We start from the raw sequence: 494,188 nt of genomic DNA, 5'->3' as shown, positions 1-494,188 counted from the left end.
CTCAAAAAAAAAAAAAAAAAAAAAAAACACGGTGAAACCCCGTCTCTACTAAAAAATACAAAAAAAAAAAAAAAAAAAAAAAAAACTAGCCGGGCGAGGTGGCAGGTGCCTGTAGTCCCAGCTACTCGAGAGGCTGAGGCAGGAGAATGGCGTAAACCCGGGAGGCGGAGCTTGCAGTGAGCTGAGATCCGGCCACTGCACTCCAGCCTGGGAGACAAAGGGAGACTCCGTCTCAAAAAAAAAAAAAAAAAAAAAAGAATTTTGGTACTTAGGTCAGGCTCGGTGGCTCATGCCTGTAATCCTAGCAATTTGGGAGGCTGAGGCCAGTGGATTGCTTGAGGTTAGGAGTTTGGGACCAGCCTGGGGAAGATGGTGAGACCCCTGTCTCTACAAACAAAAATTAGGCAGGTGTGATGGTGCGCACCTGTAGTTCCAGCTACTCGGGAGGCTGAGGTGGGAGGCTCACCAGAGCTCAGGAGAGTGAGGCTACAGTGAGCCACAATTGTGCCACTGCACTCCAGCCTGGGCAACAGAGTAAGACTGTCTCAAAAAAAAAAAAAAAAAAAGTTTGGTATTATTTAGAAATCACATCTTGGAAGTGATCTGAGTTCTAATGCTTTAGACATCACATCTTGGAGATGATCTGAGTTCTAATGCAGTGATATTCTCCCTCCTTTGTAAGTGAAGTCCCGCTTCTTCAGAAAGTCCTTCAGACCTCTTCAGAGCCTCCCACCTCACATGCCTTCCTGGGAATGCCAGCCCTGTTTGTCCTTTGGCTAGTTTACTTGGGTGCTAAGTCCAGGAACTGGGGCTTTGCTCAGTCATCAGCCATTCTTCCTGCTGCTACCCCAGGCTAGGCACATAGCTGGCATCTATAGATGACTGAACACTGGGCTCCTCTGGTGCCCCTGTGCCCAGTATGTCTGAAAGGCCACAGGCCCTGGGCTGGCTGAGGGGAAGGACAGCAAGGGGGCCCACATCAAAAGAAGAAAGGGCTTATTCAAGACCACCAGCCTGTCGGGGTCAAGTCAGGCCTTCGACCTGGGTCTCTGACCACTTGGTCAGTGCCTTCTGCATACTCCCCTGCAGCACAGGCACACCTGTCTTGGGCTGTGGTCAGGGACCCTCACTGATGCCCACTGGGTGACCCCAGGGAGGGATGGGCCCCCACCTTCCTCTGTTACCTCCAGCCCACCCAAGTGAAGCCCAGAGGACACCAGCGCCCATCCCCCTGAAGAGATTTCAGCCAATTAGCACATACAGTATTTACTTAATTAGGGTAATGACATAATTAGTGTAACTTGGGCTCCATCACATGGCTTCAACATGCAATTAGGAGCTGTCAGCGGGAGGCGACATTGTGAGAGTGCTCATTCAATTTTGGTTCCAGCATGGAGGCCTAGCAGCTGCCTCTGCTCGGAGGGAGGGAGATGGGTGGGTGGTGGCGGCTGCTGTGTGTGTGAGGTGACTGCAGGCAGCCCATAGCCTAGGACAGAAGAGTAAGTGGGGACAGAAAGGCATTTTCCTGGGCTAATGGAGTCCCTGACAGCCTACTCACATCACTGACAGACATTGCCACCCTTGACCCTAGCCCCAGGGCAAGGCAGGGGCAGTGGCTTGGCTGGGGTGGCTGTGACTGGGGGGCTGAACACTGCAGGCTCCTCTGCCCCCAAGTTCTCTGCCTGAAATGCCACCATTAGCAGGCTGTTTTGTCTCTCTTTAGGGCTTTGCTGTTCATAAGAGCCACCGTCTCATACCCACTGGCCGGTTGGCTATGCTTGGTGACCCCAGGAGGCCGCAGACTGACAGTACCGGGATGATCCCTGTTATCCTCATTGGATTCATGGGGAAAGTGGGGCTCAGGGCAAGGAAGGTGGTAGAGTCATGGCAGTGCCAATCCCAAGAGGGAGCCTGTTGTGGCTGGAGACTCCCCAAGCCTGGGTATGTCCCCCCTTACCCCCAAGGAGGTGTCCTGCCCCATGGCCTCTTTCCCTTGGAAGGAGTGAGGCTGCCTTTGGAGGTACTGAGGTGGTCCCCAGGCTCCTGGTTCCCTTAGCCTCTCCTCCACCTTATACAAGGCTAGGAGGCAGGGCCCTGACTCTGTCCACAGCCTTACCCTCAGTGAACCTCAGCGAACCTCACAGCTTTCTTGAGTGGGGGGCATTGTGGGAAGGAAGGGAAGAAAGGAAGATGGGAGTCAGTGCCTCCATTGTGAGGGTAGGGAAACTGAGGCTCCAGGGCCTTCAAGGAGGTGCTGTAAGAACCGGTATCAGCCCCCAGCAACCGTACTTCTGGGCCAGGAGGATGACCTGGGCTGACCCTCTCCTTTGGGTCTCAGTTTCCTCTTGTCAAAGGAGAGAGTTTACGCTCCATAATCTCAGACATCCTGGGACTATCCAGAGCCCCCTAGGAGATGGGACCCAAGGAACTTGCCATCCCTCTTCCCTCCTTCCAAATTATGTCCTCAGAGCCGTCCCTTCCCTTTGTGTCCTGCCCCTTTATGGGTTAGCCCCATTGCATGAATGAAGCAGATGAAGGTCCCTGGCTGCAGAGAAGGGAACCCATTTCCTGGGCCCTGTGATCTTGCTCGATCCCTGTGCTCAGCCTGCAGTGCTGGAACCACAGCCTTCTTAGAGGGTAGACTGGTGTTTAAAACCCCACAACTCCCTGCTCCCACCTCAACAGCAATTGAGGTGAAGTCACCAAGGCTAGGTTTACAACGCACTTCATGCTTCCATCTCATGGGCGTCACCTACATCCTGCTAAATAACAACGATGTCTCTGCCTCTTAGGTGGATAAACCAAGGCAGCAAGACCCAGTAAAGGACGGTGCCAAGTCCCAAACCCCGGTTTTGGTCCCTACAGGTCAGTGACTCCCCTCACACTGAGCGTCCTCAAGTCTGTCCTGCCCTGACTGCATGGCTCTAGATCTAGGATCCAGGGTGGGAGGGGCTCGGATGAGAGCAGAGTCCAGCCAGCTGGGAATGCTGCTGGTAAGATGGGGTGCCACTGAGTGGGAAGGTCTGGGATGACACCCAGAGCCCAGGCCTTCCAGGTGGGAGACAGAGATTCTCCAGTTCAGAAGGACAGAGAGAGTCTATCCTGGACAAAGGGAATTGCTAGTCAGAGCTGTCTCCAGGGGCCTAGCCCCTCAGGCAGGGTGCAGGTGGGGTGGGCACACAGAAGGCTGGTGGACAGCTCTGGTCACAGGCAATAGTCACAACAAGACTAAAACCTCCTTATTTCTATGAAGGCTGGGGCATAATCTGTGAGATGGCACAGTGAAGATCCACTGGCAGAGGCCAGGGCTGCCAGGAGGAGAGAGGAGCCCACTCTCACCTCTCAGAGGAGGCGGGGGCTGTGGTCAGAGGGCCAGAAGGTCCTGAGCACCCCGCCATCTGGCCTGGTGCCCCTGGACTTTTCAGCCTCAGGAAAGAGGCCCTTTCAAGCCAAGGTGAGGACCAGCACAGGAGGGGAGCCTGAGGCCAGGGAACAAATGGCATAGCCATAGTCAGGGGAACGCTGGCTGGTGGGAGGATCCTGAATTGTCTGTGTTAGGACTGGGCCTCCTGGGACTGGGTAGAGCTGGAGGCAGCCTCTCCTCATTTGGGCTAGCTGCCTAGGCTCATACTCAGACCTGGCCACATCCTCAGCCCTGAGATAGGACCCACAGCTGAGGGACCCCATATACCTATCCACCCTCCTTCTTTCATCAGATGTTTGCTAAGTGCTGACTCTAGGCCAGCCACCTTGGGATTGGCTACTGGGGCAGGAATGGGGAGCAATGAACAGGCAGAGATGAAGGCCAGCACCTCCAGAGGCTCATGTCCTCAGAGTCCAGACAGACACAGGCCCAGGGAGTTCTCTCCAAAGAGTAGGCAGAGAGAAATCCCAGGAAGAGCCAAGGCCAAGGACCAAGTCAAGCTCACTAGTTCAAACAGGTGGTGGTCCCCACCCACTCCCTCACTGGTCAGAAGCCTGGGGGCAGGCCAGAGTTTCCATTAGCAAATGATAGGAAAAGGGCATTCCAGGTGGTTGGACCATGTGAGCAGAGGTTGGGCGCCAGGATGTAGGATTCAAGGATACTATGCTCTGGCCTAAGGTATTTGGGTGGGCTCTGGGCAGCTCAGGGAAGGGGATGGGGACTCCAATCACTTGTGGGAAAGTCAAGGCATTCCTCTAACACCCATTTAGCAGAAAGTTCGTACAGTGTGCCAGGCATATGGTGTTCTAGGCTGGGGATTCAGTAGGGATCAAAACAGATGAAATTCAAGGGAGATAGAAACAGCATTTTCAGATGCTAGCAGGTGCCATGTATAAGATTCTAACAGGGTGATCTAGGAGGCGATCTAACAGGGCTAGGGCCTATGAGGAGACTTTAGAGTATGGGGCCAGAGAAGGCTGCAGTGATGTTTAAGCCAAGATCTGAGTGATCCAAAGGTCAGCGGGAAGAGCATTCAAGGCAGAAGGAGTAGGCAGTGTAGAGGCCCAGAGGCCTGTGAGGTCCTGAAGGACAGCCCACGTCAGTGGGGCAAGGAGAAGGGAAAGGAGGTGGATGGGACCAGCGAGGCAGGTGGGGCTCTGTAGGTTGGGCTAAGGCCTATGAACTTTATTATTATAAGTGTCATGGGAAGTCATTGGATTTTGAACTAGGGAGTGATTTTTTTTCCTTAAATCACTATGACAGCTTCATGGAGACCAGATTGTGGAGGCTCCATGAAGACCAAGGGAGATGCTGTCGAGATGGGAGAGGATGGTGGCCAGGATTGGGTGCTTGCTGGGAGGTGGTGGGAAGTTGGCATTTGGGGATGTTATCTGGAGGCAAAGCCAACAGGACTTCAGGAAGGGTTGGCTGTAGGGTGTGAGAGAGGGTGGTCCAGAGCCGTTCTTCAGTTTCTGGCTTAAGCAAATGAGCCAATGGCATGACCATTTTCAGAAGAGGGGGATGCTGGGAAAAGCAGACCAGGGAGAGGGAAATCAAAGGTTCTGGGTCATCTGTGTTAGGACTGGGACTCCTGGGGCTGGATAGGGCTGGAGGTGCCAAGGAAACAGTTGTCAGATTTAAGCCTGGAGTTCCAGAGAGGGGGTTGCCCCGGAGATTGATCCATCTTTAGCATAGAGGTGCATTGTGCTTATACAAGGGACAGGGTACCCCTCCAGCCCCAGGAACCCAGAGAGTCAAAGGAGCCATTGATCTGGAGGCCCTAGCAGGGTCAAGGCAGGGGCCAGTAGGGAGGGACCCTGCTCTTGAAGCTTCCCCCATATCTGTCTACTGAACCAAGACCACCTCACCTCACCCCAAAGCTAGAGAAGTTGATGATGCAAACTTGGCTTTCAGGAGCCAAGGCCCAACTGGGGGTGGAAGGTGCTGCCATAGGGACCCTGGAGGCCAGCTGTCTAAGTGATCCTCTGCCCATCCTAGCCTGGCCTGGTGTGAAAGAGGCTAGACTCCACCCTGACAGGACCCCATCATGGCTTAAAGTGCTCCTTCAAAGGGCCTGGGAGCCATTCACGTCCATTGCCACCAGTTAGCTGTGTGTTCTTAGGCAAGCCCTTCTTCTTTCTGTGCCTTCCTATTAGAGACAGTTGGAAGAGTAACTCTCTGAGCCCATGTCGTCCCTGTCAGAGGTCTGTGAATGCAAAAGCCAGTCAGGTCATGCCTGTTACACCCCCAACTGAGCAAAGTGTGACTTCAGCCCCAGCTCAGACTGTGCAGTGGGAATGATGGGAGGCTGGAGCTGGTAGGCTGCTGTTCTTACAGCGTGGCCCGTGGCCCCTGCCTCACCCCTCCTCAGCTTTTTAGGGCCCACTCCAGGCAGACAGGCATCACCTCCTGAGTGTCTCTTCTTCAGGGAGAGGAGGTGGTTGCCACTGCCACTGCCAAAGCCATCCTCCGGGTCCTGTGCTCCTCCATGCCAAGCACATTAGGGGATAATTAGGTAAAAATAGGCATTCCGACCAGTGTAGCTCATTAAGGCCTAATTAAGTTAATTAGTTCCAGGTGTGGATGGTGAGGCTCAAGTGAGGTGGCAACTGTTGTTTGCTGTAATTGCATTTTCGCAGCAGCAGTGATGGTGACAGTAATGGTGTGGCAGAGACAGCGGCTTTCTCTGAGGCCTGGAAGCCCGCCAGGAAGTTCAGGAGGCTGTCGCTGAGCTGGGAGGGGTACAAGGAAGCCAGGGGCCACCCACAGAGAGTGGTGACTGGAGGTTCAAGGTCTCCCAGGCCCAGGGACGCCCTGCTCAGTCTCTGCATGGGAGAAGTTGTGTGTGTGTGTGTGTGTGTGTGTATACAAAGCCACAAAGAGGCATCTTCCCCTGTGGTTGAGTAGGGGAGGTGCACTGTGACTGGTCTTTTGGCCTGGGCTCAATTCCCTCACACCCCATCACAGTCCCCAGGAAAGACTTTAAGGTGACTTTGCTGAAAGGGAATCTGTGGGCCAGAGGGAGTGGGCAAGACCTCTAGGAACTGCCTCACTCACTCTATTTGGCTTGAATCCCCCATTCCTGTCCCTTCTGGCAGGTGCATGGATCTGTCCCGTCTTTTTGATTCAGGGCAGGAGTTGGGGCTACACAAGTCCGTGCCTCCACAGAGGACCTGTTGGCCCAGTTAGTCTCCTGCCCCAAACGTCTCCCTCAATCCACTTTTTATCATGGCTTCTAGACTCAGCTGTCCTTGGGGACCTGCCTGTGTGGGACAGCTCTCTCAGCCTCAGTCACACTCTCATTCATGCATTCATGCTTGCATGCATTCAGCTGTTGCTCACTGAACATTTCCTCTGTGCCAGGCAGCAGGACCAGGGGATGGGAATATAGGCTGGGTAAGACAGGTTGGACTCTGCCCCATGGCACCTTTGGTCTCTCCAAGGAGGCAGACATGTTAATGACTCTGGCCACACAATTTTGCCATGGTTGTGGGCACCTAGGGGTGTTTAACCCAGGCCTTGGAGGAAAGATGTCCAAGCTGCAGTGAATGAGATGCAGGTGACAGGGGGACAGGGTTTGTGTCAGGAACTGAAAGGGCTTCCCTCTGGCTGGAGGACAGCATGAGGGCACTGAGTGGGGAGAGTGGGGCCAGATCAGAGAGGACTGTGGGCTGTGGAGGCGTCTACACAGGGCTGCTGGGTAGAATATGAACTGGCGCTGGTGACTGGGAGACCAGGGAGGAGGTGGCCAGGGCTGCATCTGTGGATCCAGAAAAGAGTGGATAGATTTGAGGGATATTTAGGAGAAGAATCAGTGGGGCTTGCTGCTCTGGTTGAGTGTAAGGGATGGTTTAGGAGGAGGCTGTCAGCCTTGCAGAGAGGGGCCTTGGGAGTGGGGTTGGGCTCTGAGACATCCCCACAGGCTGGAACTAGGATGAGACAAGGGAAGTGCCTGGGGTGAAAAATTGGGGGAATTTGCAACCAGCCTTGTGTTCCTGCTTGTGCCCCTCTCAGGTGTCCTGAAATTTCTCCCTAAGACAGACACATTTTGGAAAGTGGAAGCCACTCCTGGAGATGGGACAGTGGGGGCATAGTTTTCAGCAGGGTGTGCCCCCTGGGTCCTTCAACCCCTACCTGGGAGGTGCTGTCTTCTCTGTACCTTCCAGCACTGGGCTGGGGCCAGGATTGACACCTTAAGGCCTCATTTGCTCTGGATAGGTACTCTCTTTCCATTCAGGTGTCTAAATGACAGGAAAGGTGCCCATTCAGCTTCCCCTGGCATGCCTCCCATGACAGGGAGCTCCTGCCATCTGGGCAGCCCAGTCCTTTGGTTGGGACCATTATAAAAATGTTGTATCCTGAGCCCAAATCTGTCTTGCACTGTCTTCTTCCAACAGTTGACTCAGCCCTGCCTCCTACCCTCCCCTCTACCCAGGCAAGTCTGCCAATTTCCTTTCCCTGGCCAGCTTCACCTCTCAGAGTCTCAGTGTCCCCACCTGCAAAAAGGGAAACAGTAACAGCCACCCCCTTCTAGGATTGGTGTGAGGATTAAATGACATAATGTGTATAAACCTCATGGCATATGCTCACTTTTCTATTTTATTTTTCAGAGACAGGGTCTAACTGTGTCACCCAGGCTGGAGTGCAGTGGCGTGATCATGGTTCCCTGCAGCCTTGACCTTCTGGGCTCAAGCGATCCTCCCACCTTAGCCTCCCAAATAGCTGGGACTACAGGTGTACACATGCCACCATGCCCAGCTAATTTTTAAAATTTTTTTGTAGAGATGGGGGTCTTGCCATGTTGCCTAGGCTGGCCTCAAACTCCTGGGCTCAAACAGTCCTCCTACCTTGCCTCAAACTCCTGGGCTCAACAGTCCTCCTACCTTGGCTTCCCAGAGTGCTGGGATTACAGGTGTGAGCCACCACACCTGGCCACATGCTAATTTCTTAGTAACTGGTTCCTAGCCCATAATAAGGATGAATAGCTGTAGAGGTGGACACTGTGCTCCTTCTGGCTTGGGCTGCCCAGTGGTACAGCCTTGTACCACTGGTACAACAGTGGTACCCATCTGTTGGCTCCAAGTAGCTGATCCTGCTACCACCCTACTCACATCCAGCATAGATACAGAGCTAACTGCAGAGAAGAATGTCCATGGGGAAGAAGTGACATTTTCTTGGGATGGCAGAGCCACGATGGCATGCAGGGTCTGCACTGCTAGTTATTGAATCAGTTCTCTGCTCAGCCTCAGCCCCTCCCCTCTGGTCCCCCTGCTCCTCAAGTGTCTCATTGAGGGGCACCAGTGGACCTGTCATGCCTGTGAAGCAGCCGTGGTGGTGGGAGTCCCTCCTGAGACTGAGGGCCCTGCTGAGCCCCAGATCCCTTGGAGGGTCGCAGACCCTTTAGAAACACATCATTGTCTGGGGTGCCCATTCTTTTCCCACAAGGCTACAGGGTGTTGAGCCTGGGGCGAGGGGCTTGCAGGAAACCCTGGCTTCCCTCAAAGATCAGAAGAGCCGCCCAAGAAAGGACAAAGCCATCCTGTTGCCTCTTCCAGTGCGGTCCCATCCCGGAGCCTCTGTCTGCAGCAGCGAAACTGGCTGCCGCAGCACTCTCTGCTTCTTCTTCTGTTTCCCTGTTGAAACCCAGTGCTTGTCTCAAGGGGGAATTCTTTAGATTTAAAGGACAGCAGTGATCATCCTCCCTGAGTCCTGGTCACCAGGGACCACCAGGTTCCTTTCAGAGGACAGAGGGCACCACAGGGGAAGGCAACCACAGGGGCAAAGGAATGCCCAGAGCATGGGCAGGGCAGCCATTTGGGCAATGCAGTGTCATGTGGGTGGGCAGGGGCGATGGGTGGGAGCAGGGTGTGTGGTGTTTGTGGGATTGGCCATGAGCTGGCGTTGTGCAGAGCAGGCCTTACCTCCTTCTCACCCCAGCTGAGAGAGGGTTGACTGTTTCTACACACCCCCTTGTTTTTCACACCCTGGACTTGGCCCCGAGGGACTTTCCCAAAGGCACACAGCTGGTGGGGCCTGGGGGAGGATGATGGAGGTGTGGGCCCCCTCACACCCCTGCTGAGTCCTGCTGGCAAGCCTCCTCCCTATGGGGGCACTAGGGGAGAAAAACTGTGAGGTTCAGTTTGTTTGGTTTGGGGGCCTAATACTTGAGGCGCTGGGCCTGCAGGAGGGCTGGCTCTGCCACTGGCTCACCGTGGGTGTGACCGGGACCGGGATCCAGCTTTGCTCTATGCCTCAGTCTCCTCAGTTGCACAAAGCAGTTAAGCTCTGGGTTGGCTCATGCCTTTTTGCCTCCCAGAACCACAGCGCACCTGGGCAGAGGGGTCATCCGCAGTTGCAGTCACAGAGGGGAAAATGAGGCCCAGAGATGGGACAGTTCACTCTGGGGCCAGCAGACTCAGTTCTGAGCATGTGGCCAGCAGCCAGGAGAGGAGGCTGCAGGGGGAAATGTCAGCAAAGCCCAGCCTTTTTGCATCTCCAGTTTTCTTTAACCTGCTGTCCAGCCTTCCTTTGCCTGAGTTCACAACTCAACCCCAGCTGAGTATATCCTGATGCAAGGCCCCCTTCCCTCCACCCACCAATTATAGCTGGTCACAAAAGCTGGACCGTGACCAGACAAAGGGACAGGGATGAAAGTGTTGGTTGTCATGGCAACCTGGTGGGGTGGCTGGGACCCAGGGGAGGGGCCTGGCTGTGTGCCTGAGCCCAGGCATCAGGACGACCTCTGAGCATGAGCCAGGGCAGCCTGGCGGCCCACAGGGACCCCCCTCCTGCTCTGGGCCCACCAAAGCTGGGCATACAATGGCAACCTCAGCCCCTCCATGGGCAGCACCTGCTCCCTGGGCCTCCCCCAGTGGCCCCATTATCCTGCATCTGCTGACCACCGCCCCCCGACCTGCTTCCCAGCCCAAGTTCCCTCCCCAGGGTAGGCCCTGCCCATCCTGAGGCCCACCTGCCTTCTCTAAGAGCCAGCCAGGAGGGCTGGGGAACCAGGAGGGGTAGCAGGGAAGGCCCCGGGCAGGGACCAAGGGTCCAGCTGCCAAGCCAGCTCTGCCTGGCCAGCAGTGTGTGTGCCTGCAACAAGGCTCTGCTCCAGGACCTCAGTCTGCTCACCTGAAAACTGGGAGCAGCCAATACTGCCTTTAGGGCCTGCAAGGACCAGTTTTTCTCTGCTTGGAGGGAAGGCTGAGGCCAGGTTGGGAAGAGAACAGAGAGGGGGTATCTTGGGTCATACTCTCAGGGCCCCCTCTGTTGGTCCAGGTGGAGACCTGAGCCCCTTCTGTACACTTCAGAGTCACTGCTTAGGGTTGGAGATGACATTTTCCAGAGGCCTCCAAGGGTACAGAGGAAGTGGGCAGGAGACCCAGTATTGCCAGGCTCTTTTTTCTTTTTTTTTTTTTTTTTTTTGAGATGGAGTCTCTGTCACCCAAGCTGGAGCACAGTGGCAATGATCTCAGCTTACTGGAACCCTGTGCCTCCTGGGTTCAGGCAGTTCTCCTGCCTCAGCCTCCCATGTGGCTGGGACTACAGGCATGCACCACCATGTCTGGCTAATTTTCATATTTGTTTTGTTTTGTTTTGTTTTTTGAGATGGAGTCTTGCTCTGTCGCCCAGGCTGGAGTGCCCTGGTGTGATCTCGGCTCACTGCAAGCTCCGCCTCCCAGGTTCACGCCATTCTCCTGCCTCAGCCTCCCGAATAGCTGGGACTACAGGTGTCCACCACCATGCCTGGCTAATTTTTTATATTTTTAGTCAAGACAGGGTTTCACTGTGTTAAACAGGATGGTCTCGATCTCCTGAACTCGTGATCCGCCGCCTCGGCCTCCCAAAGTGCTGGGATTACAGGCGTGAGCCACCACACCCAGCCAGTGCCAGGCTCTTGAGTGGCCTATCAGGAGTACAGGGGAAAGAGAAAGACAGTGGGGTGGGGACTCTCCAGGAGGAGAATGCTCCACAGGGGGCAGCTGGAGGATGACCGGGGGCCCAGGTGATGGACAGTCCAGTTCTTCCATAAATAGGGGAACTGAGACTCTCGCAATTATCAGTGTCTGGTGCATAAGGTAGGCCTGCTGCCGGCTTCCTGATGCCCCACCTCAGGATGGTGGAGTGGAGGAGGGACGAGGAGTGAGAGGAGTACGAGGCCAGGCAGATGCCCCTTATCCTCCTGTAAAGGGAAGTGGAATTCCCAGGGCAACGGGTCTTTGTCTCGTGGTCTTTTCCTTGCGGCTCCCTATATCCTGCAGGACAGCCACAGGTTCCCATCCCACTCTGCCAAGACTTTGGGTGAGGCCCCTCGCTTCTTGCCACCTCAGTTTGCAGACCCAGAGTGTGGGAGCGGATTGCCAAGGACGTTGTCAGCTCTAATGGCCACCCTAGCTGTTTGAATGTCCCCAGGCCATTTGCAAGGGGTGGTGGGGAGGATTGTCGCACCTCTTTGGGAGTGAGGGATTCCATCTCTTTGGAACAAACCCTTCCTTACTGACCTGCTGGGAGTTTTTTACACACTCCCTCCTGGAGGTCTGGCAAGGGCAGTGCTTTTGCCGGGAATGGAAGTATTCGAGGCAGGAAAAGTCTTGGTGTCCCTCACACCACTCTGTGCTGATGACCCCACCATGACGCTGGGCAAGGTTTCTGTTCCTCATTGTGCAGAAGAAAAACTGAGGCCTAACAAAGGAAAGGACTTGCCCGGTGAGTAATCTGAAGAATCCAAGCCTCCTGCCCCATCCAGAGCCCTTCCTAGGGGTGGATGAAAGGTCAGGCTGGCGTCTGGTCCCCAAAGTGGCCAGCCTTGGGGGACGGGTGGATGGGAGGGCCCAGCTAAGCCTTAGCAAACCCAGGTTCCCTGGAAAGTGGGAGTGGGGGCACTTGGTGGGTCACAGGGCCAGGTTGATGAAGTCACCCACTCTGCCAAGATATTACTCAGCTGACGCTCACCAAACTCCTTGGGACCGAGGGAAAATTAGAGGTGCTCAGAGTCTAATTATAATAAACAGTTTGCTGTGCAGCTCCTGGAGCCCTCCCGGGAAATGTCCTGTGGAAGATGTCTTTGTCTCAGAGCCTGCCATCTGGTGCTTTGGCCCAGGAAGGTGGGGACCAGCAGGCATCCCCCCTGGGCTGCTGCTCCTGGAGCACAGAGCCTCAGCATCCTGCCCCCTCAGATGGAGGTCAGAGAAAAATAGGCTGGGGGAGAGGAGGTGAGGGTGGGATAATGTGGGGTCATGTGCAGCTGGGCTGGTGTCAGCAGCCACTATCTTTGGGGTGGTGGCCCTGATATGGGTTGCTGTATCTTCCAGTCATTTATATGGATCTTTCCTGGACTGACACATGGGCAGGGCTGCTGAGAAAAACCGTGCCTCTGCCCCAGCCATCAAGTCCACCCTCCAGTTGGGAGAAACAGCAATGACCATCACATGGTACAGAGTGAGTGGTTCTCTGAGCTGGTCTTCCTGAGAGTGGACCCTTTCAGCTGTGGCCTGTCCATCTGTCCAGCAGCCACATCCCCTGTGATGTCACCAACCCACAGCTCAAGCCCACCGTCCGGTGAGGGACTCAGCAGTGACCATCTACCAAGTGGTACTGACCATGGTCCTCTGGGGCCCTGAGGAGCATGTGTGTTCTGTTGGCCAAGGCACTCAGGGAGGGCATCCTGAGAAGTAACCCAAGATGGGATGGAAGATCATAGAAAAACAAAGAAGGAGGAGGCTCTGGCAGGGAGGTTGCACAGGAGTAAAGGTGGGCACGGGATTAGGTGGGGGCTGTGATGGATGAAGACTGTCTGTTCATGGACCAGTGGTCTCCAGTCCTCCAGCCCCCGAGAAACTCCATTCTACTCCTTCTTCCTTGAGCTCTGGGCTTTCAAGGAATTGTCTGTCAAGGTGATCATGTGGATCAAAGGAGAATTAATTTGTCTCCATTTTTATTCATCAAAGAAATGATTATGCTGATCAGAACTGCTGAGGGCAGCTAAGCAATGGCAGGGAGGCTTATGTCAGGGAGGCCTGGGGAGGTGGTGAATCCTAGACCTCACCGAGTCCCTTCTCTGACACTCCCCCATGCCTGCAACTCACTTTCTCTTGGCATAACTCAGAGCCCCCGGCCTAGAAAATCAGAGGAAGATCCTGGGGGCCCAAGAGGCAGGCTGGGGGCAGGTGGGGAGCGGGTAGCTCAGCCATGCAGTCTGGATGCCCGTCACCTTCCGTTCTGGCTGGCCAGCCACATGAAGGGCCCATTCTGCTGCCCGTTCACAAGGGGCTTTCATCTCTGCAGTGAGTGAAGCATTGCTCCCGTCTCAGCCAGCAAGGAGACACAGAGGAGGGGGCGTGCAGACCTGCCATGCCCTCAGACCCCATGCTGGAAAGGCATGGCTCTGGGCCAGGGCCTCCTAAGCAGCCCATCTGCCCCAATCCCCCAGCTTCCAGGCCACCAGAGTCCTCAGCAAGGGAGCTCTGAGCAAGAGATGGGCAGTGACTCCCCAACTCTTGTAGAAACCCAGTCCGCCTGTTTCAACAAGAGTAAGGCTGACCTGTCTTCCAGCTTATTCAGGTTAAAAGATGGCCCTCCCATCACAAGAGGGGCAGAAGTCCAGTGGGTCATGGCTCAGCCCCTTGCTCCTTTCCCAGGGAGCAAGGTAAGTATGGTAGCCTTCAGGACAGGGCAGGAAGGCCAAAGCCTGAACCCTTGCCCAGCCATGGGAGAAGACAGAGCATTAGAGGGTAGCCCCTGAGACCCAGAAGAACAGGGACTGACTCATGGTCTCCTGCCAGGGAGGAGGGAGGCCACAGCACGCCCTTGAAGAGGGGTGAAGTGGAGCTGGCAGGGCTGCTGGCAAAACCAGCTCCCTTTGGCCCCCACCCCTCAAGTCCATTCTCCAGTTGGGAGAAACAGCAGTGACCATCACATGGTAGGCAGTGAGTGGTTCTGTGAGCTGGGCCTCCTGAGAGTGGACCCTTTCAGCTGTGGCCTGTCCATCTGTCCAGCAGCCACATCCCCTGTGGTGTCACCAGCCCACTGTGTTGCCTGGCAACTTTCCAGGATTAGCTTTCTGCCCCTCTCATTCCTGACGTCCCACCATAGGCTGATGTTGCCGTGGCAACCCGGATGGATGCTGCAGCTTTTTGGACAGCTGTACCCAGTGTGGGAAGTACCAGGCAAAAGCAGGGAAGCAGGTGCCTCTCTATAGGCCAAGGGGGGGTACCCAGCCTATACCCAGACCCACTGAGCAGCCAGACTGCCCTAAACAGGATGATGGGGTCCCTGTCCCTTCTAAGAGCTGTGGACACCTTGCCTCCAGTTCCCGTCATGCTCCTTCCTTCCTTCTGCAGTGATCACCGAGTACCTACTGTGTGAATGCCAACAAGAAAAATAAAACCACGGTTTGGATTCAGGAAAGGTTGCACCAGCATCAGGTCTTGAAGGATAAGTAGGAGTCCGCTAGACATGGGAGTGAATGGAGACAGGTTCTAGACAGGGGAAGCAGAAGCCTGTGCAAGGGCTGAACTGCTGTCTCCAGGCAGAGCTTACACCCTGCCTCTGGGTTCTGCATGGCCTGGCCTCTCCATCTTTCCCACTCAATATAATTTATGGTGGGGATAGGGTCCAGTTCAGTTCCAGACACTTAGTGCCCAGCAACAGGCCTGGCATCAAGCCAGCACGACTAAAATGCCAAGTAAAATTAAACATCAGGGCCTATGACCTCCCCCAACATTAAATGTCTCACCAAGTCTGTTTCCCTATCTATGAAATGGGGCCAGTTTTGAGAAGGCTCTGGGCAGGGGTTCTCAGGTCAGATGAGGTGATCTTTTTCTTTTGGTTCATTTGGTTTGTGAACCACTTCTTTCCCTTACAGAAAAAATCGGAAGCCTGGTACAGTGGACATCTGTGACCATCAGATTCTCTAATTGTTACATTGCACCACTTTTACTTTATCTCCTCTTTCTCTTTTTATCTAGCTATGCTTACCTATATATAATTTTTGCTGAACCATTTGAAAGGAAATTGTAGCGGACATTCTGATGTGTTTCTTGAAACACTTCAGGCCACATCAACTAAGGATAGTCTGATACAACCACAGCAGCATTATCACATCTAAGAAAATTAACAATAACTCAATATTGAGAATAGGGCAGGAGGATCAAAACCTGAACCCATGCCAGGTCCTGAGAGCAGATGAGGGGCATCAGAGGGTGGGCGCCTGAGCCGAGCGGGGGTCGGGCGCAACTTCTGCCCAGTGGCAGCGGCGGCCAGAGTGGAGTCACCGTGCAATGGGGGGGTGTGTGGCTGTGTGAGCCAAGCCCCAGGAGAACCAGATCCCACCTTTTCCTCAGTGCCCTGACCAGCTGTCCTGCAGCTGTGGCTTAAATGCCAACTTCCAATTCGTAAATTTCTCCAATTATTCCTCCCCAAATTATTTACATATGTATATGTATTTAAATCAGGAATTAATCAAAGTTCTCACACTGCATTTAGCTGTTTCGCTGCTTACTCTAAAAGGGCACAGGAGGGAAGATGGGTGGGTAATGGAACTTAGAAGAGTGACACTCCCAGGCCGGCCCTAATCCTGCCGATCGGGGCATGTGCTGGAACACCCCAGTCCTAGCGCCTTGGGCGGAAGTAACCGAGACCTGGAGTTGGTGGGTAGGTATGGGTTCAGGCTGGGGAGGTTCGCGGACGGAAGCTCCCGCCTTGCGGTGCCGGATGGCCCCGCCCCTTAGCAACGGCTTAGCGTCCCTCCCTAGAGACGGGGATGACGCATCCCCGCACTGCTCGGTGGAGCCGGTAGGTAGGTGAGGCGGAGGGGTTGCGAGGCCAGCGCGGGCAGCTGGGGCTCGAAAAGGCGCGGAGGGCTAGTGGACGGGGGTGGGGGGTGGGGTGTGGGGTCTCGCAGGAGTCTGGTTGCTGAGCCTTGGCCAGGGGGAAAGAAGGGAGGTGCACTTTATTTTATTTATTAATTTTGAGACAGAGTCGCTCTGTCGCCCAAGTTGGAGTGCAATGGCGCGATCTCGGCTCACTGTAACCTCCGCCTCCCGGGTTCAAGCGATTCTCCCGCCTCAGCCTCCCGAGTAGCTGAGATTACAGGCACTCGCCATCATGCTGGCTAATTTTTGTATTTTTGTAGAGACGGGGTTTCACCCTGTTGGCCAATCTGGTCTTAAACTCCTGACCTCAGGTGGTCCGCTCGCCTTGGCCTCCCCAATGTTTGGATTACAGGCGTGAGCCACTGCGCCCGGCCTAGAAGTGCACTTTAAACAGCCTTGCCTTGCAGTTAAGTCCTGTACTTACCAGACCAGTTTTTGGGCCCCATCCCCATGCTGAGCATGTGGAAGTCCCATCAGCTACCCAGTCCCTCTCCAGATCCCTACCGGAGTTGTTACAGAGGTCAATTTCATTTTTTTCTCCACTTTGCCCATCCATTAGTTCATTTGTTCACACAATCATTCAGCAAGTACTTTCTAGGCACCAGCTGTGTGCCAAGCCCATGCCAGTCTCATGCTAGGTGCTAGGTGCCAAGTTTCCAGAGACCAACGTTACTTGAAAATGCTTGTGCAGCTGACAGGAAAGACAGATGTGCGCTTATAATACAGGGAGACATACACTGGAGGGGAAAGACACAGTTGTGGGGGGCAGTTTGCATCAGGTGAATGCTTCAAAATGGTGGAGAGAACCCCAAGCCTGGAGGAGCAATAACCGTTCATGGTGTTGTTTGCCTGGTAGCCCCAAGGGCAGATACTTCCAAAATCCCTTAAAGTCACAGATCCATTTGTCTGCTTATGCAGAACCCCGGGGTATGAAATGGGTAAAGGTGCAGGGTCCTTATTGAATCAGGGGTGGGTGGCATAGAAGCCCTCCTGCTTAGGTGGCTCCCCACAGGCACCCACTTTGCAGAATCTCAGCACCCAGTTGGAGAACACTGTTGTGGTGCTAGAACATGGACCTTTGAGTCAGCCAGAGGTGAAGACTTCAGTTTCCATTCTGGTTCTGCCAGTGTTTGGTTGTGTGACCTTTGCAAGTTTCTTTACTTTCCTGGGCCCTAGTTTCCTCAGTTGTAAACTGGCAATAATAGCGGTACCTGCTGTGAGGTTGGAATACCCCTATTCATCTATGTCTATTCAGCCAAGTGCTTGGCTACTGGTTGAATCAAGTGGGGTTGAATGTCAGTGAATCCAACCAGAAGCTTCCTCTGGCTCAGGCCAATAGGGCTCCCAGGTGATCTGAGTGGGGAGAAAGAAGAACTTGGGTTCAAATTTCAACTGTGGCTCTTGCTGGCTGTGTGACCTTGGGCAGGTCACTTCTCTGAGCTTCGTTTTCCTGCCTCTGAGAAATGAGGATCCTCTCAGTTCCCACCTTAGAAGTTTAAATGAGATGATGCATAAAATAAGTCTAAGCCCCCAATAACAGTCACCATTCCCAACACTGTGCCCACCAGGGCCATGCCTGCCATCTCACTGGCCAGTTACCTTCAACACACAGGGGGAGCTGCCCAACATGACCAGAGGCAGAGGCCTTGCTGGGAGCCATGTCCTTCTCCCCCCTGCCAGTCACACTCATTCCCAGGTAGAGACTGCTGTCACCCATGAGGCCACGGCAGGAGGCAGACTGGGTCTTTCTTTCTGTCTGTCCTAGCTCCTGAGTATACTGATAATGCACAGGTGCACAGAGTTGGGGCAGGGCTGGAAGGGAGCCACTGTGAAGGGCTGAGGGATGGTGGGGAAACAGGTTCTGAGTTTGCAGCTCACTCCCACACCTTCTTTGGGACACACCTCGGTGCATCCCCCCATTGCCAGCTTGCATGGAGGGAAACAGTTTACCGGGGCAGCAAGTTCACCCATTATGGATTCATTTTGCCCCCAGCAACCCTGCAGTTTCCTGGACATTTGCACATCTGTTATCTCCAAAGATCCTTATAACTCCTTATAATGCACCAGTAAAGCAAACCAAGCATGTTCAGGCCTCTCTGAGAGCTGAGGAAATCATGGAATGGAATGCTCTCCTGTGGATCTGGGACCCTGGCCTCTCTAAGCCCTGCTCTGTTGGGTGATTTTGTTCAAAGATGAAACAAACATCTATGGGTTTGCAGCATGATGAGGCTGAGCCCCAAGGGGTCCTCTGTTCTTTAGGGTGCTCCGGGAAGGGCTGGTGACTGTTAGACAGGTGGGCCAGACTTGGCATTGTCTTCAGCACCTGCCCTGGGAGGCAGCTGGCCGCCAGAGACTGGATTCAGGGAGCGGAGTTCCGCTGGGGGAGGCCTGGCAGGCCAGACTGGCCAGAGGCAGGTCTGCCTTTGGGCTGAGTGTCTGGGGCTTCCTGCCAGAGCCCCATCTGCCCTTCTTCAGCCCTCAGGTGCCCTGACAACTCACCACCCCCTTCTTAGAAATGGACTCAGCTGCTGAACGCTGCTTCAGCACTGCTGGGTAGTTTTGCTCTAGACAGCTCTGGCCACGCACCCCACTCCTCAGGTCAGTGCAGGCAAGGGCCCGCTGCCACGATCCATCAGGAGGCCTGCACTAGCACAAAACACCCAGCAAAAAGAGTGCCCTGTTCTTCAAACTCTCGGCTCTTTGTCTCAGTGTGCAGAAGGGATGGGAAAATGGGATGGGGCCAGGGAAGGGCGGCTTGCTTGGGCTAAACCTCTATTTCCTTTTGTTAAGATGCTTTCCTTTTATTTCTTTTCTTTTCTTTTTTGAGACAGAAGCTTGCTCTGTCGCCTAGGCTGGAATGCAGTGGCATGATCTTGGCTCACTGCAACCTCTGTCTCCAGGGTTCAAATGATTCTCCTGCCTCAGCCTCTGGAGTAGCTAGGATTACAAGTGTGCACCACCACACCCAGCTAATTTTTGTGTTTTTAGTAGAAATGGGGTTTTGCCATGTTGGCCAGGCTGGTCTCGAACTCCTGACGTCAAATGATCTGCCCACGTCAGCTTCTCGAAGTGCTGGGATTACAGGCATGAGCCACCAAGCCTGGCCATTTTTTTGTTTTGTTTTGTTTTGTTTTTTTTTGAGATGGAGTTTTGCCCTTGTCACCCAGGTTGGGTTGCAATGGCGTGATCTCAGCTCACTGCAACCTCTGCCTCCCAGGTTCAAGTGATTCTCCTGCCTCAGCCTCCCGAGTAGCTGGGATTACAGGCATGTGCCACCACACCTGGCTAATTTTGTATTTTTAGTAGAGATGGGGTTTCACCATGTTGGCCAGGCTGGTCTCAAACTCCTGACCTCAGGTGATCCACCCACCTTGGCCTCCCAAAGTGCTGGGATTATGGGAGTGAGCCACCGCCCCGGCCTCTTTTTTTCTAATTGCAATTTTTATTGAGATAATTGTAGACCCTCTTTTTTTTTTTTTTTTTTTTTTGAGGCAGAGTCTCGCTCTGTCGCCCAGGCTGGAGTGCAGTGGCGGGATCTCAGCTCACTGCAAGCTCTGCCTCCCAGGTTCACGCCATTCTCCTGCCTCAGCCTCCCGAGTAGCTGGGACTACAGGCGCCCGCCACCTAGCCCGGCTAGTTTTTTGTATTTCTTAGTAGAGACGGGGTTTCACAGTGTTAGCCAGGATGGTCTCGATCTCCTGACCTCGTGATCCGCCCGCCTCTGCCTCGCAAAGTGCTGGGATTACAGGCTTGAGCCACCGCGCCCGGCCCTCTTTTTATTTTTTGCACTAGCATTATATACAAACCTCTTCTTCACCATATCCTTGTCCAACTTCTTGTCATGTACTCCTGCCCAAGGATTCTCCATGGTGATGAGTTTTGAGGTAGCCAAAAGCAACAGTGGCTTTTCAAGGGCTTGCTCCTCCCACAATAAAAACTCTATAAACCGTTGTCCTCCAGGTGGTGGATGTGCACGCACCCCGGCGGCATCTGCTACTCCCTTGCATAAGACAGGAGGGTATACGTTTCCTGAGCTGATCTGACCCTGAGAGCCAGGGTGGGTGAATGCTATTTTGTTGCTGGTAGAGGGATCTGTGGGCCTATGGAGGGTCAGGATTGGGGTCCTGCTGGGGAGGCCATTTATTCCTCTGGCTCCTGGGGTATGGGAGGAGGTAGAGTGGGCAAACACGGGACGCAGGGCATGGTCCAGCGCTCACAGGTGCTAGGGAGGCTCATGCACCACACTGGGAAAAGGCAGGGAAGTCTAGCAGGGCTAGGCTGGGGGTGCTAGGGCTGCTTCTGGCTGAAAGTCATTTTAGGGAAATTTATTGGGTGAGCAAACTCTGGGCCTCCCTCCCCATCTCCCGCTACTGAGAAGCCAGGCCTTACTCTATAAAATGGGGGAGAGGGGTGGACAAGTGCAGTCACATGCATGGGTTGAGAGCATCTGCAGTGCTTCCCCTCACTCGACCCTTAACTCTGGGTAGGCTCATTTCTCACATGCAGTGTCCAGGGCAGGCCCCACTGTCTCCCGGTGGGACTTCGGGTACTGTATGCCTGTCCAGATTAGGAGGAGACCACTCCCTCCTCCTTGCTCTTCTGTTACCCATGGGTCATGGGCTGGGGCTTGTGGCAGATAGGCAATCTAGGCATCCATGTGTCTGGGGGCTGAGACAGAGGCTGGCAAGGGCGGACTGACGCTGGGATCTTCTCCTAGGAGCTTCGGCTGGGGCATCTCTCTGAGAAGCAGCATGGAGCAGCCTAACAGTAAAGGCTGTAGCCCAGGAAGGACCCCTCAAGGCCCGGAGTGCAGCGGTGCTCCTGGAGTCCAAGTGGAGACCCACAGGGGCCTAGAGTATAACCCGGAGAAGATTCTTCCAGGATCAGACTATGGATTGGGGAATCCTCCAGCCCTTGACCCCAAGCTCCCACATTTATCCCTGCCCCCAGCCCCACCCACACTCTCAGACTTGGGGCAGCCCCGGAAGTCACCCCTGACAGGCAATGATAAGAAGTACCTGCTGATGAAGCAGCGTGGGTACTACTCTGACATCCTCAGCCCTGGAACCTTGGATCAACTTGGAGTGAGTATGGCAGCCATCCCCTACCAAGCCTCAGCCCTTCCTCTGGGCTCCGTTCACCCATCCTTTCATCCTTCTCCCCATCAGTCAGTCCATCTGTTCATTTAGCTGTCTATCAACCTATCCGTCTGTCTTTCTATCCATCTACCCTCTATTCTGCCCTCATCCATCCTTCCATCCATTTTTCTCACCACCCATCCATCTGTCCATTCATTCGTCAACTCATTACTGAGCTCCTGCTGTGTGCCAGGCCCTGGATGGAGCGCTGGAGATGCAGCAGGGATGAGATGCCCATGTCCCTATTGTCGTTGTCATGGGGCAGTGGCTTTGGTAGGGACGACCCCCTCCCCTGGCTCTGGTTGGGAAGTTCCACAGATGAGGTGATATACTGCTGAGATCTAAGAGACAGGATGTAAGAGTGGGGCCTGGGAACGTGTTCCAGGCAGGGGAGACAACAGGTACAAAGACTTGGGGTCCCTGAGAGAGGGCACGGCTGTGTGAAGAAGGCTAGAATGCGAGGGAGGAGGCTGGGGGCAGGGGAAAGAGGGGAAGGAATGACAAGGAGAGAATTCAGAGTCCTGTACGTCCCAGGCAGTCTTAGGCTTTAGGCCAGGGAGGGGCCAAGAAAGACAGGGCGAGGAACCCCTGATATGCATTACACCTTCAGTGCCAGTGGCCCTTGGGAGAGGAAGTATGTACACAGATACCTGCTGGCCTTGCAGTACCTGCTTCATGGCTCAGCCCCAGGATGCACTGTGGAGTGTTCTCAGAGCAAGGAGGGGAGCTGGGCTGGACCAGAATGGGACGGGGTCAGGATGTCCTGGGTGGCCACACTTGTTGCCCACTGTGGCCTTTTAATGGGAAATTGTGTGTACTCACTGGTTCTGCCCACTCCTGTGCTCCTGGAGTGTTCCCTGGTGGACCTCAAGGGAGGCACCTGGCCTCAGGGTCCCTCCCGGGTCCTGCCTGTCCCTGGGATGTTGACACATACTCAGGGCTCTGCGGTTTGGTTTCAGGAGGTGTGTCGTGGCCCCCGAATGAGCCAGAACCTCCTGCGGCAGGCTGACCTCGACAAGTTCACCCCAAGAGGTCAGTGCTCAGGAGGGCTGTGTGAGTGGGTTCCGGTAGGTATTTCCAAGCAGGCTTTTGGCCTCAGGGAGACAACCTTTTCTTGGTTGTGGGCCTCAGCTTTCTTAACTGTGGAGTGGGGATAATAAGAAACAGGGTGCTTCACAAGCGCCCACTCATGGTGAGTGCTCAGTCAGCCATAGCTGCTGAGTCATTACTGTTAGTGGAGCCATGACCTTGACACTGAGCTGGGCTGAGCTGGGCTGCCGGGGGTCAAAGCCACAGCTTTCTTTCCCTGGCTGAGGTCAGAAGGGCATATGGGTGTATTTTCTGCCTCCTCTGGAATGTGGGCCCTGAAAAGGCCAGGACTGTCTGAGTTGCTCCCTGCTGTGGCCCCAGCACCTAGAACAGGGCCTGGCTCAGATAGATGCCTGGGAGATCCTTGCTGAAGGAGGAAAGGGGGCTTCTCCTCTCAGGCTCATGGAGAGTCTCAGAGCATGGCTGGGGTGGCGAGGACTGGGACAGGTCTGCAGGGTGTGGGGCCTTCCCCAGTGGCAGAGGGGAGTACAGGGCCTCCAGGAGAAGCCCTGAGTGGTGGTGAGGAACTGCACAGGTGGCCTCCCACCTGGCCAGAGTTTGCCCCTCTCCCCTGGCAGACAGGATGTCCCCTTGGATCAGGCCCAGATGCCCTGTGGCTACCCCTGTCCACCCCTCCTCCCCACCCCCAGGAAAGACCTGGCTCCTTGCTGTCACTGTCCAGACCAGTCCTCTCGGAGCCCACAGGCCTTAGAAAACACCATGAGCACGTACATTTGTGCACTTACCTGAGGGTCTGGCCTATTGTTTCCAACAGTATCACAAGTATCCGTGACCCAGAAAATGGCTACCAACCACAGATCTCAGCACTGAGGGTATTGGGAATGGTGCTCCTGCCACTCATGGCAGGGTGGGCAGAGGGTGATCGGCAGATGGCAGCTCTGCCCACATGAGAAAAAGTAGGCCCCAGCGGCACACGGTAGTGTCAGTCAGGGCTCTCAGCAGCCAGTTGTGGACATTCACTCTGCTGCCCGAGGGCTGGGGTAGCCTCCCCCGGCGCACGGACACAGCAGGGTCTGGAGGCCAGGTGTGGGTCTCTTCACCCTGGCTCCTTCTTGGCCACTGAGTGGGTCCTGGGGGTGGAGTGGTATCACGCAGCCTCAAGAACTGGTGATTAGGGCTCTGAAAAGAACCTTCTTGGCAGCCCTGAGATCTGGGCCTTTTTGATGGGGTCCCTTGACTACTCAGCAACCTGGTGAGAGCAGACTCCAGCTAATAGTGGAGGCTCTGCTGAGCCTTGGACACTGCCCAGGCCCCACCTCTGGAGGCCTCTGTGGGACCCCAGATGCCACTCCTAAGGTGGGCCCTCCTGCAGCACGACCACCTCTTGGTCCCAGGGAGGCAGTAAGGCCCAAGGAAGGGGTCACCAGGGCCCCTGGGACTCTGGACCCTTCTTCCAACCGGAAAATAGAGGGGACCATCAGGAGACTGCCCAGAGCCCAGCCAGGCCCTGAGAAATGTGATCATGCCCTCCTGAAGCAAATGCCCACTCCCCTCTCCCCACCTCTGTGGTCTCACTTTGCCTGGGACTTTCTTCTCCATTGACCATCTGGTGTCGCGGGCAAACTGAGATGGATGGTCATCCTATCAGTGGATCTCTCCCCACCAACTCCCCTTCCCCCAGGTATGGAATGGAAGCCTCTGTATACCCTGCTCATCTAAGTAGGGGCAGTCATTTTGTGATTTGAGGGTCCTGCAGGGCCAGAATGGTGGAGCCACCCACAGTATCCAGGATGCCTCAAGCTGGCAATAGCCTCAGGGAATGAATATCAGACTCTAATATGCTGAGGGGGCCTCTGCAGTAAGGGTGGGAGGAGCCCATCCCATTTCATCTTCCTGTCTAGTGGTAACCCTCGCCCTTGTTGAACTCAACACCTGGCTTGAGCAATGGCCCCTGGTGCTGGAGTCATGGGTGGTATGGAAAGGAGTGGTCAAGCATGCTGGCTGTGGACAGGGAGAGCAGGGCCAGGACAGACCTTCTGGAAGCCACCATCCCTCCAGGCTCATAGCCCCAGGGCACTTGGTGCCATGCCTTTCTCCCAGCCACTGCCCAGCCACAGGCAAGCTCTGAGCTTCCCACACTCCAAAGCATACTGCCTGATTGGTGATTTGTTTTATGGGGTGGAGGCTGGTTGTTGGGTGCTGGCCTGAGCCCCAAAGCCCCTGCCCCTGCTTCTGCCTGCAGTCAGAACCTTCGAGGTTCCTGAGGACTTCCAGGAGCGAGTGGAGCAGCAGTGCATTGGGCCCACCACCCAGCTGCTCGCCCAGACGGACTTCCCGCTGCAGGCCTATGAGCCCAAGGTGCAGGTGCCTTTCCAGGTGCTGCCAGGCCAGCGTCCTCGCAAAATTGAGATCGAGAGGTACGGCTGGGTGGGCTGTGGGGAGACTGTCCGGGAGATGGCATCCACCTGTCTCAGGGGGTGAGGAACTGCAGATCACCAGGTGACAATCCTCATAGCAGAACCTGTGCACCAGTGTTTAGATCGAATCTTCTAGCCCTTTGGTGTCTTAATAGGAACAATTTACATGTTTTGGAATTGGGGAAGGTGGTGTTGAGGTCAGTGAATGGGACTGTGGGGCAGGACAGAAGGGCAGTTGGAGCCCAGGACACCAGCCCCAGCCACCACACCACTTCCTGATGAGTCTCAGAGGGGCGGAGGGCTCCAGAGGGGTCTCTCGGCCACACCCCTGTCCCCACAACCCCGTAAGCCCTTGTGGACACCCATGGAACCACATCACACAAGCCAAGCCATCCTGAGGTCTCATCCCTGCTCTTGACCAGGAAGAAACAGCAGTACCTGAGCCTGGACATTGAGCAGTTGCTGTTCAGCCAGGGCATCGACTCCAACAAGCTCATGCCTAGACACCTGGACCCCCAGCACCCCCAAACCATCGAGCAGGGCCATGACCCACTCTTCCCCATCTACCTCCCACTGAAGGTGAGCCGGGCTTCCACAGATGGTTGAGGGACGGGGAGCAGAGGTGCAGGACCCCAGTGGAAGCTCAAGAGTCAGATCTGAAAGGGGATTCCCACACCAGTCACCAGCACTCTCTTGTCAAACAGGGCAGGTCACCAATAGGAACCCATCCCAGGTACTTTGAGCATCCTAGATGCAGCAGGAGGGGCCCCCAGTCCCCCTGGAATGCTGAGTCTTTGCTTCTTCCCTGGGTAGACTGTATGCCTGGCCTTGGCCTCCATGCCACCCATGGGCAACCTAGATGTGGCCCAGCTGGACTGTGGAGTAGTCCTCCCTGACCAGGGCCCACCTCAGGGTAGGGAGCTGCTTCTAGGCTCACTGAAACGGGAAGAGCAGGGATGGAAGAGGGAATCAGTGCCACCCGCTTGGGGTATGAATCAGGAAATGAATCCAGGGAGGAGAAAGAGGGAGCATGGCCTGGCTCTGGCATTCACCCACCTCCCCTCCCTTCCTCTCTGCGGCCCTGAGTGTCTCTCGCCTGGTGGTCCCTGTAAGGAAGGTAAAGCTGAGTCTAGCTAAGGGCTGCCTCCTAACAGCCCCAAATCTCATCATTTCCAAGATGTAGTAGGGTCCCCAGGAAAACCCAAGGGCCACCTCTTCCCTTGGGCCTGAGCTAGGTGGCCCTGGGCAGTGGGAGAAAGAATCTACCGCCTGCTTTGGGTCCCTGGACACCCTTCTGCCTGAGCCTCAGGTGGCTTGGCTGGATGGGGATCCAGGGTTTCAAACACCCAACCAGATGCTGTGTACCCCTGGGAGCAGCAGTGGAGAGGGTCGGCCCCTAGCCCCCAGTGGAGAGGGTCAACCCCCAGTCCCAGCCTGCAGCTCTCTCACCTGGGGAGGGGATTACTTAGGCGCCCCATCCTTTGGCACACCCAGTCCCACCTGGGCCCCACTAGAGGAGCTGCTTCCTCCCAACCTTGGTCTGCTTTCTTCCAGGTATTTGACAATGAGGACTTTGACTGCCGGACTCCCAGAGAGTGGATCAACATGGGTTTGGAGCCAGGGTCTCTGGACAGGAAACCTGTCCCAGGAAAAGCCCTCCTGCCCACTGATGACTTCCTGGGGCATGGTGAGTAAGGCCAGTCTGGAGTGAGGGCACTATCTCATTCCAGTAGCAGCCCTGTCACAGACTCTGGGCTCCCCTGGGACCTGGCAGTCACCGAAGGTGAGGGGTCTTTCAAGACCTCTCAGCTGGGAGACAGGCCTAGGAGCTGGCCTCACAGAGGCAGGAAATGCAGCGACCAGGGCTGGAAAAGGGACAGCTGGATGGTGCCTAGTGTTTTGAAAAATCTTTGATTTATTGGTAGTAAAATGTGTACATGCTCATTGGGAATGTTGAAACATGCACGAGGGGCACAGTTCCACTCTCCATCCCTCCACCCAGAAGCCCCATTGTTGCAGCTCTAACCGTGGCCCCTCAGCTTTCACTTCTGTGTGCACAACACATACCATCACACACTTGCTCACAAACACACATCCCCATTGTCACACACATTGACAAACACACTCACTGTCACGCACACCCCCAACAACCACTCTCATGTACACATTTTCACCACACAGAAACACACTCGCCTACTGTCACCCATCAACAACCACTGTCACACCTCACCGTGCCCACTTGATGCCACACAGGTTTGCCTTGTCTTGGCCTTGTCTGTATCTGCCCAGGGAGTGCCCCTGGCTGCTCCTTTGGCCTCAGGCCTGCCCCAGTGGCTGTGAAGGTTCTCCCATTTCCTGCTGTGGAAAGCAATGCCAGGTGGGCATCCATGGCTGCTGTCTTGGCCTGCATGGCTGGGTCTCGATGCAGCATCCTAGGAAGGTCTGGGTCATCATTTGGGAAGTTGGAGGTGGCTGTTCCCCTGTGCAGGGCTGAAGGCTGCTCTGCTCCCCACCTGGTGGGTGGACAAGATGCTGTGAGTGGGAAGTGGACCCAGTAGGCCAGCTCCAGGTGGGAAGCAGGATTGTGAGAGCCATGACTGGTTTTAAGACTGTGCAGCCAGTCCATTGAGCAGGCTGTAAATTTATGTTTCATTTTAAAAACACGTTAATGCTGGAATCAATTTCTCTGAACTAGACAAGAAGCCCAGAATGTTCCCTTTACTTTGGACTTAATTACAAAAATAATTTAACTCAATTGTTCCCAGATCACCAATTCCTGGTGATAAAACCAGAAGGTTTGGGACTGCATTAACCTTAAATGCACCAAGTACCAGGCTCCACCGAGGTGCTCTGCTGGGAGACTGGGGTGGTGGCATGGGTGGGAGGACGGGTGAGCAGAGAGGGGCTCTGCTGGGGACCTCTTGTTTTCTGCTGGGAGCTTCCAGTGACATATTTTCATCTGAGTTGAGCAGAGACAAGGCCAGCATTTTCAGAAAGGGAACCTACTAGGAAGGGAAGGGAAAAGCAAAACAGAGAAGCAAAATAGGTGAGCTATAGGCCTTCTTTATCCATTCTTTACTCAGCTAGCTGGTGTCAACAGGTGGGGAGCATTTCCTGAGAATTCTAGCCCTTCCTTCCTCAACCCAGTCTGTAGAACTCAAACAAAACAAAACAAAACAAAACAAAACAAAACAACAGGGGGCCAGGCGTGGTGGCTCACACCTGTAATCCCAGTACTTTGGGAAGCTGAGGCGGGCAGATTGTGAGGTCAGGAGTTAAAGATTAGCCTGAACAACATGGTGAAACCCACTCGCTACTAAAAATACAAAAATTAGCCGGCCATGGTGGCGCGCACCTGTAATCCCACCTACTTGGGAGGCTGAGACAGAGAATTGCTTGAACCTGGGAGGCGGAGGTTGCAGTGAGTGGAGATTGTACCACTGCACTCCAGCATGGGCAACAGAGCGAGACTCCATCTCAAAAAAAACAAAAACAAACAAAACAAAACAAACAGCTTTTATCTCGGCTCACTGCAACCTCCATGTCCCAGGTTTAAACAATTTTTGTGCCTCAGCCTCCCAAGTAGCTGAGACTTCAGGCACTCACCACTACTCCCAGCTAATTTTTTGTATTTTTGTGGAGACGGGGTTTCACCATGTTGCCCAAGGTAGTCTCGAACTCCTGAGTGCAATCCGCCCACCTCTGCCTCCCAGAGTGCAGGGATTATAGGCTTGAACCACCGTGCCTGGCCTCAGTTTGTTTTTAAGCCACTATGCATTGCGGCTGCTCTACTGGGCACCATGTGTGTGCATCTTCCTTCTGCAAAAATTTATCGAACACCTGCAAGGTACTAGTTTTCATTATAGGCCCAGGGACACAGCTGCGACTGAGACGGGACAAAGTCGCTCCTGCCCTCAGTGAGCTGACACTAGTGTGAGCAGGTCAGCTGTGAACCAGGAACTGATGCGTAAGTGGTGTGACTTTCGGCACTGTGAGGGATAGAATGAGGTAACAAGTCAGAGAGTGCCTGGGACAGGGGTGCTATTTTAGGCACAGAGGCTTCTCCTTGGTGAAGGGAACAACCAGCAATGAGGTGACCTGAGTGGAGAGAGTTCCAAGCCGAGGGCACAACCAGTGCAAAGGCTCTGCCATGGGAACAAGGTTGAAACTCACGGTAATAGCCAGATATCCAGTGTGGCTGGAGAGAAATGTGTGAGGGGCAGCGGCAGGAGGTGAGCTAGAGAAGTGGGCACAGGCTTTCAGCCCAGGGAACCAGTGGGAGGCCCATCCTGACCAAAGAGCGGCTCCTGCCCTGTCCTGCCCTGCCGTGCCCTGTTCTCAGATGAGGGGCCCAGGGACTGAGCAGCCAGGGGCAGCCTGTGAGGAGGGCTTCACCCTGGCCTTGGTCACCTTGAAGGGGGTCCAACTCATTCATGACCTTTACAAATGGGTTCTCAGCAGGTCTCCCTTAACTTGGGGCTTTCGTGCTGCCTGTCCCAGCCTCCTATTGGCCTGTGTGTCTCTCTACCCTGGTGCAGGTTGTGCTGAGCACCAGGGCAGAGAAGCCTGGTCTTTCTGGCTCTCCTGCAGCCCGGGTTCCTCAGAGGCCAGCTCGGCTGGGAGGAAGCAGGGCCCTGGCTCTGCTGGAGCAGATGGGGGCATCCCGGCGGGAGAGACGCCAGACTGGTGATCTCTGAGACCCATTCCCAGCGCTGCTGCCAGCACTCAGAGGCCCCTTCCTGCCCCCATGGCAGGTGGCACTGGTGGGGTTTCCTCTCCTGTTTCAGAGGACCCCAAGAGTCAGAAGCTGAAGTACGAATGGTGCGAGGTCGGCGTCCTGGACTACGACGAGGAGAAGAAGCTATACCTGGTACACAAGACAGACGAGAAAGGCCTGGTGCGAGATGAGATGGGGAGGCCCATCCTGAATGCAGGGGTCACCCCTGAAGGTACGAGCTGCTGCTGCTTCCCCAGGCAGACCCCCAGCTTGGGGCTGACCAGCCCATGACTGAGGCCAACCCCACCCAGGGCACTGCCAGACCAGTTCTGGATTCTACTTTGCTCTGTTTGCCCAAAGCACTGACTGGTAAGGACCAGAGGACTCATCACTCAAGAGACCCCAGAAAGGGCAAGTGGCCATTTTTGGCATGTCAACTCTGAGCCCAAGTCCCATCAATAAGTGATGCCTGCCCTGGGTGTGGGATCAAGAGACGGGTACTTGAACAGCCATGCCTGTATAACTGCTTGTCTAAATACTTTCTTCTTCTTTTTTTTTTTTTTTTGAGACGGAATCTGGCTCTGTCACCCAGGTTGGAGGGCGGTGGTGCAATCTTGGCTCACTGTAACCTCTTCCTCCCGGGTTCAAGCGATTCTTGTGCCTCAGTCTCCCAAGTAGCTGGGATTACAAGCGCCCACCACCACACCCGGCTACTTTTTTGTATTTTTAGTAGAGATAGGGTTTTACTATGGTGGCCAGGTTGGTCTCGAACTCCTGGCCTCAAGCAATCCTCCCCCCTCGGCCTCCCAAAGTGCTGGGATTACAGGCGTCAGCCACCGTACCCCAGCCATGTCTATGTGCTTCCACATCCGTCCATGATACCTTGCGAGATGGGCCAGGCAGGGAGTGTCGTCATGCCCATTTCACAGATGCAACAGGGGGTCAGAAGAGGGAAACAATTTGTTCAGGGCCACAGGGCATCCGCGGCACAGCCAGCCGGAACCTAGTGCTTCAGCCCAGAAGCCTGACTGTGTGTCCCCTTCTCCCTCCCACCTGGCCCCCAGGAAGGCCACCCCTTCAGGTCTGTCAGTACTGGGTGCCACGGATCCAGCTTCTCTTCTGTGCTGAGGACCCTTGTGTGTTCACACAACGTGTGGTCCAGGCTAACGCCCTGCGCAAGAACACGGAGGCGCTGCTGCTGTACAACCTGTATGTGGACTGCATGCCCTCTGACGGCCAGCGTGTCATCAGTGAACAGAGCCTGAGCAAGATCAAGCAGTGGGCCCTGAGCACGCCTCGGATGCGCAAAGGCCCCTCGTGAGTCCCCGCTCGGCCTTCCCCATTCTGGGCATCTCCTTCTCCAGGGAACCTTCCCCTAGGAAGTTGGTGCTACTCTAGGGTGGAGCTCCCTCAGGGCTCATCTGTTTGAGACTGTCCTGCCTATTGCCCTATGGACTTGTTGGGGCCCCAAACAACTTTTTGTCCATCTCCAGATCCCTCATTATCCATATGCACTCTTGGATTCTTATTTTATTCAAAGGGTTACAATTGACTACTTTTTAAAAATTTCAATGCTCAAATTGTCCCAGATGTGGCCAGTGGGAGACTTTTCAAGTTAATTCCTGTGTCGTTTTACCATGTTTCCATTATTCTTCAAAACCCTTGGATGATGGTTTATTAGCAACGTGCCCCTAAGATAACTTTACTTTCTGGCACAGCAAGAATTTCCAGGCTCATTGTGTATTTTCCCAGGTCCAGTCCTGAAACCAGCTGTTTCTCCAAGGAAACTCCTTTTATTATTTTAGTTTACTTTTTGAGACAAGTTCTTACTCTGTCACCCAGGCTGGAGTGCCTGGAGTGCAGTGGGGCCATCTTGGCTCATGGTAGCCTCAGTTTCCTGTGCTCAAGCAAGCCTCCCACCTCAGACTCCTGAGTAGCTGGGACTTAGGCATGTACCACAACCTCTGGCTAATTCTGTTTATTTTTTGTAGAGACAGATATCCCTGTGTTGCCTAGGCTGGTCTTGAATGCCTAGGCTCAAGTAAATCTCCCACCTTGGCTTCCCGAAGTGTTAGGATTATAGGCGTGAGCCATCATGCCTGGCTGGAAGTTCCTTTTAGTTGAGGAATGATATTTAGAAGCCAAGATCTGGACATTAGATGTGCTCATTGCTACTGGGATATCATTATTTTGAGACTTCCATAGCAGACAGATCTGGGAAATATATATACAGATGGTCCCCAATTTATGATAGTTTGACTTACCATTTTTCTTTCTTTCTTTCTTTCTATTTATTTATTTATTTATTTATTTATTTATTTATTTTGAAACGGAGTTTGATTCTTGTCTCCCAGGCTAGAGTACAGTGGCTCGATCTTGGATCGCTGCAACCTCTGCCTCCTGGGTTCAAGAGATTCCCTGCCTCAGCCTCCCAGGTAGCTGGGATTAAAGGCACCCGCCAGCATGCCTGGCTAATTTTTGTATTTTTAGTAGGGACGAGGTTTCACCATTTTGGCCAAGCTGGTCTCAAGCTCCTGACCTCAGGTAATCCACCAGTCTCAGCCTCCCAAAGGGATTACAGGTGTGAACCACCACACCCAGCCGACTTATCATTTTTCAACTTTATGATGGTGTGAAAGTGATATGCATTCAGTAGAAACTGTACTTCAAGCATCCATGCAACTGATCTTTTTTTCATTTTCAGTACAGTATTCATTTCAAGAGATTTTAAATACTTTATTATAAAATAGACTTTGTGTTACATAATTTTGCCCAACTGTAGGCTAATGTGAGTGTTCTGAGCACATTTAAGGTAGATTAGGCTAAACTATGGTGTTCAGTAGCTTAGGTGTATCAAGTGCATTTTAAACTTATGACAGGTTTACTTGGAATGTAGCCCCACTGTAAGTAGAGGAGCATCCATGTATTTACAGTCATGCATCACTTAATGATGGGGACGTGTTCTGAGAAATGTGTCATTAGGTGATTTCATCGTTGTGCAAACATCATAGTGTGTACTGACACAGACCTTGATGATATAGCTGGCTGCACACCCAGGATATGTGGTACAGCCTAGTGCTCCTAGGCCACAAAACTATACAGGGTGTGATTACTGAATATTGCAGGCAACTGTAACACAATGGCAAATATTCGTGTATCTAAACATAGAAAAGGTACAGTAAAAACACAGTATACAAGATAAAACATGGTACATCTATGTAGGGCACTTACCATGAATGGACTTTGCAGGGCTGGAAGTTGCTCTGGTTGAGTCAGTGAGTGAGTGGTGAGTGAATGTGAAGACCTAAGATATTATTATACACTACTGTGGACTTTATAAATACTGTATACACTTAGGCTACACTAAATTTATTTTAACATTTTCTTTCTTCAATAATAAATTAACCCAACACACCTTAGGACCAGGCATGATGGCTTAGGTCTGTAATCCCAGCACTTTGGGAGGCCAAGGTGGGTGGATTGATTGAGGCCAGGAGTTCAAGGCTAGCCTGGCCAACATGGCAAAATGCCATCTCTACTTAAAAAAATACAAAAATTAGCTGAGCTTGGTGGCACATGACTATAATACCAGCTACTTGGGAGGCTGAGGCACCAGAGTCGCTTGAACCTGGGAGGCAGAGGTTGCAGTGAGCTGAGATGGCTCCACTGCACTCCAGCATGGGTGACAGAGTGGGACTGTCTCAAAAATAATTAATTAATTAATTAATTTTAGCTTACTTTAACTTTTCTATTTCATAAACTTTTAATTAAAAAAAAACTTTTTGACTCTTTTGTATTAACATATTTTCTTTAAGGTTGGACACGGTGGCTCATGCCTGTAATCCCAGCACTTTGGGAGGCAGAGACGGGTGGATCACTTGAGGTCAGGAGTTTGAGACCAGCCTGGCCAATATAGTGAAACCCTGTCTCTACTAAAAATACAAAAATTAGCCAGGCGTGGTCGTGGGTGCCTGTAATCCCAGCTACCTAGGAGGCTGGGGCAGAAGAATCTCTTAACTGGAGGTGGAAGTTACAGTGAGACAAGATCACACCACTGCACTCCAGCCTGGGGGACAGAGTGAGACCCCATTTCAAAAATATATATATATACATATATATTTTTTTCTTAAATCCTTATTCTATAAGCTTTTAAAAAATGTGGTTTTGTTTGTTTGTTTTTTGCTTTTTAAACATTTTTGTTAAAAACAAAGACACAAGAACACACATTAGCTCAGGCCTGCACAGGGCCTGGGTCATCAATATCACTGTCTTCCAGCTCTACATCTTATCTCACTAGAAGGTCTTCAGGGACAGTAATGAGACAGTAATCTTCAGGGACAGATGACACATGGAGCTGTCATCTCCTATGATTATGGGATACTTTCTGAAGGACCTGCCTGAGGCTGTTGTACAGTTAACTTAAAAAAAAAAGGTAGAAGGAGTACACTCTAAAATAACAATTAAAAAGTATAGTATAGTATAGTATAGTATAGTATAGTATAGTAAATAAACCAGTAACACAGTCATTTATTATCATTATCACTTATGTTCTGTACATAACTGTATGAGCTATGCTTTTATATGACTGGCTGTAGTAGGTTTGTTTACACTAGCATCACCGCAAACACTTGAGTAATTTGTTGCGTTTTGACATTACGATGGCTATGACGTCACTAAGCAATGGGAATTTTTCAGCTCCATTATAATCTTATGGAACCACCATCATATATGCAATCTGTAACCAAAATGTCATTATGTAGCACATGACTGTATGTATACTACTCAAAAGAGCTATTACTCAAAAAGCTATACTCAGAGATCTGTTACTCTCCACCTCCACATCCTGTCCACATTCCCCATCTTTTCCATTGTGTTCCTACCACACGCCCACAGGTAACCAATATTGATAGTTTCTGGTTTATCCTTTCTGTGTTTTTTATTGCACAAATGAGTAGAAACATGTATATTTCAGATATATGTATGTTTTCTTATACTCTCCACTTTCTTACGTGAAGGGTAGCATGCTACAGATGTTCTTTTGCGCATTCAATTGTCTTGGCATCCTTGTTAAAAATCATTTGACTGGCCGGGCGTGGTGGCTCACACTTGTAATCCTATCACTTTGGGAAGCAGAGATGGGCAGATCACCTGAGGTCAGGAGTTCGAGACCAGCCTGGCCAACATAGTAAAACCCCGTCTCTACTAAAAATACAAAAATTAGCTTGGCGTGGTGCACACGCCTGTAGCCCCAGCTACTCAGGAGGCTGAGGCACAAGAATTGTTTGAATCCAGGAGGCGGAGGTTGCAGTGACCTGAGATGATGGTGCTGCTGCACTCCAGCCTGGGTGATAGAGGGAGACTCTGTCTTAAAGAAAGAAAGAAAGAGAGAAAGAGGAGAGAAAGAGAGAAAGGAGGAGAGGAGGAGAAGAGAGAAGAGAGAGAGAGAGAGAGAAGAGACGGGAGAGAGAGAAAGAGAGAAAGAGAGAGGAGAGAGAGAAGAGAGAGAGAAGAGAGAGAGAGAGAGAGAGGAGAAAGAGAAGAAGAGAGAGAGAGAGAGAGAGAGAGAGAGAGAGAAAGAAAGAAAGAAAGAAAGAAAGAAAGAAAGAGGTCTATTTTAAGCTTTCTACTTCTAATGGAGTCATTTTCATATACATTGTTTCTCTAGAAAATTATCCATCTTATATCCGTTTTGAAATACATTTGCATAGAATTCTGCAAAGTTGTTTTTTATTTTCAATTTTTTTTTCTGGTTCAATGTTTACTCCTCATTACCTATTATTTTGTAAAGTTATGCTCTCTTCCTGTTTTTGCTTTATTAAGTTACTTAGTAGTTTGTTCAGTTTGTTGTTGTTGTTGTTGTTGTTTGTGGTTTTTTTCAAGACGGAATTTCGCTCTTGTTACCCAGGCTGGAGTGCAATGGCGCAATCTCGGCTCACTGCAACCTCCACCTCCCAGGTTCAAGAGATTCTCCTGCCTCAACCTCCTGAGTAGCTGGTACAGGTACCCGCCACCACGCCTGGCCAATTTTTTGTAGTTTTAGTAGAGATGGAGTTTCACCATATTGACCAGGCTGGTCTCAAACTCCTGACCTCAGGTGATCCACCTGCCTTGGCCTCCCAAAGTGCTGGGATTACAGGTGTGAACCACTGCACCAGGCCCGGTTTGTTAATTTAAAAAAGAGGATTTAGGTTTATTAATGTAATTGCTTTTCTATATCTCTCTTTTGAATTTCTACTTTTATCTTTATTTCCTTCCTTGTGCCATCTTTGGGCTTACCTGTTCTGTTGAATAGTTTGTGTGTTGGGTGTATGTGTGTGTGTGTATGTGTGTGTGTGTGCCTGCATGTATTAGGAATTTAATTCATTTCATTCTTATTGACAAATGTGTTTAAGGCTATGAACTTTCTTCTGATAATTGCTTTAAAAGTAGTCCACAGAGGGGCTGGGCACGGTGGCTCACGCCTGTAATCCCAGCACTTTGGGAGGCCGAGGCAGGTGGATCATGAGGTCAAGAGACCATTCTGGCTAACATGGTGAAACCCCGTCTCTACTAAAAATGCAAAATTAGCCGGGCATGTTGGCAGGCGCCTGTAGTCCCAGCTACTTGGGAGGCTGAGGCAGGAGAATTGCTTGAACCCAGGAGGCAGAGGTTGCAGTGAGCTGAGATTGCGCCACTGCACTCCAGTCTGGTGACAGAGCCACACTCTGTCTCAAAAAAAAAAAAAAAAAAAAAAAGGTAGTCCACAAATTCTGAAACCTAGTATTTCTTTTTTTTTTTTCCCCCTTGGCCTCCTGGGTTCAAGCGATTCTCATGCCTTAGTCTCCCTGAGTAGCTGGAATTACAGGTGTGTGCTACCACGCTTGGCTAATTTTTGTATATTTAGTAGAGATGGGGTTTTCCCATGTTGGCCAGGTTGGTTTTGAACTCCTGACCTCAGGTGATCCGCCTGTGTCAGCCTCCCAAAGTGCTGGGATTACAGGTATGAGCCACCGCACCTGACCCTTTTTCCTTTTTTTTTTTTTTTTCGAGGTGGAGTTTTGTTCTTGTTGCCCAGGCTGGAGTTCAATGGCACAATCTCGGCTCACTGCAACCTCTGTCTCCTGGGTTCAAGCGATTCTCCTGCCTCAGCCTCCCGAGTAGCTGGGATTACAGGCATGTGCCACCACACCTGACTAATTTTGTATTTTTAGTAGAGATAAGGTTTCTCCATGTTGGTCAGGTGGGTCTCGAACTCCTGACCTCAAGTGATCTGCCTGCCTTGGCCTCCAAAAGTGCTGGGATTACAGGCATGAGCCACTGTGCCCAGCTCCCTTTTCCCATTTTTAAAATGGGATTATTCATTTTTTCTTTGTTCAATTGCTTAAGTTCCTTATGGATTCTGGATATTAGACCTTTGTCAGATGCATAGTTTGTGAATATTTTCTCCAATTCTGCAGGTTGTCTGTCTACTCTGTTGATAGTTTCTTTTGCTGTGTAAAAGCTCTTTAATTAGGTCCCACTCTTCAATTTTTGTTTTTGTTGCAATTGCTTTTGAGGACTTAGTCATAAATTCTTTCCCAAGGCCAATGTCCAGAATGGTGATTCCTAGGTTTTCTTCTAGGATTCTGATGGTTTGAGGTCTGACATTTAAATCTTTAATCCTGGCTGAACGAGATGGCTGACACCTGTAATCTCAGGACTTTAGGAGGTTGAGCTAGGTGGATGGTTTGAGCTCAGGAGTTCAAGATCAGCCTGGACAACATGGTGAAACCTCATCTCTACCAAAAACCACAAAAAAATTAGCTAGGCATGGTGGGGCGCACCTGTTGTCCTAGCTCCTTGGGAAGCTGAAGTGGGAGGATCACTTGAACATAGGAGGTGGAGATTGCAGTGAGACGCGCTGGTACCACTGCACTCCAACCTGGGTGACAGAGCGAGATGCTGTCTCAGAAAAAAAAAAAAAAAAAAGAAAGAAAGAACAACTTAAATCTTTAATCCATCTTGAGTTAATTTTTGTTTATGGTGAAAGGTAAGGGTCCAGTTTCAATCTTCTGCATATGGCTAGCCAGCTATCCCAGCACCATTTATTGAATAGGAAGTGCTTTCCTATCGGGGGAACCAGCCCCCAGTATTTCAACATAGGTTCTTTTCTATTTTCCCTAAGTGTCAGCCAGTCTGAGAAATAAAGAGAAAGAGTACAAAGAAAGAAATTTTACAGCTCAACCTCCAGGGATGACATCATATATCGGCAGGTTCTGTGATGCCCCTTGAGCCACAAAACCAGCAAGTTTTTATTAGGGATTTCAAAAGGGGAGTGGGGTACGAACAGGGAGTAAGTCACAAAAATCACATGCTTGAAAGGGCAATAAAAGATCACAAGGGCAGAGAGGCAGAGCAAGATCACAAGGCCAGGGTGAAATTAGAATTACTGAGGAGGTTCCATGTCCTGCTGGGCATGCATTGTCATTGATAAACATCTTAACAGGAAACAGGGTTCAAGAGCAGACAACCAGTCTGACTAGAATTCGCCAGGCTGGAACTTCCTAATCCTAGCAAGCCTGAGGGCACTGCCAGAGACCAGGGCGTATTTTATCCCTTATCTTGAACTGCTTAAAGCAGACACTCCCAGAGCAGCTGTCCACAGACCTCCACTGGGAATGCATTCCTTTCCCAGGGTTATTCCTTGCTGGGAAAAGAATTCAGTGATATTTCTCCTATTCGTTTTCTGCAGTAAGAAAAATATGACTCTGTTCTGCTTGGCTCCGCTGGCAGTCAGACCTTATGGTTATCTCCCTTGTTCCCTGAAAATCGCTGTTATCCTGTTCCTTTTCAGGGTGCCCAGATTTCATATTGTTCGAACACACATGTTTTACAAGCAATTTGTACAGATAATGCAATCATCACAGGGTCCTGAGGCTTCATACATCCTCAGTTTACGAAGATGATGGGATTAAGAGATTAAAGTAAAGACAGGCATAGGAAATTATAAGAGTATTGACTGAGGAAGTGATAAATGTCCATGAAATCTTCATAATTTATGTTCAGAGATTGCAGTAAAGACAGATGTAAGAAATTATAAAAGTATTAATTTGGGGAACTAATAAATGTCCATGAAATCTTCACAATTTATGTTCTTCTGCCATGGCTTCACTCGTTCCCTCTATTCGGGGTCCCTGACTTGCCGCAACACATTCCCCATTGCCTATTTTTGTCAACTTTGTTGAAGATCAGATGGCTATAGGTGTGTGGCTTTATTTCTGGGTTCTCTATTCTGTTACATTGGCCTATGTGTCTGTTTTTGTAACAGTACTATGGTGTTTTGGTTACTGTAGTCTTGTAGTACAGTTTGAAGATAAGGTGATGCCTCCAGCTTTGTTCTTTTTGCTTAGGTTTGCTTTGGCTATGCAGGCTCTTTTTAGGTTTCATATGAATTTTCAGCTAATTTTTTCCTAGTTCTGTGAAAAATGACTTGGTAGTTTGATGGGAATCTGTAGATTGCTTTAGACAGTGTGGCCATATTAACAGTATTGATTCTTCCAGTCCATCAGCACGGAGTGTTTTTCCATTTGTTTGTGTCATCTCTGATTTCTTTTAGCAGTGTTTTGTGGTTCTTCTACAGATCTTTTACCTCCTTGGTTAAAGGTATTCCTAGGTATTTTTTTTGTGGCAATTGTAAATGGGATTGTGTTCTTGATTTGGCTCTTACCTTGAACATTATTGGTGTGTGGCAATGCTCCTGATTTTTGTACATTGATTTTGTTTCCCGAAACTTTACTGAAGTTGTTTATCAGTTCCAGGAGGCTTTTGGTGGAGTTCTAATGCTTTTGGATCTGCATTTTACTTTGTTTGATATCAACATAGCAACCTGAAGTTTTATTGTTTCCATTTGCCTGATAAATCCCTCTATTTTGAGCCTTTCTGAACTAATTCATTTTAGATCAATTTCTTACTTTCAGCATATAGTTTGAGTTTTATTTGTGACCCAAATTTAAAATATTTTTCCTGTAATAAGTTAAGCCCATTCACATTCATTGGTATGGCTAATAGGTTTGACCTCAACTCAGTCATATTACTTCATGTTATAATCATTATGTGTATTGTAATACAATGCTGTGTTTCTTTCTCTACATGATATGTTTTCTTAGTTCTTCTATTTTAAAAATTTCTTTTGGTGTCTAGGAAGGGTTGTACCTTTATTTTAGTGGTTTTTATTTTGTTGTTTTTGTTTTTTGAGATGGAGTCTCGCTGTGTCACCCAGGCTGGAGTGCAGTGGCACAATCTCAGCTCACTGCAAGCTCCACCTCCCGGGTTCACACCATTCTCCTGCCTCAGCCTCCCAAGTAGCTGGGACTACGGGCGCCTGCCACCATGCCTGGCTAATTTTTTGATTTTTAGTAGAGACAGGGTTTCACTGTGTTAGCCAGGATGGTCTTGATTTCCTGACCTCATGATCCGCCCACCTCGTCCTCCCAAAGTGCTGAGATTACAGGCGTGAGCCACTGTGCCCGCCCTAGTGGTTTCTTTTATAGTCTCCATTATCCCCTGCTTTCCTACTTAACCCTTTAGTATCTGGCCTGTTTCGTTGTTGTTTGTTCTGTTTTGAGACAGGGTCTTGCTCTGTCACCCACACCACAGTGCAGTAGCACAATCATAGCTCACTTCAGCCTTGACCTTCTGTGCTTAAGCTATCCTCATACTTCAGCCTCCTGAGTAGCTGGGACCACAGGTGTGAGCTACCACGCTTGGTAAATTTTTGTATTTTTGTAGAGACGGGGTCTCCCTATGTTGCCCAGGCTGGTCTCAAACTCTTGGGCTCAAGCAATCTGCTCACCTCAGCCTCCCAAAGTGCTGGGATTATAGGAGTGAGTCACCATGCTCAGCTCTACTTAATTAATTAATTAATCTATTTATTTATTTTTGAGACAGAGTCTTATTCTGTCGCCCAGGCTGGAGTGCAATGGTGCTATCTCTGCTCACTGCAACCTCTGCCTCCTGGGCTCAAGCTATTCTCCTGCCTCAGACTCCTTAGTAGCTGGGATTACAGGAGCCTACCACCAGGCCTGGCTATTTTTTGTATTTTTAGTAAAGAAAGTCATCATGTTGGCCAGGCTGTTTTCGAACTCCTGACCTCAAATGATCCACCTGCCTTGGCCTCCCAAAGTGCTGGGATTACAGGCATGAGCCTCCATGCCCATACTCTACTTCATATTTTAACCGTTAAAATATTATTACTTTCCTCCACACTCATCTCCACCTTTTAGTCTTCAACTTACAATAAACTCTATTAAACGTATCAGTCTTTTTTCCTGAAGTCTCCTGTCATCTCTTGGTTATATAAAATTCCTTTTCTAGCAGATTCCTCATGAAGGGCTCAAGGGTATAGAGTTCCTTGAGTTCTCACACATTTAAAACATGAAGGACAGCTTGATCAGATATAAAATTCTTAGTTCAGCTTTTATTCTATGAGTTTTAAAAAAATACTCCACTTTGGTTGCCTTGCCTGTGTGTTGCTTTTAAGAAGTCTGAGGCCAGGCCGGGTGGGGTGGCTCAAGCCTGTAATCCCAGCACTTTGGGAGGCCGAGATGGGCGGATCACGAGGTCAGGAGATCGAGACCATCCTGGCTAACACGGTGAAACCCTGTCTCTACTAAAAAAATACAAAAAACTAGCCAGGCGAGGTGGCAGCTACTCAGGAGGCTGAGGCAGGAGAATCCCTTGAACCTGGGAGGCGGAGCTTGCATTGAACAAAGATTGCACCACTGCACTCCAGCCTGGGTGACAGAGCCAGTCTCCGTCTAAAAAAAAAAAATTCCCTTGAATTGCAGTTTTAAATCTTGGTTCTGTTCCATTCTTTTGTTTTTCTTCATCAAAGATTCCGTTATGTATCTATATCTTTATATATATATATATATATATCTTTTTATATATTGCTGCTTCTTTGCCTATCTTTTAATTCAACCAGTTTCTGGCCCTTTTTAGTTCTTTCTTTCTAATTTTATTTATTTTTTAAATTTTTATTTTCTTTCTTTTGCTTCCTTTATTTTCTCTCATTTTTATTCTCTTGGTTATATCCTGACTTTCTTCAATTTACTTCATTACCCTTTGATTTGACTCTATTTTCTCTTGGGCACCTTCCTCCCCGAGATAATTTTATTTTCTACTTTTTCCTTGAGCTTAAGGAAGTCTCTTTTCTTACTGACATTTGTCCATGTATATGTTTTATTTTTGAATTTCTGATTCAAGGTGGTTTTTCAGATGCCCAAACACTTGTTTAAGGCTATTTAGCTGAAGTGTTGTGTTACAGTTTTCTTCTGCTTGGTCCTTGTTTATTTTTTTTAAGGGTGATAGGAATTTTATCAGTTAAGATGCTCTCATCTTCTCAAACGTACAAACAAAGCTAAAAGATGCTCTCTTTTTCTTATAGAAGCAAATGTAGTCAGCTTTCACCTGTTCATTTCAGGATTTGGGTGATTTGCAAGCTTTCTAGTTCAAAGGCGCCCTCCTCTGTCAGTATTGCACACTAGTTTTTTTTTTTTTTTTTTTTTTTTTTTTTAGAATACCCTGTGTGTGTGTGTGTGTGTGTGTGTGTACATATGTGCTGGGGAGAGGGATGTGGGTCCTCCAAGGTTTTTGTCCTCTTATCTTGCAGAACTCAAAATTTCACTTTTGCTTCTTTTCCCTTACCCTCCAGTCTGCAAAGGACCCCTTTCCTTCTACCTCCTGTCCCGTAAATCATGCCTTTCAAAGAATACTGCCTTGAATTGCATGTCCTTAAGTCCCTTCCTTGTAGTAAGTGCTCTGATTTACCTGGGCTTTTTTCCAGTATTTTTACAGTTAGGGTCACTTTCTCTTTTTTTGAGATACGGTCTCTCTCTTTCACTCAGGCTGGAGTGCCGTGGTGCAATCACAGCTAACTGCAACCTCAAACTCTTGGGTTCAAGTAATCCTCCTGCCTCAGCCTCCCTGGTAGCTGGGACTACAGGCATGTGCCACCACACCCGCTATTTTTTAATTTTTTGTAGAGATGGGGGTCTCACTTTGTTGCCCAGGCTGGTCTCGAATTCCTGGGCTCAATTCATCCACCCACATCGGCCTCCCAAAGTGCTGTGATTACAGGCATTAGCCACTCTGCGCAGCCGGGGTTACTTTCTCTTTCTGGTGGGATTTTATTTTATTTTATTTTATTTATTTATTTATTGAGATGAAGTCTTGCTCTGTCACCCAGCCTGGAGTGCAGTGGGGTGATCTCGTCTTCTCTGCAACCTCTGCCGTCTCTGTTCAAATGATTCTCCTGCCTCAGCCTCTCGAGTAGCTAGGACTACAGTCGCTCACCACCACGCCTGGCTAATTTTTGTATTTTTAGTAGAGACAGGGTTTCACCATGTTGGCAGGCTGTTCTTGAACTCCTGACCTCAGGTGATCCACCTGCCTCAGCCTCCCAAAGTGCTGGGATTACAGGCGTGAGCCACTGCGCCTGACCTCTGGTAGGATTTTAGATCTATCTTGGGGTTACCACTATTTCCCTTTTCTGCAGTTTTTCTTAGACTACCCTTGTTCTCTGTGAAAACTTGTAGCAAGAGTGTGAGAGACAGCTCACTGGATATAGATGTTTATGTATTTAATTTAAAGATAATTTGAAATCTAGGCATTCTGCTTATTCTAGTTGTGCTAAAGGTGTGGGTTTTGGTAGTGTTAGCTTTTTCTTCCTTCCTTCCTTCCTTCTTTCCTTCCCTCCCTCCCTCCCTCCCTCCCTCCCCCCCCTTCCTCCCTCCCTCCCTCCCTTCCTTCCCTCCTTCCTTCCTTCCTTCCTTCCTTCCTTCCTTCCTTCCTTCCTTCCTTCCTTCCTTCCTAGGGTGTGTTGGGAAATTTGAATCAATGTAGCCACCTTACCTTTGCTGTCCAGAATTCTGTTTCTTGAATTTTATTCAGTTTATAATGTTTTTGGCTTTAAGTATAAAAGATGCTGGTCTCAGATTGGCTTAGACAGTAGGGAAGTGCATTCCTGTACCTGTAGCAGGAAAACCAATGCAGGCCACCCCAAGGTTGGTGGATCAGGGCTCTGTCTGCAGTGTATGCTGGCTTCATCTTCAAGCAAGATGGCAGCAGCAGTTTCATGACCACAACAAGGGTTGTCTTCAATTGGATTCCCTAGAAGCAGACCCTGATTTGGGGATTCTTGTGCAAGTGATTGATGAAATCCTCTCAGGAGAAATCTACAAGGAAGTGAAGGAAGCAGGGGGTATAATAGAAGAAGCAGCTGGTGAAATATGGTTTGAGAAGTCTAGTTCCTGTGGGAAACTCTGGAGCAAGCATGGCACCACCGAATTTGTCCTGGAGGGAGCCAGAACAAGAGGGCTTGACTTTTTCTTCTTTTTTTCTTTTTCTTTTTTTTTTTTTTTGAGACAGGGTCTTGCCCTATCCCCCAGGCTAGAGTGCAGTGGAGAAATCTTAGCTCACTGCAGAGGGCTTGACTTTCATATCTCTGCGTCAGTGGTTGATCATAACTGGGACATGCTCCCACTCCTAAACCAACTGCAGTCGGGGTAAGTTCCACCACGATTGACTTGGACTAGCTGAGATGTACCCCTGGAGCTGGGGCTGTAGTCATCTTCCCCTGAGTCAAGTGAAGAAGGATGGAATTCTAGAACAAAACTGAGGAAGAAGGGAGGGAGTGGATGTCAGGCTAGCAAGCAGCCTTGTGTGGAAGTACCCGTCTTGTGCCAGGCACTGGGGACATAGCAGTGAACATTTCCAACAAAGAGCCTGCACCCTGGGGACTCTCAGCCTGGCCAGAAAGACAGACAATGAAAACTCTGGGTGATTTAGGGTTCTGATAAGTGCTGTGAAGACCAAGTGAGAGAAGGGAATAGAGGTGTCTCAGAAGGGCTTCTTTATATTAGGCGGTCAGGAAAAGCCTTCCTCATAGTGGCGATAACATTTGAGTTGAGGTTTAAAAAAATAAGGGAAGAAGAGGATTCTGGCAGAAGGAACAGCAGTCCTGAGGCTGAGGTAGGGACAAGTTTGTGGTACTTGAGGAGCAGGACAGGGTTACTGTGGCTGGGATGCAGAGAGAGAGATGTTGCTCGGAGAGGCTGGACCACATGCAGGGGCAGAGACACGGCCACAGGCTGACAGTCTGTGCAAGCCATGGGTGGTGGTGAGCAGAGGAGTGGCTTGATCATTTACATGTTTAAGATATCTTTTTCCAACTCCAGTGGAGAATGAGTTGTAAGGGGGCAAGAATGGAAGCAGGGAGATCAACGAGGAGACTAATGCCATAATCAGGGCCAGAGACCATGACAGTGGCTTGAACCAGAATAGTAGCTGAGTAGCAGGGGAGAAAGAGATATATTTGAGGTTTCCTCAGAGGTGGAGCCAATGAGAGCTGCTAATGGACTAAATGCAAGCTCACCCCAGATCTGGGGATTTCCAATCTCAAAGCCCAATTTCAGGATCAGGTGCAGGGGTCACCCACCCTCGGGCCCGGTCATGGTGTTGCACATCCAGTAGCGGGAAGAGACCAGGGACCCCCTCCCTAGGGCTTTGATTAGCAGGGTGTGTGCACTGCTGTCCAGAGATAAGGAGGCTAGTGGGGGTTGGGGGCAAGCAAGTGACGGGCATGGACAGAAATGAAGAGCTTGCTTTCCGACATGCTAGTTCTGACATGTTATGAGGCTTCCAGTGTCAGTGTTGAGTGGGGTGGTGGATAAATGAGGGGAGAGAACTGCAGATAGGTGTGAGGGTTCTGGCTGAATAGAACAGGTGGTGTTCAGAGTCCAAGGCTAGAGGAGTTCACCTGGTGAGAGGTGTAGCTGGGGAAGACAAGAGGTCTCAGGACCCCTGGCACAGGCCAGTGTTTAGAAGTCAGGGAGGTGAGGAAGATCCAGGGGAAGGATGTCCCAGAAGCTCCACGAGGACAGCGGTGCAGCAGAGTAGGAGGGAGCCACTGTACCAAGTCTCTGAGAGTCCAGTGAGATGAGGCAGAGCCTGGAGCAGTCTCAGGGGCAGCAAGAGAAGGGATGAGGATGGGAAGAAGTGAGCACACCAGTTTTTCCATAAAGAAACACAAAGAGATAAAGTCAAGGGAGGGAAGGAAGTCAAGGGGCGGCTTCTAATGTGGGACACACCGAAGTGTGTGGGGACCCCTGGGAGGGCGTGGGAGGGAAGGCAAAGAGACTGAGGTGGCTGAAAAGAGGGGCTCCCATGAAGGGAAGCTTGCTGGGCTCTTCCTGTGAGCAGGGCATGTTTTCTACCCTGGCAGAAGGCAGGGAGATTCCGGGGTGTGGAAATGGGGCCATTTCTGTCTAATGGCTTCTGAGTTCCAGATGAAATTCGATGGACTTCACCCAGTGAGGGAGGGCATGTCTGTGAGTTGGCAGAGAAGGTGAGAAAGAGTCTTTTCCAGGTTCCGAGGGAGTGAATGGATTTCTAGGTCAGGTTGAGGGTGTGTTGAAGGTGAGACCAGTCCCCTGCCTGTGAAGTTCTCCAACATCCCGCAGCTCTGGTGCAAGTGTGGGCTGCAGGAAACTGAGATTCCCTTGTGGTGCCATTACCAGGGCTGATGGGACTGTTCAGGGGTGGCAGAGGCGGGAGGGAGGAAGAGATCAATGGAAGAGACTAACTCAAGGAACAGAAAGGGCTGTCCACAAAGGACGGAGATGCCGGCTGGCTCAGATAAGGCCTGAGCAAGCCAGGTGCTGGAACACAGGGGCATAGGCAACATGTGTTGAGGAGTGAGTGAGCGAGCGAGCAAGTGAGTGAAATGGCCTCCAAGGGGTCTGCCTGTGTGAGGACGGGGTAGATGGTGTGCATGCTCACGCCAGGTCTGCTGATTTCCGATCTCGGAGCCCAGTTTCAGGGTGAAGTGCAGGGGTCACCTACCCTCAGGCCCAGTCATGGTCTTGCACATCCTGAGTTCTCAGCACCTTCCAGGTGCTGCTGTGATTGCTCAGTGAAAGCAAAGGAGCTCAGTGGCAGGCATCTTTCACTGAGCCATGGGGCAGCGGGCGGGGGAGGTGCAGGCAGTGAGTGGCAGTTCTCTGAGGCTTCCAGGCCCAGGACTTCCTACACCCCATCCCACTGCTTTGGGGCCTGCCTTGGCTCCCAGAGACTGACAACAGAAAATGGGGACAAGGGGCAGAAAATGGGGGACAGAAAATGGGGACCAGGGGCAGAAAATGGGGGACAGAAAATGGGGACAAGGGGCATGAAAGAAGCAGGGGAGGCACACTTGGATGTTAGTGGCTCAGGGCCGGGCAGGGGTGTGCCCATGAATCCAGAAGGGAAGCCCTAAATGCGTGTCCCCAGGTCCATGCCAGAGCAGAGCCTGGCCCCTGGCTGGGGTTCACAGGGTGTGGAGCCCCTGATTCCCCCATCTCTCATCTCCATGGGCAGGGTTCTAGAGCACCTCAGCAGTCTCGCCAGAGAAGTGAGCCTGGACTATGAGCGCAGCATGAACAAAATCAACTTTGACCACATTGTCTCTTCCAAGCCCCAGACCTTCTCCTACGTGACCCTCCCCAAGAAGGAGGAGGAGCAGGTGCCTGAGCAAGGTGAGGGTCACTGGACCAAGACGGGACCCATGGCCATCCACCTGGCCAGAGCCCCCTCCCACCTTCCCCTCCAGGATCGTCTGCCCTGCCACTGTGGACATCATCAGCCCGACACTCCCTGCACCTCCCCTGTCCCCAGCACTTGTCTCACTTCTCCCTCCTGCCTGGAGGGCTCTGGATGGGGGGAAGGGGAAGAAGGCTGTTTTTGAACATATTAGTGGGAATAGCACAGAAGTTGCAAGGTGAATGTGTACTAGGAAATGGTGCTGCAGCAGTAGATGGAAGGGGCTCTGCTGATCTGACCTAGAGGATAGTCCTTCTTCCTCCAGTAGCAAGAGAGGAGACCGAGTCTCAGAGCAGGACCCCGGGGCCCGAGAACCCTCCTTGCTTTCAACTCACCTGCCAACCTTCCTAGACTCAGCTTCCTGCTTGTCATGTACTCAGGACGCAGGCTGGGGTATGGACAGTGGGCATTCCGAGAGGTCCTGGTACCCACCCTTTCCTTCCTTGGTGCCCCAGGGCAGGCTGTGGACAGACCTTGAGCTTGTGTGCAGCACGGGCAGGAGTGGATGAGGAGAGGGTTCTCAGTTCTCATCTACTTCTCAGAGGAGCCTGTGACTAGGGGGTCCTGGAAGGAATTCTTTTACCCATCTCAGAGTAGGCACCTCCCTGAAAAGCTGCAGCACCACTCCGGCAAACTAAGGAAAGGCGGGGCTCTGGGAACTCCAGTCACTCTTCAGGGAGAAGGCAGGAGTCACAGCCCTCCATCAAGCACCCTGTGAATCTGTCCTGTCCCCTGGTTTGGCCAGGTAGGGTCTGATCCTGGCCCTTGGCCTCTACCCCTGCAGGGCTGGTGAGTGTCCCCAAGTACCACTTCCAGGAGCAGAAGGAGGACTTCACTTTCGTGTCCCTGCTCACACGGCCAGAGGTCATCACGGCCCTCAGCAAGGTGAGGGCCGAGTGCAACAAGGTGACCACCATGTCCCTGTTCCACTCGAACCTCTCCAAGTACAGCCGACTGGAGGAGTTTGAGCAGATCCAGTCACAGACCTTCTCCCAGGTTTGTGGGCATCAAGGGCACAGAGGGGCAAGCACAGGGCAGACCCTTGGAGCTGGCAGGCACAGTTCTGAGCCGCAGCAGAAGGCCAGGGTCAATGGGCCACGTGGTGAGGCTGTGAGCCCCTGCTTTTCTCAAAACCTAGCCTCAGCCTCTTCCTAGACCTTACTGGAGACCTTATTGGAGGCTCTCTTGGAGAGAAAGGGAAAACCAGGGCAGGCTTTCTTTCCAAACCTTTTCCATCCCAACTCTGGTTGCCTCTGAAGCAGATCCCTTGTCTTAGAAGGGGGAGCAGGAACCTCAGGCACCCCCATGTTGACCTGTGGATTGGGGTATGAGGGAGGTGGGGGTGCACCCCCTCCACACTCCACTCTGTCTCTGTGTCTCTGCCTCATTCTCTATGTCTTTCCCTCTCGGCCCATTTTAGTCTTGTTCTCTGTCTCTCTGCTTCTCTCATCTCATTCTCTGGGTCTCTGTCTCTCTCTCATGCCTGGAGGGAAAGTCCCACTTCTGCTGCCCTGTCCTCCCTCCGTTCCTCCTTTCTTCCCTCCTTCCCCGCCCAGCAGCCCTGAGCCCCCAGGGTCACATGAGGCTGTTGGTTGGCAGGGCTTGGCAATAAGTTGGGGTAGGGGACATCCCTCTGCAGTCAGATGAGCCCTGAGCCACCCCAAGCGCCCTGGTGGTAGAGTCCTTAAGTGCAGCTCTAGGTGGTGGGTCCCCAGGGTGGCCATGTGATGATGCCTGTGGCCACTCCAGGTGCAGATGTTCCTCAAAGACAGCTGGATCAGCTCGCTGAAGGTGGCCATGCGCAGCAGCCTGCGTGACATGAGCAAGGGCTGGTACAACCTCTACGAGACCAACTGGGAAGTGTACCTCATGTCCAAGCTGCACAAGCTGATGGAGCTGGTGAAGTACATGCTGCAGGACACGCTGCGCTTCCTGGTGCAGGACTCACTTGCCAGCTTCTCACAGTTCATCAGTGACGCCTGCTGCAGCGTACTTAACTGCACCGATGACATGGTCTGGGGTGACGACTTAATTAACAGCCCCTACAGGTGGGGCCCAGCTGGGAGGAGGCACCTCTTGACACCAGAACTGTTCCTTGCTAGGCCCCAGTGGTTGGGATGGAGCAGGGTCGAGGACCAGGGCCAGGGTGCCCATCCGTGACAGGTCCCAGGCATTAGGGAGAGCCAGAGCTGAGCTCCCTGCAGTCTGCTGGACAATGTCCCACCAACCCTGGCTTGCATTGCTTCTGGTGACCTTCATTTACTCGATCATTGAGTTACTCAGTGCAGAAATATTCTTTGAGCACTTGCCGTGAACCATGCATGGTTCTAGGGGAACAAGAGAGGCCCAGTCCCTGGTCTCATGGGAAAGACAGGCAGCAAGCAGATAAATAAATACACGCAGTCATTGCCGGTTTTGGCAGGGGCCATGGTGGACACTGGGGGTGGGCCTTTGCCAGGGGGTCAGGCATCTGTGCCAAGACCTGAGATGTTAAGAAGAAACAAGTTGTGAGGTGATGCAAGGTGGAGGCAGGTACAGGTGGAGAGATCAGCATGGGCGGAGGCACCAAGGGGAGGATGAGCCTGGCACAGTTGAGGAAGGAAAGGCTGGCCAGTGTGGCTGGAGTCGGTGAGGGGAGGGAGGGCTGCTCAGGATGGAGTGGGAGAGCTCACAGGGACCAGGCCAGATCTCACGGGGCCTCCTGAAGTCTGAGCTGGGGGCTGGATTTATTCTAAGTACAGTTAGAAACCATCAGAGGGCCCCAGCTGGGATCCAGGCTTGGTTCTTGCTTCGTAACGGAGATGTGAAGCCAAGGAAGATGGGCTCCCAGGGAGAGTGTGGGGGCCACAATGCCTAGGCCCTGGCAACCTCAGCACAGGGGTTAGGAGCCTCCCTCTCTTGTGGCGCTTGTGGACCTCGGGGCATGTTAGGAGCAGAGGAACCTGTTTGGTTGGCCTGGGTCTTCCTGTCTGATAACCTGGAGGTGTCTGGGAGGAAGGAGAAGGCAAGTATTGTGCATGAAGAGGCTTGAGAGTCATAGCGCTGGCAAGAAGGACAGAGGGCCGCCCCTGCACACAGGCCTCCTAGGCCTTTGCCCACAGTCAACCCGCTATTGCCTGCAGGCCCCGGAAGAATCCCCTGTTCATTGTGGACCTGGTGCTGGACAGCTCCGGGGTGCACTATAGCACCCCACTGGAGCAGTTTGAGACATCTCTGCTGAACCTCTTTGACAAGGGCATCCTGGCCACCCATGCTGTGCCCCAGCTGGAGAAGGTACATGCTACAGCCTGAGCAGGCCCCATGCACCTGCTGCCCTGGCTGCTGATGGCTCCCTGAGCTCGGGGTACTGCTGCAGTTCAACTGTATCACAGGCCTCCTGTCGGGCAGGCAGCACGCTCAGCCCTGTAACTCTCAAGTATCCCATTTAATGCTCATCACAAGCTGCACTGTGACCTACTAACCCTCGCATTCTGTAGGTGGGGCTTGGAGAAGTGTAATAGCCTAAGATTGTGTAGCTGCTAGTGTCAGATTTTGTAGGTGAGGCTTGGAGAAGTGTAATAGTTAACCTAAGTTTGCATAGCTGCCAAGTGTCGGAACTGCGATCTGAACCCTGGGCTTGCTGGACCTCTGCTGCTACAGCCAGATCTGATGCAGACCCCATGCTCTTGATCCCACCCAGCTCTTGGCCTCTCTCTTCATCTCCAGAGGTGGACACGGGCTGGCTTCCACATACAGACCCTCTGTCCAAAGTCCCCACCAGTCACTGCCACTGCACACACACCCAGCTGCACACAGCCCACTTCCAGGCCCAAGAGCCCCTCTAACCCTAGCCCTTCTTGTCTCCCTTGCTGGTCAGTCAGAGCCTTCATCACCCGGTTGTCTTTTCTGCACCTTCCCTTGGTCCTGGGCTGAGTCAGGCCCAGGCAGAGTCATGCCCAGGCAGAGGAAGATGCTGCCCCTTGGTGGGCCTCACAGGGGCTTCTTGCCTTGCAAAGAGACAGCACAGCAAACTCCCTCCTCCCCCTGCATCCCCGCTCTCTGTGTTTGGCACCCTGCTGCCCACTAGGCTTCAGGCCACATCCTGCCCCTGCTTGCTCCTCGGGAGGACTCCCCATCTCCCCTTTGCCCATTCACCCCCTGGCTCATCCAGGTCTGCCCTGCCCCATGCCTTCCCTCCGCAGCTGGTGATGGAGGACATCTTCATCAGCGGTGACCCCCTGCTGGAGTCGGTGGGCCTTCATGAGCCACTGGTGGAAGAGCTACGGGCCACCATTGCCAGTGCTGTGTCCAAGGCCATGATCCCACTGCAGGCCTATGCCAAGGAGTACCGAAAATACCTGGAGCTGAACAACAATGACGTTGCCTCCTTCCTCAAGTGCGTATGTGTGCCCATGTGCGCTGGAGCATGTCCGTGTGTCTGTGCATGTGTATCCCCTGCCCACTCTGCTCACCGTCCTCTGCCCCCTCCCATGTGCTTGCTGTCCTCAGAGCCTACCAGACGCAGGGCCTGTTGGCCCAGGAGGTGCGGGAGGTGGTGCTTACCCACTTGCAGGAGAAGGAGATCCTGGACAGCTCGCTGCCCAGCAGCATCATCATTGGGCCTTTCTACATCAACACTGACAACGTCAAGCAGAGCCTGTCCAAGAAGTGCAAGGCCCTGGCCACTTCCATGCTGGACATCCTTGCCAAGAACCTGCACAAGGAGGTGGACAGCGTAAGTGCCCACCTGCCCCGCCTCAGTGACCACAGCAGCACACACGGACCCTCACATACACGGCAGTATGTCCCCAGGCAGGGTCTGGGGTGTCTGCGGACGCCCAGGCCAAGGGAAGGAGCTGGAAATCACCCTGCCCCATCCCTGCCTGTCTGCGGGGAGTTGTCCCATATGGGAAGTCCCAGGAAATGGAGATTTCCACCTCCTTCCCCAGACTTGTAGAGGCCTGGGAAGCCTCACGAAGGACACCCTTGACGGACTTGTTTCATGGAGCTAGGGGATTCGAGTGCAGGCCTCAGAAGCCCTGCGTGTGTTGATAGGGCTGGAGGAGGCTGGGAGGGTGAGGTGTGCCGAGTCACGCCCTTGCCCCACTGACAGTCCTCAGCAACCCAGGGAGCCCACCAGGAGCACCCCTCTTGGAAAGCACCACAGGGTGTTTTGGGGGAGGGGACAGTTACCTGTTGGGAGATGCGGAAGACCGAGGAGGAGGAGCAGGCGAGGGAAGGCAAGGGAGCAGCACGCTGCCCTCCCCAGCGCCTCCTCCCACTGCCAGATCTGCGAGGAGTTCCGCAGCATCAGCCACAAGATCTACGAGAAACCCAACAGCATTGAGGAGTTGGCTGAGCTGCGAGAGTGGATGAAGGGCATCCCGGAGAGGCTGGTGGGCCTGGAGGTGAGGCAGGCACACGGGCACTGGGGCCAGGGAGGCACAGGGCTGGTGTTAAGAGTCCGAGGGCTGGGTCAGGCACGGACTGGGAGGTCAGGACCCAGGAGGCTGAGGGTGAGGTAGTTGGACAGAGGACAGATGGGGTTTAGGGGGTTGTGAGCCGGGGCTTCAGAGCTCTGCTGTCTGGGGGTCGGGGGATGGAAGCTGGAGGTGTGGTGGCCATGGCTGTTAGAACCCTGAGCCTGATGCTGCCCTTGCACCCTGGGCCTCCTCCCCCGGCCCAGGCCTCCCCGATCTGAAAGAGAGCAGCTCCTCTCTAGCACCCGCCTCTCTGGGGAGCCAGGTTCCGATTACCCACCCCTCCCTGGCACACGTGCAGTCTCATTACCACCTGTGTGTGCAGGAGCGGATTGTGAAGGTCATGGATGACTACCAGGTCATGGATGATTTCCTCTACAACCTCAGCTCAGATGACTTCAATGACAAGTGAGTGGGAGCTTGACCCCCATGCCAGGTGCGGGTTGGAGCGTGAGGGGAGCTGCCGAGCTGCAGAGGCTCCCAAATGCCCCAGCTGCCACAGTCTGTACAGTCTCCCCAGAAACACCCCACTGAGATTCCAGAGGCCAGGGCTCCACACATGGGCCGAGAGCAGCCAGGGCCAGGTGGCCAGTGGGGCAGAGGGAATTCATTTGGGCCTCTTGGCCTCAGTGGCTCCCCAACCCTGTCTCTGTCCTGTCAGTGGCCTGGCACACATTTTGCTTGTTTATTTTTTGAGACAGGGTTTTGCTCTGTCACCCAGGCTGGAGTGCAGTGGCACGATCTCAGCTCATTGTGACCTCTGCCTCCCGGGTTCAAGTGATTCTCCCTGCCTCAGCTTCCTGAGTAGCTGGGATTACAGGTGCCCACCACCAAGCCCGGCTAATTTTTGTATTTTCAGTAGAGATGGAGTTTCATCATGTTGGCCAGGCCGGTCTTGAATTCCTGACCTCAGGTGATCCGCCTGCCTTGCCCTCCCAAACTGCTAGGATTACAGGCGTGAGCCACCGCGCCCAGCCTGACACACATATTTTACTGTGGACCTAGGGTTTCCTGTTTGTGGCTGGTGCCCTTTGGGGTTCTTGGGAGCACCGAGAGAGGCAAAGCTTAGCCTGGTGGGCAGTCCCTGGAGAGGGGCATTTGTCCCCACCCAAGTCAAAAGCCTTGTGGGAAACAGCCTTAGGTGCCCTTTTCCAACCAAGCCTTACTGAGGCTGCCAGAGACCCCACACCCATTGCTGCCTCACAGGTGTTGGGGGAGTCAGGACCGTCAGGGCCCTGCCCAGGAGAGGGAGACACTGGCAGACAGGGCGCCCGGATGCTCAGGGGGAGCTCCCCCAGGGTCAGCATCCCTAGGCCGGCTGCAGATGGAATCCCCACATCCCACAGATCCCCTATGTCAGCTGGGCAAAGGGAGTTGGTCTGACCTGAAGGCAGCTGGCCTGAGGGCCCTGGCTAGAAACTGTGGCTTTGCCTCCTCTGAGGAAAGGCCCCTCTGGCCCTTGAGGCTTAAGAGGGGAACTCAGCCTCACTCCTCTCACTTCCCCTTGGTCCCCATCACTGCACTGGGCACCTTGGGTCTGCATCTCACTGGATGCAGACTGCAGCTCCCAGTGGGCAGGGCAGCCTCCCTGATGGTGGCAGTAGTGCCTCCCAGCTCACCTGCACTTCCCAGCTGTCTGGCCCCAAGGGGCCTCCACAGCTGCCTGGATTTCCCCTGATCCCCCTTCTCTCTGGCTGCCTGGGTGCCTGGTGGGATGCCCCTGCCTGGCCTTGGCACTCCACCACTTCAGCCGCGATATTTCTCCCAATCCCCACCCCCATCCCGGCCAGATGGATTGCCAGCAACTGGCCTTCTAAGATCCTTGGGCAGATAGAGCTGGTGCAGCAGCAGCATGTGGAGGATGAGGAGAAGTTCCGCAAAATCCAGATCATGGATCAGAACAACTTCCAAGAGAAGCTGGAAGGGCTGCAGGTGGGGCACAGCTGCAGGCTTGGTGCTGGACACCCCCCCCCCCCCCATCACACGCACACACAGTTCTCCAGGGCCTGGCCTCACTTCTTGCATTCAGGAGGTGCTGAATCAACATGTGATGGGTGAGCAGATGGATGAATGAATAAATGGCTGAAAGAATGAACCCAAAGGCCAAAGAGATGCCTAGGCAGCAAGCTCCAGAAAGATTCAGAGTAGTAAAGCTCCCAGCTCTTCTGTTGTGTCCTTGGTGGCCCACTGGGCAGTGGGCACAGTGTCAGGGCACTGGGTCTCCCCTGGCCTTTCTGTGAGGAACCTGCTCACTCCAGGAGAACAACCTCCTTAGAAATGAGAGGAGTGGATGTCCTGGGACCTCTGGTTCCCTGGGTTTGCATGGGAAGGCGTGGACACAAGTAGGGCTGCAGGGGCATCTGACCCATTGCTCCTTGGCCTGCAGCTGGTGGTAGCTGGCTTTTCCATCCACGTGGAGATTTCGCGAGCACACGAGATCGCCAACGAGGTGCGGCGCGTCAAGAAGCAGCTGAAGGACTGCCAGCAGCTGGCCATGCTCTACAACAACCGCGAGCGAATCTTCGGCTTGCCCATCACCAACGTAGGCCTCCTGCAGGCACCCTTCCCCCATCCCCCCAGGCTTGAGGAAGCATCTCATGTAGATGCAGCTGCCAGGGGGCAGGGCTCTGGCATTTGGGGGCAGGACCCAGCAGGCTGCAGAGTGGAGATAGCCCAACCCTGGCCCTCAGGTTGAGGAGGCCCCTGGTACCAGGCAGGGGGCCTGAGGGTCAGCCCAGGCCTGTGCAACAACTCAGAGCCCAGATCTCAGGTGGGAAGAGAAGAAGGGAGACCAGGCCCAGGTGTGTGGCGGCAGGGTCAGGGACAGCAGCCAGGAGTAAGGGAGAGGGAGAGGACCTGGCCCAAGAAGGGGCAGCATGGAGAGAGACTGGGGAGTGTCCCAGGACAGCCCCATCCCTGCCTTCCTGTCCCTGCAGTATGACAAGCTCTCCAGGATGGTGAAGGAGTTCCAGCCCTACCTGGACCTTTGGACCACAGCCTCTGACTGGCTGCGCTGGTCGGAGAGCTGGATGAATGACCCCCTCTCTGCCATTGATGCCGAGCAGCTGGAGAAGAACGTGGTTGAAGCCTTCAAGACCATGCACAAGTGCGTGAAGCAGTTCAAGGACATGCCAGGTAGGGAGACAAGCCGGCTGATCTCCTCCTCCCTGCCTCTGCCGCCTGCCTCTCATGCCTTTCTGTCCTACCCGGCAGCCTGCCAGGAAGTGGCCTTGGACATCCGGGCCCGCATCGAGGAGTTCAAACCATACATCCCGCTGATCCAGGGACTGCGCAACCCTGGCATGCAGAACCGGCACTGGGAGATACTGTCCAACCAGATCAACATCAACATCAGGCCCAAGGCCAACCTGACCTTTGCTCGCTGCCTCGAGATGAACCTGCAGGACCATATCGAGAGCATCAGCAAGGTGGCTGAGGTGGCTGGCAAGGAGTACGCCATCGAGCAGGTGGGCAGCCACCAGTGGGCCCAGCCACCCCAGCCAGGCCCTGCCAGACAGCCTGGCCTCCTGCTCTGGCAACCACAGCCACTTGGGAGGATGACAGTAATAAGCCCCATCCCTGGGGCCATGAGGCCCAGGGATTGAGATGCATTCTATTAAGTAAGTTAATAATGCACATAGAGTTCTTGACAGTGTCCACCATTGCTATTATTCTTCAGTTACTCCTCTCAAGAGCCCCGGGAAGGAGCTGATAGCATTAGCCTCAATTTAACAGATTGAGTCAGGCCGGGTGCAGTGACACACGCCTGTAAATCCCAACACTTTGGCAGGCTGAGGAGGAAGGATCACTTGAGCCCAGGAGTTTGAGACCAGCCTAGGCACATAGGGAGACCCCCATCTCTACAGAAAATTAAGATATTAGCCAAGCATGGTGGCACATACTTGTGGTCCCAGCTTCTTGGGAGGCCAAGGCTGCAGTGAGCAGTGATTATGCCACTGCACTCCAGCCAGGGAGACAGACTGAGACCCTGTCTCAAAACAAAACAAAACAAAACAAACATACATCAATTCAGGCTCAGAAAAGTTCAGCAACTGGCCAGGGTGACACAGTAAATGCCGGAGGTGAGACCAGCGCCCACACTCCTGCTAATCTTAGCTGCCTCCCAACATGTGTGTACAACCACATGCAGCACATGTGTAAGAGTGAAATGGGCTGAACACAGTGGCTCATGCCTATAATCCCAGCACTTTGGGAGGCCAAGGCGGTGGATCACTTGAGGTCAGGAGTTCGAGACCAGCCTGGCTAACATAGTGAAACTCCGTCTCTGATAAAAACCCAAAAACTATCTGGGCATGGTGGCGTACGTCTGTAATCCCAGCTACTCGGGAGGCTGAGGCAGGAGAATTGCTTGAATCTGGGAGGCAGAGGTTGCAGTGAACCAAGATTGTGCCACTGCACTCCAGCCTAGGTGACAGAGCAAGACTCTACCTCAGAAAAAAAAAAAAAAAGAGTGAATTGGCCCTGAATTCAGACAAGGGCTCACATGGGACTTGTTGCCAGACAAGCTGAGAGTATTTGCCAGAGGGGCCATGTGGAGGTCATGGCCAGGTACTGTCTGCTGCTTCCCTGGGCAGGGCTGGTCAGACAGCATCAGGACCAGCCCCTCCCGGGACTCAGCCTGGCTTGTCCCCCACCCCAGGCACTGGACAAGATGGAGAAGGAGTGGTCGACCATCCTGTTCAATGTACTGCCCTACAAGGCGACAGACACCTACATCCTGAAAAGCCCGGACGAGGCCTCGCAGCTGCTGGACGACCACATCGTCATGACCCAGAGCATGTCATTTTCACCCTACAAGAAGCCCTTTGAGCAGCGCATCAACTCCTGGGAGAACAAACTGAAGCTGACCCAGGTCGGCCCTCCCCCCAGTCCTTCCCTTATCGCTCCCCCAATTCAGAGAGCCCGACCCACAGGTGTCACTGATGGTCTCCGGGTGGGGTTCAAAGCGTCGCAGTGCCTTGCCCCTATTCACACAGCCCTGGCTCTCTGGCAGATCCCGCCCCAGTGCATTCAGAGGAGGGCAACTTAGATGGGCTCTCCATCCATGAGGTTCAGCTACAGGAAGAGGCAGATAAGGGTGTGTAGGGGCAGTATTTTGGTCCCAAAATGTGGCTGAGGATGGGCCTGAGAACTGCCAGCCGGCCTCCCCAGGGCTGCCTGAGCTTGGTACAACCAGGATCTCCAGTACTGACACTTTCTGGGCCAGATATCACAAGGCCCCAGAGCACCTCAGTGCCCTTTCCGACCCTGTCCTGAGCTTCCATTCTCGTCTCATTTGGAGCTACCTTGGTTGAGGGGACTGGGCCACCAGGGACTGTGCTTGTCTTGGGCTCTCAAGGCCAGAGGCAAGGGCTGCCCACAGAGCCCTGGAGGGCAGTCCCAGGGCCAGCCTGCAGGTGTGACTGTGATATCCCCTTCCCCCGGCCTCCCTGGGAGCTGTTCAGAGACCTCCGGTGAAGGCCAGAAGCAAGTGAGGAGGGCTCCTCTGTGTGCCTGGACCACCCAGAGAGGCCTGAGCTGGTCAGCACTGTCCCAGGTCTCCCTCTGCTCATGCTGTCCACTCGACCTGGAGTTCGATGCCCACCTTCCATCTCCTCCAAGGCCCAGCACCAAGCAGCCTTGCCAAATCTCCCTCACCCTCCTTCAAGGGGTTCCCACCGAGGCCATTGTCAGTGCCTCTTACGGAGTCCACTACACATGCTGGGTCCATGATTCAGAGGCAGAACTGGCTCCCTAGTGGGCTGTGGGCCCCTCGAGGGAAGGGACCAGGCCACGTTCCCTTCTATTTCCCCTAGTGCCCACCAGGGCCTGGCACAGTGCTGACACTGCTGACTGTGACCCCCATCCCATGAGGAAGAAATGGATGAGTGTGTGAGTTTGCGCTGATGCAAGAAGACAAGAGATACATCCTGAATTGGGATTTTGGAGGCAAAAGGGGGAAATGGCTCATTTTGAAGATGTCTCACTCTTGGATTCGTGTTTCAGAGAGTATTTTAGGACTGTCACACTCAAGACCCATTGGATCTCAGAGAATTCTGGGGTCATGGACCCAGAAGTCCTTCCAGGAAGGAGGCTGGTTTGTCTCCCAGGCTCCAGGTCTTTCCTATCACTGCAGGCTTTGCTGGCGTGGGTGTGTTCCTTCCTTTGGAAGAGCAGCTCCCCCAGCTCCTTTGGAGGCTTAGGTGTCCTGTGCGGATGTAAGACTTCTCTGGAGGGCAGGCATCCCTGTATCCTCTTTGTTCCCTGGAGTATCACAGATGACAGCACCATCTAGAAATCTCCCTGTAGACACTGGCTCTGGTGTCCAGTGCTCTGCCCAACATGCTGGTGGGGTGAAATGTTTCAGTCATGGGGACAAACCCCAGCCTGGACCTTGACAGTCCATATCGCACCCCTCCCTGCCCCTCCCCTCCCCAGGAGGTTCTGGAGGAGTGGCTGAACTGTCAGCGGTCCTGGCTCTACCTGGAGCCCATCTTTAGCTCTGAGGACATCAACCGGCAGCTGCCTGTGGAGAGCAAGCGCTACCAGACCATGGAGCGGATCTGGAAGAAGATCATGAAGAATGCCTATGAGAACCGGGAGGCAAGTTCAACGGGGGTGGGAGGGGCAGCTGGGATCCCAAGGGCCCTGGTCACATAGCTTCCTAGTCTCTTCCCTCCCTACACAGAAAAAGCTGGTAGCTGGCTTACTGAGGATTTGGTCTTTTTTTTTTTTTTAGACAGAGTCTCGCTCTGTCATCCAGGCTGGAGTGCAGTGGCACAATCTTGGCTCACTGCAAGCTCCGCCTCCCGGGTTCACGCCATTCTCCTGCCTCAGCCTCCCGAGTAGCTGGGACTACAGGCATGCGCCACCACGCCCAGCCGGTTTTTTTTTTTTTTTTGGTAGAGTCGGGGCTTCACCATGTTGGTCAGGCTGGTCTCGAACTCCTGACCTCAGGTAATCCACCCGCCTCAGCCTCCCAAAGCGCTGGGATTACAGGCGTAAACCACCATGCCCGGCCCATATTAGCATTTTAGAAGCCCTGACAAGTCCTGCAGCAAAGCAAACTCTTTAGCTTTGTTTAACTCTAACTTATTTGACCATAGAATTTTTTCTGTGGGGCTGATGGATGCAGCCACTGGCTCAGGGAGAATTTTTCTGCATCTTCCTCCCCAGTCCCTGCTGAGGGGCTCTGGCTGGTGAGGGTGCTCTGGGACGAGCCTGCCTTGCTACCTGGACCATGCTCACTGCCCGTTTCTGTGCATGGCCCGGGTCCTGCAGGTGATCAATGTGTGTTCCGACCTGAGGATGCTGGACAGCCTGCGGGACTGCAACAAGATTCTGGACCTGGTGCAGAAGGGCCTCAGCGAGTATCTGGAGACCAAGCGGAGTGCCTTCCCCAGGTGGGCGCCACTTGGCCCATGCCCACTCCACCACTGCCTGCCCATGAGGCTGAGGCGTCCAGGGCCCTGCTCAGGCTAGGGTGCGGGGATGTCCGTAGTGCTGGGGCAGCTGGGGCCCAGGGAGCCTGCACGACCCGATTCCTCACCCCTGTTCTCCTGGCAGATTCTACTTCCTGTCAGATGATGAACTACTAGAGATCTTGTCGCAGACAAAGGACCCCACGGCCGTCCAGCCACACCTGCGCAAGTGCTTCGAGAACATCGCCCGGGTGGGCAGCAGGGCCCGGGGCTCAGGGCCAGGAGCATGGGGCATCTTCCCAGGGAGAACCTGTCTCCTTTTGTGATGAGCCCTTTTAGCAGGAAATGTGGCAAATGACATTCCTGGTCTTTGGAGACACCCCCGGGGCCTGTGGGAGAAAGGTCAACTGCAGAATCTCCAGTTCAGGGCTGGGGGCCCTGGATTTCCAACTCACCAGGGGCTCCCTGTCTCCCCAGCACACTGCAAAACCCATGAGGCCAGAGGCCTGTGACCTGCTTTGTCTTCCCTTATCTATTTGGGAGGCTGGGGACATGCAGGGCAGTCAGCCTCCTTCCCCAAAGCCTGCTTCATGCCAGGCCTGGGCTGGGGCCTGAACACTGCTGGGGAGAAGGCAGGCCATCCAGCCTGGGAAGGCCCAGCCAAGATAGACTCTCGGGGGGACGCGAAGTCAGGGCTCTCTTCCTGAGGTGGAGGGCACCGGACAGGCTCAGCACTGGGGCTGTGGTGGCCAGGGCATCTGGGCATACCAGAGGTGACCCCACTCCTGCTCCCCCACTGCTTGCAGCTGCTGTTCCAGGAGGACCTGGAGATCACGCACATGTACTCGGCCGAGGGGGAGGAGGTGCAGTTGTCCTTCTCCATCTACCCCTCCAGCAACGTGGAGGACTGGCTGCAGGAGGTAGAGCGCAGCATGAAGGCCAGTGTGCACGACATCATTGAGAGGGCCATCAGGGCCTACCCCACGGTGAGCCTCCCACAGCCCATGCAGTCTTCCGCCCCTGCGCCCCTCTGTTTCCTCTCAGTGCTCCCCTGCTCCAGCCGGCCTCGTCCTGAGGCTGCAGCCATGAGGGCCCTGGGGTCTCAGGAGGGACTCTGAAGTCTTTCCTTTCTGTACACACTCCATAAAGTGAGACTCACTCCTAATGATCATCGGGACAGCTATTCCGTTCCCAACACTCACTAGGTGCCAGGCTCCAGGCTGGGCCCTCTCCTGTAGTCTTTCTCTCAGCCCCATGACCGTGACTTGCAGCTGGGCTCTAGGTGACTCCCCAGCCTGCAGAGTCAGTTCAGAGATATCTCTGCCACCCCGAGAAGCCCAGAGCATAAGGGCTTCCCTGCTCTGGAGGGACTGGTGGCATTAACAACTGGAGTCAAGTCTGAAAGGCCAGAGCATAGACAGCATTCAGAGGAAGAAGAGAGAACGGGATTGGGGCTGCAGCTGTCCGGGTCAGCCTGCCCATGTTGTCTTCCCAGATGCTCAGGACCCAGTGGGTTCTGAACTGGCCTGGCCAGGTGACCATCGCTGGGTGCCAGACCTACTGGACCATGGAGGTGGCAGAGGCTCTGGAGGCTGGCGACCTCAGAAGCCGGCTGTTCCCCCAGCTCTGCCAGCAGGTTGGAGTCAAGAGGACCCCTGTCTGTCCCCCTCCACCCCCAACATGGCATAGGAGGGCCCAGTCCCAGTCCAGTCCAGGAGCTTTTTCCTATATTGAGCCTGGAAGAGGCCCAGGGTTGAGTCTAAAGGGGAGGTCAGACACCCTTGAAGTGTCTTACAACCAGCCACCCACAGGAAGGATGGGCCTGAGGCGATGCCACCTCCCCAAGGGTCAGTGAGGGAGCCACGCGCCTGGTCCCTCCTGCACAGTACCGCAGGTACCCCTTGCCCTGTGCTCCGGCGCCTTGCCAGGCTCCCCCTCCCAGCATTGAGGGCTCAGACAGCACCACATGCTGCAGGGAGGCAGACACCAGGCGTGTGCCTCCATTCTACTTCCTTCCTCCCCCAGCCTGGTCCCTGCTTCCCTCCCAACTCAGACCATCGGAGCCCCCCGGGATAGAGGGACTGTTCGTGGTAGAAGCCCACCCTCTGTGAAAGGGGAGGGTGAGCCTCCTCGTGGTACCCTGATTTTGACAGTGCCCCCCACTCCTGCAGCTCAGTGATCTGGTGGCCCTGGTGCGAGGGAAGCTGTCCCGTATGCAGCGGGCAGTGCTGTCAGCACTAATCGTCATTGAGGTCCACGCCAAGGATGTGGTGAGCAAGCTAATCCAGGAGAACGTGGTCAGCGTGAATGACTTCGAGTGGATCTCACAGCTCAGGTGAGGATGTGGGGGGCACCCCCAGGGCCAGAGCAGCTGCCAGGAAGGGGCAGGGGAAAAGAGGAAAGTCAGTTAGCAATAAGCTGGTCCCTGTCCTCGAGGCTCTGGGACAAGCTGGGCATGGGTGCCTTGATGCCCTCAGTCCCAAAAAGAACCCTCTCTCCTTGACTATATATCCTGCCCAGTGGCCCACAGCCCCATAGCCAGGCCCCCATCTCCCTGCACCACCAGGTACTACTGGACAAATAATGACCTGTATATCCGTGCTGTGAATGCTGAGTTCATCTATGGCTATGAGTACCTGGGCAACAGTGGGAGGCTGGTGATCACGCCCCTCACCGACAGGTGAGCATTCCCCTCTTGCTCCTTCCCACCCTCCCTCCAGTTCTCTCTGGCCCAGGAGTCCAGGGACCATGGCCACTCTGGGGTGATCTAGTCCATCAGAGCAGAGCAGGGTTAAGACCAAGGGCTTTGGGCTCAGACCTCAGTTCTGCCCGTCACAAGCAGAGTGACTTCGGGCAGGTGACTTGACCCCTCTGTGCCTGAGTTTCCTCTGAGGCCTCCTCAGGGTGGTAATGAGAACTTCATGAGCTGATACATGTAGAGCTCTCAGCACACGTGTGGCACTCAATGCTCATGCGCTTTCCTGTTTTTATCCATCAATTCCTCCTTTAATGTGCCAAAGGAACTGAGCTGAGAGACATCATGGGTGAGCCCTTTTCTACTAGTTCTCTCCTACCTCAGTCAGTCATGTCATCTTGCTGCCTGTGTCTAGCACCAGCTGGATTTTCAAGCTGTGTTTTGAGTGAGGGAAGTCAAGTGTGGCCACATGTTACCCATCCCCAGGGGTCCCTGGGCAAAGTTGGGCAGGGCAGTGAAGTGGGACAAGGAACGCGCTGAGCAGGTGTCCACAGGCTCCAGACCTGACCCCGGAGCCAGGGCTGGGCACACCCAGGCCCCCCAGAGGGTAACGGGGCGAGAGGCCCCAGCCCACAGGAAATTCCAAGGAAAGGGGGAGTATCTCGGCTATGTGCAGCCTGAGCCCACCTCTTCGCTCTCCTGCAGGTGCTACCTGACACTGACCGGGGCCCTGCACCTCAAGTTTGGGGGTGCCCCAGCTGGCCCAGCTGGCACAGGCAAAACTGAGACCACCAAAGACCTGGGCAAGGCCTTGGCCATACAGACCGTTGTGTTTAACTGCTCTGACCAGCTTGACTTCATGGCCATGGGCAAGTTCTTCAAGGGGCTGGCCAGGTGAGGCGGGGCCTGAGGGTGGCACAGGATGGGGTAGAACAGCCAAACTCTCCTTGGGGAGGGCTAGGTGAGGACACTGCCTGAGAGGGGCCTCAAAGGATGGTGGAGGGGACAGAAGGGGTTAATAGGCATCAGGGCTTGGTCCCGGGGGCAGTGGGGTGGGGAGCGGCAGTGGGTTGAAGACTGAGCTGATGGAGATTGTCCCTGAGGGCTTCCTCCCGAGTGGAGTTGGAGGGGGCCCTCAGAGGGAGGTGCCCAGGTTGGGCTCTGAACACATGTGCCCCATCCGATGTTCTGGCCTCACTCAGTGCTGGGGCCTGGGCCTGCTTCGACGAGTTCAATCGCATCGACATTGAGGTGCTGTCTGTGGTAGCACAGCAGATCACCACCATCCAGAAGGCGCAGCAGCAGCGGGTGAGCCTGGGGGCGCCGCTCTACTCCCTTGGATCTGCCACGCTCGTGCCACCATACTGCTCCCCATTGCAGGCTGAGAAGCCAGGCGCTAGGGTCCGCCCTGGGTCCAGCCTTTCTTGTCCCAGGGGGCACACCCTCACCCCAGTCTGTGGGCAGCTCCCAGGCCAAGCTGTGGGGGATGAAGGAGTCCCCTCCTCGTTACATCCTGGCCTTTATGGAAAGCCCCAGGCATTAGTCCTCTCTCTAGCCATGTGCAGGGCAGCCAGGAACCTTGTTCTGGGACAAGAGCTGAGAGGCTGGCAGTTACCTCCTCCCCGACTCCCCTAGTCAGGCTGAGCTTGCTTGGGGCTGGGGAATTGGGGGTGGAGTGAGTGGGAAGCAGGAGACGTGGAGACCTCTAAGGGCCTGAAGCCAGGAGTTGGGAGGCCATGGGTAGCCAGCCACTGGGGCCTGAGGTTTCAGGCCAGATCCTGAGAGAGGGTCCAACCCATGGTCAGGGGTCCAGGCCTGGCCTACCAGCTACAGCCAGGACAGGGGCATCACCAGGGGACAAGGGGCCCACTCAGAGGAGAGGACAAGGCTGGGCACCCTAGTCCCAGGCAAGTCAGCCTCTCCCTGCTGCAGGTGGAACGCTTCATGTTTGAGGGTGTGGAGATCCCACTGGTGCCATCCTGCGCGGTGTTTATCACCATGAACCCAGGCTACGCTGGCCGCACGGAGCTGCCTGACAATCTGAAGGCAAGTGCAGGCCCAGAGTGGCCCAGGAAGCACTGGAGCTCTGGCCTGAGTTCAGAGAGGCTAAGTCACTTATGCAAGGACACAATTGCTTGGACTCCAGGGACTGTGATTCCCTATGACAGTCCCCTAGCCATGGAGGGGAGGCCTCAGGGTCTCAAACTTGTTCTCAGGGCATGGGAGAAGTCAGGCTGCCTAGGGATGTGGTGTGGAGGGAGAATCTTATGAGACCGGTTTGCCTTGGGCCTTCAGGAGAAACAGGAAAACAGGAGCCAAGAGGGGCATCTCCTGGGAGTCATGTGGGGGCAGGTTTAGATCAACACAAAGGATCCACTCTAATGGCAGAGCTGCCAGCCTCAGGGGAGTGGAAGCCTCAGCTGTGGCAGGCTTGGTGCAGCAGAGAGTCTCAGCGCGCTGGGGAGGAGGGCCGGGTGAAGCTGAGGGTGCTCTGGGAGCGAGCTCTGTCTGCTATTCACATGTGCACCGTGTGCCCCACCCAGGCGCTCTTCCGACCCGTGGCCATGATGGTTCCAGATTACGCCATGATAGCTGAGATCTCCCTCTATTCCTTTGGCTTTAATGAGGCCAGTGTGCTGGCTAAGAAGATCACAACCACCTTCAAGCTGTCTTCTGAGCAGCTCAGCTCCCAGGTGCGGTCCTGCCCTGATGGGGTTCCAGGGTCTGAGAACTTCTGCCTGCTCCCAGCCTCCAGGGCACCTGCTGAGGGCCAGGCTCTATGCCCGGTGCTTTACAGGCATTACCTTGTGGGCTCCTCCCAGCAATCCTTGGAGATAGGAGTTACATGCCCATTTGTCAGTTGAGGACATTGAGGTCCTAGGTAGCTAAAGGTCTGGCCAGGCTCACGCAGTACACAGCAGCGCTGGAGCAGGAGCCAGGAACAGATGCCCATCTGGCTAGTTCAGGTGCAAGAGCCTCGAACATTAGGGCACCAAGAGCTTCAGAACCCCAGGCTGGGGAGCAAGTGCACTTGGGCCTCGTGGGGACCAGAGTAGGACACTGGGCCCTCTGAGCCTCCCGGCACCACCATCCTTCCACTCAGCGTGCTGAGCCCAGATTCTAAGGACAGATGGGGCGGCCCAGGCACCAGTGTTGGTGGATGAGCTTTCCTGTTCAGCTTGGTTCCCAGGCAGGCCCCCACTCTGCAGCAGCAGAGACGAGTCCCACCTCTGAGCTGACATGCTAGCAACTTTGTTTTCCATCATGATTTCAGAAAAATATCCCTGGTGTCACCCTAATGGGCCTTCTCTGGGTCACCTGCTCATCCGTGAACACCAATGACTGTGGCCAGGGGTAATCAGTACTATCTTTGGCCAGATGCAGTCCACCAAAGTCTATGAGCTAGAAAAGATGCAGCCTGTTACCAGGAAAAGCAGCGGCAGTTCATCACAGTGCACTCCTAGGTGCCGGTGCTCCCACACACCCTTCTTTCCAAAATGCTCCGCACCCCCAATCAGAACAACTATCCCACATGGTTTTAGAAATGCACTCAACCTTTCCCAAGTAGAAATGACCCAAAGTCAAGCCCAGCCTCTTCATGCGGCTCCAAGTCCAAGATTTCTGGAACATATGCTAGTCTATGGATTGGGTCTATATGGAGCCCTCTTGGTTGGGCACCATGGGGCAGAATGATTAATTTAACTATTTCCAACACACTTACTGTGTAATGAAGAGAAACAGGCTAGGGAAAAAACCACTGTGGTGTGGCCAAAAAGATGGGTCTGGAGAGATGTTATGGGAGAATGTTAGAAGGACGCTCAAGGACCATCAAGGCCAAGTTGATTGTTGCACAGATGGGAAACTCCTTCATTCGCTTTTCCAGCACAGCTAGAGTGCCTTCCTGCCCCTGGCCATGTGCTGGGACAGTGATCAAAGGATGCAGGATGGGTATCGGATAAAGGAGGGGGCTATCAGGACAGTAAAGTACAGGGTGTCTGGGGAGCCCAAAGAAGGGGCATCTGCCCAGGCTGGGCATGTAGGTGGTCCCAGCAGGTCTGCAAGGGAAGTGCTGTGAGCTGGTGATGAGACTTGGCCAGCTGCCAGGTGGGAGGCAGAGTGTTCCAGGCAGAAGCCTCGGAGAGGGACAGTGCTCACCCATACCTCCTTCTGTATGGTGACAGGATCACTATGACTTCGGGATGAGAGCCGTGAAGACTGTGATCTCGGCTGCTGGGAACCTCAAGCGAGAAAACCCCAGCATGAATGAGGTGAGCTCCACCCAGCAGTGCTCCAGGAGTGGAACTCTGGGAGGGCTCCTGGGCAGCTGGAGGGCAGCTGGCCCACTGCCCTGAAGGCTCGGCTGGCACCTGCTGCAGGAGCTGATCTGCCTCCGGGCCATCCGTGACGTGAATGTACCCAAGTTCCTGCAGGAGGACCTCAAGCTCTTCTCTGGGATTGTGTCTGACCTGTTTCCCACCATCAAGGAGGAGGACACGGACTATGGCATCCTGGACGAGGCCATCCGCGAGGCCTGCAGGAATAGCAACCTCAAGGACGTGGAGGGTGAGCCTTGGGCCCTGAGTGTTCATTGAGGGGCTGGCCCTGGCCACCTTGGAGTCCAGGTCAGGGAGACGGAGACAGGACAGTCCAGACCCTGGGGCCCTCACACCTGGCCAAGTGTGCTGCAGGCCCAGGCTCTCAACCGAGCAATCCAGGGGCAGGGCAGATGTCCCGGCCCAGTCTCCACCAAAACCCTCCTGATGATGGGGAAGCAGGCATTGTCCCCTTCCCGGGTCCTCCTTCCCGTGTGGGCTGAGAGCCCCAGGCTTCTCTTGGGCCTTGCTTCATCAGGGCCTAGCCCTCACTGGGGTGTGACTGGAGCTTCAAGGCCATGTTCTTTGCACCCCAGGCGACTTCACCACAGCCACCACTCACCTCTTCCAGAGGCCTCTTGGCTCCACCCCACTAGCGGGACTTGCCCATGTTCCTTGTTGAGTGATACCCCTGGCGTCATCGCACTAAAGAAAGAACATTTGGGTCCTTCCTTCACTGACTTGTTGCAAAGGCCACCATGCGTGTGGGAGGGCTGTGGGACACACTGCCCTCAAATAGACTCCCTCTCATCCCAAACCTTCACTCCTCATAGTAGGATGAGGGTCTCAGTTCATCCCTAGCCGGCCACTCCCTCCAGCACGTCCTTTGGTGGGGCTGCAGGGGGAGCTCCTCCAGGAAGCCATGGCCGGTCACCCTGGCCACTCAGGGCCCTCCTTGGGGCCCCGGGCAGTTGATGTGCCCCTGCTCAGCCCTGCAAGACCTCTGCCAGGTGCCTTCCATTGTGCTTCAATTCCACATGTGGCTCGAATGCTTCCTCCTCTGGTCACCTCCTGCACCCCCGACCCCAGCAGGCTTGTTGAATGAAGCCTTAAACTCTTCTCTCCCTCACAGCCTTAGGTCACCTTTGCCATCTCTGGCTAATTGGGCCCTATCCCTTTGGCAGAGACCACCCTTCTTGGGCCAAAGGGAGGCATTTATTCCCTACCCCGTGGACCTGGCCTCTGCCTGCTGGCAGCTGTCTCTATAGCTCCTGACTGACTCTAGGATCTTGTCTCTGGGAAGTTTGCTCATAGGAGTCAGCACTTAATTGAGGTGGTGCTCTCAGCAGGCCGGGGCTAAAGTTGGGGCCCGTGACAGCTGACACTGAGCAAGCTGGTGAAGGCTGACCACCTGATCAACGGCTAAGAAGGAATGGTGGTCACAGTGGAAAGAATCGCTGGCATTTACAGAGTTTCTACTCTGTGCCAAGTTCTGTGCTTAGGGCTTCACCTGCCCTTGCCTATGATGTAGGTGCTACCACTGTCCTCATTTTATAGATGAGGAAATTGGGGCTCAGGGAGTGCAGTGACTCACCCAAGGTCACACAAGCTAGTGGTGTGGCCAGGACCCAAGCCCATGCTCTGACCCTTGGGCCCCATGCCATGTCCCCCAGGCTTCCTGACCAAGTGCATCCAGCTCTACGAGACCACGGTGGTGCGACACGGCCTCATGCTCGTCGGGCCCACAGGCTCCGGCAAGAGTACTGTAAGCAGAGCCAAGCTTGGCAGCCAGTGTCCAGACAGTGGGCCTGCAGGGGGTGCGGCTTCAACAGGGGTTGGCCTCCGTTTGTGCCCCTTGGCATAGAATACCCCTCCCCACCGTGGTCCCCAGCCCACTCCAGCCCTGCTCTCTGGGAGCCTCACTCTCAGGCGGTCCGTCTCCCAGTGTTACAGAGTCCTGGCAGCTGCCATGACGTCACTGAAAGGGCAGCCATCCATCAGTGGTGGCATGTACGAGGCTGTCAACTACTACGTGCTCAACCCCAAGTCCATCACGATGGGCCAGCTGTACGGGGAGTTTGACCTCCTCACCCACGAGTGGTGAGTGACCCCAAGTCCCACCAGTGATGCCCTGCTCCCAGACCTCTGGAGGCTGTTGGCCGCAGACACCCCTCCCTCCATTAGCCCAGTGGAAGGCCAGGTTCTGCAGTCCAGCATCTGGGATTCTATTCTCCATTCTACTTCCTTGCTGAGTGATTCTCCTCACCCCCCAGTACATGGTTCCCTCGTCTGTAAAGTGGGGACAATAATGCCACCATGTTTATGGTAAGGCAAGAATGACTTAACATGCTCAGTGCCTCTGCAGTATCTGGCCATTGTCATGACCTGAGAGAAGCTGGTGAGCCCTCTCTGGGCCCCCGCTCCCAGGCCAGGGTGTGCATTTTAGGGGAAGTGCACTGAGATGGGAGAAGGGCAGCTGGATGGAGACTGCTGAGACATCAGAACCTGAGGGGCCTTTCTCTAAGGCTATTCTGTTTCTCCAGACAAGAGTCTCCAGTTCTCTGCTGGGGGTGTCTGCTTGGTTCCAGTGTTCTGGGAGCCCTGTAGGGGATGGTCACTGGGGAGGGACAGTCGCCCACCTTCCACAACATGAACCTGTACTGCTTCCCCCATTTCTGATGAAGATTCTCCCCCATATCCACTCCAGTTCTTGTGTAGGTAGGTGGGGGGGCTGGGGGTCAGACCAGAAAAATGTCCCCTGTTAAAAAAAAATTATTCAATGAAACTTTTTTTTTTTTTTTTGCGCGACTCAGTTTCGCTCTTGTTGCCCAGGCTGGAGTGCAATGGCGCCATCTCGGCTCACTGCAACCTCCGCCTCCCGGGTTCAAGCAATTCTGCCTCAGCCCCCAAGTAGCTGGGATTATAGGCATGTGCCACCACGCCCGGCTAATTTTGTATTTTTAGTAGAGACAGGATTTCACCATGTTGGTCAGGCTGGCCTCCAACTCCCTACTTCAGGTGATCTGCCCACCTCGGCCTCCCAAAGTGCTGGAATTACAGGCGTGAGCCACCACACCCGGCCCTCAATGATACTTTTTAAAGCATGCTGAGGAAGAACGTATTCAGGAGCATGGCAGGCACAGGGACCACTGCACTGGGGCCTTGTAGTTAAGGGGAGAGACCAGGCTCTGAATACAGCATGGGTCAGTGGGAATCTATAGTCAAGGGGCAGGGTGAGCATCAGTGGGTGGAAATCCAGAGGAAACATCAGTGGTGAGGGGGATTCTGGCTGAATCAACCTAACAGGATTCCAACTGAAGGCAGGCCTCAGGGTAACCAGATACCACCTGGGGGTGGTGTAGGGAAGGAGCCTCAAGAGTGATCAGATATCAAGGGTTCTGGCTGAACTGACTTAGCAGGGTTCTTTGCTGAAACTGGATTTTACAAGGATGTGCATATATGGACACCTAGGAGAAAGTTCCAGAGCCTAAGGCTGGACCAAGCACAGCATCTTTGTCAGCCTTACCAGCCCCTTCCCTGGTGTGTGCTGCCTCTGAGGTCTGAGCCCCCTGGGTTCTGAAGCAGGACCTGGCCACTTGTCACCACGCTGCTTTCTCTGCTCTGTCATTTACCCTCCTCCATCCCCGTCCATTGTCTTCCAGAGCTGCACTGCCTCCATCTCTGCTGTTGCCTCCTCCCCTGTCCCTTTTTCCTGTTGGGATTTCACCTTTAATGGGGCTTCAGCAGGGCGGGTACATAAGCACATGTCTTCATTACACCATGTGACACCAAAAATTCCTACTTTTCCTATTATACTTTTTAAAAGGACAAAGAGATTGAAGGAAAATGTAAAGCAGAGCCCACCCACCTGGGGGCCAGGCTTCCCTGGGAGCCAGGTGTGCTCGAAGCACAGCCTCCCTGATGTCTCCAACCCTCTCCTCCCTGGCGCTGCAGGACAGACGGGATTTTCTCCTCGCTCATCCGGGCCGGGGCCATCGCCTCCGACACCAACAAGAAGTGGTACATGTTCGATGGGCCGGTGGACGCCGTCTGGATTGAGAACATGAACACGGTGCTGGATGACAACAAGAAGCTGTGCCTCAGCTCTGGGGAGATCATCAAGCTCACGGAGGTGCACCCACGTGTCCACCTGCCCACTCTCCTCCAAGGCTGGGTGGGCCTGGAGGCTGCACCATGCTGGCCAAACTCTGCCCCCTCACCCCTTTCAAGGCCATGGGTGCATCTCAGGCTGTCACCGTGACTCAGCAAGAGCCCTCCTGCTAGCAGGAGCTTAGGCTCAGCTCCTAGTGCCCCTCCCTGGCCTGAGCTCCCACACCTCAGGGTGTCCCACAGTTGTTCAGAGCACCCTTTATACAGACCCTCTTTCTGTTGTGTTCTGAGTCCACCAGGATGCCTGTCCCACTGCTCCCCGGTTGATGCTGCCTCTTGCCTCCCCGGCCCACTTTCAGTCATGTTGCCTCAGTAGGGTCAGGTGGGGTCAGGTGTGCATCTGGTCCTGGCAGTGTGCCCGGGGTCTGGGAGATGCCTGGCACAGACCACCATGGGGACCTGCCTGGTGTGTGAGGGACAGTTGTCAGAGAAAGAGGGATATGGCCTGGGCACAAGAGCAACTCACAGGTCTACACTGAGTTCAACTCTTGAATCCTTCTAAAAGCAAATAGCTGGCAGTCAATGTGGACCTGTGTCTAAGTGCACAGGGGTTGGGGGGGCGCTCTGGAGCAAAATACACAGTTCCCATCAGATGTCCCCAGGCCTCCAGGGACCCCAAAATGCCCTCACCCCAGGAATCTCCTGGCTTGGGGTCCTCCTCAGGGCTCCAGGGAGAGCCATATTATCAGCTGAGGACCCAGCGGTTCCTGCATCCCACCCAGCACTGCCCCTGCCCCACAGCCTGCCCACATCGCCCACTTACAGGATGTGCAGCCCCTCCCTGCAGCCCTGCAGCCCTTTCTCCAGGCCTGGGGACTGGCAGCCACCCACTCATGTAGTTCGTCTTGGCACCAGGCAATGACCATGATGTTCGAGGTACAAGACCTGGCCGTGGCTTCACCAGCTACGGTCTCCCGCTGTGGCATGGTGTACCTGGAGCCCAGCATCCTGGGGCTCATGCCTTTCATCGAGTGCTGGCTGAAAAAGCTGCCCCCCTTGCTGAAGCCCTACGAGGAGCATTTCAAGGCCCTCTTTGTCAGCTTCTTGGAGGTGAGTGAGGCCATGGGTATGCCTGATCCCGGCAGGGCAGCAGGGCACTGTGGCTGCCAGCCATGAGAACCGGGTGCCTGCTCCCTGCAGGAATCCATCTCCTTCGTTCGGTCCTCAGTGAAGGAGGTGATCGCCTCAACCAACTGCAACCTGACCATGAGCCTCCTCAAGCTGCTGGACTGCTTCTTCAAGCCCTTTCTGCCTAGAGAGGTACTGGTCCCTCTCCCCACACTGTTCTCCTTGCTCTCTGGGGCCTGAAAGAGAGAATTGGATTGGTGCAACATGGGTCACAAGACCACCTGTCCAATTGGCTGTAGAGAAACAAAGCTGTGTGGCAGAGGTCAAGACATGCCCCTGCTCCACTTCCTCAGGCCGCTTGATACTGTTCCTGTCTCAGCCTGATACTGTTCCCTTCATCCCCAGGGCCTCAAGAAAATACCCTCTGAAAAGCTGAGTCGCGTCACAGAGTTGATTGAGCCCTGGTTCATCTTCTCCCTGATCTGGAGTGTGGGTGCCACTGGGGACAGCAATGGCCGCACCAGCTTTAGCCACTGGCTAAGGCTCAAGATGGAGAACGAACAGGTGAGAGCCGGCAGCCCCCAGGGACCAGGAGCCTCAGCCCTACTGGGCCTCACAGCCTGCTTCTCCTCCTGGTTCCTGGCAGCTGACTCTGCTCTTCCCAGAAGAGGGGCTGGTGTTCGATTACAGGCTGGAGGATGCGGGCATCAGTGGCACCAATGACAATGAGGATGAAGAGGAGGAATACAAGCAGGTGGCCACAGGCCCTCCCCAGAGACTGCACAGGGAGGGTGGCTGCTGTTCCCACAATGAATTATGGCCACACAGGGAGCGGTCACATTGATGGCCACCAGGTCTCAGGCGGGGGTTATTTACATCATCCCACGAATCTTCATGGCCCTGCAGAGTGGTTACTGTTGTGCTTGTTTTCCAGATGTGGCAGAACTGTACTTGAACCTAGGGCTGGGCTGAGAGGGGAGATGTTCCAGTACCTCCCTTTCCAGCCATACACACTGCCTCTTCCACATTGATGGGGAGCCCAGGGACTGCCCACCTCAGTTCCACTTAAAAGCCCAATTTTCCCCGAGACTGGGCTCCCCAGGGGTGGGGGACAAGCTCTTGAAGCCTGCTTTAGTGTCCTCATCGCTGCTATCAGCTAGCAAGGGCTCCAGGAGCCCACCCTCATCCCAAGGTCAAGACCCCAGCCCAGGAGGACAGAGGTGGAAAGGTGTCTGCAGAGACGTGTCCATTACTGTGCAGGGTCCTGCTGGGGGCTCCCAGGGCGCATTTGGGTCTAACAGTTAGGACTGTGCCCAGTGGGATGCATTGGTTTGGCCAGCCGTAGTGATCCCCCGATCAGGGGACGTCTGCAAGCTGGGTCAGGGCTGCTGTGAGTGAAGGGATTTGTGCAGGCAGGGACGGTGATGGGAAGACTGGACCCAGTGGCCTCTCAGCTTCCAGCTGATACCAGCACCCATGGTTCTGGCCCCCACATTTCTTGGGTAGCCTGAAACTAAACAGCAAACACCTTTGCATTCTGGGCTGTTCAATTCTCGGAGCGTCTCCTTTCTGCAGAGACTCAGGGCCTGGCAGTCCTTAGGGAGCCCCCAAACTGGGCAGGGAGAGCCCTCCTATGCAGTTGTGCTCAGTCCCCATTCTTGGCTGTTTGTGCTGGGAGTTACCCTCCCCATGCAGAAAGCAGGGCACAGGACTTTCCGTTTCCGCCGGAAGCAACCCTGCCCCTGGACCCTCTTGCCAAAGCCCAGCCGTGCAGCTCCTGGCCCTTCTGCATTTGGCCATGGGGCCGCAGCCAGGAGTGGGGCAGGAAGGGGTTCCAGGCCCACCGCCGAGCCACCTGTGATTCCAGGTTGCCTGGGTGAAGTGGATGGACTCCTCAGCTCCATTCACCATGGTACCAGACACCAACTACTGCAACATCATTGTGCCCACCATGGACACCGTGCAGATGTCCCATTTGCTGGACATGCTGCTCACCAACAAGAAGCCTGTGAGCACCCCCAGGCCCTACCTCCACCGTCCCCAAGGCCTACACTGGGGTTTGACCAGCCCTCCACACTGATGCAGGGGCAGCTCCTCCTGTGCACCAGGCCCACTGCGCGCTCCTTCTGTGCCATCCCTGCTCTGCCAGGTGCTGTGCATTGGGCCGACAGGCACGGGGAAGACACTCACCATCTCTGACAAGCTCCTTAAGAACCTGGCACTGGAGTACGTCAGCCACTTCCTCACCTTCTCAGCCCGCACTTCAGCCAACCAGACCCAGGACGTCATTGACAGCAAACTGGACAAGAGGCAGGGCACCCCTCCCTCCTTCCACACCCCTGCGTCCCCCTGGTCTGGCCGACCCAGCTGCTGTCCCACCTCTCCATCAAATTATGCTCCTGGGTTTGCCAGAAACCTCCAAGGGGGAACTGGCAGCCCCTCAAGGGGCCCAGAGTTCCCTCACAGACTGCTCCAGAGCCTTCCCTCTATCAATAATTCCTACAAAGCTGGTCAGCGGGTGGGTGCTCGCCCTGGCTGGGCCCTTGGGCAGGGCCCTGGGTCTGTCTGTGAGAAGCCTGTTGTCCATCTGCCTGCGGGGTGAGACTCACTTTGAGGGAGCTCAGACTCAAGTCAGCCTGTCCCAGCTGTCCCAGGACACTCAGAACAAGGATGAGGGTGGGTCAAGACATCTAGCAATTTGGAGGAGGCTGAAATTTAGCAAGGGCTTCCCAAAGGCAGAGCTGCCACCCCGTTGGCCCTGGATTCTCAGAGGACCTGGTGCCTGTGGGTGCTGGGCTCACACAGCCTCTCCCCTCAGGCGGAAGGGTGTGTTTGGACCACCTCTGGGGCGCAACTTTATCTTCTTCATCGATGACCTGAACATGCCGGCCCTGGAGACCTATGGCGCACAGCCACCCATCGAGCTGTTGCGCCAGTGGATGGACCACGGCGGCTGGTACGACCGCAAGATCATCGGTGAGTGTGGCTGGCCTGGCTCGCAGGGCAAGGGCTGGGCGTGCTGTGCAAGAGCACAGGAGGCGCAGCACTAAAGGCCTATACTACTTTAAGGCACCCACAAAAATGTTGTAATTTATCTTAAAATTAAAGGGGAGCCGGCGGGGGGAGGGGCGGAGAGACGCCGCCGCCGTGGCTGCCGCAGTCTCTGGGAGCCTGAAAAAGGTGAAGCGAGAGCAAGAGAACGACTCAGTCCCCAGGCAGCGGCAGGGGTAGCCGCGGCGGCGGCCCACTCCAGCCATGCCGAATAAAAACAAGCAGGAGAAAGAATCACCAAAAGCAGAGAAGAGTGGAATAAGTTCAAAAGAAGGACAAGACATAGTAGAATCAGAGCAAATTTCCGTCAGGAAAACACCCTTGTTGCTGTCCTGTCTACAGTGTCTGCTAAAATAAAAGTACCCGTCTCTCAGCCCATAGTGAAGAAAGACAAATGGCACAATTCTTCAAGGTTTAGTGCAAGCAATAATAGAGAACTTCAAAAACGACCATCCTTAAAAGATGTTCCTCCTGCTGATCAAGAGAAGCTTTTTATCCCGAGGTTACGTCAGTGTTGCGTCCTCTTTTGACTTTGTTTCTGATCCACTAAGTGACCTAAAGTGGAAGGAAGTAACACGAGCTGCTTGAAGTGAAATGGTAGAATATATCACCCATAATCAGAATGTGATCACAGAGCCTATTTACCCAGAAGTAGTCCATATGTTTGCAGTTAACACGTTTCGAACATTCCCACCTTCCTCTAATCCTAGGGGAGCAGAATTTGACCCAGAGGAAGATAAACCGACGTTAGAAGCAGCCTGGCCTCATCTACACTTGTTTATGAATTTTTCTTAAGATTTTTAGAGTCTCCAGATTTCCAACCTAATATAGCAAAGAAATACATTGCTCAGAAGTTTGTATTGCATCTTTTAGAGCTCTTTGACAGTGAAGATCCTCAGGAGTGAGATTTTCTTAAAACCACCCTTCACAGAATCTATGGGAAATTCCTAGGCTTGAGAGCTTATATCAGAAAACAGATAATCTATTTTATAGGTTTATTTATGAAACAGAGCATCATAATGGCATAACAGAGTTACTGGAAATATTGGGAGGTATAATTAATGGATTTGCCTTACCACTAAAAGAACACAAAATTTTCTTATTGAAGGTGTTACTACCTTTGCGCAAAGTGAGATCTCTGAGTGTCTACCACACCCAGCTGGCATACTGTGTAGTGCAGTTTTTAGAAAAGGACAACACCCTCACAGAACCTGTTGTGATGGCACTTCTCAAATACTGGCCAAAGACTCACAGTCCAAAAGAAGTAATGTTCTTAAATGAATTAGAAGCGATTTTAGATGTCATTGAACCATCAGAATTTGTGAAGACTATGGAGCCCCTCTTCCGGCAGTTGGCCAAATGTGTCTCCAGCCCACACTTCCAGGTGGCAGAGCGAGCTCGCTATTACTGGAATAATGAATACATCAAGAGTTTAATCAGTGACAATGCCGCAAAGATTCTGCCCATCATGTTTCCTTCCTTGTACCGCAACTCAAAGACCCATTGCAACAAGATAATACATGGCTTGATATACAACGCCCTGATGCTGTTCATGGAGATGAACCAAAAGCTATTTGATGACTGTACACAACAGTTCAAAGCAGAAGAACTAAAAGAGAAGCTAAAAATGAAAGTACAGGAAGAAGCATGGGTTAAAATAGAAAATCTAGCCAAAGCCAATCCCCAGGTACTAAAAAAGAGAGTGACATGAAAATGTCCAGGGTTACTTGAATGTTTTTATAAGGTTGGAGTATGTCTTCACCATGCCGGGGGAGGGGCTCAATTTCACTAACGTTGTATATGAAAATGTCTGCAATAAAAAAGTACTTTTAAACTTTGTAAAAAAAATTAAAGGGGAGGAGGATGAATTTTTAGGGCAAAGAAAAATTTTCATGTGTAATATTGATGTATTTGTCTTTATTCCAATACTGTTCTAAAGTATAATTTTGAATTTTTGTATGGCGAAGGGGCCACAAAGGTCATAATGCAGCCCTGGCCAGGGCCCTTCCTGACTTCCTGCCCCTACTCCAGGCGCCTTCAAGAACCTAGTGGACATCAACTTCGTCTGTGCCATGGGCCCCCCCGGTGGAGGCAGGAACACCATCACCCCACGGCTGATGCGTCACTTCAACTACCTGTCTTTCGCTGAGATGGACGAGGTCAGCAAGAAACGCATCTTCTCTACCATCCTGGGCAACTGGATGAGTGAGTATTGGTGGGGGTGAGCATGGACAAAGGCAGAAGCCCAGGCCAGGGAGGCCAGACCAAGGACAGCTAGGTGGCCACCAGAAAGGGTGGAGTGGCCAAACCATGACCGCAACCCCGGCTTCACCTCTCACTTAGCTGTGTGACCTTTGGCAGCTCATGAATCTCTCTGAGCCTGTTTCTTCCTCTGTACCTACCATTCCAGGTTGTGAGGGTTAAATATGATATTGCATGTAGAGCACTTAGCATGAAGCCTGGCACGTGGTGATTGCTGGATGTATGATACACATAGATATGCACTCACTCACATACATACATATGTATACATTAGTACTTGCCCAGAAACTCTGGGGGAGTCATGTTACTTTTGTAAATCAGGAGAAGCCACAAGATAGGATGGATGGAGTGTCTCTGAGCCTTTATGGAGTTTGGGGAAAAGCTTACCCCAAGATGCTGTTTCTCCTACCATTTCACCTGGCCAGGGTGAGCAGCAAGATGTCCACCTAACCCCGAGCCCCGTGTCTCTCCTTCCATCCTCTAGATGGACTCCTTGGAGAGAAAAGCTACCGGGAGCCTGTGCGTAAGTGTGGGCCTGGGCGGGAAGGGGGCACTGGTTCCAGGAGGAGCTCTGGGCTCTGGCTGGATATGTTGAGACTGGGACCAGGCGCCGTGGTGAACCATCCTCAGGTTCATGCAGGGACCTTGGGCCACTGGGTGCCAGAGCAAAGGTTGACACAGGCACTGGCTGCCCCACAGGCTCATTCACCCATTCTTAGAGTCAGCCAGCCCTTCCATGCCTGCGTTAGTGTCCAGCTGATGATAGATACAAATTAAATGCAAAATGAATGCATGAATAAGGGAATCCAACAAACTCCCACCCTATGTGAAGAATCAGAACTCCAGGGAGCAGGTGTGCGCAGGAAAGCCGGGATGTCTGCGGGGCAGACATCGTGATGAATCTGCCCGTCGTCGCGGCAAGGCAGCTGACCACTGCAGTCCCTGTCCTTGCCCAGGCCTGCCTCCTCCCCCTGCCTTCAGCTGAAAGAGGCTGTCGGGAGACAGCTGCCTTTTGGGTCTGCACCCACCTGCTTACCTGCGCCCTGCCTTCCCTCCTGTGGCTGGGAACAGACTGCTGCTCCACGGCAAAGCCCAGCCTCCTCCTGGGCCTGCCTGGGAATGCGGCTCCCCTCTTCCCCACCAACACCAGTGCTCTGTTCGCCACTGGGCCTTCCACAAACAAGCCCCATTCTCCATCTTAACCACCAAATGCAAAACAGCCTCTCTGGGCCCCCTTCCCACCTGCCCCAGCCCATCACTCTACCTCTCTGCTCACCTTGATAGCAAAACTCCTGCAAAGCATTGCCTCTTCCCCCTGTACCCACCCTCCCCTCCCACTTTCCTGTGAATGCCCGCCTCACCCTCTGAGAGTGCTCTTGTCACCAGTGGCCTTCTGTGGCCAGACCAGCGGTCAGCCCTTGTCCTCGCCTTCCCGGGGGTTAGTAGTGCTGGCCGGCAGACATCCCCTTCCTGCTGCAGGCTTCTCTCAGGCCTCCCCCATCCCTGGCTGCCCATTCTCAGATGGACTGGGCTTGGTCTCCAGGCTCTTCTCCCTCCAACCACACTCTCCTCCCTCTTCTCCCTCCAACCACACTCTCCTCCCTCTTCTCCCTCCAACCACACTCTCCTCAGACAGTCACATCCCCCCTCTGACGGGGAAATCCATCTTTGTGCTGGCAACTCCCAAGTCTACATCCTCAGCCCAGACCTCTCCCCTGAACACCTGGCTCCGCATCTCCCCTGGGATGTCCACAGGGTATCTCAGGCCGAACCTGTCTAGAGCCAAACTCCTAAGTGCCCTGGTCCCCGCACTCTTCTCATCTCAGGCTTTGGCAGCTCCATCCTTCCAGGTGCTCCAGGCAAGATGGAGTCTTGGCACCATCCTCCATGCCCCCTTCCCTCGCCCCACAGCTCACCTGTCAGGAGTTCCCATAGGTTCTCCCTTAAGAATCCATCCCGATCAGCCACTGCTCACCACCCTGTCCTCGCCCACCTGGCCAGTGCTGCAGCCCTGCCGTGGTCTCCTGGCAGCTGCCTTCTCCTGCCTAAGGTCTATCTTCTGCTTAAGGGCACAGGGACCCATGAAATCATTCCATCAGGCCACATTCCTCCTCTCTCACCCATCGCATCCAGGCAAGAGCCCGGGTCCTGACAGTGGTAGGGAAAGCCATCCTCAGTTCGCCCCGCCTCGTCCTCTGATCTCACCGCCTCCTGCTTACCCCCTCATTGCTGGTCCTTAACATGCCAGGCCTGCTCCCACCTCTAGGCCTTTGCCCTTGCTTTCCCCTCTGCCTGGGACAATTTTTCTCCAGTTATGTGCGAGTTTGCATCTCACTTCTTTGCTTGACATCCCCTTCCTCAGTGAGGCCTCCCCCAGCATTGCTGTAAAATCGCCCCCAAGCCCAACTCTGGCCATCCCCAGGCCCCTTTCCTGCTGCAGGGCTGCCCGTAGCCCTTGACACCTGTTTGCTGTCTTTGTTACTTGCTAATCCACTCATTGTCGGCCTTCCGACAAGAATGTCAGCTTGAGAGCGAGGAGTATGTCTGTTTGGGTCACTCTGTGCCCAGTGCCTGTGTCAACAGACAAGCCCCTCTCCTGCCCTTTCTTTCCATTTTTTCTGCTTCTCACCAAGTTTCCACTGACAGAATTTGAGTTCCCAGCACAGAATTGGATAGTTTTCAAAGAACAGGCCGATAGGTGTGTGAGTGGTGAAAATGCAGGTTGAGAAGTGGGCAGCCCTGAAGTGGGTGGTGAGCCCTCAAGGTCGGGGGTGTGCTCCAGGCCTCCCCACACCTTAGGCATCTTGAGGCCTATGTGGACCATGAGACCGTCCCCACATGTGGCTCAGAGATGGAATGTTCAGGTCTGGGCACAGCCCCCATAGGACAAGGCAGTAATGGCCCCGCCCAGCACTAACCACACGAGCACCCCCAATTCCATGATGAGTCCCAGTGCTCCGACAGGCCATGTTGGCATAAAGATATAGGGGGGTGCAGAGCAGGAGATTCTTCACCTCCCCCACACTGGGGACATCCGAGATGGAGCCAAAGGGTACGTGGAATCCAAGCCTGAAGGCTGGGGAAGGGGCTTAGTGGGGGGCACAGCAAAGGCAAGGACATCAGGACCTGCAGAGGCAACAGAGGGAGCTCCTGGCATGTGACCCAGGCCACTCTCCTATTCCCCCAGCCGGGGCCCCCCACATTGCCCACTTCACGGAGCCCCTTGTGGAAGCTACCATCACGGTGTATGCCACCATCACCTCCCAGCTGCTGCCCACTCCAGCCAAGTCCCACTACACCTTCAACCTGAGGGACCTCTCCAAAGTCTTCCAAGGCATGCTCATGGCTGATCCAGCCAAGGTCGAGGTGAGGACCGGGCAGGCACCCTCCCCAATGCCCACACTGCTCTCCCCATCCTCCCCAGCCCCACCAATCTCAGGCCTTCCTGCCCAAACAGGCCCTGGAACATGGGGATGCCAGGCCCCCCAGAGCCTAGCCTTGGTGCAGCTGAGCCCAGTCTTGTGGGTTGAACCCACACCTGGAATGGTGGCTGAGACAGGGATCACATGAGAGAGCCAGGGCAAGATGAGGGAGAAAGAGGGCTTCTGGTGTGGACCCTGCATGTGAGAACGCTTGAGGGACAGTGAGCAGGGTGTCCTCTGGGAACCAAAAACACTCAGGTGGAAGGAGGGGGAAGTGTAGCAGGGAGCCAGGTGTCAGGAGCACTGGCAGGGATGGGGCCAGGCACTAGACACGGTGGGGGGGCAGCATGGAGCTTAAATTTGTTCTAATGAGGAGCTGTGTCGGTGGGCGGGGGACAGACCTACACTTTGGAATGGGACTGAGCGGCCAGTGTATGTGTAGCCCAGGCTAAGGAGATGGGGTGAGCAGGACAGAAGCTGGCCCTGGCCTTGTAGCCATGTTTATAGCCAACAAAGTCTACAGAAAAGGCTGGGAGCTTCCAGAGGGCAGTTCTGCCACCCAGGGAGATGCAGGGAAGCTGGGACAGAGGCGGCAGCAGAGATGGAGAGAGGGGCAGGTTCCGAGGAGATTTGTGGGTCATGTCAGTGTGGCTTGGTGGGTGGTTAGATGTGGGGTGTTGGGAAGGTATTAGGAGAATCAAGCATCGCTCACAGGCTTGGGGTTAGGGGAGCCACAGGGGGCTAAATGGTGGAAGTGAGGTGCTTGTGACAAACTAGCAGAGCCAGACACCCAGGAGGCACTTGGCCAGCTGGACTTGGAGCTGAGGCATGAGGAGGCCAGGCAGCACTGTGCAGTCCACTGCATCCTCAGCCAGCCAGCAGTCGCACTGGCCAGCAGCCCCCGCACACTGTGCCTGGGCCGTGGTAGGGGAGCCAAGCTCCAGTCAGGGCCCCAGGAACTGGGGTCCACCCTCCCTTGCCTAGTGCTTTGAGAGATAGCTGAGGGCTCGGGGGCCAAGGACAGGCACCGATGCTGGGGCTACCGCAGGACCAAGTGCAGCTGCTGCGACTGTGGTATCATGAGAACTGCCGCGTGTTCCGGGACCGACTGGTGAATGAGGAGGACCGCAGCTGGTTCGACCAGCTCCTCAAGCGCTGCATGGAGCAGTGGGAGGTGACCTTTAACAAGGTGTGCCCCTTCCAGCCCATTCTTTACGGGGACTTCATGTCACCAGGCTCCGATGTCAAGTCCTACGAGCTCATCACCAGTGAGAGTAAGGTGAGGGGTCCAGGCAGGCGCCCTACCCCTGGTGGGGTCCTCTTCAATCTGCCTCCCTGGGGCCCAGGCCCCCTGCAGTCACCACTAACAGACCACCACACTGTAACCAGGGGCCAGGATTCGGGATGAGAAGGCCAGCTCCAGGAGACTCCCGGCATGCCCTTGCTTTCTCTGGGTACCGGTTTCTTTGCTTATCTCTGAGAACCAGCCTGTGGTCCAGCTGAGATGGGCTCTAGACATAGGGGCAATCATCCCTCCACAGAGGGCTGGGTTGGGGGGCCTGGGGCCATGGTTCTGTTTCTCTCTATATGCATCCTTTCCTAATTCCCAGAGCTCCCACTAGGGTCCCAGGGTCAGCACACCCTGGTGAGCCCCAGAAGGAGCAGGCAGGGCTCTGACTCACCTCTCAGGCCTCCATGTGTCCCTGGGTGAGGCCTCGTGCAGGGGGGCCTGGCTTCTTAAGGCCCAGCGTCCCCACCATGCACAGGAGGAGCAGGGTACGCTGTGGCAGGTGAGCTCCCCGTCAGGGAGGGCCCCAGGACACGGTGCTCTGATCGCCTGAGCCCATGGCTGGAGTCACCCCAAAAGTGGCAGAAAGCAAGTTCCTACAAGGAACTGCCCTCAAGCCATCCCTAGATTGGACTGGTTGAGATTCCAAAGAAAGAAGCATTAAATTCCAGGGTAATCAGTCCAGAGCATTTATTAGGGGAACTCACTTATGGGGGAGAGCAGAGATGTTCTAGCTCAGTATGGTACGTCTGCAACGAAGGAGTCCTATGAGTTATGGAGTTCACATGAGGACTGAAGGAATTTGGGTGGGCTGGGGCTAGCTTCTATGTGTTTAACAATATGCTTGATCCCTCAGTGGGTTTTGTTTTTGTTTTTGTTTTTGTGTGTGTGTGTGTGACTGAGTCTTGCTCCATCACCCAGGCTGGAGGGCAGTGGCACAAACTTGGCTTACTGCAGCCTCCACCTCATGGGCTCTATCAGTTGTCCCACCTCAGCCTCCCGAGTAGCTGGGACCACAGGCATGCACCAACATGCCCAGTTAATTTTTATATATATATTTTTTTGGTAGAGGCAGAGTTTCGCCATGTTGCCCAGGCTGGTCTTGAACTCCTGGGCTCGAGTGATCCTCCCGCCTTGGCTTCCCACAGTGCTGGGATTATAGGCATGAGCCACCGCACTAGGCCAATCCCTCAGTGTTTAGAGCAACAACCTAAGCAAGTTTATCAGTGTCTGGGAATGTTCAGCTTGGGCTCGAGCCTGCAGGGAAACATGCAGCTGGCCAGGTCACAGGGTGGTCAAGGCACCCATGCTTCTTGGTCAGGACAGAGAAGAAAGCAGGTGGGTGCGGGGGAGCGGGGAGACCTTACAGTAAGAGAAGCCCCGCCTTCGCCATCCTCACCTTGGTGCGCAGATGATGCAGGTGATTGAGGAGTACATAGAGGACTACAACCAGATCAACACGGCCAAGCTGAAGCTGGTCCTCTTCATGGACGCCATGAGCCACATCTGCCGCATCAGCCGCACCCTGCGCCAGGCGCTGGGCAATGCACTCCTGCTGGGTGTGGGTGGCAGCGGCCGCAGCTCCCTCACACGGCTCGCCTCGCACATGTGAGGGCCTCCGAGGCGTGCTGGGCAGTGGGTGGCCGGGGCTGGCTGGTCGGTTTAACCCATGCTTTTGTACAGTGGTAGAGGCCTCAGGCAGCCCTGAAGCAGACCCGCACAGCCCACAGGCTTCTGGAAAGACTAGTAGCAGGACCTGGGCTGCAGGGAGAGGCAGCAGCAGTGCCCTGTGGTGCTGTGGGGAGGGAAGTGTAGAGCAGGCATCCCAGAGGGATTACTAGGGGAGGTGGCCAGGGCTGCTCTTAGAATCAGAGCTGGGAGGATGGAAGGGAAGGGCGTTTGGACCAAGGGTACAGCTTGGGCAAAGGTCTAGAGGCAAAAAAGCGGGTTCAGGGCCGGAAGGGTCTGCAGGTCTGCTCAGGATGGGAGCAGAACTCCAGGTGGTCGGGGTAGGGTGTGGCCACCCACCACCTTTCAGCGCCTGGCCCCAAGCCCCTAGCATGCTTCAACCCAAACTTCTGCTTCCAGGGCCGAATACGAGTGCTTCCAGATTGAACTATCCAAGAACTACGGCATGCCCGAGTGGCGCGAGGATGTCAAGAAGGTCCTGCTCAAGGCGGGCCTTCAGAACCTACCCATCACCTTCCTGTTCTCGGACACCCAGGTGCCACTGCCACAGCAGAGGGCAGGGCTCGGGGGGCTGGACACAATCCCATCTGAGCATAGCATCCCAGAAGGTGGTCAGTCCTTCATGCCCAGCTCACTGTCAGCCAGGGCAGATCTCAGAAGAAACCGCCAGGACCAGGTGGGGCCACAGATGGGCAAGTTGAGAGCATGAGACCAAACCCAACCTCTCAGAGCTAAGGTGGGGCATAGGTCATCACTCATGCCCCAAGGGTAAAGAAAGCCCTGGTAGCATAGCACCCCACTCACTGGCCAATGGCATCCCACCTCAAGGACCACAGGGCTTGTCCCCAAAGTGCTGGGGACCCATGGCTTCCCTGTTCCCTCTTGGAGTGACATGAGGCTTCTCCCTAGATCTCTGAGAGGTTATCTAGGGTCACAAGACAGAACAGGCTACCACCTGGCTGGTGGTCAGGGTTGGGCCCAGGGGCCCAGGCTGAAGCCCCCGAACATGCCCCACCCTGGACAAAGGCCCCTCTGCTCACAGCCCTGTTCTAACCCCAGAACTCCCTTCAAGGCAGCCACTGTGTGAGTCAGGAAAGGGAGGATGCCATCTAACACAAGCCGGGCCCAGGCTGTATGAGATGGGCAAGGACCTATCTCTGCCCGTGGCAATGGTTTCCTCTTGTGAGTAAACTGAGGCATGGAGAGGGGTGAAGAGGAAGATGCCAAATCCCCCACTGAGGACCCAGGGTCCTGCTGCAACCCGGTGGTTTTCATAGCTTCTGTACGGGGGCAAATCCTAGACTATGAATACGGGCTAGTCTCTTATGAGGTCACTTGTGTGACTCTGGGCTTCTCTGAGCCTTAGTGGTACAGTCTGTCAAATGGAGCTGTTGTGAAGGTCCAACGAAACTATGGTCATGAAGTCCAACTTGCAGGGGCTTAGCTCCCCAACCCTTCACTCCTCTCCAGATCAAGAACGAATCCTTCCTGGAGGATATCAACAACGTCCTAAACTCCGGTGACATTCCCAACCTCTATACCGTGGATGAGCAGGACCAGATTGTCAGCACCATGCGGCCCTATGTCCAGGAGCAGGGCCTGCAGCCCACCAAGGCCAACCTCATGGCTGCTTACACTGGGCGTGTGCGCAGTAACATCCACATGGTGCTGTGCATGAGGTACAGGCAGCTGTCGCCAGGCTGCACTGGGGCAGCGGAGCTGGGTGTGTACAGGGCTTGGCCCCGGGGACACTGGACACCACGCGCTGGAGCCTGAGATGAGGAGACGCAGCCCTGGGCCTGGCCATCGTGTCGTTGGGCCCAGGCTGTTGTGCTGCTGTGTCCTGGCTGCCATGCCACAGGGCTGTGCAAGGACCCTGGGTCCTGGGCTCCTGGGGGCACTGGTCAGTGTCTCTGGACCGCATTTGGATTTCTGGCTTTCCAGCCCCATCGGAGAGGTCTTCCGAGCTCGTCTGAGGCAGTTTCCTTCCCTGGTCAACTGCTGTACCATCGACTGGTTTAACGAGTGGCCGGCAGAGGCCCTGAAGTCTGTAGCCACCATGTTCCTCAATGAGATCCCAGAACTGGAATCCTCCCAGGAAGAAATCCAAGGACTGGTGGGTGTCTTGGTGAAGCTCAGGCCCTTGGGGAGAACTGTTTAGTTTGAGGCATGGGCTCAGGGTCACCAAGGTCTGGGTGAGATTCCCAGGCCCACCACAGAGGGTAAGCTTTTGGTCAGGCTGTGCTTCCTGTCTAAGCCTCCGTTTCCTCATCTGTAAATGGGCAGTGCCACAGGTCATCACAGTGATTAGAGTGCTGGGAACACAGCTGCATGGGTACTGTTTCCCTTATTCCCTGAGGGCTTCATGGTGCTTTCTTCCAAGAGCCCCCTGATAGAACTCCAGGGACCATAGATGGGGATGTAGATTTGCCTGGTCCAACCTGAGACCGTGACAGTCCCAACATTTCCCTGCCCAGCTGTGCTGAGGCCTTGGGCCCTCTCTCCCCCTAGATCCAGTATCTGAGGGGGCAACCCCTCAGGGCTCTCAGAGACAGGCAGGTCATGGGGGCTGTGACAAGACCACTGGGCCGAGAGCTGGGAGAAACCTAGGTCCAAGTTCAAAACCAGCCCTGCCCTTGATAGCTATGTGAATTTGAACTAACCTCTGGACTTCCCTGGGCCTGGGGTTTTTCATCTGCACAAAAGGTGACCTCGACCTGGAGGTCGTGAGGCTCACAGAGTGAGTGTGAGAGGCATGGAGGTTCCTGCTGTGGCCCCTCCTCGGCCCAGGCTGCAGTGGCTGTGGGCACCCAGTCCCTGTCTTTCTTGGGGCCTCTACCAGGCCGGCATCCATGGTCTCACTCCCCCAGATCCAGGTCTGTGTGTACATCCACCAGTCAGTGTCCAAGAAGTGCATCGAGTACCTGGCAGAGCTGACCCGCCACAACTATGTGACCCCCAAGAGCTACTTGGAGCTGCTTCATATTTTCTCCATCCTCATCGGGCAGAAGAAACTGGAGCTGAAAACTGCCAAGAACCGCATGAAGAGCGGCCTCGACAAGGTGGGCCGAGGCGAGTCCCCGTGGACAAGGCCAGCTGCCTGCAGGCTACCCGCTCACTCAGCCCTAACTCCAGGGTGACACCGCGCTCGGCCTTTCAAACTGCAGCCCACATTGTTGAAGTGGGTGGCTTCCCCCCTCGTCAAAAGCACAAAAGTTGCCAGTCAAGGGCCAGGCCAGAGCAGGGCACCCCACAGATACTTGGGGGACTGATGCCCTTCCTCTGGGGTTGTCTGGGCAACTTGGGGGCCACTGAACCTGCCGGCCACAGCCTTTCTCTCATGAATGAGGGCGGCCCAGCGGGCCCTGTGCTCTCTCTGTCCCCTGCCACACCTGTTTTCCTCTCTGTGCCCTGACCGCCAGCTGCTGCGCACTTCTGAGGATGTAGCCAAGATGCAGGAGGACCTGGAGAGTATGCACCCTCTGCTGGAGGAGGCTGCCAAGGACACCATGCTCACCATGGAGCAGATCAAGGTTGGGGTGCTCCTGAGCCCCTCCCTGATGCCTGACTCTGAGGAAGCTCAGCACCCTCACACAGGCACAGGCTTGCTAGCTGCCTGGCCCCCGCAAGTCATCTGGCCTCCTTGTGCCCCAGCTTCCTCAATCAGTAGTCATCCATTTAGTCATGGGATGTTTGCCTGGTAGCTCTTCTGTGCCAGGCACTGCACTGGGCAGGGGGTCGGTGAGGAGCAAGGCAGAGGAATCCAAACGATTCCAATAACCACAACCCGGAGTCTGCCCAGCACAGGGCCCCGCGTTGGAGGGCCCGATCCTCACAGCAGACCTTGCAGTTTGTGTATTCCTTATGACAGCTTTCTGGAAGGAATAGTCAAGTATCCTGCTCAGCAAAGTCAGTGCATTGCAAAATTTCCCAGCAGATAGAAGCTGGAAGAAAGGCAGGAGGAGGGTCTTCCTCGGTCTTGCGTGAAGGTGCCTGCAGGCTTAGGGGGCCCTGCCTGTGGGGCACTGATATCCAAACTTGTAAGGCCCCCAGCCACACGTCAGGCCCGTGGTGAGCACTCAGGAGGTGGAAGGGACTCCTGATATTCCCAGGCCTCTCTGGCCTATCACAGCTGGAGGGCCCTTGGAGAACAGGGCACCCCAACACTCATTTCCTTCCATCTGAGGAGACTGAGATGCAGAGAAGAGAAAAGGGAAGAGGACAGCCCTGTGTCTCCCATCCCCAGGTGGATACGGCCATCGCCGAGGAGACCCGGAATTCAGTGCAGACAGAGGAGATCAAAGCCAACGAGAAGGCCAAGAAGGCACAAGCTATTGCCGATGATGCTCAGAAGGACCTGGACGAGGCGTTGCCGGCCCTGGACGCGGCACTGGCCAGCCTGCGCAACCTCAACAAGAACGATGTGACTGAGGTGGGCAGCAGGGCATCTCCTGGCATTCCCTCTCATATGCTTCTGTCCTCAGGCCCTCCTTCTGCACATCCCCTGGGACCCAGCTGCCTGCCCCGCCCTCCTCGTTCCAGCCCCCAGGGCCCAGGTAGGAGTATGGGTAGCTGGGTTGAGGAGCAGGAGGAACTGTGGGCTGAGGCCAACCTCGGTGGATCTCTGGATCTGCCCGTGTCCTGTGGTAGTAGAGACTTGGTTGGTAGGGCCAACCTTTCTGTCAGGGTCCCTGCCCAGGGGTGCCCACTGGGTCTGAGTCTTCCCCACTTGGTGGCTGGGCCTGCAGGTACGTGCCATGCAGCGGCCACCCCCAGGCGTGAAGCTGGTCATAGAAGCTGTGTGCATCATGAAAGGCATCAAGCCCAAGAAGGTGCCTGGAGAAAAACCAGGCACCAAGGTGGATGACTACTGGGAGCCTGGCAAGGGGCTGCTGCAGGACCCGGGCCGCTTCCTCGAGAGCCTCTTCAAGTTTGACAAGGTAAGCATGCCAGGCACCCTGGCCAGCCAGTGAGTGAGGACAAGGCCTGCCCGGCAGGACAGTGAAGCTGGAGAGGAGCCTGCCCCACCACAGCATCTGCATGTGCAGTGGCCTCTGTCCCGTCTCTCTCTGTCCACCTCCCCACCACCAGCACCACACAAGGGCCCGAGGGCCACGCAGATGGCTGGAACCAGAGCCCGGCCCCAAGGAGTTCTCAGTCTGAGGGTGACAGACCCACCCACAGAAAGATATTGAGGAAATTGGGACCTGGACAGGCTCCTGTGCCTCATAGGAAGTCACCCATGGTCATTCCAAGTCTCCACAGCCTGGGGATTCTCTTTTCATGCCCTTTCTTCCCAGCAACCCCCAGGCCTTGGCCAAGACCTTCACCATCTGCACAGTCATTCCCTCTCTCCCTCAGCCTCAGCACCTGGGGCCCAGCTTCCCTGTCTGTCTCTGGGTTTCTCTGTCCATCTGGGGCCATCAGTATCCTTGGGCATGTGCTCTCTCGGGGGCTGTGCCATGGTTAAGTAGCCTGGAGCTCACAGCCCCTTAGCTCTGCAGCCCAGAAATTAGCTAGGGGGTAGCTGCCTGTCCCACACAGGCCACCATCCACTGTGTGTCAGTATCAGGCCCTGGGCACATCCCACACCCATTTCAGCAGCATCTGGACTCCTTATGGGCTATCCCACCCCTCCTTCTCCTCTTCCATCAGACAGGAAACTAGAGGCCCCACAGGCCTAATTAAGTCCCTCTGAGAGAAGCGCCCAAGTCAGGAGTGCTCAAGGCTGGTGCTTAGGCTCCCCGGGGCCCACGCTCTGACCTCTGGGAGCTCGTGAGCAATGCAAATACCTGGGCCTATTATGAATTACAGGGCTGGACTCTCCCTGGGTGGGACAAGAGCCCCAGGGGATGGCGTCAGCTCTTGAGGTTGAACATGAGCCTGGTGGGCCTCAGAACCACTCACTCATCCCAATACTTGCTGATGGGCTTGCTTTCAGAAAGTAGCCCTTGCCTTTAAATGAGCTTTTAAGTTGGGTCTTGTGTGTTATGGGCTCTCGAGACTGCCACAGTATACCAAGGAAGACCTCCCTAATCATATGATCTAAAATCCTGGGGACCAAAGATTCCTTTCTGGCCAGCCTTTCTGGGCTATGTTGTTCCTTAAGGAGAAAGAATCTATACTGAGGCCTGCACAGGGCATAAAAGTCAGGGCATCCCTCGGCAGGCCCCACCTCCCAGCAGAGCCCTTCCCCTGTCACCTTTGAGAAGCAGCCTCTTGAGGCCCAGGCTTCCCACCTCAGGACAACATTGGGGACGTGGTAATCAAAGCCATCCAGCCGTACATCGATAATGAAGAGTTCCAGCCAGCCGCCATTGCCAAGGTGTCCAAGGCTTGCACCTCCATCTGCCAGTGGGTGCGCGCCATGCACAAGTACCACTTCGTGGCCAAGGCCGTGGAGCCCAAGCGGGTGAGGGCTGAGTGGAGTTGGTGGGGGTATGCTCCCCTCCCCGGGGTACTTGGCGAGCTAACCCTGCGCCCTTCGCCCCACAGCAAGCCCTGCGGGAGGCCCAGGACGACCTGGGGGTGACACAGCGGATCCTGGATGAGGCAAAACAGCGCCTTCGTGAGGTGGAGGATGGCATCGCCACAATGCAGGCTAAGTACCGGGAATGCATTACCAAGAAGGAGGAGCTGGAGCTGAAGTGTGAGCAGTGTGAGCAGCGGCTGGGCCGCGCTGGCAAGGTGTGCACCCTTCTCCTGCAAGGCCTGCGGGTGGGCCTGGCCCAGACAGGGGCCAGAAGGGACCAGGGCGAGGGTGGGTCTTCGGGTGGCTGTCCACACCCCCTCCCTGGCAGCCCCAGGTGCTACAGTGGGTAGGGTCAGCCCCAGGCCCCTAGCCCAGCCTCCCAGAGCCCACGCCACGGGGCTACCCCTCCAGCTCATCAACGGGCTGTCGGATGAGAAGGTGCGCTGGCAGGAGACAGTGGAGAACCTGCAGTACATGCTCAACAACATCTCTGGCGATGTCCTGGTGGCCGCCGGCTTTGTGGCCTACCTGGGCCCCTTCACGGTAAGAAGTCCCCACCTGTGTCTCTGACCAGCCTCGCCTTCCCAAAGAGACCCTTCCTCCTTGAGGCCTCGCCTCCAATGACAGGCAGCCTGCAGGTGGCTCTCCCCTCACTCAGTCATTCAACAAGCACTTAGCAGGCTCCCTCTCTGAGCCAGGCACTGTAAAGCACTGGGAATACAGCAGTGTACAAAACAGCCAGAAAAGCCACCGAGTGGGAACATAGAAGAGCTCACACTTCTGCACTTGCTGCGTGCCAGGCACTATTCTAAACATGCCATCTGTGTCCCATTTAATCCTCATAGCCGCCATTACAGGCGGGCATCGTTAGCATTTCACAGATGAAGGGCTGAGGTTTGTGGAGGCCAAGAAAGTCACCCAAAGTGGAATTAGAATGCAGGTATCTGGCTCCATGTCTGAGCTCAGGTCTCTGTAACTGCCAAGGACTGTGGCTTGGTGGGAGTTGGGAGGTCTCTGTGGGTGTCGTGGTGGAGTGGTCCTGAGTCTGGCATCTCCCCAGGGCCAGTACCGCACAGTGCTCTACGACAGCTGGGTCAAGCAGCTCAGGAGCCACAACGTCCCACACACCTCCGAGCCCACGCTAATCGGGACGCTGGGGAACCCTGTGAAGATCCGCTCGTGGCAGGTGCCCACCCCAGGGGCAGGAGTGCCCAGGCAGGGCCTGTGGTATGGTCCAGGCTGGGCCAGGAGCCTTCTGCCTCCTTCCTACCCTGCTTTCCAGGGCCTGGCTCGGAGCTGCCTCTGCTGAACCCTCCTGTCCAGCAAGAGGGTGGTGGGTAGGAGAGGAGGAGAAAGCTGGACTGAGTGTGGCACAGCTAAATGTGGGGAGAGGGATTAGGGGTACTTTTAAGAGTGTGATGGGCCGGGCATGGTGGCTCACGCTTGTAATCCCAGCATTTTGGGAGGCCAAGGTGGGTGGATCACCTGAGGTGAGGAGTTCGAGACCAGCTTGGCCAACACGGTGAAAACCCGTCTCTACTAAAAATATAAAAATTAGCCAGGTGTGGGGGCACAAGCCTGTAATCCCAGCTACTCGGCAGGCTGAGGCAGGAGAATTGGCTTGAACCCAAGAGGTGGAGGTTGCAGTGAGCAGAGATTGTGCCACTTCACTCCAGCCTGAGTGACAGAGCAAGACTCTGTCTCAAAAAAAAAAAAAAAATTGGGTTGGGTGGAGGTTGAGAAGCAGCGTCCACAGTAGGTTTTAGAAGGGTTGTCTGGTCGGATGCAGTATAATCCCAGCACTTTGGGAAGCCAAGGCAGGTGGATTGCTTGAGCCCAGAAGTTCGAGACTAGTCTGGGCAACATGGCAAAACCCTGTCTCTACTAAAAATTCAAAAATTAGCCAGGCATGGTGGTACATGCCTGTAGTCCCAGCTACTCGGGAGACTGAGATGGGAGGATCACCTGAACCCAGGAGGTAGAGGCTCCAGTGAGCCAAGATCTTGCCATTGCCAAAAAAGAAAAGCAAAGCAAAGAAAAGAAAAGAAAAGAAAAGAAAAGGTTTCCTAAAGGAAGTGTCTGAGCAAGACTCCAAAGGGCAGGGAGAGTTGGCAAAGAGAGGGAACCAAGAGGCCATAGGCAGAGGCCAGGCGTGGGCAGAGGTCAGGAGGGTCAGTGGGGTGTGGGCTCCATGAAGATGGTCTCACCAAGCGAGCACTCAGTAGGTAAGAGGACAGAAAGGCACAGTGAAGGCAGGCCTTTCTGTCTGTGGATTTCTCTGTCCATCTGGGGCCATCAGTGTCCTTGGACCCGTGCTCTCTCAGGGGCTGTGCCATGGTTAGGTATCCAGCCCAGGAGCCGGGGAGAGGCAGGAGTCCTGGGGGTGAGGCCTTGCCCACATTATTACCTGCCCGCAACCTCCAAGGGGATGCAGTAAGGAGAGGGAAGTCCATAGCCAAAGCACGAGGCCGGGAGATGCTGATGCCCCCAGTGACCCTGCTTGCAGGAAAGCCCTGACCTAGTCCAGTGCCTGGCTCTCCACAGATCGCTGGCCTCCCCAACGACACACTTTCAGTGGAGAACGGGGTCATCAACCAGTTTTCCCAGCGCTGGACCCACTTCATTGACCCTCAGAGCCAGGCCAACAAATGGATCAAGAACATGGTGAGCCCACCCACCAGGCACCACCACCCCCCCCCCCCAGCCAGGCATAGCAAGGGCAATGGTGAGCAGCAGAGCCTCAGGCTGGCTGGCAGTCCCTGCAACCTCTTCTTTCACCCTTTCCTTACAGGAGAAGGACAATGGGCTGGACGTGTTCAAGTTGAGTGACCGTGACTTCCTGCGCAGCATGGAGAACGCCATCCGCTTTGGCAAGCCATGTCTCCTGGAGAACGTGGGCGAGGAGCTGGACCCGGCCCTGGAGCCTGTGCTGCTCAAGCAGGTGGGTCTGCAGTGGTGATGGCAGGGTGGCTGTAGGCCTGGACAGGGCAGTCCCCTCCCCCTGCCCCACTGGTGATGCTTAGGCCATAGTACCCACCAGTCCCACCTGCCACAGACGTACAAGCAGCAGGGAAACACGGTGCTGAAGCTGGGGGACACGGCGATCCCCTACCACGAGGACTTCAGGATGTACATCACCACCAAGCTGCCCAACCCACACTACACGCCCGAGATCTCTACCAAACTCACCCTTATCAACTTCACCCTGTCGCCCAGGTAAGCCCCCACCCCTGGGAACCCCCAAGCATCAGCTCTGACTCTGCCTGCCCAGCTGCCCCTCTCCCACCCCCAGGTCGGGAGTCAGTGGGACTTTCCCCCACTCAAAGTCTCCACCAGTTTCCCCCCAGGCACTCACATTCCAAGCCTTTCTAGCCCTTCCACCAGCTCCTGCTACCCACCACTGTTTCCACCTAAGAACCTTCATCCCCACCTCATCAGATCCCTGGCCAAGGTCCCCAGCCTCCGTGTCTAGCACCAGCCTCACCTCCTTCAGGGACCCCTTCTCTCCTGCTGAGCCCTCACCAGGCCCTGTGCCCTCATCCTCAGAGCTGCCCCAGAGCTCTGAGTCGGGCACACTCTGGCTCCCTGAACCCAAATACCCTGCTTCTTACCTTTGCTGCCACGAGCCCAGGCACTGTGGTTTTCACGGGCCATCCACACACAGCCCACAGCCCACAGGCCTGCTTTGTGCTAAGCCCTCCATTTCAGTGGTCAATGTGAACCTCTCCACAAAGCAGGGGGCAAAAACACCCTGAAGGCTTGCCCCGGGTATCACAGCCCCTCCTGCCAAGGAGGTATTGTCCTGAGACCCTAGCCATTCACACATCCAACTGCTCAGCCCCTTCTAGGATTACAGGCTGCCCCCCAAGGTCTCACTGAGAACTGGTATCTTTGAAGGCAGGCTCTGCACTAGCCCTGAAGCCTGAGATGGAGGCTAGGCCTCCTAGGACAACACTGGCAAGGATGCTAGGCTCTTGGAGCCCTAGAAGCACAGGTGGATAGGTGAGCAGGTTCACCGCTGGCCCTCTGGCGCCCACCAGGTAGTACAGACTTGGTGTCCGCTCCCCCCGGCAGTGGCCTAGAGGACCAGCTACTGGGCCAGGTAGTGGCAGAGGAGCGACCCGACCTGGAGGAGGCCAAGAACCAGCTGATTATCAGTAATGCCAAGATGCGCCAGGAGCTGAAGGACATTGAGGACCAGATCCTGTACCGGCTCAGCTCCTCCGAGGGCAACCCTGTAGATGACATGGAACTCATCAAGGTGCTGGAAGCCTCCAAGATGAAAGCTGCTGAGATCCAGGTCAGCCGCTGCCTGCCCCCCTACCTGCCCTGGGCGTTCCCCGGGCCTGCCCCCCACTTCTCCCTGTCTGCCCTAGGCCTGCCCCCCAAACCCTCTGCCTTCTGCTCTTTGACCCCTCCCCCCACCCACTGCACCCACAGGCCAAGGTCAGGATTGCAGAGCAGACGGAGAAGGACATCGACCTGACTCGCATGGAGTACATACCCGTGGCTGTCCGCACCCAGATCCTCTTCTTCTGTGTGTCTGACTTGGCCAACGTGGACCCCATGTACCAGTACTCCCTCGAGTGGTTTCTCAACATCTTCCTCTCGGGCATCGCCAATTCAGAGAGAGCAGGTAGCACCGGCATGCCAGGCTCCCACCCTGCACAGATATGACCCATGTGGACACATTTCCACTGTGGGACACACACAGACTCACAACTGTGTTCACTGGCATACACTCTCCTCTTAGACTCACAATACATAAGAATGCACACAGCACTCCTACCCTCCTCAGAGCCCCTTCACTGGGAACACCAAGTGCCCAAGGGGAAGCCCAGGCCGCCCCTATGGCTGCTGGGGAGACTGGCTAGGTTGGGCTGGATGCCGGGGCTCTTCCTTCCTCTCACCTTTCCGTGCTGCCATCACTTCTCCACTCCACAGACAACCTGAAGAAGCGCATCTCCAACATCAACCGCTACCTGACCTACAGCCTCTACAGCAACGTCTGCCGCAGTCTCTTTGAGAAGCACAAGCTGATGTTTGCCTTCCTGCTGTGTGTTCGCATCATGATGAATGAAGGCAAAATCAACCAGGTGCTGGCAGAGATGCCAAGGACAGACTGCCTGAGGGGTGGCCCTGTGGCAGGGCCTGAGAATAGGCTGGAAGGAAAGGGAAAGCTAGGCATGAGGGCGCCACAAGAGCAAAGGGGCAGAGGAAACACAATTCCTTGATTTAAAACAGCCAGGGCTGGGCACGGTGACTCACACCTGCAATCCCAGCACTTTGGGAGACTAAGGCAGGTGGATCACTTGAGGCCAGGAGTTCAAGACCACCCTGGTCTCTACTAAAAATACAAAAATTAGCTGGGTGTGGTGGTGCATGCCTGTAATCCCAGCTACTCAGGAGGCTGAGGCAGGAGGATCGCTTGAACCCAGAAGGTGGAGGTTGCAGTGGGCTGAGATCGTGCCACTGCACTCCAGCCTAGAAGCCAGAGCAAGACTCTGTCTCAAAATAAATAAATAAATAAAAACAGCCAGAAGACCCTGGGTTAATTGTGCTCCAACCAATGGCTCGAGGTTCAAGAAGGCCAATGCTGTGAGCACAGGCCTTCTCGAGCCTTGAGTGTGCTGTTGAGCACGAAGACTGTCCCCAGGGACAGACTGTCCTGAGCCTCCCACACCTGCTTGGCCAGGAACTCACACTCTCATGAAGCCCCACGCATTTCGTGGTGCAGTGGAAAGCCCTGCCGAGACAGTGAGAGTGACAGCCATCACTGCCAGAGCCCTAACTGCATGCCTGGCACAGGACTCTGGCCTGGGAAGCAGTCAACCTTCTGATTCTTTCTACTCCCAAATGAGAAGGCAGAGGCCCAGAGAAGTCACATCTCTTGCCCTAAAGGCACACAGTCAGGAAAAGGCAGGGTGGGAACACTAACCCAGACCTGTTTGACTACCACCCCCAAGGGAGACTCAGTTTCTCCAGGTGAGGGTGGTTGGAGAGACACTACTGGGTGGGGGTGCCCAGAGCAGGAGGAGCTGGCCAGGGCCTGAGCATGAGCCTCCTCCTGTCCCCTGCCAGAGTGAGTGGCACTACCTCCTATCCGGGGGCTCCATCCAGATCATGACTGAGAATCCAGCAGCGGACTGGCTGTCAGACCGGGCCTGGCGAGACATCCTAGCACTCTCGAACCTGCCAAACTTTTCCTCCTTCTCTTCCGACTTCGTGAAGCACCTCTCAGAATTCCGGGTCATCTTCGACAGCCTTGAGCCCCACCGGTTAGCTGGGCCCCAGAATATGGCAGGATGAGCCCATCGAGGGGACGAGTCCCTAGGAAAGTCTTGTCTGAGAGCCTTCTCTAGGGGGCCACCCAGGGTTGCCCAGCAGCTATGGCCACATCTCCTCTGTGCCCCCACTGCTGTATCCCTGGGATAGCCCACTCTCCCCAGCTGTCCAGCCAGCCGAATCCCTAGGGCCACCAACCTCCTTCCAACAGGCTGGCTCTCAGGGAGGTGTGGGCTACTGTTGCAGGGAGCCTTTGCCTGGCATCTGGGACAAGTACCTAGACCAGTTCCAGAAGCTGCTAGTCCTCCGCTGCCTGCGCGGGGATAAGGTTACCAACGCCATGCAGGACTTTGTGGCCACCAACCTGGAGCCACGCTTCATTGAGCCCCAGGCAAGTGCTGGCACCCTGGCAGGACTGGCACCTTGAGCTCATCCCCGCCCTGGGTCCTAGGGACCTGGCTGCATCTGGATAGACTACTTGGCCAGGCCAGGACCCCTGCTTGCTCCCTAAAGGCTCTGAGAGGTTCTAGCCCCCACCAGGAAGCCACTGGGGACCACTCTGAGAGCCCCAGATCCCCCTCCCTTGCCCTGAGCGCTCTGCAGCCCCAGGTGGTCTCAGCATCTCTCCCTGCCCTTGCAGACAGCCAACCTGTCAGTGGTGTTCAAAGACTCCAACTCTACCACACCCCTCATCTTTGTGCTGTCACCTGGCACAGACCCTGCTGCCGACCTCTACAAGTTTGCCGAAGAAATGAAGTTCTCCAAAAAGCTCTCTGCCATCTCCCTGGGCCAGGGGCAGGTCAGGGCTAGGCAGGGAGGAAGGGAGTGGGCTGGGGGATGGGCTAGCTGCCCCCCTGCTCAGTGCTCCTGCCCCTGCAGGGCCCTCGGGCAGAAGCCATGATGCGCAGCTCCATAGAGAGGGGCAAGTGGGTCTTCTTCCAGAACTGCCACCTGGCACCAAGCTGGATGCCAGCCCTAGAACGCCTCATTGAGCACATCAACCCTGACAAGGTGTGTTGCCCTGCCCATCACAGACCCACTGGGGCCTCCTCTGCATCCATCAGGGACTAATGAGGCAGAAATAAGAGAATCATGCAAAGCACTCTGCCGCATGTGCTCAGCAACTGACATGTGCCACGCATTGGCATCCTTAATCCTCTCAATCCACCCCCACCCCCAGTTACCTGTACCAGTGGTAATGTGACTTGCCCAGGGACACCCAGCACAGACTGTGACCTGGGACTTGCCAAAGCCCCTTTTTCTTTTTTTAGACGGAGTCTCACTCTGTCACCAGGGCTGGAGTGCAGTGGTGCAATCTCGGTTCACTGCAACCTTCACCTCCCGGGTTCAAGTGATTCTTCTGCTTCAGCCTCCCGAGTAGCTAGGATTACAGGCGCCCACCACTACGTCCAGCTAATTTTTTGTGTTTTTAGTGGAGACAGGGTTTCACCATGTTGGCCAGGCTGTTCTCGAACTCCTGACCTCGTGATTCGCCTGCCTTGGCCTCCCAAAGTGCTGGGATTACAGATGTGAGCCACTGCGCCCAGCTAAAAGCCCAATTTTTAACCAGTTGTCTGTGCAGCCGCGTCTGACCCACCTCAGGGTCCCTGAGCAGGAGGCAGCCTGGTGTCAGGATGGCCACCAGGCATGGATCTCAATACTCACGTGGAGCCATGGCCATCAGGTACACAGGGACTTCCGCCTCTGGCTCACCAGCCTGCCCAGCAACAAGTTCCCAGTGTCCATCCTGCAGAACGGCTCCAAGATGACCATTGAGCCACCACGCGGTGTCAAGGCCAACCTGCTGAAGTCCTACAGTAGCCTTAGTGAAGACTTCCTCAACTCCTGCCACAAGGTGAGGCACACTTGGGCACACAGGCCCACCATACCTGGCCCCTGTCCCGGCTCCTCACCTCCCCTGCCTCCCACCTCCCCCAGGTGATGGAGTTCAAGTCTCTGTTGCTGTCTCTGTGCTTGTTCCATGGGAATGCCCTGGAGCGCCGTAAGTTTGGGCCCCTGGGCTTCAACATCCCCTATGAGTTCACGGACGGAGACCTGCGCATCTGCATCAGCCAGCTCAAGATGTTCCTGGACGAATATGATGACATCCCCTACAAGGTGGGCCTGGGGCAGACTGGGACTTGGGGGACTGGGCACTTAGGGGAGCCCTCACCCACCCACCCCATAGGTCCTCAAGTACACGGCAGGGGAGATCAATTACGGGGGCCGTGTCACTGATGACTGGGACCGGCGCTGCATCATGAACATCCTGGAGGACTTCTACAACCCTGACGTGCTCTCCCCTGAGCACAGCTACAGTGCCTCGGGCATCTACCACCAGATCCCACCGACCTATGACCTCCACGTGAGTCCAGCCCAAAGGGCTACACAGGAGGGGCCTGCTAGGCTGGGGTTCTAGGGTACCATGAGCACCTTGGTGCTGGGTGGGAGGAGAGGCAGCCCCCACCCTCCCTCAGCTTTCTTTTCATCAATCAATCCATCCCACGAAGACAGCCTTGGCGAGGGAGTCAGTCCCTGCCCACTGGGGCTCGCCTCTGTGAGTGAACTCCTGGTCAGCCACTTCCTGGGTGGAATTACTCAGTGGAGGCTTGGGGCAGCTCCTCCAAGATGGTAACAAGGCCCAGACTCCACAGTCAGGGAGGGCTGCCACAGAAATGATGCTTCCCCTAAGATGTGTGGGGAGAAGCCATGAGCCAGGGCTGGGTTGTGTGGGCCATCAGTGCAAAGGGCCTGTGGCAGGAAGGAGCCTGACAAATTTGGGCCACTGAATAGAGGGGCAGGGAATGGATGGCAGTAACAAGGGGGCTGGGAGGGAAGCAAGGGCCATGCCACACAGTGCCTCAGAGGCCTGGAGTCCGAAGAGCAGGGACATGCATAAGGGTTATAAGCAGGAGTGACAAGTGGGGGATATGACAAGTGGGGATGTGCTCCATTGGAGGGTAACTCTGAAGGCTGGGGTGGAGCAAGCCAGGGGCTTCCATGTTGGCCTCCTCCCTCCTAGGGCTACCTCTCCTACATCAAGAGCCTCCCACTCAATGATATGCCTGAGATCTTTGGCCTGCATGACAATGCCAACATCACCTTTGCCCAGAACGAGACGTTCGCTCTCCTGGGCAACATCATCCAGCTGCAACCCAAATCATCTTCTGCAGGCGGCCGGGGCCGGGAGGAGGTAGGTGGTGTCAGAGGAAGGGGCCCAAGGGCTGGACAAGCTGGACTCCACCATCCTGCCCACTCCCCTGTGGGAAGGAGCTCTGTGTATGTGGAATCCCACAGGGGATAAGGGGGGCCAGCCTTGACCCCTGTGTTCCTTTGCCCCTGCAGATAGTGGAGGACGTCACCCAAAACATTCTGCTTAAGGTGCCTGAGCCTATCAACTTGCAATGGGTGATGGCCAAGTACCCAGTACTGTATGAGGAATCAATGAACACAGTGCTAGTACAAGAGGTCATTAGGTAATCACCCCGCCACACCCCCGCCCCAAGTCAGCAGCCACTGGACTGTAGAGAAATGACAACAGGAGTTACTATGGGCCAGGTGCCATGCCAAGTGCTACACCTCTAACTCAGCCATTTTTGTTGTTGAGACAGAGTCTCTGTCTGTTGCCAGCCTGGAGTGCAGTGGTGTGATCTCAGTTCAGTGAAACCTCCACTTCCCGGCTTCAAGCGATTCTCCTGCCTCAGCCTCCTGAGTAGCTGGGACTACAGGCGTGCACCACCACACCCAGCTAATTTTTGTATTTTTAATAGAGATGGGGTTTCACCATGTTGGCCAGGATGGTCTCCATCTCCTGACCTCATGATCCACCTGCCTCGGCCTCCCAAAGTGCTGGGATTATAGGCATTAGCCACCACGCCCGGCCAACTCAGCCATATTTTTATTATTCACATTTTGTAGATGAGTAAACTGTGCCCCCAAAATATTCAGTAAGCTATCCAAGTCCAAGTTCACACATTTGCTAAAGGCCAGAGCTGGGATTTGTACCCAGGCCACCTGACCCAGTTCTCTGCTCTTAGTCTCTCTCTGTATTTTGCCATTGCTTTTCAGTCTGTGGCCTTGAGCTGGGGAGCACAGCTACTGCCACGTGACTCCAGCCCACTACCTATTCTCTTGCCACTGGCCTCACAGGTACAATCGGCTGCTGCAGGTGATCACACAGACACTGCAAGACCTACTCAAGGCACTCAAGGGGCTGGTGGTGATGTCCTCGCAGCTGGAGCTGATGGCTGCCAGCCTGTACAACAATACTGTGCCTCAGCTCTGGAGTGCCAAGGCCTACCCATCGCTCAAGCCTCTGTCCTCATGGGTCATGGACCTGCTGCAACGCCTGGACTTCCTGCAGGCCTGGATCCAAGGTGGCATCCCAGCTGTCTTCTGGATCAGTGGCTTCTTCTTCCCCCAGGCTTTCTTAACAGGCACTCTGCAGAATTTTGCCCGCAAATTTGTCATCTCCATCGACACCATCTCCTTTGATTTCAAGGTCTGGGCACAGCCAGGGCCGGGTCAGATGACAGGCTAGGGTACAGCCCAAGGAGGAGAGGCTCTGAGACCACGGTTGGTTGGCAGTTGGGGGCTCCCTAAGCTAGGGCATGGAAAGACGCAAGCCAGAGGAGGCCATGAGTCCCAGGAACGGGTCTGGCCTGGGTCCATCAGAAATCCACAGAGGCAGGGCACAGACCACAGGCCATGGGCTAACGTGGTAGGTACATGATGGGCAGGCAGGCAGCATTAGGCAGATCTCAGAAGGGAGTTTTGTGCCTCCTAACCCAGATTCTGGGTATTGTTGTGTGTGGGGGGTGTGTCTGTGTCTACCCACAGGTGATGCTTGAGACACCATCGGAGTTAACACAAAGACCCCAAGTAGGGTGCTATATCCATGGATTATTCCTGGAAGGTGCCCGCTGGGATCCAGAGGCCTTCCAGCTGGCCGAGTCTCAGCCCAAGGAGCTGTACACAGAGATGGCCGTTATCTGGCTCTTGCCAACACCCAACCGCATGGCTCAGGACCAGGATTTTTACCTGTGCCCCATCTACAAGACACTGACTCGTGCTGGTATGAGGCCTGGGGCGGGAGCCTACACTATTGGGGGGGGACCCAGGACTAACCCAGCCCGGCCCAGCCCAAGCCAGTCAGACTGATCCAGGTTAGCTGAACAAGGAAGGACAACAGAGATTTGGACCAGGCCAGCAAGCAGCCAGCAGGTTAATGCCCAAGGCCTGCCATCTGGCTGTGGGGAGCAGCCCTGAGCTCCTATCCTATATGCCTCCCTCAGCAGGCCCACCTTGGGCCCCAAGAGCCTACAAGCCCCAGCCTGTCACTGGGAGTTCAGAGGGGTAACTGAGGCCCAGAGCAGGAACTTGTCTGGACTGGGTCCATCAGAGAATGAAAAGTGGCATCAACTCCGCCATCCCTATCTTCAGTCCCCAATACAGTAACTCTGGGCAGGCTTGAACCCTGGCCAGACCCCCTCACCAGGCAGGCTTCCTCTTGGGTCAGGGCCCCCTCCCTGTCCTCAGCTTAGCCTGCCCACTGCCCTGCCCCTACGCTATCCCTGCTCTAGTAGTAATAGGGCATGACGTAACCCGTCCCCCTCCTTGCCCATTCCAGGAACACTATCAACCACAGGACACTCCACCAACTATGTCATTGCTGTGGAGATCCCCACCCATCAGCCCCAGCGACACTGGATAAAGCGTGGTGTGGCCCTCATCTGTGCCCTGGACTACTAGACTGAGACAGAAGGGCTGAGGCCATTAAAGCTGAATTTTCTAAGCAGTCCAGCTCTGCCTTAGCTGCTTGCATGAGGACCCCTCTGCAGGATTCATTGCCAGTGGGGTAGTGAGGGGCTGCAGCAGCCTCAGCAGATGATGCAGTTGGCAGAGGAGAGCAGGACAGAGGTGGCAGCTTTGACCTGCTTTACCTGTCCAAATGCAACAAGGAAGAGATGCCCAGCGCCCTCCCAGGGAGAACACACCAGTCAAGATTAGATGCCTCTTTGACCCAGAGTCCCAACACCTCTCTCTCCAGGTTGCAAAGCCACAGATTCGGTGAAAGCCATGGCCCTCTCCCCAGAAAGTACACGCTGTCTACAGTCTACCTGAAGCCCCTCCTCAGCCCAGGTCCAAATCCCAGGCCTAGGATCCCAAGGATCTCTGGCCCAAGACAGTTGGACACTCAAGGATCATATACTTTTACCTTTCTGGTCCCAGGGCCCTGAGCACACGAGGTCTAGTAAGGTCCCCCCTCCCACCGCACACATATAGCCCAGCCTCCACATCTCAGGCCAGCAACCACAGGAGGGTTCATTTCTCAGGAGATTCTTAGGAGAGTTTTATTCATTGATCCAGTATTTACAGGGGCTAGAGGGGTCAGGCTGTGCTCAGCCCAGAGGCAGCTGCCACACTTGCCAGCACCCCCCACTCAGTCACTATGTACAGATAAAGGGGCCTGCTTGGATCACCTTTTTCAAAACCATCTGGCAGAGGCCATGGGGCTGTGTTGGGGCCTGGGCTCCAGAGGCACTGCTGGGCCCATTACCCCTTGGCATCAGGCCCTCTGGAACACAGGGGCTCCAACTGGTTGTCTTGATCCTGCTGTCCCCACCCTGAGTGCCTTGCAGAAGCTGAGGAAGCTGGAGTAGCAGGGAGAGCTGAGTGGTGCCAGCTTCCTATAAGCAACCCTGTCTCTGCTACCCCTGAGAGGGAGACATGGTAATACTGAGGGGCTGGACAGAGGCTCCTCTGAGCCCCAAGCTCCAGGGACAGAGACCTAGAGCCCAATTTAGGCCCATAGCTAGGGCCACAACACTGAAGGCGAAGAGCCCCAGAACCTTGCTGTGGAGAACAGTCTTGAACAGCCTGGCTAGAACAAGGAAGACAGTTCACAGGCCACTGAACAGTTCCCACATGCTCTGCTCAGGCCATGGGATCCCAGCAGCCTGCTCACCCCAACCCCACTGGGACACCCTACTCCCAACCCAGCCCAGTGCTGGGTCCCTGAGTTTGGCACTCTCCTAAGAGGAATGAAGAGAGAAGGCCTGGTTTCCTTACGACAGGGACAGGCTGGTGGCCGGGGGTACAGCAGCAGGGCCCAAGGCCCACCCAGGCCCCCAGCTGGGACCCTGTAGTTGGGACCCTGGCATGATACAAGGACCTGGGCCCACCAGGACAGCTCCTAGGAGAGAAAGCATAGTCAGGTAGGAACCTATGTCAACATGGTGGCATGCTGGGTTGGAGCCCAGAAAAATAGATGTCTCTGATAGGTAAAATATATATTCTGCTGCCCAGGCAGAAGGGCCAGGTCCTGCTGCTCCACAGCCGGCTGTGGAGGAAGCTGCAGTACCTGGCTGTGCCCCAACTCCAGATGCTGCCTCCTGAGCACTATAGGGCTGATCTGCCCTGTGGCAGGCCTCAGGGCACGATGGAAGGAATGTGGCCTGGTTCCTCCCATTCCCAGGGCCTGGACTCTCTGGCTGGGACTATTCAGTAATACTTGGAAAAGGGGAAGTGGGGCAGGGAAGGACCCTGGCGAGGGCCACACGGCAAGAGTGGGCTGCAGAGTCAGGGCCAGCAGTCCTCACTGGCGCTTGGCCTTATAGGGGCGAGAGCGTTTCCGCCGGTCAGGCTTCCGCTGCTTGTGGAGCCGGCCGATGCTGACCCCTTGGCGCCGCCGCACGGAGATGTTCTGCTCCACTAGGTTGGCCAGCATGCCTGTGGAGAGGCAGAGACCCTTGAGCAGGTGCTGGCTGCCTCAGGCCAGGAGCTAAGGCTCTCATGGCCCTCCCTGTGCCCCAAGGTCTGCTCAAGCCTCAGAAGAGGCCAGGGGAGGGAAGCTGAAGGACATGGCCCTCAGCAGGGCATTCCAGTTAAGCCAGCAGCACATCGCCTCACCTTCCTGAGCCAGCATAGAGATAAAGGTGCAGATGAACTCATCGTAGTTGTGGGTCCTTCTCTGGTCATCAATCTGTAGGAGAGGAGAAGGCTGAGAGCACTGGAGCCAATCTTGCCAGAGCAGCCACCAGCAGACCTCAGGAGAGGCCAGATCAGGCAACTGGAGAGATCACCCACCTTGAACTTCTTCCTCTTCTCTACCTCTTCCTTGAGGCACGCCTCATAGTTTGCAATCTCAGCCTCCACACACTTTAGCAGTGCCAGCAGCTCCTGCCAAAACCCAGCATTGCACCTCTGATGGGGGCTGGCCAGCAACAAAGCCCCATGAGCAATAGGCAGCTAGAGGCAAGGATGAGCAGCGAGTCCATGCCTACAGAGGCCCCTGCCACCACCCAACCCAGAAAGTCTTCCTGGCACATGGCTCCAGCCAATCTTCACACCAAAGTTCCCATCAAGAACTTGGCACCTGGGCAGGAGGAGCTCAGGCCCTACCCTCTGCCAGGATTAAAGGAGAAAGCCACAAAGGAGGCTCACCTTGGGTGAGTACTTCTCCCCAGTCAAGGGCTCGCCAGGCCTCACCAGCCCTGTCTTCTCTCTGCTGTCCGTGGCTTCCACGACCTCCTTCTCCACTGGGCTGCTAGAACCCTGGCTGCCTTGGATTGGTCTGATGGAGGGCGAGGAACCCTTCCCACCCTCTGGGAAAAGAGGTCACAAGAAAATCATTAGAGTGCAGGACACTTTGTGGTCACTTGGCCACTTCCCTTCTCCCTCCTAGGTGCACCAAGTGGCCAGTGAACCAGTCCAAGGCCCACCTGTCAGCGCCAGGGGACTCAGCACCCCATCCTCAGCCAGGTGCAGCAGGCCTGTGCTGATGATAGGACCCAGATCGCGGACGGCACGGTTGTAGCGTATGCAGTCAACACGCAGCAGGCTGTCATCCTCTCCAAAAAGCACCTTGGAGATGTGGGAGGTGACAGGGCTGGAGGGCCGTGTCGGGTTGGCTGAGCGGATGGGCGAGCGCAGTGGCGAGTTGAAAGCACTGCCGATCTCAGAGGCTGTGTCCGTACTCTCATTGCTGGGGGTGGGCGAGGGCTGCGAGTGTGTGGGCGCTGCCACAGCCGGACTCCCAGCCCCGCTGCTAGTCTTGATGGACAGAGGAATTGAGAGGTCCTTCTGGGACTCTTTGAGCTTCTCAGCCAAGACGTTGATGGTGTTGGGCTGCAGCACTGACAGTTGCCCATCAGCAGAACCGCTCAATGCCCCTGGCTTCCCTGTTCCCTTCCGCTTATACCTGTGGGGCCGGAGAAGATGTGAAGCAAGGGAACGGGCCAGGTGACCATACCCAGCAGTACCCAGAATGGCTTAAACACATCCTGACCTCCAGGGGCTGACCCTAAAACTCCTTATACTTGGTCTAAGCAGCTTGAACTAGCCTTGCTAAGCCTGGCATCAAGTTCTGTCAGCTGCAGCCAAGTGTCCTCAAAAGACACTTCCTCTATTCCAGCCATCTCACTCCTGGCCTTTTGCCAATGCCCTGTGTTCCAGCAAAGCTGCCTCCCCACCACCCACATCTCCATCCCTGCCCCAACCAATCCTTTAAGGCCTGGCTAAAAGGCCACTTCCAATAGGACATTATCTATGCTTATATGCTTACCCCCGACTCCACCAAAAACTTCCTGGAGACTTGGGGTCAGCCCCATCATGCCAGCCTCCCCCAGGGCCCCAAACTTCGCAGGTGCTCAACATTATCTGCTGCAGGGCATTCTCAGACACAGACTGAGATATTCAGAATGAGATCTGAAGCACCCAGAGCCTGGTAGCCTTAGAAAGCTGGGGCTGACCTAATGGCAGAGTTGGTATTCTGCACGTCATCCTCCTCGTCATCCTCATAGTCATCCTCATCATCTGAGTACTGCTGGGGTGGGCGGACTGGAACTCGGCTGCGGCCCACACCGGCCGCCAGGTCTTCTTCCTCCTAGGACAAAGACCAGGGCAGTTACAAACAAGCACTGCTCGGCCCAGGCTGAGCCTAGACACTCACAGCCAGAGAGAAAGCCAAACATGGTTTTCCAGATTGAGTCAGCGGAACCCCTCCAGGTGTTCCACGGCCTGTCCTTGGCTTGTGGGGTGGCTGCCACCCACTTATACTGCATAGAAACCCACAGAGAGGTTCTAAGAGAAACAGAGTGCCCTGAAACACAAGCCTTTATTTTGCCAGTAAAACCCAACCCATAAAGTTGTACCAAGGAGCGTGACCTAAACATTTAATCCCACAGTCACGTAACTAGATTAAATTCAAAGGAGCTCTCCCTGCCTCCCTAAGCCCCTGCTGTTGTGGGGCCTTTTTTTATCAGGCAGAGGAATCTAGCAACCCAGGCCCAGGCAGCTTGACCCAGCCATGCCAAGGGTGAACACAAGGAACCACATGGGGAAATTGCCTGTTGCAGCCTCTCAAGAGAATCAAGTAGAGAATCCTGCAAGGGTGCTCCCAGCTTACCTGCATGGGGGACTTGGCATAGTTGTGATTGTCTAGAAAGGCTGGCAGTCGCTGGACAATGGGAGTGGGGTTGGGGGGAACACCGTTGAGGCTACTGCCTGGAGGCTTCACCACCAGCTTCGGTTTGCTGGGAGGGCTATGGGATGGGGCTTGTGTGCATGAACCAGCCGCCTCCTCTGCACCATCTGAGACAGGGCAAGAACACAGGCAGGACCTCCAGTAGGATCTCCAAGAAAAGCTCACGGTCTCCCCAGCCCTGTGGAACAGCACTTCCCAGGGAAGAACAGCCGAGCCAGCCGGTGGAATGGAAGTCAGCAAGCTCTAAGTCATGATCCCGCAATGAGACAGGGAAAAGAATGAGATGGGAAAAAAAAAAGGCAGAAAAAAAAATGCCTCTAGAGAAAACTAGAAATGGAGTGTACATTACAGAGAAGGGCCCAGGAGCCTGTGGTAATAGCAGCCCTTCACAGGTGCCTTTCTTTCTTTTTTTTTTTTTTTTTTTGAGACGGAGTCTTGCTCTGTCACCCAGGCTGGAGTGCAGTGGCCGGATCTCAGCTCACTGCAAGCTCCACCTCCCGGGTTTATGCCATTCTCCTGCCTCAGCCTCCTGAGTAGCTGGGACTAGAGGCGCCCGCCACCTTGCCCAGCTAGTTTTTTGTATTTTTTAGTAGAGATGGGGTTTCACCATGTTAGCCAGGATGGTCTCGATCTCTCGACCTCGTGATCCGCCCATCTCAGCCTCCCAAAGTGCTGGGATTACAGGCTTGAGCCACTGCGCCCAGCCTACAGGTGCCTTTCTTTAGGGAAGGACTGCTCTCCCTCTACCTTCTGCCAGGGGAAGAACACTGCCCAAGGACATCCCCAGAAAAAGACTTGCCTGGCTTAGGCCTCCCAGGTCAGATATTAGGGGGTGACTCTGAGGCCAAGAGGTCCCAAACCCCCTGGTACCTGTGTGGGTGCCCTCAGTGGCTGCAGGGGCCCTGTTTGCTTCCAGCACCAGCGGGGACTTGTTGCTGGCTGACTTGGACTCCTCAGGTAGCTGTGACTCTTGAGACTTGTGGGTCTGAATCAGCTCCGGCTGTGTTACTCTTATTAGCTAACAACAGAATCGAAGGCTCAGAGGAGGAAGGGTAAACCCAGGCTTCTACCTTAAACAGCTAAGGGCTGAGGACCTAAAGGAATAATGGCCTTGGCTCTACCCATTCACTCACAGGGAAATAAAACACCCAAATGCAAACTTCCTTTTAGAAGCTATTCTCCCTCCCCACTCCAAGTCCCACCTTTCCCATAAGGGGAGCAAAGAAAAGATGTGGTTAGCTGAAGCCCAGATCTACAAAAGAGTGTGTTCGGGAATCAGAGACAAATGTTGTGGGGGAAGGGAGGAGGAATGCAGGGAGGGTTGGGCTGGGCAGGGGCCAGGGAGAAAGGGCACCTACCTGCTGCAAAGCCTCTAGTACTGTCTGACGGTTCACCTTCAGCACATGCAGCCTGGCCTCATACTTGATCCTGCGATCGGGCACCACTGCCATCAGGTTGAAGCGGATGTCGTGGTAGGGCTCCCTGCAGTCACAGCCGCAGCCGTGAGAGCAGCTCCTGCCCTGGCCCCGCCATCAGGTTGAGGCAGATATTCTGGCAGGGCTCCCTGCAGTCACACCTGCAGCTGTAGGTATAGGCCCCACCCCAACAAGCAGGCAACGACTAGCCATACACGCCAGGCACCTGAGCTGGTACCTTCCAACAAGCTGTATGAGGGGCCTATCAGGAAGTGAACTAGCAGACCTGGGCTGCCTAAGGCTCCACCAAGGCCTGCCCCTCCCCCAGCCCACCGAGCGAGGAGCAGGCCACAGGCAGCCCAGGCAGGAAATAGGACAAGGAGTTGAGAGCCCATGATCTAAGCCTGATCTTGCCAGATTCACCATATGGCCTTGCAATTTACAAATCACCTGGATACTCTCTGTCCCTCCCAAAGTAGGTACAGCTCCAGAAGGTAGAACAGGGCAGGTGCAGGGCCCTTACCCTGCAGTGGCGAGGCCAATACGCTCCATGATGACCCGCCGGGCCTTGTCTGTCCACTCCTCATCCTCCCCCCAGGGCCCTAGTGGAGACCAAGACAAGGAATCAGCGAGAAGGAAACCCTGAGTTTGGGCAGGCCAGCAGTGGGAAGGAAGACACGGAAGAGCACTTGAGCCAGGGAGTCAGGAGCTGGTCAGGCAATAAGGTGCAGGGTGAAACCCCAGCCAGGGCCAGGTGTCGGTACCCACAACCCCTGCCACTGGGTCCCACATACCAAAGGGCCCTGAGCCCCAGCTCCCTAGGAGGTAGGCAGAGACACCCAATGGGCCTGCAGCTCATGGTGCCTACCATGGTCAATGGGGTAGACCTTCAGCCCATCCAGCTCAAAGAGCCGGCCTGTGATAGGCACATAGCTGACAAAGTGGAACGCCTCCATGGTCCGCACTGCACTAAGGCCATTCTGCTTCTCAGGGAGGTGGCGCGGCTCGGGCCTGGGGAAGGACAGAGTCAAGGCCCAAAAAATGATACTCCCCCTACTCGCGCCCCACATCAGCTCCCACAGCTCCCACACACCTGGCATGGCTATTATGTGCCTTGGCCAACTCCGGGGCATTGCCAATCGCATATCCTTTGCTCTACAGGGAAGAAAATAAGGCTTTATCAGAATAATTTCTCCTCAGGTAGGACTATGGTTGGAAGGCAAAGCTTCAGAGAACAGCCTGGAGGCATTCCAGATGAACTTTCTTAAAAGGTTTGTCAGGGCAGAAAAGAGCTCTGGAGTCCCAAAGAGATGAACTGTGCTGGCCTTGCATGGTAATTCGTGGATACGAGGAAGCAACATGGCCCAAGAGGAAAAGTCCTGACAGAGAAGATTCTGACATGGTGTGACTTACGGAAAGTCTCCTCCTTCCCTAAGCCTGTCTCCTTTCCCCACAACTATGCCTAAAAACAATGGCCTTACACAATTTATTTAAGAGTCTAATGTAATATAAATGATCATTTGAAAAAGAAATTTAAAAAAGCAGCCTAATAGTACCCAGTATCATGTGGTAGCATTCCCAGTGGCCCTCAGGGTCAGATCTGCCCAGTTGGCTGTGAGCCAGGATGAAGGCACTGCAGCCTACCTCAGGGCTGAAGCCCTTGGTGAAGTCCTTCATGCGACTCAGGGTGGGTCCCAGGTCCACGTTGCTGCAGTTCAGGAGCACGCTCAGCAAGGCATGAGTGGCACAAGAGTTGGGTATCAGCTGTGAAATCAAGAATAGTCACCCATACACAGTACCCCTCACTGCAAACCACATGCCCACATACATCAAGAATGGGGATCCAAAGCAGGTCAGTCATATCTGGACAACTCCCTTTCTCAGCTCCCTTCATCTTTGCCTAATGTTTATTTATTTAACAAGCACCTACCAAATACGCACTGGGTATCTGAGGACAGAGAGTGGACTCACACACCCCCCTACTCTAAAGCTGTTCCCTTTAATGAATTAGAGCTCATTTCCTTCTGCGAGGGTTTCTGTAGCCACCGCCCCTAGAATCTGCCTATCTCCTCCTTCTGTCTTCCTCCATTTCCACTTCCCAAGCAAAAAAATGGCAGCATCCCAACCTCCAAACAAAGCACAGAGTCCAGCAGACCTGGTGGGCAAAGAACATGTTATTCACAATATCATCATCAATCACGGACGTATCATCCACCAAGGTAGAGACCTTTCGCCGGGACCGGCGCTCTTCGATCCATTTGAACAGGAAGATAAATCCATATACAGGGCTGGGGGAAGCAAGAAGCAGAGCCAAATCAGCCAAAGGGGAGAAGGCAATCAGCATTCCCTTATTTCTCCCACTAAGCCTTTGCACTGCGTCATCACTCAGGTGTCCTTGCTGTGATCCCACCTCTCCCCTGGCTTCTTCCCAATACTGTGTCTGAAGTGGCCTTGTGCTCTCATACACCAAAGGCCTGCCACAGGCAGAGCTAAGCATAAGCTTCTGGCTGTGATGCTCCGGGAGTCCACCCAGTCTCCTTATGAAGTCTATGGTTCTGGGTAAGAGAAGAAAAGCTGGAACTGAGGGTCAAGGATGGGACAGGGTAAGAACACAAAGCAAGACAAGAACAAAAACTCTGATGAGGAACTGAGGCACTAATTCTCACTTGTGGGCCCCAATGAAGTCAGGAAAGCAAATGAACACCTACACCAGTCTCTTTTGTTCCAGGAAATTAAAGCAGACTTCTTGGTTCAGTCACTGTTGCTACTGTTGCTACTCTCCTACACCTCTATTCTGCAGGCCCACTGGGACAAGATCCTAAGTGTGGGCACCCAGGAGGGGCCTTGTCACCCCAACCAATCAATACAGGATGACTTTGTGTCAGGATTAAAGCCAGGCACACATGGACACACTGAAATTAATACATTACACAACCGCACAAAAGGCACTGCGTGCCCTGGATCTTCCTGCTGCAAGGCCAAGAAAGCAGCTGAACCAAAGGATGGTTAGGAGTGGGGAGCGGGTTGCTACAAAAAGGGAAGCGCTAAGAAAAGATTGGGAGAAAAGAAAGTATCAGTTTGATCAGGAGGCGGGCACTCAGCAAGGTTGCTTCTTTATGTCAGATTTTATAACGTAGGGTTCCTGGCACTGCCTTCCCTAAGGGGCCTGTTCTCTGCGACCTTCCCCAGCACTCTGGGTGTAAGGGGCAGCCCTGGTGTACAGCCACTTACCCCTGGCATTTGCTCTGAAGGTCGTAGATCTCCTCCACTTGCACCCCTTTGACACCTGCGATGAGGAAAGGAAAGCAGTAGGGAAGGACAGACTCTGGTGAGTGAGGGCGCAGGGGTGGGCCCCCACAGCCCCGGTCAGGCAGGCAGAAGAGGCTCTTACCGAAATCTTCCACCAGTAGGGTGAAGAGGCCTGGGTGGGGCGACAAGAGGAGGGGGTGATGGTCAGGCAGGCGCGTCCCGGGCCCATCCGGCCTCCCCAGTCCCTGGCCCTCCCGGTCCCCTCCTCACCCGGGTCGCTCTCCAGCTCCAGCCAGCCCTTATTCATCTTCCCGCGGGGCGGCCCCTCAGCGCCATGTCCAGGCCCTCCCGCCCCACCGCTGCCCCCACCGGGAGCCCCCACTGCCCCCGGGGCCCCTCAGCCCCACACACAGACAACGGGCCCAGTCGCGTCACCCGCCCGCGCCGGCGGCACGACGTCACCAAGGCGCGACGGCCCTGCTCCGCCTCTGGGCTCGTCTTCCGCCGGCCAGACTTCAGACGCGGGCACGCGCTCGAAGGCGAACGCGCACGCGCGGAGGGACGGGGGCGAAGGGAAGGGGCGGGGCGAGGCGGGCGAGGGGAAGAGGGGGGCCGGGCGATGCTGAGCGCTGAGGCTCCAGAGGAGGGGCGGGACCGGCAAGGGCAAGGGGCGGGGCCGGGCAGTACTAGGCCCGGGTGGTGGGAGAGGAGGGGCGAGGGCGGGCGAGGGGAAAAGGCGGGGCCGGGAAGTGCTGGGCGCGGGTGGTGCGAGAGGAGGGGCGGGGCAGGCTAGGGAAAAAGGCGGGGATGGGCGGGGCTAGGCGCAGGCTAGGGGAAGGGGCGGGGCGGCGAGGGGAAGGGGCGGGGCGGCGAGGGGAAGGGGCGGGGCGGCGAGGGGAAGGGGCGGCAGGGGGCGGGGCCGGGGCCGGGGCCGGGACCGGGGGCAGGCGGTGCTGGGCGCTGAGGCGCGGAAGGCGGGGCGGGGCGGGCGCGCGGCCGTTAGCGCGCGGCCGTTAGCGGTCCCTTTCTACCAACGGTAGGCGTCGCCGCGGTTCCCGAGGGTCACAGTCCGCGTGACCCGCCCCCGTTTGCAATCTCGCCGTCTTCGCCGGCGCAGTCACCGCGCAGGGCGGCCGCCCGGAGGTAGCTACCACGGCCTGTGTCAACGACTAAAGCTCCGGTACAGCGGCGCCCTCAGAGACAGCTGGGAGGGTGGCTCTGGCCGGGAGCGGCGGCCGGTGAGCTACCGCGAGGAGGAGCGGCGGAAGCGACCTCGGCCCGGCCCTGCACTAGCCGTCCGGCAGGCGCGACATGAGCCTGGTCTGGCATCCGCGGGATGCTCCTTGAGCCCCTTCTCCGGCTGTGAACCTCGGGAACAGTTGTGATCACACCGACACGTATTTTACAAATAAATCATTCTTGCCGCGGCGAGTCGAACACGTTTATTTATTTTTGATTTTCTCAACAAGCATTTACCCAGCACCTGTCCAGTGAAACAACTTGATAAGCGTTTCGAGGAGCGTCCGCCGGTTTAGGAGGCCACTGCCTGGCAGCTCGTGGAAGCCGTATTTGCAACGCCCCCCTTAACGTCTTGTAACTAGCAGTGTGTGCACAGAATCCTACTCAAGGAACGTCTTGGCCCAGCGATGCAAAGAACTGAAGTTTCAAGGTTTTATTTCTATTGCTGGATGGTCGGGGTAGCCCCAGTAACTGGGAACTGCTCCGCAGTCCGCTCACATGGACCCCTGTGGGAATAGCAAGGTCAGGACATGCTCTTCTCTCTCCTCTTCCAGCCTGTCCAATGTTTTCCTTGAGGAAGAAGCCATCAGATGTGATTGCTTCTGCAACTCATGGATTAGAGGAGGAGACAGAACAAGCACAAAGAAGGGGAGGGCAGGGGGGCTTTGGTTTTTTGAACAGTAATTTCCTCAGTCGTCCTTATTCATGCAGAATACAATCCCTGAAGATATTCCCGATCTCCAGTGGTGATCGGAGGCCATGGATACTGGAGTGTCTCTGGAGTGACCTGATTCACCCAGCGCTCCTTCTAAGAAATGCTGTCCTCCCCCTCTCCCCTGACTAGACAGTCCTTTCTTCACAGCAGTAGATTTTCTTTCTTTAGTTCCCCTTCACTTTCAGGGATCTCCCCGTTAACTGGTGAAACTACATTTGTTTTACAGTTTGTTTACTAATGAAAACAGGTAACAGCCGGAGTTGGCTGACATTGGAAATAGACAAGGTACCTTCTGCACTTTTGGCTATTGTACTCGGCTCAGATGGAGACAAAGGTTGGGAACAAACCATATCTCAGTGGTCACCTGAGCCTAGGTGAAAATAATTGATAGGAGAGGCGAGGCCTGGTGGCTCACACCTGTAATCCCTGCACTTTGGGAGGCTGAGGCAAGAGGATCCCTGGAGCCCAGGAGTTGGACACCATCCTGGGCAACATGGCAAAATCCCGTTTCTGCAAAAAAATTAGCTGGTGCGGTGGCATGGCACCTGTGGTCCCAGCTATTTGGGAGGCTGAGTCAGGAGGATCATCTGAGCCTAGGAAAGTGGCACTTTCCTGCACTCACCCACTGCACTCCAGCCTGGGCAACAATGAGAGACCCTGTCTCAACAAAAAACAAAAAACAAAAATAGTGATAGAGCCTAGGGGGTTTTGTCAGTGTTACCTCTTGTCTCTCACTAGAGGGAGGTCTTGCTTTTAGGCAGCCCGAATCTCACAGGCTCCTTTGCCTAGGAAAAAGCTACCTTATCTAGCTTTTACTGGGTAGAATTAAGGCACCCATACTTAGGTGCAAAAGGAGCCTTTTTTTCCTGAGTGCTACTTCATGTGTGCTTTTGTAGGCACAGAGAACCATTTAGCTAGGTCAAGTAATGGTTCTAAGTTCTTTTGCTACTGTGTGATAGCAGTATAACATGAGAGTTAGTGTTGGCCTCTGGAGCCAGGCTACTTGAGTTCAAATCCTACCTATATCACTTACTCTTACCTTGGGCAGGATACTTAAACCTGTGTCTCAGTCCCCTCATCTTGAAAATGGAGATAATGGTACCTATTGCATGGCGTTTTTGTGACTTAACACGTCAAGTACCTAGAACAGTCCCTTTTATTCCATCACGTGGGTTGGGAGGTGAAGTGCACCATTGCCTTGACGCTGGGGAACTTGATAACCAAATATAGAATTAAATTGCTTACCAAACCCCATTTATATTTATAGCTGGAAGAGCCTGTGTTGTCCTCAAAATAATATAGAAGAATTCAAGATAGGAGAAAGAGACAGCAGCGAATGAAGACTCTAAAAGAAAAGAAGGAACGCCAAAGATTGAGGTAGAAGGAGTTGACATAGGGAGTTTGGGAGAAATTGTCCAATGGCCTGTGGTATAGGTTGCACTTTTTGCCCCCTTTGTCATAGTCTTGGGGGTTGGGGTTGGACAGTGTGGAAGCACACGCTGGGAGCTGGGAGCTGTCATACCTGGCTTATCAGTGCTGTCCCTAGTAGCAAAGTGCTGACTCTGGAACCTTACTACCCAGATTCATATCCTAGCTCTGCCACTTGCTAACAACTGTGTCAGAAGTCACTTCGTTTCTTTATATCTCAGTTTCCTCATCTGGAAAATGTACATAATAATGGTATTTAGAGTGTTCTGTAGATTAATTGAGCTACTGTAGATTAATTGAGCCAATACATGTAAAGTGCCAAGCATAGTGCCTCACAACGGGAAATACTTTTATCAATTTTGGTTCATTTTAGTATGCTTTGTAAAGCTGGTACCACCTGAGATTCAGAGTAGTTGGCAGAAGAAACAGTAAAAAAGTAAAAGGGGGTTTACTCTTGCATTAATTGCAACATAGGCAGAACAGGCACTGGGGAGACAGAGATGCTTACAGTCTGGTTCTTGCCCGCAAATAACTCAGTGAGAGTATATTTTGCACTTAAAAAAAATACGAAATATGGCCAGGTGCAGTGGTTCACGCCTGTAATGTCAGCACCTTGGGAGGCCGAGGTGGGTGGATCACCTGAGGTCAGGAGTTCTAGACCAGCCTGGCCAACATGGTGAAACCCCGTCTCTACTGAAAATATAGAAATTAGCTGGGCGTGGTGGCAGGTGCCTGTAATCCCAGCTCCTCGGGAGGCTGAGGCAGGAGAATTGCTTGAACCCAGGAGGCGGAGGTTGCAGTAAGCTGAGATCGTGCTACTGCACTCCAGCCTGGGCAACAGAGCCAGACTCTATCTCAAGGAAAAAAAAAATATACATATATATATATACACACACACACATACACACACATATATATATGAAATAGGAAAAGAAGCTGATGTCTTACTTAGGCTTTAGATATTTTGGTCCTTCATCAGACCCATGAATGGCATTTTAAGGGAAATGTTAAAAAGGTTATCAACAAGGTCCTCAAAGAACACCTCGTGCTTCTTATTTCTCTTGTATAGGAAATCTGCCAAGACTAGGAGGGTAACCCAGAGGAAACCGTCTTCAGGGCCTGGTAAGAAAGACTGGAGCTTGTGTTCAGCCACTGCCTCCAGCCCTCAGCAAAGAAGGCCACCTGTGTGGGGCAGTACACTTGCTGCTTCTCTTTCTCCCAGCCCTAGTTCTTTCCCAGATTCTCTAAGATCTTGAGGACTCAGGAACTGTCATTTTAAATTACCATGTCTGAAGTTCAAGAAACAAGTTATTAAAGTCACTTTAGAACAAAACAAAACAAAAAAAGTGAAGTGAGCAGTTGTGGCCAACTTGTTCATTGTAACCAGAATTATGTGACAGCCTAATTGATACCAAATAAGACCGCCTCCCAACCTGCCTTCTTGCCAAAATGACCCTTTTCCTAGTATTCTACTCCTTCCTGACTTAGAGGAATGATTACATTCTCACCCTTCCCTTCCATTCTTAATGGTCAACTTGAGCCAAATTCTGAGTGTCCTTTCTTCCAGTTTGCTGGCTATGCCTTCAAGAACCTGGGGATCCCGAAAAATTAGGGGAATTTCTTCAGAAAGACAATATCAGCGTGCATTATTTCTGTCTTGTGAGTATGAGACCTCCTTTGCTTTGAATATCCCATGGCTTTTGATGTACTGACTATTCTCTGTTACATCCATCCTCAGATCCACAGACCTGTTTTTTTGTTTTTCTTAATAGCTTTTTTCTTTTAAAATCTATTTTTAGGCTGGGCGCAGTGGCTCACGCCTGTAATCCCAGCACTTTGGGAGGCCGAGGCAGGAGGATCTCTTGAACCCAGGAGTTTGAGACCGGGCAAACGTGTCTCTACAAAAAAAATTAAAAAAAAAAAAAAAAGTTGGGCATGGTGGCAAACACCTGTACTCCCAGCAACTCTAGAGGCTGAGGCAAGAGGATCACTTGAGCCCTGGAGGTGGAGGCTGCAGTGAGCGGTGATCACACTACCACACTCCAGCCTGGGTGATAGAGGAAAACCCTGCCTCAAAAAAAGAAAAATATATGTGTCTGGTATAAAATCCTGACAGTATAAAGTAAGTTCAGTAAAAAAGTCTCTTCCCTAAACAATGTTCCCAATCCTTCTCCCTCTCCTCAGAAACAAATGCTATCAAAGTTGTAACATCTAATTGTTTTTTCTTAATATTCTTTTTTATTAGGTGTGACTTCCATACTGTAAAATTCACCAATTTTTTTCTTTTTTTGAGAATGGAGTCTCACTCTCTTGCCCAGGCTGGAGTACAGTGGCGCAATCCTGGCTCACTGCAACCTCTGCCTCCTGGGTTCAAGTGATTCTCCTGCCTCAGCCTCCCAAGTAGCTGGGATTACAGGCACCTGCCACCACGCCTGGCTATTTTTGTATTTTTGGTAGAGACGGATTTCACCATGTTAGCCAGGCTGGTCTTAAATAAAATTCACTAATTTTAAGGGCACAGTTTGATAAGTTTTTATAAATGTATGTCCCCACATAACCACCACCCTAATCAAAATAAGTAACATTTTCATCATCCCAGAAAGTTCACTCCTGCCTCCTTTTCCAGTCAATCCCACTAGATGTAATCACTGTTCTGATCTATGGATTATTTTTGGCTATTCTTTTACTTGATATAAATGAAATCATACAGTTTATAATCTTCTGTATCTGGCTTTTTTCTCCCAACACAGTTTTGGAGATTCATCCATATTGTTGCATGTATTCGTTGCTTGTGCCTTTTTATTACCTGGTAGTATTCAGTTGCATGAATAAGTTACTATTTGCTTATCTGTTCACCTGTTGATGAACATGTGAATTGTTTCCATTTGAGGACCATTATGAATAAAGCTACTTTAAGCGTTCGTGTACAAGTCTTTTTGTGAACATGTGCTTTCACTTCTTTTGTGCAAATGCCTAGAAGTGGAATTACTAGTTGTATGCTAATTAGAAATTTAACTTTATGTGAGGTTGCCACATCACTGTCCAAAGTGGTTGTACCAGTTTACACTCCTACCAGCAATTTATAAGAAATCCAGTTGTGGCCGGGCGCGGTGGCTCACGCCTGTAATCCCAGCACTTTGGGAGGCCGAGGCGGGCGGATCACAAGGTCAGGAGATCGAGACCACGGTGAAACCCCATCTCTACTAAAAATACAAAAAATTAGCCGGGCGCGGTGGCAAGTGCCTGTAGTCCCAGCTACTCAGGAGGCTGAGGCAGGAGAATGGCGTGAACCCAGGAGGCGAAGCTTGCAGTGAGCCGAGATCGCGCCACTGCACCCCAGCCTGGGCGACAGAGCGAGACTCCGTCTCAAAAAAAAAAAACAAAAAACAAAAGAATTCCAGTTGTGGCTGGGTGCGGTGGCTCACGCCTGTAATCCCAGCACTTTGGGAGGCCGAGGCGGGCGGATCACAAGGTCAGGAGATCGAGACCACGGTGAAACCCCATCTCTACTAAAAATACAAAAAATTAGCCGGGCGCGGTGGCAAGTGCCTGTAGTCCCAGCTACTCAGGAGGCTGAGGCAGGAGAATGGCGTGAACCCAGGAGGCGAAGCTTGCAGTGAGCCGAGATCGCGCCACTGCACCCCAGCCTGGGCGACAGAGCGAGACTCCGTCTCAAAAAAAAAAAACAAAAAACAAAAGAATTCCAGTTGTGGCTGGGTGCGGTGGCTCACGCCTGTAATCCCAGCACTTTGGGAGGCCGAGGCGGGCGGATCACAAGGTCAGGAGATCGAGACCATCCTGGCGAACACGGTGAAACCCCGTCTCTACTAAAAATACAAAAAAAATTAGCCAGGCGTGATGGCGGTGCCTGTAGTCCCAGCTACTGGCTGAAGCAGGAGAATGGTGTGAACCCGGGAGGTGGAGGTTGCAGTGAGCCGAGATCGTGCCACTGCACTCCAGCCTGGGCGACAGAGCTAGACTTTGTCTCAAAAAAAAAAAAAAAAAGAATTATTCCAGTTGCACAGTATTCTTACCAAAACTTTTTCAGTGTTTTTAATTTTAGCCATTCTAGGTGTGTATTGGTATTTCATTGTGGTTTTAATTTCCATTTTTCTGATGACTAAGGCTTCTTTTCATGTGCTTATTGGCCATTCACATATTTTCTTTTTTTTTTTTTGAGATGGAGTCTTGCTCTGTCGCCCAGGCTGGAGTGCAGTGGCACCGTCTCAGCTCACTGCAACCTCCGCCTTCTGGGTTGGAGCAATTCTCCTGCCTCAGCCTCCCAAGTAGCTGGGACTACAGGTGCCCGCCGCCACACGTGGCTAATTTTTGTATTTTTAGTAGAGATGGGGTTTCACCATGTTAACCAGGATGGTCTCGATCTCTTGACCTCGTGATCTGCCCGCCTCGGCCTCCCAAAGTGCTGGGATTGCAGGCGTCAGCCACCACACCCGGCCCACATATAGATAGATATATATATATATATATATATATATATATATTTTTTTTTTTTTTTTTTTTTTTTTTTTCCTGAGACAGAGTCTCGCTGTTGCCCAGGCCAGAGTACAGTGGTGCAATCTCTGCTCACTGCAAGCTCTGCCTCCTGGGTTCATGCCATTCTCCTGCCTCAGCCTCCCGAGTAGCTGGGACCACAGGCACCTGCCACCACGCCTGGCTAATTTTTTGTATTTTTAGTAGAGATGGAGTTTCACCATGTTAGCCAGGATGGTCTTGATCTCCTGACCTCATGATCCGCCCACCTTGGCCTCCCAAAGTTCTGGGATTACAGGCATAAGCCACCGTACCTGGCCACCACTCAATGTTTTAAATGGACAAAAATATTTGTACAGATACTTAACAAAAGAAAATATGTGGGCCGGGCTGGGCATGGTGGCTCATGCCTGTAATCCCAGCACTTTGGGAGGCCAAGGCGGGTGGATCATGAGGTCAGGAGATCGAGACCATCCTGGCTAACACGGTGAAATCCCGTCTCTACTAAAATTACAAAAAATTAGCCGGGCATGGTGGCAGGTGCCTGTGGTCCCAGCTACTCCGGAGGCTGAGGCAGGAGAATGGCGTGAAGCAGGGAAGTAGAGCTTGCAGTGAGCTGAGATCGCGCCACTGCACTCCAGCCTGGGTGACAGTGTGAGACTCCGTCTCAAAAAAAAAAAAAAAAAAAAAAAAAAAAAAATTGAGTGGTTTTATTATTGAGTTGTAAGAATTGCTTACATATTTCAGGTATAAATTATTTTTCAAATGTATGTATTGAGACTATTTTCTTCCTAGTCTTTGGCTTGCCTTTTCATTTTCTTAATGGTGTCTTTCAAAGAACAATGATTGTAATGGAGCCCAGTTTATCCATTTCTTCTTTTATGGTCAGTGCTTTTTGTGTGTCACAAGAAATCTTTGCCTACCCATAGAACTACCTTGGTGCCTTTGTCAAAATCAATCTGTGGATCTGGATGATCTGTTTATATCATTTATCTATGTATCTATTCTTACACCAATCCCTACTGTCTTCATTATTGTGGCTTTGTAGTGTCTTGAAATTCAGTATTGTTAAGTTCTATAATCTTTTCCAAGATTGTTTTGACTATCAGGTCCTTTCTTTATAAAGTTTATATTAAGCTTGTGAATTTTTCTTTAAAAAAACGGCTACTGGGATTGTGATTGGGATTGCATTGAATTTATAGGTCAATTTGTGAAGAATTGACAAATAATATTGAACCTTCCAATCCATGGACATGGTATATTTCTCCATTTATTTAGGTCTTTTAAAATATATCTCAGCAATATTTTGTAGTTTTAGTGACGAAGTCTTGTACATCTTTTGTTAAATGTATTCCTAAATATTTTGTGGTTATGCTATTGTAAATAGTATTTTTATTTCATTTTTAAGTTTATTGTTGGCATATAGAAATGCATTTTATTTTTGTATATTGATTTGTATCCTATAATCTTGTTAAATTCAGTTTGGTTAGTTGTTTTTGTTTTTATTTGGTTGTAAATGCCTTGTGTACACAGGATTCCCTATGCACATAACCACGTCGTGTGTGAATAAAGACAGTTCTACTTCTTCCTCTCAATCTTTGCCTTTTATTTCTTCTTGCCTTGTTGTATTGGCTAGGACCTTCAACCTAATGTTGAATAGAAGTGGTGTGAGTTGTTATCTTTGTCTTGTTCCCAACATCAGGGGACAGCATCTAATTTTTCACTATAAAAGTATGTTAGCTGTGGGTTTTTTTCATAGATGTTTTTATCAGGTTGAAGATCCCTTTTATTCATATATAGTTTGCCCAGAGTATCACGAATGGGTATTGAATTTTGTCACTTTTCCTGTATTTATTGAGATTATCTTGATTTTTCTCTTTAATTTTGTTAATGTAGTTTGTTACATCAACTAAATGCTCTAATGTTAAACTAATCTTGCATTCTTGGTATAAACCCTACTTGGTCATGATGTATTGTCCTTTTTATACAGTGCTGGATTCAGTTTGCATCTGTTTTGTTTGATTTTTATATCTGTGCTCATGAGAAAGATTGGTCTGTGATTTTCCTTTCTTGTAAGTCCTATCAGGTGTCAGGGCTTAGTTATAATTTTGATGCATTTATAAGCATATACATTTTTTACATAAAAATTAAACATTATACAGAGTGCTTTGTATCTTGGCTTTTTTCCATCATATATATCTCGGACATCTTTCTATATAAAACATATAGGTTTAGTTTTTTTCTTTTTAGTAGCTAATTAGTATTTCATGCTATAGGTATGCCAAAAAGTATCAGAACAAATCCCGATTAAAGGACATTTAGATTGTTTCTGATCTTTCACTATTGATTTTTCTGTTTATAGAATCAATACATGCTTATTGCAGAAAACATGAATGATACTTAAAAGTATAAAGAAAACAAATCACTCATATTATCCCAAAGCCCTGGGATAATTAGTTTTAAAATATATGTTTCAAAAGTCCAATTCCTTCCCCTATCATTTGACTAGAATGAATGACAACAGAATGACAACATCAAGAGATATTAAAACCCTGTTTTTCTTCCTGTATTACTCTGAGAAGAGTATTTACTAAGAGGTGATGCAGCAGGAAGGGTAAGAGTGTGGATTCCATGGGCCTGGGTGTGAATAGCCAGCTCCGTTCCTCCTTGCCCTATAACCCGGGCGGGCAGTGTCACTTGCCACACTGCACCTTAGTGGCTTCCTCTGTAAGATGAGGGTCATAATAGCATCTGCCATTACAGGATTTTTTTTTTTTTTTTTTTTGAGATGGAGTCTCACTCTGTTGCCCAGGCTAGAGTGTAGTGGTACAATCTCGGCTCAGTGCAACCTCCGCCTCCCGGGTTCAAGTGATTCTCCTGCCTCAGACTCCCGAGTAGCTGGGATTACAGGTGCGCACCACCATGCGCACCACCATGCCCTAGTTTTTGTATTTTTAGTAGAGAAAGAGTTTCACCATATTGGCCAGGCTGGTCTCAAACTCCTGACCTCAGATGGTCTGCCTGCCTCAGCTTCCCAAAGTGCTAGAATTACAGGCGTGAGCCACCGTGCCTGGCCAAGGATTGTAAGCATAAAATAAGTAAATACAAAGGAAATGTTTCCCCCAAAGTGCCAGCACACAATAGCAGCCCTCAGTAAATGAGAGGCAGCCTAGAGCAAAAGTAAGAGTCCAGGTTCCAGAGTCCTGTGGCCTTGAGCAAGTCGCATCATCTCTCCTATAAAATAAGGACAATAATAGTACCTACCTCCTAGGGCTGTTGGGAGGATTCAATGAGTTAATATTTGAAACCACCTAGACTACTCAACACGTGGTTGATGCTATGTAAGCTTTCATTAAATAAATTACCCTGTCAGTGCATATATATTCCACACCAAGCTCTATTCTTTTTTTTTTTTTTTTTTTTGCGACGGAGTCTTGCTCTGTTGCCCATGCTGGTGTGCAGAGGCCCGATCTCGGCTCACTGCAAGCTCCGCCCTCCTGGTTTCACCCCATTCTCCTGCCTCAGCCTCCCGAGTAGCTGGGACTACAGGCGCGTGGCAACACGCCCAGCTAATTTTTTTTGTATTTTTAGTAGAGACAGGGTTTCACCGTGTTAGCCAGGAGTCTCCATCTCCTGACCTTGTGATCCACCCGCCTCGGCCTCCCAAAGTGCTGGTATTTCAGGCGTAAGCCACCGCGCTCGGCCCAATCTCTATTCTTTAGCTCTCTTACCCTGTCTTTCTCCTCACCTCACTGCACTGTTTCACTGATCAATATTAACAGCCTGGTTCTACTGCCCCCCAGATCTTATCTAGTAAGCTGCCTCAGAGGGGCCAGTCCAACAGAGGTTTCCATGGATTCCTGCCTGAAGATATCAAAAAGGAGGCAGCTCGGGCTTCTAGGAAGGTTAGAATCCCCTGAAGTGAGGACCTTGGGGTAGGCCTCTTTTCATACCTCACCCATCATTCCTGTTTCTATTCTCTTCCCTACTTCCTAGTTTAGACATCAAAGGACTCTTGGATTTTCCAACTAGTCCTTAAGTCCCATATTCCTCTGGGGTATGGTATCCTAAGTGAGAAGAGGGAGAAACATCTTGAGAAAACAGGAAGAACTCAGTGCTGCTTGAAGCTCAGCTTCCAGGTGCCCCAGAGCATTCAGGACCACTGAGGAAAGGGAATGGCTATTATTTCACAAAACTTCCATTTAATAGAAAAATGTGCCACACTGTATCTATTTGCCTTTCTTGGGGTCCTGAGCACTGTCTGGGAACTCATTTGCAGATCTGCTTTGTGTGCAAGAAAAAGGGAGCTGCTATCAACTGCCAGAAGGATCAGTGCATCAGAAACTTCCATCTGCCTTGTGGCCAAGAAAAGGGTTGCCTTTCACAATTTTTTGGAGAGTACAAGTGAGTGAGGAAGGGGAAAAGTCCGGCTTCCTTTTTGCAACTTGTTATTCAGCCACTAATGAAATCAGAGTCCAGTTCTCACAAGCAGGCCTGTTTTGATTCACCAGTGAATCTGTCCCTCCATTCAGTAATAAGAAACAGTGTCTTGACTTGGAGATTTCACAGGGGTTTCTTCTTGCTTCCTGACCCCGCCTTAAATTACAAACAGCTGGGGTACTTAGACAGCTGCTCAGCACTAAGTGGGGCTTTCAGGAACAAGAGGCTATGGAGACAGTTCTGGGAACTTTGCTCAGTAGGCAAGCAGCCGTGAGAAGGCATGTGGCTGTTCTTCACCTTGCCTCTCCTCTTCCCCATGAGTGTGGAGGTTCACTGGGCACCAACCCGGGTGGCTGGCTGCCCCTCCTAGAGTGGGCCATTGGGAAACTGCATCGATGACAAACCAGAAACCAAGTCTGTTTACCTGCCACAGATCATTTTGTGACAAACATCGCCCAGCACAGAACATCCAACATGGGAATATGGGGGAGGAAAGTTGCATCTTGTGTTGTGAAGACTTATCCCAACAGAGTGTTGAGAACATCCAGAGTCCATGTTGTAGTCAAGCCATCTACCACCGCAAGTGCATACAGGTGGGGCTTTTTCTGCCCTGGGGCCCTTCTACCATTGCCCTGGTTCTCTGCCTGGAACCAGAGCACCCTGGGCGTGCCTCAGGCGTGCCTCAGCTTTGGTGCTCCATGCTGGAGGCCTGTATTCAGGGCTGGTTTCAGGCAGTTAGAAGAAAGTCAGTCCCGTCTGTGGTCATTCCTGACCTATAGGACCTCACATATAAGATTTAGAATAAGCAAAATCTTCGGCATTGCTGGAGCAAATGGGCTCATCCCAGAATGAGCTGAGGAGCCTCCCTGTCAGCCTCACTTCCTGGGATGAAAGAAAAGGCAAATGTGTATCCAGGTACCTGACCCCTACTTAGTACTGCCGAGCCCCATGGCCAGAGATGATGGCTGAGGCACTCCTGGGAATTCTCTTGAAAGTATTTTGGTCCAGGTCTGACACCTGGATTTGCAGTCCTCACCCTAGCCCACCCAAACTCCTTTTCCCGTACTGTCAGTCAAACTCTCTTAGCAACATCCTCTTTGTGGGGGTGAGGGTGGGAGGGGAAAGAAGGTAGTCAAAGGGTTTTTATAAACACAAAGCTCTTACCTGTTTCTCTTACAGAAATATGCCCACACATCAGCAAAGCATTTCTTCAAATGTCCACAGTGTAACAATCGAAAAGAATTTCCTCAAGAAATGCTGAGAATGGGAATTCATATTCCAGACAGGTAGTGGGAACCCCAGAGCAGGAACTGAGCCAGGGAGAGGGTTGCCTAGATTTCTAGAGAGGAGGTGAGTGAGAGGATAGTTCAGAGAATGAGAGCAGCAGAGGCACTGATAGTGAAGAAGGAAGGGGAGGAGGGAGTGCTTTTCAATCATCAAAACAAGGGAGGGGAAAGAAGTTTGTGGGGGAAGCGGGTGCTTGTTGCTAAAAAGGGCATTTGGGGAATCAGAATTCCCTGGGTGGTTGAGTTCTTGGATTCCAGAGTGGAACTAAGGAACCCACATGCATGTTCCATTCATCCTGCTTCAACTGTCTCCCACTGCCAGGCCACTTGACCAGCCTTGTTGGAAGTGTTCGGGCAGCCTACTGAACTCTTACTGTGCTTAGCTTGGGGTTCTTCCTAATTCCTCCCTGATGGACAAAAGTTTCACCAACCCGTTATGTTCTTATTCACTGTTTTTTCTCCCACTGCAGAGATGCTGCCTGGGAACTCGAGCCAGGGGCTTTCTCAGACTTATATCAGCGCTATCAGCACTGTGATGCCCCCATCTGTCTGTATGAACAAGGCAGAGACAGCTTTGAGGATGAAGGGTAGGAGAAGGATTCTGGCTAGAAAGAGTTCTCATCAGTGCTATCTTAGAGTTAGACCTTGGCACAGTTACTAGAAGTAAGAAATTCACTCTTGTATGCAGACCTTAGGATAAACACAATTGCTAAGTCTCATTCTTGACCAACCCCTGACTCATTTGTGTGCAAGTGAACAGGTCTCCCCTGTAAGATCCACTCACCTTGTGCCCAGTGGAGAGACATTCAGAGCCAATTCCTTTCCTAATCTACCTTTCAAGGGGTTATGACTGATGGCAGGCTCCCGGGATCAGCACTCATCCCCTCTGAGCCATACATTCATCGTGGGTAAAATGTGCCGTAAAAAATGCCTGGCCCATAGCAAACATCCAAGAATGGCAGTTAGTGTTCTGTATGTCTCCACAATCCTTCCTGGGCTCTTCCTGTAGGAGGTGGTGCCTCATTCTGTGTGCTACATGCGGATCCCACGGAACCCACAGGGACTGCTCCTCTCTTAGATCCAACAGTAAGAAATGGGAGTGTGAGGAGTGTTCACCTGCTGCAGCCACAGGTGAGGCTGGAGGGATGGGCCAGCCTTAGAGCAAGGAGTGGGCTGTAGGGACTTGTGGTGCCTGGGGAAGGAGGAAGGCATCCCACTAGAGAGGGATTAATAGTTGGTGCCTTTGACTTTGGAAGGAAAGTGGCTAGAGAGGAGCTTAAGGACCTGTGCCTGGGAGAAGCAGAGACTTGAGTTTTCCTCTCCTGCCTTTCTCTCACCACAGACTACATACCTGAAAACTCAGGGGACATCCCTTGCTGCAGCAGCACCTTCCACCCTGAGGAGCATTTCTGCAGAGACAACAACCTGGAAGAGAATCCGGGCCTTTCTTGGACGGATTGGCCAGAACCTTCCTTGTTAGAAAAGCCAGAGTCCTCTCGTGGCAGGAGGAGCCACTCCTGGAGGTCCAAGGGTGTCAGAATCACTAACAGCTGCAAAAAATCCAAGTAACACCTTCTGAGTAGCTGCTATCCCGCACAATAGGGTATGAAGCTGTGCTCCTCCATCGGGTTTGGGGAGGGAACACTCTGGGACTGTGAGACAAGGAAGCAGGACCAGTAGTGAGTCTATGAGCCAAGCAAAGAGAAGTCTCAGGGGAGCATGAGGAGGGAGCAGCCCAGATGCCAACAAGGAAATGAGTTTATGGCTACAAGAGTGCTTCTGCTTTCTCCTCCTCTCCTCCCACCAAGATTCTTCCACCTTAATCTGGTTTTCACATGCCTCTTCTTCACCCATGTTTGTTGTTTTGCAAATAAAGGTGTTCTCTCCATTGGTGTCTCCTTATAAATTCATTCTGAAATTTTCGTGGGTAGTAAAGATTCTAGGGGGTAGAGTACAAGAATAAGAAAACTCACCCTCCTAATCCATAAAATTCAGGGAATTAATGTAGAACTTTTAGCTTAGAATATAGACATGTTTCTTTGGAGGGAAGGAAACCTGTTTATACAGAAATTGGCATTACAGGGGCAGAGAATCTTCATCAATCACTGCGCAAATAATAAGTACACAGGTTCTCTTTAGGGAGGTGAGCCAGCATAGCAGTCCACACTGGATGGAGAATAGGCCCTTGTTGCAAGGCTTGGGGCCCTGGACTCAAACAAGTCAGGGACTGCCATGCTTATACATGGGGCATAAGGGACTCCATTCTTTCCAGACTGGTGTGGGCTTCAGCATATCTCCACAGCATGAGTGAGCCCAGTCAAACCCTCACTGCCTGGTGGTTTGAGCATTTCCGTCCAGAGTTTAACTATGAATTTGCATGCCAGGACATTCAAATTAGGCAAGGCGGCTGGGCGCACTGGCTCATGCTTGTAATCCCAGCACTTTGGGAGGCCAAGGCGGACAGATCACTTGAGGTCAGGAGTTCGACCAAGCCTAGCCAACATGGTGAAACCCCATCTTTACTGAAAATACAAAAATTTGCTGGGCATGGTGGCAGGCATCTGTAATCCCAGATACTTGGGAGGCTGAGGCAGGAGAATCACTTGAATCAGGGAGGTGGAGGTTGCAGTGAGCGGAGATTGTGCCACTGCACTCCAGCCTGGGCGACAGACCAAGACTCTGTCTCAAACAAAAACAGGCAAGACTACTAGGATGGGAATCTGGCAGAAGGCCTAGCGAGAAATTGAACAAAGCCTATCTTACATTTTTATATTTTTAATGATTTCATGGGATTTGGTTAGTGGGGAGAATTCAGATAGTTCTCAACATCTTGCCACTGTATCATCGCCACTAACAGTGGAAGACAATGTTCTCATTCCAAATGTTGTAGACCCTGAAGACTTATATCCAAGGTGTGTATGCAATGAGTGTCTTCAGATTTGAGCAAATTCACTTGAAATCAAATGGAGGCTGGCTGTGTCTTTCTGTTATTATCAAAGTATACACGCAAAGTAACACAGACTTTTAAAAGTCTAATAGTACTAAAAGGATTATAATGAAAAACAGTTTTGATTTACCCTTCCCTACTTCCATTCCTACTCTCTAAAGGCAACTACTTCCCATTTTTTAAAGCTGTTTCTTAATTTGTTAATCTTAGACATTATTGACTTTCTATTATGTTACATAAAGATTTAGCACTTTTACAATCTTCTCATTTTTGACTGGGCACAGTGGCTCATGCCCGTTAATCCCAGCACTTTGGGAGGCCGAGGCAGGCAGATCACTTAAGGTCAGGAGTTCAATACCAGCTTTGCTAATATGGTAAAACCCCATCTCTACTAAAAATACAAAAATTAGCCGGGCATAGTGGTGGGTGCCTATAATCCCAGCTACTCGGGAGACTGGGGCAGGAGAATTGCTTGAGCCTGGGTGGCAGAGGTTGCAGTGAGTCGAGATCGCGCCACTGCACTCCAGCCTGGGCAACAGAGCAAGACTGTCTCAAAAAAAAATTAAATTAAAAAAACATAATCTTCCCGTCTTCATTCGCCTCAGATAATTGTATCACAATTTTCGTTAACTTTCAGTGTTTATATTATTATGACACTAGAAATACTGTTCACCACTGAGCCAAACAGTACACTATACCTTTCCTCTTTTGTACAATGTTTTTTTCTGAAATTAATAACTGCTGCTTTTTTGGTATATACCTATTGCTCATTCTTCTCAAATGTTGCAAATGATCAACAAAATGTCTCAAAATGCAATTTTCCTCATAGGCAGGCATCAGATCACTATCAGCTGCACTTCTTTTCCTGAAGACCTGCCTCCCAGAGCCACCTGCTCCTGGGCTGGCTGCTCCTAGAGTTCCTGCACAGCTGTCCTCCTAGGGCTCCCCACAATTATGCCCTTTTTCTTCATTTCCTTTCTCTTGGGTTTGACCATTCAATCCTATCCTTGCTTATCTGGCTATCCAGGGAAATTTTGTCAGAGCTCTACAAGTAACAGGAACATTTTTTAATTGTGAGATTTCATATAAAACACAATATTTAACCCATTCTAAAGATTCAACTCTTGCAGTGACAATTCATAACTGAAAGATGCTCCCTAGATTAAGACTTTAGTTCTAAACCTAGAGTTTCTGTAACTTGGGTCACTAGGCATATTCTTAGGGATCTGTGGTAGTATTAATATATTTTCTTAAGGAGTCTATTTGTATACTCAAGTGTGAGAAACACTATCTAAACTGAGAGTAATGGCCCCTAACAGTGCCCTCTCGACTTCAGATTCAGTGGGTGGAAGGGGAGCTTGGAAGGGGGTAGTTTTTGTCACCCAGATGTCAGCTGCCCTACCTCTGTGTACAGTTGGCGTTGTGGGTACTTGCTTACCTAACAGGACAGTGCATGCATACACACACACACACCTATTAACTATTTCTTACTCTTTGTATTTTTAGTATCCACTGATGTTAATAGCCTATTTTTATAGGCTGGAAAGTCCAACTTTGAAATGTTCTATTCTTCATCTGGGCCTAATCAGTCATTCTCCACTAAATAACTGGTTTACTTCTTTTTTCCCTTTTTTTTTTTTTTTTTTTTTGAAACAGAGTCTGTTGACCTCGTGATCTGCCCACCTCAGCCGCCCAAAGTTCTGAGATTACAGGTGTGAGCCACTGCGCCCGCCACCGTGCCCGGCCTCTTTTTGCTTTTTTTTCTTTTTCTTTCTTTTTTTTTTTTTTGAGAGGGAGTCTCACTCTGTTGCCCAGGCTGGTATGCAGTGGCACAATCTCGGCTCACTGCAATCTCCGCCTCTCGGGTTCAAGCGATTCTCCTTCCTCAGCCTCCTGAGTAGCTGGGATTACAGGCACATGCCACTATGCCAGGCTAATTTTGTATTTTTAGCAGAGACAGGGTTTCACCAAGTTGGTCAGGCTGGTCTCGAACTCCTGACCTCGTGATCTGCTTGCCTCAGCATCCCAAAATGCTGGGATTACAGGCATGAGCCACCATGCCCAGCCCTTTTTTTTTTTTGAGACAGGGTCTCACTCTCTGCAGTGGCATGATCATGGCTCACTGCCCCTACCTCCCTGGGCTCAGGTAATCCTCCCACCTCAGCCTTCCAAGTAGCTGAGACTACGGGCATGCACCACCATGACTGGCTAATTTTTTTATTTTTGTTTAGAGATGAGGTTTCACCATGTTGCCAAGGCTGGTCCTGAACTCCCAGGCTCAAGGGATCTGCCCACCTTGGCCTCGTAAAGTGCTGAGATTACAGGCGTAAGCCACCACACCCAGCCAGCTTCTTTCTTAAATAGGCTTTTAGTTTAGAATAGTTTTAGACTTACAGAAAAATTGTAAAGATAGTATAGAGTCCCATATATCCCAAACCTACTTTCTCCTACTATTAACACATTAGTACAGCAAATTTGTCACAATTAAAGAATTAATATTGATACATCATTATTGACTAAAGCCCAAATTTTATTCAGATTTTCTTGTCTTTTCTGTTCCAGGATACCACATTGCATTGTGTCATATCTCCTTAGGTTCCTCTTGGTTGTGACAGAGTGGCAGACTTTCCTTAATTCTGAAGACCTTGACAGTTCTGAGGAGTACTGGTCAAGTATTTTGCAGAGTGTCTCTCAACTGGGATTGTTCTGATGTTTTTCTCATGATTAGACAGGGGTTATGGGTTTTGGGGAGGAAGATACAGATGAAGTGCCATTTTCATCACATCATATCAAAGTTACATAGTATCAACATGACCTGTCACTACTGAGGTTGACTTTGATCATTTGGCTGAGGAAGGTTTTGTCAGATTTCTCCACTGTAAAGTTACCCTTTTCCCCCCTTTTCTTTTCTTTCTTTCTTTTTTTTTAATTTATTTTTTATTTTTTTGAGATGGAGTAGTACTCTGTTGCCCGGGCCAGAATGCAGTGGTACAATCTTGGTTCACTGCAACCTCTGCCTCCCGGTTCAAGCAATTCTCCTGCCTCAGTCTCTAAGTAGCTGGGATTACAGATGTGCACCACCACACCAGCTAATTATTTTTTAGTAGAGATAGGGTTTCACTGTGTTGGCCAGGCTGGTCTCGAACTCCTGACCTTGAGATCCACCCACCTCAGCCTACCAAAGTTCTGGGATTACAGGTGTGAGCCACTGCGCCCGGGCTTTTCCTCTTTTCATACTACACCTTCCAAAGGGAAGTCACTATGTGGAGCCTACAGTTAAGTAGGGATTTTTATGCAACTCCTTGAGGATGGAGTATCTACATAAATTATTTGGAATGGTTCTGCCTGGGAGATTTACCTACTCTCCTGCTCATTTATTTAGTCAATCTTGTGTGTGTGTGTGTGTATGTGTGTGTGTGTGTGCGCGCGTGTGAGAGACGGAGTTTTGCTCTTGTTGCCCAGGCTGGAGAGCAGTGGCGCAATCTTAGCTCACTGCAACCTCCACCTCCCAGGTTCAAGTGATTCTCCTGCCTCAGCCTCCCAAGTAGCTGGGATTACAGGCATGCGCCAGCCACCATGCCTGGCTAATTTTGTATTTTTTGTAGAGACAGGGTTTCACCATGTTGGTCAGGCTGGTCTCGAACTCCTGACCTCAGGTGATCCACCTGCCTCAGCCTCCCAAAATGCTGGGATTACAGGGGTGAGCCACCGTGCACAGCCTGTTCAATCATTTAGTATGGACTCCTGGACATGTATTTGATACTTTGGGTTACAATGTAATAATACTTTATTTTGTTGCTCAAATTGCTTTCACCATTGGGTGTTCATGTGTCCTTTTCACACATCCCCATCACTGTGTGTTTGGTTTGGTTTTGTTTTTGAGCACTTTTTTACTTTCTGGCACTACAAGATGCCCCAAGCTCATCTTCTTTTAAATGCCTGTTTCATTACAAACACACGTTTAAAAATTTTAATACCTATTTTCATAACTGATGTATCTTATTAGAATTAATTACTGTTTCATAACTTAGGAGCTGGGACAAATTAGTTCACTTAGGGATAGTAGAAATAGATGTTAAATAAAACTTTCCCAAAGCACCTGCTCCCCTTCCTCTAATCATTACCTTTACAGGAACCATAAACTAAGGCCAGAAATCTCAGAATTTCCTTCGGCTTCCCTCTCTGCTCAGCCAACCTCTTTCTTGTCAGTTTGACTGTTTTTCAAATGTTTGCCTTCCTCTCCTTCCCATTGTCAGTGCTCAGCTCAGACTTTGGTGCCTCATAGGATGGGCAGCAAAAGTCTTCTGTCTGCATGGTTTCCTGTGTCCACTTGCTTCTCTGACACATCCACCCTTTTCCCTTCTGCCAATTACCACAAAACATCTGCTAACTCTTTGCTCAGGATGGCCCTGCTGAGATTGGCATTCAAGACCTTCTACAAATAGGGCCTTCCATAGCTGCATCTCCCAGGACACCCCACCCACAGGCGTTCTGCTCTGGCTGCCTCAGAATACTGGGCCCTGGGCCTGGGGTTCTCAGCCTGGAGAATCCTGGCATCCATCTTCAGCCTGTTAAACACAGCCTAAGGGCTACTTCTTCATCTCTAGGCACTCTTACTGGCTCTATTTGTACCCCTGTTATAACCCATGTCATTCTCTGTCTGTCCTACAGTTGTGGGTCTGTCTCTCCTGCTAGATCAGAAGCTCCTTATCGGCAGGGACCTGTCTGTCTTATTAACCTTTCTTCCCCTCATGATGCCTGGCCCAGGACTCCACGTTCAGAGGCAGTTTAATGTCTACAGAATTGATGGATGCTCCATACCCTGTATTCATAAGCCTGTGTTTTGCTGCCAAACACCAGAGGGCACTGTTAGCACGTTGATGAAGATGATTATGACCCCCCCCCACCCCCGACCCCCGCAGACCTGGAAGGCTGGGAATGGCTTATGAAAATCTTGCTTCTGTTTCAGGATTGCATGAGACTTATTGCACCTCAATTGTTCTAAACACATCTGTTTGAATGTATTCATGAGGCACGTTCCTGTTGGGATTAGAGATGAGTTTGAAAGCTACTAATGACGGTTCCCCCTCACAGGTCAAATCCTCAGACAAGACCTCCTTCATAGTCCCTCCAGATCCAAAGTGGCTCTCCTAACCCACCAAAAATATCTCCCAGTTACTCACTGAGAGGCATCCCGCTGCCCTCTCCTCCACCAAAAATGGCGACTGCCAGTCCCAAGGGGAATGTGGGATATGATTCTATTCCTTTTCTGCCCCACCCTCCTCCCAAGCGCACACATGCACAGGTACATGTCCACCTGAATGCACACTCACTGACATTAGGATCTCTGGGTGATGGCTCAAAGGCTCTAGCCTCTATGGGTGGGGTGGGAGGATGCTATGAGAAGCAGCACCTCCACTGGCCCTGACCCCAGGGAGACAGCATCAGTTTCCCAGGTGCCCCCAGTCACAGCATCATGGGGGCCCCCAGGTGTGAGAAGTCTCCCTAGTGAGCCGGGCGTGGTGGCTCACGCCTGTAATCCCAGCACTTTGGGAGGCCGAGGCGGGCAGATCACAAGGTCAGGAGATCAAGACCAATGTGAAACCCCATCTCTACTACAAATACAAAAAATTAGCCAGGCACCATGGCGGGCGCCTGTAGTCCCAGCTACTCAGGAGGCTGAGGCAGGAGAATGGCGTAAACCCAGGAGGCAGAACTTGCAATGAACCGAGATCGCACCACTGCACTCCAGCCTGGCGGACAGAGCGAGACTCCGTCTCAAAAAGAAGTCTCCCTAGTGACTAAGCCAGGAAGCTCCATTTCAAAGAAGCTGGCTATTTGCAAAGGTGTCATGGCTTGTACATTTTTCCAAAAAACGACAGAAAAACTGAAGAACTGATTTTTTTCCCCAAAACAAAAAACCCATGCCCTCACTTCTCCCTAGCAAACCTGCTGTAATCCTGGGATCCCTGAGCAACTTGACAGCATGAGGTCCAGATGGAAGGGGTAAGCCCCAGGAGCCCCTTCCCCTTGTCTTTGGTGTAAACTGGCTTCTTGACCCTGCCCTGCACACCCCCCTAATAAACAGGAAGGCATCTGCGCCATTAGTGTCCATCCTTTTCAGAGCATCTGAGACCTGTCTGGACCATCAAAGCCATCTCCAGCCCCCGGGAGCATACTGGAGGAGACACCAGCCTTGCCAAAACAATTCTCCATTGTGTTCTTCCCCTTAGAAATCATGGGTTTGTAAACAGCCCCTTACATTTCGACAGGTCCTGCCCTGGCTTTGTGCTGGTGTGTTGTTTTTTCTTCCCTGAACAATGTCCTTTCCAGTAGGGCCAGCCGTTCACACCATTGTCTGAGACCCTTGGACTACAGGAAACATCACCAGATTCTTATCAGCTGGGGGCAGGAGTAGGGGGGTGAACAGATGAGATCATGTCCACAGAGCAAGTGGCTGGTGTACCACGTCATTCCCCTATGCCTTCATCTGTGAGAGCAGAGCCTGCCTCGCCCTCCATCAATCTGGGCTTCATGTGTCCTGAGTCCAGTCCCCTCCATTTGGTGGTAGACACCTGGACTCTGTTCCAGGCCTCTGTTGAGTCCCTTTGGAATCCTATCAGCCTGCAACTGTCTCCTTGCCCTGGTCATTCCTCACAGCAGTGAAACAGGCCCTTTTGGGTGGATTAGGGGGTACTCTGGTCATCATCCTCTCTGGGGTAAAGAGGTCAAGACTGGTCAGCTGAGTCCTCCCATCAGCAGTGTCCCTGCATGCAGGCTGTTAGCTAGCCACTGGAGGCCTGGCCCAAAGACAGCCCCATATCCCTTACATGGCCTCCCTAGAGACTTTGCAGCAGCCCTCGTCCTCAGTGGAGGGTGATTTTTTTAAAGGCTTCATGAGGAACCAGGAGTTTCCTTAATGGAAATCCAGGAAGGAAAGTGAAAGGCTTCATTAGGACGCAGTCTCTAAGGGAGAGGGGTCCAGTAGTGGTACCCACAGCAAAGGTGGCCAGGGACTGGGCAGTGAGAATGGGCACAGGGCCACAGCTGCCTTGCCTTGTCTCCTGTACACCCGAGGGATGGCTGAGTATGGAAGGAGAGCCAGGGTGGGGCCCAACAATTCCCAGGCACCTTATCAGATTTTTATTTATTTATTTATTTATTTATTTATTTATTTATTTATTTTTTGAGACAGAGTCTTGCTTTGTTGCCCAGGCTGGAGTGCAGTGGCACGATCTTGGCTCACTGCAACCTCTACCTCCCGGGTTCAAATTATTCTCGTGCCTCAGTCTCCTGAGTAGCTGGGATTACAGGTGTGTGCCACCAGCTAATTTTTGTATTTTTAGTAGAGAAGGGGTTTCACCATGTTGGCCAGGCTGGTCTCGAACTCCTGACCTCAGGTGATCCACCCGCCTCAGCCTCCAAAATTGCTGGGATTGCAGGTGTGAGCCATCGTGCCTGGTAACCTTTTCAGATATTGTGTCCAAACCTAGCCCTACCCACTGTCCCTCTCTCCAAGTTTAAAGTCTTAGAAGACCCTGGGAATTTCTTCTTGGTGTATGTTGAACTTTCTTCTTGTAGAACCCACTGCAATCCAAGACTCAGGTGAGGCTGGGATGGGACCTTAACTGGGATGGAAACTGGGCTATTTCTGAGCAACTACCTCCTAGCTCTAAGATGTGGTTGGCCAGGGGCGCCTCTGTTTGCTGGATTTCCAGAGGCATGTGAGCCAGTCTTCTGGGGCCCACCTGGCTGGAGCTGCAGCTGGACCCCCTGCCAGCCCATAAAGAGGACAGGCTGGCAGGAGGTCCACCAGGTTCCTGGGGGCTGCTACCTGACCACTCTTCCAAGCAAGGGATTCTAGGGCTGTCTAGGGCCTGACCCCGAGCTTAGCCAATGAAAGAAAAGCCCAGGAGTCACTTGAGAAAGTGGAAACTGCTGTTTTCCTCTTATTCTGACTCCTCCCTGCCCCCCACCTTCTTAGAAACGATTCTGTTGGATGGCAGGACAGCCACAGACTAGGGGTGAATGCTAGCCCTCCACAGAGGACCATGCCAGACACAGGAGGAGCCAGAAGTAGGCTGGGTATGGGAGGACGAGAGCCAGGAACAGAGCACAGTCCAGGCCCAAAGGGCAGCAGATTGGACGCTTGGCAGCCCTGTCCTGGGGTAGCAGAGTCTACTCCGGCAAAGGTCATAGGAAACCAAGATGTGGCTATTTCAGCAGAAGGCTGGGGCTTCCAGAGCCTACAGGCTGGGAAGGCAATTACTAATTAATCAAGCTCACATGTTAAGGGAGGGAATTAACCTAATCAACATTTTTCCAAAATATGTTCTTCAAAATGTTAGAAACATGAGATGTTAGCTGCTCCATGGGAAAAAAGAGAGAACCAAATGTTTTGGAAAAGCACATAGCACATAGTAGGCATGCACATTAGCAAGAGATCATCACAAGACTTCTCAGGGCTTTCACAGGGCAAGCCAGCAGGCAGCATTTCAGCTCTGTCAGGACCAAAGGGGCAGAACATGGGGACCACGAGATCGTGGAGGGTCCCATGGGATTATAGTTATCTCTTGGAACCACTGGGCTAGTCTCATTCTCTAAGCACCTTTCCAGCTCTAAACCTGTTTGGGAAGTCATGGAACAGAGGCCCCAAGAACAGAGGAAGCTTTAGATGCGGAGGAAAGAGCTTTGATAAGATGAGAGAGAGGCTGAAATCACTGAGGCAGGAAATAGGGCTCGAGATGGGAGGGGGAGTGGTGTGGACCAGGGAGGGGTCTGGTCCAGAGGGTTCTTCCGGGCCACCCTGGGGAGAGTGGTGCATGAGGGAAGAAGGGGGCTCTGGAGCCTGCCTTCACACACCCCTCCCAGCCCAGCACACTGTGCCAGGTGGGTGCCCGGGTGACACTTCTCAGTCAGAGGTGATGATGCTTCCTGGGGTGGGGTGACAGGGTTTCAGGCTCTGTCAGGCCTAAGTGATCGTGGAGGGCGCAAGGAACAAAAGGAAAGGCCAGCTCCAGGGCCTGGGCTGCAATATGAGACTTATGACTGACCTGTTAAGACCCCTAGTCTACAGCATGGATTGAGGGGCCTGCTCAAGCAAGAGGCCCAGGGAAGTCTCCCTGGGAAGGTAGGGTTATGACCCTTCAATCTTCCTCCAGCAGCAGTGGAGTCTGCTCTTTGGGCTGGGGTGTTGTTGTCACTGGGGAGTGGGAGCCATGCCCAGACGGACCTCCTGCAGTGTGCCCAATAGGTCAGATGTTCGGGGCCTCCCCTCCTTTCCAGAAGCCACAGCCCCCACAGCACAGCCCCAGTCCCCCAGCCATGAGGACTTAATATCCGTTGGTATGTGGCTTGGGATGAAGGCAGGAACCATGCCAAGTGTCACTGTGACAAATGTCAAGTGTTATTATGAAAAAGGAGCAGAGCTGCCTATGTGCCCAGCTGCCCTTTGCCAATGTTTTTTTTTTTTTCCTCTTTTGGTTCAAGATCCTCCTGAAGTCCCAAGAAGGTCAGTCTTACAAGCCCACAGGCCAGGATGTTCTTCATTTAATGAGCAATCTCGGCTTCATAGACAAAGCCCTCTAACTCCTTCCTTCCCCTGATACCCATCTTCCTCCTTTCTAGAAAGCACCACCCAGTCTCTTTCTTTAAGTCCTTTTCCAGCTCTAAAACCTGTTTGGGAAATCATGAAACAGAGGTCACTCAGGGTGACCTTCTTTCTCATGCAATGGATGGGAGGGCTCTTCATTTTCAGCTCATGTGCTGGCATCAGTCCATTTAGTACAATACACAGATACACAGTAATGATATAATTACATGATGCAAATATTAACTTCATCCCTTTCCTTATAAATTCGGCTTTTCTCACCAGAGCTCAGGGGCAGTCATGACAATAAAAATAACAATAGTAATTACAAGAAATATGCTCTGAGAACAGAGAAACCACAAAGCCCATCTCAACATACAAATACAAAAATAGAACTCGCACATACAGGGCATTTCCAGGAGTTAGTAGCATACAGTACCATGGGTGGGGTCCGGTTGGCAGAAGCTGTCCACTTTTTCCAAGTGCAGGTGTTCGTTGCTGAGGACCTTGTGCTCCTCCTCCCTTCATTTTCTAGAGTAACTTCCCAGAGGACCCTGCCTGGAGCCTGCCAAGCCAGAGTCCAGCCTAAAGGCCCAGAGGGCTGTTTGTTTCTTTCTGGCCTCCCTAGGGTAGAGGGCAGAGCTGGCTGCAGCTCTGACACCCTTTCTTGGAGCTCCGCACTCTCTCCTCCCCACTTTAACCCCCTCTGTCTCCCCTCCCTTCTGCTCTTCAGCCCCTATCCTTTCCTCCTCTCCTCCTCTGCTTTGACCAGCTGACCTCCCAGCAGACAGCACTGCAGGCTGGAAGGCTTCTCAGGGCGTTGATAGGTTAATCTCTGCTTCTGGTTCATTTACTACATGGTCAAAGGGGAGAAAGGAGCGGGTATTTCAGGTCCCAGTTCTCTGGAGGTGCCAGGGGTAGGCAGTCTGGGTTTGAGTTTCAGTGGGGCAGGGAACCCTGTCTTGCTTTTTATCTTTTTTTCCCCTCCTTTCTTTGTCTTGGTTGTTTTAATGGAGGGAATCTCAAACCCGGTGGTCTTATCTCTTTCCAGTCAATTTTGTGCATCATGAACGTGTTCATGTGCAGGCTGGGAACAACTTTTCATTTAGTCCTCCTCCTCCGATCTGTGCTCCCCAGCCTGAGAAACTGCTGATGGCAAAAACACCTCCGCTACATGCCCCGGCAGAATGCGTCCTTGCCGTCCGATCCTTCCCCCCAAGAATCAGCAGGACTTACACTTCGTTTTTTTCTCTACCTTGTTTCCCCCTTAAAAGAAAAACAGTCTTCCTAAATCCATTTAGCATAAAACAGAGATTCCAGAGATGGAAACACGGGGTCTTACAGGTGGCTTCTGAGCTAACTGATGCCATCCTGAGTCCTTGTGGACACCTGTTCCTGCTTGGGTCCCACAGTCTATCCTAAGGGTCTCCTGCCCTCTGTCCATCTCCATATCCTCTCAATCTTCTGCATCCCTGGCCCTGATTCTGAGGACTGCAGGGCTCACAGAGCCTCCACATTCCCAGCCTCCAGGGCTGCGGCATGCTTGCATCACCCTGGGAAAGACAGCCCACTCTTCCCGCCTGCACCCTTCCCCAGCTCCCCCGCCCTATCTCTAGTCCACAGACACAAGGGACAACAATCCCCCAAAACCCACCCCTCCCCGCTCGTGGGAATGGAGAGCCTGACAGTGGGGAGGGGGTCCTCTCAGGAGGGGCAGGTATCCCCGCAACCCTGGCCTGGGGAAAGGAAGTCAGGCTGTGAGATGCCCCCACCTGGTTTACAAAGTGAAGCCTGAGCCCTGACCAACCCAGATCCCTGGGGACTCTAGCACTCCATGCCTCTAGATTATCTATGCTTCTCTCTGATTCTCAGATGGAGAAGAGGCGGTGGGCAGTGGCAGAGAGCCACCAAGATATCAGGGCACGACACGAGGGGAGGTGCATTGTTGCTCCACCTTCCTAACACCTCCATGTTCCCTCCCCAAGTCGGTCAGGTAGGCTCTTCTTGTGGGGTGCTAGCTTAGAGGCCATTTCCTCCCTCCTCTGGCTCCCTGAGAGCCCGCTACCGGGACACCCCCTAGACCCACCCACACACCCACTCGGAGGGTCACTCAGAATGGCCATTGTTCTGTAGGCTGGGAAAGAACCACCCAACCCTCTTGCCTCTGGGCACACCCGGAAATGTGCTCCGGAAGCCAGGCCATCTCTGAGAACAAATGGCAGATCCCTCGGGGCTGCCAGCGGCCAGAGGGTGCGGGCTCCAGCTGGGTCTGAGAGCACAGAGAGGGGCAGGGAACAGGCCTCAAGCAGCCGGCCCCTCCATCAGACCCCAGTCTTTTCTGTAGGTGGCCCAGTAGCAGTGTGGGGGCAGAGACACCGGTCTTTAAGAGGCAAACAGACGTCCTGACCCCCTCTGCCCTAGCCAGTGGGTGGGAGATGCTGGGGGCTGCTAGTGGGCTCCCCCAGCCCATCCTGACCACCCCTCCTCTGCCCGCTTCTACGTGGCCTCCACCTCCCGGGGTGTCCGATTGTGCTCAGCATGCACCCGGCTCTTCATCTTCTTGCCTAGCTCCAGCCCTGCCCAGCTCTTGCCCTTGGCCTGCTTGCCCCGGCTCCGGCTCCGGAAGGAGCCTGAGCATTCCATGGTGCCCCCGCACCACACGCGCTCACAGTACTCATCCACCCGGGGCAGGTTGGCAAAGCCGATGAGCTGCAGGATGTCCTTGTACCAGGCCTTGGGTCGGGTGGAAGCCAGGCCTCCCCGGGCTGGGGGCTCCTCTGGCTTTGGCTCCGGAGGGAACACGTTGTCCAGCTGTGAGGCCACAATTACCACCAGAGCCAGGCGGACCACAGTCTGGGAGAAGCCATGCTCCAGAGTGGTGCAGGTATATGTGCCCGCATCAAAACGGCTGAGCCTGCGGAACAGCAGCCCTCGCTCCGTGTGCAAGACTCGCTCGTCCGTCTTCACCTGCCAGGCGGGCAGGAGGGCGTGAGTGTGGTGTGAAGTGGGAGTGTACCATCAGCTTCTCTGCCCCAGCTTTTCTGCCATCCTTGGGGCCCAGTGCCTGGCCACTTCTTGCCCTGTTCTCCCCTTCCCAGGAGAGGACCAGCAGCTTGGCAATGTGGGCCTCCTCTAGACCACGAACTAATTCAGGTGGGGCCTCACCTTCCCATAGCCTAGGAAGGGGCCTTCTCAAGGATTTTACTGGCTAGTTTCTCTCTTAGTCAGAGGACACCAATCTTGGCCTCGGAGGGCCCTGGCACACATTCCCAAGGAACAGAGGGGCTAAGATGTTATCCCCTTAGCCCTTCTGGAGGTACCATCCCATCTACAGGCTTTTCTCAAGGGAGGGGCTGTGCCCCTGGGCCCAGGACTAGGCTTCAGAACCTCCCTATACTGCACACATGCACATGCACACGCGCGCGTGCACACACACACACAGACACACACAGACACACACACATGCAGCCTTCCCATCCTGGTCTGAACTGTTCACTCCCCCGACGGTGCGAGCTAACAGCCCCAGCCCAGGGTGGGCTGAGCGCCCATCACAGCGTGGGAAGCGGGAGTGCCGTTCTGATCCCAGCTGGCCTCTGGCCTGGACCCTGTGTGGGCTTTAGTCTGCACATCTGTGTGTTGAGGGTGGATTGCTTGGGCCGTTAGCTAGTGTTGTGAAACACCATCTTGTTGCTCCCCTCCTCCCCTGGGGAATCTTCTCAGTGCCCAGCCCAACAGCTGGCCCAAGGCTGGCCTCCCCCAGTTCCCAGGCTGGAGGGAGAGCCCCTCCTGTAATCAGTCCACTCCTGCCCCTCCCCTTCCCTGCCCCAGCCAATGCCCATCCTCAGGCCCCAGACTTAAACCATCCCTAGGGTCGACAGACCTTTTCGGATGGGGGAGGAGAGGGCCTGAGCAGACAGCTGGACTCCAGGGAGGAAGTGTGGGGCCAGGCTTTGAAGGTGGAGGGAAAGGACCAGTGGTTAAGGACCCAGAAGGTTCCCTTCTGTTGTGTGTGTGTGTGTAGCATAGGGAGGTTCTGAAGCCTAGTCCTGGGCCCAGGGCACAGCCCCCTCCCCTGCCTGGGGCAGAAGAGAACCAAGAACCCCTAGAGAAGAGAAACCTTCAAAGATGAGCCATGTGTGTAAATATGGAAGACTTACTGGCCAGTCCAGACCCTCTTCCCTCTCTTCCACCACCCACCCGCCAGACTGGGGGAGTTCCAGCCACATCTGGCCTGGGCATTCCCAGAAGGCAGACATAGGGCATGTCCATCTAGGCACCTCAGGAGCCTAATACACACTTTTCTTAGGTTGATCTTGGCAGGTGCTCCCCAGAACCCCTTTCTAGGGCTCAGGTCTTGGGGTTCAGGATGGAAAGTGACCTCAGAACATGGAGGCTGGAGGCAGGGGTCTCCTCACTCACCTGGTCAGGCCCCTCATCCCCTGGCCTCTGCAAGAGCCAGCGGACAGCAGCCTGGGGAGACTTGGGCAGGCACTCCAGGAAGGTGCTGTTGTGCTCCGTGCCGTAGACCATGGTAGCCGCCACAAGTCCCACTGCCTCCTCTGGAGAGAGGCAGAGGTTGGTTCAGGTTGGGAACTATAGGACCCAGATCCCAGTGCCACCACCTGACACCACAGCTCAGAAGCCCCACTAGTATGACAAGAACTTAGGTATCCATGGATCCCTAAGCCAGCCACTATGTCCAAAGGCTCTGCTTCCATGCACTAGCAGGAGCTACACAGAGAGGGAAACAAGACTATCCGTCATAAGAAGACCATTCTGAGAACACACTTTGCAGGGGTGGAGCCGAGCCACAGGGGTGAGTTCCAGCCCAGCCTGGGCCCTCCCACCTGCCACCACTCACCTTCCTGGCTCTGGCCCGGGCACTGCAGGACAGGGTTGCCATGCCGGATGTCCTGCCGGCGGAACCGGCACTTGCCGAGGCTGGGGCGGTAGTGGGTACAGGAGGCACCGTCCCAGGCACAGTATGGGTCCCGGGCTAGGCAGCACTCTGCACAGGCAGTGCCGTAAGTCTCACACTGGTGCAGCCGCAGCTGGGCCACACCCAGCCGAGAGCCCACATACAGCATTTGCTGAGGAGGGACGGAAGTAGAGCCTGAGGTGAGTCCAGGGTTCGCCCACACGCAGCCAGGCTCTCAGCCCCTTGGCTTCCTGAGACCCCTGCCACTTGCAGGAAGGCTTCCAGAACCTCTTGGATTCATTCAAAAAATAAAAAGTGTTTATCACCCACCTGCTGCATACCAGATTCTGTGCCAGGACACAGAAGGGATGGAGGAGAACCAAGACCTGGGATGTTTTCTCTAAGGGACTTCTCCAGGCCCTCTCAGCTGCTGACCTTTGCCCTCTATCCCAGGGGCCTTTATCCTGACTTGTCCCTGACTTTAGAGGTGCACCTTGCTTTAAGCAATCCTTGCACAAAAGTTAGGATTTGCACGAAGATACACTGAAGCAGATAAACACTGGGAGATGGGTTTTGCCACTTGGCAAATATAGTAGGCCTCTAAAAAGTGACCTTGTTGGACTTAACATCTGGATTTTGTTTTCAGGCACACTTTTGCCTCCCTTAGGAACTGGGCTTTGTGGCTATCCCCTTATCTGGACGCGGCCCCACTTACTCGGTGCTTCCAATGCCCACTGGCCACTTGTTGCAGGGGCTAATCAGGCCTGCCTCAGCACAGCTTTCCCCAGACTACAGTGGAGCTTGAGGAGGCTGCGGAGCAGGGGCAGAGGAGGGGGCTGCGGAGCAGGGGCAGAGGAGGGGTCCAAGAGGAGGGTGGCAGCTGCTCTTACCCTTTTGACAGAGATCTCCATTTCAGTGATAGGTGTTGGCACCTGGGGAAGGAGAAGGGTCTCAGCGTGGGTGGGGTGGACCAGGACCTGTCACTGCACCCCTGCTTTCGGTCTCCTCCAACCCTGGGGTGGGAAGCACCTAGCTCCCAGGCTGGGTCTTGCACTCCTTGGCAGCTAAGGCTAGACAGTCTTTCCCAGACAATGGGTTACACGAAAGGCCCCCTGGTCATGGCTGCCTCCAAGCAGGAGCCAGAGTGTCCCCTCTCTCCACTTGTTCCCCAGCAATGAGGCAGTGTCCTAAATTACCCAGCTCAGGTCCAGGAGGTACAACAGGCCTCCAAACACAGACTATCCCCTTCCTGCGTCTCTAGAGGGGCCAAGAGAACATCTAGGGGCCTTGGGGTCTCAACCATCTCCTCCCTGCAACGTGAGCCCAACAGGGTTTTGCAAAGGGTTGCTCCCCTTGACCATCCCTCCCAGCACCCCAGGCACTTTCAGCTCACAGGCTATAGCTCTGGGCCTCCAGTCATTCATAAGTGGCTGCAAGGCCTCTGCCACAGCAGAGGTGGTGGGGGCATCTCTTTCTGCACCCTCTCCCCAGCATCCTGCTAGCTGCAAATTCAGTAAAGACAGGCTGGCTCCCTACTGGGCTTGCTCCTGCATCCCTGTAGCTAGGCTCAGACCCAAAGATGGGGCTTGGAGGGACCCTTCCATCAGCCCCTTGCTTACCTTAAACACCTGGAGCTCCTCCAGAACCACTTCCTCGGGTTCAGCTGAGCCCCCTGCCTGGAGGGCCATGACTTTGAGCACGGAGCCTGAGTCTGGAGCCAGGGAAGAGGGGTCAGTGGGACAGGAGGGGACAGCCAGGGACCCCACACCCCTCTCCAGCCTGGCCACTCTTGCTCAGCTGTCCTACCAGTCCCCAGGAAGATGACATCGTAGGTCCCATCCTCTGCCTCCACGCGGTCCACCACGATCTGGTGTAGCTGCTGGGCCAGGTGGGTCTTGACAAGGACAGGGCGGCCATGCCGAGGCCGCACAGGCCAGAACATGAGGGGGTGGGCTCGGGCAAACTGCAGCACCTCATCTGGGTAGTCCTTGGTGCTGCCAAAAGGCCGCCCTGGCTGCGCAGTCATCTTGCTGGGGCACTGTAGGCAGCAGGGAAGGGAGGGCCTGAGGGATCCTGAGACAGCACACATACCCCCACCACCAGTCTGCTTCCACCCCAACCAGGGCAACCTCTCTCACCACACCCACCCCACCCCACCCCACCCAGGCCCTCTGGAGCCCAGGCTCAGCCAACGTCTGCTGCCATGGGGGTGCATGGGGACATGGGGCCACTCCAAGGAGCCCTTCCCCACATCTGCTCAGAACTCGATTCCTTGGCCTTGCCCCAGGAGATACTCACCACGCCAGGGCGGGGGAAGGGCACCTTGCCCACATAGGGCCCCCACTGGTGCTGAGGCCCATCTCGGTGGGCAAAGGGCCCGTTGAAGACCTCCCAGATGTCTGCCATGTGGTACACACAGACGGCGAAGCCCTGGAACACGGCACTGCCAGGGCACACGGGACAGTCAGGCCAGAGTGGCCATCAAGGACAAGCAGGGGACAGCCTGGTTCCATGGGCAGGACACAGGATAATAGTGCCTGTGCAAGCAGAGACCCCAAAAAGCAAAGACCCCAAGGCAAAGGCAAAGAGAGACCCAGAGAGTACAGTCATAGGTCACAAAGACGGGGCCCATGGCAAGGCCAGGGTGCTGGGTGCAGGGAAGCTGGGTGTGCCCACCTGACAGTGCTGAACAGCGCATACACCTCAAGGCTTTTCCCGGCCTTGGGCCATAGCAGGAACACGTCCTCTGGGGTAGAGAAGGGAGCACGAGTGTCATGGCCACCGCCAATGCCCTGACTCACCAGCTCTCAGCCCTCCCTAGTCCCGAGCCCTAGACCTGCTTGGCCAGGCCCTCACCTAGCTGGTCAAAGTGGGTCTCGGCACCACCAGGGCCGGGCACTGAGCAGACTAGCCTGGCCTTGAGGAAAGTGCTCCATTTGTTCACCAGCACCCGCTGGCCCCCAGCATCATTCTGCAGGATAAGGGGCCAGAGTCAGCCTTGGGCCCCATGAGGATGGGTCCCACCATCTGCTCTAATACCCTCACCCACTCAGGGAGAGGTATGCATGTCAGCTTTGCATCCTTGCCTCAGTTTCCCTACTGCTGGCCAGGGGTTGGGGGAGAAAGGTCTGGGAATGGGAGGGTGCAGCAGGGACTTGAACCTCACCACCACTTCCCAGCTCTCACCACACAGACGCGGCCCACGCGGCTGACAGTGACATAGTTCGAGCCACCATCGGGCGAGGGGACAGTTTCCGAGAAGAAGAAGTACACCTTGTCATTGTCCTGGTCAGAGTTCTCAGGGATCCGGGCGGCCATCACAAACCGGGGGTCTGGAAGGGCGACAGGGTCATGCTGGGTGGAGGGGCCCCACAGGGCAGGATGGGAGCAGAACCCAGTGGGGAGAGGAAAGGGGCAGGCGGCTCCCACTGGAGGCTGGCGTCCTAGCCGGGAAAGTAGCCTCTTCCCCCGTGCCAGTCCCAGGGGCAGGCCTCACCGTGCAAGAGGCTCTGGTCAGAGTCAGAACGCAGAGCTGGCCGAGGACCTCCGCTTCGGAAGATCATGGCCTCTCGCCCCAGGAAGTCAGCGGTGAGACCCGTGTACAGCTCCCCGCCTGGGGTGGGGGTTGGGGAACAGAGTCAGGGGAGGAGGCCCAGGCCCAGCAGCCAGGTCCCTCCCTTCTCAGTGACATAGGCCAGCTGCCACCCTCTCTGTTCCCACCGTGGCCTGGATATCACCCACCTACGAAGGTGCTGGCAAAGGGACGGCTGGGTTCGTGAGGGCACCGCCCCCGGCCGCTTTCCACACTGCCGGGCTCCAGGTGGAGCACATGCTAAGGGGAGGGAGAGAGGGAGGGAGGGGCGTCACCTGGGAGACACGCGCCAGCAGCCCACACCCAAGCAGGAGCCCTTGCGTGCAGCTAGAGAGTGGGGGCGGGCGGAAGGCGTCCTCATCCAGGGCCCCTCTAATGGGGTCAGCTCCCCGACACAAAGGCGCCTTTCAGGCCCCTGCCCTTCTGTCCCTACCCAGGCTCAATGGGAACGTTCAGGCAGCAGGGAGGAAATGTCACTGCCTCCCAGTCCCTTGTGGGGCCTGGCCCAGGCTCACCTCCCCACGGTGGCCCACTGTGATGAGGGCGCAGGTGGGCTGGAAGGCCCCAGTGCCACAGGCTAGCAGGTGGGTCCGGTTGTGAGGCTGCAGCACCCGCACGAAGTTGGCACACTCTGTCTGTGGGGAGAAGGAGTGGGTGGCTGAGGGGTGAGAGGGGGTGCTCACCATCTCCTTGGGGCCCAAGGCTCAGCCCTGTCTGGCAGTCAGCTCTGGGGAAGGGGGTGGGTGTGACATTCCCAGCAGACCTTCAAAAGCCCTCAGGATCTGCTCCAAATGCCCCTGGTAGAGGCACCTGGGGCGTGGCCACAGACTATCCTGAAGGTCAGGGCAGGGTGTTGGGTTGAGGGGCCATCCCTCCCGACAGCACTCACCAAAGGATCTCTTCCCTTTTGAACACAATCCTCCCTCTGTCCTGGCTGCGGCGGCCACAGGACCTGAAACACAGCCTGGCTGACCTCAGGTCCTCCCCTGATCTCACAGGCTCAGTTTCCCCATGTGGCCTCCCATCTGGAGGTGCCCAGCTCTCAAACAGACCCTCTGCCCTGCCAGTCCAGCTCACCTCCCGGGGATCTGGCCACGCCTGGTCCAGTCGCAGAGAGTAGAGGGCGTCCAGGCCACCCAGAAAGAGGCGGTCCCGGTACTCATCTAGGTACATGGCCTGGAGGTTCAGGGAGCCCCGGGGGCCCAGAAAGATGGCAGAGCGGTTGGCAGACAGGAGGTCTAGGAGGGAGTACAGGGAGGCAGATCAGGGCCATGGCTCAGCCTAGTTCCCCAGCCAAGGAGTGGAGGTGGAGGCTCCGGCTGAGCATCCACCCCCGACACTCTCACATCTGGAAAATGTTTCCATCCACATGGTGCTGGAAGGTTTTTGGACCATGGCTCCTGGGGACAGGTGGGACGGGAGGCTCAGAGCCTCCCACCCGGCCCAGCCTACCCTGGGACCTACCTCCCACCCCTCCATTCCTTAGCCCTTCATCGTGCAGCTATCTTCCCACTGTCCCATCTGTGCCCTACCCAGTCCCCAGGGAGGATGGCCCCAACCAGCAGAAACTAGAGCAAAGTGCTGGAAGATCCTGGAGGAAGGGCGGGAGTCTTTGCAGGCCGCCTGACTCAGCTGGAGGGTGGGCCAGCAGGCGAAAGTGTTCCCAGCAGAGGGGACCCCTGGCAACCGCCTGGGTGCAGGAGAGGGCAGGTGTGGCCAGGAAGGGCTCCCACCTCCAGTCCAGGTCTGTGGCCGAAGAGAATTTTCTCCCCATAGATGTTGGCCATCCCGGCCCCAGAGATGAGAGCCGGGAGCTGTCTGGGGACGTTGGTCCCAGGAGTTGAGGATCCTGAGGTAGGTCCTCAGGCTTGGCTGGGGAGGGGGAAGTAATGGGGGCAGTAGGATGTGGTAGGAAGGGGGCACTGACCACCTTTGGGAAGGCCCAGAGTGTCCTATGCCTTCCCTACAGAAGCATCTCCACCCAACACCCATTCCACCCCCAAAACTCATCAACAGTTTCTTCCGGGAAGCCCTCCATGGATGACAGTACCTTGGGGAACTTTCCCTATTTGGGGCTTTTTCTAGTAGTCTGACCTCCTGCCAAAACCACAGGTCCCAGAATAAGACCACATTCCCCTCAGCCTCTCCAGGAGGGAGTGGTGTCTCCCCCACCAGACCGGGCCTCCCAGGGGAAGGTGGTCACCCCTCTGGTTTCCTTAGGAAGGATCTGCCAAGAGCCTGTCTCAGGGGCCTTCCCCGGGCCCATCCGTGGAGGCCTGAGCCGGCTCACATGTCTAGGGTAGAACACAGGAACCCCCAGGCTGGGATGGGCAAAGAGGGGAGGTGAAACTCCCCCTGGGCTGAGGCACTTCTTGGATGGAGGAGCACATGAAGAAACCCACTCTGGGAAGTGGGCTGCAAGGGGTTCCTCCCCTTCTCTGTGGCCCCAGGACCAAGGGATAGAGTGCTGCCCACTCTCCTATTGGCCACCCTGGGCAAAAAGTGCCAGCTGAGCCCAGACAGACCCTTCAGCCCCATCCTTTCTGTCCCTCTCCCCTGCCTGGTCCCTTCCTCTGTCCCCTCCCCATCTTTATTGAGTTCTCTCGGGGTTTCCATCTGTTCCTTTCTCAGCAGTCCCCCTCAGGTCCCTCCCCACCACCCTGGTCCTGTCTCCCGGGACCTGCCTCCCTCCCACTCCCCTACAGCTGGCCAGGCACCCAAGAGCCCAAGGCACCCAAACAGAGCACATGCACACAAACAGAGCACATGTACACAAACAGGGCACACGCACACAAACAGAGCACATGCACACAAACAGAGCACATGCACACAAACAGGGCACGCAGGGGCTGGTACCTCGGTAGGAGAGCCGCAGGCGGGGCACACTGGGGCCAGGGCTGGGGCCAGAGCTACCCCCATGGAGCAGGAGGCCCCCTAGCAGCCAGCAGATGGCCCAGGCCGAGGGGGCCATGCTGGGGAACTGAGGGCACCGCTGCCTGCCTGCAGAGCCGCCCTCTGGTCCTGCTGGCCGCCGGCTGTAGTTTGCTCTGCTGCCACCAGGCCACCACTTATAAGGCAGTGGCTCCACCCAGTCCTGGGCGGGAAGAGGGACGGGGGAGAGAAGGAGGCCGGGGCCTTGCCGTCCACCTGCCACTTCTCCTTCCACCTTGTTGGCCCAGTGCAGGCCTTTGTGTCACACTGGCCAGCTAGCTCTCCATTGGGAAGACCTTCCCAGCTGGGACACGGGCCATGTGTACAGAGATGTCCACAAATACAGGTCCTCAGGCTCCAGCAAAGTGACAAGTGGGGAGAGAGCCTGGAAGGGAGGTCAGGGATCAGAGGTCGAGGTTGATGGGCTGGGTAGAGGCCGAGCTGGGCTCTGCCTTGTTCTCTGCCCCTCCACTGCCCACAGCAGAGACCTTCCAAACTGGCCCTGCCCCAATTCCAAGATGTTCCAGCCCCCTGAAGCCTCGGCCAGACTCTCCAACTCCCCTGGTTAGGGGAGGGGTCATTCCTAGCCCAGGGGGCACCATGTCCTACGCCGGTGTTTGAGGTCTGGCAACGCTTCATAGAGCCAGCAAGAGATGGCTGCCCCGCCTCTTCCACCCAGGCCTGTCCCCATCTGGCTTCCAGCCACCCCAGCCTCTCACCACATCTACAGGCCCCATCTCAGCTCACCAGGCTTGCTTTGGGGTAGGGGACAAGGGCATTAGGGGACCCCATGCTGAGGGAACCTCCCCTTGCCCTGCCTCCCTCAGGCCTCCAGTACTTCCAGAGACTCAGGGTCCATAGCCTCACCAGGTCAGTGATGGTTCTTCCCAGGGACCCCATACCCCAAAGGCCCTGCAGACACCTGTGCTCTCTCAGAGCTCACTCCCCCTGCCCTGAATGCTGACTGGGAAGCAGCGGGGGGTGCGGCGGGGGGTGGCACAGAAAGCCACAGAAGAGGGCCAAAGGGGAAATGGTACTGAGAACCTGAATCTGGGGTGAGTGACAGGACCTCCCCATGCTCCCTGCTCCAGAACAGTTCCCACCTCACCCCACCCCAGAACCCTACACTCAGAACCTGAGGCCCTGGGCACTAAAGAGATTTTAATTTTGAGCTGGAGTTTGAGTTCCCAGGATTCTAACAACTCCTGCAGGTTGGGCCTCCCACATGGACTGGCCTGGACCCTCTGGTAAGTTGGGGGGGACTCAGAGAGGAGGAAAGGACCTGGCCTAGGCCACAGAGCAGGCTGAGAATGGGTCCAGCTCAGCCCTGCCCCTTCCTGGGACCCTCTGGGCCTTCCTGGGAATATGGGGACCCCACCCTCCTCCCCTACCTCAATCCTGAAATGGAAACAGGCTGGCTTCTTGGGTCAGCATGACAGGTCCTAGAGACCTACAACTCTGCCTCCCTGTCTCCATCTCCCTTCACTCACACATGCCTCCTTCAGCAGGGGGCTGGCCTGGAGGTGGGCAAGGGGCTGCCCAGAGAGACCAGTGATGGAGCTCAGCCCAGCCCTGCCTCTGGCCCTGCTAGAACGTCTTGGCCAAGGCCTTTCCGTCCCTGGGCTGTTCTCTGCCCTTCCACTGCCCACAGCAGAGACCTTCCAAACTGGCCCTGCCGCAATTCCAGGATGTTCCAGTCCCCTGAAACCTTGGCCAGACTCTCCAGCTCCCCTGGTTAGGGGTGGGGGGTCATTCTCCTCCCAGATGGGGAGGGACCTCCTCCTCCCAGGGCCGGGGATCAGCCATCGTGGCTGTAAGCAGCCTTTATAACCTGACGAGTGGGCTTGCGCAGGGACTGCTGTCAGGGTGACCATATCCTGGGACCCTGGGGTGGAGTGCTTCTGCCTCAGTTTCCCTGGGGAGGTGTGGCCAGCACACTGCCCAAGTTCGGGCCAACTTCTAACTGGAGACTGAACCAGGCAGCCCTTTAGCCAGCATGTGACCAACAGCGGTGGGCAGGTGGCCCAACACTCCTCAGCCTACCAGCCCACCCTGGGGTCTCAGCTCAGCCAGACGCCCAGCAGGGGCTGCAGGGAGGCCTGGGTCGACTGGAGCAGGGTATGCGGGCAGCCTACTCCACACTGGGGAAACAGCCTGTGGCACGCTGGGAGTCTGAACTCTACTGTCAACGTGTGTGGCCTCAGTCAGGTCCTCTCCCTCTCCAGGCTTCAATTTTCCAGGCTAAGGGGCAGGGGGTAGGGATCCTCTCTAAAGGCCCCCCTGCTTGCCAGCTGCAGGTGGGAAAGACCGCAAGGGTGCCCTGAATTCGCGGATCAATGGGCCCAGACACAGGTATCTTGTGCCATCTAGTGGACAAAGAAGGAACAGCAGGAGGCCCCCAAACTCGCAGCGTTGGGGTAGCAGGGCCATCCAGCAGAAACGGCAGTCTCTTGAGGTCGCTAGCAGTAACCAGGCAAACACAATATAAAGAAGCAGGAGCAGTGGAAGATGCTCCAGTGATTGCTCTTGATGGAGGAAATCAAGGGAGGCTTCATGGAGGAAGCACTATCCAAGCAAAAGCCCGGAAATGGAAAGGATGCAGCAAAAGAGGCAAAACCAGATGATTCATGTAGGATGCAAAATGCCATGTACTGGTGGGAGATGGTGAGCTGGGTTGATACCTATGTGAGGTGCGTGTTCATGCAGCAGGTGCCACCAGGTGGGTATGTGGACGGTCACAGCCCAGCCTCTCCCAGCCAGAATTCTAGGGTGGGCATGCCTGGAAGGAACGGATGCCCCCAGTCCCCTCTCCACCAATTTCATGGATGGAATAGGGATATTAGGACAATGTCATGCCCCCTCCACGCCCACGGACCTCCAGCTGCTTGCAGAGGGTGAGCCCCCCCGCTGCCCATCAGCCATCCCTCACAGCTCCACCCTCCCCACCCCCACCCTCCCACAGTCTCCTCTGGGACTTCCATCTGCAAGTGGGGCCATTCATCTTATCTTCCTGTCCACGACTTGTCCCCCTCCCTGCCACAGCTGATGAAGAGAGAGCCAGGACATGGCAGAGCCCTTCTTCCCCCATTGCCCCTTCCTGACAATCCTCACTCCCTTCTACCCGAACACACATGGTCCTTGTCTGAGGCAGCAGCCTGCCCCCAGAATGCACCCTCTCTGTAGCTGGCCCAGACACTCTCCTGTTTCCTTCGCAGAGGGCTTAACTCTCTTCACCCCAATCCCATTGGCATCCCACATCCCTGATACCCCCCTATCTCTTGGGCCACTGTCTTCCTCATTGTCATGGTCCCCTCCCCCTACCTCAGCTACCCACCCTCCAGGTCACTACCAATAAGGGCATGACCTTCTGCCTGTCCATTTGGAACATCCCTTCCTCTGGACATCACCATCGGCAGCTCAGCACCCCCAATGCCACATCTTTCACTCGCCGAGGCCCATCTGCCTGCCCCTCCTTGCCTTGAGACTCCTCTTTCTCCCTGTACAGCTTGCACCTGTGACCAGCTCTAGAACCGGGCCCTGGCAGACACTGTCCGGGGCCCAGTAGCCTCTGGCCTGCTGCAGAGCTTGCCTACATCTCACATGGCCCTTTTCCTGTTTCACTGGGTTGATACCCCAGCATACAAGCCATTCCCTTACCCCTTCTTAAACAAGCTTCCCTGGACCCCACATCGCCCCTCAGCTTGGATCCCTTTCTCTGTTCCCTGGGTGTTGCCCACACCCACCATCTCCCCTGTACTTCAGCTCACTCCTGTCAGGCTCCCACCCCTCTGTTCCATGGAAACCCTCCTGCTCTGGCGGCCGAGGCCTGGGGGCCTACAAGTTCCCAAACCCTGGGGCCACCAGACAAACCCAAAGTGAGTGAGATTCTACAGAATAACTGGCCTGAGCTCTTCAGACGTGACGAGGAAACACGGAGGACCGTCACAGACTGGAGGGGAGTAAGGAGACAGGAGGATGAGGTCACTCTAGTGCCATCTTGGATTGGCTCCTGCTCCAGGACAAGGACTTTAGGACAACTGACAGAACTCCAATAAGCTCTGCAGATTAATTAGCAGTGTTTATGTCAATATTCATTTCCTGTGTTTGATCCTTCTGTGGTTAAAATGTTAACCACAGGGAAGCTGGGGGACCTGTAAATGGGAGTTCTTTGTACTATTTTTTGCAAGCCTGGAATTTCAAAATGAAAAGAAAAAAACAAAAAACCCAACTAAAACCTAGTGTTGGGAAGTAACCTCCACTTCACAATACCCCACGGCTGAACCTGTGCCTCCCCCCAGCTTCCTTATCTCAGGAAATGGCAGTTTGGCCAAAAAGCTAAGGGTCATTTTGGATTTTCTTATTTCTCACCCCTCACATTCAAGCCTTCAGCAAATTCTGTCCATCCTAGTTCCAAAATGTGCCTTGAATCCATGCACCCCCGACCCCCTCTCCCTAGCACCCCACTGTACTGGAAGCCACCGGGCTTTCTTGCCCAGAGCCTGCCCCCACTTCATGCCAGCTCCTGGCTCCCTCTCTGCCACCCCTTTTGTCTTCTGCAGCCCTCACCGCTCACATTGACTGGGTCCTCATGGGGCCTGGCACTGCCCACGTTTCCCAAGACTGCTGGGGCTTGGTTTCTAGCCCAACACTGCCTTTCTGCTCCTGAGACCTTCCCAGTCTTTCTCCATGGCCTCCCATGGCTGGTTCCCTGTGGTTCCCCCAGATCTCACGCACAGGCAGCTCCTCCAGGGAGCTTTCCCAGACCACTCTAACTCATGGGCCCACCATGCCTCCAGTCTCCACTCCAGCCCGTGCTGGTTTTCCCACTGTACTCATCTCCTTAAAATTCCACCAGATTTGGCTGGGCACGGTGGCTCACACCTGTAATCCCAGCACTTCAGGAGGCCAAGATGGGCGAATCACTTGAGCTCAGGAGTTCAAGACTAGCCTGGGAAACATGGTGAAACCTCGTCTCTACTAAAAATACAAAAATTAGCCGGGTGTGGTGGCGGGCGCCTGTAATCCCAGCTACTCAGGTGGCTGAGGCACAAGAATCGCTTGAGTCCAGGAGGCAGGGGTTACAGTGAGCCAAGATTGCGCCACTGCACTCCAGTCTGGTGACAGAGCAAGACTCTGTCTCAAAAAAGAAACAAAAATCCACCAGATTAGGGACTGGGCCTCACTGTGACATGCCCCAGCATCCAGCCTGTGCTGGGCACATGGGAGGTATGTGATGAACCACTGAGTGGTGCACTGGTTGGTGCTGCTGCCCAATGTGGCCCTTCCTTTTCTCCTTGGATGTCACCCTTCCTGGGTCACTCTGGGTGTCTGTAGAGGTCCCCAATTCTCCAGCTCACAAGGGCAGGCCTTAAAGGGACTCCTCTCCACTCCCCTCAGGTCTCTCCAGGGACCAGAAAGTTCTTGCTAGCTCTGGCCTCCACCAGAGGCGTCTTTAGAATTCCAAGACCATCTCTGGAATGCCGGGCCTGTCTGGGGAATGCCAAGGCTGGGGCACAGGTGCAGAGAGTGGAGTGGCTGGGCGGGGCAAGGACAGCTGATGGCATTCTGGCTAGAGTCTGGGTGCTGCTGGCAGCTGTCCCTCCTGCGAACACCACTGCTGACACCTCCACTTCCTTGCAGCCCCCAATGCCCATGCCCCCAAGACAGCATCACTGTCTGGCAGCAGCTCTGGACTCGGCACTCCCACTAAGCTGAGAGCTGCCAGGCCTTGGGCCTCTGTCGCTGTCAGGGAAAGAGACTGGGCCACAGGAGACAAGCCTCTGAGGTTCACAGGAACTGGAAGTCACGCCCATTTGGATGTGGCCCATCCGACAGGGCCCTTGGCTGGAAGCCAGCTGGCTCTGCTCTCCCCCACACTCACTGGATGACCTTAACAGGTCCCTGTACCTCTCTGGGCCAAACAGGTGAGGGGAGGTAGAGCCAACTCCATGCGCCTCTGGCCCTGGGAGTCAATGTTGCTGGCAGGAAATACAAGTGAGTGGGCGGGTGAACTAGCACTGTGGGCCTGCAGGGACCCCACAGGCTCAGCTCCATTCCAGCCATGGCTGAGAGGTAACGGGGGTTGCTCTGCCAGGCAGCATTCAGGGCCCAGCTGTGTGCCGCAGTGAACCACTCTCTCCAAGGAGAGGACCCCTAGGCTGCCACAGTGGTTGACCAAAGTGATGGCCCCCAGGAACTTGTGGGGGTTCTAGGCCCCCACAGACTCCAGATGCTGAATCCCTGGAGATGGTGCCTGGGCATGAGGAGAGATAGAGGGCAGCCAGCAGGGCAGGCCACACAGCAGTCTCCGATCTCATCTCACTCCCCGCAGAAGGCAGTGTGGAGTGGCGGTCACGCACCAGGCACTGCAGCCAGCCTGCCTACGACAGGGAAGGAAGCAGTCATCGGGTAAGAGTGAGTCCTGAGGAAGAGTCCCTGGCCCAGGGACACCAGAGGCAGACAGCAGACCTCCGGGGAGCACGCTTTATTTGCATCCCCCAGGACAGAGTTGGGGAGGGAGTCAGGGGATTTGGGGTTGAGGATATGGCCAGGCTCAGGTCCTGGGACCCCAACCCCCTCCCCAACCCCAGGACGCAGCTGGAGTTGGAGGCTGGGCATGGGAAGCTCTGGGTGAAGGTCAGCATCTACTCCACACCCTTCATGAACTCCAGGAACTCTGTGGAAAGAGGGGCAGGTGTGGGTCAGGGGTGGGGGCTGGGCAGGGCATGGAGGCAGGGGACCAGCCCACCTACCCACTTACCATCATAGTCGATGCGGCCATCGTTGTTCTTGTCTCCGTCCTTCATGAGCTCCTCGATGTCGTCCTCTGTGATGGTCTCGCCTGTAGCCTGCAGCATCATCTTCAGCTCATCCAGGTCGATGTAGCCATCAGCGTTTCTGTGGGGAGGGGGCTCAGGGTAGGACTGTGGGGAGGGCATAAGGCAGCCCCACCCATGCCCCAGGAGGCAGAGCAGGGACACTGGGAGATGGGGCATCCCTCTCCCCAATCAGGCAGAGGCCGCAGGGTCCCTAGGCCTGGAATCTGAGACCGCCCTCCTCTCCAGTTCGGCTTGAGTGTGGGTCAGGGTCAGAGGTCAAGGATCACATGCTCACTTGTCAAACATGCGGAAGAGGTCAGACAGCTCCTCCTCAGATTTCCCTTTGCTGTCGTCCTTCATGCACCGAACCATCATGACCAGGAACTCATCAAAGTCCACCGTGCCGCTGCCTGGGGGTGGGCGGCATGGCCGTTACAGAGGCCGGGGTAGGTACTGCAGGCAGCACCTTCGACATGAACCCCCAGGTTCTCACCGCATCCTCACACCAAATGCCAGGCTTCTGTGGCCATTATGCCCATTTTATAGATGAGGCAACTGAGGCTCAGATAGGCAAAACCGCTCCCAGCTAAACAGAGCCAGCATTCCAGCCCCCAGCCAGCTGGGGTTCTTCTGGAGCCTGGGGAGGAGGGGGCTCACCGTCCTCATCCACCTCGTCAATCATCTCCTGCAGCTCCTCAGGGGTGGGGTTCTGGCCCAGCATCCTCATCACCTTGCCCAGCTCCTTGGTGCTGATGCAGCCATCCTCAGCACCCAGCACGAAGATGTCAAAGGCTGCCTTGAACTCTGTGTTCAGGGGTTGGGGGGCACAGTAGTCAGGGCTCAGCAGCCAGGACCTCAGAAGGCCAGAACCCTGGGGCCATCTGCCAACCTGCCCACCTCCCTCGGAGACCTCTCTGAGGTCAGAGCAAGAGGGACCAAGCCTCTGCTCTCTGGTCTGGGGTCCTCTTCTGGTAAGGGGTCCCCATGCCAGCCTGGCCCCGCTGGTCTCCCACATGTGTGATAGGGGTTCTCACCATTTTTCTGCTCTTCTGTCAGCTGCTCTACCTAGAAAGGAAAGGGAATCTCAGGGCTCAGACTCAGGTATAGCTGCTGCTAAGGAAACCAGCCCATTCCACAGGTGAGAAGGCTGGAGCCGGAGGAGGCAGGCTGTTTCCAGGCCACAGGGCGGAGGCCTCAGTCCTCCCTCCCTGCCCCCAAAGCCCTGATGTGACCCAGCTGGCCTCACTGAGACTGGGCTCAGGGCCAGGGTGACAGGTGGGCACCCCCTTCAGGGCCAAGGTGACCCTCAGTAACAATAGTCAGTGACCACTCAATGCCCTTTCAGCCCCTGATGAAACTCAAGCTGGGTGGCCCGAGGGACAGCTGTCCCTCAAGTTGGGACAATAAAACCAGTGTGGCGGCAGGCAAGCCACCTACTGTAACCTGACCAGGGTGGCCACTGGGCTATTTTTAATGAGGAACAAAGTTAAACCTGGTGATTGTTCTGGGGACTTTGGCATGCAGGGGGTGGGGCAGCGTTATCTGGCCCCCTGGCCTGCTAGTGCCGCCTCAGGAGCCAAAATTAGTCCCCAGCTCCGCCAGGCCTTGTATGGGCACTGGGTGGAGGGCTGCCCCCACTCCAGCTCCATGGACTCCCACAGGATAAGCAGGCGTGCCCCCAGAGCTGGCTGTAGCACTTCCCTGCCCAGGAGAGAGGGAGGCTGAGGGAGGGGTTCCCCTGGGGACAGCTGTTCATTCCAGGATGTCCTTGCTCTGGGGTTGGGGGAGGTCACCACCACCCCTGGATAGAATAGCATCTGAAGACCCCCAGTGACCCAGGAGGCTGCAGGGGCTTGGGGTGACCACTCTCCAGCGCTTGTTCCCTCGCTCTCACCCCTAGCTAAGCCACTGAGCGCTGAGCCTGCCAGGCATGATGGGAGCTGGGGCCCCAGTTCTCTGTTCCTTCTTCCTTGGTTCTCCCTCATGTCCAGAACTTCCCTGCCTCAAACTTCAAAGCCCCATCTCCAGCTCAGGACTCAAGCTCTGCAGCCCACTCCTCTCACACCCTCCACCTCCCAAAGCATCTTCGGCCAGTCAAGGGGCTGGAGTTGGGTAGCAGATTTTGAGCATGTGAGAAGCATAATGTGAGGGGCAGAAATGGGGGTTGGGGACAGGGAGACAGTAATGGGGACTCAGACAGCTCAGGAGGAAGAGATGAAAAGAGAAAGGCAAAAACGTCCAGAGACAAATGCAGAGACATGTGGCTGAGCGACAGTGCCTCAGACTACAGACACTTGGAAACGGAGAGTGAGACATGATGCTGAAAGCTGCGACATCCTCCACCACCCTTCAGACCCTGAACTCCCATCCCTTCTGCATCCCCAAACACCCGAACCGCTGTCCCTGTGACAGCCTGGGTTGAAGGCACGTAGGCCTTCTCCTGGGCCCCCACCACTTCCCTGGGGCTACTGGCCCCCCATTCTGAGCTGAGTGAGCCCCCAGTGGGCCTGCCCACCCCAGCCCTACCCAGCCCTGTCCCTCACCGCAGCCTTGTAGATGTCATCCATGCTGGCGGCTCACAGGACAGCCTGCTGGGGTTGCCAGCCGGCCCTTGACTTAAATAGCCCTGCCCCACCGCATTCCTGGCCCAGCCCAACCCAGCCCAGCCCACCCCTGCATGTAGTATCCTCCAGTCCCTCCTCTGGTCCCAGTGATCTCAGGCTGGCCTGAGTCCCCGTGTCCTCTGCCCAGGGCAGGAAGCAGATGAAGGGCTACAAGGACCAGGTTTCTTTCCCTCCTGTCCCCCACACTCCCCAAGGGACTCTCTGAAAAGGTTTCTGGAAAGAATGAAAACATGAGTCCAGTGCAGGACAGGAGTTACGAAGTTGTGGGCCCTAGGCAAGGCCCGGGCAACACAGCAGCTCAGGCTCCCATCCAACCAGGGAGGCGGGTGCCATGACCACCACTTTCCAGATAAGGAAACTGAGGCTCTGGAGGAGTGGTGACTTGCCCAAGATCTGACTGACTTGGCAACCCCTGCCTTTAACTCAACCTCTGAGGTGCAACGTGCAAGGAGAGGCTGGGAGTGCAGGGCCCTGCCAAGAGAAGCCTTGAATATCAAGCTCATAGTACGATGCTGTGGAACTGGTGAAGGAGGAAGTGACTGATCCACCTTCGGACAGGGTGGCCAGGAGCCCTTCTGCCAGAGGAGCCTGCCCCAGACTTCCCATCCGCCCAGGGAGAAGTACTCACTTCAGGCTTAAGTCGGCTGCTGTCAGTTATTCAACAGCACCCCTACAGATGCCCCATCTGTGGCAGGCTCCTTTCCTCTACCCTCTAGTTAGGTTACCACCTTCCTCTTCTAGGTCTCATTTTTCCTTGGTTTAGGACTCAGTTCCCCATTCTAGCACTGTAGTTCCTGGGTCCAGGTCAATCTGTCTCCCTCGTTTTAAACTCTGGCAGGCCACCCCGTGGGGTTCTTGTGCTCAGTGGCGGCACACACCCCTCCATCCACCTACACCCTCCTTCGTACAGAGTTCGTATCAAGTTTATCCCTCTTGATAAACACGCTCCCTGCCTCGAGCACTACTGCGTGCCGGGCCGCGCATGAACCGACCCACTCAGTTGTCCAGGAGCCCCAATGACAAGAGATCTCCGAGTCTAGGAGAGGTTCAGAACTGGCCCAGAATCGTTCTCGCCCTGCTCCGGCGGTAAGCACAGGTCCTGTTTTCCCCTCCAACCCGCCTTGCCCTAAAGAGAAAGAGCTCAACAGCCAGGTGAGGCACTATTATGGCCTCCTTTATCCAGAGGAGTAAACTGAGGCCAAGAAGAGCAGTGACTTGCTTCGTGTAGCCCGGAAGGCTCGAGACCTTCTGTCCCCTCTTCCCGAGGACGGAGGGGCGATGCCCAGAGCTGTAACCACCAGGGGTCTCAGTTTCTAGCAGGCTGCGCAGTGTACTTCCAGCCGCGCCACGCAGGTAGAGATTACGCAAGCGAGCACCGCGCACGCGCGCGCTGTGGGTGGTGCCTGTCAATCATGCACGAGGGGCGGGGCGAGGGCGCAGGAAGAAGGCGGGGCCAAGATGCGGCGCAGCGCGCGGCGGGGGCGTGGGCCGGCGGGGGCTGGGGGGCGGTGGGACGTTGACCCCGCCCCCTACTGCTGCCAGTCTGCGCCGGGCGGCGGCGGCGGCGGAGACCCGAACATGGCGACGGCGCGCACCTTCGGGCCCGAGCGGGAAGCCGAGCCGGCCAAGGAAGCTCGCGTCGTGGGCTCGGAGCTCGTGGACACTTATACGGTTTGTTGGGGGCGCGGGCACCTGAAGCGGGGGTGGTGGCTGGAACCGGGAGTCCGACTTGGGGTCTTGGGGAGGGGTTCGGGATCTGCAACCCTGAGGAGCGGGTAGAAGGGTCTGAGATTGCGAGGGGGCTGGGACGGGGGATCTAAGGAAAGGGATCTGGGCCTCGCAGGTTCGGGTGAAGGGTTGCTCGGGGCCTGAGGAGGCGGTTTGGAAAAGGGTACGCGATCAGAAAGGGAGGCTCGGGTTGGGGGCGGCATCTGGGGATAAAGGAGGGGGGTGTCTAGATGAGGCGAAACCCCTCTAGATCCTCTAGGACTGGAGGGGCCCCGGCCTGAGAGACCGTTACTGGGGTTCAGGAGAAAGGCGATAGGGAGAGGGTCTCTGATGGATGGAATCAGGGAAAAGGGTCAGGCTCCGCAGGCCTTGAAGAAAGAGAAGGCGCCAGCACCCTGATCTGGGAAGCCTGCGGTGGTGGTTGAGATTTTCTCTGAGAAGTGAAGGATAGACCTGGGGAGCAGACGCCTTGGGGGTCGGGCGGAGACAAGAACGGAGGACGGGTGGAGCCCAGCTGTGGAGAAATAGGGGTGGTCTCAGTGCTGAAGCGCAGGCCCTATAAACCTTAGGAATCTTCGTGACTTTGGGCTGTGGGAGCGAGATGGGGCAACAAGCTGCGCACACACACTTCTAAGCTATGGGGGAGACAGAGGACAAATGGGGGGTAGTTTCCGACTCTGATGGGGTTGGATGCCGGGCCTGTGAGCCTGGTGGGCTGCCTGGCAAAAACTAGGCATTGAGCACCTCCCTGCTTCGTCCCCTTTGTTCCCGCAGGGTAGGGAGTGGGTGGGGGCCTTGGCCCTGCCTGCACTCCCCTCCATGGCCCTCATCCTAACCTCCCCCACTGAGGGCCATTCATCGGGCTCTTTTCTCCTTTCCTGAGGGCAAAGGGAAGGAATCAGGCAGGATGGGAAGAGGAGAGGGGTGGATCCTGGAGCAACAGGCCAGCCTGGAGAAATGGCTGCTCCTCAGGGCTGGAGAAGGCTTCAGCTCCATGCTGCAGAGAGGAGAGGGAAACTAGGTGCAGGAGGCGGGTGAGGTCTCTGAGCCGATGGCTGGCTGGCCATCATCTAGGGGCACCTTCAGCAAGAGGGCCATCTTCAAAAAGCTCTCCCTATTCTGGACTGCGCCCCTCCTCTGCATGTGTGTCGGGGGAGGTGGTGATCTAGATTGGACCCTACCATCCTCTGTCTCTGGGTGTGCCGAGGTGGATATTATGAACACACCTACCCTTGGAACACTTGCCATGGGTCAGGCCCATGGACAAAGCATTTTACATGCATTGCCTTACTTGGTCCTTGATTCTAAGATGGAGGAACTGAGGCTCAGAGAAAACATAGGCTCCAAGTTACTTATATAGGTGACACATAAGCTGCAGCCAGGAAATGGCAGAACCAGGTTTTTAACCCAGGCCTTCCTTAACCTCTAGGCCATATTGCCTCCTGATAGAGCTTAGTTGCTACCACTGCCTCCCCACATCAGCTGCTTGTGCCTTGATTCCTGGCTCAGTAGCAGAAATCACAGCCATGAACCAGTTGAAAGGGTTGGAAAAGGACTTGCTTCCAGGAGGGCACCTGGAAATAAGTACAACAGAGAAGATGCTCAGGCTACAACTGGCCCTCTTCTGCCTCCCTTGGAAGAAATGGCCTTGCCTGCAGCTCGGGTTGGGTTTTGAGTTACCTAGAGGCAGGAGGTAAAAAACTAAAGAGGTGACTTGTTGTGGTAATCACTTTTTTCATTCCTTACTGATGGATGGAGCCACAGGCTTGTCCCATGTGCCTCCCAGCCCTACTGCTGGGGCCATGGAGGAGGCTGAGAGGGGCCCTGCTGGTCAGCAAGGGTCAGGTGCAGAGGCTGGTGGGCAGGGGCAGCCTGACTTTGGCCTTGGGGTGGGTGTGAGTTGCAGTGAGAAAGACTGATAAAAGATAATTGGGAAAGGTAATTGCAGCTTTTGCTATAGGGGGAGGAGACTCCTTTTTGGGCCTCCCTTGCTACAAGGGCTTTTGGTTTCCCCTTTTAGGTTTACATCATACAGGTTACTGATGGCAGCCATGAGTGGACGGTAAAGCACCGCTACAGCGACTTCCATGACCTGCATGAAAAGGTAACTGTTAAGAGCTGGGAGCACATATTTCAGGGCTGGAGGGTCCTGTAGGCCAAGTTTCCATTGTGCCACACATTGGTTTTAGGGCAAAAGAGGCTCCATGTCCATAGTTCTTAATAAATCACTTTGTTAATATAACTGCATTCATTAATAACTGCGTTCATTAATATAGCATGTAAATGCTAGCCTTCAGCTCTAGCATGAGCCAGTCTGCAAGGAGCATATTTGAATTTTTAATATTTCCAGTCCTAGCTTGGATACGAGATGCTGAGACAGTTTCCTGGGAAGGGGACAGGTTTGAACTTGTTCGACCTAGCTATAGCTATTCCAAAGCCTGTGCTGTAATATCTGGCTGTGATTCCATCTTTTCTTTGCTTTTGGAGATGCTGTCTTTCTCTGGGTCACTTACAGCGTGTTTTAAAGACACACCACTGCCCTAATTGGTTTTTACTGTGGCTTGGAAAAGATGGCAATTTTAGGGGCAAAAGGTGTTACTTTTCTGAATGTCTCCAAAGTCTCCAGATGGAATTCCTTGTCTGGAATTGTATTGGTATTTCTAATGCTAATTGGATTGAAAGAGGCCGAATCCCAGGTGCCCTCATTTGGTCACTGATCTTGGTACTGCAGGGAGGGGCTGTGCAAGTGCTGACAAGCGCCTGTCCTCAGGCTTCTTGCCTTGGCCTTACATAGGCACAGAGCCTCTTAGTCTGTGGTTGATGTGCTTATGTTTTTTTACAGCTCGTTGCAGAGAGAAAGATTGATAAAAATCTGCTTCCACCCAAAAAGATAATTGGGAAAAACTCAAGAAGCTTGGTGGAGAAGAGGGAGAAGGATCTGGAGGTCTACCTCCAGAAACTCCTGGCTGCCTTCCCTGGCGTGACCCCCAGAGTGCTGGCCCACTTCTTGCATTTTCACTTCTATGTAAGTTCCTCATCGGGTTTTCACCTGTGCCTGCAAACCCACAACTGCCAAGCTTGAGGCAGCAAACCAGGGGGGACCTCAGCTTTGAGGTGGGCCGGGGTTTGACCCTAGGTTAGAAGATGGAGGAACGTCACCCTGGTTAGGGATGTGTTGTGGGCAGAAGCATGTTAGTTGACAGATTTGCCTTAAATTAGACTGAGTGTGGCCACAGAGATGCTTTCCTCTACCACAAGGCATTTTGTTTAGCAGAAATGGCCTGTGGGTGTTTAAGCTAGGTTTCCATCCAGATGGATGAGGCTGGATTAGAAACAGCTGACACCTGGGATAGACTATTGTTGAGTTGTTGGTTCACAGTTGTTGGTTCAAAACTAATTAAGGGATTAGTCTGTGATGGTGGAATATCACCATCTTGGGACGTGTAATCGGGGTCCACGCTGCCAGGGTGCTAAGGTTGAGGGTAGATAATTTCCTCTGATGGGAGAATGTGTCGTAGAACAGCTCTGTACTCCGTCCTGGACAGAAGAACAACTTTCGTAAGTTGCTGGGGACAGAATGCATTGTCAGACTTTAAGAACAGCACTTAGGCAGTGTGAAACCACAATATTTGGGGTTTTTTTTTTTGGGTTTTTTTTTTTTTTTTTTTTTTTTTTTGAGACGGAGTCTCGCTCTGTCACCCAGGCTGTAGTGCAGTGGCCAGATCTCGGCTCACTGCAAGCTCCGCCTCCTGGGTTTACACCATTCTCCTGCCTCAGCCTCCCGATTAGCTGGGACTACAGGCGCCTGCCACCTCGCCCAGCTAGTTTTTTTTAAATTTTTTTAGTAGAGACGGGGTTTCACCGTGTTAGCCAGGATGGTCTCGATCTCCTGACCTCGTGATCCACCCGTCTCGGCCTCCCAAAGTATTGGGATTACAGGCTTGAGCCACCGCGCCTGGCCAATATTTGTTTTTTTGAGATGGAGTCTTGCTCTGTCACCGAGGCTGGAGTGCAGTGGCACGATCTTGGCTCACTGCAACCTGCGCCTCTTGGGTTCAAGCAATTCTCCTGCCTCAGCCTCCTGAGTAGCTGGGACTACAGACGTATGCCACCACACCCAGCTAATTTTTGTGTTTTTAGTAGAGATGGGGTTTCACCATGTTGGCCAGACTGGTCTGGAACTCCTGACCTCAAGTGATCTGCCTGCCTCAGCCTCCCAAAGTGCTGAGATTACTGGCATGTGCCACTGCACCTGGCCGAAACCACAATATTAAATAGCAGTTCTATTTATGAGAATTTTTTTTCTAAGGAAAAATCAGGCAACTGCAAAAAGGATATATGAACAAAGGTAGTCATTCCAGGGTTGTAACAAGACAGTAAGGACAACCCTAAAGTCTAGTAGAAGAGGTTACAAAAAAAGAAAAAAAAGAAAACAGGCCGGGCGCAGTGGCTCATGCCTGTAATCCCACCATTTTGAGAGACCAAGGTGGGCAGATCACTTGAGGTCAGGAGTTCGAGACCAGCCTGGCCAACATGGTGAAACCCCATCTTTACTAAAAATACAAAAATTAGCTGGATGTGGTGACAGGCACCTGTAATGCCAGCTACTTGGGAGGCTGAGGCAGGAGAATCGCTTGAACCCAAGAGGCAGAGGTTGCAGTGAGTCGAGATCATGCCACTGCACTCCAGCCTGGGCAACAGAGTGAGAGTGAGACTTCATCTCAGGAAAAAAAAAAAAAAAAAAAAGAAAAATCAAAGGGTACAGCCAGGCTGAGCATAGTGGCTCATGCCTGTGATCGTAGCTTTTTGGGAAAAAACAAACAAAAAACAAGTCTGCAGCTCCACCATCATTTTCCCAGCAGCACACCAGTCTTCCCAGCAGACTCTGTCTCAAAAAAATGCAGCTTTCTTAAGCAGTATCCAATCGTATGGCTGTAGTTTTTTTTTTTTTTTTTTTTTTTTTGAGACAGGGTCTCACTCCCTTGCTCAGGCTGGAGTGCAGTGGCCTGATCATGGGTCACTGCAACCTCAAACTCCTGGGCTCAAGCGATCTTCTTGCCTCAACTTCCCAAGTAGCTGGAACTATAGGTGCATGCCACCACACCCAGCTAATTTTTAAAAATTTTTTGTAGAGATAGAGTCTTGCAATATTGCTCAGGTTGGCCTCAAACTCGAGCTCAAGCAATCCTCCCGCCTCTGCTTCTCAAAGTGCTTGGACTATAGGCATGAGCCACGTACCTGGCTGACTATGGTCTCATTTTTATAAAAAGTTGATATGGACATATTTGTCTAGGAAAACTCTAGGAGGTTTACGTACACCAAAATGCTAAGACTAGTTTTCTCTGAGTGATAGATTTTCAGATAATTTATGTTTACTCTTTTTCTCTTTATATGATGAAGACGGGGAAGAATCCACTCCCTTATTCAGGCTCACCCTGAAGTAACCTGTGAGTTATGGTCCTAAAAGCCCAGCTGTATTTAAAATACAACTTTCTTGGCCAGGTGCAGTGGCTCACGCCTGTAATCCCAGCACTTTGGGAAGGCCCAGATAGGCAGATCACTTGAGGCCAGGAGTTCTAGACCAGCCTGGCCAACATAGCGAAACCCCTTCACTACTAAAAATACAAAAATTAGCTGCACGTGGTGGTGTATGCCTGTAGTCCCAGCTACCGAGGAGAGAGGCATGAGAGTCACTTGAACCTGGAAAGGGGAGGTTGCAGTGAGCCGAGGTCATGCCACTGCACTTCAGCCTGGGCCACAGGGTGAGACTCCGTCTCAAAAACAACAACAACTTCCTTAAAGTCTTTTCAGAGTAAGACAGTTGAACTTTTCTTGCATCACTAAAGAGCCTAGAAATTTAGTGGCAGTGCTAATCTTGGGCCACTGAGCTTGGCAGGGATAGGTGAAAAAGTAGATAGCATTCACAGATGGGAACTGTGTATATGCTTTGGATTTTATTTAGCATATACCAGCAAGTATAGGGTTAGCAACATACCCTTTTGTAAACATATTTTTACCCTTTCTTATGTGAGAAAAAATTTGCGTTCCTTATGCAAGTCTTTCAGATAAACTTTACTGGTTAGTATTTTAAGAAATAATGTACTTTAAAGGTCACGCACAGTGGCTCACACCTGTAATCCCAGTACTTTGGGAGGCCGAGGCGGGCGGATCACGAGGTCAGGAGATCGAGACCATCCTGGCTAACATGGTGAAATCCTATCTCTACTAAAAATACAAAAAATTAGCCGGGCGTGGTGGCGGGCGCCTGTAGTCCCAGCTACTCGGGAGACTGAGGCAGGAGAATGGCGTGAACCTGGGAGGTGGAGCTTGCAGTGAGCTGAGAGACCGTGTCACTACACTCCAGCCTGGGCGACGGAGCAAGATTCCGTCTCAAAAAAAAGATTGTGCTTTAAGGAAGCTTTGGTTAGCCATTTAGGGATGAAACTTGACATGCAGCCCTTTGACGGTATTTATTCCTTACTTGATACCTATGCCTTTGAGGAGAGCTCTTGCTGGCTGCCTCACATGTGCCTGGCTCTGAGGGTAGAAAGGCCTGGACTGCTCTTTTGAAACTGGTTTGCCTGAGATGGGCCTGGGCTGACTACATCTGGTTCTGGTTTGAGGCAGGCTCCACTACTTGTAGAAGTTTTGATGTATTTGGAATTAGTGTTATCAAACAGGTCCCTAAGTTATATAAATCCTAGGATTTAAAAAAGTAATTGAACCCATCTTTGGATTAAACCCACAGTTGATCAGCCATGGCACTGCTGACATTTTGGACTGGATAATGTGTTTCTGTAAGGAGCTATCCCATGCATTGTTTAGCAGCACCCTGGCTTCTACCCACTGGATGCGAGTAGCACTTCGCCACCCAGCTATGGCAATTAAAGATGTCTCCAGACATTGCCAAATGTCCCACTTGAAAACCACTGGATTAGATCTTCATTTGGGGCCTAAAGATTTGTCAGCCTTTTCTCCAGGCTGGGAACTCTCTAGGGAATGTTTCTCTTAACTTTTATACCATCTGTGTCCTCTTGGAAATTGTTCCACATGTGTTCTGCCTCTTGTGTTGCTGACATTGGATAGGGTGGACCCAGGGAACCCTATTTGGTCATGGTGTGAATTTTTTTATTTTGATTTTTTGAGACAGAGTTTCGTTCTTATTGCCCAGGCTGGAGTGCAGTGGTGTGATCTTGGCTCACTGCAACCTCCGCCTCCCAGGTTCAAGTGATTCTCCTGCTTTAGCCTCTTGAGTAGCTGGGTTTACAGATGGCCTGCCACCACACCTGGCTAATTTTTTGTATTTTTAGTAGAGGTGGGGTTTCACTATGTTGGCGAGGCTGGTCTCGAATGTCTGACCTCGTGATCCACCTGCCTCAGCCTCCCAAAGTGCTGGAATTACAGACATGAGCCACCACGCCTGGCCATGGTGTGGATTTTTAAAAATTGAGGTATAATTCACATACCATAAAATTAACTCCTTTTTTTTTTTTTTTGTATTTTTTTTTTTTTTTTAGTAGAGACGGGGTTTCACCATGTTCGACAGGATGGTCTCGATCTCCTGACCTCGTGATCCGCCCGTCTCGGCCTCCCAAAGTGCTGGGATTACAGGCTTGAGCCACCGCGCCCGGCAAAATTAATTCTTTTTGATGTGTACAATTTAATTGTTTATTTATTTATTTATTTATTATTAAACTTTAAGTTCTGGGGTACATGTGCCAAATGTGCAGGTTTGTTACATAGGTATACATGTGCCACGGTGGTTTGCTGCACCCAATGTGTACAATTTAGTAGTTTTTAGTATATTCACAACGTTGAGTGACCATCGCCACTATCTAATTCCAGAATATTTCATCAGCCCCAAAAGGAACCTGTACCTGTTAGCAGAAGCTTCCCATCCCTCTGTGCCCCAGCCCCTGGCAGTCACTAATCTACTTTTTGTCCTTATGGATTTGCCTCTTCTGGACATTTCATAGAAATGGAATCATACAGTGTGTGGCCTTTTGTGACTGGCTTCTTTAATTTAGCCTTATGTTTTCAAGGTCCGTTCATATCGTAGTGTGAATCCTTTGGTCCTTTTATGATGGAGTAACAGTGTATTTTTTGGATATACCACATTATGTTTATTTATTAGCAGTTGATAAGTGTTAGGTTTGTTTCCATTTTTGGCCATTGTGAATGATGCTGCTATGAGCATTTGTATGTTAATTTTTGTGTGAACTTATGTTTTCATTTTTGTTGGATATATAGCCAAAAGTGGAACCTGAGTTATATGGTAACTCTATGTTTGACTTTTTGAGGAACTACCAAATTGTTCTCCAAAGTTGTTGCACCATTTGACGTTTCCATCGGCAGTGTACAGGTTCTAATTTCCCCACATTCTTGCTTAACATTTCTTGTCCTTTTTTTTTTTTTTTTAAATCTTAGTTGTTCTGGTGGGTGTGAAGTGGTATCTCATTGTGGTTTTAATTTGCATTTCCCTGATGACTAATGTTATTGAGCCTCTTCTTTTTTTTTTTTTTTTTTTTTGAGACAGAGTCTCGCTCTGTCGCACAGGCTGGGGTACAGGGGCATGATCCTGGCTCACTGCAACCTGTGCCTCCCGGGTTCAAGTGATGCTCATGCCTCAGCCTCCCGAGTAGCTGGGACTATAGGCGTGCACCACCATGCCTGGCTAATTTGTATATATTTTTTTAGTACAGATGGGGTTTCACCATGTTGGTCAGGATGGTCTCAAACTTCTGGCCTCAAGTGATCCGTCCACCTTGGCCTCCCAAAATGCTGAGATTACAGGTGTGAGCCACCACATCTGGCCTGAGCCTCTTTCCATATGGTATTTGGCCATTTGCTATCTTCTTTGGAGAAAAGTATCCAATTCTTTATCCTTTTAAAAATCAGATTGGGCAGGGCGCGGGTGGCTCATGCCTGTAATCCCAGCACTTTGGAAGGCTGAGGCGGGCGGATTACTTGAGGCCAGGAGTTCGAGACCAGCCTGGCCGACATGGAGAAACTCTGTCTCTACTAAAAATACACAAATCAGCCATGCATGGTGGTATGTGCCTGTAATCTCAGCTACTTGGGAGACTGAGGCACAAGAATGGCTTGAACCTGAGAGGCGAAGGTTGCAATGAGCCAAGACCACACACCACTGCACTCCAGCCTGGGTGACAGGGTAAGACTGTCTAAAAAAAAAAAAAAGATTATCTTTGTTGAGTTGTAAGAGTTCTTTATATATTCTGGCTACTAGACTTTTAGAAACATGCAAATACTTTTTCATATTCTGTGAGTTGTCTTTTTTTTTTTCTTTGAGATGCAGTCTTGCTCTGTTGCCCAAGCTGGAGTACAGTGGCGTGATCTCGACTCACTGCAACCTCCACCCCTGGGGTTCAATTCTCGTGCCTCAGCCTCCCGAGTAGCTGGGACTGCAGGCACATGCCACCATGCATGGCTAATTTTTTTTGAGACAGAGTCTTGTTGCATCGCCCAGGCTAGAGTCCAGTGACACAATCTTGGCTTACTGCAACCTCCGCCTCCTGGGTTCAAGCAATTCTGTCTCAGTCTCCTGAGTAGCTGGGACTACAGGCATGCACCACCACGTCCAGCTAATTTTTGTAGTTTTAATAGAGACGGGGTTTTACCATATTGGTCAGGCTGGTCTTGAACTCCTGACCTTAGGTGGTCCACCCTTCTCGGCCTCCCAAAGTGCCGGGATTACAGCCTTAGCCACCACGCCTGGCCTGCCTGGCTAATTTTTGTATTTTTAGTAGAGACAGGGTTTTACTGTGTTGGCCAGGCTGGTCTCAAACTCCTGACCTTAGGTGATCCACCTGCCTCAGCCTCCCAAATTGATGAGATTACAGGGGTTAGCCACCGTGCCTGGCCGTCTTTTCATTTTCTTGATGGTCTTCATTGAAGCACAAAAGATTTAGATTTTGATTAAGTTCAGTTTATCAGGCCGGGTGCAGGGGCTCAAGCCTGTAATCCCCAGCACTTTGGGAGGCCGAGATGGGCAGATCACGAGGTCAGGAGATAGAGACCATCCTGGCTAACATGGTGAAACCCTGTCTCTAAGAAAAATACAGAAAGTTAGCTGGGCATGGTGACTGATGCCTGTAGTCCCAGCTACTCGAGAGGCTGAGGCAGGAGAATGGCGTAAACCCGGAAGGCAGAGCTTGCAGTGAGCTGAGATCTGGCCACTGCACTCCAGCCTGGGCAACAGAGCGAGATTCCGTCTCAAAAAAAAAAAAAAAAAAAAGAAAGGTCAGTATATCAATTTCTTTCGTCTCTTGTGTTTTGGTATCATATATGAGAAACCATTACCCAATCCAAGGTCACAAAGATTTATAACAATATATTCCTGTATGGATTTTGTTTGTTTTTTGAGACAGGGTCTTGCTGTGTTGCCTAGGCTACAGTGCAGTGGCACCATCTCGGTTCACTGCAGCCTCGACCTCCCAGGCTCAAGTACTCCTCCCACCTTAACCCCCCCAAGTAGCTGGGACTACAGGCATGTGCCACCGTACTTGGCTAATTTTTGTATTCTTTGTAGAGATGGGGTTTCTCCATGTTGCCTAGGCTGGTCTCAAACTCCTGGGCTCAAGTGATCCACCAACCTCAGCCTCCCAAAGTGCTGGGTTTGTAGGTGTGAGCCACCACACCCAGCCTGCGGTGTGGATTTTAATAACAAGGAAAGAAAGCACTACTTGTTACCAGCCCACTTTAGGTGGGAGTGCAGGGGTTGCCGCCTGTGTAAGTGAGGGGCACACTGCGGCACTTGTCTGTTGCCGTGCTGCTCTTCATATTGCTGTGTCCTGACCCTCCTGGACATGTGGTGACAGGACTCGTCCCAGAACCCCTGGAACAGGTTTTCAAACTCAGTGAAATGGAATCCCACGTGGAATTCTAGCACACCATGTGGGGCAGGACCTCCAACTGTGGTGGACTTGGAGGCAGGCAGAGGCGAGTTTATCTCCCACCCCTACTTCTCAATGGTTTAGTCCAATTTAACCTGCCTGTGAGCTGGAGGCTGATGAGCCAGGGTCCTTGTGAGGCCTGCAAGAGACTGTGCAGTGAGCCGGGTGCGGTGGCTCAAGCCTGTAATCCCAGCACTTCGGGAGGCTGAGACGGGCGGATCACGAGGTCAGGAGATCGAGACCATCCTGGGGAACACGGTGAAACCCCGTCTCTACTAAAAAATACAAAAAACTAGCCAGGTAAGGTGGCGGGCGCCTGTAGTCCCAGCTACTTGGGAGGCTGAGGCAGAAGAATACTGTAAACCCAGGAGGTGGAGCTAGCAGTGAGCTGAGATCGCGCCACTGCACTCCAGCCTGGGCGACAGAGCGAGACTCCGTCTCAAAAAAAAAAAAAAAAAGCGGGGGGTACTGTGCAGTGAAGGTCAGTGGCTTAGAAGAGTGTTGGTCCTGAGGTTAGGGCTCACCACGTGCTAGCCATTACTATGTGGTCCAGGAAAAGAAAGGATTTAAGTTCTCTTGAAAGGTGTTTATATTGTTGTCTTCTTTTAAAGTTAGTTGGCTAGAACAAAGATCCTTTTCAAAATTTGGAATCAGGGGCTGTGTTGAACTGTTACAATCTTAACATTGGCTTTAGCATCCAATTTATTTCCATAATTTGTTTTAGTTTCTAAGTACTGAGGCTGTGAATTATAACAGATTTTCTTTTGAACTTGCAGTCTTGCAACTCTCTTCAGTTAAAGCTGAGGTTTGAATCCATCAATGGGGTATTTTAGCTTCAAGTTGAATCACACATATGCCTGACTCCTGCTAGACTGCCTCATCACCAACATAAAGTGAGACGAGGAGGGCCAGGCGCAGTGGCTCATACCTGTAATCCCAGCACTTTCGGAGCCTGAGGCAGATGGATCGTGAGGTCGGGAGATCAAGACCAGCCTGGCAGCTGGAGGCCGGGCATGGTGGCTCACGCCTGTAATCCTAGCACTTTGGGAGGCCGAGGCGGGCGGATCACAAGGTCAAGAGATCGAGACCATCCTGGCTAACATGGTGAAACCCCGTCTCTACTAAAAAATGCAAAAAATTAGCCAGACGTGGTGGCGGGCACCTGTAGTCCCAGCTACTCAGGAGGCTGAGGCAGGAGAATAGCGTGAACCCAGGAGGCAGAGCTTGCAGTGAGCCGAGATCACGCCACTGAACTCCAGCCTGGGCGACTGAGCGAGACTCCGTCTCAAAAAAAAAAAAAAAAAAAAAAAAAACCAGCCTGGCCAGCATGGTGAAACTCCTTCTCTACTAAAGATACAAAAAATTAACCAGGTGTGGTGGCACGCACCTGTAATCCCAGCTACTTCAGAGACTGAGGCAGGAGAATCGCTTGAACCCAGGAGTTGGAGGTTGCAGTGAGCCGAGATCGTGTCATTGCACTCCAGCCTGGGTGACAAGACTCCGTCTCAAACAAATAAAAAAAAAAAAAGTGAGATAAGAATTCCAGCCCTGGCCGGGCGCGGTGGCTCAAGCCTGTAATCCCAGTACTTTGGGAGGCCGAGACGGGCGGATCACGAGGTCAGGAGATCGAGACCATCCTGGCTAACATGGTGGAACCCCATCTCTACTAAAAAATACAAAAAACTAGCCGGGCGAGGTGGCGGGCGCCTGTAGTCCCAGCAACTCCGGAGGCTGAGGCAGGAGAATGGCGTGAACCCGGGGGGCGGAGCTTGCAGCGAGCTGAGATTCCGGTCACTGCACTCCAGCCTGGGCGACAGAGCGAAACTCTGTCTCAAAAAAAAAAAAAAAAAAAAGGAATTCCAGCCCTTAGCATGTGTGTCTCAGCCACACTTGGGGGATGGCCTCAGTGACATGTAATTCACTCCCTGGTTAGTGCCACAAATAAGCACACTGCCCGGGTGTGTGCCAAACCGAAGCATCTAGGACTGTCCTGGGGTTTGCGTTGACTGTAGGTGTATGTGTTTTGAAGTACACTTGTTTGCAGGCATGTGTGCAGGCATGCTCAGTCAGAATTTAAGTTGCAGGACCACAACCCAGCTAGTGTTTATGTGAAACCCAAACCTCTGCCCACAGCTGCACACCAACACAGAATCCCGGCAGGTGGAGGGCAGGTGGTGGGGCTGATCTCTTGGTCAGTAACACATTGGGAGGGTGAGTGTTAACAGTTTGTAAACATAGCTGATATTAAGTTTTTTTTTTTTTTTTTGAGACAGTCTCACTCTTGTTGCCCAGGCTGGAGTGCAATGATGCAATTTCGGCTCACTGCAACCTCCACCTCCCGGGTTCAAGCGATTCTCCTATCTCAGCCTCCAGAGTAGCTGGGAGTAACAGGCATGTACCACCATGCCTGGCTAATTTTTGTATTTTTAGTAGAGACAGGGTTTCACCATGTTGGCCAGGCGGATCTTGAACTCCTGGCTTCAAGTGATCTGCCCCCCTTGGCCTCCCAAAGAGCGGGCGTTGCAGGGGTGAGCCATCGTGCCCAGCCAAGAATTGAAAATACATTTCAATTCAGATGTTTATGGCACCCCAAAGCAATTCAAGTCCCTTCAGCACAGATTGGGTAGGGCATGTGAGCTCGGGCCACTGACACCCCACCCCACCTCCTCCTGGCATGGGGAGGCCTGACTCTGCCCACCTTTACTCATGAGCCCACCGTTTGACCAGCGAACTCTCTGAGGAGGCCTGTGTGCTAGGTTTGGGGGCCAAGGCATTTCTGTGCTACTCTCTGGTTCAGTCTCCCTCCCAAGGTGAAGGACAGCCTGGAAAACCAAGTAGAAAGTGTTGGCAGCACTTCCTGTGCCCTAAACAGCAAAATTGTTACACAGATTGCTTTTGAGATTCCTTCAAAGTGAAAGCTTTCTCTTTGCTTAGTAGCAGCCGGTGGCCCTTTTGTTTTCTCAACTTTCTGTGTGTTCCAGAAATTCCAGCCCTGTCCCCTTAGAGGGGCTGGCATCCAGGGTGATTTCATTTTTCTTTTTGAGAGACAGGATCTTGCTGTGTTGCCCAGGCTCGACTCTGAACTTAGGGGCTCAAGCGATCCTTCTGCCTCAGCCTCCCAAGTAGCTGGGACTACATGCCTAGCCCAGGGTGATTGTTTTCTCTGTGTTCTTTCTGAGCTGACACCAGCTACCTGAAGAAATGTGCCATTGGCTGAGCGTGGTGGCTCACGCCTGTAATCCCAACACTTTGGGAGGCCAAGGCGGGCCGATCACTTGAGGTCAGGAGTTTGAGACCAGCCTGGCCAAAATGGTGAAACCCCATCTCTACTAAAAATACAAAAATTTGCCAGGTGTGGTGGCGCAGGCCTGTGATCCAGCTACTCAGGAGGCTGAGGCAGGAGAATCGCTTGAACCCAGGAGGTGGAGGGTGCAGTGAGCCAAGATCATGCTATTGCACTCCAGCCTGGGAGACAGAGCGAGACTCCGTCTCAAAAAAAAAGAAGTGTGCTGTTGAAAGTGAGGGTCATTCAGTACTGATTGTGCGGAACCCTTTACCCTGAGATAACTGTAAGAGCCTTGTGTCCTGCGAGGCCCTGGAGCTATTCTTGAGGAATTGAGGTGGGCAGAGATTGGCAGCCCCTGGATGGAACCTGCTCAGCTCCAGGCGATCTGATAGCAGGGAGGATTGCGAAGTGCAGATCTGTAGATGGGGCGTGGTTCTCAAAACCATCCGTGGAGAAACAAGCCTTTGGATCACTCCAGGCTCTTCCTAATCTTCAGTTCTTCACAGCTGCCAAGGAAAATGTCATTTAGCTTATGTGGTTGCAAGAGACTGAAGTTAAACTTCAGAGCACACCCATCACCTCCGTCCTCACTTCCAGCCGGAGCCCTGTCCTGCTCCGCGCCTGCTGCGCCCCTCTCCTTGCCCTTTTCCATTCGGCTGTGCACCCTGCCGCTCCCTTAAAGCTGAGGCTCCGTGTGCTCGTTTTGCTCCCTTTGCTTTTTGTCCAGGGGGTACAGCAAGGAGTTCTTCTCATGCTGTAAATAAGCTGAGTTTCAAGCAGATTAAATGAATAAACACATTTTTTTTAAAGAGTCCATAAAGGACCGAATGAAAATTAGAATTTTTTATAATTGTGGAGTGAGAGAAGAGGCCCAAGAAGTCATGAAGGATAAAAAAAAAATAGAGGTTAAACAATGTAAAAATGAAAAATCTCTGTCAGAAAAAGAACCATGAACAAAGATAGAAGGTATACGCAGACTGGGAGGAAATGTTTACAACATATAAACCACCATTAAAATGGCCACAGTGTATAAAAGATAAGAGAGACAAACAACACAAGAGAAAAACAGGAAAAGGACACTCTGTCTCCTGTGTCTTTAGAATCCCGTAAACACGTGAATTGCTTGTCCGGGTGAAAGCGATGTTCCCAATGTTCCTGTGAGTTATGAAGATTACGCAGCCTCCATCTGGAGCTGTTTACGAAAAGGCCTGTTGGCTGCCATCTGTCGATGAGTTAAAATTCTTACCTATGGGATGTGGGGGTGGGACGCTGAGGGCCTTGGGGGGCACTGCCAACCCCACAGTTATTACACTGAAGTGCTGAGGCAACTGGTTGTATATGCAGAGGCCCAAGGCCAAGGACTTGAGTGTGGCTTTGCTGGTTTTTAGCCATGTAAAATTGAGGGTATCAGCACTTGTCCACCTCAGTTTGTTCATTTGTGAAATGGAGTTCCAGATAGAAGCTTCCATCACTGGGTGCAGTGATTCACGCCCGTAATCCCAACAATTTGGGAGGCTGAGGTGGGAGGATCTCTTGGGGTCAAAAGTTCAAGACCACCCTGGGCAACATAGTGAGACCCTGTCTCTACAAAATATTTTCTTAAAAATTAGTTGGTTGGCTGGGGGCAGTGACTCATGCCTGTAATCCCAGCACTTTAGGAGGCTGAGGTGGGCAGATCAGTTGAGGTCAGGAGTTTGAGATCAGCCTCGCCAACATGGTGAAACTCTGTCTCTACTAAAAATACAAGAATTGGCCGGGCACCATGGCACATGCCTGTAGTCCCAGCTACTCGTGAGGCTGAGACAGGAGAATGGCTCGCACCTGGGAGACAGAGGTTGCAGTGAGCCGAGATTACACCACTGCACTCCAGCCTGGGCAACAGAGCAAGACTCCATCAAAAAAAAAAAAAAAAAGTCATTCTGATGCACACCTATAGTCCCAGCTACTTGGGAAGTTGAGGCAGGAGGATTACTTGAGCCCAGGAGTTCCAGGCCGCAGTGAGCTATGGTTATACCATTGCACTCAGCCTGAGTGACAGAGAAAAACCCTGTCTCTATTTAAAAAAAAAAAAAAAAAAAAAAAAAAAGCAGTTATCTCTTTTCCTCTTGTGGGATGTTGGGAGGATTCAGGAACCTTAAGTGGCTCAGGCCATGACCCAGTATGAATTAGGATCTGGGGTGTTGTTTGTATGACTGGAGGCTTGTCCTTTTTCTGCCTCCTTCATCGCATCATTTAAAAAGGAAATCCTTCCCACTTCTTTCTTGGGACCCTGGGACTGAGTGTTACTGTTGTGAATCTGGAAGGGATGAGCACAAGAAGAAAGCAAGTGTTCACTCTTTTCCTGAGACAGGTTTGAAACATGAGAGAAAGTGGAAATGGTCATTCCCGGGGAGGGTTAGCTCTGGGCAGTCCTTCATCCCACCAGGGTGATAGGAGCCTCTCTTCCAGAAAAAAACAGGACTTTTCTGTCTGCTACACCCTCTCCTAGGAACACCCAGAGCCAGTTTTGGGAGCTGCTGGCTTCCTAAAAGCCCTTAGCGTCATGCAGCTCTGCTGGCCTCCTGGGCTACAGTGCCCTTGGCCCTGTGGACTGGGGTCGCAGCATTAGGCTGGTTTCCCTTCTGCTTTGGAGGAGACATTTCAGGTATCCATATAACTAGAATATTGAGTTTCCCTTTCTAAGCTTCTTGCTTCATTGTAGGTTTATGCCCTCCTTTCTTTAATTTAACTTTCTAGAGAGATGGCACTGGCACAACAGAGGGGGTAGATAGCAGGGAATGTGCAAATCCCAGGGACTGGGGGCAGGTGGACTTCCTGAGGGCAAATTTTGTGTTCTCTGCAGGAGATAAATGGCATCACTGCAGCACTGGCTGAAGAGCTCTTTGAGAAAGGTATGTGGCCACAGGTCCCTGAAACACTGGGCATAAGTTGTGTAGTTTTATGAGACGGCCAGAGGCACAGGATGACACGGAAGTCACTCTGGAGCCCACCTACCTGCCCTGTAGGTGGCCAGGTCTGAGGAGCTGTGGTCCCTCAGTACTCTTGAGTACCATGTCAGGGGCTCAGCCCAGACTTGGGCTCTGTTCTAAAGCCCTGTGGTAGGTGCTGGAAGGTGGGTAGCACGCTGCTCCCTCACACCTGGTTTGTGCTTACCTGAAAGGGCTCAGATGGCAGATAGAAGCTGACCCTGGGTCCCATCCCTGCCAGAGAGCACAGTTATAGTAGCTAATGTGTGATGAATGCCTCCTGTTAACATCTTACTGCCTTCCCCCAAGAGCCACAGGTATAGGTGAGGATACAGGGTCAGAGGACCAGTCACCAACCTGAGGGCACATGACTGGGAGGAGTGGAGCGAGGACCAAGCAGCAGGTGTTTGGGCTCAGAACCCATCCTGCTCCCAGGCTCTGTGCCGTGCTGGCACCATAGGCCTGCGCCTGACCTGGGTGTTTGCATTTCAGAGGTTGCAGCATAGGTCTGTCACCCAGAATGCTGCCTCTCTCGGCAGCCTCACTCTGGCTCAGTGCCTTTGGTCTCAACTTGGCCTCACTCCTCCCTCAGTGGCTCCCCAGCCTCACAGCCCCACAGCTCTGCCCTCCTCTGTCATCACATGTCTAGGGTTGCCCTATGCCTAGCAGGCACCCAGGAGGGCAGCAGCTCCTGCATGCCCAGGGCCCTGGCTTTGCCTTGACACAGTGGGTGCTTGCCAACTGCTTGTTGACAGAAAAGATATGGAAATCCCAGCTGCATGAGGGCTGGGGCTGCGGCTGGACACTTATCATTCAGGGCATGGCTCTTGCAGGAGAGCAGCTCCTGGGGGCCGGTGAGGTCTTTGCCATTGGACCCCTGCAGCTGTATGCCGTCACGGAGCAGCTGCAGCAGGGAAAGCCCACGTGCGCCAGTGGGGATGCCAAGACTGACCTCGGGCACATCCTTGACTTCACCTGTCGCCTTAAGTACCTTAAGGTAAAGCTGCAGCAGCTCAGCTGTGGAGAGCCCCTCAGTCGGTGGGGGTGCAGCCTGTGGGGGACTGGCTGGCAGTTTGTGTGAAGGAGACCATGTGGGACACTTGGTGGAAGGAAGGCCTCCTGGTTATTCTTGGCACTGTGCTTCTGGCGGTGGCCACCAGGGGGCAGTCGTGACCCAGTGTCGTATTAAATTAAGTCTTGGCCTGAGCCTGCTTTGTTGAAGGCAGAAGTGGTTAAAGTTGTCTTCAACTTGTCAGCTGCTGCAGCACTCCCCGATGGGTATGCGGTGCTGTTCCCAATTTAAGCCTTATCTTTGGCCTCAGGTTTCTGGCACAGAAGGACCTTTTGGGACCAGCAACATTCAGGAGCAGCTCCTGCCATTCGACCTATCAATATTCAAGTCCCTGCATCAGGTGGAGGTAAGGCCCGGCGCTGCCGGAGTGCAGGAAGGCCTGCACAGCATCTTCTTGCTCCCAACTCTGTGGCTAGGAAGTGTTTGTGATGTTGGTTGTCCTGATTTAATCATAAGGTGCTGTGCTTTTGTGTTTGGCAGTATGTGACAGGTTCTGCGTAGGTGACCAGGCCCTCTGAAGGCGGAGAAAGAGAGGCCTCTCCTGTCCCTGGCTGGTCTGCATGCCTCTGTCCTGGCGTGAGCTGCAGGGGCGGTTAGCCAGGGTGGAGCACCAGCAGCTGGCTCCTTCTGGGCCTCCTCATAGAGGCAGGGGGCATGTGTACCTCAAGTTCAAGTCCTGGGAAGTCATCCTGAGGGTCCAACAGAGCCAAATACAAATCTGTATTTCCCAAAGCCGGTTGGCAAAGAGCTTCGAGGATGCCTCTGGGGCACCTGCACAAGAAACGCTCTGCGTTTGTCCTGCTGGACTCCTTGGTTTGCACTGCCAATTTTAGCATTTTTGAAAAGAAAAGAGAGTCAGTAATGATACAAAAAAATGTTTTAAAGCATAATATTTTGAGCATGGCTTTGGTGTTCTGCCCTGTGGCCCCCTGTCTTCTTGATTGAATCTTCCCAGCAGCCCTATGAGGAGGACACTTTTATTTCCATTTTACAGTTGGGGAAACTGAGACTTGGGCAGATAAGGAAGTTTGGCCAGGGCCACACAGTTAATGAGTGGAAAGCTGGGATTTGAATTCAGCTGAGACTGCTTCCAGAGCCTATGCTGCACACTAGGCTATTCTGTCTACAGTGGTCTCGGGAAACTTGTGGTGTGTCCTGCTGCTGAGTGAGGACAGGGAAGTGAAGAGGAAACCTGACCCAGCCCTGCTGAGCAGGCTGAGGCTCTGGATCTGTGTCTGTGGGTGTGCTTGGGCAGGTGGCTCAGGGAGTGTGCTTTGGTCTGTGGCTTGCCCCTCCTCACCACCCGACAGCTGAGTTCCATGGAGTGGGGGCTGGGTGAACAGGGAGACCCACCCCACTCACTGTGCTGTGGAGGCCGCTTGTTCTCCCCAGCAGTTTCCATGACCCACACTTTATGTTCACCTGCCAAGCCCCAGGCAGCCCTTACAGAGGAAATGGAATTTGTGGTCCATTGTGAGTCTGAGAGGCCAGGCATCTTTCTTACTAGATACTTCAGGGAATGTTTGGTCAGCACTGACATTGGGAAAAAGAGAGACTTTGGTTTTGAGTGGCCTCCCGTCTCTGAGGATTTGGGTTGCCCGTCGTCGTGCTTTTGTATGGGGGTGGGGAACACCTACATCTGGAGACTTCTGATGGAGCAAGGATTCTGTTTCTGAGATGCAGCTGTTCCTCATTCCAGATAAGTCACTGTGATGCTAAGCACATCAGAGGGCTGGTCGCATCGAAGCCCACCTTAGCCACGCTGAGTGTCCGCTTCTCAGCAACCTCGATGAAGGTAAGCTTCACGGATATCCTGCCTGGGGCAATGTCTGTGGGTCAGGGTCCTGGGCTGTGGTCTCCACCACTGAGGATGGGTGAGGACACTGCTATGTCTATCAGTATTCAGAGGCTGGACCTTCTGTGGGGAAGCCACACACTCATGGGGGGCCTCAGAGCACTTGACAGCCCCTGGGACACTTTAGTTCACATCTGCATTAAAAGTTCATGTTGTTAACAGGGCATTTTAAGGAACTTGGCTTTTTTCCCCAAAAAAATAAAAAATGTCATTGGTGTTTTTGTTTTGTTTTGTTTTTGTTTTGAGGTAGAGTCTCGCTGTGTGGCCCAGACTGGAGTGCAGTGGTATGATCTCAGCTCACTGCAACCTCTACCTCCTGGGTTCAAGCGATTCTCCTACCTCAGCCTTCCAAGCAGCTGGGATTACAGATGCCCACCACCACACCCCACTAAGTTTTGTATTTTTGGTAGAGACAGGGTTTTACCATGTTGGCCAGGCTGGTCTCGAACTCCTGACCTCAAGTGATCCGCCAGCCTCAGCCTCCCAAAGTGCTGGGATTACAGGCATGAGCCACTTCGCCCGGCCTTCATTGGTTTTTTAATGAACAAATTGCTAAGCTGTGGCAAGTGGTAGGACCTTTATTAATTAGATTGATAACTAAGCTTAGATTGTTCCTCTAAGCTTTAGCAATCCCTGGCTAAGCCTTCATTTGTATCTTTTTCTCCATGGCTTGATTAGAAGGTGAGGTTGTGGAAATGCTAGGCCCTGTTGTTTATATGTGAGCAGCAGAAACATTCAAATTGGGAATGTGTGTTTCTGTTTACCTTTTTATGTATTAAATCTTGCTAATGTTAAAATCTTTCCCCGGGTATAGAAAAGGCATGTAGTGGCTAATATTATGACTTAAGGATCCTGATCAAGACTTAGGTTTGGGCCAGGTGTGGTGGCTCATGCCTGTAATCCTAGCATTTTAGGAGGCTAAGGCAGGAGGATTCCTTGAGTCCAGGAGTTGGAGACCAACCTGGGCAACATAGGGAGACCTTGTCTCTTAAAAAAAAAAAAAAAGGATTTGGTGAAAAATATTCCTCTTGAGGCTTGCAGAGAGTGTATTGGGCCACCTGGTCCCTCTCCGAGCACTTCTCACTGTCTTGCTGAAGGAGCCCAGGGTGACCCATTGTGAGAAGAGAGGTCTTGTCAAAACAAATAGGCCTGCCTTCCTCCATTTTGATGGTCTCTGGGCTCTGTGCTACTCCCGTCATCTTAGCATTTTTCTGACTTTATCCCTGTAAAATAACGGTTTTAAAGGCCTGGTGTCCGCAGTGAGGACCACATCATCAGCTTGGAAAGCACAGCTGCCTGGAAACCGTGAATTCTCACCTTCAGCTTCTGAGAAGCCAGAAAAGACGGCTGGCTGGCCAGTAGCAGTGGTTGGCACCTATAATCCCAGCACTTTGAGAGGCCAAGGCAGGAGGATCACTTGAGCCCAGGAGTTTGAGACCAGTCTGGGCTATGTAGGGAGACCTCGTTTCTACAGAAAAAAAATGTTTTAATTAGCTGGGCAAGGTGGTGTGCGTCTGTAGTCCCAGCTACTCAAGAGGCTGAGGTGGGAGGATTTGCTTGCACCTGCGAGTTTGAGGCTGCAGTGAGCCATGATGGTGCCACTGCACTCCAGCCTGGGCAACAGAACGAGACTGTGTCTCAAAGAACAAACGGCTAGGTGCTGTGGGTCACGCCTGTAATCCCAGCACTTTGGGAGGCTGAGGTGGGTGGATCACCTGAAGTCAGGAGTTTGAGACCAGCCTGGCCAACATGGTGAAGCCCCTATCTCTGTTAAAAATGTAAAAATTAGCCAGGCGTGGTGGTACACACCTCTAGTCCCAGCTACTGGGGAGGCTAAGGCAGGAGGATCACTTGAGCCTGCGAGGCAGAGGTGGCAGTGAACTGAGATTGCGCCACTGCACTCCAGCCTGGGTGACAGAGTGAGACTCCATCTCAAAAAAGAAAAAGCCAGAAAAGGCATCACCAGGTCACCAAGGCAAAGGCCCTTTGGGCTTGAAAAGCATTGCTCCTAAAGCAGGACCAGGACTTATTTTAAGTGGCTGTTAATGTGGTGAATTGTTCAGCTTTGAACGATTTCACAATCATTTAAAGACATAGGAACCAAAGGCCTGCTTTAATGCAAGTTTACTTCCACATGCTAAATATGCTCCAGCCCTTCCTTAAATTCTGCAGTGACTGTGTTCCCAGTGAGTGTTGCGTGAGGGCCCAAGTGTGGTGCTCAACAGATGTTTTTATGCAGGAAGTCCTTGTTCCTGAAGCCTCAGAATTTGATGAGTGGGAGCCTGAAGGCACAGCCCTAGAAGGCCCTGTGACTGCCGTCATCCCCACTTGGCAGGCATTGACCACGCTTGACCTGAGCCACAACAGCATCTCCGAGATCGACGAGTCTGTGGTATGCTCTCAGCAGCAGGTGCCAGGGGTTTCTCTGACCCCACCAAACCCTGACTTTGAGTATTTAACTCAGCTTTTTCAGGAAGGACCACAGAAAACCTAACCTATATCTAGTGCTCTGTGCATTGCCTGCCATTTTAAGTTAATTATACAATGGGGGCCAGGCACGGTGGCTCATGCCTGTAATCCCAGCACTTTGGGAGGCCGAGGTGGGAGGATCACCTGAGGTCAGGAGTTCAAGACCAGCCTGACCAACATGGTGAAACCCCATCTCTACTAAAAATACAAAAATTAGCCGGGCGTGGTGGCGGGCGCCTGTAATCCCAGCTACTTCGGGAGGCTTAGGCAAGAGAATCACTTGAGCCCGGGAGGCAGAGGTTGCAATAAGCTGTGATAGTGCCACTGCATTCCAGCCTGGGTGACAGAGTGAGACTCCGTCTCAAAAGAAAAAAAAAATGGGATCATTTAAAATTGGTGAGGTGGTACTTAGAACCAAATAAAACATATGAATTTCATGTAAATGTGGTAAACTATAACCACACTAAGTGATGATATTTCCTCCAAAGAGTGGGGCAGAAAAATCACTCCTTAGATGACAGATGTGCCCATAGAATAATGACATCCAGAGGGCATTTGGGCAGTAAGAGTGTCATTCCTGTGTTTGCGCTGCTCAGGGAGTGTGGGCAGGGTTGAAGAAGGACAGACTCCCTTCTCTGTCTGGGACCTTGCCGTGTGTCATTTTCACAAGCCAAGTGTTCCATGAAAACAATGAGTAGTGCCCAGCACTGGGGGCCCTGTGTGCGCCTTTGGATGTGCTACTGGCTGGGCAGTGGGAGGTGTGGTCCTGCAGGGACAGCCTGTGGGAGTCCGTGGTCAGGAGGAAGCTTCCTGGGGTGCCCGTCCACTGTGTGGGGGACCATGTTTGGGGTCCAACCCCTACATTAACATCAGATGTTCTTTTCTTTCACAAGAAACTGATCCCAAAGATTGAGTTCCTGGACCTGAGTCACAATGGATTGCTGGTTGTGGACAATTTGCAGGTAGTGCCTTTGAAGACCAGTGCTGCCCGCACACACTCCCCAGGCCCCTTTCTGAGAGTTCAGGAGACTGATGCAGCCTTGGGAATTTGGCCATACCCAGGGGTTGTAAGGGCAGGGGTTGCTGTTTTCCCTTTAGGATCCCAGCAATGCACTGAGTGATTGTTGCTCTAGTTCCAAAGAATTAGGAAGCATGAGTAAATACAAACCAGGCATGATGATGCACCTCTGTCCCGAAGGTGGACAGCCATGTTTTCAATGCCCACCCCAACTGTCTGCAGGGGTGCCACTGTGCTGTGGCATGTGCGGCAGAGAAGAGGGACTTCCCTTCCTAAAATAACTGTCAGAGTGACTTGCAGAACTGGGTAGTTTGGGTTGGAAGGCCCATCCTGCCATTGGTGTCAGGCCCCTATCTTTGGAGACTTGACCTGAGCCACTTTACGCTGTTCTCCACACCGCTGCAGCACCTGTCTAACCTTGTGCATCTGGACCTGTCCTACAACAAACTCTCCTCCTTGGAAGGGCTTCACACCAAGCTGGGGAACATCAAGACCTTAAACCTGGCAGGCAACCTCCTGGAGAGTCTGAGTGGCCTACACAAGCTCTACTCACTGGTCAACCTGGATCTCCGGGACAACAGGATTGAACAGGTGAGCCCACGGACCTCGCGATTTTGGGATTTCTGTGCCTTGGTGTGTATCATGTTAAAGAAGAATGTTAAGATTCCTTTCATTTAAAAGAGACCATGAAACGTGTTGGCGTGTTGCTGAAGTGTTAAGAGAAGGGACCAAAGGGGATGGAACTCATACCTTGCAGATGGAGGAGGTCCGGAGCATAGGTAGCCTCCCGTGTCTGGAGCACGTGTCTCTGCTGAACAACCCTCTGAGCATCATCCCCGACTACCGGACCAAGGTGCTGGCTCAGTTTGGAGAGAGGGCCTCAGAGGTGAGCCCCAGCGCAGTCAGAAGAGCCCAGGGAGACCCTCGGGATGCAGTCAAGTCTGCATGGGCGGTAGGGGGATATATGTCCATTGTTCTACCCTTGCCTGCTTTAGAAGGAGGTCCTGTCCCTTGAGGGCTTTCTGGTTCTGGGAAGTCCACTATCTCCCCAGGAAAATGCTCCCTTGCATCTCCTGCCCCTCCTGTCTGGGATAACAATGTTTATTCTAGGAAAGGGTCAGAAATAAGATCCTTAAAATATTCATATCTCCTGGACAACTTGTGGCCATAGTACCTGACTGTAAACCCAAAGGGTTTGCCTTTGTCAGTGTAGCCCAGCCTGGTGTCTGCTGCCCCTTGCTGTGTCTGTGCACCTGCCACGATGCTGACCAGACGCACTTAACCAGGTTCACCCATCGCCTGGGCCCGGAGCAGGCCCCCGGTTTCTCTGATTGGTCCTTGGACCTTCTGTTCTCCCCAAATCCCAGGTCAGAAAATCCCTGGGAACTATTTGTGTCCCACCTCCCTCTTTTTGACCCCAAGTGCCCCTTCGTCCACACAATCACAAGACCACGAGATGCCATCTCTTCCCCTCCTGGGCTCCAGACCGTGGGAAGCTCGCAGGCCACAGAGTGTCAGCTCCTGTCCAGGCCCTTGGGACCTTCCCTCATTCAACCACCCTACCCGACCGCCGACTGGCTGCCAGCCGCCACTCCCTCCTGCATTTGCAGGTGGGGCCTGCCCTTTCCCACTGCTCTTTTGAGAGTCTGCCTTCCGCCTCTAACTGGGGACTTAGTTCAAGTTGCCCAAGAGTTTGCTGCTCCTGTTCTTGGTGAGGGACTCCAGAGACAGATGTGGGACCTCCCTGGACCCCTCCAAGGCACTCCCAGGTCTCTTCCATGAGTGGTGGAGAACCGCCTCCGAGCAGGCTGAGCCTGCCTCAGCCTGTGGTGTCCTCACATGGCCTGGCCCACAGCAGGCGCTCATGCCCCTCCTCAGCAGGGCCCTACCATCCTCCTGCCGTGCTCACTAGTCCCCATGCTGATAGCTACTTTCTGGATGCTCTAGGTCTGTCTGGATGACACAGTGACCACAGAGAAGGAGCTGGACACTGTGGAAGTGCTGAAAGCAATTCAGAAAGCCAAGGAGGTCAAGTCCAAACTGAGCAACCCAGAGAAGAGGGTGGGTTTGTGTGGCAGGTGGGAGGGCAGTGGTGCAGAGCCAGCCGGGAGAGGAGCCAGTTCGGGGGGCTTGGGCCATGGGACTGCTCAGGGCTGCCAAGTTGCCACGTCCAAGCTGCACTCCTCCCTGGCTGCATGACCTCGGGCAAGTCGTGGCCTCTGTATTCTCTTTGGGTTGGGGACAGTGGTAGTTCCTGCAGTAAGAATGGGACGAGACCATCTTCACCACCCCGTTGGTGGGAACCATTGCGCTCTCTTGTCACACCCCTGGCCTTGGGGAGCTCTGTGCTTCCTCTTCTCTCCCGGGCTGACGCAAGCACTTGTCCTCAGGGTGGCGAAGACTCCCGGCTCTCAGCTGCCCCCTGCATCAGACCCAGCAGCTCCCCTCCCACTGTGGCTCCCGCATCTGCCTCCCTGCCCCAGCCCATCCTCTCCAACCAAGGTAATCCTGTATGTATCTTGCTTCTAGTGGAGCCACACAGCCCTGCCTGGGCCTCCTGGCTGGGCTGGGGTTGGGGAAGAGGTGCCAGCACCAGTTTCTGACAGGGTCAGACACAGGGAGGGCTGTGCCTTCTGCAGGCTGGTCCTCGCGGGGGGACACGTGGCAGGGGTGCCTGGCCTGATGCCAGCTGTTGCTTGCTTGGTGAGGACTCCCGATTGCTCTGATGCCCACATCCAGCTCCTCTAGGAGACCGCAGGGTATCTGACAGGCCCTGAGGCTGCCCTCTGAACAGACTCGGGCCTGTTGGCTCATGGGACCCATTCCCTCGCCGGCAGCACAAGCAGGTTGGCTTCTGGTTATAGGAAGCCGGGCTTGTGACTGTACTGTCTGGAGCCCGAATCCCTGTGCAGGGAAAAGCTTGCTTTTATCGTTACCTCATCTCTGTGGTATGACCTAGCCCCAGAACGCCATGTTTGTGGGGCCAAGATGGGCCATCTGTGTCCCTGTGGACCCGTGGAAGACCAGGCCCATTCGTCTGCCCACTGTCTTAGCGTTTTCAAAGGGCTTTCACCTCTGAACCCAGGCATCCTCGGAGATGAGTGAGTGAAGCAGGTCCCATGAGCGTGTCTGCTGGCCTGGCCCCCACGGAAGAGGGGAGGGTGTGCCGTCCCGAGTGGAGCCGAGGCTCGGGACACGCAGGAAAGGACGCCGCCTGCCCGGGCTCCTGGAGACGCAGAACTTGGTGTGAGGTCTTGGGAAAACAGTTCAACCCTATGTTTTAAGAGCCAGAAAAACATTCCCACCCCTTGATCTGGTAACCCCACTGGTGGGGATTTTCTCTTAGAGGGATAAGATACTGGGAAGGGGAGGTGAAATGCTCACCACTGCCAAAACACGGGCTGCAACTGCAACATCGGAGGATGAGAGGGAGAGTCGGCTGTGGCGCAGAATGCTCGGCAGCCCTCCCAGCAGGGACAGGAAGACTGGGCAGGAAGAGGGGAGAAGCACTCAAGTTAAGGCAAAAGGCCCGACGCAGAGCAGCACACTGAGGTCACACCCATGAGATGTGGAAGAGAATTCCATTGCGTGGAGCGATGGGGTTAGGTGCCAGGATGATTGCCCATTTTGCTTCTGTCAGACTCTTGACTAAGGATTTCTGGTTGCATTTTATTACATAAAAGCCAGGGAGGTTATATCACGAGAGGAAGCTTCCCCGAGGCCGCCTCCTGCAACGCAGCCAAGTGAGCCTGTGGAGGCACCATATGACTGTAGGCCTCTGGGGACAGGGAGCTGTATCTGCTTCTCAAGGCCAGGGACATGGCCGTTTCTGCCAGCATCTGTTGATCAGTGAGTGAGTGAATGGGCAGGTAGAGCAGGAGCCAGTGAAGAGCAGACCCTGGGTGGGTTGGGATGTACTGTGCCCCCAGGCTGCAGCTGCAAGCAGCCCCCCACGTTGTTTGAGAAGCCTCTGCACCAGCTCAGCCCCCTCCTCACTCCCCTCGTGCCCTGGGGACACTCTGCAGAGGGGTACTCTGCAGTCTGTCCCCGCCATCACTGGACTTCTGGACATTGCCTCCAGATTTGCACCTCTTCAATAAAACTGCAGTGGATGTCTTTGTGTGCACCTCTCTTTCCTTTTGGTGAGAAACAGCAAAGGTCGGACCCCTAAGGATTCTCCTGATGTCTCCGCTCTATCTGCTGAGTGCCCTTTCTGACCACTTGTTTGTACAGGCCACAGTCCGGGACGGGAGCAGATCGACTCTCCCTGTCCCTGTCCACATTTCCTTGTGTCCAAATGGGGCTTGTTGGGGGGTAGTGGCAAAAGGCATTGGTCTTTTTCTCACTGATTCAGAGGCCTCCCCGTGTGTTTGTTCAGCCGCGTGTTCCTGGGTCTTGCCTGGATGGGCAGGGTTTTTTTAGCGCGTGGGAGCAGCTTTGCTGGCCCATGCCTGTTGCTTCCAGCCTGGTTCCCGAGAAGGGAGCCTACTTGCGAATGAACTGGGCACTCGGACCTGCCTGAAGGGGGCGCTGTCCAGACAACACCCAACCTTCCGTTGTGGCAGGTGCTGTCAGAGCCATGGATGATTGTGACTCTAGGGGCGGTCGCCAGAGTTGATTGTCCAGCCAGGCCCAGGGGCTGAGAGGAGGCTGTGTGGAGAGGTGGTTAGGAGCCAGGGCTCGGTCAACTGAGTTTGCATCCCAGCTTCCTAGCTGTGGGACCTCAAGCAACTTGTAGCCCCTCTGAAGCTGTTTTCTCAACTGTGAAGTGGACGCACCTTACTTCATTGATTCTAAGAGGCACGCATTTCCACCTGGTGACTTCTCTGAAATTGAGGTGCGTCTTTCAGTCAGTGGCGTCTCATAGTCGCTGTCAGCCAGCTGGTATTCGAGATGGAGTCGTGGAAAACCCGTGGACACCTTCTGCTAGGACCAAGATGGCACCACCTGCCGCATCTTAGATTTGATGAAATGTGGTAAATAACGAGAGGCATGCATGAGCGAATGCTGGGGAGGCGCTTGGCACTGCCCAGAGCTCCACAGAGGTGGTTAATGAGAGCTGCCCTTTCCCACATCCTTAGTGGGGGGGTTCAAGATGACCCAGACCGTGCCCCTTGGGGAGTTTGGAGCCCTGCGGGAGGATGAGCCATGTGCTGGAGGAGAACAGGGCAGGATGGTGTGGGGCTTTTGTAGACTGTCTAGAGCAGAGAAGGTCTGCAGTGGAGGTGGTGTCTGAGGTGGATCTTGAAGGATGGATAGGAGTTGAACATTAGCAGGCAGAGGGTGGATTGCAGGAGAGCAGTGGCCTGGGCAGGTGCCCAGGGAGGCCCGTCAGGGTGCTTCATGCATGGCTGTGTGCTTGCCAGCCTTCCTGCCTGCCTACCCCCTGCTGCTTCACTTTGTGGGGGCGTCTGAGCTTGGGCCCACCTGCCTGCCTCACTTGTGGGCAGAGGACCCAGGCTGTGTGAGTTGTCCTGTCCTGGGGAGCAGCTGAGCTGGTCGGGGATCTCGACCTGTGGGGCTCAGAGGGCTCGGGATCATTTCACTGGGCTGTGGCGATGCTGGGCTGTGGAGGCAGGCCTGGGGCTCCTGTAGGCCTCAGTGAGACTGGCGGCCGATGCCCAGTGTTCACACTGCTGGCCGCAGTCAGGAACATGTTCACAAAGGCTTTACCTTTAAGCGGTCTAGAGGTGATCTGAAGTGGAGTAACAGGTCCAGATAGGCTACATTCATAAACAAGCTTCAGCAGGTTTTAGGAACACTATGCATTTATGGGACGCAATGGGTCAGAGTGCTGCTGTCCATGGGAGGTGGCACCAGGGCAGGTCAGTGGGCACGTCCTGTGGTAAGTGGGACTGTGGATGTGAGCTCAGGCTGGACTCAGCAGCCTTGCTGGATACCAAGGCCTGTAAGGGCTGGCCCCCTGGTGAATTGTCCCATGCCCTATGTATCTGTGAGTCCTGCAGAGATGACAAATCAGGGGACGGGATCATGTCTAGTCACCATCTGGGAAAATGCTCCAGGAGTGAACACATTTCAGGCTGTTGGCGATGTACCTCCAGACTCTTTGGATGGTGGGCCAGCCCGCATGTCTGTGCCGGCCTCTGCCCAGTGAGGTCAGAGCCAGGCCACACAGTCAGTCTGACTTTGGTAAAAGTTGAGAGGCAAAACTTGCCTCTTGTTTCAGCTTGCCTTTCTCTGTGTACTTCTGAGAGCGAGCATTCTTTTCATGTTCTAGCCACTGGCCGTTCTTCTGCAGAGTGTCTGTTCACATCCCTTGCTGTCTGTTAATGGGGTTTCCAGCCTTCCCCCATTTTTGTAGCCCCTGTAAGAACTTTTTGCTGACTAGCGATATAAATCCTTGTCAAATATTGCAAACATTTTTTTTCTCATTTCATCTGGTTTTAATTTATCCTGGTTTTTAAAAAATGTGTCTGTGGGAGTTTAATTTTTATGTAGTCACATCTATCAGTTTTTTCCATTGTGTTTATTCTCAGAATGCCTCTCCTTGCTCTGAGATTAGATAAGCAGTCATTTGTTCTCTCTTGAGTTATTTTGAGATTTCAGTTTTAACATTTTCTTCTATAATCCTTGTGGCTGGGTTTTGGGGTCTGGCTAGCCCCCAGCCGTGCCGGTAGCCTGAGAGGCCCAGCCCCACTTGTTGAACGGCCGCTCTCCCCGCCCCACCCACCCTGCCTGCCTGCCCGCCCTGGTCTCTCCAGGAATCGTGTTCGTTCAGGAGGAGGCCCTGGCCAGCAGCCTCTCGTCCACTGACAGTCTGACTCCCGAGGACCAGCCCATTGCCCAGGGATGTTCTGATTCCTTGGAGTCCATCCCTGCGGGACAGGTAATGCCCTCCTCCCGCTTCTGGGGACCATACGTCTGGGGGTGGACTCTTCTGCTTGGGGTTGTGTGCTGTAGGAAGTGGCCTAGCTGGAGCTGAGGCAGATGCTTCCAGGGTTTGGCATCCTCTGCTTTGCGCCACGGTCTTTCTCTTGGACCTGTCTCTAGTTGAGTTTGTCTTCCTGACAAACCCAGTGGTTAAGGATTTATTTTCAGCCTCCCTCCTTCCCTTCCCCACCCCCTTTGGTTGATGGGAACAGGCAGTTCTCTGTCACTGGGCCCAGGATGCGAGGGGGCAGGTGACCCTGTGAGCAGGCTTCCCTAGGGAAGGCATTTCAAAAGGCCCTTGTGCGGGGGCTTGTTTGGGTTTTTTCTGTGTTTCCTGGCACCCCTGGAGCCACTCGGCCCGTTCCCGCATGTCACCCTGGTGGTCTGGGAAATAGTCTAACTCCAGCTCCTCCTCTGTGGTTGTTACTGAGGGTTCCGGAGCCGCTTCCTGTGTCCTGAGAAAAGAGAGGAGGAAAGCAAGGGTGCTTGCTGTGTGCTTGGCGAACGTGCTTGGTGCCTGGGCCTCCCTCCAGCCCCATCTCTGCAGCAGCACAAGGTTATTGCCTTGTGACACTGGGACAGTTTGCAGAGTCTTTGTCTGTCCTCAGTACTCCACAGTACTCTCCCATCACCCTTCCCTGGGCCACACAGCAAGAGATTCCCAAGCCCTACGTCTCCCCCAGTTCACAGAGACCACTGGGAGGGACTTGCCAGGGCTGTGTCCACTGCTGGCCAGTTAGGGTCAGACCAAATTTGCAGACTGTCTACCTGGACCCTTGCATGGCACAAGGAGCAGTCAGATGCCGGATCCCTGGAGAGTGGCGAGAGGCTCTGGCCCTGGGTTGGGAGTGTGGGAATCCCAGCCCTGCTATGTACTGGTGGGATAGCCAAGTGAGTCTCTGCCCTTGGGTCCCAGAGTGGGCCCCAGGGTAGAGTGTGGGGATGGGGAACCTCCTCAGGGTGGTGATGGAGGACAGAATGCCCAGCTCAGAGTTTGTCACCCGGTAAATGCCGGGGCTGGCTACAGCAGGTGGGGACTGACTGTGTTTCTTTCTCCATCAGGCAGCATCTGATGATTTAAGGGACATGCCGGGAGCTGTTGGTGGTGCAAGGTAAGGAAGAGGTTGGAAAGGGACGTGGGCCTGGCTGCACGGCCTTCTGCACACGCTATGCTTGTGGGCCGGGGTGGCCGGTCAGGTGTTTTTAAAAATCCGTTCACAGGCCGGGCGCGGTGGCTCAAGCCTGTAATCCCAGCACTTTGGGAGGCCGAGACGGGCGGATCACGAGGTCAGGAGATCGAGACCATCCTGGCTAACACGGCAAAACCCCGTCTCTACTAAAAAAAAAAAATACAAAAAACTAGCCGGGCGAGGTGGCGGGCGCCTGTAGTCCCAGCTACTCGGGAGGCTGAGGCAGGAGAATGGCGTAAATCCGGGAGGCGGAGCTTGTAGTGAGCTGAGATCCGGCCACTGCACTCCAGCCCGGGCGACAGAGCCAGACTCCGTCTCAAAAAAAAAAAAAAAAAAAAATCCGTTCACAGAAGTCCTACAGAACTATTTCTTCCTCTAAAGAGACACAGATGTGATGGACTTTTCCATCTCTTTCCAGATTCAATACCTAAACTCTGCTCAGCACATGTTGCCCTACACCAGGGGTTGGCAAGTCAAGGCCTGTGTGTGGCCCACAGCCTGGGAGCTAAGAATAACAGTTACATTCTTTTTTCTTTTTTTGAGACGGTCTCTGTCGCCCAGGCTGGAGTGCAGTGGCATGTTCTCGGCTCACTGCAACCCCCGCCTCCCAGATTAATGCAATTTTCCTGTCTCAGCCTCAGTCTCCTGAGTAGCCCGGACCACAGGTGCACGCCACCACCCCAGCTAATTTTTCATCTTTTTAGTAGAGACGGAGATTCACCATGTTGCATAGGCTGGTCTCAAACTCCTGAACTCCAGTGAGCCACCGTGCCTGGCCAGAATGACAGTTGCTTTTTTTTCTTTGAGACAGAGTCTTGCTCTGTTACCCAGGCTGGAGTGCAGTGGCGTGATCTAGGCTCGCTGCAACCTCCACCTCCCGGGTTCAAGTAATTCTCCTGCCTCAGCCACCCAAGGTGCCCTCCACCACACCTGGCTAATTTTTCTGTTTTTAGTAGACATGGGGTTTCGCCATGTTGGACAGTTACATTCTTAAAGGGCTGTTAAAGATCTTATGGACAGGGTAGCCCATAAATCCCAAAATGTGTACTCTGACCCTTTGCAGAAGTTTACCAACTCCCTTTCTACACACGAGGGCTGCAGTGGCCAAGAAGAGCTGGAATTTTAAGTGTGAAGGTCCTAAGACCTGACCCAGCCCACTTTCTTGCCACGGAGGCCACCAGGAGCGACAAGTAGATTCATGCCCTGGAGTGTTCATTCTCTCTAGGGCTTATGGCAGCAGCCGAATGACTTAGAAGTCCACGAGAGTGCTTCTGTTGTGGGAACTCGTGGTCTGGGCATAGCTGTGCCAGGCACCTATGGTCCAAGCCCCTGAAAGCATAGACTCTGACCAAACTGGCGACCCAGCCTTCCAGCAGGCAGCACTGGCTCCCACCAGGGCCCTCATCCTGGGAGCTGACTTGGCTGTGTAGGAGGCTTGGGAGACCCATGGGTTGGTTTCTTAGGGTCAGGGTGTAGCAGCGGGCTCCAGAGGTGGGAGGTGGGAGGTGGGAGGTGGGAGGTGGGAGGTTGGAGGGGCCCCTCCCAGCATGCTACTGACCTGGCCTCTCCCTGCACAGCCCAGACCATGCCGAGCCGGAGGTCCAGGTGGTGCCCGGGTCTGGCCAGATCATCTTCCTGCCCTTCACCTGCATTGGCTACACAGCCACCAACCAGGACTTCATCCAGCGCCTGAGCACGCTGATCCGGCAGGCCATCGAGCGGCAGCTGCCTGCCTGGATCGAGGCTGCCAACCAGCGGGAGGAGGGCCAGGGCGAGGAGGAGGAGGAGGAGGAGGAGGAAGAGGAGGATGTTGCTGAGAACCGCTACTTTGAAATGGGGCCCCCGGACGTGGAGGAGGAGGAGGAAGGAGGCCAGGGGGAGGAAGAGGAGGAGGAGGAAGAGGAGGATGAAGAGGCCGAGGAGGAGCGCCTGGCTCTGGAGTGGGCCCTGGGCGCGGACGAGGACTTCCTGCTGGAGCACATCCGCATCCTCAAGGTGCTGTGGTGCTTCCTGATCCATGTGCAGGGCAGTATCCGCCAGTTCGCCGCCTGCCTCGTGCTCACTGACTTTGGCATCGCAGTCTTCGAGATCCCGCACCAGGAGTCTCGGGGCAGCAGCCAGCACATCCTCTCCTCCCTGCGCTTTGTCTTCTGCTTCCCGCATGGCGACCTCACCGAGTTCGGCTTCCTCATGCCAGAACTGTGTCTGGTGCTCAAGGTACGGCACAGTGAGAACACGCTCTTCATCATCTCAGATGCCACCAACCTGCACGAGTTCCACGCGGACCTGCGTTCATGCTTTGCACCCCAGCACATGGCCATGCTGTGTAGCCCCATCCTCTACGGCAGCCACACCAGCCTGCAGGAGTTCCTGCGCCAGCTGCTCACCTTCTACAAGGTGGCTGGCGGCTGCCAGGAGCGCAGCCAGGGCTGCTTCCCCGTCTACCTGGTCTACAGCGACAAGCGCATGGTGCAGACAGCCGCCGGGGACTACTCAGGCAACATCGAGTGGGCCAGTTGCACGCTCTGTTCCGCCGTGCGGCGCTCCTGCTGCGCGCCCTCTGAGGCCGTCAAGTCCGCCGCCATCCCCTACTGGCTATTGCTCACACCCCAGCACCTCAACGTCATCAAGGCCGACTTCAACCCCATGCCCAACCGTGGCACCCACAACTGTCGCAACCGCAACAGCTTCAAGCTCAGTCGCGTGCCGCTCTCCACCGTGCTGCTGGACCCCACACGCAGCTGCACCCAGCCTCGGGGCGCCTTTGCTGACGGCCACGTGCTGGAGCTGCTCGTGGGGTACCGCTTTGTCACTGCCATCTTCGTGCTGCCCCATGAGAAGTTCCACTTCCTGCGTATCTACAGCCAGCTGCGGGCCTCGCTGCAGGACCTGAAGACTGTGGTCATCGCCAAGACCCCTGGGATGGGAGGCAGCCCCCAGGGCCCCTTTGCGGATGGCCAGCCTGCTGAGCACAGGGTCAGGTGAGATCAAGCACAGCTCTCAGGGGCCCGGGGGCATGGGTCTGGCATGTGTGTGATCTCAGCATCTGCAGCTCATGTGTGGGCTGGAGGTTGCTGCAAGAGCGGGGTCCCCTCCCCCCAGCTTCCCTCTACATCACCACCTACATCACCCCAGGTTTGGTGCCAGGCTGCTCTTTATCTCAGTGCTGTAGAAGAAGCCCAGGAAAGCTGTCCTCTCACAAAATGGGTTGGCCCAGCCTCTTGCCACCCATGCAGGGCAGGCCAAGGGAGCTGCCCCGACTTTGCCTGCCCAGTGGGAGAGCAACAGGTTGCAGCACACTGAGGCCAGGAAAGCTGTCGCCCTGGCTGCTGTGCTCCACTGGACCCAAGCATGGTCTCTAGGCACCACCCCCGCCAGGGTCATAGTCCCATGGATGGCTCTGTGGGCCAGGATCTGCCTTAGGCTTCACCCATCTCAACATGTTGCTGTGTTGTTCAGGCTGGTCTCAAACTTTGGGCTCAAACAGTCCTCCCACCTCAGCCTCCCAAAGTGCTGGGATTATAGGTGTGAGCCACCGTGCCCAGCCATGCTGTTCTGTTCTCCCATAGAGAAGCTGGTGGAGGTCCGCAGTGACCCATAGATGATGTGATACATGCAGTCTCCTCACTCTGAAGCTGCACATGCGATGTGAATCTTCATTTGGGCTCCACTGTTAATATGGTGTTTTTCGGGGGGTACAGCAATGACCAGCGTCCCCAGGAGGTCCCAGCAGAGGCTCTGGCCCCAGCCCCAGCGGAAGTCCCAGCTCCAGCCCCTGCAGCAGCCTCAGCCTCAGGCCCAGGGAAGACTCCGGCCCCAGCAGAGACCTCAACTTCAACTTTGGTCCCAGAGGAGACCCCAGTGGAGGCTCCAGCCCCACCCCCAGCCGAAGCCCCTGCCCAGTACCCAAGTGAGCACCTCATCCAGGCCACCTCGGAGGAGAATCAGATCCCCTCGCACTTGCCTGCCTGCCCGTCACTCCGGCACGTCGCCAGCCTGCGGGGCAGCGCCATCATCGAGCTCTTCCACAGCAGCATTGCTGAGGTAGTGGCCTGGGTATGGGTGCCAGCTATGGCACAGCCAGTCCTGAGGGCGAGGCCCAGCTTCGCTTCAGGTCAGCCTTAGGTCCCTGGACTTTCCTGATGTCAGGGAGTCCTCAGCTGAGCTGCTCACAGCTTTGAGGACCTGGGCAGTGAGGTCCTGAGTTGCCCTCCCCTCGCTATTTGTGCTGTGTCACCACCTCCTGTGCCACTTCCAGCCCCAGGTAGAACCCCCTCCCACAGCCATCTCCCACCCGTCACTTCCTCTCTGCCTTGAAGCATATGGACTCACTGGTGAGCCAAGAGGGGCTTCACATGTCTCCTTGGAGCTGTGGGCATGTCCCTGGTATGTGCAGGTTGCTAGGGTGGTGGAGCTGACAGGAGTGCCCCCATCTCCAGGTTGAAAACGAGGAGCTGAGGCACCTCATGTGGTCCTCGGTGGTGTTCTACCAGACCCCAGGGCTAGAGGTGACCGCCTGCGTGCTGCTCTCTACCAAGGCTGTGTACTTTGTGCTCCATGACGGCCTCCGCCGCTACTTCTCAGAGCCACTACAGGGTAGGCACAGGGCCTGCTGGGGCTCAGGAGCTTGGAGTGTGTGGTTGGGACAGGCTGGGGGTCATTCTCTGGAGCCTTCTGTGTGACTTCAGGCAGCAGTCAGTGACTTGGCTGCAGTGGGCTGAGAGTTGCTTGTCTGAGGAAGGGGAGCTGTCATGAAGGAGGGGTCCATGGCCAGATGTGAACGCAGAATGCACTGAGCCAGGGGCCGGCGACTGCTTGGGAACGGCCCCTGATGAGAAGGGGTCAGGCAGCCTCTGCCCCTGGGGCCGCACAGGAAGCCTTAGTCAATGACGTGGTGACTCCCCTGAGCTGGGTGAGGCTCAGACTCCAGACAGCATTGCCTATGGGGCCTTGCGTGGGTGGAAGCGGGAATAGCTCCTTGCCAGGCCTGGCCAGGCCAACCAAGAGGACCTGTTCCTGCTGGACGTGTTGCACACCTAGGACCCTTGTGCTTGCCTGCCACCGCCTCCCTCTGTCCCTTTCTCCATCACACAGATTTCTGGCATCAGAAAAACACCGACTACAACAACAGCCCCTTCCACATCTCCCAGTGCTTTGTGCTAAAGCTTAGTGACCTGCAGTCCGTCAATGTGGGGCTTTTCGACCAGCATTTCCGGCTGACGGGTGAGTGACCCTCTGTGCTTTGTCCTATTTCAGGTGAAGGCCAGCATCACCAGTGGGCTTCCACCTTCCATATGGGGGTGGGTTATCATAGACAGTTATCTCTGTGCTCAAGAGCCGCTTCTTACCCGGGGCGGGAGGAAGCAGCTTCAGGAACTGCTGAGAGAGCAGAACTCATGCTCCCGGGCTCAGAGCAGGAGGCAGGGTGTGCGGCAAGCACTGGCCCGGACAGAAGCAGAGTGGGCCCTGGTCTTGGGCAGGATGTTTCTGACTCACACTTCCTGGGGAGAGAAAGCTAAGCTCTTTGCCTAATGCCTCTGTCTCCCCTTCCAGAAAAATGCCTAAGCTCTTCCGGCCTGAAGGAACGGCCACTTCCCAGGGCTCCATGATGCTTTCCTACGTGGGCCCTCCTGGTGCTGGCCTCTGGGCTGAGGCTTGCTAGGGACTCAGGGTGGCTGTCAGTGGCAGGGATAGGGCTGGGGAGCAGTGGCCTATGGCCCTGACCATCCCCTCTCGTGCAGGTTCCACCCCAGTGCAGGTGGTCACGTGCTTGACGCGGGACAGCTACCTGACGCACTGCTTCCTCCAGCACCTCATGGTCGTGCTGTCCTCTCTGGAACGCACGCCCTCACCAGAGCCTGTTGACAAGGACTTCTACTCCGAGTTTGGGAACAAGACCACAGGTACCCCTGTCTAGCTCAGGCTGCAGACAGGCTGCCTGGACAGACATCACAGGCCCCAGGGTGGCTCTCTGTGCCCCAGAACCCTCTCTGCTTCTATCTCTCTTTTCTCACTTAGCTGGCCAGGGTTTTATGTGGGGCTTTTTGATGGCAGAGTCTCCACCCCAGCAGTCCCTCAGCCATCTGGCAGACACATCTCTGGTGCCTGCTCTGGGCTCCTGGCCTGTGGGCCCCATACTTGGAGCATCCTCTCCTGCCTCTCTCATGCTGGGGTCTCTCAGTTGACTTGGGGCCCTTGGTGCTCCCAGCCCCACCAGGGGCCGGTTCCAGGCTACAGCCTTGGTGGCATCTCTCTGCAGGGAAGATGGAGAACTATGAGCTGATCCACTCTAGTCGTGTCAAGTTCACCTACCCCAGTGAGGAGGAGATTGGGGACCTGACGTTCATTGTGGCCCAAAAGATGGCTGAGCCAGAGAAGGCCCCAGCCCTCAGCATCCTGCTGTATGTGCAGGCCTTCCAGGTGGGCATGCCGCCCCCTGGGTGCTGCAGGGGCCCCCTGCGCCCCAAGACACTCCTGCTCACCAGCTCTGAGATCTTCCTCCTGGATGAGGACTGTATCCATTACCCGCTGCCCGAGTTTGCCAAAGAACCGCCGCAGAGAGACAGGTACCGGCTGGACGATGGCCGCCGTGTCCGGGACCTGGACCGAGTGCTCATGGGCTACCAGACCTACCCACAGGCCCTCACCCTCGTCTTTGATGATGTGCAAGGTCATGACCTCATGGGCAGTGTCACCCTGGACCACTTTGGGGAGGTGCCAGGTGGCCCAGCTAGAGCCGGCCAGGGCCGTGAAGTCCAGTGGCAGGTGTTTGTCCCCAGTGCCGAGAGCCGAGAGAAGCTCATCTCGCTGCTGGCTCGCCAGTGGGAGGCCCTGTGTGGCCGTGAGCTGCCTGTCGAGCTCACCGGCTAGCCCAGGCCACAGCCAGCCATCACCGCCTGCCATGTCTAGCCTGGTGCCTACTGGGGCAGGGCAGCAGGCTTTTGTGTTCTCTTAAAATGTTTTCTCCTCCCTTTGGTACCTTAATTTGACTGTCCTCACAGAGAATGTGAACGTGTGTGTGTTGTGTTAGTTCTTTCTCATGTTGGGAGTGAGGATGCCGGGCGTCTCCAGGGCTGTCGGTGTGCTGTCAGCCTCCTGCAGGTGGCGCGGCCGTGCACACCTGTGTCGTGTCTGCTGTTGTGGGACTGTTGTTAACACGTGATGCTGTGGGTCTGACTTTGTCTTCTACACGTCCTTTCTTGAAATGTTGAGTCCAGTCCTTTGTTGCTGTTGCTGTCGTTATGGGCATCTTGCTGCTAATCCTGAGGCTGGTAGCAGAATGCACATTGGAAGCTCCCACCCCATATTGTTCTTCAAAGTGGAGGTCTCCCCTGATCCAGACAAATGGGAGAGCCCGTGGGGGCAGGGGACCTGGAGCTGCCAGCACCAAGTGTGATTCCTGCTGCCTGTATTCTCTATTCCAATAAAGCAGAGTTTGACACCGTTTGCATCTTCTAAATCAAGGGTCATTGGGATCCCAGCAGGGCTTCCCTCTGGGGCATGGTTGCAGGTGGAAAGAGGGTGCCCTGGAGACACAGGAGGGTGAGGGGTTGGGGGAAAGGAAGGAGCAGCCCTCCAGGAACCAGATACTTCTTGGAACATGGGAGGCATGACAGGGCCATGGCCTCTCTGGACAGTGCCATGCTGGGCTGTGGCTAAACCATGAGCCCAGGGCAAACAAGAAGTCTGTGAAACTCCTCAGGGCACCCCTGCCACACCAGCCGCTGCCCCTCTGCCTGAGTGCAGGGCATGCCACCCTCTTCAGGCCGTCTTGCAGGTCTTGTGTGTCAGTCACCCCAGGGCCTAACCCCACCTGTCTCAACCCCTGTGGAGAGTAGGGGCGGGGCGAGGGGAACAGAGATCCCAGAGTCTGGGATGGCTGGTGGGGGCCGGGGCATCTCACCAAGGTGGCCCTTGAATGGCAGCAGGGGAGGCCTGTGGGGAGGTGGACCCAGGTGGTGGACAGTGGAGGGAGGGGCGCATGCCCATCTGTGTCTGTCTTCATGTCCCTGAAACAGGCTCATGGGCCCCTCCCTGAGGGTTGCTTCAGGGAGCCTGATGAGGTAGGACCTGGGATTTTGGGAGCCAACCCCATGCCACACTCTTCCCCAACTCCATTCCTGCTGCCAGAGTGGCACCCATGAGCCCCGCATAATTCATCCTGGCCCAGCCAGGAGCCTCAGCTGCGAGGACCTTGGGGCCGCTAGGCCAGGCAGGGCTGTGGAGAGGTGGGTGGCGTGGCCAGCCTGGCTCCCAGACCTGCTTCTGCTCCCCAGTTTCCCTTGGTGCCAGCAGGGTGGGGGTCCTGCCTGGAGGACCCTGCACCCCCAGAAAGACTGTGGGTGTGGGGAATGGGGGGAAGGTCTCCCCTTGCAACCCCCATCCCAGCCAGATCTCAGAGGCCTGCCTGAAGGCCCCTCCAAAGTGATGGGAGTGGATGTGTGTTGGGGAGGAGAAAATTCCCCAACCCGGCCTTTACCGAAGCATTTACAGATGGCCACCGGGCTCTGGCCCACTCCTGTCTCCCCAGCTGTTACACCATCTGCAGTTGGGGGTAGTGACAACTGGAGGCAAGGCCCACCACGTGCAGCCCTGGCACGCAGAGGCCCTCAGCCTGGGCCCACTGCACCTCCTGGGGGTGCTGGCTGTGCAGGCAGCGGTGGCTTCACAGGCAGTAGCCCTGGGATTGGATTTGAAAACTGATTACCTCGGAAAAGCTACCCAGTCCCTCTGAGCCTCAGTTTCCTCACCAGTAGCAGAGGGATCATAAAAGTAGCCACCTCCATTCATTTATTCCTTCTGCACGTGTGTACTGAGCATCTACCGTACGAACCAGCCAGACAGCGCCCCTACTCTCCCACAGCTAATGTTCCAGGGGAGACAAATGGAACAAGCCAATGCCAGCTGGTGGCCCGTGCTGCCAGGAGGTGAACCAGGTACAGGGCCACCTGCAGGCTGAGACCAGGGAGGCGCTCTGAGGTGGTGGCCCTTGACCTGAGACTGCACTTGTGAGAAGGAGCCAGAGTGTGACAATCTGGGGTAGCAGCACATGACGGGGGAGCTCACTGAAGGAGCAGAGAGGCCTGTGTGGCTGGAGCACACCTGGCTGGGGAGAGTCCAGAGAGACCAGCAGGCTGGAGTGGGGTTTGGAGGTGCTGCAGCAAGCTGGCTGAGCATGGGCTGCTGAGTGGGGGGCAGATAGGGAAGGAGGGAGGGTGGATGGGGGTTGGCAGGCAGGACCAGCTGCTTGGGAGTAGCTGGGGCTGGTGAGGGGATGCAGGTCTGGTGGGCTAGCAAGGTGCCTGTAGCGAGTCAGAGCCCCATGAGCACCTTGGAGCTGGAAAGATGGAGGCAGGAACAGACAGACTCATTCAGGGGTGCCCTGCCTTCCACCGACCAGAACCCCCAGAGTCTCTGGATGAAACACACTGGACTCGCAGGCGGGGGAGTCGCTCATGTGTGCCTTTGGATTTGCTTCAGAACCTCTGATAGAGCCCAGGTCCTGGGGTTCATGTGGCCTGGGCTTCCAGGTTGTGATGCCAGGAGGGTCCCGGCCGGGAAGCCCTGAGCAGGGCTCAGGCCATCCATGGGGGGTCAGTGGCCAGCACCTTCCCTTCCGCCTGCAGGCTGCTGATACGCAGGAGGAAATCCTGGCGGGTTCCTGTGGGGGTGAGCTGGCGGGGCCTCCGGGCTGCTTTTAAGGCCACTGCCCGCCCCGTCCTGCCTGCCTGTGCTGTGCCTGCCTCCTGGAGCTCATTCCCTACGCCACCAGCTGCCCTGACTCTGTCCTGGACAGCGTGCCCACCAGCCATGGCGGGGCCCCAGGGCCTCCTCCCGCTCTGCCTCCTGGCCTTCTGCCTGGCAGTCTTCATCAGGGGGCAGGTAAGTGTGAGCCAGTCGCAGGGGCACACGGTGTCTGGGCCCTGCCAGCTGGTGGTGGGAACAGGGAGGGACTGGACGTGGAGGGGCATGGGCCTGGGGAGAAACCACAGCTGGCGCCTTGTCTGGTCTCTGGGCAGGCCTGGGGGCTGGCTATTGTGCCCACCTCCCCAGGCTGAGGTCTGCACCCAGCCACCCAGGGTTCAGGGGCGTGTCAGCCTGCCCTTCTCTGACTATGCTGGGCCAGGGCTCCCTAGCCTGCGGCTGAAGGGTACAGAGGCAGGCCCGTCCCACCCTTCTGGCCCAGACGGAGGCCCAGGTCTTACGTGGCCCTCACCTGGGGGTTGAAGATGTGATCCCCTCTAACCCCCGAGGACTACAGATTCACATGGGGCACGTGTGTGCACGTGTGTGCCTGTGTCCAGCCCCAAGAGTACTGGGAAGCAGAATGAGTCACTCACCCCCAGTGCCCGGGGTTATGAGCAGCTGGCAAGGACACACTTCAGCCTCAGAGCTGCCACAGCCCCGGACAGGTCCCGTTGAATCCTCACAGCCGTGGGGCAACTCCTTCTGTCCTCATGAGGAAGCCAAAGCCCTAGGATGACGGGAACAGGCCATTCCCACTCTGAAGCCATGTTCCAAACCCCTGCCTGTGATGGCCGTCCGTTTATGCTGGCGAGCAGACAGGGTCCCGGTATGCAGCCATGGCCAGCCCCTCAGTCAGGTCCCTGTGACAGGCTCCTGGCTGCAGGTCTGCTCAGGCCCCACGGTAGGGGCCTCCGGGAGCTTCTGAAAGAGCCTCCCACCCTGGTGATGGGGGTAGTTTGTCTCCTGTGAGGCCCAGCGTGTCTGCCTCTTGGGGCAGCTACCACCATCCCCATGGCACTGATGGGCAGACCAAAGTCCAGAGAGGTGAGGACTTGCCCAGGATCCCACAGGCACTCCAGCAAGGGACCCAGACCCCCTGCCACCATCAGGCGCTTTCTCTTGGATGCCTGTGGTCCCTCCGAGAGGCAGCAGGGAGAGTGGCCTCACCAGCTTCAGGACCAGGCCAGGGCTGGGGACAGGAAGATATGAGGCTGAGAAGGTGACAGTGATGGGGGAAGAGCCAAGGGCTCCAGGGCTGTGCTGAGAGCCCTGCAGGTGAGCTCCTGCCCTCCCCTTAACTCAGTTTTGCCCTGTGTACCATGCAAGGGAATTTCAAAGGCCTCTGCCACCTCCTCATGCTCTGGGCAGTGAGGACAGAGGTCAGTGAGGGGCCTCAGATTAGAGTTTTTTCCTTGTCAGAGACCTATGGCTGTGACTACTCCTTGTGGATGGGGCTGCAGCAGTGCTGGCCACTCTAACACAGCCACCTGGCCTCTATTCCAGCACCCTGCGTAGCTAAGATTCATGGTAAATGCAGTTGGCCCTCTGTATCTGTGCACCCTGTACTTGGGTTCAACCAGCTCTGGATTGAAAATATTCAGATGCCAGGCGTGGTGGCTCAAGCCTGTAATCCCAGCACTTTGGGAGGCCGAGGCAGGCGGATCACAAGGTCAGGAGATCGAGACCACGGTGAAACCCCGTCTCTACTAAAAATACAAAAAATTAGCCAGGCGCAGTGGCAGGCGCCTGTAGTCCCAGCCACTCGGGAGGCTGAGGCAGGAGAATGGCGTGAACCCGGGAGGCCGAGCTTGCAGTGAGCTGAGATCGTGCCACTGCACTCCAGCCTGGGTGACAGAGCGAGACTCCATCTCAAAAAAAAAAAAAAAAAAAAAAAAAAGGAAATATTCAGGAAAAAAAGGTGGCATATCTACTGAACATGTTCAGACTTTTTTTTTGAGATGGAGTCTCACTCTGTTGCCCAGGTTGGAGGGCAGTAGTTCAATCTCGGCTCACTGCAACCTCTGCCTCCCGGGTTCAGGCGATTCTCCTGCCTCAGCCTCCCAAGTAGCTGGGATTACAGGTGCCTGCCACTACACCCAGGTAATTTTTGAATTTTTAGTAGAGACGGGGTTTCGCCATGTTGGCCAGGCTGGTCTCTAACTCCAGACCTCAGGTAATCCACCTGCCTCAGCCTCCCAAAGTGCTGGGACTACAGGTGTGAGCCACCACACCCAGCCCCATGTTCAGAGTTTTCTATGTACATAGCATTTACATTGTATTCGGTATTATAAGTCATCTAAGGATGACTTAAGGTATACGGGAGGATGTGCATAGATTATATGTAAATTTGATGCCTTTTTTTTTTTTTTTTTTGAGATGGTGTCTCGCTCTGTCACCCAGGCTGGAGTGCAGTGGCGCAATCTCAGCTCACTGCAACCTCCACCTCCCAGATTCAAGTGATTCTCCTGCCTCAGCCTCCCAACTAGCTGGGATTACAGGCGCACACCACCACACCCAGCTAATTTTTGTGTTTTTATTAGAGACGGAGTTCTCCACATTAGCCAGGCTGGTCTTGAACTCCCGATCTCAGGTGATCTACCCTCTTCGGCCTCCCAAAGTGCTGGGATTACAGATGTGAGCCACCACTCCCAGCCTCAATTCCATTTTATATCAGGGACTTGAGCATCCTGGAACCAGTCCCCCACAGACACCAAGGAACAACTGTATTAGGAGTGGAAGCTCTGAGGGGAAGGGATGTCCTGGGTCACCTGTTCAGTAAGGGCAGCAACAGGACTGGAGTGCAGATGAATTTGGGCAGCAAGACAGGAAAGCTTTCCAGGAAGGCCCTTAGCACTTGCCCATTCAGCAGCTTTTCACTGAGGGCACGCGGCTAGGCATGTGCAGTGGAACCTGTGGTGGGAGAGGAGCACGGTCCAGAACCCAGCCTGCGCCCTCCCTGATCTGACTGAAGGTAGGGGGAAGAAGTTTGGGGTTCCTTCCTCTCTGACAGGGTTTGGATTCTGGGCTCTCAGCCTTAAAAAGTCCCCATGAGCCAGGTCCCAGCTTGGGAGAACTTCATCCACCTTCTCACCAAAGACTTCACACTTTGTGTCTCCTCAACTTCCCCTAGCAGCAGCTCTGTGGGAAGCAGACATTGCAAAATCAGGTCTGCGGGGGGTGTGGGGTGGGGGGAGACAGCACCCGCTCTGGCTCAGTCCCGAGATGCCCCCAGGAAGGAGGGAATCTGACTCAGCACCCAGGCCCTGATCCAGCCTCACTCCACCCAGCTGGACCAACGGCAAGATGTGGGCTCAGACCGCCGATGCTCCTTCCAGACCATGGGGCAGAGGCAGGGCCCCTCGGCTGTGGTCTTGGAGAAGCACTGATGTGGCAGCCAGCTTACCCTTCATCAGCATTTTACACATGTTTACAAATACCCAGGTCCTGTGAGCAAGTGTCCACACCAGGCCCCAAAGCTCCCGCTTCCTTCTGGGCCCCAACTCACCCATCACTCCATCTAGTCCTGACTGTCTCAGAGTGTGACCAGCACAGTCTTACTCAGCCTGAGCCCTTATCCAGAGCTGACCCCCATTCCTCCAAGAGCTGGTCCACAGCCAGAATGGTGACCGTGCTGGCAGCTTTGCTCAGCTGGCCAGGTGGCTTTGAGGGGAGCCTATCTCCTGCCAAGCCTCTGCCCTGAGCCAGCAGCTGCTCAGCCCTCAAGTTACCCAATTTCCTAGTCTCCCCCTGGCTCAGCAAAGGCAAGCCTCAGGACGGGGAACGAGACCACAACATCCCAGCTCCACCACTTGACACAGGCTGCTCTGAGCAACTTCCCTGTTTGCAGACCGCAGAGGCATGAGCGGAAAAGGCCAAATCACGGTAGCACAGAGGCTCTGGGGCCCTGGCATTTGCCATAATAAAGTGTCAGGGGCACCATTTCTCCTTTTCTCTTGCTTTGAGAAGCCACACATCTGTTAATTATTCCAGGAAAGGGATGTTCTGGGGTCACTCCTTTTGGACCACAGTGTGGTCAGCGTTTTTCAAGATGAGAACATCACTGCTTCTCCGGGCCATGCCCTAAGCCTCCCAAACACCTCCCTCCACTCTATGCCCTTCCCTATGCACCTTCCTCCCACTAGAACTGGGAGTTTAGCTTCACGCCTCCTGGGTTCAGTGCTGAAGGTTACTGGGACTTTGTCGCCATAGAAGGCTGGTGGACTTCCAGGAGCTATGGCAGGCCAGTGAATGGGACTCCAGGCCTGGGACTTTTGTCAGCATCCTTGTGCCCATGCCGTGGTGGCAGGCTGGACTCCTCACATCTTTCATGCCCCACCCAGTTGCTGAGACCTTCTCCCAATTCATCTCACCACCCCAAGCCCTCTCAAGTATCTCCCAATCCATTTCCACCATTCCTGCCTTGGCCCAAGCCACCTGCAGGTGATGATGGCCTCTTTCCCACCTACACCTGCCCCCACAACTCTATTCCCCAGGCAGCAGCCAGAGGGCCAATTTAAAACAAACTGGCCAGGCACAGTGGCACATGCCTGTAGTCCCAGCTACTTGGGAGGCTGAGGCAGGAGAATCGCCTGAGCCCAGGAGTTCAAGATTAACAGTGAGCTATGGTCACACCACTACACTCCAGCCAGGGCAACAGAGCGAGACCCTTTCTCAAAGACAAACAAAAAAACATAAACTGAGTCATGGGGCTGCCCTGGACTCTGCCTCACCTAGGCAACCTGGCGTGCAGGTTTACGGAGCTCCTGCATGCCAGCTGCCAGCCCCTCTCCAGCCTCCCCTCAGGCCACTGCCTGCCTTGTCACACGTTTGTTTTTACTTCTTTCTGCTCCCAGTCTTTGCTTCTGCTGTCCCCTAGGCCAGGAGCACTGTCCCTTACCAACTCTCATGCATCCTTCAGGTCCCAAGTCAATGATCACCTCCCTCAGGAAGCCACCTGGGGCCCCAGCCAGGATGCCCTGGGTTTCCTTAGAGGCTGGCATGGTCCATTGTCCCCTGGGACTGCCCAGCCCAAACACATGCAGACCAGAGCCCCTGCACACAGCTGTTCATGTGAGCCCAGCCTCTCAGGGCCGGGGCCCTTAGTCTCTGACCTCTGGGCAGCGGAGAAAACCCTTGCGCTTGGTTAGAGAGGGTCATTTGGTAGCAACGTGGGAAAGTGCTCAGAGCAGAGTGGTGGCTGGAGGTCCAGCCCCACGGTGCATGGCTGGAGCCGGCATCGTGCCTGTGCCCATGAGTTGAGGATGGAGTTACCATGTCCTTCCAAGACAGCATCAGCTCTGTCATTTATTGTTTCTTTATCTTTAAACAAAAGGCAAAAGTGAGCACTAGGCTGGGAGTCCAGGTTCTAGTCCCTGGTTCACACCCTGTTCCTGGATGAGACTGGGCAATGGCCATGTTCTGGGCTTCATTTTCCTCACCTGAAATGGGCAGGGGGAACAATGTGGCTAGATTCTCTAGTGTCAGAGGCTGTGGACTCAGAGCCTTCTGGGCCAGGCACATAAGGACTCGCTATGACAGTAACAACTTGTAACAGACAGCTTTCACAGGGCTTTCCCATCAGCACTGCGTTCCCACTGAGCAGATGGGAGGTGGTGGCTGGAGGAGTGTGAGGCCTTATTGAGGACAGGGTCGGGTTGGGTGTGGGGTCCAGGCCCCTGACCACACCTTGCCTGTGGCCCAGGTGCTGTTCAAAGGCTGTGATGTGAAAACCACGTTTGTCACTCATGTACCCTGCACCTCGTGCGCAGCCATCAAGAAGCAGACGTGTCCCTCAGGCTGGCTTCGGGAGCTCCCAGATCAGATAACCCAGGACTGCCGGTGAGGGCCACCCCATCCTTGCCTGTGTCCAGGAGCGTCCTGTGGGGTGGCAGGGACTGGAGGAGCTTGACAGACCCACAAAATGAGGAAAAGCACTCACTTATCTATGCCCCTGTGGCCGCTCCTGGGTGGCAGAGACAGGCGGGGAGGAAGGGGTAAAGGCAAGCGGCAGGAGGGGCTTATGGGGTACCTGCTATGTGCTAGGCCCTCTGCTCACCTGGGCCAGTCAGAGCAGGGAGGTGGGTGGGAGCCCCAGAAGCCAATATGGGGAGGCGGGGTGGAGGCTGTGCGTGGGAGCCTTTTCCGTCACCCTGCCCACCCTCTGCCCCCAGCTACGAAGTACAGCTGGGGGGCTCTATGGTGTCCATGAGCGGCTGCAGACGGAAATGCCGGAAGCAAGTGGTGCAGAAGGCCTGCTGCCCTGGCTACTGGGGTTCCCGGTGCTATGGTATGGGAGAAAGTGGGATCCCGCCTCGCTCCTCACACCCAGCCCCAGCTCTGGGCAAGCCCTCTGCAGGAGCCACCTGCATTCCCCTTCAACATGTTCATTTAATGAACTCACTGAGCGCCTCCAAGGCTCGGCCCCCTCGCTCTTGCTGCCCTGGGGGAAGGGCCAAGTCTGGGGTTGGCCAGAGCTGCTGGGGTCAGGGTAAGCGGAGGGTTCTGGGCATAAAGCTGAGTTCTGTGGGGGTTCACAGAATGCCCTGGGGGCGCTGAGACCCCATGCAATGGCCACGGGACCTGCTTGGATGGCATGGACAGGAATGGGACCTGCGTGTGCCAGGTAAGGGCTGGCCAGGGTAGGGTGGAGGCTCAGAGGGGCCACGCTGACTTGGTGCCTCCACCACCAGGAAAACTTCCGCGGCTCAGCCTGCCAGGAGTGCCAAGACCCCAACCGGTTTGGGCCTGACTGCCAATCGGGTGAGTGCTTACAAGGCAAGAGGGCAGGGCCAGCATCCACCTGGGGGCCCATGCAGATGCATTCCCTACAACCAGCTCCCACCTGTCACTTCAGCCTCTGTCCCAGCCCCTCAGATGTGCACATCCCTTTCAGGAACATGTGCTTTGTTTTGTCACACCTCCAGCCCTTTGCACATGCTACTCCCCTGAGAAGCCTTCTCCAGGAAGCCCTCAGTGAGCCCCAGGCTGGGTCAGTGCCTTCTGTGGGCTCCCACCACCCCTGTGTTCCTGCATCACAGCTCTGTACTCTTAAGGTTGTACCTGCCCGAGCTGAGTTCTAAAAATACAGAGAGCAGGGACCCAATGTCCCGGTGTGTGCCTAGGAGAGGCTGGGGTCCCATCTGTCTCTGTGTATCCCTCCCAGTGTGCAGCTGTGTGCACGGCGTGTGCAACCGTGGGCCACGTGGGGATGGAAGCTGCCTGTGCTTTGCTGGATACACTGGCCCTCACTGTGATCAAGGTGAGCAGTGCCACTGGGACAGCCTAGGGCAGCAGGTCCCTGTGGCCAGAGCAAAAGAGGCCGACTGGGTGAGGATGGGGCCTGAACCTCAGCAGGACCTCTGCCTGGAGCCTAGTTGGAGAAGGGGTGTCATCTGAGACCTCCACTGTCCAGAGGCCCAGCAAGGGCAGGGCCCTGCTCTGAGTCACAGAGAACAGGCAGGGCCCCTTTGCCCCTGTGTTTCTCCCCAGCCTGGACTTGGGCTCATCTGTGCTCTCCCCACTCTGCTCAGAGCTGCCCATCTGCCAGGAGCTGCGCTGTCCCCAAAACACCCAGTGCTCCGCAGAGGCCCCCAGCTGCAAGTGCCTGCCCGGCTACACGCAGCAGGGCAGTGAATGCCGAGGTGAGCCTGGACTCAGAGGCCAGGGACTTCAGCTCAGGGTGGGCAGGGGCTGGGAAAGCATCCTTTAACCCAGTAAGTGCAACGTATAGGAAGCAGAGCCATCCCTAAGGGGAGCCTATTCTCAAGGCCTAGGTCAACCTGCTGGCCCCGGCCTTCCTGGTGAAAGCTGTGGCAGAGACAGGGCTCCTGGGTGCTTGGCTCACTTGGGCGCTCTCTCTGCCCTGGCAGCCCCCAACCCCTGCTGGCCGTCACCCTGTTCACCGCTGGCCCTGTGCTCGGTGAGCCCCAAGGGGCAGGCTCAGTGTCACTGCTCCGACAACTACCATGGCGATGGGATAGTGTGTCTGCCCAAGGACCCATGCACTGACAACCTTGGTGGCTGCCCCAGCAACTCTACCTTGTGTGTGTACCAGAAGCCAGGCCAGGTGAGCCAGGGTCCCAGACCAGAACCGCCCCCACAGTGCACCCGCTCACACTGGCTGTGGGACCCTGGGCAAGTCACAGGCCTTCTTGTAGCCTCGGTTTCCCCATTTGTAAAATGGGGAGAGAATAATGGTCCTCTTTGGGGAGGGGCTGAGCAGGGCTCTGTGGGTAGGGCAGACACCAGTGGTTCTTGGGGTTGGACGTGATGTTCCCCTCCCACCCTGTCGGGGGCCAGGCCTTCTGCACCTGCCGGCCAGGCCTGGTCAGCATCAACAGCAATGCCTCTGCGGGCTGCTTTGCCTTCTGCTCCCCCTTCTCCTGTGACCGGTCTGCCACCTGCCAGGTGACCGCTGATGGGAAGACCAGGTAAGCACAGGGGCCTTGGAGCAGAGGCAGTGGGTTGGGCAAGCATACCCGCTTTGGGGATGCGTCGGGTGCGGGGGCTGCAGCCTCCACCCTGACTGGCTCTCCCTGGGCCCCTAGCTGTGTGTGCAGGGAGAGTGAGGTGGGGGATGGGCGTGCCTGCTACGGACACCTGCTCCACGAGGTGCAGAAGGCTACTCAGACCGGCCGGGTGTTCCTGCAGCTGAGGGTCGCTGTGGCCATGATGGGTGTGTGACCCCCACTGCTTGCCCATGACCCCACCCCTCACCCACAGCACAGCTGGCAGGGAGGGAGGGGCTGCCTCTGCAGATTCTGGTTTCTCTGCCCCAGAGCTGTGGGAACAAACAGCAAACTGTGGGGGGTGCACGCAGGGGGTGGGAGCTGCTCTTCAACCTTGAGGCCCCCATCTATCCTAAATCTAGGCCGAATACCCCCACCCCAACTCCCTCACACCAGGACTGATGCCCGAGGGTCTCCTGAGACTCCCCGGGTCTCCCCAACTCCCTTCTGATACTCCCTCGCCCTACCCCCCCAGACCAAGGCTGCCGGGAGATCCTCACCACAGCAGGCCCGTTCACCGTGCTGGTGCCATCCATCTCCTCCTTCTCCTCCAGGACCATGAACGTAAGCCCCTCCCCATGGTGGAGCTGGCCACCGGCCCTCACCTCCTCCCCTGGATGCCGCCCCAGTCTCCAGGGCCTGAGAACCTGGAAGGCATCAGGGCCTAGGAGGCATCCTGTCCCCTCCATTGCTTGGGCAGGGGTGGCGTGAAGAAGACGGCCCTCCCCACCGCTCACTTGGCTCCCTGCCTTGTATGTGCAGGCATCCCTTGCCCAGCAGCTCTGCAGACAGCACATCATCGCAGGGCAACACATCCTGGAGGACACAAGGACCCAACAAACACGAAAGTGGTGGACGCTGGCCGGGCAGGAGATAACCGTCACCTTCAACCAATTCACGGTGAGGGAGAAGCCTCAGCCTGGGAACAAGAGGAGTCACAGCCTGGCAAGGGTGTGCAGGTGGGAGGGAGCCTTGGGACAGGGGGCTGGCATATGGGATCTGGCCAGATCTCTGTGTCTCACCAGAAATACTCCTACAAGTACAAAGACCAGCCCCAGCAGACGTTCAACATCTACAAGGCCAACAACATAGCAGCCAATGGCGTCTTCCACGTGGTCACTGGCCTGCGGTGGCAGCCCCCCTCTGGGACCCCAGGGGATCCCAAGGTGAGCCAGCATCCTCCCTTCCCCTCCCCCGTGATGCTGGGTGGCCTCAGACCCCTGCAGAGCGCGTGAGTGGGCAGAGAGCAGTGAGTGGGCAGGAGCCATTCTGCTCAGGGCTGGAGCGTAGCTTCTCCCCCAGGGCTGAAGCAGCCTCACCCCCTTCCCTGGGGCCCTCACACTCATCCCTCCTTACAGAGAACTATTGGTCAGATCCTCGCCGCTACCGAGGCCTTCAGCCGCTTTGAAACCATCCTGGAGGTAAGCTCGGGGGAGGGGCCCTAGCTCATGTGGCCTTCTGGGCTTCTGGGCCAGGACTCATTATCCCAGATTCTGCCCCACAGTGACCTGGGGTTCTGAAGTAGCGTGACCTCTGCCCATGCCCCCATCCTCAAGCCTGAGGTTCTGTGGTAGCACAGACCCATTGCCCATGTCTCCTACTTACTCAGTGGGAGTTTCCTGCAGGCCAAAGGTGGCAGGGCCCAGGCAGGACTCAGAGGTGGAGGCTGGCCATGCAGCCCCCTGAGCCTCCCTCGCACTGCCACAGAACTGTGGGCTGCCCTCCATCCTGGACGGACCTGGGCCCTTCACAGTCTTTGCCCCAAGCAATGAGGCTGTGGACAGCTTGCGTGACGGCCGTCTGATCTACCTCTTCACAGCGGTAAGCTCAGAGGGAGAAGGGGCTGCAGGTGTGGGGGCACAAGGACCTCCACTCTCCCCCACAGGTCCTCCAGGAGCCAAACCCTCTCTCCCCTGCCAGGGTCTCTCTAAACTGCAGGAGTTGGTGCGGTACCATATCTACAACCATGGCCAGGTGCAAGGTCTTTTCTCTGGGGGGTGGCCAGCTTGCACCCAGTAGGGCTGCCTGCAGGTTCTGGACTTCCCCGAGGCCCCATCTCTTCTCCATCTCCCCTCCCTTCGCATCTGTTCTGCTATAGCACAGAGCCTGGGGACCAAGGCAGTGGCTTTGAGCCTCCTGGGCAGGACAGGGCATGGCCCCAAGGTGTGGCCAGAGCCCAGCCTAAAGCCACACTGTCCCTTGCCCCAGCTGACTGTTGAGAAGCTCATCTCCAAAGGTCGGATCCTCACCATGGCGAACCAGGTCCTGGCTGTGAACATCTCTGAGGAGGTGAGGTGCATGGACACCTGGCCGGATGGTGTGGCTGGCAGTGACCAGCTGCCCACTTGGCCTCTGAGCCTTGTGTGCTCCAAGTCCCGTGGTGGGCAGGAGACTGCTAGGCCCTGGTGGGGCCATGGGGAAGGAAGCAGGCAGAGATCAAATTCCTTTGCTGGAGCCCAATGAGGGTTAAGGGGGAGTATCCAAAGAGGAGCGTGGAACACACAGTAGGGCTGCCCCATGTGGCAGAAGCCATGTGAGTAAGGGTCCGGAGGCTGGAGCAGTGTCGTTGGCCAGAGCTGAGGGAGAGGTGGCTGGCATGGCAGGCGGGAACTTCAGCATCTCACTGAGCTGCCTGTTTGCTCTAACTGGGCTGCAGGGGTGGAGGCGGGCAGCCCCACTGGGCCGAGGTCAGCCAGGCTGGGGGTTGGCACAGTGGGTCTCTGCCGCAGGGGCGCATCCTGCTGGGACCTGAGGGAGTCCCACTGCAGAGGGTAGACGTGCTGGCTGCCAATGGCGTGATCCACATGCTGGACGGCATCCTGCTGCCCCCGACCATCCTGCCCATCCTGCCCAAGCACTGCAGCGAGGAGCAGCACAAGATCGTGGCGGTGAGCCTCGCCTGCACAGCCAGGACCCTGCTCACTAACCCTCGTCAGCGCTGGAGCGGCGATCCTTTTCCCAGGGAGAGGCGTCAAGTCAGGGCTGGGCTGACGCTGGCTCTGAGGCCCTGTGGGAGACTCCCAAGGACCCACCTGTGCTTCCCCCACACTCACCCTAACCAGGACTATGATTCCATCTTTGAGTTTTTTTTTTTTTTTTTTTTTTTTTTTTTTTTTTTTTTTGAAGTAGGGTCTTGCTCTGTTGCCTAGGCTGGAGTGCAATGGCACAATCCCAAATCACTGTGGCCTCCGCCTCCCGGGTTCAAGCGATTCTCCTGCCTCAGTCTTCTGAGCAGCTGGGATTACAGGCACTCACCATGCCTGGCTAATTTTTGTATTTTTAGTAGAGATGAGGTTTCACCATGTGGGTCAGGCTGGTCTCGAACCTCTGACCTCAGGTGATCCTCCCACCTTGGCCTCCCAAAGTGCTGGGATTACAGGTGTAAGCCACTGTGCCTGGCCTGAGATAACTCTTGTACCCTCCACCACTTCATCCCCTTTCACTCGCTCTGTGCTTGCCTCTGGCCTCTCTGCTGTTTTCCAGAGACTCTAGCTCTGCCCGGCTCAGGGCCTCTGCCGCTGCTCTTCCCTGCCTGGAACACCAGTGCTGGGCTTTCTGTGGTTGGCTTTTCTCTTTTTTTTTTTTTTTTTTTGAGACGGAGTCTCGCTCTGTCGCCCAGGCTGGAGTGCAGTGGCTGGATCTCAGCTCACTGCAAGCTCCGCCTCCTGGGTTTACGCCATTCTCCTGCCTCAGTCTCCCGAGTAGCTGGGACTACAGGCGCCCGCCACCTCGCCCGGCTAGTTTTTTTTTTGTATTTTTTTTTTTTTAGTAGAGACGGGGTTTCACCGTGTTAGCCAGGATGGTCTCGATCTCCTGACCTCGTGATCCACCCGTCTCGGCCTCCCAAAGTGCTGGGATTACAGGCTTGAGCCACCGCGCCCGGCCGTGGTTGGCTTTTCTCATCCCCTAATCCCCACTCAATGTTCCCTTCTCTGGGTTTGCCGAGTAAATAAACGATGACTAACCCCTCTCCCCATCCCGCCCCTGCCCTACCCAGGGCTCCTGTGTGGACTGCCAAGCCCTGAACACCAGCACGTGTCCCCACAACAGTGTGAAACTGGTGAGCACCCCTTGGCCCAGCCCTCAGGGCCTCCTGACTGCCTGTTGAGGTTTCTGCCCTGGGTTACAGGGGTGGGTGGGGGAAGCAGAGGCTGGGAGGCTAGATCCGACCTGGAGGCTAGATCCGACCTGCAGGCTCAGTGCTTCACAGCCCTACTGGACCAGGGTGGGAGTTCTGGACCCAAGGGGCAGAGGTCCCTTGACCAGGGCTGCCTAGCAAAGGGGCTGACCCAGAACCCACACCCACTGACTGGCTTTGCACGGCCCACCCAGGACATCTTCCCCAAGGAGTGTGTCTACATCCACGACCCAACTGGGCTCAATGTGCTAAAGAAGGGCTGTGCCAGTTACTGCAACCAAACCGTCACGGTGAGCATGGGCATGGGCGCCCTCTCCCAGGTCACCTGGGCACCTGTTGCTCCTTGGGGGCCCCCACGCTGGGGCTGAGTGGGCTACCTTCCTCAGAGGATGCACTGCAGCCTAACAGTGGAAAAGGGGTCCCAAAGAAACCTTATCCACTCCCTCCCTCTGGAGATGGGACCAGGGAGCAGAGGCAGCCTGGGCAGGGAGGGCATGGCCCCAGATGGTCTCTTGGACCTGCTCTGTCTCTTATAGGAACAAGGCTGCTGCAAAGGTTTTTTCGGGCCTGACTGCACACAGTGTCCTGGGGGCTTCTCCAACCCCTGCTATGGCAAAGGCAATGTGAGTCCTGTCCTCTCCTGGGGTGAGGTATGGGGAAGACAGGGACTCCTTCACCGGTTGGCCAGTGACTGGCTGTGTGTCTGGGCCAAGCCTGCCACTCTCTGGCCTTGGGGTCCTCACATCCAGGCAATGGAAAGTTGGATCAAATTATTTCTCGTATTTTAATTAAAAAATTAGAGAGGCCCGGTGCAATGGCTCACACCTGTAATCCCAGCACATTGGGAGGCTGAGGCGAGCAGATCACTTTAGGTCAGGAGTTCAAGACCAGCCTGGTCAACATGGCAAAACCCTGTCTCTACTAAAAATACAAAAATTAGCCCGGTGTCATGGCACACATCCACAATCCCAGCTACTCAGGAGGCTGAGGCAGGAAAATCACTTGAACCTGGGAGGCGGAGTTTGCAGTGAGCCAAGATCGCCCCACTGCACTCCAGCCTGGGCAACAGAGTGAGATTCCATCTCAAAATAATAATAATAATAATAATAGTAATAATAATAATAGATAAGATAGATTTTTTTTGGCATTTATTTCCAAAAAGGCTACTTGGCAGTAGTTTTCTTTTGTGTTCTGTTTTTACCACTTTGTAACATCAGGGTTACTTTAGCACCTGGCTATAGAACACAGGAGTTATGTGTTTCTGAATTGAGCAAATGTCACTCATAAAACCTCCAGGGCCAGGTGCCTTTTAGGGGATAGGTCTTTGGTGGCATCAGTGATTTTGAAGATCCCTTCCAGGATGAGCTCTCATGGGTAGCAAGAGCTCAGAGCCAACCCATGAAAGGAGGGGGTGTTGGGAGAAGGGACGTAGAGTCCCTTTCCCATGACTGATCCTGCCTCTTGCTCACTCTGTAGTGCAGTGATGGGATCCAGGGCAACGGGGCCTGCCTCTGCTTCCCAGACTACAAGGGCATCGCCTGCCACATCTGCTCCAACCCAAACAAGCATGGAGATCAGTGCCAGGAAGGTGGGTGGTCCTGGCTCAGGCCATCTCCTAGGGAGAAAAAAGGTCTGGTTAGAAATGGGTCTGGGGGCTCTCAAGAAGGGAAATGAAGCCCCAGGAGGAGGGATGAAGGCCAGGGGGAGTGGAGGAAGATTTGAAAACAGAAAGGAGATGCTGTCTGCTTCACCCATGCCAGGAAGGGAACTGTGGCTTAATTTAAAATATGTGGGACTTAGGCCAGACACACTGAAGAACTTCCTGATGGTGGTGTTGGGATCTGGGCAACTAGAATGGGATAACTGAAAGCTCAGAATACCCCCCTCACATTTCATCTGCCTGCCCATTGAGTCTGAGATAACCTCTGATTTTTCCTCCCTAAAGTCAAATCTGTACTGGCTGCCCCACTCCCTATATCCCCCAAATCCATCCTGGCTCCCAGCCAGCCCTGCCTCCTGCTTCTCAGTTTCCCTGCTCCCTTCTACTCCCTACAGACTGCGGCTGTGTCCACGGTCTCTGCGACAACCGCCCAGGCAGTGGGGGGGTGTGCCAGCAGGGCACGTGTGCCCCCGGCTTCAGCGGCCGGTTCTGCAACGAGTCCATGGGGGACTGTGGGCCCACAGGGCTGGCCCAGCACTGCCACCTGCATGCCCGCTGTGTTAGCCAGGAGGGTGTTGCCAGGTGAGGACTCACATCTTCTGTCTGCTCCACCTGTGACCTTTCGCAACTGAGGCTCACTGGAGCCCCCTCCTTCACCCACCCCCAGATGTCGCTGTCTTGATGGCTTTGAGGGTGATGGCTTCTCCTGCACACCCAGCAACCCCTGCTCCCACCCGGACCGTGGCGGCTGCTCAGAGAATGTCAGTCCCCTTGCTCCTTCCCTGGAGTTCTGACCCAGAGGCAGGAGGTGGGATGCCCTAGCCCTCTGCCTACGTTCCTGTGTCCCTGAGTTATTTGTCCTGGCTCTCACAGGCTGAGTGTGTTCCTGGGTCCCTGGGCACCCACCACTGCACATGCCACAAAGGCTGGAGTGGGGATGGCCGCGTCTGTGTGGCTATTGATGAGTGTGAACTGGACGTGAGAGGTGGCTGCCACGCCGATGCCCTCTGCAGCTACGTGGGCCCCGGGCAGGTGAGGTGCAGCAGAGAAGGGGCGGGAGCCTTGGTTCCCGCGGACTCTCTCACTGCCCCATCTGACTCCCAGAATGCAGAGTCAGGTGCTCAGGGTCTGGAACCTCAGGTGCAGATGAGAACCCAGTGCTGACATGCTGAGTAGTGGCATCTGGGATTCGCTCCTTTATCCATCCGCTCATTACTTTCCCAGGTGTTATCAGGCACTTGTTCCATGCTAGTCCCTGTTCTAGACATAGGGAATATGACACTGAGCAAAGCAGGAAGAGCCCCTGCCCATGGGAGTGACCTCCCCAAAACTTTAGCCTCATGGAAATCCAGCCCCAGAACTTTGCAGTGTCTGAATCTAGTCACTGGAGCTCAGAACCTGGAACCTTCCATGCGGAGCATTTAGGGACTGGTGAATCAGTGTTCAGACAGGCATTGAAGACTGTCTAACGTGCCAAGTGGGAGGCCAGGCCTGGCTGGTCAGGGTCAGCCTCTGCATGGCCAGGCCTGTGGGGCTCCCTGTCCTCCCAACTCCAAGGTGGCCTCTGGGCACTAGCACGTGGGGCCTTAGCAGTAAGAACTGACAGGTGTAACAGCTGGAGCTCCAAACCCCATTAGGGCCTTAATTCAGAACAGAGGTGTTGAATGTGCCAGTGAGATGCCCCCAACGTGCAAACAAGGGCACCTAAGATCTGAGGGGTCTCACCGGTCACTCACCTGCAATGTACACAAGCCCAGGGGCACTGGCATTTGGTTGGGGGACCCGAGCAGCTGAGTAGAGTAGCAGGGGTGGAGATGGGATCTGAGCCACTATCCTGGGGCCAGCCTTGGCAGATGCCTACCCACTTGCCACAAACTGTTAGCCTCAATGGCCCTGGCAGGGTCCCAGGCTCCAAGTGTAGGGGCACCAAGTCTCCACGGATGCTTCTCTGCCAATGCTCTCACCTCCGTGGACTCATTCTGAGAGCCAGTCTCCCCTTAGGGCCTCTGTCTCCCCATCTGGAGCACAGATCTCCGAGAGTAGGGCTGGGAGAAGTTCCTCTGGGCTCTGGACAGGCCTCCCCAGGGGCAGTGCCCAGAGAGAGCCAAGTAATGGAGGAAGAAAGGGTTGGATGCTCATCATGAGACAAGGCCGTCTGTTCCTAACCTCTCCAGAGCCGATGCACCTGCAAGCTGGGCTTTGCCGGGGACGGCTACCAGTGCAGCCCCATCGACCCCTGCCGGGCAGGCAATGGTGGCTGCCATGGCCTGGTAAGGGAGTGCAAGGCTCAGAGCCCTGGGGAGGCTTTCTGGGGTGGGCCTAGGCTGCAGCTCTCTCCCTCCTTCCCCATCTCTGGGTGTCTCTCTGTATACTGTCAGGATTAAGATCTTTCTAAACTTCAAATCCAACCATGTCACTCCTGTCCCGCTTCACCTGCCCCTGCCCAGCCTCCTCTCTCTGTTCCACTCCTGCCCCGCTTCCATTGTCCTTGGCTGCGCTGAGCTCCTCGATGTCCCCTGCCCTTGCTCCACCCTACCACACCCCTGCCTCTGTGAGCTGCACCTGGGCCTGGCCAGCTCCTCCTGCTCTCAGTTCTGGCTCCAGAGGATACAGGGCCTCCTGGGTGCTCCCGCAGCCCTGAGCTCCCTCATATCCACCTGGCACGGGTAATGCTCGTGTCAAATGCCCAGTAATCCTGGAGAGCAGGGCTAGGCACACCGAAGGAGTGCCACCAACACAGACTGGGTGGCTGCAGAGCAAGGGGCAGGGGCTGAGGCTGGGGCTGGGTGGCTGGACATGCAGAGAGGTGGGGGAGGGAGGGACCCAGCTGCCATCTGGATCTGAATGGAGGCCCTTTCTCACTCCCACCCCAGGCCACCTGCCGGGCAGTGGGGGGAGGTCAGCGGGTCTGCACGTGCCCCCCTGGCTTTGGGGGTGATGGCTTCAGCTGTTATGGAGACATCTTCCGGGTAAGGGGTGCTCAGACTCGTTTTCTGTCTTCCCTGTGCTTGGGGAGGAGCCCTCTCCAGCACCTCAGGTGGGAAAGGGGCACTGCTCAGGATCCGTGGTGGGGAAGGGCTTGAATTTGCCCTTGGTCCTGTGACCTCAGCCTTTTCCCTTCCCTTAGGAGCTGGAGGCAAATGCCCACTTCTCCATCTTCTACCAGTGGTTTAAGGTAGGACAGGGCAGAATGCGGGGGTTGAGGGTTTAAATCCAGGAGGCCTGCCTGGATGGAGGGGTGCCATATAACATCTCCAAGAGTGGGAGGTTGGGGGCAGGCCTGGAGCCTAGAGCAGGGAATCTGAAGATGATGGCTGCCTTCCTCACTCCTCCTGCCCCTACTCGTGGTGTGCATGCAGAGTGCTGGCATCACGCTTCCTGCCGATGGCCGAGTCACAGCCCTGGTGCCCTCCGAGGCTGCCATCCGTCAGCTGAACCCTGAGGAGCGAGCTTTCTGGTTGCAGCCAAGGATGCTGCCAAGCCTGGTCAGGTGGGGCCGCCATTGCCAGGCTGTGGGAGGGGGCTTCCTTGCGGGACCCAGCCCCTCCCTAGCGAGTCCTCAGCCTGGCAGGCACTGACCCCTTGGGGTGGGCCCAGTCCCAAAGGTCTCTGTAAGTTACACTAACCTGATTCCATGACCCCCCCAAACTGTGCCCTGTCAGGGCCCATTTTCTCCAGAGTGCACTCTTCGAGGAGGAGCTTGCCCGGCTGGGTGGGCAGGAAGTGGCCACCCTGAACCCCACCACACGCTGGGAGATTCGCAACATTAGTGGGGTATGTGGTGAACTCTGGGCAGAAAAGGGGACAGGTGGGGCATGGAAGGGAGCCTGAGTGGCTACAGGCTGTCCCACATCAGGGGCCCCATGGGATGAGATTGGGGTCCCCTCACCCTGCCCAGAGCCAGGCTCAAAGGATGTGCTCAGGACGCATTGCTGATCGGCACTGAGTCTCTGGGCCAGGAGTGACTGCCTGCAGGGGCTGTCTGTCCATCTGAGTCTGCACATGCACAAGCGCCCCTCTCACCACGGACCCTGGGGAGAGTCTGTGTGCCCAGCTGGTGGATCCTGAGTCTGACTCAGGATCAGAGTCAGTTCCTGGGAGGAGCTTCTGTGCAGGACCCAGCTCATGGGCCAGCCTGCGGACCACCTGTGGGTGCCTGTGTGCCCGGCAGTCTCTCTGTTGGGGCTGTCCCACCTTTAAGGGTCTATCTGTGCCCACCTGTGGCTAAGCTCTGCTGCTGCCTTCCAGAGGGTCTGGGTGCAGAATGCCAGCGTGGACGTGGCTGACCTCCTTGCCACCAACGGTGTCCTACACATCCTCAGCCAGGTACAGCAGGAGGAGGGTGTGTGCAGGGAACCTCGCAGGCAGGCCGTGAAGCAATGACATGCTGACCAGGCCCTGTGCTCTGTACCAGGTCTTACTACCCTCCCGAGGGGATGTGCCCGGTGGGCAGGGGTTGCTGCAGCAGCTGGACTTGGTGCCTGCCTTCAGCCTCTTCCGGGAGTTGCTGCAGGTAAGGAAGGCTGGCAAGAGGGGACATGCCTGCTCAGGGGACATTGTGCCCCAGGTCCAGAGGAAGCTGGTTGGCTCCCAGTGTCAGGACTAACAACTAATATGCCCATCCCTGACCTCCACCCCATCCCCAGCGCCATAGGTTGGTGTCCCAGATTGAGGCCGCCACTGCCTACACCATCTTTGTGCCCACCAACCGCTCCCTGGAGGCTCAGGGCAACAGCAGCCACCTGGTGAGGCCATGGGGCTGGGGCAATGGCGGGGAGGGCAAAGGCACAGAGGGCGAGCCTCCCATCCCACCATGAAGGGACACGGTGGGTGCGGCATGCTGTCCAGGGCACTTGTTATCCTGGAGTCCCCTGACTTCTCTCCTTCTCTCCCAGGACGCAGACACGGTGCGGCACCATGTGGTCCTGGGGGAGGCCCTCTCCATGGAAACCTTGCGGAAGGGTGGACACCGAAACTCCCTCCTGGGCCCTGCCCACTGGATCGTCTTCTACAACCACAGTGGCCAGGTTTGGGGGTCAGGGAGCAAGGAGACCCTAGCCTGGGCCCCTATCCCTGAAGATCCCTTCCCTTCGGAGTGTCCCCAGCTGTGAGCCTCCAACCTCCAACCTCTGCTCCAGGGAGCCCCCCGGCTCTGGAGTACCGCCTGACCTTCTAGCCCTGCTAGGTGAGGGTGGTGGGTGGGTGGATTCAGCCTCCATCCCTCTCCCCAGCCTGAGGTGAACCATGTGCCACTGGAAGGTCCCATGCTGGAGGCCCCTGGCCGCTCGCTGATTGGTCTGTCAGGGGTCCTGACGGTGGGCTCAAGTCGCTGCCTGCACAGCCACGCTGAGGCGCTGAGGGTGAGAGGCTGGGGCCAGAGGAAGGCCGGCACGGGAGTTCAGAGCTGGGAGCTGCTGGCTGGCCTGACTGGTGGGGAGGAGCGCATGGGTCAGCCTGTCCTGGAGGAAGGGCAGGGATCCAGGCCTGGACTGCCTGATAACCCACCTTTTTTCCCTCTAGGAGAAATGTGTAAACTGCACCAGGAAATTCCGCTGCACTCAGGGCTTCCAGCTGCAGGTGAGACTGGGCTTAGCGTAGCTCTGTCCCTGCGTTGCCTGCCCTCACTTCTTCCAAGGTGCCCAGTCCCCTCACCCTCCAGCCCAACTTTGTTTGGCCCAGGCCTCCAGGCACAGGGAACTGGGTGGCTGATGTCCCCATAGAGGCCTGGAGGGCTGGCATGGCTCTACTGAGGGGAGGTTCCCTCAGACTTGCAGCCCGAGGCTTGGATCCTGTCTGCCCTGTCCCATCGGTCTGCCTGTCTTGGTCCCTCTCTGACCCTTCTGCTGTTCTGCTCATCTGCCTGACACCTGTAGTCCATCTGTCTGTCTCCCCATTCATTGCCCTGCCCCTGCCTGAGCCACTGGCTGACCCCTCCTGCCTGTCCCCATTTCCAGGACACACCCAGGAAGAGCTGTGTCTACCGATCTGGCTTCTCCTTCTCCCGGGGCTGCTCTTACACATGTGCCAAGAAGATCCAGGTTTGCCCTGAAGTCCCCGCCAAGCCTGTCCGGAGAGAAGGAGGTGGGAGTGGGTGGGGCCCAGTGGGGAGCCCAGTTTGGATCTTAAGGGCAGAAACTGGGCTGGGACTAGGGTGAGGCCAGAACTCAGAAGAAGGAGAGGGGAGAGAGGTCTGAAGTCAGAGGGCTACTGTTTGTCCCCGTGTCCACTCCCCCGGGGGAGGGAGTGGAGACCGGGAGAGGAAGAAAGGGCAGTCTGGAGCTGACTCCATCAGCCAAACCCCAGAGGCAGCAACTGGGCCTGGCTCGGCCCCTCACTGTGGGATCTAGGTGCAGCCCTTCCTTGCTTGAGCCTCAGTTTCCCCACCCTGCCAGAGGGAGGGTTTTAGGAGGCATCTCTGTGTCTCTTTCGGCTCTGAGTTGCTCATCCCTGGGTCTGGGGTTCTGAGGGGCTTTGCTCCGTGGCTCTGTGGCCCCGAGATGCCCCCGTTCCCCTTCCCCCGACACCTTGCTGGGCCTCTCTCACCCTCTCTTCCACCCCCAACACCAACAGGTGCCGGACTGCTGTCCTGGTTTCTTTGGCACGCTGTGTGAGCCATGCCCAGGAGGCCTGGGGGGGGTGTGCTCGGGCCATGGGCAGTGCCAGGACAGGTTCCTGGGCAGCGGGGAGTGCCACTGCCATGAGGGCTTCCATGGAACGGCCTGTGAAATGTGTGAGCTGGGCCGCTACGGGCCCAACTGCACCGGAGGTGAGGACTGGGGAGGGGTGGGGGTGGGCTTCCTGGCAGCAGAGAGCAGCCTGGAGACCCCCGCCGGGACAAGATGGAGGCACTGGGAAACTCCTGTTCTCCTTTATCCCACTGCAGTGTGTGACTGTGCCCATGGGCTGTGCCAGGAGGGGCTGCAAGGGGACGGAAGCTGTGTCTGTAACGTGGGCTGGCAGGGCCTCCGCTGTGACCAGAGTGAGTGGGTCCCAAGGGGGAGGGGGCAGGTGGCTACTGAGGAGGCTGTTCCTGGGTCTGAATGACCAGAGTCATCCTCCTGCCCCCCAGAAATCACCAGTCCTCAGTGCCCTAGGAAGTGCGACCCCAACGCCAAGTGAGTAGGCCCAGCCTGAGGCAGGTGGGTGAGTGGCGGGGAGCCTGGGGGTCAAGGCACGGCTGGACAAGCATGGGCTCAGCCACTACCACCTCTCCCAGCTGCGTGCAGGACTCGGCCGGAGCCTCCACCTGCGCCTGTGCTGCGGGATACTCCGGCAATGGCGTCTTCTGTTCAGGTCCAGCCACATGGACACCCAGAGCCCTCTCTGAACTTTTGGGGTGGCTGTCCCCACAGAGCCCCCTTCATTTCCTCTAGGCCCAGCCCCCCTCACTGTCCCATCTTGGGATTCCCTCTGACCTTTTCCTTTCTCTCATGCCCTCCTCTCCTGCCCTGCCCCTGGCCCCGTGCCTACTCCTAAGGACTCTCTGGCACCATCTCCCCCTAGAGGTGGACCCCTGTGCCCATGGCCATGGAGGCTGCTCCCCTCATGCCAACTGTACCAAGGTGGCACCTGGGCAGCGGACATGCACCTGCCAGGATGGCTACATGGGCGACGGGGAGCTGTGCCAGGGTGAGATGAGGCCCCCAACCTGGGTTGTATGTGGGGCTAGGGGTCTGGTTTCAGTGATCTGAGTCAGATTAGGAAGGGCTGAGGGGCATGTGGGACTTGTGGGGACTGGGGCTGCTGAGAGAGGAGGGGGTAGGACAGATGGTACAGAGGACAGATGAAGGCGGTCCTCTAAGGGCCACCCCCATCCCAGTGTCTCTTCCCCCAGAAATTAACAGCTGTCTCATTCACCACGGGGGCTGCCACATTCATGCTGAGTGCATCCCCACTGGCCCCCAGCAGGTCAGCATGGCAGGGTTGGACTTGGGGGGTCATGCCATGCCCTCACAGGATGGGGCCTCCCTTCAGGGCAGGCCCGGGGAGGGGGTGACCCTTTTACATGGGGTGCTGGCCAGCTGTTGGCTCCCAGCAGCCCCACTGATCAAGACTGGGGACAGGTCTCCTGCAGCTGCCGCGAGGGTTACCGTGGGGATGGCATCCGGACCTGCGAGCTCCTGGACCCCTGCTCTAAGGTCAGGCACCTGGTCCCGCCCTCCTTCGCTGAGGAGAAGGAGAGGGGACTGAGGCAGGAACTAGCCCTCCTCACCTCCAGCAGGGTCCTAAGGGCCTCTGCAGGGTGGGCTATGCTCCCCTGAAGCTCAAGTTTGATCAGTAGCAAATGGGATCTGGGGGGCTGAGCAGGGGCCTTCATGGCCTCTTTCACAGGGCTGACTGGGATAGAGAAGTCCTGGAAGCCACTGATACCTTCCTCTCCTGTCCCTGCCTCAGAACAATGGAGGTTGCAGCCCATATGCCACCTGCAAAAGCACAGGGGATGGCCAGAGGACATGTACCTGTGACACAGCCAACACCGTGGGGGACGGCCTCACCTGCCGTGCCCGAGTCGGCCTGGTAATGATGCCCAAGTCAGACCCCTGATCTGGTCTTGGCTGTGCCCCATAGGCCTGACCCGTGGTCTTGGTAAAGCCCCGATTTGATCCTGATCCTGGCCCTGACCATGACACTGAGCCTGAACTCTGACTGTACCTGGGCCTGGCCCCAGCTATGACCCATGAAACCAGCCCTGACCCCAACTCAGACCCCGAGGCTTTCCTTTCCTCATGTCTGCCTTGGCTAGACCTTGGGCTGCAGGTGCTGGGACAGGCACCAGGCCCTGAATGGGGGCTGCCCCAAATCTGAGCTGACCCTCGCCCCCCCAGGAGCTCCTGAGGGATAAGCATGCCTCATTCTTCAGCCTCCGCCTCCTGGTGAGTGGCCAGCTTGGGCCTCTGTGACCTGCAAGTCCCACCCGTCTCTGGGCTTCTGTTCCCATCTGGTCAGGGGGTTGGCTGGTTTGTTCTCTCTGAGTCCAAGTCTTCCCCAGGAGATCCATGGAGGCCTCAGGCTTCTCCCCTTCCACTCACTGCTGTTGCTGCCTCCCTTAGGAATACAAGGAGCTCAAGGGCGATGGGCCTTTCACCATCTTTGTGCCGCACGCAGATCTAATGAGCAACCTGTCGCAGGTATGCAGCCCCCAGAGCGACGCTGGGCAGGGCTGGGCGCTCTGGTGGTGGCCCTGCTTGGGCTGAGGCGACAGTCAGGGACCCCACTCCCCTCGCGACTCCGTCCCAGGATGAGCTGGCCCGGATTCGCGCTCATCGCCAGCTGGTGTTTCGCTACCACGTGGTTGGCTGCCGGCGGCTGCGGAGCGAGGACCTGCTGGAGCAGGGGTACGCCACAGCGCTCTCGGGGCACCCACTGCGCTTCAGCGAGAGGGAGGTGAGCCCTGGTTCTGGCCTGCCCCGCCCCTGCGCGCCTGTACCCGGGCCCCACGCAGTCACAACCCTCACCTCCCCCAACCAGGAGGGCCTAGCGGAGACAGAGCTGAGTCCAGCCCCAGACCCCGCCCGCGACCTGGCCCTCGCCCACTGCTGTGGGCCTGTCCTGCCCAGCACCCTTGCGTCCTTCTGAGGACTGAGTCCCGCCCCCTGCCCTGACTCCGCCCCAGACCCCGCCCACCTCTTGTCCTGGTCCCGAACCCGGGACTGCCTGCACCCTAAGACTCGCCCAACCCAGGCTCCGCCCACACCTCAGGCCCTGACAGCTTCCAAGCACCCCACCCATCTGCTTCATCAGCCCTGTGCCCCGCCCCCAGGGCAGCATATACCTCAATGACTTCGCGCGTGTAGTGAGCAGCGACCATGAGGCCGTTAATGGCATCCTGCACTTCATTGACCGTGTCCTGCTGCCCCCCGACGCGCTGCATTGGGAGCCGGATGATGAACCCATCCCAAGGGTATGACAGGCACGGGCCTGGGAGGTGGAAGGCAGGCAGCTGGGGGCCTGGGATCCTCCCTTCCCGCCTGGCCTAGCTGTTTATGAGAGCCTTTCCTCAGAGAAATGTCACTGCTGCTGCCCAGGGCTTCGGTTACAAGATCTTCAGCGGCCTCCTGAAGGTACTGCTCCCGTGTGGGCCTGTCATTGTGAACACATATGCACATGGAAGTGTGTGCAAGTGTGTATGCGTACCTGTGCATGCATGCCCACCTGTGTGCCCACTGTCCCATGCGAGCCTGTGTGAATTCACGTGTGCACAAGCCACATCTGTGTGCATGAGCACCCCAGGGTGAGCACATGGGTGTGCTTATGTGTGCCAGCATTTCTGATAGCAGTGTGCACAGTTGAGATGTGTGCACACACATTCCTGCCTGGGATGGTCACAGATGAGAGTGGGTGAGTGTGGAGCCCCTTCCTGCTCTGTGGCACAGCTCCCTGCCTTTGCTCACTAGTCTCTGGGCTGTGACTGCCACACCTTTGCTGCACTCCACCAGGTGGCCAGCCTCCTGCCCCTGCTTCGAGAGGCATCCCATAGGCCCTTCACAATGCTGTGGCCCACAGACGCCGCCTTTCGAGCCCTGCCTCCGGATCGCCAGGCCTGGCTGTACCATGAGGACCACCGTGACAAGCTAGCAGCCATTCTGCGGGGCCACATGATCCGCAATGTCGAGGTGGGTACAGCCTCCAACTTTGGTCCTCACTGTCTGCAGCTCACCCTGCCTCTCCACCTCCAATCATGATTCCACCTGCTCAGGCCTTGGCATCTGACCTGCCCAACCTGGGCCCACTTCGAACCATGCATGGGACCCCCATCTCTTTCTCCTGCAGTCGAACGCGGCCTGTGAGTCTGGGGAGAGGGCTTGGATGAGGGGAGTAGGAGGCAGGGGCCCTGGCAGTGGAGTTGGAGTGCGCCTGTGACCCCCGCATACTTCACATTCTCTCCTTGCAGGGTGAGCTCATGGTGGGTGAGGATGATGCCCGCATTGTGCAGCGGCACTTGCCCTTTGAGGGTGGCCTGGCCTACGGCATCGACCAGCTGCTGGAGCCACCTGGCCTTGGTGCTCGCTGTGACCACTTTGAGACCCGGCCCCTGCGACTGGTGAGGGAGGCCAGAGGCAGACGGGTAGAAGCCCACCCCTGTGGTGTCCGTCCATCTGACTTTGCTGTGTTGGCTTCCCTCCCTTCCAGAACACTTGCAGCATCTGTGGGCTGGAGCCACCCTGTCCTGAGGGGTCACAGGAGCAGGTACAGGGCTAGGGGCTGCGTGGGGGTGGTGGGGTGGGGGCAGGCAGAGCCCAAGGACCACCAAACTCAGAACCACCCAACTGTGGCCTGACTCCTTTGGCCCAGGGCAGCCCTGAGGCCTGCTGGCGCTTGTACCCGAAGTTCTGGACGTCCCCTCCGCTGCGCTCTTTGGGATTACACAGCGTCTGGGTCCAGCACAGCCTTTGGGCTAGGCCCCAAGGCCTGGGCAGGGGCTGCCACCGCAATTGTGTCACCACCACCTGGAAACCCAGCTGCTGCCCTGGTCACTATGGCAGTGAGTGCCAAGGTGAGCATTGCAGACACTGTTGACTGGCTCCTCTGTTCCCCAAGAGAGCCCAGGCACAGCTCTGGCCATTGTCCCTGAGAGGGTGTTGGGGCATCCAGGGCTGGGGAGCTCTGGGTGGTGAGTAGATTTTACTAGCGGGAGTGCTGGGAGAGGCAGGGTGGGAGTGTGGACGGTGCAGAACCTGGGGAGGAGTGCTGGGGGGTCTGGATGCTCTCCAGGACACAGGCCTGGAGGGATCTTAGCAGTGTGGGGACATGGGTCGGGGACAGATGGCAGGGCTAGGCTGGAGGTACATGTATGGGGGTCCTGGTGAGAGCCCCTGGCCCCACCTCACTTCTCCTACCTCATCCCCAGCTTGCCCTGGCGGCCCCAGCAGCCCTTGTAGTGACCGTGGCATGTGCATGGACGGCATGAGTGGCAGTGGGCAGTGTCTGTGCCGTTCAGGTTTTGCTGGGACAGCCTGTGAACTCTGTGCACCGGGTGCCTTTGGGCCCCATTGTCAAGGTGGGCCGTCCCTGCCTGCCCCATGGCCCGATTCCTTTGGCCCTTGTGGGCCAATCTTTATCTTCCTGCCTGTCCCTCTCCCCAGCCTGCCGCTGCACTGTGCATGGCCGCTGTGATGAGGGTCTTGGGGGCTCTGGCTCCTGCTTCTGTGATGAAGGCTGGACTGGGTCACACTGTGAGGTGCAACTGGGTGAGTAGCCCTGTGCTTGTGCCCACCCTGCACACTTGTGTACATGTGCACACATCAGTAAAGGCACCAAGGGTGGGTGGAATGGGCAGAGGCCAGTAAGGCAACTACTAACCTGGTTTTGGGGGCTGGGCCCTCGGGGACAGAGCTGCAGCCTGTGTGTACCCCACCCTGTGCACCCAAGGCTGTGTGCCGTGCAGGCAACAGCTGCGAGTGCAGCCTGGGCTACGAAGGGGATGGCCGCGTGTGTACAGGTAAGCAGGTGGGCGGGGACATGGAGGTGGGAGGCCTCCACTCCCCTGCAGTCACTGGGTCCAACCACTGCCTCCCTGCCCTCAGTGGCAGACCTGTGCCAGGACGGGCATGGTGGCTGCAGTGAGCACGCCAACTGCAGCCAGGTAGGAACAGCGGTCACTTGTACCTGCCTGCCCGACTATGAGGGTGATGGCTGGAGCTGCCGGGCCCGCAACCCCTGCACAGATGGCCACCGCGGGGGCTGCAGCGAGCATGCTGACTGCTTGAGCACCGGCCTGGTGAGCAGGTTGGGGAGCCGAGCAGCCAGGGTGGGGAGGCCTGGCAGACCTTGCGACCTCTGAGGGCGGAAGGGCGCCCACTGCTCTCCCCAACCCCAGAACACACGGCGCTGTGAGTGCCACGCAGGCTACGTAGGCGATGGACTGCAGTGTCTGGAGGAGTTGGAACCGCCTGTGGACCGCTGCCTGGGCCGGCCACCCCCCTGCCACTCAGATGCCGTGTGCACTGATCTGCATTTCCAGGGTGTGTCCCCTGCCCACTCCCAGTACCCATTTCATTCCTCAGAGTTGGTCAGCTGACCATGCACCCCTCTATTCTGCAGAGAAACGGGCTGGTGTCTTCCACCTCCAGGCCACCAGCGGCCCTTATGGTCTGAACTTTTCAGAGGCTGAGGCGGCATGCAAAGCCCAGGGAGCCGTCCTTGCTTCATTCCCTCAGCTCTCTGCTGCCCAGCAGGTGTGTGGGGCCCAGAAGTTGGGGCCAAGTGTTGGGGGAGGCCTTGACTGGGTCTTGGGTCTCAGCATCCCCTCCTGTTCCTACAGCTGGGCTTCCACCTGTGCCTCATGGGCTGGCTGGCCAACGGCTCTGCTGCCCACCCTGTGGTTTTCCCTGTGGCGGACTGTGGCAATGGTCGGGTGGGCATAGTCAGCCTGGGTGCCCGCAAGAACCTCTCGGAGCGCTGGGATGCCTACTGCTTCCGCGTGCAAGGTGCGTCCACCCCACCAAACCGTACTTCCCCGGCTCTGCCCCTTCCCACCAATCCGCTGTGCCACTGACCTGCCTTTCCTGCAGATGTGGCCTGCCGATGCCGAGATGGCTTCGTGGGTGATGGGATCAGCACATGCAATGGGAAGCTGTTGGATGTGCTGGCTGCCACTGCCAACTTCTCCACCTTCTATGGGGTGTGTGGGGCCCAGCCGTGGGCGTGGAGGGTGCTGGGATCCCCGAGGAGGGAGCCTGCTCACAGTTCTGTCTTTCCACCATGCCAGATGCTACTGGGCTATGCCAATGCCACCCAGCGGGGTCTCGACTTCCTGGACTTCCTGGATGATGAACTCACGTATAAGACACTCTTTGTCCCTGTCAATGAAGGCTTTGTGGACAACATGGTAACCAGCAGGGGTGTGGGCAGAGCAGAGCCCGAATTGGCCATCTCCATCTGGCCCAGGCCAACAGGCCTTGCTCTGCCCACAGACGCTGAGTGGCCCAGACTTGGAGCTGCACGCCTCCAACGCCACCCTCCTAAGTGCCAACGCCAGCCAGGGGAAGTTGCTTCCAGCCCACTCAGGCCTCAGCCTCATCATCAGTGATGCAGGCCCTGACAACAGTTCCTGGGCCCCTGTGGTGAGTCTGGCAGCTGTCCCACCCTGTTGGCCCTGGCCCTTGCTCACCATGGGCTTGACTCTGATCTCCCTGCAGGCCCCGGGGACAGTTGTGGTTAGCCATGTCATCGTGTGGGACATCATGGCCTTCAATGGCATCATCCATGCTCTGGCCAGCCCCCTCCTGGCACCCCCACAGCCTGTAAGTTGGGGACTGGGGAGGCAGAGCCCTTCCTGGCATCCCCACAACCTGTGAGCCTGGGGAAGGTGGTGGGACAGATCCCATCAGGTCAGTACTCTCCCTGTTTGTAGCAGGCAGTGCTGGCGCCCAAAGCCCCACCTGTGGCGGCAGGCGTGGGGGCTGTGCTTGCTGCTGGAGCACTGCTTGGCTTGGTGGCTGGAGCTCTCTACCTCCGTGCCCAAGGCAAGCCCACGGGCTTTGGCTTCTCTGCCTTCCAGGTAGGGCTGGGTTGGGGCTGCCATGGCGGATCCTTGGATCTCGCTCAAGGTGCCTTGCCACTCACCCCTCTGCTGCTCCCAGGCGGAAGAGGATGCTGCTGATGACTTCTCACCGTGGCAAGAAGGGACCAACCCCACCCTGGTCTCTGTCCCCAACCCTGTCTTTGGCAGTGACACCTTTTGTGAACCTTTCCATGTGAGCATGGAAGTGTGGCGGATGTGGGATGGGCCCAGGCCCCGGTCACGCCTGCCACCAACAGCCCTGTTTTCCTAGGACTCACTCCTGGAGGAGGACTTCCCTGACACCCAGAGGATCCTCACAGTCAAGTGATGAGACTGGGGCTGAAAGCAGAGGCACGTGTAGGGAGAAGACCACTTTTATTGCTTGTCTGGGTGGACGCCCAGGGTGGACAGGGTGGGAGGGGCTGGGGGCCTGTCCCGGACAATAAAGGCGCCCTCAGCGGATGTGGGCCATGTCGCCAAGGAAGGGGGTCTTCATGCAGCCAGTGCAGAGCTGGTCCATCCAGAGAGGCGCCTCGTGCTGCAGCGGCGTGCGGCGCGGGTAGAAGGTGAAGTCCACGCGGTAGTTGAGCAGGCAGCTGAGGGAGGCCATGTAGAGGTCAGAGAAGCGCACGAGGCGCCTCGAGAAGTAGGTGGGGTTGTGGAAGGTGCGGAAGATGCTGCCAAACTGCGCGTTGAACAGGGCCTTGGTGATGCACCTGGCAAGGGAGACACGATGCACTTGAGGGGTGGGCCTGGGGTGGTGGCTTGGCCGGGACTCCTGCCCTGGCCCCACCTGCTCACCTCAGCTCCTGCCGTTCTTTCATCCAGGCAGCTAGCACCTGCCTCGACTCCGCGTCCTGATAGGTCTGGGGACACAAGGTGTGCATTGGGTGCATGCACCCAGGCGGCTACTGCCCTGGCCCTCCCACAGCCACCTCGGCCCACACCTGCATGCGCTCTAGCAGCCCCGTGAGTGCTTGCTGCCATGTCAGCGAGTGCATGTACTGCTCTGTGTTGATGATGCGGATCTCACGCTCCAGCTCAGGGATGATGGCACCCGTGCGCCAGCCGTGCCGCAGCATGAGATCCTGGTGGGTGGGGCGGCGGAACTGGGCTCAGCACCAGTTGCGGGGGTGGGGGTGGGGTTTCCTGGCCCTCCCCGCCTGCAGCCCAGCCCTGCCTCCCTCACCGCCAGGTCACTATAGAGGTGGTCCCCAAAGTAGAGCACGCGGGGGCCACGCCATTCCGTCAAGCGCAGGAAGTCAAACAGGTTTCCCTAGGGAGAGGAGGGGAATGCTGCTGAGCCAAGTGTGCCTTGTCCTCCACCAGTCCTCCCTCCCAAATCCCCAGAGGCAGCCCAAATCCAGCTGGATGCCGGCTGCCCTTTCCCGTGGCCTTGCTGCTCCCTCCCTGGGCCCTGGTCCTTGTCACTTTCCCCTCCTACTTGGGAAGGGGATTCTGCCTGCTGCAGGAAGGTGCCCTATAGGCCTGGCATGGTGCCCATGCCTTGAGGCTCTGCTCCCTGTGGTCTCACACATACCCCAGGCTAGGGATTGAATCCCTGTTTGTAAGGAAGAAACTGCAGGGAAGGCTCTGCAGCCCTGAAGTCCTTGCTGGCCTCCTCTGCCTCAGTGCAGAGGGACCTGGCAGACCAATGGCAGACCTCACCAGGGCCACCAGCATCTTGGAGCCGGTGAAAGATGGAGATACTTAGCCAGGCCCACATGTAACTGGGGAAGCTCACAGGGCGGCAGAAACTGAGAGGCCCAGAGCAGGAATCACTGGAGTAGTGCTCAGGCAGCAGCTACCAGGGCAGGAGTCCACACCCCAAAAGCGAGAGGAACTGACACCCAGCAAGCACAGTTCTTGGAGCAGTCTGTGCATCCAAAGCCTCAGAAGTGGAAGCGCTGGGGGAAACAGGTGGTGTGGGAGAAGCCAATTGCTGAACTAAGTTCAAGTGGAGGGGCAGAGGCCCAGTCAGGCCATAGACCAAGAGAGAGAGTCTCAAGGGGCAGGAGACTGAAAGACTCCTAGTAACAGGCAGGATCCAACACACAGTGTAAGGCAGCTTCAGAATATTGGGCATAAAGAACTGCCTGAAAGCTGCCCGGGAAGAAAGTCATGTGTTTCCCATAAAGGTGCATGACCCTCTTCAGCTGAGGCTGGATGCCAAGACAGGGGAGAGCAGCCCCCTCAGAGCTGATGGGACACACCTGGGCCCGAGGGCTGTGGAGAGTTTGGGTGCAGAAGGCAGAGGCCCAGTCAGGCCATAGACCAAGAGAGAGAGTCTCAAGGGGCAGGAGACTGAAAGACTCCTAGTAACAGGCAGGATCCAACACACAGTGTAAGGCAGCTTCAGAATATTGGGCATAAAGAACTGCCTGAAAGCTGCCCAGGAAGAAAGTCATGTGTTTCCCATAAAGGTGCATGACCCTCTTCAGCTGAGGCTGGATGCCAAGACAGGGGAGAGCAGCCCCCTCAGAGCTGCTGGGACACACCTGGGCCCGAGGGCTGTGGAGAGTTTGGGTGCAGAAGGGTGGCAGGCAGAGCAGTGGGCAGGGCTGAGAGGGTGGGAATGTTTCCTGCAGGCCAGGCCTGGGCATTGGTCACCCCCACACTGCTCCCCTGGCCAGCTGCTGGCTTCCCCCTGCCCCAGCCCCAAGGCCTTTAGAACCCCTAGCCTGAAGAAGCCCAGCTCAGCCAGGATTTCTGCATTCCAGCCAGGGCGAAACCTTAATCACTGCCTGCTCATAGATACCCAGTCCCACCTCAACACCAGTCCCTCTCATTTTCCTAGCCAGGTAGGAAGGAGGAGTTTCTCTAGAGAACCCAATGAGCTGTCCCCAACCAGACTTGTTCTGGCTGCAGCAGAGTGCTCAGCCCCAAGAAATGACATCATTTATCAGGCATTTCATGATCTCTGACCATTCTTGTTTTTTGAAGACAGGGTCTCGTATTGTTGCCCAGGCTAGAGTGCAGTGGTGTGATCACAGCTCGCTGCAGCCTTGAACTCCTGGGTTCAAGTGATCCTCCCACTTCAGCCTCTGGAGACCAAAGGTGCATGCCCTGCTAATTTTTTCTATTTTTAGTAGAGATGGGGTTTTGCCATGTTGGCCAGGCTGGTCTCAAACTCCTGAGCTCAACAAGCTATCCTGTAGCCTTGGCCTCCCAAACTGCTGGGATTACAGGCATGAGCCACCGCACCTGGCCCACTGGCCATTCTGAGGGCTTTATATCACAGCTTCAGTAGAGAGTATTACACCTCTTTTGCAGACAACGGAAGCAAGGCACAGAGGTCAGACAACCAGGCTAGGCTCCCTCTGCTGAGTAGTGGAGTTTGGAATTCAAAGCCAGGCAGCTTGACCCAGAGGTCAAGCTCTCCAGGCCACCCAGACCTGCTCCCTGCCAGCCATTGCCTGTGTGAGGCTGCTCAGGGCCAAGGAGCTGTGCTGCTTCCTCAGAGGCTGCCTCTGCACAGCCTGGAGCCCTAGCTAGGCCCCATGCCCCCACCATGTGCTGCTTTCCCCAGATGGACCTTACCTGCCGATAGATCTTGCCCTTTTCCAAACGGGTGATCCGGTCCCACTGAAGTGAGCCCTTCTCATCGAGTTTTCTGAAAGGCCTGGGGTGCAGGTAAAGGGCTTGACTTCCAGTCTGTGGCTGGGCCATGGGCCAGACAACCCCCATCCCTCCTCCATAAAGGCCCACCTGCTCAAGTGGACCCATGCCAGCAAGGGGGTGTTCCCACCCCAAGCCACACTGGGCAGTGGGCAAACGCCAGGTTGGCGTCCTGCTTCAATTCCCTCACTGGGGGGAGGCCTCTATTCCCCTTCCCTGACCCTGTGACCCCCACCATGCCCATACTTGCGCCGGTCAGTGAAGAAGCTGGGCTTGTCTGCCTGGACAATGACCACATCGAAGAGCTGGCGCCAATCGGGACCCACCATGTGCCGCATCCCCTTGTCTCTGTGCGGAGGAGGTTCCGGTGGCAAGTAGTCTGAGGGCAGCTCTGTGCCTGCCCTCCCCACCCAGAGCCCTGGCCCTGCTGTCCCTCCGTCCACAGGGGCTGGACTCACACGAAGCTGAAAGGACTGTTGGTGATGAGGAACAGCTGTTTCCCATGGGCCACCAGGCGGCTCAGGACGGCAAACGTCTCGTCCCCTCTCAGGATGTACTTCTCTAATGGGGCAGATGGGTCTGTGAGGGCTAGCTCTGCCACCTGCTCAGGCTGGCCACGGCAGGGCTTCTATCCACCCTTACCCATGTCCTGCTCAATCCACTGGTACATGAGGCCCTTCACATGCACGTCTCGGATGGCGTCCTGGGGGCGGTGGAGGACAATGAGGGTGCAGCAGGGCCCATGCAGGCCTGTCCTGCTGTGGCTGGACTTAGCTTTCCCTGCCATCTGAGGGCAAGCCCAGCATCCTCACCGTCACATCCTTGTAGAGGTGTGCTTGGTCAAACTCCAGGCTGTGGCCCAGGAAGTAGTCCACCACGCAGGACAGCAGAGCCATCTCCGGCAGTGAGAAAATGTCCATGAACTGCTTAATGGAGGGACCCTGGGGAGGGGGCCATTGTCTCAGACACCCTTTGAGGCCCCACCCCCTTCAGTGCTGGAGATGAGGGCTCCAAATCTGCCTTGGGACTTGGGCACATGTCCATGGGGCAGGCTGGCTGCTGGGATATAGAGTACCTTGCCATAGAAGCCACTCATCTGGTATAGTGGGATGTGCTGGGTGCCCCCATACAGCTCGATCACTTCCTCATCTGGCACAGGCTGGAGGCCCCTGAGCAGGCCCAAGATACCATCAGTCCAAGGTAGTCCTGAGCCAGAAACAGCAGTGTAGGGTGGGGCGGGGGTGGGGTCAGGGCAGAGCCAACTGACCTGTAGGCTGTCCCCAGCTGCACATAGTGGAAGGCGTCAATCTTCATCAAAAGGCTCTGGGGGCGTCAGGGAGGCAGGACAGACGGTGAGGAGGCAGTTTCACCACGGCCCCAAGCCAGCCTCTTTCAGCCCATGCCAGAACCCCAGCTGGATGGTATTAAGGGGTAATGACCATACCAAGAGGACGCCAAGGAGGGAGCCCCTATACAGGTCCAGCCACTCACCTTCTGAATGTCATAGTGGAGGCCACGGATGGCAAAGCTGGGGTTGTAGTCATACTTCCGAATCCCCTCTGGGTACTGCAGGGGGAAAGCGGCCAGGCCTAAGCCAATAACCCTGCCAGACCTGCTGACTGGCGGCCACCCCAGGCGGTCAATCCAGCCACCTGCCCAGGGCAGTGGCCAGGCAAAAGGGCCAGGGAAGCCCCACGACTCAGCCCTGAGCTTAGGCCAAGGTGGGTCTGGCTGGCCTCCAGGCCCTGGGCGTGTTGGTGGCAAGGACCCCCGTCTCACCTTGTAGTGCTCGATCAGGATGTCACGGGCAGCACTGAAGATCTCGGGGTGCAGTGCGTCTGCATACTGGGCCAGGGTATAGTCGTAGTCAAAGCCGTAGACCTCAACGTCACGCAGGCTGATCTCGTTGTTGGCGTAGATGGCTGCTGGGTTCAGGAGACTGCAGACCTCAGGGGGCAGGAGGTCTAGAGGAAGGAGATGCAGGGAGGCAGTGATGGGGACGATGATCCCTGCGGCAGCTATGGCTCCTGAGCACTCTGTGGGGGACTAGCCCTGTGAGCCTCAGAAACACCCCACAATGGTTCCTCTTATTCCAGTGCTGCAGATGCTCAAACAGGCCCAGAGAGAAGTCACTTGCCCAGAGTCACGTGGCTTAGGGTAAGGCAGAGCCCCTGGCTGGAGCTCCTCCCCATGGTTACACCTGCCTGCATTACACTAGCTCCTGCAGCCCACCAGGTGTACTGAGTCTGTGACTACTCCAGGCCTTCATCACTAAGCCCCATCAGACACAGGGCCATGCTAGAACCCTGGCAGCAGTCAAACTTAACTCCTCACTGCCTAGCCCCAGAACAGCTGCTTTTGGGATGCTCTACAGTACAAATCCTCCCACTTGCTCAAAACCCATGCAGGAACATCACTGTCTGGGCCGCCTACAATTCAGTGGCTCCTCTGCTTCTCTCAGGGGCCCTGCCCTGCCCCCTGGCCTCATCTCTCAGCCTCTCTGGGATTGTGTGTGAGGATAGCATCTGGGCACTGAGGACTCCAACCCAGAGTGGCTGGCTCTGTATGGCCAGACTAGGGAGCTGAGGCCATGGATGCTGACTTTTCTACCTTTCCCAGAGCTGGGACTGGGGCTCAGGAACATTAGTGGGAGGGGGCGTCCCTCTGCTGATCGGGCTGCCAGCTCTGTGCACCTCCCATAGCCCAGGGAGAGTGAGGCCCCTCTAATCAGATTTCAGCTACCCGCCAGCCCATATAATGACATTTGCTGGCTCTAGCCAGGGAACATTGCTAATTACGACAGGCAGGACGTGATGTCAGGTTCTGGGCCATTATCCGGGCTGCTCCTTCTGGGGATGTGGTCGTGGCCACCCCAAGTCCCTGGCTGCTCCCAGGAGGGTGCAGTTGGCTTTGAGGCCCACAGCAGGGTGCTGAGCAGGGCACTGTGTAGCATGGATTCTGGGGTCCCAAGGAGGCAGACGAGGCTGAGAGGCCCCACGTTACCTGCCCTGGTTTCCCTATGTGTACAATGGGGAAGGTGGAAGGGAAAGGAAAGGAAAGGAGATGTGCTAGGAAGGCCACATGCAATGAGGTCAACCAGACAAGACCACGATAGAGGGAGCTCTCATGGCTATGACTTCAGGAAGGTCACCTCACCTCTTGGGCCTCAGTTTCCTAGTTTCTGAAAGGGTAGGAAAAATTGTACCAAGTGGGGCATGGTGGCACACACCTATAGTCCTAGCTACTCAGGAGGCTGAGGCGAGAGGATTGCTTGAACCCAGTAGTTCAAGACCAGTCTAAGCCATATAGCGATACCCTGTCTCTGTGAAAACATTTTTAAAAAGAAAAAAAATGTACCAACCTACAGAATTACTAAGAGGGTCATATAGAAAGTGCTACTCTGTGCAGCAATCTCACTCTGCACCCGCACATATACAGGATTAAATGGGTGATATGTTTCCTGAGCCTATGAGCATCCTGTCCCCAATTTCCTAGTGTCCCTCCAGAAGCAGGGGCTGCAGGGAGAAGGGAGCAGGCAGGACTAGATGCACAGGGCACTGCCTTGCAGGGACCCCAGCTGTAAGACTCCAGGGGATCCCTGTCTCAACCACAACCCCAGTGCCGATCACAAAGCAGGAGCTGCCAGGCCAGAGGGCCAGGGAAGCCCCACAGTGTGCCTGGCAGCTGCTGCACTCAAGAGGCAGACACCTCATTGATGTGCTCTGTGCCCAGAGCACCTGCCTCAGAGGCACTCTGGGAACACAGGGCTCCATCCCCCACCCTTTCCTTTGGAGCCAAGTTCAGGGTGTGGGTGGGGGATCAGGTGTGGCTGCTCCAAAGATCCGTGGGTGTAGACAGGAGCTCTCACTTGGACAGTTGACTGCAACGCTCTAGGGAGCTGCTTCTGAGCCACGCCTCAAGGCCTAGGGTTCTGGTGTCACTAGGACCCTGGGCCTTGCCCTTCTCGTGGCTCTGAGTTCCCAGGTACCAACTGTGACTGTGACTCTTGGTGCAGAATACCTCGGAGGGTCTGCTTGCCAGTGCAGCCTCTTGCTGGCAGAGTCCTGGCCTTCACCTCTGCCCTTAAGGATGTTCCCAGGGGCCAAGGGGCAGACAGTCCTCCCAAGAACAAAGCAGGATGGAGAAAGAGCCACAGGGCCTGGTGGCCTGGCTGATTTCTAGACTAGAAAATTCTTGGCTCTGGGGCGACAGCGGCCTGTTCCCTTCCATAGGTGGTGTGGGTTGGGGGGCAGCTGAGGGTGTGTCCCACCCAGCATGTCCAGCAATTGCCCTCCTTTCTCCTCAGCCCCAGCTCCCACACCTGCCCATGGTTCCAGCTCCCAGGGCCAACTGCTCCCTAGCAGCCATGACACTTGTGGATGTCTTAAAGGCTTGTCTCGTTCAATCCTCACTCTCACCCTGTGAGGCAGTCTCACTTATTCCTCCATCGTCCGGAGGAAGAAACTGGGGCTCAGGGAGGTGAAGTCACTTGCTTGAAACCACCCAGTAACAGGCACCGGGTTTGAAATCACCATTCAAGTCACCCCACCTGCATTAATCACTCTGCCTCTCAAGCCTAGCCTCCCACTGTCACCACACTGAGGCCAGGCGGGTGGGGGCTGGTGGACTGAGCGACGTGCTGCGCTGCTCTTAGCCCATAGGCATTAGCCCAAAGCAGACCTTTAGCCCAAAGGTGTGAAGCTGGCTCCTGTGGTGCTCACCATGGGATCTTGGTGGAAATGACTTTGCTCGTTGTATGACAAGAGGAGCTTAGAGGGCTGTGAGGCTCCAAAGATGCAGACAGGCCCAGGAGGACAATGTCCAGTAGATCCCCGTGCTCCTCCCTGAAACCTCCAAGGCAGGCTTCTCAGGATACTCACAGGGTCTTCTCCAGGCCCAGAGCAAAGACTTCATAAATAACACTGGGCAGCCTCTCCACAGACACAAACTCAACCCGGGACCTCGAGGGTGGACAGATGCCCAAGGCTTCAAAATGACCATTCCTCAGGGGTCTTTACCATTCTGCCTTCACTGGTCAAGAAGTGATTCTCAGCCACCCCACAAAGCTGGAGTGAAAACCCCTGTCTAGCCAGTTGGAATCTTCCAGACAGGGCCACTTTGTCTTATCAGACAATGAAAGCTACGTCACCCCTGGGGGTTCCTCCGGAAGCTCCCCTGCCCCACTTGGCCTGGTTCCAGTCATCACCCAACCCTGGGACAGAGAGGCCCCAGGACTGCGTTTCATGCTTGAGAGAGGGTGAGGCTTGCCTGGGGCCACCCAGCTGCTCAGTGATAGGGTCACGACCCAAACCACATCTGTCTGCTGCAGAAGCAGGGCCCCACTAGACGCAGGAAGACAAGCAGTCAGATGTCCAGCACTCTCAGCTCTGGGGCCTCACTAGTGAGCCCTAGCCGGCCCCCTCTAAGAAGGGGCCTCAGCCTCCTCAAGCCATTTCTCAGAGGGAGAGAGCAGGGACAGGGAGGTTAAGTGCCCTTTGCAGCTCTAGTCTGGGCTACAGGGGGCGGGGGTGAGTTGGTTTCTCCCAGTCTTCGCTTCCCGTGCTGAGAGGGGGCCGGACCTCCAGGGCGACATCGAGGTGTGTCTGGGAAGTCCAACCGGTGTCCCCTTTGGTCCGGCCGTCCCCAGGAGCCCGTTCCGGCCGGCGCCGCTCGCTGGCTTTGTCCACAGCACTCTCCCGCCCCAACTAAGGGCTGGCCGAGAACAAGGGGTTGGGGGCGTTTCCGCCGCGGCCTCACGTTGGGCGGGACCCCGAAGGAAGACGGCGGGGGCCCAGCACTCCGGCAGCCGCTCAAGGCGCCCCGAACTCCTCAGACCCAGCCGGGGAACAAACCTCCCGCCCGCCCCCGGGCATCGGGGCGCCCCAGAGGCCCCCGGGATGAACGGCCGGACCTTCTCGCGAAAAGCAGCCCGGCCCTTGGGCTCCGCGGCCCCGGCGAGCCCCACTGGGTGCTTCCCCGGAGGAGCGGCGCCCTGGGGCTCGGTCCGTCAGTCAGTCCACGCGGAAGACACCCCGGCGCACGTCCCGCCCCAGCTCACCCACCGTGCACCAGTCTCCTCATGTCCTGGTAGCGAGCCCATAGGTGCGCGCTGAGGTCCGCGCCGCCTGCGGGTGCCTGGGCGGGCGCGGAGCGCGGGGCGCCGGGGCAGTGGGCGCCGGGACCCGGGGGGCCGCAGCCAGGGCAGGAGGGCGAGGACGAGGCAGTTCGCGGCCCGCCGTGGCCTCCGCACAGCAGCCAGCGCCGAGCGACCGCCCGCAGCCCCGCACCCGCCATGCCCACCGCGCGCCGCCGGCGCCCGCCGCCCGCCGCCCGCGCTGCCCTCGGCCCTCCCGCAGCCCGCCGCCCTCCGACTGCGCGCCCGCCACGGTGGCCTCGTGCTGCTCACGGCGGCCGGCCAATGGGTGCGTCGCGCGGAGCCCGGTCTGCCAATGGGCGCGCCCCTCGGCCCGTGGGGCGGGAGGCCCCGGACCCGGCGGGGCCGGGCCGGGTCTGGCCGGCCGGGGCGGGGCGGGCTCCCCAGCCCCCTCCCCCAGTCTCCCGCGCGGCGCGGGAGGACTCCGCGCCCCCCTTCGGCCGTCACGCCGGCGATGGCGGCGTCCTTCCCGGGCCCCAGCCCTGGATGTCAGAGGGCCTAAGCGCGGCTGTCCCTGCGAGGCTCCGGACGGCCGAGGCGCCGAGCGGAGACAGCCCGAGCGCGACGTGTACCCCTTCCCCCCCGCCCCCCCCCCCCCCGCGGTCCCCAGGTCCTCTACCGCCCTCTCCGCTCCCGGGTCCGCCCGCCCTACCCTGCGCCTCTGGATGCTTTTGACCCCAGATTCTCCGCCTCTCCCCCCAGTCCTGGTGCGCTCCTTTCCGGGGGTCCTGGTCCCCAGTCTCCGGGCTCGGACTGACTGACCACTGACCAGAGCCCAGGCCAGTCCACTCACTGGTCTAACAAATAAAGAGCCTTTCCCGCGCTCCCCGGTGCCAGGCCCACGCTGGGGGAGGCCGAGAGGCCTGCAGGGCAGCCGACGTCCACTAAGGCAGACTCTTTTCCCGCTAGGGTGACCCCTTCTAACTCAACCAGGTGACTGGGCCGTGCGCTGCAGGGTTGTGGGCCACGGTCACTGCGCCTGCTTGTTTCTGACCTCGGTAAGCGGCCACACTCACCCGTCAACCCCCGGTTTCCCGACGCAGGCCCCTCGTGAGATGCTGTGGTCTTTTCTAGCAATGTCGCCAGTCTTTCCAACAAAATTCCTCTTTCCTGCGCAGAACCGCTCTCCACTCGCATTTCTTCTGCTCAGATCCGTATTCCGAGCCCGCACCAGGCTGTGTGCCGGGTCCGGAGGAGGCCGACCCAGCACCCGTGGGCCCTGTCGAAGGGGTGCCAGCTGGGCACGCGTTGTTTTCTGAGGTAGCTTCGCTGTCTTTCAGGGTGTGTGTACATTCGAAACTCCACTGAACCTTGATTGAAGACCTAGTGTGGCAGTCCATGGCCTGGGGACTGGTAAGGATTGAGGCGATAGGATGGGCTTGAGTGTGGCGGTGCCCCCAGGGCCCCACTGAACTAGTGGGTGTGCTGGGAACCTGGCCACACGTGAACCTCTCCAGACGAGGGGATGCCCTGCAGCGTCCAGCCGTCAAAACCTCCTGTAGAAATGGGAGCGAGCATCAAGCCTGTGTGTGTGCATGCTTGGGTGGAGTCAACCCGGAGAAGAAAGAGGCTTCCGGGCTGGCCCTCCAAAGCCGGTTGTACAGGCGGCAGCTCAGGCTACTCACTGCGGGCCCTATGACCCTTTCTGGGGCGCTGCTTGCTCTCTCCAGTCTGCTTTTGTATATTTTGTGTCCATATCACCAAATCGTCTCATTGGTTCTAAGCTTTCATTTACCTTCCTTAGATTGTCTAATAGTTGTCTCCCTTCTCAAAGCTGTTCCTGCAGTTTTTATTTTAGTTCTAGGTAATGGGGTGACAGCCCCTTTCAGTTATCTTCAGCAAGCACAGCAGCATGAGGGGACGCAATGACAAGTGAAGTCTCTTAAGTCAGAGCCCTGCTTCTATCTGGCATAGCCTCTTAGTCAATTAAGAGAATACATGTAAAGTATACACGTTCAGACTGGGCGCGGTGGCTCATGCCTGTAATTACAGCACTTTGGGAGGCCAAGGCAGGAGGATCTCTTGAGCCCAGGAGTTTGAGACCAGCCTGGGCAATATAGTGGGACCCCCGTCTCTACAAAAAATTAAAAAATTGGCCGGGCGCGGTGGCTCAAGCCTGTAATCCCAGCACTTTGGGAGGCCGAGACGGGCGGATCACGAGGTCAGGAGATCGAGACCATCCTGGCTAACACGGTGAAACCCCATCTCTACTAAAAAAAAAAAATACAAAAAACTAGCCAGGCGTGGTGGCGGCGCCTGTAGTCCCAGCTACTCGGGAGGCTGAGGCAGGAGAATGGCGTAAACCCGGGAGGCGGAGCTTGCAGTGAGCTGAGATCCGGCCACTGCACTCCAGCCTGGGCGACAGAGCCAGACTCCGTCTCAAAAAAAAAAAAAAAAATTAAAAAATTAGCCGGGTGTGGTGGTGCGCCCCTGTAGTGGTGGGAGGATGTCTTGAGCAGGGGAGGAGGGGTTTGTAGTGAGCCGAGACTGCGCCACTGCACTTCAGCCTGGATGACAGACTGAGATCCTGTCTCAAAAAACAAACAAAAACCATATTTGGGAATACATGGGAAGAGCGAGGGCTCTGCCAATCATTATCATCATAGTGAATATTCTAACTAATGTTAATCAGTTACTATGCTCCAGGGTTGTGTTCAGTGCCTCATTCCTATTACCGCACTAAATTCTCACAGCGTCAGAACAAAGCCTCCGTTTTAAGGCTTAGGGAATTGAAGCACAGATGGGCTAAGGGAGCACCTGTAGAGCAGGGATGTGGTTGGTAACAGAGCGCATGCTCTTTAACTATCCTGCCCTTCTGCGATTGTTGTGAATAAAGCACCTACAAGTTCCTGTAGAACGGTAAGTTCCCCATACAACATAGATTTTATTAATTTTAGGTATCTCACGCAGCACTTACTTAGATTTTTGCTGTGATCATTGATAAAGTTCAGCTTTCAACACTCCATATCAAATTCTGTTACTTCAGAAGTCTAGGCACCAAATCACATCTCCGAAATAAACGCAAGGCATTGCATAATTGCATTTTGGAATGTGGTGCTGTACATAGTCCATCCGAGAGGGTTATCACTTCTCTCTGGGTATTAGGAATAAAAATGGCGGTGGCAGAGTAGGGGGCGCAGCTGCCAGCTCCGAGTTCAGACCCGCACTGGGGAGGCAGAGGGCGGGGCCGGGCCGACGCCACGTGGGCTGCCCTTCCCTTTTGGGCAGCCCCACCTCCAGAGCTGAGGCGCCTGCGCCAGCAGCTTCTGGCCCTGCTCGGCCTCAGGGAGCACGCGCACCCTACGTACTCTGATTGGCGGAACCTCACGCCCCCCGCTGCATTCTGATTGGCGGATCCGCCTTGCTTTAGGAGGTCGGCGCCCAGCTTTCCGGCACTCGTACGCGTACCGTACAGCGCTCGTTAGTAGCCCAGGCCGCCGTACACGGCGAGTACGGGCGGGGCGGCCTTGGCTGCGTCCGGGCGATCCAGTGCGTAGTTCCGCCATACCCATCTCCACGACCTCGGTCGAGCATGTTCACCAGGGCCCAGGTGAGACGGATTCTGCAGCGGGTGCCCGGGAAGCAGCGACTTGGCATCTACCGGTTCCTGCCCTTCTTTTTTGTCCTGGGAGGAACGATGGAGTGGATCATGATTAAAGTGCGCGTAGGCCAGGAGACCTTCTGTAAGTGAGGGGGTAGCAGTCTCTGCTTTCAGGAAGGCATGAGGCGTAGGGATCCGTTTTTCTGGGAAGTATTCTCAGATTGCAAAGTGCGCATTCCACTCAGAACACTGGGCAAGTGCAGTTCCATTCGCTTGGCAGTCAGGGCGGCCTGGCTCTCTTGTAGGCCGGGCACACTGGCGTCCAGCCTTGCGACCTTCCCTGCACTTAGAGGCGAGATCACGTGCTTCCAGCCCTCTCACGCCTGCCCTTCACCCGTGCCGGTGACATCGTTTGGGCCTAAGGAATAGACTTGCTCATAACAATCGTAGAAGGGGGTGGATATGAGGGGTCAGGGAAACTCCTGCTAAATAGCCATTTCACTTTGGACTCATCTGTCCAAACTCTGGAGGGAGCTGATCTGCCTGACTTTGCTGTTTACCACTGCCTTTACAGGGCAGTCATTGGCACCAGGTCTTTGGTCTGGGTCCAGATGATCAGCACTGTAAAGACAGTGGTAATGCCTGGCACTGCATTACTGAGCATTAACTCTGGACAGGCCAGTTCCTTTCAGGACTTCCCCAACCCCTCGGCCCTTTCTGCTTTGCCCCTCTCTTGAAACGCTATCGTTTGTGAATTGCCAATCCACATTTTAAAGAATTGTTACATTAGTGATTCCTAAAGATCCTTAGTCCTTCTATTCATCCATTCATTGATACTTAATGAGCATTCTTGAGGGGCTGTAATGAAAAAGGCAGAGGTGTCCCTTACCCCAGAAGAGCTCTAATGGGAAAGAAGATGATAAAGACAGTTACCACACGCAGTGATCAGTGCTGTGAGAAGGAAGTGGGAGGAACATAGGAATCTCGGTTGGGCGCATCAACTGGACTAGATGGTGCAGGGAAGGCTTCAGGAAGCAGCTACCAAGTAAAGTAGGACCTGAAGACTGAGTAGGTGTCAGTCAGATGAGGAGAAGGTGTGTGGAGTTGAAAGCATCTCCATGGCAGTGGTAGGAGCACTTGTGTGAGAGTATGCTGTGTGTTTGAGGGATTGAAGCAGATGAACAAAGTGGGGATGACTAGAAGGGTGCGTGGGCAGGGTGGCAAAGGGACTGGAGAATCAGGAATGGATCCCAAGGATTCATTTTAAGGAGAGGATTTAACATGTGGAGAATGGCTCCTTGTGGACAGATTGGTAGGAACAGTTACGCTGTATGGCTGTCTAGAGTTGAGACGGTGGCCTGGTCTAGGTTGGGGCAGAAAGGATGCCAAGAAGGGGTGGAAGTAAGAGACAGCCCAGAGGTAGTACTGACAGGGCATGGTGATTGAGTAGACTCAGGAGATGAGGAGTGGAGGCTTCTGGTGGGACACCTGGGGCAGGGGTGGTGCATTTCCTGAAGGTGCAGAACACAGGCAGGGCCATCCTGGGCACTATCTGGGACGTGATGAGGTAGATATGGTTATACAGAGCTGAAGCTCAGGAGGCAAATCTGGGCCAGAAATTGGGATTCGTGAACCATTCACAAGCAAATTGTGATGGAAGTCAAACCCTAACTTTTTTTTTTTTTTTGAGACAGAGTCTCGCTCTGTCGCCCAGGCTGGAGTGCAATGGCAAGCTCCGCCTCCCGGGTTTACGCCATTTTCCTGCCTCAGCCTCCAGAGTAGTTGGGACTACAGGCGCCCGCCACCTCGCCCGGCTAGTTTTTTGTATTTTTTAGTAGAGACGGGGTTTCACCGGGTTAGCCAGGATGGTCTCGATCTCCTGACCTCATGATCCGCCCATCTCGGCCTCCCAAAGTGCTGGGATTACAGGCTTGAGCCACCATGCCCGGCCAAACCCTAACATTTTAATTTAATTTAATTAATTAATTTTTTGAGACCGAGTTTTGCTCGTTGCCCAGGCTGGAGTGCAATGGTGCGATCTCGGCTCACCGCAACCTCTGCCTCCCAGGGTCAAGCGATTCTCTTGCCTCAGCCTCTGGAGTAGCTGGGATTACAGGTATGCGCCACCATGCCCAGCTAATTTTGTATTTTTAGTAGAGATGGGGTGTCTCCATGTTGGTCAGGCTGGTCTCGAACTCCTGACCTCAGGTGATCTGCCCACCTTGGCCTCCCAAAGTGCTGGGATTACAGGCGTGAGCCACTGTGCCTGGCCCAAACCCCAACATTTTAAGGGTAACTGAGAATGGCCAGAGAGGCAAGGAAGGAAACCAGGAGATTTGTTATCACAAAAGAAAAGAGGTTAAAGAAGTCTGGCTCTGTGAAGGGGAGGTAACCCCCTTCCTCTAGGAGAGACTGCAGGATATACAAATAATGATCTAGAAGGAGAGGGTGGAGAGAGGCTGGAGATACTGGACCCTTGAGGGTGGGAGAGGGTGGGACCAGAGCTGGGTGACAGGAGTAAGCCCTTGGAAGTTAGCTGGAAGAGTTCCTTATGATGACTTTCCTCTGTGAAGCAATAGAGGAAATGGCCATTAGGGGGTGGGTGAAGAAGAGTCAGGATCATGGCTGAGGAAACAGGATTGTCAGACACCTCAATGGACCCAGTTAGAGGCATCAATTGGCCCCTCAGTGCACAGCAAGCAGGGTGAAGCATGAAGCATGGGGAAGGGAGGAAGTTGGATTAATCAGTGGTTGGGGTTTTGAGGTTGTGTCAGGAAGTTAAGATACTGACAAGAGTATGAAAGAATTTTAGCTGATTTGCCAGGAGAGAGAACAAGAGGCAGCTGAGTGGGGAAGACAGGGGCGGTAGGCCTGGGGAAGAAACCTGAGGTCCAAGGACAAGAGGGCTGGAAAGGTAATGGCGGTTGTGGTATGAACAGAAATCCTTCAGAGGAGCCCTGCAAATGACTGGAAGATGTTGAAGGTGAAGGGGGCTGGGTAAGCTTCATCCCCATGGGTAACAGTGGTATCTGGGGAGAAGGCACAGGACAGGGGCAAGGAACCTGAGCTAGAGGCCAGCACTTTTGGTGACTGAAGGGGCATGATGGAGAGCAGGTGCCAAAGAAAGATGGTGGTAGACAAATGGCATGAGCCATGAAGGAAGATTTTTTTTTTTTTTTTTTTTTTGAGAGAGAGTCTTGCTCTGTCGCCCAGGCTGGAGTGTGGGGGCACGATCTTGGCTCACTACAACCTCTGCCTCTTGGGTTCAAGCGACTCTCCTGCCTCAGCCTCCCAAGTAGCTGGGACTATAGGTGCCTGCCACCACACCCGGCTAATTTTTGTATTTTTAGTAGCGACGGGGTTTCACCATATTGGCCAGGCTGGTCTCAAACTCCTGACCTTCGGCCTCCTGAAGTGCTGGGATTATAGGCATGAGCCACTGTGCCTGGCCTGGAAGAAGATTCTTTACATGAAGGTGGAGAATCAAAGGTCTGGCAAAGCAGCAGCTGGAACAAGGAAACTGATCTCCTCTCCCCACATGAAGGTTTCTGGGTATGGGAGAGGGAACATCAGAGAGCCAAGAGGCAAGAAATGCCTTTGAGGAGCCAGGTTTTAGTTAAGAAGGATGACTTCAGAGCACAGAATAGAAATTATGGGGGAGAAGGAAGTGAGGAAAAGCTTAAAACACTAAGAGATGTGCTAAGACGTGATTCTATCTTTCAAGACACTGACTTTTACTCTAAGTCTAGAACTCCATTATCATAGTCCTCATCTAACTCAAGTTTTAAGTTTATTTTGGCATTGAGTTAAATATTAATGCCAAGATTCAGAAGTAGGTGACAGACCTAGACTGTTGGTTAAATTACTCAGATTGTTTTAAATATGTTTCTTAAAAATCTAAGCAACTTTTTGTTTGATACAGATGATGTCTACCGTAGAAAAGCCTCAGAAAGACAGTATCAGAGAAGGCTGGAAGATGAATGAGACTGAACTTCAGCAGTCAATAAAGTCAATATGAATTTTTACTGTTGGTTTCAGTGCCTTTTAAAATGTACTTTTCAGATCTCTTGTTCTGACACAGCTTGTCCTTGATCAGCTGCACAATATTCCAATAACTGTCTTTGCAAAGAATTTTTATAGTTCTGTCTCTGCTTGAGTACTTCCCAAGTCACTGCAGGACAGCACTTGTGGGAAAATTATTTCCTCCTAAAACACTCACTCGATGAATCTAGTCCATGAAATATTTCTTAAAACAATTCAAGGATCAATCAGGATGCTTTTCAGTGAAGCCTGAATTGTTTTCGGCAACTTTGTTTTTAGGCAACTAATGATAACCTTATTTACTTTTTTGTAGAATTCAAATTAAATTATGGACACATTCTCTATTGCAAGATCATTTAAGCCAGGATAATTATGCAGGTTATATTTCTGCCAGCTACTAGACTATAAACTTTTTGCTAGGGTGGTGGAAATTCCTGATTGACTACGCATTTTTCAATGAACAGAAATATGCTCCTCCCTCGCTTGGCTCCACTAAATTGCGAGGACTGGACCTTCATGAGGACTCTGGGCAACAGGTTTCACGCTACTCTATGATGAAGATGCTGCTCTTCCATTCAGCTGCTAGAAACAGTTGCTCCTTCCATGAGAAAGTGAACCTACACAGCATAAGGCAATCCCAGACTTGAGCTAAATCAGAGGCTCAGTCTGTTGAGTGATTTGGCAATTTGACCCAGTGTAAGTTTGGATCAGCCTGGTAGAAAAAGCAGACACCTTTCCATGCTTGCGTAACCACATCTAACATCATTTCAAGCAAGAAAATATCTACATACTAAAGACTAAGTTTCAGAATAGTTTCTAACTATTGCACGAGAATAAAGCTGATGCTTAAGGCCACAGGGTATCCTCAAGTTAATGATCTCTGCCAAAAACATATCTCCTAATTTTTTCTAGAGATTTTTCTTCTAATTTTAGTCCACTTATGTTAGAACCAATTCAGTAAAGAAGAACCATTAACTACTCACATCTCATTAAAGCACTACCTACACTACAGTACAGCAAGCCCAGAGTCACAGCTGGGAGATGGCTTGAATGTGAAAGGCCAGTAATGACCTCTACTACCAGGGAGAGGACGGTGGTTCATCATATTCTCATGCCCAGTTGTGTCATCTGGGATTCCTGGTAAACCTAACCTGATAAACCATTTTTAGTGACTTGACTGCTGTATAAAAAGTATAGTATGATTCTCTCAATTATATGGCCATATTCCATGTTTGCCCTAATCCACCTTGTTTTAGGAGTTTGGTACATATAGAAAATATATCATACCTTTCACAAAGAATAACAGTAAACACTAATAAAACCATTGGCTAACTTCTGTGTCTGCTGTGGGTTCATTCCCTTGCCCATCCCCCCGCTTCTACCCCAGAGAACCATTAGACTGAATTTTGTGTTAGCCTTCCCTAGGGCTTTCCTCTCCATTTCTTTCTTTTTCTTCTTTCCATTAGAATGTTAATTTATTGAAGGACAACAGACTTTGAAAATGATGGCCAGGCTTGGTGGCTCAAGCCTGTAATCCAAGCACTTTGGGACGCTCAGGCCGGAGGATTGCTTGAGGCAAGGAGTTCAAGGCCAGCCTGGGCAAAACTCCGTCTCTATTAAAAGAAAAAAAAAAAAGGCCGGGTGCAGTGGCTCACACCTGTACTTTCAGCACTTTGGGTCGCCGAGGCAGGTAGATTACCTGAAGTCAGGAGTTTGAGACCAGTCTGACCAACACAGAAAAACCCCGTCTCTACTAAAAATATAAAATTAGCCGCGTGTGGTGGTGCATGCCTATAATCCCAGCTACTCAGGAGGCTGAGGCAGGAGAATCACTTGAACCTGGGAGGCAAATGCTGCGGTGAGCCGAGATTGCGCCATTGCACTCCAGCCTGGGCAACAAGAGTGAAACTCCATCTCAAAAAAAAAAAAAAAAGATTGGACAACTGACTTTTAGGCAGGTAGACTACCAAAGCAATTATTGTATTCAATGTAAGCAGGTTTTCAGAGCATATTAGTTAGGATGCTGTGAGTGAGAACTCATTTGTTAGCCAGGGTGCAAGCAAGCTTTTTTTGAGATAGGGTTTCACTGTTACCCAGGCTGGAGTGCAGTGGCATGATTATAGTTCATTGCAACCTTGAACTCTTGGACTCAAGCGATCTTTCTGCCTCAGCCTCCCAGGTAGCTGGGACTAGCTAGCTACCATGCCTGGCTAATTTTTAAATTTTTTGTAGACACAGAGTCTTGCTGTGTTAACTGGGCTGGTCTCAAAATCCTGGGCTTAAGCAGTGCTCCCACCTCAGCCTCCCAGTGTTGGGATTACAGGCATGAGCCACTGCACTCAGTTAAGGTATATAAGCTTTCAATTTTCCCTCAAAAAAAAAAAAAAATATATATATATATATATTTTTTTTTTCTAAATATATATATATATAGTCTCCCTCTGTTGCCCAGGCTGGAGTGCAGTGGCCAGATCTCAGCTCACTGCAAGCTCCGCCTCCTGGGTTTTACGCCATTCTCCTGCCTCAGCCTCCCGAGTAGCTGGGACTACAGGCACCCACCACCATGCCCAGCTAGTTTTTTTGTATTTTTTAAGTAGAGACGGGGTTTCACCGTGTTAGCCAGGATGGTCTCGATCTGACCTTGTGATCCGCCCGTCTCGGCCTCCCAAAGTGCTGGGATTACAGGCTTGAGCCACCGCGCCTGGCCTCAAAAATATTTTTAACTCTCCTACTAGGAATATGACTCTATCCTACTTATCAGACACTGAACTATTTAAGGGAACTTAAAGTGAGGCCAAGAGTAGTGGCTCATGTCTATAATCTCAGCACTTTGGGAGGCTGAGGTGGGAGGATTACCTGAGCCCAGGAGTTCAAGATTAACCTGGGCAACATGGTGAAACTGTCTCTACAAAAGTACAAAAATTTAGCCAGGCCTGGTGGTGTGCACCTATAGTCCCAGCTATTTGGGAGGCTGAGGTGAGAGATTTACCAGAGCCAGGAGGTCAAGACTACAATAAGTGTGATCCCAACACTGCACTCTAGCCTGGGCAATGGAGTGAGACCCTGTCTCCAACAAACAAACAAACAAACAAAAAGTGAAAAGAACTGCAGTACCACCAACTGTAAACTACAGGGCATAAATTTTAATAAATTTCAAGAACGATACTTATTTCAGAATGCTGAAAACCTGGTTAGGATTTATTGCTAGAACTCCACCTCCACTGTGGTGTTGGGGAAAGAACATGGGCTTTGGAATGTCACTTTATCATCTGAATTGATAGAGAAAGTACCTAATAATGGTAAAAGAGTATTACAGCCCAAAAACAAAAAAGAAAGAAAAAAAGCAGTGAATAAATGAGTTATTTTTGTTCATCTAGCAGTTCTATTTTGGAAGTCTTACCTACATCCCTGATGTGATATTTAATCTCCGTTTTTTTGTGTGTGTTTAAATTTTTCACACTGAATTAACTCTCTTTAAAAAAACATGCTCTTAGCCAGGCGCGGTGGCTCACGCCTGTAATCCCAGCACTTTGGGAGGCCGAGGCAGATGGATCACGAGGTCAGGAGATTGAGACCATCCTGGCTAACACGGTGAAAACCCTGTCTCTACTAAAAATACAAAAAAATTAGCCGGGTGTGGTGGCAGGTGCCTGTAGTCCCAGCTATTCAAGAGGCTGAGGCAGGAGAATGGCCTGAACCCGGGAGGCGGAGCTTGCAGTGAGGAGAGATCGCGCCACTGCGCTCCAGCCTGGGTGACGGAGCGAGACTCTATCTCAAAAAAAAAAATTACACACACACACACACTCTCTCTCTCTCTGTTGGACCCTGTTGTTTTCCAAAGTAATTTATCTCCTAGTAAAGCATATTAGTACTTAGTCTTCACACATGTATTAAATCTGGAGTTTCTTGTCTCATTTATGTGCTATCTGCAAGATATTAATACCATGAAATAGCCAAAACAGGGAAAAGGGACAGTCCATTAATTCGTTTAGTTCTGAACTTTCATTCAGGGACCTAGCATACTTCCAGGCTAAAAAGGAACAGAGGAGGCTGGGCGCGGTGGCTCATGCCTGTAATCCTAGTACTTTCAGAGGCTGAGGCAGGCAGATCACTTGAGGCCAGGAGTTTGAAACCAGCCTAGCCAATATGGAGAAACCCTGTCTCTATACTAAAAATACAAAAGTTAGCCAGGCATGGTGGCACATGCCGCAGTGAGCCGAGGTTGCACCACTGCACTCTAGCCTGGGCGACAGTGAGGTTCTGTCTCAAAACAAAACAAACAAACAAAAAAGTAACAGAGTAATAGCAATATTTGTATGCTCAGTGTTCAGATGGGATGTTTAGCTAAACATCAATGATTGTTCAAAAGATGCTCGGGGCACAGATGGCGGTACTATCCTAAATTCAGGAGAACAGAACCACAGGGATTTGCAAAGTGATATTAGAGGAAAACAGTTGGTTGACTTTACCAACACTTTCTATTAAAAGCGTGGTCATGTTTTAAGAGTTTATAAAGATGTTAAAGACACCTGGGCCACCTGTTTCTTCTGGCCACAGACAAGCTATTTGAAGTGGGCTCTACTGCTTTATGATAGAGGACATGCTTTCCTCACTTTCCGCCCTCAGTAACTCTCCAATTTTAATTTCAACCTGCATTTCTGCCCATGCTGAGGACATGTAGGAATTCCTTGACTGCCAGCCTGAGGCGTGGTGTGGGGCACTTCAGGCTGCAGTCTGACTAACTTTGGCTCTGTGTTAATGCAGCCTGAGCCCTGAACCAGAGGTCTGGACACTAACTTTCATCTCCACCTGTGGAGCTTTAGTCTCTTAAATTGGCAGTCACCATCCTTGTCAGCATAAAATCAGGGCTTGCAGGAGTTAAATCTGCTTGAAACTAACATCTGACACAACTTTAACAGAACAACCAAACCTGGTTAATCCAAATCACTTTGCAAACTCTGTATTTATTTGGATTAAAAAGCTTTAGATGAACAACAAAAAATGATACATACATGTTATAAGACTAGTTACCACGTAAACCTCAGATGATATGATACAGAAATTAGAATAAACCAAGTTTTAATCAGGTATGAAAACATTCAAGCTCAAAAGTCATCAACACCAATTTGGGGATTTTACAGAAATAGGTGCCCCTCTCAATTCTTCCTCATAGGAAGGGGAGAGTGGCTTAAAAAAACAACCAAAACAGTTAAAGGCCTTTTAAATCAGTTGGCTGACAAACATACTATTTTAAACCTATAGGTTCCCCTCTGTCCCCTGGTTCACAATATAAACAATTCTTCTCCACAGGAACTTACATTTTGAAAACATTTAGGCATTATACTTTCTAAGCCACATTACTACAGTTCCTAAAACTTATGAAAAAAAGATGTATAGTTTACTTGTACTTTCTTAAGTCAGAATGTTTTTTTTGGTTTTTCTTTTTTGAAGACGGCTGACCTCAAATCTTATATCCTAAATATTAATGGATATCTCCCAAGTTAATATACAGAAAAACATGATTCTAAAATAAATACATAGGCTTTTTAAAAAAAAAACTTAATTAGGGCCTGTCTAGTGGTGCCCTGGGCCAGTGCTGCACTGCTTTAGGGAAGCCCCTGGCTGAATCTATATTTCCTATAGCACCTCTAGGCACTGGGAAGGAGCCTGGAGGAGAGCTCTGGCTTCTAATGATCCACCTGACCCCCAGTGAAGAGTTTTTTTTAGAGGCTCCCCAAAGAAGTCTCATCCAGACTTTAAGGGAAATAAAATGAATGCATGAAATAAATAAATAATTTAACCACAACTAAATTTCATGTTCTTTGGTGTAATTCAAGGATGTCTAGAAACAAAAGAATCTGATTGCATTATACAGTCCATGATGATTCAGTTGCCCAAATAACCAGGAATTGAAGATTTATCTGACTCACTTTAACAATAAGGTATTGACACACTACTGCAATACATTTTTTAAAAATTCAATATTATTTAAAATACTTGATGCAAATTGAAATCCAGTGGTTGACTAAAGGCAATTAAGTTAAAGGGCCTCCTGTATTTAAAGTATCTAGATACAAGAGACTTTTTTCCATTCTACACTCTTTTGCCCTCATGATTTAATAAGTACAGTAATTAAACAACTGGGTACTGATTCATAGCAGATTAAAAGGAAAAAAGCATCCTCTGAGAGTGACTCTCTCAGCTTATAAACATCAGTGGAAGCTCTACCACAATGGCAATCACCCAGTTACTATAACGCAGGTTTCAAAAACATGCCGCCAAGTGAAATAATGTTCCTACTGTCTGCCATCCTATGCTGCCTTCAAATGTTTATTATAGGGTCATATAAGAAAGACAGGGTCACCAAACCCAAGTGTTTGGGATCTGTAATGGTCTTTCTAGTGAGCATTTTATTAAATTATGATTCCCTTCTCCTGTCATTCAAAAGCACAAGCTAAATTTAAAAAATATTTTAGAAAGTATTAAATTTCTGGTTGAGAATTACAACAATATTGAAACTTAAAAGAAAAAAATACATCTGATAATGAGGAAATCAAGAATACTAAAACATACTTGTAAAAAATAAAGTAGAAGGCAATCAATCTACTCGTTCACAATTATGCTTCTTACACAGCTCATATCTAGTTATACACTCTCTTCCCCATGTTAGGTTAGGTGTTATGTTTAAAAATAAATCACCTCCATGCATACCTTAATGCTTTCTTCAAGATGAACTTCAATGTTTTTCAATGTAACAGGTTTAAAATGTTAAATCATCTGAAATTTATAGGCATAAATTGTGAATTCATTATAAATATATCAAAATACCCTTAAACGTACCTGCCTAGACTAAACATACCTCAGGGTTGTGCACTTGTTCTGCAAAAATTACTGACACCATAGTCCAATTCACAGATGTCTAACTCAGCACAATCGAAAAAGTGCTTTTCCCCCTCCTGGTGTCCAGGAGGTACATTAGCTGCAGACAGATGCACAACACTGATTACATATTTCTGTAGTGAGCCTCTGAGTTAATAGAGCAAATGTGCCGTGTCTATTAAACATCTAAAACCTAAATAACCACCTTTCAAAGAAAGCACTTCATCTGTAAGAAACAGCTTTTGCAGAAAGTGGCTTAAGATTTTCAGGCACATGAAACAAACACAAATATACTCCCCTCTCTAAGATGTAAACTAGGACAAACTTCACATTTCATTATCAATTTAAACTAATCTGTAAACTCTTGTGTGTGTGTTTTTTTTCATTTTGTTCTTTTATATATATATAAAAAAAACCCCAAACCAAAAAAACAAAAACCCCAAGCCAAGACAAAACCTCTAATGGTTTCAGTTCCATGGCAACAAGTAAAAAGATAAAACTCCAAGTCTACATATACAACCAATTATGAAACTGGTTTTAAACGAAGGAAACATATGCAAAAAAATCTTTGTGTATTTGATAAAGTCAACTTAATATAACAAACAAATTGAAATAGCTTATTAAAAGTGTCCTTATATAAAAATGGCCTTGTGATGTACAGTAAAATGCAATAAAAATTATCTTCCTTTGTTCCTTCCCCCCACCCCCAGTAACTAAAATGGCTACTGTTCCACAACTCTTTATGCTTCTATATAAAAGAAACGTAATGATGTGATTAAACATTTTCTAGGTTGTATGCTTGGCGAATGTTGAGGGTGTCCCGGAGCATCAAATCTCGAAGGCGCCAGAGGGCATCTGCCATGGTGGTGTGGGCCCCTTTGCTTTTCAGCCAGTGAGAGGGTAGGCGGCTCTCCTGTTCCTTTGACAAATGGACGTCACGTCTTCGAGCTGAAAATTAAAGTACAGAGAGACAGAAATTTCCCTCAATTCTAAGATCTGACAGACTTATTAAAACACAAAATATTGAATATTTATCAAATATTATGAATTTTAACTGCAGAATATTTCCAGGCACATTTCTTGTATCATTTTACTAGGCACTAAAAAATCTGATCATACAATTTTTTTTTTTTTTTTTTTTTTGAGATAGGGTCTCACTCTGTTGCCCTGGCTGGAGTGCAGTGGTGTGATCTCAGCTCACTGCAACCTCTACCTCCTGGGTTCAAGCGATTCTTCTGCCTCCAGAGTAGCTGGGATTACAGGAATCTGCCACCATGCCTGGCTGATTTTTGTATTTTTAGTAGAGACACGGTTTCACCATGTTGGCCAGGCTGGTCTCAAACTCCTGACCTCAGGTGATCCACGCACCTTGGCCTCCCAAAGTACTGGGATTACAGGTGTGAGCCACTGTGCCCAGCCTGATGATTATTTTTTTGTGGGCATCCCTTATATTTAATAATTACTTCAATGTTAACGAAAATTCCTAAAAAGGTAAACGTGAAGAAAGGGAAAACATACCTTCTACTCAAAAGAAATGAAATGAAATGAAATACCCAAAGTTGGTTTAGAAATCAAGAACAAGTAGAAACTTCCAACCTTCTCTCCAGAAACTACACAAGTACTTCAGTACATACTGAAAATACACAAGTATGCTGAACTAAATGAATAACCTAAAAGGTTTCTAATATTTTTCTTCCTTTTGTTAAACTGAGGTAAAATAGTTTTCTTTTTTTTTTTTTTTTTTTAAGACAGAGTCTTATTCTGTCCCTCAGGCTGGAGTGCAGTGGTGTGATCTTGGCTCACTGCAACCTCCACCTTCCGGGTTGGGTTCAAGTGATTCTCGTGCCTCAGCCTCCTAAGTAGCTGGGATTACAGGCGCCAGACACCACGCCCAGCTAATTTTTGCATTTTTAGTAGAGATGGGATTTCACCATGTTGGCCAGGCTGGTCTTGATCTCCCGACCTCAAGTGATCCACCCGCCTCAGCCTCCCAAAGTGCTGGGATTACAGGTGTGAGCCACCGCTCCTGGCCCTCATCTGGCTAATTTTTAATTTTTTTGTAGAGACAGGGTCTTGCCATGTTGCCCAGGCTAGTCTCAAACTCATGAACTCAATCGATCTGTCCACTTCAGCCTTCCAAAGTGGGAGCCACTGTGCCTGGCCAATCATTTTTAATTTACCCAATGCATCTATACTAATGTCCAAACGCCTGAAAAAAAAAAAAGAGAATATACTTAAAAAGATGGCAGTGACGTTTATGAGAAAACTAGGCTTTGAAATTTGGCCAAAAAAACCCATTTTTAGGCAGGGCGCCGTGACTCACGCCTATAATCCCAGCTCTTTGGGAAGCCGAGGTGAGTGGATCACCTGAGGTCAGGAGTTCGAGACCAGCCTGACCAAAATGGTGAAACCCCATCTCTACTAAAAATAAAAAAATTAGCCGGGCGTGGTGGTGAGCACTTGTAATTCCAGCTGCTCAGGAGGCTAACGCACAAGAATCGCTTGAACCTGGGGGTTGGAGGTTGCAGTGAGCCGAAACTGTAGCAGTGTACTCCAGCCTGGGTGACAGAGTGAGACTGTCTCAAAAATAAAAACAAAACAAAAATCCAAAAACCATTTTCAGGACAGGCACAGTGCCTCACGCCTGTAATCCCAGCACTTTTGAGAGGCCGAGGTGGGTGGATCACTTGAGGTCAAGAGTTTGAGATCAGCATGGCCGATATGGTGAAACCTCACCTCTATTAAAAATATAAAAATTAGTCAGGTGAGGTGGCACGTGCCTGTAATCCCAGCTACTGGGGAGGCTGAGGCAGGAGAATCACTTGAACCTGGGAGGTGGAGACTGCAGTGAGCCAAGACCGTGCTACTGCACTCCAGCCAGGGCAACAGAGCGAGACCCTGTCTCAAAAACAGAACAAACCGGCCGGGCGCGGTGGCTCAAGCCTGTAATCCCAGCACTTTGGGAGGCCGAGACGGGCGGATCACGAGGTCAGGAGATCGAGACCATCCTGGCTAACACGGTGAAACCCCGTCTCTACTAAAAAATACAAAAAAAACTAGCCGGGTGAGATGGCGGGCGCCTGTAGTCCCAGCTACTCGGGAGGCCGAGGCAGGAGAATGGCGTAAACCCGGGAGGCGGAGCTTGCAGTGAGCTGAGATCCGGCCACTGCACTCCAGCCTGGGCGACAGAGCAAGACTCCGTCTCAAAAAAAAAAAAAAAAAAAAAAAAAAAACAGAACAAACCATTTTCAGTGTGTTATGTCAACACGCAAAGAAACTCAAAACCATTTATGAAATATATAATTTATTTTAATTGTATAACAAAAAGGGGTGTTTATTGTATGATATAATATGCTAACAGCAGTGAGACAGCTTTGAGAAAACATGTATTTCACAAAGGTTTATTTAGAAGGAATCTCCTTACCTGCCAGTGTCTGATCCCACTTGCTAATGCTGTTGGACTCGGCACTGAGTCCTTCAATATATTTCAGGTAGGCCTCTGAGTGAAGAAGCCGCTGGGTCTTTGGTGGGGGAGCTACAAACATGGGTGTTGTTGGCTGCTGTATGACAGGGGGTCCAGCTGGATGTGGGCCGGGATATGGAGGTGGTGCTTGCTGCCCTGGAGGCCCCAAAACTCCCACCTGAAAGAGTACAGGACCACATGGTGAGGCAGAAAGAGACTGCACATGTTCTGAGAAGGAGGATAACTCGAATTCTGTCAAGTCCTAGAAAATCAAACTGGGAAGCTCACCTGTTGTCCATATGGACTTCCACCCGGTGCTGGAGTCCCTACCATAGGGGCCACTCCTTGGTTCATCACACCTGTAATTCAGAATGCAATGGCACAGTTAGAGGCTCTGGGTTGAAATGACTGAAAAACTACTGTCTGATAAGAATGATGTCATTTATAATTCAAACTTATGTACCTCTGCCCTTGAATCTTTGTAGCTAGGAATCCTAAGCACCCCAACAGGATTTGAAGAGAAAGTTGTTTTGTTTCTAGGTACTTAAAGTATAATACTAGAACAATCTGTCAGATGTATATCAATTATGGCTTAGAAATGATTTGAACCTTGCATAAAATTCTAGTATTTCTCTAGGTAAGCTATTGTCAGAATATACCTCTACATTCAAGAATATACCTCTACATTTCTTCTGACAACACATTCTCCTGCAACTGAAGCCTGTATTTAATTTCAGCAGAAATGGCACTGGAATCAGGCTCAGCAGTAGGCAATGTGCTAGGACAGTAGGGACACAAGGGAAGAGGCTGTGGAAGTGTATAGTTAAATGAGCTTTGTGAAGGTTGAAGGCACAGCCTTGCAATCTCCTCCCAGACCATTAGGAGCTGGTTCTAACTGGAGTCACTAGTGTTGGCAGAGAGAGAACATTTCCATCTGATAGAGTAGCACTCTGAAAAGGAATCATCTGAAGTGAAGTAACCTTGTTGCTATCACTTTATATGCAAAATGACAAAGGAACAGAAAGACTTTATGGCCCTACTAGATTTGTACTATGTCCCTGATAGTAATTTTGTAAGCTTCCCTCAGTGAATGCTCACGAGCAATTGTTGTCTCACAGGCACAGCTGATAATAATGAGATGTCCTAAATTTAGGGTCAGAGGCTCTTTTGATTTCAGGGTGCATATCTGCTATTCTGATAAAATACAGAAATAGGCAAGGGATCCAGTTCATTAAAAACAAATAAATAAACCTAAAACTGTGGTGAACTGTTCTTGAAAACTTAAACAAATCCTGCTGGCTGTGTAGAAGAATTGAGAGGAGGTAACTTCATAGTGTATAGTCCCTTCGGATTAAAAATCGTGATATTCTGTCCAGGCAGGAGCAGCTCCTCATTCTAAAGTTCAGAACTGTTTCACGAATTTGCATGTCATCCTTGCCCCATGCTCTTCTCCATATTGTTCCAATTTTAGTGTATGTGCTGCTGAAGCGAGCACCAAGGTTCAGAATTGTTAAATGCCACTTCCAGGAAGCGTAAGAGAGCCTCTTATTTGTTAGAAAATAACAAGTAAAAAAGCTTCTGTTTAAAAAGCAGAGAGTTTTATATTCCAAGTACCCAGATATCCACTCGGATCACCAAAGTAGGATCCTGATGATTATTCGTGAATGAATGAAGAGGTTGTGGTGGGTAAGCTGGTGCTCCAGCAATATATTATTAACCTCTGTGTCCATCACCTCCTTGTGCCCAGGACACTCACCCACCTTAGACTCCAAAACACAGTGTGGCTCCCTAAACTGTGTAAATCATTGCTTTGCAGGGCAGCACAAACAAATCAGCAAACTCTTCTGCTTCCTCTATTGACAAATGCCATGCCGGGGCAGCTGGTGAGAATGTGAGCTGAGTCACCACAAGAGCTCAATGAATCCCCTACTCCTCTAAGCCTGCTCAGACATGTGCATTCGTAGGCACTAATGGGGGACTTCCCTGACTCCTTCTTCTTTTTTTTTTATTTAAGTAAAATAGATACGGGGTTTCACCATGTTGCCCACTGGTCTTGAACTCCTGAGCTCAAAGCAATCCTCCCACTTCAGCCTCAAAAAGTGTCCGGTCATGCCTCCTCAATTCTTTTTTTTTTTTGAGACGGAGTCTCGCTCTGTCGCCCAGGCTGGAGTGCAGTGGCTGGATCTCAGCTCACTGCAAGCTCCGCCTCCTGGGTTTACGCCATTCTCCTGCCTCAGCCTCCCGAGTAGCTGGGACTACAGGCGCCCGCCACCTCGCCCGGCTAGTTTTTTTTTTTTTGTATTTTTTTTAGTAGAGATGGGGTTTCACCGGGTTAGCCAGGATGGTCTCGATCTCCTGACCTCGTGATCCGCCCGTCTCGGCCGCCCAAAGTGCTGGGATTACAGGCTTGAGCCACCGCGCCCGGCCATGCCTCCTCAATTCTAAGCAGGTGTGTTGGGCTTCCCTCAAATTGAATTTAGAATTTCAGGAAGGGGGAAAGGAAGACAGCTATGTCCCAACACCCACCAAAAGACATCTGCAACCTAGAGGGTACTGGTGTTAGACATGGCTCCCACCAAGCGCACCCAGAAGGTGTCAACTCCAGCCTGGTCTTACTGGCTCAGTGATGCCCTGTGTCAAGGTGAGAGGGCAAAAAATTAAGGCCAAGTCTACCTGCTACATGGGAACATTTACCTTATGACTGACTCCTGCTGCAACAGCAATTCACACAGTCCACTGTTTTCATATGAAGCACCTAACCCTACAAACACTTCCTCCTCTGGGAACACCTGGAGCAAATGCTTCTGTGGAATTATGGCTATATTCTAAGCAACACTCACAAAGAGTGTGGCTGGAGGCTCCAGACCAGGCCACCAAGTTTGCTCACCCTGCACACTGCTGGGTGCATGATCCAAAGCATCATTTGGTACCCTGCAAAACCCTATCACTGGTAGGTCCAACACTGGTACAAGCAAATTTAACAAGTTTCCACCCACATTTTACCATCTGGGTTGGGCCCTTAGTTGATGTTTTAGGTAATGGACCAAATGCTTTCTGAGTCTTCCAAAGGTCACATTCCCTCCATCCAGATTACTAGCTAAGAGTTCTTTTGCAGATGATGGCAATTGATATGGGAACATGTGATTTTCCTTTCATTCAGGTTTTCTTTAAAATAATCTTTCAACTTGCTAATTCACATTTTAAAGTGAAAATGAATATAGCTATTTCTGGAATCCATTTATATATTTCTATGTAAAAGAACTTCTAAGCTTCTGTTGACAGACAAACCAATATCTACAGCTGGGGGGTAGGCTAGGCTGTTCTTTAATGTCAGGCTTTTTTTTTTGAGACAGGGTCTCACTCTGTCACTCAGGCTGGAGTGCAGTGGTGCGATCACCACTCACTGTAGCCTCAGTCTCCCCAGGCTCAGGTAATTCTCCCACCTCAGCCTCCTGAGTAGCTGGGACTACAGGCACATGCACCACACCTGGCTAATTTTTCCCTTTTTTTTTTTGAGACGGAGTCTTGTTGTCGCTCAGGCTGGAGTGTAGTGGTGCAATCTCGGCTCACTGCAACATCTGCCTCCCGGGTTCAAGTGATTCTTCTGCCTCAGCCTCTCGAGTAGCTGGGACTACAGGCGTCCCCCAACTACACCCAGCTACTTTTGTATTTTTAGTAGAGACAGGGTTTCACCATATTAGTCAGGCTGGTCTCGAACTCCTGATCTCAAGTGATCCGCCCACCTTGGCCTCCCAAAGTGCTGGGATTACAGGCATGAGCCACCATGCCCGGCCTAACACCTGGCTAATTTTTATAGAGATGGGGTCTCACCAGGTTGCCCAGGCTGGTCTTGAACTCCTGGGCTCAAGTGATCCACCTTCCTCTCTCTCTGAAAGTGCTGGGATTACAGGCATGAGCCACTACACCCAGCATATCATGCCTCTTAGGGAACTTACATACAGAAAACTATTTCAGTGAAAATTCATTCCCTCCCTGCTTTTTGTTCCTAAGGCAGACTGAGTGAAAGATTTCTGAAGAGTTCTACATTAGCAGCTCTGCAATCCCCTTAGAAAGGCTGCTTGAGGAGCCTGGAAGGAGATGGAACAATACTCTATACCCTGTGAGATAAGAATTGCACCAGAGGGAGAAATGCAACTCAGGGTCAAAAAGTGCTTTTATATGTTACTCTGAACTAGCAATTTGGGAAACTTCATTCACTGATAAGAGGGCACAGCCTTTTAGACTGTCTGGCTTTTCAAGGACATGTCAAATTAGTTGAATGGTTATCAATAGAGTATGCCTCTTGTCCCTTGGTTTGCTGAGTCTGGCCTCCACCATGTGTCCTGTGCTGCTGCCAGCAGCCAGGTGCACAAGGGCACAAGTGCTGGGCCACCTGCTCAATGCACAGGACATGCCCTGCTGCTGACACCCTTGGGATTCTCAGGGAGGGGAGGCCTGGCCACAGTGGGCCACGGGTGCCTCCTGGAACAACTGGTTGAAAGAGGAAAAAGAGAATATGAAGATGTGATTAATGAGTGAATGAGGATGAAGTTCTTACCCGGTGGTGGGATGCCCGGGAGGCCAGGCACACCTGGCGGAAGATGGTGGGGTGGAGGCCCCCCAGGGTGAAGTGGCTGCATGCTGCCCATGCTAACAAGGCCATCAACTGGGCCCTGCAAAGGTGGAAGGCCTGGCGGATAGCCACCCATCATGCCTTGAAGGACACAACAAATTTCAGACATGCATCATTAACATGCAACATGAGCTAAGTAATAACAACTATCCCCCACATGCACTACCAATGAATAAAGCACCCTTAGTACTGCATGATATAACAGCAATTAGTGCAATTATTTTGTTGCAATAAAGAACAAAATAAAAAGTTACAAATATGAGACCCAACATTTTGGGATGGATTAGTACTTAGTACACTATTATTTGTAGTTATTTTCCCTGGGGTAAATATGCTGCACGTTTTCAGTTAAATAATATAGTAAAGAGTTCTAGTAACAGCCTTCCCAAGGTCATAATTATTGCAAGCTGTTCAAACAGTGTGACCAGTTCTGCTGACTGCAATTCTAACTGAACAGTATGAACCCCATCATTCCACTCTGCCCACACTCATATGCCTATCATGGGTACACATGAGGGGAAATAGGAATGGAGGGAAATGAGGCGCATAGTCCTGATCACAAAGCATGGTTCTCCAGCTTGGGGGCCCGAATTGTTTAAGACTTCTACATCTACTGCTCCTTTCTAGCCTTACCACTGCTGGTAAGAATGGATTGTGCTTGGGCTTGAGCTGGGGAACAGCTTCTAAGAACCATCACAGTAAATGATATTTCATTCTTTAGATCTAAAAATGTGATAAAGATAAAACCTAAACCCTCCCAAGCCAACCAAGCCCAGGTCACTCAGGAGCCTACACACAGACTTTACGGAGGAATGGCTAGAGAATCAGGCTCTGCTGATACCAGAAAATGCCAAATGCCATCAGTCTCCAAGCTCAAATGTCCTCATATAAACCTTGACAGGGAGCATTTTAATTTGAGGTACACAATTTCTGTGAACAGAGGCTTTTATTCCTTTATTTTCAAACTGTACCCACACATGACAAAATATTTTCCACTGGCTAGAGAAGAGTTTCAGCAAACAAGTATTTTTGGCAGAAGGAATAAATTTAAGAAAAAAATTCAAAATGTCAAGGACTCACCTATCAAAAGACCTTTAAAACCACATGGCATTTTTTTTAAAACAAGAAAAACAACTTGACTTTTCTGGGATTTGTAATGATCATGATGAACAAGAACACAAAGCTCCCCCCAAAAAGGAATCACCTTTGGTCACAGCTTCTTGCAAAGGGAGGGTTGAGGGACTGGTGCCAAACCTCATTTTTATAAAATACTCTTTGTAGAGGGACTCTGTCAAACAGAGGAAAACTTCAGATTCTGAGAATTTTACTCTTGGACTTTCCCTGAAGATTTCAAAGATATTTATTTATAAAAGTTTGGTCTTTTAAGGCTATGAAATTACTAAAAATTCTGAGATCGATTCACCCTGCTTCACTAGTCATACCTAAGCTGACTGACAAACTTAAAATTACATAAACCAAATTACAAAAATTTGAATAATAATCTCTCTATACATAAGATTATGAGTTTTCATTTCTTTTTAAATGAAGAGTTCAGAGAGTAAAAACTACTTTTGAACAGACACCATCATCTTAATTAAACATGAAGAGATCCAATGCTACCAATCTTTTAACCACACCACCAGTTATAGCTTTTAGGGTTAAGTAGGTGGGAAATTTAAGGATGTTAAGAGGCTTTGCTTTCAATTACAAAAGCCCATCTGAACGCAGCCTTCACGGGCTGTGGTTGAAGAAATTATTAAGAACTGAAAGACATGACACTTGTCTTCATTAAACTGTACTTTGGCATTTATTATCCCAGTCACATGTGTTCAAATGAGCTTCAATGCTTGTAAGCAAAGCTGGTCTCAAGACAGCAACAAGGCTAATAAGTAAGACTCAGGCCCTAAGAAACCTGTAAAACCATGAAAAGTCACCCTCTTAGCTGCAGAGTTCCCCCTGAGGACCAAAGAGTGGTTACTGTAGAAAATGCTTGCTTTTCACTCCCAGGGCCCAGAAGTCTAGACAGCACACCCTAAATAATGGAGCAGGGGCTTTCTAGAGGGACCACCTTCCTCATCCATAGAGTTCTATAATGTTCTTCCCCAACAGGGAGCTAAAATGCTGCAGCTGCTGTTTTCTTTTCTTTTTTAAATTGTTTTTAGCTGTTTGTATTTATTCTGTTAATGTGTCCCCGGGTTTTGAAGTCAAGGGCACAGTGCCACAACGTCACACATCGAATAGAACAAAACAGGATGTCAATGAGGGAATTCTAACTTTCAAAGTCCCCATGTTCAAGGCCTGATTTCTAAAAACCTCTGGAACCCCATTAACCAAAATGGGCCATGGAATAGAGCAGGCGATTATGAGATTTGTTAGATCAACATCAGTTACACTGAAAGTACTGAAAGCCGTGATTCAGATGTGCTTTGGCGAGTGCAACTGCTGAGTTCAGCGACAGTGCATTTGAGAAGTTGCCATCACAAAAGTTAGGAGCGACAATGGAAAAGTTGGCCTATGCTACTCCTCCTTAAAAAGCAAAAACGAAACAGCAAAAACAGCATTCCAACAAGCCTGCCTTGAACAACACTATCTTGGACTTCCTGTGAAAGAGGTCAGACTGCTTGCTTAAGAAGAAACACAGGTGGCTTGTACAGACCTCACCAGGATTGGAGAGATCTCAAAGAAGGGGCCCGAGAAGTGGTCTGCAGGCTTCTCATTGGAGACATGTCAGACAAAGATATTCAATTCAAGAAGAGTCAAATTTGCTATGGCTACCAGAACCAGAGACAACACACACAAGCAAACCACATTCATCATTTTCTTTTTCTTTTTCTTTTTTTTTTTTAAATATGTGACTGGGATACTAACAGAAAATGCAGTTTAATGTAATTAAATAGAAAAGCATTACAGAGTGGGCACAATGAATTGAATAAGGACTTTGTATTCTATTTAGCAGTCATGCACATTGGTGACCAAGAAAGGATTTACAATTCATTGTCAAAAAATCCTTTTAAATGGTCAGTCTTTTAAGGATGGCTGCAGCAGAACAAGGCAAACTGAATACTGGAATGAGACGGGAAAATCAACACCACCTAAAGACTGGTTTTGTGTTTTCTCTTGGGAGTCCCTCTAGAACAGAATTCAGGGTCTATTTTCATATTTTCTGCTATAGTGCTCTATCAAGAGCAGTCTGGGGTGGAGAACATCACCAGACCATGCCCATAGCCAGGGAAGAGCTGCTCCCTACCAATCACCAGGGCTGGGCCCAGGGCCCATTTCTGGGGCAGAAGGGAGGCATTGCCCGTATGGGAAAGGCAATATAGGACAACATGGATGACTTCAAACTTTGAATCTGTCATGAGAAAAGGCAATAGACTGTGGCCTACTCCTTATTGGAGAAAAAAAAAATGAAGGAATTTCTTAAAGTGGAAAAAAATGGTCTTAGCTCCTGTTTTTACCTGCAACAGGTGTCAACTGCTGATTGAGCATCCCCATTGGTGTTGGTGGTGGCACCACCCCCATGAGAGCCCCCACAGGGGTGCCTGCTCGGGGAGAAGCACTCGGCTGCTGTTGCTGTGCTGCTCGCTCTCTCTCCTGCTGCTCAGCAACTTTAGCTGCCCGCTCTGTAAAGGCATTTCAGATTTTCAATTCTGTTTTTAACCCAGGAATTCAAAATACCATCCATTGCATTCAACAGGACTAGTAAAAACACAGGCAACAGTTCTGTCTCAATGGAAGGAACAGTAGATGACTAGTCTCAACACAGGAGGAGTCGGGCCGATTTCACTCGGTAACCTAGAGTCCAGCTTTCCTATCCCATCTTGAGAACTGGTCTGCAAAGATTTCAAGAATGTTAAGACTGCAACACACATTCAGAAAGCACAGGTTTTATGTAAACACGTCACCAGCATAACCACCATGGTTAATCTCACGAGGCACCCTGAAGATGAGAAGCGCTACCATTATTCTAGTATTAATAGCATTACAGATTATTTATAATTTCAACATGAAGCAATTCCATGGCCCATTATAATTTTTGGTACAATTGTTACTTACTATATATATTTCCTGATTCTTTGTACCCAATTTTACTTAGATTTGAGGACTCATGATGAGTGTCATGGGGTTTAGCAGCTGAAGAAAATTAACTCTGTAAGGGAAAAGTAGCTGACTGCCTCCTTCAAAAGGTTTTAGGGAAACAACTAATGTCTACATTCTAATGAAGCAAAGAAGTCATGTTTAATAAACCCCAAAGGAAAAAAATGCATTATACTTCAGGCTACAATCATCAGAAGCAGAGAATTATATATACGCGTATGTAGCAATGGACAATGTACTGAAAGAACCAGGTTTCCTGAAGCTGAGCACTTCAATACTGACCATAAACCACCCTAAGTCAATGAAAATTCCAGAGCCCCTCTTATTTCATTCAAAATGCAAAAAGAGCACTTGCTGTGGCAGTTCTGGGCCGTAGAATACATCCTGCTACCTCCCCACTCCCGGCCCTGAGCTACTCTGTTTGCATCTCCAGAGCCGGGAGCTCCAATGATCATGTTTCCAGTCTTTTTGGGAGCTAGCAAACTGAACCCCTACTGAAGAACTCCTGAAATGTTGTATTTCCAAAGCTCCCACCATATAGGATTTCTTGTCTCACCATTCATAAATAGAAGATCCCCCCACTCATCGCATAGGCAAATGGAGTCTGGGAGACAGGCAGTCACTTGTCCAAGGATATAGAGAGAACCAGCAACCTATGGCCCTAACTCCTGATATCACACTCCAACTGCCACACATAAACCCTCCAACATGGAACTCAACACCACTGATTTGAGGAGGGGGAAAATAGCTCAAGGTCATATAGCTTTACAGAGAATCAAGAAGCTACAGCTCCAGTCCTCCTTTAAGAATATGAAAGTCAAGCAATCAAAGGCCTCTTGGCTGTGACAGAGTTGCCTGCATAGCCTTATCATCACTAAGACTGTCCTAGTTTACAGACCCTTTGTACAACGAGTATGAGAGAAGAAGGCCATTTGAACAAACTATTTACTTGAGATAGCAGTAAAAAAAAAAAAAAAAAAAAAAAAAATTCGACCTAGAGTCCCACTTCAAATTCTAGTATTTTCATTATACAAGTGACACAGTAAAGTGGGAAAGCAAAAAAATGAAATGGAAAAAAAAAAAATAAATAAGGCCTATGGATTGAATATTGGACTGGCTACCCAAACTCCAAACTTTGGGTTTTGAATTCAACAAGAGAAAACATCAAAAGTTCAGATTTTATGTCTCAGGTAGATGCTGCTGAGTCATATAACTCCCGCCTCACTAGGTTCTCACTCACTTTCAGACTCCTCTTTGAATTTGGAAGAATGCTCCAGACGCCATCACCTCTCCCTGTCTTCAGTCCTACTCCAGTGTTTTTACCTTCACAGTATCTTCAGGTATCTCTCTCCTGCTCACACTCTAAATAACCAGCCACCCAGCACTGGCTTCATTTGCCTTGCTGCTGCTGCTGCTGTGTTGCTCATTCAGCAATATCCATGTGAGTTTAATTTCCAACACTCCTCCAGCTCAGTGGTATAGTAGGTCTTAACTTTCAATTAGGTCAGAAATATCAAAGCTCCACAAAGTTCTAGGTTCTTATGGAACTGATTAGCGTTTTTCAAAGAATATTCTGCAAAATATTAGTTCTTCAGGATATTCATAGGTACTACATAAATACCTAGTCAAATTTCAGAAAACGCCAGATAATATAAAACAGGTTATTTACCGGCGGTCTTAAAGTCTTTAATATGGGAATATGCGTGCTGTATGAAAGGAGTGAAGGTGAGCACTCCGCTTGATAAGGATAGAAGAGGGCCTCGGGCCTGACAACACACATACAGGAATATGCACCATAAGTTTCCACGAGAGAGAGTTTGGAATGCTTCTCAAACTGGTTTTGCCACAGAATGTTTTCTGGCTAAACATCTTGCAGGATTAGGATTCTCTGCAGAAGATCCTTGGAGAAGCCTGTCAGATAATTTCATAGTAATCAATCAATTATAATAAATGATTTTTTTTTAAAAGAAGTTTCTTTGGAGACTTCATAAATTTTAATAAAAGGGGCAACCTAAATAATTAATTTATGTTTGTCAGAAAATAACAGAACTGTACCACCTAAGAAGAGTAGTGGTTGACCATTGTAGAGAGGAGCTCTAAACTGGCAAAATGAACCAATATATAAAATTCCAGATGGAAAAAGTACAGCTCAAAGGGCAATAGTACTGCCTAATCTAATGTTTACTACTAATTTCTTTACTAAATCCATGTCTGATATTAAAACAAAAACAAAAACCCAACAACAAAAAACAAAAAGTCTCAAGTATTTGTCTCTAAATGGCTAAGAACCACCAAATTCTTGAATGACAGCTCATTGCCCAAAGTGATTTAATTAGAATAAAAGGAAAATAAAGGCAGTTGAGCTTTACAAAAAAGACCCAAATACCTTAGACGTAGTTATGAATACAGACACAGTATAGGCCAGGACTGACCTAGGAAACCAAGCACTTTGGCAAAGACTCAGCCTGAAGTTTAAATATATGGCTTAACAGAAGATCACTGATTTTAAGAGGCCCTTTTCAGATGAATTTTAATTAAAATTATATTTAACATCATTGCGCAATCATTCCCTAGCTCAACATGTGTGCTTACAGGGCTCAATGAAAGAAAAAAAATCATGCAATTTTTAGTAGCAAAATATTTTGGAGAAATTTGCAGGGGAAAATACAACACCAGGATCAGAGGCCAAGTCAGGGGCAGTGCTCTGCTCAGTCAGGACAAGGCTGGCATCTAAAATGGCTGGGTGCCATTTAGAACAGTCCCCACAATAAAGTTCATGTGCAAGTGGTAAGAACGAGAGTAAAACCTGTCTGCACGCGTGCATTCCTGAAACACCCCCTTGCTTTGAAAGACAGTTGTGCCTAGGCTCTATTTACCTTCATATTCTGCTTTCTTGGCTGTCTCAAGATTTCTCCATTCTGTCCCCACAAGGCGGCTGAGCTCCCCGAAAGAGTAGTCTGGGTGTTGGGCCTTAATCACAGCCCTCATCTCACTGCTGAACAGGATGTAGCCACTCATGTTGATTTTCCGTTTGGAGCCTTCCTTCTTTGCACTGCCTTTGGCAGACTTTGGGGTAGACTGTAAGACAGAAAGGTCTTATGGTGCATCAAAACATTACATTTGGTTAACTGCTCAAAATCTCAGAAGCCAGCTGGCTCACGTCTGTAATCCCAGCCCTTTGTGAGGCTGAGGCGGGCGGATCACGAGGTCAAGAGATTGAGACCATCCTGGCTAACACAGTGAAACCCCGTGTCTACTAAAATAAAAATACAAAAAGTTAGCTGGGCGTGGTGGCAGGTGCCTGTAGTCCCAGCTACTCAGGAGGCTGAGGCAGGAGAATGGCGGGAACCGGGGAGGCGGAGCTTGCAGTGAGCTGAGACCGTGCCACTGTACTTAAATTTCAGAAGCCAGGAACATGTGATTCAACAGTTACTGCTTTATTGACATGTTTGGTTCACAGCTGGCTATTTTCTTGGTCAAAACACACCTCTTCCTTACCTATTACCATGTAAGAAATAAATGAAAGTTTCGCTGAATTTCATGGCTGCAATCTGTAATGGTGACCCCACAATTAAGTCTTGAGAAAATTCTTTTTTTTTTTTGATATAGGGTCTTGCTCTGTCACCACGCTGGAGCACAGTGGTGCAATCATAGCTCACTGCAGCCTTGATTTCCCAGGCTCAAGTGATTCTCCTGCCTCAGCCTGCTGAGTAGCTGGGACTATAGGTGTGCATCACCATGCCTTATTTTTTTCTTTTTGAGACACAGTCTCGCTCTGTCGCCCAGACTGGAGTGCAGTGGCCGGATCTCAGCTCACTGCAAGCTCCGTCTCCCGGGTTTATGCCATTCTCCTGCCTCAGCCTCCCGAGTAGCTGGGACTACAGGCACCCACCACCTCGCCTGGCTAGATTTTTTTGTATTTTTTAGTAGAGACGGGGTTTCACCATGTTAGCCAGGATGGTCTCGATCTCCTGACCTCATGATCCACCTGTCTCAGCCTCCCAAAGTGCTGGGATTACAGGCTTGAGCCACCGCGCCCAGCCTACTAATTTTAAACATTTTTAGTAGAGATGAGATTTCACTATGTTGCCCAATCTGGTCTTGAACTCCTGAGCTCAAATGATCCTCCTGCCTTGGCCTCCCAAAGTGCTGGGATTACAGACATGAGCCACCATGCCTGGCCAAGTCTTGTAAAAATTCTGAACGAGAAAAAAATAAACCAACAGAGATCACCTCAACCAAAAGATAACGTCCTACATAAGGAGAGATTAAAAAGACATGGGTAATAAAAGCTAAAGGCAAACAGGGTGATGTTGCTCCTTATTGCTTTTCTTCAGCACAAGGAAGAGTCTTCTAACTAAGCCCGCCATTAAAATAGCTACGAAATTTTAAAGATATTAATTTTAAATTAATGGTATTAACATAATTATTAATGGGATAATGACATAATTTTTGTCAATTAAAAATAAATGAGTAAATCATGGCACTGACAAATTAAAAACTGTTCCTTCCTGTAGAATTCTAAGTTAAAGCTCACATATGGATGTCACTTTACTTTGGTTTTGAGTCTGCTGCAAACCAAAGGTGGTAATAAGACAAGTAACAGGAACTTGTCACCTTCACCTGTGGGGGTGTGTAGGGCATGAGGTCCAGCTCACTGGCCAGGGGGGTCTGAAGTTGAGGTAGCGAAGGAGGTTCAATGACCTCACTATCTTCTTCACCCATCTCTTCAATATCATCATCTCCACCTTCTAACTCGGCAAATTTAGCTTCTAGCAACTGGATCTTCTTTTCCAACAAAGGTGATGGCTCCTTCTGAGGAACAATTGGTTTTCTGAAAAAAGTGACATAAAAAACCTAAAATCACCTAATGCCCCTCCAGAATGAGCCAGAAAGCAGTGTTCCACTTTAACAACTACAAGTGACTTCTTGCAATCTGCAATATATGCTCTAAAGGCAGCATGGAAAGACTTCAAATGTGTGTTTATGAAATTACTTCTACTTAGGGATGTTTGTTTTTAAATAATTATACTGAATATCCACAAAAGCATTGTGTCCAAAGTTGGGATCTAGTTGCCTATATACAGCAAAAAGAGTTTTCATAATCTGTGCAACTAAGAAATCTCCTAACAGACGATATAAACCAGAACTAAGTGTTTCTGCCTCATTCCACAATTACTGGAGTCTATGCCAAGGGCACTATTAGAGCAGCTACCAGGTCCCAGCAGATTATGAAGTCTTTCCTTTAATCTTTAACTGAATAAAGATTTTCTATTTGAAATATTTACTACTCTAGTTTAAGATCTAATAAAAAATTAAAAACACTAGACTACACTATATTAGTATCAGTTAATGGAAGTGCTCTTTTTTCCTTAGTTTTTCAAGCTTTACCTGAAGTAGTAAATTTCATCATCTACCACTTTAGCAGAGAGTGAAAACCTCTTCAATCCTTTGAATTTCTTCATCTGCTTGTCACTCTCATTGTAGCGGCTCTCACAAAGCAGAATGTCATTTTCTGGTATTTCAGTTGGCCTGCAGGAGAGGAAGTCCTTGAATGACAACACAGCACACTTTCCTGAAAAAGAAAATTAGGAAGAAATTAAAGGAGTAAACTGTGGTCATAGTTAATAATTGTTTTATTATTTTTGGATGAATACATTCATATAATTAAAAATTTAAAAGACATGAAAGGGGCTAGGCATGGTGGCTTACACCTGTAATCCCAGCACTTTGAGAGGCTGAGGTGGGCAGATCTCTTGAGCTCAGGAGTTTGAGACCAGCCTGGGCAACACAGTGAGACTCCCAACTTCTACAAAAAATCCAAAAAATTAGCCGGGTGTGGTGGTGCATGCCTGTAGTCCCAGCTACTTGGGAGGCTGAGGTGGGAATCATCTGAGTCAGGGAAGTCTGAGTGTGAGGCTACCGTGAGCTGTGATTGCACTACTGCACTCCAGCCTGGGTGATAGAGTGAGACCCTATGTCAAGAAAGAAAAAAAAAAAGAGTGAGACCCTATGTCAAGAAAGAAAAAAAAAAAGATATAAAACAATATGTACTGGCATAAGGATAGAATATACAGGTCAACAGAATAGAACTGAAAGTGTAGAAATAAACCAATATAAATAGGGCTTTTATGGGCAAGTGATTTTTAATAAGGGTTCCAAGACAATTCAATGGGGGAAAGAATACTCTTTTCAACAGATGGTACGGTAACAGGACAAGTAGATTTCTACTTCTGCACATGAATGCAGTTGAATTCCTACCTCCTATCATATATAAAAATTAATTTGGCCAGGTGCAGTGGCTCATGCCTGTAATCCCAGTACTTTGGAGAAGTTCAGGCAGGCGAATCATGAGGTCAAGAGATCGAGACCATCCTGGCCAACATGATGAAACCCCTGTCTCTACTAAAAATACAAAAATTAGCTGGGCGTGGTGGTGTGCACCTGTAGTCCCAGCTACTCAGGAGGCTGAGGCAGGAAAATCGCTTGAACCCAGGAGGCGGAGGTTGCAGAGAGCTAAGATGACGCCACTGCACTCCAGCCTGAGTGAAGGAGCGAGACTCCGTTTAAAAAAAAAAAAAATTAATTCAAAATGGGCTGGGTGCAGTGGCTCACGTCTGTAATCCCAGCCCTTTGGGAGGCCAAGGCGGGTGGATCACCTGAGGTCAGGAGTTCGAGACCAGCCTGACCAACACGATGAAACTTCGTCTCTACTAAAAACACAAAAAAATTAGCTGGGCGTGGTGGTGCAATCCTGTAAGCCCAGCTACTCGGGAGGTTAAGGCAGGAGAATTGCTTGAACCTGGGAGGCAGAGGCTGCAGTGAGCCAAGAGCACCCCACTGCACTCCAGCCTGGGCAACAGAGCGAGACTCAGTCACACACACACACACACACACACACAAAAAAAAAAAAAAAAAAAAAAAAAGGGTTTTATCAAAATTAAGAACTTCTGTGCTCCAAAGGATACTACAAAAAAAGTAAAAAGATAAGCCATAGAAGAAAATATTGGCAAATCATATATCTAGTAAGAGTCTAGTATATAGAATATATATTTCTACAACTCAACATTAAGACAAATACATAATGCAATTAAAAAATGTGCAAAAGATATAAATTGACATGTCTCTAAAAAAAGACATACAAATGTCCAATAGGCACATGAAACAATGCTTAAAATCATTCATCATCAGGGAAATGCAAATCAAAACGGCAATGAAATACTACTTCACACCCCATTAAGATGCCTGTATTAAAAAAAAAACCCAAAACAGAAAATAACAAGTGGTGGCAAGGATGTGAAGAAAATGGAACCCTTATATCTTGGTGGGACTGTAAAACGGTGCAGCTGCTGTGGAAAATAGTTAGGCATTTGCTCCAAAAAGTTAAACACTGAGTTACCATAAGACCTAGCAATTCTATTTCTAGGTATATATCTAAAAGAAATCAGAGGATCAAATACTTGTACACCACTGATAAGAGCAGTTTTACTCACAATAGCTAAAATGTGAAAACAACCTACATGTCCATTAACAGATGTAGTATACATATAATGGAATATACAGTCTTAGGAATAAAATTCTGATATACGGTATAACATGGATAAGCCTTGAAAACATTATGCTAACTATGCCAGATACAAAGGGACAAATATTGCATGATTCCACTTACATGCAGTATCTAGAATAGGCAAAATTCATGAACAAAAAGTAGAACAGAGATTCCTAGGGCCAGGGGGGAAGGGGAAAATAAAGAGCTGTTTAACGGGTACAAAGTTTTTATTTGGGATAATGAAAAAATTCTAGAAATGAACAGTGGCGATGGCTGTACAGTATTGTCAATGGACTTAAAGCCACTGAACTGTGTATTTAAAAATAGTTAAGGCTGGGCGTGGTAATCCTAGCACTTTGGGAGGCCAAGGTGGGCGGATCACCTGAGGTCAGGAGTTTGAGACCAGCACCACCAACATGGCGAAACCCCGTCTCTACTAAAAATACAAAAATTATCCAGGCATAGTGGCATGCACCTGTAATCCCAGTTACTTAGGAGGCTGAGGCAGGAGAATCACTTGAACCTGGGAGGCAGAGGTTGCAGGCAGCCGAGACTGTGCCACTGACTCCAGCCTGGGTGACAGAGAAAGACTCCGTCTCCAAAAAAAAAAAAGCCGCTGACTCCAGCCTGGGTGGCAAAGACTCCTTCTCAAAAAAAAAAAAAAAAAAGTTAAAATGATGAATTTTATGACATATATAAAACAATAAAAAACTTCCATAAATGGCAGCATATTACTTAAAACTGTTTTGCACCTGAATTTTGTCACAAAATAATATGTCTTGGAGATCACGGCTTGTATGAATGTACCAAGTTTATTCAACTAGTTTCCTGTTGATGGATATCTATGTTGTTTCCCAATGTTTGCTCTTCTGCTGATGCTAAACAATGCTGAAATAAGTAATTTAAGACATATCAATTTGCACATAGGTGAATACATCTGAAGCATAAATTTCTAGAAGTATAAAAGCTGAGTCAAAGGGTATGTATACACTTTTTAAATTTTTGTAAGTATTATCAAATTGCCTTCCATAAAGGGTGTCCTAATTCAGACTACCACAAAGTAGGTAGATACCATTTCCTCATGCTGTTGTCAACTAGTGAGAAACGTTTTCTGTATCTTTGACAATTTGATACATAATCTGAAAAAAAAAAGAAGAAGAAGAAAAAGAAAGGAAAAAAAGTATCTGGGTAGCTTTAACTGGCATTTCTCTAATGGCTGAGGTTGGGTATATTTTCTTTTCTTTTTTTTTTTGATCTCAGCTCACCGCAGCCTCTGCCTCCCGGGTTCAACCAATTATCCTGCCTCAGCCTCCCGAGTAGCTGGGATTACAGGCATGTGCCACCATGACCGGCTAATTTTTTTTTTTTTTTTTTAGTAGAAATGGAGTTTCACCGTGTTGGCCAGGCTGGTCTCGAACTCCTGACCTGAGGTGATCCGCCTCCCAAAGTGCTGGGATTACAGGCGTGAGCCACCGTGCCCAGCCGGGTATATTTTCATTTGTTTAAGAATCACTGGTAGTTTCTTTTTTTTTTTTAAGATGGAGTCTCGCTCTGTCACTCAGGCTGGAGCGCAGTGGTGCGATTCTGGCTCACTGCAACCTCTGCCTCAGTCTCCCGAGTAGCTGGGACTACAGAGGCCTACCAACATGTCCAACTAATTTTTGTAGTTTTAGTACAGACAAGGTTTCACCATGCTGGCCAGGCTGGTCTCCAAATCCTGACCTCAAGTGATCCGCCCACCTCAGCCTCCCAAAGTGCTGGCATTATAGGCGTGAGTCATCACACCGGGCCCTAGTAATTTATTTCTGCTCTCCCTTATCTTCTTTGTCCATTTTCCTGCTGGATGTTGATCTTCATCTAATTGCTTTATAGGAGCTCTTCATCTACAAGGAAAATCAGATCTTTGTCTATGATAAACATTGCAAATATTTTCTCAAGATTGTCATTTTTGTTTTTGCCAGTTTTGGTCGTATAGATATTTTCCATTTTTATATAGTTGAATTTATCAGTATTTTATTGTATGAGTTCTGGCTTTTACATCAGAGATTAAAAAAATTTCTTTCCCATGGTTTCTTTTGGTATATTTGTTAATTTTATGTTTATTTAAATTTATAATTCATCTGGGAATCTATCTTGAAGTTAAGATGTGGGATATGGCTACAATTTTATTTTTCCAAGTGGTTACTGAATTTCCAAACACTATTTAGAGAAAAATACATCTTTCCCCACTTATCTGATATGCCACTTTTACCATATATTATATTTGCTAAACTTTCTATTTTGTTCAAATAACCTGTTTACTCATATATAGTTTTAATTGTTATAGTGCTAAAAGTTTTAGTATCTGGTAAGGACAGATCCCCTTTCACTATACTTTTCAGAATTTTCCTGAGTTTTTCTTTTTTTGAGACAGGGTCTCACTTTGTTGCCCAGCCTGAAGTGCAGTGGTAAGATGACAGCTGCTCACTGCAGCCTCAATCTCCCCGGCTCAAGTGATCCGCACACCTCAGCCCCCCACCCCAGGTAGCTTCGACTACAGGCAAGTGCTACTTAGCTAATTTTTGTACTTTTTGTAGAAATGGGGTTTTGCCATCTTGCCCAGGCTGGTCTCAAACTCCTAGGCTCAAGTGATCCACCCACCTCGGCCTCCCAAAGTGCTGGGATTGATAACAGGAGTGAGCCACTGTGCCCGATCCTAAGATGGAGTCTTGCTCTGTCGCCCAGGCCGAGTGCAGTGGCGCGATCTCGGCTCACTGCAAGCTCTGCCTCCCAGGTTCACGCCATTCTCCTGCCTCAGCCTCCCAAGAAGCTGGGACTACAGGTGCCCACCACCACGCCCTACTAATTTTTTGTATTTTTAATAGAGACAGGGCTTCACCATGTTATTAAGGATGGTCATGATCTCCTGACCTCGTGATCTGCCTGCCTCGGCCTCCCAAATTGCTGGCATTACAGGCATGAGCCACCACGCCTGGCCTTCAATATGATTTTTAAAATGAGTTCATGTAGTATCAACTTCCTCACAAGCAAATTCCCACTGGCATATCTAATGGGATCATATTAAAGATTAATTTAGGAGGATGGACATCTTTATGACGTTGAAACCTATCTAGGCCTATGGTATTGCTTTGCAGTTTGTTCAAGCATTCGTTCAATAACATTTTAAAAGTTTTTTCATACAGATGTGGCATATATCTTGTTAAGTTTATCTAAGGTATTTTATCTTACTAGTACTGAATCTTTTAAGATAATAGATTTGTTATTTATTTATATTCAATCATCTTACTTCTCTTACTGTTCGCCATGATTTCTTAAGTTGATGCTCTTGATTTTTCACCTCCTTACTTTTCTTATTTTAGACTTCTGTTTCTTCAAACTCCACTGGCTAATACCTCTAGAACAATGTTAAGTAAGTGTGATAAGGACACCCCTATTTTGTTTCTTTTTTTTTTCTGAGACAGAGTCTTGCTCTGTTGCTAGGCTGCAGTGTAGTGGCTCAATCTTGGCTCATTGCAACCTCCACCTCCCGAGTTCAAGTGATTCTCTTGCTTCAGCCTCCCCAGTAGCTGGGGTTAAAGGCACCCGCCACCACACCCAGCTAATTTTTATATTTTTAGTAGAGATGGAATTTCACCATGTTGACCAGGCTGGTCTCGAATTCCTGACCTCAGGTGATCCGCCCACCTTGGCCTCTCAAAGTGCTGGGATTACAGGTATGAGCCATCGCACCCAGCCAGAACATCCCTAGTTTGCTCTTGACCTTAACAGGAATGTTCATAGCTAACAACTTATTAAATATGTACATGGGCTGGGCACGGTGGCTCAAGCCTGTAATCCCAGCACTTTGGGAGGCCGAGACGGGCGGATCACAAGGTCAGGAGATCAAGACCATCCTGGGGAACACGGTGAAACCCCATCTCTACTAAAAAATACAAAAAAACTAGCCGGGCGAGGTGGCGGGCGCCTGTAGTCCCAGCTACTTGGGAGGCTGAGGCAGGAGAATGGCGTAAACCCGGGAGGCAGAGCTTGCAGTGAGCTGAGATCCGGCCACTGCACTCCAGCCTGGGCGACAGAGCGAGACTGTCTCAAAAATAAAATAAAATAAAATAAAAGAACATGTACATGAAAAACAGGTCAGAAATATTTCCAAAGCTTAAAATAGCTACAATTACTATCACTGCTTTGAACTTACACAGCACTTTATTTACATAATTCAAAGGCCTTTTAATTCAGAAAAGGGATAATTACAATTTTCCATATTTTATCGAAGGAAAAATAGACATTAGGAAAAAATAATAATTCTGTTGACAACCAGAGTAAAAGTGATTCGTGGCTTTGGAATGGAGGTGGTATCTGTGTGTCCTGACTTGGGGCTCCGACCAACCCCCCGAAAGACAGGGAAAAGACGAAAGTTTAGAAAACTTCATTTAATAAAGTATTAAAAAATTATCAAGACCTGCTGGATTTTGATTGGAACTGCAATGAACCAACAGATCAATTTGGGGGGAACTGATATCTTTATAATATTGAATTTTCCAGCTATAAATATGATGGATAACTTTCATATATTTATGTCTTCAATTTCTCAATAATTTTCTTATAGTTGTGTGTGTGTGTGTGCATGTGCACACGTGCATGTGCAGGTACCCTACACATCTTTGCTTCTTTGTTTTTTTTTTTTTGGTAGAAAGAGTTTCATTCTGTTGTCCAGGCTGGTCTTGAACTCCTGGTCTGAAGCGACTCTCCCACCTTGGCCTCTCAAAGTGTTTGGACTACAGACGTGAGCCACCACGTTGGCTATCTTTTAAAGATTTATTCTTGGCCGGGCACCATGGCTCACCCCTGTAATTTTAGCACTTTGGGAGGCCGAGGCGGGCACCTCACGAGGTCAAGAGATCAAGACCATCCTGGCCAACATGGTGAAACCCCGTCTCTACTAAATATACAAAAATTAGCTGGGCATGGTGGCACATGCCTGGAGTCCCAGCTGCTAGGGAGGCTGAGGCAGGAGAATCGCTTGAACCCAGGAGGCAGAGGTTGCAGTGAGCCGAGCACTCCAGCCTGGGCAACAGAGTGAGACTCCATCTCAAAAAGAAAAAAAGGATTGGCCAGGCGCAGTGGCTCACGCCTGTAATCCCAGCACTTTGGGAGGCTGAGGCCGGCAGATCACGAGGTCGGGAGACCAAGACCATCCTGGCCAACATGGTGAAACCCCGTCTCTACTAAAAAACAATTATCCTGGTGTGGTGGCACATGCCTGTAGTACCAGCTACTCAGGAGGCTGAGGCAGGGGAATAGCTTGAACCCGGGAGGTGGAAGTTGCGGTGAACTGAGATTGCACCATTGCACTCCAGCCTGGGCAACAAGAGGGAAACTCCATCTTAAAAAAAAAAAAATATATATATATATATATATATTCCTAGGTATTGAATGCAAATGGTAATAATTTTCTAATTGCTCACTGATGGGATATGGATACAGAAATAGAAATACTGGGGCCAGGTAAGGTGGATCACGCCTATAATCCCAGCACTTTTGGGGCGGCTGAGCAGGGAGGATGCTTGAGGCCAAGAGTTTGAGAGCAGCCTGGGAAACAGGGAGACCTCATCTCCACAAAAAATAAATTAAAAAAAAAAAAATTAGCTGGGAGTGGTGGTACATCCCTATAGTCCCAGCTACTTGGAAGGCTGAGATGCGAGAATTGCTTGCACCTAGGAGTTGGAGGCTGCAGTGAGTTATGATTGTACCATTGCATTCCAATCTGGATAACAAAGCGAGATCTTGTCTCAAAAAAAAAAACAACAAAAAACTACTTCATATTTTCATTTACTAATTTTAATAGTTTATCTGAATATCTCTTGGATTTTGAAAAAAAATGGCCCTTTTGTTTATCCTTTCAAATCTTTAGATCTTTTATTTTCCTTGCCTTACTAAGGACAGTTTTTAAATTAATGAAACGTTATAAAAATCTACTGTGAAGGGAACAAAACCTGCAAATAAATTAGGAATTGGCATGTTTCAAGAGCCCAGGTTCCTGGAAATTTTATCATCTAAGGGGTTAAGGGTAGAGGTACCATCTGCCAGATGTGGCCATCTGATTACTGTTTAAGTTCTTTTTTTTTTGAGACGGAGTCTCACCCTGTCACTCAGGCTGGAGTCCAGCGGAGTGATCTCGGCTCACTGCAACCTCTCCCTCACAAGTTAAAGCGATTCTCCTCCCTCAGCCTCCTGAGTAGCTGGGATAGGCATGCGCTACCACAGCTGACTAATTTTTCTGTATTTTTAGTAGAGATGGAGTTTTACCATGTTGGACCGGCTGGTCTTGAACTCCTGATCTCAAGTGATCCACCTGCCTCAGCCTCCCAAAGTGCTGGGATTACAGGTGTGAGCCACTGTGCCTGGCTTGATTACTGTTTAAGTTAATGAAAACAGATCTTCAACAAAACTGAAAAAAGAACATAACCGCTGGAAAAACAGGATTGTCTCCTTCTGCGTATGTAACGGAAGATGAAAAAATGATACCTCATCTAATTATCTTCAAAACTTCTATTTCAGAGACAAAAAAGTACAAAAATATGATTTACATTTAATAGTGTGTATAGTTAATACAAAGCTTGTATAACAAAACCCTTTTTCCCTGGAGGCTGGGAACAGTGAATTCCACAAGCTAGGCTGAAATCCCACTTTGTGATTACAAGATGTATTTTCTTTTGGGTTTTATCTCAAGATGAAGTTACTTATATTTCATTGTATGCCTGTTATCCTACCTAATATTGCTGGCACCTCCTTTAATTCTCAAAAGACAACCTAGGTTTTAGTTCTGGCCCACTCCTTGGGTAGTAACTTCACCTTTCTGACAATATCAGCATCTTTCTTTCAGGGTCATGTTGATAATTAAATGAGATCCTGGATATAAAACTGGTATATAAACTGTAGAATGCAACACATTTTCTTTCTTTTCTTTTTTTTTTTTTTTTTTTGTTACATAGAGTCTTGCTCTGTCACCCAGGCTGGAGTGCAGTGGCTTGATCTCGGCTTACTACAACCTTCACCTCTCGGGTTCAAACGATTCTCCTGCCTCAGCCTCCCTAGTAGCTGGGATTATAGGTGCACATCACCACGCCTGGCTAATTTTTGTATTTTTAGTAGAGACGGGGTTTCACTGTATTGGCCAGGCTGATCTTGAACTCCTGACCTCATGATCTGCCCACCTCGGCCTCCCAAAGTGCTGGGATCACAGGCATGAGCCACCACGCCTGGCCAAGGTGAAGTTGACCACGTTGACCAGGCTGGTCTCTAACTCCTGATCTCAGGTGATCTGCCCGCCTAAACTCCCAAAGTGCTGGGATTACAGGCATGAGCCACCGTGCCTGGCCAGAATGTAACACGTTCTTTTTTTTTTTTTTTTTTTTTTGAGACTGAGTCTCGATCTGTCCCCCAAGCTGGAGTGCAGTGGCACGATCTCGGTTCACTGCAAGCTCCGCCTCCCGGGTTCACGCCATTCTCCTGCCTCAGCCTCCTGAGTAGCTGGGACTACAGGCGCCCGCCACCGCGCCCGGCTAGTTTTTTTGTATTTTTTTAGTAGAGACGGGGTTTCACCGGGTTAGCCAGGATGGTCTCGATCTCCTGACCTCGTGATCCGCCCGTCTCGGCCTCCCAAAGTGCTGGGATTACAGGCTTGAGCCACCGTGCCCGGCCCAGAATGTAACACATTCTAACAGGCATCTTTAGAAAGAAATTACTCCAAGTTATGTCAGTGAAAATGGAGGAGTAGTGAGCTCTAAGGGACATTCCTTCAAAGAAACAGTGAAAAAAGCAGAATAAATGTTATTGGAACTCTGTAAGATAGTCAAGGTTTACAGCAACCGAGCAAATGCTTAATTTAAAAAAGTGACTGAAACTTGGCAGGAGAGCTTTGTGGCATTTTAACTTATCCTCACTCCATCCCTTACCTTCTGTCTCAGTGGCAGCCTTGAAGACGGCAGCCTCTATTCCTGGTGTAAGATTGTGGTGATAGAGGAAGCAAAACAGCTCTATGCCCAAAGAACTGTGGTCATCTGTTTTGACCTGTCAGGCAGCTTTCTAAACACTAATGCAAAGTGCTTGCCTTTATTTTGCTTAACCGGGAATTCTCTCAGGGTGGAGAAGTGTCTAAAGTTCTTTTGTCAAAAACATTTTGTCTTAGTCTATTTGTGCTGCTGTAACAGAATACCACAGACTGGGTAATTTATAAAGAACAGTTTTCTCACTGTTCTGGAGGCTGGAAAATACAAGATAAAGGCGCCAGCATCTGGCAAGGGCTTTCTTGCTATGTCATCATATGGCAGAAGGCAGAGGACAAGAGTGTAAGAGACAACAAATCCATTCAGACAGAGTAGACCCATTTACATGAGCCCCCTTCTTTTTGAGACAGAGTCTCTCTGTCACCTAGGCTGGAGTGCAGTGGCGCAGTCTCAGCTCACTACAAGTTCCGCCTCCTGGGTTCACGCCATTCTCCTGCCTCAGCCTCCCAAGTAGCTGGTACTACAGGCACCCGCCACCACGCCTGGCTAATTTTTTGTATTTTCACTAGAGACAGGGTTTCACCGTGTTAGCCAGGATGGTCTCGATCTCCTGACCTTGTGATCCGCCTGCCTTGGCCTCCCAAAGTGCTGGGATTACAGGCCTGAGCCACCGCACCCGGCCATGAGCCCTTTTTATAAAAGCAATATTGTATTCATGAGGACGAGCCCTCATGACCTAAACATCTCCTAAAAGGCCCCACTTTCCAACATTGTTGCACTAGGGATTACATTTTAACTCATGAATTTTGAAGAGGGCACAAACATTCAAATCACAGCACATTTAAAGTCAAATGAACCAGCTGTTGCCAGTTGGGACAAAGGGTATCAGTTGGGGCCAACAGCAGATAGGACAAAAGGCCTCAGAGGAAAAGATGGGGAGTGAGATGCTTTGGGGAATAGGGTTTTGAAAAGTTTCCACACATTCCTGGGAGCCTAGAAGGCCATACACATGCCAACAATAGCGTACCTGCTCAGAAAGGACCTAAGAAGGCCCTAAGATCTCATTTCTGGCTGACTTTCAAGCTCTGCACAAGTAGGAAGTAAAGGCAAAGCAGAGTTGTAATCTGCATGGCTGAGTGTTGAAGGTGTGCTCCACCATACACAGAAAAGTCAGCTGTGAAGACTGGGAGTTTTGTGGTTTTATTGGCTCAAGTATTTACGAAAACCTCTGTCAAATCACTTACAGAACAGAGACTATAGTAACCACATACAATAACAACAACAACAATCTTTTATTTTTTGAGACAGGGTCTCACTCTGTTGCCCAGGCTGAAGTGCAGTGGCATGATCATGGCTCACTGCAGTCTTGACCTCCCTGGGCTCAGGTGATCCTACCACCTCAGCCTCCTGAGTAGCTGGGACCATGGGTATAGACCACCACACCTCGATAATTTTTGTATATTTTGTAGAGACAGGGTTTCGCCATGTTGCCCAGGCTGGTCTCGAACTCCTGAGCTCAAGCGATCCGCCCATGTCAGCCTCCCAAAGTGCTGGGATTAAAGGCGTGAGCCACTGTGCCCAGCCAAAAATACAATCTTTAAAACAAACAAACAAACAAAAGTTTAGAAGAGTCACTGAACAAACAACCATAACCTATAACAAGTAGTAGGAACAAAGCCTGAGGACGGGGAGAATCTGGTTTCCAGAGTTATCACATTACAATACCCAAAATGAGCAGTTTTCAACAAAAAATTATCAGGCATGTAAAGAAACAAGAAGGTACAGCCCATTCATAGGAAAGAACAAAATGAACAGAAATTGTTCCTGAGAAATTCCAGACACTGGACTTACTAAATAAAGACTTTAAATCAATTGTCTTTTTTTTTTTTGAGACAGTCTCGCTCTGTCATCCAGGCTAGAGTGCAGTGGCATGATCCTGGCTCACTGCAGCCTCTGCCTCTGCCTCAGCCTCCACAGTAACTGGGATTACAGACATGTGCCACCATGACCAGCTAATTTTTTTTTTTTTTCTTAGCAGAGACAAGGTTTCACCATGTTGGCAGGCTGTTCTCAAACTCTCGACCTTAGGTGATCCACCCGCCTTGGCCTCCCAAAGTGCTGGGATTACAGGTGTGAGCCATTGTGCCTGGCCTTAAATCAACTGTCTTAAATATACTCAAAGGTCTAAAGGAAACCAGTAAAATGTCATAGCAAATACTGAATATAAATGAAGAGACAAATTATAAAAACTAAATTTTGGGGCTGAAAAGTACAGTAACTGAAACGAAAAATTTATTAGAAGGGTTCAACAGAAGATTTGAGGAGGCAGAGAATGAAGGCACCTGAAGACAGGTCATCTGAAGTTATCCAGTCTGAGGAGCAGAAAGGAAAAAAAGGTAAAGAAAAATGAAGAGTCTGAGAGACCTGTGAGGTACCATTAAATGTACCAACGTAAGTATAATGGGAGTTCCAGAAGGAAGCAGAGAAAGGAGCAGAAAGAATATTTGAAGAAATGGCCAAAAACTCCCCAAACTTGATGAAAGACATGAACAAAAAATCTATCAATGGAGAATTCTGTATCTAGGAAAACTATACTTCAAAAATTAGCTCAGTGCGGTGGTGGCATGCCTATCATCCCAGCTACTCAGAAGGCTGAGGTGAGAGGTTTGGTTGTGCCCTAATTACCACCTGATATTCTATACATTTATTTTTTAATTTATTTACTGACTCCCCAACCTCTGCCCCAACATAAGAGAACAGAGATTTAGATTTGGGCACTGCTGTATACCTAACACCTAGGACAGTGTCTAGCACAGAAGTAGTATTCAATCAATTTTGATGGAATAAACACTATTAAATCAAAAAGCACAAATACCTACCGAGAATACATGTCATGGGGCAGGTTTCTTCCAGATTACTCAGAAATACTTCTTTTTTGTAGAACATTTTTGTGGGCTCATGCTCCGTTTCTTCTGGGTGAATGAAGATGGGGCCATAAAAATATGCAGCTCCATCTCGAACCCATACTTTTTCAATTCTTGGGGAGAAAAATATAAATTACATTAAAATAGTTTCCTTCTTGAAGGATTAATCTAACAAAAATTCCATTAACCAAAAAGTTAGTAATGTGTACCATTCAGAGGAGTTTCACTGGCTGTTTTGGTAAGACAACTTCATTAATTTTTCCCTCATTAAACACATGAAAAGATACTTAGAAAAAGAGAAAGGAACCTTTGGCTATTTGTCCAAGCGAAAAAAAAAATTTTAACGTAATATCAAGGCACAAAACTTAATAGCTTCATCTAATGATCAGGTTTTCTTCCTGAGATGTTCATGATGAAAACAGAACTAAGATTTGTCATTGGACTTGTGAACCAAACGAAGACATAAACCATCAATATTTGGGGTCAGATCACATGAGTGGCAGACATTCCTTTAAGACAGTGGTTTATAATCTTTTTGAAGGTCAAGATCTAATACCCCTTGCTGGGCACAGTGGCTCACACCTGTAATCCCAGCACTTTGGTAGGCCAAGGTGGGCAAATCACTCAGCAGTTCAAGACCAGCCTGGGCAACACGGTGAAACCCCATCTCCACCAAAAATACAAAAATGAGCTAGCCGTGGCAGTATGCACCTATAGTCCCAGCTACTTGGGAGGCTGAGGTGGGAAGATGGCTTGAGCCCAGGAGGTGGATGTTGCAGTGAGCTGAGATCATGCCACTGCACTCCAGCCTAGGTGACAGAACCAGATACTGTCTCAAAAAAAAAAAAAAAAAAAAAAAAAAGGGATCTAGTGCCCCTTCACCCCTTGAGAATTTGATGAAAGTTATTATTATTGACAACTAACCCATAGAGTTGACATTATTATTGCTCCATATTATCGTGATTCCTGACATGAAGTATCACACTTATTTTGGTTAATGGTAACTGCACCCTTCCAGTTTCTCAGGCTTACATACGGGAATCACCCTTGACTTTTTTTTATCTTTCTCAGACCCCACACTCCATTTATCAAGAATACTATTAATCTGACCTCCAAAATACTATCTTTTGCAACCACCCTGGTCTGAAGCATGATCGTTCTTGCCTGGATTATTGCAATAGCATCCTAGGTGGTGGATCTCCTTGCCTCTACCTTGACTTTTTACCGTCTATTCTCAACAACCAATAGGCAGAGCAATCCTATTAAGATCTAAATCAAATGTCACTCTGCGCTTGAAACAATCAGATGGCACTCCATGTAACTCAGTTAAAAGCCCAAATCCCTATAATGGTCTCTGAGGCCCTATGTGATATGCACCCTACCCCTGGCACTTATCTCTTACTAACTCATGAATGGCTCACTCTCCTAGCAACAAACAGGCCTGGCATGCTTCTCCTCAGGTGTTTATACTGGCTGTTCCCACTTCCTGGAATCTTTTCTCCCTGTATATTCACATTATTCACTTTCTCAGTTTCTTCAAGTGTTGGTTCAGCTGCCAACTTCTCAGTGAGGCCTATATAAACCATTATCCCTGCTCTGACCATGGGACCCTCTTCTCCCCTTGTTCTGCTCTATTTTTTCTATAGCATGTATCATGATCTAACATACTATATACTTTACTTATTCAAGATGTTTATTGTTTGTCTTCACACTAGAAAAAAGCTCCCCAGGACTAAGAATATTTGTCTGTTTCATTAACTAATGTATCCTCAGAGCTTGGTAAACAGTAGGTATAATAAATGCTTACCGAATGATGAACAGATATGAAAAGGAAACTGAAGCCCAGAGGGGTAAATCATTCACCTAAGGACATACAACTAATAGAGCTGGGACTTAGGGAATGAACTACTGTTCGTAATCACTATCCTCTCCTACCCAACCTGATACCAGACTCTGTTGTGTTTGCCATCCAACCATACTGTCATCCTTTTATCATTTACTTGTTCATCAAATATCTGAGCCCTTACTATGTTTCATGCACTATGATTTGAGCAGGGATTGCAAGGGTGAAACCTGACAATAACATAATGAACACCAATATGTGACATATATGCTAAGGAGAAGGAAATATGTGGTGCTTTGAGAGTGCGCAACAGGGAGACTTAACCACTCTGCAGTGAACAGGAAAGACTTCCTTTTAAGGAAGTGTTACTTCAAATGTATGGTAAAGGAGTTTACCATTGAAGTAGGCAGGGAGATTTCTGAGCTGAGAGTTCTGTAAATAGTGGAAGAAAAGAAAAGAGCCCATAGGGATAATTTAAAGAAGAAAGTGTGGTTGGAGGGGAATGTGGTGTGAGAAGCAGCTAGAAAAACTACCAGGGGAAGGACTTTTGTCTTCATCCAAAGGGTGATTAATTTCTACTGGTTCCAAATTTCTCAGATTCAACCTCATCTTCCCTATTTCAACGACACTCACCTGCCCACACGAGGACGCACCAGGCCATGGGACTTGATGAAGACACAGTCGCCAACCTTCAGCCACATGTCATTGTAATGGAGCTGCTCAAAGTAGTGGCACCCTGGTTCACCATTGGACATTTCCACAGGGACATCTTCCTTTTCCTGTTGTAAAGAAAACTGGCTGAAGAAGGGTAGCTGATAATCAAGGAATACAGAAGGTAAGAAACGAAAGCAGACTTTTCTTTCACATTAACTTAAAAGAAAAAACAACCATTGGTTACGTGGCTCACACCTGTAATTCCAGCATTTTGGGAGACCAAGGCAGGATGATCACTTGAGCCCAAGAGTTTGAGACCAGTTTGGGCAACACAGTGAGACCTTGTCTCAACTAAAAAAAGAAATTAAAATAAAAAATTAGTCAGGCATGGTAGCGCATGCCTGTAGTCCCAGCTACTCAGGAGACTGAGGTGGGTAAATCACTTGAGCTCAGGAGGTCGAGGTTACAGTGAGCTAGGATCACGCCATTGTACTCCAGCCTGGGCGACAGAGCAAGGCCCTGTCTCAAAAAAAAAAAAGTAAGTAAATTAAAACAAACAAACAAAAATACAAAAACAGAAACTTTGAAGGAGGCTAGGAAACAAAAAAATTCAATTACTGAAATAAAGTATTAACAAGTATCTATTTTATTTTAAATTTCTAGTTAATTTTCATTAAAAAATCTTATCCTAAGATGCTTTTATCCTGTCTCCCTCCTGCTCTCAATTCCCATTGCCTTTAGAAACAAACGAACAAACAAAAAAACTGGAGAGGATTTATCGGTATTTAAAAGCAGACTCATTCATGCATTACTACAGTGTAAGGGGCAAATTCTACACGAGCTTCCTCTCTATCACATTTACTGGGCTCCCTTAATGTCTTAACATTAACAATTGATAGATTTAGGCCAGGTACAGTGGCTTATGTCATAACTCCAGCACACTGTGAGGACAAGGTGGGAGGATTGCTTGAGCCAGGAGTTCAAGACCAGCCTGGGCAATACAGTGAGACCTCATTTCCAAAAAAATTGAAAAATTAGCTGTGTAGGCCAGGTGTGGTGGCTCAAGCCCATAATCCCAGCACTTTGGGAGGCTGAGACGGGCGGATCACGAGGTCAGGAGATTGAGACCATCCTGGCTAATCCAGTGAAACCCTGTCTCTACTAAAAAATACAAAACACTAGCCAGGCAAGGTGGCAGGCGCCTGTAGTCCCAGCTACTCGGGAGGCTGAGGCAGGAGAATGGCGTAAACCCAGGAGGCGGAGCTTGCAGTGAGCTGAGATCCGGCCACTGCACTCCAGCCTGGGTGACACAGCGAGACTCAGTCTCAAAAAAAAAAAAAAAAATTTGCTGTGTTTGGTGACGTGCACCTGTATTCAGAGCTACTTGGGAGCTGAGGTAGGAGGACTGCTTGGGCCTGGAAATTGGTGTCCACAGTGAGCTGAGATCTTGCCACTGTACTCCAGCCTGGGAAACAGAATGAGACCCTGTCTCAAACAAAAGAAAACAAACCACAAAATACAACTGATATTACAATTTTTACTATTTTGATTTATTCCAACATGGAAAGGAATAGCATAGCCTCTGTGATATAAACACGCTCTGTTTTCTAATAATTACAGCATCTGGTCATCTAATGACTGCTATGACCTTGGGCAAATTACTTGACCTCTTATGTCTTAGTTTCCTCATTTGTAAAATGAAGATAATGACAGTGTGGCCACCAGATAGGGTTGTTTAGGAAGCTTAAGTGACATTAAGTGCTCATGTACATAGAAAAATGCCTGACTCATAAAAACCACTTAACGGAAGAACCATCTTCTTTACCATTAAAGAAGAACCATAATTTACTGAGAACCTAGCTGATAATGGGCACAAGGTTAGATGTTATAAATATATCAACTCCAAAACATACATAAGCTGAGGAAACTCCAAAGCCTCCAAGTTTTCTATAGCATCTTTCTGAGAATACTTCAAACTTCACGCTTAAAAAAAAATTCTTCCTTTACAATGTCCAAATAATTTAACATTCTGATCTTTATGACTTCAAATGTGATACTGAAATGGTATTCTTGGAAAATCATTAAGAACAAGGGGGCCGGGCGCGGTGGCTCAAGCCTGTAATCCCAGCACTTTGGGAGGCCGAGACAGGCGGATCACGAGGTCAAGAGATCGAGACCATCCTGGCTAACACGGTGAAACCCCATCTCTACTAAAAAATACAAAAAACTAGCCAGGCGAGGTGGCGGGTGCCTGTGGTCCCAGCTACTCGGGAGGCTAAGACAGGAGAATCACTTGAACCTGGGAGGTGGAGGCTACAGTGTGCTGAGATTGTGCCACTGCACTTCAGCCTGGGCGACAGAGTGAGACTCCGTTTCAAAAAAAAAAAAAAAAAAAGTTCCTGAATGACGTGTCTTGTTCATGTAATATTGAAATAAAGTTATGAGACCAAAAAGACCAAGTAATTCATATAAAGAGTTCCTAGAGACTTCTAAATACCAGATAAGGAATCTAAGTTAATTATCATGCTGACTTCCACTGGTAATTTTTTTTGTTTTTTGAGACGGAGTCTCGCTCTGTTACCTAGGCCGGAAGGCAGTGGCGTGATTTCAGCTCACTGCAGCCTCCACTTCCTGGGTTCAAGTGATTCTCCTGCCTCAGCCTCCCAAGTAGCTGGGATTATAGGTACCTGCCACCAAGCCAACCTCCTCGGCCTCCCAAAGTGCTGGGATTACAGGTGTTAGCCACTGCTCCCAGCCAGGTAATTCTTTTAAAATAAATTATTTTATGATTCCCACACTTTCCCATACTGATAAAATACAAAAAGTATCACATTCTTTCCCGGCCCCATGACGTCGCCTCTTAAGGAGAATCTTTTGGAGCACGGGTTTGAGTACTACCGCTGGAGCCTATTCTTTGCCATCAAACTGCTGGGTCCAAGACACTGGGCCGGGCATGGTGGCTCACACCTGTAATCCCAGCAGTTTGGGAGGCTGAGGCGGGTGGATCGAGGTCAGGAGATTGAGACCATCCTGGCTAACACGGTGAAACCCCGTCTGTACTAAAAATACATAAAATTAGCCGGGCGTGGTGGCAGGTGCCTGTAGTTCCAGCTACTTGGGAGGCTGAGGCAGGACAATGGTGTGAACCCGGGAGTTGGAGCTTGCAGTGAGCCTAGATTGAGCCACTGAACTCCAGCCTAGGGGACAAAGCGAGACTCTGTCTCTAAAAACAAAACAAAAAAAAGGCCGGGGGTGGTGGCTCACGCCTGTAATACCAGCACTTTGGGAGGCCAAGGCAGGCAGATCATCAGAGGTCAGGAGTTTGTGACCAGCCTGGCCAACATGATGAAATCTTATCTCTATGAAAAATACAAAAATTAGCAGGGCATGGTGGTGCACGCCTGCAATCCCAGCTACTCAGAAGGGTGAGGCAGCAGAATCACTTGAACCCAAGAGGTGGAGGTTGCAGTGAGCTGAGATCACACCACTGTACTTCAGCCTGGGCAACAGTGAGACTCCATCTCAAAAAAAAAAAAAAAAAAAAAAAAAGACACCAATAGGAGAAAAGTGTGTGGTCTCATCCTGTACCACATACTATCAGTCTTTTCAACTTTTGCCATCCTGTTAGGTATTATACAAACTGTTAGGTTAACTAATACATGGTTTTTGCTGCCTTCTTTCTGTAAATTATCTATTTGGGCCTCTGCTCATTTTTGTAGTGCTACCTTCTTCCCCCCAGACCCTAAAGAGCTCTTTGTGTATTAGACACAGTAGTCCCTAGACTGTTTTATTAACCTTGTATTTTCAATCATAAATCAATACAATGATCAATGGTTTTCTATAATGCACAGAAAATCCTCTATTCCAAGTTTATTATTGAAAAAAATTACAGGTAAGTAACTGTTTTCTAAATTAAATAAAATTCTAAAAATTTTCTGTAGAGGCAAGGTCTTGCTATGTTGCCCAGGGTGGTCTGAAACTCCTGGGTTCAACTGATCTACTTGTCTTGGCATCTCAAAATGCTGGGATTACAGGCGTATGACACTGTACTGGGCTTTAATTTTGTTTTTTAACTGTAGTTTTATAAAATGTTATACATCTGGCAGGGGAAAGCTCTAATTTTTAAATTAAAAAAAAAATCCCTCAGTTCACTGTCAAAGGGCAAAGCTCTCTTTCATACCCTTTTCCCCCCCTTCTTTTCTGGAGACTGTCATATTTATTCTTAACAAGAATGCTAGAATAATTTTGTCAAGTTTCAAAACCAATCTATGCAAGTCTTTTATGTCCTTCAGTAAATTCTTTTCCTAGAGGTTCTATATATTGCTTGTTAAGGTTCTTTCTTTTTCTTTTTCTTTTTTTTTTTTGAGACAGAGTCTCGCTCTGTCGCCCAGGCTGGGGCGCAGTGGCCGGATCTCAGCTCACAGCAAGCTCCGCCTCCCAGGTTTACGCCATTCTCCTGCCTCAGCCTCCCTAGTAGCTGGGACTACAGGCGCCCGCCACCTGGCCCGGCTAGTTTTTTGTATTTTTCAGTAGAGACGGGGTTTCACCGTGTTAGCCAGAATGGTCTCGATCTCCCGACCTCGTGATCCGCCCGTCTCGGCCTCCCAAAGTGCTGGGATTACAGGCTTGAGCCACTGTGCCCGGCCAAGGTTTTTTTTTTTTTTTTTTTTTTGAGGCGGAGTCTCGCTCTGTCGCCCAGGCTGGAGTGCAGTGGCCGGATCTCAGCTGACTGCAAGCTCCACCTCCCGGGTTTACGCCATTCTCCTGCCTCAGCCTCCGGAGTTGCTGGGACTACAGGCGCCCACCACCTCGCCCGGCTAGTTTTTTGTATTTCTTAGTAGAGACGGGGTTTCACCGGATTAGCCAGGATGGTCTCGATCTCCTGACCTCGTGATCCGCCCGTCTCGGCCTCCCAAAGTGCTGGGATTACAGGCTTGAGCCACCGCGCCCGGCCAAGGTTATTTCTTGATGTATTTTGTTGTTAGTGTGAAATGGATATTTTCTTCCGTAAGATTTTTCTAACAGTTGCTAAAGTGTATTCAACACTTTCACTTTACTTTCAAAAGTCTTATTTTTTATTTTATTTTTTTTGAGACGGAGTCTCGCTCTGTGGTCCAGGCTGGAGTGCAGTGGCCAGATCTCAGCTCACTGCAAGCTCCGCCTCCCGGGTTCATGCCATTCTCCTGCCTCAGCCTCCCAAGTAGCTGGGACTACAGGCGCCCGCCGCCACGCCCGGCTCATTTTTTGTGTTTTTAGTAGAGACGGGGTTTCACCATGTTAGCCAGGATGGTCTCGATCTCCTGACCTCGTGATCCGCCCATCTCAGCCTCCCAAAGTGCTGGGATTACAGGCTTGAGCCACAGCCCCTGGCCTCAAAAGTCTTATTAGTTTATATATGAAGACTATTCATTTACATATGGATTTTGAAAATTTCTATTTGCCAAATTTTCTGTTTCCAAACCTTTTCAGTTAATTTTCCCCAATTATCTGCAAAAAAGTATTCTTGCTTTTTTTTTTTCTTTGAGACGGTCTTGCTCTGTTGTTCAGGCTGGAGTGCAGTGGTGCAATCACAGTTCACTGCAGCCTCTACCTCCTGGGCTCACGGGATACCCCCATCTCAACCGTCCAAGTAGTTGGGTCTACAGGCATGTGCCACTATGTCTGGCTAATTTTTGTACTTTTGTAGGGATAGGGTTTCACCATGATTCCCAGGCTAGTCTCAAAATCCTGGACTCAAGTGATCCACCTGCCTAGCCTCCCAAAGTTCTAGGATTACAGGTATGAGCCAACACTACTGTCTTCTTGCTTCTTTATTGTCAATATTTTTACTGCTTTTGTTTATCCGACTACATTGGTTAATTTCAGAAAAATATTAAGAAGCAGTAGAAAAGTAAGCCCCTTTGTCTGGTATGTAACTTTAAAAAGGAATTTGTTTTATAGGCTTTAAGCCTGAGACACAAATATGAATTAAAAAAAAATTTACACTAGAGGAGATACCTATTGAAAGACTTTTAAAAAAACCAAGATGGGTTCTCTACCAAATAATTTTTTCCTTTGATCTAATGGAATAATGAATGAAATTTAAAGATTTTCCTAACTTTGAACAATTCTTGCTTTCTTAGAATGAATTCCCACTTCTTGATCATGTTGTTCTCAAAGAAGTAATTTGATTTCACTTACTTTTTTTCCCCAAGTAATTTTTGCATCAATATACACGAATAACACTGAGTTGCAGTTTTTTGTTTTTATTTTTCAGGTTGTGAAATCAAGATTATCCTGGCTTTGCAAAACGAACTGGAAATTTCTTGTTCTCCCTGCTCTGAAACAGCTTCAACAGTATAATAATCATAGGTCCCTTAAACAAAAAGTCGCCTATGGAACTGTCTGACCTCAGTACTCTTTGGGGTCAGTTCTATGATACTTTAAAAAATTTCTTCAGGTTGTTGTACATTTCTGTATTATATCTCTTCCTGATTCCATTTTGGTAATTTGTAATATCCTAGACAATTAGCCATTTTATTCAGGTTTTCAAATTTATTAGCAGAAATGTATAGTCTTTACATTTCTTTCACATTTATTTATTTATTTTTTTCTTGAGACAGAGTTTTGCTCTTGTTGCCCAGGCTGGAGTGCAATAGCAGGATCTCAGCTCACTGCAACTTCCACCTCCTGGCTTCAAGCGATTCTCCTGCCTCAGGCTCCTGAGTAGTTAGGTTTACAGGCGTCCGCCACCACACCGAGCTATTTTTTTTTGTATTTTTAGTAGAGACAGGGTTTCACCATGTTGGCCAGGCTGGTCTCGAACTCCTGACCTCAGGTAATCCACTGACCTCGGCCTCCCAAAGTGCTGGGATTACAGGTGTGAGCTACCGTACCCGGCCTTCTTCCACATTTTGTGCCAGAGTTTAACCCCTTTCTTTTCCTGTTTATTAGATAGTTGGCAGTTTATCTAATTGGACTTGTCAAATAATTAGGTCTTAGATTTACTTTAAATTTTTTTTTTTTTTTTGAGACAGAGTCCCACTCTTGCTCAGGCTGGAGTGCAGTGGCATGGTCTCAGCTCACTGCAGCCTCCGCCTCCCGGGTTCACGCTGTTCTCCTGCCTCAGCCTCCCAGGCAGCTGGTATTACAGGCACGCACCACCACACCCAGCTACTTTTTGCATTTTTAGTAGAGATGGGGTTTCACCATGTTGGTCAGGCTGGTCTCGAACTCCTGACCTGCCCGCCTTGGCCTCCCAAAATGCTGGGATTACAGGTGTGAACCAATGCACCTGGCCTGATTTACTTTTAAATTATAATGTACAGTTTTGAAAGTGTAAATTTCTTTCTGTTATAGTTTCCTTCTTTCTGTTTGGCTAAGGTTTTGTGTTGTTGCTCTTTTTTTGAGTTTGAATACTTTATTCATTTATTTTCTGGAACAGCTGTTTTGAGATGTAAAATTTTTTTCTGTGTGGCTATTATCTGCATACCTTTTCCAAGTTAAAACTGTCTTCGGCTCGACTGTCCTCTGAGTTGTCTGTATTCTTCTCATCATCACCTTTATCTGCATTTGCAAATACAGAGGCCACGCGAACCACAGGCAGAGGCACATCCCGAGGGACAAACCTAACTGAACTGATGGGCATGGTCCACAGTTTAATTTTCTTAAAAGATTTGGTTTTGGCAGAATACCGTGATTCACAGACAAAAACATCCTCATCTCGGAAGTTTTCTGGGCATAATTTAAAGTATTCCTGGGGGGTGGGGAGGGCATAAGAATAAAACTAGTTAGGTGAATTTTCTGAAAACCAATTAAAAAAAAAAAAGCAAATAACCAACCAACCTAACAAAAACTGAACTGATTCAACTTTCTGGAAGTTAACAAAAAATAATAAATGACCAGAGATTTAAAAGTATTTCTTTGGCTACAGAATGGACTTATTAGATATGCACCGTTTAAATTATAAAAACAAATAATTCCATTTAGCTTACAATTACTCTTTGAAAACATATGATTAGATACGCACCCTTTAAATTATAAAAACAAATAATTCCATTTAGCTTACAATTGCTCTTTGAAAACATATGATCATTTAGTATAACTATAATGTTCCTTAAAGCTTTGAAGAGGGCTCCTGTGTGTGTATCAGACAGATACACAAAAAGCACACATTATTACCTAAAAACCAAACTGAAAATTTGTAATGATTATCCTTCAAAAAACACCATACTTAAAAATTAGCCTGTCAATATTAAAAACTTAACCTAATTGCATTACAGCCAAATAGTGTAAGCAGCAACTTGTCTTTCACAACCAAGTTCAGGTTAATTCCTTCCCAAATCTTTACATATAGCTATACAGACACAGCCGAAAAAATAGTTTAAAACAGAGTTCCTAATTTTGTAAATATCAATATTTTCTGTGTTTTAAAATTTTATTCCTAGGGAATGAGTGATACTTTGGGGTTTAATGAGTTTCTTACCTTGACAAACATGACCACACACTTGCCTAGAATTTTACTAACTGGAACTTTGTTGTAATAGTCACTCTTAAAAACTTCTTTTTCTAGAAATTTTCGTGTAGCCAGGTGGAATGTTTCATTTGGTCGGTAAAACCAACAGCCATACAACCATTTTTCACCTCAAAAATGGGGGGTGGGGGAGGGGGAAGAGAAAGAAAATCATTGTTAACAGAAATCACTTTTTTTTTTTTAAGAGACTGGGTCTCACAATGTTGCCCAGGCTGTACTTGAATTCCTGGGCCAAAGTGGTCCTCCAACCTCAACCTCCTGAGTAGCTGGGACTACAGGTATAAGTCACTGTGTCCAGCTCAGAAATCACACATTCTTTGCAAAATTAGGAAACATACCATCAATCCATTCTGCCATGATCTGAACCTAGCACTGTGCTTATTTTTACAGCTACAGTTTCTTAATATAATTATCCACAGGAGAAATAATACTCTAAAATAATAAAGTGTAATGAGGCCTAAAAAATGCATGCTACTTTTTCCCCCTCATATATATATCCACCCTCAACCTCTTGGGCTCAAGTGATCATCCTGCCTCAGCCTCTCAAGTTGCCTGGACCACAGCAAGTGCGACCATGCCCTGCTAATTTTCTTATTTTTTCTAGAGAAGCGGTCTTGCCATGTTACCCAGGCTCTTCTTCATATTAAAAGCCATATAAAATACATAATGAGGAGGACAGGTGATGAGACCTGCTCCATACCTAGAGTTATGCACTGTAGTAAGGGTATACATATACTACTGAAGGACATATTTACCTCTCTGGTGAAGGAATACAGAAGTATTTCATGTGATAAACAGCTCAAAGAACTGGACTGCCTGGATCACATTTCCACCAACTTTTGGTTTCATTAACTTCTATGCATACTCTATGTCTCAATTTAAAGGCAACTGTTCTAGAAAGCCTTTTTGGAAACAAATGCCAAGCCAAGGCATGTCATTCTATAATAATTTCTTTTTTGATCATAATCTTCCTTACTGGAGTAGTTTTGCACGGGAAAAACATGAACTTTTTGTTCTTTTGAATCTGTCACTCTACAGAAAGGCTGGCTCAAAGTATGTTTTTAATAAGTATCAACTGAACGAATGAATTTCAACCGGACTTTAAGAAGCTGTATTTCTTTTGACTCAACTATGACACTTGCCCAATAGGTCCTATGTTTTTCATATGATGGGTGCTTACTTACATTTATTGATATATTGAACAATTATTATGGAAAGGCATAAGATATCTGAGTTAAAATTTTCTTCCCTGAGGAGCAAGGAGAAGTCAAATAGTCGTATCTCACTAAACTGTTCTTTGATTTAAAACAAACTTACCAGCTGAATCCTCCCACAGTCTTTCAATACAGACTATATGGGGTTGTAGGTTGGCCTCTGCAGGTTCCACATAGACATAATCTCCAACATGGTACATGCTGTTTTTGAAGCTACAATCCTGGCTGTATGTGCGATGTAAGCCTGAAAGGCCTGCAGCACCAGAGGAATCTTCACTCTTTTCAGCTTCTTAGGTAAAAAAATAAATAAATAAAGGAAAAAGGTACTCACCAAAGGGATGCTGGAGTCAGATGTAGGATTCAAACAACACATACTAATAATACATTCAGTACATTTAATTCCATTTGCAACATGCGAAGGCAGGAATCAGCAACAGTATGATCTTCACATTCCTAATAGCCTCTACTCAAAACTGTATTTTTGAATTACAACCATCATTAATTTAAATGAATATGTAACTACACAAAGGATGTATAGAATAAAAACATCATCTTACTAATAAATGATCACATGGTCATTTCGGATAATATTGAAAGGCACAAAGAAGTACATACGTCGTTTGAAATCAGGTATTTCTAGAGATAATCTCTGATAATATACTTCACTTCCACCTTAAGCCTTCTCAATGTGTTTCATTTCACTAACAAGTTATTACACAAATATGACACATTTAATGCAGTCATAGAATTGAAGAAATATAGAATATGTATATTCTACAATAAAGTGTGTGTGTATATATATATATATATAAAAAATATCATGAACACTTGCCCTGACAGGAAATGCTTTTTTCAAAATGACTTTTATTTTTATTTATTTTTTTCGAGATGGAGTTTCGCTCTTGTTGCCCAGGCTGGAGTGCAGTGGCACAAACTCAGCTCACCGCAACCTCCGCCTCCCAGGTTCAAGCGATTCTCCTGCCTCAGCCTCCTGAGTAGCTGGGATTACAGGCATGCACCACCATGCCCGGCTAATTTTGTATTTTTAGTAGAGATGGGTTTCTCCATGTTGGTCAGGCTGGTCTCAATCTCCCGACCTCAGATCTGCCCGCCTCAGCCTCCCAAAACGGTGCGATTACAGGCGTGAGCCACTGTGCCCAGCCGACTTTTATTTTTGTTAAGTAAAACTTATTAATAGTTCCAGTACAGGCCGGGCGCAGTAGCTCACGCCAGTAATCCCAGCACTTTGGGAGGCCGAGGCAGGCGGATCACTTGAGGTCAAGAGTTCAAGGCCAGCCTGGCCAACATGGTGAAACCCCGTCTCTACTAAAAATATTAAAAAATTAGCCAGCATGGTGGCAGGTGCCTGTAGTCCCAGCTACTTGGGAGGTTGAGACAGAAGAATCGCTTAAACCTGGGAGGTGAATGTTGTAGTGAACCAAGACCGCGCCACTGCACTCCAGACTGGGTGACAGAGCAAGACTCTGTCTCAAAAAAAGAAAAAAAAAAAGTTCCAGTACAAGCTATCATTTGCAAATATCATAAGGTTTTTATTGAAGATAAGGCTTTGCCCAAATCTTTGATTACTTCCTTACGTTAATTTCCCATAAACGGAAGAGCTAATAATCAGCATTTTAAATGTTATTTATTTTATTCTTCTGGAAACATTAATTTTTTTTTTCTTTTTCTTTTCTTAGATGGAGTCTCAGTCTGTCACCCAGTCTTGAACTCCTCACCTCAAGTGATCCGGCTGCCTTGGCCTCCTAAAGTGCTGGGATTACAGGCGTGAGTCACTGTGCCTGACTATCTAAATTTTAAAATAGTTTTTCTAGTTCTGTGAAGAATGTCATTGGTGATTTGATAGGATTAGCATCGAATCTGTAAATTGCTTTGGGCAGTATGGCCATTTTAATAATATTGATTCTTCCTATCCATGAGCATGGAATGTTTTTTCATTTGCTTCTGTCATCTCTGATTTCTTTGGGCAGTGAGTAATTCTCATCGTAGGGATCTTTCACCTCCCTGGTTAGCTGTATTTCTAGGTATTTTATTCTTTTTGTGGCAGTTGTGAATGAGAATGTGTTCCTGATCTGGCTCGTGGCTTGGCTGCTATTGGTATAAGAATGATAGTGATTTTTATACACTAATTGTGTATCCTGATACTTTGCTGAAGTTTATCAGCTGAAGGAGCTTTTGGGCTGAGACTATGGGTTTATTAGATATAGAATTATGTCATCTGCAAACAGATGTAGTTTGACTTCCCGTCTTCCTACTTGAATGCCCTTTATTTCTCTCTCATACCTGACTGCCCTGGCCAGGACTTCTAATACTATGTTGAATAGGAGTGGTGGGAGACAGCATTCTTCTCTTGTATCAGTTTTCAAAGGGAATGTTTCCAGCTTTTGGTCATTTCAGTATGATGTTGGGTGGCTTTGTAATAGATGGCTCTTATTATTTAGAGGTATGTTCCCTTAATACCTAGTTTATCTAGAGTTTTTAACATGTCAAAAGCCTTTTCTACATCTATTGAAATAATGTCGCTGTCGTCTTTAGTTCTTTTTTTTTTTTTGAGATGGAGTCTCGCTCTTGTCTCCCAGGCAGGAGTGTAGTGGCATGATCTCGGCTCACTGCAATCCCCACCTCCCAAGTTCAAGTAATTCTCCTGCTTCAGTCTCCTGAGTAGCTGGGATTACAAGGTGCCCACCACTATGCTTGGTTAATTTTTGTATTTTGAGTAGAGGTGGGGTTTCACCATCTTGGCCAGGCTGGTCTTGAACTCCTGACCTCGTGATCCACCTGCCTCAGGCTTCCAAGGTGTTGGGATTACAGGCGTGAGCCACTACGCCCGGCCTTTTTTTTTTTTTTTGATACAATCTTGCTCTGATGCCCAGGCCGGAATGCAGTGGCACCATCTTGGCTCACTGCAACCTCTGCCTCCCAGGTTCAAGAAATTCTCCTGCCTCAGCCTCCCAAGTAGCTGGGATTACAAGTGCCCACTACCGTGACGGGCTAATTTTTGTATTTTGAGTAGAGACGGGGTTTCACCATCTTGGCCAGGCTGGTCTTAAACTCCTGACCTTATGATCCAGCCGCCTCAGCCTCCCACCTGCCTCAGGCTTCCAAGGTGTTGGGATTACAAGTGTGAGCCACCACACCAGGGTTTTTTTTTTTTTTTTTTTTTTTTTTTCTGAGATGGAGTCTTGCTCTGCCACCCAGGCTGGAGTGCAGTGGTGCGATCTTGGCTCACTACAGTCTCTGCCTCCTGGGTTCAAGTGATTCTCCTGCCTCGGTCTCTCAAATAGCTAGGACTACAAGTGCGCACCACCACACCTGGCTAATTTTTGTATTTTTTTGTAGAGACAGGGTTTCATGTTGGTCAGGTTGGTCTTGAACTCCTGACCTCAGGTGATCCACCCATCTCGGCCTACCAAAGTGCTGGGATTATAGGCATGAGCCACCATACCTGGCCATCTTTAGTTCTTTTAATGTGATGAATTCACATTTATTGATTTGCATATGCTGAACCAACCTTGCATCCCAGGGATAAAGCCTACTTAACCATGGTGGATTAGCTACTTGATGTGCTGCTGGATTTGGTTTGCTAGTTATTTTCTTAAGGATTTCTGCATTAATGAACATCAAGGATATTGCCTAAAGTTTTTCTATTGTCTCTGCCAGGTTTTGGTATCAAGATGCTGGCCTCAAAGAACGAGCTGGGGAGGAGTCCCTCCTCCTCAGTTGTTTGGAACAGTTTCAGTAGAAATGGTACCAGCTCCTCTTTGTACATCTGTTAGAATCTGGCTGTGAATTCACCTGGTCCTGGGCCTTTTTTGGTTGCTAGGCTATACATTACTAATTCAATCTCGGAGCTTGTTATTAAGTCTATTCAGGGATTCAATTTCCTCCTGGTTTCAGCCTTGGAAGGGTGTACGCATTCAGGAATTTATCTGTTTCTTCTAGATTTTCTAGTTTGTGTGCACAGAGGTGTTCATAGTAGTATCTCCTGGTTATTTGTATTTCTGAGGGGTCAGTGGCAACATCCACTTTGTTGTTTCTAATTGTGTTTACTTGGATTTTCTCTCTTTTTCATTAGTCTAGCTAGTGGACCATCTTACTAACTTTTTCAAAAAACCAACTCCTAGATTTGTTAATCTTTTGAATGGTTTTCCTGTCTCAGTCTCCTTCAGTTCAGCACTGATTCTGATTATTTCTTTTTTTCTGCTAGCTTTGGGATTGGTTTGCTCGTTTTTCTAGTTCTTTCTGTTATAAAGTTGGGTTGTTAATGTGAGATATTTCTAGCTTTTTTAGAAAAAAACAAAAAAAACAAAAAAAAAAAGAGTCTAGCTCTGTCACCCAGGCTGCAGTACGCTGGCACAATCTCGGCTCACTGCCACCTCCACCTCCTGGGTTCAGGTGATTCTTGTGCCTCAGCCTTCCGAATAGCTGGGACTACAGGCACACACTGCCATATCTGGCTAAATTCTGCATTTTTAGTAGAGAAGAGGTTTTGCCATGTTGGCTAGGGTGGTCTCAAACTCCTAGTCTCAGGCAGTCCACTCTCCTTGGCCTCCCAAAGTGCTTGGGTTACAGGCATGAGCCACCGTGCCCGGTCACTGACCTACCTTTTTGATGTGGGTGTTTAGTGTGATAAATTTCCCTCTTAACACTGTCTTAGCTGTGTCCCAGAGATTTTGGTATGTTGTGTCTTTGTTTTTGTTCGTTTCAAAGAACTTCTTGATATCTACCTTAATTTCATTATTTACCCAAAAGTCATCCAGGAGTAGGTTGGTTAATTTCCATATAATTGTATGGTTTTGAGTGATTTTCTTAGTCTTGATTTCTATTTTTATTGTGCTGTGGTCCAAGATAGTGGTTGGTATAATTTTCCTTCTTTTGCATTTTCTGAGGATTGTTTTATGTCCAATTATGTGGTTGATATCAGAGTATGTGCCATCTGGTAATGAGAAGAATGCATATTCTATTCATCCTTGGGTGGAGAGTTCCCTAGATGTCTATCAGGTACATTTGGCCCAGTGTTGTGTTCAGGTCCGGAATATCATTGTTAATTTTCTGCTCTGATAGTCTAATACTGTCAGTTGGGTGTTAAAGTCTCCCAGTATTACGTGGGAGTTTTAAGAGATGAGGTGAGGTCCTGCTGTGTTATCCAGGCTGGTCTTGAAGGCCTAGGCTCAAGCAATCCTCCTGCCTTGCCTCCCACAGTGCTGGGATTACAGGCATGAGCCACTATACCCAGGCCTTTTTCTTTTTTTATTATGTGGGAGTGTAAGTCTCTCTGAAGGTCTCTAAGAACTTGCTTTACGAGTCTGGGTGCTCTTGTTTTGTGTGCATATATTATTTAGGATAAGTCTTCTTGTTGAACTGAACCCTTTACCATTATGTAATGCCCTCCTTTGTCTTTTTTGGTCTTTGTTAGTTTAAAGTCTATTTTGTGTGAAATTACATTACAACCCTTGCTTTTTTCTGTTTCCCATTTGCTTGGTAGATTTTTCTCCATCCCTTTATTTTGAGCTTATGGGTGTCATTATGGGTCTCATGGGATGAGATGGGCTCCTGAAGACAGCATCCCATTATATCTTGCTTGTTTTTTTTTTTTTTTTTTTTTTTGAGACGGAGTCTTGCTCTGTCGCCCGGGCTGGAGTGCAGTGGCCGGATCTCAGCTCACTGCAAGCTCTGCCTCCCGGGTTTACGCCATTCTCCTGCCTCAGCCTCCCGAGTAGCGGGGACTACAGGCGCCCGCCACCTCGCCCGGCTAGTTTTTTGTGTTTTTTTAGTAGAGACGGGGTTTCACCGTGTTAGCCAGGATGGTCTCGATCTCCTGACCTCGTGATCCGCCCGTCTCGGCCTCCCAAAGTGCTGGGATTACAGGCTTGAGCCACCGCGCCCGGCCATATCTTGCTTGTTTATCCAGCTTGCCACTCTGTTTCTTTCAATTGGGGCATTTAGCCCATTTACATTCAAGGTCAGTATTGATATGTGTGGATCTGATCTTGTCATTATGTTGTTAGCTGGAAGCAATCTTGTTTGTGTGGTTGCTTTACAGTGTCATCGGTCGATATACTTAAGTGTGTTTTTGTAGTGTCTGGTAACAGTCTTTCCTTTTCATATTTAGTGCTTCTTTTGGGAGCTACTGCAAGGCAGGTCTGGTGGTAAAAAATTCCCTCAGCATCTGCTTGAGGAAAAAGGACTCTATTTCTCCTCTGCTTATGAAGTTTGGTTTGGCCGGATAGAAATTACTGGTTTCTTTTCCTTAAGATGTTGAAAACAGGCCCCCAATCTCTTCTTGGCTTGCAGGGTTTGTGCTGACAGGTCCACAGTTAGTCTTCTGGGCTTCCTTTTGAAGGTGACCTGTCATTTTTTCTTTCGTTTTGACCTTGGAGAATCTGATGATTATGTGTCTTGGAGAAGATCTTGTGAAGTATTTTGTGGGGATTCTCTGAGTTTCCTGAATTGCGATGTTGGAGGAAAGAAGGCACTCTGGCTTTTGAGTAGTTAGAGTTCTTGTGCTGGTTCTTTCTCATCTTTGTGGGCTAATGTTCCTTCAATCTTTAAAGTTGCTATCCTTTGGCTATTTTTTTTTTCATTCTTTTATCCTATTTGATGACCTTGGGTGTTTGATTGTGGTATAAGATGGGTTCAGTTGATGGGCTTAGTTTCTAGAGGATTTTAGGGGGCCAAGGCTCAGCTCAGGACTCCTGGACTGTGTGCTCCAACTCTGGGGAACTGGTATCGGGCCCTGGCTTTTGGATAAAAGCCATTTTAACTGGGGTGAGATGATATCTCATTGTTTTTTCTGATGATCAGTGATGTTCAGCACCTTTTCATATGCCTGTTTGCCATTTGTATGTCTCCTTTTGGCAAATGTATATTCAGGTCTTTTGCCTACTTTTTAACTGGATTATTAGATTTTCTCTTAAGTAGTTGCTTGAGTTCCTCATACATTCTGGTTACTAATCCATTGTGAGATGGGTAGTTTGCAGATTGTTTTTTTCCCATTCTGTGGGTTGTCCCTTCACTTTGTATCCTTTGCTGTGCAGAGGCTTTTTAACTTGATGTAATCCTATTTATCTACTTTTGTTTTGGTTGCCTGAGACTGTTGGGTATTACTCAAGAAATCTTTGCCTAGTCCAGTTTTATTCTAGTAGTTTCATAGTTTCAGGTATTAGATTTAAGTCTTTAATCCATTTTGATTTTTGTATATGGCAAGAGACAGGGGGCTAATTTCATTATTTTGTACACTGATATCTAGTTTTCCCAGCACCGTTTATTGAACAGACTGTCCTTTCCCCAATGTATGTTCTTGGCACTGTTGTCAAAAATGAGTTCACTGTAGATGTATGGATTTGTTTCTGGGTTCTCTACTCTTTTCCATTGGTCTATATGTCTGTTTTTATGCCAGCACCATGCTGTTTCAGATACTATATAGCTCTGTAATATAAACTGAAGTCAGGTAATGTGATTCCTTCAGTTTTCTTTTGGCTCAAAATAACTTTAGCTATTCTGAGTCTTTTATGGTTCCATATAAATTGTAGGACTGTGGCTGGGTGTGGTGGCTCACGCCTGTAATCCCAGCACTTTGGGAGGCCGAGGTGGGTGGATCATGAGGTCAAGAGATCGAGACCATTCTGGCCAACATGCTGAAACTCCATTTCTACTAAAAATATAAAAATTACCTGGGCTTGGTGGTACACGCCTGTAGTCCCAGCTACTCGGGGGGCTGAGGCAGGAGAATCGCTTGAACCCGGGAGGCAGAGGTTGCATTGAGCTGAGATTGTGCCACTGCCCTCCAGCCTGGCGACAAAGCGAGACTCCATCTCAAAAAAAAAAAAAAGAAAAGAAATGTATCCTACAGGCCTACTACCTGGCTAGTGTTGCTGATTATTCAGGGTCCAAGGGCTCTTTAGTTAGCAGGTAATGAATTCTACCAAGACTGGGTCCCTCTCTTCAAGGCAGTGTGTTCCCTTCTGGCCCAGGGGCATGTCTAGAAATGCTGCGTGGGAGCTAGGGCCTGGAATGAGTGCCTCAGGACTCTGCCCAGTGCCTTATCCTACTGTGGCTGAGCTGGTATCTAGGCTGCAAGACAAAGACCTCTTTATTCTTCCCTCTCCTCTCCTCAAGGGGAAGGAAGAAGTCTTTTTTGGAATTGCCCAGGGTTGGGGAGGGGTGGGATTACAGCTAGCACATGCCTGTAATCCCAGCTATTCAGGAGGCTGAGGCAGGAGAATTGCTGGAACCTGGGAGGCAGAGGCAGAGGTTCATTTACATAGCATGAAAAACGATGGCATTCCTTTTTATGATGGGATAATATTCCATTGTATGAATATATCATTTTTTGGGCTTTTGTTATTTTTCATTGACATATGACACCTGGCTACCCTGCTGGTGTCTCACATGTCATGTGCCCCCTAAGTCCACTGGCTCTGAGCCCATCACAGCACTAGGACTTGCCTACTAGTTGTAGTCCTTGTGGCCTACATGTCCCTTCAAGTTTATTTAGGACCCCAGAGCCCTTTAGCACACAGTGGCAAGCAAGCCTTGCTGGAACTCAAGTTCTGACAATTGTCCAGTCCACTGGGCTGGACAATTCCCCTCTGATGAGGACTGGCCTGAATGTTTCCTCTGTACGCATCGGCTGAGTTCCAGTGCAAACCCCACAATCACTGTGCTCTAACTCCCGCAAGCAAAAGGATTCTCTGTGCCACACAGCTGATGCTGGGGTATGGGAGAAGGGTGGTGCCAGCAATTCAAGACTGTGTTTTCTACCCTCTTTCAGTGATACAAAGTTAAAACTAGGTACTGTGATTGTTTACCTAATTTTTGGTTCTCATGAAGGTGCTTTTTTGTGTGTAGATAATTGTTAAATTTGGTGTTCCTGGGGAGGACAATTGGTGGAGGCTTCTATTGGGGCATCTTGTTCTATCTCCTAATTCTTGGTATTATATATATAATTTTTTAAAGTTCTGCCAATTTTGGTGAAAACTGTTATCTAGCAACTGATTAATCAAATGAATCCCTGTGTCATACACAGCAGATCTATAAGGTTCTTGAGAATTTTATACCAGCAGCAACACTATCAGTTTACTGAAAGGGACAGAGATATTAGAATTTTTTTTGTTTTTTACAGACAGGGTTCACCCAGGTTTCAGAGTACTGGCACCATCATAGCTCACTACAACCCTGAACTCCGGGGCTCAAGTGATGCAGCGATCCTTCTACCTTAGCCTTGTGTGGTGGCACTCGCCTGTAGTTCCAGCTACTAGGGAGAGTCTCACTGTGTCGCCCAGGCTGGAGTGCAGTGGTGCAATCTCGGCTCAGTGCAACCTCTGCCTCCCAGGTTCAAGCAATTCTCTTGCCTCAGCCTCCCGAGTAGGTGGGACTATAGGCGTGTACCACCACACTCGGCTAATTTTTGTATTTTTAGTCGAGACAGGGTTTCAACTAAAATAAATGTTGGTTAGACTGGTCTTGAACTCCTGACCTCAGGTGATCCACCCGCTTTAGCCTTCCAAAGTGCTTCCAGTCAGTTATCTTTTTCTTCCTTTATATTGCTGGTATAAAATTCTCAAGAACCTTATAGATCTGCTGTGTATGACACAGGGATCCACTTGATTAATCAGTTGCTAGATAACAGTTTTCACCAAAATTGGCAGAACTTTAAAAAATTATATATATAATACCAAGAATTAGGAGATGGAGCAATGTTGTTTTACTTCTGGGAGACTTTCTTCAACTTTGTATTCTAATATTTCTCTGAATGGAAAACAACTCATATATAATTAACACACCACATAATTCACCTATTTAAAGTTCAATGGTTTTTGGTATATTACATTATTAGATATTAATAATTGTAGTAAAACATATAATATAAAACAGTTATTCTGACCACTTTAAAATGTACCATTCAGTGGCAATAATTTAGTGTTGTGCAACCATAACCACAAACTATTTTCAAAACTTTTTCATTACACCAAACAGAAACTTTAATCATTAAACAATAATTACCCATTTCTCCACTCTGCAACCTGGCCCCTAGCAACCTCTATTCCACTTTCTGTCCCTATGAATTTGCCAATTCTATATACTTCAAAAAAGTGTAATCAAACAATATTTGTCCTTTTCAGTTTGGCCTACTTCACTTATCATAAGGTTTTCAATGTTCATTTACATAGCATGAAAAAGGATGGCATTCCTTTTTATGGTGGGATAATATTCCATTGTATGCATATACCACTTATTGGGCTTTTATTATTTTTCATTGACATATAATAATCATGTGGCTCATGTCTGCAATCCCAGCACTTTGGGAATCTGAGGAGGGAGGATCCCTTGAGCCCAGGAGTTTGAAACCAGCCTGGGCAACACAACAAGATCTAGTCTCTACAAGTAATTTAAAAAATCAGGCCAGGTGCAATGGCTCATGCCTGTAATCCAAGCACTTTGGGAGGCGGAAGCAGGCAGATCACCTGAGGTCAGGAGTTAGAGACCAGCCTGGCCAACATGGTAAAGTCCTGTCTCTGCTAAAAATACAAAAATCAGCTGGGTGTGGTGGTGTATGCCTATAATCCCGGCTACTCAGGAGGCTGAGGCAGGAGAATTGCTGGAACCGGGGAGGCAGAGGCTGCAGTGAGCTGAGATCACACCACTGCACTCCAGCCTGGGCAACAGAGCGAGACTACATCTCAAAAAAAAAAAAAAAAAAAAAGGGCAGGTGTGGCACATGCCTCTAGTCTCAACTACTCAGGAGACTGAGGCAAGAGACTCGTTTGAGCTCAGGAGGTTTAGGGTGTAGTGAGCCATGTTCGTGCTACTGTACTCTAGCCTGGGTGACAGAATGAGACCCCATCACACACACACAAAAAATGTACATATTTATGGAGTACAGTGTGATAGTTCAATAACATGGACACAATGTATAACAATCAAATCAGGGTAATTAGCATATTCATAATCTCAAGCATTTATCATTTCTTTATGTTGAAAAGACTCAAAATCTACTCTTTTAGCTATTTGAAAACAAAATAAATTGTTGTTAACTATAGTCAGTCTGTAGTGCTATTGAACACTAGTAACTTATTTTTCCTATCTAACTATAAACATATAGATGGTCAATAGGCATATGATAAAATGCTCAACATAACTATAAACGTCAGGGAAATGCAAATCAAAATTTTAAAAAAATTTTACTGTCAGCCAGGCATGGTGGCTCATGCCTGTAATCCCAGCACTTTGGGCAGCCGAGGCGGGCAGATCACGAGGTCAGGAGATTGAGACCATCCTGGCTAACACAGTGAAACCCCGTCTCTACTAAAAATACAAAAATTAGCCAAGTGTGGTGGCAGGTGCCTGTAGTCCCAGTTACTTGGGAGGCTGAGGCAGGAGAATGGTGTGAACCCGGGAGGCAGAGCTTGCAGTGAACCGAGATTGCGCCATTGCACTCCAGCCTGGGCGACACAGTGAGACTCCATCTCAAAAAAAAAAAAAAAAAAAAAAAAAAAGTTTTTACTGTCAATTTCACTTGTATATGATGCAAATATTTTTATAAAGACATTAATATTTCATGGATGTATTATTTTTAAATACATTTTTAAATTGTGATAAAAAATCTATAACGAAATCTGCCATTTGAACCAACGTAAAGTGTGCATTTCAGTGATATTAATTACAATAACAATTTTTGTTTTTTCATTGATATGTAATATAAATATTTATGGGAGACATGTGACATTTTGTTGCACGTATAGAACATGTAATGATCAAGTCAGGGTATTTGGGGTAACCATCCTTTCTATGTGTTGGGAACATTTTAAGTTCTCTCTTCTAGCTACTTTGAAACATTCAATACACTGTTGCTAACTACAGTCACCCTATTCTGCTGTCAAATATTAGAACTTATACCTTCTAACTCCATGTTTGTTGCTCTTTTCATCTCTATCCCACCCATCTTTCTCAGTCTTTGGTATCAATCATTCTACTCTCTAACTCCATGAGATCAACTGTTTTAGTTCCCACATGTAACTGAGAACATGCAAAATCTGTCTTTCTGTGTCTGGCATATTTCGATTAAGGTAATGATCTGCAGTTCCATCCATGTCGTTACAAATAACACTATTTTATTTTTGCTATGGACAAATAATATTCCATTGTATATACACACACACACATTTTCTTTATGCTTTCATCCATTGATGGGCACTTATGTTGAATTCGTATCTTTGTTACTGTGAATAGTGCTTCTATAAACGTGAATGCAGGTATCCCTTTGATATACTAATTTCTTTTCCTTTGGATAAACACCTAGTAGTAGGCTTGCTAGATCATGTAGTTCTATTTTTAGTATTTTGAAAAATCTCCATACTGTTTTCACATAGTAACTGTAGTAATTTATATTCCTATCAACAATGTATAACAGTTCCCTTTGCTCTGCATCCTAGCCAACATCTATTACTTATTGTCTTCTTAATAACTGGGGTAACAAGGTGACATCACATTGTAGTTTTGATTTGCACTGATGATTAGTTATATCGAACATTTTATCATACACATATTAACCATTTATATGCCTTCATTTGAGAAACAACTGTTCATGTTCTTTGCCCATTTTTTAATGGGATTATTATTACAATTATTGTTTTTTATTGTTGAGATGTTTGAATTCCTGGTATAGTCTGGATATTAGTCCCTCATCAGATGAACAGTTTGCAAATATTTTCTCCCATTGGGCAGGCTGTCTCTTCACTGTCTTGTTTCCTTGGCTGTGCAGAAGCCTTTTAGTTTAATATAATCCCATTTGTCAATTTTTGTTGTCTGTGCTTTTGAGGCCTTTGCCATAAGATCTTTGCCTAGACCAATGTCCTCAAGTGTCTTCTCTGTTTTCTTCTAGTAGTTTTATAGTTTTGGGTCTTATGTTTAAGTCTTTACTCCATCTTGAGTTGATTTTTGTATATGGTAAGAGATATGGGCCTTGTTTCGTTTTCTGCCTCTGGATATTCAATTTTTCCACCACCATTTATTGAAGAGGGTGTCCTTCCACAACGCATGTTCTTGGTGCCCTTGTTGAAAAATCACTTGGCTATAAATACGTGGATTCCCTTCTAAATTCTCTATTCACTTTCATTGGTCTATATGTCTGTTTTTATACCAATACTGTGCAGTTTGGTTACTCTAGCCTTGTAATATATTTTGAAGTCAGGTAGTGTGATGCCTCCAGCTTTGTTCTTTTTGCTCAGGATTGCTTTGACTATTCAGGCCTTTTTTTGGTTCCATTCAAATTTTAGGATTTTAAAAAAATTTTAGAATTTTATTTATTTACTTAGAGACAGTTTTGCTCTGTTGCCCAGGCTGGAGTGCAGTGGTGTGATCTCAGCTCACTGAAACCTCTGCCACCCGATTTCAAGTGATTCTCCTGTCTCAGTCTCCCCAGTAATTAGGATTACAGGCATTCGCCACCAAGCCCAGCTAATTTGTGTGTGTGTGTGTGTGTGTGTGTGTGTATATGTATATATTTTTTTCTGAGATGGAGGTTTTTTTTTTTTTTTTTGAGCTGGAGTCTCGCTCTGTCGCCCAGGCTGGAGTTCAGTGGTGTGATCTCTGTTCACTGCAAGCCCCGCCTCCCAGGTTCACACCATTCTCCCGCCTCAGCCTCCCGAGTAGCTGGGACCACAGGTGCCTGCCACCACGCCCAGCTAATTTTTTGTATTTTTAGTGGAGACAGCATTTCACCATGTTAGCCAGGATGGTCTCGATCTCCTGACCTTGTCATGCGCCCGCCTCAGCCTCCAAAGTGCTGGAATTACAGGTGTGGGCCACCACACCCAGCATGAGATGGAATGTTACTCTTGTTGCCCAGGGTGGAGTGCAATGGCACAATCTTGGCTCACCGCAAACTGTGCCTCCTGGATTCAAGTGATTCTCTTGCCTCAGCCTCCCGAGTAGCTGGGATTTACAAGCATGCGCCACCAGGCCCAGCTAATTTTGTTATTTTTGGTAGAGACAGGGGTCTCTCTATGTTGGTCAGGCTGGTCTCAAACTCCTGACCTCAGGTAATCCACCTGCCTCAGCGTCCCAAAGTGCTGGGATTACAGGCGTGAGCCACAGTGCTGGGCCTAATTTTTGTATTTTTAGTAGAGACAGGGTTTTCACCATGTTGGCCAAGCTGGTCTTGAACTCCAGACCTCAAGTGATCTGCCCGCTTCGGCCTCCCAAAATGGAGTTACAGGCGTGAGCCCCTGTGCCTGGCCTGAATTTTTTTCTATTTCTGTGAAAAATGACACTGGTACTTTGATAGAAATTGGAGATTGAATCTGCAGACTGCTTTGGGTAGTATGCTCATTTTAATGATATTAATTCTTCAGATCTATGAGCATGGGGTTTCTCCATTTGTTTGTGTCCTCTTTAGTTTTTTACATCAGTGTTTTATAGCTTTCCTTATAGAGACCTTTCACCTCCTTATTATTTGTAGGGTTTTTTTTTTTTTTTTTTTTTTTGGTGGATACTATAAATAGGATTGCCTTCTTGATTTCTTTTTTTTTTTTCTTTTTTGAGATGACATTCGCTCTTGTTGCCCAGGCAGGAGTACAATGGCACGATCTTGGCTCACTGCACCCTCCGCCTCTCAGGTTCAAGGGATCCTTCTGCCTCAGCCTAGTGAGTAGCTGGGATTATAGGTGTGCATCACCACGCCCAGCTAATTTTTTTATTTTTGATAGAGACAAGAGGGTTCACCATGTTGGTCAGTTTGTTCTTGAACTCCTGACGTCAAGTGATCTGCCTGCCTCAGCCTCCCAAAGTGCCCTTCTTGATTTCTTTCTCAGCTAGCTCATTACTAGTATGCTGATTTTGTATTCTCCAAGTCACTGAATTTATTTATCAGACTGAAGAGTTTTTTTTTAATCAAGTCTTTAGGTTCTTCTAGATATAAGATTGTATCATCAGCAGAGAGGGACAATTTGACTTCTTCCTTTCTCCAATTTATTTCATTCTCTTGACTGATTCTCTTGCAGTACTATGTTGAATAGGAGTGATGAAAGTGGGGATATTCGACCTCTTCCAGTTCTTAGAAGAAAGGCTTTCAGGCAGGGCATGGTGGTTAATGCTTGTAATCCCTGCACTTTGTGAGGCCAAGGTGGGCAGATCACGAGGTTAGGAGTTCGAGATCAGCCTGGCCAACATGGTGAAACCCCGTCTCTACTAAAAATACAAAAATCAGCCAGGCATGGCGGCAGGTGCCTGTAGTCCCAGCTACTTGGGAGGCTGAGGCACGAGAATTGCTTGAAACTGGAAGCAGAGGAGGCTGCAGCGAGCCGAGATCTTGCCACTGCACTCCACCCTGGGGCAACAAGAGCGAAACTCTGTCTCAAAAAAAAAAAAAAAAAAAAAAAAAAAAGGCTTTCAGCTTTTCCTCATCATGCATGATGCTAGTTGTGGATCTGTCATATATGGCCTTTATCATGTTTTAAAACTTATTTATTTATTTTTACAGATAGAGTCTTACTGGAAACTCAAACTCGTGGGGCTCCTTCTGCCTCAGCTTCTGGAGTTGCCATCTGGGATTACAGGCATATGCCACACTGCCGGGTTAATTTTTTGTTTTGTAAAGTCAGATCTCACTATATTGCCCAGGCTGGTCTTAAACTCCTTGTCTCAGTTGATCCTCCCACCTCAGCCTCCCAAAGCACTGGGATTACAGGTGTGAGCCACTGTGCTCAGTTCCTTTATTGAGATATGTTCCCTCTATGCTTAATTTGTTGAGTTTCTGTCATGAATGGGATGCTGAATTTTATCAAATGCTTTTTCTGCATGTATTGAGATAATCATATGGTTTCTGACCTTCATTCTGTTAATGTGAAACATCATGTTTATTTTTTGGATATTTTAAACTATCCTTGTATTGCTGGGATAAATCCCACATGATTGTGGTGTAGTTTAAAAAAATATGCTGTTGGATTCATATTGCAAGAATTTTGGTGAGAATTTCTGCATCTATGTTCATCAGGGATACTGGCCTGTAGTTTTCTTTTCGTTGTTATTGTTGCATCCTGGTCTGGTTCTGGCATCAGGGTAATATTGGCCTTTGTAGAATGAGTTTGGCAATGAAATCATTCAGTCCTGGACTTTTCTTTCTTGGGAGACTTATTAGTGATTCAATCTCCTGACTTAATTTATTAGTCCTCTTTCCTGATTCAGTCTTGGTAGGCTGTATGTGTTCAGGAATTTATCCATTTCCTCTAGGTTTTCCGGTTATCGTACAGTTGTTCATAATAGTCTCTAATGGTCTTTTGTATTTCTCTAGTATGAGTTTAGTATCTCCTTTTTCATTTCTGATTTTATTTGGGTCTTCTCTTTTTACTGATTAGTTTAGCAAGTGAGTTACTAGTTTTGTTTTCTTTTCAAAAAACCAACTTCTTGTTTTGTTGATCCTTTGTATTTTTTTAGGCATATTTCATTGAATTCTGTTGTTCATTATTTATTTCTTTTTATTAACTTTGGGTTTGGTTTGTTGCTGCTTTTCTAATTCCTTGAGGTGAATCATTAGATTATTTGAAATGCTTCTACTTTTTTGATTTAGGCATTTATTGCTGTAAAGTTCCCTATTGTAAAAAGCACTGCTTTTGCTGTATCCTACAGGTTCTGTTGTGTTTCAATTTTTGTTTCAATAAATTTTTTATCTTACTAAATTTCTTCCTTGATACAATGGTCCTTTAGGAACATGTTTAATATTAATGTATTTGTACAGTTTCCAAAGTTCCTCTTGTTATTGATTTCTAGTTTTCTTCCATTGTGGTCTGAGAAGATAATTGATATGATTTCAATTTTTAAAAAAATTATTTATTTTGATAGAGATGAGGTCTTGCTATGTGGCCCAGGCTGGTCTTGAACTCCTGAGCTCAAGTGATCTGCCTGCCTTGGCCTTCCAAAGTGTTGGGATTACAGGTGTGAGCCCAGCCTAATTTCAATTTTTAAAAATTTGTTGAGACTTGTTTTGTGTCCTCACATATGGTCTATCCTGGAGAATGTTTTGTGTGCTGATGAGAAAAATGTGCATTCTGTAGCTGTTAGATAAAATGTTCTACAGATGTCTGGTAGATGCATTTGTTCTAAAGTGCAACTTAAATCCAGTGTTTCTTTGTTAATTTTCTGTCTAGATGATCTAATGCTGACAGTGGGATGTTGAAGTCCACAACTACTATTGTGGTTGTGGACTTCAACCACAATCTATCTTGCCCTTTAGATATAATATTTGCTTTATATATCTGGCTGCTTTGGTGCTGGGTATATATATGTTCAGAATTGTTAGATCCCCTTGCTGAACGGATCCCTTTATCTTTATGTAATGACCTTTTTTGGGTCTCTTTTTACTGTTTTGACTGTTTTATCTGATATAAGCAAGCTACTCCTGCCACTTTTGGTCTCTATTTGCATGAAATATCTTTTATAACTCTTTATTTTCAGTCTATGTGTCTTCACAGGTGAGATGAGTTTCTTGTGGGCACCATATAGTTGGGTCATATTTTCAAAATACATTCAGCCAGTCTATATATATATATTTTTTTGAGAGACAGAATCTTGCTCTATCGCCCAGGCTGGAGTGCAGTGGTGCAATCTCGGTTTGCTGTAACCTCCAGCTCCCAGGTTCAAGCAATTCTCCTGCCTCAGCTTCCTAAGTAGCTAGAACTACAGGCATGTGCCACCACGTCCAACTAATTTTTGTATTTTTTGGTAGAGACGGGGTTTCACTATATGTTGGCCAGACTGGTCTTGAACTGCTAACCTCAAGTAGTCCACCTGCCTTGGCCTCCCAGAATGCTCAGATTACAGGTGTGAGCCACTGTGCCTGGCCCAGCCTATGTCTTTTAAGTGGAAAGTTAATCCATTTACATTCAACGTTATTATTAATATGTAAGGGCTTATTTCTGTTTTTTTATTACTTGATTTCTGGTTATTCTGTATATCATTTGTTCCTTTGTTCCTCTCTTATGGTTTATCATTGCGGTTTGATGGTATTCTGTAGTGGGTAACATGTGAATTTGTTCTCTTCCTTTTTTGTATGTTTGCTCTACCAGTGTTTTTATATTTTCATGTCTTTTAATGATGGTAGTTACTGTCTTACACTTCCAAATGTAGGAATCCCTTAAGCATTTCTTGTAGGACCAATCTAGTGGTAACGAATTCCCTCAGTTTTTGCTTGTCTGGGACTTTATTTCTCCTTCATTTGCAAAAGATAATTTTCCTGGGTATAGTATCCTTTGCCAGCAGTTTTTATTTTATTACTTTGAATATACCATCCCATTATCCCTGGCCTGTAAGGTTCCTGCTGAGAAAGCCACTGTTAACCTAATGGGAACTCCTTGATAGATGATTAGATACTTTACTGTTACTGTTTTTAGGATTTTCTCCTTATCTTTGACTTCTGACAGTAATGTACCATCGGGAAGACTTTTTTGAATTTTATCTATTTGGGGATCTCTGACTCTTCTGTAACTGGATATCTAAATTTCTTGATACACTTAGAAAGTTTTCATCCTTTATTTCACTAAACAGGTTTTTCAACCTTTTAAAATTTCCTCTTCACCTTCAGGAATACTGAAAATTTGAATACTTGGTCACTTTATGGTGTCCCTTATGTTACCAAGCTTTGCTCATTCTTTATTTTTCTCTGAGTGGGTTATTACTATTTCAAAAGACCTGTCAACAATTCCTGAAATTCTTTTTTCTGCTTGATATAGTCTGTTTCTAAAGCTTTCAAATATCTTTTGTATTTCATTCAATAAATTCTTCAGTTCCAGAATTTTTTAGTTCTTTTTCATGATATCTATTTGATAAAGTTCTCATTCATATCCTGAATTGTTTTTCTGATTTTTTTGTATCGTTTCTAAGAATTCTCTTGTATCTCACTTTCTTTAGTATGAAACTTTGAATTATTTTCCTGGAATTTGATAAATTACTTCCTTTGTTTTTGAGACGGAGTCTCACTCTGTCCCAGGCCGGAGTGCAATGGCACGATCTTGGCTCACTACAACCTCCACCTCCTGGGTTCAAAGTATTCTTCTGCCTCAGCCTTCCGAGCAGCTGAGATTACAGGTGCACGCCACCATGCCTGGCTAATTTTTGTATTTTTAGCAGAGACAGTGTTTCACCATGTTGGCCAGGCTGGTCTTGCACTCCTGATCTCGTGATCTGCCAGCCCTGGTCTCCCAAAGTGCAGGGATTACAGTGTGAGCCACCGTGCCCAGCCGATAAATTACTTTTTGATTGGAATCTATTGCTAGAGAATTACTGGGTTCTTTTGGAGGTATCATATTTCCTTGCTTTTTCTTGATTCCTGTGTCCTTACATTAATACTATATGTGTGTCTGGTATAATAGTCACTTCTTCCAATATTCTGAATTTACTTTCGTAGAAGAGGACTTTTCCTTGAAGATAGATCTGTGATGTTGGTTGGGCAGGATACTTTGGTTTTGAATCTAAGTGTGTACAGTAGTGTAATCTCTGTATGATTCCTTCTACTGTAAACAGTATCAGTGGTATCCATGACTTCCTCAGTAGCTTAGGGCCTTTTTGGCACCAGGGACTAGTTTCGTGGAAGATAATTTTTCCATAGACGGGGGTGGGGTTTGTGGGGGTAAGGGATGAGGGTTGTGGGATGGTTTCAGGATGAAACTGTTCCATCTCAGATCATCAGGCATTAGAGTTTCATAAGCAGTGCACAACCTAGATCCCTCACACACACAGTCCACAACAGGGTTCATGCTCCTATGAGAATCTAATGCCACCACTGATCTAACAGGAAGTGGAGCTCAGGGGATAATGTTCACTTGCTTGCCAGTCACTGACTCCTGTGGAGCCCAGTTCCTAACTAATGTGGGGGGTGGGGAGGAGGTGGGGGCCCCTGGCTTGGGGTTGACAGTGGAGTTGACAGTGGAGGCTGTGATAAAGTATTGCTGGGGACTGGGCTGTCAAGTGTGCCAGGCTTTGGGCACCAGAGTGGTGTATACTGGCACTGGTGTTAGCAGGTCCAGGCAGGCCAATTCTTGGGACTTCAGCTGGCTTGCTCGAGTGCCAGGAATGGCAGCAGTGGATCGAGCAGGTGGGTGGGTTCCTGAGCCCCTGGGCAGTGGATGTGACAAGGGTGAAAACAGTAGCAGTGCTGGGACAACTCTCTGGGACCCAAGTGTTTTGCACCAGTACTGGCAATGGCTATGATGGGTGGGCTAGTACCTGGACCCACAGGTAACACATGAAGATGGGTGCCAGTTGTGGTGGTAGTGGCAGATTGAGTGGCCCTGACCCCAGATGCTGGTAAAAGTGCTCAGGTATCACTAATTGTCAGTTGGGCTGGACAATCCCCAGGCCCCTGGATGGAATGTGCAGATAATTACATGTATGTGATCAATCATTTGCTGCTTTCAAGATTTTCATCAGTTTGATGATGATGTATCTAAATGGGGCTTTCTTTGTGTTTATCTTACTTGAAATTCTTGGAGCTGTAGGTTAATGTTTTTCATCAATTTGAGAGGCTTTCAGTCATTATGTTTTCAAATCTTTTTTTCTCCTCCTTTCTCTTCTCTCCTCTGGAGCTCCCACTATAGATCTACTAGGAAACTTGACACTAGAGGTTGTTCCTCTCTTTCTACAGCCAATGACTTAGGTGAAGGTTGTAGTTAACTACCTCAAGCCCATAAGGATATACCATGTGCTGACAGATCTGTGTATAGGTTGGGAGATGCACTCAAAGTCGCAGTCAATTTTCAAGGACCCCTTGGATTTTGCTTTTCACCAGGTTCTTTTGCATCTTCCCCAACAGCATGTGTAGGTTTTCCAGTTGGCTGGGAATGTGTGGAGAGCTTATCTCAGTCCTTTTACAGATGTCTAATTTTCAGAATATTCTTTAACTTGGATCATCATCTTGGGCCATCAAAGTTGCAGCTTTACTCCATGCATTTCTGCATCAACCACTTTTAGCTGACAAAGTCACAGATTCCCCCCTCCTCTAAACCCCACACATATATATTCACTGTCTTCCTGAATGAGTATATCATATATCTCCTTTGGTGACAAAGCTGTTGGTTTTGCAGTTAGTTCTATGCTGGCAAAATTACTATTCTCACCAACCAGGTTTCTTTCCCTTCTCTTTGGGGAAGAGAATGCCATCACTTGTAAGAATTTGCTTCAAATCAATCTATTTTGTTTTCTTGCCTAAGGGAAAAAAATCTATGCAGGAGATTTGATGCCAAAGATTAACATAACTTAAAAGTCACATATTCTAGGAATCTATGTGAACTTCAACTTTATCAGAAATGATCCAATTTGTAATCGTAAGATCCTGTTACCAAAATATTTTTAAATTCTGGCAAGTGACCCAAAGTAACATTTTATAGTTTGATACAATTAAACTTTTCTCCAGGTATGTGATTCAACCAAAATATCATCTACTTGTCTGGTCCAAAGTATCTACGAGGAAAGCAATGCTACTGTATGATGTGGTAAAAACTGGATGGACTCACTGTTGAGAATGCTTTCCAGTTCTAGCTGGCCTGCTTAGGTTTTGATCTACCAATAATATAAAGAGGCATTAAGCCCCCACACTTGTGAATTAACTGACTCTTTTCCTGGAATGCTAGGATAACAGCTGTGCCACAGGTAACTTTCAATCTTTCCCAGGTCTGATGACCAAATTGATAACTATAAAAATATTTCCATCTCATTGTGCCTACTCTAATATAGTCAATACCCTGAATTTTCATTCATACAAACAGGACTCTTTTCCACAGCTAATTATGAGAACAGCTACAAGACAGTACATTTCTTCATATTCAATAAAATGAAAAGAAACCAACCTCTTTTTTCTTCTTCTCGTTTTAGTTTATCTTCCTCTATTTCTTTTGGCAATTTTTCCTTTTTCTCTTTCTCCACATCATTATGCAAATGTTTTGTGGTATAGCTGAGTGCCGGTGAAAGAAGAATCTCTCCATTTTTGCAGAGTTCATCACGAATTTTAATAAAAAACTGCTGAAGTTCTACCGCATCTTCATATATTTCTGAATCTGTCCTATAACGGCATCAAGAGTATCCACTGACACACAAGCTGTTTCTTTTAAACACCTCAATTATGTTAAATTCTATTAAATGCTTCTTTAATTGATATAGTGGTATTTCTGTACAGGTCTATGAAGAGTATCTTTCTGAAGTTTGTTAAAACAAAATCCGAAGTGTCATTTTACCATGGTAAGCCTCATGGCCACCATTTTCCTTTACTTCAAGGTTCACTTCTTGTACAGCTCATGTAAAAGGAAAGGCTTCATGTATTTTCTCCTGGAGATACATGGCACATGCATTAATTGATTCTGGCAGGGGAAAGTGGCTGCCAGAACCAAGAATTGTACCAAGTTTCTACAATATGTTCAACACTTATTCGTATCCATTCTTTGCATTTTTACTTTCTCTTAATAGCAGACCGGTGTGTTACATAATAGGCTCTATTTTCTTCCTTTTGGTCCTACATCATGGTTGCCTAGGCTAGTGAGACCCTGTGAATATCTGAACCTAAAGCAAAGCCATGAAGGCATTCTATAATGGTTAGAGGCCTCAGAGTTAGTGTTCATTTTAGTTTCCCAGAAATAACTGTGTAATTCTGGGGAACCAGCAAAGGCAACACAGTGAAAGATGGAAAAAAGATTATCTATGTCATACCCAGAACTTTTCTGAGTCTCTTTCTCATTTATGAAATAAGGCAGCCAGGCATGGTGGTTCACACCTATAATCCCAACGCTTTGGGAGGCCGAGGTGGGAGGACTGCTTAAGGCCAGGAGTTTGAGACCAGCCTAAGCAACACAGCAAGACACTGTCTCAACAAAAAATCAGCCGGGCATTGGAGTACACACCTGTAGTCCTAGCTATCTGGGAAGCTGAGGCAGGAGGGTCACTTGAGCTCAGGAGTTCAAGGGTGCAGTAAGTTATGATGGCACCACTGCATTCCACCCTGGGCAACACAGCAAGACCCTGTCTCTTAAAAAAAAATCAACAAATAGGCCAGTTGTGGTGGCTCACACCTACAATCCCAGCACTTTGGGAGGTCACGGTGGGCCAAAATGGTTAACCCAAGTCTCTACTGAAAATATAAAAATTAGCCAGGCATGATGGTGCACATGTGTAATCTCAGCTACTCAGGAGGCTGAGGCAGGACAATCGCTTGAACCCGGGAGTAGAGGTTGCAGTGAGCCAAGATTGCGCCACTGCACTCTAGTCTGGGCAATAGAGTGAGACTCTGTCTCAAAATAAATAAATAAATAAATACATACATACATAACTAAATAAATAAAATGTGGGGAGTGGGCAAAATAAACTTTAGACTTTAGAATTTTGACTGGAGGAAGTTTTATTACTGTTTCTAGTCCACTGAGGTCTGAGGAAGGTTTACATACAATTGTTCTTATTTTATTTTATTTTTTAGGCTGGGTCTTGCTCTGCCACTCAGACTAGAGTGCAGTGGCGAGATCACAGCTCACCATAGCCTCAACTTCTTGGGCTCAAGCTGGCTAATTTTTAAATTTTTTGTAGCAACAGGGTCCTCCCTATGTTGCCCAGGCTGGTCTTGAACTCCTGGCCTCGAGTGATCCTCCCACTTCAGCCTTCCAAAGTGCTTAAATTACAGGTGTGAGACACCACAACTGGCTGGCTTAAATAGAATTCTATTAACTAAGAATACCAGAGTCTAAAAACTTATTCACAAAACTAACCACAAAGGTCTTAGCAGTTACAGAGACATTCTGCTCAGAGGAGTGTGGCCAAGTTAGCCGCCTGTTGATACATGACACTAGAGCATCAAACTTCAGAGAGGTCCCCAGAATGCTGCTCTTCATCAGCAAAGATGAACTGGCAAACAATTAAAAGACACGATCAATAACCTAAATGGGTATTTCTGGAAAGTTTTTTTTTTTTTTTGAGACGGAGTTTCATTCTTGTTGCCCAGGCTGGGGTACACTGGTGCAATCTCAGCTCTGCAACCTCTGCTTCCCAGGTTCAAGCAATTCTCCTGCCTCAGCCTCTCAAGTAGCTGGGATTATAGGCACCCACCACCATGCTGGGCTAATTTTTGTACTTTTAGTAGAAACGGGGCTTCACCATGTTGGCCAAGCTGGTCTCAAATTCCTGACCTCAGGTGATCCTCCCGCCTTGGCCTCCCAAAGTGCTGGGATTACAGGTGTGAGCCTCTGTGTCCGGCCTTGGAAAGGTTTTAAATATCTTTTGGGGTCACAGAAATGCTAATACTTGTAGGAAAGCAATAAAAATAAAACTTACCAAGGGAAGACACCCCTGAAACACTTTTTTTTCCTTCTTGAGATACAGTCTCACTCTGATGCCCGGGCTGGAGTACAGTGGCACGATCATGGCTCACTACAGCCTCAATCTTCTGGCTCAAGCAATCCTCCCACCTCAGCCTTTCGAGTAGCTGGGACTATAGGCATATGTCACCAAGCTTGGCTGATTTTTAAAATTTTATTTTAAGTAGAGATAAGGAAGGTCTTGCTATGTTGTCCAGACTGGTCTCAAACTCCTGAGTGCAAGCCATCCTCCCACCTTGGGCTCCCAAAGTGCTGGGATTACAGGTGTGAGCCACTGTACCTGGCCCCTAAAACACAATTTTATGTCTGTTTTCTGAATGATGATATTTGAATTCTGCTCACTTGAAATTAAAGTTCATTTTATAACAGTGTACAATTTTAAGTATAAAATTAAAAGTGAAAATTTTTGTAAATTAAAAGTAAAAAATTTTTGTAAATACCTTTCATGGTATACTGAAAGGGCAGATCATAATTCCATCATATCACATGGTTTAGAAAGGAACATTTTTTACAAGAGTCACTAAGCACCTACCATACGCTTTCCTGTTTATTCCAAGTACTATAAAGAATTTATTAATCTAAGAGGTCAGGTGTTCATTGAATGTGCAGGAGCATAAATACTCAAGCTGGAAAAACAACTCTAAATTCCCCCTCAATTGCTACGTAATCTTTTTATATAAGGCAGACATTCAGCAAAAGGAAATAATTACGAATACAGAAGGCCCTTAATGCTTCCCTTGTTTGTCTTCCCACAGGTCCCTTTTACCTGCAAGGGGGTCAGAGTGTTTAGTCTGGGAATACTGCCAGCAGTTTAGGAAAGGCAGCAGCCAACTGGCAAGAGTCAGCACTGTGTTGTTACTAAATACTGTTGATGGACAAACTATTGTCCCCTGAGTGAATTTTTCTCTTGTTATGTCTCACTGTTCGGATTCCTTCTATTTTAGCCTGTGAAGTCCTAGGTGACGCTGGGTAACAGTGGTGGGTAGGGGTAGGGGTAAATGGTGATGAAGCATGAAGACTCTTAAGAGATCAACATGGAAATCTACTGTATGGAGACTTCACTGAACTTATGAACTAATATTTCTGGGATGTCTAGCTTTGTTACTGATAATAGTACTGATAATAGTAGATAAAGGCATAGTTTATCCTTCACTAAATTGATGCATCCCCATCAATTCTTATTAAGTACTTATTCTTAATAAGTACTATAAGCAGTCACAATACTATCTTCTTTTACAAAGTTAAGAATGGCTCCCTGTATGTTTTTCTTTTAAATATTTTTCCTAACTATTAAATTACCAGGATCCCTTTTGTTTTTCAACAAAGCTCTGGGCATGAGGGTAAAACTGTGTGCACCACTATCTCATAAAAATATACCTTGGACTCTATCTCCCAGGCCTCAAAAGCAAAAAACAATCATGTCAACAATGGGAGAATGAAAAGAGCTAATTTCCTAGAGATACAAATCTTAATTCTTAAAATAAACATATCATCTATACAACATAAACAAATAATAGACAAATAATCATTGAAAGACTCACAGAACTAACACCAAGATGTAATGGGGCTAAGCAGGGAGGGGAGGAAGGGAGGGGTATTAGACTTAAGGACTACTTAAGCCAAGAACAAGAACAGAAAGAAGTCTAAGCTACATGAAAGTAGAGTTTGTTTTGCCCACTGGTGTATTCCATGCATCTAGAATATGCTCATTAATTGGTAGCATCTCCATAAATATATGTTGAATAAATGAGTAAATCCAAGAGTTTTTGACTGCAAGATGTCCCTCCATCCTTCTCCTTATTTCTATCCAATTGCTGAAGCACCATATTATTAAGGACCATTTCTTAAAGGTGTCACCCATGGGCCTCACCAAACTGGCCCCAACTCTATCCCTGTCTTTTAAACATACCATATTCATTTCCTAATTCCATTCCTTTGCTCATAACATTCATCTTATTTGAAATATCCTCTTGCCTACTCATTTGAACCCTACCTATCCACCCATTCTTTCCTGATGCCTTATGCCTTATGCCTTTTTAGGAGAACTGTGGCCCACAGAATTCCTTACATCACCATCTTTACTAAATATCAGGTTGTGATATGTTGTTTCATGTCTGGAATTATTTTTCCCTTAAGCATAAGTCCTGGCCCATCCATCAGACTTCAAGCTTTTAGAGCACAGAGCTCAAGGCTTATCATCCACGGCCATGCTCCATGACTTGTCCTAGTAATTGGCTCAGGAGTAGCTCTCTGCAGTGAAGAGCAAGACAAGTCACATAGAATGGCTATCGTAAGGGTTAGAGATTGCCTTCATAAAGTGTTTAGCATGGTGCTTTACAAAGAGTTGGTGCTTAATACAAGCAGCAAATGTTACGATCTTCTTTCTTTTATTTGTGAAGATACTGAAAGCAAACACTACTTGCTTTTCTTTAAAGGTTCAGAGCAATTTCTGACTTCATAGATTCCCTAGCTGGCATTACACTGCCCAAAGGTCTAGTTCTAAACATGGTAAGTTGTAAGCTCTAGGAAGGTAAGGTTTGTATCTTTATTTTTTTATATTTTCCCAGCTGTCTCCAAGAGCACATATAAAATACACTATAACTGCTGAGTTTAATAGTCAAGTTTGATATTGATATGCAGCAAATATATATCACAGATAAAAATTAGAAGGAAATTTAAGTTTAATGTAAATCTAAATTTGCTTCTTTTAAAACATTTAATGTCTTCAGCAAGCTCTCTAGAAACCTGAGATTAAAAAAAAAAGAAGCCCTCTGAGGTACTTAAAATGGTGATCAAATTTATATCAGTCTACCTCAGGTCAATACCTTGGAGCTATTTTATTTAAAGCAGTCATGCACTGAAGCCAAACCTTAAAAGAAAAATGCAGTTACTATTTCCAATTGGAAACATTTATCTTTTTATAAAATACATTCTGTGAAAGGCTGTATTTTAAGTTTATGCTTTTCAAGAGACCTTCCATTTTGTCTTCCTCCTCACTGGCCTTAATCTAGATGACTTAGTGGTGTGCCTTCTCTCCCCCATAAATACTCGATCTTAAGAAGTTCTGGCTAATTAGAATTCAGAATAGCATGCTACCAACTACAATCACGTACGTAAGTGGAAATAGTACATCAAAGCAATATTCTTTCATCTGTTTTGTATTAAATAGCACACATCCTCAAAATGAAAATGGCTTTGAAAACATACCGATTCATCCTTCTTGCCCGTTCCAATACTTCAAACATATGCTCTTGAAATAAATCAAGCCGCCGGTAGCGATTATTTTCAACATTCTTCCTAATGATGTCAAATGTAAGGGGTGGTTTGTTAGGAAAGTTGGGATCCACAGCAGGAATTTCCGCTAAAGAATCACTGTAGCATCTTCCCTCATCATCCTGATGACTCATGACTGACACAAAAAGATTGTGGATAAGCTCTTGAATCAGCAAAGTCACATTTGGGACATGAGAGTCCTCATCTCCCTCCAGGTCTCTGCGTGTTTCAAGCAGGACTTTGTGTAGTACAAGAGCATCTTTGTAGATCAAAGACTCAGGCTCATTGTATGTACATGCATTATTAAACATCATGACAAAGTCCTCAACCATAGAGTCAATATCTTGGTACTTGTTGGCCATCATGTGACTTCGAATTTTTTCCATGTCCATGGGCTTTTTAATAGTCAGATAGTAGTCAGGCAACTCAGATCTAGAGGGAAGCCTCAGAAATATGGCACTGAGGCGGCGACCTCTCTTATCAGTATAGTTCTTTACAGCTTCATAGACCTCATTTAGTTTCTGCTGCATTGGAGTCATGTATTTTGATTTTTTAGGAGAAATGCCACTCTTCCTACCTAAAGAGAGAGACTTAAAGTTAAATGAATAAAATAAATGAACCTAAATTTGTATACAGATGGTAGCATAACCACAAGCTACGATTCCAAATAATTTGTAAAACCCAGCAATTAGCATGTCTATAGTGAAATATAACCTGCAGACAAAAAAGAACTAAAAAAATTTTTTTAACTGTTTTCAGTAATCATATTTTTGATGGGAGACTAAGTACTGTAAGGTTGAGAAAGCCGTGAATAAGGAATAAAGAAAATGAGCAGCTATGTGACATTCTATCACCTCTGGTATCACTGAGAACTGAGATTTTCATCATGGGATAAAAAGAGATAACAGATGTTAAAACACAGGACATTAATAATTACCTTGAGGCCTTTAATCTCAATTGAAAGTATCACTATGAACCTATGATGTATTTTATCTTTAAATATAAGCATACGAACAAACACATACAAATTTCCTAGCTCTCTCCACTGAAAATCGTACAAACAATGACTACATCAGTAGCAGTATAGCCCACACTAGAGTTGTAAAATATTAATTCCAAATACTAATGTTGATGAACCCTCACCTTTTAGCAGAAACACGAAAAAGGTAGGGCTCCTTGGCAAATGACTGATTCCCAGTCTGGTATATCTTCAAACACTAGACAGTAAAGAATCTATCAATGACTTCTTACCATGACTTCATGTCAACAGAATATAGGAACCATCTGGGCGTGGTGGCTCATGCCTGTAACCCCAATACTTTGGGAGGCCAAGGTGGGTGGATCACCTGAGGTCAGGAGTTCAAGATCAGCCTGGCCAATATGGCGAAACCCCGTCTCTATTAAAAATACAAAAAATTAGCCGGGTGTGGTGGTGGCACCTGTAATCCAAGTTACTTGGGAGGCGAGGCAGGAGAATTGCTTGAACCCAGGAGGCAGAGGTTGCAGTGAGCTGAAATCAAGCCATTGCACTCCAGCCTGGGCGACAGAGCGAGATTCTGTCTCAAAAAAAACAAAACAAGAAGAATATAGGAATCAGCCTGAACCAGCCTGAGTATCAATAACGGCAATAACTTCAATCACAACTCAGCCACATGTTTAAGTCTGGTAGTTCTTAATAATATGTATAAACAAACAACAAAATGCGTAAATATTGAAGGATGTTAGTAAACCAATGCATATTTTGAAAACTGGTAAAGGGGAAAACAAAATAAAACAAAAATCAAGTCTTTATCCTTTCAAAAAGCAAGACACACACATGAAAAACACTGTACCACTGGCTAATCAAATATCAGATAAGGCAAAGTTTCTCTAGAGCTAGTAAGGAATAAAATTAAAAACGATCACAATTTTACATCCCTTTCATGAATTAATAATTAATGAAGTATGCAACAACACCAGTTAACAGAAAGACATAAATAGATTTCACATGTACCTGATGGAAGATGATATATTACCTATGAAGTCGGGTTTTCTGCCAAAGGGAGAGGATAGGGGATCAGACCTCAATCTGATCAAACCTCTGGCTCCAACTACCAATTTACAGGAAATGCAAAGGACAGAGGAACACATGAAAGTACAACAGAGTGGGCCAGGAGCGGTGGCTCATGCCTGTAATACCAGCACTGTGGAAGGCCAAGGTGGGCAGATCACTTGAGTCCAGGAGTTCAAGACCAGCCTGGCAACATAGCAAAACCCTGTCTCTACTAAAAATACAAAAAAAATGAGCTGGAAGTGGCGGCGTGTACCTGTAGTCCCAGCTACCTGAGAGGCTAAAGTGGGAGGATTGCTTCAGTCGGGAGGTGGAGGTGGCAATGAGCCAAGAATGTGCCACTACACTCCAGCTTGGGTGACAGAGTGAGACCCTGTCTCCAAAAAACAAATCGAAACACAAAACACACAAAAAACCCCACAACATATGGATGCAATCAGCAAAATCCAGACTATGGGAAACTATAGCACAAATCTAATTTCTTCAACAGATAAATAGTAAGGGGTGGAAAAAGAGAGAGATGGAGGGGAGTTTACAGATTAAAAGAAGTATTGGGCTGGGCACGGTGGCTCACACCTGTAATTCCAGCACTTTGGGAGGCCGAGGTGGGCGGATCACGAGGTCAGGAGTTCGAGACCAGCCTGGCCAATATGGTGAAACAGGACTGAGTCACCTCCCTGGCCACTGTACTTTACATTTATATATGTTTGAAATTTTTCATTAAAAAACATAGAGAAATAAAAAGGGAAGCCAGGCACGGTGGCTCATGCCTGTAAACCCAACACTTCAGAAGGCAGTGGCAGGAAGATCGCTTGAGCCCAGGAGTCCAAGACCAGTCTGGCCAATACAGGGAGACCCTGCCTCTGTTAATTTAAAACAAACAAAAGAAATAAAAAGGAAATTAACATTCCACATAAAAAGCCCTTTTTTCGGCCGGGCGCGGTGGCTCAAGCCTGTAATCCCAGCACTTTGGGAGGCCGAGACGGGCGGATCACGAGGTCAGGAGATCGAGACCATCCTGGCTAACACGGTGAAACCCCGTCTCTACTAAAAAATATAAAAAATTAGCCGGGCGAAGTGGCGGGCGCCTGTAGTCCCAGCTACTCGGGAGGCTGAGGCAGGAGAATGGCGTGAACCCGGGAGGTGGAGCTTGCAGTGAGCTGAGATCTGGCCACTGCACTCCAGCCTGGGCGACAGAGCGAGACTCCGTCTCGGGGGGGGAAAAAAAAAAAAAAAAAAAAAAAAGCCCTTTTTTCCTGAACTTTAAAAAATGCATATGTGAATTTATGTATTTAAATATAATTTAGATAGTTATTGTTAAACTATTATTAGTCTCTTATGCAATCCATTCTAGTTAAAAGATACTGTGTTCCTACAAAGTGGAATGAAAGTTTTACATTTCTTCAAACCTTCTGTATGCTTTTACAATTCCATGAAAAGATAAATGCCTTAAAAAGGATTCATTGCTTAGCAGTAAATCATACCCAAATCTACTACTAAATTTAGTTGATAGTCATTTCAGATAAAAAAGCTAGTCCGGGCCAGGCAGGGTGGCTCACACCCGTAATCCCAGCACTTTAGGAGGCCAAGGTAGGCGAATCACTTGAGGTCAGGAGTTTTGACAGCAGCCTGGTCAACATGGTGAAACCCCATCTCTACTAAAAATACAAAAAATTAGTTGGGCATGGTGGCGTACACCCGTAGTCCCAGCTACTTGGGAGGCTGAGTGGAAGGATCACTTGAACCTGGGAGGCAGAGGCTGCAGTGAGCCAAGGTCATGCCACTGCACTCCAACCTGGGTGACAGGGCGAGATGCTTTATCAAAAAAAAAAGCTAGTCTGTCTGTTTTCCCCCTTTCCAGCAAAAACGGCTCCAACGAATATCATTATCAATTGCTTGGTATCTATTTTATTTACATATTTTAAAGAAGACAGAAATCTCTTATCTAGTGGTATTAATAACTTTTGCTGTCTTCTCTTCGAACCTTTTTCTTCCTTTTTTTTTTTTTTTCCCCAAGGCAGAGTCTCACTTATGAGCGCAGTGGTGCGATCTTGGCTCACTGCAACCTCCGCCTCCCAGGTTCAAGCAATTATCCTGCCTTAGCCTCCCAAAGAGCTGGGATTACAGGCATGTACTCCCATGTCTGGCTAATTTTTGTATTTTGAGTAAAGATGGGGATTTACCATGTTGGCCAGGCTGGTCCTGAACTCCTGACCTCAAGTGATCTGCCCACCTCAGCCTCTCAAGTGCTGAGATTACAGGCATGAGTCACTGTCCCTGGCCTTCTCTTACAACTTTTAATAAAAAAACCAACCACAGACTACACTCAAATGATAGAGCTGAGTCTAGTACAGTGGCTGGACATCTCTAACTTCTCTGTCTAGTTGGAACTGTTGGGATTCATTTTTAATTCTAGTAATTGTCAGACACACATATCAAGAAAAGAAATCTGCTACTATATTCTTACAGCATTATATGTAGAGAAAAATCTATTTTTACTATTTAAAATTTACAAAATGTCTACTGCATTCAAGAAAGTAAACAAAACCTCTGACATTATATTTTACTCCCCACATGCTTGTCACAGTTTAGCTACTTAAAATACAGTAAACAAGAGGGCTTGACAAGAAGGAAGAACTCCATGCTGGAGTACAGTGAGTTCAAATATATTCATCATTTAATTAAATATTACTTCAGAAAAATCAGCAATCTCTCCTTGATAGACTAAACTAAATAACAAAGTGTGAGGCTGCCTTACTCAGCTTGAGTTTGGGAGAAGCCATGTCATCATCATCAGGCAATGGGCCCAGCTCTTTCCTTTTCTCCTTGAGTAACTTCTCCAGGATATGTGCATCGTTGTACACCTACATTCCAAAAATATATTTAAATTATTCTTTAAAAACTTTTTATTAAGGTATAAAATGCATCCATAAAGAAGTTTTAAAAAGACAGTTTAGGATAGTTCGGAGCTTAAAGAAAACCAAAACCAGCCTCACTACAGAGCAATAAAATCACTGTATCTGTGGGAGAGCCTAGGCCTTAACTGGCTTGTTTTTAAGCTTCCCAGGTGATTCTAATGCACAGACATGCATGCTAATGTTTGAGAACCACTGTAGTAGAATCACTGCAGGTTTTAACAGAAGTTCTGAAACACATTTACATGTGTTGTTTTCTTCAAAAATTTTTCTTCTCCACTGGACACTCAAGGTAGCAGACTTAGGCCAATAGAAATTAGAGACTACAAATATCTGATAGTTGGAGAGCAATATCTCAATATCTTGAATTCCAAATCTGAGTTCAGTCTGAAGTTTCATCTATAAAAAAACAATTATCCTTGCTTAGGGATCTCTCTCTGAGAACTGAGCCAAGGGTGGTAATATGTAGTCAAGAACAACGTTACTCACCTTATGACTTTGCATCCATAGCTTCCTCCCCAGCAGATGCTATGTCCTCCCTTGGCCACCCACCAAAGCAGAGGAGCTGAGGGAAAAAGTGACCTCCCCTGTCTGGCCATCTCTCTTAAAGATGGCTTTTTCCTCTACCAGTGATGGACAAGTGGTATATTAGCCAGTGACACTGAGGACTGTGTAAACCCTTAATATAGAACCATTTTTTAAATTTATAAGCACCCTCAATGCATACTCTATTTTATAATCAAATGTAACTGCAGAGGGAAACAAATGATTTAAAAATGTTATTTTATTTCTGGGAGATGTAAAGTGGATAAAAAGATATCAAATAGAAAAAGTTTCAAAGAAGGGAGACTGTATCTTAGTTATACTGATAAAGAACTAAAAATCGGCCGGGCGCGGTGGCTCAAGCCTGTAATCCCAGCACTTTGGGAGGCCGAGACGGGCGGATCACGAGGTCAAGAGATCGAGACCATCCTGGTTAACACGGTGAAACCCCGTCTCTACTAAAAAATACAAAAAACTAGCCGGGCGAGGTGGCGGGCGCCTGTAGTCCCAGCTACTCGGGAGGCTGAGGCAGGAGAATGGCGTAAACCCGGGAGGCGGAGCTTGCAGTGAGCTGAGATCCGGCCACTGCACTCCAGCCTAGGCGACAGAGCTACACTCCGCCTCAAAAAAAAAAAAAAAAAAAAAAAAAAAAAAAAAAAAAAAAAAGACCTAAAAATCAAGATGCTTCGGCCGGGCGCGGTGGCTCACGCCTATAATCCCAGCACTTTGGGAGGCTCAGGCGGGTGGATCACGAGGTCAGGAGATGAAGACCATCCAGGCTAACATGGTGAAACCCCGTCTCTACTAAAAATACAAAAAATTAGCTGGGCATGGTGGCAGGCACCTGTAGTCCCAGCTACGCGGGAGGCTGAGGCAGGAGAATGGCATGAACCCGGGAGGCAGAGCTTACAATGAGCCAAGATGGCATCACTGCACCCCAGCCTGGGCGACAGAGCGAGACTCTGTCTCAAAAAAAAAATCAAGATGCTTCACAGCAAAATCAATTAAATCAATTATTTAGAGGTGCATTTATGGGAATAGCATGCTGATTTTTATATAATTATAGATTTTCTATATAGGCTGTCTTTGGAGAAGTATGGTCGTTGAGGATCGTAGTAATAATGATGATGAAAGATTTTAATACTATTGGCTTTCCTTTGAGTGCTTATTCAGTACCAGGCACTCTGCTAAATGCTCAGTATACATTATCTCTTTTAAATCCTACACCAAGTGTAGGTACTATTATTGTAAGTACTATTACTAGTTGATGCAAGTACTATTATTAGCCTTAATTTATAGATGAAGAAACTGAGGCTCAGGAAGGATAAATTACTCACACATGGATTGGCAAAGCAAAATTCAAAACTAGGATGTCAGATTACAAAGTAGGAACATTTAATCTTTATAATGTACTGCCTCTGATTTTAAACAATGAAGAAAAATCAAAGTATTAACCTAGTCACCAAAAAGAATAATCCAAGTTAAGCCTCTAGAGCTGGTCTCTCAAAATGCATTATTCTATAAGCACTCCTCTCCCCCAACAGGTGCCTACTTCAGTACCCCTGGCCCTCCTCACCTGGGAGCCCTCCTCGTTATAGTGCCTGGCATTCCGGAACATCAGCTTCATGTCTTCTATCATTCCCTCTTCACCTGCATATTTGTCATTGCGGATGTTATGCTCAATTATTTTCAAGTCCATTGGCTCCAAGATGATTTTATAATAATCAGGATAGTCCTTTTTGGATGGCTTAACCATAAATAGGTCACAAAGTCTTCTGCCTGAACCTGGCTCTCGAGCTTCAAGAACAACATTGAATAAGATTTTCATTCGTTGCTTTCTTATGTTCTTTTTACTGTTGAGAGGGAAAGTAGAAAAGGGGAAAAATTAGAATAGGTTCAGTTTTCTTAATACAAGGATGACCATAAAATGAAACAAATTATTTGTGGTGCTTTATAATGATTACAATTTATTGATTACATATGCCACAAACACAGTAACCATGCTGGAAGTTATAAGCAAACAGTAGGAAAATTTCCAAAATTGTTAAAACAGTGATTCTGGCAGGAGTAGTTAATGAACGCCAAATAAAATTTATAGATATTTCATGAAATGCAATGTTTGAAAAAAGATCCTCTCTGATACCAAAAGAAAATGGAATCATATAATCAACTGAGATATATTTTTTGTTTAAAGATGAGTAGAGCAAAAGTGCAATAAAACTAGTAATTCCCTATTGTTATAATATCCTCACTTCCAGGCACAAAAACAAAACAAAATAAAAAACCTAAAAAGAGAAGTGTTTCATCTCTTAAGACAAGCACTCCTGAACACTTGTGTATTTTGGTTGTCTGCAAACAAAAGGAGACTGTCTGCCAGACTAGTGTCTTTACAGTGGGTATGAGCCTCTCTTGCATTGATCCTGTCAGGGTCGTCCTTGCTCTCTCCATCAGCATTATTCCACAACTCCTACTTACTTTAAAGAATAAGTGGTGTGGTTAATCTAAGTTTTCTAGAGTAAAATTTCCATCCTTGAGCATGAATCCCTGTCTTGTTCTCCAAAATGCCCCAGTGAGATGTGATGCTGAGAAGCTGATTTAAGCAGTATGGAACATAGCATAAAGGACTACAGATTAGATTGAGTTCAAAAGGGCTCCAAGAGAGCAGATGGTCTACCTCTCAATTGTTGAGAAAACTGGCCAGATATTTTCTCTCCAAGGTTCAAAATACACTTTTTTAAAACACAGAAGGAAAAATCAAGAACAGTTGAGAAAATAAATATCTATCCTTAAGATTTTTAGGCTTCTCAGAAATACCTATCTTCCTAGCATTGTGGAACTCAAGGCAAACAAAGTGATTTAATTAGGAAAGAAACAGACAAGAGCCTGTTCCTGCGAGAGTTAGGATCATCCTCATAACTTGTGTCTTCACTCTGACTGCTTATTTCCTGCTCATTGTGGACCTTAGACAATTCCTGCCATTTCCTTTCCTCAGCACTTTTTTTTTTGTGTTAAATAAGTTAGTTAGGTGATGGCAAAATGTTAGATATTTCACCTAGTGGAAACTCCTTCTCCAAGGAGACATCCTGGGGCAATGATGTGACAGGAAGAGTTCTCTCATTCTAAGTCTTTGGCAAGTGGATAATACAAGGGAAGTTGGGACAAAGTTCCAATACCACAGAGCTCCACATCTGGGCAGAGATTAGAACACAGATGACTTTAACCTTCAGGAAGTCTCTAAAGAAAAATTTCAGAATCTGACTTTGAAGTCAGATGCGGTTTGATTAGGTCTCGCACGTGGGGTGGACTTTAAAAGGAAGACAGAGGAATTCCATTTTGAAGCTCTAAGTTTAGAGGATCTCTTCAATAAACAGGACAGGATGAAATTAGTCCTCATTGTAGCAATTTCAAGAGGCTTACCAGTTCAGTCAAGGCCCTGACCTGGACCAGGAGGCACTCACCCCATTTCCATCTGGGTTTCAGCACACTAAGACCAATTATCATTAGGTTTTTCTGTATGAAGCTACAAATACTCTCAGATGGGAGTAAATCTAGGGCAGATTTTTATAAGATTTTCAAAGAGGAGGAAAAGTTTTTAACTAAATTTTGCCAGTGAAGTAAAAGAAGGGCAAGCGGTTCATTCTTTCAATGCCTGTAATTCTGATACTTGGCAGCTTTGAGTGAGACATACCCAGAATGTGGAAATCTAGTTGTATATAAGAAATTTCTCTAATTTAATAACTGAAATTTACTGTTTTAGCACTCATATTACTAGTAGTATCCCTTCTCCATTTGTATCATTTATTCCTTAAGAAAAGGATGTGTAATTGATTTCCAGCCTCGAAGCAAGCAAAACTTCTATTACTAGAGTCGCTTATGACCTTCTTTGAAAAAATCCAGTTTCATCTTTTGTTTACATTTTTCCAGATCCTTATAGTGCCTTAGAGACTGAGAGCCACTGGCCCATTGATTTTAATCTGGCTGCCAGAAAAAACTCAGAGCCAACTTCATACTCTTTTATAATAATAACTGTATTAGCTTGGGCAGCTGGTATGTTTGCTTTATCTTTTTCCAATATGGAGGCTGAGCCTTATATCCATGACTTCTGAAAGTTTAAAATACTTTCTGAAATGAGACAAACTCTATAACCAAAACATAACCATGACAGAGCCCTATTTGATACTTCTGGCTACTGCTTTCTTTCTTTCTTTCTTTCTTTTTTTTGAGACGGAGTCTTGCTCTATCCCCCAGGCTGGAATGCAGTGGCACGATGTAGGCTCATTGCAAGCTCCGCCTCCCGTGTTCACAGCATTCTCCTGCCTCAGCCTCCCGAGTAGCTGGGACTACAGGTGCCCACCACCATGCCCGGCTAATTTTTTGTATTTTTAGAAGAGACAGGGTTTCACCGTGTTAGACAGGATGGTCTCGATCTCCTAACCTCGTGATCTGCCTGCCTCGGTCTCCCAAAGTGCTGGGATTACAGGCATGAGCCACTGTGCCCAGCTCTGGCTACTGTTTTCAATGCCACTTTACTTTTCAGATTTTTCTTAGAATTTCTCAATGTCTTTTCCTCCTCCTTCAAACCATTAACTGTGAATAGTTTCTTTATCCTTCCCCATTTTTGGAAAGGTGCATATAATTAAATCCCAGGTCTTGTAACTGGCATAATCATTCTTCTTTTTAAAATCAACACCTTTAAGCATATTAAAGTATAAAATACATTTTAAAAGAATTCAAAACCAGGACTGTTCATCATTGTGCATTCAAGGGGCCATAATACTTAAGGGGAGCCAGGTGTGGTAGCTCCTGTCTGTAATCCCAGCACTTTGGGAGGTTGAAGTGGGAGGATTGCTTGAGCCCAGGAGTTTGAGACCAGCCTGGGCAACATAGTGAGACACCACCTCTTTAAAAACACTTAGCCAGGCATGGTGGCACATGCCTGTGATCCTAGCTACACATGAAGCTGAGGTGGGAGGATTGTTTGAACCCAGAAGGTCATGGCTACAGTGAGCCATGATGGTGCCACTGCACTCCAGCCTTGGCAACAGAGTAAAACTGTCTCAAAAAAGACAAAAAGGCCAGGAATGGTGGCTCACACATGTAATCCCAGCACTGTGAGAGGCCAAGGCAGGTGGATCACCTGAGGTCAGAAGCTCGAGACCAACCTGGCCAACATAGCAAATCCTGTCTCTACTAAAAATACAAAAATTAGCTGGATATGATGGCATGCGCCTGTAATCCCAGCTACTTAGGAGGCTGAGGTAGGGGAGTCACTTGAACCCAGGAGGTGGAGGTTGCCGTTGAGTCAAGATCGCGCCACTGTACTCTAGCCTGGGAGACAGAGTGAGACTCCATCTCAAAAAAAAAAAAAAAAAAAAAAAAAAAGACAAAAAAATACTTAGGAGGACAACAATTCAGATCATAGAAACTGTTGTAATAAGTACACTACGATTTTAGAATTTCATAGGAAATGGGACATAAAGGGTCCTGTGCTAGCAAAATGAGTATATTACAACAATTTTCCAATTGATGCAAGTCAACTGTCGTGAGAAATGGCTGCTTTTTCTAATTGGCACAAAGTTTATGCACTAGCAGAGGTGCTATTCTGAATTCCTGATGTGAGATGGCAAATGTGACTTTCCAGGATCGCCATCAACACTATCCTGTGGAACCCAACCCAACCTGAAACACCTAAATCAGTCACTTGTTCTCCCCCTGGCTGATCAGCAATTTCTAGAAGACTTCTGCAGCCCTTCTACATCCTATTTTCCTTTTAATATTTTGTGCCACAATGTTAGTCCTTGGCTCTCATACTTTGTGGCTGACCACTCTGTCAAATACCCTTATCAATATTCTTCCTCTAAAGCTACTATTACTACATATACTAATATTTACAAATACACACACACAATTCCTATATACAGTTGTAAATTATAGCTACTAATACTTCTACCAAATGCTAAACACTATGCACTCTCATTTAATCTTCAAATTCAGAATCAAGTGCAATTATTACCCAAACTATGCAGACGTAAAAACTGAGGCTTAGAGACAGCAAATGAATGCCTAAGGCCATTAAAGTTAATAACCAGAAGAGACATTTGAATCAGCTGATAATCACCATGCTGCTTTTATGACCCTTCCTTTCCCAAAAGCTGGCGCGGCCCTGCGCAGTGATGCATGCCTATAGTCCCAGCTATTCAGGAGGCTAACGTGGGAGGATCACTTGAGCCCAGGAGTTTGAGGCTGCAATGTGCCACGATCACACCTGTGAATAGCCACCGCACTCCAGTCTGGGCAACAGAGCAAGACCCTGTTTCCTAAAAAAAAACCAGTTGTTACTTACCAGTGGCCTCTCTAATCAAAGTCAACCCTGTTTACAGGCTTTAAGGTGTCCCAGCATTTAGCTCCCAAGCCTTAAGAGCTTCAGTTGTGCTTACTAGTAAGCTAAGTAAACCCAAAGGTTCTTTCTTTTACAAGGCTTGCTATATTTCACCTTCAAGTCTTCAAGAAATAAAACCTCTTCATTCATCTTTTCCAATGAGTATTCCCAGACAAGTAACATCTGACTAAAAACAAAACCAAAATCTACCAAGTCCTGATGTCAATAGGTGCTACTTCAAGAAAATAATCAGCTACATTTACTGAGTACTCATTGCATCCAGACCCAGTTCTAAGAGCTTTAAACATATTAACTAACTGGGTCCTCACAGCCATCCCATGAAGGTAGTGTCATTAACTTGTTTTACAGATAAAATTGAAATGAGGCTTAGATTACACAGCTAATAAGAACAGTTGGGATTGGAACTTAGGCAGTCAGGCTCTAGAACTCAGGGTTATAATACCACCCAATGATGTCCCCCATTTCTATTTCCACTACCACCTAGTTTTAATGCCATACATTATGAATGATATGAAAGAAGACAATCATGGTCTTTTTCTTAAATTTACCATTTAATTAAGAAAATTTTCTTTCGGAAAATATTAGGAAGATGACAATGATAACATAGTAATTTTACTGAGTGGAATACATACGGTAGTAACATGTGGGTAAGCTCAAGACATTGAACTTTCAAGGGAAAGTACGGTGGGAAAATAATCTTTCCTAAAGCTATCTGGACAATCATGCAACAATCCTACACAACTGCTTACTAGTGTACCTTATGCAATTATTTTACTACCTTGCTTCCAAATGACTTCATTTGTTTTCAACCTGCCTCTTTCCTTGGCCTACATGTTCCTGGCAGGTAAAAGAGATGACTAAACGTTCTCCTTTACGAACTGTAAGAGCAGAGTTTAGTGTTCTATAAGCAACTGATATTCTGCGAACGTCAGATGGCAAATGTGAAAACAAAAGCACTACACAAGGGGCTGTTTTGAAATCATAAGTAACATGCAAAAGAATGTTTTTTATAAAAGACATGAACAAGATCAGAGACTGAGGAAATGTATTCATGCTCAAGAAGCACTGACCCAACGCATAGATGTCCACATGCACTAATGTCACTGGACTATGAAGCTGATTTTGATCCCTCTACCACCCTCAATCTGTAAAAGGCATCCCTGAAAGGGAATCAGCACCTGCCAGTCCTGCACCAGCACTGCCACCTTCTACCTTTTGCTACAGAAACACAGCCACAATGATTGGTGAGGGGGCTTTCTGTCCCTGGCAAAGCTAGCAACAAATTAAGGTTACTCCTGAACTAGGTTAATTCTGAATTTATTTTGCTAACAAGATTTTTTAAACTGTACTGCTTTCTTTATTCATAAAATAAACTGGCACCTCAATAAAGACTTTTTTCACATGCTTAAGGCTTCACTTTTCACCTAATCAGTACTGATCATGCCACAGAAGGTACACTTTAAAAGAATGTTTATGCATAAAAAAGGACTGCACACCTGGAGAGCCTCCTGAGACCCAACATCTCACTGTCATGAGTGTTCCTGGGAAAGCAGAAACAAACATTACATGTAAAGAGAAACAAAACAAGCAACATTGGAGGGTCACGTATAAACCATGTATGGTTGAAGAAAAAGATTATTCAGTCCAAAGATAATATTTGAAACATTTCAACAAGGAAGACAGATGTTGGCAGAAAGAATGCACCCCCAGAATGAAGAGAATATACCCACAATCAATTTTTCTCACATTCTTTGGTATTAAAAAAAGGCGAAGGCAGAATCACAGCAGTACTTAGAAGTCAAGTGGTACTTGGAAAACTCAGCCCTGACTTCTGTGGCCAAGATTAACTTAATCTTCTAGGCTACTGTCTGCCTGACTTCTGAAGAAATCTCTTATTACCAAAACCTCTCAATATAACTCTGATCGTGTTATTTCCTTTTTCATAGTACAAAGTATAAGACTGAATTCTTTCAATCTTTTAACGTCCACTCATGTCTACATTTCAAACTCAGATTAATTCTTTTATTATTGTAGTGGATGATCTATATGGTTCTTTTACTTGTGTTTTTCACTTCATTTGTACAAAACAATTCCTAGGAAACCTGTTCATAAACAGACTTTTTGTCTGAAGTAAGATTTATTTTATTTTATTTTAAGAACATAATGCTTAACTGTCTTTTTACAGGAGGTTTTAGGGCAAAACCTTTTTTTTTTTTTTTTTGAGACGGAGTTTTGTTCTTGTCGCCCAGGCTGGAGTGCAATGGCACAATGTCGGCTCACTGCAACCTCCACTTCCCAGGTTCAAGTGATTCTCCTGCCTCAGCCTCCCGAGTAGCTGGGATTACAGGCGCCTACCACCACGCCTGGCTAATATTTTGTATTTTTAGTAGAGACGAGGTTTCACCACGTTGTCCAGGCTGGTCTTGAACTCCTGACCTCAAGTGATCCATCTGCCTCGGACTTCCAAAGTGCTGGGATTACAGGTGTGTGCCACAGCGCCTGGCCAAAAACTTTCTTTTAACTTATTTGGGTGTCCCACAGACTACTAGCCACAGAGATAAGTAATTTTTTAGTATCTGGCCTGGGCTAATGCTTCGTTGGAACTGTTTTCTTAATACTCAACTAATTTAAGATCTTTCTTTTCATCCAGTGTTGGCACAAATTGTACCATCACTTTTGCCTCCATTACCTTCTTTTGCCTGAGAAGTTTTTATCTTTGATAGGTGACTGATCTGGAAAACACAGGTGATGCTGTAGTAGAGTTACATAATTACACTCAAAGTTGTTCTTGACTTGATGTCTTTGATCTGGTTTCACACTTTTCCTCCGCTGTCCCTGGTATAACAAGGAATTAAGAACTTGGAAGGATGAAATTCATAGGCCAGTAATGGAGGAGACGCACATCTCAGGGTATACCAATCAATTTAGTTACTATGGTAAAGCTTAAAAAATTCTCCAAAATGCTATCTATAAAAAGGAAAGCAGGACAGCTTCTCTTTTCTAAACTACTTTTAAAATTCTTCTTAGTGGATCTCTTAATTCATGTACAGACTGTGTCAACAGTTACTAAAGACTTCATTCAACTTTGAATCTGCCAAGCCTTGCTACTAGTGATTAGCTTATTCCTTATTGAAGGTATCTTCCCTGGATTGACTATTGCTGCAAAGATGGTGAGGCAGTCATGATTAAAGGAGAATACAGTGTTCCACAACAATCAGGCGAGAGAAACTCTGTATGGCGAGAGATAGTCTTGCAAAATTCCTTATAGGATCCCAGCTTCAGAATCTCACAGTAAGATCCCCTTCCACAAAACCCGTGAGGAGAAAAGGTTAGGGAACTTGAGAGAAAGGTTAGATAGGAAAAAAACCCAAAAATCTAGCTCAACATTTTATGAGCTATAAGAAGTTATGATTTGTTATTTTATAATCTGACATTCTTATAATGGCAAATAAAGATGAGGTGAACAAGGACAAACAAAGGGTAGGACCAATGGCTTACCTCACTGCAGTGGTAGTATCAAATTTCTGCTTACCTTTCCTAATTCAAATTGCACCTTTGTAATTCACCATGTAGAAATTATCCGTTAGATTTAAGTGGCATTCTTAAAAAAAAAAAAAAAAAAAAACCCAGACGGCAAAAAGAATAACATGTTTTGCCAAGCTACATATGTAGTAGTCATTTTCATCTGGGTCATCTAAAAGTAACATGGCACTTTTACAAAAAAAAAGTAACCATCCAATTGCAAATGAATTTTAAAAGATAACACATTACCATATATTTAAAGCTTACAACTTGATAGCTTAAAAATATATATATTTTCTTCACCTATCTAAAACAAAATAAATAGTAACTGAGATGTCCCCAGCTATAAGAAGAATATATACCTTTTTCTTTTGGCACTACCGGTATCAGAGGTGGCTGAAGAGATCATGCTGTCTCCGTCCTCAATATCGTCTCTCCTGGCAAGCTCTTTCTTCTTTGCCTAAAACAGAGCAGATCTCAGGAGTCGAGCTCACGCTGCCAAACACTCCTCTGAATATATGAATGTTAAAGAGCTAGACATATCGGATTCACTCAGAAAAATACAATCACATGCAGGATGTACAAAATCAAAGAGTCACTAAACATTTCCAATAACTAATTTTAACAAAAGCCTGCATGACAAAAAGAGTAGGCTAAAAAACAGATCTACAGGGTTGAGGAATCAATACCAGCCAAAGCATTTATGACTATAATGGGTGCTAACTGGTTAAAAGCACCGAGGCAAGTTGCAGAAGCATCCTGCTCTGGTCCTATTTAAGCAAAACCAACTCAAAGAGGGCCTTTGGTACTTCGGACTTCTTTTTTTTGTTTGCTTTTGGTTTTTTTTTTTTTTTTAAGACGGAGTCTCGCTTTGTCGCCAGGTTGGAGTGCGGTGGCACCATCCCCGCTCACCACAACCTCCGTTTCCCGGGTTCAAGCAATCCTCATGCCTCAGCCTCCAGAGTAGCTGGGATAACAGACACACGCCACTACCACTGGGCTAATTTTTGTATTTTTTGTAGAGACGGGGTTTCATCATGTTGGCCAGGCTGATCTCGAATTCCTGACGTCTGGTGATCCACCCGCCTCGGCCTCCCAAAGTGCTGGGATTACAGGCGTGAGCCACCGTGCCTGGCCAGTACTTCTGACTTCTAAGGGGCAGTGTGGCTAAGAATAAAGTTTAATGCAAGAAGTGAAAGAAGATCTACTTTTCAACACATGCATTTTTAAAGGCCTTCTGCCAAACAGAGCTGAAAGTCCAAGCACAGCAGGCTTAGGGAATGTACAGAGTACTAAAAAGGTAACACCTGAAACTCTTAGCACTAAGGTTCAGTGTTAATCATATAAAATGAAGATTCTATGGGTGATCTAAAATTGCCTTTGTTGCTTCCTTGTTCAGAGATTTGCCTTTCCAGAAAGATTCTACCAAAAACTGTCAGACCCAATTTGTATTTCATATCTACCTTTTCATCTCAAAACCTGTTGATGAACCATGACCTGAGACATCCTTCCAAGGGTTCTCAGAAAGGATCTGATAAATTTACAGACAATATACAAAGATTAATTCGCTTTCAGATGTCCTTTCTCATAGAATCAGTCCTACCTTAACAAAGTCTAGAACCACAGGAATAAAATCTAAATGATGGAATATCATCTATGATTGGTGGGTGACTTCATGAGAATCCCAAAATTACTGTACAGGCACCAATCCCTGCTTCCTCCAATCAGAAAGCTAACCCCATCTCAACTATTATTTCTACTCTATATAGCCATGACAACTCCAAAAAACTATTCAGCAGTACTTGTGGATGAAATACATAATAAATACATATTATAATATGTAAGTATAACATATAAACTCTCTCTATATGTGTGTGTGTGTGTGTGTGTGTGTGTGTGTGTGTATATATATTTTGTTTGTTTGTCTGAGACAGGGTCTCACTTGGTTACCCAAGCTGGAGTGCAGTGGCACAATCTCAGCTCACTGCAACCTCCACCTCCCAGGCTCAAGAAATCTTCCCACTGCAGCCTCCTGAGTAGCTGGGACTACAGGCATGTGCCATCAGGACCGGCTAATTTTTGCAGTTTTTGTAGAGATGGGGGTCTCGTTATGCTGCCCAGGCTGGTCTTGAACTCCTGAGCTCAAGTGATTCTCCCAACTTGGCCTCCCAAAGTGCTGGGATTACAGATGTGAGCCACCGCACCCAGCCAAATGATGTAATATTACTGCTGAGGGTGCAGGGGATCACACATCTTACTAGAACACACTCAAAACATGCAAAATTATTTTAATCATATATACAACAAACTCAGCAAAAACAACAAATCAAACCTGCATAACTTGCTGCAATTTTAGAACTCGCTTGTAGATGGCTGAATTGGGCACATTATAGCGTTTGGCATTTTCAAACATCAAATTCAGATCACACTCCAAATGATCTAAAGTTTCATATTCTTGATTCTTCAGTTTTGTTCTGTGAAAGACAAAGAAATTGTTAGAATTTTCTGTCATGAAAATTATGAAACATTCTTCCTGAAAGTCCAATGCAAAATCTTAAAAAGCACTAGATGGTATCTTCACTGGTAATACTGATTAGGAACTTAAAATGAATTTTGAGATACAAAGTAAGGAGGCAAAAGTACCATTACATTAAGATAATACGACAGTTTACTTGAAAATCCAAAAGAATAAACTAAAACACTGTAAGAAATAATAAGAGGACCTAGTAAAGTGGTCAATTACAAAGCAAATATTCTACTTGGAAAAAACCCTAATGGAAAAATCCTGATAATAGTTAATAAGTGAACCTTATGAAGGTACGAAAAATAGGGAGGTTTTAAGTGACCTCAATGAAGAATCACTGTGATCTACCCATTTCTGAAAACAAAAGACCATTCTAGTTCATAAGGGTTAAAGAGACAGTACTGACAGTGCAAAATATTTATAAACAATAAAGAGTGGTCTTACGATGGTAAAAGAGAGACAGATATGTCAGAGTCCATTCACTTCTACTCTTCCAATATAAACACATAACAAATGACAGCTTAAAGTTGGGATTTTTACTTAAGTCTTAAGATTTCAAGTATCTCCCTTAAACATAATCATTATTATTGTATCTACTATCATAAAGCCCTTATGTACTTTGTACAAAGTAGAGTCACTATTTGCTGTAACACTATATGGATTTAGACAGGATAGACTTTAAATCTTTTGACTGTAGCATTTGCATGTTAACCACCAAAATCACAAAGATAGTTAACAATAACATGTATAAACAGCTTCACAGAATAAATACATTTTCTCTTAGAATGGCATCTGCACAGACGGGCGCGGTGGCTCACGCCTGTAATCCCAGCACTTTGGGGGGCCGAGGCAGGCGGATCACGAGGTCAGGAGATGGAGATCATCCTGGCTAACACGGTGGAACCCCGTCTCTACTAAAAATACAAAAAATTAGCCATGTGTTGTGGCAGGCGCCTGTAGTCCCAGCTACTCTGGAGGCTGAGGCAGGAGAATGGCGTGAACCCGGGAGGCGGAGCTTGCAGTGAGGAGAGATCACGCCACTGTGCTCCAGCCTGGGCAACAGAGCCAGATTCCGTCTCCAAAAAAAAAAAAAAAACAAAGCAAAAAAAAAAAAAAAAAAAAAGAATGGCATCTGCATGTCAAGTTTTATTTAAAATTTACCAAAGTCATATTCAGATTCTGTGTTGTGCTCCAACAGATGAATATTAGAGAACATCTCTGTGATGAAGCAAATAACAACTAAGAACAAATACAGCTCTCAGTACCAGGTTGTGTAGCTAGCACCTAGAGTTCAAATTACAGCCTCAGACTTATTCCCGTCAACTCAAAGGGTGGAGTGCTAGATGTTCTCAACACCCTCAAATAGACAGAAAACCCAAACTTGCAAATGACAACGAGTAATAAACCTGCAGATATTTATCAGATTACTATTAATCAAGGGTAGTAGGGGAGGAAAAAGGAAAAAAAATAGGGGGGACAAATCCCAGTACAGCAGAAGGTAGCATATGGAGTACACACTATCTAGTTCTTGCTCAATCTTCCATTTTTGTTGCTTTTGGGGAAACTCAACTATCTTCCTTCTGCCAACAGATCTTCCTAGGGGTACACTGTACAATATAGTAGCCACTAGCCAAGTGTGGCTATTTAAATTAAAATTAAATAAAACTTAAAATCTAATTCCTTAATTGCACTAGCCACATTTCAAGTGCTCAATAGCCACATGTGACTACGGTCTATCACACTGGAATATTGACAATAAACATTTTCACCATTGCAGAAAGTTCTGTTGAATAGCACTGCCCCTAGACTTCCCTGTTGCTCTGTAGACCACAATGGAAGGGATTGTAGGCACAGTAAGGCTCCTGTCAGGCACCACTGGCTCACAATCCTCGGAAGGCAGCAATATCAGACATAATAGTTGACCCTTCAGAACTTTAGTGTGCTGGGCTTCAATAACTACCCTATTCCTTACTCTCCCCTGTGTGCCACACAATTGTCATAAATTAGAAAGGGGAGGGGAGATATTACTGACTTAAAGCAAAGTTTATATTAGAAAATTTCAACTTGGAAGAAGGCTGTGTTGGCAGGGGACTGAGCTGGCTAAGAATTTATCTACTTTCGAACTAAGCTACTGTAATAAGACTATTTAAATAATTAAAAAAAAAAAAAGAATGAAGGAGAAAGGAAACCAAGAACAAAAATTGTTCATAAATTTGAACAGGGAACAACTTAACATCTGCAAGACTATCACTACCTTTTCTCAAGGCAAAGAATATAAAAGACATATTTCTAGGCTATTTCCCTAATGAATGTCAGTCTTAATTTCCATATTATTTTAATAAGACCAAATAAACTAATTTTCTGTATCCTACTTGTATACAGGACCTCCAAAGTCTGGATTAAATAAAAGGACCGTAAATCCTACTGATCAAGGCCAGGCGTGGTGACTCATGCCTGTAATCCCAGCACTTTGGGAGGTCAAAGCGGGCAGACTGTTTGAGCTCAGGAGTTTGAGGCCAGCCTGGGCAACATGGCAAAACCCTATCTCTACTAAAAAATATATATATATATATAATCTCACTGATCAAATGGTTAAAACAAAAGTTACAAATGCAAAAGCATGAAACATACTTTGCTAGCCAGCCTTATTTCCTAGAATCCAGCAAGCACAAGAATTTTAATCCCTACTATTTGGAAGCTTAATTATCTGCCGTGAAGCCAACTTACTGTTACTTAGCTAAGGTAGTTTTATCTGCTTCTTGACTCTATCTGAGTATTTTGCTATAAAGCATCATATTTTATAATATTACTTCTTCCTTTTTGTTGAGACAGGGTCTTACTCTGTTACCCAAGCTGGAGTGCAGTGGCATGATCTTGGCTCACTGCAACCTCCATCTCCCATGTTCAAGCGATCCTCCTGTGTCAGCCTCCCAAAGTGCTGGGATTCCAGATGTGAGCCACCTCCCCTGGCCAACTTTTGATATTTTTTAGTTTATTTTTAATTTAAATAAACAAGGCGGCACAGCAGAACCAATTAAACTGTTTTTCTGTTCTTTATACCAAAAAGTCTAAGAATTTTTATTGATTTCCTGAAAACAATAAATATCTTCGAAAATTTATAATGTAAGAAAGGAGCTTGGAAGGTACAGGTAATATTAAAATTCACAGAGATTGATTAAAAGATGGAAGGCAAACCAAGTGATTTTGAACACATTCATTTGATTCCAACTTAAGATTTTTGGTTAACTTTTCTTAAAGATATTTATTCCTTTGAATGTTTTGAATTTTTATGATTCTTTGGGAATGGTCACCTGTTCTGCTTTTTACAGAAACAGAAATTTTAGCTATTGTGAATGCTGCTGCTGTGAACATAGGTTTACAAATCCCTCTTTGAGACCCTGCTTTCATTTCTTGGGGTACATATGCAAAATGGAATTTCTTAATCATATGGTAATTCTATGTTTAATTTTTTGAGGAACTGCCACACTGTTTTCCACAGTGTCTATACCATTTTACATTCCCACTATCTGCACAGAGGTTCCAATTTCTCCACATACACACCAATAATAATAATAATTTTTTTAAAGTAACCATCCTAATGAGTGTGAAGCGGTGTCACACAACAGTTTTGAACTGCATTTCCCTAATAACTAGTGATGCTGAGCATCTTTTCATGTGCTTATTAGCCAGCTGTATATTTTCTCTGGAGAAAGGTCCACTCAAGTCCTTTGCCCATTTCTGAATTGGGTTGTTTTTTTGTGGTTGAGACATCCTACTATTCTTAATGATACTATTGTGATTTAAGTATTCTGTCTGGTAGCCCAATGATCACTTTAACGTTTTCTAAACAGAAAAAGAGAACAAGATGAATCACCTTTCTGGTATGGTTTCAGTTAATGAATTCTCCAGAACTGACTATGCTTATCCTGGGGTTTCAACTATAGATACAGAACTTAAATACAGACTGTCATAATTAAAATATTAATAAAAGATGTAGGCTGAAAGATTTTTGTACTTTGTTCAGTTATAAGATAATGAACAGTTAAGGCCGGGTGCAGAGGCTCACACCTGTAATCCCAGCACTTTGGGAGGCTGAGGTGGGTAGATCATGAGGTCAGGAGATCGAGACCATCCTGGCCAAAGTGGTGAAATCCAGTCTCAAATAAAAATACAAAAATTAACTTGGCATGGTGGTGTGCGCCTGTAGTCCCAGCTACTCAGGAGGCTGAGGCAAGAGAATCACCTCAACCCAGGAGGTGGAGGTTGCAGTGAGCCGAGATCGTGCCACTGCACTCCAGTCTGGCGACAGAGTGAGACTCTGTCTTCAAAAAAAAAGGTAATGAACAATTAAAATTTGAGGTTAAAAAGAAAAAAAAAAACAAAACACCATTTTTACCTTTAATATCCTTATCCATTTTAGGAAGGAATACATTATGTGCAGGCTCAACCACAACAAAATAAAATTATACTGAATAATGCAGAAGACATCTTACCGGATCTGTTGTAGTGATATGGGCATTTTAATTTGCTGGTAATAATCAGGGTATTTTTTCTTTGAAGGCAAATGGAAAAAAGGTTCAGCTATTAGCTGCCCTTGGTTATTCCGACAACTCCTAACTGTGTCATAAAGCTGATAAAAAGGATTTGAAACATCCATAAAGGAAGTGATGCTTTCTGCTTCTGACTCTCCCTCTTCATAACGTGCAGCTGGAAAAACAAAAAAAGTATTTATAAAGGGAAGAATGAGATGAAGAAAGAACCATACTTTAAAGTTCATTTAACAACCTTCCAGACTGAACTAAATACATTTGAAAATTATTATTACTATTATTTTTGAGATAGGGTCTGGCTTTGTCACCCAGGCTGGAGTGCAAGAGCACGATCTTGGCTCACTGCAGCCTCTGCCTCTGGGACTCAAGCAATTCTCCCAAATCAGTCTCCCGAGTAGCTAAGACGACAGGCGCACACTACCACACCCAGCTAATTTTTGGATTTTTCAGTAGAGATGGGGTTTCGTCATGTTGCCCAGGCTGGTCTCAAGCTCCTGAGCTCAGGCGATCTGCCAGCCTCAGCCTCCTAAAGTGCTGGGATTACAGGTGTGAGCTGCCACGTCTGGCCCTTTTAAAAAAAAATTCTAAGATAAAGGGAATAATTACTTAAAAAAAAAAAAAAAAGTCTCTAAGGCTTGGGCGTGATGGCTCACGCCTGTAATCTCAGCACTTTGAGAGGCCAAGGAGGGTGAATCACAAGGTCAGGAGTTCGAGACCAGCCTGGCCAATACGGTGAACCCTGTCTCTACTAAAAATAGAAAAATTAGCTGGGCATGGTGGCATGCACTTGTAATCCCAGCTACTCAGGAGGCTGAGGCAGGAGAATTGCTTGAACCCAGGAGGCAGAGGTTGCAGTGAGCAGAGATCACACCACTATACTCTAGCCTGGGTGACAGAGCAAGATTCCATCTAAAAAACAAACACAAAAAAACTCTCTAATGTTTATTAAAGATAAGGCTAAAAATACTTAACATAATTGCAAGTTTAGAGAAATATTACATAGAAATAGAATATTAAATAGTAAAAGTACACTAGTTTTAAAGGTTGCAAAACAGTTTCTTTTTGAAATGTGCTTTCTTCAGAGACTGTCTGCTATGCCTGGCCAAAAGGAGCAAGTAACCATTCAGAGATCCCAGAACTAAAACAGTAACATGAAGTTTAGGATAGTATAAATTTAGATTGGGCTGATTCTTTTTTATTTATTTATTTATTCACATTTATTTTTTTTTGAGATGGGGGTCTTACTCTGTCACCAGGCTGGAGTGCAGTGGCATGATCTCGGCTCACTGCAACTTCTGCCTTCTGAGTTCAAATGATTCTCCTGTCTCAGCCTCCCGAGTAGCTGGGACTACAGGTGTGTGCCACTATGCCAGGCTAATTTATTTATTTTTTTTGTATTTTTAGTAGAGACGGGGTTTCACCATGTTAGCCAGGATGGTCTCGACCTCCTGACCTTGTGATCCACCCACCTCGGCCTCCCAAAGTGCTGGGATTACAGGCATGAGCCACCGCACCCGGCCTAGATTGGGCTGATTCTATCAGACATAATTTAGCCTTAAGTCTCTGTGACTTTGCCCACTGATTTAAAACATCCCTGAGGAGTATTCCCTTGCTGAGGGAATTTTTAGGTAGAAGGAAATCATAAAAACACCAAAGCAAATAAAACGTAATTTGTTTTATAAAAATAAAAAATATGTTGCTCATTTCCCCAAACTTCTAAACAGTGTACAAGAACCATAATTTAAATTTTTCTTGATGGATCAGAATAAACATATAGTTGCTATGTACTCCCAGGTAAGAACAATAATCATTTATTAAGAATTTAGGCTGGGCGTGGTGACTCAAGCCTGTAATCCCAGCACTTTGGGAGGCCAAGGTGGGCAGATCATGAGGCCAGTAGTTCAAGACCAGCCTGGACAACATGGTGAAACCCCGTCTCTACTAAAAATATAAAAAATTAGCCGGGTGTGGTGGCAGGTGACTGTAATCCCAGCTACTCGGTAGGCTGAGGCAGGAGAATCACTTGAAACCGGAAGGTGGAGATTGTAGTAAGCAGGGATCACGTCACTGCACTCCAGTGACTCACGCTTGTAATCCTGCCTGGGCAACAGAGTGAGATTCCGCCTCAAAAAAAAAAAAAAAAAAAAAATTTAATTATGTGGTTTTTTTTTTTTTTTTGAGACAGTGTCTCGCTCTGTTGCCCAGGCTGGAATGCAATGGCGCGATCTCGGCTCACTGCAAGCTCTGCCTCCTGGGTTCAGGCCATTCTCCTGCCTCAGCCTCCCAATTAGCTGGGACTACGGGCGCCCGCCACCACACCCAGCTAATTTTTTGTATTTTTTAGTAGAGACGGGGTTTCACTGTGTTAGCCAGGATGGTCTCGATCTCCTGACCTCGTGATCTGCCCGTCTCGGCCTCCCAAAGTGCTGGGATTACAGGTATGAGCCACCAAGCCCGGCCAATTATGTGTTAAGAGCTTGATAAGTACTAGCCTCAGGTAATCCTAAAACCACCACACAAGATGGGTATCATTTCTTTTTCAAATGGGAAAACTGGGCATATGAGTTTAATTACTTGCACAAGTTCACTCACCACATAAAAGCAGTTGAAGGGGATTAGGAACCAGAGTCATGGAGCTAGAAGCAGGTAAGAATTTGAAACTAGTCTTTTCTGACTCTACTACCTCTGATCTCTCCCCTAAAGACCCTGCAGTTGGATTGACACCTAGATACATATTTTGTTGCTACTGTAAGTGGCATCTTTTAAAAAAACTGTCAACTGTAATCTTTATACATTTTTTCTGATTCTTACACCTTCATTGCTGTCACTGTAGGCTGGCTAGTACTGTGACTAACAAAGGTAACAGTATTACCTTGTTTCTGTTGGTAAGGGAAATGCTGTTACCTTTTCTCCATTAAAAATGGAGATACCGGCCGGGCGCGGTGGCTCACGCCTGTAATCCCAGCACTTTGGGAGGCCGAGGCGGGCGGATCACAAGGTCAGGAGATCGAGACCATGGTGAAACCCCGTCTCTACTAAAAAATAGAAAAAAATTAGCCGGGCGCAGTGGCGGGCGCCTGTAGTCCCAGCTACTCGGGAGGCTGAGGTAGGAGAATGGCGTGAACCCGGGAGGCGGAGCTTGCAGTGAGCTGAGATTGCGCCACTGCACTCCAGCCTGGGCGACAGAGCGAGACTCCGTCTCAAAAAATAAATAAATAAATAAATAAATAAATAAATAAATAAATAAATAAATAAAAAATGGAGATACCCTTGGTGGGCACGGTGGCTTATATCTGTAATCCCGACAATTTGAGAGGTGGAGGTGGGTAGATAGTCTGAGCTCAGGAGTTTGAGGCCAGTATGGGCAAAATGATGAAACCTCATCTCTACCACAAATATAAAAAATTTGCTGGATGTGGTGGCACGTGCCTGTGGTCCCAGCTACACCAGAGGCTGATGTGGAAAGACTGCTTGAGCCTGGGAGGTGGAGGTTGCAGTGAGCTGAGATCACGCCACTGCACTCCAGCCTGGGTGACACAGTGAGACCCAGTCTCGAGAAAAAAGGAGGCTGGGCACAGTAGTTCATGCTTGTAATCCCAGTACTTTGGTAGGCTGAGGCAGGCAGATCATTTGAGGCCAGGAGTTCGAGATCAGCCTGGCCAACATGGCGAAACCATGTCTCTACTAAAAATACAAAAAAAAAAAAAAAAAAAAATTAGCCGGGCGTGGTGACAGGCACCTATAATCCCAGCTACTCGGAGGCTGAGGCAGGAGAATCACTTGAACCCGGGAGGCGGAGGCTGCAGTGAGCAGAGATCACGCCATTGCACTCCAGCCTGGGCAACAACAGCGAAACTCCGTCTCAAGAGAAAAAAAAAGGAGATACTCTGTCAATATCCCCCTCTCTTACTAGTTAGCAAATAATTTTTATCTTGAATGGGAACTGAAACAGTTATCAAATGCATCTGCTGAGCAAATCATATGATTTTACTCTTATAATTTGTTACTGTGGTAAATATTACTTTTTTTATATTTTCTAATCCTAAACCCAACTATGTCATTATATACTATCTTTTATATACACTGCTAGACAATGTACTTATATTTTGTTCGGCTTTGATATCTAGGTTATATTAGATTCACAGGTTATGTTAGAGTCACAGAATGAACTGTGGAGCTCTTTTTCTATTCTCTGCATGAGTTTATTTAAAATTCTATTCCTTAAATGTTTGGCCTGGTGTTTTCTACTGGGAAGATTGTATTTTATTCTTTTTTTTTTTTTTTTTGAGACGAAGTCTCGCTCTGTCACCAAGGCTGGGGTGCAATGGCATGATCTCATCTCACCGCAACCTCCACCTCCTGGGTTCAAGCAATTCTCCTGCCTCAGCCTCCCGAGTAGCTGGGATTACAGGCGTGCACCACCACGTCTGGCTAATTTTTCTATTTTGAGTAGAGACGGGGTTTCACCATGTTGGTCAGGCTGGTCTCAAATTCCTGACCTCATATTCTCTCTTTAAGAGACAGTCTCGCTCTGTTGCCAAGGCTAGAGTGTAGTGGCATAATCATAGCTTATGGCAAACTTGAACTCGTGGGTTCAGGCAATCCTCCTGCCTTAGCCTACCAAGTAGGTAAGACTACAGACATGCACCACACCACACCCAGCTAATTTTTCTTTTTCTTTTTGTAGAGGTGAGGTCTCGCTATGTTGCCCAGGCTGGTCTTGAACTCCTGGACTCAAGTGACCCTCCTGCCTCTGCCTTCCAAAATGTTCGCATTATAGGTGTGAGCCAGCCTTTTTATCCTTGAATCCGTTTTAGGCACTTATTTTCTAGAAATCTGTTCATCTAAATTTTTAAATATATCTGCATAACAGTATTCACACCTTTTACCTTTTTTTTTTTTTTTTTTGAGGGGGGACAAAGTTTTGCTCTTGTTGCCCAGGATGGAGTGCAATGACACAATCTCGGCTCACAGCAGCCTCCACCTCCTGGGTTCAGGTGATTCTCCTGCCTCAGCCTCCCAAGTAGCTAGGATTACAGGCATGTGCCACCACGCCCGGCTAATTTTGCATTTCTAATAGAGACGGGGAAAGTTTCTCCATGTTGGCCAGGCTGGTCTTGAAACTCCCAACCAATCTCAGATGATCCGCCCACCTCAGGCTCCAAAAGTGCTGGAATTACAGGCGTGAGCCACCAAGCCCAGCCTTATTCACACAGTCTTTTTTAAAACTCTGTATGCTCTCCTCCCCGCCAATATTGTTTATTTATACCTTCTTGATAATCTCACCTCAGACTTGTTTATTTCATTAAGGCTTTTAACAGAATAACTTTTGACTTTATTGATCTTTCCTGTTAAAGGTTTCCTTTCTTTTCGTTTTTTTGGAGACACAGCTGGAGTGCAGTGGTGGGATCACGACTCAATGCAGCCACCTCAACTTCCCAGGCTCAAGTGATCCTCCCATCTCAGCCTCTGGAGTAGCTACACATGGCTAAGTTTTAAATTTTTCTGGTAGAATTAGCCAGGTGTGGTGGCAAGTACCTGTGGTCCCAGCTACTAGCGAGGCTGAGGTGGGAGGATTGCTTGAGCCCAGAGGTAGAGGTTGCAGGGAGCCAAGATCACATCACTGCTCCAGCCTGGGTGTCAGAGGAAGACCCTGTCTTAAAAAAAAAAAAATTTTTTTTGGCCAGGCGCAGTGGCTCAAGCCTGTAATCCCAGCACTTTGGGAGGCCGAGATGGGCAGATCATGAGGTCAGGAGATCGAGACCATCCTGGCTAACATGGTGAAACCCTGTCTCTACTAAAAAACACAAAAAACTAGCCGGGCGAGGTGGTGGGCGTCTGTAGTCCCAGCTACTCAGGAGGCTGAGGCAGGAGAATGGTGTAAACCCAGGAGGCAGAGCTTGCAGTGAGGTGAGATCTGGCCACTGCACTCCAGCCTGGGCGACAGAGCGAGACTCTGTCTCAAAAAAAAAAAAATTTTTTTTTGTAGAGGCAGGGTGTTTCTATGTTGAGCAGGCTGGTCTCAAACTTGTGGACTCAACTGACGCTCCTGCCTCAGCCTCTAAAAGTGCTGGCATAACAGGCGTGAGCCAGTGCACCAGCCTGCATTGTTTTAAGCCACTAAGTTTGTGACACAGTGTCAGCAGCAATAGGAAACAAATATATGAAGAAGTGTGTTCAAATCTTTATCTTCATTGATTTTCTGTCAAGCTCTTGAGAGAAGAGGGCTCCCAGACTAAGGGAAGTGTTTTAAATTTCTCTGTAAAGTTTCATCTGCTTGTTTTACATATTTTGAGCTCTTCTACAATTTAACTTGCTGACAAAATTAACCTTCTATCATCATTAGGTAATCCTTTTTATCTGTGTAATGATCTCTATTTGAAAGTCCATCTTATCAAAAGTCAGTGTAGCTACTCTGGTTATTATTTACCTGGTGTATCTTTCAGCCATCCTTTTCTTTTTTTCAAGACAAAAGCCCAATTTTATTATTTTTATTTTTTATTGATTTATTTTCTGAGACAGGGTCTCACTCTGTTGCCCAGGCTGGAGTGGAGTGGTGTGATCACTTCAGCCTCGACCTCCCTGGGCTCAGGATCCTCCCATCTCAGCTTCCTAAGTAGCTGGGACTACAGGCATGCACCAACACGCCTGAATAAATTTTGTATTTTTTGTAGAGACAGTGTTTTGCCATGTTGCCCAGGCTGTTCTTGAACTTCTGGGCTCAAGCAATCCTCCTACCTAGGCCTCCCAAAGTGCTGGGATTATGGGTGTGAGCCACCACACCTGGCCTTATCCATCCTTCTAGATTCAACTTTCTTATGTTTTTATATTTGATGTGTCTCTTGTAACCAGCCACATAACCTTTTTTTTTTTTTTTTCCCGAGACAGAGTTGTATTGTAAACAGAGTGCCTCTGTTGCCCAGGCTGGAGTACAGTGGTGTGATCTCGGTTCATTGCAGCCTCCACTTCCTCAGTTCACTGCAGCCTCACTTCCTCGGTTCAAGTGAATTTCCTAAGCCTTCAGAGTAGCTGAGACTACAGGCGCGGACCACCATGCCCAGCCAATTTTTGTATTTTTAGTAGAGACGGGGTTTCACCATGCTGGCCAGGCTGGTCTTGAACTCCTGACCTCAAGTGATCCACCCACCTCAGCCTCCCAAAGTGCTGAGATCACAGGTGTGAGCCACTGTTTCCGGTCGTGTGTCACTTTTATAATCAGCAAAACAGAATGCTAACAACAAGATAATATTTTTTCAATTTCTGATAAGACCAGGCACAATTTAAATAAATACTTAATTCCGTAGATCAACGCTTCAAAAAAGTAAAACTATACATAATAGTCTATAGTGATTATGAAATTTCTATAGGAGATTTAGTTAAAAACAAGATACAACTGTAGAAGTCTGTTGTGTAACATTCAATAATAAAATTGAGGCCAGGCATGGTGTAATCCCAGCACGTTGGGAGGCCGAGGCAGGCTGATCACAAGGGCAGGAGTTCAAGACCAGCTTGGCCAACATAGTAAAACCCAGTCTCTATTAAAAATACAAAAATTAGCGAGGCGTGGTGGCACATGTCTCTAGTCCCGGCTACTCAGGAGGCTGAGGCAGAAGAACTGCTTGAACCCGGGAGGCGGACACTGCAGTGAGCTAAGGTCATGCCACTGCACTCTAGCCTGGGCAACAGAGTGAGACTCTGTCTCAAAAAAAAGAAAAGGATACACCAGAATAAGTTAATGAAACAAATTTTATCTTTACACATAAAAAAATCTATAGTAAAGGGGAAAATAATACACCAAACTTAAGAGAAAGACAAGCTGAGAAGAAATTAGAGCATACTGAAAATATAAGCTAAAGCCTGAAAATCTAAGATGAATGTGGATTTCTGAGATTTTCTGATGCTTTTACTAGTACTCACTATTTATCATTACAGGTTTTAAACCGAGATCTGCTAAAAGTTATCAATTATTTTTGCAAAAGTATTATTTACCGAAATACAAATTTTAAGACAAGACAAAGCATTAACCTTTTGGTAAGTCTGACAACCAGAGTATAATCAAATGCAACAAAATAGCATGTACTTCCCAAACCAGCAAACTCTAGGCCAGAACAAAATCACTGCAATTTCATTGAGCCAGAAGGATCCACTAAGAAGGCATTTCACTAGTCAAAACCTAATGCCTACCAGCTAAAGCAGCATCTTCTTCACTTTCTGAGCCATACTGAAGTGCCATTGTAATTGCTGATAAACGACCTCCTTGTACTGCTCTTTTATTGCTACAAAAAAAAAAAAAAAAAAGCAATTAGAAGACAGGGAAGGATGTTATAATAATTAGGTTACTTAACAGGGAACAGGAACTGTTAACAAAGTGTTAAGATAAAAGAAAAATAATTTCTATTCAATTGCCTCCTTAGTTTATCTCTGTACTTAATGGTTCTCAAAATCAACCTCAGCCAAGAAAACTATTTTTTCCTCTTAGAAAAGAGGGAGTGGAAAATAAGGACTCAGTCACAGTTGCTGATAATTCTAAGACGTTCATATTTTACAATACAAATTCTATTATGAGGTTGGGCATGGTTGCTCATGCCTGTAATCCCAGCACTTTGGGAGGCTGAGGTGGGTGGATCACCTGAGGTCAGGAGTTTGAGACCAGCCTGGCCAACATGGTGAAACCCCGTCTCTACTAAAAATATAAAAAATTAGCCAGGGGAGGTAGTAGGCACCTATAATCCCAGCTATTCAGGAGGCTGAGGCAGGAGAATCACTTGAATCTGGGAGGCGGAGGTTGCAGAGATTGTGCCACTGCACTCCAGCCTGGGCAACAAGAGCAAAGCTTCATCTCAAAAAAAATCCCAAAAACCAAACAAACAAACCAAAAAAAAAAAAAAAAACCCAAATTATATTATGAATTAAAAAAACCTATTAGTATTTAACCTCACATTTTATTGGTAGCTAACATTAAACACTGCCTGAGCAACAATGCTTAAGCATCATCTGAGAGGTGGTGTAAGGCCTACTTTAGTAATTCAATCTTTTTTTTTTTTGAGATGGAGTTTTCCTCTGTTGACCTGGCTGGAGTGCTGTGGCATCGCTCACTGCAAACTCTGCCTCCCGAGCAAATGATTCTCCTGCCTCAGCCTCCCAAGTAGCTGGGATTACAGGCACCCGCCACCACACCCAGCTAATTTGTGTAGTTTTTAGTAGAGATGGAGTTTCACCATGTTGGCCAGACTGGTCTCGAACACCTGACCTCAAGTGATCCACATGCCTCAGCCTCCCAAAGTGCTGGGATTACAGGGCCACTGCGCCCACCCTAGTAACTCAACCTTTTAAATAAACCATTTGACAACAGATTTTCGTAACGACCAAACTATACCCAAAAATATTCCTTCAAGATAGCCACTGGGAAAATACTAGTATGCCTATCTTTAAAAGCACAGGTCAACTCTCAGACTAAACCCTCTTTTTCTCACCGGTAATACTTGCTAGTGGGATTTCTCTCTTCACCAAGGCTGCCTTTACTGTGTGAAGGACCTGTCAGTCTGGCTGCAGCCAAATTGGATGGAGTCCTATCCAGAGATAAGATAAAAAGCTTAGAAACTTGGTAGCTGAAATTAGAGTGCTGGGTAAACAAACACACACACAACCATTTTCTTCTCTTCTAAATAGAAATGCTAAAATACTTCTGAACTTCTACTATGCAGCAGATTCTGCTTCAGGCCCTGGGGACTCTGCAGGGAAGAACAGACCATGGCTGGTCCTAGGGGAGCTTTTGGTCACTGCAGTGACCAGAGGACCAGTACTGAAACAATGTCAAGGCCAGAGGAAAGCTTTGAAAGTCGTCACCCAACCTTCCCATTTCAGGTGGGGGGAAATGCAATCCTAGAACTAAGACTAGTTCAAGATCACAGTCCTGGCTGGGTACAGTAGCTCACACCTGTAATCCCAGCACTTCGCGAGACCGAGGTGGGTGGATCACAAGGTTGGGAGTTCAAGACCAGCCTGGCCAACATAGTGAAACTCCGTCCCTACTAAAAATACAAAAAGATTAGCCAAGCATGGTGGTGTGTGTCTTGTAGTCCCAGCTACTCGGGAGGCTAAGGCAGAAGAATTGCTTGAACCCGGGAGGTGGAGGTTGCAGCAGGCCGAGATTGTGCCACTGCACTCCACCTCGGGCAACAGAGTGAGACTCTGTCTCAAAAAAAAAAAAAAAAAAAGTCACAGTCCTAGTACAAGGAAAAGCCAGGATGAGACTGGATCTCCTGATACCTGGGTAAATAGCCTTACCAAAAATATGAATATATACAATTAATATTATATATAAATGCTATACTATTATCTATTCTGTGTAATATTAATGTATACCATATTATATGTGTATATATATTCATATTTGTACAAATTAATAATATTTGTACAAAGTATATAGTGATGTAACGTTTTTAAAAATGTTTCTTTTTAAATGAAGCCCTTCAGCAGCAAAGGGGCTAAGAGTTACTACTATCTTTAGAATCATAATATCAACTGTAAGTATCATCTTTAAATTCAACACACACCGTGTTTATGTTTATTGATTTCACTACCTAGAAAATTCAGCAAATATAAAAGCATAAGGGTTTTAGACATTTTCTTTTTTTTTTTGAGACAGAGTCTTGCTCTGTCGCCAGGCTGGAGTGCAGTGGTGCGGTCTCAGTAACTGTAACCCCCACTTCCCGGGTTCAAGCAATTCTCCTGCCTCAGCCTCCCAAGTAGCTGTGACTACAGGCATATGCCACCATGCCTGGCTAATCTTTGTATTTTTAGTAGAGATGGGGTTTCACCATGTTGGCCAGGATGGTCTTTATCTCTTGACCTCGTGATCCGCCCACCTCAGCCTCCCAAAGTGCTGGGATTACAGGCATGAGCCACCACGCCCAGCCTAGACATTTTCTTAAACCTACCTCATTCGAAGACTTGACTTAGCCATTTCATGATGTTCAATTTCAGCCTTTTTCATATAAAATATTTTTTTAATTGAATTTGCATCCTGTCAAGATAAAATTACTTGGTTTAAAAAAGCAACAGATAAAAGGACAGCTTAATGCCCCCAACTCATGCACTAGGCACCTTCTATGGCACTCTTTCCACTTGGAGCAGACTTCCATTCAATACTCACAAAGCTGCATCCTCCAACCTTTCTACAAGCTTCCAAAATATCTATCTTCATAAAGTTGTCACTAATTAAGTATAAGTTAAATTGCCTCCTAGTTATTTCCTGATTAGTCAAGTAATATTTAGACAAAGATCTAATGGTATAATACAGTAATGCCCCACTGTCCATGCAGGATACATTCCAAGACCCCCAGTGGATGCCTGAAACCTTGGACAGTACCAAAGTCTTCCATCCATAAATTTAATTCCTTTTCCATATTAACTAAGCACTTTTCATGCACTGTGGCTGTAACTTTTTGCAGTCTGAGGTGCAACAATAAAACTAGCAGAAACGGCCGGGCGCGGTGGCTCAAGCCTGTAATCCCAGCACTTTGGGAGGCCGAAGCGGGTGGATCACGAGGTCAGGAGATCGAGACCATCCTGGCTAACATGGTGAAACCCCGTCTCTACTAAAAAATACAAAAAACTAGCCGGGCGAGGTGGCGGGCGCCTGTAGTCCCAGCTACTCGGAGGCTGAGGCAGGAGAATGGCGTAAACCCGGGAGGCGGAGCTTGCAGTGAGCCGAGATCGCGCCACTGCACTCCAGCCTGGGTGACACAGCGAGACTCCGTCTCAAAAAAAAAAAAAAAAAAACTAGCAGAAACTTCTTTTTTTTTCCTTCTTTACAATTTCATGAACAGCAGATTCATCTTTTTTTCTTCTTCTTTTTTTTTTTTTTGGTGGAGGCAGAGTCTTGCTATGTAGACCAGGATGGTCTCAAACCCCTAGCCTCAAGTGATCCTCCTGCCTTGGCCTCTCAAAGTGCTGGGATTACAGGCCTAAACCATAGTGCCCAGCTGGGAGATTTGTTCTTACTGTAGATCTTAGCAATCTCAGCATACCTTTTTTTTTTTTTCCTTTCTTAAGTCAAGAACTTTCACCTTTTCATTTAAAGGGCACACTTTAAAACTTCTTGAATTGCCAGCACCACAAATCCTGTGCTTTGGGGCCATTATTAAGTACAATAAGGTTATTTGAACATAAGCACTGTGATACCACAACAGTCAATCTGATAACTGAGATGGCTACTTAGTGACTAACGGTAGGTGGTGTACACAGTGTGGACAGGCTGAACAAAAGAATGATTCATGTCCCAGGTGAGACTGAATAGGACAGAGATGGATGGCATGAATTTCATCACAATACTCAGAATGGTGTGCAATTTAAACTTATGAAGTGCTTATTTCTGGAATTTTCCATTTAATATTTTCTGACCTCAGAACCATAGTAAAGCAAAACCGCAGATAAAGTGAGGGACTACGGACAAGGAACTCTACTTGTGTATGCTGACCTAAAAGTCAAAGATGTACTTCTAAGATTAAAGATTATATACACAAGTTTAGAATGAATGTACTTGCTTAAGTTTCCCTTCTCTTTAAAACTCAAGTTAGAAAAAATAATTAGACCCAAAGTAAAATTCTTAACTATAACAACAATTAGTACTGTATACTATTAAAATGTCCTATTAGGAACTAGGAATACAAGGACTTCATAGTTCTTTCCTTATTTTCTCTCAGAATTTCTTAAAAGATGAAAAATAAAAGTTAACATTAACTACCAACAGCAATTTTGAGTATTTGAGTCAGCATTCAGAAAATTTAAATGATTTTATTACCAAGATTTTGAGTCTCCTTTGGCAAATTCCCCATTATACATGATTAATAAATTTCTACAAGCAATTATTCATTACAGAACCATAAAACTTCTGAGATGGAATTTGCAAAGCAATGAAACAGTCATTTCACACTGTGTACTGCACTACACAGATTGCTTTTTATATTTATGAAGTTTAAATGCAGGGAATAAGTCAATATTTAACTAAAAAATGGATTCAAAACTAACCAGGTCTGCCATAAGGACAGAAATTTAGGTGAGTGGAAAAGAACAAAGAATCTAGAAATAAACCCATACACCTATGATCAACTGATTTCTAACAAAGTTGCCAAGACAATTCAATGGGGAAAGAATAATCTTTTCAGTATATGGTGCTGGGATAATATGTCATATCAAAGAATGAATTTGGACTTCTACCTTACATGTACCTCACATATACAAAAATTAGTTCAAACTGGATCAAAGATCTAAGTATGTTAAGAGCTAAACTATAAAATTCTTACAAGAAAACATAGGTGTAAATCTTTGTGATTTTGGATTAGGCAATGGTTTATTTGATATGACACTTAAGTATCAGCAACCAAAGAAAAAAATAGATAAAGTGAAATTCAAAATGAAGAACTTCTGTGTGTCAACAGACACAATCACAAAAGTGAAAAGACAAGAGAATGGGAGAAAATATTTGCAAACCATTTACATGATAAGGGTATAATATCCAGAACATATAAAGAACTCTTACAACTCAACAACAAAAAGACAGGTAACACAATTAAAAAATCGGCAAATGATCTGAACAGACATTTCTTTAAAGACATATGAATGACCTAAAAATCAAAATAAAGAATAAAATAAAAAGATGTTCAGCATCATTAATCATTAGGGAGATGTAACTCAAAACCACAATGCCATACCACTGCACACTCCCTAGGATATCTATAATAAGAACAAAAAATGGAAAACAAGTGTTGGTGAGGATGTGGAGAAATGGCAACACCTGGATATCGCTGGTGGGAATGTAAAATGGTATACTTTGGAAAACAGTTTGGCAGTTCTTCAGAAAGCTAAACAGACAGTTACCACACATGATCCCACAATTCCATTCCTAGGTATGTATCCAAAAGAAAAAAAAAAAAAAAAAAAAAAAATATATATATATATATATATATATATGTATGTATGTAGTATTTATACATCCACATAAAAATTTATATGTGAACATTCACAACAGCATTATTTATAATAGCCAATAAGTAGAAACCATCCACATATCTATCAACTGATGAATGGGTAAATGAAATACAGTATATCCCCATAGTAGAATATGATTCAGCAATAAAAAGAACACAGTACTGACACATGCTACAAAATGGATAAACCCTGAAAACATTATGCTAACTGAAGGAATCTAGTCGCAAAAAATCCCTATCACATATTTTATGATTCCATTTGTGTGAAATGGCAATAGGCAAACACAGAGATTGAAAATAGATTTGAGGTTGCTTAGGGCTGGAGAAACTGGGGGGACATAAAGGGCGACTGTTAATTGACTGGGGTGATGGCTGCCCAACTCCATGAATATAATAAAAACTATTAAATACTTTTTCTTTTTTTTTTTGAGACACAGTCTCGCACTGTCGCCTGGGCTGGAGTGCAGTGGCGCGATCTCAGCTCACTGCAACCTCTGCCTCCAGGATTCAACCGATTCTCCTACCTCAGCCTCCTGATTAGCTGGGATTACAGGAGCCTGCCACCATGCCCGGCTAATTTTTGTATTTTTAGTAAAGATGGGGTTTCACTATGTTGGCCAGGCTGTTCTGGAACACCTGACCTCGTGATCCACCCACCTAGGCCTCCCAAAGTGCTGGGATTACAGGCGTGAGCTACTGCGCCCAGCCTAAATTAAATACTTTCAATGGGTAAAGTCCATGGTATGTGAATTATATCTCAATAAAGTTATATAAAAATTATTGACCTTAAACTAGCTACTATTACCAAGGAAAACAGCAACAACAACAACAACAACAATAACAAAACTAACCTTGAATACTTGAGAGCCAGGCTCATTGTAAGTTTTGGCATTTTTTGCGAGGAGATCTATATCTTTGGCCATTGCATGAATACTTTTGTAGCTTCCATTCTACAATAAACAACAAAATATAGCAGTTCCTTTTAATGAGAGTTAATCAGTACAACCTAGAAAAAAAGAACCCCACATATTTCTAAATTGTCATCATATTCCAAGACTTTATTGGAAAGTACACATATGAACAATACATAAAGTCATTTTCTTTTTTATAAATTATTACTGTATGCATTTATAAGTAAGTTTTTGAGATAGGTAACAAAACCAGAGCTGCATTATTCTCATAAAAATAAATTACAATTTTTAAAAAGTCAAATAAGGTAATAAAAGTTTTATTTTGCAAACACATAGTGCTTACTATGTGCCAAACAGAGTTCTAAGTGTTTCATGAATACTAATTCTTTAAAGTGGATTTAATAGTGTGAAGCAAAACTCCCTCTAGTTACATGAACCACTTGGGGTAAAATATGAAATCAGTCCAGCACAGAGGCTAACATTTTCTGAGTACCTACTGGGTGCTAGATTTGTCAGGTCTGAAGGCTCACTCAATCCAAAACAACCCAGGAATACTCATACAGTTGCCTAAATTTACAAAGAAAATGAAAGAGGGACACACCTTTAGGTAACAGGCACACCTGCCTAATGATAAGTACACAGAAATGAAAAAGACATGGTCTAGAGAGAGTAAGGAAACCAAACTGAGTGAAATGGAAGGTGCAGAAGGGTAGAACCATAAGCACAAGTAGGGTAAAAACAAAAGAGGTAGAATCCAGAGAGCCAGGCAAAGGAGTATAACTATTTGCCATGTGGGACTACCAACAACTATACATCCTTCTTATACGGAAGGAATCAGCATAGGTGTAGGGAGGGCTCTACCTCCCACAATGAGGATGAAAGTGGGTAGATGGTCACTTTGCCAGCAGCCTGGCAGCCAGGGCAAGGGGAAATAACCACAGGTCAGCTAATTCATGCTTGGGTCTAGAGGGACTAATGGAATGGCCAGGAATTCATTCCTGACTCCTGTAGAGGACAGTCTAGCAGTAGAGCAGCAAGTATCCAGGGACCACAGTAGCAAATGACAGTGGTAACAGCAATGGCACCACAAAGAGGCTGTCCATGATCTCGGCTGTGCCATGATGTTCCTGAGTTCTGCCTAGTATCCAAAGGCTAGTTCCTCAACCTTTCTTCTCAACAATTCTGAGCTATCCAATATGCTTTTCAAAAATTCTTTTTCCACTTAAGTTAGTCAGAGTCGGTTTTGTTCAACTGCTACAAGGAGCTGTGACATGCTTCAGCAGGCATTGGAGAACAAGTGAATTAAGTCTCTGAGCAGGGGACTGGCAGGAAGAAAGCCAAGGTCAGGAGGCAAGATATAGAAAGGACTAGAAAGCCTTTCATCAGAGAGGCAAAATAGATTATTCCAGTAATTTGGACATAAGAGGACAAGGACCTTGAATCGGGTGATGGCAAAAGGTGACTCTGAGACTTCTGGAAAGAAGAAAGGACAAGATAAGGCAAGAAGTCAAAAAGAGAAGACTGGGGCTGAGATAGAGATGATTAAAGATCTGATTCGATTTCCAGGATTATGAAAACATAATCCTCCTACACAGATGTTAGAAATTCCAGGGATTTAAGAGACTTGAGTCATTCTCAGTAGCAGTTATTGGGCTGATCTAAAAACCCGACGAGGCCTGGCATGGTGGCTCACACCTATAATCTCAGCACTTTGGGAGGCCAAGGTGGGTGGATCACTTAGGGTCAGGAGTTCGAGATCAGCCTGGCCAACATGGTGAAATCCTATCTCTACTAAAAATACAAAAATCAGCCAGGTTTGATGGCAGGCGCCTATAATCCCAGATACTCAGGAGGTTGAGGCAGGAGAATGACTTGAGTCCAGCAGGTGGAGGTTGCAGTGAACTGAGATCTTGCCACTGCGCTCCAACCTGGGTGACAGGGCAAGACTCTGTCTCAAAAGAAAAAAAAAACTCTAAAAAAAACAGATGATACATCAGGCAATCTGTATTTTATCATTCTGTGTAAATTTATCTGTGGTACCAGTAATTATATACTGTTACTCTTTACTACTCTCTTAGAATTTAAAGTCAAAGAAGTTTCTCCTTCCTGGCAAACCACAGTGGCTATCAGTCTCATTTCCCAATGACACTATGTAACACACTGTTTTCCTTTTTGCCTTACCTCCTGGGAGCGGCAAACTCTCCTTGTCCTGGGAAGATCAGTGACTCACATTTATAAGGACCTCATGCTGTAGGTTCTATGTGAGATGTTTTATCTATATTATCATTAACCTCTATGACTCTGCAAAGCAGTGATACTACACGCAACATACAGCAGAGGAAGCAGGCAAATCACCTGACCAAAGTGACATAGCTGGTTAAGTAGCAGAGCTAGAAAAAGAACCATATCAGTTCTACTCTAAATACTCAATTTCTGGTACAATTTAGCTCTTTTTCTCTATACTTTCCCTTACTTCTAATAATCAAATTTTAAATCCTAGTCACTCAGTCACACAATTAATATTTATTAACCACCTACTCTGTGAAGAAACAGTAAGTGTAAAGGTTGAGAACACAGACTACAGCTAGACTGTCTGGATTCAAATCCTAGTTCTCCTTACTAGGCAGTGATTTGGGCAAATTACTTAACATTTCTGTGCTTCGGTTTTCTAACTTGTAAAATAGGAATAATAACAGTACTACCCTGTGGGGTTTTAAGAATTAATTAGCTAATACACATAAAGCACTTAAAACAGTGCTAGGTACATAGCAAGTCTATGCTGAGTGCTTAGTTGCCGCTATTTACTGCTAGGGATACAGTGAAGGGGGAGGGTAGAGAGGGCCAAAGAGAAAAAAGTCATATCTAATTCCACTGACCTTACACTCTAACATCCGTTGTGGGTAGCTTTTATTCTAACGTATCCTAAAGCTATTTGGAAGCAGATAAAAATAAACAACAGGTTACCCCATGTACCCTGATGTGATTATTATGCACTGTATGGCAGTAGCAAAATTTCATGTACCCCATAAATATATACACCTGCTATGCACCCACAAAAATAAAAAATTAAAACATTAAAAATGAAACAAAGCTTTTATCATAAATGTATCTTTTATAATCAGAAATATCAGTAACCAATGCGTTTTAACTTTTGTCCTAAGATGCAATCCAAAGCTACAATCAGTAACACTATTTTAATTTATTTACATGATTTGCTAATAACCCCTTACAGAGACAACTAGCTTTTCTGTTTTCTAAAAGCTCCTAGGAAAGATCATAGGCCAATCCGCTCTAAACCACAAACATTTATGTATGGTCATCTTCATACCTGTATCCTCTGGGCAATGGTCTTGAGATCTATAGGCTCCTTAATTATTGCATAATAATCTGGATATTGCTGGAAGACAAAAAGCCAGGCACGCTCAATAAGCTAATGAGAAGAGAAGGAAGTACATTGACAATCTGTTGTTCAACCAACCAGTTAAGTAGCTTTGTGAGATTCGAGGCTAAAGACACTGCTGTACAGCACGTTTATTATATCAGAACCATAAATAATTTAATTTTAAGAAGCTTCATAATCTATCCAACAGCATGGCATAGGAGTTAGAACTTGGCATTTGAGTGTTATTATTATGCAACTAGCATACAATTTAATATTTTAAAAAATTCTAGGCTGGGGCTGGGTGTGGTGGTTCACGACTGTAATTCCAGCACTTTGGGAGGCTGAGGCGGGCAGATCACCTGAGGTCTGAGATCGAGACCAGCCTGGCCAACATGGTGAAACCCCATCTCTACTAAAAATACAAAAATTAGCCGGGCGTGGTGACAAGCACCTGTAATCCCAGCTACTCAGGAGGCTGAGGCAAGAAAATCACTTGAACCTGGGAGATGGGGGTTGCAGTGAGCTCAGAGCGTGCCATTGTACTCCAGCCTAGGGCACAAGGGCGAGAATTCATCTCAAAAAAAAAAAAAAAAACAAATCTAGGCAGGGTGTGCTGGCTCACACCTGTAATTCCAGCATTTTTGGGAGGCCGAGGTGGGTGGTTCACCTGGGGTCAGGAGTTTGAACTAGCCTGGCCAACATGGAGAAACCCCGTCTCTACCAAAAACACAAAATTAGCCTGGTGTGTTGGTGCATGTATGTAATCCCAGATACTTGGGAGGCTGAGGCAGGACAATCACTTGAACCTGGGAGGTGGAGGTTGCAGTGAGCTGAGATTGTGCCACTGCACTGCAGCCTGAGCAATATGAGCAACTGTCTCAAAAAAAAAAAAAAAAAAAAAAAAAAAAAAAAAAAAAGCAGCAAAATTCTGGTCAGGCACAGTGGCTCATGCCTGTAATCCCAGCGCTTTAGGAGGCTGAGACGGGTGGATCACGAGGTCAGGAGTTCAAGACCAGCCTGGCCAATATGATGAAACCCCGTCTCTACTAAAAATACAAAAATTAGTTGGGTGTGGTGGTGGGCGCCTGTAATCCCAGCTACTTGGGAGGCTGAGGCAGGAGAATTGCTTGAACCTGGGAGGCAGAGGTTGCAGTCAGTTGAGATCGAGCCACTACACTCCAGCCTGGGTGACAGAGCAAGACAGTCTTGAAAAAACAAACAAACAAAAAGAAATGAAGCTAAATTATTAGCAACTTCTGATTTATCAAATACTAGCTCATCCCAAGAAGTTGAACATGTTGAGGAATGTCCTTGAAGCTTTCACAACAACCTAGATTCACTTACTGCCCTCAGCCTTTCCTACAGATTTTCTTACTTGGAGGAAATAACTGCAGTTGCCCAAATATCAAAAGTTAGTCTTATCAGATGGGAGAGGTTCAGGGGAAGTCAGATTGTGTTCTCCCAGCTCTTCCTACCTGTTCAAACCCTACCGAAGCCCAAACAACAACAACAAAAACAGAAAGTCACAGCCTTCACTCAATTACTGGGCTGAATAGATAGACGATCTCTGTGTTGCTTTATCTCATCTGTCCCCTAAGCTTACCACTACTTTCTTAACCCTACTCCTTCCTTTACTTGGATCAATCTCCTCCATTGCTGCCCCTTCTCTTCACCAGTTCTACTTCTGAGACAAAGTTCAGAGGACAAATTATGGCAAGGCCACCCAGCACGGAGTACAAAGTAACTCGAAGTCATCCAATCCCACAAATTCCCAATCTACCTCTCCCACACAGCCAGCCTGCTTGGGATGGACTTACTGACGAAAGGTGAAAACTGCCCTGCCTCTTTAGGTCTCAATTCTTGTTGTCTTTCAAACTGTCACACCCTGAGGGACCAATAGAAATCTGCTTTTCCCAACCAGCTCCTTCAAGGTGACCTTGAAGGGGGAATGGGGGGAACTAATCATTGATGTTTCATTGCCCCAAATCACTGTTGTTGATTTGACCATCACTGATTATCTCCTGCAGGGTAAGAATAAATCTTGAGCGAAGACAGTACTTCTCTTCTATTTTGCGTGTGTGTGTGTGTGTGTGTGTGTGTGGGTGAATGAGAGTGACAGAGAGCGAGAGAGAGAAAAAGAGACAGGGTCTCTTTCTGTTGCCTAGGTTGGAATGAAGTGGCATGATCACAGCTCACTGCAGCCTTGAACTCCTAGGCTCAAGTGATCCTCCCAACTCAGAACCCTCAAACAGCTGTGACCACAGGTGCATACCACCATGTCCAACTAAATAAAAAAAATTTTTTTGTAGAGACACAGTCTCAGCTATATTGGCCTCTCAAAGTGCTGGGATTACAGGTGTGGGTCACTGCACCTATCCTGCACTTCTTTTATAATTTTTTTATAAATAAAAATAAAATAAAATTCACATAGTAACATAAAATTTACCATTTGAGCCAATTTTAAGTGTACAGTTCTGTGGCATTAGGTACACTCACACTGCTGTGCAACTATCACCGACATCCACCTCCAGAACTTTTTAATCTTGCAAAATGGAAACTCTGTACACATTAAACTCCCCATTCTCTCCAGCCCCTGGCAACCACCATTCTAACTTTATGTCTCTAAGATTTTGAGTATTCAAGGTACCTCATATAAGAAATCATACAGTATTTGTCCTTTTGTGACTGGCTCATTTTGCTTAACAAAATGTCTTTAGGGTTCATCCATGTAGGATGTTTCAGAATTTCCTTCCTTTTTAATGCCAAATAATATGCCACTATATGTATATGTCACATATTGTTTATCCATTCATTCACTGATGGACACCTGAGTTGCTTCCATTTTTAGTTATTGTGAATAATGCTGCTATGAATATGGGTATACAAATATCTCTTCAATACCCTGCTTTCACTTTCTTTGGAGTATGTATCCAAAGGGGAACTGCTGGATCATATGGTAATTCCATGTTTAATTCTTCAAAGAATCATCACACTGTTTACTCCTTTTCTTAAAATTTTAAGTCATATGACCAATATTAATAATTATATCTTTCTAGTAAGATTCACACCTAGGACAGCAGTGGTCAGATGCTTTATTTCTAATGTTGTAACTATCCTACAGCTAGTCAAGACACACCTTTAAATAACTAGACTTGCCAATGACTGATGAGGAAAGTTGCATGCTACTCATCAGTCAACAAACATCTTGCATACTTATGACCACCCAGCATGGGGTACAAAGTAATCTGAAGTCATCCAATCCTTTGGATCGTGTTCCAGTTATAGACAGGAACACAAAGGTAAATATAGCACAGTCACTGTCCTCAAGAAATTCAGGGAGAAAAGGAGGTAGACAGAAAAGTAAATGATCACAATAGGGCTAAGTGCTACCGTAGAGTACTTCTAGAAGTATACCCTTACCTAGAAATATAAGAATGCTGAGACCGTGAAAATGTTTGCGGTTTCATAGGTTAATGTGAGTCAAATCTGTTGTTACCTATCTTTTGGATGTAAAGGCATAAGGAACTCTGATACTTTTTAAAGGTCTCGCTTGTTTAGAAAACCTCTTCCTTTTTCAGGCAGAAGAGTACCTAATTCATTTTTTCTTTTTTCAGCATCACCAGGAGATCAAAGAGAACTAAAAGGAGGAAGAACTCATTTATCTTCCTCTTACCCTGTCTCCTACACAATGAGAAAGTTTCCACTCTTACAAATGCAACGTTTAGGCTAGGTGTAGTAGCTCATGTCTGTAATCCCAGCACTCTGGGAGGCTGAGGAAGGTGCATCACTTGAGGTTAGGAGTTCAAGATCAGCCTGGCCAACATGGTGAAACCCCGTCTCTACTAAGAAATACAAAAATTAGCTGGGTGTGGTGGTGCATGCCTGTAATCCCAGCTACTCGAGAGGCTGAGGCAGGACAATTGCTTGAACTCGGGAGGCGGAGGTTGCAGTGAGCCAAGATCATGCCACTGCACTCCAGTCTGGATGACAGAGCGAGACTCCGTCTCAAAAAAATAAATAATAAATAAGGCGTTAAGGTGCTTATTTTATCAATGAAGAATTACCCATCTTGGAAACAACCCAATGTCCACTGACAGATGAATGAGTAAACAAAATGTAGTAAGGCATGGTGGCACAAGCCCGTATACCCAGCTACACGGGAGGCTGAGGTGGGAGGATCGCTTGAGCCCAGGAGTTTGAGGTCAGCCTAGGCAACACAGCAAGACTCTATCTCTAAACAAAACCAAACACCCCAAAAAACTTATAAACAGAAGATATTATATATAAATAACAAAATGCCATTCAGTTTTAAAAAGGAATGAAATTCTGATTCAGGCTATAATATAGATGAATCCTGAACATATGCTAATTGAAACAAGCCAGTCACAGGGCAAATATTGTATGATTCTTCTTCTATGATATACCTAGAATAGTCAAATTCATAGACAGAAAGCAGATGGTGGTTGCCAGAAAATGGGAGAAGAGGGGAGTGGACTTGGTGTTTAATGGGTATGGAGTTTTGGTTTTGTTTAAGACTAAAAAGTTCCAGATGATGGTGATGGTTGCATAAAAATGTGAATGTACTTAACGTCACAGAACTGTACACTTAAAAATGGCTAAAACAATAAATTTTATGATACATATCCTTTACCACAGTAAGAAACAAACAAAAAGAATTACCAATCAAAAAACAAAAAACATAAAAATAAAAAAAATAAAAATCACAACCTTCTGATCATGTAAAATGATAGACCGTGTATGTTTTGTGCTGCTGTGAGGAGGATCTCTTGGCTGCCTCCAACATCTTCCTTTTATTTATTTTTTGAGACGGAATCTTGCTCTGTCACCCAGGCTGGAGTGCAATGGCGTGATGTCAGCTCACTGTAACTTCCACCTCCCAGGTTCAAGCAATTCTCCTGCCTCAGCCTCCCGAGTACGTGGGATTACAGGCACGCACCACCACGCCAGGGTAATTTTTATACTTTTACTAGAGATAGGTTTTCACCATGTTGGCCAGGCTTGTCTCAAACTCCTGACCTCAGGTGATCTCCCTGTCTTAGTTGGCCTCCCAAAGTGCTGGGACTACAGGCGTGAGCCACTGTGCCTGGTCCAACATCCTCCATTTTTTTTTTTTTTTTTTTAATTTGAGATGAGGTTTCACCCTTGTTGCCCAGGCTGGAGTGCAATGGCACAATCTTGGCTCACCGACCACAACTTCTCCCTCCAGGGTTCAAGAGATTCTCTTACCTCAGCTTCCTGAGTAGCTGGGATTACAGGCATGCGCCACCAGGCCTGGCTAATTTTTTGTATTTTTAGTAGAGATGGGGTTTCTCCATGTTGGTCAGGCTGGTCTCGAACTCCCAACCTCAGGTGATCCACCTGCCTCGGCCTCCCAAAGTGCTGAGATTACAGGTGTGAGCCACCACGCCTAGCCCAACACCTTCCTTTTAAACTTACTTTATTTATCAGTAATTAATAAAATTCTTGAAGTACTAAAAACAAAACACTGACATTTACCTGTTTTTAATTGCATCACTTACCACTTTAGAAGGCAGTTTCTGAAAAAGTTCGCTAATGAGACGTCCTGACGGATTTGTAGCTACAACTATGGCTTCAAGAAGCTGTTCCAGGATCTCCTTCAAGTAAGTTGGAGAAGACTGGTAATGTGGAGAAAAAGAGTACTTTGTAAGAAAAACAATAAAATGCTGAATATTACATAGCTTCTAAAATTGTAAAGCTAATTCATAAGAGCAACTTCTTTTTTTTTTTTTTGAGATGGAGAGGCTGGAGTACGGTGGCACAATCTCAGCTCACTGCAACCTCCACCTCCTGGGTTTAAGCAATTCTCCTGCCTCAGCCTCCCGAGTAGCTGGGATTTTAGGCGTGCGCCACCAGGCCCAGCTAAGTTTTATATTTTTAGTAGAGATGGGGTTTCACCATGTTGGCCAGGCTGGTCTCAAACTCCTGACCTCGCGTCCGTCCACCTCGGCCTCTCAAAGTGCTGGCATTACAGGCATGTGCCACTGTACCTGGCCAAAAAAAGCAACTCCTAACCAGTACTTATTTTAACTCCAAATTTCAAGAATACCCCATGATGTTCTGATGCTGGACACAGGCACTGTATCCCTAGAATAATCTATATGAACCTAATGAGGCTCCTTATGCTATTTTTGCAATGAAATCCCTTGTAGTAGGTCCTTTTATTGAAACTTTTTCTACAGTAAACATTGTAATGGCAAAGTTTAAGTGCTACAAATGTGAAATGAGCAACTGAGCAGGAGAAAACATGTCCCATAATAGTTGGTCATTTCTATATCTGCTGTTCACATCTATTGAAGTCTTTATATTCTTACAGGACAATGACTACTTACATAAAGTTGGGACTACATATTTTTCACCACGGGGTGCTCTACCACGTCTAACAACTGAATTCAAATTAAGTCAAAACTAAATAGTGATTAAGTAATTCAATGTACACCATTTCTGCTCTTTAGACTGACTGGTTTATACCTAGCTTAGTCACTGTTTCAACATAGGAAGTATATGCCCCAAAGAATACTTGACCAGGGAGGGTTCAAGTCTGAAGCAAGTTTCTAGAACAAGCAATGGAATGTCTCAGTCAAGGATTAAATGATGCTTCTAGTCCAAATCATTCTTTGTACATATAAAATAAAGAGTAATGGTTTTTCCTTGTTTAAATCATAAAAGTAAAGGTATTCTATCCCAATACAACAGAAGATCTTTTTATTTAGTATAGTCTCAATTTTAAGGTTCAGCACTTTTTTTCTCACCACTCTGTTGCCCAGGTTGGAGTGAAGTGGCGTGACCACGGCTCATTGCAACCTCAAACTCCAGGGCTCAGGCAATCCTCCAACATCAGCTTTTCAAGTAGCTGTGACCACAGATGTGTACCACCATGCTTGGCTAGTTTTGTTTACTTTTTGTAGACATGGGCGTCTCACTATGTTGCCCGGGCTGGTCTCAAACACTTGGGCTCAAGTGATCCTCCAGTCTCAGCTTCCCAAAGTGTTGGGATTGCAGGAGTGAGCCACCGTGCCAGTCCCAAGAAAATCATCCTTGATTTAAACATTAGAAACCTGAAAATGTCTTCTCCCTCCATGAGAATCATAGAGCTAAAAAGAGGCTTGGGGTCTGGCATGGTGGCTCATGCCTATAATCCCAAGCACTTCGGGAAGCTGAAGTGGGAGGATCACCGGAGGTCAGCAGTTAGAGACCAGCCTGGCCAACATGGTGAAACCTCATCTATACTAAAAATACAAAAATTAGCTGGTGTGGTGGCAGGCATCTGCATTCACAGCTACTTGGGAAGCTGAGGCAGAAGAATCGTTTGAACCCAAGAGATGGAGGTTGCAGTGAGCTGTGATTGTGCCACTGCACTCCAGCCTGGGCCAAAGAGCAAGACACCGTCTGAAAAAAACAAAATTTGAAAGAGGCTTGGGAGGTATAAATGGGAACATACAAGATCCTCCCAATTTCTCATCAATTATGCACTACAGAAAGAAATACGGGCAAGTCCTAAATGTAGGCATTTTAATTTTTTGACTAGAGCCCTGAAACTCTACACTAAGGGTGGGGCCTCTGCAAGCGGTGTTCTACTGAAGAAAGCATGGGTTGCTTCTCCTGCATTTATATGAGAGAGTAAAATTCCAGGAAATTCCTAATTTTAGCCTTCTATCTAGTTCCAATTACTTAATTACTTAAATTGACAAGGTGCTGAGGAACTATATATTTATATATCATATATAAAATATAAAATTTTACACATATAAAATATATATAATATACAGGAACTATATGTATGTGTATGTGTGTATATATATACACATATATATACACATTTTTTTTTTTTTGAGACAGAGTCTCATTCTACCACCCAGGTTGAAGTATGGTGGCATGATCTCAGCTCACTGCAACCTCTGCCTCCCAGGTTCAAGTGATTCTCCTGCCTCAGCCTCCCAAGTAGCTGGGACTAAAGGTGCCCACCACCATGCCTAGCTAATTTTTGTATTTTTAGTAGAAATGGGGTTTCACCATGTCTGAAACCAGGCTGGTCTCAAACTCCTGACCTCAGGTGATCTGTTTGCCTCGGCCTCCAAAAGTGCTGGGATTACAGGGCTGAGCCACAGCACCTGACTAGGAACTGTATTTTGAGACTCTAATAAGTAATTACACGTTTGAGAAATTCACCCATCACTGCTTCTCTGTGTTCCAGCAAAAGGCCTATGTAGATAAGTTACAAAAGAAAGGGGAATATTCCGCATTGTGCTTCTTACAATTTAGCTGTAGAAGAGTTGTGATCCCCTCTACTATTCTTTCTCTTTTCAAACATGTCTTTTTATTTTCTTTTTTCATTTTTTTTTTTGAGATAGAGTCTCACTCTGTCGCCCAGTCTGGAGTACAGTGGCGCCATCTCGGCTCACTGCACCCTCCACCTCCCAGGTTCAAGCAATTATCGTGCCTCAGCCTCCTGAGTAGCTGGGATTATAGGCATTTGCCACCATGCCTAGCTAATTTTTGTATTTTTGGTAAAGATGGGGTTTTACCATGTTGGCCAGGCTGTTCTTGAACTCCTAACCTCAAGTGATCCTCCCGCCTTGGCCTCCCAAAGTGCTGGAATTACAGGTGCGAGCCACTGTGCCTGGCCATGAAGCATGTGTATTTATTTAGTAAATATTTATCAGCACCTACATGCCAAGTATAGTGTAGATATAAGGAATAAATGAACAAGAAGATACCTGCTCAGGAGCAAACATTCTGCTTGGGGGAAGAGAGAAAAACAAGTAAACTAGTATGCTATTTCACATATAGTGACATTATAAAAACTGAAGACAACCCTGCGATGACAGGGTGGGGTAGGAGCTGAAAAGGAGGAAGGCAGAGCAAACAATTTAGATAGGGTGGTCAGGAAAGTCCTGTCTCAGTAGATACCACTTTAGATGGTGTTAGAATAATAAAAAAGAGACAGTCACGGGAAAAGCCAAAGGAAACATCTTCTACGCAGAAGAACAACTGCAAAATTCCAGCGGTAGAAACACACCTAGCATGTTCTAGGAACAGTAACCATTCTAACCTACAGAAATATTCCTCACTAAGGTAATTACATTCCAACTTCTAATCACAACACTGCCTTCCCTTACATGATGTCTCAATGTAACAATACTGGACTAATCCTTGACAATATCAAGGTTCTCTTTAAAACTGAGCAGGAAATATGCATTAATATAAGTATAATTCATGAAAATCACCACACATGGCACACATTGTCCAGGATATCCTAGGATCCCTTAAAAATGGAGTGGGGCTCTCTGGCTGAATGTCCTTTTATTCTCCCAGTTACCAATACAATTGCACAGGAATTCTAGTTGCCCACAACATCCCAGAGGGAATCACAAGCAGGGCCCTCTCTGCCTTCCAAGAGCCCATCCATCACAATTTCCAGCTGCACACTTACTCCTTCAGTCACTGTGCCCTGATTGTCTTGCCCATCTTCATCATCATCTTCATCATCTGCTTCTCCTTTCTGAACAAACTCATTTCTTGTTCGAAGGTACAAATCCCAGAGTTTGCAAGCAGCTTTATATTCAGGAGAATCTGGCTGTACGTTAGCAAAACGAAAAAAAAAAATCACTTTAGTAATGTATTGGAGATTCGTTGCTATTTTTAAAGTACCTGCTTCAGCAAAGACCAGTATTTTGACACAATTTTGAAAATTCTATTACAAATTTTAACATCCTCATGATTAAAACATACATGGGTCTTAACCCCACTTCCAAAAAATTACGTGTACGTTTTAAAGACATTCTGAAATCAAATTATTTATGTCTTATCTCATTACAGAAAGACTTGAGGCAGAAGACAAATGATTTGCTAAATTAAAACTAATTATGCCCGGGTACGGTGGCTCACGCCTGTAATCCCAGCACTTTGGGAGGCCGAGACGGGAGGATCACGAGGTCAGGAGATCGAGACCATCCTGGCTAACATGGTGAAACCCCGTCTCTACTAAAAATACAAAAAATTAGCCGGGTGCGGTGGCAGGTGCCTGTAGTCCCAGCTACACGGGAGGCTGAGGCAGGAGAATGGCGTGAACCTGGGAGGCGGAGCTTGCAGTGAGCCAAGACTGCGCCACTGCACTCCAGCCTGGGCGACAGAGCAAGACTCCGTCTCAAAAAAAAAAAAAAAACCCAAAAAAACTTATTACTGATACACTAAGAAAGACAACTTAAAGGATAAGACTTGATTTAAAGGACAGACGCTAATGACTGTTCTGATGTTATTAATATTTCTAGTTTGAAATTCCTTAATACCTTGTTTCAAAATGTCTGTTCATGAAGTATAGCGGGTATAATAAAGTCTTGACTGAAATCTTCTAGTTAAAACAACATTGAATGCAAACTTTAAAAAATAAAACTTTAAAAATGCATACATGGGATGCCAACAGGAAGTAAGGATGTTCATAAAATTAAAGGAGTAAAAGCAAGAACCCAGATGAAAACCCAGAACACTGAAGTCAAATGTTCACTTTATGGGCATTCATTTGTGATAAAACAATCTTTGATTTCCAAGGCTTCTCTGGGCAGCAAGGAGGGAAGACAAAGGTCAAGGTCTACCAGAAGCTGGGAATCCAAAGGCCATGGCTGCACTGTTAGTGGGAACTCAAATCAGTTTCTGCACTGCCAGGGAGCAAGGAGGACTGCCCATCTCAACCTCTACCTATCTAAACTCACGCCTATCTCAAACCATAGCACTGAGAGGAGAGGAGAGGCGTGAAATCAATCTCTGAGAACTCTTCATTATAAGTTAGCCTTAACAAAGACAGGGCAGTCATCCTGGACAAGCAACAAATCATTTCTGGATGAAACCAACTTCAATTTAATGCTCCAGTGATCTCTAGAGATAAAGTTCCAAGAAATATGAGCTCATAGTAAAAAATCATGAGGCACATAAGAATCAGAATCAAAGAATCACAAGAGAAAGCTAGCAAAAATGACAGTGGAACTAAACAAATACATGTATTAGATACTGGAATTCAAATATTAGATTATCAGAATAATCTGCCATAGAATTAAAAACAGGTGTGTTAAAAATGTTTAAAAGTTGGGCATGGTGGATGGGCGTGGTGGCTCACGCCTGTAATCCCAGCACTTTGGGAGGCCGAGGCAGGCGGATCATGAGGTCAGGAGATTGAGACCATCCTGGCTAACACAGTGAAACTTGTCTCTACTGAAAATACAAAAAATATATCACAATGAAACTATAAAATACAAAAGAGAAAAAGATACTAAAACAGCTAGAAAAGACAAGACAGAAAACCTTTAAAGGAACTACAATCATACTGACTGATGACTTCTCAATAGCAAAAAGGAATGAAGAATAAAGAAAGTCACAATAATGAATGGTACTGACTCTACAAATCAATATGATTATGATTATGATTATGATTATTATTGTTTTTAAAGACAGGAGCTCACTGTTGCCCAGGCTGGAGTACAGTTGCATGGTCATAGCACACTGCGGCCTTGAACTCTTGGGCTTAAATGACCCTTCCACCTCAGCCCCTCAAGTAGCTGGGACTACTGGTGCACACCACCACGCTCAGCCAATTAAAACAATTTTTTTTTTTTTTTTGGTAGAGATGGGGTCTTAGTACACTGCCTAGGCTGATTTCAAACTCTTGGCTTCAAGCACTCTTCTGCCTTAACCTCCCAAAGCGCTGGGATTATAGGCATGAGTCATCATGCCTGGCTGAATAGTATTTTATGGCAGGGGTCCCCAACCCCCAGGCCACAGTTACCAGTCCATGGCCTGTTTGGAACTGGGCCACGCAGCAGGAAGTGAGCAGCAGGCAAGAGAGCATTATGGCCTGAGCTCCTCCTATCACATCAGCAGTGGCATTAGATTCTCATAGGAGTGTGAACCCTATTGTGAACTGAGCATGCAAGAGATCTAGGTTGTGAGCTCCTTATAAGAATCTAATGCCTGATGATATGAGAAGAGTTTCTTCTTGACCTTGCCCCCCACCCCCCACATCCACTGCTGTCCATGGAAAAATTGTCTTCCACAAAACTGGTGCCTGGTTCCAAAAACCTTGGGGACCACTTTCTACGAGATTCAAAAATTGCCACAAAAGAACTAAAGTACACAGCACCAGCATTATAAATAAGGAAAAGAGTGATCAGAGTTGAATTATTCTAAAGTCTTTGTATTGTTTGGAGGATTAAGATCCTGATTAGCTTCTGGCTTTGATAAGTTAATTATGCATACTAAAACTTCTTAGATAAGAACTAAAAGATTATCCATAGGTGTTACAATTTCCAAATTTTAGAGGTAATAAGAGGAAAAAAGTTTTGAAAAAAATGAAATCAAAAGAAGGCATAGAGGGAAAAAAATAACAAAATGCATTGAAGTGCAAAATACAGAAACTGAGCAAGGTGGTGTGCACCTGCAGTCCTAGCTACCTGGTAGACGGCAGTGGGAAGACTGTTTCAGTCCAGGAGTTTGAGTCTGGCCTGGGCAACTTAGTGAGACCTCATCTTTAAAAACACTTAAGGCCAGGCATGGTGGCTCATGCCTGTAATCCTAGAACTTTTGGGAGGTCAAGGCAGGCAGATCACCTGAGGTCAGGAGTTCAGGACCAGCCTGGCCAACATGGTAAAACCCCATAAAAATACAAAAATTAGCTGGGCATGATGGTAGGTGCCTGTAATCCCAGCTACTTGGGAGGCTGAGACAGAAGAATCGCTTGAATTCGGGAGATGGTGGTTGCAGTGAGCCGAGATTGCACCACTGCACTCCAGCCTGGGCAGCTGAGTGAGACTCTGTCTCAAAAATAAATAAATAAATAAATAAAAAGATTAAAAAATAAGTAAAGATGAAATGAATAGAGTAGAAATTTAGATGGTAGAAACGTAGCTAAACATAATGGTAATTACTAAAACTATAAAGAGTAGAAATGCTCTAGTTAAAAGATAAAGATTATACACTGGAGTAATAGGAGTTCATATATATGTTGTTTACAAGACATACCTCAGCATTAAAAGAATATGAACATGTTAAAAGTACAAGAATGAAAAAAACAAACTAGGTAAACACCAAAATAAAGCTAGTATAACTACATTAATGTCAAACAAAACAGACTTCAAATAAAACACATTACTAGTAATAAAAAGGGCTATCACATAATGCCAAAAAGTTCAATTTACTAGGATAATATAATGATTTTAAACTGGTATGTTCCTATTTGCATGATTTCAAAATATATAAGGCAAATAGTAACATAATTATAAGGAGAAAGAGACAAATTGATAATCAGAGTGTAAGATTTTAAAACACTGAATTCAGTAAGTGGAAAGTTCATGCAGACAAATCAGTGAGGATATAAAAGACTTTAAAAGGACTGGGCAGAGCAGCTCACACCTGTAATCCCAACACTTTGGGAGGCCAAAGTGGGTGGATCACCTGAGGTCAGGAGTTCGTGACCAGCCTTGACAACATGGTGAAACTCCATCTCTACTAAAAATACAAAATTTAGCTGGACATGGCGGCATATGCCTGTAATCCCAGCTACTTGGGAGGCTGAGGAAGGAGAATCACTTGAACCAGGGAGTCGGAGGTTGCAGGGAGCCGAGATCAGGCCACTGCAACTCCAGCCTGGCAACAGAGCAAGACTCCATCTCAAAACAAAACAAAACAAAATAAAATAAAAACCCAAAACCAAAACATTTATAGTTTCAAGAATAAACTTAACAACATATTTGCAGAATCTTTATGAAGAAACATTTAAAGCTTTACTAAAATACTTTTTAAAAGATGTAAATAAATGAAGACATACCAAATTCACAGACTGGAACAGTCAACATTATGTAAATTTTCACTAATATTCATCTACAGTCAATGCAATCACAATAAAACTTCAAAAAAAATTTTTTGTGTGCTTGTTGACTTAACACACTAATGTAAAATGCATACGAAATGGCAAAGGGTAAAGTGTAGTTAACCTGCTTTCTAACCAGAAAAAGAAGTATAAAGCAAGCTGGGCATAGTGGTTTATGCCTGTAATCCCAGTACTCGGGTGGCTGAGGAGGGTAGATAGCTTGAGCCCAGGAGTTCAAGACTAGCCTGGGCAATGTGGCGAAATCCCGTCTCTATCAAAAATACAAAAAATTAGCCATGTGTGATGGTGAGCACCTGTAGTCCCAGCTAATCAGGAGGCTAAGGCAGGAAGATTGCTTGAACCCAGGAGACGAGGGCTGTAGTGAGCCAAGATCACGCTACTGCACTCCAGCCTGGGCAACAAGAGAGATCATGTCTCAAAAAAAAAAAAAAAAATTATAAAGCCAAAGTAATTAACATAGAAATAGAATGGCCTATTAGAATAAAAGGACAGAAACAGATCCATGAATACATGAAAATGATGACAGCAGTGACTGCGAACAAACGCAGAGAGAATAGTGTTAGTTATACCCGTGGGAAAAAAATTGATTCCTACCTTATAAAAGACTAAAATCAATCCCAGCTGCATTAAAGGCTTATGTGAAAGACAAAACTATAAAACTTTAAGAAAAGCATGTAATAGAAGAATATCTTGGGCAAGAGAAATCTCTGAAACAAGATACAAATAAACTCATTTAAAGATTGATAAATTTGATTATACTAAAATAAAACATTTCTGTTCATCAAAAAATACCATGAAAGGTAAAAAGATATGCACACAGTGGGAGAAGATATTTGAAACACACAAAATCAAAGAAAAAAATATATATATAAAAACTAAAACACATAATCAAAAAAGGTTTAGTATCTACAATAATTAAAAAATTTTGTCCGGGCGCGGTGGCTCACGCCTGTAATCCCAGCTTTGGGAGGCTGAGGCAGGCAGATCACGAGGTCAGGAGATGGAAACCATCCTGGCTAACATGGTGAAACCCCGTCTCTACTAAAAATACAAAAAATAGCCAGGCGTGGTAGCGGGCGCCTGTAGTCCCAGTTACTCTGGAGGCTGAGGCAGGAGAATAGCGTGAACCTGGGAGGCGGAGCTTGCAGTGAGCCGATATCGTGCCACTGCACTCCAGCCTGGGCAACAGAGCGAGACTCCGTCTCAAGGAAAAAAAAAAAAATTTCTATGGCCAGGCATGGTGGCTCATGTCTGTTGTCCCAGCACTTTGGGAGGCCAAGGTGTGTGGATCACTTGAGGTCAGGAGTTCAAGACTAGCCTGGCCAACATGATGAAACCCCATCTCTACTAAAAATACAAAAATTAGCCGGGCATGGTGGTGGGCACACATAATCCCAGTTACTTGGGGGGCTGAGGCAGGAGAATCACTTGAACCTGGGAAGAAGAGGCTGCAGTGAGCTGAGATCGTGCCACTGCACTCCAACCTGGGCAACAGACTTTGTCTCAAAAAAAAAAAAAGAAAAAAAAAATTCTAAAGCCAGGAGTGGTGGCTCATGTCTGTAGTCCCAGCTACTCACAAGGCTGAGGCAGGAGGATCACTCGAGGCCGGGAGTTTGAGACCAGCCTGGGTAACATAGTGAGACTGTCTCTAAAAAAAAAAGAAAAAAAAAGTTCCAGAAATATGAAAATGACCAACAACCAAGAGAAAAATGGGCAAAAGATTTCAGCAGACAGAGGAAAAATAAGAATAGCTCATTATCACATGAACGTGGGTTGGGCACAGTGGCTCACGTCCACAATCCTAGCACTTTGGGAGGCCAAGGCAGGCAGATTACTTGAGCCCAGGAGTTCAAGACCAGCCTGGGCAACATGGTGAAACCCTGGTCTCTACAAAACATGCAAAAATTAGCTGGGCATGGTGGTACATGACTGTAGCGCCAGCTACTCAGAAGGCTGAGGTGGGAGAATTGCTTGAACCTGGGAAGTGGAGGTTGCCGTGGCCAAGATCTCACCACTGCACTCCAGCCTGGGTAACAGAGCAAGACTCTGTCTCAAAAAATAATAAATTAAAATATGTAAATAAATAAGAAATAAAACTCATATGAATGTTCAGTCTCTTTACGAATAAACAAATACAAACTCAAGCCACATAAAGAAACTACTACTCACCTGCCAGATTTATAAAGAAGCCAATTATCAAATTGGTATCTTCCAAATTTCATAATTTCTTACCTTATAATAGGCCTTTGCATTGTTAAAAAGAAGCTGGAAGTCAGCAGTCAGCAAATTAACATCATCATACTCTTCCATTTTTAGTTTCTGTTGGATTTTCATCAAGTCAATGGGCTGAGAAACCACTTCATAATAGTCTGGTTGATTTCTGTTATAATTTAAATTTTTTTAAAGGAGATATTAATCTGAAGCTTACAAAAAGTTGTATTTCAAAACTATTTATGGTAATGTTCAATATCCCAAGTGACAGGCATATTAGAATCTTTCACGGACTTTGGAGCTTACTAAAAAAAAAAAAAAAAAAAAAAAAAAAAATCCACAATCAAACTCACATTAGAACTTAAAGGGAGTAACAAAAGCAAGATGCCCATGCATTCCCTTTTCAAAACATATGTTAATGATATAAAAACCTAAATTAACACCTGTGATGATCTTTTCTATGCTAAATATTTAATGTTTAGGGCGCCAATGCTAAACCTGTGTCAATGGCATCTTTTATAAATGAAAATGATTTACCTTTCATAGTGCTCAAAAGTGTGAAAACAGATATATGTCTCAACTCTCTTTATAAACTTACAAAACGGACTCTTTCTTCAGTAAGTGAGCACATAAATTTTTTCTGCCAAGTACTATCAAATGCCTATTATAAATGCTGCTTTAATACCAATTACTAAAATTACAAAGGACGAAGATGAGCCCTTGGCTTAAGTAGCTTAACAAAGATGAACGGACATCAGATACATCTAAACACAACCAAACTCTTAGGAAAAAAAAAAGGCACGGGACTAAGAAATACAAAATTTAGCTTTGTGGTTATACCTTGAAGGAGAGGGGTAGTGAGGAACACAAAAGAAACTTTGGAGGTAATTACAATGACAAAATTTCTTAAAATAATTAATTTATTTAATTCCTTAAATAATTTTAATGACAATTTCTTAAGTTCCCAAAATAACGTCTTGGGTTTAGGGTTCATGGATGTTTAGTATTTTTTCTGGCTTTCTTCAAATGAAGTTCCATGAAACAAGTAAACCTTCTGAAAAACGATGTGACTATTTTCTCAATTCTCCCACAGGGGTAGGTATTCAGCCCCATTCTACATGTGTAAGAGATAAGTTATTACAAATAACATCATGGCAATTAAGACTTAAATCTCTCTTGAAATCTTAGCTGACAAGTTAGAGCCATTCTTTTATTATGCATATTTAAATTATTTTTAAATTTGTATTCTGACATAAAAGTTGCAAAAATAGTACTTTTTTCCGAACCATCTGAATAAGTTCTGACACGATGCCCCATCACGCCTGATAATTTAGTGTTTGTTTCTCACAAACAAGGACCACAGCTCAACCATCGAAATCAGGATGTGAATGTTAATACAGTACAGTTGACCACTGAACTGTGCAGGTCCACTTACATGAAACTTTTTTCAACCAAAAAAATCAGAATATTGAGATATCAGAGAAAAAGCAGAAAGAATACTGATGTTGTCAGTGGTATCAAGGAACCTTCTCACAGCAAACATTAGGGCTTTGATAACTTGATATCCAAGATGGTCCTCTCCATTTGGGCCTACTGGACCCACAGTCCAGTGCTCTTTGCTGAGGCAGGCCCCCAGCAGTGTCTCAAGCTAAGGGGAATGAGGCAGGACCCCAGCAGTGTCTCAAGCTAAGGGGATTATCTGTAGACAATTGAGAATTCAATGAGGACATGTGCCTAGAAAGGACACTATCCCCCAAAATCACTGCTACAAGGTTCCTCACCAACATTTTTAGAATTACCACAAAGACAAAAGAAAAATCAGGATACCAACCTCTCACTCTATGTCATATGGTCAAAACAGGGTCCCCCCATTTCAAAATGAAATAGTTCTAATTTCTAACAGTACTAATTTTTTCCACTGAAATCAAACATACAGAAAACCATCAAAAGTAAGAATCATCCTTATAATCCAGAATAAATAGCACTATTTGCATTTTTATAGACATTCTTCCAGACTTCTCTATAGGCACATGTACGCACAAACCAAATTTAACATAAACAGGATTATATTGTATGTTCTTTCAAAACAACTTTTCTCTTTAAACAACAGGTGAGGGCAGTCTGGTGTACAGCTGCAAAATAGAAACGCAAAGTTTTAATCAGAATAATGAGAAACACTAGCCCTGGTGTGCAGAGAGCCTGTGGGCTACTCCATACCCCATTCTCCCTTCTTCCCAGGATGACAGCATTCTAAGCTGCTGCATGGCTACTAATAAGACCATATTCTCAGCCAGCATTGTGTTGCATGCCTGTAGTCCCAGCTACTTGGGAGGCTGAGGGAGGACTGCGTGAGCCCTGGAGGTCAAGGCTGTAGTGCGGAAAGATGGTGCTTGTGAGTAGCCTGCATTCCAGCCTATGTGACATGGCGAAACCCTGTCTCTAAGGAAAACAAAACAAAACAAAACAAAACAAAATCTTAAAGACCATATTTATTCTCCATCCTCACTGCAGCTAGGTTCTAGCCAATATGAGAGCTGAAGTGTGTCACATCCAAGTCATGTCCTTAACATTCATTCTTTTTCCATACTGGCTGGAAGGTAGTTGTGGTAGTGAGTCATCTCAGACCGTGCAGGCAAGGGTGATACCACAAAGATCGCAGAATAGAGTTGGCTAATACTTGTACCTCAACAACTTCACAGAACAGAACTTTTACACAAGAGAAAGAAATTTCTCTTTTGTTTTAGCCATTGTTGATTTGGATGTCCTAGTACAAAGCAGACTAATAAAGTAACTAAAACAAAGTATCAAAAAGGTATTCACAAATTGCGTAGCTCTGAGCAATACTAATTCTCATAAATACTTGAGAAAAAATATACATTCCACAGAGGTGCATCAGAGAAAGCCACCATTACCTTTGAGGTTGTAACATGACAGTGGTCCAGCACCCAAGGTGTGTATCCTCTGTCCCTCACCACTAGCCTGCCGGTGAAAAGGAGGCAGCAGAGGGACGGTATCTTCTATAAAAGGTGTTTTGTATACTTCAGTATGATGCTGCTACTCTATACCACAAAATGGTTAAGAGCACAGGCTTTGGAGTCAGAACGACTTTAGTCTGAACAACAGTTATCTTTTAGTAGTTACAAGAACTTGTGCAAGTTCTCACCAATAAACTGGGATAACTCAGAATTTTAAATAAGATATGGTCAGGAAAATGCTTGGTATTGTGTCTAGAATGTGGCAAACAATAAATACATGCTTTTACTACTTTATGCTAATTAAATAACTTTCAGAAGACTATTACTGATAAACCAACTCAAATATGGAGACAGTTACCTCATTTTAAAAACAATGCTTCCTTTTCGGCCATGGCTAATTTGCTAATTTACAGGGCTCTCCTAATTCAGAATGGTGACACTGCACTCTCAGTGGCTCACTCGTTGAGGTGAGAAATTTGTCTCCAGTTCAACTTACAGCTCGGTAGCTACCCACTGTAGCATCAACAATTATGAATGAATCTAAATCTTTAGTTAACTCACAGCTTTCTACAGCTGCTGTAACAAATTACCACAAACTTGAAAGCTTAAAACAAAACACATTTATTATATTAGTTCTAGAGGTCAGAAGTCCAAAATGGGTCTCACTGGTCTAAAATCAAGGTATTGGCAGGGCTGCATGCCCTCTGGATGTCTAGTACAGAGCATCTAGTGAAAAAGGTTTCCTCGCCTTTTTCAGCTTCTAGATCTCACCTGCATTCCTTGGCTTGTAGTCTCTTTCCTCCACCTTCAGAGCCAGCAGTATAGCATCTTCAAATCTCTGACTGAACTTGTCTCCCTCTTCCCCATTTAAAGACCCTTGTGATTACACTGGACCCACATGGATAATCCAGGATAACCGCTCCAATTCAAGATCAGCTGATTAGCAAACTTAATTCCCCTCCGCCATGTAACACAATATATTCACAGGTTTCAGGGATTAGAATGTGGAAATATTTGGGGACCACTTTTCTAACACTCTCATATATGTTTTCAGAACAAATAACTTCAATTCCCAAATGGTTTTTTTTTGTTTTTTTGAGTCAGAGTTTCACTCTTGTTGTCCAGGCTGGAGTGTAATGGTGTGATCTTGGCTCACAGCAACCTCTGCCTCCTGGGTTCAAGTGATTCTCCTGCCTCAGCCTCCCAAGTAGCTGAGATTATAGGCGCACGCCACCATAACCGGTTAATTTTGTATTTTTAGTACAGATGGGGTTTCTCCATGTTGGTCAGGCTGGTCTCGAACTTCTGAACTCAGGTGATCCACCTGCCTCGGCCTCCCAAAGTGTTGGGATTACAGGCGTGAGCCACCACGTCTGGCCAATAGCCAGAGTTTTGAAGAGAATAGTGATTATATTTTGACAGCAAGAGAAGAAAGATGTTCTAGTTAGCGGAACATACCTTCCATAGGAAGGTGTGTGCAAGATGACTCTCTGTGTAATTTAAAAAACTGATCCCTTTTAAACATCACTGTGACAACTTCAATACTGTCTTAAGAGCTAAAAAAATTTTTTTATGAATTTTTAACTTTTTTGAGACGGAGTTTCACTCTTGTTGTCCAGGCTGGAGTGCAATGGTGCAATCTCAGCTCACTGTAACCTCCACCTCCCGGATTCAAGCAATTCTCCCACCTCAACCTCCCAAGTACCTGGGATAACAGGCACCTACCACCACGCCTGGCTAATTTTTGCATTTTTAGTAGAGACAGGGTTTCACCATGTTGGCCAGGCTGGTCTTGAACTCCTGACCTCAAGTGATCCACTCACCTCGGCCTCCCAAAGTGATGGGATTACAGGCATGAGCCACCGCGCCCAGCCATAAGAACTATTAATTTTTATACAGACTGTGTGAACCAGGTATTAAAAAAAAAATGAAACAAAAAAATTAAATAATTTAAAAAATATGCTTCACTCTCAGCCAGGTGCGGTTTAAGACCAGCCTGACCAACATAGAAAATCCCCATCTCTACTACAAATACAAAATTAGCTGGGCGTGGTGGCGCATGCCTGTAATCCCAGCTACTCGGGAGGCTGGGGCAGGAGAATTGCTTGAACCCGGGAGGCGGAGGTTGTGGTGAGTCATGATCGAGATCGCACCACTGCACTCCAGCCTGCGCAACAAGAGCGAAACTCTGTCTCAAAAAAAAAAAAAAAAAAAAAAAAGAGAGGCTGGGTGTGGTGGCTCACACTTGTGATCCTAGCACTTTGGGAAGCCAAGGTAGGAGGATCACTTGAGCCCAGGAGTTTGAGACCAGCCTCGGCAACACAGGGAAACCATGTCTCCACAAAAAAAAAAAAAAAATGTATATATATGTATATATCTATATATACCTCCTTACCTAACATTATATATGTATTTTTTAATATATGTTGCATTATGTAAGAATTCAGCATATTTTTACATATATGAATAAAAAATGCACATCATACGTAGCATATATATATGTTTACTATGTAAATACACACATATACAAAATATATATATTTGCCAGGTATAGTAGCATGCAGGTGATAGGACTGCTTGAGTCCAGGAGGTTGAGTCTGCACTGAACTGTGATTGCCACTGCACTCCAGCCTGGGTGTCAAAGCAAGATCTTGTCTCAAAAAAAGACAGAAAGGAGGAGGGAGGGAGAGAAGAAGGAAGGGAGAGAAGAAGGAAGGGAGAAAAGAGATGCAAATAACTAAAATCATAAAGAGGAGACATTACAACCAATGCCACAAAAATAAAAAGGATTATGAGAGAGTTCTAGGAAAACATGTATGCCAACAAATTAGATAAACTAGAAGAAATGGATAATTTCCTAGATACACACAACCTACCAAAGAAATACAAAGCCTGAGTAAACCTGTAACTAGTAAGGACACTAAATCAGTAATAAAAAATCTCCCACAAAGAAAAAGCCCTAGACTGATAGCTTCACTGATGAATTCTAACCAGACATTTCAAGAACTAACACCAAGCCTTATGAAACTTTTCCAAAAAACTGAAGAGGAGAGATCACGTCCTAACTTATTCTATGACGCTAGCATTATCCTGATACCAAAGCCAGACAAAGACACTACAAGAAAACCACTGATCCATATCACTTATGAACACTGATGTAAAATTTCTCAATAAAATATTAGCAAACTGAATTCAGCAGCATATTACAAGGATTATATACCATAACCAAGTGGGATTTATTCCACGGTGAACACAGTGTTGAATAGAAGTGGTGAAAGTGGGCATCTCTGTCTTGTTTGTGATCTTAGAGGAAAAGCTTTAAGTCTTTTGCCGCTGAATACGTTGCCTGCAGTAGTCAAAATGTGTGCTACTGGTATAAAAACAGACACACGGACCAACGGAATAGAATGGAGCCTAGAAATAACCCTCACATACACGGTGAAGCGAATTTTGACAAAGGTGCCAAAACCATTCAAAGAGAAAAGCAGTCTTTTCAACAAATGATGCTGGGAAAACTGGATATACACATACAAAGAATGAAGCGGGATCCTTACCTAAACACTACTTATAAAAATTAATTCAAAATGGATCAAAGGCCTAAATGTAAGAGCTAAAACTATAAAACTCTTAGAGGAAAACTGATATGGTTGTGCTGTGTCCCCATTCAAATCTCAACTTGAATTGCATCTCCCAGAATTCCCACATACTGTGGGAGGGACCCAGCGGGAGGTAACTGAATCATGGGGGCCAGTCTTTCCCATGCTATTCTCATGATAGTGATTAACTTGCAAGAGATCTGACAGATTTATTAGGGGTTTCCACTTTTCCTTCTTGCTCATTTTTCTCTTGCCACTGATACAAGAAGTGCCTTTCACCTCCCACCATGATTCTGACGATTCCCCAGTCATATGGAACTGTAAGTTCAGTTAAACCTCTTTTTCTTCCCAGTCTCGGGTATGTCTTTATCAGCAGTGTGAAAATGAACTAATACAGTAAATCAGTACCAGTAGAGTTGGGCGCTGCTGAAAAGATACCCGAAAATGTGAAAGCGACTTTGGAACTGGACAACAGGCAGATGATGGAACAGTTTGGAGGGCTCAGAAGAAGACAGGAAAATGTGGGAAAGTTTGGAACTTCCTAGAGACTTGAATGGCTTTGACCAAAAGCCTGATAACAATATGGACAATAAGGTCCAGGCTGAGGTGGTCTCAAATGAAGATGAGGAGCTTGTTGGGAATTGGAGTAAAGGTGACTTTTGTTATGTTTTAGCAAAGAGACTGGGGCATTTTGCCCCTGTCCTAGAGATTTGTGTAACTTTGAACTTGAGAAAGATGATCTGGGTATCTGGCAGAAGAAATGTCTAAGCAGCAAAGCATTCAAGAGGTGAGTTGGGTACTGTTTAACGCAATCAGTTTTATAAAAGAAGCAGAGCATAAAAGTTTGGAAAATTTGCAGCCTAGTCCTGTCCAAGAGAATCCTGATTAATACAAAAACATAGGGGAAAAGCTTCATGATGTTGGATTTGGCATTCATTTCATGGATACAACACCAAAGGCACAGGCAACAAAAGAAAAAGATGACATAAACTTTATGAAAATTAAAACCTTTTGTACATGAAAGACACCGTACAAAATGAAAAGGCAACCTACAGAATGGCTCTATCACCCAGGCTGGAGTACAGTGGCATGATCTCAGCTCACTGCAACCTCCGCCTCCCAGGTTCAGGCAGTTCTCCTGCCTCAGCCTCCCAAGTAGCTGGGATTACAGGTGCCCACCACCACGCCCGGTTTTTTTATTTTTTTTTTCTGAGATGGAGTTTCACTCTTGTCATCCAGGCTGGAGTGCAACGGTGCAATCTCGGCTCACTGCAACCTCCACCTCCCAGGTTCAAGCGATTCTCCTGCCTCAGTCTCCCAAGTAGCTGGGATTAGAGGCGCCTGCCACCAAGCCCAGCTAATTTTTGTATTTTTAGTAGAGACACGGTTTCACCACGTTGGCAAGGCTGGTCTTGAACTCCTGACCTCAGGTGATCCACCCGCCTTGGCCTCCCAAAGTGCTGGGATTACAGGCTTGAGCCACTGCGCCCAGCCTGGCTAATTTTCATATTTTTTAGTAGAGACAGGGTTTCACCATGTTGGCCAGGCTGGTCTTAAACTCCTAGCCTCAGGTGATTTGCCCACCTAGACCTCCCAAAGTCGTGAGATTACAGGCTTGAGCCACCGCGCCCAGCCAGTACTCTTTTTTAAATATTTATTTTTAGGCAAGCTCTTGCTCCATCACCCAGGCTGGAGTGCAGTGGCACTCATGGCTCGCTGTAGCCTCAAACTCGTGGGCTCAAACAATCCTCCCACCCCAGCCTCCCTAGTAGCTGGGTCTATAGGTAAGCACCACCACACCTGACTAATTTTTTAAAAATTTTTTTGTAGAGATGGGACTTATTATGTTGCCCAGGCTGGTCTCAAATTCGTGGCCTCAAGAGATCTTTCTGCAAAGGTCTTTTTGGTTTTGTTTTTAAGAGACAGGGTTTCATTATGTTATTATGTTGCCCAGGCTATGTTTCATTTTCATTATGTTGCCCAGGTGTCAAACTCCTTGGCTCAAGCAATTATCTTGCCTCAGTCTCCCAAACAGCTGGGATTACAAGCGCATGCTCCTGTGCCTGGCTCAAAAAATCAAGTACGTGGGATTACAGGTGCATGTTACTGTGCCTGGCTCAAACAGATTTTTAATTTAAAAAAATCTTCACCACTTTGGGAGGCCGAGATGGGCGGATCACGAGGTCAGGAGATCGAGACCATCCTGGCTAACCCGGTGAAACCCCGTCTCCACTAAAAAATGCAAAAAATTAGCCAGGCGAGGTGATGGGCACCTGTAGTCCCAGCTACTCGGGAGGCTGAGGCAGGAGAACGGTGTAAACCCGGGAGACGGAGCTTGCAGTGAGCTGAGATCCGGCCACTGCACTCCAGCCTGGGTGACATAGCGAGACTGTCTCAAAAAAAAAAAAAAAAAGCTTCACTACAGCTTGACTACTAAAAACTAAAATTGGACCCCAGTATACTTAAGCCATTCCTGCCAACAAAAAGCTCAATTTCCAAACACTTTAATAAACATGGACTCTGGACCAAATCCCCCCCAACTGTACTGATGTGCTTCCAACTTACCTTCGCTTTGGTGCCCTAATGAAGAGCTCACAGAGAAGTCTGCCCTGTTCATCCTTATAGTCTCGGATGGTGTTATAGAGTTCATGGCACACGGCAATCTACACATTAGCAAAGGAGAAAATCACTAAAAACGTGAACAGAAAGCCAATGTAGATGTAAGAATTATTTTCTATTCTTCAATAAAAGACAAGTAGAGAAGAAATATGATGACTCTCAATATTACCAAACACGCTGAAGTATGAAATACGCTGACAGTATGTCTCCTTTCAAACAATCAAGTTGACTAACTTTTTGGTATCTTTCATCAGATTTATGTTCCTGGTGATTTTGTCTTTTAAACTAAATCAGTTCATCACTCTCTTGTTTAAAGTCATCCAATCGAAGGGTTTTTTTTCTTTTAAACTAAATCAGTTAATCACTCTCTTGCTTAAAGCCATCCAACAGAAGGGTTTCTCACTTCACAGAGAATAAAATCTAAACTCCAAACATTGTTCGTCTGGGCCCTACATACTCTGAATGGGTGGAGCTTGCCAGTTTCCTTCTCCTTCCTGACCATCTACTGCTCTGTAACCAAGACACACAAAACTCATCCCTGACCCAACCCCTCTGCACTGGTTCTCTCTTGTCTGGAACTCTCTTCTAGGGAATTCAGGCCAAAACAGTCCAAATCACCCAAAATTTTCCTCTTAGCACTTATTACTAGCTGAGGATACATTATTCTTTATTTGTTTACTTGTTTATATTCTACTCCCCACCGGAATCTAAGTTCCATGTGAAAAATGGGCTTGTTTCCCACATGGTTATATCCCAACCATGAGAACAGTGCTTGTCACATGATAGTCACACAGTTATTTGTTGAACGAATATATGATGTAACATACTGAAATTATTCATAAGATCACACTATTATTCTAAGACTTAGCTGAATACATAACATTCATAAAAAAAGACTATCAATCAAGAGAATCTTTAAAAAGTGGAGACGCCTTGCGTCGTACCAATTTTATCATTAAAGGGAAGATAGGGGAATCGTGGGAAAAGCAGACAGAAACCATGTAATCCAAGTTACTCACAGGATCTACAGTTGGAAGATTGGAAAGTCTCCTCCTTTTCCTGCTTGGGCCTGGTGTTGACACAGAATGGTGCCCATCATCAAAGTCCCCGCTGACACTGCTGGAAGGGGAGGTAGCTCTTCTTCTCTTGGAACCCATGGAATCCAACTTCTTCTATAAGAAATAATTAGCCATGTTCTTACATTTAAATAGACTCTGTCACCAAGTCTTCAGCTGGTCACGTGCCACCAAATTCCTGGCTCACTTGGGAGAATATTTTAACATGTTGTAGTTTAACTAGCTATAAGTGTGTGTGTGTGTTTTAAGCCCTAGACTTCCTTGTTTTAGTCTTTCACTTACCAGAATGTTATACTTTCAATTTTGATGGGACAAATTCAACAAAAGCATATTCATTTGTATATCATCCATCTTGAGTGACAACTGGCTCCAAATTTGCCCTAGACTGGAGTTTCCCAACCTACATGTAGTAGTACAATAGTGTGCTGAAGGTATTAAGCCTTCAGCCCATGAGGCAGTCAGGCAGGCCTGGGGTATAAAGGCCCCAAGGTATCCAATTCTGGAGTCAGCACCTCATCTGCTTCTCCATGTGCCTTACAATTATGATCATTTGCTAGGTGGGCCATCACGTGGAAAAGAACAAGAAGCAGAGCCTAGGACAAATGAGTAGTGCAAAAAGGTAAGGGGACAGAGTACAATTAACCTTCTAGTATTTTAGATGTACTCTAAAATTAATACCCTGAAAATGAATGTTCTCCATTCATTAAAGCAGGATCCACAAGACATATCCCTGGAAAACACTTAATGAGACTTGCTATACCTAGACAGAAGTACAAACTGTCCTTTGAAACTCTTCTGTTAATTCAAACTAATCTCCTTTTAGTGATATGACGTACTCTAACACTTTTAACCGTAACTATTTATAACACAAGAAATGCAACCACTGAAATGATCTGCTACAGACAGTATATACCCAAGAAAGTACTGCAATGCTTATATTGTAATTTAATCTAACAATACTATCAAACAGTATATTGTGATTTGAAAGGCCTTTATCTTTATTTATTTTTTTAAGGTAGAGTCTCGCTCTGTCACCAGGCTGGAGCACAGTGGCACGATCTCTGCTCACTGCAACCTCCGCCTCCCAGGTTCAAGCGATTCTCCTGCCTCAGCCTCCCAAGTAGCTGGGACTACTGGTGTGTGCCACCATGCCCAGCTAATTTTTGTATTTTTAGTAGAGACGGGTTTTCACCATGTTGGCCAGGATGGTCTCGATCTCTTGACCTCATGATCCGCCCGTCAAAGGCCTTTTTCTAAAGCTAAAAGAAAAAAAAGACCCAGTTTCACTCATCAACACTGAAGGTACTGATCCTTCAGTACCTGAGGTAGTCAGGCAGGCCTGGGGTTCAGAGGTCCCAAGGTATTTACTTCTTGAGTCAGCATCTCATCTGCTTTTCCATGTGCCTTACAATCATGAAGAACGTCATACAACTAGAGTACCTCATAATTGTGGGCACATGGAAACACTGAATTTCAGGACAATATGACACCAGCAGCTGAATGATTAGAATAGGAGAGCTCTGGTTGCCAGCAGTATGGAAAGAAAAGTTGGGGATCTCCAGGAAACAGAAGGAGCAAAGCAATCATATTTGAAAATCCTGGTGAGCAATTAAGGAAAAAGAGAAGTCTAAGATCTCTTTTTCCAAACTGAAGTCCACAAGCTGTTTAAAACAAAATCTACCATGATGATGTTCCTTACTCTAGGCTTCGGTTTGTTATACAGTATTATTAGTTTGAAGTTGGCTAGAAGTAGTTAAAAGCATCAAAAGGCTTAGCCAAAACCTAGCCAAGTTTTGCTGATTTTTGTTTCTTTTATAAAAGGCTGATCAACAGGCCTCAATTCATTAAGATAAAGAAATTAAGGATCAATCTCTTTTAAACAATCTATGACAAAGACACAAGTGAATTTGATGAACATAAGGAGGGAATCTTTATGGAAAGGATAACAAAAATTTAAGAAAGATGGAAGGAAAAAGTCAAGGAAGGACAGAAAAGGGAAAGGGTGTAGATAATCAGTAATTTACCAGCTTTACCAGAGCACAACCAGCGCCTCGAAAAGCCAGTCTCCTCATTATGTCTGAAAGCCAAGTGAAGCCAGTGGGAGAAGGAAGGGCTTTAGAAGTGCTGATTCAGTGTTAGTATATTCAAAACTGAAAAAGAAGAACAAGAGAAGGGGGAAATAGAAAAGAAGGGTCAGGAGTAAAAATGAGTACAAACAGATAGAAAACATTCAAATAGAACTGCTAAAGGAAGATAAAGAGAACTGGAGAAACCAGGCATATCAGTTCTCTTTTATCTATCAAACAAACTGCTGCAAAGGCTCAGACACTAACAGTACCTGACAGTTCTTCCATTTTAAAACCAAATGCTTTCATGTTTAAAGATGTCTCATTGAGGTTCCCCTTTACTCACATTAAGAATGACTGTCAATTCCAGGAATGAAGCATGCCTGCCCAACTGCCCCCTAGTCAATAAGAGCAGAGTTCAATCACAGAGCTGGAATGGAGAGTGAATACATGTGGGAGGCTCACATGTGACACCAAGTGTTGGCAAGCTGGAACAAACCAAGAATGGCTCATGTGAGCAAAAGGTCTGGAAAACACCCTCCCCCACAAAAAAAAATTCAGAGAAAGAACATTTATTTTCAAAAGTCCTATCTGCATTGGAGACACCATATAAAAATCTGACAAGGTTAAAAAAAAAAAAAAAAGCCGACCATTTTGGCAGGAGTTCAAAATTACTTTTATAAATAATCCACTGAAAATCAAATGACAAAAAACATAAATTATCAGCATGTGTATGTCATTCAGATGATACAATATCCCAATATCCTTGAATCATTAATTTACTTTGGTAAGACAAGAAAAAGTTTCAACTTAAGGATAATTTTCAAGTATTTTCTTATCCATGGGACACATTTTTAAATATATTTTGAAAGTTTAACAAGAAAGGCAATGTTATGAGGTAGGAGAAACAACAGGACCTTTGCTCATAAGACCAGAATAGGAGTCCTAAGTCTTCCACCTCTGATTATCAGCTTGATGTTGTCTCAGATTTGTTTCTTCATCTCTAAAATGAGAACGTAATGCCGGGTGTGGTGGGTCATGCCTGTAATCCCAGCACTTTGGGAGGCTGAGGCAGGTGGATTACCTGAGGTCAGGAGATCAAGACCATCCTGGGTAACACAGTGAAACTCCGTCTCTACTAAAAATACAAAAAAATTGGCTGAGCGTGGTGGCACACACCTATAATCCCAGCTACTCAGGAGACTGAGGCAGGAGAATCACTTGAACCCGTGAGGCAGAGGTTGCAGTGAGCCAAGATGGCACCACTGCACTCCAGCCTAAGCGACAGACCAAGACAGTCTCAAAAAAAAAAAAAAAAAATTTAGCTGGGTGAGGCAGCGCATGCCTGTAAACCCAGCTACTCGGGAGGCTGAGGCACGAGAATTGCTTGAACCCAGGAGGCATAGGTTGCAGCAAGCCGAGATCGTACCACTGCACTCCAGTGTGGGCGACAGAGCAAGACCCTGTCTCAAGAATAAAAAAAAAAAAAAAAGACATAAAGTGAAATCACTTCTGCAAGTTCCCCAGGCACAGGAACAGCATATTCATTTTTGTAGACCTGTCTTACAGAACAGTATTTGGTATAGGTTAGGTGCTCAATTTATCTTTTAGTAAATGTATTAAAAGTGCACTTAGGGCCAGGCACAGTGGCTCACGCCTGTAATCCCAGCAATTTAGGAAGCTGAGGTGGGCAGATAACCTGAGGTAAGGAGTTCAAGACCAGCCTGGCCAACATGGTGAAACCCCGTCTCTATCAAAAATACAAAAAATTAGCTAGGCGAGGTGGTGGCATGGGCCTGTAATCCCAGGTACTCGAAAGGGTGAGACACAGGAATTGCTTGAACCTGGGAGGCAGAGATTGCAGTGAGCCAGGATCGTGCCACTGCACTCCAGGCTGGGGGACAGAGTAAGACTCTGTCTCCAAAAAAAAAAAGAGAAAGTGCACTTGAGTGCGACCTTTAAAAAAAAAAAAAGCTTTATTTGCATAGTTTATAAGGCCTCAGCCAGGCACAGGGTCTCATATCTGTAATCCTAGCACTTGGAGAGGTTGAGGCAGGATGACCGCTTGAGGCAGAGGGTTCAAGACCAGATTGGACAACACAGATTGACCTTGTCTCTACAAAAATAAAAATTAGCTGGGTGTGGTGCTGCACATCTGTAATCCCAGCCAGTCGGGATGCTGAAGTGAGAGGACTGCTTGAGCCTAGGAGCACAAGGCTTCAGTGAGCCATGATCACTTTACTGAACTCTAGCCTGGGCAACAAAGTGAGACCTTGTCTCAAAAAAAAAAAAAAAAAAAAAGCCTGTAAGCATCCCTTCAGCAATTTTGTTTTTCCATGAAGAGGAAAGGCAGATTCCAGAGTTCAATTCCAATTTTTAAAATGGCCTTGATTACAGTTACAAGTTCGAGAGTCTGACAATCAATAATTTATAGTGGCAGTTAAGAATACTTAATAATGTGCAACTGGAAGAATATCAACTTAGTATAGACAAACGGTGTATTTCAACTGTTTACGAACTTTAGCCCTCTCCTGTATTTCTAGTAATATTTAGCAATACAATATATGCCTAAAACAAAATCTTGGAAAACAGGACTCAAAGGAAAAAAACACCTATAAATCTACTTCCAAGAAAAAACCACTTTTAACGTTGTCATTCACAGTTTTTTGGTATTTATGCCTTAGTTACCTATTATTTTTTACCAAAATGTTAACAAACCACATATTTTACAGCCTGTGTTTTAGTGAAGATTCTTCCAAGTCAACATTCTTCCTCATGATGTTTGATGACTTGATAGTAATCTATCATACAGATATACCACAATTTACTTATCTTGGGAATTTTGGTAGGATATTAACATTTGAGGTATTTTGTACATTCCCAAAGCCAAAGAAAGCGGTCAAGGCCCTTCCATTCATCCACACATAACTCTTTATTGTTTTAATTTGAAACACCTCTTCAAAACATATTTTCCAATCTTCCATTTTGGAGCTCAAAATCAAATATGGGCGACCTGTAAGTAATAAAGCAAAAATTATGCTACTCTTTTATGTGCATGAGTCCAATATGCACTTTTTGGGGAAAAGCACATAGCCAAATGGAGAAAAAAAAAACACCTAAAATTATTTGTCAAGAGTCCTAATGTGTTGGAAAGTAAGTTAAAACATTTTACCCCAACATATGCTTCTATAACTACTGTAAGAATTTCTATATCCACTATACCGTGTACTTATTTTTCAGGACTTTTTCCATAGTTTTGCAACTCTTTCTGCCCCTTTAAATTAAAACTTATTATAATAACAAAACTGTGCTTCCCCAAACCAAGAAATATACACAGTTCCCAAAAACCCGGAATCTTTGTGGTGTTGAGATGAGAAGCTGAAATATCTGGCCTCTACTATACAAGTCCCATTGATTAAAACACCCGGAAAAAATACGGAAAGAAAATCAGTAAGAGTTTGTGTCGAACCGCCAAGAAACAACAACAAAAAAAAGAGGCCCTGAGCAACGGAGGAAATGAAGGACTTTCCCGACCTGTCACTGGTATTGGGGGCTGAGGGAAACGTTGACAGCTTTGAAGCTGCCCCGCGACGAGCGGGAAAGAGGAGGGCGGGGAGTTTCCGGGCCTTAGTGCGCCTTTGTCCCAGCCGGCAGGTGCGACAAAGCTACTGGGCCCATCGGGAGGCCCGCCGCCGCGCCCCGCCCAACCCCGCGCGCCCGGCCCGACCGGCGCGTCCCCACAGCCGGGGCGGGGCCTCCGCGGCGGCTCCCGCCCGCCCGGGCCCACACAAAGGCCCGGCAGCTGGTCGAGGGGGAGCGGCCCCACCCGCCCTGGGCCCGGCCTTACCCAGCCGCTCCGCCGCCTGCAGCCCCGGCCGCGGTCACTGACCGCCGCGCCCCGCCCCGTGGCCGCCACGGCTGCTACTATTGCTCCTCCGGCCGCGGCCGCTGCCGTCGCTCGGGCACCCGCCGCCCTCACCTCCCTTACCCCTCCCGGTGCCGCCGCAAAACCAGTCCCGCGGCCGCCAAGCGATCCCTGCTCCGCGCGACACTGTGTGCGCGCGCACGCAGAGAGGCGGTGACGCACTTTACGGCGGCAGCGTAAGTGCGTGACGCTCGTCAGTGGCTTCACTTCACACGTGGCGCTAGTGGAGGCAAGGTGTTGTGCTCGTGCCGCTTTCTACAACCAACATGAAGCGGCCTAGTAAGTGGGGTCGGGAAGCGGGCGTGGAGGGACCCATGTCTGGAAGTTGCTGCAGCCACCACGACGCTCTTTTACGGCTACGGCTTTGTCTCTGCTGGTATAGGGGTGAGAGCCTACGCGTAGGCTTTGGCCCTATTTCCTCGTAGGACCGAGAGTTGGAAGTCCCTACGGCGATCATGTTAACCGCGCGGGCTCATTCTGTGGAACGAAGACGGGCAGAGGGTGGGAAAGACTAGGCTAGATTTTCCTTTTTTTTTTTTTTTTTGAGACGGAGTCTCGCTCTGTGGCCCAGGCTGGAGTGCAGTGGCCAGATCTCAGCTCACTGCAAGCTCCGCCTCCCGGGTTCACGCCATTCTCCTGCCTCAGCCTCCCGAGTAGCTGGGACTACAGGCGCCCGCCATCTCGCCCGGCTAGTTTTTTGTTTTTTTAGTAGAGACGAGGTTTCACCGAGTTAGCCAGGATGGTCTCGATCTTCTGACCTCGTGATCCGCCCGTCTCGGCCTCCCAAAGTGCTGGGATTACAGGCTTGAGCCACTGCGCCCGGCTAGGCTAGATTTTCGTAAGGAAGTAGCTTCTGAGCCAGGTTTCAGGCCCAATATCATCTTTTCCGTGGCCACGTGCAGGCTGGCCCAGGTGAGAGCTGAGAATCGCCTCCCAGACTCAGTGTTCCTCTCCTGCCTTATGATTCGTGCTGTTTGACACAAAGTGGCTGTCGTTTTGGGTCTCATAAATGCTCGTACACGCTGCTGTGTATGATCCCATTCTGATATTGTAAGAGTAGGTGCAGGGAACTTGGACTCCGTTCTGGATCTACTGAATCTAATTCTCTGGAATTTGAAAGTGGCATGTATGTTTGCATTAGGCATTTCGCATTAGTCTTAACGTTAGGTTTGGCAGCCAATAACACGAGAAAAGGAAATAACTCCATAGTGCGTTAACCCAGAACTAATCATTTGCGTTAACAGATTTGTGATGTTTCTTTGTAGAGTTAAAGAAAGCAAGTAAACGCATGACCTGCCATAAGCGGTATAAAATCCAGAAAAAGGTAAGTGTAGTGCTTGAGAGAGCTATACTAAACACACTGCTAAACTGATTTTGCCCTGTTCCTTTGTGGGAAAGTCCGGTTTAATGTGATTTGGTTTCGGGAAATGGCATTGGATAGACTGACCATGGGCACGAGCTCTTAGGCATCAGGAGTGCAGCTATGAGAAAGTGCAGTGATTTGGTGATAAGTCTCTAAATTTGTTCAACATGTTAATCTCTGCATAGAGAGCCTTCTAGTTACATTTTCTTACTGTTTTATACTTACCTATGCATTACTTTGTAAGATTTCAACTAAAGCTCCATTTTCCTATTACATTTTATAGGCATAACTAAATTGCAGCCAGATTGGTTTCTCACTTGAATTCTGCTTAAGTATAAAGATATTTTTGTAAGTAGACAAAATCTCTTTAATAGGTTCGAGAACATCATCGAAAATTAAGGAAGGAGGCTAAAAAGCGGGGTCACAAGAAGCCTAGGAAAGACCCAGGAGTTCCAAACAGTGCTCCCTTTAAAGAGGCTCTTCTTAGGGAAGCTGAGCTAAGGAAACAGAGGGTAAGTTATGTTAGCCAGAATTTTCAATGAGTGGTATAGTGTGTTATGTGTGATATTTTTCAGAGTAAGGTAACAACACTAGTCACTGGTTCATCTATTTCCCTTATGGCTCTGACACAGCTTGAAGAACTAAAACAGCAGCAGAAACTTGACAGGCAGAAGGAACTAGAAAAGAAAAGAAAACTTGAAACTAATCCTGACATTAAGCCATCAAATGTGGAACCTATGGAAAAGGTATGATTAGGTGTCTTTATGAATGAGAGATCAGGGGTTTTGATTTTGTTTTTGTTGCTTGGGCCTGAGTGCAGTGGCACAATCACAGCTCACTGCAACCTCGACCACCCAGGTTCAAGCAGTCTTACCACCTCAGTCTCTGAGTAACTGGGACTACAGAAGCACACCATCATGCCTGGCTAATTTTTTTTAGTAGACAAGGGCTTTCACTATATTGCCAAGGCTGGTCTCAAACTCTTGGACTCAAGTGATCCACCCACCTCAGCCTACCAGTTTCTGGTATTACAGGTGTGGGCTGTTGCACCTGGCTGAGAGATGAGTTCTGGTGCAGAAATAAAAGCACATCTACAGGCTGCTGAGCTTCTTGGGAGTAAGACAACTGAGTTCAGACTCCATCTTACCTATTTAACAACTGCAAGTGCTGCTACTCAGCTGTGGAAAATGGAGATAGAGGTTACAACTGCTCTACTTCTAATTTTGTGTCTTTTCCCCCTTTATCCTCTAGGCATTTGGGCTTTGCAAAACTGAGAACAAAGCCAAGTCAGGAAAACAGAATTCAAAGAAGCTGTACTGCCAAGAACTTAAAAAGGTATCTTAGCCTAGGTCAGTGTCTGACAGTAGTAATGAGGTTTAAAAGACTCAAGTCATTTTTTTTTAAACCTTTTAAGATCAAGGGTACATGTGCAGGTTTGTTACATAGGTAAACTTGTGTCGTGGGGGTTTGTTGTACAGATTATTTCATCACCCAGGTATTAAGCCTAGTACCAATTAGTTACCTTTCCTGATCCTCTCCCTCCTCCCACCTTCCACCAACAAATCATTTCGTGACTCAACTCTAACTTATGCTGTTTAAGCCTTTCCTGCTATGTTTACCTGACAGAAATAGTGTCTTTGGTTCTAAATATTTGCACAAAACTGGTTCTGCCTGTAAGCATGATTTACAACATTTTTTTAAAAAATGTTGACATAGTGTTGAGATTGAGAAAAGTACTTTGGAGTAAGCAATGTCAGGCTAAGGGTCTCTAAAGTACTCTGTTGAAACCTAAGTGAAAGAGGACAAGAGGGTACTGTCTCCTTGGTGTAGTTGCTCTCCAGCACTCCCATCCCCAACATCCATTTTCCCAAGCTCACTCCCCCGTGGATAGAACCTGACTGCCCCTCAGCAGCTTTTGGCAAGGCCAGAGGGACCTACCAAACTACATAATTCACTATGGGAGGATTCAGACAGGGATATTTTAATTTTTGAAATCCATCTTAATCAGAGGCCTATGTTTTACTTTCCTGTGTGAGAAATGATGAGGGTCAACATTCTTCATACCAAAGTGAAGACATGAGATCCAACTCTGAGCTCACCCTGTTGCCAAATGGATAATGTCAGTACTCTCTTGTTGAAGGTATTACCAGAGCAAGGGATGTCGTTCTGGTCATTTTTTACTTAATAGGTGATTGAAGCCTCCGATGTTGTCCTAGAGGTGTTGGATGCCAGAGATCCTCTTGGTTGCAGATGTCCTCAGGTAGAAGAGGCCATTGTCCAGAGTGGACAGAAAAAGCTGGTACTTATATTGAATAAATCAGGTGAGTAAAGAGGGTACCCTTTGTCTTCCATGTACATTGGTGAGGTATGAGGATACAGTCTAATAGTCACTGAAGACTGATTAGATCCAACTCTGACCTCAGCACAGCCAAAGTACGTGCACTTTGCCAGAGACAGTGCTAGTCAGTGGGGAGGAGGGGATTTTTACAACTGACTCAACTGGTTTCTACTGTTCTTTTGCCATTCAGTATTTACTGTCTTTTAAATAAGAGTGTAAGCTGTTATACCCAGTTAAGTGTAGTATATTTCATCTAGGAAGTGATGACAGTGTGACAAATTCCCCACACCTACACAATGTCGGGTATTAGTTCAAGAGTGAAATAAATTGGAACGTATGTGACAAAATATTTAAATGAAATGCATAATTATGCATCTGAGTTTCAGCAGCAGGAACAAGAAAACCCAGAACAGAGAATTACAAAGCAGAAAATGGGAATGAAATCTAAAATTATTTTTGGGGTTAAGAAACAATTGGCTGTTTGGAAGGCTGAAGCAGGCAGATCACTTGAGGCCAGGAGTTCGAGAAAAGCCTGGCCAACATGGCGAAACCCCATCTCTACTAAAATACAAATATTAGCCGGGTATGGTGGCGGGCACTTGTAGTCCCAGCTACTTGGGAGGCTGAGGCAGGAGAATTGCTCGAACCCAGGAGGCGGAGGTTGCAGTGAGCCAATACCATGCCACTGCACTCCAGCCTGGGCAACAGAGCAAGATTCCGTCTCAAAAAAAAAAAAAAAAATTGAATGAATAAAAACAATTGGCTGCTAGCTAAAGGTAAATTCTGGAAACATAGCTCTAGGGTTAGTAGGTTTGTAATCCAGACGTTGAGTCTGTTCTGAAATTTTTGAGTGAGCAATACAAAGGGAATTGAAATAGAGAAGTGTAGATGCTGAGCTCTGTTAAGATACGGGCAGCATGGTAGGGGAGCTTGCCCTGCCCTAATTTTCTAGTTAAATCCTTTTGAAAAGACTGGGAAAATGTAAACCAGAGTAAAATCTATAGTTGCCAGATTTTGAAATGCATCTCAACAAAATAGTGAAATTGGAGCAAATGTCTTACTTCTTTTGTTGAGACGGAGTCTAACTCTGTCACCCAGGCTGGAGTGCAATGGCACAATCTCGGCTCACTGCAAGCTCCGCCTCTTGGGTTCACGCCATTCTCCTGCTTCATCCTCCCTAGTAGCTGGGACTACAGGCGCCCACCACCACGCCCAGCTAATTTTTTTGTATTTTTAGTAGAGACGGGGTTTCACCGTGTTAGCCAGGATGGTGTCGATCTCCTGACCTCATGATCCGCCCGTCTCAGCCTCCCAAAGTGCTGGGATTACAGGCGTGAGTCACCGCGCCTGGCCGCAAATGTCTTGTTTCTAATTCCTATCAGATCTGGTACCAAAGGAGAATTTGGAGAGCTGGCTAAATTATTTGAAGAAAGAATTGCCAACAGTGGTGTTCAGAGCCTCAACAAAACCGAAGGATAAAGGGAAGATGATAACCAAGGTATCCTTTATTAGTAGTAAGATGTGTGGTTCTTTCAGATTTTGGTTGAAATATGATGAGTGTACAAAATCTTGATTTAAATAAATGAAAAATTACAAGATCCAACTCTGATTTCAGCCAGAGATAATCTGAAAGGCAGTGTAGTTAGTTTAAGAGCTGGGCTCTGGAGCCTGATTGCTTGGGGTTTGTTAAAATGATTTTTCAGGTAAGTTGCCAGAATAATTCAACTATTTGGAATTTTAGCGTGTGAAGGCAAAGAAGAATGTTGCTCCATTCAGAAGTGAAGTCTGCTTTGGGAAAGAGGGCCTTTGGAAACTTCTTGGAGGTTTTCAGGAGACTTGTGGCAAAGCCATTCAGGTTGGAGTAATTGGTGAGTTTCAGTTAATTACTTTTTACTTTTTAATTGTTGAAATAGTTAAGTTTAGCCAGCTCTCCAAGTGCCCAAGCAGCAGTGTATGGAGTTGTTGTCAAGTAAAAGGCTCACTCAAATACTAGCTTCTTGCCTATACCTTACTAAAAGCACATAACCACACACAATTTAAAGAAGAAAACTTATACAACTGTTGGCCGGGCACGGTGGCTCACGCCTGTAATCCCAGCACTTTGGGAGACCAAAGCGGGTGGGTGACGAGGTCAGGAGATTGAGACTGAGACCATCGTGGCTTACACGGTGAAACCCCGTCTACTAAAAGTACAAAAAGTTAGCCGGGCGTGGTGGTGGTCTCCTGTCCCAGCTACTAGGGAGGCTGAGGCAAGAGAATGGCCCAGGAGGCGGGGCTTGCAGTGAGCCCAGATGGCGCCACTGCACTCCAGCCTGGGCGACAGACTCATCTCAAGAGAAAAGAAATAAAGAAAACTTACACAACTGCTCCAGATTCAGGTTTTTTGTTGGAACTGATTACTATAGGAAGCTGGTTTCTAAAAGCTCTTGGTTTGTTTGAATTTACAGTATTTTCCTGCCTTTTCATTACTTGTGCAAAAAATGAAGAAACTAAAATTGGCCTTAGTATTGAAGTGAAGACACAGATCCAACTCTGATCTTGCCCTAAACATCAGGGAAATGGAAAATTAGGCAGTGAGAATTTCATGAGTGCCAACATATAATGCTTTTTATATCTGGATTTCCCATTTATTTGTAGGTTTCCCAAATGTGGGGAAAAGCAGCATTATCAATAGCTTAAAACAAGAACAGATATGTAATGTTGGTGTATCCATGGGGCTTACAAGGTAAATGGAGGTGTCCATAATTGTAATATTACTAGTGACACACTGTTTTATTTTAGTTATCTCAAGGAAAGTGATTTTTTTTTTTGAGACAGTTTCGCTCTTGTTGTCCAGGCTGGAGTGCAATGGTGCAGTCTCGGCTCACTGCAACCTCCACCTCTCAGGTTCAAGCGATTTTCCTGCCTCAGCCTCCCGAGCGGCTGGGATTACAGGCATGTGCCCCCACACCTGGCTAATTTTGTATTTTTAGTAGAGACGGGTTTCTCCATGTTGGTTAGGCTGGTCTTGAACTCCTGACCTCAGCTGATCTGCCCGCCTTGGCCTCCCAAAGTGCTGGGATTACAGGTCAAGCCACCGCGCCTGGCCTAATTTTTTTTAAAGCTTTTGGTGAAAGAAGAGATTTAAGCCAGTGCTAGGCTTGGGGAAAAACTGATTGGAGTGGGACAGCTGCCCACAATTCAGTTTGAAAGACAAGTTAAGCAAATAGATAGAGAGGAAAGCTCCCTCAGAGGAAGTGATGTTGGAACCTGGCCTTGAGAAATTAATAGAAATTTGCCAGCTAGAAGGCTGCCACCACACCTGGCTAGTTTTTGTATTTTTAGTAGAGATGGGGTTTCACTGTGTTGCCCAGGCTAGTCTCAAACTCCTGGCCTTAAGTGATCCACCTGCCTAGGCCTCACAAAGTGTTGGGATTACACTTTCGTTGGGTGGCATGAGCTACCGTGCCCTAGATCTTTTTTTTCTGAGACAGAGTCTCACTCTGTCTCCCAGGCTGGAGTGGTGCTATCTTGGCTCACTGCAACCTCAGCCTCCTGAGTAGCTGGGATCACAGGCACCCGGCTAATTTTTGTATTTTTAGTAGACAGCGCTTTCACCATGTTGGCCAGGCTGGTCTCGAACTCCTGACTCAGGTGATCCACCCGCCTCAGCCTCCCAGAGTGCTGGGATTACAGGCATGAGCCACCGCACCCGGCCAGAAGGTGGCGTATTTATAGCAAAGGAAATAGCATGTGTTTTGGTTGACGTAAACATATAAGCTGTAACATGCAGTGTTTCTCTTTAGAACAGTTGGGTATGCTGTTACAGTTTTAGATAAATGTGAAGCAAATGATGATAAACTGGATCTGACTGACTGTGCTGAGTCTGTTCAATCCAACTCTGAGCTTCATGTTCTCTTACCTTCCAAATAAACCAATGCCCCCATCAATTCCATCTCTCTTCTTTCAGGAGCATGCAAGTTGTCCCCTTGGACAAACAGATCACAATCATAGATAGTCCAAGCTTCATCGTATCTCCACTTAATTCCTCCTCTGCACTTGCTCTGCGAAGTCCAGCAAGTATTGAAGTAGTAAAACCGATGGAAGCTGCCAGTGCCATCCTTGCCCAGGCTGATGCTCGACAGGTAAAAACCCCTTCTCATGAGCTCCTTGGAGCCATTTTCTTTCATCATAAGCATTTTCAGTAGAAAAATTTTGGAAGTTTTTTAAAGTACTGATGTGTCAGAGGAAGGACAGTTCTTTTTTTTGTTTGTTTTTTAAGGTAGTACTGAAATATACTGTCCCAGGCTACAGGAATTCTCTGGAATTTTTTACTATGCTTGCTCAGAGAAGAGGTATGCACCAAAAAGGTGGAATCCCAAATGTTGAAGGTGCTGCCAAACTGCTGTGGTCTGAGTGGACAGGGTAAGCTTTCTTTTCTGTTGGCATTTTGGTGACCACTAGAATAAACCTCCTTTTGACATATCTTATTTTTAATATCAGTGCCTCATTAGCTTACTATTGCCATACCCCTACATCTTGGACTCCTCCTCCATATTTTAATGAGAGTATTGTGGTAGACATGAAAAGGGACTTCAATCTGGAAGAACTGGAAAAGAACAATGCACAGAGCATAAAAGGTGAGAATTGTGTGTCACTGCTGTCTTCATCAGTTGACAGGCCAATAGAGGTCTTATCTGTTCACATGGGCTTTGTTTCTTCCCCAGCCATCAAGGGTCCTCATTTGGCCAATAGCATCCTTTTCCAGTCTTCTGGTCTGACAAATGGAATAATAGAAGAAAAGGACATACATGAAGAATTGCCAAAACGGAAAGAAAGGAAGCAGGAGGAGAAGGAGGATGACAAAGACAGTGACCAGGAAATTATTGATGAAGAAGTTGATGTAAGTGTGTCCTCCATGAGTTGTTTAAAACTGAAGTGAGTTTTCTAGCATTATAATACATAATGGGAAAGAACTGAAGATAGGAAATATTTGAGGCTTGTGATCCGTTAGCCTTAATCTTATATATCCCGTTATATGTACCTCCAAAGAGTTAATTTTTTCAGGTACATAACTATTTGGATTAAATGAGCAAGACAAGGGCTACTAATCCAGTACCATTTTTCTTTGTCACACAGGAAAAGAGCTCAGGCATGTTTGCTGCAGAAGAGACACGGGAGGCACTGTCTGAGGAGTCTACAGCAGGTAAGGCAGGCAAAAGGAGTTCTTCTAACAAAGCAGCATGGTGTAGAATCACTTTGACTTTTTGAAAATCTCTTTTTATTTTCCTGCAATATAGGTGAACAGTCTACAAGGTCTTTTATCTTGGATAAAATGATTGAAGACGATGATGCTTATGACTTCAGTACAGATTATGTGTAACAGAACCATGTCTTTTTTTATGAGTTTTTTTTTTTTAACATTCTAAGCAGACTGCTAAACTTCTATGTATAATGTGTGTAAGTTATGGTATGCATGAGCTGTGTAAATTTTGTGAATATGTATTGTATTAAAACCAGGCAATTTGGATCCCTAAATTCTATAAAAAGACAATTAATCTCATTGTGAGTGGAAGTAGTTATCTGGAATAAAAAAATACGATACCTATTGAAAAATGTTGTTTTATTTACAGATCAGGCCACAGGTTACAACAGCAGTTTTGAATTATCTGTACCAGCTAGCTGAACTAGCTATATCTGTTTTTCTTTCCAGTCATTCAGCATTGTAGTAAGAAAACACTTGGTAAGGCAGATGGAGACATATTTATAGTCTATAGTCTGTCTGGGAAGCTGACTTCCAGACAGGGCAGTTTGTCATCTTTACCCAGCTGACACATCTTTTTCCATGGCTTGCTACGATAGGCATTGAAGCCTAACAACTGTTACTTTGCATACATGCCATCTTCCAGGACTTCCTGAGAAATGCTTATAGTTTAAATTCTGTTTCACTTTATGTTTGAGATCTCGGTATATCTTCGGATTAGGTTGAATTTGCCTGTTGGGTCTGGAATATACCATTTTTCCCAAACATCAGTATACGAAGCAGTCCTTCCCCATGGCTTAAAATGTCCATTCCAATGGAGTAATTTGGCAGCCTTTACAAACTGAGGTGAATATCGTTTTCCAGCACTGGAACCTTGTATTTGAGACAAAAATAGGCACATCATTGTGCCATGTGAAATTGTGCAGAAAACTTAAGGGAAACAAAGAATATACCCCATCCCTGAGGATAGTTCTTTAGATACCAATTCTTTTGCTAGCTTATGCCACTGGTTAATTCTACTTACCAAGGTGGCGGACATTCCACATAGGATCGATGGTAGAGTGCTGTTGATAAAATACGATAAGCAGAGGAGGTGTTGTGATGCTACCAGCCAGGGTTCTGCTATACAATCCCTCTCTTGGTGGGACAGAAAACAAATGTTAGTGAAAAGTACTAACTCCTGTTAGTCACAACTCCCGGAATTGAAATACAACAGTTTTTCACAGCTCGGCCAGTTACATACTTACTCTACATTGAGTTTCATCCATTTTTCCAGTTGGTTAGTTATATTCTGTCGTTTCCATTCTGTCAGGTTTGCAACAAAAACTCCAGGATTAAATGAGCAAGTGCTGGCTTTCATGGAAAGCTTACGAATTCTTTCCTTTTTATAGTCAAGATAGCCAATGTAATTGTACTGAAAACAGATAGGATATATGTATTTACTGCTTCAAACAGAATAGATACAATTTTATAGCCAATAGAGAAAACAGCTGTTAAACTATGACTTCTTCAGATTAGATAATAGATACTTGAAATTCCAAGTTAGAATAGGAACCTAGATGTTGACATATTAAACCAGATGTTCAAGAAGAACAATTAGGCTGTCAAGTCCATGAAGAAGTCTACAGAAAAGCAGGCTTGAGTTTTGTGATGAAATGATTAGGGAGTGAGTGTAAATTGCAGCAAAAGAGTTCCCTGAATTTGCAACCTCTTCCCAATAAACGATATTGTAGGAAGAGGGATGTATGGTAAGCAATTTACCTGGTTTCCTGCTCCACGGATGACAACTTTAGTAGAAGCTGAATCACAATCTTCTGAAAATGCAGCTGCATGTCCTGGCTTCAGTGGTGTATTGTAAAGGGCAAGAATATCACCTGAAATAGACAAGATGTTAAGATTTACATTTCAGTTGCCTTGAGAGTTCCCTGTTACTCCCACTTCTCCCTATGGTGACCTTTTATAGAAGACCATAAATAAAACAACCACTATAGCCCACTGTAGCCCATTGTTTTATTTAGCAATTGTACTCAATCTGGGTGGAGAACAGCACTCATGGTAACATTTTTGATACCTTGCACAATTACATCATCATCCATGTATATGGCCTTCTTTGCGCTGGGAACCAGAATTGGCAAGTAGAACCTTGCAAAGGTTAACTGGAAAAGGAAAGAATAATTGGCATAGGATACTGCACTGGCTGTGCTTTTATTTACATAGAAACTCCTAGGATGCTTTCAGTACCCATTCAGGAGAAGAAAGGACTCTTAGAACCACCCAGGCTTGGTCCCCAGGAAACTACCTGCACTATATCCATAGACACCCAAGTATTCCATTATTTCCTAATACTGCCAAGTACAAAGAAGGATGCATGGAACTCACAGGTTTCATGGATTCCCCCTGGTCAGGATCCTCCTTTACTTTCCCTTCCAAAAGTTTAGGGTCAAAATTGACAATTTTGTATCTGATACTTTTCAGGGAATCACTGTTGAGCCAGGACCTGATGAAGATAAAACACTAAATTTTAGTTTCAAATAATGTCTCCAAACCAATAAGGGAATAATGCAAAAGAAACCCTATGGACCAAATAGGTGTTTACAAGCTCCTTTTATCTCTGAGCTTTGGTTTCCTCGTCTGAAGTGATGGTTATTCCCACCAACGTCCCTCCCTGAACCAAGATTATATAGTAATTATAACACTAAAACTACTCTAGAAAAATACAATACAGAATTAAGAACATTTTGTCACCACCTAGACCATCCAACTCTTAACCCAATAAATACACTGGTGAAGAAAAGGAGTCAAAGTGACGGTAGCGAAAGCTAATTACCATCTCTTATCTACTGACTTGTTAATTCACTGAGTAATTCCACCACTCAAGTCTGAGGCACTACCTGTAAGAAAAAAGTGTTTGCTAAAGGAGTACTGCACATTTTTTCTAGGTCAGTTTCAAATCAGCGTTTTGTGGATACTTAGTGTTATTTCTGTAGTCTATTTTTATACAGCTTCTGTTTCTGTATTTTAAATGGGTTCAGAATTTACAGCTTCAAAAACTAAGTATGAACCATGGAGAAGGCCATAAGGACGAAAATGTTTTAGAAATTTGACAACTGGTTAATTTGTTAGACCAACAAATTTGGAGTAAGTTTTGTAAGTCTTAGTTCATTTTCAAAACGGATTGGACTATCCAAACTTCCCCAGATCACTCTGGGGAAAGTCAAGATTTGGATCAGGACCTGTAATCAGCTTCACAACACTACCTTGCCATTGTTGCTAAGTCCCTTCCCACTCTAGACCAGAGCTGCTCAGAACATGTCCATGAAATAAGGAACCTGTAACTTACAAATCAACATTTACTGCTGCCTTCACTGAGAAAGTATTATTACCAAAACAACGTCAGGTGGGGTTAACAGTGCAGAGTGACAGTTGACTGACTTCCTGGCATGAGCTCCTTGTATCACTTCTCCTATTATGGGGATAAGCTCATAATACAATCCTAAAAAAATATGTCAGTTGTACAGTTTATCAGTGGTACAATTTCAGTTGTATAAAACAACATACAAACCACAGAAAAACAGTTCCTGGATTGGCAGCTGGCCTGCTCTAGATCATCCTCTAGAAGCAGAATCACATAAGTAGAGCTCACCGGAGATGGTCTGCTGTATTGTTGAGGGTAACAATGTAGAAAATCACATTGGAGCGAGTGTTGTGCTGAATGCTGTTTATGGCTGCGATGGCCCCCCCAAGCCTGTCTTCAGTTGCAGCGATGACCACAGGAATCTCCTCTTGTCTCCCATCTACTGCATATCGGAGAGCATTTGGAACAAAGTCTATAGGTTGAGGCCCCACAATTCCTGAATCTGAAAACACAAGGAAGGCACTGTGATACAATCTCATGGGCTTTTGAGTCCAAGATATGGAAAAAGGGAAGGTAAGGATTATGGTTCTGATTTACCTCATTCTCCCCCATTAAACTGAAGCATACAGCCCTGAAACTTTCCCTGTAAGTAAACAAGCTTTTGGAAAAGTGGAGGAAGCATTTTTTAAAATAGGCTGACAGCACTCTGATACACTACTGGTAGGAAAATAACAGAACCTGTTAGAATGTATTGTGGCAATTTGTATCAAGAGTTTCCTAAGGACAAAATCTGAAATATAATCAAAAGAAAGAATTTTATTTAAATTGTGAAAACGTAGCAGCAAACTAAATATTTTTTAAGTCACAAATCACAAGTAGGCATGAAACCAATTGAGTGAGTCACAATCAATTTATACAGAAAAAGTTTCTGGATTGCAATAGAAAACTGAAGTAGAGGCCGGGTGTGGTGGGTCACGTCTGTAATCCCAGCACTTTGGGAGGCTGAGGCAGGTGGATCACTTGAGGTCAGGAGTTCAAGACCAGCCTGACCAACATGGTGAAATCCTGTCTCTACTAAAAATACAAAATGAGCCAGGTGTAATGGTGAATGCCTGTAATCCCAGCTACTCGGGAGGTAGAGGTTGTGGTGAGCCGAGATCATGCCATTGCACTCCAGCCTGGGAAGCAAGAGGAAAATTCCATCTTACAAAAAAAGAAAACTGAATTAGAATACCAAAGAAAATACAGTGTATCACACAAGGAAACTTCAAGTACTGTCCTATATACATTCTTGCCTTTTTTTTTTTTTTCCATTCCTCATTGAACCCTGGTATTTACTATGTGCCAGGCAGTATCTAGGCACTGGGGTTACAGCCATGAATAAAACATCCCTAACTTTCTGATAGACAGCCAATAAGTAAATACATATGTATGTACATGTGCTACATGTAATGTATTTCCTATTGTAGGGCTGCCACCAAAAAGTCTTAAAACTGTTGTACCACAAGATGTTATCCTGTGGAAACAAATTAATAGACATTAAAATTATGTATGAAGAGTTTCTACCATCACAGTGACATGCTTATGATATACAGAAAAACACATAATGTACAGTTTATATATAGTACAATCTCAACTGTACAGAAAAAAGATGTGTAGGAAAAAACTGGAAGGCACTAAGCCAAAAATGTAATAAGTTACCTTTAGGCAATGAAATCATTCATTCAACCAATATTTATTGAACAGCTATAGGTATCAGCCACCATCCATAGGCACAGAAGATAAAACAGTACACAAACTGCCTTCATGGAGCTTGAATACTGTTGTCTTTTTTTTTTGAGATGAAGACTCACTCTGTCACCAGGCTTGAGTGCAGTGGCGTGATCTTGGCTCACTGCTACCTCCGCCTCCTGGGTTCAAGCGATTCTCCTGCCTCAGCCTCCCGAGTAGCTGGACTACAGGTGCATACCACCATGCCCAGCAAATGTTTGTATTTTTAGTAGAGACACGGTTTCACCATGTTGGCCAGGCTGGTCTTGTACTCCTGACCTCATGATCTGCCCACAGCCTCCCAAAGTGCTGAGACGGTCTCCATCTCTTGACCTTGTGAGGCGCCCACCTCGGCCTCCCAAAGTGTTGGGATTACAGGCGTAAGCCACTGCTCCTGGCTGCTGTTCTCTTTTTTATAAACTTTCCTACTAGGAACATGCATTACTTTATATGTATCATACATATATACACATGATAAAACATGCTATCAGAGCACTCCGTGAAAGTCAGGAGAAAGCTATTATAGTCTCTCACTCTGGTCAACTGTGGTGGGTGGCAATCCAAAAATGATTTTTGACAAACACTCAAGCCTCAAACATTCCTCAATACCAAAGGAGAACAGTATGAACAACTAATTCAATATATTGTGCAATGCATTATACAACACAGTGATTTTTAAAAATCACTTGACAAAACTTTTATTGCTACAGTCCCACTGATGCAGCTGCATAGCTGAAGGAAAGTAACTAGACTGACACTCTAGTGACTAGAGCAGGCATCAAACACCAAGTCTGCCCTCACTTTCTGAAGCCCTGTCCTGCTGACATGTGAACAGATGGCAGCCCTCAGAGGCTCTGTTAAGGCCTCTGATTTGGTGAAAAGGAATATTCTGTCAGATCAAACCCTTAACAAACAACTGCTAGTACTACCAGAAGAAGAACAACTTAGGATGTGCAACACAGAGAATACCAGGTCCTCAACAGATTCTAAGGCATTATTAGTAAATGTTCCCATACCTGTAACCTCATTCCTTAACAAACTGCTCAAGCCGAGGAAGTTATGGTGCAAAACCAGTAAGAAGAGAGCAACAGCCAGGACCAAGATGATGATGTTTACTGAAATAGATAGGGAAAACCTATGTTATACCTCTTTATCTTTTACCAGGTATAAAAACAAGTTAACTTGTAGAAAGAGCATACCTTTACGGAATGACATCTTTTTCTTCTGTCATATAAATTAGCAGTTATTAACCCTACAAAACAAAACAAGCCCTCAAAGTCAGTAAGTACATGAGAAGGGACATCAAAATGCCCTAACACTTTTTTTTTTTTTTTTTAATTCAGGAAGAAACAGGAGGCATATATGGTATTCTGCAAGAAACTCATTTTGTGTTTCCAAGAACCCAATTTCGGATCTGAAATTTTTGTGGTAGTCATTAATAAAAAACTTAAAAATAAGCTGGAGAAATACATAAGCTTAGCCTTGTATATTATACATCACAAGATGAAAAGCAAAAAAAAATTTAAGAATTAAGTTTCAGCCAGGCACGGTGGCTCATGCCTATAATCCCAGCACTTTGGGAGGCCGGGGTGAGGCGGGGGAGTGGATCACGAGGTCAGGAGTTCAAGACCAGCCTGGTCAAGATGGTGAAACCTCGTCTCTACTAAAAACTGCAAAAAAAATTAGCCAGGCCTCAGTGGCAGGGGCCTGTAATCCCAGCTGCTCAGGAGGCTGAGGCAGGAGAATCACTTGAACCTGGGCAAGAGAGGTTGCAGTGAGCCGAGATCGTGCCATTGCACTCCAGCCTGGGCAACAGAGTGAGACTCCGTCTTTAAAATAAAAAATAACATAACAGAATTAAGTTTCTACTTAAAATTCCTAAAGTAGACATGGATTCAGGTTGTCTATGACCAAGTAACCTGAGGTCTTAGCCTCATCAGTAAAAACATGCCTGTTCAGAGTTGTATCCCATTCACCTTTAACATGAGTGTCCTCAGAGAAAAGAATATTATCCAAATTCACTTGACAAACCCACAGCAGAGAAAAAGTTACAAAAATTCACAGAATCCAATCGATATCAAAAGTTTGGAGTGCATTTCTAGCCATCATAACTAGCAAAAACAAACAAATGTTTATTTTAGTTTATTTTTTTAAACGGAGTCTCATTCTGTCACCCAGGCTGGAGTGCAGTGGCACGATCTCAGCTCACTGCAACCTCTGCCTCCCACATTCAAGCGAGTCTCCTGCCTCAGTCTTCCCAATAGCTGGGATTACAGGCGTGCACCACCACGCCCAGCTAATTTTTGTATTTTTAGTAGAGATGGGGTTTCACCATGTTGGCCAGACTGGTCTCGAACTCCTGACCTCGTGATCTGCCCACCTCAAGCCTCCCAAAGTGCTGAGATTACAGGCGTGAGCCACTGCGCCCCGCCAAAAAAACATTTAAGGTGCTATTCCCAAAAACCATCTCTGTTAGCTAGCTATTCATCTCTTAAGAAGGTGGTGTCTAATTGTCACACTGTCCTGGTTGGTCCTCCTCAGCTCATCTGACCTTCACCTTTTCAAAACAATTCAGTGGAAACAAGATAGTAGGTGGAACTAAATTTATTTAAAAAATAAATTCCTTCAACAAGCTCTTGGTAAAATGTTTCCTTAAAGACATTTTACCAACCAAGATATTGTGAACCCACCTTTTAACCCTTACTATAGACCGTGGATCTGTAACTACATTTTCGTTAGAGTATACAATTGTGTACGATTTGATTAGCAACACAGTTGGTCCTCAGTATCAGTCGGGGATTGGCTCCAGGACTCCCCATGTATACAAAAATTCACGGATGGTCAAGTCCCTTATGTAAAACGGCATATTAGAGTCAGCCCTCTGTGTCTGTAATTTCAATCCGTGGTTGGTTGTGTCTGTAATTTCAATCCGTGGTTGGTTGAATCCAAGAATACAAAACCGTGGATACAAAGAAAAAAAAAAAAAAAAAAAAAAGGCCACACTGCCCAGGCGTGGTGGCTCATGCCTATAATCCCAGCACTTTGGAAGGCCAAGGTGGGTGGATCACTTGAGGTCAGGCGTTTGAGACGAGTCTGGGAGTCTGGCCAACATAGTGAAACCCCATCTCTACTAAAAACACAAAAATTAGCCGGGCTTGGTGGCGCATGCCTGTAATCTCAGCTACTCAGGAGGCTGAGGCAGGGCAATCACTTGAATCCAGGAGGCAGAGGTTGCAGTGAGCCACGATCGCACCACTGCACTCCAGCCTGGGTGACAGAGCGAGCCTTCCTCTCAAGGAAAAAAAAATAAAAGACCACACAAAGATGTATCTATTTATACACACATCAGAAAGTCTGTTCAATCACACCAAGAAATACAGAGCATGGGAAGGACACAGGAATAAACTCTTGCCCATCCCTCTTTCTGCCTTCTACACGTCCTGACTCCTTCTGAGGTCAGAAAAGTGTCAAAGGTGTCTGCATTTTACTGTTTGGTCTCTGCCACGTGCAAGGATGAAAGGGCACTGAGGATATACATACACTTTCTCCTACCCTTTCATCTGGCTGGCTCCCACTTGGCTTTCAGAAGTCAAGGTAGCCTCCTCCAAACTCCACGTTGAGCTGCACCTTCCCTGAGCTCCCACATCTGGGCCTCCCTCTCCCAGGGCTAATCCAGCTGTCATGTATTTCTGGCGTGATGTGGCTGTCTCCCTTGACACGCTCTGGGCTCTTCCAAGGCAACAGCCTGGTCTTGGTAACAACCGTGTCCTCGGTCCATTGTCTGGCACAAACAAGGTGCCGTGAATATTTGCTGGTTGCATCAATGAGGACAGCAGTCCCACCCTGTCCGGGGAGTGCCTAGAATCTCACTATCTGTGGCTAACCCTGAGTACATAACCTGGGGGCCGGAGAGCCAGCTGGGACCCAGAAGCCCGGGTTCCTCAGAACGGTTTCTCTCCAAAACGTGGGCATCCCACCTGGCTCACGGTAACAGAGGAGGGTCTACGATTTAGAGATACACCTGCCTTGAAAGAGAGGCTGAGTGAACCTTTGGCTGGCCTCTATCAGGAGGGCCCAGCCTGGGTCTGTGAGGGTCAGTAAAGTCGGCCAGAATGTGAGAGGGCCGAGTTCGGGAGCCCCCAGATGAGGGACTCTCCACGCGGATGAGAGGGACAACCGAGGACCGAGGTCCCCTCTCCAAGGAAACTCTCTCTCTTGTGGATGCCGCCTAGAGTAGCCCCCTAAATTCCAAGGGTCAGTAGGGCCCCCCTTACACTTTGAAGTGATCGGAAAGTGATGCGACGCTCCGGGGATCCCGCCAGGCTCAGAGATACCCCTGCTTAGGGCTCCGACAAGTCGTTCCCCTCAAAGGCTCGCCGCGGCCGCCCTTACTGCAGGCGATGGAGGAGATGGGGATGCAGCCCCGGCCCGCCCTGCCAGCTCAGCGCCCGCGCCGCAGGCCCCGGGGCCCAGCCCGTTGTCTGGCCGCCCGCGTCCCCTGCACGCTGGGCCGAGCCCACTTGCCCTCTAACTCCGCGGCAGCCGCGCAGCCCCACAACACCCAACCAACCCGCAGCGGTGACCGCTAGAGCGTCGCGCCAAGCAGGCGCAGCGGGGCAGCCCTGCCGCCGGGGTCCTCGAAGAGAAAAGACCGTCGCCATGGAGACGCGGCGCGCGCTGGCGGCCATTGGGCCGCGCAGGCACTGTCAAGGACAGTTTTCGGGGGGCCCGCGGCTCCAGGCACCCAACAGCACTGACGGTGAACCCTTCACGGCCGCGCGATGCCTCGACGCGGCGGCCGCCGCCGCCACCACCTCAGCTGCCCTCGCGGGCAGCACGCCGCGGCAAAAGCGCACGTCGCCTAGCGATGGTGCGGGGCGGGGACATGGACTGTATCGGCCCGTCGGAGACTTCCGCTTCCGGGGCCGCGGCCATCGCTCTCCCGGGCGTAGAAGGCCCTCCTGGCAACGCGCAGTTTCAGACCTTGACCCTCACAGTCCATAAGTCTCGGTCGCCCTCGCCTCGCAGCCTGCCACCCGCGGTCGGCTGCCCGCCTCCTCAGCCAGCCATGCTGGAGCATCTGAGCTCGCTGCCCACGCAGATGGTGAGGGCGCAGCCCCGGGGACCTCCGCACGCAGCTCCTGTGCCTGGCAGCTTCGAAGCCCATGTCGGAGCACCGACCTAGTGCTGCGCTGTTCCGGGCCCTGATGGTTACCCTCCACCCTCTTTACCGAATTGCCTCCTGGGTCCCCTTCTCTTCTACTCCGCGAGAATCTCCTGTCCATTCTCCGTGAGGGTGTTTAAGTTCCTCCCGGGAAGCCCAGAATTTAATTTCTTGCCCAGGTCCTTAGGTGAGCGGGAGACCCTGATATTGGGGTTACCCTGTGCCAAAGTTTTGAGGTCAGGGCAGAAATTGTTATCTCCTCGGCGGTGGATCCAATTCTTTTTTTCCTCTGCTTCACCCCAGGATTACAAGGGCCAGAAGCTAGCTGAACAGATGTTTCAGGGAATTATTCTTTTTTCTGCAGTAAGTATTGGTTTTACGTTTAATCTCCGCCCCCGCCTCCCTCCCAACCCTCAGTTTGAGTGTGTTTAATATACTTCATTTCTCTCTAGATAGTTGGATTTATCTACGGATACGTGGCTGAACAGTTCGGGTGGACTGTCTATATAGTTATGGCCGGATTTGCTTTTTCATGTTTGGTAAGAAATTTGTGGGTGTTAGTGGCAACCTGGGTTTTGTGAGTCGGGTTGGTTTGGGTTAGACCTACTCAGTAGTGAGACCCAAAGCCAATGTTTCCCTCATCCTTCCAGACAGCGTTTCCCCTTGCTATCATTGGAAAAGTAGAATGCCAAAATAGTGTCAGATGGTGTGAACTATATAAAAGAACATAGCTTATTTTCTTTGGCAGCTACTCTAGGTAATAATGTTAAGGTCAAAGCCAGCAGGAGTTTTTCATGGTGCTCACATTGCCCCCTCACCTGTTATTTATTTATTTATTTATTTTAAATTTTTTGAGACGGAGTTTCACTCTGTTGCCCAGGCTGCAGTGCACTGGGGTGATCTCGGCTCACTGCACCTTCTGCTTCCCGGGTTTAATCGATTCTCCTGCCTCAGCCTCCCGAGTAGCTGGGACTACAGGCTCACATCACCACACCCAGCTAATTTTTGTATTTTTAGTAGAGACAGGGTTTCACTGTGTTGGCCAGGCTGGTCTCAAACAATCCGCCTACCTTGGCCTCCCAAAGTGCTTGGATTACAGGCGAGAGCCACCACACCTGGCCCCTCACCTTTCTTTTAGGTCTTAAAGCCATTTGTGTAGGCAGTAAGCCTTTCCCATCATCTTACAGTGTTTTGCATGGATGGTGGCACAGAGCCTTTATAGGAATATGGATTTTTTTGGTTTTTGTTCCCTCAGCATGGGAGTCATTTGGGAACCTGGCATTATACATAATTTTTTAAACTTTTAATAGCTATAATTTATGCATTTCCTCTTTTCTGACCCAGCTGACACTTCCTCCATGGCCCATTTATCGCCGGCATCCTCTCAAGTGGTTACCTGTTCAAGACTCAAGCACAGACGACAAGAAACCAGGGGAAAGAAAAATTAAGAGGCATGCTAAAAATAATTGAGGTTTTCATGATTCAGCACCTGCTTTTGTTTCCTGTGAGATGAGCTAAATTGCTTTCATACCCCAGAAAAGAGCTAAAACCATCTAATGCTCTTATGGCACAGCTGTGTGTAGATTTAGTTCTCTTTATACTTCATTTCTAGCACAGTTGGGTTTTGATTTATATAAGTAGTTTAGACCTTCTCTTCATAATCTTGCTGTGAAATGGGGAACAGAACACACAAGTATGCAGTTTCTTTCAGGTGTAAATAATGAAGAATAAATGTCTCATAAATGATAGTACAATGTAACTATCAAAGTTTTGTAATTCATTATGAGTTGTTAAACCATTTTAATATTTCCAATTAAACCTCATAGTGCAAGTTCTTTGTCTAAAGGATCTTTTGTTCATTATTCTGCAAGGAAGATAATTAGTAAAAGCCTAAGTTAGAAGTTCATGGTTCTGGCCAGGTGCAGTGGCTGTCACTTATAATCCCAGCACTTTGGGAGGCTAAGGCAGGAGGATGACTTGAGCCCAGGAGTTTGAGACGTTTCATGGTATATAATTAATAGTTGTTACTAGAACATTAGTTCCATGAGAATAGGGACCTTGTTTTGCTCACTGCTGTCTGCCCAGTACATAGAAGAGTACACGATGCATTGTAAGTACTTAAGATATTGAATGAGAACTGCATTGTACAATATGGTGCCACTAGACACATGTCTATTTAATTAAAATTAAAATATAAAACTCTTATCAAACTAGCCATGATTCAAAGGCTCAGGAGCTATGTGAATAGTGGCTACCATATAAAACATTTTCATCACCAAGTTCCATTTAGCAGATCTTATATAGAACCTTGAATAAAATTTAATAGACAAGTGATTTTGTATTTAACATGTCACTGTTATTGAATGCCTATAAGGCCATTCCAATAATGGATAATGTGCTAAACAACAGGAAAAAAAACTGCAAGAAGTAAAAGTTGTGCAGGTGATATTCAGTAACACTGCAGTATAGCCAGAGCTATAACTTCCTTTGCTTTATAAGTCTATGGAAATTATATGTCTGGCTATGCAGTATAGCCAGACATATAACTTCCTTTGCTTTATAAGTCTATGGAAATCAAAACTTAGAAAACCAAAATCAGAATTATTGACACTTTAGGCCAGGCATGGTGCCTCACGCCTGTAATCCCAGCACTTTGGTAGGCCAAGGCAGGCAGATCACCTGAGGTCAGGAGTTCAACACCAGCCTGGCCAACATGGTGAAACTCCATCTCTACTAAAAAAAATTAGCCAGGCGTGGTGGCATGTTCCTGTAATCCCAGCTACTCGGAAGGCTGAGGGAGGGGAACTTGAACCCAGGAGGCAGAGGCTGCAGTGAGCCAAGATCACACCACTGTACTCCAGCCTGGGCAACAATGAGACTCTGTGTCAAAAAAAAAAAAAAAAAAAAATGAATGATTATATTGGGAAGAAAATGTATAAAGATGAGTTTTTAAATTAATTTAGGAAGATGAATTAAGCACTCAAGTAAAAACCATAAAAGCTGGAAGAAAACAGGATCAATGTTTAAACAAAATAAAAATATACAACATGGGAATAAGAAAGTATGGGGGAGGTCAGGTGTGGTTCATGCCTATAATCCCAGCACTTTCGGAGGCCGAGGCAGGAGGACTGCTTGAACGCAGTTTGAGACTAGCCTGGGCAACACAGACTTCCTCTCCACAAAAAATTTTAAAAATTAGCCAGGTGTGGTGGTGCATGCCTGTGGTCCTAGCTACTTAAGGGGCTGAGGTGGGAGGATCACTTAAGCCCAGGAGGTCAAGGCTGCAGTGAGCTATGATCACCTCACTGCACTCCAGGCTGGGTAACAGAGCAAGACCCTGTCTCAAAAAAAAAAAAAAAAAAAAAAAAAAAAACCTTACGGGTGAGATTAATTCTAATAAAATACCTGCTTTATACCAATACATTAGAAAAATTAAGTAAAATTGATGACTGACCAGAAAGATGTGGATTTCCAAAACATGCAAGGAAAGGAATAGCTCAAGGATACCAAGTTTGCCAAAGATTTGTTCCCAACTGGGCATTGGAACTTGATGGTTTTGCAAGTTGAGTTCTAGCAAACCCTTCAAAGTGAAAATAAGAGTTATCAGAAACCAGGCTGTGAGCACTGTAAAAGGGCAGGAAGCATTATTTTATTCACCACTATATCCCCAGCTCCTGGCAGAGAACCAGGCACATAGTAAACTCTAAATAAAAATTTGTCAAGTGTGCCAGGCGCGGTGGCTCACGCCTGTAATCCCAGCATTTGGGAGGCCGAGGCGGGCGGATCACAAGGTCAGGAGATCGAGACCATCCTGGCTAACACAGTGAAACCCTGTCTCTACTAAAAAAACACAAAAAAATTAGCCGGGCATGGTGGCGGGCAACTGTAGTCCCAGCTACTCAAGAGGCTGAGGCAGGAGAATGGAGTGAACCTAGGAGGCAGAGCTTACAGTGATCCGAGATTGCACCACTGTACTTCAGCCTGGGTGACAGAGTGAGACAGGTCTCAAAAAAAAAAAAAAAAAAAAAAAAAGTTAAGTGACTGTAAAGGGAACATTTCATTAGAGTATTTCTGTGTGTGTGTATAATTTTCAAAGATATATTTTTAGTTATAGAAACTGAAAACAGGGCTGGGCACAGTGGCTCATGCCTATAATCCCGGCACTTTGGGAGACTGAGGTGAGTGGATTGCTTGAGCCCAGGAGTTCGAGACCAGCCTGGGCAATATGGTGAAACCCTGTCTCTACAAAAAATACAAAAACTAGCCAGGTGTGGTGGCACATACCCATGGTCCCAGCTACTAGGAAAGCTGAGGCGGGAGTATCACTTGAGCCCTGGAAGTAGAGGTGGCAGTGAGTTGAGATCATGCCACTGTGCTCCAGCATGACTGAATGAAATGCTGTCTCAAAAAAAACCACCTGAAAACATTTCTGGAGCAATATTTATTTTTAGAGTCCCTTGAATACAGAAGTGAAAATGTACTATTCAAGACTTGTATTTAACTTTATAAAATTTCTTTCCTAGATGGGTGTTACCTCTTCTTAAACATTTAACTAATAAAATATGTGATATATAATCATACATTTAAAACATGGAAAGACAACTAATAAAGTACATGAAGACAAACTTCAGGAGACAAACATTAAATATATCCAAAAACTAAATGGAACTAGACTGCTTACAAATTGCTTAAACCGAAATGAAATTTGTGTTTAAGAAATGTTTTCACTGATGGAAAAATAAATCTAACAAGACCATTATGTAAAAACATACTAATTTACAAAGGCAATGTATCTCAGTTTTAATTTGTATATACCCTAGATGAGGTTTATATTAAATGAGAATAAAATATTAAAAGTCCATCAATGTGTAGAAAAGAAATTCAGCTGCTCAAGTACTAGACAGAACTTCATATTCTTTAAATCTATTTCTAGAACTGTGAATTGACTTTTTAAAATTTTATAATTTATGGCCAGGCATGGTGGCTCATGCCTGTAATCTCAGCACTTTGGGAGGCCAAGGCGGGCGGATCACAAGGTCAGGAGATGGAGACCATCCTGGCTAACATGGTGAAACCCCGTCTCTACTAAAAATACAAAAAAATTAGCCAGGCATGGTGGCGGGCGCCTGTAGTCCCAGCTACTTGGGAGGCTGAGGCAGGAGAATGGCGTGAACCTGGGAGGCAGAGCATGCAGTGAGCTGAGATTGCACCACTGCACACCAGCCTGGGTGACAGTGAGACTCCGTCTCAAAAAAAAAAAAAAAATTTTTTTTCAATCCAAAAAATTTCAATCCAAAATTTTTCAAGCCCTATGTTTAAGCTAATCAGTACCTTAAAAAAATAAAATTCTAGATATAAACTTGGTGGATTAAGGCTCAGTAAACAGTAATCAAACAAACAACAGATTTGTCCTCAGAATATGAAAGCCAAAGTTTTTTTTCTTTCGTGATCCTGCTTCATATTATTCTGCTGTCCAATTTCTTTTCTGTAGGAAAACCCCAAAGAGATATAAAAAAGAGATATAAAACAGTGGTGAATGGCTTCCAAATGACTGTTTGCCCTTGTTTTTTAAGCCAAAAATCTCTAAAAATAGATCTTTAATTCCGGCAGCAGATTAGGACAAACACTCAAAAATTCATGTTTTCTTCAAAAAATTTCAACTGGCGAGCTTTCACACTGTAAGTTGTATACTTTTCACCCATGTGCTCCCGTAAATGTACCTATTTGAGAAACAAAAAGAAAATCAGTAGGTAGTAGGAAAAAATATTTCTGTAATCTTAGAGGAAGGGCTTTTCTAAGCATGATATCAAAGGTGGAAACCATACAGGAAAATACTAATAGTTCGGTTTGCATAAAAATTTTAAACTTCGAGATGTTTTAAAAAGTCATAAGAAATTAAAGAGCAAACAATAAACCAGGGAAAACATTTGCAATATTCATGCCAAAGGATTAATAGCATTCATATATAAAGAGTTCTTTGAATCAATAAAACCCAACAATATTAGAATAGGTAAAACAAAATCAATCTCATAGATAATTCAGCAAATTCATTTATATATGTATGTAAATGTAATCCCATATATTTACAAAATAATCACATAAATAACCACTAGTGAAATGGGAAAAGTTCCCTTGTCCCCCTCGCAGGGCGTTTGATGGGGGTGTGGCTCGCTTCTTCAGTGCCCCACTGCTCAAACCGCTAGGGGAGCATACAGACAGGCAGAATGTGGGGCTCCAACCCCACAGTAGTGTCTAGGGCTGAATGTTTACAGCTGAAGCCCCAGTGGGCATGTGTTACAGGGGGCTCTTTTAGCCATCTGTAGGCAGCTTGTGTTAGAGCTCAATTAGACCCTTGCCCTATCGCAAGGACAGAGGGCTTTCTGTATCCCAGGGTTCCTGCCTTGGTGTACCGGAAGAATCAGATCACACATAGGCTTGGAGAATGAGCGCAAGGTTTTATTGAGTGAAAGTAGCTCTCAGCAGATGGGGGAACCAGAAGGGAGATGGTTTTCCCTTGGAGTCCGGCTGCTCGGCGACCTGGGTTCTCCTCCAGCTGTCCTGGCCAAACTCCACCTCGTTCTGCCAGTCGATGGCCTGCTGGCATGCTGGCGTCTGTCAGTGTGCTCTTCTGCTGGCATGCTCCCCTTGACGTCCTCTCAATGTCCAGCTGCTTGTTTCTTCTTTTGCCGATGTGTTCCTCTCAACATCCAGCCTCTTATCTGTGTTCCTGCTAGGGTCTCAGGGGTTTTTATAGGCACAGGATGGGGGAGTGGCAGGCCAGGGTGGTCTTGGGAAATGCAACATTTGGGTACGAAGGCAGCAGTGCTTGTTCTCGCCTAGGTCTATGGGCACAGGTCTGAAGGTGGAGCCCTAGCCAGAGGCCACACCCTCCCTTACCCAGTACTTCCCTGTCCCCCTTCCATATCATTAGCATACATAAAATTCAACCTGACTAGTAATAAAAAAAAAAAGTACTATGTAACATTCAGTGTATGCTTGTGGAAAGAACTGTTCAAAATTAAAATAACACCTAGTATGTTATACTGTGAACCTCCTGATACAATGCACTGAGGGCATATCACTTATGTGGTATTCCTGACAAAAATGTATAACCTAAATCTATTCATGAGAAAACATCAGAAAAATCCAAACCAAGGGACATTTTATAAAACACATGGCCCAGGCTGTCTTATCCTCATGAGCAGCCTGCCCTGAATCCTCTCTCTCTCAGGGTATACTGCCTATTCTGCACTTAACTTTCTTTTTTTTTTTTTTTTTTTTTTGAGACGGAGTCTGGCTCTGTTGCCCAGGCTGGAGTGCAGTGGCCGGATATCAGCTCACTGCAAGCCCCGCCTCCCGGGTTCACGCCATTCTCCTGCCTCAGCCTCCCAAGTAGCTGGGAGTACAGGTGCCCGCCACCTCGCCCGGCTAATTTTTTTTTTGTATTTTAGTAGAGATGGGGTTTCACCGTGTTAGCCAGGATGGTCTCGATCTCCTGACCTCGTGATCTGCCCGTCTCAGCCTCCCAAAGTGCTGGGGTTACAGGCTTGAGCCACCGCGCCTGGCCTTAACTTTCTTTTCTTTTTTTTTTTTTTTTTGAGACGGAGTCTCGCTCTGTTGCCCAGGCTGGAGTGCAGTGGCCGGATCTCAGCTCACTGCAAGCTCCGCCTCCCGGGTTCATGCCATTCTCCTGCCTCAGCCTCCTGAGTAGCTGGGACTACAGGTGCCCGCCACCTCGCCCGGCTAGTTTTGTAGTTTTAGTAGAGACGGGGTTTCACCGTGTTAGCCAGGATGGTCTCGATCTTCTGACCTCGTGATCCGCCCGCCTCGGCCTCCCAAAGTGCTGGGATTACAGGCTTGAGCCACCGCGCCCGGCCTTAACTTTCAAAATACTATTTTTCTTTTGCAATAAATTATTCTATGCTGCAAAAAATAAAATAAACATGGCCCCTACTCCTCAAAAATGTCAAAGTCATCCAGATGTGGTAGCTCACGCCTGTAATCCCAGTACTTTCGGAAGCCGAGGTAGGCGGATCACCTGGGAACAGGAGTTCAAGACCAGCCTGACTAACATGGAGAAACCCCGTCTCTACTAAAAATACAAAATTAGCTGGGCATGGTGGCACATGCCTGTAATCCCAGCTACTCAGGAGGCTGAGGCAGGAGAATTGCTTGAACCCGGGAGGCAGACATTGCGTTGAGCCAAGATCGCACCATTGCACTCCAGCCTGGGCAATAAGAGCAAAACTCCCTCTCAAAAAAAAAAAAAAAAAGTCAAAGTCACGAAAAACAAAGTGAGAAAATGTTTCAAATTTAAAAAGACATAACAATTAAATATAAAATGTAATCCTGTTTGGTTCCACATCCAACATGACACCATAAGGAGCTCTGTAAACCTCCCATTTCCCTCAGTGGCCAGGCTCACGTCTGTAATTCCAGCACTTTAGAAGGCCAAAGTGGGCTGATCCCTTGAGCTCAGAAGTTCAAGACCAGCCTAGGCAACAGGGTGAAACTTTGTCTCTACAAAGACTACAAAAAATTAGCCAGGTGTGGTGGTGTGCACCTGTAGTCCTAGGTACTTGGGAGAATGACTTGAGCTAGGGAGGCAGAGACTGCAGTGAGCCATGATCATGCCACTGCACTCCAGCCAGGGCTACAGAGCAAGGCTTCAACTCCAAAAAAAAAAGTCTCTGGAAATGGTGCTAAGAGAAAATGACCTTCAAATTTTTAAATAAAAATTATAGGAGGCCATTGTTTTGGACTAAACTCCTGCACTAGTGATGACAGCTGCGGGCCATCCGGAACAGCCGCTACCATCGCGCTGGCAGCAGCAGGGAGATGTGAGCGGTGATGGCAGCAGCAGCTGCAGAAGAGCAGTGGCACCATTGGAACCCTGTACCCCGCGTCCCTGAAGCAGCTGGCCAGACCACGCCCACCTTCACATGGTCAGGAGCCGCCCCCAGGCCGGGACCCTCCACCACTCCAGACATCTGCCTCAGCTGTGGGGAAGACGAGGGGAGGAAGCACGGTCCCCAGAGCTGGCCCCTGGGAGCCCCGCCCAGAACCCACTGCCCTGGAGGTTGCTAGGATGGGGCCAGGCTGTCACTTTCATCTGAAGTAACCTGATGTTAACCAATCAGCTTATTTTTCCATTATTCTGTCTCCCTGTCCCCACCCTAAAATGACCAATCCACTTTTTTTCTGGAGCAACCCTATTAAATAAGACCAATCCACTTTTTATTCTTTTTTTCTTCTTTATCCAACCTTTTTCTGTCTATAAAGCTAATCTCCTCTGCTTCACTCATTAGAACACTTATTCTATTTTACAGAATGAAGTGTTGCCCAATGCTAGAATCACAATAAACCCAATTGAGATATTTAAACAAAATGTGTTATAATTTTGTCTTTTCACAGAAGAAACATTTATTTGAGAAAATCTAAACTTTGGTAAGAACGGTAAGAGTCAGTGGTACGCGAATCATGACCAACTGCCACCTTTCTCCAGCCCACCTAAGTGAGACAAAAATTCTACTCCAGGCCACTGAAGGCAAGAACACAGGCCTTTGTTTCCCTGCAACTTCCAGTTGAAAGGTTATCTTCTTCAGAGGGCAGGACACTGGCAGATCTCATCCTGCTGCCTGTTGTTGAGGCTGCATTTCAGGAGAGTGCAGGCAAGAAGTGGGAGTTCCCTTCTTCCACCTAGCCCAGGGTACTAGGATGTAGGTTCTACTTTGGGTACAGGACTGCTAAAAATTATGGGGCCCAGTCCAGGTGTGTTGGCTCACACCTGTAATGCCAGCACTTTGGGAGACCGAGGTGGGTGGATCACTTGAGGTCAGGAGTTTGAGACCCAGCCTGGCCAACATGGTGAAACCGCGTCTCTACTAAAAATACAAAAATTGGCTGGGTGTGGTGATGGGTGCCTATAATCCCAGCTACTTGGGAGGCTTAGATAGAAGAATCACTTGAACTCAGCAGGTGGAGGTTGCAGTGAGCTGAGATCGAGCCACTGCACTACAGCCTGGGTGACAAAGCAAGACTCCATCTCAAATAATAATAATAATTATGGGGTCCCAAATCACCTCTTCCCCAGACCATAAAGATGCCATGTTAGTGAAAAGCCAAGAAGTATGCCAAGTATGCCAAGAAGACCAGAGGCTACTGCCCCATCTCCCTCCAAAACCGAGTGCGCTAAGTTTCTAAAGTGGGGGTATCACTTGGAAGAGTGCCATTGTCTCTACCCACAGCTCCATAGCCATGCTCACAAACTTTGCTTGGGAATAGAAAGAGGCCATAAAACAGAGCACCAAATCTCTTCCTAAATGAACTGACTTCATCTGGAAGAGAGTGTGGAGTTCGAGCCTCACAGTGCTTTCAAAAAGAGTGGAAGTGTAACTGAGTACCTCCACTTTAATCATTATTATTATTATTATTCTGTGAGACAGAGTCTCACTGTCATCCACGCTGGAGTGCAGTGGCACCATCTCAGCTCACTGCAATCTCTGCCCCCCGGGTTCAAGCAATTCTCATGCCTCAGCCTCCCGAGTAGCTGGGATTACAGGCGTATGCCACCACACCAGGCTCATGTTTGTATTTTTAGTAGAGATGGGGTTTCGTCATGTTGGCCAGGCTGGTCTCAAACTCTTGACCTCAAGTGATCTGCCCACCTCGGCCTCCCTAGGTGCTGGGATTATAGGCATGAGCTACTGCACCTGGCCTCAATTATTTAATTATTTTTAAATTCTTTGTTTTCTCTCTCTTCTTATCCTCCTTTTTCCCACTTCCTACTTAGCTCTTTAGAAATACAATTATAGGCTGGGCGTGGTGGCTCATGCCTGTAATCCCAGCACTCTCTGGGAGGCCGAGGCAGGTTGATCACCTAAGTTTAGGAGTTTGAGACCAGCCTGGCCAACATGGTGAAACACTGTCTCTATTAAAAATAAAAAAATTAGCTGGGCATGGTGGCAGATGCCTGTAATCCCAGCTACTTGAGAGGATGAGGCAGGAGAACTGCTTGAACTTGGGAGGTGGAGCTTGCAGTGAACCAAGATCGGACCACTGCACTCCAGCTTGGGCGACAGAGCGAGACTCCATCTCAAAAAAAAGAAAAAAAAGAAAAAAAAAAGAAATACAATTATAGCCTTTTACCTTCGCTTCATCAGACACTCCCTACAGAGGTAGATCAACTATGTGCTTAGAAGCTCCAGAGCAGAACACCTGCCCACTAGGAGGTTGTCTCAAGAGATAACAGTAGATTCACAACCCAACGTATGCCTGCTCACAAAGAAACCAGCAGTCACCACTTTGATCACCTGGTAGATAAGGCACCAAGCTAACACACAGACCCCTGCAACTGCTCGCTTCCCCCCAACCCGCCATGTCCCATTCATGTTAGGCCCTTGTTTTTGAGACGGAGCTCCATTCTTGTTGCCCAGGTTGGAATGCAATGATGGCACAATCTCGGCTCACCGACCACAACCTCCGCCTCCCAGGCTCAAGTGATTCTCCTGCCTCAGCCTCTCAAGTAGCTGGGATAATAGGCATGCACCACCACACCTGGCTCATTTTGTATTTTTAGTAGAGACAGGGTTTCTCCATGTTGGTCAGGCTGGTCTCGAACTCCCAACCTCAGGTGATCTGCCTGCCTTAGCCTCCCAAAGTGCTGGGATTACAGGGGTGAGCCACCGCACCCAGCCTATGCCCCCTTTAAAAGTGCTTGCTTTCTACTCCAAAGGAGGAGTACCCTTAAAGGCAGAAAGCCTGTACTTCCCCCGAAGCTAAGCTTTGGAATAAAAAGTCACCTTAGGGCCGGGCGCAGTGGCTCAAGCCTGTAATCCCACCACTTTGGGAGGCCGAGACGGGTGGATCACTGGGTCAGGAGATCGAGACTATCCTGGCTAACACAGTGAAACCCGTCTCTACTAAAAAATACAAAAAACTAGCCGGGCGAGGTGGCAGGCGCCTATAGCCCCAGCTACTGGGGAGGCTGAGGCAGGAGAATGGCGTGAACCCGGGAGGCGGAGCTTGCAGTGAGCTGAGATCCGGCCACTGCACTCCAGCCTGAGGGACAGAGCGAGACTCCGTCTCAAAAAAAAAAAAAAGTCACCCTAGGCAGGATGCAGTGGCTCACGCCTGTAATCCCAGCACTCTGGGAGGCCCAGGTGGGCGGATCACGAGGTCAGGAGATGGAGACCATCCTGGCTAACACGGTGAAACCCCGTCTCTACTAAAAATACAAAAAATTAGCCGGGCGTGGTGGCAGGCGCCTATAGTCCCAGCTACTCGGGAGGCTGAGGCAGGAGAATGGTGTGAACCTGGGAGGTGAACTTGCAGTGACCCGAGATATCACGCCACTGCACTCCAGCCTGGGCAACAGAGTGAGACTCCCTCTTAAAAAAAAAAAAAAAAAGTCACTTTATACCAGACCTTGCTCTTGTTAATTGGATTCTGCAAGCAGCAAGCAACTGAACCTGTGTTTTAGATACAGCAGTAGAAAGGCAACTGGGAGGAGATAAGCCAATTCATTGGAGATGTAAACTAAACTATAGGCTGGGCTAGTTTGCAGAGAGGACTACAAAGTTGGGAGGAGGCCTCTTGCAGTCAGAAAAAAAAAACTCAGATATTGACATTGGGAGCAATCCTGTCAAAACAATCAGATCAGTCTGTTGAGTGACGTATGTTGAAAACAATAAAGCAATCAGCCAGAAACTAAAGGGTCTTAAAAGTTATGTGAAGTCAGGGATAAGAGAGTGAAGAAAGCCCTTGTACAACTACAGTCATTCCAAGGTAACTGTTAGCACCCAAGGCTGCATGCATGGAGGGGCAACATCTGGGGCTTTATACTACAGGGAAGGGACAGAGGAAGAAGACAGACTTCACCAAAACAATTCAGGTCAGGCATGGTGGCTCACACCTCTAATCCCAACACTTTAGGAGGCCAAGGTGGGCAGATCATGAGGTCAGGAGATCCAGACATCCTGGTTAACGTGGTGAAACCCTGTCTCTACTAAAAATACAAAAATTAGCTGGACGGGGTGACATGTGCCTGTAGTACCAGCTACTTGGGGAGGCTAAAGCAGGAGAATCGCTTGAACCAGAGAGTCGAAAGTTACGGTGAGCCAAGATCGTGCCATTGCCCTTCAGCCTGGCAACAGAGCGAGACTACACCTCAAAACATAAATAAATAAATAAATAAATAAATAAATAAATAAATAAATAAAAATCCAGTCAGTTACTATACAAATAAATAAGCATGTAACAATCACCGGCCAGGGACAGTGGCTCACGCCTGTTATCCCAGCACTTTGGAAGGCCAAGGCGGGCAGATCATGAGATCAGGAGATCGAGACCATCCTGGCTAACACGGTAAAAACCCCGTCTCTACTAAAAAATACAAAAAATTAGCCAGGCGTGGTGGCGGCACCTGTAGTCCCAGCTACTCGGGAGGCTGAGGCAGGAGAATGGTGTGAACCCAGGAGGCAGAGCTTGCAGTGAGCCGAGATAGCACCACTGCACTTCAGCCTGGGTGACAGAGCGAGACTCTGTCTCAAAAATAACAAAAACAATCCCCAAAGGGGCCAATACCGAGTTTAAACAATGTATTATCTAAAATGTCCAGCTTCCGGTAAAAAGTTGTGAGAAATGCAAAGAAATAGGATAGTATGACACACATGCTGGAAAAAAGCAAACAAGAGAAACTGCCTGTGAAAGTAGCCAGATGTTAGATTCAACAGACAAAGGTTTCAAAGTAGGCCAGGTGCAGTGGCTCACGCCGGTAATCCCAGCACTTTGGGAGGCCAAAGTGGGCAGATCACAAGGTCAGGAGTACAAGACCAGCCTGACCATTATGGTAAAACCCCGTCTCTACTAAAAATACAAAAATTAGCCAGGGGTGGTGGCACACACCTGTAGTCCCAGTTACTCAGGAGGCTGAGGCAGGAGAATCGCTTGAACCTGGGAGGCAGAGGTTGCAGTGAGCCAAGATTGCGCCACTGCACTCCAGCCTGGGTGACAGAGTGAGACTCTGTCTCAAAATAAGAAGAAAAAAAAAAGATTTCAAAGTAGCCACTATAAATATGTTCAAAGAACGAAAGGAAAATATAATTTAAAAAGTAAAGGAAGCTATAGTGACAGTGTCACATCAAATAGAGAATATTAAGAAACAGAAAAAAATTATTAATTAAAAGACCCAAATGGAAAATCTAGAGCTGAAAAGTACAATAACTGAAAAGCGAAATTCACTAGAGGGGCTCAACAGTGTACTTACACTGGCAGAACAATTAGCAAGCTTGGGGACAGACCAATAGAAATTATGCAATCCAAATAACGGAGAAAAAACTAAAATGAAAAATGAACAGAGACTCAGAGAAATGAAGGGCACCATTAACCATACCAAATATGTATAAAGAAAACACCAGGAGAGAAGACAAAGGAGCAGAAAAAAGGCCGGGCATGGTGGCTCACACCTGTAATCCCAGCACTTTGGGAGGCCGAGGTGGGCGAATCACTTGAGGTCAGGAGTAAAAGACCAACTTGGCCAACATGGTGAACCCCCGTCTCTACTAAAAATACAAAAACTAGCTGGGTGTGGTGGCATATGCCTGTAGTCCCACGTACTTGGGAGGCTGAAGCAGATGAGTAGCTAAGACTGTGTCCGAAATTGGTGGGTTCTTGGTCTCGCTGACTTCAAGAATGAAGCCACAGACCCTCGCAGTGAGTATTACAGTTCTTAAAGATGGTGTATCCAGAATTTGTTCCTTCAGATGTTCAGATATGTCCGGAGTTTCTTCCTTCTGGTGGATTCGTGGTCTCGCTGACTTCAGGGGTGAAGCTGCAGACCTTCATGGTGACTGATACAGCTCTTAAAGGCAGTGCGTCTGGAGTTCTTCATTCCTTCTAGTGGGTTCACGGTCTTGCTGGCTTCAGGAGTAAAGTTGCAGACCTTTGTGGTGAGTATTATAGCTTATAAAGGCAGCATGGACCCAAAGAGTGAGCAGCAACAAGATTTATCGCAAAGAAAGAACAAAGCTTCCACAGGTTGGAAGGGGACCCCATCAGGTTGCCACTGCAGGCTCGGGCAGCCTGCTTTTATTCCCTTATCTGACCTCACGCACATCCTGCTGATTGGTCCATTTTACAGAGAGCCGATTGGTCCGTTTTGACAGGGTGCTGATTGGTGCATTTACAAATCTTGGGCTAGACACAGAATGTTGATTGGTGCATTTACAATCCTTTAGCTAGACACAAAAGTTCTACAAGTCCCCCCACAACTCAGGAGCCCAGCTGGCTTCTCCTAGTGGATCCCTCGGCAGGGCTGTGAGCGGAGCTACCCGCCAGTCCTGTGCTGGGCTTCTGCTCTCCTCATCCCTTGGGCGGTTGCTGGGACCTGGCACTGCGGAGCAGGGGTTGGCGCCCGTCAGGGAGCCTGGGGCCGAGCAAGGTGCTCGGACATGGAGGGCTGCAGGTCCCAAGCCCTGCCCGGCGGGGAGGCAGCTGAGGCCTGGCAAGAATTCCAGTGCTGCGTGGGCGGGCTGGCAGTGCTGGAGGACCCACTGCACCCTCCATAGCTGCTGGCCGGGGTGCTAAGCCCCTCACTGTGCGGGCCAGTGGCCCCGGCCGCCCGGTGCTTCTCAGTGCAGGGCCCTGCCGAAGCCGCACCCACGCCGCGTGCACCACACCGGGTACAGCTCTGGTTCCTCCCGCGCCTCTCCCTCCACACCTCCCCGCAAGCAGAGGGAGGCAGCTCCGGCCTCGGCCACCCCAGAGAGGGGCTCCCACAGTGCAGCAGCTGGCTGAAGGGCTCCTCAAGCGTGGCAGGAGTGGACGCCGAGGCCAAGGAGGTGCTGAGGGTGAGCGAGGGCTGCTAGCACGTTGTCACCTCTCAGGACTACAGGCAGCTAGGACTACAGACACACACCACCATGCCAAGAACCCAGGAGATGGAGGTTGTAGTGAGCCAAGATCACACCACTGCACTTCAGCCTGGGTGATAGAGCAAGACTCTGTCTCAGAGGGAAAAAAAGGAACAGAAAAAAAAATTTTAAGAAATAATGCCTGAACACTTTACAAATTTATTGAAAAACACTCATCTACACGTCCAAGAAACTCAGTGAACTTCCAAGTAGGATAAACTCAAAGAAATCCACAGATACACACATTAAGGTTAAAGTGTTGAAAGCCAAAAACAGAAAATCTTGAAAGCAGCAAGATGAAAATAACTCATCAGAAGGCAACACCAATAACATTCACAGCTAACCTCTCCTCATAAACAATGGAGGCTAGAAGGCAGAAGGATAACAAAGTTCTCCAAAAAACTGTCAACCAAGAATCCCATATCTAGCAAATCTATCATTCAAAAATAAAAGTGAAATAAGGAAATTCCCAGATAAACAAAAGCAGAGAATCTGTGGCTAGCAGACCCACATTACAGGAAAACTAAGTGAAGTTCATCAGGCTAAAAGGATGAGACCCTACACAGTAACTCAAAGCAATGTAAAAACACAAAAGAGTGCTGGTAAAGGTAATTATAAAACACAGTACAAACACATATTGCCTCTCCTTAACTAATTTGAAAAGCTAGTGTATGAAACAATAATACAGAAGATGGCAGAGTAAGAAGCATCAGGAATTCATCTCCTCACTCAAGACAAAATTGTATCTCCTCACTCAAGCAAAAATTGTACTGACAGAATCTCTTTTATGTAACTAAAAACTCTGGATTCTCTTGAAGGCTGGGAACATCTGAGGGAAGTCTTAGAAGCTAAATTGTGGTTCATTTCAGCCCTAAGCACTCTGCACCCAGTGGCAGACAGTCATGCTGTGTTCCTGAAGCAGCTTGCATGCCGCTTGCAGGAACCAGGGTAGGCAATAAGAAACAGACCTCCAAATATCAGGGATCTCTGCACTGATAGCTGACTGCTGCTTCTGATCACTAAGGTATAGATATAGAAGCAGGAAACCAATGTTGCAACCATCACTGACACTGTTGCAAACCTCCCTCCCTCTAGCTGAAGTGACTCCCTGGGGATTTAAAAAGACTGGTGCCTTTATTTCTCCCCCCTTTATATTTTTTCTTTTTCCCCTTTTGGGGGCCATACATTGAAGGAGCAGGACGTTCCAAAGCCACTGGGCACGATGGCTTATGCCTAGAATCCCAGAACTTTGGGAGGCCAAGGCAGGAGAATTGCTTGAGCCCAGGAGTTCAAGACCTGCCTGGGCAACATAAGGAGACTCTGTGTCTACCAAAAAAAAAAAAAAAATTAATTAATTAGCTAAGTGTGGTGGGGCACGCCTGCTGTCTAAGCTACTAGGGAGGCTGGGACAGGAGAACTGCTAAGTCCGAGAGGCTGAGGCTGCAGTAAGCTGTGATTACACCATTGTACTCCAGCCTGGGTGACAGAGCAAGACCCTGTCTCAAAAAAGAAAAAAAAAAAAAAAAAGTAACCACATATACTGGGGGATTTGGAAAGTTACCATGCATGCACATGACCAGGGGAAAACACAGATTCAGACATGAGAAGACTTTAAGTTTATAACCTGTGACTAATCCCTGGTGACAGTGACAGGAGGTAGCCAAATACCTAGGCAGATGGGGCAGGTTCCTAGTGAAACCCCACCTTCAAGCCAAATCAGCCTGAAGGCTGAAAGACCAGACTGCTGGTCCTGGATGAAACCTGTGACACAGAGTGGGAACTTCTATTCCTGTTTGCTCGCCCTTTCCCAATTGATACTTTCTGAATAATGCCTTTTAACCAATTGAATGTTGCCTTTTCCAATACTACCTACAGCCTGCCCCTCCCCTATTCTGAGCCCATAAAAAGCCTTGGACTCAGCCATATTAGGGGGACTTCCCCACCTTAAGGTATTCCCTCTCTGCTGATAGCTGTTTCATCACTCAATACAATTCTTCTCTACCGTCCTCACCCTTCAACATCCAGTGTATCCTCATTCTTCTTGGGCAAGGTCCAAGAGCTCAGAAACTGCTGAACGTGGGTACAAGCTATAACACAAGCGAGCCGGGGCACACCAGCATGGCTGAGCAAGGCCTGGGTCTGGCATTGCCAGCCAGAGGTACCTGGCTTACAAAGTGACTGAGAAGTAAATCCTGCATCACTGGCATGGAGGACCCCTAAATTATCACATAAAAACTCAAATGTCCAGTTTAAAAACAAAACCACAAGGCATAAAAAGAAACAAAGTATGGACCATTCAAAGGAAAAAAAAAAAAGAAGAAAGAAATCAATAGACATTGTCCCTAAGATGAGATAGCAGACTTATTAGAAAATGATGTGGCCGGGCATGGTGACTCATGCCTGTAATCACAGGACTCTGGGAGGCTGAGGCAGGCAGATTGCTTGAGGCCAGGAGTTTGAGACCAGCCTGGGTAACATGGCGAAACCCCATCTCTATAAAACGTACAAAAAAACTTGCTGGGTGTGGTGGTATGCTCCTACAGTCCTGGCTACCTGGGAGGCTGAGGTGGGAGGATGACCTGAGCCCAGGCTGCAGTGAGCCATGACTACACCGTTGCACTCTAGCCTGAGTGACAGAGTGAGACTCTGTCTCAGTAAAAGAAAATTATGTAATTATGTGGCCAGGCATAGTGGCTCACACCTGAAATCTAAGTACTTTGGGAAGTCAAGACAGGAGGATTAGTTGAGATCAGGTGTTTGAGACCAGCCTGGGCAACATAATGAGACCCTGTCTCTACAAAAAAATTTAAAATTAGCTAGGTATGGTGGCATGTGCCTGCAGTTCCAGCCATTCAAGAAGCTAAGGCGGGAGGATCACTTATGCCCAGGAGTTTGAGGCTGCAGGGAGCTATCATTGCACCACTGCACTCCAGACAGAATGAGACCCTGTCTCAAAATAAAATAAAATGATGTATAAATAAAACAAATATCAGTAAAGAGAAAGACATAAAAAGAAAAAAAGAACTTTTTTTTTCTGAGATGGAATCTTGCTCCATCACCCAGGCTGGAAGGCAGTGGAACCTGTGACCTCCAACTTCTGGGTTCAGGCGATTCTCGTGTCTCAGCCTCCTGAGTAGCTGGAATTACAGGTGCATGCCACTGTGCCTAATTGTTGTACTTTTAGTGTAGATGGGGTTTTACCATGTTGGTCAGGCTGGTCGAACTCTTGACCTTAAGTCATCTGCCTGGCTCAGCCTCCCAAAGTGCTGGGATTACAGGCATGAGCCACTGTGCCCGGTCTAAAGAAAAAAAATTCTGAAGCTGAAAAGTATAATAACTGCAATGAAGAAACTGAGCAAGCAGAAGAAAGAAACAGTGAACTTGAAGACAGGATAATTAAAAGTATCAAGTCTGAAGAACAGGAAGAAAAAAGACTACAGAAACTGAACAGAGCCTAAAGGACATATAGAACACCATCAAGCAGCCCAACGCAAGCAACGTGGGAGTCCCAGAGAAAGAGGAGAGAGAGGGGATCAGATAAATGATCCGAAGAAATATAACTGAAAAATTCACAAGTTTGATGAAAGACAAGTATTTAAAAGACAAAATAAATATAAACATCCAAGAGGCTCAACAAACTCCAAGTAGGATGAACTCAAGAGTGCACACTGAAATACATTGTAATCAAACTGTAAAAAGACACGGCCAGGTTCAGTGGCTCACACCTGTTATCCCAGCACTTTGGGAGGCCATGGCGGGCAGATCACTTGAGGTCAGGAGTTCAAAACCAACCTGGACGACATGGTGAAACCCTGTCTCTACTAAAAATACTAATATTAGCCCCGTGTGATGCCACATGCCTGTGATCCCAGCTACACAGGAGGCTGAGTCACAAAAATTGCTTGAACCCGGGAGACAGAAGTTGCAGTGAGCCAAGATGGCACCACTGCACTCCACCCTGGGTGACAATGAGACTTTGTCTTAAAACACACACACACACACACACACAAATTGTCAAAAGACAAAGACAAAGAGAGAATCCTGAAAACAGCATGAGAGAAGCAACTTGTCACATACAAAGGATAAGATTACCAATGGGTTTTTCCATCAGGAACTGTGGAGGCCAGAAAGCAGTGGGCTAATATATTCAAAACGTTAAAAGAAAAAATACCAAGAATACTGTATCTGGCAAAAATGCCCTTCAAAAGTAAGGGAGAAATCAAGACATTTCCAGATAAAGCTGATTAACACCAGATCTTCCCTATCAGAAATATTCAAGGGAATTCTGCAGGTTGAAATGAAATGACACTAAATAACTTAAAGCTTTATGAAGAAAGAAAAATCTCTAAAAACAATCAAATTAATCAAATTCATAGGAACAGACAGGAGAATGGTGTTTACCAGAGGTCAGAGAGTGGGTAGAATGGGCAGGTGTTACTCAAAAGGAACAAGGTTCAGTTATACAGCAGGAGTAAGTGTTTTGAGATACACTGCACAACATGGTGACTACATTTAATAATAATAACGTGTTACATATTTCGAAATTGCTAAGAGAATTTCAAATGTTCTCATCACAACAAAATGATAAATACTTCAGGTGACAGATATGCTGATTAGCTTGATTTCATCAAACCACATTGTATACATATATCAGAACATCACATTGTACTCTATTAATATGTACAATTATGATTTGTTGATTAACAATAAAAATATATTTGCAAAAGAAATCTCTTTAGTAAAGGTAAACATGGGCAACTATAAAAGCTAGTATTATTGTAACAAATTGTTTGTAATTTCTTTTTTTCGTTTTCTACAAGATTTAAGAGGCTAATACGTTACAAAACAATTAGACTAAAAGCTAGTATTACTGTAACTTTGGTTTGCAATTCCATATTTTGTTTTCCATATAATTTAAGAGACTAATGCATTTTAAAACCCAATTTTTAGATCCTGTTTTTAAACATATAATGTACAAAGATATACTTTTGTGACATCAATAACTAGAAGGAGCTGGGGCAGAGCTGTTAAAAGGGTAGAGTTTTTGTATGTTATTGAAGTTAAGCTGGCATAAATTCAAACTAGAGTATTATAATTTTAGGATAGTAAATATAATCTCCATGGTAACCACAGAGAAAACAGTTACAGGACATGTTATATATTATATTAAAATTTTTCACTTCCAAAAAAAATCAACTAAACAAAAAAGAAAACAGTAATGCAGGAAATAAGGAATTAAAAAACAATAATGCATATAGAACATAAAATAGTAAAATAACATAAGTCCCTCCTTATCAATAACTACTTTAAATGTAAATGGATTAAACTCTCCAATCAAAAGACAGAAATTGGCAGAATGGATTTAAAAAACACAGAATCCACCTATATGCTATCTATAAGAGACTCTAGATCTAAAGACACAAAAAGATTGCAAGTAAAAATTTTGAAAAAAATATTCCACATAAATTGTAACCAAAGGAGATTAGGGATGGCTTTACAAATATCAGACAAAATAGTCTTTAAATTAAAAAAAGGTTATAAGAGACAAAAAAGGAGACATCTACAGCAAGAAGATTAGAACAATTATTAACATTTATACACCTAAATGTACAAATGAGGATACTGACGTTTTGTTTTTAGGTGTAAAAAACAAACCATGAATAATAGTTGCAGACTTCAATACTCCACTCTCAATAATAGATAGAGCAACCTGGCAGAAGATAATTAAGAAAATAGAAGACTTGGGGCCAGGCACAGTGGCTCACACCTGTAATCCCAGCACTTTGGGAGGCCGAGGCAGGCAGATCATGAGGTCAGGAGATCGAGACCATCCTGGCTAACATGGTGAAACCCCATCTCTGCTAAAAATTCAAAAAAAATTAGCCGGGTGTGGTGGCGGCGCCGGTAGTCCCAGTTACTCAGGAAGCTGACATGGGAGAATGCCGTGAATCCAGGAGGTGGAGCTTGCAATAAGCGGAGATCGCGCCACTACACTCCAGCCTGGGCAACAGAGTGAGACTGTCTCAAAAAAAAAAAAAAAAAAAATATATATATATATATATATATATAGGATTTGGCCGGGCACAGTGGCTTACGCCCGTAATCCCAACACTTTGGGAGGCCAAGGCAGGTGGATCATGAAGTCAGGAGTTCAAGATCTGCCTGGCCAAGATGGTGAAACCCTGTCTCTACTAAAAATACAAAAATTAGCTGGGCATGGTGGCAAGTGCCATTGCACTCCAGCCTGGGTGACAGAGTGAGACTCTGTCTCAAATAAATAAATAAATAAATAAGAGGAATTCAACAATGCAGTAAATCAACTAGATCTAACAGGCATCTAAAACTTTTTTTTTTTTTGAGACAGGAGTTTCGCTCTTGTTGCCCAGGCTGGAGCATTGCTCAATCTCAGCTCACCACAACTTCTGCCTCCCAGGTTCAAGTGATTCTCCTGCCTCAGCCTCCCTGGTAGCTGAGATTACAGGTGTGCACCACCACACCTGGCTAATTTTGTATTTTTAGTAGAGATAGGGTTTCACCATGTTGGTCAGGCTGGTCTCGAACTCCTGACCTTGGGTGATCCACTAGCCTCAGCCTCCCAAAATGCTGGGATTACAGGCGTGAGCCACCGCGCCTGACCTACATCTAAAATTCTTTATCCAACAATAGAATATGCATTCTTCTCAAGTGCACATGGGTCATTCTCTAGGACAGACAATACTATAGACCACAAATTGTCTCAATAGATTTTAAAGGAAAGATAGCACACAGAATATCTTCCCCAACCATAGTGGGATGAAGTTAGAAATCAGTAACAAGGAAAACTAAAATTCCCAAATTTGTGGGAATCAAATAACACTTTTTTTTTTTTTTTGAGATGGAGTCACCCAGGCTGGAGTGTGGTAGTGTGATCTTGACTCACTCCAACCTCCACCTCCCGGGTTCAAGCAATTCTGCCTCAGCCTCTTGAGTAGCTGGGATTACAGGTGCCCAACACCACAACCAGCTAATTTTTGTATTTTTAGTAGAGACAGGGTTTCACAGGTTGGACACGCTGGTATGAACTCCTGACCTCAAGTGATCCACCCACTTCGGCCTCCTAAAGTGCTAGGATTACAGGCATATGCCACTGTTCCCAGCCTAAATAACAAATTCTTAAATCACCAATGGATCAAGAAGAAATCAAAAGGAAAATTAGAAAATATTTAAGAGACAAATGAAAATACAAAACAATACACTGAAACTTTTGGAATTCAGCAAAAGCAGTGCTAAGCGGGGAATTTATAGCTGTAAACACTTACATTAAAAAAGAAAGATCTTGGGCTGGGCATGGTGGCTAATGACTGTAATCCCAGCACTTTGGGAGACATAGATGGGAGAACTGTATGAGGCCAGGAGTTCAAGACTAGCCTGGGCAATATAGACAGATCTTGTTTCTACAAAAAATTTTAAAAATTAAGGCACCAGGAATGGTAGCTCACACCTGTAACCCCAGTACTTTAGGAGGCTGACATAGGCAGATAACTTGAGCCCAAGAGTTCAACACCAGCCTGGGGAACACACTGAAAGCCCGTCTCTACAAAAAGTACAAAAATAATTAGCTGCACGTGGTGCCCTACACCTGTAGTCCCAGCTATTCTAAAGGTTGAGGTGGGAGGATCACTTGAGCCTGGGAGGTAAAAGTTGTAGTGAGCCAAAATCACACCACTGCACTGTTGCAGGAAGTCAGGGACCCCGGATAGAAGGACCAGCTGGAGCCGCAGCAGAGGAACATAAATTGTGAAGATTTCATGGACATTTATCAGTTCCTAAATAATACTTTTGTAATTTCTTATGCCTGTCTTACTTTAATCTCTTAATCCTATTACCTTCGTAAGCTGAGGATGTACGTCACCTCAGGACCACTGTAATAATTGTGTTAACTGTACAAATTGATTGTAAAACATATGTGTTTGAACAACATGAAATCAGTGCACCTTGAAAAAGAACAGAATAACAGTGATTTTCAGGGAACAAGGGAAGACAACCATAAGGTCTGACTGCCTGAGGGGTTGGGCAAAATAGAGCCATATTTTTCTTCTTGCAGAGAGCCTATAAATGGATGTGCAAGTAGGGAAGAGATCACTAACTTCTTTTCCTAGGAAAGAATATTAATAATACCCTGGGGAAGGAATGCATTCCTGGGGGGAGGTCTATAAACGGCTGCTCTGGGAGTGTCTGTCTTATGTGGTTGAGATAAGCACTGAAATACGCCCTGGTGTCCTGCAGTACCCTCAGGCTTACTAGGGTTGGGAAAAAACTCCGCCCTGGTAAATTTGTGGTCACACTGGTTCTGCTCTTGAACTGTTTTCTGTTAAGATGTTTATCAGGACAATACGTGCACAGCTGAACATAGACCCTTATCAGTAGTTCTGATTTTGCCCTTGTCCTGTTTCCTCAGAAGCATGTAATCTTTGTTCTGCCTTTTGACCTTTGAAACATGTGATCTTTGTGACCTACTCCCTGTTCGTACACCCCCTCCCCTTTTGAAATCCTCAATAAAAACTTGCTGGTTTTAAAGCTCAGGTGGTCCTACTGATATGTGATGTCACCCCCGGAGGCCCAGCTATAAAATTCCTCTCTTTGTACTCTTTATCTTTATTTCTCAGCTGGCTGACACTTAAGGAAAATAGAATAGAACCTACGTTGAAATATTGGGGGAGGATTCCCCTGATACTGCACTCCAGCCTGGGGGATGGAGCAAGACCGTTTCAAATATTTTAAATTTAAAAAAAAAGGCCAGGCACAGTGGCTCACACCTGTAATCCTAGCATTTTGGAAGGCCGAGGCGGATGGATCACCTGAAGTCAGGAGTTCAAGACCAGACTGGCCAACATGGTGAAACCCCGTCTCTACTAAAATACAAAAATTAGCCAGGCATGATGGCGGTTGCCTGTAATCCCAGCTACTTGGGAGGCTGAGATGGGAGAATTGCTTGAACCTGGGAGATGGTGGCTGCAGTGAGCTGAGATCATGCCCCTGCACTCTAGCGTGGGCGGCTGAGCAAGACTCTGTCTCAAAAAAAAAAAGATTGCTTCACTTGACTAGCCAAAAAAAAATAAAAAAATGACTCAAATTACCAAAGTAAGAAATTAAAATGTATATACATTACCACCAGCTCTACAGAAATAAAAAGAATTGGCTACGCATGGTGGCTCACACCTGTAATTCCAACACTTTGGGAGGATGAGGTGGGCGGATCATGAGGTCAGGAGATCAAGACCTCCTGGCCAACATGGTGAAACCCCATCTTTACTAAAAATGCAAAAATTAGCTGGGTGTGGTGGCGTGCACCTGTAATCCCAGCTACTCGGGAGGCTGAGGCAGAAGAATCACTTGAAACCAGGAGGCGGAGTTTCCAGTGAACTGAAATTACGTCATTGCACTCCAGCTTGGCAACAGAGCGAAACTCCGTCTCAAAAATAAATAAAATAAAAAAGAATCATAAGAGAACTATGAACAATTGTATGCCAACAAGTTACATAAACCTAGATGAAATAGACACACTCCTAGAAACATAAAACCTACTGAGACTGAATCACAAAGAAATAGAAAATCTGAATAGACCCATTAACTAGTGTAAGGAGTATGAATCAATCATCAACAAACTCCCAAACAGGAAAGGTCCTAGCCCTGATGGCTTTGCTCATGATTCTACCAAACATTTGGAAAGGAATTGACGCCAGTCCTTCTCAAACTTTTCCAGAGAGTTGAGGAGGAAGGGGTAATTACTGGTTCATTTTATGAGGCCAACAATGCCCTGGTTCTGGGGCCAGAAAGGGACACTACAGGAAAACAGAAATACATATGAATATCCCTTATGAACATTCATTTGAAAATCTTTAACAAAATCCAGATGATTGAAGTTTTTTCACCTCTGTTCATGAGAGATATTGATCTGATATTTTTTCATGTAGGGTCCTTGTTGAGTTTTGATGCCAGAGTTGTGCTGGTTTTGTGGATAAGATGGAAAGTATCTCCTCTTAAAGTATTCTGGAAGACTTTGTACAGGATTGGTGTTCTTTCTTTCTTAGATGGTTGGAAGAATTCACCAGTAAAGCATCTGAGCATGAAGCTTGCTTTGTGGGCCAATTTTACTTCTTATGTTTAGGCTTTGTGTAAATGCTTAAAATAGTCAAATTCATAGAGACAGAAAGTAGATGGGTGGTTGCCAGGGGCTGGTGGGGGCAGGAAATGGGGAACTATTGTTAAATGGGGGTAGAGTTTCAGTTTTGCAACATGAAAAAAGTTCTGATGATAGATGGTGGTGAGAGTTGTACAACAATGTGAATATACTTAATACCACTGAACTGGATGCTTTAAGATGGCTAAAATGGTATGTTTTAAGTTATCTCCATTTTATTACAATTTCTAAAAATGTATATATTGTTGAGCCTATAACATATAGAAATGTAATATATTTGCCAATAACAAAACAAAAGAGGTAAGTGGGAGCAAAGCTGTATTAGGCTACAGAAATGACTCCACATGGAAAGTTGAATCCAAAGGAACAAATAAAGAGATCTAGAAATGATAAATAGAGTTACAACAAAATCTACAAACATACTTTCCTTTCTTCTTTCAACTTCTTTAAGACAGCTGGCTTAAGGGGGGAGGGGGGAGGGATTGCATTGGGAGTTATACCTGATGTAAATGACGAGTTGATGGGTGCTGACGAGTTGATGGGTGCAGCACAGCAACATGGCACAAGTATACATATGTAACAAACCTGCATGTTATGCACATGTACCCTAGAACTTAAAGTATAATAATAATTTAAAAAAAAAAAAAAAAGACAGCTGGCTTCTTTGTGGAAATTGACAAGCAAATTCTAAAATTCATATGTAATTGCAAGGGACCCAGAATAACCAAACAATCTTGAGAAAGAATAATAGTAAAGGACTCACCCTTCCTGATTTCAAACCTTACTCCAAAGCAAAAGTAAACAAAGTGTAGTAGTGGCATAAGGATAGATATATAGATCAGTGGAATAGAAATGAGAGTCCAGAAATAAGCCCATGTGTCTACAGTCAACTGATTTTTAACAAGGTGAAAAAATAGTCTTTGCAACAAATGGTGATGGGACAACAGGACAGCCACATACATAATGAAGTTGGAGCTTTACTTCATCATGCCATATACAAGAATTAACTCAAAATGTGTCCAGTGAGACCTGGACGTGGATTGCGTGGAGTGAAGGTCATGCTGCAGCACACACAGGAGCCTCGCCATGTTGCCCAGGCCCGTCTTGAACTTCTGAGTTCAGGCAATCTGCCCACCTCATCCTCCAAAAGTACCTCAACCAAATCTCATCTTGAATTGTATCTCCCATAATCCCCATGTGTCGTGGGAGGGACCTGGTGGGAGGTAACTGAATCATGGGGGTGGGTTTTTCCCATGGGGTTCTCGTGATAATGAATAAGTCTCAGAAGATCTGATGGTTTTATAAAGGGCAGTCCCCCTGCACACACTCTCTTGCCTGCTGCCATGTAAGACGTGTCTTGCTTCCCCTTCACCATCTGCTATGATTGTAAGGCCTCCCCAGCCATATGGAACTGTGAGTCAATTAAACCTCTTTCCTTATAAATTATCCAATTCAGGTATGTCTTTATTAGCAGTGTGAGAACAGACTAATACATGCTGGGATTACAGGCATGAGCCACCGCGCCTGGTCTCACAGTTTTATTTCTAAAGAGTCATGCTATGTGATGAAGAAACCCGGAAGAGAAAGAAGAAGAAAGAAAAGGAATCAGGAATGACTCTTACTCAGAGTCACTTGACATTCATGGATGTGGCTACAGAATTCTCTCAGGAGTGGAAATAACTGAACCTTGTGCAGAGGGCTTTATACAGGGAGGTGATATAGGAGAACTACAGGAACCTGTCTTCCTGGGAATCTGTCTTCCTGACCTGAGCATTATCTCCATGTTGGAGACAAGGCAAGAGCTCTGGACTCTGCAGGGTGAAGATAGCAAACAATCCAGATGGCAGGGAATGCATCAAAGGTGTGAATACAGGGAAGAGCTGTACATTGGGAAGTAATACAGAAAACGAGCTTATTAAAAATCAACTTGGATTAACCCTTCAGTCACATCTGCCTGAATTGCAGCTATTTTAAGCTGGAAGGAAAATTTGTGGAAGTAATCAAGTTGAAAAGTTTACAAACCATAGTTCCTCAGTTCCACCACTTCAAAAAATTTCTGCTAGTGTTAAAACACACACTTTAAATAAATATAGAAATGATTTTTATTGATTTCCCATTACTCCCACAAGAAGGCAAAGCACACGTTAGAGGAAAATCTTATGAACATAGTTAAGATGGCAAAGTTTTTAGAGTGTCTACAAGCCTTACTAACCATCAAGTAATCCATACTACAGATAAACCTTACAAATGCAGTGAATGTGGCAAGGTCTTTAGTTGCAAACCACACCTTGTAGATCACTGGAGAATTCATACTGGGTAGAAGCCTTACAAATGTAGTGACTGTCACAAGGTGTTTAACAGCAATTCAAACCTTGCACGACATCAAATAATTCATACTGGAGAGAAGCCTCACAAATGTAATGAATGTAGTAAAGTATTTAGTGTTCAGGACTTACTACCCATCTTGTAATTCATACTGGAGAAAAACCTTACAAATGAAAATTTGTGTAATGAGGCACAAATTTTCCCTCACTCAGAGATGTCATACTGCAGAAAGGCCTTACACATGTAATAAATGTGGCAAGGTCTTTGGTCAATTGCACGGCATCAAATAATTCAAAGTACAGAGAAGCCTTACAAAATCTAACAAATGTTGAAAGCATTAAGCAAGCATTCAGGACTTATAGCCCATCTTCTAATCCATACTGGAGAGAAACTTTACAAATACAGTGAATGTGGCAAGGTCTTTGGACGCAAGTTATACCTAACCAACCATCAGATAATTCATACTGGAGAGAGACCTTACAAGTGTAATTCATGTGGCAAGGTCTTCAATCAAAATTTACACCTTGCATGACATTGGAAAATTCATACTGGAGAGAATTCACTGCACACCTTACAGATGCAATAAATGCGGCAAAGTCTCCAGTTGTACTTCATAGCTAACACAACATTGTAGGACTCACATAGGTGACAAACCTTATAAACATAATAAATGTGGCAAAGAATTCAGTTTGCATTCAAGCCTCAGTACCCATCTACTGATACACACTGAAAGGTAACCTTACAAATGTAAAGATAATAGATATAAAAATAATATATAAAAAGAGAACAGTTGGCCAGGCACAGTGGTTCACGCCTGTAATCCCAGCACTTCAGGAGGCCAAGGCGGGTGGATCGCAAGGTCAAGTTCAAGACCATAGGCCAGGCACGGTGGCTCACGACTGTAATCCCAGAATTTTGGGAGGTCAAGGAGGGTGGATCACGAAGTCAGGAGTTCAAGACCAGCCTGGCCAAAATGGTGAAACCCCGTATCTACTAAATATACAAAAATTAGCCAGGTGTGGTGGCGGGTGCCGGTAATCCCAGCTACTCAGGAGGCTGAGGCAGGAGAACTGCTTGAACCTGGGAGGCGGAGGTTGCAGTGAGCCGATATCGTGCCACTGCACTCCAGCCTGCTGGGTGACAGAGTGAGACTCTGTCTCAAAAAAAAACAAGAAAAAAGAAAAAAGAGAGAGATCGAGACCATCCTGGCCAACATGGTGAACCCTGTCTTTACTAAAAATACAAAAATTAGCCATGTGTGGTGGTGCACACCTGTAGTCCCAGCTACTAGGGAGGCTGAGGCAGAAGAATCGCTTGAACGTGGGAGGTAGAGGTGAGCCGAGATCGCACCACTGCACTCCAGCCTGGGTGACACAGCGAGACTCCGTCTCAAAAAAAATAAATAAAAAGACAGAACAGTTATATCAGAGTACAGAGTTTAATCAGAACTACCAGTACAATTCATCCCATCAGTGGCCAAGTCTACAACACTGAATTCAACCCTCCCAAAACTGTTAGCATTGATCATCTGACTGGGGAGCCTCTCATTCAGCAAGAGGATGATAAACCAGAGATGGTTATCAAGAGACTAAAGGCTTGTGAGCCGAAACAAAGCCAATCTTAGAATATTACCAGAAAAAAAGGGGTAATGGAAACATTCTCCAGAGCAGAAACCAAGAAGATTTGGCCCTATGTATATGATTTCCTACCAACTAGAGTTCCACAAACAAGCCAGAAAACTCTTCAGTTACTCCATGAGGAGAAATACATGATATGAATTAAGATAGGAAACCTCCTAGGCCTTCCATTTAGAAGCTGCTTTTCCTAAGACTTCCAGTATGTATGAATTCTTTGAAAAATCGTACTACTTTTATTTCTACTAATTTTATTCTGAATACTAGGGAAGTGTCAAATGATATAGATACTAAGATTTATCTTTTGAAATCATCTAGTGTGTTTTATCCACTTATCTTCAAAAACATCAGAGATGTCTAAACTTTTAAAACATTTGCTAGAGCAAAATTTATTTTGGTGTTAAACATACTTTCAGTTTGCTCAGAATTTTCAATTTGCTATAAAAATGTATCAATTAGCATAGATAAAAATACTACTTTAAGATCACTTGTTTTCTTTTGAAAATACATATGTACTGAGGGTTATTATTTATGTCAGAAATTGACATTATAAGTTCTTGGATAAGCACCAAAGTTGAATGAATTTTTCAACAAAATGTAATTAAAGTCTATGTTTACAGATGTTACTCAGGTTAAGAAATATGTTTTAGGATCTACTTACCAGTTTCTCTTTTTGATTCAAATATATGAGATCTGCCCGGATAAATAACAAAGTATTGTACCGCCCTCCCAAAAATAAAAGAAAAAGAGAAAACCCATGGCACTGTGTAAAGTAAGCACACTTTGTCATTAGTAAATAGATCAGGCATGCCTGGGGATTGTTCCTCTGCCATAAATAGCAATCAACCATAATTAGTAAGCAGGTGTGCCAATAAAAATGATTTACATGATACATTAACAAGGATCAGGAAAGTAAGTGAACTTCCTGAAGGAGTTGTTTCTGATCAATGAAACTGATACTTGTTAGCATTCACTTGTTGGGAGCAAGTACCCCAAAATCTGGCCATTAACTGGCCCCAAAACTAGCCATAAACAAAATCTCTGTAGCACTGTGACATGTTCATAATGGCCCTAACGCCCAGGCTGGAAGGTTGTGGGTTTATGGGAATGAGGGCAAGGAAAAACTGGCCCGCTCAGGGCGGAAAACCCCTTAAAGGCATGCTTAAGCCACAAACAATAGCATGAGCCATTTATGCCTCAAGGGCATGTTCCTGCTGCAGTTAACTAGCCCCTATTCCTTTAATTCGGCCCATCCCTTCGTTTCCCATAAAGGATACTTTTAGTTAATTTAGTATCTATGGAAACAATTAATGACTGGTTTGCTGTTAACAAATACGTGGGTAAATCTCTGTTCCAGACTCTCAGCTCTGAGGGCTGTGAGACCCCTGATTTCCCACTTCACACCTCTATATTTATGTGTGTGTCTTTAATTCCTCTAGCATCGCTGGGTTAGTCTCCCCTACCGAGCTGGTCTTGGCATTCACTGCCACCTTTTCTTAAGGGGAAAGAATTCTACTGGCGTCATCTGACCGGCCATTTAAAAATTGGAATCTAAAGTGATTCCTTAGTGGGGCAACAAGGATGGTTGCTGATGTACTGTGTGGTCTGGTAGGAGAAGTGAGGCAATATGAGAAGTGGAGGAAAAACCCAACTATGTCTTCCATGGCATATTTACTCTTACTTTACTTGGTGCTAAATCAAATGAAACAAGCCCTTGTAATGTGATACCCTACCCTGTTTTAACCTGAGTGACTCTCTCCTAGTACAGAGACAGCCGGACAGACTCCATTTTAAGTTTCTTCACTTGCAGCCCCCTTTACCTCCCTCCCTTAAGGGCATAACTAGTGTAAACTCACTCAAAGCACATCCAGGAATGCACCTACTGATAAGATATTGAGAGGCAAGCTGCACTAGCAGCTCCTGAGGACGCGCTCACAGTGGATGGCACCCAAAACCTCTGCGTTTATCTCTTTGTGATAGTTTAAGCCCCTGTACCTGGAACTGGTTTTTTTGTAACTGCATTTGTTTTTTTTTTGGTTTTTTGTTTTGTTTTGTTTTGTTTTTCGAGACGGAGTCTTGCTCTGTCACCCAGGCTGGAGTGCAGTGGCCAGATCTCGGCTCACTGCAAGCTCCGCCTCCTGGGTTCACGCCATTCTCCTGCCTCAGCCTCCCGAGTAGCTGGGACTACAGGCACCCGCCACCTCGCCCGGCTAGTTTTTTGTAATTTTTAGTAGAGACGGGGTTTCACCGTGTTAGCTAGGATGGTCTCGATCTCCTGACCTCGTGATCCGCCCGTCTCGGCCTCCCAAAGTGCTGGGATTACAGGCTTGAGCCACCGCGCCCGGCCGTAACTGCATTTGTAACCAATTACTTTTTTAACTTTTTGCCAGTTCTGCTTCTGTAAAAATTGCTTCAGCTAAATTCCCCCCACTCCCCTATTTAGACTACGGTATAAAAACAAAACTAGCCCCTTCCTTGGGCCGAGAGAATTTTGAACGTCAGCTGCCTCTCGGTCGCTGGCTAATAAAGGACTCCTTAATTTGTCTCAAAGTGTGGCGTTTCTTTATAACTCGCTTGGTTACATTTGGAGGCCCCAGTGAGAATTCTGGCCACCGGGCGAGAGCCAGACTGGTTCCAACCTCCCCCAGACAGATGGCAGACTTACAGGTGAGCTGCCACCTGAAGACATTCCAGGGCCCCATAAGACCTCGTCTATCCAGAGGGGAAGGATGAACCACCGGTGTGTTCCCACAAAAATTCAACTCCTGAGTCCTCAGTTTCTGGTCCCAGAAAGGTAAGTCAGATCTGACTCTGTTTCTCTGGGAGGGAAGTGGCTCTGACGAGGGCCCTCCCTTTATGACTGCCCGCATTCCAGGACACTGGAGGACAGAGTCCTGGTTTTCTGTTAGGTGCCTCTGTGTCTCTCTGGAAGGGAAGTGGCCCTAACGGGGGCCCTCCCTTGACTCTGTCCATATTCCAGGACGCTGGAGGACTGAGTCCTGGTTTCTGGCAGGCCGGCCTCTCCATTAAAGACTAGTCTCTCTCTCAGTCTCTTTCTCTATCTCTTCTCCTTCTCTTGTTCAGGTCTCCTGGAGACCTCTGTTTTAGAAGAATAAAACCGTTATAAACTCTGTGTGAATGAGTGCGTGAATGGGGAGGTCAAGGGCTTGTACTTGAACTTCCAGTTTGTCCACAGCGAAAGCTACGGAGTTCGAGTGGGCCCTCACCTGCGGTTCTGTGGCGACCTCATAAGGCTTAAGGCAGCATCGGCCATAGCTCAATCCGAGCCAGGGGTTTATACCAGCCTGCCAATGCCAATGAGGGGACAAGGAGCCTAAGTCCCCTCAGGGGGAGCGGCCAGGCAGGCATCTGACTGATCCCATCACAGGACCCCTACCCCTTGTCTGTCTATTAAAAAAAAAAATTGTCAAACTTGTTTATATGCACTAGTGTCTATTGTCTTGTTTAGTGTCTTTCTAAGTTTCATCTGTCAGGTCACCGCTACTGCCCAAGGCTACTGGGAAAGAACTACTTCAAGGTCCTCAATACTGATTTTCTACCACAGGAGGTCAAATTCCTCATCAGTTGTTTGGGCTGGCCGTCCCAGTCCTGCCTTTTCTGTCAGAAACAAATCAGGTGGTGTTACAGGAAGGGGTGTGGGAAACATTTGCCCATTTGGAATTTCTGGCACCATAAAGGCTGCTAGAGTTTAGATTGCCGCATCCCATGCCCAAGTGACTGGACCGCATCCCATGCCCAAGTGACTGGACCGCCTCCACATTAGATCAGTGGTGGATTCAAAATAGCCACCCTGCAGACCTGCTTGCCCACCTTTTCTGTCATCCTGTAACTTTTCACGTGCTTTTGAAGTCTGTGTAGAGAAGCCTACGCTCATACTGCTTTACTCTGTCTGGACTCTTATTCTGTTCCCCTGTGGCTACTCTCCTACCTTAGAAAAGATCCGAGTGGCCCCTTTCCTTCTCATCCTTATCCCTTACCCTACATGTCTCGTTTTCCTGTGTCAGAGCAAGTCCAGCGCCTCCAAGATTTGGCTCTGCTCTCCCTCCTAAAACCCGTGAAAGAGAAGGTCAAGTTGGAACTTTTTGTCTTTGAGTCATGGAGACACCAAAAATATTTAGGCTGTAGGTCAAGGGGAAGAGGGAGGTCATCTAGGTCCGGCTGGCCAAGGAGCCCTCGGGTCGGCCTCTAGTCCTCCTCCCTAAATCTTAAAGCTTAAGAAAACCAACTTCATGTGGCAGGAAGTGTTGGCTATAGTTGTTTTCCTGCTCTTTCTGGTTGTGTTATTTCTGTTCTTCCAATACGCCAGCCCCCTAGGTTGTGAATTTCTCTGTCCGTGTTGGGTTTAATATCTCTGCTCAAACCTTGTTAAACTGCCTCCAAAATGGGAAACTCCTCTTCCCAGCCCTGTGAAGAGTGAGTCCTTTCCAATGTATGTTGCAGAATTTCTCTTGTGGCTTCTCAGAGGATTACGGAGTCTGACTGAAGAAAGGCAAACTCTGGACACTCTGAAGTAGAATGGCCACAGTTTGGAACTGGGTGGCCCCCAGAAGGGTCATTTAACCCCACAGCTGTTCAGGCTCTGTGGCGGGTCGTTACTGGAAGTCCCAGTCACCCCGATCAGTTTCCCTACATTGATCAATGGCTGGATTTGGTCTGGAACCCTCCTCCCTGGTTCCACTCATGCACCATTCATGATCCCACTTCCAAGGTCCTTTTGAGTCGGTCTGCATTTTTGTGCGGACTCTCAGCCCTCTCGGCTCCTCCTGTACTACCTCCTTCTGAAGAGGAGGAAAGTTTTCGCTGCCCTATAAGCCTCCTGCTCCCCAAGATTCTTCCCTTGTTTCCTCGACTACATCTCCTGTGGGCTCTCCACCCATAGCCTCCCAATTGCGACCAAGGCAGGAGGAGGTAGCCACCCTCCTCCCACTGAGAGAGGCCTAAATCCCTCCGGGTGATGAGCGCTCAGCTCCCTTCCTAGTTTATGTCCCTTTCTCTACCTCTGACCTGTACAACTGGAAGGCTCATAATCCCCTCTTTTCTGAAAAGCCCCAGGTTTTGACCTCACTAATGGAGTCCGTGCTCCGGACTCACGGACCCACCTGGGATGACTGTCAGCAACTCTTTTTAACTCTTTTCACCTCTGAAAAGAGGGAACGTACCAGAAGGGAGGCCAGAAAATATTACATTAGTGGGTGGGCCAGAAGAGGAAGCCCAAGACCAAATTGAAGAGGTTTTTCCCTCTACCCAGCCTAATTGGGACCCAAACTCCTGAGGTGGAAGGAGAGCTTTAGACAATTTTCACCAGTATCTCCTTGTGGGTATCAAGGGAGCTGCTCGAAAACCCATAAATTTGTCTAAGACATCTGAAGTTGTCCAGGGGCCTGATGAGTCACCAGGAGCGTTTCTGGAACACCTCCAGGAGGCCTATCGGACTGGCACCCCTTTTGACCCGGTGGCTCCCAAAAATAGCCGTGCTCTTAATTTGGCATTTGTGGCTCAGGCAGCCCCTGACATCAAAAGAAAATTAGAAAAGCTAGAGGGATTTGCCGGAATGAACATCAGTCAGCTTTTAGAGATAGCCCGAAAGGTTTTTGACAACTGAGAGTTTGAAAAGCAGAAACAGGCAGCTCAGGCAGCTGAAAAGGCTGCTGACAAAGCATCAAAAAGACAGGCAAAAATCATAGCGGCTGCCATTCCGGAAGTCAAGAAGGAAAGACCCCCATCACAGAAAAATGGTCAGGGAACCCTGGGTCCCCGCCAAAAGGGTCAGAAAGGGGAGCGGGCTCCCCTGGAGAAAAACCAGTGCGCTTACTGCAAGCAGATGGGACATTGGAAAAAGGAATGCCCATTAAGACCAGAGGAAAAGCCAAAAGAGAAAAAAGTCCTCACCCTCCCCACTGCAGAGGAATCTGATGATTGATGGGCCAGGGCTCCTTTACACTTGGCCCCCAGGAGCCCATGGTGATCGCCACAGTTGGGGGCCAGCCTGTACGCTTCCTAATTGACATGGGGGCGGATCACTCAGTACTGCAGATGCCCCTAGGCAGTGTCTCTAATAAAAAAGTGGCTGTATGGGGGGCTACTGGAGTTATTCAAGAATATCCTGTCACCCACTCACGAGAGGTGAGTTTAGGGCAGAAAAGAGTAACACACTCGTTCTCGTGGTCCCAGAGTGTCCTCTTCCCCTCCTAGGACGAGACCTGCCCCACAAGCTGCAGGAATCTATTTCCTTCTTGGCCCAACAAGCTCACCTCATGCTAGGGGACACACCACCTCCCGCTGCTCAGCTCCTGCTAACCACCCCTCTGTCAGAAGAATATCTCTTAGTTTCACCTTCACAACCGCCAGAAAATAAAACTAATCCTCTCCTCCTAGACTTACAGACTCTTTCCTCGAGTCTGGGCCAAGTCAAACCCCTGGGACTGGCTAAGCACCACCCTTCAGAGGTAGTGGAACTCCCGGCCACCGCCTTGCCAGTCCAGATAAAGCAATATCCTATGAGTCAGCGGGCTAGGGAGGGAATCAACCCCCATATTCAGCGACTGTTATAAGCTGGCATACTTACACCATGTCAGTCCGCCTGGAATACTCCATTTTTGCCGGTCCAAAAATCCGGAACAAATGATTACCAACCTATACAGGACTTAAGGGAAGTTAACAGACAGTCACTGTCCACCCAACTGTCCCTAACCTTATACTTTACTCAGCCTGCTCCCACCAGAACACACAGTGTACACTGTCCTTGACTTAAAAGATGCTTTCTTTGCTATTCCTCTGGCCCCCAAAAGCCAACCTATCTTTGCTTTTGAATGGACAGATCCTGGCTCAGAAGACACCACCCAATTGACCTGGACTCGGTTACCTCAAGGTTTTAAAAATTCCCCCACCCTTTTTGGGAAAGCCCTCCAACAGGATTTTATACCATTTTGAGCCAGACACCCTAACTGTACTCTTCTTCAGTACGTAGATGACCTTTTATTAGCTACTGAAACTACTGACAGCTGCCTGCAACATACTAGAGACCTACTTTACCTCCTTCAGGAACTCGGGCATCTCGGCCAAAAAGGCCCAGCTTTGTCTTCCCAGAGTCTCCTACTTAGGGTATGAGATAAACAGAGAAAAAAGGGCACTCACCAGTGCTTGTAAGGAAGCTATCCTGCGAATCCCCACTCCCACCACCAAAAGACAGGTACGTGAATTCCTGGGGGCCGCGGGATACCGTCGCCTGTGGATATTAGAGTTTGCAGAGATTGCCAAGCCCCTGTACACCACTACTGGAGGGAATGGCCCACTAGTTTGGACTGACACCGAAGAACAGGCTTTCAAAAACCTGAAAAAGGCATTAACTGAGGCCCCTGCTCTAGCCCTCCCTAATATCTCAAAACCATTTCACCTTTTTATTCATGAGAGCCAGGGAGTTGCTAAGGCGGAGCTCACTCAGACTTTAGGACCCTGGAGATGCCCAGTAGCCTATTTGTTTGGCAGAGACTGGACTCTGTGGCCTCTGGATGGCCAAGCTGTCTGCAAGCTACAGCAGCAAGCCTAGTCCAGGAGGCTGATAAATTGACTCTGGACCAAAATTTAACCCTTACGGCTCCTCATGCCATAGAGACTTTGCTGCAAAGTGCTTCTGGCAAATGGATGTCAAATGCTCGCATCCTGCAGTATCAGAGTTTACTGTTAGATCAGCCTGATTTGACTTCCTCTCCCACAAGGTGGTTAAATCCAGCTACTTTACTCCCTGATCCAGACTTCACTACACCTGTCCATGACTGCCAGCAACTCTTAGAAACTACGGAAACTGGCCGACCTGATCTCCAAGATGTGCCCCTAAACAAGGCAGATGCCACCGTGTTTACAGATGGTAACAGCTTCCTTGAACAGGGAGTACAAAAGGCTGGTGCAGCCGTTACTACGGAGACAGATGTGCTATGGGCCCAGGCATTGCCAGCAAGTACCTCGGCCCAGAAGGCTGAATTGATCGCCCTCACTCAGGCTCTCCAATGGGGTAAGGAAAAACGTATTAACATTTACACTGACAGTAGGTATGCTTTCGCTACTGTACATGTACATGGAGCCATCTATCAAGAGTGTGGACTACTCACCTCAGCAGGAAAGACTATTAAAAAACAAGAAATTTTAGCCCTGCTTGAAGCTGTCTGGCTTCCTCAGCAGGTGGCTGTAATTCACTGCAAAGGACATCAAAGAGAAAACACAGCTGTTGCCCATGGTAACCGAACAGCAGACTGTGGCCGAGAAGCCACTCGGCTCCCAGTAATGCCCTTGGTCCTGCTGCCCACTGTGTCTTTTCCACAGCCCAACTTGCCAAATCACCCAAAATACTCCACAAAGGAAGAGAAACAGGCTTCACATCTTCAGGCTAATAAAAATTAAGAAGGTTGGTGGATTCTTCCTGATTCCAGAATCTTCATACCCCGAGCCCTCGGGAAAACTTTAATCAGTCATTTGCATTCTACCACCCATTTGGGAGGAGGAAAACTGGCCCAGCTTGTAAGGAGCCGTTTCAAGATCCCCCACCTTCAGGACTTAGCTAACGACGCAGCTCTCCAGTGTACCGCTTATGCTCAGGTAAACGCCAAGCAAGGTCCCAAACCCAGCCCAGGCCACCGTCTCTGTGGAGACTCACCAGAAGAAAGGTGAGAAATTGATTTTACAGAGATAAAACCGCACCGGGCAGGGTATAAGTACCTCCTGGTGCTAGTAGACACTGCCACTACAGTAGTAAAGTTTTTACTAAATGAAATCATCCCAAGACACAGGCTGCCTGTTGCCATAGGGTCTGATAATGGGCCAGCCTTCACCTCATCCATAGCTCAGTCGGTCAGCAAGGCATTAAACATCAAATGGAAACTCCATTGTGCCTATCGACCCCAGAGCTCTGGACATGTAGAACGCATGAACCGCACCTAAAAAATACTCTTACAAATTAATTCCAGAAACCGGTGAGAATTGGGTGAGGCTCCTTCCTTTAGCCCTTCTTAGAGTAAGATGTACCCCTGACCGAGCTGGGTTTTCACCTTTTGAAATTATGTAAGGAAGGGCTCTGTCTATCTTGTCTACGTTGAGAGACACCCATTTAGCAGAAATCTCTCAAGCTAATTTATTACAGTATCTGCAGTCTCTCCAACAGGTACGAGACATCATCCAGCTGGTTGTCCGGGGAGCACACCCAAATCCAGTTCCTGACCAGACAGGACCCTGTCACTCTTTCCAGCCGGGTGACCTGGTGTATGTTAAAAAGTTCCAGAAAGGACTCATTCCTGCCTGGAAAGGACCTCATACTGTCATCCTCACCACGCCGACAGCTCTAAAGGTGGACGGCATTCCTGCTTGGATTTATCACTCTCACATCAAAAAGGCCAGCAAGACCCAGCAAGAAACATGGATCCCCAAGCCTGAGCCACGCCCCTTAAAACTGCATCTTGGCCAGGCGCAGTGGCTCACACCTGTAATCCCAGCACTTTGGGAGGCCGAGGTGGGCGGATCACAAGGTCAGGACATTGAGGCCATCCTGGCTAACGGTGAAACCCCATCTGTACTAAAAATACAAAAAAATTAGCCAGGCATGGTGGCGGGCAACTGTAATTCCAGCTACTCAGGAGGCTGAGGCAGGAGAATCACTTGAACCTGGGAGGTGGAGGTTGCAGTGAGCCAAGATTGTACCACTGCACTCCAGCCCGGATGACAGAGCGAGACTCCGTCTCAAAAAAAAAAAAAAAAAAAAACTGCGTCTAAGTTGCGTGAAGCCATCAAATTAATTATTTTTATTTACCTCTTTTGTTTGTTTCCACCTATCACGCCCTCTGCTCCATCCTACTCTTTTCTCCTCCTTTCACGACAGGACATGTGTGTGCGAACGCTACTTGGAAGGCAGGAACCTCCAAAGAAGTCTCTTTTGCAGTCGATTTATATGCTTTGTTCCCAGAGCCTGCCTGTACCCACGAAGAGCAATGCAATCTGCCGGTCACGGGAGCAGGAAACGTTGACCTGACACAGGATTCGCACATACGGGAAGCCGGACTGGATGTGGGAGCTCTAAAGGAGTAGAAAAAGGACTCCAGAGCGTTGATTTTTACCTCTGTCCTGGAAATCACCCTGACTCTAGTTGTCGAGATTCCTTTTAGTTTTTCGGCCCTCACTGGTCATGTGTAACCCTGGCCACTTACTCTGGAGGATCAACCTGGTCCTCAACCCTCTCCATAACTCACACTTCCCGTCCTAGACCGTGTACTATAAGAAATTGCAACCCTCTTACTATAACTGTCCATAACTCTAATTCAGCTCATTGGTATTATGGCATGTCATGGGGATTAAGGCTTTATATCTCAGGATTTGATGTTGGAACTATGTTCACCATTCAGAAAAAGGTCCTGGTCCCATGAAGCCCTCCTAAGCCAATAGGACCTCTAACTGATTTAGGTGACCCTATGTTCCAAAAACACCCAGACAGGGTCGATTTAACTGTCCCACCACTCCTGGTTCCTAAATCTCAACTACAACGACAACATCTCCAACCCAGTCTGATGTCCATTCTGGACGGGGTGCATCACCTCCTTAATCTCACCCAGCCTAAACTAGTCCGAGATTGTTGGTTGTACCTGAAAGCAAAACCCCCATATTACGTTGGTTTAGGAGTAGAGGCCATGTTCAAGGTTAACTCTCTTTCTTGTCATACATGACCCCATGCCCTTACACTAGGTGACGTATCAGGGAACGCCTCCTAATTAGCAACAGCTATAACTTATCTGCTTCTCCCTTCAGGTCACCTGTAATCAATCTCTACTTACTTCCTTAAATGCCTCAGTTTCCTACCAGGCACGTAACAATACCTGGTTGGCTTGTACTTCAGGCCTCACTCGCTGCATCAACAGGACTGAACCCGGACCTCTCCTGTGTGTGTTGGTTCATGTACTCCCCCAGGTCTATGTGTACAGAGGGCCAGAAGGCATGTACTCCCCCAGGTCTATTGGCCAGAAGGGCAACTTCTTATTCCTCCCCCTGAATTGCATTCCAGGTTTCGCCGAGCTGCCCCGCTCCTAGTACCCCTCCTGGCCGGCCTTAGCATAGCTGGGTCAGCAGCCATTGGCACGGCTGCTCTGGTTCAAGGAGAAACTGGACTAATGTCCCTGTCTCAGCAAGTAGATGCTGATTTAAGCAATCTCCAGTCAGCCATAAATATGCCACATACCCAAGTAAATTCTCTAACTGAAGTAGTTCTTCAAAACCGCTAAGGCTTAGATCTACTATTTCTCTCCCAAGGAGGATTATGTGCAGCCCTAGGATAGAGTTGCTGTTTCTATGCCAATCAGTCTGGAGTCATAAAAGATAACCTCCAAAGAGTTCAAGAAAATCTAGATAGACGCCAACAAGAATGAGAAAGTAACATCCCCTGGTATCAAAGCATGTTCAACTGAAATCCATGGCTAACTACTTTAATTACTGGATTGGCAGGACACCTTCTCCTCTTGTTAAGTTTAATCTTCAGGACTTGTATATTAAATTGGTTCCTTAACTTTGTAAAGCAGCGCATAGCTTCTGTCAAACTTATGTATCTCAGAACCCAGTATAACCCCCTTGCTATTACTGAAGAATCAATGATTTGATTCCCCAAAACATGAGTGGGGAATGTGATACCCTACCCTGTTTTAACCTGAGTGACTCTCTCCTAGAAGAGATAGCCAGACAGACTCCATTTTAGTTTCTTCACTTGCAGCCCCCTTTACCTCCCTCCCTTAAGTGCATAACTAGTGTAAACCGACTCAAAGCATGTCCAGGAATGCACCTACTGATAAGATATTGAGGCAAGCTGCACCAGCAGCTCCTGGGGACACGCACGGTGGATGGCACCCCAACCTCTGCATTTATCTCTTTGTGATAGTTTAAGCCCCTGCACCTGGAACTGGTTTTTTTTTTTTTTTTGTAACTGCATTTGTAACCAATTACTTTTTTAACTTTTTGCCAGTTCTGCTTCTGTAAAAATTGCTTCAGCTAAATTCCCCCCACTCCCCTATTTAGACTACGGTATAAAAACAAAACCAGCCCCTTCTTCCGGGCTGAGAGAATTTTGAGCGTCAGCTGCCTCTCGGTCGCTGGCTAATAAAGGAATCCTTAATTTGTCTCAAAGTGTGGCATTTCTCTATAACTCCCTTGGTTACAACAGTAACAGCTGTTATTAATTGCCTTTAAAAATCTGTCCCGTTTTTTTCCAGGTACTTAAAATACAAGTGCCAGTAAGTGGTTCTTATATATATTTTTTGGGTGGGGCGGAATTCATTTTCCTTGTCTTCTGATATTTTAAAAATCCATCGATTTTTCAAGATTGAAAAGAATTACAGCAAGCCAGGTGCGGTGGCTGACGCCTGTAATCCCAGCACTTTGGGAGGCCGAGGCAAGCGGATCACGAGGTCAGGAGATCGAGACCATCCTGGCTAACGTAGTGAAACCCCGTCTCTACTAAAAATACAAAAAATTAGCCAGACATGGTGGCAGGCATCTGTAGTCCCAGCTACTCGGGAGGCTGTGGCAGCAGAACGGCGTGAACCCGGGAGGCGGAGGTTGCAGTGAGCCGAGATTGTGCCACTGCACTCCAGCCTGGGCGACAGCGAGACTCAGTCTCAAAAAAAATAAAATATAGTAAACACTTCATTCTTTTCTTTTTTTTTGTCCTACCCATCCCTGCCCAATCAGCACTTCATTCTTTTTTTTTTTTTTTTTTTTTTTGAGACGGAGTCTCGCTCTGTCGCCCAGGCTGGAGTGCAGTGGCCGGATCTCAGCTCACTGCAAGCTCTGCCTGCCGGGTTTACGCCATTCTCCTGCCTCAGCCTCCCGAGTAGCTGAGACTACAGGCGCCCGCCACCTCACCCAGCTAGTTTTTTGTATTTTTTTAGTAGAGACGGGGTTTCACCGTGTTAGCCAGGATGATCTCGATCTCCTGACCTCGTGATCCACCCGTCTCGGCCTCCCAAAGTGCTGGGATTACAAGCTTGAGCCACCGCGCCCGGCCAGCACTTCATTCTTTATAAAACTTTCTATAATGCTTTATTTGAATGTTACTATTATGTGCTTTCTAAAATGGTGTGAACTACCAAACTCATGGATTCTCACTAGGTTATCAGGCATACAGTAGCTTTATCAGAATCAAATGAAACTTCATTAAAAAAAAGAAAACTACCAATATAGAAATTCTTGAGTATGATTCACATTTAACTGCTGGCACTATAATTTGTAGCTCTTTGATTCAGAATGTACATAGTACTCATGTTTTAGGTAATAGGTAATACAGTTTATTTTTTTTTTGAGACAGTCTCGCTCTGTCACCCAGGCCAGAGTGCAGTAGCGTAATCTCAGCTCACTGCAACCTCCGCCTCCTGGGTTCAAGCAATTCTCCTGCCTCAGCCTCCCCTGCCTTGGGATTACAGGCGCATGCCACCACACCCAGCTAATTTTTGTATTTTTAGTAGAGATGGGCTGTCACCATTCACCACGTTGGCCATGCTGGTCTGGAACTCCTGACCTCAGGTGATCCGCCCACCTTAGCCTCCTAAAGTGTTGTGATTACAGGCGTGAGTCACCACGCCCAACCTAAAGTTTAAATTTTCCTTAAAAAAAAAAAAAAAAAAAAAAGTGTCCAAAGACCTAAAAGGGCTAAAACTAAAAAACTCTTAGAAGAAAATATAAAAATAAATCTTCATGACTTCAGATTTGGCAATGGGGACCATGGGGAGTGACTGCTAACAGGTACACAGGTACAAGGTTTCTTGCGGGGTAATGAAAATATTCTAATATCTATTATGGTAATGATTGTACAATGTTGTAAACACAGTAAAAACCACTGAATTGTACACTTTAGATGAGTGAATTGTTATGTGTGATTTATATTTCAAAAGGTTGTTTAAAAAATTCTATAACATAAGCAGCTTGACACAGCTAATGAGACACTCACCTCTCTCTCAAATTCATCCTCCTCCTCCAAAAGATCATACACCTGCTCTAAAAGCTGAACTCCCAGGCCATGAATTACATCAGCTCTCAAGACTTCAACTAGTCTCCTGATCTTTTCAGAACCTGGCATGATAGCTAAAAGGCAACAACAAAGACAAAGGGTAAAATAAACACTTTTTTACCACTATAGCAAGAACACCACAATTTTTAAAAATTTTGCATTTTATTTTTATTTTATTTTTGAAACTGAGTCACGCTCTGTTGCCCAGGCTGGAGTGCAGTGGCATGATCTCGTCTCACCGCCCCCTGAGTTCATGCCATTCTCCTGTCTCAGCCCCCCGAGTAATTGGGACTACAGGTGCCCGCCACCACGCCTGGCTAATGTTTTGTATTTTTAGTAGAGACAGGGTTTCATTGTGTTAGCCAGGATGGTCTTGATCTCCTGACCTCGTGATCCGCCCGCCTCGGCCTTCCAAAGTGCTGGGACTGCAGGCGTGAGCCACTGCGCCTGGTCTATTTCTTTTTTTTAAGTGACAGAGTCTTGTACTGTCATGGGGATGTAGTGCAGTGTGACCATAGCTCACTACATAGCCTCTAACTTCTAAGCTCAAGCAATCATCCTGCCTCAGCTTCCCAAGTAGCCAGAACTACAGGAATGCGCTACCACCTGCAACTAATTCTTAAATTTTTTGTAGTGATGGGGTCTATGTTGTCCTGGTTGGTCTTGAACTCCTGGCCTCAAGCAACCCTCCCACCTCGGTCTCCCAAAGCAGCGAGACTACAGGCGTGATTATACCACACCAGGCCTTTTTTTTTTTTTTTTTTTTAATTATTTTATTTTTATTTCATTTCATTTGATTTTCTGAGATAGGGTCTTGCTCTGTCACTCAGGCTGGAGTGCAATGGCATGCTCATGGCTCACTGCAGCCTCAACCTCCTGGGTTCAAGAAATCTTCTCACCTCAGCCTCCTGAGTAGCTGGGGCTACAGGCATGGACCACTCTGCCCGGCTAATTTTTGTATTTTTTGTAGACACAGGTAGTTTTCATCATGTTGCCCAGGCTGGTCTCAAACTCCTGGACTCAAGCAATTTGCCCTCCTCAGCCTCCCAAAGTACAGGCATGAGCCACCGCACCCAGCAGGCCTGTTTCTAAAAAAATCTTGATATACTAACATTCTTTTTTCCCTATGACAAGAGTTTGGTTTAATGACTTAAAATTTACATATGAACTTAAGCTTCACTACCATCTCTTAAACCTTAAAAATACCACAACTGTCTAACTTGAAGAAAAGTCACATGAAAAACCACAAACATTTATCTATTTATTTATTTTTAAAAATCAATTTTCATGTAACTTTTCAGGAATACCTCTGTTGCATAACACAGGATATACCTTTTACAGAGGTATGCAAATGAAATAATTTTAAAAACACACAAAAAATTTATAGGCATTAGTTCCTTGTTTTGACATATTTCTCCAATAAACACATGCTCTCCAGTTTGCTGTAAAAGAATAAATTGGGCCAGGTGTGGTGGCTCACACCTGTAATCCCAGCACTTTCAGAGGCCAAGGTGGGAGGATCACCTGAAGTCAGGAGTTCAAGACCAGCCTGGCCAACATGGTGAAACCCCGTTTCTACCAAAAATACAAAAATTAGCCGGGCATGGTGGTGCATGCCTGTAGTCCCAACTACTCAGGAGGCTGAAGCAGGAGAATCTCTTGAACCCAGGAAGCGGAGGTTGCAGTGAGCCAAGATCACGCTACTGCACTCCAGCCTGGGTGACAGAGTGAGACTCCATCTAAAAAACAAAAAATAATAATAAGCTGATCACCTGAAGGGAGCTCTTTAAAATGGATTTCCTCTGCCTCTTCTGCAACCTTCCCATGAAGTATCAATGTGTCCCGGTATTTCCGATGAAGTTTGAATTCTGACACTGGGTTTGCTACCGGGACATCTTCACAGCTATCTTTAGAATCCAGTTTCAGAGTCTGAGTCATCAATTGTACCAAGGCATTAATTTCATTTGTCTGACCTTTCCTGGGGGAAAAAAGTATCCCTCTGTTATTTAATTGACTTCATGAGAATTTTTCGTTAAAAAATTACATGCAAAACCTTTAGGGAGTTCTGCTTTGAAATGTCCAAGTAAGCTCCTACAGACTGACCTGACACTTCCGCAAATAACAACTACAAACTCTAGACAAAATACAACTCAACAATGTAAAGGCAATGCAGAATAAACAAAATCTGCAGGCAGATCTGGGAGAACAGTCAACACCTTTTAGCCTGAGGGCAGGCCATGGGCAGATCAAAGTACAAGAGAACTCACAATCTTTCTGGCCTACAGAAAGGAGAGTTCAGAACAACCACTGTCACTAGAAAGTGACAGAGGAACCTTGGAGACAGTCTAAAAGAAACAGCCCCAGATTCTGTGTATAAACTCTGCCTGTTTCAAAGTAACTTAACCACACTCAAGTACAAAGCTCAAGAACAGTTAAACACAAAATACCAGCTTCCAATGAGGTAAAATTCAGTATCTAGCATCCCATCAAAAATAACCAGATATGCAAAGAAGCAGGAAAATATCATGCATTTGTGAAGAGAAAGAAATCAGTTAATAGAAATATACCCAAATATGACACAACCGATAGAATAAATAAGGACATTAAAATGGGTAGTATAAATATATTCCATATGGCCAAGGTAGAAGAAAACATGAACATGCTAAGGAGACACAAAAATATTTAAAAAAGACCCAAATCAAATTTCTAGAAATGAAAGATACAATGTATTAAATACACGGGATAGGATTAACAGATTAGACATTGCAGAAGAAAAGATTAATTAACTCAAAGACATAGCAATAGAATCTATGAAATGTGAAACAGAAAAAAAGTAAAAATAGGCCAGGTGCAGTGGCTCATGCCTGTAATACCAGCATTCTGGGAGGCCTAGGCAGGCGGATCACCTGAGGTCAGGGGTTCAAGACCAGTCTGGCCAATACGGTGAAACCCGGTTTCTACTAAAAATACAAAAATGTAGCCGGGCGTGGTGGCGCGTGCCTGTAATCCCAGCTACTCGGGGCCGGGGGGGCGGGGGGGCTGATACAGGAGAATCGCTTGAACCCGGGAGGCAGAGGTTGTAGTGAACCGAAATCATGCCACTGCACTCCAGTCTGGACGACAGAGTAAGACTCTGCCTCAAAAAAAAATAAAAAATAAAAAATAAAATATTTTTTAAAAACATAAAAATAAACAGAGCATCAGTGAGCTGTGGCACAAATTTAAGGAGTCTAACATACATGCAATTGGAATCCCTAAGAGGGCAGAAAGAAGTCAAAAAAAAAAAAAATGTGAAGAAATAATGGCCAGGCCAGGCGTGGTGGCTCACGCCTGTAATCCCAGCACTTTGGGAGGCCGAGGCGGGTGGATCACAAGGTCAGGAAATCGAGACCATCCTGGCTAATATGGTGAAACTCCATCTCTACTAAAAATACAAAATATTAGCAGGGTGTAGTGGTACGCGCCTGTAGTCCCAGCTACTTGGGGGGCTGAGGCAGGAGAATTGCTTGAACTTGGGAGGCAGAGGTTACAGCCAGCCGAGATCGCGCCACTGCACTCCAGCCTGGGCGACAGAGCAAGACTCCATCAAAAAAAAAAAAAAAAAAAGAAAAGAAAATCAGACATGTGCATAGAAGACACATTTTTGGCCAGATTAGTTCACACCTATAATCTCAGCACTTTGGGAGGCCAAGGCGGGCGGATCACCTTAGGTCAGAAGTCGAGACCAGCCTGACCAACATGGAGAAACCCTGTTTCTACTAAAAATACAAAATTAGCCAGACGTGGTGGCACATGCCTGTAATCCCAGCTACTAGGGAGGCTGAGGCAGAAGAATCGCTTGAACCCAGGAGGCAGAGGTTGCAGTGAGCTGAGATCATGCCACTGCACTCCAGCCTGGGCAACAAGAGCGAAACTCCGTCTCAAAAAAAAAAAAAAGAGACTTTTTAGCTCCAGCATATGCCACAAACCATTTATAATTTTATCAGTGGGAATACTAGAGATCTGAATACTACTGAAAATGTACATTTAATATTCATTAAAAAAGAAATAGTTTATAAAGGGAGACAGAAAAACAAGAACTTACCCTTCCCTGCAATCCCCATCTGACTTATCAGTTGAACTTGTAGAAGAACTTAACTCATCCTCAGACAGACAATGAATCAGTTTCCTTTCCTATTAAATGTTTGGAAGACATAAAATTCTACATGACAACACAACCAGAATGTGATACTTGAACCAGTCTTAGATGCAACAACTAGACACAATATGTTCCTAGGTGCAATACAGCAGGAGAATCTAACAAATACAAAAATTGTTCCCATACGATTTGTGGCAAAAAAAAGCTCAAAAACTGATTTTATCCATATGATATCCCAGTTCACTCATAAAGTTCACAAGAATAACTGAAGAACATCAGGTGAAGTTTTGTTTTTGTTTTTGTTTATTTGTTTTGTTTTTTGGTTTTTTTTTTGAGACAGAGTCTTGCTCTATCGCCAGACTAGAGTGCAGTGGCACGATCTTGGCTCATAGCAACTTCTGACTCTCTGGTTCAAGCGATTTTCCTGCCTCAGTCTCCCAAGTAGCTGGGATTACAGGCACGTGCCAAAATGCCCAGCTAATTTTTGTATTTTTAGTAGAGACGGGGTTTCACCACGTTGGCCAGGGTGTCTTGAACTCCTGACCTCATGATCCGCCCACCTCGGCCTCCCAAAGTGCTGAGATTACAGGCATGAGCCACCGCGCCTGGCCAAGGTGAAGTTTTACAAGAGTCTCAGCTCTGAAGAAATTTCCAGAGGAGAGTGGATGGCTAGTTCCGGCGTATCAACTCCTAAGCAGAGAGCTTGCTCTATAGGAATGCTGGCATTTTAAATTACCTAAGCAACCTCAGCTTGCCTGTTTTTTTGTATTTGTTTTTGTTTTTTGATACAGGGGTGTCACTATGTTGCCCAGGCTGGCCACAAACTCCTGGGCTCAAGCAATCCTCCTTCCTTGGCCTCCCAAGTAGCTGGGATAACAGCCACAAGCCACCATGCCCAGCTTCAGCTTGCTCTTAATGTGTGACTGTTAAAGTGCTTTAAAGGATTACCTAATAATACACATAGACCCTACAACTCTGGGATATGGAAGGCAGCCTCTATTAGTGAAATAACTAAATGATACAGTTAAAGAAATAATACATCCATTACTTTCAAAGAGCAGGAAAAATTCCCAGAGTATTATACAGAGAGGTGAACATGGGTTAGAAACCTAGCAATTACCCATTTAGCCAAAAGATGGTGTCCCTACATCATCTACAGGCAAGAAGGTAAACTACATTGACAAAAATAAGAAATTGAGGAATGATTAGCAAGTGAGACTTGAATCTGGCAACACAGATGGGTATGTTGGTATCACAGCAGACTGAGCAAAGTGTTGCCTAGTGCAAGTCCTTAGAAAGTTCTGTTTACTTATTTATTTATATTTTTGAGACAGGGTCTTGCTCTGTCACCCAGGCTACAGCACAGTGGTATGAACACAACTCACTGTAGCCTTGACCTCTTGGGCTCAAGTGATCCTTCCACCTCAGCCCCCTGAGTTGCTGGGACTACAAGTGTGCGCCACCTTGCCAGGTAATTTTTTTTTTTCTTAGAGACAGGGTCCAACTATGTTGCCCAGATTGATCTCAAACTCCTGGGCTAAAGCAATCTTCTCACCTTGGCCTCCCAAAGTGCTAGTATTATAAGCGTGAGCCACTGCATCAGGCCAGGAAGTCCTGTTTTAAAGACCAACCTAAGAAATATCTTCAATTAGGCTATCAATTGTTTATAAGAGTATCTGAAAAATTTGTTTCCTTAATGGGTCAAACATAATCCTTTTGACTATTATTTACCAGTTCCTTTCTTTATCAAGAGTGAAAAGATGTAATAAGCTGGCCCTGTCCCAAAAATAAATGGAGCTGACATTTAAACGTTTACTGCATTAGGCCTGCCAGAAGTAGACTGTCCACCTTCTTCTCTCTTAGGAGTACGTAATGCACCTGAGTGACACTGCAGTCAGAGGAGAGCCGTCGGGCGGGCATGGGCTGGTCTTCCTCCTGGGGTTTTCCTTGCCCTGCTACACTCAGAGCTTTCCTCACTGAAGGGCCTGAAAAAGCAAACACCCCCAGTAGTTGTTTGTGGTAGGCTGCCCCAATTGAAGAGGGCTTTGTATTTGGTATGGAACGTACCCCAGCAAGAGCTGGCCCAAAAGTAACTCAAACAGCATATTTATCATTACTCTGGTGTCTGACATTTCAGTTGAAATCTTAGCTCTGGGTCCACCAGTTCTGTGACCTTGGGCAAGTTATTTAACTCCTCAGAGCCTCTGTTTCCTCAGCTGCAAAATGGTGATAATAATGCATATTTTGGCAATTACTGTAAATATGAAATAATACCCTTAATATGTTTACCATAATGCCTAAGACATGGTCAGCATTCAATAGATGGAAGCTGCTAGTACTATCTTTAAAAAATAATAAAAAGAATGATGGCCCTCAGCCTAGGGCAGCACCACTCCCCCAGCAACCTCCCTCTGTTCCTAAGATGAGAGCAATTCACTGACCAGTGGACACTGGACATGGAAAAAAGTTAAACATTCACTTGATTTCTGGTCTGAAACCTCCCAAGAGTTACTGCCACTCAAAGCCCTCTTGTTATTTCTCTAATATCCCCTTCTGCTGATATTTGAACCAGATTCAACACCCTATGATGATTTCTTAAAAGGCTTGACTAAGAAATTTCAAAATCTTTTCCAAATCAATTTCCTACATGTTTTACTGCTGCCGGAAAGTTTCAACCTCTCATAGTCAGAACCAGTGCTTCTGTCCACGGACCACACCTCTAACTGCCAATTAGATGAAGAAAAGAAGTCAACTTTACCTGAAGAGGACATTTCTTCCTGTGACTGCTTTAGTCGCCTTCTCTCTCTGGCTGATAATGGTCGATCCTTTAAAAGAAAGTCACAGAGTCACTTCCATTCCTACTTGCTATTCTTATAATACCTACAATCCATGATGTATCATCCAGCATTAAGAAAAAGGTCTCAGCTGGATGCGGTGGCTCACACTTGTAATCCCAACACTCTGGGAGGCTGAAGTGGGCAGATCACGAGGTCAGGAGTTCGAGGCCAGACCGACCAACATGGTGAAACCCCATCTCTACTAAAAATACAAAAATTAGCCGAGCATGGTGGCGCATGCCTATAATCCCAGCTACTCGGGAGGCTGACGCAGGAGAATTGCTTGAATCTGGGAGGCGGTGGTTGCAGTGAGCTGAGATCGCGCCATTGCACTCCAGCCTGGGTGACAGAGCAAGACCATAAAAAAAAAAAGGTCTTGCACTGGACTTACAGGAGTGTCCACTGGAAACCAGCCCACAGCAGGGTTATAGCTACTAGTGAGAAATGAGCACAGCCCTCGTTTCTGGGAGGTGCTCATTTTTAGAAGGGCAAATGGGGACTTTCACATTTGCCATATTCAAAATCTACTTTGTTTCTGGTTTTGATTTTTGTTTTTTGTTTTTTTTTTTGAGACGGAGTCTTGCTCTGTAGCCCAGGCTGGAATGCAGTGTGGCCCGATCTCAGCTCACTGCGAGCTCTGCCTCCCGGGTTCACGCCATTCTTCTGCCTCAGCCTCCCGAGCAGCTGGGACTACAGGCGCCCGCCACCACGCCTGGCTAATTTTTTGTATTTTTAGTAGAGACAGGGTTTCACCGTGTTAGCCAGGATGATCTCCATCTCCTGACCTCGTGATCCGCCTGCCTCGGCCTCCCAAAGTGCTGGGATTAAAGGCCAGAGCCACCTTGCCCAGCCTACTTCGTTTCTTTAATTCACTGAAAGTGACCATCTCTGAAACCACAAAATCTGTCCATTTCAATCAAAGATTCTGCTGAGGCTGGGTGTGGTGGCTCACACCTGTAATCCTAGCACTTTGGGAGCCTGGGGCAGGTGGATCATCTGAGGTCAGGAGTTTGAGACAAGCCTGGCCAACATGGCAAAACCCCATCTCTAATAAAATACAAAAATTAGACAAGCGTGGTGGCTGGCACCTGTAGTTCCAGCTACTGGGGAGGCTGAGGCAGGAGAATTGCTTGAACCCAGGAGGCAGAGGTTGCAGTGAGCCGAGATCATGCCACTGCACTCCAGCCTGGGCAACAGAGACTCCATCTCAAAAAAAAAAAAGATTCTGCCGAGATCACATCTGTCCCATCTGTCCCTTCCAGTGTTTGGCAAGAAGCAGAGCGAAGATGTTTTAATACAAAACTTCATAATATACACAAGATTTTACAACCAATAAGAAGGTTTTGGAGGGTTTTTGCTTTGAGACAGGTTCTCGCTCTGTACAGTGCTGTACCCAGGCTGAAGTACAGTGGCATGATCTCGGCTCACCTTAACCTCTGCCTTTTGGGTTCAAGCCATCCTCCCACCTCGGCCTCATAGTAGCTGGGACTATAGGTACGTGCCACCACATTTTACTAATTTTTAAATTTTTTGTAGAGACAAGGTCTCACTATATTGCCCAGGCCAGTCTTGAACTCCTGGGCTCAACTGATCCTCTTGCTTCAGTCTCCCAAAGTACTCGGATTACATGCATGAGCCACCACACCTGACTATAAGGTTTTTAAAAATCCAACATATGTTCCCACAAACCTTTGATGATGACATCGCACTGCTCCTTGAACTGCTCACAGACCCAGTGACCACTCTATGTTGGTTTTCAGCCTCTTTTTGTATTGATGTGATATCCACTTTCCCAACAATGGGATGAGAAGGCAAAACTCGAGGAGGCGACTCTTGGAACTTAAATAATTAAAAAAGAAGATTAACAGTTTCATATATAGCCCCTTCCAATGTTCCCCTATCAGCAGGTTCCCTATGTATGTGTCAGTGGTTTGCTCTTAAAACCTTCAAAACATTGCATTTTTTTTTAAAAGACTCTGCCAAAAGTCAATCATCTAAGAAGCTTATGGAGAGGATACCTGTTGAAGTCATTTCAAGAAATGAGATGTCAACATGATTCTGTGGAGAAGCTGAAGAAAGAACTGTTCATCAGTACAACACAGATGGGGTCAAAGGTTTACCCTCATTAGCCTATTCCTTTAACTTTCAAAATGATCTGTCCATCTTTGCTGGAGAAGATAAAATCCTTACTCTCTTCCAACTCACTGATATTTGAAAACTAGTATTTAGCATCTTGCCGTTGTCACCCTTCTGTATATGTTCCTTGCATTTCTTATGTGCCTTTTGGCAATTGTTAATTGCTCTAAATAGAAACTGAGCTTCCCAAAGTCCACCTCCCAAACCAAAGCAAAATGACTTACAGCAAAGAGATCTCTGCCAACCTGTCTCTTTTCCCCTCTGTGCTCAGTCTGTTCTCTCTTCTTCTGCCGTCGCTGTCGAGACAGAGAAGGTTCAGACCCAGAGTTGTGTGGCTGTAAATCTGGGTGGATTCTGCCCTGTTTTTCTATAGTACATTCACCAGTAACTTGATCCTTAAAAATAATAAAATGACATTTTAAAGTATAGCAAGCAACCTGGTACTAAAGTAAGCTGCCCATAAAAAGTGGTTTTTGTCTTTAGCATGAAAACTTTCCTCAAAAAACTGTTTCCATATTGCAATTTAAAGTGTTACCTGGAAGTTGTAAATTGACCCATCACAATGTAAAGTTCACAATATGGTCCAAATATAACAATGCAAAATTGAATACAGAGGTATACATAACCTTCCTCTTAGAAAACAAAAGAAGTGGGCTAGGCATGGTGGCTCACGCCTGTAATCCCAGCACTTTGGGAGGCCGAGGCGGGTGGATCACGAGGTCAGGAGTTCAAGATCAGCCTGGCCAACATGGTGAAACCCCTTCTCTACTAAAAATACAAAAAGTAGCCGGGCATGGTGGTGGGTACCTGTAATCCCAGCTACTCAGGAGGCTGAGGCAGGAGAACTGCTTGAACCTGGCGGGGGAAGGTTGCAGTGAGCCGAGATCGCGCCACTGCACTTCAGCCTGGGCGACAGAATAAGACTTCGTCTCAAAAAAAAAAAAAAAAGAAAAGAAAAAGAAAACAAAAGCAGTTACAATTTCAAATTTTTGTGCAATAAAATTAAATCATAATGCAACAGTTAAAAAATAATAATTATAAAAGGAAGCAAATACACACAAAAACTCAAAATAATGAATAGTCTTTTGAACATCCAAATGGTCAAACTCTCCATGCCTACCTTTTTTTTTTTTGAGGCGGAGTCTCACTCTGTCACCCAGGCTGGAGTGCAATGGCACAATCTCGGCTCACTGCAAGCTCCGCCTCCCGGGTTCACGCCATTCTCCTGCCTCAGCCTCCCGAGTAGCTGGGACTACAGGCGCCCACCACCTCGCCTGGTTAGTTTTCTTTTGTATTTTTTAGTAGAGACGGGGTTTCACCGGATTAGCCAGGATGGTCTCGATCTCCTGACCTCGTGATCCGCCCGTCTCGGCCTCCCAAAGTGCTGGGATTACAGGCTTGAGCCACCGCGCCTGGCCCATGCCTACTTTTAAACACAATGAAAATGAGAAGAAGCTGAGTGTGGTAGCTCACACCTGTAATCCCGACACTCTGAGAAGCCAAGTCAGGAAGACCACGTGAGGCCAGGAGTTCAAGACCAGCCTGAGCAACATAGAGAGACCTCCATCTCCATTAAAAAAAAAAAAAAAAAAAAAGTCAGATGTGGTGATATGCCAGTTAGTCACAGCTACCCAGGAGGCTGAGGTGAGAGGATTGCATGAGTCCAGGAGGTCAAGGCTACCATGAGACGTGATCATACCACCGTACTCTAGCCTGGGTGACACAGCAAGAGTGTCTCAAAAAAAAAAAAAATTATTTATTTATTTATTTATTTATTTATTTATTTATTTGTTTATGTAATGTTTTGAGACAGTGTCTCGCTCTGTTGCCCAGGCTGGAGTGTAATGGCACAATCTCGGCTCACTGCAATCTCTGCCTCCTGGGTTCACACCATTCTCCTGCCTCCGTCTCCTGAGTACCTGGGACTACAGGCGCCCACCACCATGCCCAGCTAATTTTTTTTTGTATTTTTAGTAGAGACAGGGTTTCACCATGTTAGCCAGGATGGTCTCAATCTTCTGCCCTTGTGATCCGCCCGCCTCAGCCTCCCAAAGTGCTGGGATTACAGGTGTGAACCACTGCGCCTGGCCAAAATCTTTTAATAAATTAAAAAGATAATGAGGAGTTGTCTTTCTCAAAATGAATGTTTATTTGCAATGCTGACAGGCAAAGACAAAATGCCGACATCAGTTATCCAAATGTTCTGATTTTTTTCTCCTCCTCCAAATAAAAATAATTGTTTTAATTAAATCACTTAAATTGTGGTTAATCTAAAACTACTGGTTTGATTCAATTATTTTTTAAAATCTCATAACTTTTCATAAGTTTTCCATTCTGAAAATGAACAAATGTTTTAAATGAATTCCAATTTAATAAAAATTTATTTCCCAAGTAAACATCAGTTATTTGGATGTACCCTAAAAAGTACAATAAAAAGACCATTGAGCTTGGCATTAGATGGAGTCTTATGTGAGAAACTTAATTGTCCTGAGCCCAGTTTCATCATTTAAAAATGGATCTAATACCCAGAGCCATATTGTATTACTGTTTGAGGATTAGCTGAGAGAATACACTAAAAGTACTTAGGACTATGTCTGATGCATATTAATTAGATGCTCAGCCAGGCACAGTGGCTCACACCCGTAATCACAGCACTTTGGGAGGCTAAGGTGTGAGGATGATTTGAGCCCAGTCAGGAGTTTGAGACCAGCCTAGACAACATAGGGAGACCCTGTCTCTACAAAAAATAGAAAAAATTAGCCAGGCATGCTGGTGTATGCCTGTAGTCCCAGCTACTCGGGAGGCTAAGGTTGGAGGATCACTTGAGCCTAGGACACCCAGGCTGCAGTGAGCTGAGATCACATCACTGCACTCCAGCCTCAGCAACAGAGCAAGGACCTGCAGAAGAGGAAGAGGGGAGGGGAGGGGAGGGGAGGATGGGAGACAATATTTTCTTTTTTTTATTTTTTTGAGATGGAGTCTTGCTCTGTTGCCCAGGCTGGAGTGCACTGGGGCAATCTCAGCTCACTGCAACCTCTGCCTCTCAGGTTCAAGTGATTCTCCTGCCTCAGCCTCCTGAGTAGCTGGAATTACAGGCATGCACCACCACGCCTGACTAATTTTTGTATTTTTAGTAGAAACAGGGTTTCACTATGTTGACCAGGCTGGTCTTGAACTCCTGACCTCCTGCCTCAGCCTCCCACAGTGCTGGGATTACAGGTGTGAGCCACCATTCCTGGCCGGGAGACAATATTTTCAAATGCTGTATCTAATAAGGAACTGGTATCTATAATAAAGAACTCTCAGAATTCAATAATAAAATGATAAACCAATTTTAAAATTGGCAAAGAATTCAAATAGTTTATTTCTCCAAAGGAGAAATACTGGCCAAAGTATATAAAAAGATGCTTAAGGCTGGGCGTGGTGGCTCACACCCATAATCCCAGCACTTTGGGAGGCCGAGGCAGGCTGATCACTTGAGATCAAAGTTTGTGACCAGCCTGACCAACATGGTAAAACCCCATCTCTGCTGGAAAAACTACAAAAATTAGCTGGACCTGGTGGCACATGCTTGTAATCCCAGCTATTCAGGAGGCTGAGGCTGGAGAATCACTTGAACCCAGGAGGCACAGGTTGCTGTGACTGTTACAGGGTACTGGGTTTCTTTTTGGTTTGATGCAAACATTCTTCTATGTTTAAACTGATACATAGAATTACTGATTTTCCTAAAATGACAAGAGAACCCACATATTTGTAACTGCACTTTCAGTCTTCTCTCCAAAACCAATATCTCATGTGTGCATATCACTCACCTGGTCCTTTGGCTTTTGTTCTTTGATTAGGGGCTGCAGAAGCTTCACTGGTTCATTTTTTTCCCCAGCGACAATGTCAGAGGACCACGTGGGAATCAGGTTTTCAGGCTGGGCACTGGATTTACTGTTGTTCTGAAGCATCTCCTCTTTCACTTGAGAAATACTGCATATACCTCCTAACTCATTAGAGGCATCCAAGTGTCTTGGCTGATTCTCCTGAACGAAGTCATCACTCACTGAATCCCTCCCTTTTGCAGGTAAGATGTCAATATTTACCTTACTGATTGTGGCTAGTTCTGTGGTATTGCTAAAGTCCTGTTTGCAGGTATGGGCTTTCAGACTGGCAGGTGACTTCAAGGGACCAGAGGCCCTGGGTTTCTCCTGGGACAAACATTTGCCTTCATCCTGAATGAAAACATGTTTGGAAATTATTATAGCACTCCTCATATCTTATACCAAATCAACTCAAAATGCAACAAGAGGTTCCTCAAAAAGTTAAACATGGAATTACCATATGACCCAGCAATTCCACTCATAAGTATGTAATCTAAGGAACTGAAAGCAGGGACTCAAGTAAATATTTGTACACCAATGTTTATAGTAGCTTTATTCAAAATAGCCAAAAGGCGGAAACAACCCAAAAGTCCATCAGCAGATGAAGGGAAAAACAAAATGTGGTAAATACTGCCGGGCACGGTGGCTCACGCCTGTAATCCCAGAAGTTTGGGATACCGAAGCAGGTAAATCACTTGAGGCCAGGAGCTCGAGACCAGCCGGGGCAACATGGTGAAATCCCATCTCTACTAAAAATACAAAAATTAGCCAGGTGTGGTGGTGCATGTCTGTAGTCCCGGTTACTTGGGAGGCTGATGCAGAAGGATTGCTTGAGCCTAGGAAGTGGAGGTTGTAGTGAGCCGAGAGCCCACCATTGCACTCCAGCCTGGGCAACAGGAGTGAAACGCTGTCTCAACAACAACAAAAAAGGCAAATACATACAATGGAATATTTCTAATCCATAAAAAGGAATGAAGTTCTGATACATGCTAAAACATGAATGACCCTTGAAAACATGCTAAGTAAAATAAGCCAGGCCAGGTGTGGTAGCTCACGCCTATCATCCCAGTACTTTGGGAGGCAGAGGCAGGAGGATCACTTGAGCTCAGGAGTTTGAGACCAGCCTAGGCAACATGGTGAAATCCCATTTCTATAAAAAAAAATACCAAAAAATTAGCTGGGCATGGTGGCAAGTGCCTGTAGTCCCAGCTACTTGGAAGCCTGAGTGGGAGGACTGCTTGAGCCGGGAGGTCAAGGCTGCAGTGAGCCGTGATCACACCACTGCGCTCCAGCCTGGTTGACACAGTGAGCTCCTGTCTCAGAAAAGAAAAGAAATAAGCCAGGACAGGGCAGGGAGCAAGCAGGGGCAGGATTGGCACTGTGGCCAGAGATGCTGCTGGGCCGCAAAGGTGATGGGCAGCTGGGAACTCTACACTGAAGGTGCAGAGGTGAGGCACGATGCCCAGAAGGCTGGTAAATTGAATGCTGAGGACAGAAGAGTCTGATGACATAATACTGAATTTCTTTGTTTGGAGTACACATTATAAACTCTTTCGGGAGCATGTCTACAAGCTCTATATGGAAATGATCTGAAGCTGAAAACATTGGCAGGGGATGTGAAAATCAGTCTTCCATGAACTATGCCAAAGAAACAGCTGCCTTCTATTCCCAAAAATGCTTTGCCCATAACTAAGCCTACACCTTCTGCCCCAGCAGCAGAGTCAACAAATGGCATGCATGCTTCCTATAGACTCGTCCACCTGAAATACTCTCTTCTTGCAGAATTTACCTTGGTTGTGGAGCAGATGTTATTAGGTGTCTATGTGCAGCCATCTTATCCCTCTGTATTAAAGTGGTTTGGACTAATAATCATAGAGCATAGACTTTATCAAGATGGTATATTTAGGCAGGCGTGGTGGCTCACACCTATAATCCCAGCACTTTGAGAGTCTGAGGTGGGTGGAGCACTTGAGGTTAGGAGTTCGAGACCAGCCTGGCCAACATGGTGAAACCTGTCTCTAACCAAAACTATAACAATTTGCTGGTGTGGTGCCACGTGCCTGCAATCCCAGCTACTCAGGAGGCTGAGGCAGGAGATCACTTGAACCCAGGAGGCAGTTTGCCGTAAGCCAAGATCGCACCAGAACACTCTAGCCTGGGCAACAGAGCGAGACTCTGTCTCAAAAAAAAAAAAAAAAAAAAAAGATGGTGTATTTAAGTTTGCAGTTTACATCCATCCCTGATTACTATCCAGATGGTGACTATCCATGCTCGATATTCGGTATTCCCATCTTTCACCTACTAGGTGATGCCACCTCAGATGAACTGGATGTGAAGAGAGCATTTGGAAAATGGAGGTGGAATCATAATCAAATTTGGCAAGTACTAACAATATGCAGGGAGAGTTTTCTACAAGATTGATAAAAAAGCCCCCTAAACCCAGAGGCTGCAATACTGTATGAGAAAGATGTTCAGCTTTTTAAGAGTAAAGTGGTTGACAGTGTTAAGGTGTGCATTACTCATTTGTCTGACCAATCTAAAATAGAAGACTCATGCAATTAGCTTTTCTCCATGGAATCCTTCTGTACGTGATGAAGCCAAAGAAAAGATGCTGACTCAGAAAAGCCTGAAGAACAGCACAATAAGTGTTCGTGTCACCGGCCTGTCATAGGTAAAGACTGGCTCAGTACAATCTTTCAGTAAAGAAGAGAAAACAGTAGCAACTTAAGAGATGGTGAATCTGGTACACCATGCACTTTCCTGCTGGACTCTGGACTAGTTCAAGCTGACCAATGGCAATGGACAGCCTGAAAAACAAAACCGTGTTAACAATGAAAAAAAAAGAAAGAAAGAAGCCAGAAACAGAAAGACAAATATTGTATGATTCCACTTATATAATATATCTAGAACAGGCAAATCCAAAAAGACAAAAAGTAGATGAGAGCTTACCAGGGCCTGAGGATAGAGGGAATAGAAAATTATTGCTCAATGGGTACAAAGTTTCTGTTTGAAATGATGGAAACGTTTTGGAAGATAGTGATGATGGTTGCATGATACTGTGAATGTAATTAAGGACAATGAATTATATGCTTCATATGTAGTATTAGACCACATTAACAAAATGAAGGAAAAAAAACACATGATCAACACCCTTATGTGATGATTTTCAGGGCTGTGAAAAAAAAAAAAACACTTTTCATGATTAAAAAAAAAATTCAACAAACTAGGAATAGAAAAAAAAATTCTTAACATAATAAAAGTCACATATGAAACACCCACAGTAAACATCACATTTAATGGTAAAAGACTGAAAGCTTTTCCTCTAAGATCAGGAACAAGGCAAGAATACCTGTTTTCACCTCTTCTAGTCAATATAGTACTAGAAGTTCTAGTCAGAGCAATTAGGCAAGGAAAAAAAATAAGCCATCAAAGTTAGAAAAGAAGAAGTAAAATTATCTCCTTTTGCAGATGATATGATCTTGTGTGTAGGAAACCCTAAAGATTCCACACACAGAAACTGTTAGAACTAATAAATGAACTGAGCAAGGTAGCAAGAGGCAAAGTCAACATACAAAAAACAGTTGCATTTCTATATACTAACCATAGACAGTCTGAGAAGCAAATTACAAAAACAATTCAATTTACAACAGTATCAAAAATAATAAAATAATTAGGAATTAACCAAAAGGTGAAAGAAAGACTCACATAGTGAAATCTACAAAATGGTGTTGAAAGAAATGTAAAGAAGACATAAATAAATGGAAACACATCCCATGTTCATGGATTGGAAGACTGTTAACATTGTTCGTTCTTTTTTTCTCTTTTTACAATTGGGCATCTCCTTGAGAAGAGCTTAATATTGTTAATATATTAATACTACCCAGAGCAATCCATAGATTCAATCTAATCCTTATCAAAATCCCAATGACATTCTTTGGAAAAACAGAAAAATCCATCCTAAAATTCAATGGAATCTCAAGGGCTCCCAAATAGCCAAAACAATCTTGAAAAAGAAGAATAGAGATGGAGGGCTCATGCCTCACGATTTTAAAACACACCACAAAACTACATTATCAAAACAGTGTAGTATTCGTATAAAAACAGACATTATACATAGAAACCAATGGAACAGAATGGGGAACCCAGAAATAAACCTTCACATGTGTGGGCAAATGATTTTTGACAAAGGTGCCATGATCATTTAATGAGGAAAGGACAGTTTTTTCAACAAATAGTGCTGAAAAAGCTAAATACCCATATACAGAAGAATGAAGTCAGACCTTTACCTAATACCATATAAAAAATTAACTCAAAATGAACAAAAAACCTAAATGTAAGACCTAAAACTATAAAACTCTCATAAGAAGACATAAGGCAAAGGCTTCACAACATTGGATTTGGCAATCATTTTCTGGATAGGACACCAAAGGCACAGGCAACACAAGAAAAAGACATATTGGATTTCACAAAAATTAAAAATTTTGTGCATCAAAAAATACTATCAACAGAGTAAAAAGGTAACCCACAAAATGAGAGAAAATATTTGCAAATCATGTATGTGATAAGGGATTGACATCTTGAATATATGGAGAACTCCTAAAATTCAACAGCAAAAAATGAACGACCCAACTCAAAAATGGGCAAAGGACTTGAATAGACACTCCTGCCAAAAAGATATGCAAATGGCCAAGAAGCACACAAAAAATGCTCAATATAACTAATCACTAGGGAAATGCAAATCAAAACTACAATGAGATACCATCTCATGCCCATTAGGATGGCTATTACTAACAAATCCCAGAAAATAACAAGTACTGGTGAGAATGTAGAGAAACTGGAACCTTTGTGTACTGCTGATAGGAAGGTAAAATGATACAGAAGTTGTGGAAAACAGTACTACAGGTCCTCAAAAAGTTAAAAATAGAATTACCATGTGGTCAGCAGTTCCACTTCTGGTTATATACCCAAAAAAACAGAAATCAGGGTCTTGGCTGGGAGCAGTGGCTCACACCTGTAATTCCAGCACTTTGGGAGGCTAAGGCGGGTGGATCACTTGAGGTCAGGAGTTTGAGACCAGCCTGGCCAACATGGTGAAATCCCATCTCTACTAAAAATACAAAAATTAGCTGGGCATGGTGGCACATGCCCGTAATCCCAGCTACTTGGGAGGCCGAGGCAGGAGAATCGCTTGAACCCAGGAGGTGGAAGTTACAGTGAGCCAAGATTGCGCCATTGCACTCCAACCTGGGTAACAGTGAGACTCCATCTCAGAAAAAAAGAAAAAAGAAATCAGGGTCTCAAAGAGATACGTGTACACCCATGTTCATAGCAGCATTATTCACAATAGCAAAAAGGTGGAAACAACACAAATGTACATCTGCAGATGAACCGGATAAACAAAATGTGGGACACATACAACATATTATTCAGCATTAAAAAGGAAGGAAATTCTGACATATGTCACAACATGGATGAACCTTGAGGATATTATGTGAAACGAAACAAGGCAGTCATGAAAGACAAATACTGCATGATCCCCTTATCCAAGGTACTTACACTAGTCAAAACCATGGAGATAGAAAGTAGAATGGTGGGCCAGGCACAGTGGCTCACACCTGTAATCTCAGCACTTTGGGAGGCCGAGGCGGGTGGATTGCCTGAGGTCAAGGGTTGGAGACCAGTCTGGCCAACATGGTGAAACCCTGTCTCTACTAATAACACAAAAAAATTAGCTAGATGTCGTGGCATGCACCTGTAATCCCAGCTATTCGGGAGGCTGAGGCAGGGGAATTGCTTGAACCAGGGAGGTGGAGGTTGCAGTGAGCTGAGATCATGCCACTGCACTCTAGCCTGGGCGACACAGCAAGACTCCATCTCAAAAAAAAAAAAAAAAGAAGAAGAAGAATGGTAGAACAGTGGTTGCCAGGGACTGGGGTAGTAGGGAATGGGGAGATACTGTTTAAAGAGAACAGAGTTCAGTTTTACAATATGAGAGTCATGAAGATGAGTGATGATGGCTGCATAACATTATAGATGTATTTAACACCACTGAATTGTACATTTACAAACGATTAAGATAGTAAATTTTACATTATGTGTATTTTATCATAATGAAAAAACTAAAATTGGATCGACAACCTAAATATAAGAGCTAAAACTATAAAATTGTTATAAGAAACTATGGCATAAACCTTCAAGACGTTGGATTTGGCAAGGGATTCTTAGCTATGACTACAAAATAAAAAAATAGATAAACTGGACTTCATCAAAATTAGAAGCTTTTGTGAAAAGGACATTATCAAGAAAGTGAAGAAAACAAAAGAAATTTTTAAAAACAAAAAAGAAAAGTTAATTAAAAAGGGAAAGAAAAGACAACCTATACAATGGAGAAAATATTGCAAGTTTGACCAGATACTAGTCTGACAAGGGACTAGCATCTGGAACACAGATAGAGAACTCTTACGACTCAACAACAAAAAGACAAAAACACAATTTAAAACTGGGCAGGGGCTGGGTGATGTGGCTCATACCTGTAATATCAGCACTTTGGGAGGAAAAGGCAGAAGAACTGAACTGCTTGGGCCCAGGAGTTCGAGACCAGCCTGAGCAACATAGTGAGACCCACCTCTACAAAAATAATCGTAATAGTTAGCCAGGTATGGTGGCGTGCACCTGTAGACCCAGTTAATCGGAAGGCTGAGGTAGGAGGATCCCTTGAGTCAAGTTCAGAGGCTGTGGTGAGCTATGATGATGCCACTATACTCCAGCCTGGGTGACAGAGCAAGATCCTCTCTTAAAAAAAGAAAAAAAAAGCCTGGGCACAGTGGCTCATGTCTGTAAACCCAGCACTTTGTTTGGAAAGCCAAGGTAGGAGGATCGCCTGAGCCCAGGAGTTTGAGACCAGCCCGGGCAATATAGAAAGATGTTGTCTCTACAAATAAAAAAATTAGCCAGGCATGGCAGCATGCTGTGGTCCCAGCTACTCAGGAGGCTGAGGTGGGAGGATCACTTGATCCCGAGAGGTAGAAGCTAGAGTGAGCCATGATCACACCACTGTACTCCAGCCTAGGCAACAGAGTGAGACCCTGTATAAAAAAAAAAGGCAAAAGCTTTAGCAGATATTTCTCCAAAGAAGACATACAAATGGCCAACACGCATGTGAAAAGATGCTGTATGTCATTAATCATTAGGGAAATACAAATCAAAAATACAATAGGATACCACTTTACACCCGCTAGGATGGCTAGAATAAAAAAATCAGAAAATAACAAGTGTCGGCAAAGATGTAGAGAAACTGAAACCCTTGTGCAGTGCTGATGGGAATGTCAAATGGTACAGCCACTGTAGAAAACAGTGCAACAGTTCCTCAAAAAGTCAAACCAAAAAAAAGTCAAATCAAAAATTACCATTTGATTCAGTAATTCCACTGCTAGGTATGGACACAAAAGAACGGAAAGCAGGTACTCAACTACATGTACACATATATTCATAGCAATAGCCAAAAGGTGAAAAAAACTCAAATGTCTACTAATGGATGAATGGATAAACAAACTGTGGTATATCCATACAATGGTAGCCAGACCTAAAAAGAAATGAAGTATTTATACATGCTACATGGATCAACCTTGAAAATATGCTATGTGGAAGACACCAGAAACAAAAGGTCATATATTTAATGATCCTATTTACATGAAATATCCAGGAAAGGTGACTTCATAGAGACAGGAAACACACTGGTGGTTGCCAGAGGCTAGGTGAAGGACAAAATGGGGAGTGACTGCTTAATGAGGAAGAGATTTCCTTTGGGGTGATGAAAATGTTTTGGAACTACATAGAAGTGATGGTTGCACTACACTGTGAATGTACTGGCCACACTTAATTGATCACTTTATTTAATTATTTATTTTTATTTTTGAAACAGTGTCTCATTCTGTCACCCAGGTTGGAGTACAGTCGTACAATCTTGGCTCACTGCAACCTCCGTCTCCCAGGTTCAAGCTATTCTCCTCCCTCTGCCTCCTGAGTAGCTAGGACTACAGGCACACGCCACCACAGTTGGCTAATTTTTGTATTTTTAGTAGAGACGGGGTTTCTCCATGTTGGCCAGGCTGGTCTTGAACTCCTGACCTCAGGTGATCTGCCAGCCTCGGCCTCCCAGAGTGCTAGAATTGCAGGCATGAGCCACCGCACCCACCTTAATTGTTTACTTTAAAATGGTTAATTTCGTTATATAAATTTCACCTAAAAAATTCTTAAAAGTTATTACAGCACTGATTTCATGAACATTTTGACAGCCCAATTTGGATAAAGCTAAATCAATCACTTAACCAGTACTCTTTCTTTACAATAAGGAATTAATTGTACAACAGAATCTCTAGTAAAGCATAATCATTTCACATAAAATAATTTGCTTAAATGGCCCATTTTTCTAAGTGCAGTTTCTAAAACACATACCCTTTAAAAAGAAACATACCATTATATATGTCTGGGAGTCCTCAGAAGAGTGTGGTTGGGGGTGGATTACTTCATGATTTGATTCTGCCTTTCCGGAAACCACTGTAGCAAAAGGCTTGGATTTAGAGTCACCATTTTTAATGTTACTTTTGGAGGTTTTTCTTTATGAAGAAGAAAAGAAAGAGTTATTATCAATATACTGAAGATTATGGGTTTCTACGTATAGGTGGGAGTGTGTGTATACAATGAATTCCCTTACAGAACTGCACCATTTATAGAGAACAGTTTTCTAAAAATCTAAGGGGCATCCTACAAAACACCTGACCAGTAGTCTTTGAAAGAAACAAGGTCATAAAAAATAAAGAAAGTGAGAAACGATCACAGACCCCTGATTAGATGTACTATATCCTGGATTGGATCCTGGAATAGAAAAGAGACGTTAGAGAAAAAAAACTGGTGAAAGCCAAAGAAAGTCTGAAATTTAGTCAATAGTAATACTTTTCTTTCTTTCTTTTTTTTTTTTTTAATTGAGACAGAATCTCACTCTGTCACCCAGGCTAGAGTGCAGTGGTGTGATCTCAGCTCATTGCAACCTCCACTGCCCGGGTTCAAGCAATTCTTGTGCCTCAGCCTCCTGAGTAGCTGCAGCTACAGGTGTGTGCCACCACGCCTGGCTAATTTTTTTGTATTTCTTTTTTAGTAGAGATGGGGTTTCGCCATGTTGGCCAGGCTTGTCTCAAACTCCTGACCTCAGGTGATCTGCCAGCCTCAGCCTCCCAAAGTGCTGGGATTACAGGCATGAGCCACCACGCATGGCCGAGTGAATAGTAATATTTCAATGATGGTTTCTTAGTTTTGACAAATGCATCAGGGTATGTAATCTAGTAATCACAGAAGAAATTAGATGAGGGGTATACAGGAACTGTCCACACTATCTTTCCAACTTTTCTGCTTATACAAAATTATTCCAAAATAAAAATTCTGTGGGAGACTGCTTCACATATGGGAGTACCACGTTAATTTTCATTTTCAAATTTTACATGTTTGTAATAATATCACAACTGCTTGGCTAACTTTGAGAGTAAAACTGATTGGTATACTTAATGCTTATAGAATAAATGTATACAGGAATAATATCCCCAACTATTTTAGCATGTCAGTTTTAAAACTGGGCTAAACCTCTGGAGAATTCAAGACAAGCATGGAGATCAGTGTACTGGAAGGCCAAAGTTCTGCTTGGTGGGAAATTATATAGACAATGTACACAAAAAGATGGTTATTCTTTTTTTTTTTTTTGAGACGAAGTCTCGCCCTGTCACCCAGGCTGGAGTGCAGTAGCCGGATCTCAGCTCACTGCAAGCTCCGCCTCCCGGGTTTACACCATTCTCCTGCCTCAGCCTCCCGAGTAGTTGGGACTACAGGCGCCCGCCACTGCGCCCGGCTAATTTTTTGTATTTTTAGTAGAGACGGGGTTTCACCGTGTTAGCCAGGATGGTCTCGATCTCCTGACCTCGTGATCCACCCGTCTCGGCCTCCCAAAGTGCTGGGATTATAGGCGTGAGCCACCGCGCCCGGCCAAGATGGTTATTCTTTATTCCCTCAGGAATCTGTAGCATTGCCACCTCTCTCACAAGGCAAGAGGAGAAGCCAAACAGATTGTGATAGTTTTGTCCAGCCCTAAGTCTTAGATCCTGGAACACCTGTTTAGTAAAGGCAGGACCTGCAAGTCAAAGCAAGGAATTCTCTCGGGAAGTTATATGAATGAAGAGGGAACTTTATGCAAGCTCTCAGAAATGTGAGCACTACTTTTTAAATATTACCATATTACATAGTAAGACATATAGGTTTCTCAGATAATCTCTAATTATAATATGAGTTCTAAAACATATGCCCTCTTTTTTTTTTTTTTTTTTTTTTTTTTTTTGAGACGGAGTCTCGCTCTGTCGCCCAGGCTGGAGTGCAGTGGCCGGATCTCAGCTCACTGCAAACTCCGCCTCCCGGGTTCCCGCCATTCTCCTGCCTCAGCCTCCCAAGTAGCTGGGACTACAGGCGCCCACCACCTCGCCCGGCTAGCTTTTTGTATTTTTTAGTAGAGACGGGGTTTCACCGTGTTAGCCAGGATGGTCTCCATCTCCTGACCTCGTGATCCGCCCATCTCGGCCTCCCAAAGTGCTGGGATTACAGGCTTGAGCCACCGCACCCGGCCAGCCCTCTTTTATTATTTGGCTGCTCCTTGAGAACAGGGCTAACTCATAGGCAGTGAGCCCAGAGTAGTGCATATGTCCTTTTAAAAAAAATTAAAAAAATAAAAAATAAAAATAAAATAAATAAAATTAAATAAAATAAAATAAATTTACACTATATGTCTTAGAACCCTCTGAGGAATGTGACAGTGGTTCTCCAAATTTCTGATTTTAGCAATTAAGCAAATTTCAACATGTATTTGAAGCCTGGGAGAATATGCCATGCCAAAAGTGCTACTTTGGCATAAAGATCATTTTGGGCTAAGGTTCTTTAAAAAGTAAGTGCAAGCTTTGGGAGGCTGAGGCGGGCGGATCACGAGGTCAGGAGTTCAAGACCAGTCTGGCCAACATGGTGAAACCCTGTATCTACTAAAAATACAAAAATTAGCCGGGCACAGTGGCGGGCGCCTATAATCCCAGCTACTGGGGAGGCTGATGCAGGAGAATTGCTTGAACCCAAGAGGCGGAGGTTGCAGTGAGCTGAGGTCATGCCATTGCACTCCAGCCTGGGTGACACAGCAAGACTCCATCTCAAAAAAAAAAAAAAAGTAAGTGCAAGAAGGATACTCTGACCTTCCCTTTTTCTTCCAGAAAGCAGAAGATAAAACTCCCATATGAAATATGTCCTCCCTGTATCAGAAGGAAAGTAACATTCTTATTATTAAGAATGGAAAGCTGAACTGAGAGAATTCTATAAACAGGCCTTATTAAAATAATTCTTATCTTCCTTTAGCCTCTCCACATAGTTTACTTTTCCACAATTCCCTTTCTTTGTTGAATCAAGCACAAAAGCATTTAGGTTTTGCCCCTTCTTTGGGTCTTCATTTCCTTGTGAGGGCTCCTGTGTCACATAAAACTTATTCAGGTATTTAATAAATCTATATGCTTTTCTCCTGTTAAATTGTAAGTTTAATTCTCAAACTCAGCCAAAAAACCCTAAGAGGGTAGAATCTTGCCTCCTCTACATATGTAATCAGGCCATTTTATTTCTTGTTTTTAAAAAAAAAAACCCACCATTAATTCTCACATATGAATATTATAGAAGCCACCCTCTTTTACCCCATCTATTTAGCCCAGCTATTTGCAAGGGAAGTAGCTTACATCTTTGTGGCCTCCAAAAAGAAGGAGATTTGCCGCTTTATATAAGGCTGCCTCAGGATGCTCCTCACAGACGGCCTTTCTTCAGGCCTTTTGTTCAGCATTGTTCTTATCAGTTCTGCCAACTCTGGGCTATAATCCCTTGGCATTGGTGGCAGCTACAAAGAAAAATAATACTGTAATTATGACTAATGGTCTTGTGAAACAAAGTAAAAGCTGATAGAGGTTTCCCAATATTTATTTATAGTCATATATCCACATAAGCAGAAAACAATCAGTATGTTAGTCTACAGGAAGCGTACTGGTATCCCAGTTGTAAGATAACAAGTTGTAAAATTATAAAAGTATATCCTTCAACCCAGCAGTCCCATCTGATGACACTCTCATTCAGAAATAAGAGTATGAGTTTCCTAAAGACTTATGTACCAGGATGTTCAATGCAGTACTGTTCTTGCAGTAGTAAACAACTGGAAACATAAATGTCCCATAGTGGATCTGTGGAATAAATTATCATACATTCTTCTTATAAAGAAGAAGCCAGTCACAGTGGCTCATGCCTGTAATCCCAGCACTTTGGGAGGCCAGACGGGTGGATCATGAGGTCAGGAGATCGAGACCATCCTGGCTAACACAGTGAAACTCTGTATCTACTAAAACTACAAAAAATTAGCTGGGCATGGTGGCGGGCACCTGTAGTCCCAGCTACTTGGGAGGCTGAGGCAGGAGAATAGTGTGAACCCAGGAGGTAGAGCTTGCAGTGAGCCAAGATTGTGCTACTGCACTCCAGCCTGGGTGACAGAGTGAGACTCCGTCTTAAAAAAAAAAAAAAAAAAAAAAAACAAGACTTGCAGGTACCAACTTGGAAAGATGTCCCTCATGTATTAAGTCAAAAAAACAAGTTATGTACCATGTAAACAGCCTGATTCCATTTCAGTTTAAGAATCTGTGGGCATACGTGTGCACATGCACACACACACACAGAGTTATGTCTGTATAAAGGCAGGAAAAAAACAGAAAGGCCATGTACCAAATTGCTAGCAATGGTCATCTTCCAGGGAATGGGAATAGAAGGAGAAGAGAATTTCACTCCCTTCTTGTTTGATTCTTAAGTAGTGGCATCATGGGAAAATTTTACTTTTGTGTATGTTTTTCAATATGTTTCAAATTGAAAAATTAAATGAGTTGTGGGATAGTATTAAAATCAATAGGTGATTCATGGCCTTTAAAACTTAACAGTACATTGGCCAGGCGCGGTGGCTCACACCTGCAATCCCAGCATTTTGGGAGGCTGAGGCGGGCACGTCACCTGAGGTTCGAGACCAGCCTGGCCAACATGGTAAAACCCCATCTGTACTAAAAATATAAAAATTAGCTGGGCATGGTGACATATGCCTGTAATCCCAGCTACTTGGTAAGCTAAGGCACGAGAATCACTTGAACCCAGGAGGTAGAGGTTGCTGTGAGCTGAGATCATGCCATTGCACTACAGCCTAGGAGACAAGAGCAAAACTCCATCTCAAAAAAAAAAAAAAAATCCCTTAACAGTACACGGATGCCTGACACTATAAAGGGCAACTAGCCTCATGGAACATACAAAGTCGGTCACTCTGGAGTCTACATCAGACACAATGCTTTCTGTGGTTCTTAACTAGTTATTGATTATTGTGATGATTATCAAAGGAACAACAAGTTCAAACAGGGTAAACTCATTTTAAATGTAGCTCATTCAATCATAGGCTGCTTAGAAGAAGAGATAAATAGCCTCTCAGGGCATCTGCACATCCTATGACTATAGGCATAGGTTTTCAAAAAGCCAATTCTTTTCAGCCATTAAGCCGTCTTACAGATTAATATTAAGAAATGATCCATCAATCCCTTTCCCTCTAGTCTGACCTTCCCCACAGAGGGGACCCACCACTGTTAACTATCAACCCAATATCAATAATTACTCACTGACTCATCAAAATCATCAATGATTTTGCTAGTAGCTATTTATAAAGCTGCACTATAGAAATACTGGTCAATTAGTTCTAGATTATTCTTTACCTTTCCTTCAATAATCCGATAAACTAAAGAATTCATATCTTTTGCATTGAAAGCATGCTTCAGGGTAGCCATTTCATAGACACAGCATCCTAGAGCCCAAACATCAGACTAGAAAATAAAAACAGTAAATGGTTAAATGTCAGAATAGCTTATTTACATTTTTTCCCCTTTAAAAAAAGAAAACATTTTCCTTAAACCAATTCATAATTATCTGACTTAACTAACTTCTGAAATTACGAGTACTCTCCTAGAGACAAGGTAAGCCAGCATACAGAGCCCAATTCTACCTTATAGTTGTAGGGTTTGTTTGAGAACAATTCAGGGCTCATGTAGTAGGGTGTGCCAATGAGTGTGCTAGCCATGTCACAGTGGTTCTCTAACACTCGGGCAATTCCTAGGTCCCCCACTTTGATGATGTTTGTTCTTGTTAGGAAGACATTTTGAGTTTTCAGATCTCGATGAAGGATGTGTTTTTCATGTAAATACTGAGGAAAGAAACAAGATTTTATTACATATAAATAGACTTAATTATGTATTTATTCCTGGCCTATTATATACCATCAGCAATGGCATGAGTTACAGTCTTTGACCATAAAGAGTAACCAACCATACAATTCCTTATTCAACAAACAAATACCTACCAAACATCATTGCTTTATAATCTCTAAATAAAAGGTCTAATTTACAATATTTCAAATGAGAAAATTAAGTTCTATGCATTGACTTACCCAGTACACATCAAAACTGTTCTCTGGTAGCTTGACAATTAATACATTTTGGGACTACATGAATCCAGTTTAAAAATATGTTTACAGGCCGGGCGCATTGTTCAGCAGTTTGGGAGGCTGAGGTGGGCGGATCACTTGAGGCCAGGAGTTCAAGACCAGCCTGGCCAACATGGCAAAACCCCATCTCTACTAAAAAAATACAAAAATTAGCTGGGCATGGTGACGCATGCCTATAATCCCAGCTACTTGGGAGGCTGAAGCATGAGAATCTTGAACACAGGAGTGGGAGGTTGGAACAAGCCATGATTGTGCCATTGCACTTGAATCTGGGCGACAGTGACACTCTGTCTCAAAAAAAAAAAATGCTTACAAACTCCCACTGAAGGTAGGCAACTTATACAAAGTTAGACACATGAAATCCTCAGCTTAATAATATTTTCAAGTATAGCAAGAGCATTTTTATTTAGAGAAAGTATCTCAGAATTTAAACATGGTCAATTAATTCTGGACAAGTCTACCCAGTTCCAAAATAATATTTCATAAACAGTCTTGCTTTTGAGTTACATGCATATTAAAACACAAACTTGTAGGAACACTTATTCCATCTTATAGAATGAAGTGCTGCCCAATTCTAAAAAACAAAAAAAAAAGAAAACTTATTTTGCATTTCCATCTACTGTACCCCAGCAGGGTGATAGATGAAATCACTTGGGCGTATCAATTAGCCTAGCTACCTTTCAGCATGACACAACTGACCAACAGATAACAAACATAGTCACTCTTTGCTCTTGGTTGCCTCAGGGTCCTTAAAATTGACTTTGCTATAAATACTAAATGAGTGGGCTTCCCCTGCAATTAGACATGAAATCTAGGTCTATTTTAATATAGGTATCAGTTTCTTAGAAAAGTTCCAATGCTATAGCTAGAGTGACTGGGTCAACTTCACAAATGAATTTTCCAAAAAATACATTTCCATATGTAAGTATCTGAAGAAAAATTTTCCTAAAATACACCTGCCATCTTCTTGTCATCTGGGAACAAGCTAGGATGCTATTAGTCTACACAGTACCTGCAAAGCCATGGCGATCTGTACAAACCACTCTACCACCTGATTCTCAGGCAGAAGCTGCCCTTTCTGCTCCTTAAGCTTTCGGTACAGATCACCTCCTTCACAGAAGCCCATGACAATGTAGAGCAGACCATCTCCTCCTTCCCATGACTCCTTGTAGGTGACAATGTTGGGATGCTTCAACTGAGACAAGAGCTGGGCTTCCTGTTCAGCAGCTCGCCGCTCTCGGCTAGAGGCATTTCGGAGGTTCAGTTTTTTGATGACATACTAAAAAGAAAACATGTATTTTTACAATGTGCAAATAAACATAAGATTTGTGGCCTCAGAGTTATCTAAGGGCTCTCAAGAATATCCTCAAAACCAACCTTGTAGAGCCTGTCAGATAACCTATTCATTTTGTTTTTCACCAAGTACAAAATCGGGGAAAATATTTGCTATTATTAATGATACTTCTTATAAGTTAGATTTATAGCACTGTAGGGCCACAAAAAAATTACCTTTCCATCTGCATTTCACAATTTCATTAATGACTAAAAAAAGTGAGTTCAAGATAACATACCATTGGATCAATTATAAAACCTGTGTTAGCAATTTCTTAATGTCTGGCCGTACACAGTGGCTCACGACTGTAATTCCAGCACTTTGGGAGGGCAAGGTGGGTGGATCACCTGAGGTCAGGAGTTCAAGACCAGCCTGGTCAACACGGTGAAACCCGTCTCTACCAAAAATACAAAAATTAGCCCGGCGTGGTGGTGTGTAACTGTAGTCTCAGCAATTCGGAAGGCTGACACAGGAGAATCGCTTGAACGTGGGATGCAGAAATTGCAGCAGTGAGCTAAGATCGCACCACTGCACTCCAGCCTGGGAGGCAGAGCAAGACTCTGTCTCAAAAAAAATTAAAAAAAAAAAAAAAAAAAAAAAATTTCTTAACATCTAAACTCTCCCAAAAAGGTGCATAAAATATGGCCTGAATATACATTTGCAGACAGAATAGTCCATGGATTACATTAGATACTCAAAGGGATCCATGGCCCCATAAGTTTAATAGTCACTGATCTTCAGCATAGAAAATTATTCACACTTAAAAGAAATCAATAGCCTCTAACACCTAATACATTGCCCTCAATCATTTCAAAGACCATACAATTCATTTCTTCAACACATATATAAATGTGTTTTGTGAAGTGTAAACTAAAGCTCAAACTAGCTATTGCTAATTCCCTTTTATCAGCCCCAAAATCCAATGATTCCCCCAATGCCTACTGAATAAATCTCTTATGCATGAGCTTGTGTTTCAGACAAAGCAACTAGCACCAGAGACAAGGAAGAACAGGCAATTGGGCCCTATATTTAACGGGGACATCTCCTCTCAGCTTGGCTGGAGCAGTCCTATTGTCCTGGTGTAACTATTGATAGTGCCTCCTTTCAGTTTCAAAATTGTCCCAGTTTGTACAATACATTATATTGTCACCCTATTAATATACCACATTGAAGAATTGGTTGATTATCCTGAGGGTAATGGGATAAAGTGTTTTAAAGAAAGGAGGAGTGACAACATCAGATTTAAATTTTAGAAGGATCACTAAGGCTGCAATGAAAGTGATGGATTGGAGAAAAGCAAGTCAAGTAGCGGCGACCAGTTGGGAAACTGTGGCCATAGCCTAGCTAGAGAAAACAAGGTGTCCTGGATTGGGGTGGTACCAATAGAGATGAGAGGAGGCCTACTGTCTTAGTGATAGATAAATATAATCAGTGTTGGGGTGCGTGGGGAGGCTTAAAAATGACTTCAGGTGTCCGGCTTGGGCAACTGGTGGGTTGGTGTCGCTATTCACTGAAACGGAAGACATGAAAGAAGGTTTAGCGGGAAGAAAATGAGTCCGAGTTTTAAGTGAGTCCAGTAGTCTACAGTAGAGACGTTTGGGGCCCATTATGCAAGGAATAATGCTTGCTAGGCGCTGTGTTAAGTCCTGGGAATGCATGATACCTGCTCTCATGAGATTGTCGGGGGTAGGAGAAAGGTGTGTAGATCAAGCATGTCAATTAATACAACAAAGAAATAGATATGCAGAGACTGAAAATTTTTCATAAAACGAAGAATCGTAATTAAAGAAAATGAAAATTAAAAGGAAAAAAATTAATACAACAAAGAAGTAGAGGAAGTTCTGGGCGCATATTACAGGGAGGCCTGGCCTCATCTTGGTCTGGGACCATCTCCCTGAGGAAATGCCATCCGAGATGAGCCCCTTGCGACCACTCCCGATCTAATCTACCGGTAGGCGCCCTCAGCGCACCTCTGCCCGCCCCCGGCCCTTGCCGGGCCTCACCCCTGCAGACCTGCTTGCCGTCCCGCCGGTGCTTCACAAGCGTCACCTCTCCGTAGCTCCCCTGGCCCACGACCCGCAGGTAGCAGTAGGCGGCCAGGGGCATGTTCCCAGCGCTGGCCCAGAGTCGGGATGCGGCAGCAGCGGCGGGTAGGGCAGCGGGCGGCAGCAGGAGGCTCGGTTCATGCCCTAAAGTGTGCAGTGGGGGCGGCTGTTGAGGCAGCCACGCCCGGGCGGGATCGCAGGGTCCCAGCCCTAGGCGACGCCGCTGCCATAGCGATCCGGGCCGGGAGCAGTCCTGCGCATGCTCCTGCGTCCCCCACAAGACCGCCATAGAGCGGACGCCACGAGCGGCCAGAGCGGTTCCGCAGCCCCGGGAGGACCCGCCATAGAGCAGAGGCTCCAGGAGGCCAGAGCGACTTCTTCAGGCCCAGCGCGCTATCTGTTCGTCGGTTCCACCGTCCGGGTCCCCGCCACGGCAGAGTCAGGGAAAGCTTCCTCTTATTGTGCACTTGTTTGTCCTAAGCCCGTTACAAGTATTGTTCGTTCATTCTACGAATATTTATTGACTGCCTATGTGCCAGGCCGACAAAGCCCCTGCCCTCCTGGAGCTCATGTTCTAATGATTGGTGACAGACTCTACCAGTAACATTTGCTGTATCCGCTTTATCACATGCCGTCTCTGCATCCAGCAATCCATCCTATTTTTTGATACATTCAAAGTAAATTGGAGATATCAGTACCTTTCATCCCTAAAAACTTTCGCCTGCTAGTTGAGAACTACAAAGACTCCTCAGCAGTTAACGACTGCCCTAACCACTGCACTAAAGAGACCTGACTAAACTCTAGCATGGCGTCATGCTAATAGCCTAACGGCGGATCTCTAGGTGGACCTAGGCCCCTTTGAAATGTCTGCCCAAGAAAGCTCAGGGGTGCCAAAAGAATTCATCATTTGTTCCAGCCAATGCCTCCCTTTTCTAGAGCGCTTTTTTTTTTTTTTTTTTTGAGACAGCCTCTGGCCCTGTCACCCAGGTTGGAGTGCAGTGGTGCAATGGTGCCCACTGCTGCTTAGACCTCC

General features: G+C 48.3%; 14 protein-coding genes, 3 non-coding genes and 5 pseudogenes across 90 annotated transcripts; 14 read left to right on the top strand and 8 right to left on the bottom strand.

Annotated features, from left to right (window-relative positions):
• Window positions 1–21,029: 21,029 nt before the first annotated feature.
• Window positions 21,030–102,605, top strand: DNAH1 (dynein axonemal heavy chain 1). Its single transcript, XM_038003844.2, has 77 exons — window positions 21,030–21,380; window positions 22,394–22,466; window positions 24,727–24,901; window positions 25,324–25,480; window positions 26,456–26,588; window positions 29,689–29,850; window positions 30,683–30,935; window positions 46,992–47,149; window positions 47,998–48,209; window positions 48,963–49,261; window positions 50,336–50,486; window positions 51,395–51,588; window positions 51,702–51,927; window positions 52,481–52,600; window positions 52,998–53,080; window positions 54,463–54,604; window positions 55,059–55,214; window positions 55,609–55,807; window positions 55,886–56,139; window positions 57,333–57,545; window positions 59,111–59,275; window positions 59,954–60,075; window positions 60,239–60,344; window positions 60,900–61,079; window positions 61,589–61,729; window positions 62,265–62,428; window positions 62,660–62,773; window positions 63,494–63,682; window positions 63,991–64,096; window positions 64,721–64,834; window positions 65,332–65,481; window positions 66,970–67,056; window positions 67,165–67,351; window positions 68,775–68,866; window positions 69,047–69,201; window positions 71,056–71,233; window positions 72,127–72,321; window positions 72,412–72,531; window positions 72,745–72,903; window positions 72,986–73,093; window positions 74,207–74,347; window positions 74,489–74,649; window positions 75,158–75,315; window positions 77,422–77,595; window positions 78,137–78,175; window positions 80,840–81,018; window positions 82,123–82,353; window positions 83,774–83,970; window positions 84,451–84,586; window positions 85,522–85,730; window positions 85,996–86,167; window positions 86,922–87,113; window positions 87,474–87,584; window positions 88,298–88,483; window positions 88,800–88,991; window positions 90,296–90,463; window positions 90,547–90,738; window positions 90,935–91,066; window positions 91,584–91,709; window positions 93,068–93,187; window positions 93,315–93,464; window positions 93,579–93,739; window positions 94,598–94,823; window positions 94,964–95,159; window positions 95,468–95,619; window positions 96,605–96,801; window positions 97,055–97,199; window positions 97,449–97,607; window positions 97,688–97,819; window positions 98,493–98,663; window positions 98,747–98,926; window positions 98,997–99,173; window positions 99,831–100,001; window positions 100,154–100,284; window positions 100,958–101,309; window positions 101,648–101,882; window positions 102,438–102,605. The coding sequence occupies exons 1-77, from the start codon at window positions 21,048–21,050 to the stop codon at window positions 102,557–102,559; spliced, it is 12,798 nt and encodes a 4,265-aa protein (XP_037859772.1). The 5' UTR covers window positions 21,030–21,047; the 3' UTR covers window positions 102,560–102,605.
• LOC103227729 (serine/threonine-protein phosphatase 2A 56 kDa regulatory subunit gamma isoform pseudogene) lies at window positions 75,964–77,101 on the top strand (annotated as a pseudogene).
• Window positions 102,606–103,135: 530 nt separating the features above from the next.
• On the bottom strand, window positions 103,136–112,396 carry BAP1 (BRCA1 associated deubiquitinase 1). Of its 4 annotated transcripts, none has more exons than XM_007984487.2 (17): window positions 112,229–112,396; window positions 112,101–112,130; window positions 111,941–111,995; window positions 110,865–110,997; window positions 110,354–110,473; window positions 109,803–109,864; window positions 109,578–109,720; window positions 109,233–109,311; window positions 108,653–108,776; window positions 108,165–108,312; window positions 107,217–107,401; window positions 106,561–106,694; window positions 105,532–106,010; window positions 105,254–105,414; window positions 104,897–104,989; window positions 104,720–104,792; window positions 103,136–104,539 (listed from the first exon to the last, which is right to left on the bottom strand). In XM_007984487.2, exons 1-17 carry the CDS (start codon window positions 112,263–112,265, stop codon window positions 104,406–104,408), a joined length of 2,190 nt encoding a protein of 729 aa, XP_007982678.1. In that variant the 5' UTR covers window positions 112,266–112,396; the 3' UTR covers window positions 103,136–104,405. The 4 variants fall into 4 exon arrangements, with proteins under 4 accessions (XP_007982678.1, XP_007982679.1, XP_037859771.1 ...); XM_007984488.3 differs by having other exon boundaries at window positions 108,653–108,722; XM_038003843.2 differs by having other exon boundaries at window positions 104,897–105,058; window positions 108,653–108,722; window positions 112,229–112,346.
• A 498-nt stretch (window positions 112,397–112,894) lies between these two features.
• On the top strand, window positions 112,895–127,445 carry PHF7 (PHD finger protein 7). 3 transcript variants are annotated; one of them, XM_007984491.3, is made up of 11 exons: window positions 112,895–113,627; window positions 115,180–115,289; window positions 116,410–116,462; window positions 116,908–116,999; window positions 123,635–123,736; window positions 124,111–124,235; window positions 124,705–124,864; window positions 125,451–125,557; window positions 126,028–126,144; window positions 126,567–126,688; window positions 126,900–127,445. In XM_007984491.3, exons 2-11 carry the CDS (start codon window positions 115,249–115,251, stop codon window positions 127,124–127,126), a joined length of 1,146 nt encoding a protein of 381 aa, XP_007982682.1. In that variant the 5' UTR covers window positions 112,895–113,627; window positions 115,180–115,248; the 3' UTR covers window positions 127,127–127,445. The 3 variants fall into 3 exon arrangements, with proteins under 3 accessions (XP_007982682.1, XP_007982683.1, XP_007982685.1); XM_007984492.3 differs by having other exon boundaries at window positions 112,895–113,719; XM_007984494.3 differs by lacking the exon at window positions 123,635–123,736.
• A 10,856-nt stretch (window positions 127,446–138,301) lies between these two features.
• Window positions 138,302–149,647, bottom strand: SEMA3G (semaphorin 3G). 2 transcript variants are annotated; one of them, XM_007984495.3, is made up of 16 exons: window positions 149,460–149,647; window positions 147,681–147,841; window positions 147,493–147,555; window positions 147,119–147,238; window positions 146,753–146,843; window positions 146,508–146,624; window positions 146,198–146,343; window positions 145,868–145,982; window positions 145,688–145,757; window positions 145,310–145,454; window positions 144,818–145,049; window positions 144,631–144,722; window positions 143,902–143,943; window positions 142,955–143,183; window positions 142,513–142,652; window positions 138,302–141,060 (listed from the first exon to the last, which is right to left on the bottom strand). In XM_007984495.3, exons 1-16 carry the CDS (start codon window positions 149,572–149,574, stop codon window positions 140,590–140,592), a joined length of 2,349 nt encoding a protein of 782 aa, XP_007982686.3. In that variant the 5' UTR covers window positions 149,575–149,647; the 3' UTR covers window positions 138,302–140,589. The 2 variants fall into 2 exon arrangements, with proteins under 2 accessions (XP_007982686.3, XP_072866204.1); XM_073010103.1 differs by lacking the exon at window positions 147,493–147,555 and having other exon boundaries at window positions 149,460–149,629.
• A 6,356-nt stretch (window positions 149,648–156,003) lies between these two features.
• TNNC1 (troponin C1, slow skeletal and cardiac type) lies at window positions 156,004–158,985 on the bottom strand. The gene is made up of 6 exons (XM_007984497.3): window positions 158,896–158,985; window positions 157,387–157,417; window positions 157,010–157,156; window positions 156,648–156,762; window positions 156,295–156,431; window positions 156,004–156,210 (listed from the first exon to the last, which is right to left on the bottom strand). Exons 1-6 carry the CDS (start codon window positions 158,917–158,919, stop codon window positions 156,179–156,181), a joined length of 486 nt encoding a protein of 161 aa, XP_007982688.1. The 5' UTR covers window positions 158,920–158,985; the 3' UTR covers window positions 156,004–156,178.
• A 1,526-nt stretch (window positions 158,986–160,511) lies between these two features.
• Window positions 160,512–199,810, top strand: NISCH (nischarin). 2 transcript variants are annotated; one of them, XM_007984499.3, is made up of 21 exons: window positions 160,513–160,647; window positions 162,725–162,808; window positions 163,547–163,729; window positions 177,746–177,794; window positions 178,703–178,866; window positions 179,192–179,287; window positions 180,641–180,736; window positions 183,036–183,188; window positions 184,159–184,227; window positions 184,689–184,874; window positions 185,041–185,169; window positions 186,231–186,344; window positions 186,674–186,785; window positions 191,006–191,130; window positions 192,237–192,286; window positions 193,942–195,345; window positions 196,066–196,408; window positions 196,804–196,960; window positions 197,459–197,587; window positions 198,106–198,267; window positions 198,624–199,810. In XM_007984499.3, exons 1-21 carry the CDS (start codon window positions 160,555–160,557, stop codon window positions 199,232–199,234), a joined length of 4,509 nt encoding a protein of 1,502 aa, XP_007982690.2. In that variant the 5' UTR covers window positions 160,513–160,554; the 3' UTR covers window positions 199,235–199,810. The 2 variants fall into 2 exon arrangements, with proteins under 2 accessions (XP_007982691.2, XP_007982690.2); XM_007984500.3 differs by lacking the exons at window positions 191,006–191,130; window positions 192,237–192,286; window positions 193,942–195,345; ... (3 more) ...; window positions 198,106–198,267; window positions 198,624–199,810 and adding an exon at window positions 187,369–188,399 and having other exon boundaries at window positions 160,512–160,647.
• Window positions 199,811–202,071: 2,261 nt separating this feature from the next.
• Window positions 202,072–231,300, top strand: STAB1 (stabilin 1). 3 transcript variants are annotated; one of them, XM_007984506.3, is made up of 69 exons: window positions 202,073–202,246; window positions 207,813–207,949; window positions 208,282–208,397; window positions 208,648–208,733; window positions 208,801–208,870; window positions 209,274–209,369; window positions 209,641–209,751; window positions 209,980–210,176; window positions 210,410–210,540; window positions 210,658–210,785; window positions 211,094–211,182; window positions 211,381–211,518; window positions 211,644–211,784; window positions 211,977–212,039; window positions 212,326–212,439; window positions 212,539–212,592; window positions 212,827–212,907; window positions 213,348–213,506; window positions 214,616–214,678; window positions 214,951–215,046; window positions 215,293–215,379; window positions 216,233–216,344; window positions 216,812–216,998; window positions 217,084–217,177; window positions 217,290–217,448; window positions 218,591–218,686; window positions 219,290–219,385; window positions 219,544–219,591; window positions 219,776–219,906; window positions 220,079–220,190; window positions 220,665–220,742; window positions 220,831–220,929; window positions 221,063–221,161; window positions 221,312–221,443; window positions 221,648–221,776; window positions 221,937–221,993; window positions 222,371–222,454; window positions 222,987–223,182; window positions 223,300–223,395; window positions 223,486–223,531; window positions 223,633–223,709; window positions 223,920–224,045; window positions 224,251–224,324; window positions 224,480–224,554; window positions 224,811–224,933; window positions 225,242–225,289; window positions 225,467–225,544; window positions 225,654–225,800; window positions 226,177–226,317; window positions 226,418–226,477; window positions 226,853–227,029; window positions 227,113–227,199; window positions 227,308–227,457; window positions 227,547–227,603; window positions 227,709–227,910; window positions 228,265–228,414; window positions 228,500–228,604; window positions 228,748–228,855; window positions 228,941–229,134; window positions 229,234–229,378; window positions 229,458–229,591; window positions 229,678–229,843; window positions 229,928–230,037; window positions 230,125–230,244; window positions 230,330–230,479; window positions 230,555–230,659; window positions 230,773–230,916; window positions 230,999–231,112; window positions 231,191–231,300. In XM_007984506.3, the coding sequence occupies exons 1-69, from the start codon at window positions 202,175–202,177 to the stop codon at window positions 231,245–231,247; spliced, it is 7,704 nt and encodes a 2,567-aa protein (XP_007982697.3). In that variant the 5' UTR covers window positions 202,073–202,174; the 3' UTR covers window positions 231,248–231,300. The 3 variants fall into 3 exon arrangements, with proteins under 3 accessions (XP_007982694.3, XP_007982697.3, XP_007982696.3); XM_007984505.3 differs by having other exon boundaries at window positions 202,074–202,246; window positions 230,770–230,916; XM_007984503.3 differs by having other exon boundaries at window positions 202,072–202,246; window positions 230,330–230,659; window positions 230,770–230,916.
• NT5DC2 (5'-nucleotidase domain containing 2) lies at window positions 231,278–242,194 on the bottom strand. 2 transcript variants are annotated; one of them, XM_073010101.1, is made up of 14 exons: window positions 241,708–242,194; window positions 236,317–236,501; window positions 236,029–236,103; window positions 235,805–235,860; window positions 235,613–235,706; window positions 235,350–235,478; window positions 235,180–235,240; window positions 234,996–235,098; window positions 234,784–234,885; window positions 234,460–234,541; window positions 232,109–232,195; window positions 231,867–232,007; window positions 231,721–231,785; window positions 231,278–231,635 (listed from the first exon to the last, which is right to left on the bottom strand). In XM_073010101.1, the coding sequence occupies exons 1-14, from the start codon at window positions 241,826–241,828 to the stop codon at window positions 231,374–231,376; spliced, it is 1,563 nt and encodes a 520-aa protein (XP_072866202.1). In that variant the 5' UTR covers window positions 241,829–242,194; the 3' UTR covers window positions 231,278–231,373. The 2 variants fall into 2 exon arrangements, with proteins under 2 accessions (XP_072866202.1, XP_007982692.1); XM_007984501.3 differs by lacking the exon at window positions 241,708–242,194 and adding an exon at window positions 240,600–240,958.
• Window positions 242,195–244,038: 1,844 nt separating this feature from the next.
• UQCC5 (ubiquinol-cytochrome c reductase complex assembly factor 5) lies at window positions 244,039–248,257 on the top strand. Its single transcript, XM_007984508.3, has 2 exons — window positions 244,039–244,374; window positions 248,155–248,257. Exons 1-2 carry the CDS (start codon window positions 244,224–244,226, stop codon window positions 248,214–248,216), a joined length of 213 nt encoding a protein of 70 aa, XP_007982699.1. The 5' UTR covers window positions 244,039–244,223; the 3' UTR covers window positions 248,217–248,257.
• A 4,960-nt stretch (window positions 248,258–253,217) lies between these two features.
• Window positions 253,218–398,936, bottom strand: PBRM1 (polybromo 1). 50 transcript variants are annotated; one of them, XM_038003800.2, is made up of 34 exons: window positions 398,771–398,931; window positions 395,270–395,411; window positions 394,882–395,007; window positions 392,801–392,953; window positions 391,728–391,825; window positions 382,613–382,760; window positions 375,938–376,081; window positions 372,006–372,122; window positions 366,412–366,480; window positions 363,024–363,122; window positions 359,122–359,207; window positions 357,655–357,750; window positions 356,366–356,457; window positions 348,125–348,338; window positions 343,440–343,581; window positions 341,470–341,567; window positions 339,082–339,126; window positions 332,762–333,038; window positions 330,486–330,591; window positions 325,612–326,254; window positions 319,900–320,111; window positions 298,149–298,334; window positions 296,784–296,941; window positions 295,791–296,054; window positions 288,299–288,444; window positions 285,778–285,935; window positions 272,738–272,921; window positions 271,970–272,180; window positions 270,223–270,424; window positions 266,707–266,871; window positions 263,174–263,329; window positions 258,904–258,974; window positions 258,577–258,793; window positions 253,218–256,100 (listed from the first exon to the last, which is right to left on the bottom strand). In XM_038003800.2, the coding sequence occupies exons 3-34, from the start codon at window positions 394,927–394,929 to the stop codon at window positions 255,928–255,930; spliced, it is 5,178 nt and encodes a 1,725-aa protein (XP_037859728.1). In that variant the 5' UTR covers window positions 394,930–395,007; window positions 395,270–395,411; window positions 398,771–398,931; the 3' UTR covers window positions 253,218–255,927. The 50 variants fall into 50 exon arrangements, with proteins under 50 accessions (XP_037859728.1, XP_072866157.1, XP_037859730.1 ...); XM_073010056.1 differs by lacking the exon at window positions 398,771–398,931 and adding an exon at window positions 395,841–396,184 and having other exon boundaries at window positions 298,149–298,331; XM_038003802.2 differs by lacking the exon at window positions 398,771–398,931 and adding an exon at window positions 395,841–396,183.
• Window positions 260,013–260,110, bottom strand: LOC119626025 (U6 spliceosomal RNA; annotated as a pseudogene).
• LOC119626075 (U6atac minor spliceosomal RNA) lies at window positions 269,050–269,188 on the top strand (annotated as a pseudogene).
• A 63-nt stretch (window positions 398,937–398,999) lies between the features above and the next one.
• GNL3 (G protein nucleolar 3) lies at window positions 399,000–408,144 on the top strand. The gene is made up of 15 exons (XM_007984512.3): window positions 399,000–399,127; window positions 400,114–400,172; window positions 400,586–400,723; window positions 400,844–400,957; window positions 401,463–401,546; window positions 402,400–402,532; window positions 403,932–404,047; window positions 404,291–404,417; window positions 405,187–405,274; window positions 406,499–406,673; window positions 406,811–406,953; window positions 407,032–407,168; window positions 407,256–407,431; window positions 407,668–407,734; window positions 407,829–408,144. Exons 1-15 carry the CDS (start codon window positions 399,115–399,117, stop codon window positions 407,909–407,911), a joined length of 1,653 nt encoding a protein of 550 aa, XP_007982703.1. The 5' UTR covers window positions 399,000–399,114; the 3' UTR covers window positions 407,912–408,144.
• LOC119626069 (small nucleolar RNA SNORD19) lies at window positions 402,574–402,641 on the top strand. The gene has a single exon (XR_005242262.1). It is a non-coding gene; the product is annotated as a small nucleolar RNA SNORD19 (small nucleolar RNA).
• Window positions 404,087–404,170, top strand: LOC119626078 (small nucleolar RNA SNORD19B). The gene has a single exon (XR_005242269.1). It is a non-coding gene; the product is annotated as a small nucleolar RNA SNORD19B (small nucleolar RNA).
• LOC119626070 (small nucleolar RNA SNORD69) lies at window positions 406,367–406,443 on the top strand. Its single transcript, XR_005242263.1, has one exon. It is a non-coding gene; the product is annotated as a small nucleolar RNA SNORD69 (small nucleolar RNA).
• Window positions 408,135–417,606, bottom strand: GLT8D1 (glycosyltransferase 8 domain containing 1). Of its 3 annotated transcripts, XM_007984511.3 has the most exons (11): window positions 417,191–417,606; window positions 416,469–416,697; window positions 414,116–414,168; window positions 413,933–414,031; window positions 411,435–411,648; window positions 410,171–410,288; window positions 409,863–409,947; window positions 409,553–409,665; window positions 409,039–409,205; window positions 408,816–408,928; window positions 408,135–408,664 (listed from the first exon to the last, which is right to left on the bottom strand). In XM_007984511.3, exons 3-11 carry the CDS (start codon window positions 414,129–414,131, stop codon window positions 408,474–408,476), a joined length of 1,116 nt encoding a protein of 371 aa, XP_007982702.1. In that variant the 5' UTR covers window positions 414,132–414,168; window positions 416,469–416,697; window positions 417,191–417,606; the 3' UTR covers window positions 408,135–408,473. The 3 variants fall into 3 exon arrangements, with proteins under 3 accessions (XP_007982702.1, XP_007982701.1, XP_037859767.1); XM_007984510.3 differs by lacking the exon at window positions 416,469–416,697; XM_038003839.2 differs by lacking the exon at window positions 416,469–416,697 and having other exon boundaries at window positions 417,487–417,606.
• Window positions 417,607–417,783: 177 nt separating this feature from the next.
• On the top strand, window positions 417,784–419,911 carry SPCS1 (signal peptidase complex subunit 1). The gene is made up of 4 exons (XM_007984509.3): window positions 417,784–418,020; window positions 418,384–418,443; window positions 418,533–418,619; window positions 419,425–419,911. Exons 1-4 carry the CDS (start codon window positions 417,784–417,786, stop codon window positions 419,548–419,550), a joined length of 510 nt encoding a protein of 169 aa, XP_007982700.1. The 3' UTR covers window positions 419,551–419,911.
• A 2,595-nt stretch (window positions 419,912–422,506) lies between these two features.
• NEK4 (NIMA related kinase 4) lies at window positions 422,507–493,426 on the bottom strand. 13 transcript variants are annotated; one of them, XM_038003799.2, is made up of 17 exons: window positions 493,124–493,426; window positions 490,790–491,056; window positions 489,280–489,477; window positions 488,993–489,100; window positions 486,950–487,104; window positions 483,625–483,766; window positions 475,098–475,502; window positions 471,510–471,581; window positions 470,839–470,988; window positions 469,071–469,137; window positions 468,191–468,297; window positions 466,259–466,347; window positions 463,947–464,152; window positions 462,115–462,248; window positions 455,286–455,376; window positions 454,717–454,794; window positions 422,507–423,800 (listed from the first exon to the last, which is right to left on the bottom strand). In XM_038003799.2, the coding sequence occupies exons 1-17, from the start codon at window positions 493,214–493,216 to the stop codon at window positions 423,775–423,777; spliced, it is 2,388 nt and encodes a 795-aa protein (XP_037859727.2). In that variant the 5' UTR covers window positions 493,217–493,426; the 3' UTR covers window positions 422,507–423,774. The 13 variants fall into 13 exon arrangements, with proteins under 13 accessions (XP_037859727.2, XP_072866200.1, XP_037859724.2 ...); XM_073010099.1 differs by having other exon boundaries at window positions 475,374–475,502; XM_038003796.2 differs by having other exon boundaries at window positions 471,510–471,680; window positions 493,124–493,425.
• Window positions 445,155–447,082, top strand: LOC140709853 (uncharacterized; annotated as a pseudogene).
• Window positions 476,508–478,264, top strand: LOC119625629 (AKT-interacting protein-like; annotated as a pseudogene).
• Window positions 493,427–494,188: the final 762 nt, after the last annotated feature.

Source organism: Chlorocebus sabaeus, chromosome 22 (genome assembly GCF_047675955.1).
Source record: "Chlorocebus sabaeus isolate Y175 chromosome 22, mChlSab1.0.hap1, whole genome shotgun sequence".
NCBI lineage: Eukaryota > Metazoa > Chordata > Mammalia > Primates > Cercopithecidae > Chlorocebus > Chlorocebus sabaeus.
Note: the sequence above shows the minus strand (reverse complement) of the source record. Positions and strands in the feature narration are given on the sequence as shown.

Excerpts from the sequence above, each read along its gene's own strand:
- DNAH1 (XM_038003844.2), top strand. The coding sequence starts at position 21,048 with ATGGAGCAGCCTAACAGTAAAGGCTGTAGCCCAGGAAGGACCCCTCAA. Across the intron at positions 56,140-57,332 it reads AGGAGTACGCCATCGAGCAG|GCACTGGACAAGATGGAGAA; the intron begins GTGGGCAGCCAC and ends CCCCCACCCCAG. Across the intron at positions 99,174-99,830 it reads CACCGACCTATGACCTCCAC|GGCTACCTCTCCTACATCAA; the intron begins GTGAGTCCAGCC and ends CCTCCCTCCTAG.
- BAP1 (XM_007984486.3), bottom strand. The coding sequence starts at position 112,265 with ATGAATAAGGGCTGGCTGGAGCTGGAGAGCGACCCGG. Across the intron at positions 110,998-111,940 it reads CTTCAGAGCAAATGCCAGGG|CCCTGTATATGGATTTATCT; the intron begins GTAAGTGGCTGT and ends TGCTTCCCCCAG. Across the intron at positions 109,312-109,577 it reads GGTCTACCCCATTGACCATG|GGCCCTGGGGGGAGGATGAG; the intron begins GTAGGCACCATG and ends GGTCTCCACTAG.
- PHF7 (XM_007984491.3), top strand. The coding sequence starts at position 115,249 with ATGAAGACTCTAAAAGAAAAGAAGGAACGCCAAAGATTGAG. Across the intron at positions 123,737-124,110 it reads CAGCTCGGGCTTCTAGGAAG|ATCTGCTTTGTGTGCAAGAA; the intron begins GTTAGAATCCCC and ends ACTCATTTGCAG. Across the intron at positions 126,689-126,899 it reads TTCACCTGCTGCAGCCACAG|ACTACATACCTGAAAACTCA; the intron begins GTGAGGCTGGAG and ends CTCTCACCACAG.
- SEMA3G (XM_007984495.3), bottom strand. The coding sequence starts at position 149,574 with ATGGCCCCCTCGGCCTGGGCCATCTGCTGGCTGCTAGGGGGCCTCCTG. Across the intron at positions 144,723-144,817 it reads TGTCATCTTCCTGGGGACTG|ACTCAGGCTCCGTGCTCAAA; the intron begins GTAGGACAGCTG and ends CCCTGGCTCCAG. Across the intron at positions 143,184-143,901 it reads TGGAGATCTCTGTCAAAAGG|CAAATGCTGTATGTGGGCTC; the intron begins GTAAGAGCAGCT and ends GTCCCTCCTCAG.
- TNNC1 (XM_007984497.3), bottom strand. The coding sequence starts at position 158,919 with ATGGATGACATCTACAAGGCTGCG. Across the intron at positions 157,418-158,895 it reads ATGACATCTACAAGGCTGCG|GTAGAGCAGCTGACAGAAGA; the intron begins GTGAGGGACAGG and ends TTTCCTTTCTAG. Across the intron at positions 156,211-156,294 it reads TGGCCGCATCGACTATGATG|AGTTCCTGGAGTTCATGAAG; the intron begins GTAAGTGGGTAG and ends CTCTTTCCACAG.
- NISCH (XM_007984499.3), top strand. The coding sequence starts at position 160,555 with ATGGCGACGGCGCGCACCTTCGGGCCCGAGCGGGAAGCCGAGCCGGCC. Across the intron at positions 163,730-177,745 it reads TCTTGCATTTTCACTTCTAT|GAGATAAATGGCATCACTGC; the intron begins GTAAGTTCCTCA and ends TGTTCTCTGCAG. Across the intron at positions 179,288-180,640 it reads AGTCCCTGCATCAGGTGGAG|ATAAGTCACTGTGATGCTAA; the intron begins GTAAGGCCCGGC and ends TCCTCATTCCAG.
- STAB1 (XM_007984503.3), top strand. The coding sequence starts at position 202,175 with ATGGCGGGGCCCCAGGGCCTCCTCCCGCTCTGCCTCCTGGCCTTCTGC. Across the intron at positions 223,183-223,299 it reads CGGGCCCAACTGCACCGGAG|TGTGTGACTGTGCCCATGGG; the intron begins GTGAGGACTGGG and ends ATCCCACTGCAG. Across the intron at positions 224,934-225,241 it reads GCCGTGCCCGAGTCGGCCTG|GAGCTCCTGAGGGATAAGCA; the intron begins GTAATGATGCCC and ends TCGCCCCCCCAG.
- NT5DC2 (XM_007984501.3), bottom strand. The coding sequence starts at position 240,831 with ATGGCGGGTGCGGGGCTGCGGGCGGTCGCTCGGCGCTGGCTGCTGTGC. Across the intron at positions 236,104-236,316 it reads TCCTGATCGAGCACTACAAG|TACCCAGAGGGGATTCGGAA; the intron begins GTGAGACGGGGG and ends TTCCCCCTGCAG. Across the intron at positions 234,542-234,783 it reads TTCTTCACTGACCGGCGCAA|GCCTTTCAGAAAACTCGATG; the intron begins GTATGGGCATGG and ends CCTGCACCCCAG.
- UQCC5 (XM_007984508.3), top strand. The coding sequence starts at position 244,224 with ATGTTCACCAGGGCCCAGGTGAGACGGATTCTGCAGCGGGTGCCCGGG. Across the intron at positions 244,375-248,154 it reads CGTAGGCCAGGAGACCTTCT|ATGATGTCTACCGTAGAAAA; the intron begins GTAAGTGAGGGG and ends TGTTTGATACAG.
- PBRM1 (XM_038003800.2), bottom strand. The coding sequence starts at position 394,929 with ATGAGGAGACTGGCTTTTCGAGGCGCTGGTTGTGCTCTGGTAAAGCTG. Across the intron at positions 339,127-341,469 it reads GGTAGTGCCAAAAGAAAAAG|GAACACTCATGACAGTGAGA; the intron begins GTATATATTCTT and ends CTGCTTTCCCAG. Across the intron at positions 288,445-295,790 it reads ACAGTTTTAACTTGGAAAAG|GAAAAGGAAGATGTCCCTGT; the intron begins GTATGCAGATAA and ends TCTTTACAACAG.
- GNL3 (XM_007984512.3), top strand. Across the intron at positions 400,173-400,585 it reads GGTATAAAATCCAGAAAAAG|GTTCGAGAACATCATCGAAA; the intron begins GTAAGTGTAGTG and ends TCTCTTTAATAG. Across the intron at positions 407,432-407,667 it reads TTATTGATGAAGAAGTTGAT|GAAAAGAGCTCAGGCATGTT; the intron begins GTAAGTGTGTCC and ends TTTGTCACACAG.
- GLT8D1 (XM_007984511.3), bottom strand. Across the intron at positions 409,948-410,170 it reads AGGGGGAATCCATGAAACCT|TTAACCTTTGCAAGGTTCTA; the intron begins GTGAGTTCCATG and ends TTCCTTTTCCAG. Across the intron at positions 408,665-408,815 it reads GTGGAATGTCCGCCACCTTG|GTTCCAGTGCTGGAAAACGA; the intron begins GTAAGTAGAATT and ends CTCAAATACAAG.
- SPCS1 (XM_007984509.3), top strand. The coding sequence starts at position 417,784 with ATGGTGCGGGGCGGGGACATGGACTGTATCGGCCCGTCGGAGACTTCC. Across the intron at positions 418,021-418,383 it reads GCTCGCTGCCCACGCAGATG|GATTACAAGGGCCAGAAGCT; the intron begins GTGAGGGCGCAG and ends GCTTCACCCCAG. Across the intron at positions 418,620-419,424 it reads GATTTGCTTTTTCATGTTTG|CTGACACTTCCTCCATGGCC; the intron begins GTAAGAAATTTG and ends TTTCTGACCCAG.
- NEK4 (XM_038003796.2), bottom strand. The coding sequence starts at position 493,216 with ATGCCCCTGGCCGCCTACTGCTACCTGCGGGTCGTGGGCCAGGGGAGC. Across the intron at positions 455,377-462,114 it reads AGGATGAATTTGAGAGAGAG|GCGACGGTATCCCGCGGCCC; the intron begins GTGAGTGTCTCA and ends TAATATCCACAG. Across the intron at positions 423,801-454,716 it reads TCCAGGCGGACTGACATGGT|GTACATTTACGGGAGCACAT; the intron begins GTAAGTATGCCA and ends TTTCTCAAATAG.